The sequence below is a fragment of the Chiloscyllium punctatum genome, chromosome 29 (genome assembly GCF_047496795.1).
Source record: "Chiloscyllium punctatum isolate Juve2018m chromosome 29, sChiPun1.3, whole genome shotgun sequence".
In the NCBI taxonomy this organism is placed as follows: Eukaryota; Metazoa; Chordata; class Chondrichthyes; order Orectolobiformes; family Hemiscylliidae; genus Chiloscyllium; species Chiloscyllium punctatum.
The window spans coordinates 75472293-76049008 of NC_092767.1; the positions used below are offsets into that span (position 1 = coordinate 75472293).

The 576716-nt window shown below is 43.9% G+C and overlaps 6 protein-coding genes across 22 annotated transcripts in view; 2 read left to right on the top strand and 4 right to left on the bottom strand.

Annotated features, from left to right (window-relative positions):
• The window catches only part of dpf1 (double PHD fingers 1), a 79483-nt gene extending 12635 nt beyond the window's left edge, over window positions 1–66848 (top strand). For 2 of the 3 annotated variants that reach the window (XM_072549481.1, XM_072549482.1), the window contains exons 2-11: window positions 5622–5782; window positions 12942–13049; window positions 19893–20020; window positions 22245–22334; window positions 25246–25324; window positions 25853–25984; window positions 43872–44000; window positions 59448–59560; window positions 62872–62953; window positions 63493–66848. In XM_072549481.1, coding sequence (XP_072405582.1) covers window positions 5622–5782; window positions 12942–13049; window positions 19893–20020; window positions 22245–22334; window positions 25246–25324; window positions 25853–25984; window positions 43872–44000; window positions 59448–59560; window positions 62872–62953; window positions 63493–63563 — 1093 coding nt within the window. In that variant the 3' untranslated portion in view covers window positions 63564–66848. The remainder of the gene's footprint in view (window positions 1–5621; window positions 5783–12941; window positions 13050–19892; window positions 20021–22244; window positions 22335–25245; window positions 25325–25852; window positions 25985–43871; window positions 44001–59447; window positions 59561–62871; window positions 62954–63492) is intronic. The other variant, XM_072549483.1, reaches the window with a different exon arrangement.
• Window positions 66849–102174: 35326 nt separating this feature from the next.
• Window positions 102175–342783, bottom strand: sipa1l3 (signal-induced proliferation-associated 1 like 3). Of its 7 annotated transcripts, none has more exons than XM_072549485.1 (23): window positions 342709–342783; window positions 254449–254559; window positions 200503–202294; window positions 197598–197728; window positions 196359–196547; window positions 194705–194879; window positions 193528–193631; window positions 187807–187964; window positions 185286–185862; window positions 182812–183086; window positions 167543–167791; window positions 164784–164927; window positions 150794–150927; window positions 147823–147941; window positions 143349–143800; window positions 133348–133557; window positions 132898–132960; window positions 121141–121306; window positions 120034–120241; window positions 118578–118724; window positions 112719–112848; window positions 107907–107988; window positions 102175–105624 (listed from the first exon to the last, which is right to left on the bottom strand). In XM_072549485.1, exons 3-23 carry the CDS (start codon window positions 201950–201952, stop codon window positions 105481–105483), a joined length of 5307 nt encoding a protein of 1768 aa, XP_072405586.1. In that variant the 5' UTR covers window positions 201953–202294; window positions 254449–254559; window positions 342709–342783; the 3' UTR covers window positions 102175–105480. The 7 variants fall into 7 exon arrangements, with proteins under 7 accessions (XP_072405586.1, XP_072405585.1, XP_072405587.1 ...); XM_072549484.1 differs by lacking the exon at window positions 342709–342783 and adding an exon at window positions 342501–342702; XM_072549486.1 differs by lacking the exon at window positions 342709–342783 and adding an exon at window positions 342227–342249.
• A 40105-nt stretch (window positions 342784–382888) lies between these two features.
• On the top strand, window positions 382889–457261 carry map3k10 (mitogen-activated protein kinase kinase kinase 10). Its single transcript, XM_072549494.1, has 10 exons — window positions 382889–384010; window positions 433519–433699; window positions 435559–435707; window positions 435839–436014; window positions 441757–441997; window positions 444190–444312; window positions 448754–448892; window positions 451478–451590; window positions 453302–454021; window positions 455814–457261. Exons 1-10 carry the CDS (start codon window positions 383170–383172, stop codon window positions 456236–456238), a joined length of 3108 nt encoding a protein of 1035 aa, XP_072405595.1. The 5' UTR covers window positions 382889–383169; the 3' UTR covers window positions 456239–457261.
• A 16939-nt stretch (window positions 457262–474200) lies between these two features.
• ttc9b (tetratricopeptide repeat domain 9B) lies at window positions 474201–512420 on the bottom strand. Its single transcript, XM_072549502.1, has 3 exons — window positions 501460–512420; window positions 478201–478383; window positions 474201–476632 (listed from the first exon to the last, which is right to left on the bottom strand). The coding sequence occupies exons 1-3, from the start codon at window positions 501956–501958 to the stop codon at window positions 476538–476540; spliced, it is 777 nt and encodes a 258-aa protein (XP_072405603.1). The 5' UTR covers window positions 501959–512420; the 3' UTR covers window positions 474201–476537.
• Window positions 512421–513812: 1392 nt separating this feature from the next.
• c29h19orf47 (chromosome 29 C19orf47 homolog) lies at window positions 513813–554980 on the bottom strand. Of its 5 annotated transcripts, none has more exons than XM_072549497.1 (8): window positions 554877–554980; window positions 536083–536170; window positions 531853–531967; window positions 524449–524530; window positions 522709–522837; window positions 521179–521325; window positions 520781–520851; window positions 513813–514450 (listed from the first exon to the last, which is right to left on the bottom strand). In XM_072549497.1, exons 3-8 carry the CDS (start codon window positions 531952–531954, stop codon window positions 513911–513913), a joined length of 1071 nt encoding a protein of 356 aa, XP_072405598.1. In that variant the 5' UTR covers window positions 531955–531967; window positions 536083–536170; window positions 554877–554980; the 3' UTR covers window positions 513813–513910. The 5 variants fall into 5 exon arrangements, with proteins under 5 accessions (XP_072405598.1, XP_072405597.1, XP_072405596.1 ...); XM_072549496.1 differs by lacking the exon at window positions 554877–554980 and adding an exon at window positions 552242–552309 and having other exon boundaries at window positions 521254–521325; XM_072549495.1 differs by lacking the exon at window positions 554877–554980 and adding an exon at window positions 552242–552309.
• ccdc97 (coiled-coil domain containing 97) lies at window positions 554432–573879 on the bottom strand. Of its 5 annotated transcripts, XR_011952725.1 has the most exons (7): window positions 573704–573879; window positions 572570–573130; window positions 564501–564746; window positions 563334–563463; window positions 561224–561876; window positions 555743–555845; window positions 554432–554982 (listed from the first exon to the last, which is right to left on the bottom strand). XR_011952725.1 is itself a non-coding variant. In XM_072549500.1 (5 exons), exons 1-5 carry the CDS (start codon window positions 573735–573737, stop codon window positions 561756–561758), a joined length of 1092 nt encoding a protein of 363 aa, XP_072405601.1. In that variant the 5' UTR covers window positions 573738–573879; the 3' UTR covers window positions 554432–561755. The 5 variants fall into 5 exon arrangements, 2 of the variants coding, with proteins under 2 accessions (XP_072405601.1, XP_072405602.1); XR_011952723.1 differs by having other exon boundaries at window positions 554432–555845; XR_011952724.1 differs by having other exon boundaries at window positions 555743–561876.
• Window positions 573880–576716: the final 2837 nt, after the last annotated feature.

Consider the following 576716-nt stretch of genomic DNA (forward strand, 5'->3'; position numbering starts at 1 on the left):
TTTGGAATTTGATGGAGGCAGCTTCAGTGGAGGCTCTCAAAAGGAAATCAGAAAAGGAAGAAATTGCTCAGGGTGATAAGTTAAAGATGACGGCATAGTTTCAAATGGTGCTATTGCAGAGAATCAGCACAGACACAAGAGGCCAAATGGCCTCCTTCATTGTGTGAATCTATTAGTCTGGGCAGATTGGAGGTCAGGGATCAGGGGTGATTGTGTTCACAGAGCAACACAAACAGTGATCTTACATTAACCTTGCCCCGAGCGTAGCCCGTGTTCAGTCTGTGAGAGGGTCACTGAGACTCTTGGTTTAATCTACTATTGTATCGATTACGTGACTGATTAATAAAAGATGTGATTGCACTAAGAGCATCTTCCAGCAGAGAGTCCGGTTAAATGTACGCATTCTGTATCTCAGTATCTCCGTACTCTAGTCATTACCTGTCACTCAGGAAACCCATAAATTTTGTGTCTGATAGAACATTCTGGCAGGTGGTTTGTTATTACAGTGATGTCAGTGGACCTCTACTGCTGTGTGTGTGTGTGTGTATGAGTGTATATATATGAGAGTGTGTGTGCGTGTATGAGTGTGTGTGTATTGAGTGTGTGTGTGCGTGAGAGTGTGTGTGTATATTGGGTTTGGGAGTGTGGGGGGAGAGTGGTGGTGACGGTATGTGCGTTCACATGCGTGCATGTTGGTGAGTGTGTGCTTTGTTGTTGACTATATGTGCATAGATGGGAGTGGGAGTGTTGGTGTGTGTATGTATGTGTGTGTGTGAGAGAGAGAGAGACTGTGTGTGTGTGTGTGTGTGTATGTTAGTGCACACAAAGTGATTGACAATGTTCCAGTTAGCCGGTTAATCAGTTGGACCTGGACTTATGTATGGCCAAGAGGTCAACGAGTCAGGGACTTGGACCCTGTGTTACTGTAGTTCCAGCTGATTTTCTCTTCTTTTGATTTCTGCCCTCTCTGTGATCCCAGGGGAGTTTGCCATTGTCTGTCACCTCTCCCAGGCCCCAGAGTTGTCATAGTTCACAGGAGAATCTGGAATGGAAGTGGTGGTGATCATTCTACCTGGGGCGTATCACCGTCGTGTTGCTGTCATCTTCACTCTCACCTTTTCCTCTGGCACTGTCCAATGGATGGTATTTTGGAGCAGGAATCCTGGCAGAGAACGTAATCCTCTGGGGATGTTCGATGCAGGGGAGTGAATTTGGGAGTTTGTGTGTGTTTTGGCAGGGGCGAGGGTCAGGGTTAGTAACAGCTAAACTGACAGGGATATGACTTCACCACCATGTAAACAACATCCTCCAATTGATTGACTTGATAATGGACTGATCAATTGATCAATCACTGATGAACACGAGCTTTTTTTAAAAAAACACCAAGCTCTGGAGAGATAATATGATGTGCCAAACAGCCACAACTTAACACTTCTAGGTGTGAAAATGAGGTCATGTAGGAAAGGTCTTAAAGTCATTGGCTTTTGAAGGTGCACGTTGTGTAGTCTTTTTCATAGGATGTGGGCAGAATGGTCTGTGTCAGCACTTATTGCCCCTTGAGAAGGTGGGGGTGAGCTGCCTTCTTGAACCGCTGCAACCTATGTGCTGTAGATTGACCCACAATAATATTAGGAAGGAAATACCAATACTTTGCCCAGTGAAAATGAAGAAACAGCGATGTATTCCCAAAACAAAAAAACTCCAGATGCTGCAAATCAGAAACTAAAGCAGCAATTGCTGGAGAAACTTAGCAGGTCGGGCAGCATCTGTGGAGAGAAAGCAGAGCTAACATTTTTGGGTCCAGTGACCCTTCTTCAGAACTGAAGATGAATATGTGTTCTGAGGAATGGTCACTGGACCTGAAAGGCTCTGCTTTCTCTCCACAGGTGCTGCCAGACCTGCTGAGTTTCTCCAGCAATTTCTGCGATATATTTCCAAGTCAGGATGGTGAGTGGAGGGGAACTTGCAGGGGGTGGTGTTCCCATGTATCTGCTGCCCTTGTCCTTCCAGATGGAAGTGGTCGTGGGTTTGGAAGGTGCTGCCTGAGGATCTTTGGTGAATTTTTGCAGCGTGTCTTGTCACTGCTGCTGCTTAGTGTTGATGGTTGAGGGAGTGGATGTTGAAGTTGGTGGATATGATGTCATATGCGCATGTGATCGGGCGGTGGTGAAAATTGAAAACATACACAACTCCTTCATGTATCTCTCTCAAGGTTGTCTCCAACCCATCCCCATAAGACACAATCTGGAAATTTGTCACTCACTTCAAATGAACTGAACGTTGTGCCCTCCGGCCTGTCCTGGCCTCCATCCCCGGTTCAGGCGCCAATCTCCCTCCTTCCTCGTCCGGGTGTGATGGGTCGAATGGCCTCCTGTTTGGGATCTCTGTTCCATACCCCCAACTCCATCCGACAGCACATTGGCTCCATGCCCCATTCTTCCTGCCCCATGGGATCTTGCTGAATGCCAGCCCAGACTCCCATGTGAGGATGACAATCCTTGCAACAGCGAGAGAGAGTTTCATTGGCGGAAGGTTGAGTGATTCAGGAACGTCCCAACGTGGGGAAAGGGGCTAAGGAAATGCTGCCTTTCACACTGTGGGGTGTATCTTTCATCAAACATCCCCCAACCCTCCCCCATCTCCCCAATTCCCCTCTCACCTCTCCTCCATCCCATCTCCCCTCTCCTCCAATTTAACCCCAGAACTCCAGTTCCCCTCCATCACCTCACACACCTCCCCATTTTCCCCTACCCATTTCCCCTTCTCCCCCATTTCTCCATCCCCATCTCCACCCTCCTCATGTCACCCCCTCTCCAACCCCCACACCTCCCCTTTCCCCGTACTCCCTCACATTCCCTCAAATTGACCCCCAAGCTTCTGTCTCTGCCCCCACAGACCTCAATTCCCCCTGCTCCTTCTCCCAAATCATCCCCACCTCCCATCTCCCCTCCATCCATCCAATCCTCTCCGAATCCCTGACCATCCCTCACATCCCTGTCCCCACCCTCCTGTCCCCTCACTCACTCGCTCCCCCCAATTCCATCTCCACTTCCCACCCCACATCTCCACCATTATCTCCAATCCTCATCCCCACCAATCCCCACACCCCCCCATCCCAATTCCCATCCCCACCATCTCCCACACACCCCCTGTCCCCACCATCCGTCTAATCCCTCTCTTCTCCAATCCCCACACCCCCAATCCCCATCCGGTATACCAAATACCCACCCCCATTCTCCACACCCCATCTCCCCACAAACTGCAATTATCACGTGACCCATCCCCATCCCCATCCCCAAAACCCTCCCAATCCCCACCCTTTCATCCCTAACACCCCCGTAATCCTCACCCCCTCATCCCCAACACCCCCGTAATCCTCACCCCCTCATCCCCAACACCCTTCCAATCCCCACCCCCTCATCCCCAACACCCCCGTAATCCCCAACCCCTCATCCCCACACCCCCGTAATCCCCAATCCCCCCCGTAATCCCCACCCCCTCATCCCCAACACCCTCCCAATCCCCACCCCCTCATCCCCAACACCCCCCTAATTACCACCCCCTCATCCCCAACACCCTCCCAATCCCCACTCCCTCATCCCCAACACCCTCCCAATCCCCAACCCCTCATCTCCAACACCCTCCCAATCCCCAACCCCTCATCCCCAACACCCTCCCAATCACTACCCCATCATCTCTACAACCTCCACTCATCCCCAACCCCTCCTTCCCACTGACCCCCATATCCTCACCTACCTCATCCCAATGGCGCAGGTGGGACTAGATTGGATTGGGATATTTGGTCCGCATGGAAGAGTTGGACCGAAGGGTCTGTTTCCACGACTCTATGGCACACCCACATCCCCAATCTCTCACCCCCACATGTTCCCACATCCTTGCCCCCCTCATCCCCATGACACCCCCACATCCCTGCCACGCTCATCCCCACGACCTCCCTATCCTCGCGCCCCCCTCATCCTGACCTCCCCACATCCCCGTCCCTCTCCACCCCATGAACCCTGCACGTCCCCACCTCCCTCATCCCCAACACCCCTCAATCCGCACAATCCTCGACCCCACATCCCCACCCTCTTCCCAAACCCTGCCCACCGCCACACCCATCCCCATCCTCCTCCCCACCACCCCATCAAATCCCCACCCCCTCCTTCCCACGATCCCCCAATCACCCGACCCAAATCATCCCCGCCACTTCCTCATCCCCATCCCCCAATCCCCACACCCCTCATCCCCGTCCCTGTCACCCCCACCCCCCGATCCCCACACCCCATCTCACCTCCCCATCCCCACACCTCCCCATTCCCATCATCCCCACCCCCCCCATCTCACCTCCCCATCCCCACACCCCCATTCCCATCACCCCCACCCCCCCATCCCCACACCCCATCTCACCTCCCCATCCTCACACCCCCATTCCCATCACCCCCACCCCCCCATCCCCACACCCCATCTCACCTCCCCATCCTCACACCCCCATTCCCATCACCCCCACCCCCCCATCCCCACACCCCATCTCACCTCCCCATTCCCATCACCCCCACCCCCCCCATCCCCACACCCCATCTCATCTCCCCATCCCCACACCTCCCCATTCCCATCACCCCCACCCCCCCCATCCCCACACCCCATCTCACCTCCCCATCCCCACACCTCCCCATTCCCATCATCCCCACACGCCCCATCCCCACATCCCACCTCCCCATCATCCTTCCCATCCCCACAACCCCAATCTCCAGTCCTATGGCGGAAGGTTTCTCCCCCAATTCTGCAGCTACGAGGGCGACCCTGGGCTCTTATTTATCCCGTTTGTGTGCGACCCTCCGAGGAGCTTTATCCTGCCGGTGTTCCCATCGGATTATCCAATGAACGGTCACCTGGCTTCAGAAACAAACTGTCTTTGCAGGATCTTTTAAATCCCGGGTCTCACTTTGTCTGTCAGATTCCCAGCTGACTGGACAATTATTAAGACTAATTCTTTTTTAACCAACTAATTCTCTTTCAATCTTCTCACCACCTTGTACATCTGGTCTGCATGTGTGCAGCGATGTTGGAGACATTTTAAGCTGTGAGTGACAAAGAGGGCAAGATGTCTGACATGAAATTGGAACAGAGTCAGCAACAACAGCAAGGTGCATTTACATAGCACCTTCGAGGTGGTTTAACAGCACTGCCTTTTTTTGTTTCAAAACGTGTGTGCCAACAGTGAACCACAGACTGCTCCGAAAAACTTGAGCAAAGAGGGAAGTTGTCAGGAGCTTCCAAAGAGGAGGAGGGAGGGAGAGAGAGAGATGAGGTAGAAAGCAAAAGAGAGTAAGAAGAGGGAGTGAAGAGAAGAGGAGTGATAGGATAAATTGGATGAGATGGAGAGGAGGGAATGAGTACAGATGTGACTCCAGACTCTCAGCAATGTGGTTGACTCGTAACTGCCCTCTGGGCAATAAATACTGCCCTGGGCCACATCTTGTGAGTGAAAGTCAAATTGCACTTTCAGACACGTGCAGAGCGGTGAGGATTGTTGAGTGTTGGTGATCCGAAATTGGGAGCTACCGAAGGTGGTGGGGATGATGGTTGTTGACGTGTTCTCTGTACCTTTCTGCTGGCAGGCTGGGTGAGGATTTCTACCGCGAGGCCATCGAACATTGCCGTAGCTACAATGCGCGGCTGTGCGCCGAGCGGAGCATGCGGTTGCCGTTCCTGGACTCCCAGACGGGCGTCGCCCAGAACAACTGCTACATCTGGATGGAGAAGACCCACCGGGGCCCAGGCACGTACCTCACTAGGACAGGTTTGCCAGGGTGGGGGGGGTGTGTGCGAGTGGAGTGCATGTTGGGGTTTGTGATGGCCCAGAAGGCGGCCATTCGGCCCCTTGTGTCTGCACCAGCTCTTCGAATGAGCATCATTACCCAGTGCCAACCTCCTGCCTTTTCCCCATGCCCTTTGCACGTTTCTATCCAAATAACCAGCCAGTACCCCTCTTGAAAGCCTCAATTGAACCTGCCTTCACACATTTCCAGACTCTATCTACTCGCTGAATGACAAAAGGATTTTTCTTGCATACCCCCTTGCTTCTTTTGTACGTCAGTTTAAATCTACGCCTTCTTATTCCTTTCGTGAGCGAGTTAGGGGCTAAGAGCAGTCCATTTGACCCCTTGAACCTGCACTATCGCTCAGTAAGGTCACGGCTGATGGCTGCAGTCTCCATAGGACCATAGTACAACACAGAAGGGTGCCATTCAGTCTCTCTTGTCCATGCTGACCCAGAGACACCCAGATGCCCTTTTTAATCCCAACTTCCTGCACATGCCTCTTATCCCTGCGGCTTACAACACCTAAGATGGAAGATCCAGGTACTTTTTAAACAGAGTTTAGGGTCTCTGTCTCTACTGCCAACTCGGGCAGCGACTTCCAGACCATCATTGCCCTTTGTGTGAAGACGTTTTTTTCCCCCTGAGTCCCCTCCAGTCTTTCTGCCACTGAACTTGAATCTGTGACCACTGGTTTTTGAGTTCTATGCCTTGGGAAATAGATCTCAGCTCCAGTTCCCCCCCAGCTCCCCCCATCACCATCAATCCAAGTATCTATCAGCCTTGACATTATAATCTGAGAGTCAAGAGTTCATTTGTTCAGGGAATGTGGGAATCATTGGTAAGGCTGGCATTTATTATCTATCCCTGACTGTCCCTTGAACTGTTCTCACTCTGAGACGTCCCTATAGCCACACCAGGTAAGAATTGCAGATTTCCCTCTCTAAAGGGACATATGTGAACCAGATGGGGATTTTTTTTTCACAACAAGGGGTGACGTTATAGAGGGGCATGGACAGAGTAATTAGGCAAAGTCTTTTCCCTGGGGTGGGGGAGTCCAGAACTAGAGGGCATAGGTTTAGGGTGAGAGGGGAAAGATATAAAAGAGACCTAAGGGGCATCTTTTTCACACAGAGGGTGGTATGTGTATGGAATGAGCTGTCAGAGGAAGTGGTGGAGGCTGGTTCAATTGCAAGATTTAAGAGGCATTTGGGTGGGTATATAAATAGGAAAGGTTTGGAGGGATATGGGTCAGATGCTGGCAGGTGGGACTAGATTGGGTTGGGATATCTGGTCGGCATGGATGGGTTGGACCGAAGGGTCTGTTTCCATGCTGTACGTCTCTAAGACTCTAATTGCTGATAGTTTTATAGTTATTATCACTCAGATTAGCTTTCCGTTCCAGATTTTCCACAGTTATCCGAGCCCACATTCCCAGACCAATAACCCCTGCAATACTCATTCTGTGACATTACCGTTATGACACCACTTCCACCTCTGACAGTGTCTACTGTCCAAGGATATCACAACAGCTATAAGGTGCTTTGAGGATGTGAAAAGTACTAGAGAAACACAAGTCTTTCCTTTGCTCCTTGTCAACCCATCCACTTCAGACATAGGATTAGAATTAACATTAGGGTTAAGGTTAAGGATAGGGTCAAGGTTAAGGATAGGATTAGGGTCAAGGTTAAGGTTAGGGTTCGGATTAGGGTTAGCCTATCCCTTGCCTCTCTTATCCTTTCAGCTTGAGGATTCTTACAGAGCCCTGTCCGGCTTCTAGGAAAAAGTGAGGACTGCAGATGCTGGAAATCAGATTCTAGATCAGAGAGGTGCTGGAAAAGCACAGCAGGTCAGGCAGCATCCAAGGAGCAGGAAAAGAAATATCGACATTTCGGGCAAAAGCCCTTCTTTGCCCAAAACGTCGATTTTTCCTGCTTCTCGGATGCTGCCTGACCTGCTGTGCGTTTCCAGCACCACTCTGATCTAGAATCTGATTTCCAGCATCTGCAGTCCTCACTTTTCCAGCACCACCCTGACCAGCTCCTGCTGATGGTTCTTGGGGTGTGTTCCAGTGTTAGGGGGTGTCGAGTAAAGCTAAGTTGTTGGTGCAGTGTGTGGGGAACAATGAAAAGAAAATGTGGAGCAGAGCAGTGGGATAGCAGGAAGGAACGTGCTGATCCTGTTCTTGGTCAGACACAGCTCCAGAACGTTGCATTATTCAAAATGCTTTCCTGCTTCTCTCACTGTTCTGCTTCTGGTCAGATATTGTTTCAGAGTCTTGATTCTATTTACAGCTTAACCTCTGCAGAATCTACCGAACCCCACCATGTTCTAGGGTTAACCTTCAGTCCCGCTGTCTTGTTTTGCAGTGATGCAGAAATCAGGCAGTTAGAAAATTATATCGTGCAGTAGAACTGCGTCAAATTAACTCCTGCACCATCCGCTACAGTGCAGTTATACTTGATAGCCTGCCTCAGTTTCAGACTATTGCTCCTAGAAAACACTGAGGGGGAAAGCGACAACAACAAGACCTGTTTATATATATATTTCACACAATATATCAGCCAAACAGCCACCAATCGACATCCACTCACATCTGGAGATATTCAGACAGGGAATTGATAGCTCAGTACAAGGGAGGGCTTTTATGAAGCATCTTAAAGGGGGGTGGGGCATGGAATAGAGGGTGAGGATGAGGAAGAGAAAGAGAGAGAGGGGAAGAGAAGGTGAGGAGGATAGAGAGAGGGAAAGAGAGGGTGAGGAGGGGGGAGAGAGAGAGAGAGAAGGGGAAGAGAGGGTGAGGAGGAGAGAGAGAGTTTGGGTCCCCGACAGTTAAAGGCATGGTTGCCAATGGTGGAGTGATTTCAACTGGGGATTGTAGAGACTGGTATTGGAGGTGCACAGAGTTTTCGGAGAATGTTACAGAAGTGGTGGGTGGAAGGCCGGGACAGGAATTTGATATTTAGGGCTTTGCCAGATCAGGGGCGGATGTTTGCTCAGTCAGCAGGGGTGGATCTGAGAATGGATGTGACTCCCAGCGAGGTGGCAAAGTTGTCACAGTGATACAAACCTATTGTTCCTTGGCGAGCCAATTTAATCCTGATTCGGAGGGGCCGGTGTTGGACTGGGGTGGACAAAGTTAAAAATCACACAACACCAGGTTATAGTCCCAACAGGTTTAATTGGAAGCACACTAGCTTTCGGAGATACGCTGATGAAGGAGTGTCGCTCCGAAAGTTAGTGTGCTTTCAATTAAACCAATTTAATCCTGTTTCACTGCTAACATATACCTATCCCCAAGTCGGGGGATTCCTGCAATTGATCTGATTGTGAGTGAATTCCAGACTCCCGCCATCCTCTGGGTGATAAAGCTTTTTCATCAAATCCTCTGAAAGCCCCCTTAACCTTAACCTGATCCCCCCTTGTTATTAACCCTTAAACTCAGGGGGAGTGGCTGCTTCTTATCTATGCTGCCCATGCCCCTCATCGTCATATACCCTCTATCTCGTCCCCCTCAGCCCTTCTCTGCAAAGGAAACCTGAGCTTAACCAGCCTCTCTTCATCCCTAAACTGCTCCATCCCAGGCAACAATCTGGTGAACCTCCTCTGCACCCTCTCCAGTGAACATAAGAAGATGGGATGGCTATTCAGCCCCTCCACCTTTCAATGAGATCCTAGCTGAGCATGGCAATTAAAGAGAGGGCCTTTTGATATGAAGGGAGGACAAAGAACTGGATGCTAAACGCATCTGTAGAAGTAAGAGGAAAACAGAACTAGGTAGGAAGAAACTGCACAATGTTTTCGCCACTGTCAGCTGTCACTAAACCTTTTGTTTCAGAATGTGTGTTACCTTCTTTTGCAGGACAGAGGGATTGTTAGTGGGTGTCATTAGGTATTTCGAGAATGTGCCTTCATTGCCAAATAGCCGATCTGTACTGTGTTACATCTAATTAACTCCATATTACCTGCTTTTAGCCTGTATCTTTAATACCTTTGCTTAACAAAAAATGTATCTATCTTAGATTTAAAATGAACAGTTACATTCTTTGTATCGTGCAGTGACTTTATACTTAAGTTTCTGTTAATACAAAAAAAATTGGGTTTTTGAGACTTTTAGCTATCACAGGGGCTAGTGTGCAGTATACCCCCCACAACCACCCCTGCCCCCAACACTATTATGATTTAGTTCTTCCTTTTTTTTCTTATTTTTAATTGTAATTTTATTTTGTTGTTTGTTTAATGAGTAAATTCGGTGATTTGTCTTTAAAGAAAAAGAACTGAGTTCTTAAGGTTTTCAGAGAGAGAGGTGGGCACCATGGGGAACTAGGAGGACATTACTTGCTCCATCAATTCCATTTTGATTCGGTTTCTCCCTTGTCTGATTTTGTTGTTTTGTCCCGGGTGGACAGTGTTTGTTGTTTGATAATTGGACAATTTGGTTGTGTTATTAAAATAATATAAAAATACAAAGAGCTGGGTTCTTCCCCAGTGGAGCTTTTGCTTCTGGACAGAGAGAAAGGGTCGACAAAAGAAAGGTGGAAACTGGTGTTTGTACTCAACAACAGACTTACATTAAAACTGTTGTAAATCTCCGAATGGCTTTTGCTGTTTAACTCAACATGCGTGTAACAGTCTATTAACCAATCCACACACTGGGTTTAATCAACTCCCAGTGCCCACTCCCCTGCTCATTACATACCCACATGAGCCCTCATGCCCCTCACTCTCCCAGGCCACCTCTGGTCAGATTTCAGGCCATATGCTTAAGAGTTTTAGTTAGTATCAGTGAGTACTCCCCTCCTGCAGTATCGGTGAGTACTCCCCTCGTGCAGTAACGGTGAGTACTCCCTTCCTACAGTATCGTTGAGTGTTCCCCTCGTGCGGTATCGTTGAGTGTTCCCCTCGTGCGGGATCAGTGAGTGTTCCCCTCGTGCGGTATCAGTGAGTATTCCCCTCGTGCGGTATCAGCGAGTGTTCCTCTCGTGCAGTATCAGTGTTATTCCCCTCATCCAGTATCAGTGAGTACTCCCCTCGTGCAGTTTCAGCGAGTACTCCCCTCGTGCAGTATCAGCAAGTGTTCCCCTCGTGCGGTATCAGAGAGTACTCCTCTCGTGCGGTACCAGTGAGTGTTCCCCTCATGCGGTACCAGTGTGTGTTCCCCTCGTGCGGTATCAGTGAGTACTCCCCTCGTGCGGTATCAGTGAGTACTCCCCTCGTGCGGTATCAGTGAGTACTCCCCTCGTTCAGTATCAGTGAGTATTCCCCTCGTGCAGTATCAGTGTGTATTCCCCTTGTGCAGTATCAGTGAGTACTCCCCTCGTTCAGTATCAGTGAGTATTCCCCTCGTGCAGTATTAGTGTGTATTCCCCTCGTGCGGTGTCAGCGAGTGTTCCCCTCGTGCGGTGTCAGCGAGTGTTCCCCTCGTGCGGTATCAGTGAGCACTCCCCTCGTTCAGTATCAGTGAGTATTCCCCTCGTGCAGTATCAGTGAGTACTCCCCTCGTTCAGTATCAGTGAGTATTCCCCTCATGCAGTATCAGTGAGTACTCCCCTCGTTCAGTATCAGTGAGTACTCCCCTCGTTCAGTATCAGTGAGTATTCCCCTCGTGCGGTATCAGCGAGTGTTCCCCTCGTGCGGTATCAGCGAGTGTTCCCCTCGTGCGGTATCAGCGAGTGTTCCCCTCGTGCGGTATCAGCGAGGATCCTGTCCTGCCGTGGACTGGAAGCGCAACCTTCCCTCGTGTGAAGAGACAAATATAGAGCACTCTGAAAGTCTGGAGAAATAAATTTAGTTTAGTTCCTTTAACTGTGATTGTGATCCTGACTCAGCCCACCCACGACTGTCCTCTTTTTCTCTAATTCACCCCCTCCTCCTGAGCCTGTTCTTTCAACTTAATTCAGATTGAACAGTTTGGGGTTTATACTCTCTGGAGTTTGGTAGAATGAGAGTGGATCTAATTGAGGGACGGAAGATACTAAAGGGGATTAATAGAGTAGACATAGAGTGTTTTTCTCGTCATATGTGGCAATCTAGAACGAGAGGACATTTCTAAATGCGGGCAGTGAGTACTGCAGGAAGCTGTGCTTGGACGCTGGCTCGTCACTATTTCTATATATAAACAATAGCACAAAATATATCATCCCAAAGTGTGCAGACGACACAAAGCTGGGCAGGAGGGTGAGCTGTGAGGAGCATGCAGAGATGATTAGGACAAGTTGAGAGAGTGGGCGGATGCATGTCATTTAAAGAAAATGTGGATAAATGTAAGATTATTCAATTTGGAAACAAAAAAACAGGAAGGCAGTTTATTACCTGAATGGTGAAAGATGGACAAAAAAAATTGCAATTAGATCTGGTATGCTTGTACACCAGCCGCTGAAAATAAACATGGGGGTGCAGCAGACAGTGCAGAAGGTAAATGATATATTGGCCTTTATAGTGAGAGGGTTGGAGCAGGGAAGTCTCACTGCAGTTGTACAGAGACTTGGTGAGGCCACCCCTGGAGTACTGTGTGCAGTTTTGTTCTCCTTACCTGAGGAAGGCTGTTCTGATGATGGAGGGACTGCAGCAAAGTTTATCTGGGATGGCAGGACTGACGTATAAACCAAAACTGAATCAGTTCGGGCAATATTCATTGGAGTTTAGAAAAATAAATGGGGAAATTTCATAGAAACCTAACCAATTCCAACAGGACTAGACAGGTAAATGTAGGAATGACCCTCCCGATGACCGTGGGGTCCAGAACCAGGGGGTTGTAGTCTTAAGGATATAGGGCAGGTCATTTAGGACCAAGATGAGGAGAAATGTCTTCACCCAGAGGTTGGAGAGCTTTTGGCCACAGAAAGCAGTTAAGGCTAAAACATTGAATGTTTTCAAGGAGGAGTTAGACATTGCTCTGAGGGCTAAGGTGATTAAAGGGTACGGGGAGAAAGATGGAACAGGGGATAAGCTGGATGATCGGCTGCTGTCATGTTGAATGGTGGAGCAGGCTCAAAGTGCCTCTGTTTCCTGATGTTTCTTCTTGCTCACCAGACGTGTGCACCTTTTCGTGCCTGTTCATACTTCTGTCCATTCTGAAATATCTAACATTTAATTGGTTTGTTTGCTTGGTTTCTGTAGGATTGGCCCCAGGACAGTTATACACCTACCCAGCTCGATGCTGGAGGAAGAAGAGACGTCTAAATATCCTGGAAGACCCAAGACTAAGACCCTGTGAAATTAAACTTGGTAAGAGAGCAAGGTTTTATTCTTTTCTTGTTGTTTAATCCGTTCCCGAATTTAAGCTGAGTGTGGGGAATGATTCGACCGAATATATTTGCTTGTGAGCATTTTTTGTTTTTTTTCTCTTGCCATCAGACATGGAACCAATTAGTGAGCTTTCAATCAGGCCTCCACTAGGCCTGAGCCAGTTGCTAGGAAACACCTCTGGCCTAGTGAGATTTTTGCAACACATGTCATCAAATAATCACACATAGACTTCGCTTGTAAAATAATAATGTCATAATATTAAGAATCTTGTGGAGGGGGGGGGTTGGCAAACCATGTTGCCATGATTTTTGGCGGCGTGTTTTTGTCTGTGTTTACCATTGTAAATTGCTGTGGCAACAGTCACAGTGTAATTACAGCCATTATATTTTCGGAAGCTGTTCAAGCCTGTTAACCTCTGAGAATTTTTGAAGCTGACACAAGCATTCAGATAGGTTCAGTGATGGAGCAAAGATATGGCAAATCAAGTATAACTTGGGAAATTGTCCTCTTTGGCAGGAATAATAAGAAAATAAGCTTATTGGGTAAAGGTGATAGATTGGAGAGCTTTGAAGTGCAGGGGGATCTGGGTGTTCTAGCGCACTATTTGCAAAAGGTTAGTCTGCAGGGACAGGAAGTAATTGGGAAATTTCAGTGGAAGATTATCACTTATTGCAAAGGGAATTGAAAATTAGGACGTTATACTCCAGTTATGCAAAGCACTGGTGAGACTACAGCTGGAGTAATGTCTACAGTACTGATCACCTTATTAAGGAAGGACTTAAATGCTTAGAGAAGGTCGGATTAGGTCTACCAAACTAATAGCTGAAATGAGAGTATCTGTACTGTCATATGTGGAAAGGTTAGACAGATGTGGCTTGATCCACTGGAGTTTAGAAAACCAAGAGGTGACTTGATTGAAACATACAAAATCGTGAGGAGTTGACATGGTGGATGTGGAGAGGATATTTCCTCTTGTAGGAGAGTCTATAACCGGGGGTCAATGTTTCAAAATTAGGAGTCACTCATTTATGGAGTCATAGAGTCATAGAGCCATAGAGACGTACAGCATGGAAACAGACCCTTCAGTCCAACCCATCCATGCCGACCAGATATCCCAACCCAATCTAGTCCCACTTGCCAGCACCTGGCCCATATCCCTCCAAACCCTTCCTATTCATATACCCATCCAAATGCCTCTTAAATGTAATTGTACCAGCCTCCACCACTTCCTCTGGCAGCGCAATCCATACCCGTACCACCCTCTGAGTTCAAAAAGTTGCCCCTTAGGTCTCTTTTATATCTTTCCCCTCTCACCCTAAGCCTATGCCCTCTAGTTCTGGACTCCCCGACCCCAGGGAAAAGACTTTGCCTATTTACCCTATCCATGCCCCTCATAATTTTGTAAACCTCTATAAGGTCACCCCTCAGCCTCCGATGCTCCAAGGAAAACGGCCCCAGCCTGAGACTTGATTGAAACATACAAAATCATGAGGGGAATTGACATGATGGATGTGGAGAGGATGTTTCCTCTTGTGGGAGAATCTACAACTCGGGGTCAATGTTTCAAAATCAGGAGTCACTCATTTAAGACAGAGATGAGGTGATTTTTTTTTCACTCAAGGGGTGATGAGGTTTGGAACTCTGTTCCTGAGAAGGGGATGGAAGCAGAGTCCTTGAATATTTTTAAGGCAGAGGTAGACACATTCTTGTTAAGTAAGGGGTGAAAGGAGGTGGGTGTTAGGCAAAAATGTGGATTTGAGATTACAATCGGATGTGGTAATGAATGACGGAGCAGGCTCACGGTGCTGAATAGACAACTCCAGTCCCTAACTTGAAAGCTGTCATGTTGTGTCTATATAAGAAAAATCAAAAAGTTGTGACCAGTTTCCTTGCACACCTAATGTCCACTGTGTGTGAGCGGTGCAGTGTGCTAATCTGTATGGCAAAGCCTTTGGATCATTCAAGGTGGAGTAGTATCACTGGCTTAGAACACCAGATTAATGCTCTGGGGTCATGGGTTCAAATCCCTCAATAGTAGATGGTGAAATTTGAATTCAATTTTAAAAAATCTGGTAGTAAAAACTAATTAATAATGACCATTCAGTCAGTCATAGTAAAATCCCATCAGGGTCACTATCCCCTTGAGGGAAGGAATCTGCTATCCTTACTGTGTCTGGCCTACACATGATTCCAAACCCACAGCAATGCGCTTGACCGTTAACTGTGCTCAGAAATGGCCAATTGGAGAGCCATTCAGTTCATGGACATCCAGGGATGAATAACAAATGCTGACCTTGCCAGAACCATCCACATTACAGGCTAGCTGAACAGGTGGAGTCAGGGGCACCCTTCCCTAGGGATTGAGTATCTGTAAGGGTTGTTGTTGAGGGTTAAATCTAAAATATTATTTCTGATATTTGTAGTAAGACAGTTTCAAATAATTCTTGTGGTAGAACACAGTTTGTGTTATCATCTTTTGTGTAATAAGCTTTTAATGGTATTTTTATATGACCAGTGCAGTAAACAAATAGCAGAAAAAGACACGCAATCCATTGAGCTAGGTCTCACCCTGGGATCTGATCTGTCCAGTATGACTATCAGCTGAGATCAAAACAGGGACAAGGCATTAGAACAGGGATTGGGGTGGAGGGAGAGGGGGCAAAGACTTTTGGGGAGCATAAAGACCAACATTGACAGTTGGGTTGAATGGCGTGTTGAGTCATAGAGTTGTACAGCATGAAAACACACTCTTTGGTCAAACCGGTCCATACTGACTAGTTTTCCCAAACTACACCGGTCCCACTTGCTTGTATTTGGCCCATATCCCTCTAACCCTTTCCTATTCATATCCCTGTCCAAATGTCTTTTAAGTGGTAATTGGACTCACCCCAACCACTTCCTCTGGGAGTTCATTCCACGCACATACCACCCTCTCTGTGAAAAAGTTGTCCTTCAGGTCTCTCTTAAATCTTTCTCCCCTTAGCTTAAAATTATGCCTTCTAGTTTCAAACTCCCGTACCCGTCCAGTCCTGATAACTTCCTTGTAAATCTTTTCTGAATGCTTTCCAAGTTAATAATATCCTTCCTATAGTAGGGCAATCAGAACTGTACACAGTACTGCAAAACTGGCCTCACCAACATCCTCTACAACCTCAACATGACATCCTAATCCCTACATCAATGGTCTGACTAATGAAAGCAAACACACTAAAAGCTTTCTTAACTACTCTATCTACCTGTGACGCAATTTTTAAGGAACTATGTACCTGAACCCCTGGGTCTCTCTATTTGACAACATTCCCCAGAGCCCTACTTAAATGTGGTATGGAACATGCTCTGTGTCTTTTAAGATCCTCCAGCAGTTACACCAACATTAACAAGAGTCAAGTGGTTTAGCAAAATCATTGCCAAATCCATTTGATTGATGAGACATCTAATCTTCCGATCAGTGTTTTACTCACTAATTGATCGGCTCTGGAAATCCAGCGACTTGTCAGAATTGTGTGCATGTCACCTCTTTAAGAGTCACTGATTGGCCGTGATGAATTTCTCTCCTATCCCCTGGGATCTGACTAATAGCCCATCGACCATTTAATTAACAGGCAGTGAATTAGCAGCTCATCCCCTCTGACTGATGGTGAGTTGGAAGTTCGTCACCAGTTAAAGGTGAAGGTGGACAAGGGCTGACCCTTTCTGGGGGAGCTGTCTGTGCTCAATAACAAGGCTTCTGGCTGGAAAATTCATGAATGGAAATTCACACCCCCACCTCCTGTTTACCCTCTCTCCTGCCCCCATCGCCACACCAGCCCCACTTTGTCTTAGAGTCGTACAGCACAGACGCAGACCTTTCGATCCAACTGCTCCATGCCGACTAAGTTTCCCAAGCTAAATTAGTCCCATTATCCTCTAAACTTTTTCTATTCATTTACCTATCCAAATGTTTCTCAAATGTTGTAACTGTACCCGACCCTATCACTTCCTTTGACAGTTCATTGCACATACAAACCACCCTCTGTGTGGAAAAAGTTGCCCTGCAAGTCCTTTTTGAAATCTTTCTCCTCTCAAATAATGCCCTCTCGTTTTGGACCCTAGAGGTAAGACCTCTGCTATTCACCTTACCTATGCCCCTCATGATTTTATAAGCCTCGATAAGGCTTCTCTTAAAGATTTCACATCCACAGACCCACTCACCTTCTCACCTCAAAGGACTATTCTACATTGGAAATGTTCAAAATTCAGGCTGGGGATTAGGTGAGCATTTATTGCCTGTCCCTATTTGCCCTTGAGAAGGAGCATGAGGTTGCCCTTCAGCCCCTCAGGCCTGCTGTCCCATTTTAGACTGCACTGAGGAGGAATTTCTTCTCTCAGAGGGAGGGGAATCTCTTGAATTCTCTACACCATGGATGCTCGCTCATTGACTATGTAACACAGAGCATGAGGTTGCCCTTCAGCTCCTCAGGCCTGCTCTCCCATTCCACTAGATCAGGGCTGTTCATCTACTTCAACTCCATATTCCCGCACACTATCCCTTGATATTTTTCATATTTAGAAACATATCAATCTCTGTGTTACATTCTCAATGAGTGAGCTTCCCTGGTGTAGAGAATTCCAGAGATACCCCTCCCTCTGAGAGAAGACATTCCTCCTCAGTGCAGTCTAAAATGGTCCACTCCTTATCCTGAGACTGTGTTCCCAGTTCTAGATGCCCACGCACACACCCAGGAGAAGAATCCTTCCTGCATTAACCCTGTCAAGCAGCACGGTGGCTCAGTGGTTAGCACTGCTGCTTCACAGCATAGAGACCCGGGTTCGATTCCAGCCTCGGGTGAGTGTCTGTGTATTTTTTTCCCCGTGTCTGTGTGGGTTGCCTCCCGGTGCTCTGATTTCCTCCAACAGTCCCAAGATAAGCAGACGAGGTGGATTAGCCCTGGGAACTGCAGGGTTACAGGGATGGGTTGAGTCTGGCTGGGACGCTTTTCGACAAGTTGGTGTGGACTTGACGGGCTGAATGGCCTGCTCCCACACTGTAGTGATTCTATTAAGCCTAGCTCATGTACCAGCATCAACAGAGTGTTGCACAGGCTCTTTGACTGTGGCACCTTATCCTTTCTGCCTTAGAATGTGACAAACTCAGATCATTGTAGCATGAATTACCAGGCTGTTTCTCCCACAACCCTCCATCACTCCTTCAGAATCACAAAGCCCATAGCTCTGTGTGTCAGTCACAGCCCAGGCCTGGCCATTGAATCTACTGTCTCTATGTCCATCTCACTGCTTCCATATCAATCCTGCCTGTGTCTGTTCCTCCTCCAGCCCTCCCGTCCTGTGCTGCTCTAATCCCCAGCTTGGTGATTGCACCCGCTCCACCATCAGAAATGTATTAGTTAAAGGTAAAGTTGCCACACTATCTCATTAGACAGAGAGAGGCAGCTGGTGCTGGTTTAACTTGAGGGTCACCACGCCTCAGGCAAGGGGAGAGGTTGAGATGGAGACTCCTTCATGATGATCTCAGCCAGTGCGGGAATTGAACCCACACCATCGGTGTCACTCTGCTTCACAAACCAGCCATCCACTTAACTGAGCTCACTGGTTCCTGCTGAGAGAAATGATGGGCAGGCTAACCCACCCTCCCAGTGACTGTGCGTCCCCCACCCCCCCCCCACCCCCCCCCCCCCCAGCCCTGGGTTGCTGGAGCCTGTGATTACGACATTGGTTTGCACTTTGTACCCACTCAGTAAGTACATTTGCATAGCCACCAAGCTCTCCGGTGCCATCTCCCTTCTGGCGAGCTGCCAACATTACCCCCCATCCCCCAAGCAGATTCAGTGGCAACCAGCCCTTTACCCCCATCCACCGCTCAGCCTCACTTTGATGTGCTTTCCCCATGCCCAAGAATCCCTACATTCCATCAGCTGGTTGGTTGCCCTGGTGGCAGGTCGGGCTTGGTGGAGGTTCTGGGGGCTTTGTCTTTCACTTGTTCAGTGGGCTGTGGACATCACTGGCAAGTCCAACTTTTGTCACCTCTCCCTAGCAACCGAGTCGCCACTTCAGAGTTAACCCTCTTGCTGTGACCTGGAGTCGTGTGTAGGCCAGACTGGGTGAAGATGGTAGATTTCCCTCCATGAAGGAAATTAGTGAACCAGACGGCGCTTTTAACGCCAATCGCTGATAGTTTCACCAAGGCTAGCCTTCAATTCCAAAAAAATGTTTAATAAATTGAATTTAAGTTCCCGCAGCTGCTGTGGTTGGATTGGAACTCATGTCTCCAGAGAATTAGAGTCCGTAATTAGGGAGCATAATTGTAAAGTGGAAGCCAGGAGGTTTAGAGGGGTTTTGAGGAAGAATGTTCTCACCCAGAGGGTGGTGGGGGTCTGGAATGCAATGCCAGGGAGGGGCAGCACTCTGAAAACTTGTGTTTTCAAATAAACCTGTTGGTCTATAACCTGATGTCATGTGACTTTCAACCTTATTCACCCCAGTCCAACACTGTGGCAAACTTTAAAAGATATTTAGTTGTGCATCACATTCAAGGCTACAGGCCTAGTGTGGGAAAGTGAGACTATAGGTAGTTTGGCAGTACAGACTTGATGGGCTGAAGGGCCTCTGGTATGATCTAATAATCAGTCCAGGCCTCTAGATTACTAGCTCAGTGACAGTATCGTAACTTCCTCTTTTCCTAAATGTTGCATAATTGAAGGGGGCCCACGTTGTTTCCATGGTGATTTCTATAGTAAGGCCCAACCACAGGGAACTCCTGGAGGTTAGGACTAGGTCATCAGCATAGTGACCAAATGCTGCTGTTTCTTGCATGTCTCTGCTCAGATACTGAGGTGGCTCTGAAGAAGGAAGGCCTGCTCCCTGAGGGTCCGGCCTTGGAAGCCCTGCTCTGTGCGGATACGGCAGAGAAGAAAGCGGAACCGAAAGACGAGGAGAGCATCAGTGAGTGCCAGGTAGGGGCAAACTAGGTAAAGTCACTATAGTCCCAGAGGATCATTCTCTTGTTAGACAGAGACGACTGGTGGTGGCTTTAACCTGAAGGTCACCACAGTTCAGGTGAAGGAGAGACCTTTATGGTATCTTCAGCTGGTTTGGGAATTGAACCTATACTATTGGCATCTCTCTGCACCTCCAACCAGCTGCGACAATGGGGCAGGCAATGGTATCTTGAGACTCATTATGGTTTCATGAAGTGCAAGGTTTTAGATTCGATTCCCTACAGTGTGGAAACAGGCCCTTTTGGCCCAACCAGTCCACACCGACCCTCCGGAGAGTAACCCATCCCAGACCCATTTCCCTCTGACTAATGTACCTAACACTACGGGCAATTTAGCACTGCCAGTTCACCTGACCTGCACATCTTTGGACTGTGGGAGGAAACCGGAGCACCCGGAGGAAACCCACGCAGACACAGACAAATTGTGCTTGACAAACTTGCTAGATTTCTTTGAGGATATAACTAACAAAGTGGATAATGGGGAGTCAATGGATGTAGTACATCCAGACTTCCAAAAGGCATTTGACATAAAAGACTGGTCTAGATGGTTAGATCCCAGGGGGTTAAGGGTAAACTATTGGCTTCGATAGAATATTGGCTGACTACAGAAGGCAGAGAGTCAGGATAAATGGGTCCTTCTCTGGATAGTGAACTATAGCTAGTAGGGTGCTGTAGGGGTCAGTTCTTAGACATTGACTGTTTACAATCTCTATAAATGATCTGCAAGCAGGGACAGAGTGTAACGTTGCAAAATTCACAGATGATACTAAAATAGGTGGGAAAGCAGCTGTGATGACGAAGTAGAGTTTCCATTTGGATGTTGATCGGCTGGAGAATGGACCAGAATCTGGCAGACGGAGTTCAATGTGGATAAGTGCGAGGTTGTACATTTTGGCCGGAAAAATAAAAGGGAAAATTACTTAAATGGGAAGTTGATTCAGAGTACGTCAGTGCAGAGGGATCTGGGGGTCCTTGTGCATTAATCACAGAAAATGGGTGTGCAGGTGCAGCCGAAAATAATAAAGGCAAATAGAATCCTGTCATTTATTGCAAAAGTAAAAGTAATAAAAGTAAATAAATGTTGTTACAATTATATAAGGTGTTGGTGAGACTGCAGCTAGAGTATTACGTCCAACTTTACTTAAGGAAGGATGTGGTGGTCCTGGAGGCGGCGCAGAGGATCTATTCTCTGGATGAAAGGGCCCTCCAACAAGGAACAGTTCAATAGATTGGGCTGGTATTTGCTGGGGTTCAGTCGAATGACGGGGGATCTGAATGAGGTATATGAAATGCTAAAGGGATTTGACAAGGTAGATGTTGAACATGAGGGCATAGGCAAAGACTGAGAGGCGATAGGTTCAGAACTGAGATAAGGAGAAGGTACTTCTCTCAGAGAGTTGTGGAATTCACTGCTCCAGAGGGCAGTGGGGGCAGAATCCATCGACCAGATTCAAGAAAGAAATTGAAATGTTTTGATGCAAAGCGGAAAAAAGGGCTATGGGGAGCAGGCAGGAAAGTGGAGTTGAGACCAGGATAAGATCAGCCATGATCGTGTTAAATGGTGGAGCTGGCTCAAAGAGCTGAATTGCCTTATCCCACTTTTAATTCCGATGTTGACAAACCCAATGGTCAAGAATTATCCCATTATCTGCTTTGTCGTTGCCTATGCCTGGGTGCCAGGAGAGGGGAGGGGGAGCAAGAGCTGGATGTCGGCTTGGGATGATTGACCTGTCACAGTTCAACCAATGGGAAAGCCAATGCGGGCGGCATGGTGGCTCAGCGGTTAGCACTGCTCCCTCACAGCGCCAGGGTCCCAGGTTCGATTCCAGCCTCGGGCAACTGTCTGTGTGGAGTTTGCATGTTCTCCCCGTGTCTGCGTGGGTTTCCTCCCACAGTCCAAAGATGTGCAGGTCTGGTGAATTGGCCGTGCTAAATTGCCCGTGGTGTGAGGTGCATTAGTCAGAGGGAAATGGATCTGGGGGGGTTACTGTTCGGAGGGTCGGTGTGGACTGGTTGGGCCACAGGGCCTGTTTCCACACTGTAGGGAATCTAACCTAGGGGTAGGGAATGGCTGCTGGTTGGCAGAGGGAGGGTAATCACATTATTATACCTCCCTATGGTTCACCCAATTTGGCCAAGTTGCCCCTCAATGCTAACCTCAAACTTCTTGTTTCTCACAGAGGATTTTAGCGAGTGACTTCTCTCACGAGATCGAGGCTGATGACCTGGAGGAAGACACGCCAAAGCGGAAAAATAAAACCAAAGGAAGGGTAAGTTGTTTTGGGCTTTGTTTTGTCTCAAAGTGTGAGTTCAAGGGAAGGATGAGAGGGACAACGGGGGTGGGTGGGGAAAATGAGTTGGAGGGGGCAATACTGTTGACAGGTCATGGGGCAAAAGGAAATCACGTGACTTCCATTGGCATTTTGGGTGGCTGCCCGAGTGGAGGAAGTGTTAAGGAAACGTTGATGTCAGTTTTGAGGGGTGGGGTAAATCACATTTGCAGTGGAATGGGCGAAGAGCAGTGGGAGTGGGCCTAATCGGAGAACTCGGTTGAAGAGCTAGCACAAAGACCATGGGCCGAATGGTCTTCTGTGCTGTACCATTTTGAAACTCGCGTAAGGTTACACATCAAGTCTTCAGGTCACGCAATCAGAGAATGATAGACTGAAGGAGGCCATTTAATCCCACACGTCCATGTCAGCTCTCTGATGGATCTACCCCAGTTAGTCACTAGACCATCAATCCAGAGGCTCAAGCTAATGCTTTGGGGACATGGGTTCAAATCCCACCATAGCAGTTGGTGGAATTTAAAATCAAGTAATCATCTAGAATTGAAAGCTAGTCCGACTGTCAGTGACCATAATGATGATCATCAATTTTATAAAAGCTTGTCTGGTTCATTAATGTCCCTTTAAGGATGGATACTGCCTTCCTTACCTGGTCTGGCCCCCTTACATGTGACTCCAGACCCATATGAATATGGTTGAATTTTATTTGCCCTTAATAATGACCCGAGCAAGCCTCTCAGTTAAAGGGATAGGGGCAGCAAAATGCTGGCTTGGCCAGTGACACCCATGAAAGTAAAATTAAAGGTAAATCTCACTCCCCTGTGCCCAGATCCCCCAGTCCCTTGGGATTTCATCCAGTTCCCTTTTGAAAATTCCTGTACTGAATCTGCTTCCATCATCCTTTCAGTCAGTACAGTCCAGATCACAGCAACTTGTGCCAACAAATACCTCTCCTTCACTCAGTTTTACCAACAGTTCTAACCCCTCAGATTACCAACTCAACCCACAGAGATGTCCTTGTGTGTTAAATCCTTTCTTGAGTTTTAAAGGGTTTTGAGGGGAGTAAATTGTGAAGTTTCTTTTATTATTCACCCATGGGATGAGGGCATCACTGGCTAGACTAGCGTTTACTGCCAGGGGACAGTTAAGAGTCAGCCACATTGCTGTGGGTCTGGAGTCACATGTAGGCCAGACTAGGTAAGGGTGCAATTTCCTTCTGTTAGTGAACCAGATGGATTTTCCCAACAATTGATTCATGGTTATCATTAAACTCTTAACTCGAGTTTTTAAAAAAAAAATTGAATTCAAATTCCACTACCTGCTGTGACAGGATTTGAACCAGAGTACCCCGAACATTAGCTAGGTCTCTGGATTAACAGTCCAGTGATAATACCACAGGCCATCACCTCCCCAGGTGAACATCAGGAGTCTGTAAGAGGGATTTAGATAGATTCTGTGAGTGGACAAAAGCCTGGCAAATGGAATATAACGAGGAAAAATGTGAAATGGTTCATTTTGGAAAGAAGAATGTAAGAAAGTATATAATCTAAATGGTGGGAGATTGGAGAGCTCTGAGATGCAGGGGGATCTGGGGGACCTAGCGCATGAGTTGCAAAGGGTTTGTCTGCAGGAACAGCAAGTAATGAGAAAAGCTCATAGAATGTTATAATTTATCACTAAGGCAACTTAATGTAAAAATAGGAAGTAAAATAAAAGCAAAAGATTGGAAATTTGAAATAAAACAGAAATAGTTGGAAAAACTAAGCAGGTCTGGCAGCATCTGTGGAGGAAGAAACTGAGTTAACATACAGAGTCCAATGGGACTTCTTTAGAACAAAGAATGGCAATCTGAAGAAGACTCACACCAAACTTGAAAGGTTAACTCTATTTCTGTCACCACGGATGCTACAAGCCTGCTGAGTTTCTCCAGCACTTTAGGTTTTTATTATGAAGGTAGGAGGTTATGCTTTAGCTACGCAGGCCATTAGCGAGACTGCATCTGAAGTACTATGCACAATATTGGCCGTCTTATTTAAGGGAGGAGGATGTAGCCGCATTGGAGCCAGTTCAGGGAAGGTTTCCTAGATTGATACCTTGAATTGCCTTATGGGTAATGAGGAAATGTTGGACAGACTGGGCTTGTATCCACTGGACTTTAGAGAAATGAGAGCTAACTTGATTGAAATAATAAGCTCCTGACGGGTTTTTGGCAGGATGGTTGGGGAATGGACGTTCCTCTTGTGTGAGAATCCAGCGCTGTTAGAAATAAGGGGTCACCCATTTAAGGCAGATGAAGGGACAGGTTTTCTCTCAGTGAATCAAGAACTTTTTCTGAAAAGGCAGTGGAAGCAGAGTCTTTGAATATTTTTAAGGCAGGGCAGAGAGACTCTTGACAAGTAAGTAAGGGTGCATAGATGTGAAGCTGGAAAAACACAGCAGGTTGGACAGCATCTGAGGAGAAGGAAAGTCAACGTTTCAGGCCGAAACCCTTCACCTGTCCCAAAGAAAGATTTCGACCCAAAATGTTGACTTTCCAGCTCCCAAAATGTTGCCTTTCTTGCTCCTCAAATGCTGTCTGACCTGCAGTGCTTTTCCAGCTTTGTACCTATTGACTCTGACTTTCAGCATCTGCAGTCCTTACTGTCTCCAAGCAAGTAGAGGTGAAAGATTATCTCGGGTAAGTGGGAATATGGAGCAATCAGATCAGCCATGATCTTATTGAATGGACGAGGAAGGACAGAAGGGCTGAATGGCTTACATTTCCTCCTAGTTGGTCGGTTCAAGACAAGTATCTGCAGGTAATTGTCTCCTCATGGCTTCGAGCCTCCAAGGAGAGTGTGTAGGACATCACCAAGGTTAAGGTAACTCTCAGTCTTTCTGCTGTCTCCTCCAGACCTGTGGCATCGGAGGGATGCGCAAGAGGCAAGAGCCGACGTCGTTGGAAGATCGAGATAAACCGTACGTCTGCGACAGTGAGTAGATTCCTCTGTTAGAGGGAAAGGGCATCACGTGAGCCTTTTCTTAACCAATCCGCAAAGAGCTTTTACAGCCAAAGAAAGGGGCTAATTTGAGGTGGGCTCCCTGTTATAATGCTTGCCAGCAAGATCCCACCAGCAGCAATATGACAAAATGACCAGGTAGTCAGTTTCACCTGATGTCGATCGAAGGGTCAATATTGGCCAAACCATATGAAGCACTTAACCTACTGACCCTTGAGCTAGTGACCATGGCATCTCAGTTTAATAGTTTAATCGGGGATAATAGCACTGTCAACACTCCAGCACCTGCTCAGTACTGCAGAGAGAGGGCCGGCCTAGGTCACATCCCTGGCTTAAAGACTTTGACTGCTTCCCGCTGAGCTAGGATCCAAGTTGATGGAAAGGGATTGAATTGAAAAGGGGGAGAGAGGGTTGCTGGTTTGGGTCTAGGTCTTCGGGAGGTTGGGTTTTCCCACAGTTTTGAGGTGACTCACATCCTCTCTCCCTTTTTGTTGCCCACAGTCTGTGGAAAACGGTACAAGAACCGACCAGGCCTGAGCTACCACTACACTCACACTCACCTGGCGGAGGAGGAGGGTGAGGATGAGCCAGAGCGCCACACTCTGCCTTTCCATCGAAAGAACAACCACAAACGTAAGCTAAAACATTCACTTTGCAGCTTCAGGGGAGGGAGGGTGGGTGGGGAGCTGGGGGTCTGTCTCGCTCAGCGTGTGCTGCTTTGAGTAGGTCCCGGGATTTGAATTAGGGAATGGTTACACCGTGCAGAAAGAGGCAGTTCCTCCCATCCTGACCCTGCCAGCTCTCTGTGAGAGCAAATCAGCCACTCCCACTTCCTGGAAAAGCGCAGCAGGTCAGGCAGCATCCAAGGAACAGGAAAATCGACGTTTTGGGCATAAGTCCTCCCTTCTTCAGGAATCCTTCTTCATTCCTGAAGAAGGGCTCATGCCCGAAACGTTGATTCTCCTGCTCCTTGGATGCTGCCTGACCTGCTGCGCTTTTCCAGCAACACATTTTCAGCTCTGATCTCCAGCATCTGCAGTCCTCACTTTCTCCTCTACCACTTCCTGTCAAGAATGCATCTGATTTCCCTTCGGAAAGCCACAATTGAATCTGTCAAACATCTATCTGTGTCTCTCTCTCTCTCTCTCTCTCTCTCTCTCTCACACACACACTGGGAACAGACTGTAAGCACTCCCTGTGTAAAAGTGATTCTGCTCAAATGGCCATTCGGTCTGCTCTGCAGTTACTGTGTTCTCTGGTTCCCAATCTGTTTATCGGGGAAATGGGATTTTTTTCCCTGTCTCCTCTGTCAAGGTGCCCTCCTGATCTCCATCAAATCTTCCCGCAGCCAACTCTGAGGAAGACCGTTCCCACCTCCCCATCCTACCCTCCTGATTGAAGTTCTTCATCCTGGGACCATTCTTGGGCAACTTCGCTGAACCCACTCCAAATATTTCACATTCCTCCTGAAAGACAGTGCCTATGATTGGACATGGTACTCCAGCGCAGTCCACAGCTTTGTATATCAATGTTGACCCTTTCTTCCTTCCTTTTTCACTCTGTGCCTCCATTGTAATCTCTTTGAGCCCCATCTGCCCCAAATCAATGTATTTTTACCTCTTTCCCATCAGGGAAATTGATCCCCGAATTGTGGAGTGGAGTGTTTTGATTGGGTGTTGCCGAGATCAATCAGACTCATTCCTGGAGGTAGATCTCCAGACCCCAACATCACTTACCCTCTCCCCTACTGTCCTTCCTGTTCCCCCACCCATGCCCCCCTCAACTCCTTGAACGATTTCTGATTGTGTGTCAGGCAACCATTTTCCCGTCTAAAGTACTTTTTTTAGAGGGAAGAAATTTTTAAAAATTAAACTCAGACTGTTTTTTTAATTTGGCCCATGGATTCATCTCCTGGGCATTGCTCATAACCGTGACCAGGGGTTAGTTTTCAATTCCTGGAGACTCCAGGCCAATCCTGGAGGAGTCGATAATGTCCATTCCTGGCGCAAGTGGCTATTCTTGATGTGAAGTCACTAGCTGAGACCATTCCCTGAGCTCTCACACTGCCTCCATTCCCCCAAACCCCAACCATGGGGCTACAATGAAACAGGAATCTGTCTATAGCACAGGATGGGTTTCAGGCCCCCAGCCTTCCCTCTCTTTACATCTCAGTCAGTGGTCCAACCATTCAGAAATTACTTCAAAGGAAGCAGAAGAACAAATGACACCTTTTATTGTGCTGCAGAAACATCAGCCTTCACTAACTAGCACCTGCCTCCTCCTTCCTTAACCTGTTGTCAAAATTACTGAGGTTAGCGGGTCATCAGTGAACGCTTTCGTGGTGAAAATATACACTGGGAGGCAGGGTGTGATCATTCCATCCATTCATGATCTCTCTAACTCACAGAGATTATGACACTAGCAGGTTGCATAGTTCAGGCTAAAAGCTACAGATTGCCATTTATTAAGAAGTAAGATTATACAAATTGAAAAAAACAAATGACAGTACTTCACTTGACCTCGTGCCATCTGTTTTGAGACAATGCAAACATTACAGTCCTCTTGAAAATGCTTAGGTCAGGAATCCATGAAAGCTTTTATGTGAAAGATGTTAGTTATCTCGCAGAGTACCATATTAGTGCTGAATTGTGTGTCAGTGCAGTACTATTAAGAGGATTACAGAATGTGGATGATAAACCACTTGCGTGTCTCTTTGCTTTGATTTCAAGCAGGAATTATCCAAGGTAAGTGAGTAATTTAGACAATTGAATTGTGAATAGTTTCTCACTGTGACAGACTTGTTGACTGAGTCAATTTTCAAAAGCCTAAATTAAAACAACGCTGCCACAATGGGTGAAGCTGTTTTCTCCCTATATTTAATCTCCTGGTTTAATCTATGTTCATTGGAATCTCAACGGGTCATAAAGTGACAGCCTGGCACTCCATATTACTGGTTATTTGTGCCTTCTAATCCTGGCGAAGTAACCAACGGGGAGAGGTGAGTCACCCCATGCATGACACGCCAGATACAGCCATGCATTCCTTGGATCAGATTCTGTTCCGGAAACTAGTCACACAAACCATTTGAAAACAGCTCCACTATTATTTAGATGCTGCCATACAAGGCTTCAAGTTCAAATTGTTAAGAAACCGTCTTTTATGCTTCCCTTTATCATTACCTTTCCTCACTTGATTTTCTATGTCAACTGTTACAAAGAGTTCTATGCTCTGGCCATCAGGTGTCCCAAGAGCAATGAGTCTCTCTCTCTCTCTCTCTCTCTCTCTCTGTCTCCATCCATCCTCTATCTCCTGTTTTTCCTATTTACTCATGGGTTGGGGACATCGCTAGCTGGTCAACATTTATTACCTGTCCTTGTTTCCCCTTGAGGGGGTGGGGGTGAGCTGCTGTCTTGAACTGCTGCAGTCCATGTGCTGCAGGTTGACCCACAATGCCCTGAGGGAGGGAATTCCAGGACTTTGACCCAGTGACACTGAAGGAATGGCCAAAAATTTCCAACTCAGGACAGCAAGTGGCTTGGAGGAGAACTTGAAGGTGGTGATGTTCCCATGTATCTGCTGTCCTTGTCCTTCTAGGTGGAATTGGTCATGGGTTTGGAAGGTGCTGTCTGATGATCTTTGTTGAATTTCTGCAGTGCATCCTGTAGATGGTACACACTGCCGCTGCTAAGCACTGATGTTGAAAATCATGATGGGCACGGATAGGGTCAACAGCCAAGGTGTTTTTCCCTGGGTAGGGGAGTCCAAACTGGAGAGCATAGGTTTAAGGTGAGAGGGAAAGATTTAAAAGGGACCTGAGGGGAAACGTTTTCACACAGGGGGTGCTGCATGTATGGAATGAGCTGCCAGAAGAAGTGGTGGAGGCTGGTACAATTACAACATTGGCATCTGGATGGATATATGAGTAGGAAGGGCTTGGAAGGAGTGGAAGTAGTGCCAGTCAAAAGGACTACTTTTATCCTGGATGGTGTCAAGCTTCTTGAGTGTTCTTGGAGCTGAAACCATCCAGACCAGTGGGGAATATTCCAGCACACTCCTAAGTTGTGTTTTGTGGATGGTGAATAGTGTTTAGGGAGTCAGGAGGGGGGGTTACTCGCTGCAGGATTCCCAGCCTCTGACCTGCTCTTGTAGCCACAGTATTTACATGGCGAGTCCAGTTGAGTTTCTGGTCAAGGATATTGATAGTGGGAGGTTCAGTGATGGTGACACCATTGACTATCAAGGGGCAGTGGTTAGATTGTCTGTTATTAGGGATGATCATTAACCTGACATTTGTGTGATGTGAATGTTACTTGCCACTTGTCAGCCCCAGCCTGGAAATTGTCCAGCTCTTGTTGAATTTGAACACGGACTGCTTCAGTGACTGAGGAGCTGTGAATGGTGCTGAACGCTGTGAAATCATCAGTGAGCTCCCAAAATTCTGGCCTCCTGATGGAGGGAATGTCATTGATGAAGCAGCTGATGGTTGGGCCTGGGATACGACCCTGAGGAACTCCTGCAGAGATGTTATGGAGAGGAGATGACTGACCTCCAATACCATGGCCTCCTTTGTGCCAGGTGTGGTTCAAACCAGCAAAACATTTTCCCCTGCTTCCCATTTTGCTCGGGCTCTCGATGCTACACTCAGTCAAGTGCAGTCTTGATGTCACTCTTGCCTCTGTCTGGAAATCAGCCCTGTTGTCCGTTATTGAACCAAGGATGTAATGAGTTCAGGAGGTGAGTGGCCCCGGTGGAACCCGGTATGTGTGTGTTGTGCTATTGCAGGCTGGACTCTAACTGAGGAGTTTTGATAAGAGCATAGAAACAGAAGTAAGCCTTTTGGCCCATCGAGGGTGTCGTACAATTTAATGATATCCTGGCTTGGTAATCATTAACTCCACTGTCTCAACAATGCCCCTTGATTCCCTTTGATCCCTACCCATTCCCTGGGAGATTAGGATTGCCTCCATGTATTCATTTCCCAAGCCCCCAGATAAAGTGTCATGGTTGCATTAAATCACTACAATGCAGATAGAGGCCATTCAGCCTATCAAGTTTGCGTTGACCCTCTGAAGAGCATTTGACCCACACCCACTCCCACATCCTATAACCCCAAATTTCCCGTGACTGATCCACTTAACCTCCATGTCCCTGCACACTACAGGACAATTCAGTCTGGCTAATCCACCCTGACCTGCCCATCTTTGGACTGTGGGAGGAAACCGGAGCACCCGGAGGAAACCCCACACAGACACGGGGAGGATGTGCAAACTCCACACAGACAGTCACCCGAGGCGGGAATTGAACCGGGGTCCATGGCGCTGTGAGGCAGTAGTGCTAACCACTGAGCCACCGTGCTGTCAGGGCCCAGGATACTGGGCAAAGCAGAAGATCAGCCGAGTTGACATTCACTATTGAATGTGAAGCCCCCAGTGGGCGAATTGCCTGCAGACAGCTGCAGCAAACCCATGATCTGCTGAATGGGAATCTGGCCCCCGAGAGGGCTGTGGACTTTCTAAAAAGAGCTTTCACCTTCGTAAGTTGCAGGAAGAAAGAGGGAACCAGCAAGAAGAACTTTTCCAAGATTCCCTCTGTATTTCTTAATGATAGAATTTTACTGTCAAAGAGATTTAAAATGACAAAGTGCCCATAATTGTTTGGGCATCTAACAACTTTGGTGGGTTGCACAGACTTTGTCATTGAGCTGTGATACTGAGCGTGGGATTTGCCAGCAGCAGATGGGGAACATGACTTTGTGGAAGGTTTTCCTTGAAATTAATTCACAGAGTGAGGGTGTCATCGCCCATCCTTAATTGCCCAAAGAAGCAGTTAAGAGTCGACCCTTTTGCTGCAGGTCTGGAGTCACGTGTACACCAGATTGGGTATTAATAGGAGATTTCCTTCCCTAGAGGACATTAGTGAACACGGTCATCATTAATTCAAGATTTCTATTGGACTGAAATTCCAGTACCTGCTATTGGCAGGATTTGAACCTGGGTCCCCAGGATCTCACCTGCTTTTCTGGATGAATAATCGAGTGATAGTAGGACTAAGCCATTCCCTCCCTTGTGATGGCTGGGTTATGCTGTGTTTCCCCTGTGACCCCCACAATGGGGGTCGGCAATGTGAGATAATTACCTCCTGCGAAGGTTCTTTCCAGAGGGATGGGGAGAGGGAATCCTGATCGGAGCAAGGGTGACCGATTTGGGCCAAGGTCAGCTTGTCCCGGTTGATGGTGCCCCACCGATAGTTGACGATGAGGCTAGTTACCGGGAATTAAAGGGGGCTTACTACTGCCTCACAATGCAAGGGAGCCGGGTTCATATCCAGCCTCGGGCAACTGTCTGTGTGGAGTTTGCACATTCTCCCCCCTGCTAAATATGTGGATAGTAATCGTACAGACCTGTATATATGAATGATTACTCTGTCTCTGTATGCCAAGAAATGGAATGTTTACGTATGTATGGAATGACCAATTGTACAGATCATCAAATTATTTTATGAATAAAGTATATTTTTGAAATAAAAAAAAAGTTTGCACATTCTCCTCATGCCTGGATGGATTGTCCTGCAGTGTCTAGAGATGTGCAGGCTTGGGAGGGGGGGTAGGGGGGAGGTGGGAGCCTAGTCATGGGAAATGTGCAGTTACGGGAATACAGTGGGGTGTAGGTCTTTGCAGGGACGGTGTAGACTGCATGGGCCGAATGGCCTCTTTCCACACTGTAGGGATTGTATGATTCAGTGAGTTTGGGAGGAGAGCAGAGCTGGCTGTCCCGTGTGGTTGGCGCTCCAATGTACTATGTTGGCTTTTTAAGGGGGAGGGCAGGATCACTTGACGCAGTGACAATGTGGAAAATTGCCTTTATATCTTCAAGCAGTCCCTTGGAGGACATCATGAGATAGTGGCCGCTCCTTGAGCTGTTTAACAGACTGACAGGGCTGGATGTGAAAAACTCTATCAAAGATCCCAACAGTCTTTCAACCAGGCCATGTACCAGTCCCTAAATCTGTGCCCCCTTTGTAGTTTAGAAGTGTCAGAGGTGATTTCAGTGAAACCTATAAGATCCTGAGCGACTGGACCAGGTGGATGTGGTGAAGATGTTTCCTCTTATTGGAGAATCTAGAGATAGGGTTCATAGTTTAAAAATAAGGGGTTGCATATTTAAACCGAGATGAGGAAACGTTGGGTTTCTCCACAGAGGGTTGGGAGTTTTTGGAATTCCCTTCCTGAAAAGGTGGTGGGTGCAGAATCTTTAAAATTCTTCAGGCTAATTAAATCACCATAGTCGGACTGGATCATAAGGCTGCTCTCTCGTTAGAGAGAGAGAGATGACTGGGGATGGTTTAACCCCTGATTATCACCGTGCCTCAGGCAAGGGCAAAAAGTTGAGAAGGAGAGTCCTCAGCCAGCGCAGGAAGGAACCCACGGTGTTGGTGTGACTCGGAATTGCGACTTTGTGGAATGAGGCCATTCAGCCCATCAAGTCTGCATCAACCCTCCGAAGAGCATCCCACCCAGACTCAGTTTTATTGATGGCACAAGGGGATGAAAGATTATCAAGGATGAGGAGGAATATAGAGTTGAGGTTAAAATCAGATCAGCCACAATCTTAAATAATGGCAAAGAGGTGTCAAGTGGCCTACTGTTATTTCTTGCCTGCCTGCCTCTCTCTTCCATCAAAACACTCCTTCAAACCTCCCTCTTTGACCAAGCACCAGCCCTCAATATCATCTTCTGTGCCTCAATCTCAGTGTTTGTTTGTTTGTTAAGACCCTGGATGAAGGAGATTAAGGGCGCTATATAAATTCACCACAAACTTGCACCTTCACTTACAATGCACCTGAAGCAGTGGCTTGGCCCCAGGAGAAGGTGGGGGGTGGGGGGTGAGCTGCCTTCTTGAACCGCTGCAATCTATGTGCTGTAGGTTGACCCTCAAAGCCCTTGGGAGGGGGGAATTTCCAGGACTTTGACCCAGCGACACTGAAAGAACAAAAGGTGAGAATGAGTGGAGGAAGGAGCAGGATAGAGAGTGACAGCATTTACAGCCCTGCGTATCCCTGCATGGATTTCGCTGGAGTGTGACTGTGCAGAGGCGGACCCCTCACTCTCGGTGACAGAGAGTGGAGAAGGAAGGGAAAGCAATTTCCTTGTCTGACAAATGAAGCTGCATTTCTATAGCACCTTCCACAACCTCGGGGCTTCTCAAAACGTTTCACACCGAATGCAATACTTCCAGTTCGTGCTGTATTTCAGACAGAGGCTACCTACACAAGATGGATGTAAAAGTTGCCTTTAACAGGGTTGCGATAAACGCAGAGGAGGCTCCCTCTCCCACATAAGCACCCTTTCCGCCCCAGCCAAACATCCGGCTTAAACATTTATCCCTCAGCCACCTACACTCGAAAGGGAAACCAATTCTCGGCCATGTCCACGGGAGCTTGCTGTGCGATAACTGGCTGCCACATTCCCAACAATCCAAGGTTACAGGGCAGCACAGTGGCTGAGTGGCTAGCACTGAATTTGATTCCAGCCACAGGTGACTGTCTGAGTGGGTTTCTTCCGGGTGCCCCAGTTTCCTCCCACAGTCCAAAGATGTGCAGGTTAGGGTGAATGGGCAATGTCAAGTTGCCCATAGTGTCCAGGGATGGGCAGGCTAGGTGGATTAGCCATTGGAAATGTAGGGATAAGGTAGGTGGGCGGGTTTGGGTGGGATGTTCTTTGGAGGGTCATTGTGGACGTGATGGGATGCTTCCACGCTGTAGGGAATCTATGACCTCCTCACTGGTTACAAAACAAAAGGGCACAAGGTTGTGGACACGCCATCAAAATGCAGACCTTTCAAGGAAGGCAAAGCCATGAACTGGTGCGAGTGTACCCGGCATTGGGGGCAAGGGCTTGGGGCAGTGGTCCCCAGAGCGTGGCTGGGAGTTGAAGGCTGAGGCAGATCTGCCAACGACCATGAGGCTGGGAGGAGGTGGAGGGATCTCTCAGGTCGGGGTGGGTATTCTCCTCTTTTCCCTCATCTGTTTAAAGAGAGAGAGAGAGAGAGAGAGAGACAGAAAAAGAAATTGGATTGCTTTGTTGCCTTGGTTATTGGGTTGGCATGGCAACCCACTCGTCTTGCTCCCTGAAAAAAATATAAGTGAAGGCCCTAGGCTTAATATTTCTCAGTGCATTTGATAGTTTCAATTAGAGGGGGAGGCCTGTTTAATGGTTTCCTGTCAAAATGCTCTTGCAGAATTCTCAGCAGAGGGTGAGGGGGAGAGTGAAGAGAAATAATATTCAGCGCATGCCTTCCAGAACAATCCTCATTTATGCAGCCCCTTTCAAATATAACGAGGAGGAATTCCCTTAGCCTTTAATAAGACATCCAAAATCTTATCTAACCACGGAGAGCTCTGGGCTGATTACAGACCCGTCTCGTTTCTTTGTTTGTCTCGATTCGATTTGAGAGCCTGCGTGATTTTTTTTTCCCCAAGAGAGAGAGATTGCTCCCGCCTTTCTGATACTGAATGCAAATGACACGACACATTGCTGCAAATGGAACAGGCTGCTTACAGATTTGACTTCTCACAAAACCACCCCTGCAGCAACAAGAAATAAAATCCTGTTGTTCTAGAACTTTCTGATTGCAGTTTCAACACATTAGCATGGAAGAGGCAGTAATGATCATTCTTGAGGTGTTCCGATGTTAATGTCACCCTTTCTCATTTATTCATTTTCCAAGGATTCTATAGCTGACGATGTGACTTTTGTGTAATTTTCTTCAGATCATTCTCTTTGTGGTGTTGACCTTTCTTAGTTTATTTATACTCAGGATGTGGGCATTATTGGCTGGGTCAGCATTTATTGCCCGTCCCTACTGCCCCTTGAGGAGGTGGGGGTGAGCTGCCCTCTTGAACCGCTGCAGTAGTTGACCCCCAATGCCTTTAGAGGGGGGGGGGAAATTCCAGGACATTGACCCAGCGACACTGAAAGAATAGCGATATATTTCCAAGTCAGGGTGGTGGGTGGCTTGGGAACACCAGCCCCTGCAAACTCTCCTCCATGTGTCTGCTGCCTTTGTCCTTCTAGATGGAAATGGTCTTGGATTTTGAAGGTGCCATCTAAGGAGCTTGGGTGAGGTTGGGCAGTGCATCTTGTAGATGGTGCACCCTACTGTCACTGAGCACTAATGATGGATGGAACGAATGTTGAAGATGGTGGATGTGATGGCAACCAAGTGGGCTACTTTGTCATGGAGTTGAGTTTTTTGAGTGTGTTGGAACCGCTACTGAGGTGAGAGGCATTTTCCAAACTGCCTGCCTGAATGGGGTTGAGAAGGATAAGGATATGGGGTGGGGGGGGGGGGGTGGGGAACTGATGGAAATGTATGAAATTCTCACAGGACTGGACAGACTAGATGCAGGAAGGATGTTTCCCTGGTGATGGAGTCTAGAACAGGGAACGTAGCCTCAGGATACTGAGTAGACCACTTAGGACTAAGATGAAGAAACATTTCTTTACTCAGAGGCTAGTCAACCTGTGGAATTCTCTGCCAAAGAAAGGCTGGAACACTGAGTACATTCAAGAAAAAGATTGTTTTTTTTTAGATCTTAAAGGCACCATGGGACATGGGGAGAAAGTGGGAAAATGACATTGAGATAGAGAATCAACTGTGATCATATTGAATGGGGCAGCAGGATAGAAGGGCTGAATGGCCTGTTCCTGCTCCTAATTTCTATGATGTAACAAAGGTACTAAAAGCATTGGAAACACGAGCTGGAGGTCAAGGAGAATTTCAGGAAGTGTTTCCTTGTCATGACCTTTCTGTGGTGCAGTGGAGACAAAATCTCTCTCAAGAGATGGATCGACAAAAGGACATTCCAAGAAATACAGACACTTTCCTTCGGATGTTGCTGTTCTTTGTCCCAGGGGTGGGTGGGAATGCAGAGATTCCTCCCAGAGCCAGTGGTCAAGGTGAATCGTGTCGGCATATATAAGGGAAAACCTGAGGGAGGAAGGAACAGAAGAGATGGGGTGAGATGACAAAGGGGTGGGAGAAGAATTACGGGCATGATGCAGACGGGCCAAATGGCCTGTGCCTGATGGATTTAATAGTGTCTCTCTGGTATCTACTTCATGAACTGGGATCATACGACCATAAAACAGACAAGCAGAAGTTGGCCATTCAGCCCATCGAGGCTGTTTTGCCATTTGATAAGCTTGTGGCTGATTTCGGAAACATCTATATTTTCCTGCTTTTTGCCCCTAGCCCTTGATTCTCTCCAAGTCATAGAGATTTGCAGCATGGGACTCGCTCCTTCAGCCCACCTTATCCACACCAGTCAGCAAACTGTCCACCAGCTTTAATCCCATCTCTAGAACTTGGCCTGTAGTCTTACATGCTCCAGCATTTCAAGTGTCCATGTAAATCTAAATCTACTTTTCACATGTCTTGAGGGTTCCTGCCTCTACCACCCTTTCAGGCAGCGAGTTTCACATCTCCATCACCTTTGCGATGAAAAATATTTTCCTCGAATTCCCTCTAAACATCCTGCTCCCTGTTTTAAAACTGTGCTGTCTGGTTATTGATGCATCTCCCTATCTACGTTGTCCACATCCCTCAGAACTTTGCACACGTCAATCAGATTCCAACCCCCCACCCCCCCCCCCCACCCCCAGCTCTCAGGAAAGCAAACCCTGACCTGTCTAGCTTCTCTTCATCGCTGAATTGCTCCAGCCCAGACAGCATCCTGGTGAGTCACCTCTGCAGCCCTCCAGTGCAGTCAAACACCTCTGCAGCCCTCCAGTGCAGTCAAACACCTCTGCAGCCCTCCAGTGCAGTCAAACACCTCTGCAGCCCTCCAGTGCAGTCAAACACTTCTGCAGCCCTCCAGTGCAGTCAAACACTTCTGCAGCCCTCCAGTGCAGTCAAACACTTCTGCAGCCCTCCAGTGCAGTCAAACACCTCTGCAGCCCTCCAGTGCAGTCAGACACCTCTGCAGCTCTCCAGTGCAGTCAGACACCTCTGCAGCTCTCCAGTGCAGTCAGACACCTCTGCAGCCCTCCAGTGCAGTCAGACACCACTGCAGCCTTCCAGTGCAGTCAGACACCTCTGCAGCCCTCCAGTACAGTCAAACACCTCTGCAGCCCTCCAGTGCAGTCAAACACCTCTGCAGCCTTCCAGTGCAGTCAAATCCTTCCTATAGTGTGGTGACCAGAAATGCACACAGTACTCCAGGTGTGGCCTAACTAATGTTGCACAGAGTTCCATCATGACCTCCTTGTATTCAATGACTGGACTCCGACATGCCTCAATAACTATTTTATCCCCTATCATACTTTCTTCAAGTATCTATGGACATACACAGCAAGGACCATCTGATCCGCTGTACTTCACAGGGTCCGAGCATTCCCTGTGTACTCCTTTGCTTTTTTAGTCCTCCTAAAATCCATCATCTCATACATTTTAGGATTAAATTCCATTTGCCACTTGATAATTAAAAATCTGTCTCTGTCAACCTTGAGTATATTTAATGACCTACTCCCAACAGCACTCTGCGGTAAAATATTGGACAGATCCACTACCCTTCAAGAAAGGACATGCTTCCTCATCTGTGTATTACCCCCTGCCATGACCCCTTATTCTGAGATGTTACCCTCTTGTCCTTGACACTCCCACAAGGGGAAATAACCTCTCCACATCTACTCTTTCAAGCCCCTTAAGACTTTTAAAACAAACTAAAACCAAGAGCTACAGATGTTGGTGATTCGAAACAAAACCTGGTCTACACGTGACTCCAGTCCCACAGCTATGGGGTTGACTCTTAACTGCCCTCTGGGCAGTAAATGCTGGCCTGGCCGGTGATGGCTTCATCCCATGAATGAATGAAAAAAAAACACAGAAATTACTGGCAAACCTCAGAAGGTCTGGCAGCCTCTGTGGGAAGAAAGCAAAGTTAATGTTTCAATTTTGGTGACTCTCCTTCAGAACTCGCAAGAATCTTCTATGTTTCAATAAAGTTGCCTCTCATATTTCAAAAGTCCAATGAGTACAGGCATAAGCTACTTCATGTTGCCTCATAAAACAGTTCCTTGATATCCATTATCAGCTGGACTGCCTCCAAAGTCAGGATATCTCTTCTCAGATAAAGGGATCAAAACTTTGTGGGCAGCACGGTGGCACAGTGGTTAGCACTGCTGCCTCACAGCGCCAGAGACCCGGGTTCAATTCCCGCCTCAGGCGACTGACTGTGTGGAGTTTGCATATTCTCCCCATGTCTGCGTGGGTTTCCTCTGGGTACTCCGGTTTCCTCCCACAGTCCAAAGATGTACAGGTCAGGTGAATTGGCCATGCTAAATTGCCTGTAGTGTTAGGTTAGGGGTATGGGTGGGTTGCGCTTCGGTGGGTCGGTGTGGACTTGTTGGGCCGAAGGGCCTGTTTCCACACTGTAAGTAATCTAAACTAATCTAAAACTGTTGACAATATTCTAGATGTGGTCTAACTAGTGCCTTGTATGGTTTTAGCAAATCCTTTCTTTTTATATTTTGAAATAAAGGCCAGTGGTACAATTGCCTCCTATATTTCACCCCCCCCCCCCCCCCCAACTTGGATGCTAGCTTTCTGTGATTTATGTACAAGGACCCCTAAATCCCTCTGGCCTGCTGCTTCCTGCAGTCTTTCTGCCATTTAAATAATATTCAGCTCCTCTATTCTTCCTGCCAATGTTCATCACGGTGCTAAGAAAGTTAGAAGTTGACAATGGACTGTATGCCTAGTCAGTGTCCAAGGTCCAGACACAAGGTACAGAGACACCGCTCCTTGGCTGTTACTTTCACGTCAAGAATGTTTGAGGATTGAAGTAATTTAGAAGGAATGGTAACAGGAATATGGCTATTATCATTGCATATGAGTAAGTGAGCATATGTGTGTTTCTGAGGATATCTGTGTGCAAGTTTGCATGTGAATCATTGCATTTACATGTGCATGAGTGTGTGAGTCTGTATGTATATACATGAAGTGTGTATGTGTGTGCACAATGAAGTGTGTTTGTATGAATCAGTGGGTGTGTGAATCTACCAGGATTGTGTAATTGCTTGTGTATGTGTACAAGTACACATGTAATGAATATTCATATGTGCAAGTGCACATATAATGTGCATGTATGTGGTATCTGCATATCCAATATGTAATGTGTGTGTATGTTACTACAAGTGTTTGTGTTTGCTGGTGGGTATATATACACACAGGAGTGGGGGTGTCATGAGTGAGTGTGTGAATGTGAGAGTGAGCATATACCTATTTGAAGTGATCTCTGTTTGTGGTTTGTACACTGGCTGACTCTCTGCTGTGTGGAGAACCACTGGATCAGGCAGTGTTTCAGAAGCCAGGCAGAGAAAGTGAGAAAGAGTCAAAGGTCACACCTGGTTTCTGTAACATTTCTCACAACCTCAGAGCATCCCTGAACTCTTTACAGCTGATCAAATCCCTGTGAAGTGTAGTCACTGTTATAACGGAGGATTTTATCATGTTTAACAGCTTCCCGCACAGGCTGGATGTTTGAACCTGATTTCGTCAAGAACGAGATGTTGATTCATGAATCAATGGGTTCCGAATCTGCTCTGTTCAATGGGATTTGGTAGAAAGATTTATTCAGGGAGAACAGGTATTGGGACAACCAGAGCCAGTCGACATTCCCAAGGTGGAAGTTTCCTGTTTGCCAATCCTAATCAATAAACTGTGACTGTACTTGAATGAGATGGTCCCTGTGTGATTTATTTCACGATTGTCATGGAGATAATATGTCAGAAATGGAGTGAAAAGCTTCCACTGATTCCTGGGTGTTGGAGTGGTCTCCAAAAGTCATTTTTGCGCTCACTGACAACGCAATTTAGATCTTTTTAATTAATGCAAAACCAGTGGGAACTTCATGTTGCCTGTCATTGTGCCCTCAGTTAAGAGAGGGGTAAGTGGGGGTGCCATTTACAAGGTGCAACCTAAACTCTATTTGCATTAACTCGTAAGGGATCTCACTGTCTTTTCCACTTCCGTTTGGACATTCCAAGAGAATGGAATGTCTGTGCCTACAAATCAGGACGTGTGAGGAACAGTTTCACCTAGTGACAGGTTCAGTTCAAAAGAAAACCTGATTGGATCATTTAACCTCCTGGTTACCGAGTGAATAGAGCAAGGCCACTGTCAACCAATCCCAGAATGCATGGCTGGAAGAGAAAGCCATTATTCACTCACAGGATGTGGGCATCACGGATTGGGCCAGTCCTTATTACCCCTTGAGAAGGTGGGGGTGAGCTGCCTTCTTGAACCGCTGCAGTCCATGGGCTGTAGATTGACCCACAATGCCCTTAGGGAGGGAATTCCAGGATTCTGACCCAGCGACACTGAAGGAATGGAGATATATTTCCACAGTCAGGATGGTGAGTGGCTTGGAAGGGAACTTTGGATGGGATTGTGTTTCCATATGTCTGCTGACTTTGTCCTATGTTATGGAGATTGTAAAATTGGAAGGGTCAAACTAAAGAGCCTTTGTCGATTTCTGTAGTGCAACTTGTAGATAATACACATTGCTGCTACTGAGCATGAGTGGTGGGGGGAGTGGATGTTTGTAGATGTGGTGCTGATCAAGCGGGGGCTGCTTTGTCCTGGATGGTGTTGAGCTTCTTGAGTGTTGTTGGAGCTGCTCCCATCCAGGGCAAGTGGGGAGAATTCCCTCACACCCCTGACTACTGCCTTGTCGACGGTGGAGCAGGAGAATTGACATTTCGGGCATAGGCTCTTCATCATTCTTGATGAAAAACTAATGCCCAAAACATTGACTATCCTGCTCCTGGGATGCTGCCTGACCTGCTGTGCTTTTCCAGCACCACACTCTCAACTCTGATCTCCAGCTTCTGCAGGCCTCACTTGCTCCAAGATGGTGGACAGGCTTTGGGAATCAAGAGGTGACTCGCTCACTGCAGCATTTCTAGCCTCTGTCCTACTCTTGTAGCTGTGACCTTTAACTGGCTAGCTCAGTTCAGTTTCTGATCAATGATAACCCCCTAGATGTTGCCAATGGGTAGGGAGCTTCAGTAATGGTGATGGCATTGAATCTTTTATTGGAGATGGACATAGCCTGGCATCTGTGTGGCTTGAATGAAACTTGTCATAGTCAGTCCAAGCTTAGACATTGTCCAGGTCTTGCTGCATTTGAAAGTTAGCTGCTGAGGAGTTGCTAAAGGTGCTGAACATTGTGCCATCATTGGTGAACATCCCCCACCTCAGGCCTTAAGATGTCACTCCTCTTGTCTACCAATCTGGTGGATGTCAATGGGTTATTATACTGTGGAGGCGTCCAATTCCTGGACATCCCGTGAGGATCTCTTAAAGCAGAGCATGCTGTGGAAAATGAAACGGTTGGCTCTGATTGTGAAGGGAATTGATTATAAAAGGGATATAAAGCGGAAGTAGGGACTGAACTGAGGAGGAATTTCTTTGCTCAGGGACTAGTGATGTTCCCTCCCAAAGAGGTCTGTGGACAAAATGTTCTTAATATGTTCACAACATAAATAGACCTCTGGAGGGTAATGGAGTATGGAGACAGTGGGGGAGTATTTCATTGATCAGCCATGATCATGTTGAATGGTGGAACAGGCTTGATGGATTGAATGGCCTACTTCTACTGCTATAATCTATGTTTCTATGTTAAGTGTGTCTATTGTTTGGGCTGTGGACTCAAGGCTGGGAAATAAAGAACTTTACAACTGCAGATGTAGCTTCCAAGGACATGCACTGACACCAGATCTGCTTTAGATACGTTAGATACTCAGTACCAGTTGGGATCCAGACTGACTGTCTCATGGGCTACAACCTTGACCCACACCCACTCATTGCTGGAGAGGAGCTCAGTCAGTCCCTCAGAGAGATAATCATAACTCTTCATGGGAATGGGAGTGCCTCAGACCGCTGAATGTGAAACATGTGACAAAGGAGCATCACCTCTCATCCCTTTCCCTGCCACTCCCCGTTATCATACCGCCCGTGTGAAGACTGTACTGTCCTTGGAAAAAGACTGTGCATTGATAGAGCACCTTTCATGATCTTAAGCCATCCCAAAACATTTTACAAGTAATAAAATACCTTTGAAGTGCAGGTCCTGTCATATTGTAAGAGATTCACCAGCCAGATCATGTGCACAGCAAGCTCCAACAAGCAATAAAGTTGTGACAAACAGATAATCTGTTCTTTAGTAATGTTGATTGAGGGATTGCCGTTGTCCAGGACACCAAGGAGAACTCCCTTTCACAAGAGCATGGACAGGACTTGGCTTCATGCTTTGAATTGAGAAATGGCGCATCTGACAGTGCGGCACTTCCTCAGTCCAATTGGACAGTGCGGCTGGAGTCTTTGGAGCAAGATTTGAAGCCACAGCCTTCTGACTCAAGATGGACTGGTTAGATGGGCCAAATGGTAGCAAATAAAATTTGATCCTGAAATGTGTGAGCTGATGCATCTTGGGAGGATTAAGAAGGCAAAGGAATACATGGTGAATGGTGTACCTTAGGAATGGAATACCCTGGGAAGTACAAGAGATCAGAGGGACCTTGATATGAATGTTCATAGATCCTGGATGATGGCATGATAGGTCAGTAAGGTGGTTATCGAGGCACATGGGGGACTTGCGTTTGTGAGTCCAGGCATTGAATTCAGGAGCAAGGATGGAGCTGGAAATAACACTAGGCCACAGCTGGAGTACTGTGTACAATTCTGGTCCCTGACTATAGGAAGGATGTGACTGCACTGGAGAGGACGCAGAGGAGATTCACCAGGATGTTGCCTGGGCTGGAGCCATTCAGCGATGAAGAGAGGCTAGATAGGCTGGGGTTTGTTTTCCTGAGAGCAGAGGAGGTTAGGTTGGGTTGGGAGCGGAGCCCTGATTGAGTTGCACAAAATTCTGGGGCACATAGACAGGGGGGATAGACGGGTCAATGACCAGGGGGCACAGTTTGAAAGTAAGGAGCAGGAGATTTTAGGAAAATATTTTTCATCCGGAAGGTAGTGGTTATCTGGAACTCACTGCCTGAACGGGTGACAGAGATGGGAAGCCTCACAGCGGTTCAGATGATCACTCAAAATGCCACAGCACATAAGGCTACAGGTGCATGTCGGGAAATTAGATGAGAATAAATGGGCGTTTGATGACTGGAGTGGACACGATGGGCTGAATGGCCTCTTTCAGTGCTGTAAAGACTCCATGAGAGTGTGACCCACTTGGCAAAGTGGTGTTACTGAGGAGTGAGAGAGGAGTCAAAAAAAAACTTTACGGTGGGAGGGAGAGGGGTGGGGAGGGGGGAACTGGATGAGAGGACTGCCCCTTTAAGATTCGGTGAGGACTCTTGAACTTGCTGGTTGTCCCCTGCCTGGTTCCTGTAGTGAACCTCCCTCCTGGAAAGGTTTGTGCAGGACATCCCATTGCTCAGGGAGTGTAAGGAAGATGTTTGCATCTCTCTCCGCCCTATTGACTGTTACATAATGTCCTGCAGCTAGGAAAGCTCCCGATGGGACCATCATTCCGAACACCTATTGCGATTTCTGCCTGGGCGGGATTTCTGCAAATAAGAAGACTGGGTGTCCCGAGGATCTAATATCCTGTGCAGATTGTGGTCGCTCAGGTGAGTTTAATCCCCCATTTACTGCCCACCTTGTGAAGTTCATTCTCTACCCTCCAACCTCCCCCCCCTCCCCTCTTCTCCTCCTCTCCCCACCCAGTTTGTCCTCCTATTCCCCCACCCGCAACCCACTTCCTCTTTAAACTAGGGGGTGTGTCAGTCCAACTCCTCACAGTCAGGACCTGAGGGAGCTACCTACAGAGACCAGGAGGGGGCAGTCAATCCCAATTTAAAAACTAAACCAATCCAAAGTAAAGGCCTCAGTTTAACTCTGGGAGTGTAGGCCTGTTGAAGCTGCTCAGGTTGTGACAGAGAGAGAGAGAGAGAGAGACAAGGCAAACCTCATTCAGAAAATAAACTGGTTCATCTTCACCTGATAGTCCAAGGAGCACATTCCTGTAAATATTGGAATCTGTACTGAGTAGACTCAAAACATTAACTAACTCTCTCTATGGATGCTGTCATTTGAGAGTGACAATTGATGGTAGTTTAACCTGAGTGTCAGTACACTCCCAGGAGACATTGAGAAGGGGAATACTTCATGATAACCTCAACCGGTGTGAGGATCGAGCCCACGCTCTTGGTGTCTATTCTAGATTGCACACCAGCCATTCAGCCACCTGAGATAACTGGCCCATTCCTCTTGGTGTTACCATGTTCTATCTTAGAAGCAACTCTTTTGAAAGACTGCCTGGGTATTAGAGATAGAGGGCAGAAAAGATTGGCTCCAGGGGTGAGGAACTGCAGGGATGTGGAGAAGGTTTTCCCTGGAGATGAGAAGATTGAGAGGAGGTTTGATGGTGGCAGTGTACGTCCTGAAGGCCTGAACGGCATAGAGAGGGAGCAACCGTTCCTTTTGGTGGAAGGATTGAGAAGGACAGAGCACAGATTTAGACGCAGTGGCGACACGGCCAGCATGACAAACTTCAGCGAACGGTTAGGGTCTGGAGTGCAGAGTGTGGTGGAGGCAGCTTCAAACCGAGCTTTTGAAAGGGAATGGGATAGTCATCCGAGAAGGAAGGATGTGCGGGTGAGAACGGCTGAGATGAGCTGAATGGCCTCTTCCTGCACTGGAACCTTCCTGTGGTGCGTGTTTCAGAGCACGGCATTTTCACAATCTGTTAATGGGGCTCAGGGATGCTTACCCCTCAGGTTCCCCCTCAGCTCACTGCACTCCACATTAAAACACCTGTCCTCATGGTGGCTCAGCGTTTGTGGCCTCATTTCTGTCTTCTTCACAGGATCCAAGGCCTAAAGTAAGGGGCTTGTTGTTTTACATCAGATTACTGGAGGGGGCATTGTTCTGTCAGTAATGGGGAAGCAATGGCACTGTGGTGTGATTGCTGGACTATTCCAGAGACCCAGGCAATGTTCTGGGGACCTGGGTTCAAATCCTGCCTGGTAGCTGGTGGGGTTTGAATTTGTTCTTAATAGAAGAATCTGGAATTGAGTCCAAAGATGACTGTTATTGATGAGGTGGGGTGGGGGGTTGGGAAGCCCATCTGGTTCAGTAATGCCCTTTAGGGAAGGAAACTGCCATCCTTACCTGGTGTGGGCCTAAACGTGACTCCAGACCCTCGGCGATGTAGTTGACTCTTAACCACCCTCTGGGCAATTAGGGATGGGCGATAAATGCTGGCCCAGCGAGCGATGCCATGAGTGAACAAGGGAAAAGAAGACATGCAGCCCATTTGCACACAGCAAGCTTCCACAATTTGCAGTTGGACAAGAAGCAGCTTGTTTTTTGTGTGATCGAAGCTTAAATAACAACCCCAGGCTAGCAGGCAGAGCTATCCCAACCCCTGCCTCAGTCCCATCCCCACCCCTACCAGCCGTTCGCTGAAGTTTGTCATGCTGGCCGTGGGATCTTTCCGATTCACCCAGCAGGCCAGAGAAGACCTGGGTTTCACCTCATGTGAGCTCCTGAACTCTCTCACTCTGGTCAATGCCCTTGGACAGGTGCTAGACTTGAAAAGGCTGGTGCTGGGAAAGCACAGCAGGTCAGGCAGCATCCAAGGAGCAGGAGAGTTGATGTTTCGGGCATAAGCCCTTCATCAGGACTCTCCTGTTCCTCAGATGTTGCCTGACCTGCTGTGTTTTTCCAGCACCACCCTTTTTGACTCTGACTTTAAGGTTAGATTCTCTACAGTGTGGAAACAGGCCCTTCAGCCCAACAAGTCTACACCAACCTATATGCCTTTGACTAATGCACCTAACATTATGGGCAATTTAGCACAGCCAATCCACCTGACCTGCACATCTTTGGACTGTGGGAGGAAACTGGAGCAAACCCACACAGACACGGGGAGAAGGTGCAAACTCCACACAGAGAGTTGCCCGAGGCTGGAATCGAACCTGGGACCCTGGTGCTGTGAGGCAGCAGTGCTAACCACTGTGCCGCCCATGTTGACTTCTCCAGCTTCTGGATTAGTGGTGCTGGAAGAGCACAGCAGTTCAGGCAGCATCTGAGGACCAGTAAAATCGACATTTCGGGCAAAAGCCCTTCGTCAGGAATAAAGGAGAGATAAGCAAGAGGAGGGTGGGGGTGGGGAGAAAGTAGCATAGAGTACAATGGGTGAGTGGGGGAGGGGATGAAGGTTAGGGAGGAGGGTGGAGTGGATAGGTGGAAAAGAAGATAGGCAGGTAGGACAAGTCATGGGGACAGTGCTGTGCTGTAAGTTTGGAACTAGGGTGAGGTGGGGAATCTCCAGCATCTGCACTCAACACATTCTCCCAGGAGGTATACTCCCAATTCACTATCGCAATTCTTCCCTGGCATGTCTCTCTCCCACCGTCTCCCAAAGACATGATCTTATGGTAGGATCCATCCCTTCAACTACCCCCACCCCCATCCAGCTCACCGCCCCCCACTTGGCGATTGCACAGCAGAGGTGTCACATTGCTCAGTCCAATTCTTGAGATATCCAGGAAGGAACTCTGAAAGTTGACCGCGTGAATGTGCCTTTTGGCTGTGGAGGCTAGCGTGGACGAGCCAGACCCACCACCACTCCAGCCTCCCCTCCCACCACCTCCCCTCCCACCGCCTCCCCTCCCACCACCTCCCCTCCCACCACTGCCCCCCCCCCCCTCCCCCCCCCACTTTACAGAGACTTCCAGTCGCTCAGTGAACTGCAAGGGCTGAATGGCCTCCTCTAAGTCACTGTGCGGCAATGGAGGGTGGTGTTGGTGTTAAATTCCTTTCCACTCTCCTGCTCCTACCTCAAAGGTCCTGAGACCATTCATGCTCCAGCACCAGCAGCCGACACAGGTCGGACCCTGGGTTCTGGGTAGGACAGGGCAGACTTCTCCCTGTTATGACAAACAGTGCCTTTGCAAACAGAGGGAGCAGGGGCCAAACCAAGTCATCTTATTCAATTAAAACAATGAACTGAAGATCTTGAAACGCAAACAGAAAGTGCTGGAGAAACTCAGCAGGTCTGGAGGCATCCGTGGAAAGAGAGGAAGAGATTAACATTTTGAGTCCAGTGACCCTTCTTCAGAACCTTCTGAAGGACAGACCTCACCAGAATCAAAATGCTAACTCTGTTTCTCTCTCCACAGCCACTGCCAGACCTACTGAGTTTTCCTCAGCAAGACCTCTTCATTGTTCCTTTAAGTTTGATCTGCCCAGTTCATCTCAGGGTTAATGCTGTAGTGGGGAATCCTTGCTGGCAGATTCATGTCACCCTTGTGGAACATTCTTTCATTTTTGTGTGGACAGGAAATGTCATGTTTGACAAATCACAGGGTTATTGCCTCATTCTTTAAGCTGAAGCCACTGTGTTGTATTTACAGTACGAGAGATAAAGTACACACTGCTGCTCCAGAGTGTGGGGTTCAGAGATTGAATATTTGTGGATGTGGTGCCAATCAAGGAGGCTGCTTTTCCCTGGATGGTTTCAAGCTTCTTGAATGTTATTAGAGCCGCACCCATCCATACACCTGGGGAGTATTCCACCACACTCTCGATTTGTGCCAACCATGTGCAGGTTGGGCGGATGAGCCATGGGAAATGCAGGATTTACAGGAAGAGGGGAGGGGGTTTTGTCTGAATGGGATGCTTTTCGGAGGGTTGGTGTGGACCTGATGGGTCAAATGGCATAATTCCACACTCTAGGGATTCTATGTTTGTGAACAGGCTTTGGGGAGTCAGGGGGTAAGTTATTCATTGCAATATTTCTGGTCTCTGAGCTGTTTTTGTAGCCACTGTGTTTATGTGATGAGTCCAGTTCAGTTTCTGGTCAATGGTAAACCCCAGGATGTTGATAGTGAGGGATTCAGTGATGGGTAATGCCATTGAGTCTGGAACCAAGGGCATAGAAAACTCTGGACAGGATGCAGTTCTGGTCTTCTCATCTAATGAAGGATGTAAGTGCAGTGGCAGTGGTTCAGAGGAGGTTTACCAGATTGATACGTGGAAGGAGTGGGCTGTTTGGTTGAGGAAAGGTTGGACAGACTGGGCTGGTTTCCAATAGAGTTTAGAAGAGTGAGGGGTGGTTTGGTTCAAGTGTACAAAATCCTGAACGGTCTGGGCAAGGTGGATATGGGAAGGATGGTTCCTTATGTGGGTCAAGGTAAAAACAATGACTGCAGATGCTGAAAACCAAATACTGGATTAGTGGTGCTGGAAGAGCAGTTCAGGCAGCATCCAACAAGCAGCGAAATCGACGTTTTGGGCAAAAGCCCTTCATCCTGATGAAGGGCTTTTGCCCGAAATGTCGATTTCGCTGCTCGTTGGATGCTGCCTGAACTGCTGTGCTTTTCCAGCACCACTAATCCCTTATGTGGGAGAACCCGGAGCACTGTTTATAAATTAGAGGTCACCCTTTCAGGGGGGAGAGGAGATGACTTTTTTGTTCTCTCTGAAGGTTGTGCAGCATTTAGACTGTCTACCCCATAAAGTGTTGGCAGTAGATTTATTGAATATTTTTAAGGCGGAAGTGGATTCTTGTTGGACAGGGGAATCGAAGGGCATTGGGGGGTTGATGGGAACGTGGAATTCAAAACACAAACAGATCAACCTTAATCTTATTGAATGGTGAGGCAGGCTTGAAGGGCAGAATGGCCTACTCTGTTTCTATTTCATATGTCCATTAAAAAATGGTAGGCCATTTGAGATCAGGAGGAACGTCTTAGAATCACAGAAACAGACCCTTCGGTCCAACTCATCCATACCAACTAAATATTCTAAACTTATTTAGTCCCAATTGCCAGCATTTGACCCATATCCCCCCCAAACCCTTCCTATTCATGTACCAATGCAGATGCCTTTTAAATGTTGTAATTGTACCAGCCTCCACCACTTCCTCTGGCAGCTCATTCCATACACGTACCACCCTCTGTGTGAAAACGTTGCCCCTCAGGTCCCTTTTATATCTTTCCCCTCTCACCTTAAACCTATGTGCTCTAGTTTAGGACTGCCCCACCCTAGGGAAAAGACCTTGCCTATTCCCCCTCAATCTATGCCCCCTTGTGATTTTATAAACCTCTATAAGGTCACCTCACAACCTCCGACGCTCCAGGGAAAACAGCCCCAGCCTATTCAGCCTCTCCCTGTAGCTCAAACCTTCCAACCCTGGCAACATCCTCGTAAATCTTTTCTGAACCCTTTAATATTTCACAACATCTTTTCTAAAGCAGGGAGACCAGAATTGAATGCAGAATTCCAAACCAATGAATTGTAGCACTGCAAGATGACCTCCCAACTCTACTCAATGCACTGACCAATAAAGGCAGGCATACCAAACCCCTTATTCACTGTCCTGTCTATGTGCGACTTCAAGGAACTATGAACTTCACAGAGAAAGGGCATGAAACTTTTGGAATTCTCTCCCAGCGGGTTATGGGGGCTCCATCACTGAGTGAGTCCAAGACAGCGATAGCTAGGTTTGTAGACATTTAAGACATTGGGGGCTAGTACAGGGAAATGGAGTTGAGGTATATGATGAGTCCTGATCTAGTCAAATGCAGAGCAGGCTTGAGGGGCTGAATGGCCTCCTCCTGCTCCTACCTGATTTGTGTTGATGAAACTCAAGGGGAGACATTTGGATTCTCTGCCTCTGCTCTTTGCTTGGGGCAGGAGAGGGGTAGTTATGGTGAAGGCTGAGTGGAAGGGGGTCTGTCTGGAGGAGCTGATGAGCGAGCCAATTAGTAAACACGTGCAGTCGAAGACAGCCGCACTCTCCACCTCACCATGCGGCTGGGCCAGTTTGGACGTTCAGAGCTGCCCGACGGAATGGAGGTGCAGGTTCGATGGGCCGAGTGGTCTATTTCTACTCCAAACTCCCTCTGTCAGTTGGAAAGGGAGGCAGTTTCCTCGGGATCCATGGATGACTTTAGCGATGAGGTTGCAATTGACTTTCCCTCTTTTCCCCAGAGCGAGACTTTTAGCAGGAGTCAGCTTTGTGAAGGAAGGAGATGAAACCTGTCCAAGCTGAGTGCGTGGTCAGTTTTTGTGCAGTAGAGGCACACAAGTGATAGTCACATGTAGTTAATCCTCCCTCTGTGCTGCACCTTGAACACTCCTAGTTCATTCTCCCTTCTGGTCAGATTTGGAACCATTGTAGATGGAAGTCATTAGTACCACGGCAGCAACTGGGAATCACCATTGCAATAAACCCACTCAGGGGGTCGATCCATTTTGACAGAAACCAGCAAACACACCGGGCTGGACTAATGCTGTCCCAGCAACCCACTGAAGCTGATCGCTACCTGGAGCCCTCGCAATGCAGAGTGATTTTCATTTTTATACTCACCTATCGGTGAGTATAACAGACCCTTCGGCCCAACAAGTCCACACCGACCCTCCAAAGAGTAACCCACCCTCGCCCATCTGACTAATGCACCTAACAACTATGGACAATTTAGCATGGCCAATTCACCTGGCCTGCACACCTTTGGAATGTGGGAGGAAACCCACACAGACGCAGACACGGTCAGAATGTGCAAACTCCACACAGACAGTCGCCCGAGGCTGGAATCGAACCTGGGACCCTGGCGCTGTGAGGCAGCAGTGCTAACCACTGAGCCACTGTGCCACCTTTGGACAGTTCTCAGCCCTGCCCAAAGGGCAATGCACCTTTACTCAGGGTGGATCTAAGGAAGGTGTTTGCCACTCATGGGAGAGACAGAATCTGGGATTCTCCAATCTGAGGCAGTCACCAATAATCCCAGTAGAGAAGAAGTTCCTGTACCCAGAGAGTGGTGAGAATGTGGAACTCACTCCCACCGGAGAGATAGAGATTCGGGGGAATGGTGTTATATATTCCAGGGGAAGCTGGATAGACACATGGTAACCATCAGTGTCCTAGGGGTTACCAGTGACTAGAGACTGAACTGGAGTCTCCACATAAATACAGTGGTTGCAAGAGCAGGTCAGAGGCTGGGAATACTGCAGCGAGTAACTCACCTCCTGAATCCCAAAGCCTATCCACCATCTCCAAGGCACAAGTCAGGAGTGTGAGGGAATACTTCACACTTGCCTGAGTGCAGCTCCAACAACACTCAAAACCATCCAGACAAAGCAGCCCCCGCTTGATTGGCACCATATCCACAAGTGTCAATATCTCCCCCACCGATGCTCGGTAGCAGCAGTGTGTACCATCCACAAGATTCATTTCAGAAATTCACCAAAGATCCTCAGACAGCACATTCCAAACCTACCTCCACTTCCGTATAGAAGGACAAGTGGGAACACCATCCCCTGCAAGTTCCCCTCCAAGTCCCTCACCATCCTGATTTGGAAATATATCGCCATTTCTTCAGTGTCACTGGGTCAGAATCCTGGAATTCCCTCCCTCAGGGCATTGTGGGTTAACCCACAGTACATGGACTGCAGCGGTTCAAGAAGGCAGCTCACCCCCACCTTCTCAAGGGGGGCAACAAATACTGTCCCTGGTAGCAGTGCCCATATCCTATGAATAAATGTCAAAGCAAACATGAAGTGAACAGCAATAGGTGGATGTACAGACAGGGTTGGAGGCTTGTGCAGGTAAATGAAACCAGTATGGCCACAGAGAGGCAGGCAAGATGAAGGTTAATTCCAGCGATGACACGACTGGGTGTGGGGTAGGGTCTGGGTTATCACCTTTGTTCATTATGTCTTCAAGTGGAGTTGAATTGTAGAATGTTCACAGTGGTGACCTTTTGGTCCATCCTGTCAGTGCTGGCCCACTGCAGGAGCCACTCAGCCCTAATGCCCTAGTCGGTGTACAATAGATTAAATCTGCTCGTGCTAATGCTGCACTCTCTAAGTGGGCTGCCCATTGTGTCACAAGTGGTCCTGCCTGCTCTGCAGTTGCTCTTGTCTACCACTAGAGGGGCCTTCAGAACTTCAGATCCTCTGCATTATGCTTAAAACAACAACTTAGAGAATCCCTCCAGTGTTGAAACAGCCCATTCAACCCATGGAATCCACAAAGACCCTCTGAAGATCCATCCTCTCTATCTGCAGAACTCCCCAGTTCCTGTGGATCATCCACTCAGCCTGCGGGTCCCTTAGCAAAATAACATGGTCAATCCAACCAAGCCGGAGCACCCAGAGGAAACGTGCACAGACACGGGGAGAACATACAAACTCCACACAGACAGATGCCTGAGGCTGGAACTGAACCTGGGCCTTTGGCATGTGAGGCAGCAGTGCTAACCACTGAGCCACTCTGCTACCCCTTATAGTCATGTATTGCCTTTAATATTGCCCAGCGTTCCCAGGCACATGAGACAAATATTAAATCAAACAACTTCAGGTGGTATGGGACAAGTGACCCATAGCTTGGACAAAGGAGTAAGTCCCGAGGAGCAACCTATAGGGCAGGGGTTGCAGAGAGGTTTGGGGAGAGCATTCTAGAGGTCAGGGACCTGTCAGCCAACAGTGGATTGGAATTAGAGACACTCTGAAACATGAGGAGGGTCCTGGAGGGGGTAACTTGTGAGGCTGGAGGGGTTTTCAGAGGCAGGGAGGAAGGCAAGGCAATAGCGGGTGAGGATTTTAAAATACGGGTTAAATTCTCTCTCAGAAACTCAATACTTCATCCTGTCTGTACATGAGATAAAGCACAGGGTATCGACCACTCTCTGTACAATTCACGCAGTTAGGTGCAGCCTCCTTTCCCTTTAAGAATTTATTTGGAAGGAATGTGATTCAAAACATATCCTTCTTGCACACCTTATACAACATGCTGAAATCCTTAAAGGGGTTTTGTTTTATGGGCATATAACTCACAAAAGCCGCTCAAACGTCTGGTTAGTGTATGGAATATGGGTCCTCAGAATTAAATGATTCCTGACTCTCCCTGTTTTCTGGAGTTGATTATTGCAAGATTAGATTTTTTTTTAAAAAAGGATAATGATTAGTAAAAAGCCAACAAAGGACCAGCATTGGCAAAGGGTATGCAGTCAGAGGGAGAGCTTCCCTCCTCTGCCACAGCTTCAGCTGAAATCAGAGCAGACTGATGTTTTGAAGGTATTTGCGGTGTTTCAGGCTGAGTGGGTGGTACACCGGGAGCCTCCATATAAGCTGCTGGATAGCATTGCGTCGAGAGGATTTTTTTTTATTCCATCCAGGATGGAGGTGTGGCTGGGCTATTGCATTGCTAACTGTCCCTTAACTGAGTCTCTTGCTGGGGCCATTTCAGAGGGCAGTAACGAATCAACCACATCGTAGTGGGTCTGGAGTCACGTATCGGCCACACCAGATAACGATGACGGATTCACACCAATGATCATCATTTGGCTAGTTTTAAAAAGAAGGAATGATCTACTGTGGTGGGATTTGAACCTTTATCCCCAGAGGATTAGGGTTGTTAGCCCATTGAGAATACCCCTACACCACTGCTGTGGGCCTAGGCAGGTTCTTTGCTCCCCATTTGGTCCCACTCCCATTTTCATCCCCCATCACCCAGAAAGATTTGGCCTTTTCAGATTTGTTCCCTTTGCTCTTTTCTATGTAAACCACCTTGAAACAATCAGGTTTACTGCTTTCCCCCTCCCCACATACCAGTAAGATTCATTCAAATTAGGAGCAAATGCAGGCCATTCAGCCCGTTGAACCCATTCCACCACTTGATAAGATCATGGCTGATCTGCTTATAGCCTTGACTCTGCTTTGCTGCCTACTCCTTGGTAACCATTGACTCCCTTGTTAATGAAGAATTTACCCACCTTGGCCTTAAAAATATTGACTGGTCCCGAGCCTCTGGCAAGAGTGTTTTCAAAGACTTGTAGAATCATAGACATGTACAGCACAGAAACAGACCCTCCAGTCCAACTCTTCCATGCCAGCCAGATATCCTAAATTACACTAGTTCCATTTGCCAACATTTGGCCCATATCCCTCCAAACCCTTCCTATTCATATACCCATCCAGATGCCTTTTATATGTTGTAATTGTACCAGCCTCCACCACCCTCTCTGGCAGCTCATTCCACACACGCACCACCCTCTGAGTGAAAAAGATTGCCCCTTAGGTCCTTTTTAAATCTTTCCCCTCTCACCTTAAACCTATGCCCGCTAGTGGGCGGCACGGTGGCACAGTGGTTAGCACTGCTGCCTCACAGCGCCTGAGACCCGGGTTCAATTCCTGCCTCAGGTGACTGACTGTGTGGAGTTTGCACATTCTCCCCGTGTCTGCGTTGGTTTCCTCCGGGTGCTCCGGTTTCCTCCCACAGTCCAAAGATGTGCAGGTCAGGTGAATTGGCCATGCTAAATTGCCCATAGTGTTAGGTAAGGGGTAAATGTAGGGGTATGGGTGGGTTGCACTTCGGCAGGTCAGTGTGGACTTGTTGGGCCGAAGGGCCTGTTTTCACACTGTAATCTACTTTTGGTCATTCCTACTCTGGGGAAAAGACCTTGGCTATTCACCCTATCCGTGTCCCTCATGATTTTATAAACTTCTATAATGTTATCCCTCAGCCTCCGACACTCCAGGGAGAATATCCACAGCCTATTCAGCCTCTCCTTATAGATCCTGTAAGAGAAAAAAATCTCCTCATCTCCAGTGGGGAACCCATCAAGATGAAACTAGATCTCGAGTTCCCTAGATCTCGACCGGGGAGGGGGTTGGTCTGGTGGTGGTGGTGGTCAGGGTCCCAGTTGAGGTGGGAAGCTGAGACTGTACCCCCACCACCCTTCTCTCTTCTCCACCCCATCCCATTACTCCACAGCCCCTACTATTCACTGAGGCCTCATGAGAACTTGGAAGCCTTAAAACAGGGTCACATTTAGGAACTCTTTGGTTTTGTATTCTAGATAGTGCCAGCTCAGATGGTGGTACCATTGCCTGTGTGTTGTTGGCACTCTGGGTTCACCTCTCAAGTTTGAGTACAGAGATACCAATGCAGGGCTGAGGGAGTGCTGCACTGTCAGACAGGCTGCCCCTTATTGACTCAGTTACACTGAGGCTCACTGCGTCGGACAGAAAGGTTCCCCAGAAATTGATTTGACTGGGGGAACTCTCTCCCAAGTGAATGATTCAACATTTCTGCCTCAAATAACGTTTTGACAACAGGTTATCCATGTCGCAGATTGTGGGATCTTGCTATGTCTATATGGGCGATCATATTTGCAACGACTACACTTCAGAAAGTATTTTGTTGGCTGACTTCACTCTGAATTGTCCAGTGGTTCAGAAAGCTGCACTACAAACAATGCCGTCGGGGCTCATTGTTGTGGTAGTATTGCTGCCTCTGGCTCAGGAGGCCCAAGTTCAGGACCCTCCTGCCCCAGACCTGTGTTGTAATGTTTGATCACAAAAGTCTAGTAATGCAGCTCTCTTTATGATCAGGTTTGAAAAGTAAGACTCTCTTTCTAAAAGACAAGTCTGTAAGCACTTCGGGATTTGCAAACAATTTGGCAGCTTTTATGTCATTTTCTCTCTCTTTATTTTTGTCTCTTCTCCTCTCTCTCTTTCTCTTTCGCTCTCTTTCTTTTTTTCATTTTCTTTCTCTGTTTCTTTCTCTCTCTTTCTCTTTCCTTCTATCTCTTACTCTCTTATCTCTCTTTCTGTCCCCAATACTTCCAGCTCAGACTGATCACAACAGAGTTTTATTGAGTTGAGTTCTTGGTTGGGGTGAGTTTTGAGCCCCTGAGTTTCAGATTCTCTGATCAAATCCCAAAACACACTCTCCAGGTGAGCAAATAAATTTTAAACCAGCAGCAAATGATGAAACTATTGAAAAACCCATGGAAACATCACTATATCAAATTATAAACAATGGTTTAAATGCAGATCTTCTTTGTAAACAAAGCCCTGAGCCCTTGGTTCATTGAATCATTGAACAGTTAACAGCCCAGAGGAGGTTGTTCAGCCCATTATATTCATACTGGCTCTCTGAAAGACAACTCAGCCCCTCCCATTCTCCTGCAAGTATTTTTTCTGCTTTGGATATTTATCCAATTCCCTTTTGACAGCTTCAACTGAACCTGCCTCCATCACAATCTCAGCATCTTCCAGGCCTCAGCTGCTTGCCAGATAAGGACGTTTCTCCCTCTGTCTCCTCTCAGCCTGAACTGGAGTCCTGTGGTTCTTAATCCTTCTCCCAAATGGACTGGCCTCTTCCGCTGATGGTGAACCTGGGGCAGCCGGGGAAAGGAGCTGAGACTCCAGGTTTCCTTTGAAATTCCCTGGGATGGTTTTAAGGAGGGGTGGGGAGGGGGGAGGGGGAGGCGTAATTAACCTCAATGCCTTGGAAACTCAGCCAAAACCAGTTCTCTGTACCCTCCCCACAACAAGCTTCGCACACACAAAGTCATTGTCCAGCGACTTGCTAAAAGGGTGTCTGAGCATGTGTCTCTGTGCGTGTGTGTGTCAATGTGCCTGTGTGTGTGTGTGTGTGTCTGAGTGTGTTTGTGTGTCAGAGCATATGCCAGTGCGTGTGTCTGTGTGTCTCTGTACATGTGTGTGCATCTGAGTATCTGTCTGTACAGAGATTAGGATAGGTTTGGGCGATGATGCTGCTGCAGGTGAATAGCTGACTGTTACACTTATGCAGGGCAAAGTGGCAGGTTATGGAGGCACCTGAGGGCTGAAGGAGTCTAGGGAGCCCTATAATTGAGCAGGGAGAGGGAAGAAATTTATAGGGATGGGGAGCGAGTTGAGGGAACATGTGATCTAATCCCAGGTGCAGTCATTTCGTTGTTCCTGGTATTGCATGGTGAATTTTATATTTAAAAGCTGAATTTATTCCAGTTGAGTGTGACCAGAGACTGTAAACGCTCAGGACTGAAGCTGCATGAAATTACTAAGCAGTTCCTTTGATTTTCTGAAAGATTGATGCTGTTTGAGACACGGACAGGTTCAGACGGAGGAACTGGGCAAAGGTTGGGGTGGAGAGTGGAGGAGGGGGTTCTTGATTTAAAACATTGACAGTAACTGCTCCCAGCTGCCCAGGATGTGGGTTATCTCCATCGAGCTAAATAGAAAAAAAACCTTTGCTCAAATTTTCATTCAGCCAACTTCTGCTTTGAGCTCCTGCTTTGGACCAAACAGGTTTTAGGAGCAGGAGGAGGCCATTCAGTCCAACAGATACAGTCAGATATCCCTGAATGTTTCACATTGGTTTTCCCAAATTGAATTGCAGCTCACTCACTCCCTCTTGCTGGCCTCTCCCCCTCCCCTCATTGCATTACCCAGCTTGGGAACAGCTTCCCTCAGGATCAGGCAAGTCAGCGAGTGAGGCTTTGACATCTGACTTGGAAAGGCATTTCCGTCCAGCTTGATACTGCCCACTCTGTCAAACCCACACAAACAACCTTTAAAATAAGCATCTTATATTGGCAAAAGGACACTATCCAGGTGCTGAGACCCCACCCTAGGCTGCCCTTGTGGACTGAGGCAAATCCCTGGGGTGCCACTCTGTAGTGCTGAGAGCCCACCCTGGGTTACCATTGGCACTCAGACCCCACCCTGGTATAGACCCTTGGGCACTCAGACCCCACCCTGGTATAGACCCTTGGGCACTCAGACCCCACCCTGGTGTAGACTCTTGGGCACTCAGACCCCACCCTGGTATAGACCCTTGGGCACTCAGACCCCACCTTGGTGTAGACTCTTGGGCACTCAGATCCCACCCTGGTGTAGACCCTTGGGCACTCAGACCCCACCCTGGTGTAGACTCTTAGGCATTCAGACCCCACCCTGGTGTAGACTGTTAGGCATTCAGACCCCACCCTGGTGTAGACCCTTGGGCACTCAGACCCCACCCTGGTGTAGACTCTTAGGCATTCAGACCCCACCCTGGTGTAGACTGTTAGGCACTCAGACCCCACCCTGGTATAGACCCTTGGGCACTCAGACCCCATACTGGTGTAGACTCTTGGGCACTCAGACCCCACCCTGGTGTAAACCCTTGGGCACTCAGACCCCACCCTGGTATAGACCCTTGGGCACTCAGACCCCACCCTGGTGTAGACCCTTGGGCACTCAGACCCCACCCTAGTGTGCTGAGGACAACAGCCCAGTGTTTAAGACCGATTAAGGCATCTCCCACTATTGCTCTGACTGAGTTCAGTGCATCAACCCTAGACCTGGGATCTTGCTGTACATGACTGCCTGCTGCTAGGTCCTCCACTGATCCAGCAAGAAACATTGATGCCCTGATTTCTTCCTCGTTCAGAACATTGGAATAACTGGTCCTCAATGAATGTTCTTTTCGATGACTGAAATCACATTGACTCCCCATCCAGTATCTCCACATTGGCTGCTATGTTTGACTACACTTCAGGCAGTGCTCCTTCGGCCGAGTGGTGCTAAAGAAATGCAGGTCTTCTTTCTCTCAGTTGGGTTGTACCAATGCCAGGGTCCTTGGCATCATCTTGAGGGGTCTGAGGAAATCTCACCAATCCTTCAGGGAAAGGGTTACACTCAGAACTGGGGTGGGCAAAAGACCAAAGGGGGGTGGTATCTGTCAGAAATCTTCAACCTCCCCAATCACCGTTCCCCCTTCCCCCCAACCAATCAGTGATGTCAGGCTGTAACCCCCCCATAGGGAGGGCAGTGGGAACCTGGACCTCCCTCCCTCAAGACAGCCCCCAGGTCTGGGATTGTCCTTGGGAGAGTCAGGTATATAGGCCCAGAATAGTGTAGCAACCCCTGGGCTAAAGTGGTGGGTCAGGATTGGGAGGCTGAGTGGCCTCTCCCGCTGCTGTGGGTAGGAGCAGTCCCCCTCCCCGCCAATTTCAGGTAACTGAAAGGGGAAATGTTACCCCTGCCCAACCGAACCCCACCCCAGCCCCTTGGGTTTGAGGGCAGACGGTTGTTAGAGAGCTTGAGGAAGCAGAATAAAAATCTGAAAGAACTGCGGATGCTGGAAATCGGAAATTGCTGGAAAATCTCAGCATGTCTGGCAGCATCTGTGGAGAGCAATTCCTGTGTGAGCAGAGGCTGGGACTTATCCAGAGGGTTTAACTGGGTCTGATTGTGTGTGTGTGTCTCTCTCTCTCTCTCACCCCCCTCAGGCCACCCATCGTGTCTGCAGTTCACCGTGAATATGACCGCTGCAGTAAGGACCTATCGCTGGCAATGCATTGAGTGTAAATCCTGCAGCCTCTGTGGTACCTCAGAGAACGATGTAAGTTACCATGGCAACGCGACGTGGGGACAGTGGGTCGAGGTGGGGGGGGGGAGCGGTGGCATCAGCCAGATGCAAGACCAACTGGAGATGGCATAATGGCACAGAAAGGGAGCCATTCGGCCCATCCAGGCCTATGCTGGGCTGTCCACGAATCTCCTTAACCGAAAGCGAGGGCAATTTATTCAACACTCTGTCACAGGCCTCAGAGGAAGGAATATCTTCCGATCTGGGACAGTTCCGGAGAGATGCTAAGGTAGAGAGGGAAATGGGACGAGAGACCTCAGTGATTTGGACAGACTGGAAGTCGTTCTCCTCAGAGTAGGGAAGGTTAACAAGGAGATAGAACTGGGCATTTCGATGGAGTCAGTCTGGATACAGTGTTTCCATTGGTTGGTGAGTCAGGTAACCAGAAGGACACAGATGAAAGGGGATCCAGAGAAGGGAGGGGACGGGGAGGAGAATATTTTAACTCAGTTACTTGCGGTGATATGGAATAGACTGACTGAAGTGGGAGTGAGTGGAAACAGATGGGAAAAGAAAAAATAATGGTGAGATAGGAGAAGGAGAGAGAGAGAGAGAGAGATGGGGAGTAGCTGAAGGGAAAGGATATCTGCATTTACATAACACCTTTCACAACTTCAGTACCTATCAAAGTGCTGTACCCTTCAAATTACTTTCTTTTAATAGTGTCATCCCCGTTATAATGTAGTGAACGCAACAATCAATTTGCAAACAGCAAGTTCCCACAAATAGCAGCAAAACAAATGATTCAGTAAAAGTAAAAACAGAAAGTGCTCTGGAGAGATTCTGAAATACAGCTCTACTAGTGTCGAAGTGTTAACTCTGTTTCTCTCTCCTTAGGCACCACCAGACCTGCTGAGTTTCTCCAGCACTTCCTGTTTTTGTTCCAGATTTTCGGCCTTACAGTGTTGAGTTTTGAAGTGATTTGACGATGTTTTAGGTGTTAGTTGAAGGGTACGTGTTGGGCAGGGCTCTGCTACTGAACATCGAATAGTGGCCCAGAGATATTGCACTTTGACCTCGAGCGGGCAGACCGGGGGCTTTGAGCTACCCTCTTGCCTGAAAGAGGGGCGACAGTTGCAATGCCTGACTCGACTGATTGAGCACCCTGTGGCAACAGGCGACGTGACCCTGTGGCTGAGTCAGGCACTGGGGAGGGGATCGTTCAGGAATTGTGGATTGACAGCGGAAGGAAAGTGGGGGGGGGGGGAGAGCTGATGGTGAGAGTGTGAAATAAAACAAAAACCTGGATTCTGTTCATTGATGAATTTCACGTCAAGTGAAGTTGTGGACCGCTCACTCGAACCGTCAGGGGAAGTGGTGATGGTGGCTATAGTTGCAACATTCAAAAGGCATCTGGATGGGGATATGAATAGGAAGGGTTCAGAGAGATATGGGTCAGGTGCTGGCAAATGGGACTAGGTCAGATTGGGACAATAAAGGATATTCTATTCTATTCTAGATCTGGTCGACGTGGATGGGTTGGACCCAAGGTTCGGTTTCTGTGCTGTATGGTTCTGTGACCCAGTGGGTGTTCAGAAGGACAGAGAAAACATAGCAGACATCTAGGGCAGGGTTCCAGAGATTTAAATCTTCCAGTTTTAGTCCCAACAGGACGCATGTTGTTTTATTCATTAGATGTGAGTGTCTCTGGCTAGGCCAGCATTTATCACTCATCCCTAATTGCCCAGAGAGCATCACTGTGTGTCTGGAGTTACATGTAGGGTCAGACCAGGTAACAATGGTAGATTAGGTTAGATTAGATTAGATTACTTACAGTGTGGAAACAGGCCCTTCGGCCCAACAAGTCCACACCGACCCGCCGAAGCGCAACCCACCATTCCCCTACATTTACCCCTTTACCTAACACTACGGGCAATTTAGCATGGCCAATTCACCTGACCTGCACATTTTTTGGATTGTGGGAGGAAACCGGAGCACCCGGAGGAAACCCACGCAGACACGGGGAGAACGTGCAAACTCCACACAGTCAGTTGCCTGAGTCGGGAATTGAACCCGGGTCTCTGGTGCTGTGAGGCAGCAGTGCTAACCACTGTGCCACCGTTTCCTTCCCTAAAGAGGCATTAGTGACCCAACTAGGTCCCTCCCCGCCAACAGTTTCATGCTCATCGTTAGACTCTCAATTCCAGACTTTTATTGAATTTAAATTTGACCATCTGCCGTGGCAGGATTCGGACCGGAACCCCAGAACATTACAGGTGTCTCTGTATTCACGGTCGAGCGATAACGCTGCTCGGTCATGAGTCCTCAATTGCATCTTTCATGCTGTATGTCATCCCAAGGCAGAGCACACGAGTGCAATCAGATCGGATTTGACAGTGAGACGGTAGTTAAGGTTTTGGGACATGTGCCCAACAGAAGATTGATTCTCAGCAAATGCTTAAAGCAGAAAGGTGAGTAGCAGACAAAGGGGGAGAATTTAGGGAGGGAGTTCCAGAATTTGAAGCCCAGGTTGCTGAAGGTATAGCCCAGCTCTGTATTCCCCCCCCCAATCTTGTACAGTTATTAAAATCAGGCCTGGGGTGGGATGTATTTGCAAGAGAAAGCAACAAATTACATGAATTAGTTTTGTATTTCCTTGAGTAAAGATTAAATGATGTTATAGTTATTGTGGTTATGATGATAAAGGAAGTTGATAAACTATTTTAACACATAGAAACTAGGAGCAGGAGTAGGCCATTCGGCCCTTTGAGCTTGCTGCACCATTCAGTATGATCATGGCTGATCATTCAACTCAGTCCCCGTGTTCCCCTTTCAACCCCCATATCCTCTGATCTCTTTACCCCTAAGAACTATATCTAACTCCTGCTTGAGAACATTTGGCCTCAACTGATTTTCTCTGTTGGTTGGGAGCAGTGCAGGGAATAGGGAGGGAGAGTCCAGAACAAAGGGTTTTAACATTAAAGTTAGTCTATTAGTGATGGCACGAATAGATTCTGGAATATTCCCTCTGCCCAGTAGACACTGGTGGTCAGATGGCTTTTTGTCGAGTATAGGGATTGCGATTATGGAATCACGTCATGAGGGGCCGAATGGCCTACTCCTATTCCAGTAGGAAGCAAAGGCTTTGAATTAGAGGGAGGTTTAAAACTGCACCAAACATGAGAGCAGTTTGGGTTTTACAGAGTTCACCAGTATTCCAGTTTGCTTGTTTAAAGAAGCACAATCTCGATTGAGGTACTTGATATATCAGTAAAATGAACCTGTCTGGGTATTGCAGTAGCATCTAACAAAAAACCTGATTATTCCCTTCCTCCCGACTCCAGGATCAGTTACTGTTCTGTGATGATTGTGATCGAGGATATCACATGTACTGCCTGAACCCACCGATGTCTGAACCTCCTGAAGGTAAGGACCCCTTTTCTACCCCTCTCCCACCAACGCATTTCCTCCCACAGTCCAAAGATGTGCAGGCTAGGTGGATTAGCCATGGGAAATGCAGGATTAGAGGTGGGGGGGGTGGGAATTGGGTATGGATTGAATGCTGGTTGGAGGGTTGGTGTGGACTCGATGGGCTGATTGGCCATGTCTCCATTCGAAGTTCTCGTCACATTATTCATTAGGGACACATTTGTCAACACTGTCACGTGTGCTGCGTCTACACATGACATCGGAACTGGACATTCCGCAATGAACACGCAGGGCTAATTGCCGACAGTTGTCAATTGTCAACAAACATGGCTGACGGCTGTTTCCTATGTCAATGTGTCACGCTGTAATTGCACCCTCCAGCCAATGGTGGCACTGCCAAGAATGGGATAGCCAACTCTCAGTCAGCTCGTCAGTCTGAATGACTGAACCTCACTAGCCTGTGGTAAAAAATGTTGAATCAGGACAAGTTGGATTCATTTTGTCCCTTGTTTTTTTCTCCCCACCCCTCCCCACAGGCAGTTGGAGCTGTCATTTGTGTTTACAACAGTTGAAAGAGAAAGCCTCAGCCTACATCACGTTGACCTAAAAGCCGACGTCGTCATTGGTGCGTTGGTGCCAATGACCCTGAAGTTTTGCTCGTCCAGCTCAGAAAGGTGACCCGGTTCCCGAAACCCGGCACTGAAACCTTGTAAGATTGTGATCCTTGATTTGGAGAGGTCAGAATGCTGCTACTTGGGGCAATTTCTATCCTTGTACTGTGATTGCAAACATGAAATGAAGTGTTTTACACACGATGTTTTAATGAGGGGCTTTTATTTTACTTTGCAAAGCAAATATCCTCAACATCAAACATTGTTTAGAGATAAGTGTGAATCGAACAAAGAGCAACTCCAGCTGCTGAGAGAACTATCTTGCTCCAGTTGATTTTATCTCAGCCTCAAGAAGGCCGCACGTTATCGTCAATGACCCGTTTATTGAACAAACCCTGGTAACACCACCGTCTTGGTCAGGTTTTCGCATGTTCTATTGGTGTTATCCAAGAGTTGGACCCAGTGAAGGAACAGGATCGTCTAACCCTTCGATAAAAAAAAAGTTGTTTCTTGTAAAAAGGAAGTGCATGTTGTGATATATGTATATTGTACCTTCATCCAGTTCTCTCCTCCTCATCAAAGGACCAATGTCAGATTGAATTGAATTGGTCCAATCTCTGTACAGCAGACTGGAGTGTGGAAGTCGGAGCCAGCAATCCTGAGGAAACACGTTTTTTTTGCTGGCCAGTGTGCCCTCAGCCTCCTGTCTATACACAGAGTGTTCAACCTGGTTTCCCTAGCTCCCTGGAAAACACAACCCTCTTCATCAGGACAGCATCCCCTGGCAAGAAACAAAAGGCAAATTTCACACCCCCCCCCCCCCCCCCCCACTCAAGAAAACCCAGCTTACTTCAGAATTAGACCTGGGGCTGTGGGATGCTGTTGTGTTTGAACTTACTCTTGTGAAGGCCTGAATGGAGGACTGCTCCAGGCCTTCATCTTCTGTTCATGTCATTAGTGTACACTATGCTGTACTTTGGGATTATTTGCAGAAAAGAGCGTGTGCGTGTATATATGTGTGCGCGTGAGGACTGAGGACCACCTCATTGGCTAGCACTGGTGATTGGCAATCATTCCGACCGACTCTCTGACCTGTCAGTAACTTCTCAACTTAGCCCGGTCACTCCCAATTCCAAGGAAGACCCAAACAAGATTAGCAGCCAGGAAGTGTCTTCTAGAATATTCCCATCCCTGGACGGCCGAGGGAAGGGAAGTGCCAACTTGCAGCAACCTGTGAGTGGGCAGTTTCTGCTGGCATGGATCTGGGGCATCTCGCTCGCAGTGGAAGAGGATGGCGTTTTCACTGTGGATAGAGTGGCAGAGGGGGAGCAGATGCTGGTTACCTCTGTTCATGCTGACCCTTAGTCACAACCAGCTTCACAACAGGCCCATCAGTTTCTGAATGAAGTCAGAAATCAGTCCATACGTTCGTCTTTATATCATAAAAAAAAGTGCTCAATCGTCATTCCCTCCTTTTTCAGATAAAACAGTTACATTTCTTTTGGGAAGTCACGTATTAACAGGAAAAGAGATTTCCCAGAATGTTCCAACAAAAGAAAACAGTCCATTCACCCCTTTGATGTTGTATTCTAGTTGGTTGTAGTAAACCTCCTGATCTAATCCTACTTTCCTGCCCCCCACACCTTCCAATATTTCCCCTTTACAAACAGCTGTCTGACTCCCTTTTAAAAGAATTGATTAACTTTGCTTCAAAGGTGGAAAACTCCACATTCTAACCCAAGAGAGTTTCTCAGAGATTTATCCTTGTCATCCTCTTAAACTGGTTCAGCATGGAGAAGTGAAAGGGAACCACCTTTGTTCACCCAATTATAGTCCAGCAGGATTTTATCAAGATGCCTGTCTCAGCCCCCAGGTGGAAAAACATCCCAACACAAATTTAAACTCATGGGCAGATCGACCAGGAAAGTGGGAGGGGAGAGTTCAGAGAAGGTGTTTGGCGCTGTGAGCCGTCAGGATTTAGAATTCACTGCTTGACAGGGTGATAGCAGCAAATTTAACAGGATCTTTGCAAAGGGATAAACACTGGGCAGAGTGGAAACTGCAGGGTCATCAGGCAAGAACAACAGGATAGTAAAGCAAAATGGACTGAATGGCCTTCTTGTGAGGTTAGGTGCTATGATTCTCAAAGCTCTCTTTATAACTGGGATCCCTTACCTCTGGTATTAACGGAGTCAATTGTCAAAGCACTAACCTCCCCCCTCCCACCTCCATAACCTGACTCCTGTCCAAAATGAAAAGCCCTAAGGTTTGGGAGAAACATTTAGTTCACTTACACAAACGATTTGACTGAGATGCTGGCCCTGGCAGTGGCTGAAACTCAGTAACAGCAGCTTACTTTTGTATAGCACACCTTTAGATTAGATTACTTACAGTGTGGAAACAGGCCCTTCGGCCCAACAAGTCCACACCGCCCCGCCGTAGCGTACCCACCCAGACCCCTACATCTACATCGACCCCATACCTAACACTACGGGCAATTTAGCATGGCCAATTCACCTGACCTGCACATCTTTGGACTGTGGGAGGAAACCGGAGCACCCGGAGGAAACCCACGCAGCCACGGGGAGAATGTGCAAACTCCACACAGTCAGTCGCCTGAGGCGGGAATTGAACCCGGGTCTCCGGCGCTGTGAGGCAGCAGGTCTAACCACTGTGCCACCGTGCCGCCCACTTTAATGCAATAACTAATACAACCCCCCCCCCCCAAGGCACTTCACAGGATCATTATCAACAGGGAAATTGGCACAGAGAGAAGGAGGTGGGGGCTGTCTGATCAAGGAGACTAACTTAAAATGAGGCAAAAATGGAAGAGTTTTGAGAAGATTTGTAGCTCAGGCTGAGGTTCTGGATGTAGGTTTGCTCGCTGAGCTGGAAGGTTCACTTTCAGACATTTCGTCACCGTACTAGGTAACATTATCAGTGGCTTCATCCGGAGGCTCACTGAAAATGTTACCCGGTGCGGTGACGAAACATCTGAAAACTAACCTTGCAGCTCAGCGAGTAAACCTACATCCAGAAAATGGAAGAGGAATTTAAGGGGATGGGTTCCCAGAGGTTACAGTGAAGTTGGCGAGGGTGGAATTATAGGAGTGAGGAGATCCCAGAGGACTGTGGGGCTGGGGGAGGTGATAGACATACACAGGGATGAGGAAGTGGAAATACGAAGAATGTTAATAATTGAGGCATCATTTGATAAGGAGCCAGTGTAGGGTGGGAGCTGAGGTGAGAGGGGAGTGGGCGAGGGAGATGGGAAAGTTGACAAGGGAGATGGGAAAGTGGGCAAAGGGAGTGGGCAAGGGTGGGGTGTAGTGGGCGAGGGGAGTGGGCAAGGGTGGGGGGGACTGGGCAAGGGGAATGGGTGAGGGTGGGGGGGGGTTAGTGGGTGAGGGGAGTGGGTGAGGGTGGAGGTAGTGGATGAGGGGAGTGGGTGAGGGAGATGGGGAAGTGGGCGAGGGGAGTGGGTGAGGGTGCGGAGGTAGTGGGTGAGGGTAGGGGGAGAAGTGGGCAAGAGGAGTGGTGAGGGTGGGGGTTAGTGTGCAAGGGGAGTGGGTGAGGGTGGGGGAGTTGATAGGTGAGAGGGTAGTGGGTGAGGGTGGGGGGGTAGTGGGCGTGGGGAGTGGGTGAGGGTGTGGGGGTAGTGGGCGAGGGGAGTGGGTGAGGGAGATGGGTAAGTGGGCGAGGGAAATGGGTGAGGGTGCGGAGGTAGTGGGTGAGGGTAGGGGTAGTGGGCAAGAGGAGTGGTGAGGGTGGGGGGTTAGTGGGTGAGGGGAGTGGGTGAGGGTGGGGGCTTAGTGGGTGAGGGGAGCGGGTGAGGGTGGGGGGGTTGGTAGATGAGGGGAGTAGGTGAGGGTGGGAGGGTAGTGGGCGAGGGGAGTGGGTGAGGGTAGGGGGTAGTGGGCATGGGGAGTGGGTGGGGGGTGGGGGGTTAGTGCGCAAGGGGAGTGGGTGAGGGTGTGGGGGTAGTGGGTGAGGGGAGTGGGTGAGGGTGGGGAGGTAGTGGACGAGGGGAATGGGTGAGGGAGATGGGGAAGTGGGCGAGGGGAGTGGGTGAGGGTGGGGAGGTAGTGGGTGAGGGTGAGGGCTAGTGGGCGAGGGGAGTGGGTGAGGGTGGGGGGTTAGTGGGCGAGGGTGGGAGGGTTAGAGGGTGAGGGGAGTGGGTGAGGGTGAGGGCTAGTGGGCGAGGGGAGTGGGTGAGGATGGGGGGTTAGAGGGTGAGGGTGTGGGGTTGTTGGCGAAGGGAGTGGGCGAGGGTGGGGGGTAGTAGGTGAGGGGAGTGGGTGAGGGAGATGGAGAACTGGGTGAGGGTGGGGGGGTTAGTGGGCGAGGGTGGGAGGGTTAGTGGGCGAGGGTGGAGGGTAGTGGGCGAGGGGAGTGGGTGAGGGTGGGGGGGTAGTGGGAGAGGGGAGTGGGTGAGGGTGGGGAGGTAGTGGGCGAGGGGAGTGGGTGAGGGTGGGGGGTTAGTGGGAGAGGGGAGTGGGTGAGGGTGGGGGGGTAGTGGGCGAGGAGAGTGGGTGAGGGTGGGGGGTTAGTGGCAAGGGGAGTGGGTGAGGGTGGGGGGTAGTGGGCGAGGGGATTGGGTGAGGGTGGGGGGGTAGTGGGCGAGGGGAGTGGGAGAGGGTGGGGGGGCAGTGGGCGAGGGGATTGGGTGAGAGTGGGGGGTTAGTGGGCGAGGGGAGTGGGTGAGGGTGGGGGGGTAGTGGGTGAGGGGAGTGGGTGAGGGTGGGGGGTAGTGGGCAAGGGGAGTGGGTGAGGGTGGGGGGGTAGTGGGCGAGGGGAGTGGGTGAGGGTGGGGGGGTAGTGGGCGAGGAGAGTGGGTGAGGGTGGGGGGTTAGTGGGCGAGGGGAGTGGGTGAGGGTGGGGGGGTAGTGGCCGAGGGGAGTGGGTGAGAGTGGGGGGTTAGTGGGCGAGGGGAGTGGGTGAGGGTGGGGGGTAGTGGGCGAGAGGAGTGGGTGAGGGTGGGGGGGTAGTGGGCAAGGGGAGTGGGTGAGGGTGGGGGGGTAATGGGCGAGGGGAGTGGGTGAGGGTGGGGGGGGGAGTGGGTGAGGGTGGGGGGGTAATGGGCGAGGGGAGTGGGTGAGGGTGGGGGGGGAGTGGGTGAGGGTGGGGGGGTAGTGGGCGAGGGGAGTGGGTGAGGGTGGGGGGGTAGTGGGCAAGGGGAGTGGGTGAGGGTGGGGGGTAATGGGCGATGGGAGTGGGTGAGGGTGGGGGGGGGAGTGGGTGAGGGTGGGGAGGTAATGGGCGAGGGGAGTGGGTGAGGGTGGGGGGGTAGTGGGCGAGGGGAGTGGGTGAGGGTGGGGGGGGGAGTGGGTGAGGGTGGGGAGGTAATGGGCGAGGGGAGTGGGTGAGGGTGGGGGGGGAGTGGGTGAGGGTGGGGGGGTAGTGGGCGAGGGGAGCTGGTTTGGAGAAAGTTCAGATTGGGACAACGTTTGAGGCGTTCAGGTGTTTATGTTGGGGCGGAAGGCAGTGTCTTGAACAACGAGTCAGAATAAATCAGTCTTTAGGCTATCAAGGATGAGAGTTATAGGAGCAGATGGACTGAGACAGAACGAACAGAAAAAAAAACAAAGTGTTGTTTCAAATCCCTTCTTGCCTTCTGCCCCCTCCCCTCCTCCAGAGTGTTTTAAATTGATGCAGGTCGTGTTACATCACTGTGTTATTAATTTACAATTTGTACATTGAGCTCTTGTGAACCAGGATGCTGAGAGATTAAGTTGTTTTGAACCAACCTTGTTACTGCATCTGAAACTTGCTAGTTCTCGCTCGCTGTTTGCTCCTGTGTGCTATTTCCCTGCAATGTGGTACATATCAGCTGTTAACTCACTGACGTCCCTTTGTATTCACGCAGGATGAATGGCAAGTACACCTTTAAAGAAACATTTTTGATCCATTAGAGTGTACTGTTTCAGAGAGAGTTGGAGAAATCTCCCCGTGTATTTAGACTGCGTCCTTACTTGATCCTTTCCAAATAGGTCAGGTAAAGTCAGTGTGAAAGCTGTTCTCTTATTAGAGAGACACAGCTGCTGGTGGTGGTTAAACCTGAGGGTCACCACACCTTAGGCAAGCAGAGTCCTTTGTGCCAGTGCAAGAATTGAACCCAGACAGTTGGAGTGACTGCGCATCACAAACCAGCCCAATGCAAGTTATCCTCATTGCCAGACCTGATTTGCCTTCCTCGCAAGTCACAACAGAGCCAAATTAATTCACCACAAGTTGTTGGATTTCAATTGACCTCAATCATCTCTCTCGTGGGTTTCTTCACATTAAGAATAAAAACAGAAATTGATGGAGAAACTCAGCGGGTCTGGCAGCATCCACAGAGAGAGAGAAACAAGAGCTAACAGATGATGCTTCTTTAGAATTCAATAGACATTTATCACTGTTCAGAAGGAACAGTAAATGTAAAACTCATGTTTCTGATGCTGCCAGATCTGCTGAGTTTCTCCGGCACTTTCTGTTTTTGTTTCAGGTTTACAGCCTCTGCAGTATTTTACTTCAGCGTGAGTGTGCTTCACATTGCAAGGAAAGCTCCCAATGAAACGGGCAAATCCGACACACACCAGTCTGATACGTCTCATATACTCAGACTCCAATGTGACTAGTATGTTCATTTCCCATGCAATCCTGTTTTCATCCTCTGGCTGTGGAATGTCAGAGATATTCCAGCAATTCCCAACTTCCAAACATTGCCCCATCCCATTGCACTGATCCTTCCTTGGATCCTGACCAGCTTTGGATCCACTGATCCCGTTTTTTCGGTATGATGGTCGATTCCTACACTTCATCTTCACTGGGCTTTTGCAGTGTGAGGTCATAGTGTTAGAGATGTACAGCACGGAAACAGACCCTTCAGTTCAACTCGTCCATACCAAACAGATATCCTAAATTAATCCAGTCCCAATTTGCCAGCACTTGATCCATATCCCTCTAAACCCTTTCTATTCATGTCCCCATCCAGATGCCTTTTAAATGCTGTAATTGTACCAGCCTCCACCACTTCCTCTGGCAGCTCATTCCATACACGTACCACCCTCTGCATGAAAATGTTTATCCTCAGGTCCCTTTTAGATCATTCCCCTCTCACCTTAAACCTATGCCCTCTAGTTTTGGACTCCCCCCTCCCAGGAAAAAAAAGGCCTTGCTATCTACTCTATCCAGGCCCCTCATGATTTTATAAACCTCTATAAGGTCATCCTTCAGCCTCTGACACTCCAGGGAAAACAGCCCCAGCCTATTCAACCTCTCCCTATCACGCAAAACCTCCAACTCTAGCAACATCCTTGTAAATCTTCGATGAACCCTTTCAAAATTTCACAACAAGCTGCTGTCCAGATGTTGGCTCCACTCGGAGAGAGGAGTCTGGTGCTGTGCCACATCTGGATTTGGTTTTCTGCCATGTCCAGGTGTTGGGAATCAGACATATTTGAGGCCCTGTAACTGATTTGAGGTGGGGGACCTTCACAGATGGTCACTCCAATGGTTTGAGAGGTTTTTTAAAGGTTTCGTGGGATGTCGGTGTCACAGGGTGAGGCCAGTATTTGTTGCTGTCCCTAATTGCCCCTTGAACTGTACGTCTTACTCAAGCTTTTTCAGGGGTTAGTTCAGAGACAACCATGTCTCTGTGGATCTGGAGTCACGTACGGATCAGGCCGGGTAAGGACGGCAGATTTCCGTGCCTAAAGGACATTAGTGAACCAGATGGGTTTTTACAACAATTCATGATCACCATCACTGAGACTAATTTTCAATTCCAGAGTTTATCAGTTGAATTTAAATTCCACCATCAGCAGATTTGGGATTGAAAGCCGTATTTCCAGGGAATCACCTTAGATGGTCAGTTTAGTGATTGATTGTCACTTTCCCATTTCTCCTTAAAGCAGTTAGTCAATCACACCACACAGGAGCACATAGCCATGTTCAGTGAACCTGGGTCCAGATATTGTAGTTCAGGGTATACCTGGGTGTATCTGTTCAGGGTATGCATTTACAATACTCTGCAGTCGAATTTGGAGTGTGGAGTGCCTGGGAATCTCTCCAACTGACAATCAGGGACAATGAGGGGGCAAGAGTCTCACTTCAACTCAAGTCCAAGTTAGACTCACCCAGGAGAGGAAGTAAATTTGGCCAAATCCGACAAACTGAGAACAAGCATGAAAACATTCAGGGGACTTTCCTGTCCCCCATTGTTCAACCCTCACCATCTTTATCACCTCCTCCTATCAGCGTCTCTCTGCTAGTACACCACCCAGCACAGCCAGTGGGGTGCATGTTGGGAAGGGTTGTCACTGTTGTTGAGACTTTGCCAATTTGCACACAGCAAGCTCCCACTGACAGCTCTGTGGTCTCTTGTAATGATGTTGGTTTGGGAATAGATACTCATCAAGGCACTCGGCTCTTCTCACGATTGTATCGTGGGATCTGTATGGGTGGGGAAGGACAGGGCCTCAGTCCAACGATAGCTTCGAATGCTGTCCCCTCGCAGGAACACTGCTCCCCCTCAGCACTATGTGTATATGTCTGTCTGTCTGTCTGTTTCTGTGTATGTCTGAGCATGTATGTTCAATCTGTTGTGTGTATTTGTATCTCTGGGAGTGTGTCTGATTGTATATGTGTGACTGTGTGTATTTCTGTGACTGTATGTGTGTCCAAATATATGTCTTGAGTGTTTCTAAGTGTGTATCAGTGTATGTGTGTACATGTTTTTGAACATGTGTATATCTGGGTGAGTGTGCATGTCTGTCTATGTGTGTGTGTCTGTGTGTGTCTGTCTATGTGTGTGTGTCTGTGTGTGTCTGTCTATGTGTGATTGTGTGTCTTTGTATGAGTGTGTGTTTATGTATGTGTGTCAGTGTATGTGTGTGCCTGTCTATATGTGTGTGTGCATGTCTGCCCATGTGTTTGAGTGTGTGTCTGTGTGTGCATATCTGTGTTTATATATGAACGTGTGTCTGTCTGTGTATGTGTGTGTATGTCTGTGTGTGCCTGTCTGTGTGTGTGTGCGCGTGTGGGTGGTGCTGTTGGTTGAGAATCTGGGCACTAGGAGAAGCCCCTCACCCTTTGCCCATTCCCACTCCTCCCGTTACAAGATGCCACAGAATCCCTGATTTCTGAGCGTGTTCAGATCTCACCCTTCTGCCAGTAATGAAGGCTTTGTGAGGAATGTTGTGAGGTTAAAAATGTGAAGAACCACAGGAGGCGATATGGATAATTTAACATCAGTTTTAAAAAATTATTAGATCAAAGATGAGTAAATAATTGCTGTAAAAATGTTAATGTTGTAAAACTGATTTCAACTTTCTCTATGTATGGAAAAACGTAAACTTTTTGGACATGAAATTGTTCCTTTATTTTTAATTTTGACAAGCTGCAGGTGCCTGAAGCAGCAACACGTTATAGGCATCATTCCCCCCCCCCCACACCAGGGGCTGTTTGAGAGGGGGGGCAGGTTATGGGCAACATCAAGAGGAATGGGAACTTAGAGAGGATAGAAGTATCTGTTATTAATCCCAGTATCTAACCAGGCAGCCTCCTCTGGCCTGAGAAATCTTCAAAAATGTTCCTAAAACACAGAACACACAGAGACAAATCCTCTGGGTTTCCTTTTGCTTTGTAGAATATTAACCGGATTTACTCTTGATCCCTTGAGCCACAGAATAACCCAATGGTTTAACGTCCTGATGCTTTATCCACTCTCAACATCGGCCTGAGTTGATGGGAAAAGGGTTTTAGAAATCTGCACATGGATAAGGTATCAAAAACCTCAGGGAATGATGGAGGGTTTCCGTTCAGGGAATGATGGAGGGTTCCCATTCAGGGAATGATGGAGAGTTCCCGTTCAGGGAATGATGGAGGGTTCCCATTCAGGGAATGATGGAGGATTCCCGTTCAGTCCATCCTGCCTCCCAGCAGGAGAGGAGGCGCTGGCTGTGGATTGAAGAACACGGGGTCACAGCCTTGGGGTAAGGGCTTGGCCATTTCCCAAAGAATGAGAAAACCCTTCTCCCCCAAGTGGGATTTGAATCCCACCGGGAGAGAGCCGTGGGTGCACAGGCACTGAATGTATCCCAGGCTGAGATTGATAGGTATTTATACATATAGAGACATTGGAAATTGGAGACCACAATCAAACCAATCATGATACTACTGAATAGGGGCTGCAGGATTGGGGGGGGGTGGGGTGGGGGGGATGGGGCTGAATGGCCTGCTCTAGTTGCTGTAGCTGAGTCAAAGACAGTATGAAACATTTCAGTGAGGAAGCCCAGTGACCAACTGGTCTTCAGCCTCCCTGCCTTTCTCTCTGGGAAACCCCAGCTCACACTTGCCGCTCAATGGCAAGAATCTGGAAGCATCACATGCTGGAAGGGAAGATCACTCCAGAAGCACAGTAGAGTCCACTGTCACCAGCAAAGAGGTCTCCCAATTCTGCTGGAGTTTCCAAATTCTGCTCAGTCTTCAGCTTCTGCTGGGCTTTCCAAATTCTGCTGGGGTCTCCAGTAGATGTTAAACTGCAGGAGCCCATTCCAGCTCACAGATCTCCAGAATGTCACTGGGTTTATGTCCACCTGTTAGCTCCATTCCACCCAGACCCCCTCCCGCTGCCCCTCCCCACCACCCCCCCCATGCACAGGTGTGTGTGGGAAAACTAAATAAAACCATTTTCTCTTGACTGTTGTGTTTTTTAAAAAAATGCCATAATAGCATACTGTAGCTTCAAGTGATATTAGCAAGAGAATGACTGTACTGGTTGCACTGTCTTTGATGATGTTATTGCTGTACCTGTATTGTGTAGGTGATGTGTCGGTTAAACTTCTGTGTGCCAGGCAGGTTCAAGAATTAATAAAAACATTTGGATTATTTGTCACCATGGAGACAGACCTCTTCCCTCTCCCTCAGGGTGACCGGAGTCTGGAGTCTGTGTGTTTGGTCCTAACCTACCAGCTCTGTATTCCTGCAGCCCCTTGTCCCACAGCAGCAGCTCCAGCAATCTCCCCACTGTCCTACAGCGCACGGTAAGCTCCCACACACACACACACACACAGACACAGACACACGCTGGGAGCTGATGGCCAGCATCTGATGTCAATTGAGGGATCAATTTTGGTTGGGGTAAATGGGGAGAACTCTCCTGCAAACGTGCCTTGAGATCTTTTCCAGCCCACTCCCCCGCCCCCCCCCACCCCAAACCCCCGGAGTGGACAGTGACCATCATACTGCCACCACAGCAGCTTTCCCTCAGTACTGCATTCACATAGTGCCAGCCTGGGCCAGGGGCTTCACTCTTTCTCTCTCTCTCTCACTCCCACCTTTCTCTCTCTGTACCTCTCTAAGTCTCTGTCCATCCTCCCCTTCTCTTTCTCCCTCTCTCCATCCCTCTATCTCACTCTCTCACTCTCTCTCTTCTGTCTGTCTGTCTCTGTCCATCCCCCCCTCTGTCTCCATCCCTCTCTCTCTGTCTGTCTCACTCCCTCTCTCTGTCTGTCTCTGTCCATCCCCCCCCCCTCTCCATCCCTCTCTCTCCCTCTCTTCTGTCTGTTTCTCCTTGTTGATCTCTCACTCACTCTCTCTCATTGTGTCTCTCTCTCTCTCTCTCCCTCTCTGTCACACTGTCTCTCTCACTATCTCTCCATCTCTCTCACTGTCTCTGTCACTCTCTGTCTCTGGTGTGAGTTTCAAACCTGGGGTGGGGTCTCTGAGATGAGTGGGTCTCTCCGTTGGGAACATGGCTCCAGTTAAAGACCCGAACTGGTGAGAGGATGTCACCCCCCACCCCGGGGAAAACGGCCCCAGTGATCCAATCTCTCAGCAGCAAAGTCCCATCAGTCACCTGGGCTTGAGCAGCAAGATCCCTCAGTGACCAATCACTGGCCTGGGTTCAAAGAGAAAGCTCCCACAGTGACCAATCACTGGCTTCAGATCGAGGTGCAGGATCCCTTAGTGACCAATTAAAGCCTGGGATCAAAGTGCAAGATCCCTCAGTGACCAATCACAGGGCTGGGCTCAAGGGAACTTAACTGAAAGTGTGGGGACCATACAGCAAGTGGTCAATGGGCAACCAATCAGACAACACAAGCTGGGAGAGTCCTCCAACGGGGGTCAGAGGAAGCACCTTCTTTGCAAATAGCATGTTGGCCAGTATCTGGTTGGGCTTTTAACCAATATGGTGCACCCCCACAACTCCCCCTCCCTCATCCTCATGGTCTCTGCCATCTTGGAAGGTAAGAAATGGTAACTGCCTCACTCATGACCAAATAATAAACATTTTGGATATTATACATTTACACTAATCCCCTTACACTCACTTACCCACCTTCTAACTCACTTCATTCACTACCATCTCACTCAACTCCCCTCACCCACCTACCCCCAACTCTCCTCATTCACTCCCCTCCCTCATTCACTCATCCACTTTGGTCTCACTCACACACTCACTCATACCACTCCCTCAGGCCCCTCTCATTCACTTCCCTCTCTCATTCACTCACTTTCCTTCCCTCCCTCCCTCCCTCCCTCACTTCCCTCCCTCCCTCCCTCCCTCACTTCCCTCCCTCCCTCCCTCCCTCACTTCCCTCCCTCCCTCACTTCCCTCAATTGTTCTCCTCATTCACATTTTTTGCCCCCTCACTCATTTACTCACTCACTCCCTCCCTCCCCCCCTCCCCTGGGTGGGGAGTCCAGGGGACATTGTCAAAAAAATTCATATCCTTTCAGAAGTGAAATTAAGAAACATTCACCCCCACTTTGGGTGGGAGAAGTTTGGAACTACCTTCCTTAAATGACAATTAACATTTGACTCTTAATTAATTTTATATCGAGACTGAAGGGGGTTGAAGTCAGAGAATGTACGGACGCAGTTAGAAAATAGAACAATACAGTGCAGAACAGGCCCTTCGGCCCTCAATATTGTGCTGGCCTGTGAACCAATCTAAGCCCACCCCCCTACACTATCCCATCATCATCCATGTGCTTATCTAAGGATTGTTTATATCTCCCTAATGTGGCTGAGTTGACTACATTGGCAGGGAGGGCATTCCACACCCTTACCACTCTCTGAGTAAAGAACCTGCCTCTGACATCTGTCTTAAATCTCCCACCCCTCAATTTGTAGTTATGTCCCCTCGTACACCCTGACGTCATCATCCTAGGAAAAAGACTCTCACTGTCTACCCTATCTAATCCTCTGATCACCTTGTATGTCTCTATCCATTCCCCTCTTATCCTTCTTCTCTCCAATGAGAACAGACCCAAATCTCTCAGCTTTTCCTCATAAGACCTTCCCTTCAGACCAGGCAACATCCTGGTAAATCTCCTCTGCACCTTTTCCAATGCTTCCATATCCTTCCTGTAATGGGGCGACCAGAACTGTACACAATATTCCAAGTGCGGCTGCAACAGCATTCTGTAAAGTTGCAGCATGATATTACGGCCCCAGAACTCAATCCCTTTGCCAATAAAATCTAATACACCTTATGCCTTCTTACCAGCACAGGGTGGGGGTGGGGGTGGTTCTCTGCAGATAGCCTCCCTGGGAGGAGGTGGTGCTGTCAAACATGTCAATTTGCCAAGCTAAAGATCACACAACACCAGGTTACAGTCCAAAAGGTTTATTTAGAAGCACTAGCTTTCGGAGTGCTGCTCCTTCATCAGGTGGTTGTGGAGTGTAATATCATAAGACACAGAATTTATAGCAAAAGATTACAGTGTCATACGTGATATATTGATCAAACCTGGATTGTTAAGTCTTTCATCTTTCGGAACGCAGGTTTTGGTTTATTAATATGTAAATCCTAGAACTTCTTTTAAGTCACCTTCATGAGATAACAAGGTTTTATAAAAAAGGGTGATAGCTCAGCTCAGACAATGTATTAAAGGTGTAAGGTCAGAGTCTGTCTGTATCCCCATGTTGAGTCAGACTGGTTCTATTTCCAAAATGGAATTTACAAAATTTTACATGGACTGCCTGTCTGCAGATATTTGTTCAAAAAATGCACATAGAATGTATCTGCAAATATAATTCTGCAAATACAAATTCACCCCATAGACTTGTGTGTGTGTGTGTGTGCGCATGATAGAGAGAGAGAGAATGAGTGTGTGCATGTGAGTGAGAGTCCTCATGAGACAGTGTGTGTTTACGTGTGAGAGCTTGGTAAAGTGGTGTGTGTGGGTGTGATGGAGTATAAGCCTGTGAGAGGGTGTGTGCATGGGTGTGAGTGTGGAGAGGGTGTGTGTGTATAAGAGAGCATGTGTATGGGAGAGGGTCTGCATGTGTATGTGAGTATGTAATTATGTGTGTGTGTGTGTGTGTCTACAGTGCAATGGGGTCACCTGAAATGTGACATGAACCCAAGGTCTTGGTTGAGGCCATCCCCATGGGTACTGAACTATCGGCCTCTGCCTGGCCACTTTGTGTTGTTGCCTGTCTTGAAGTCTGCCTTGGAGGACGGTCACCCGAAGGTCGAATGTCCCAGACTGCTGAAGTGTTCTCCAACTGGGAGGAGACACGCCTGTCTGTTGATTGCTGTGCGGTGTCCATCCATCCATTGCTGTAGCTTGTGCTTGGGTCTCGCCAGGGTACAATGCCTTGGGACACCCTTGCCGACAGCGTATGAGATACACAATGTTAGCCGAATCACATGAGTAACTGCCACGTACATGATGGGTGGTGGTGCCCATGTGTAATAGTGGTATCCATGTCGACACTCTGACACGTCTTGTAGTGGTTCCTGGTGTTGTGGTCGAAGTTGTCCTGAAGGCTGGACAGTTTGCTGCGAACAATGGTCTGTTTAAGGTTTGGCGGTTGTTTAAAGGTGAGAAGTGGAGGCATGGGGAAGGTCTTGGCGAGGTGCTCATCCTCATCGATAATGTGCTGCAGGCTGCGAAGAACATGCCGTTGTTTCTCAGCTTCTGGGAAGTACTGGACAACGACTCTCAAATGGCTACTGTTCCTAATGATACTCTAAAGTTCACTTCACTTTGATGCCCAGTACCATTGACGTTAATGACTGGGAGGAACTCATTATTTTATTGACTTATGGAATGAGGCTGGGCCAGCATTTATTGCCGAGGGTGGTTCAGAGTCCAACCATGTTGCTGTGAGTCTGGAGTCACATGGGGGTTAAAATCTGGAATTAAGAGTCTAGCCTCTCCTTGTAGCTCATACCCTCTAATCCAGGCAGCATCCTGGTAAACCTCTTCTGCATCCTCTCCAGAGCCTACACATCCTTCCTGTAATGTGGATGACCAGAATTGAACACAATACTCTAGGTGCAGCCTAACCAAAGTCTTACAAAGCTGCAACACAACTCTTGTACTCAATGCCCTGACTAATAAAGGCAAGCATTCCATATGCCTTCTTTACCACCCTAACTATCCGTGAGGCTACTTTCAGGAAGATCCCTCTCTACATCAACGCTGTTCCTTCTGGATTGTATCATGTCAATGGTCCCTTAAAGACTCATGTCAAAATAATACCCTGTACCTGAGTGGACACCATCCTTGAATTAAGGGACAGCTAAAGACAAAATGCTTCCTGGAGTCATATTGCTAACCCCTATTGCACACCCCCTCCCTCTCCAGGCCCTTCAGCCCATCTACCTTCTTCTCAGAAGACCCCTTTCACCTACTTCCCCCCCCCCCCCCCCCCCACCCTTGCCACATCCCTACAGTTGGTGTGGGACTGAGTAACCCTCACCAAGTCCAAAACCAGAGAAATTTCACATCTCCCTGAAGGAGAGGGACTGGCGACCTTGGAGTAACACCTCACCCAAATAGGCCATCCCTCTGACAGCGCAGCACTCCCTCAACGTAGCAGCAGGAATGGCTTTTTAAAATTCACAGTGTCCTGGCTCTGAGGCAAGATCTCCCCCTGACATCTTGGAATCGATTCACTAACTCCCTCCGCTCTCTTTCTCTCTCTCATTCTCTCTCTCTCTCTCTCTCATTCTCTCTCTCTCTCTCTCCCTCTCCTGCCCCGTTCTGTAGGCGTATGTTTCTATGACAGATAGCAATACAACTCACTGAAGATGTTACATAAATGCAACTTGTGTCTGAAAGTGAGATGACACCTAGCGCTACTGCTGTGGGAACCGTTCCCTCTTAAGGAACAGGAATATTTGATGGACTGAAGCCGGCGATGATGTGAGCTCATCATTGGTCCTGGCAAAAACCAAGATGCTGGAAAATAACTTGTTCATCCTCTGGAGAGGACTTGACAGATATCTGGTAACCTGGGTGAATGTGGGTGAACTCTGACCTCGTTACCATCACTGCAGCCAGGTGACCCGACAACCAGTAGACTGGTGAGCAGCATTTGAAAGGCCAAGGATTATCATCATTAAACTAGGAATTCAGTTCCCCAGGCCACGATCTGAGGATTTGGGCTCAGATCCTGCCATGGTGGCATTGGAATTCAACTGAATAAAACTTAGAATTAAAAGGGTAATCACTGAGGAGATAAACACCATCTGATTCAGTGCTGTCCCAGGGGAAGGGAATCTACCGTCCTTACCCAGTCTGGCCTACATGTGACTCCAGATCCAATTGCATGGTGAGCAGTGAGAGATTGCGATAAATGCTGCCTCAGTCAGTCACATCCAAATCCTGTATATATTAAAAAATATTTGAAATACAAAGAGAAACTGCTGGAGAAGCTCAGCAGGTCCGGCAGCCTCTGAAGAGAGAGAAAACAGAGTTAATGTTTCAAGTGCAGTGATGACATTTCTTCACAGCACTATGTAAACAATGTTGGGTGCGTGGTGGATCGGTGGTTAAGCTGATCCGGATTCGACTTCACCGTCGGGTGACTGTCTGTGTGGAGTTTGCACATTCTCCCCGAAACTGCATGGATTTCGTCTCCCAGTCCAAAGACGTACAGGTTACAGTGGATTGGCCATGCTAATCGCCCCATATTCTCCAGGGATGTGTGGCGTTAGCCATGGGAAATGCAGGGGTGGTTTTGGGTGGGATGCTCTTCAGAGGATCAGTGTGATTCATTGGTACAGATGCCTGTTTCCACACTGTAGGGATTCTATTCTAAACTTTAATTATGGGCAGCACGGTGGCACAGTGGTTAGCACTGCTGCCTCACAGCGCCAGAGACCTGGGTTCAATTCCCGCCTCAGGCAACTGTCTGTGTGGTTTGCACATTCTCCCCATGTCTGTGTGGGTTTGCCCTGGTTCCCTCCCACAGTCCAAAAATGTGCAGGTTGGGTGAATTGGCCGTGCTAAATTGCCTGTAGTGTTAGGTGAAGGGGTAACTGTAGGGGAATGGGTCTGGGCGGGTTGCTCTTCAGAGGGTTGGTGTGGACTTGTTGGGCCAAAGGGCCTGTTTCCACACTGTGAGTAAGTAATCGAATCTAAATACTTCTATATATTTGAAACAATGCTGCCCCAGTTAGTCACATCCAAAAGAACTCTGAAATATAAAGGGAAATTGCTGGAGAAACTCTGGCAGCCTCTGAAAAGGGTGAAAGAGAAAGCAGAATTAACGCTTTGAATCCAGTCTGTAATGTTTCTTCACATCATTGAATATTTCTGGCTCAGATTAATCCTAACTAAAGGTTGAAACAAGGAGATGTACCGGGTACACAGACAGGATTTCTGATAACCTTGACTTGAGCTGACACAGGGATTCAGGGACGGTTTCTTGTGTTTTTTTTAATGTGCAGGGTGCAGTTCATACACAGACAGCAACGATGTGAAAGCTGCACTTTCTATTAACTCTCTACCTCATGGGTTTCAAATCCTCCAGCCACCTCCACTGGATGAGAAACCGCTACAACAGACAGAAATAAAAGAAAGAAAAATAAATCTGATGCAAGTCGGGAGCTAAATTCTAATGGTTTCTTGCAGAAATTCAGCTCACAGTAGGGAGAGGGTTGCCATGGGAACATGTTGCGGGTTCCCAGTCGATGCATGAATGATTGATGTGTGGTGACACTGTTACAAAACTCGATATGAAAATTGAAAAGAAGCAGGAGGCATTGCAATTTAATTAGGCTTTGTCATTTTGCGCATGGCGAAATAAAGATGAGCTTTTCCATTTTGATGGTTTCGTAATCCTGTCTGGGTCGAAATGAAAGTGTGATGTCGACTCCACATTCCCTTTTCGCATGTTTTTCAACAGAAATAAAAAATACACTCCTTTTCTCTTTCATCTCCCTTCAATTCCACCAGGTTTCTCTCTGGATTTCACAAATGTGCAAGGTTGAGATGGTTTGCGGCAGGACTTGTTAAATTAAAAAAAAACCCACACTCCTCCCTGTGTCTCTCACATCGAAAACCCCCTCCCTCACTTCCCTCTGACAGTCCCAACAATCATGGAGCTGCATCTACTCCTGGGTCAAGATATAACATTAAAATCACCGCTGTCCACCCTTTCCAAGCATGTGGACTTCTTGAGGGTGCGATGCGTGAGATGCAGCAGCCAATTTATGCACAGCGAACTCCCACACTCATGACTGACAATACAACATAAGGGTGCGTGGGTTACTTTATTTTACATTAGGATTAATCCTCGGCACAACATCGTGGGCCGAAGGACCTGTTCTGTGCTATGTTTTAGCATGGAAACAGACCCTTCGGTCCATCCAGCCCATGCCAGCCAAAATCCCAAACTGAACTAGCTCTGAGCAAGGGTCACTCAAATCGAAATATTAACTCTGCTTTCTCTCCACAAATGCCACCAGACCTGCTGAGCTTTTCCAGCAGTTTCTGTTTTTGTTTCTGATTTACAGCATCCGTGGTTAGAGTCAGAGAGTCATACAGCACAGAAACAGGCCCTTTGGCCCATACTGACCATGGTACCCACTCAGCTAGTTCCAATTGCCTCCATTTGGTCCGTATCCCTTTGAACCCTTCCCATCCATGTGCACACCCAAATGTTGCTATTGTACCTGCCTCTACCACTCTCTCTGGCAGCCCATTCCATACACACAGCACCCTCGAGGTAAAGAAATTGCCCCTCAAGTCCTTCGTAAATCTTCCTTCTCTCACCGTAAACCTACGCCCTCTAGTGTTGAATTCCAAATCCCTGGAAAAAAGATTGTATGCATTCATCCTATCTAAGCCCTATTCCAGTTTGTTTTTAAACTAGTCCCACCTGCCTACTCCTGGCCCACATCCCTCCAAACCTTTCCTATTCATGAACTTATCCAAATGTCTTTTAAACCTTGCAACTGTACTCACATCCACCACTTCCTCTGGCAGCTCGTTCCACACACGGACCACTCTCTGTAAGAAACCTGCCTGTAATGTCATATGATATAAATTCTTTTTTTATTGATGTTGGTTGAGGGATTGATATCAGACAGGGGACCCAGACTAAACTGCTCCTGCCTTTCCTCAAAACGTTATCACCAAACCTTTAACATCCACCCACTGAGGCAAATAGGGCCTTTGTCTAACCTGTCATCTGAAAGACAGGCATCTCTGACAGTGTTAACAATCACACAGCACCAGGTTACAGTCCAACTGGTTTATTTGGTGGTACAAACTTTCAGAGTGCTGCTCCTTCATCAGGTGGTTAGTATAGTTGGACTATAACCTGGTGTTGTGTGATTTTTAACTTTGTCCACCCCAGTCCAAAACCAGCATCTCCACATCATGGTCTCTGACTGAGCAGCACTCCTTGAGCACCCATCTGCCCCCACCCTGGCGATGTCAGTCTGGACTCTTGTGCTTGTGTTGCTAAAGGGGCTGGGGTGGGATTTGAACTCGTGGCATTTTGACTTTGGGGAATGTGTTTAACTGCCGACAATAGGCCAGCACAGTGGCTCAGTGGTTAACACTGCTGCCTCACAGCACCAGGGTCCCAGGTTCGATTCCAGCCTCGGGCCGACTGTCTGTGTGGGTTTCCTCCCACAGTCCAAAGATGTGCAGGTTAGGGTAGATTGCTCATAGTGTTCAGGGATTCATAGGCTAGGTGGGTTAGCCATTTGGGAATGTGGTGTTATACTGTGGGGTTTAGGTGGAATGCCCCTTGATAAGCTGAATGGCCTGCTCCCATACTCCAGGGATCCCATGAAACCAGGACCATTCAAAGGCAAGGGATTCTCTACCCTGTCCGAAGCAGAGGTGAAGAACATTCTGGAAAAGGGGGATGAAATGAGTAGGAAAGACTGGGATCAATCCAACTGGGTGACAGAGAGATCGTTCAAACAAACTGTTCCCATTTGGGAATATTCCCATCTCACTCCCCTCAGGAGTGGGATACTCCACTGGGGGAGGTAGAGAGGAAAAAACATTCAGTGAATGTGCTTGTTTTCTGAAAGGTGACAATCCAGGTTCAGTGATGATTCATCACCTCGTTAAGATTACAGATTCTTTTTTAATTTTCTCACAGGACGCTGGGCCCAGTATTTATTGCCTGTCCCTAGTTGCCCCTTGAGAAGGTGGGGGTGAGCTGCCTTCTTGAACCTCTGCAGTTCACCTGCTGTAGGTTGACCCACAATGTCCTTAGGGAGGGAATTCCAGGATTCTGACCCAGCGACACTGAAGGAACGGCGATATATTCCCAAGTCAGGATGGTGAGTGGAGGGGAACCTACAGAGGGTAGTGTTCCCATGTATCTGCTGCCCTTCTCCTTCCAGATGGAAGCGGACGTGGTTTGGAAGGTGCTAACTGAGGAGCACAGGGAATTAGGGCAAATAATGATTGCATAGACTGTGACATCCACATCCCACTGGTGACCAATTAACTGTATCCCTCCCTGCTTTTTGAATTGATCCTTGGCATCAGTCTTTATCAGCCTGTCACTCCCAAAGATGTTCTCAACACCCCATCAGAACTTTCACAGTGACTGTGGCTCTCTCTAACCCTGACGTTCCATCTGTGATCCCCACCATTGACTGAGGGGAGGTACCCAGTACAGAGTGAGGGGGGGGGGTTACCCAGTACTGAGTGAGGGGAGAGATACCCAGTACTGAGTGAAGGGGGGGGGGGAGATACCCAGTACTGAGTGAGGGGGGGGGGGGGGAGATACCCAGTACTGAGTGAGGGAGGGTTCCCAGTATTGAGTGAGGGGAGAGATACCCAGTACTGAGTGAAGGGGGGGGGGGAGATACCCAGTACTGAGTGAGGGGGGGGGGGGAGATACCCAGTACTGAGTGAGGGGGGGTTCCCAGTATTGAGTGAGGGGAGAGATACCCAGTACTGAGTGACGTGGGATACCCAGTACTGAGTGAGGGGGGGGATACCCAGTACTGAGTGAGGGGAGGATACCCAGTACTGAGTGAGGGGGGGGATACCCAGTACTGAGTGAGGGGAGAGATACCCAGTACTGAGTGACGTGGGATACCCAGTACTGAGTGAAGGGGAATACCCAGTACTGAGTGAGGGGGGGGATACCCATTACTGAGTGAGGGGGGGGATACCCAGTACTGAGTGAGGGGGGGGATACCCAGTACTGAGTGAGGGGAGAGACACCCAGTACTGAGTGAGGGGAGGAGACCCAGTACTGAGTGAGGGGAGGATACCCAGTACTGAGTGAGGGGGGGGATACCCAGTACTGAGTGAGGGGGAATACCCAGTACTGAGTGAGGGGGGATACCCAGTACTGAGTGAGGGGGGATACCCAGTACTGAGTGAGGGGAGAGATACCCAGTACTGAGTGAGGGGGGATACCCAGTACTGAGTGAGGGGAGAGATACCCAGTACTGAGTGAGGAGGGATACCCAGTACTGAGTGAGGGGAGGATACCCAGTACTGAGTGAGGGGAGAGATACCCAGTACTGAGTGAGGGGAGGATACCCAGTACTGAGTGAGGGGGAATACCCAGTACTGAGTGAGGGGGGATACCCAGTACTGAGTGAGGGGAGGATACCCAGTACTGAGTGAGGGGGAATACCCAGTACTGAGTGAGGGGAGGATACCCAGTACTGAGTGAGGGGGGATACCCAGTACTGAGTGAGGGGAGAGATACCCAGTACTGAGTGAGGGGAGGATACCCAGTACTGAGTGAGGGGGGATACCCAGTACTGAGTGAGGGGGGGGGGATACCCCATACTGAGTGAGGGGGGATACCCAGTACTGAGTGAGGGGGGATACCCAGTACTGAGTGAGGGGGGGGATACCCAGTACTGAGTGAGGGGGGATACCCAATACTGAGTGAGGCGGGATACCCAGTACTGAGTGATGGGGATACCCAGTACTGAGTGAGGGGGGGGGGATACCCAATACTGAGTGAGGGGGGATACCCAGTACTGAGTGAGGGGGGATACCCAGTACTGAGTGAGGGGAGGATACCCAGTACTGAGTGAGGGGAGGATACCCAGTACTGAGTGAGGGGAGAGATACCCAGTACTGAGTGAGGGGGAATACCCAGTACTGAGTGAGGGGAGAGATACCCAGTACTGAGTGAGGGGGGGGGATACCCAGTACTGAGTGAGGGGGGGGATACCCAGTACTGAGTGAGGGGGGATACCCAGTACTGAGTGAGGGGGGATACCCAGTACTGAGTGAGGGGGGATACCCAATACTGAGTGAGGGGAGAGATATCCAGGACTGAGTGAGGGGGGATACCCAGTACTGAGTGAGGGGGGATACCCAATACTGAGTGAGGGGAGGATACCCAGTACTGAGTGAGGGGGGGGATACCCAATACTGAGTGAGGGGGGATACCCAGTACTGAGTGAGGGGGGATACCCAGTACTGAGTGAGGGGGGGGATACCCAGTACTGAGTGAAGGGGGATACCCAGTACTGAGTGAGGGGGGGGATACCCAATACTGAGTGAGGGGGGATACCCAGTACTGAGTGAGGGGGGGGAGATACCCAGTACTGAGTGAGGGGGGGGATACCCAGTACTGAGTGAGGGGGGGGATACCCAGTACTGAGTGAGGGGGGGGGGATACCCAGTACTGAATGAGGGAGGGGATACCCAGTACTGAGTGAGGGTGGGGAGATACCCAGTACTAAGTGAGGGGGGATACCCAATATTGAGTGAGGGGAGAGATATCCAGTATTGAGTGAGGGGGGATACCCAGTACTGAGTGAGGGGAGGATACCCAGTACTGAGTGAGGGGGGATACCCAGTACTGAGTGAGGGGGGATACCCAATACTGAGTGAGGGGAGGATACCCAGTACTGAGTGAGGGGGGGATACCCAGTACTGAGTGAGGGGGGATACCCAGTACTGAGTGAGGGGGGGGATACCCAATACTGAGTGAGGGGGGATACCCAGTACTGAGTGAGGGGGTTACCCAGTACTGAGTGAGGGAGGATACCCTGTACTGAGTGAGGGGAGAGATACCCAGTACTGAGTGAGGGGAAAGATACCCAGTACTGAGTGAGGGGAGGATACCCAGTCCTGAGTGAGGGGGGATACCCAGTACTGAGTGAGGGGAGAGATACCCAGTACTGAGTGAGGGGAGAGATACCCAGTACTGAGTGAGGGGGAATACCCAGTACTGAGTGAGGGGAGAGATACCCAGTACTGAGTGAGGGGAGGATACCCAGTCCTGAGTGAGGGGGGATACCCAGTACTGAGTGAGGGGAGAGATACCCAGTACTGAGTGAGGGGAGAGATACCCAGTACTGAGTGAGGGGAAAGATACCCAGTACTGAGTGAGGGGAGAGATACCCAGTACTGAGTGAGGGGGAATACCCAGTACTGAGTGAGGGGGGGGATACCCAATACTGAGTGAGGGGAGAGATACCCAGTACTGAGTGAGGGGAGAGATACCCAGTACTGAGTGAGGGGGAATACCCAGTACTGAGTGAGGGGAGAGATACCCAGTACTGAGTGAGGGGAGGATACCCAGTACTGAGTGAGGGTGGGGATACCCAGTACTGAGTGAGGGGGGGGAATACCCAGTACTGAGTGAGGGGGGGGATACCCAGTACTGAGTGAGGGAGGGGATACCCAGTACTGAGTGAGGGGGGATACCCAGTACTGAGTGAGGGGAGAGATACCCAGTACTGAGTGAGGGGGAATACCCAGTACTGAGTGAGGGGAGAGATACCCAGTACTGAGTGAGGGGGGGGGATACCCAGTACTGAGTGAGGGGGGGGGATACCCAGTACTGAGTGAGGGGGGATACCCAGTACTGAGTGAGGGGAGAGATACCCAGTACTGAGTGAGGGGAGAGATACCCAGTACTGAGTGAGGGGAGGATACCCAGTACTGAGTGAGGGGAGAGATACCCAGTACTGAGTGAGGGTGGGGATACCCAATACTGAGTGAGGGGAGGATACCCAGTACTGAGTGAGGGGGGATACCCAGTACTGAGTGAGGGGGGATACCCAGTACTGAGTGAGGGGGGGGATACCCAATACTGAGTGAGGGGGGATACCCAGTACTGAGTGAGGGGGGATACCCAGTACTGAGTGAGGGGGGGATACCCAGTACTGAGTGAGGGGGGATACCCAGTACTGAGTGAGGGGGGGGATACCCAATACTGAGTGAGGGGGGATACCCAGTACTGAGTGAGGGGGGGGATACCCAGTACTGAGTGAGGGGAGAGATACCCAGTACTGAGTGAGGGGAGGATACCCAGTACTGAGTGAGGGGAGAGATACCCAGTACTGAGTGAGGGGAGGATACCCAGTACTGAGTGAGGGGGGGGATACCCAGTACTGAGTGAGGGTGGGGATACCCAGTACTGAGTGAGGGGGGGGAATACCCAGTACTGAGTGAGGGGGGGGATACCCAGTACTGAGTGAGGGAGGGGATACCCAGTACTGAGTGAGGGGGGGGAGATACCCAGTACTAAGTGAGGGGGGATACCCAATGCTGAGTGAGGGGAGAGATATCCAGTATTGAGTGAGGGGGGATACCCAGTACTGAGTGAGGGGAGGATACCCAGTACTGAGTGAGGGGGGATACCCAATACTGAGTGAGGGGAGGATACCCAGTACTGAGTGAGGGGGGATACCCAGTACTGAGTGAGGGGGGATACCCAGTACTGAGTGAGGGGGGATACCCAGTACTGAGTGAGGGGGGGGATACCCAATACTGAGTGAGGGGGGATACCCAGTACTGAGTGAGGGGAGAGATACCCAGTACTGAGTGAGGGGAGAGATACCCAGTACTGAGTGAGGGGGGATACCCAGTACTGAGTGAGGGGAGAGATACCCAGTACTGAGTGAGGGGAAAGATACCCAGTACTGAGTGAGGGGAGGATACCCAGTACTGAGTGAGGGGAAAGATACCCAGTACTGAGTGAGGGGAAAGATACCCAGTCCTGAGTGAGGGGGGATACCCAGTACTGAGTGAGGGGAGAGATACCCAGTACTGAGTGAGGGGAGAGATACCCAGTACTGAGTGAGGGGAGGATACCCAGTACTGAGTGAGGGGAGAGATACCCAGTACTGAGTGAGGGGAGAGATACCCAGTACTGAGTGAGGGGAGAGATACCCAGTACTGAGTGAGGGGAGGATACCCAGTGCTGAGTGAGGGGGGATACCCAATACTGAGTGAGGGGAGAGATATCCAGTACTGAGTGAGGGGGGATACCCAATACTGAGTGAGGGGAGAGATATCCAGTACTGAGTGAGGGGAGGATACCCAGTGCTGAGTGAGGGGGGATACCCAATACTGAGTGAGGGGAGAGATATCCAGTACTGAGTGAGGGGGGATACCCAATACTGAGTGAGGGGAGAGATATCCAGTACTGAGTGAGGGGGGATACCCAATACTGAGTGAGGGGAGAGATATCCAGTACTGAGGGAGAGGTGATACCCAGTACTGAGTGAGGGGAGGTGCTGAGTTTACAATCACTGTGATACAGATGTGTGATGGTTCCTCACTGAGCTACAGTAGAGCCACTATTCTGCTTTTATTTCTGAGATGGTGATGAGAGATCTTGGCCTGAATGGTTAAGAGGAAATCCCAAGGGAACTGTAGTCTGCGTGGATAGAGATGGAAGGTGTTGCAGAGGAGAATTCCAGAAAGAGTGAGATGGGAAAGGCATTGCAGATGTTAATGTGGGCACGGTGCACCTCTCCCTCACCTCTATCACCTTTCTTTTTTGCCAGGGATTGCCAAAACATCTCCCTCTCTGCCTCCAATCAGAAATAATGCAGCAATTTCCCATCCGCACAGACACAGGCAGAAAGCAGTCCCACAGTTTCTCGGATGGTCCAACGAAGATAGTCATGAATTGGCTGTGACATGGATCAGCAAGATCCCATGGTGGATCCTTAATGAAAGGATGGGGAGTGGGACAGAGTCACACAGAGTGAGGGCTGAATCCTGCCGAAAGGGACCGGTCTTGCGAAAATAGAGTTGAATTGTTGTCATCAGAAGGTGCGCTCTACTGGAGCAATTTCCATGTGAACCAAAAATATCAAGATCTGGCTTGGAGTCGAATATTTTGACAAATCCTTTCGTTCAGTCGATGTGTAGGTGTCTGTTAACAACACACACAGTTCATTTCTGTAGTCAACAAAACACAGAGTTCTGCTCTTAAAGGGGAGGTATCTAACTCTGAATTCTCAGAGAATTCTACAGATTTATCACGAAATCTCAAGGGATCAATTGCGTTCTGTCAATATGCATTCCAGTTTCACCAATGCTCCTTCAGACACTGAATTCACTTCCCACTGGGAACACATGGTCCATAAAGGACCCAGTCCGCACCAGTACTGTACCCCAGTGTTAAACAGTGACAGACCTGTCCCCACCAGTACTGTACCCCAGTGTTATACAGTGACAGACCTGTCCCCACCAGTACTGTACCCCAGTGTTATATAGCGACAGACCTGTCCAGACCAGTACTGTACCCCAGTGTTATACAGGGACAAACCTGTCCCTACCAGTACTGTACCCCAGTATTATACAGCGACAGACCTGTCCCCACCAGTACTGTACCCCAGTGTTATACAGTGACAAACCTGTCCCTACCAGTACTGTACCCCAGTGTTATACAGGGACAGACCTGTCCCCACCAGTACTGTAGCCCAGTGTTATACAGTGACAGACCTGTCCCCACCGGTACTGAACCCCAATGTTATACACTAACAGACCTGTCCCCACCAGTACTGTACCCCAGTGTTATACAGTAACAGACCTGTCCTCACCAGTACTGTACCCCAGTGTTATACAGTGACAGACCTGTCCCCACCGGTACTGAACCCCAATGTTATACACTAACAGACCTATCCCCACCAGTACTGTACCCCAGTGTTATACAGTGACAGACCTGTCCTCACCAGTATTGTACCCCAGTGTTATACAGTGACAGACCTGTCCCCACCAGTACTGTACCCCAGTGTTATACAGGGACAGACCTGTCCCCACCAGTACTGTACCCCAGTGTTATACAGTGACAGACCCGTCCCCACCAGTACTGTACCCCAGTGTTATACAGTGACAGACCTGTCCCCACCAGTACTGTACCCCAGTGTTATACAGTGACAGACCTGTCCCTTCCAGTACTCTACCCCAGTGTTATACAGTGACAGACCCGTCCCCACCAGTACTGTACCCCAGTGTTATACAGTGACAGACCTGTCCCCACCAGTACTGTACCCCAGTGTTATACAGTGACAGACCTGTCCCTTCCAGTACTCTACCCCAGTGTTATACAGTGACAGACCTGTCCCCACCAGTACTGTACCCCAGTGTTATACAGTGACAGACCTGTCCCCTCCAGTACGGTACCCCAGTGTTATACAGTGACAGACCTGTCCCCACCAGTACTGTACCCCAGTGTTATACAGGGACAGACCTGTCCCCACCAGTACTGTACCCCAGTGTTATACAGGGACAGACCTGTCCCCACCAGTACTGTACCCCAGTGTTGTACAGCGACAGACCTGTCCCCACCAGTACTGTTCCCCAGTGTTATACAGTGACAGACCTGTCCCCACCAGTACTGTACCCCAATGTTGTACAGTGACAGACCTGTCCCCACCAGTACTGTACCCCAGTGTTATATAGCGACAGACCTGTCCCTACCAGTACTGTTCCCCAGTGTTATACAGTGACAGACCTGTCCCCACCAGTACTGTACTGCAGTGTCCTCAAGTGACAGACCTGTCCCCACCAGTACTGTACCCCAGTTTTATACAGCGACAGTCCTGTTCCCACTAGTATTGTACCCCAGTGTTATTGTGACAGACCTGTCTCCAACAGTACTGTACGCCACCATTATACAGTGACAGACCTGTCCCCACCAGTACTGTACCCAACCGTTATACAGTGACAGACCTGTCCCCACCAGTACAGTACCCCAGTGTTATACAGTGACAGACCTGTCCCCACCAGTACTGTACCCCAGTGTTATAAAGTGACAGACCTGTCCCCACCAGTACTGTACTGCAGTGTCCTCAAGTGACAGACCTGTCCCCACCAGTACTGTACCCCAGTTTTATACAGCGACAGTCCTGTTCCCACTAGTATTGTACCCCAGTGTTATTGTGACAGACCTGTCTCCAACAGTACTGTACGCCACCATTATACAGTGACAGACCTGTCCCCACCAGTACTGTACCCAACCGTTATACAGTGACAGACCTGTCCCCACCAGTACAGTACCCCAGTGTTATACAGTGACAGACCTGTCCCCACCAGTACAGTACCCCAGTGTTATACAGTGACAGACCTGTCCCCACCAGTACTGTACCCCAGTGTTGTACAGTGACAGACCTGTCCCCACCAGTACTGTACCCCAGTGTTATACAGTGACAGACCTGTCCCCACCAGTACTGTACCCCAGTGTTATACAGTGACAGACCTGTCCCCACCAGTACTGTACCCCAGTGTTGTACAGTGACAGACCTGTCCCCACCAGTACTGTTCCCCAGTGTTATACAGTGACAGACCTGTCCCCACCAGTACTGTACCCCAGTGTTGTACAGTGACAGACCTGTCCCCACCAGTACTGTAACACAGTGTTATACAGCGACAGACCTGTTCCCCACCAGTACTGTACCCCAGTGTTGTACAGCGACAGACCTGTTCCCCACCAGTACTGTACCCCAGTGTTATACAGTGACAGACCTGTCCCCACCAGTACTGTACCACAGTGTTATACAGTGACAGACCTGTCCCCACCAGTACTGTACCCCAGTGTTATACAGCGACAGACCTGTTCCCCACCAGTACTGTACCCCAGTGTTATACAGTGACAGACCTGACCCCATCAGTACTGTATCCCAGTGTTATACAGAGACAGACCTGTCCCCACCAGTACTGTACCCCAGTGTTATACAGTGACAGACCTGTCCCCACCAGTACTGTACCCCAGTGTTATACAGCGACAGACCTGTCCCCACCAGTACTGTACCCCAGTGTTATACAAGGACAGACCCATCCCCACCAATACTGTACCCCGGTGTTATAGAGTGACAGACCTGTCTCCACTAGTACTGTACCCGAGTGTTATAGTGACAGACCTGTCCCCACCAGTACTGTACACCACCATTATACAGTGACAGACCTGTCCTCACCAGTACTGTACACTAGTGTTATACAGCGACAGAGCTGTCCCCACCAGTACTGTACCGCAGTGATATACAGTGACAGACCTGTCCCCACCAGTACTGTACCGCAGTGATATACAGTGACAGACCTGTCCCCACCAGTACTGTACCACAGTGTTATAGTGACAGACTTGCCCTCACCAGTACTGTACCCCACCGTTATATAGTGAGAGATCTGTCTCCACCAGTACTGTACCCCAGTGTTATACAGTGACAGATCCATCCACACCAGTACTGTACCCCAGTGTTATACATTGACAAACCTGCCCCCACCAGTAGTGTACCCCAGTGTTATACAGCAACAGACCCGTCCCCACCAGTACTGTACCCCAGTGTTATACAGTGACAGACCTGTTTCCCACCAGTACTGTACCCCAGTGTTATACAGTGACAGACCTGTCCCCACCAGTACTGTACCACAGTGTTATACAGAGACAGACCTGTCCCCACCAGTACTGTACCCCAGTGTTACACAGTGATAGACCTGTCCCCACCAGTACTGTACCCCAGTGTTACACAGTGATAGACCTGTCCCCACTCGTACTGAACCCCAGTGTTATACAGGGACAGACCTGTCCCCACCAGTACTGTACCCCAGTGTTGTACAGCGACAGACCTGTTCCCCACCAGTACTGTACCCCAGTGTTATACAGCGACAGACCTGTTCCACACCAGTACTGTACCCCAGTGTTATACAGCGACAGACCTGTCCCCACCAGTACTGTACACTAGTGTTATACAGCGACAGAGCTGTCCCCACCAGTACTGTACCGCAGTGATATACAGTGACAGACCAGTCCCCACCAGTACTGTACCGCAGTGATATACAGTGACAGACCTGTCCCCACCAGTACTGTACCCCAGTGTTAAACAGTGACAGACCTGTCCCCACCAGTACTGTACCCCAGTGTTATACAGTGACAGACCTGTCCCCACCAGTACTGTACCCCAGTGTTATACAGTGACAGACCTGTCCCCACCAGTACTGTACCCCAGTGTTATACAGCAACAGACCTGTCGCCACCAGTACTGTACCCCAGTGTTATACAGTGACAGACCTGTCCCCACCAGTACTGTACCCCAGTGTTATACAGTGACAGACCTGTCCCCACCAGTACTGTACTCCAGTGTTATACAGTGACAGACCTGTCCCCGCCAGTACTGTACTCCAGTGTTATACAGTGACAGACCTGTCCCCACCAGTACTGTACGCCAGTGTTATACAGTTACAGACCTGTCCCCACTAGTACTGTTCATGACTATTATAAAGCGACAGACCTGTTCCCACCAGTACTGTCCTCAGCAGCACTGTAGCACAGTGTTATACAGCAACAGAGCTATCCCCACCAGTACGGTACCCCAGTGTTATACAGAGACAGACCTGTCCCCACCAGTACTGTACCGCAGTGTTATACAGAGACAGACCTGTCCCCACCAGTACTGTACCCCAGTGTTATACAGTGACAGACCTGTTCCCCGCCAGTACTGTACCGCAGTGTTATACAGTTACAGACCTCTCCCCACCAGTACTGTACCCCAGTGTTATACAGTGACAGGCCTGTCCCCACCAGTACTGTGCCCCAGTGTTATACAGTTACAGACCTCTCTCCACTAGTACTGCTCACGACTGTTCCAAAGTAACAGACCTGTCCCCATCAGTACTGTACCCCAGTGTTATACACTGACAGACCTGTTCCCACCAGTACTGTACCCCAGTGTTATACAGTGACAGACCTGTTCCCACCAGTACTGTACTCCAGTGTTATACAGCGACAGACCTGCCCCCATCAGTACTGTACACCAGTGTTATACACTGACAGACCTGTTCCCACCAGTACTGTACTCCAGTGTTATACAGTGACAGACCTGTCCCCACCAGTACTGTACCCCAGTGTTATAGAGTGACAGACCTGTCTCCACTAGTACTATACCCCAGTGTTATAGAGACTGACCTGTCCTCACCAGTACTGTACCCCAGTGTTATACAGTGACAGACCTGTCCCCACCAGTACTGTACTCCAGTGTTATACAGTGACAGACCTGTCCCCACCAGTACTGTACTGCAGTGTTATACAGTGACAGACCCGTCCCCACCAGTACTGTACCGCAGTGTTATACAGTGACAGACCCGTCCCCACCAGTACTGTACCCCAGTGTTATACAGCGACAGACCTATCCCCACCAGTACTGTATCGCAGTGTTATACAGTGACAGACCTGTCCCCATTAGTACTGTACACCAGTGTTATAGTGACAGACCTGCCCCCACCAATACTGTACCCCAGTGTTATACAGTGACAGATCTGTCCCCATGTACTGTACCCCAGTGTTATACAGTGACAGATCTGTCCCCACAGTACTGTACCCCAGTGTTATACAGTTACAGACCTGTCCCCAGTAGTACTGTACACGACTGTTAGACAATGTGAGTTCTTTCCCCACCAGTACTGTACCCCACCGTTATACACCGACAGACCTGTCCCCATCAGTACTGTACCCCACCGTTATACAGTGACAGACCTATCCCCACCAGTACTGTACCCTACTGTTCTACAGTGACAGACCTATCCCCACCAGTACTGTACCCCACCGTTATACAGTGACAGACCTATCCCCACCAGTACTGTACCCTACTGTTCTACAGTGACAGACCTATCCCCACCAGTACTGTACCCTGTTATACAGTGACAGACCTGTCCCCACCAGTACTGTACCCTGTTATACAGTGACAGACCTATCCCACCAGTATTGTACCCCACCGTTATATAGTGACAGACCTGTCCCCACCAGTACTGTACCCCACCGTAATATAGTGACAGACCTTTCCTCACCTGTACTGTACCCCAGTGTTATACAGTGACTGACCTGTCCTCACCTGTACTGTACCCCAGTGTTATACAGTGACAGACCTGTCCCCACTAGTACTGTACCCAGTGTTATAGTGACAGACTTGCCCTCACCAGTACTGTACCCCACCTTTATATAGTGACAGACCTGTCCCCACCAGTACTGTACTCCAGTGTTATACAGTGACAGACCTATCCCCACCAGTACTGTACCCCAGTGTTATACAGGGACAGACCTGTCCCCACCAGTACAGTACCCCAGTGTTATACAGAGACAAACCTGCCCCCACCAGTACTGTACTCCAGTGTTATACAGTGACAGACCTGTCCCCACCAGTACTGTACCCCAGTGTTATACAGTGACAGACCTGTCCCCACCAGTACTGTACCCCAGTGTTATACAGTGACAGACCTGTCCCCACCAGTACTGTACCCCAGTATTATACAGTGACAGACCTGCCCCCACCAGTACTGTACCCCAGTGTTACACAGTGACTGACCTCTCCCACTGGGTGGGTTTTTGAGGAGAGAGTTGGGCGATAGATGGTTCGGAGGTGTTGTGGAAGTTGCTAGTTAATGCAGGACCAGGCCTCTGCCACTTGCTGTAGTATTTTTAAGATTATTAAATCTGGATTTCATCAACCGTGCCTCCGATCCGAGATTAGTATCAACAACCACTGCTCCCGTGTGTATCATCCATCACCGTGTGCTCTCTCGCCCTCTCTGCGGAATCTCAAAGAGAATTTATGAAGCTTATCGGAGGAAGATCAGAGAATGAAAAATTCAACATTTTGTGTTGGAGGCGTGTGGTCATTAGTATGTTTGGTGAGGGATTGGGAAGAGGTGGAATTCTCACTCACTGGGATAATCTACATTTCGATGGGTATTGTTTGTCTGGATGGTGTGGATGTTTGTTAGAAAGGTTTGTTTAAGCAACGATAAACTCTGATGCTGTTTTCACACTGTCCCTGTTTAACTAGTTTAACCTCACAGCAACAGGACCCAGGACCGAATCTGCTCAACACATCCAACGTGTCAACCTGGCAGGACAGGGAGATGGGGATTGACAGTGGAAGGGGAGGAGAGGAGGAGGAAATGGGTTGAGGATAAGAGGAGACAGGAGGGAAAATGAGAGGGTGGGGGAAGGGATTGGTGGGGAAGGGAAGAGGGAGGGAGGGGAGAGGAGGAGTTTGGGGAGGAAGGGGAAGGGGAAGGGGGAGTGGAGGGGAAGGGGGAGTGGAGGGGAAGGGGGAGTGGAGGGGAAGGCGAAGTGGAGGGGGAGGAAGGGGAAGGGGAAGGGAAGGGGGAGTGGAGGGAGATGGAAAGAGAAGGAAATGGGAAAGGGCTGAGTCGAGGGGTAAGGTGGTGAATTGGACATATGGACTGGATTCTCAGACCAGAAATGGTTTCAAATGCACGCTGCATCAACAAATACTTGTTATCATGTTTGAGGTTCTCTCAACCCTGTGCCTCAGTGTGACCCCAGACAGCTGTGTTGAGCACAGCAAAATCCCAGGTTTCAGGTGTAATCTCAGGCCTCAGGCTAATGTAAGGACAGTATCACCCCAGTCACTGTTAATGGTAGATCCATCAGCCTCTACTGGAAGGTGAAATCATATGGTCAGCCGAGACTGTAGCATAGAATTCAGGTCAACTCCAGTGACTTCAGCATTTAATCCAGGGATACCGCTCCCGGTGCAGTACTGGGGAGTTGAAAAGTGTGGCACCGCAAAAGCACAGCAGAGGCTTCCTGATGAAGGGCTGATACTGAAACACCAATTTTCCTGCTACTCGGATACTGCCTGACCTGCTGTGCTTTTCCAGCGCCACCCTCTTTGACTCTGACTCTCCAACCTCTGCAGTCCTCACTTTCTCTCAGTACTGGGGAGTGAGACATTATTGGAAGTGGATGAGTTTTCTTAACTTCTTCATGGGAGGTAGGTGCCCCTTGAGAAGGTGGGGGTGAGCTGCCTTCTTGAACCGCTGCAGTCCACCTGCTGTAGGTAGACCCACAATACCCTGAGGGAGGGAATTCCAGGATTCTGACCCTGTGATTGAATCTGGAACACAAACCCAGTCTCACAGATGGAGACCAGGACAATTATCATGGATTGCTGTTAAAAAAAATTAAACTCTGCCTATTACTGCCCTTCTGAGCCCCCCTGGTAGTATGGGGATGATCAACAGCCTTGCTACATGCAAATTAATATGTGATTCCTGGAGGTGGGGGGGAAGGAGAGAGAGGGAGGAAGAGAGAGAGGAAAAGCAGAGGGGAAGAGTCATGGTGTATTTTCATTCACTTCCCGCCTCAGGCGACTGATTGTGTGGAGTTTGCACATTCTCCCCGTGTCTGCGTGGGTTTCCTCCGGGTGCTCCGGTTTCCTCCCACAGTCCAAAGATGTGCAGGCCAGGTGAATTGGCCATGCTAAATTGCCCATAGTGTTAGGTAAGGGGTAGATGTAGATGTAGGGGTATGGGTGGGTTACGCTTCGGCGGGGCGGTGTGGACTTGTTGGGCCGAAGGGCCTGTTTCCACACTGTAAGTAATCTAATCTAAAAAAAAGAGGAAAAGTGAGAGGGAGATGGGGGAAGGGGGGAGAGAGAGGAAGAGAGAGAGGGAGAGGAAAAGAGAGGGAAGAAAAGAGAGAGAGTGGGAGAGAGAGAGAGAAAGAAAGAAAGAAAGAGAGAGAAAGAGAGACACACAGAGAGTGAGAGTATTACCATGGGCTCCTATATTTCACAATATCATGCGCCAAAGAAATTAACCCTTTGCTCGCCATTGAGACAGCAATTTCTGCATTTGTGAGCTTTTCACTATCTGGTGGCTGTACAGCAAAGGGAGATAAATCCTGCCAACAGCTTTCTCACAGAATCCTCCAAATTGGAGGATTTTGGAAAACACATTATTGCTGTGCTTTTTTAAAATCACCAACCTTGGCAAGAGGGCAGGGGTCAGGGGTCAGGGTGGGACTGGTGGGGATTAGGGCAGGGAACTGGGGTTAGGGTGGGATTGGTGGGGATTAGGGCAGGGAGCTGGGTTTAGGGTGGGACTGGTGGGGATTAGGGCAGGGAGCTGGGGTTAGGGTGGGATTGGTGGTGATAAAAGGGCAGGGGGCTGGGGTCAGGGTGGGACTGGTGGGGATTAGGGCAGGGAGCTGGGGTTAGGATGAGATTGGTGGTGATAAAAGGGCAGGAGGCTGGGATCAAGGTGGGATTGGGGTGATATGTAGGTACATTCCCGTGACAGGATCCACTGATTTTGCAAAAGAGAGGACCGATTCAGGAGTTTACAAACACCTGCCGCACTCCAAAGGGGTAATCCCATTTGCACGTCCGAGGCAGCAGCAGGTCATTAAGAGTTCGAAGTGAGTTTTTTTTGGGAGGGTGTTACCTGCTGCATCCATTTCCCATGCTTTACAAATCTCTCTCTCGCTCTTTTTGTTTCCCTCACGTTAGGAAGCAGCCAAATGACTCAGTGTAGGTGCTTTCTCTAGTAGTAGGACAGAGCATGTTGAGTCAAGGACTTGGGGACGATCCGGATAAGGGATGAAGTGCAACTCTGATTTGCTATTGAGACAGTAAACACTATCACAAAATGATACAATATTACTTGATTCTTACTCTCTTCTGCAGTCTTGCGCCAAGATGAACACAGAATGATGTTTCTCAATCAATTAACGTTTATCCTCATCTCCACAGACTTGGCCAATGTTCTTCAGCAGCTTATTGAGACCCAGGACATGATAACGATCTGTTCTATAGGTACATCCTCACTGTGGCCACACGTATTTTACTGACCCATCACAGATTACTATCTCAGCATTTTAACCCAGTGACACTGAAGGAATAACGATGTATTTCCAATCAGAACTGAGAGCGACTTGGAAGGGGAACTTGCAGGGAACGGTGTTCCCATGCATCTGCTGCCCTTGTCCTTCTCGATGGAAGTGGCCAGGGGTTTGGAAGATGCTATTTAAGGAGCCTTAGTGAATTGCTGCAATGCATGATGTTAATTGCACAAATTGTAATTTATGCATTTAATATCCCTCCCTACATTAAGCAAAAGGCTTGATTGAAATGCATGATTCGACAAAAGAATGCTCAGAAGTTTGGTGGACAGACCTTTCAGCGTGATATTGCTGCTTGGTTTTAGACTGTATACTTAGCCTGGGGTGCCACCTCTTGTTGAAAAGCAGAATTACAACTGACTGAGGTTTGAAGAGCCACACGAGCCTGTTAAAGAAATGGTTTCTGTATTGTTCTTTTTAATGTTGATTTTAAAAAATACCCAGCTGATGTCAGGTACTACTATTGGGAGCAATGCTCCTGAAATGGATTAACTTCACTTACATTTACCCAGCTTTTTTTTTTCCTGCACAGTATTTCTGGCCTTGCTAATGATCTCTCACTATCTCCTGGTACATGAAGTGGCCCCACTGTGTGCAAGAACGTTGGCAGAGAGTGCTAGAGGCTATTCAATTGCTAGGGGCAGCACACCTTTGTCCTTTTCCAGTTGCTCAGGCCCTGTTGCGTGGGAATTCCAAATGATAGGAATCTTATTATTATTCTTTGATAGGTCAGGACTGTTGCTGACGAGGTGTACTGCCTACCCCTAATCATTTCTGAACTTGATGGGGCCAGCTCAGGGGGCAGTTAAGGGTCACCCACATCGCTGTGGGTCTGGTGTCACATGTAGGCCCAGACTGGGTAAGGATGGCAGATTTCTGAAAAAGAATATTGGTGAACCTGATGGGATTTTACAATGATCACTGATAGCTGCAGTCACTAAAGCTAGCTCTACTTTTCACATTTATTCATGGAATTTAAATCCCAGCTGCCATGGTGGGATTTGAACCTATGACTCCTGAGCCTGCCCCCACCCCCCCCAACACGAGGGTGAGGATTACAACTCCAGCGAGTTTATTACTGTACCTAGACTTCCCTCACGTGAAGCAGCAGCTGATTAATCATAGCAATTGATCCATTATCGCTTTGTCCGCAAAGACACAGAGATAAGGTCAGGAGAACCTGCAGCACTGAAATCTTCAGAAACCACAGCTATCATTCCTACCAGACATCATAGCTCAAATTACCCAGACATTGGATTACATAACAGTCTCTTCTCAGTGGGTCCTAGATTGTTGAGTGCAACTTCTGCACCCATCTCGATATATCCCATCAATAAATAAAACTAGCATGCATTCCAGAACAGACCTGTTCACCTCTCAAGGCATTAATGGAGACAGGCCAAAGGCAGGTACATGGAGTTAGACCACACAGTAACCATGATGTAATTAAATGGTGGGGCAGGCTCGATAGGCCGAATGGCCTAACTCTGTTCCTGTGTTCTTATATCACCCTCTGGTTCCTTGACCTTAAAATCAGTGTCCTCTAATTTGCAAATCTGTTTTCTACCTTATTTATAAAGCTGTTCCATGTAATTTCGAACATTGCTTTTAAGTCATCCCTGAAATCCCCCTGTTGCAAGGAGAACAATCCAGGTCCTGTAGAAGCAAAATCCCTCATCATTCATAAAAGTAGTGCTCATCTAGAAGCAAGGGGTGTTTGCCGTTTTCCTGTTGGTCAGATTTTTCACTTGCTGATGGGGCTGGTATACGCTGTGCAAGTCCAGCCTGAGGCCGTCATATAGTGTCATAGAGATGTACAGCATGGAAACAGACCCTTCGGTCCAACCCAATCTAGTCCCACCTGCCAGCACCTGGCCCATATCCCTCCAAACCCTTTCTACACAGGAACCAGAGTCACTGTGAAATAGCTGTCTTTTCCCTGGAATGGGGGATTTCAAGATGAGAGGGACACACTTTAAGGTGGGGGAGAGAGATTTAAGAAAAGACATGAGGAGCAAACACAGGGTTCATGTGTGGAACTTTGAGGAAGTGCTGGATGTGGCTACAATTACAATGTTTAAAAAGACATTTAGATAAGTACATGAATAGTAAAGATTTGAAGGGATAAGGGCCAGGAGCAGGCAGGTGCGACCAGTTTTATTTGAGATTATTTTCAGCATGGATTGGTTAGAATGAAGGGTCTGTTTCTGTACTGTATGAGAAACTCCATCATAATGAAGAGTGAGAATGGAGTCTATTCTGTCTTCTTTTCAAAAAAAAAACTGAGTGATGCCACTGACTGCATTACCATCCCAACTGGGATCATTCAAGTCAGCAAATCCTGGGAACATGGAGTGGAGTCCTTCCAACTTGATATCATTCACTGCAACAAGCAGCCAATTATGGGCAGGAGCTTGCCAAGTTTGGGTGACTTGAAAAGCAACCATCTCATCTGGAATTCAGAAACGCACCACGCATTACAAGTTTATGAAAACTTTTATTCGCTTTTCCTGATACATGCGAAAGGAATGAAAAAAATGAAAGAGGATTCATTGATGGTGTAGCGGAATCAAAAACAAAAATCACAAATTAAATACAAATCTCATCTGAAAGTTTGATGTCTTTATAAAATGATAACAGATAAATTACACGCTACAAAAAAAAACTCCCCCAAATCAATAAAATCACATCAACAATCCTACACAGACAAAATGTACATTGGAAAATCTGCACCACACAAAAACAATAAAATTTAAGACTTCTTCACTCTTTATACACAAATATTACAGAGTATGATAAAATTCCAAGTAAACTTTTCTTTTTTTTAAGACATTGTTGGTTGCAGCTGCAAAGCTTGGAACATTTCTTTCACTTGTTCAGCTTCAGATTTAGGTTGTGTATACAAATGTCTTATAAAAAGTTCTTTTGTAATCCAGTTTATACAAGAAATTGCAAACACACATGCTGTCAGCATGCAGTGGCAAAGAAGATTGCATTATCTTTGAGGGAACAGTCACAAGGGAGGGCAGTTGTTTTTGGTTTAACAATAAGTTATTCCCCCTCCTCTTATCTGGGCACACATGAACACATTCTTTCTAATATACACCATGGTTAACTTTGCAGCAAAACTAACACTGGACACACCAAGTCATAAGGTTCAACTATCAGACACTCAATTATCCTTTAACCTCAGTAGCCTACTTTCTCTGATCTTTCATTCCCCCTCCCTCTCTCCTTTGCATAACATACACACTAGCCGCAAGTCTGAGCTTGGAACAATCTCCTCACCACTCAACACATTGATCTGATTGTTTGTGTCATCCATTTGACTGGATGCTTGGAGTTCCTTGCCAGCATCTGCTACTCCCCATTTCCCTGTAGCCACACAACATTTTTCAAACAATGAAAAATTCATTAATGCAGAAGTTCTCAGAGATGGCACTGTGAATATTAGTGCACAGATGCTTCACGTATTCAACATTCCTTTACTGAAAGCGTTAAGCTTGTTTAACTCCGTTAACTCCCCATTAGAAGACCCAGCAAAACAATTTCAGATGAATGAGTGTCAAGCATTCTTGCATGAATGATTCACATAGTACCATTTCATGGCCACTGGATTGAGACAATATTAGAGGATGCGTGTAGAAATATATCAGGAGACAAAAGGGCCTAAAACAACAAGAGCGCTTCAGTCGAACTGTTTCAATGTTGAATAGCCAGGAGTTATCTAACTAGATTAGAGTGAACACAGATGCTAAAATCCCACATGGTCACTGATTGTAATTGCTAATAGTGGTGGGAGCTGGCCTGGTGAAAACTCCATCCAGACAACAGTAGACAGTTGCATTGACTTGCTGTGTGCGATCCTGCACTTTGAGCCAACCTGCAGCCAGAGTAGCAAAGGTGCATGTGTGTTTTTCTCCTCAGCTCTTCACAGATGAGGGAACAAAAGAACCCAGAGGGCAGGGTTCAGCTCATTTTGTGACTGTTCCCCTTTCAAGAACAGGTTTTGACAAAACAAAATAAAATCGTAGTTTGACCAAATCAAGATGACTGCATCAACCTGACAGCTAACGTTCAGCTGCTGGCTGTCTGTTTTAATCAATCATTCCCCACGATTTTTTTCCACAATAGTCTTTTCTGCAGTGTATAATCCCAAGAAAGGGATGATCACAAAAAATTCCAGAATATTCAGTAGTTACCGATTCACCTCAGCAATTCCAATTTTGATTCAGGTTTTGAATTAAAAAAAACCTAAAGCAATTTATACAAATATAACGTATACAAAGAGCATTTACATTTTATTAGATTAAACTTCCTGAGCGATCTTAAAATGGAATTTTCTAGAAAATAATTTAGTCTGAGAGAAAGTGCTTTAATAACTTCCTATATTAATGTTAGACCTGGGTGACTGCTTTTTAAATATCATTTGCAATATTACTTTCTCTTAAATATTGGAAACAAAATCTTTTGATTAAATTTTCAAATAAAATTAAATAGCTTTATTGAAATCTATTGATTGCATTGCAGATTATCAAAGGTCAGAGAACATGGTATTACCATCAGACTAAGTGGTTTATGATGAATCTCCTACACGGAGTTATAAATGGTTTGCCTCTCAGCCGATGTTGATCACCCCACCTCTTTCCTTAAATCTTTGAGTTGAGGGGAAATGTTGCATGGTTGATAACCATTTCCCCTCTCCCTTCCACCTCACCTTACTGACTCTTTTACATGCACAGAATTATGGCAATGAACTGTTCGGCTACAGAAAGCATCGTTGTATGGCCCCACCCAAAAATGGAATGGGAGGGTCCCCGGGGGGGGCGAGGTGGAGGGGACACAAGGACAGTTACTGCTCAGTGACGAAGACTGGAGAACAGTGTCCTCCCAATTCCTCAAGGATTCAAGAGGCAGTTGCACCTGACCACTCTGCAGTCTGAACTCAGTCACTGAACACTGAAGATTAAACTCGGAACCTCCTCAGTCCGATATCCTAATATGTGTAAGGGATGATGCTTTGCTGCTTAGTGTATCTGCAACTTTAAAATGAACACAAATACGAGAGTGCCACGTTGTTGCGTGCACCAATTTTGAGACAAAAGGTGACGTGAGAAGGTACCCAGGACACTCTGGTTTTTGATCCCACGAAGGGGGACCTGGAGTAGTGCAGCTAGGAACAACTGGGAGGGAAAAAAAAAAGTTTTAAAAATAAAACTAAAAAGGGCACCCTACATTTACTGAAGCCTAATTTCTACCTGTAAGGTTTCTTTAAAAATAAACAAAAGCTGCTGCTTTCTGTGAAAGCGCATCACCCTGACAGTCTTGACTGAACTTACCAAGTTGGAGGAAGACAGTTGATCAAACATTTATCAATGGATAATAATGATTGATTTATGGCAGCTGGCAGGAGTTGGGGAGATAGGGAGGGAGGGCTCAGGTAAAGCATGCAGATTTAACCAACACTGGAGGATATTCAGAAACCGTTCTGACTGACCAGTTCCATTCTAGTGATGTGAAAGGAAGTGTCGCAGCGTCCACCAGCTGCTGACCAAGTGATGCCGAACAGCTCACGTCCCTCCTCTCGAGCTCTGTCAGAATGCCACTGCCTGCACCTTCTGTAAAATGGCTGCTGTGGTTCAGCATGTTCTGGAATCTTCCCCCCCCACCCCACCCCCACCCCGAGACGGGCCATGTCTCCAGGTTACAGTTACTCCAAAAGATGGACGACCAAACGAAAGGAAATAAACCGGGCTGAGATTCTGTGGGAGGGCTGGCCGGCTTCACTTTTTCTCTATCGTGCTGGAAAATATTTCTGCAAATTTCCTCAGCTGCTCGGTGGCTGAATGGGACTCCTCTTGGAGACGCTGATTGTTAACCCTCAGGTTTGCCACCTCTGCCTGCAGGACAATTTTATCCTCTTTCTCCTGGAGAGAGATTGGGGTGGGGTTAGGGGGTGAAGAAGGACAGGGTGAGTTTGCTCAGTTTGCATTATTTAACAAGGAGGGTACAACATTGCCTTGCTTGTTCTGACTTCCAATAAGTGCGTCAACCGCCACAACTCTGATGAAAGAATCATGAGGGGATCAGACTGGGTAAGAATGGCATTAAAAAGAACAGCAGTGAAGCGGGTGCCCCAAGTCAGTGATAGTTGTGAACACCATTATGTAAAGATTAGATTAGATTCCCTACAGCGTGGAAACAAGCCTTTCGGCCCATCAAGTCCACATCGACCCTCCGGAGAGTAACCCACCCAGACCCATTTCCCTCTGACTAATGCACCTCACACTACGGGCAATTTAGAATGACCAATTTACCCTAACCTGCACATCTTTGGACTGTGGGAGGAAACCGGAGTACCCGGAGGAAACCCACACAGACATTGGGAGAATGTGCAAACTCCACACAGTCAGTGGCCCGAGACTGGAATTGAACCTGGGTCCCTGGTGCTGTGAGGCAGCAGTGCTAACCACTGAGCCACCGTGCCGCCAAACTAACTTGCAATTCCAGATTGATTCGCTGAATTTAAACATTACCAAGCGTTTAGTGGTATTTTAAAATATGTCCCCACAGCCTGACATTATTGCTGTATAACCACCCGGAGTCCTGGGTGCTGTGCAGTGTGCTGCCTGTGTGACCATCACTTGGGAGCAGCTGCCCTACACACGTGTTCCCTCTCTCTCTGGAATAAGAAATGTTTGTGTTTAAATTCAATTCCCAGGCTTCCTACGCTTCCAAGATTTCAACATTGGCTGCATGTTTTCTTTGGTCTTTTGGATATCAAGAGAATACTTTAGAATAAAGTCTTGCAAATGACTGGTGATTAGAAAAAGAAACATTCCCATCGCCCACAGAAGGACAAAGCGGAAACATTCTGTTTTCTGAGCCTGTTCCAGTTTTACAGGCGATGTGTGACTCGGTCGGAAAAACTCCCTCATCGTTTATCATCCTGTTCCGACTGAACTGCGTATTCTGTGACTGTATCCTCCATAACAAATATCCATATATGGCCATGCATCTGAGATACAGAACAACTTAAAAAAACCGTTTACAGCACAGAATGGGACCATTCAGTCCATCAATCTTCAGTAATTACACCAGCGGTTTCCTTGGAAAACAATGATTAAAGTCAATGTGAACACTGGCTCACTGTCACGGATTTTACTTGTGGATCTATGATGCATGAACATGACAAATTACACATAATATTATTACATTGCTGGTTTTTGGGAGGGCATGTGTTAAAGTAGGGTTGAGAAAGGAGTTTGCAATTCACTGTCCTAAGTGTTGCAGTAGCTTCTGCCTCAGCTACTCCACACAGGGCGATCCAGACAGCCCCCTACTCCGCACCGATCCAGACGGTCCCCGCTCCACCCCGAGCGATCCAGATGGCCCTCCCTCCACGATCGATCCAGACGGCCCCTGCTCCGTCCCAAGCGATCCAGGTTCCCCCCGTCGCATAGAGCAATCCAGACGGCCCCCCCTCCCCCACACAGAGCGATCCAGACGGCTCCCACTCCGCCCGGAGTGCAGTAGTTCTATTCTCGTTCAATCCCATGTTTTTAAAAAACTTGCATAATAGCAACACTGTTTAAACTAATGGGGCTGGAATCACATTATAAACTAACACACGCTTTTAAAGTGTTTGGTTTAGAAACGGTGTCCCCAATTCGTCAATGCCGTTACAGCGAATTCGCATTAACAAAATATGCGTTATAGCAGGAACAACCTGTACTTGAACTTTCCCAAAATCCCTTGTCAATTTTAAGTTGGTAATCCTGCAACCAGAAGATTTAAGCCTCCCTTCTCACACCAAATACTTCTTCATTACTGAACCACCTATGAAACCTCTGTCTCTGTAACTACAGAAGAACTGTTTACTTTGAAATCACTCCTTAAAATGACTTGCTGTGATGGGAACACAAATCACAGTGGGCAGCATTTCACTCGTTTGTTCAGGCTACAAAAGGAATAAAACGCTGGGACTTTTGTGAAGGAATCCTAACAGCTTTACCCAGTCCAGCACTGGTACCGACACTGCACCCATGTGGCTGACCGGAGGTTGCCCATCAAGGCCATCAGTTCTACGCCCCCCCTGCCCCCCCACCCCCAGTTTTTAAAAGGCTGGGTAATAACTGCTACCCTTGCCAGTGACACCAGTGATCCACAGATTAATTTTTAATAAAAATGTGACAGGAGCATCTCTCACCTTCAGCAGATCATCCTGGAGTTGCTTCAATTGGATTTCAAGCTGGTAGACTTTCCCAGTTAGTGCCAAAGCTGGCTCATCACTGTAACAGAAGGGATGCTCATTAAAAGGGAGAACAGTCGGGCACAGTGGGTAGCTCGCGGTTTTTTTCCTAAAATCAGGAAATGGAAGGGAGGGAGGAACGTAGGAAAATCAATCCCCAGACAATTGCTACTGAGTAAATTACTGGAGATGTAGGTTGACAGTTACCTGGGTCTTGATGAACTTCAACCAAGGTCTGAAAATTAGTGACTAATAAACGAGTCAATGCACTGGTTTTAATATTTCAAGACTCCTTTGATTTGGAGATGGAAAGCAAAAACGAGAGGCCTAACACAGGGAAAACGTTAGAAGCTGTTAATGAAGATATTAATGAAGTGCTCTGCTTTACGTTCACAATAATCAAACACAGCTAGCACGGCTCCGCAAAAGAAAAATCATGTGTGACCACTTCATTGCAGTTCTTTGAGAAGCTATGGATAAAGGGAACCATTGTTCTTACACTTACACAAAACATTTCAAAGTGACTCAAAAGGTTATTGCTGAGAATAAAAGTGCAGGGTAACATACTGGCATGGATCGAAGATTGGCTAACAGGAAACCAAGAGTAGGCATAAACATGTCTTTTTCACATTAGTAAGACGTACTGACCCATGTGTCACAGATGCTGGTGCTGGGACCTCACCTGTTAACAATTTATATAAATGATTTAGATTAGATTAGATTACTTACAGTGTGGAAACAGACCCTTTGGCCCAACAAGTCCACACCGACCCTGAGAAGAGCAACCCACCCAGACCCATTCCCCTACACCTAACACTATGGGCAATTTAGCATGGCCAATTCACCTAACCTGCATGACTGTGGGAGGAAACCCCACACAGACGCGGGGAGAATGTGCAAATTCCACACAGTCGCCCGAGGCTGGAATTGAACCCGGGTGAGGCATCAGTGCTAACCACTGAGCCACCATGCCGCCCATCATGCCTCTTAGATGAAGAAGCCGAGGGTACAACTGCCAAATTTGCCGTTTATTTTAAGAAGCTGTGAAGAGGATACAAGGCTGCAACATGATGATAGAGGTTCAAAATGTGGCAAATGGAGCAGGAGGGAAATTGGGAAGTCGTTGTTGTTCTGTTCGCCGAGCTGGGAATTTATGTTGCAGACGTTTCGTCCCCTGTCTAGGTGACATCCTCAGTGCTTGGGAGCCTCCTGTGAAGCACTTCTGTGATCTTTCCTCCGGCATTTAGTGGTTTGTCTCTGCCACTTCCGGTTGTCAGTTCCAGCTGTCTGCTGTAGTGGCTGGTATATTGGGTCCAGGTCGATGTGCTTATTGATTGAATCTGTGGATGAGTGCCACACCTCTAGGAATTCCCTGGCTGTTCTCTGTTTGGCTTGTCCTATAATAGTAGTGTTGTCCCAGTCGAATTCATGTTGCTTGTCATCTGCGTGTGTGGCTACTAAGGATAGCTGGTCGTGTCGTTTCGTGGCTAGTCATGGATGCGGATCGTTAGCGGTCTTCCTCTTTGTCCTATGTAGTGTTTCATGCACTCCTTGCGAAAGCAACCACCCCAACACACACAAAGAAGTTGCATCAAGACACTTTTCAAAAGGGCCACAACACACTGCAGTACACCAGAATTGCAAAAAGAGGAAGAACAACACCTATACAATGTATTTGCCAAAAACGGATACCCGCGCAATTTCATCAACAGATGCCTAAGGGAAAGACAACGGAACGAGGACGTGCCGCAACCCAAAGGACTAGCCACACTCCCATACATCAGGAGCATTTCTGAACTGACAGCCAGACTACTGCGACCACTAGGACTCATAACAGCACACAAACCAACAGCCACTCTCAGACAACAACTCACCAGGACGAAGGACCCAATACCCAGCATGAGCAAAACCAATGTAGTGTACAAAATCCCACACATGCGCACACACACACCAACCGGTTAATTCGCTATTTCCATACAATGCACTTTCTCTCGATAAACCACTTAGATGATGCACTTGGTATATACAATGTCATACTGCCCACAGAAAGAGAGCTGTAAATACCAAATTCCACACATTAATCTCAATCGCTGCCAACTGAAGTTCTAAGCCAGGACTCACTTTGTAACTAACATGGAAGCTAACTGCCAATGGAAAATAAATTCTGCAACTACCTGAGCTTTTAACTGACTCAAGTGACCTGTTGGAGGACTAAAAGCAACAATTTCATTGACTTAACTGACAGTTTCTGCAAATTACACCAGCTCTAAATCACCTTCCCCAAATTACTTTGCATTCTCACTTCTAATACTTCAGTGATTTAATATTGACTCTGCTGGAGGATGGGTTCAGATCCAGTAATGTTATTATACTTTAGATATTAATAAATGTTTATCTGATAGATATTAATCACAGACTGCACATTCTTTTATTGAAATGTTTCAATCGTATCTCATTCCTGAGTCACAACCTGTACAATGAACTTACAACAATTTCATCATAAGATGTTCCAAGGCACTTCTCAGGGAATTGTAAAAGGGAAATAACAGTGCTCCATCAGAAGGTGAGACGGAAAAAGATCAACATTGCAGTAGAACAGCTAGGAACATCTTAAGGGAATGGGGAAGGCATAGCAAGACAGTGCAATTCTGAGTGAGCGCCTGAGAACACATGCGAGTGAATTAAAATAATAGCTGAGAGGGATGGATAACAAGCACCTCAAGAATGTACCAAAGAAGCACTGTAGACAATAAAGGTCGACGTGGTTTCACTTTTGGATTGGGGAACATTAAGTAATGTGGAAGGTCAATGGTAAACATTCAAAAAGCTCTTGGACAAAATGTAACAATTGTTCATTCATGTCTGGCATAAAACTGAAAGGGCAAGCTAGTCCAAACCATGGCTCTCAAAGGGAATTGGAGACAGAAGATCCAAGAAAGAGGCCTATAAATTGGCTAGAGAAAAGAAAACATCAGATCTGAGGAGTGGGAGCAGTTTAGAATTCAAAGGAGGACAAAGGGATTGATTAAGAATGGGAAAACAGTGCATGAGAGAAGGCTTGATGAAGGCACAGTCGGTCTCCTGTAGTCAGAAAGGGGAATTCATAATGAAGAATAAAAGAATGACTGACCAACTAAACACGGCCTTTGGTTTGGCATTCACAAAATATAAATAATATACCAAAAATGTTGGGGGGAAATGCAGGGTTTAGTGAGAGGGAAGAACTAAAGGGAATCAGTATTCGGGAAATGGTGTTGGGAAATTGATGGGATTGGAGGCTGACAAATCCTCAGGGTCTGATAATCTATATTCCAGAGTACTTCAGTAGTTAATGTAACCTGTTTAAGAAGGGTGGCAGAGAGAAAACTGAGAATTATAGGCCAGTCAACTGGATGGTAGTGGGGAAGATGCTAGAGTTCATTATGACAGTTTTCGTAGCAGTGCACTTAGAAGGCAGTGGTAGAATCACGCAGTCAGCACGGATTTATGAAAGGGAAATCATGCTTGACAAATACAAAATTCTTCAAAGATATAACTAGTAGAATTGCTCAGGGAGAGCCAGTGGATGTGGTTTATGTGGACTTTGTTGAAAACCTTCTGAAAATCCCACCATAGATTAAAATTAAAAGTGTAAAATTAAAATGAACGGGATTGTGGATAGTGCTTAGAGATGGATAGAAAATTGGTTGGCAGACAGGAATGAAGAGTAGGATTAAAGGGGTATTTTCAGGAATAGCAGGTGGTGACTAATGGTGTACCATACAGATTGGGTTGGAGTGCTGGGAGAGAAAGGATTAAGTGATTGGAATGTGAGAATAGCAGAACAATGGTGTGCCCAACTGCCAGACTGGGAAGAATAGACTCCAGTTTGTGCTGTGATTCACCGAAGCATTGCAGATTATATGATTGGCACTAAATTGAGAGATGGGAATGTGCAATGAGATCTGGGTGTCCTCATACACCAGTCATGGAAGGCAAGGAAGCAGGTGCAGCAGGCAGTAAGGGCAACAAATGGCATGTTAGCCTTCGTAATGAAAAGATTACTGTGAAGTAGCAGGGACGTTTTGTCGCAAATATACAGAGCCTTGGTGAGATTACACCTGAAATAGTTTGTGCAGTTTTCATCCCCTGACATGAGGATAGATGTTCTTGGTATGGATAGAGTGCAGCAAAAGTTTACCAGACTGATACCTGGGATAACAGGACTGACGTATGAGAAAAGGTTAGGGTTACACTCACTGGAGCTCAGAAGAATGAAGGGGAATCTCGGAAACCTATGAAATTCTAACAGGATTAGAGATGGTAGATGCAGGAAGATGTTCCTGATGGTTGGGAGTCCAGAACTAGGGGCGAGAGTCTACAGTTACAGGAGAAACCATTGAGGATCGAGAGGATGCGGCAAACAATCCAAAACATATATTTGTAAACTGAAGGCCAACATGCCTGTCTGAGCAATACCTCAATTCAAATTCTCATCTTTGTTCAACTCCCCTTCAGCCTTGCCACTTCAAGTCTCCGTAATTTCATCAACCTCATAGCCCTTCAAATTGCTGTGCTCTTCAGATTCTGGTCTCTTGTGCCTCTTCATATAATGAATAGTGAAGCATCGATGTACTCCTGCTCTTATGTTTCCGTTTCTATGTTTATATCATATGAAGCAGTGAGGTATATCTAGTACGTCGTAGGAGAAATAAGATTGCCCTCTCACATCTTGATCCAGGCTACATATTAGACACAGCATTGGGAGATCACAAGAATAAAAGCAACTACCTTAAAATATGTGGTACACGGGGTGAGGACTGTCGCTCCAGGGTATTATGCATATGTACAGAATAAGCCGGTCCAACCTCTGATCCAATAGATGCATCGGTCAGCGAGAACAGGGAGACAGCTCTCTGGACTGGTGGAAAGAAGAAACAGAGTTATCATTGGCAAATCCTGTTGGGAGACCCCTCTATGTTTCATGTCTGTTCTGAAGATTCTCAGTCTTAGCTCAGTGCAGAGCATTCTGCTGTCTGTCAGAAACCAGGGTTCAGACTCCACTTCAAAGCCTTGCAGTAATCTAGGCCAACATCCCAGTGCAGCACAGTGGTGGGGGAACTGCACTGTCAAAGGTGTCATCTTTTGAAGGTGAATGTTTTTCACATGTTAGTTAGTTTCACTGGATAAAGAGAAGTAAATGAGTTTTGTATGAAGTCTTTATTAAGCCAAGCCTGCCTTCCACATGCAAGAAACATTGCTGATGGCATCACTCTAAGATCAGGTTCTCCAGGTGCCTTGACCAGTTCTCCTCAACCTGTATTACAACAACATTGGTTACTTGGTCAATTATCTCACTGCTGTTTGTGGGATCTTACTTAGTACAGATCGGCAGCTGCTTTAACCTACATTACAACAGTGACTACATTTCAAAAGTATTCCAAAGATGATCACCTATTCTGCATCTTTAACACGATAAAGTATCACAAGGCATCACACAAGTCTTAACAAGGAAAATTGCAGACCAAGCCAAGGACGGACATATGGCAGATAGCCAAAGCCTTGGTCAAACATAGACTTCAAAAGGAATGGGCAGAGAGTTGGAGGGGTTTTGGGAGGGAATTCCAGAACTCTGGGCCCAGGCAGCTAAAGGCAAGGTCACCAGTGTTGGACTGATTAATAATCAGGATATATAATAGACCATAATCACAGAAGCACAACAATTTGGAAGGCAGGAGGGTTGAAGAGATTACAGAGGCTGGAAGTGGCAAGGCCCTAGAGGAATTTAACAATGATGAGAATTTTAAATCGAGATATTATTTAGGTGGGCATTTTGGACTTTTGATGGACCTTTTCAGAGTGAGTCTATGTTTTGGACAATTTGCCTCCCCCTCCAAAGCCCCCCAATGTGTTTTGTGATGGGCTCAACATGGCACACAAAACACAAGCTCAAATCCTCAAGGAAACATCTGGCAAACGCTTGTGGGTTTTCATCAACTCAAGGGCTGCAGACATTTATTAGAGACAGCTGCTCCACAATACGCGGCTAGACACAGAGTGGTGACAATTCAAGAGCACTCCCCCATGGGAACAATCAATTGAACAGGAATAATCATCATCCCTGGTTAAACCCAGGCTAAGATGGGGGAGGGGGGTGGGGGGTGGGGAAAGAGATTGATAACAAAACATAATTGTATGAAAAAAGTCAATATTAAGATAACACTATGAATAAAGACTTCATACAAAACTAATTTACTTTTCTTTATCCAGTGAAACTAACTAACATGTGCAAAACATTCACCTTCAAAATGGAGAATATAACCAACAGCCAATTACAATGCTTTCCAAAACCCTGTTCAGTTTTTGACAAAATAAAACCATAGTCTCATCACCTAGATTGTATACTCCTGTGTGTCATCCAGCATTTAAAAAGGGACTATTATTCCAGTAATAAAAGAAAGGCAGCTCCTATGAGGCATTATTGTGTACAAATACAGTCAGAACAATACAGTACAGGTGGCAGCTATTTGGCCTATTGAATCTGTGCCAGCTGTGTCAAAGAGCAATCCAGTTAGGTTTGTTTTGCCCTAGCCTTTAAACTTTCTGATTGTTAATACGAAACCTTTCACTCCCAAATCAATTTCCACCATATCAGGCACATGCTCCAAATCTCAACCATTTGTTGCTGAAAAATATTTTATTCCGTGTCACCTCTGGCTCTTTTACCAATAGCCTTAAAACACTGTCCCTGTTTATCAACCGTTCAGCCTCGAGTAACACCATTACCATTCGGAACAATCCTTCAATTCAACTAGTGTTCGTGCCAGTGAGTATACCAGATGTCAGTGGGAATGCTCCACTTCAGCCTCCTCCTCCTTTTTCTCATCATTGTAAACCTCTATTCCCTTCTCTCTCACAGGCTTACCTCACCTCTAGTTAAATGCATCTACTGGGCATTTTTGGGCTGAATGGCCTGCTTCTTTTTCATATTTGCTTCCTAAAATATCAACCACTCCCTATGGTAGCAAGTTCCATATTCTCACCACTCTCTGGGTAAAGATGTTTCTTGCCAATCTCTTAGTGATTAATTTATATTGGATAGCGTTTAGCTATGTTCATTGCCATGAAAGGAAAATGTTCCCTCTGCGAAGCCTCTGGTCAACTGCGCTATGTGAATCAGGCATGATTTTGAAACCTCTATCAAATCTGTGTCTGGGGTCAAAGGAGAGCAACCCCAGCTCCCCTTATTGAAGCAGAATTTAATCTCTTACTTCTGGAACGGTTCTAGTTAAATAGAATCTGTGTAATGCAAACTGAAACATGCACCTGCAATAGGAGACTTCAATCAAGATAGAAAGGATTTAGAGGGGATTATGCTCTATTGTAGTATCCAGTTAAGTAACACTTATTAATGTGGCTAATGATGCTCTGCAATGCACACTTTCGGGCTGGAAGCTCTGACACAATCTAGGAACTGAAATGCTTCGAGAAAATCAAGGAGAGTGGTAATCTAACTATATAAAAGTGTTTAAGAGGAGTAGATGGTGATAATAAATTGGACAGTGAACTGGATGACCCCAATTAAAAGACTTCAAGAGAAAGATTGGAGAAAATTCCTCCTCTTTCTACATGAAATTGCAGAACACAGTTCTCCAAAACAAAACACTTGTCATTTGAGCATCTGATTAGGAGAGTGTGGGGTAAGATTAATGAGTATAATGATTACCCAGAGACATGTGCACAGAAAGAAAACAAAATGCTGTTGGTTATCATGGCCCCTGAGAAAACAACAAACAGTTAATGCTGTACTATGAAAAGTAACAGGACCACAGTAAGTAGTGATATAGTGGCCAGACAAAGATACGTAAATCAGGGGCATTGCTCCTGTACTTGGATCAGTCATGATCATCCTCCATCCTAGTAACCCCTCCAAGTCTCTCTTTAATCATTTCCCCTTCAATCAATTCTTAAATTATTATGGTGGGCTTGGTTGGGCCGGCCAATGCAGTTTATCTTGACAGCTGCTCACAACAGCTAAATCACTGACAGATAAAATTACACTTTTTCTTAAAAGGTGACCACAAGCAGCTAAATAAGATACTGAGGTGACTGTCCATGGGAGTAATAGATACACAGGCCACTTCCAGCATATTGCAGTCAGTATCAGCCTTAAGTTTTTAAGCTAACGATTACGGACAAGCAAGTCTCCCTCTCTTCCTGAGAGAACAGCCGATGCAGAAATTGAAAGCTTCACTGAGAGGTGCTGTGTTTCTGCCGCATTGGGCTTTGTCAGAGTCCATTTACATTGCTGCCAATATTTGATGCTTAATCCAACTACTGACCTTGAGCTCCTTTCACTACAGATTGGGCATCGAGTTACTCCTGTAGATAATATTTGCTGCTATTATTTATTGAGTGCTGCTGAAAATCAATCCTCCAGCAGAACTGAAATCAGACTGGGGCAACTGATATCCAACAATGCAGAGACCCACTTCAGTGCTAATCCTAAGGGTTTTAGCACTGCTGGTTTGCCAGAGGGGATAGACCTAGATTTTGTTTTATGCAGCTTCAAATCCCAGGATATTCAGTTCAGAGCAGTTGATGTGATGCCACTATAGCGATGTATTGTGTAACGTTCGCTTGGACTAGTCTCAGGTGACGCTCTCCCAGAGGTTTCAGGTTATCCTACACTCTGTTGTCTCACAATAGTGACATTATTCTCGATTTCTCTTCACACAGACACAGGCTTTCAGGAAGCATGGTACACACGGACATGTGACGCAGGTCTTTATTTGTAAACAGGTAAAACAATGGTCTGTAGGGAAAGGGATTTAAACCTTGCAAGGACTCAAATGTGGACTACACCAGATTTCCCAGCAACATGGAGATTGCTTAAAGTTTGTTTTTGGAAATACACCTAACACAGAAAGCCGCGAGTGAATGACAATCCACATCAAGGGCAGAGGTGGTGCCTAAACCAGTCCTGGTTTGCCAGCTGAAGTGAGAGTAGATCTGAATGTTAAAATTTAAAAACTGCCCAATATAAATATCAGAGTCAGGTCATCCCCCTGGAGAGTGAACATAATTTAGGAGCCTTTATGCCATGAAGGACTGAAGTGGAACTGGCCAAAACCATTTCATGTTGGAAACGTCACTGGTCTTGTAATCTGGAGGCCCAGATAAATGCCATGGGGATATTGTCGTAGCACAGTTCAGCACAGAAGGAAGCTCTTCAACACAATGTGCTGGCTCTTTCCCACTACAGCAGTATTTAAGTTCAATTAGCCAATAATTTAAAAACAAATTGAGGATATAACTTAGTAATAGTACCACAAAGCTAGGTGTTGTCATTAAAAACCGTATCAGGTTTGGGAAGGAAATCTGTCATTCTTACCCAGTCTAGGTTTTCATAGAACAGGAGTCACTGTAACACAGTTGACTCTTGCCACCTCAGAGGGCAGTTTAGAGACAAAAAAAACTGTAGATGCTCGAGTCCCAGGTAGATAGGCAGGTGGCTGGAAGAACACAGCAAGCCAGGCAGCATCAGGAGGTGCAGAAGTCGATGATTGGATAAGGGTTACATCCGAAAAACATTGATTTCTCCACCTTCCGATGCTGCCTGGTTTGCGGTGTTCTTCCAGTCTCTGCCTGACTATTTTGAGGTGGCTAGCAAGCCACTGAATTTAACAGAAAAACACAGATGGGCAACAAATGACAGCCTTGCCTGCGACACCCTTATCTTAAAAATGGAGAACAAAAAAGGCTCTCGGAATTAAACAAGAAAACTTCCATTCCAATCACAGGGGTTGGACCAGCTTTCCGAGGTGGAAGGAGTTTAACCCTCACTTTCACACAATGAGCGGTCAAATGTTTAATTTGCTGCCTGATAAAATGACAGATTCAGATTCAAATCCTTGAAGGAGGAAACATTGCAAGGATATTGGAGGTGAGCAAGGCAGGTGAATGAATGGGTTTGTCTTCAGGAAGAGCCAGCCCAGACTAACTGTGCTGAATAGTTTCTTTCTTTGCTGTGCAATTCCATGACAATGTACTTTCTGCTCCACTGGGTTCCTTGCAATTGCTATTTACTTGAAAATCCCTACAGATCAATACATATAATGTATTGCTGGTTTAGCAGGTGAGCCTTGGGCCACACTAAATCTTCAGCCCTGATGTTAAGAGATTAGCTTTAATAATTTAGAGATGTAAATCAGGTTTTAACTATGACATTTAAGGGCTCCTGTAGTGGATCCTCACTTTGTAGAAGTTCAAACTAAACAGAAGACTACAGCACAACTGCACAATTCTCATTCATCTATTGAGTTATACTCCACAGGACTGTATCTGTTCTATAGCATTTCCAAGGCCCAGCTAAACAGATGACTAGTCTAGAATTTGATAAATTCAAGTATTGTGAAGAAATGGTGGAAATAGGAGATTGGTATTTTGAGTAAAATAGAACCAGAGTTGCCGGAAATCGGAAATTTCTGGAGGAATTCAGCAGCTCAGACAGCATCTGCAGAGACAGAAACAGAGTTTCGAAGCCTATGGGACTCTAAACGTTAACTCTATTTTCTTCTCCGCAGAAGTGTTTTGAATTCCTGATGTGACACTTTAAAATATCAAAGCTTCTTTCAGATTGAATCATACCTTCATACGCTTTGGCAACATTGACCAGACTGGACCATTCCAATTCAGACTCTGTGTCCGGCAGAGGCATCAGTCCTGGATCAGTACGACGCACAGGAATTCGGTCACGGACATCAGTCAAGGACAGCTCAGAGGCAGACATGTTTGCTGAGCGGTAGAAACACAAAACAGAATTTAATTCCAAAATTTCAGGGGGAAATTACCAACAGACCAGGAAACAACTTCTCATCAAAATACATCTTTTCCCAGCGTTTCTGTGCTGACGTGCAAGATGCAATGGGTAGTTAATGAGTGAAAAAAGTGTGGCTCAAGAAGAGAGGCCACATTGCATCGAGGTATTATGACAACAGAGGGGAGAATTAAAAAGCACAGTGTGAAAGATACAGAACATACATAGGTCTGCGTTTAAAACCTCCCAAGGGTGACATGGATCTCTTCAATCTAATTAATTCTCTCTCTCATCCATCTCTCTCTTCTGTTCTCAAAGGCCTGTGTACACAGAGCAGTGAGAAAAACAGTTCACTTCACAGAATCATAGAATCCCTATAATGTGGGAACAGGCTCTTCCGCCCAACAAGTCGACTCCGACCCGCGAAAAGTAACCCATCCAGACCCATTCCCCTTACCCGATATTTAACCCTGAATAATGCATCTAAACTAGACATCCCTGAACACGATGGGCAATTTAATGTGGCCAATTCATCTCACCTGCACATCTTTCGATTGTGGGAGGAAACCGGAGCATCCAGAGGAAACCCACGCAGACATGGGGTTCTATTAATTGAAGGCATGCACTCTGTCCAACATTTATTGCCCAGGGTGGCACGGTGGCTCAGTGTTTAGCAGCACTGCCTCACAGTGCCAGGGATCTGGGTTCAATTCCAGCCTCGGGTGACTGTGTGGAGTTTGCACATCCAGAGATGTGCAGGTTAGGTGAATTGGCCACGTTAAATTGCCCACAGTGTTCAGGGATGCGTAGGTTAGGTGTATTAGTCAGGGGCAAATATAGGGTAGGGGAATGGGCCCAGGTGGGTTACGCTTTGGAGGGTCAGTATGGACTTGTTGGGCCGAAGGGCCTGTTTCCACACTGTAAGGATTCTAATCTAATGCTATTCATTTGACTGGGGACATTCAGTTGTAGATAACACATGTCAAGCTGCAGTTTTGACACTTGCTGAAATGACAAAACCAAAGAGAAAGAACAGGCCATAATGAATCCATCCACTAGCATGTGAGGGGAACAATCCTGTTAGGCATTTCACCGAGAGACTGTTTTGAGGAGAAATTTAATTGAGGAGACAACAAAAGATAATGAATTATTATCAGTTACAAGTTCACAATTATTTTATATACATACACAAACACACAAATACAATGAAGTAAAATTCTAAAATCTACAATTAGAAAGAAAGATCAGAAATTAATGGAGATATTATAGCCTATTTTACATCCTTACATTTCTTTTCAAGATTTATTGCTGCTGGAGGCTGGGTCAATCTGCGTGTGGGCAGTGTTTGTGAAGGGTACGTGCTGGTGAAGATCACATCGTTTGGCAGTGCCTGGTCAAGAGCTGCAATCTGGGAACTGGACAAACCGGCTTCCCTCCGTCCACTGCAGATGCTTTCATCTGACAGAGTCCTCTGCAGTGTCTTTCGTGAAGAATGCTAGAGAGAAGCAGAGAAGTTCCTTTATTTAAGGAAAAGATAAAAGGAAAAAAAAAATTCACGGAGGCTATAACGTTTGTGCATGTTTTACAAATCACAGAGGATTTCAGACCACTGACTGCAGCCAAATGTCCTGAATTACACTATTTCCACCATAGCAGTGCAGCCTGATACTTAAGTTCTAAGAATCTACATGGGCTCTTTCGGATGTCTGGGATCATTCAGGCGGCTTTTATTGTGTAAACGGTGTCTCCCAATGTTCCACATATTCTCCACTGAACCAAACGATATCTGGTTGGATTCCCTTGTAGTGCGATGGTTAAGATATTAAGGGCAGAAAGAAATTATTTCTGCTGGTTGGCGAGTATAGGATTAAAAAGGACATTTTTAGCCAATTTTATATCACTAACATTTGGAAACATTACATAATTGGTGGCAGAAATGTGGAATTCTTCCATCAATAGGAGGTATTGGATGTAATGCTAATGTTACCGGATATAGAATTTAACAACAAAAGCTATGAAGGGATATGTGGCACAGTAGGGTAAATGGAGTTGGGTTGCAGATCAGCCAAAATCTCAGTAAATAAGAATCTGAGGAGCCGTTTCTAAAGTTCAAATGATGCCAATCTAGGCAGGATTGTGGCTTGGGATGACTGATCGACTTACTTTCAGAAATGGAATAATCTGTGGTAATTCACTGAAGGAGTTGTGCAGGGAGCTGGAACAAAAATCCATATCCTATCACAACACGTGCCAAAAGTACAAAGGTAATTTGTGCGTGACTGACTTTCTTCCCAAGCTACGTATTCCCATCTTATTGCTGTACCTCATGGACAACAAGAAAATATGGATTTGAGCATCCACCCAATCACCCTGGCTGCCCAAAGTAGAACATACTAGCATTTCTTTATCTTGCTCTGGCAAAGGGTTGTCCAACAAAATTAGCTTCTTTAAATCTTCTTCAAGGGTTGATTTGTGGGACTTGCGTGGTGACCGGAGGTCTCGAAGTGAAGCTCGCAACCTGGGCTGCCCAAAGACATTTGTAGAGACAACACTGGAAGTCCTAGGAGAGAAAACAGGAAGCGGCTAAGACAAACAATAAACATCTACATGCCTGGGATATCGCGTATGTCCCTGGATTACATTCATTTCGCTCTCTTTAAACGTACAAAGAATGAGTTAGAAAAACAAAAAGACATGTAAACAATGTGTGTGCGTTTTCCCTCTTGTACCAAGTAGTGGTTTTCCAAATTGGGATTCTTGGAAGCCTGGAATGTCATAAGATTTTATCTCAATTGATTTACTGTTTGCTTTGAAAGTTGGCTTTCCAGGACTATGTCAAAAAAGGGGCACACTTCCTTCATTACCCCTCGAGAGATCTGAAAACTGTTGTGATGGCATGAACTCATGTCGCTGGGCAAAACACTAAACTTATGAACATGAAGCACGGAACTAGAAAAATGTCATTCAGCTGTCAAACCAGTTTCTTGCACAACCATGTACAATCTGCCCCATCATGAACTCAACATTCTTTTTCTTAATCTTCCAAGTAAAGATATTACAAAATTTCTACTTGGCCTGAAGGGCAGTCAAGTGAGGTTCCAGGACATCTATTCAGCTTTAACTGCTGGTCACTCCCAGGTCAGTTGCTTGTGACAATTGTTTTTTAAAATTGGTTTCTGAAACTCTCAGCATCTTTCAGAATGGCTGCACCTCCCCTCCACCCGCCAGCATGTGTTCTCTACTCCAATTCACAATCCTGCAATTCACACTGGATATTGTGCAACACAACACGAAGTACTGGATTAACTGTAGGCAGTCCCCAGCTCTTCACTAAAGAGAGAGACAGTGTGCGTTGATACTGCACAACACTCACATACACTGCTGCCTCACAGCACCAGGGTCCCAAGTTCAATTCCAGCCTCATGGGACTGTGTGTGGAATTTGCACATTCTCAGTGTCTGCGTGGGTTTCCTCCGTGTGCTCTGGTTTCCCCCCACAGTTCAAAGATGTGCAGGTCAGGTGAATTGGCCAGGCTAAGTTGCCCATAGTGTTAGGTGCATTAGTCAGAGGGAGGTGGGTCTGGGGGGGGTTACTCTTTGGAGGGTCGGTGTGGACTGGTTGGGCCGGGGAGCTTGTTTCCACGCTGTAGGCAATCTAATCTAATCAAAGTTTATATTCTGACTCACATCAGGTCTGAGTGCCCCATCACCTTCACGGTCACTGACCTAACACTGGCTCCAGATCCAGTCTCACTTTCAAATCCCTTCATGGTCTTAAACCTAATTCTTTCACATCCTTCACCAATCCCTCTACAAGGAGAAATCGAGGACTGCAGATGCTGGAGATCAGAGTCGAGAGCGTGGTGCTGGAAAAGCACAGCAGGTCAAGCAGCATCCGGGGAGCAGGAGAATCAACGTTTTGGGCATAGGCCTTCATCAGGAATCCTGATGAAACGTCGATTGTTTGGATGCTGCCTGACCTGCTGTGCTTTTCCAGCACCACACTCGCTATGTTCCCTTTAGAACCCTGCATTCCCATCATTCTCACTGTGCGTTACCAATTTTCTTCACATGACTTCAGCTACCAGAGTCCGAAGCTTCAGAGCTGCTTCCCAAAATCCTTCTTCGCCTCCTTTAACATCTCCAGTATTTGGTGACCTGTTCTAATCACTCCATGTAGTTGGTGTCAAGTAGTTTGGATTGCTTTGCCATGTTAAAACCTCCTTTAATAGAGATGTGAGCTCTGGCTGAGTGAGCAATAGTGAAGCAGCCAGAATGAACAATCTCTGTCTGGAGAGGAGAAATTGACATGAAGCGTGTACACTGCGGGAGACCTTTTATATAGGAAAACAGGAAGCCCTTTAAACATACGATCAAACATCTAACATGTGTTTGAAGGGACAAAAGCTTTGTCCACCCAGGACCGCTACACAGTCTGTGACAAATAAGCCTTTGAATGAGTACTACTGGCAAGATTCGCCACTATCCATCTCCAGGCCAAAGTATTTTAAACCCTCAGATCTCATGTGGCAGCACAAATTGGTTTTGATTTCTCCTGCTAACTCATTCTGATCTGAAGGGAAACCACTTGCAGAATCAGAATGTAAATGCTGTTGAATTTCTGCCCAATTTTGCCACATGTTGGTGATTCGATTGTGCTCCCTGTCGAGACAATACTGGGTAGCAGATGCCACTGAATAGGCACAGTCAGTCAGAGAGATATCTTTATTAACTCTTTATTTTTGGTCTGTGCTAAGCATCAAAATCTTTCCCCAGCGCTGTGCTCACAACTAGTAACATTTACACCTCAACACTCGGTGACTCTTTTCAAGGACCATGAAGAATTAAAAACATTTTTTTTTAACCTTTTCCGAACTTTAATTTTTGCTTGAATAGGTTAGAAAGGAAGATCAAAGCCATTGCCTTGAGCACTCATTACAAACTCCATACTCTCACCACCAGTTAATGCCTTCAGCTGAACTTGATTCTTCACAACCTCAAAGGCATATCAAACTGTGGATTTCAATTTTGACAACATACTCTTTCCATCCAAAAGACAGTCTTTACTTACACCTCCCTTCCCCATGGACAAATCCACTACTCAAACCCTCATCCACACTTTGTCACGCCCAAATGAACTTTTCCAATACTCTATAACTCTCCTTATTTCACAAACTATAACTCTGGTACTGCTGGGGGAGAAAAAGGCAACATTTTGTTTAAGCATTTTGTCTTGCAGGACAATTCACAAGGAACAGTATTTAAAAATCATAATTAACTGGTGCATTCTTCACTTGCTGAACAATTAGCACTCTCCAAGACGAGGGAACACATTTTTAAATTGAGAGGAGAGAGATTCAAAAAAGACATGGGGGAAATTTTCTTTCCAACACAGAGGGTGGTTAATGTGTGGAATGAACTTGCTGAGGAAGTGGTGGATGTAGGTACAATTACAACATTTAAAAGATATTTGGATAAGTATGTGAATAGGAAAGGTTTGGAGGGATATGGGTCAGGAGCAGGCAGGTGGGACTAATTTAGTTTGGGATTATATTCAGCATGGACCGGTTGGACCAAAGGGGCTATTGTCGTTTGGAATGGCTGTATGAAGAAACCTGATCTGTATTAAAGAGGAGGAGGATAACGATATCAGGAGAAAGGAAGTGAGGAGGCCTGTGATTTCTTGCCATTGAGAGTCTTTCCCAAAGTGTCCAGCTCTATTCCCCTCACTATTAACCAATGCTGTTCATTTCCTTTCTTTCCCCAGAGATGAAATTTTTCATTTGTCTATTAAACTTCATTTGCCATTTTGCACGATCTAAATCCTTTTATGAAATATTATCTGCGGAGATAAGAAGCTTACAAATGCTTTCAGGATTCAAATCATTTATGTAGATCAAGAAAAACAAGGAGTCCAGGAATGAAAGCTGCAATAAAAATCTATTATTGTACTTGAAACTGGAACCTACCAGTAGTTTAGAAATGACCAGATTACATTCAGCGAAACATGAGCTTTCATAGATGGTAATTGCAGCTTACATTTTTTACTCCCCATAAGGCCCCACCTTTGCATAAGTGAGGTGTTCATTTTGCTGCCACACCACTGGGCCTCTCACTAGTTTACACCTACATTCACTCTGAAAACATTCATTTAAGTTTACTCATAATTTCACCCTGCCCTAAATTCGAGACTGCACTAATGGAGAACAGCTAAGCACAAACCCAGGCCACAAATCCCAACCTCTCCCGTGGACCTCTAATGAATTGTACTAGGCTGCACTGCAAGTGCCACAATTTCAGATTCTGTCAGTCAGTGAGAGGAGGAAAGAACAGGGCAGTGGGGAAAGAGAGGGAAGAGAACAGGCAACAAAAATTCTTGCTCGAGTACAGAGTGGTCATGAAGGAAGCTTTGCTTTAGTGTCCAGTACATGTTGGGGTGAAGGTGAGGCAGGGTTTGGTTATGATGCTTTTTACTGCTCAGCTACAATCAGTGCTTCAAGGTGAAGAACGGGCAAGGATGTCAAGGCCTGCAGGTGGAATGACTTCCAAGCATAAATTCTTTGTAAGAACAAAGAAAACTGATATGGGGGTAGACAGCAGAATTGGAACCAAAAGGCCATTCCCATTCATTTCCTGAGTTTCACCCTTCCTGACACTCGCACCACGCAAAATTGAATATTTTAGACAAGCGATCACATCTTGGCTTCTGCCAGTACAGCTTTTGGGAAAATCACTCGGAGGTATGGAGTTGTGGTAAGGGTGAGTCACACACCATGTTTTTCTTTTAATTGTTATGTGGGGAAAGTATTCCACCATTTGTCCAGCCCTTCCCTCATGTTGTTCAGAATGAAGTAATCAGATGCAATCCTATGGCCTCCCACTTTGGGCCACAGCATGTTAGCAACACCCTCTGTTGAATAATAAACTGTTTCACAATTCATTGTAACCATACACACCAAGTACAGAAACACTGGCTAAATTAGTCAGTGAAAGACAGCGAGGCAGATACGAGACTGGTACAGGTAGGCAGACAAGTGTCAAGGTGTGCTGGTTAGGGGGCCATCCCAGTTCTCCAAGATTAAGGCATTTTCCCTAATTGTTTTAGAAGCTACACCTTTCCCTCATCACCACTGCTGCCACTTAAGCCAGTCTCCATTATTGACAGGTGTCAAACTTTGAACAATTCGATACAAACTGATTTATATACATTTGGCAGTAGAGGGGTTACTCCCATTCATGAACTTGTCAAAGTTTTCAGATCTCAAATGCTAGCCTTTTAATAAAAACAAACTTCTATTTGGATCCAACGTCAAAGACAGCTGATTTCTGAAGAGCCTATTAAATTGCAAAGCAAACAGAATGCAGAACAAACAAAATGCTGGAGAAACTTGATAGGTCTGTTTGACAACATCAGTGGAGACAGGAACAGAGTTAACGCTTGACATGAGGAGTCTTTTTTAGAACTTAACTCAGGACACTCTGTTGAGATAGCTCTAGCCAAATATTAATAAAAGGTAGCCCTTAATAAATGCCAGTAAGAACTCACATGAAACAACACAAACCAATTAGTTTCTTTTTTTCTGAGCTGCACTGGATGGTTTGTGAAAGGAAGCCAGTAGAAGCTGTTTACTTCAAGTTTAAAGAGCAGAGGATTTTAACAAAAAAGGCCATGACATCTAAAATGGTCCTCTCTAACAGCAGTTGGAAATCAGCACTAAATTCAAATGCATACGCCTATCTGGGGTAAAAACTAGACCTGTTGCAGATGGGAGAGGAAGACTCACATCTGGCACTTCTAAAGTTCTCCCACTCTGAAAATCCAGCTCCAAATCTTTACGTTTGGACCACTGCCCTGAACTGGACAGCTGCAGTTTTGGCTTCCCACTGCACTTTGGGAATGTGGACATTGTACCTTTATCAAGTGATAGCAGCAGTTACTTGCTGCTAAATCAATGGTGCCGGCTTTCCTTTGATTTCTAAACAACAAAAGCACTTCTGGCAATTTAACCCCCTAGCTTCAGCCAGGACTTAAAGACTATTTCTTTTGGAGTTAAACTGGGTTTTATTTATTGACATCAAACAAATAACTTGAGATCATTGACAATGTGGTCTTATTATATGACCGTAGCATTCGTTCAACAGTCTATTAGGCAGGAAGCAAATAGGACCACAGGGAGAAATGCAGACTGGCGCTCAAATATTAATGTGCAGGGTTTCTAGGATGCTGACTATATTAAGACAGAATGAGAAAGTCATGATTTTATCAATAATAAAAACATTGAAATCATCTGAGTGTACAGCATGCAGCCTACTCTGTTTCCAGGTCAGGTACTGAGAGTGAAGTGATGTGAACTTATTATGAGACTAAGGAACAGATTGTCCAATTGCAGTCTGGCCAGTTAACATACAACAATTTCCTTTAGGCAGTCTCCATCTGGACATTGAACTAAGGGGTCAGTCCTCTGCTTTTCACAGAAACCTCTGAAACTAGTCACATAAAATATCTAGATAGATGTTAGAAATGTATAAACATATGCCTCTATGGATTCAACTTACTTTCCAATACACTTGTACTTTAAGCCAAATAATCGGTGCCAAGCTTATTAGATTCAGAAATCACATTCAAACACAGAGGTAGCACATTATACCTCCACGCCAAAGGGCAATGAGTACGTAACTCTAAAGAAAGAATTCAAATAATTTGAATATCTAAGAACAAAATTCGAGCAGTTACAGAATTTTAAACAAAATTAATGCTTTTCTTGGCACTACTGAAGACCAGAGAAACTTTCTGCTAGTGTCTCAGCCAATATGTATCCCTCAATCCACATAATTAAAACAGATTAACTTGCCACTTATCTCCGTTATCGGACTTTGATCTATTTCCTACAACAGCAGTTAAATTGCTAGAGTTCCTAATTGCAATTTTTGAGAAGATTTGTAGCTCAGGTGGAGGTTCGGGTTGTAAGTTTGCTCGGTGAGCTGGTAGGATTTTTTTCAGACATTTTGTCACCATTGAGCCTCCAATGAGGTGCCGGTGTTCTGTCCCACTTTCTATTTCTGTGTCTCAGCCTGTTAAGGTGGGTGATATCATTTCTGGTTCCTTTTCTCAGAGGTTGGTAAGTGGGATCCAAATTGACGCGTTTATTGATGGAGTTCCGGTTTGAATGCCAGGCCTTTAGGAATTCCTGTGCATGTCTCTGTTTAGCCTGTCCAAGGATGGAGGTGTTGTCCCAGTGGAAGTGGTGTCCTTCTTCGTCTGTGTGTAAGGATACTAGTGATAGTGACTCACTGAAACAGCTACTGATGAACCTAAAAGGACCCTAAACCAACAACCAGCAAAACTAATGTCATTTACAAAATACCATACAAGAACACTACATTGGACAGACAGACAGAAAACTAGCCACCAGAATACATGAACACCAACCAGCCACCAAAAGATATTACCCACATGACCCAGATCAGCGAGCAAACTTACAACCAGAGTTATTAATTAATTACTGAACACTTTTGGCCCTCGGGTTAGGAAATTGTAGGTATTGGATATTTCTTTTCACTTTATTGTCTGGTTTTTACCATATGAATGTAGGAATTAGGTTCTAAAATAGACTATTTGGTCTCTCTAGCCAACTGCACCATTCGATAAATTCAAGGCTAATCTGACTGTAGCTTTCCTGCCAATTGCAGATACCCTTTCATTCCTTTAAGTATACCTCTGCCTTAAAAACAGTGACCCTGCTTCCACCACTCACTCAGGAAGAAAGTTCAAAAGACTTGTGATGTTCAAAGACATTTCTTCTCAGTTCCTTCTTAAATGGAAGATTTGTTACTTTTCGTCTGTGTTCGCTCATTCTACAGTCTTCTACAAGAACTGCAGTGGTTCACAAATTTGGAGGTGCTGGTGTTGGACGGGGGCGTACAAAGTTAAAAATCACAACACCAGGTTATAAACCTGTTGGACTATTTGGAAGCACTAGCTTTCGGAGCACTGCCCCTTCAAACACCTAATAAAGGGGCTATGCTCCAAAAAATTAGATTAGATTCCCCACAGTGTGGAAACAGGTCCTTTGGCCCAAGTCCACACCGACCCTCTGAAGCGTAACTACCCGGACCCATTTCCTTCTGACAAATGCACCTAACATTAAGGGCAATTTAGTATGGCCAATTCACCTGACCTGCACATCTTTTGGAACGTGGGAGAAAACCAGAGCACCCAGAGAAAACCCATGCAGATACGGTGAGAATCTCCACACGGAGTGTGGAGTACAAACTCCACACGGACAGTCACCTGAGGCTGGAATCTAACCTGGGACCCTGGTGCTGTGAGGCAGCAGCACGAACCACTGAGCCACCGTGCTGCCCCTAGTGAAAACTAGTGCTTCCAAATAAACCTGTTGGACTATACCTTGGAGTTGTGAGATTTTAAATGTGTTTCACAAAGGCAGCTTACCACCTTAAGGGCAATTATGGTTGGGCAATAAAGTGTGGCCTAACTGTCGACACCCAGATCCCAGGAAGTGAAAAACAAAATCTTGCCTTTCCCACACCCATATCACCTAATCCCAACTCCTGCCCAACACTCTGTCAACATCTTTTGGCAGGAATGGAAGATAATTCTGCTCCTATGCTAAAAGGAGCTGAAAGGAGCCAAGTGATTAGGACTATGGAGTCCAATTCAGAGTGAAGAAAATGAAACAACACTAAGCTGATATAACAAGCTTGTTGGGAATTCAATGAGCCAGCACCAGATGGGCTTCCTCCTGCCAGGAGAGCGAGCAGCCTCAAGGGTTCCAGGTATGGGGCTAGGAAACAGTGAGGGTGAAATGAACTGACCCAAAAAGGAAAAATAAAACGTAACCAATCAAGTTACCCATCTCTCACTATTGGCCATAACAAGCTGTTTATGGTAGTTACCAGATTAATTAGAAGAGAAACTGACAAAAGACAGCTTCTCTTCTTTCCCCTGTAGTTGCCCTGTGAAAGTGCAAAGTAGTGGCTACACCCCAGGCAACCATTACATCGTCCAAAACAACGTGGGGTTAATGAGCTGAATGACCTTCCTGTTCCATGTGTTCATAGAAAACCCCATCCTCAAACTCCTGAATGGGGGTCAGAAAAAAAAATTTAACCTGGTTTACAAAAAGGCAATGGTTCGAGTTTCCAAACTTGAACATCAAAATACACAATCCAGTCACCAGAAGGCAGCAGTCATCCCCTCCCTCCTGCAAACTGGAAAGACTGAGATGGAAGCAGAGTGCTGATTCATCAATAACTTCCTGCTTAAAGAATATTGAAGAACAACAACAAAAAAAATGTAATCCTCTCAACTATCAACAAATACAGAGGGAGGAGGAAGTATTGCTTCCCTCAAATCAAGGAAGACAGACTAAGGTCCAAACTTCTGACTAAATTAGAATAGACAGGAATAGGTAAAGTCAAATAATGGTATTTATTAGACAAGTCCTGACAAACCTATCCCATCAGTTACTGCAGCAGAGGTCAGATCAGTTTTCCTTCATGTAAATCCAAGGAAAGTGATGGGACCAGACAGAGTACCAGTCCGTGCACTCAGAGCATGTGCAGATCAGCTGGCAGAGGTCTTCTCGGATATCTTCAACCTCTCCCTGCAGCAGGCCACTGTCCCTGCCTGTTTCAAGGGGCCATCATCATCCCTGTGCCTAAGAAGGCTTGTGCAACATGTCTCAATGACTACTGACCAGTGGCCCTAACTTTGGTGGTCATGAAGTGCTTTGAAAGACTGGTCATGGCATTAATCAACTCCAGCCTCCCCACCACTCTTGACCACTCTAATTTGCCTATCAGACCAACAGATCCATTTCAGATGCCATATCACTTGCCCTTCACTCCCCCCCTAGAACATCTTGACACCAAGAACAGCTACATAAGAATCCTAGTCATTGACTACAGTTCAGCCTTCAACACTATTATGCCCTCGAGACTGGTAACTAAATTAGTGATCTCAGACTAAGCCCCACTCTCTGCAACTGGATCCTCAGTTTCCTGACCCACAGGCCACAATCATCTTCACTAACACGCAACACTGGAGCCCCCCCAGGGGTGTACACTCAGTCCCCTACTGTACTCACTGTATACTCATGACTGTGTCACCAAATACCAGACTAATGCCATTTATAAGTTTGCTGATGACACCACCATAGTTGGTCGAATCTCAGATGGCGATGAAATAGACTACAGACGGGAGGTGGAAGACCTGGAAAAATGGTGCACTGAGATCAACCTAGCTTTCAACGCTAGCAAAACCAAAGGAACTCATTATTGACTTTCATCGGGATGTTACTCATGCCCCCCTACACATTAACAGCACAGAGGTGGAACGAGTGGAGAGTGTCAAGCTCCTGGGAGTGGTCATCCACAACAAGCTTTCTTGGACTCTTCAAGTGGACGCACTGGTTACAAAGGCCCACCAACATCGCCTCTTCCTCACTTACTGAGGAAATTTGACATGATGGCGAATACCCTTGCCAACTTTTATAGGTGCGCCATCGAGAGCATTGTCTGGATGTATCACTACCTGGAATGGTAACTGTACCATTGAAGATCGGAGACGGTTACAGAGTGGTGAATCCGACCCAGACAATCACAAAGGCCAACCTCCTGTCTATTGAATCCCTCTACCAGGCCCGCTGTCAAGGAAAGACAGCCAGCATTCTCAAAGATCCATCCCACCTTGGCAATGTTTTTCTCTACCATTGGGGAGAAGGTACAGAAGCCTGAACACATGCACCAGCCGGTTTCAAAACAGTTTCTACCCTACTGTGTTAGAATACTAAACGGACTCACAAACTCTTAACATTCGCCTGTACTGTATCTGTATTTTTGTTTTTGCCGCTGTTTACTTATTATTTACTTATCTGGGTTACTTTTACGCTGTGATCTGCCTGTATTGCTTGCAAGACAAAGCTTTTCACTGTGCCTTGGTACATGTGACAATAAATTCAACTCTATTCAATTAGCGATGTCAACATTCGGGTTGAAAAGCTTCAAGCTTGAAAGAGGAAAGAATGTCCAAGAGAACAAGAAATTTCACAGTTCTAGGTCCAAGGAAGGAATGAATAAAGCAAGAGACTGCAATGATTCTGGTTTTCGGCAGTGATGACAGAAGTGGTAGAAAGAAACATGCAAGGAGGAACAATGTCAGAGAAACAACAACAATAATCACTCCTGTGGGAGTGCTGAATGTGAACATCATTGATTAGAGAGCTGCTTTTCATCTTGCACCCATCAGGACAAACATAAGCATGTCACATTTCAAACGATAACAACAATTTATTCTCCAGGAGGAATGGGCTATGATTGGAGTCAATTTGCCAACTAATCCCTGCTAGAGACAGCAGCAAGGAAGTAGAGGCTCCAAATCTCCAGATAACTCAAACACACAAAGATTGAACATTCCCTTTTCTTTTGCAGTGAATGGACATTTGTTAATAAATGCATGTCACTTCTAGCAAGCATAAATCCTTTTTCAATGGCAACTCTTAACCAGAGCTGACATTCCAACCAACCGGCACTTTATTCTCTGGTAGTAGAATTGTACGTAATTCATTATCCTTGTGTTTGTCTGATGACTGCAGGATGAAAAGCTTCAGCAATAAGCAGCAGTAAAACAGAGAAATGAGAAAGACTCCAATGAAGAAATGCTTGACCCATCAGATAACCTTGCATCTTATTCAGAAATCAAAAGTAGCTTCCCTCCAGATCTAACTAGCATCCAAGACTTAGTGGGGTTTTAACAACACAGTGGGTTAAAATTATGGAGGGGCTTAAACAGAACCAAAACTTTGGAGATGGGTGCATTCCACTCAAGGCTAGGAAGGAGAACAAAACAAAAAATGTCAATTAATGAATTCTGACAGATGAAGACTGGACCTTTTGTTTTGAATTGAACTTCTAAGAGACACCAGTTTCTTTTTGGCTCAGTGAATATGCAGAGTTTAAAAAAACCCACCAAAAAATGGCATTGCACATGCATTGAGAGTTCTTTGTCTTAAAAAGGGCAGCCCAAATTTTGATTTTTCACCATGTGACTAATTAAGTTTTCAAAACTGAATATTTCATCTGGAACTCAAAACAGATTTGACAATATTGAGAATGTAGAGGCTGGGCATACCTACGAGCTAAGCAGCTGAAATTTGTTGCCCGTCCTTCCCACGGAAGGTCCTCTGATTTGGTGCTGAGAGAAAGGGAGACAGAGAAATTAGGGGGGGGGCGTGGGAAAAAGAAAGTGAAGCAAGCACAGAGAGAGGTCAGCAATGATTCTAGTAAAAGATTTAAAGACAGAATGCACCATCTCAGTAATTAGTTGATGCATATAGCATTGAGGCAGTGGGGAGGAAATTACAGAAAATGGCAGATGGGAGAAAGGAGAAGAATAATATGTTGAAAGGGCGAGATGAAGAGGGCTGGGAGGAGGTTTGCCTGAAGCAGAAACACCAGCACCGAGCAATTGGACTTGTTTATGTGTCATGTTTTAAAAAGTGAAATGCAGAATCAAAGAAGTCCGAAGCTGTACTCATTTTAAGAAGACTGAGCTCCAGTCTGCTCAAGGGAAGGCTCATACGTTTTTGTTTCTGCGAATCCAGATGATCGGCATGGGGTAGTGGTTGGTTTTTTCCAGCCAGTTGGGCACAAATTCTTCACATTCTGATAGGAGTAGAAAGATTTGGGGGCAGAGGCCGAGAGCTGGGCATGTACTGCCGGTGGCTTAGATACTTCCGCAGGTGGGGTCTTGTATACGTGAGGGGTCTGTCCCGGTCTGCAATTTATAGTGCTGGAAAAAAAAATTAAAAATAAAAATGAGCAAACAGTTTTTATACAAATGTGCTATTCTATGCAATTTCCACATTCTGCTTCCACCAAATCTTCTCTCCTGAAATTTGTGGCTTATTGAGGGAACAGAGGTGTCAGGAGCTCGGCTAAATGGTCAGAGCTGCATTCTTTACAAGTGTACAAAGACTATCTGAAGGCATTTCCCCCAGTGTCAATCCCAACTTCTGGGTCAAGACTTACTAATGACACTTTATTTGCAGCCCATTTTCCTTTTAGTCTTGCACAGCTGGTAGCAGACTTGCCAGGGTCAGAAACTTGTACTCTGAAACCTTACTCCAAGGCTTGAGCACATGAACTGAACTGCACTGACTTGCTTGTGTGCTACCCAGAAGCAGTGCTTTGTGAATGGTACTGCCCTTTGGATGAACACATTAAATTGAGGCCATCGCTTGCCTGTTCTGATGATTCTAGCGGATAACAAAGAACCTGAAACACAACTCAAAGTGCAGGGAGATTGCTTCACACCCTGGTCAACGTTCTTCTCTTGACCAAAGACAGATTATACATTTCATTCCTCTGCTACTTTGGGTATATTTCTGTGCACATTTTGAGCAATGCACTTACAACAATTTATTCTACACAAAGCATTTTTTCCCCCGAACTGAATTCGTGTTATCTTAAATTTATTTTTAAAAAATTTACAAAAACACTATCATATGACAAAAACAGTATGAGGCACAAAATTAATGACATAAGAATGGAATTGGAACATGATGATACATCACAAACAGGTGCTAGATAAACATACATCCTAGCCAGAGGCTGAGGCCCCACAGAGAGAGGGCCATTCGACATCTTGCACAAAGGGAAGCCTGGACTGGATTCAGGTCCAGTTCAAACCTCTGAGCTCATACTATACCAATGAACCTTGTCTGAGAGAATATCAATGGTTATAATTGCAGAAAGTAGCTTAAGAGTTTTGTTTTGGAACTGATCTTAGTATTTACAGCAGCTTTAGATCATGCAATATAAATTGATTTGGTCACTATTACTCAAAGATTCAAGCAGAAGTGCTTTTATTTTAAAATGTTTAACCTTAAAGGAGAACACACTCTATATCTCTTGCCTTCAAAAACAAAAATATCAGCTTTATTTTACAAAAGATGCACAATGTCATTTGTAAAATCCCATGACAGGGCTAATGAAACACTATAGCTGAAAAATAAGTGACATTACTGACAGACAAAAGCTCAAGGACATTCTTTTGTCTGCTATTTTGTCTACTACTAACTGCTTCATTTTAAAAAGGGTTAAAGCCTTGAAAATAATAGATGAAAACTATTTGAGAAACTAATGAACCATCTGACCACTGCAAAGACCAATTCTTAAACTTAAGTTAGTTATCATGAAAGTTATTTTTAGGAACAGAACCAGTGTGTCTGGTTTCACTTCGCCAATTTTAAGCGCTAGTGAAAAATTGTACTGGCAAATGTGCAGGTCACATAATCCTAGACAAAATAACTATTTCCCATTCTCCCTCCATATAATATTCTCTTGTTAAGATAAATATATTTGAAATCATGAGCTGATAGAGTGGTATGAAATACAGGTTTTGTATTAATGCATGGCTAAAACTGTTGGATAATTACAACCTGTATAAAGCTTCAGTGACACAAGTGAACTGTAATAGCTAGCCATGGTAAATGGGATTGGAAGAGATTAAATGGAAAACCTGCACAGAAGACACTAGTCACTGCAGTCTGAGTACAGCATTCTCTAACAGTCAGCTCTTAGCATTGGTAAATTACTGATTCAGTTACTTAGCAATGATTTCAGCATCATACAAAGAATACGAATTCAATATAACAGGGAGAGCGAGACATCTAGCTGTGATTAAAGTATTGATGATGGCAACAGGAATTGTTTGGTTTGTGATTTAAAAGCATCACAGAAAATGTATTGTTGCAACCAAAGCGTATTAAATTAAATGTGTTCTTCTCTGTTAATAAAACCTGTCTGTGATCAGAATCTCATGTCTGCTGTTAATCAGGAAATTCTGCCATTAGCCTGGTGACTAATATAAATCAGTCATATTGATAAGGGTTCATTCCAATAAATTGTACTGCTGGCTCCCCTGTAAATAGGTAACGCTGACAGCTCAGCCCAATTTCACATTGAACCTTGGCCAAAAGTGAAGACTTGCTTTGAAATGCTCTGTAGTCAGCATCTGGGATTTGGACATCTGCCATTTCCTACACTGTCTAATAAAGAACATACAAAGACTAACTTCTTTCCTCGGAGAACAAAGCCAGTCTCTTACACCCAGGAAAGATGTTTTAGTGGAGCTTTAAGTGGTGACTTGCCCACAGCAAAAGATTAAGAGGGGAAATGTTAGGAAAAGGAGAGGAAAAGCAGGGAAGAGGAAGGGAGAAGAGGGAGAGAGTAAAGTAGAAAGTGTCACATTAATATAGTACCTTGTACAATTGAGTGCATTTTAAAGTGTAGTAACATGTGCAGAATGAGTTCCCACAGACAACAAGGCGATAACAATTAGGTTACCTGTTTGAAGTGATTCTGGATTACAGATGAAGTGTTAGTACACTGGGCTGAACTCTTCTACTACTCTCAGGAATTGTGCCCTGCCTTGTGTCCAGCTGAGACTTGAGTAAGGATCATGAATCAATACTTCACACAAATGAAGGCAGTACTGCTGTGAGTGCGCCGGCACATGTGCAAGCCTGTGGAGTGGGACTCAAAACTACACATGACGACAGAGAGGTGAATGCACTACCCACTGAGACACAAATCACACAAAGTGGTTGAGTTGAAAGCACTGTCACCAGCCATTTGACTATCATGACAAACACTACAGAATCCCAAAGCACTGTTCCAAGTTTATTGTTGGCTGTTGAAGAATCTCAGATAATTACACTCTCAGATAATGAACGATTTTGATTAATTACTAATTACTATTTTATCCAAGAGGATAACAATCAAAGACACCAAGTTTTCAGATGCCATCTATGCTACATGTTGTGGTCAGCTCCACTGGAACCATCTGGGATGTCTTGTGGCTGGTATTAATCAACGTTCCTGATTTCAGGTAGGGAAGGATGCGCACACAAAGTCTTCAGTAGAAGACAAGCTCGGTCTTGATAAACTTAGTAGCAAGTTACATTACATCAGAGCTCCAGGAGAGTCTATCCTTATGGATAGAAAATATACTATGTTAGTACCTGAATGGGTTAACTGTCAACTATGGGTTATGTTGCAGGAAAAGCACAGCAGGTAAGGCAGCATCCAAGGAGCAGGAAAATCGCCATTTCGGGCCAGAGCCCTTCATTAGGAAATGTCGATGAAGAGCTCCGGCCCGAAATGCCCATTTTCCTGCTCCTCGGATGCTGCGTGACCTGTTGTGTTTTTCCAGCAACAAACTCTCAACTCTGATTCCCAGCATCTGCAGATCTCACTGCTTCCTAACTGTCATCTATGACAAGCTGAGCCCCAAAGCAATACAAAAGGATGGAAGCAAATAAAAAGATTCTTGTGGCAGGAGTTTTCACATGTGGGGTTGAGCAGAAAATATCTAATTGTAGCTCCAGTTTTTTGTCTCTCCCTGTCTCTTTATGTTTCACAGATTACCAAGGTTGCGTTCTAAGAGTGTTCTAATGGCAATCAGGGTATGGGGGATGTGGCTGTTGGAGCATCTGGATCAAGTAAGAGGCTAGTGAAAGAAAGGTCAATTTACAGCAGATATCAGAGATGTTGGGGGATTGAGAAATTAATTGCAATAACCAGCTCAATACTACGAGGAAAGGGTAGGTTACAATTACATCAAATGGGCCGTCTGCTCTCCCCATTTAAATTCAGATTGTGAAATTTCATGCAAGAGAAGTAGCTAACAAAGCTGTTGTGTTAACCCTTACTTTAAGGAAACCTGCTGAGTACATGCAAGAGTAGCTGATTGACGGTGATTATCAAACTGCATGGAACTACAGCCTGTGTGTAAGGCTCCAGAAAAGATGGTCTTCTCTTACCACACCACGTTCAACAACTACGGAGGCTGGTCACTTATTACTACAAAAGCCATACCAGCTATCTACCAGATTCTAGAATTCACACAAAGAATTCTAATTCTTTGACATAAACAACATCTTCTCAGAACACAAGCTTGTAATTCCTGAAATATGGAGAGACACTAAGAACTGGAACTACAATTAAAAAGGTTTGATCAAGGTTTATTCCCTGCAGCCCAATCCCATTAGAAATAACTATCACAGTCAAAGGAACAGTTCCAAAGCATTGATGCTGTGCCTGGGTGGATTACCCTTTATGTAAGAAATGTTCTTCAACAACAGTTGGCCACAGTTCTAAAGCCTTCCCACAGCCTGTGATCATTTGGATATCAAATAGACTTGGTTCCCATGCAGGTTTCAGAGTTTAGTATCTCTAATAGGCCTCTTTTATTTGAAAAATAATTTGACAAAATCAGTTTCAAGTAAACATTCCTGTCATGTTGGTTTAGTTTTCAAGTCCTCTACATGTTTACACATTCTTTCTGAGTGCTAACATAGCTCCTCTGAAGTTTTCAACGTTGTTGAAAGAGGACATCCCTGCAATGTGACTCAACAGCTGACAGATTGTTGTTAAATCACAATGAAGTACAAGGCACTGCAAATCCTATACCTGATAATGGATTATTGTTGGTAACAACGGTTTTAAAAAATCTTCTGGAAGTTTTGAAGATAGTTGGGCAACTTTCACTTCATTTCAGAGTGGAGAGCTGAGCTCAAAGCTGCTGTCAAATGCATTAGAAGTGTACAGCACACTCGGTGTTACACAACAAGGGAGGTCTTTTCAATTGATCTCTTATGACAGTTCATGCAGAAACACCAAAGCAGATTAATAAACTTTGAAGAGTTCAGAAATTTTTCCACCTAAAAAAAATCCCTCCCTCTCTGAAATACCCTGAGGCATTCCAGCTTTGTACATTAAGACCCAATGTGCTATTCACTAGAGCAGAAATCCACTGGAATTAACACATTAGTTTCTCCCCTTCTGCCAACACTACAGGGTATTTTGTACAGCAACTTTAGCATCAATGTGAAGTGGTTTCAGCTTCACACTAAATTCACCAGAGTAGTGTACATTGGCCTTTAAAGCCAGAGGTGACTAAAATTAAATGAAACTGTTCCACTATCAGGTTATTCCCAAAGGCAGATTTCAAAGATAACTGTAGGATCAAAGTCAAGCCCAAACAACAATGTTACAGCTGTGTAATTGCAACTCATTTACTCTGCCCACTTTATACAGAATCCAGAGAGAAAGTCTGCATTTTTATCATGTCTTCAACCTAGAAATTATTCTGTCGATGGTAATTCATCAGAACAAAATCCAGATGGTGCTCCTCCCCAACTTCCTCCAGGGAATTCCTGGATGAAGTTTCAGTGTTAATAAATAAGTTGAAGGGATTCAACTTATAGCACTGGAACTGGAACAGTTCATTCATTGGCAATGGTGCAACCATCTATCCTGTAAAAGAATTTGGCTAATGTACAGTATGTCTTTTTTTTAAAACCATTTCTTAACATTTTTGTATTTTAACATTGTTTGTTGTTTGGAGCCTGTTTTGCATCACCATTTTAGTGTTGTGTTGCTGGCATCTGTGATGCATTCCAAGAGTGCATTGTCATCACCATCAGGTACTGCCTACATCCCAGACATTCCTCTACCGTTCATCCCTGTGGTGGGCAAGGGTCGGGCATTGCATCTGTGTACTCAGGTAATTGTGGCACAGTCCATTTCCTCTGATCAGGAGGAGGAGAGTAAAACTAGATTAGGAGGAAGGAATGAATTCTGGCCACTCACTGATTGGACCAAGAATAGAAAGAGGACAGAAATTATGCCACTTTACCAGTGGAGAGGAGGAGTGGAGTGGGTGAGGCGGCGGGTAGTGTTGGCAGCTGTGAGCAGTGCAGACACTAAGGTGGCTGTGGCCACAGCAATAGCGCTTAGTTTCAGGGTCCAAGCCTCGGGCTCTGCACCATTGTGTACTAGGGACTTGGGAGGAGCAACTGTCACTGGGGAAGCCTTGAACTTCTTTCTCCCCTCAGGTTTATATTAACAATTAGGAAGTAAAACAGCAACCCCAGAAAATAAAACAAAAGCTGCACACTACCACCACCACCACGTCTTCCACAAGTAACTCTTCATCTCCATTGTTTTGCACTTGAAAGTGAATTCTAATATTATTGGGGACAGCTCACTTGGGTAATACATTAGATATCAGGCCCTGCCCATTCCTGGAGTCATCATAAAAGTTAAAAAGAAGTAATCAAAATACGCAGAGTCCCTTGTTACCTGCAGATAGACCCAGGTTAACCGAGAGAGACTGTTTCTATACTTAACAAGTAGCAATGTTTCTTGCAAACAAAAAAACTATTTTAAACACAGCTAACACAATGAACTGCTGACATAAATCTGCTTCTAAACTTCCCCTTCCCCTGCTCTCCCCCAAATATATAAGGATTTAAAAAAAAGTTATTTATGAGCAGAAGGGGAGAAAACTGGGGAAGCAGTTCATTTGCCTCAATCCACAGCATTCATTGAGATTATCCTTTTATTTTCAGGATTTTGTGTTAAGTCTCTTTTCACTTATTTGTAGGAAGCACACAGGCAATTGGTACTTTGAATGCAAAGTCTCTTAGTTAAAAGTTAAAAGACTACTGCTTACAATGACTGGTGAGGGAGAATAAACAGGCTCTCACATGTTATAATATAACATATTATACTGGCAAGACAGACAAAGCATCTGCCCGTGCAGAAGTCTGAAGACCTCTGCCAGTAGCATGCACACCCACAAGCTTTTCAGTTACTCAGGGGATAAGTCAGATAGTTGTCAGGCTGATGGTCTTTGTCATCTACAACTAGTCACAACTCCACAACCCAATGTGTTATTTGTTGCCAGCCATATTTTACCAAATACATCCACTATGCCCCTGTTTAGATTCACACAAACAAACAGGTCTACTCCATTGCATTTGGTCAATGCAGCAGCTTAAAGTCAACTTCCAATGAGGTTCAGTAACTTGCTTTTACTAAACTGTAGCAATTCTTGCACAATTTTAAAACAGTCCTTTTCAATTCAGCCCACAATCAAAAATAGGAAGAAGAATATAGTCTTCACAATATAGCATTTGGTGGACTGTGATTTTCAATTCATCATGCAATGCTTGTCTTGATGATAGGCTTGACAGGCTGGGATCATTGCCTTATTGAGGTTTATAAAATCATGAGGGGCGTTGATAAGTTTATGACAAAGATCTTTTCCCTCGGGTGGAAGAGGTCAAAACTAGGTTAGATACTTTTAAAGTGAGAGGAGAAATATTTACAAAGGACGTGAGGGGCAACTTTTTTTATTCACACAAAGTGGCACATGTGTGAAATGAACTACCAGAGAAAGTGGTGGATGCAGGTACAGTTACAACATTTAAAAGACATTTTAGATAAGTATATGAGTAAGAAATATTTGGAGGGATATAGGTCAAACATAGGCAGGTGAGACAAGTTCAGTTTGGGAACATGGACTGGTTGGACTGAAGGGTCCGATTCCAAGCTGTATGACTCTTTGCTGTTTGGAAAATGCTTTGGGACATTTGAAGTCACGAAATACATTATATAAATGAAAGGCTGTCTGCCTTATAAATGAATATGCATCAGCAATTAACTACTGACTAAATTGGCAAAATTTCAATAGAAAGATTATAGCAAACAAAATACACCTTCAAGGGAAGTTCTGAATGGATAACAAATGCTGGACTTACCTAGAATGTTTACAAGAAAGAACAAGTAATAACAATAAAAAAAACTCTGTTCAGCACACATCCTAACATCTGCTGACACCAAGAAAAACTCCATTGGAATAAAACCATTTCATGGCTTCACATCATAGAGTTCAATGGGAGCCATTTTGAACATCAAACATGACAGCACCGTACAGACCCTTCAGCCCTTGATATTGCTCCGACCTGTGAAACTAATCTGAACCCCATCTAACTTACACTATTCCATTATTATCCATATTTTTATCCAATGACCATTTAAATGCTCTTAAAGTTGGTGAGTCTACTACTGTTGCAGGCAGGGCTGACTACTTCTGAGTAAAGAAACTACCTCTGACATTTGTCCTGTATCTATCACCTCTCAAGTTAAAGCAGTGTCCCCTCGTGCTAGCCATCACCATCTGAGGAAAAAGGCTCTCACTGTCTACCCTATCTAACCCTCTGATTATCTTGTATGTCTCTATTAAGTCACCTCTCAACCTTCTTCAATAACAGCCTCAAGTCCCCCTACGTTTCCTCATAAGACCTTCCCTCCATAGCAGGCAACATCCTAGTAAATCTCTACTGCGCCCTTTCCAATGCTTCCACATCCTTCCTATACTGCAGTTAACAGAACTTTATGCAATACTCCAAGTGTGGCCACACCAGAGTTTCGTACAGCTGCAATATGACCTCATGGTTCCAAAACTCAATCCCTCTACCAATAACAGCGAACACACCGTATGCCTTCTTAACAGCCCTATCAACCTGGGTGACAACTTTCAGGGATCTATGTACCTGGACACCAAGATCTCTTTGCTCATTCACACTACCAAGAATCTTACCTTTAGAGACCAGTACTCTGTATTCCTGTTACTCCGGCCAAAGTGAATCACCTCACACTTTTCCACATTGAACTCAGTTTGCCACCTCTCAACCCAGCTCTGCAGCTTATGTATGTCCCTCCGTAAGCTGCAACATCCTCCTAAACTGTCCAAAACTCCACTGATCTTAGTGTCATCCACACATTTACTAACCCATGCTTCTACGCCCTCATCCAGGTCATTTATAAAAATGACCAACAGCAGGGACTCTAAAACAGATCCTTGCAGTACACCACTAGTAACTTTATATCTGTGGTCCAAACAATAGTTTGAGGTCACACATGAGTGCTCACAGTTTTTGATTAAATTGCTGTAAGATTCCATTATTGAGTATTCTTCACAAAACATGCACTGGGCAAGTCACATTGCAAATTCTACCCCCATCACGAAGTCGAAACACTGCTGCCCATATCCTCAAGCTTTAAAAGGACATGCAGCCACCTAACGGCCATAATTGCCAAAAAGGGAAACATGTTTAAAGAAAACACATTCCTGTTCAGTGCTACATCAGAGTGCATAGTGACCACAGCAGGGGAGCACCCTTTGAACAACTGAGTTTAAAAACAGTATTTACAGGGCTGTCATCTTGATATTACTCTCAGCTGACTGTTTAAGATCAATGATAGTTTTCTGACTTGTATGTCCACTCTAAGATCAATCATGCAGGCCCATGCCTTCCACAGGGCATGGAACAATGTTCTCAGTGAGCACCCAGGATGCCCTTATGCCTTCTACAACTCACCTAAGCCAAATATCTAATAAAGATTCCTCACCTACAGGTTACACAAGCTGTCACTTTCTGTAGTGTGTGCGCAAACACAGGCTACTTGACTGTGAAAGAGATCATAGACATGCTCGATACCTACATAAGAGGGATATAATTAGAAAGTGATTAGAAATGAAAGTCCCTACTCTCTCCTCAGACCAAGGCCAAGTGCAGAATCCTTAAGTGAACAGCAGACTCAGCAAAGCTGAGACCTGACCTCTGAACCTTCTGCTCAGCCTCCAGGCTGCATTTTCACTCACACTCCAGCATTTGACATCTTTCTTACTTCTAAAGATTGGGTTATATAGATGGCTCATTTTACCTCAGATGCACGTTTTCATTACTGTTCACACTGAAGCTGGTGTTATTCGAAGGACCACAGGTTTTTATTTTATATCCTTTATTTTGGCCATTGGTGCTGAGTGTTGGTGAGGAGTCCCTCCTCCTCTCCAGGTGAGGTGGTGTCCGGTCGAATACCCGGTTGTTGTACTCCTGCAGTCCACTGTAGGTGGCCGAGGTCTGCATTGGTTTCTGGGGCTTCTCTCTCCGTGGTGCTGGCCTTGCAGATTTAGCTGTTACTGCACCTGAAGCAAATGGACTCGAGGCATGGAGGGTGGTGTCAATGCCACTGTCACTGGATGCTCCTTTTGCAGAGGTCTCAAGGTCAACCTCCATATGCTCCATATTGTCAAACCATCTTTCATCACTGTGGCCGCTGGAGGCATTGCTGGACAGAGTATTGCTACTTGACTGGCTTGAGTAGTGGGCATCCCCCTGTTAAGCAGCAGACACAATATTAGAATCACAGCTGCAGACTATGCAGTGCCCTTTGAGAACATAGAACATAGAACAATACAGCACAGAACAGGCCCTTCGGCCCACGATGTTGTGCCAAACATTTGTCCTAGCTTTAGCACCCCATCCACGTACCTATCCAATTGCTGCTTAAAGGTTGCCAATGATTCTGACTCTGCCACGCCCACAGGCAGCGCATTCCATGCCCCCACCACTCTCTGGGTAAAGAACCTACCCCTGACATCCCCCCCTACACCTTCCACCCTTCACCTTAAATTTATGTCCCCTTGTAACACTCTGTTGTACCCGGGGAAAAAGTTTCTGACTACCTACTCTATCTATTCCTCTGATCATCTTATAAACCTCTATCAAGTCACCCCTCATCCTTTGCCGTTCCAATGAGAAAAGGCCAAGCACTTTCAACCTATCCTCGTATGACCTATTCTCCATTCCAGGCACCATCCTGGTAAATCTTCTCTGCATCCTCTCCAAAGCTTCCACATCTTTCCTAAAGTGAGGCGACCAGAACTGCACACAGTACTCCAAATGTGGCCTAACCAAGGTCCTGTACAGCTGCAACATCACTTCACAACTCTTGAATTCAATCCCTCTGCTAATGAACGCTAATACACCATAGGCCTTCTTATAAGCTCTATCCACCCGAGAAGGCTCAACATAGACAGCCCAGAGAATTATTCCAGACAAGGGTCAGAGACTGTTGGTTCTCCACTTTCCTGCTGCAATTTTCCACACACTGTAGTGAATGGGTTAGAATTACTAGCTGCAAATCACAGAAACAGACCACAATTCCAGGAGCTTAAGAACAAAAGACCATAAGATATAGCAGTGGAAGTAAGGCCATTCGGCCCATCGAGTCCACTCCGCCATTCAATCATGGCTGATGGGCATTTCAACTCCACTTACCCGCATTCTCCCCGTAGCCCTTAACTCCTCGAGACAATCTCTGCCTTGAAGACATTTAGCGTCCCGGCCTCCACTGCACTCTGCGACAATGAATTCCACAGGCCCACCACTCTCTGGCTGAAGAAATGTCTCCGCATTTCTGTTCTGAATATACCCCCTCTAATTCTAAGGCTGTGTCCACGGGTCCTAGTCTCCTCATCTAACGGAAACAACTTCCTAGCGTCCACCCTTTCCAAGCCATGTATTATCTTGTATGTCTCTATTAAGTCTCCCCTTAATCTTCTAAACTCCAATGAATACAATCCCAGGATCCTCAGCCGTTCCTCATATGTTAGACCAACCATTCCAGGGATCATCCGTGTGAATCTCCACTGGACACGTTCCAGTGCCAGTATGTCCTTCCTGAGGTGTGGGGACCAAAACTGGACACAGTACTCCAAACGGGGCCTAACCAGAGCTTTATAAAGTCTCAGTAGCACAACGGTGCTTTTATATTCCAACCCTCTTCAGATAATTGACAACATTGCATTCACTTTCTTAATCACGGACTCAACCTGCATGTTGACCTTTAGAGAATCCTCGACTAACACTCCCAGATCCCTTTGTACTTTGGCTTTACAAATTTTCTCACCTTTTAGAAAGTAGTCTGTGCTTTTATTCTTTTTGCCAAAGTGCAAGACCTCGCATTTGTTCACGTTGAATTCCATCAGCCATTTCCTGCACCACTCTCCTAAACCGTCTAGATCCTTCTGCAGCCTCCCCACTTCCTCAGTACTACCTGCCTGTCCACCTATCTTCGTATCATCAGCAAACTTCGCTAGAATGCCCCCAGTCCCTTCATCCAGATCATTAATATATAATGCGAACAGCTGTGGCCCCAACACTGAACCCTGCGGGACACCGCTCGTCACCGGCTGCCATTCCAAAAAAGAACCTTTTATCCCAACTCGCTGCCTTCTGCCAGACAGCCAATCCTCAATCCATCCCAGTAGCTCACCTCGAACACCATGGGCCCTCACCTTGCTCAGCAGCCTCCCGTGTGGCACCTTATCAAAGGCCTTTTGGAAGTCTAGATAGACCACATCCACTGGGTTTCCCTGGTCTAACCTACTTGTCATCTCTTCAAAGAATACCAACAGGTTTGTCAGGCATGACCTCCCCTTACGAAATCCATGTTGACTTGTTCTAATCAGACTCTGCTCTTCTAAGAATTTAGAAACCTCATCCTTAATGATGGATTCTAGAATTTTACCAACAACCGAGGTTAGGCTAATTGGCCTATAATTTTCCATCTTTTGTCTTAAAAAGGATGATAATGAATCTTTCCCACAAATCCTTCAAATGGGGCGAATGCAGTTTTGGGGAAAATTATAAGTACGTACAAATCTAAAGTTACATTACTCAGATTCTAATCGATTGCAATTTGTACTTGGTTAAATACACTATGGAACAAAAGAACAAGGCGGCGAATGGTTTGAACTAATACGATTTCAGCTTAGCCAGTCATAAAAGGTATTACAAGTAGCTCCTATATTTAGCAATATTACATCATTCTAAATGCTGACCACTATCAGTTATTGGTGAAAAGTAGAATTATTAGTGCCCCTCCAAACCCTAACAGCCATTCCACAGTCACTATATTACTAATGGGAGGTATTCAAATACTGAGATAACATTCCACAGGCACAGGTTGGCTTGAATCTCACCACAGTAGCTGGTGAAATTTGAATTCAGTAAAGAAAATCTGGAATTAAAAGCTAATTTAAAGGTGACCATTAATAACTTAATTGTGAACCAGATGGATTTTCACAATGTCCTTCAGGGAATGAAATCTGCTGTCCTTACCTGGTCAGGTCTACATGTGACTCCAGACCCACAGCTATGTGATGAATTCTTAACTGCCCTCTGGCTCTCAAGGCCTTTTCAGTTTAAGGGTAACTAAGGTAAGGCAACAAAACCAGCCTTGCCAGCAATGTTGACATCTCAACAAGAACAATGAAACAAAGGGTAACAAACAAGCCTGGGCAAAGCAAGGGGTGGAGAGTCAATGTTACCTTGTAGGGTGCTGTAGAATCATTGCTTTTAGGAGATTTGGCGAGCATGGATATACAGAGCCCTTCACAAAATCAAGATGTCTTAAGAACTTTAAGCTAACAAAATACTTTTGAAGCACAGTCACTGTTGTAATGTAGGAAATGAGAGTTAATTTATGCAGCAACTCCCATTAACAACATAACGTCATAATCAGATCCTCTGGTTTGAGATACTAGACTTTTTTCACTGGAGTGTAAGAGGTTAAGAGATGACCTTATAGAAGTTTATAAAATCATGAGGGGTATAGAAAGGGTTAATGGTAGGGGTCATTTCCCTAGGATGGGAGATTTCAAGACAATGGGGCATATTTAAGGGGAGAGGAAAGAGATTTAAAAAAAGACATGAGGGGCAAATTCCTTTTTTTTAAAGGAAAAATGGGTGGTGTGTGTATGGAATGAACTTGACAAAGTGGAGGATGTGGGTATAACTACAATGTTTAAAAGACATTTGGATAAGTATATGAATAAGAAAGATTTAGAAGGATATGTGCCAGAAGCAGGCAGGTGGGGCTAGCTTAGTTTGGGATGATGTTCGGCATGAACTAGTTGGACCGAAGAGTCTGCTTCTGTGCTGTATAATTCTACGATTCCTTAAAGGCTAGTTTTTGATCATGATACAAGGGACCCTTAACCTTTTCTTCGAAGTATTGACTGTGGAATCTTTGAAGGGGCAAGTAGATACCTGGTTCAACAGTTCATCTGAAAGATGGCACCTCAGACAGAGCAGCACTCCCTCAGTAATGCACTGGGTGTCAACCTAGATCTTGTGCCAAGCAGACAAGTCCCTGGTGTGGGACTTGATCCCATGACCTTTTGATTGAGTGTGCTATCAACTAGACATCTTGATCTTGAGAAATTGCATTCTTTCTGTAACAGAAATTCTGTAAAGAAAACTTGCTATACTTTAATGTAATTGACAGTAGCAATGGGTTTGGCAGGACATGCTAGCAAGCAATAGCTTTCAGGATACATGCAGTTGCTTACTTTGGAATGCCTGTTGGGGGAATCCTTGCCTGCTAGCTCTTGTCTAGCGAGACGCTTATTGATATTGTTTCCGGAAGGTGAATAAACTTTGGGCGCAGTAGGCACGTGCCACACAGGATCTGAAATTGAAGAGTTACATTTTTAAATTACAATAATCCTTTATTAATACAAATAGCTTGCAAAGACAGATTAAATTTCAACTCCAGAAGGCTGCACAGAAGTATCTTAGCACAGGGCACAAGTGGTGAATGTATTACACTGTTCATTTTTTTTTTGGCAAATATATCTTTTTCTCCTATCCTCCTTGATTGTGCATAGACTTCACTAAGCTCTTGCCTCACTGCTACTGGTATAACATGTAGTGTGGTAACTTGGAGAGCCTGGGCAGGCTTTTTAACTGTGGAAGACCTTGCAGTAGACTGGAAATTAAAGAGAAAGTGATGCTTCACTTCTACATGTTCTTGATCAGTACTTTTCTGGAAAATTGCAATAAGGTAAATCAAATTTATGCTGATTGCAGTTTTTGGTTCATTTAATGTATTGTACAGAATAGCACAACACCTGTGGAGCAAGGATCAGTGGAGGTCAAGTTAATGTGATAGCAGCTAAATCATAAACAGAGTCATATGATACCTGCACCTAAAACTGTTCTATATGCTGACTATCAAGTGATTATTAGTCAAAGGAGGAGTTAATGACACTCCTTCAAACTCAAAAATATTCTCTTCTGGATAATCATTCCCGCTTTGGGTACCAACTGCAGGAAAGATGCATTGACCTTGGAAAAGGTACACAGCAGACTCACCAGAATAAGATTGGATTTTAAAGCTAATTTAGGAGGATTAATAATTCTGTTTTATCGCTCTTGACTCTGTAGGCTGATGCTGGATCTAAACCAACATATTTAAAATGCTTACAGGAATGCAACAGGATAGACACAGAATTAAACATAGTCTCTAGTGTGAAAGCTTACAAACAAGGGTGGGGGGTGGGGAAAGGGGGTTGGTACCTTTTTAAAATGGAAGCTAGATCATTAAGAGTGCTTTCTGATTTCACATTCTCATGCCAAGGCCAATGGAAACCCGAAACAGTCTTCCTGAAGGACTTTGGGTCATAATCATTTCCAAGGCTGGGATGGAGATTTTTTTTAAAACCAGTTACATGGAGCGAAGTAGGGCTAAATGGGGTTGATTGATAAATCAGCCACTGAATGGTAGAGCAGGCTTGAGGGGCTGAATGGCCTATATTTCTTCCTATGTTCTCACCCAATGCTTGCACACACATCTGACCAAATTTCCTTTCTCTAATCCTTGGGCTACTAGACTTAACTGTGGTGCTCTCTCCACCTCTCAGGCTGGGGTTGACCACGTCAGCACAGTACATGAGTCATTAAGAGCTGACAGAGGACCACTTATGTTCTGCAGCCACTACCAGTATAAACACAGCTGTGCTGGTCAGATATTATTCTTTAATTAAACCCTGAAGAGTTGTAATCCAGTACGAAACAAATCCTTCCTCACATCTACTTTACAATGCTCGCTTCAAGTAAAAATAGTGACAGGGTGAAGAGAGGAGGGTTTAGAAATGAAACAACTAAGACAAAATTCACTTGCAATTGCTAATTCAAACCTGAGCAGTGAAACGATTCCAACAGTATGATATTTTCAGTAAAAGCTGCGGTTAACAGACTGAGCTAGCCTATCTCTGCAGTATCTCACAATTATAGCGCACTTCATAATGGCGTCTTTGAAGGGCTGCCTGGCATTTGCAACTGATTCTACACTCCCTTTCAACTATGGGCTTCTCCTGTGTACGGAGGATAATGGCCCCAATCCACACACCTTCTAAGTGTCCTATTTAGAACCCTGTGGCTTTATGTAATGGTCATACAGGCAGAACTGTCAATATTGAAAAACATTTAGAAGTGTTTTGTTTGAAACTGGGGATATTGCCTTGCAATAAAAGCACATCTAAGTGTAAAACTGTAAGAGTCACACAGGTACATTATTTGCTTTTCTCTCTTCACAACCTACTCAGCTGAGATTACAAGTGAGTTGGAAGAAGCAAAGGCCATAAAACATGCTATGAATGTGGAACTTTCAGTCTCTGCAGCAGCAGTGAAAGCACTCTATCCCCAAACATAGCACGATGCACAACTCCCAACATCTTATCTTAAAAACACAGCCTATATAGCCTTGTACCTTATGCGGTTGTAATGCCCCTACTCTGGGCCATAAGATTTGGGTTCAAGCTCTACCTGCCCCAGACATGTGTCATAATGTGAATGAACAGGTTGGTTAAAAAAATTCCATGCCTCGAACACAGACCAGTACCAGAATTAGGAACAAAAACAGCATCTTTAGGGTGTCTGTGGTGCAGTGGTAGTGGCTTTCCCCAAGCTAGAAGGCCGAGGTTCAAGTCCCATTTGCTCCAGGAAATGGCAATAACACTTTGAAAAAATTGATTAAAGATATAGATATGACCTTGGATTAACGTGCGAGGAGTCGAGGCTATTGTATTCACTCCATCTTATTACAGAACAAGAGTGGCAAAAAGCTATGCTACAAATCTAATTTAAATTCAGGTTTGAGGTGAAACAACAGTGGAAGTGGCTTTGTGTTACAAAATAATTACTTATGTTGTTCTGTTTGCTTTTTGAAAGAAAATTCAAGTTTGATTGAAGAATAGCCAATTATCTAATGAGGAATTGATTTGCCCATAATAAACAGAAATTAATGCAAATGGGTTCAAACTGTCCTACATGACAGCAATAGTTAAATCAATGGGGTGGCACTTCATCTGGCAATGGGAAAAGAACACAGGGTTGCTAGTGCCCAGGGAGCACTCTCCTGCACACATCAGGAGGAGGAAGGGGGGGGAGAAAATTAAAGAAACATTCGCACCCATCCCAAAAACAAGAGACAGGCAGTAGACAAGTAAAACGTCTGTAACAGCGACTATAAATCATTACCATTCTTATTTCGCTCAATTGTACTGTCCTGGCTGGTTAATCCTCCAGATAAGGAATCACCACTTGACATCACATCATCTCTGTTGTGATGCTCATAAGGTGCAACTGGACACTGGCCTGCACCTCCTCCAAACCTGTTAGCGAAACAAGCATAGAACATGCTGCAGTTGAGGATCAAAAGCATAAATATAAAGGCGCTGTGAAGAAACATGGAGCATTAGTTTTTACATAACCTTAGTTTTAGTTAACAACAAAATTGGTCATTGAAAAGAACTGATGTTTGCAGCAATAGTCTTAAATACAGCCTAAGGTGCTGTTTGCATTAAGAGTTATACATAAAACAAATCTAACAGGAAGATTTCACATCTTCAACTGCAACCCCAGCTTCTCTACATAAATACTGCCTGCAGAATGAGGTCATCCTTTTGATTAGGAGGATATGGTATCAAAACTGGAAGCAGACTCTCAAATTTAACTAGCAATATCTATAACCTTTAAAGTCCTCTCAGCAGAAAAATTAAGTCAATTCATCTTTGGTAGCAGCCATCTTTATAGTTCTACTTTTCCACTTTGTAACAATTCATTCTTAGCAAGCCTTGTTAAATATCAGAGATCACAGATAATCTATCAAAACAAGAAATCTACCATTGATCCATTTACATATTGAGTCTTTTATGATCACGAAACTGTTGTTTCTGAGGGGTAACTTACACTTTCAAAAATCCCCATCATAATCTCTAGCAGTCATGCACCAACTATGATGGCTTGGTGTCAGATCCTTTAATGCAGGTCTGAAACTGACATTTGCATACTGTACTGGAAGTAACACTGTTTCATCAGTGATGCACATCAGGAACTCATCAAGGATCCTTACACAGCACCTTCCAAACCTACATTCGCCATCATCCAGAAGGACATAGGCAGATTCATAGGAATACCATGACCTACAAGTTCCCCTCCAAGTCATGCACCATCCTGACTTGGAAATTCCATTCCTTCAGTATCACTGGGTCAAAATCCCAGGATTCTCTTCCTAAGGGCACTGTGGTGTACCCACATCACACGGGCAGCAGTGGTTTAAGGTGTCAGCTTACAAGCCTCTCAAAGGCAGTAGGGACAGACAGTAAGTACTGGTGGTACCAGTGTCTCCTACATCCTGTGAAAGAATTTTTAAGATGTGACCAGTGTCGGCTTTCTTTTCTTCATGTCTCAACTTGACTACAAGTGGAATGCCCCACTGCTCTGTACAATTGGTCTTTTGAAGTTACAGAAATATCAGTTTTTCCAAAATAGAGCCTGTGTTCAAGATCAAGGATAGATGAAGGTCCTCATTCACAGCATGAACTGCAGATGCTGTGAATTTTCAGTTTTAAAAAAAATTGTTTCAGGTTTAATTTTTAATCAAGCTTCACACAAAGCAAGAGGCTACTCTTTATATTTCCGAGCATAGGTAAAATTCTGCAGGTCCTGGAAACCGGATATAAAAAAAAACACGAATCACTCATCAGGCCTGGCAGCGTCTGCGCAGTGTCAAGAGAGTCTGATCAGAGGTTAACAATCTCCGATGTTAACTCTGCTTCCACAACATGCCTTGTTTAAAGGCAAATTGTACTTATCTGCATACAGAGATTGGAATTCAAGTTATCATGTTAAACAAGATGAATAGGAGGATTTTATTTTTTCTGGCTGTGTTTAATTTCTTACACCACTCATGTGTTGACAAGTCATATGACTTTTACATAGTACTGCTATGATCTCACCTTTATGACCATTTATTACAAGGCAGCTCTTCTTTTACAGAGTTGACTTCACAAGAAAACCATAATCTTCCCTTTTAACAGTTTGTTCAGCAAACACAGGTCAAAAGTCTATATAATTGGCATTTAATGTTGGACCAGGTCAGTTTTTGTTTGCAAAATTTTAAATTGAAGATTTGGAAGTTTCAGAGAACAGAACACTTTTTCATCCAGAGTGTGTGTAATTCCAGAGGGACAGAAATTATGCTGCTAACATGGCTTGAAGGCAGATGAAGTGTAACGCCTCCACACTTGTGCTGGTCAGATTGTGTCAATACCCTACATTCACAGAGCATAGAGATGGAACCCTTGCCAGCAGATATAGAGACATCGTTTCAACATGCATTCAACTAGTATGGATTCACAGCTAACAAGTTGCAGGATATATTCAGGAGAATAGATCTGGCAGAATAGTGTGCAATTCCTGACAGATGCTAGTGTATTTGATCGCATTGACTTTCTACTGCAACAACTGCTCCACCAACAGACCAGCTGATTGGCACACCTCCATATTGGAGGAGCATAGCAGAACAAGAGTGGGACAGCTATTCCATGACACTAAAGTCCAAAATCCTTTAAAGAAAACTTCCAAGTGGACAAAGCCAGATGAATAATGTTCAACGGGTGAGAAACCAGAGGAATTTCAAAGTAGTGTTGGACACTGGGAACTCATCAGAACTCCTTTTAATGTTCCACAATGCTTCACCTAAACCATTTTGGCACCAATAAATTGACAGGCAGATTTCAACATATAAATCTAGTTCACAAGCACCCTACTTTCACCTATTTCCTGAAGAATACCCTTGCTCAGCAACAAATTAAATCAACCAGCTGTCTGGTGCTGTCTTAGCTGTTCTCTAATAAAATCTCCACATTTCACAGAGGGCGGAGGAATTGGGATTTATTATGTGACAGAGAGCCAGGATGAATTTGGTGGACTGAGTGGCCACCTTCTGTTTCACAATGAATCTATGAAGGAGTTGATTAGTAGGACCATTTCCTGTCAAGGCCCTTCATGATCATGAATATCATGATGTCACAAAGGGTTGTGGTTTCTTCTACCATAACCTGATGGTAAAACTTGCCTGAAATTGCAGCCACCCACAAACATTTTACATTTTAGCTCAGATGCCCAATTGCTTTATTCACATTTATTGGTATTGCTGCACAGTTGGATAAACAAAGGCAAATCAGAAATCAGTCATGCAATACAGCATTAATAGTTCTGTTGTTACTTGAAAAGCCAGTTTGATGTTTGAAAAGCTCCAATTGATAATGGTTGGTTGCAAGCTGCCATAAGTGCTGAACAGCATCCAAAGACCCAACTGAATGAACAACCCAGTTAAAAGGAAGTAATCTGCAGAAGGTTTCCACTGTGCATCTACGTGAGGATTAAATATTGCAATACCAGTCAATTGCATGACTCAACTATCTGAAATGTAAATTTGAAGAAGTCACTATCATACACAAGCAGGAAGAAATTTTTCTCCTTGACAGATTTGGAGATGCTGGGGTTGGACTGGGGTGGACAAAGTTAAAAATCACAACACCAGGTTATAGTCCAACAGGTTTATTTGGACGCACACTAGCTTTCAGAACACTGCTCCTTCAGGTTGACAACCACCTGATGAAGGAGCAGCGCTCTGGTGTTGTGTGATTTTTAACTCCTTGACAGAGGCTATGACTGGCGGCATTGATTTAAGGAAAAGGAAGTTTAGAGGGATGGGAGGAAACAGTCATAACCCAGTGGGTGGTGGGATCCTGAAACTCACTGCCTGTAACAGTGGTAGAGGCAGAAACCCTGTAAGGCTATGGGCCAAATGCTGGAAAATGAGATTAGACAAGTTAGATAGCTGTTTCTGACTAACATCGAAGTGATATGTCTTCTGCTGCAGAACTCTAGGACTATATAAATCACTGGTATGCAAAGACAAAGTACTAGCCTGCAAAGATTTCACAGTTACAGATGCAATGACAGTTCTGTTCATAGAAATCTCCTAACAATCCAAGTGAAAACTGAATCATGAGTGACATGTCTAAAACGGAAACTTGAGCTCATGTTTTCTCTTAAGATTCAGCAGACATTCTAACACTTTACTACTTTAGATCTACAAGAACAGCAGCTTTGTTGACATAGTTAGTACCTAACAAGGCCACAGTCAGGCATCCAATTTCAGTGTTAGCACAGTTCAGTTGTGAACACACTCACAGAGTCAGAAGGTTGTGGATTTAAGTCCCACTGACTTGAGCACAAACTGAGGGAGCGCCCCGCCGTTAGACCTATGCACGGACAGGAGGGAGCGCTCCGCCGTTAGACCTATGCACGGACAGGAGGGAGCGCTCCGCCGTTAGACCTATGCACGAACAGGAGGGAGTGCTCAATCATTAGCAATGCCCTCATTAAATCAAGGTCCTATCAGAGATTTAAGGTCAATGCAAAATAGTTCACAAGACTGTTTCAAATAGCTCCCAGTTATTCTGACTAACATCTATCCATCACCTGTTTTCATTAAAAAAAAAAGAGGATGATCTGGTCATTATGTCATTATTATCTGTAGGACCTTACTATGCACACTTCCTGTAGGACTGCAATGAATGGCTTCAAAATGATAGCATTGGCTGTAAAGACTTCATAGAAGTCTGTAACAGAAGCTGACAAAATGATGGAAACTTACTGGAAGTTGAACTCAAAGACTAAGATTGGTAACTCTAAAGAGTGTTCATGCCACCCTATTGCCCAGTACTTAAGTACATCACTGTTACATACTGCCATTCAATTCTTTTTTTAAAACACACATACTTTTCACTTCCAAATCAGAACAGAAAGCAAACAAACCCGATAAATGGCATGTTTTCTGGCACCTTCTCAAACAGACCCACTAAACTAATTGAAAATGTAAAGATATTCTAAAACTATAAAAAGATGGCATCTCAATTTCAATGAAAACTTCAGTTACCAGACAAGACAGAAGTGGAACACTCAACTGAGATAATGCTGTCTGGTATAAAAACCGAATACATACAATAATGTCTCCTCTAGAGGACAGTCTCATTGGACGTCATCAAACACATGCACTCCACCAAGCTGAAGTTTCACTGGAACAATGGTGTACAGTTTCACCAACCGGAGCTCAATTCTTACTTGCGTGTTATTGTTCAGATGGAATTGTACAGGTTATTTTAATATCTATGCACACATCTGGGCATAAGAGGTCAGCTTTTAATGGATACGTCATTTGTCCTTGTAGGAATGAGCTACATGGGAGCTTTGTATATATTGGATTTTGACAAAATAGCATTAACCAAGATTCAAGCGTCAGTGGTAAATGCATTTCACTGTATGCATGTATTAAACTCAGCAACTGGCCCCTATACCTTCAGGGTTGTTAAAAGCGTTAAAAATTTGTTTAGCAAATGAATGCCCACAAAGCTATTTTAAGTTGTGGAGACTTGGAAATTCCAACTTGTAATAAAATGTCTGCTGAAATACTTAGTTTCACCACCTCACACTCTGGATATAGTTTCAGTTGTACTACCATAAACACTGCTTTGAATATATTAGATGGAAGAGAGGCTGTGTATCACTTCACCAAACAGTATCATAACAAATCACAAACTTCACACTTTGATATCCTCCCTTCCAATTAAAGCAAGTCTGCCAAATGTGAACAAGGTCATGTCACCTGGAGCATAAATCAACCTACAACTTTTGAATTATTTTCTTGAATTTCAACAATTTTTAAAATACAAGACCAGCCTTAATGTACTAGTTACTTATAACCACTTGTACTAGCAATTCTTGCAATATTCATTCAATAGGTTAACTATGATTCTTCCCTCACTCTATGGCTTGTTCATTATTCACTACTGCCTCATGGACATTACCTGAACTATGCAAATACACCATGCAGCATCACTATCAGAAGTAAATGCTTCAATAATTCTCAGTTTCAGTCTTTCCACAGAGAGAGGAATTAACTAATTGCTAAGTGTTATTACTCATTCTGTTCATGAATGTGCAATCCAGGTCTTTTACTAGGATATACAATGCAGTGCCCTTGTAAGTTCATCATCTTCCCAAGAAAGAAATCAAACTTTAACTTTTAAATTAAATTTAGCACTTTAAAAAAAAATAAAAAGACATCCAAAGACTGCACAGGTCAGTCAGAATTAAAAGAGCACTCATTACTCAAATTAAAAAAAAAATGCACTGTTTGATAAATTCCGTAATTATAAACATCAAGCAAATTAATTTGCAAACTAATCTACAAATCACCCTCCCCTCATTCTTCTAAACTCCAGCGAATATAATCCTAACTCAATCTCTCATGTCAATTCCAGGAATTAATTTGGTAAACTTTTGCAGCATTCCTTCTATAGCAAGGACATCCTTCCTCAGAGAAGGAGACCAAAACTGCACTCAACATTCCAGGTGTAACCTCATCGATACATTATTAATGCAGTAAGACATCTGTGTTCCTGTACTCGAACCCTCTCTCTATGAAGACCAACATACAGTTTACCTTCTTTACTGTCTGCTGCACCTGCACACTTACTTAATGACTGGTGCACAAGGTCTTGACATTTATCCATATTATAGTATACTTACCTATGCGTGTGCCCACTCACACAGCCTGGCCAAACCACACTGCAACATCCCTGCAACCCCCACACCAGCTGTATGTCATCTGAGATCTTAGAGACAGTACATTTAGTTCCTTCATCTAGGTCATTAACATATATTGAGAATAGTTATGGTCTTAGCACCAACCCCTGTGGTATTCCACTGCCTGCCATTCAGAAAAACACTCCTTTATTCCGACATTGTTTCCTGTCTGCTAAATAATTGTCTACCCATCTCAATACAGTATCCCCATTCCCACGCACTTGGATTTTACACATTTAGCTTTAGTGGGAGTTTGTCAAAAGCCTTCTGAAAGTTCAAATATACCACATCCACTAGCTCCTATGACCAACTCTATTAATTACAACTTCAAAGAATTTCAGTAAATTTGTCAATCGTGACTGCCCATAACTGTGTGTAATTCTACCAGTGTCTTCAAAGTGCTTTGCGTTAAAATCCTTGATAAAGGACTGACATTTTCTCACGACCAGTGTCAGTCAAATATTGTCTAATTGTTATCCATTTTCTCTCTCTGTCTCTTCTTAAATAGTAGGGTCATATTAGCTACCCTCTAATCTGTAGGAACTAATCAGAACCTATAAAATCTCGGAAGATAGCCATTATTCCTAATGCCATATCCTGAATGCCCTCTGGGATGTAGATTATCAGACCTGGGAGATTTATCAACCTTCAATTGCACAATCACTATTTCTTTACGAACTTGGCATTGCTTCAGTTCCTCACTGTCATTAAACCCTACATTTCCCATCATTTCTGGTACATTATTTATGTCCTCCTTTGAGCAGACAGAAGCAAAGTATGAATTTTATCCAGTCATTTCTTTGTTTCCCATTCCACATACCCAGCTTTCTGACTTGTAAGCCATCAACAGCAGTTTTTACCAATCCTTTTCTCTTTAAAACTCTATTGTTGGGCAAACTTTAAATAAAGTTCGCAAATGTCACAACTAACCAGCAGTTATCCCACAGGTGCAAGACAACCTCGCCAAATGAAGCACTCTGCAATGGAGGTGATAGCATGGGTGGGATGAAACGCATTGGATGGATGGTGTGGTGGGAGCAGTGAATGCTATGAAGGGGTTGGAATAGTGGATAAGGATGGTGCAGGAAGGAAGGGTGGGTGAGATGCCATAACGGATAAGGGATACAGGAATAGGATGGGAATGGAATGAGAGGAATGGCATCAGGTAAGGGTTTTAAGTAGGTCGGTTGCAATCAAGAAACTAAGCTCACTGCCAATGTCTGCTGCATTTGATTCCAATTCTTGGGAGCAGAAACGATGTGGAATTATGGCGTTGATTTATAAAAAGGGCTCTGCTCCACTGGCAGGAACAAGATGGTTGGATTTTTTCCATTAACGTGCTAGGTTATCATCTGGCAGGGAATCCCTGCGACCTCAGGGATAATTTAATATGGAGAAAATTCAGTAAGAAGGGGTTGTATAAAATGGGGCAGTGGTAAGCAGTGCAGTTGCAGTTTTCAATGTGTGAACTAGAAGTAAAACTGATAAGGAACATGATTGAACTTTGCTGAACCAGCATTTTGACCTCTGGTATTTAATATTTTGCACTGTAGCTTTATGCCAGTACAGAACTGAAACTCAAATTGTAAACGCTGGAACTCTAAATGAGAAAGCAAACACGTTTTGACATAGACAGCACATCCATCAATAGCTGTAAAGGTAGGCATTAATTCATAGGTAGAACTTCCAGCAGAACTCGACAAAGGGTCTACACCTTTGCACCAATGCTGGCTAACCTGTTGAGAACTTCAAACAATTTGTGTCATAAAAGCAGAGAGTAAGATTTATAAGGCAAGACTGGAAATGAAATCTTAATAAAGGGATGACAATTCCAAATAATGGCTGATAAAATCTGCAATAACTTGCTATACACAAGCTTGTGTGGATTCATAGTATCTAGAGAATAATGAAAACCTTTATTAACTACTTCATTCCCATCATATAGCTGGTCACAATATTCCAATTACAAATAAAGAAAACTGTCAAGTAAAGTGACACTCAAGCATCACACTGTCACTTAAACCAAGAACAATGGAAGAAGGGGAAGGAAAAAAAGCAAAGCCCAGGAATCACTCAAAAGCTTTAAGCGAGGACATTTTTACAGACTCAATTCTGACTGAGGTGCCCTTCACATTTTAAAATACAACCTGCACAGTTCCAAGGTGCCATTTGAAAAATCAGAAAATAATGGAAATACACAGTCTGAGAAGAAACACAGGAACATCTCAAGGTTATACCTTGAAATCTGATGAAGCGAGGTTCATAACATGTTCATTTTCTCTTTATTTTCAGCTGCCAGTCCACCTCTCGTGCATTTCCAGCAAATCTGATCATCTTTCAATAGCATGTACACAGACTAAAGCTGTGTTGTGATATTAAAACTTACAAAACAGGAGCAGATCATTCAGCCTTTTGAGGCTGTTCCATCATGCAATACTTTACAATGATGGCCCATCCAATTCAAAGTTCAAATTCAAGTTGAAAACAAATACTGGAGTTCACAGCAGGTCAGACAGCATCCACAGAGGGAGAGCAAACTAACATCGAGCCTAGATGATTCTTCATCAGAGCTGAAGTGACATGAGGAGGGGACTGTATTTATGCTATAGTTTGGAGGTTGTGGCGAAGGGGTTGAATGCCAGGGGAGAAAAGATGTCGATAGTTGAAATTAAGTGATGGGAATGTGAGAATGGCAGAACAATGGTCTAACTATCAGACTTGAAAGAACAGACAGTCCCACTGGAGTGGGGAGGAGAGGGGAGAGAGAACATGGTGACAGAGAATGTAACAAGATACAAAGAAAGGGATTGGGAGATGGTTCCCAGTTTGAAGATGTTGAACTCAATATTAAGTCCAGAAGGTTGTAAAGTACCGTGTCCAATGATGATAGGTTGTTCCTCCAGTTTGAGCTGTGATTCACTGGAACAGACAGATAAGTGGACATGTGAGCAGTACACTTAAAATGAACTCTGTGGGAAGCTAGTGAAGTGACTGCTGGGCCTCTTGCTGAGATATGTATATCATCGATAGTCACAGGTGAAATGCCAGAAGACTGGAAGTTAGCCTCTGTTTAAGAAGGGTGGTAAGGACAAGCCAGGGAACTGTGAGCCTGACCTCAGTGGTGGGCAAGTTGTTGGAGGGAATCCTGAGGGACAGGATGTACATGTATTTGCAAAGACAAGGACTGATTAGGGATGGTCAACATGGCTTTGTGCATGGGAAATCAGTTTTTTTGAAGAAGTAACAAAGAGGACTGATGAGGGCAGAGCGGTAGATGTGATCTATATGGACTTCAGTAAGGTGCTCGACAAGGTTCTCCATGGGAGACTGGTGAGCAAGGTTAGAGCTCAGGGAATACAGGGAGAACTAGCCATTTGGATCCAGAACTGGTTCAAAGGTAGAAGACAGAGGGTGGTGGTGGAGGGATGTTTTTCAGAATGGAAGCCTGTGACCAGTGGAGTGCCACAAGGATCGGTGCTGGGTCCTCTACTTTTTGTTATTTACATAAATGATTTGGACGTGAGCATAAAAGATATAGTTAGTAAGTTTGCAGATGACACCAAAATGGAGGTGCAGTAGATAGCGAAGAAAGTTACCTCAGATTACAACAGGATCTGGACCAGATGGGCCAATGGCCTGAGAAGTGGCAGATGGAGCTTAATTCAGATAAATGCGAGGTGCTGCGTTTTAGGAAAGCAAATCTTAGCAGGACTTATACACTTAATGGTAAGGTCGTAGGGAGTGTTGCTGAACAAAGAAACCTTGGAGTGCAGGTTCATAGCTCCTTGAAAGTGGAGTCTCAGGTAGATAGGATAGTGAAGAAGACGTTTGGTATGCTTTCCTTTGTTGGTCAGAGTATTGAGTACAGGAATTGGGAGGCCATGTTGCGGCTATACAGGACATTGGTTAGGCCACTGTTGGAATATTGCATGCAATTCTGGTCTCCTTCCTATTGGAAAGATATTGTGAAACTTGAAAGGGTTCAGAAAAGACTTATAATAATGTCGCCAGGGTTGGAGGATTTGAGCTATAGGGAGAGGCTGAACAAGCTGGGGCTGTTTTCCCTGGAGCGTCGGAGGCTGAGGGGTGACGTTATAGAGATTTACAAAATTATGAGGGGCATGGATAGGATAAATAGACAAAGTCTTTTCCCTGGGGTGGGGGAGTCCAGAACTAGAGGGCATAGGTTTAGGGTGAGGGGGGAAAGATATTAATGAGTCCTAAGGGGCAACTTTTTCACACAGAGGGTGGTAAGTGTGTGGAATGAGCTGCCAGAGGAAGTGGTGGAGGCTGGTATAATTGCAACATTTAAGAGGCATTTAGATGGGTATATGAATAGGAAGGGTTTGGAGGGATATGGGCCGGGTGCTGGCAGGTAGGACAAGATTGGGTTGGGATATCTGGTCGGCATGGACTCTGTAACCGGCGACAAAAAGGTCAGGGTCATGCTTGCACATGCTTGTAATCTGAGGTAACTGGAGGTGTTCGGCAAAACTGGTCACCTTGTCTTGTGCTTGGTTTCTCCGTTGTAGAGTAGGCCACATTGGGTGCATATTTCTAACTATTCTCAGCAACCTTGTAACTTCTTGGTAAACAATCATCTACCTCTGCTTTAACAAATGTTCAAAAACTGTTTCCACCATCTTCTCAGGGAGAGAGGTCCAAAGACTCCAACATTCACCTTATCAGTCTTAAACAATAAACTTCTCATATTCTGAACAATGACCCTGTAGTTACAGATATTCTTCTAACAGGAATCATCCTCTCCATGTCTACCCTGTCAGGAACTCACTCAGGATCTTGCATGATTCAGTCAAGTTGTCTCTTACTCTTCTCAACTCTAGTGCATACTGGCACCGATCCAACCTTTCCTCATTAGCAATTTGTCCATTTCAGGTACTAGTTTGGGAAACATTCACTGAACTGCCTCCAATGCACTAACATCCTTCCTTAAATAAGGTGACCAATACTGTACACAGTTGCTCACTGATTTTCCACAGGGTTTCAAATGATGGAATGAGCAACAGATTCCAACACAGACTCAGCTAGGTGTGTGAGATCAACCAACAAGGTGGCTCAGCAGTACCGTCATTGCAATGCGATGAGAGCCTCTGTCACTATCATTTCAGACACTGAATTCCAGGTGGGAGAAAGTGAGGACTGCAGATGTTGGAGATCAGAGTCGAGAGCGTGGTGCTGGAAAAGTACAGCAGGTCAGGCAGCATCTGAGGAGCAGGAAAATCAATGATGTCTAATGAAGGGCTTTTGCCTCAAATGTCGATTCTCCTGCTCCTCAGATGCTGCCTGACCTGCTGTGCTTTTCCAGCACCACTCTCTCAACAATGAATTCCAGGCTCCTGCCAACTTGGTTGATAGTATTTCTTTGCAATTTCCCACTCATCTTTTCATTGAGTTAAACAAATAACAAGAACAAAGCACAGAAACAGGCCTTTCAACCCTCCAAGCCTGTGCTGACACATTTTGCCCTTCTATACTGAAACTGTCACCACTTACAGGAGTCATATGTCTCTATTCCCTCCCTATTCCTGTATCTGTCCAGGTGTTTCTTGAATGCTGCTATTGTGTCTACTTCCACCACCTCCTCTGGCAGCGTGTTCCAGGCACTCACCACCCTTTGTGTAAAAAACATAGCTCCTTGCACCTTGAACCTGTGTCCCCAAGTAATTGATCCCTCCAACCTCATACTTTCCACTCTATCCATGCCATTCACAATCTTATAAACTTCTAACAGATCATTGCTTCAACCTCCTGTGTTCTTGTGAAAACAAACCCAGTCTATCCAACTATTCTTCATAGCTAAAATCCTCCATACCAGGCAATATCGAGATAAATATTTTCTGTACACTCTCCAAAGCACCCACATCCTTCTGGTGACCAGAACTGTACACAATATTCCCAAGTGTGGCCTAACTAAAGTTCAGTGAAGTTGCAGCATAACTTGTCAATCCTTATACTCAATGCCCCTTCCAATGAAGACAAGCTTGCCATGAACCTTCAGTGGTCTATGCACTTGCACACCCAAATCCCTCTGCATATCAATACTCCTAAGGGTTGTGCAAGTCACTGCATAATTTGACCTTCCAAACTTTGTCTCACCTCACATGTGCCTGGATTAAACTCCAAAGGCTATTTTTCTGCCCATACCTCCATCTAATCTATAAAATGCTGTATCTTCTGACAATCCTCATTATCTGCAACTCCACTAATCTTTGTATCACCCGCATACTTACTAATTAGACTAGCTACACATTCTTCCAAATCATTTATGTAGACCACAAATAGCAGCGGTCCCAGCACTAGTCAACCCTCCATTCTGAAAAGCATCCTTCCACTGCTACACTTTGTTACCTATGACTAAACTGGTTCTGTATTCATCTTGCCAGCTCACCCATAAAACCATGTGACTTCACCTTTTATATCAGGTTTCCATGAGGGACCTTTGTCAAAGGCTTTACTGAAGTCCATGGAAACAACATCATCCACTTTTCCCCCCAATCATCTTTGTCACCTCCTCAAAAGACTCCATTAAGTTAGTGAGGCACAACCTCCCCCGACACAAAACTGTGCTATCTGTTGCTTCTAAGTCCATTTGCTTCTAAATGTGTATGGATCTTCTCCCAAAGAATCGTTTCCAATAATTTCCTTACCACCAACATGACAGTCACAACATGAAATTCCCAGGATTTTCCCTGTTACCCTTCTTAAACAATGGGACAACATTGGCTATTCTTCAGTCCTCTGGAGCCTCACCTGTGGTCAAAGACGGTCCAAAGATTTTGTCAATGCTCCAGCAATTTGTTCTCTTGGCTCCCTCAATACTCTGGGTTAGATCCCATCAGACCACAGGACCTATCTAGCTTAATAAATTTAAATCTACTTTCAATCTCCCACCCCCCTCATTATTGACTTGTCTGCTAAAGAAAATTGGCTGTTCCTATACATTGTATATAGACTTATGTCTTCATAGACCTTAAAAAAATCTCCCCCAGCAGCTATTATTCCAAAAACAAAAGAATTCCAATCTTTCCAAAATCTTCCAGGTAGTGAACTCCTTCATACCTGGTAACAGCCTGATAAATTCTCTCTGCAAAGCAGTGATTAAGTTTGCACGTGATACCTGGTTTGTGAGGATGCTGCTCCTTAACAAGGTTATGTTGTCTGTTTTTTTTAGAAAAAAACTTCAAAAAATCTTTTGCCTGAGGCACTATCTATTAACTATTGGCCCTAAAATCCTTCAACTTAGACTTTTCGGAGTCTGTGTCTTTTACAACCTCTCTGAAAGAAAAACCAAGGACACCATAACCTTGTCAAAGGAGCAGCATCGTCATAGGTCTAAGTAGCGTTTTATACATGACCAGCATCACCACTTGGCTCTAAACTAATCCAGGAACCTGCAGAGTCATAACTTCACAGAATTAGCATATCTGATCCAGAAGGTATCCTTAATCCCCATGTTTCCTGCAACTACTCCTTCAATTAACATATAAGAGAGCTGCATTGCCCCTACCTGTCATTAATAGCTTTTTGCCGACTGGACAGAATGCCTCCTGAGACTGGTGAAGAGAAGCTTCCAGAAGGGTTACGAAATGGCTGACCTCTTTCGACAGCAGTGGATGCTGTACTGTAGATAGTTTCCGGGTAGCTAACTGGGCTGGAAAATAAAGGAATTGTTTAAGAAACTCCAATCTGACGAAAACAACTGCATGCAATTCTGGTCGCCCTTCTATCGAAAGCAAGTTATGAAATTTTAAAAGGGTTCAGAAAAGATTTACAAGAATGTTGCCAGGGTTGGAGGGTTTGAACTATATGGAATACACTGGGGCTATTTTCCCTGGAGTGTTGGAGGTTGAGAGATGACCATACAGAGCTTTATAAAATCATGAGGGGCATAGATAAAATGAATAGCAAATGTCTTTTCTTTAGGGTGGGAGAGTTCAAAACTAGAGGGCACAGGTTTAAGGTGAGGGAGAAAAGATTTAAAGGGAACCTGAGTGGTAACTTTTTTTTAACAACCTGAGGGTGGTGCATATATGGAAGGGGCTGCCAGAGGAAATGGTGGAGGCTGGTACAATTAAATGACAACATTTAAAAAACATTTGGATAGGTATATGAATAGAAAAGGTTTAAAGGGATATGGGTCAAATGGGGCTAGTTCAGTTTAAAACACCTGATCAGCAGTGGGTTGGGCTGAAGGGAGTGTTTCTGTAGTGTATGACTATGACTCCATTATACCTTTGCACTGAGGTTCATCATGCAAATGACCAATTAGGTTATCATCCTGTCAACCCTAGGAAGGAACACATTATAGCTAGTTTGCAGCTTTTAAGAAAAGGAATCAAAGACCGATGACAAGGACTCTGCTGTCATAACCCGATGAAAACCCCAAGCCAAATGTTTTTGAAATGGCCAAATTATATTACTGTACAAGGACACACTGTTCACAGCTAAAAGCAAGACAAGTCGGCGGAGGTTCACATTCAAACACAGCACAAAAGGAAAATGCCCCTTAGCAAACTTAGGAATTTCACATCCGTTTGGAAAGCTAGCATCTCACAAGGTGCCAACTTGTCAAATATGTTTGCACAATGCACTTAAACTTTAATGGCTGACTTTGTTCCGATCTCAGGAGACATGCCTCTAACATTTGTCAACAGGTCTTTGTTGGCTTGCCTGCCTTTATGCAGATTTTTAAAAAGATTGAAACACCAAGGATCAGTTATGCACTATCATTATTTAGCTTATTAAGATTTGGCTTTCAACCGTGACTCAGTTAGTTAGCACTCTTGTTTCCAAAGCCCCACTTCAGGGCTTGAACAAAACAAATCGAGGTTGACACTCCTGCACAATGATGCGGGAGTTCTGCACCTGAGGTGATGATATCATTTGGATGGGTTATGTTAAAGTGAGGCCTAGCCTGCCTTGTGAATGTAAAACATCCCAAGGTACTATTTCTGAGAACAGCAGGAGAAGCATGGCCAATGTTCAACTCTCAATTAACATCACAAACAAAACAGCATGCTGTTATGGGAATCTGCTGTGTGCAAATTAACTTCTGGGTCTCCTGCATTACAACAGCAACTACAGTTAAAGCATCTTGTTAGTTGTAAAGTATCTTTGCATATCAGAGTATGAAAGGCACTGTAAAAATATGTCTTTATGCCTTAATCAAAAAGAAATTAGACCACTTTAAATGTAGATCATATGTATTTAAGTGGAGCTGATGGATAAGTAAAAGCACTCCCAAAAGTATCATCGTCTTCTAACTGCTTAATGTATAGAGAGTGTTAGACATAACAACTGTCTAACTTGGCTGACTTCTTTTTAAGGGCTATTAAGAGGGTGATGGGGAAGAGTCAAGAATTGAAGCAGTAACACATTGAATGCCTTCTAGTACTCATTATTAGGAGACAGAAACGCAAGAGGATTATTTATTATCTGTTACTTCTTGGACTCGATTTAAAATGGAGTTCAGTGAGAGGTGCAGTCTTAACCCAACTTAATTCTATAGGCCTATTGAGCTACAAGTGCAAACCTGAACCAATTAACATATTAATTGACAAGGTCACTCAGCTCACTGATGCAGAAAATGGAAAACTGTCACTCATTTGAAGTTGGTTTGAGGAACTTTGTAGGCCAGCGTAAAGGCAGCTTTCATCTGCAGTTGGTGGTGCTGTACTGTATTGTACTTAACCTTGACACTGGGGATGGAATGCATTCCTTTCCTGACCAGCTGCACCTTGATGGTGACAACAGTTGGAGAGAACTGATCAACATCAGAACAATTCAAGGTAAAAGATCTTCTGCAGTGAACACAAACATCAACTTTCATACTGAGTTGTTGTCATAAAGCAAACCCTAAGAATTCCATTAATTGGCTATGTGGCAGATTTCTCAGCTGAGAAATTTTACCTTGAGAACAACTGCGTATAGTACTTACAGCACAAACAGGCCATGCAACTAGTTGATATCATCTACTTCACTCTGTTTAAAGTTTTTTACCCAAACCTACTTTATCCTAATGTGTCTCAGTACTATTCATCTCAGACCAATCCAATCCACAAATATGACCACGTGCCAAGGAAAGAAATTAATCCTGAATTCTCAGTTGGATTTATTAGGACTATGATCCATTTTTAGACAGCAGTTGTGATTTTCAGCACAAGTGGAAACATCTACTCTATGAAACCCATTCTTAATTTTAAAGACCACAACGTGGGCACCTCTCTGCCTTTTCCCTTCGATTGAATTTTGGATGAATAAACTCACCGCTTGTTGTTCTTTGCTTGCGAGTCACTATATGCAACTGGGACTCCCTGTTGTTTGGGGACCTGGCTCCAGTTCGATATTGGATTGTGTGTAGACCCTGTCCAACGCTGAGACGGTGATGCACTGTGAGTCGTGGGATTACTCCATTGCAGGGCGTTGGTTCTGTATGGTGGTCTCAATCCACGCGGTATGTTGTCATTCTCACCTTTCATGTCCATGTTGTGCATTTCATACAACTCTGAGCAACCCCTGGAGCAAATGGAGGCAACATGTTACTGAAGGCAATGATCCCATCAATTTCTCAAATGATATCTTGCAACAGCAAGTGGTTAATGCAAGGGCAACAACTAGATTTAGGTATGTTGTGGCTCATCATACGGTGGTAAAGGAGCTTCCTGCAAGGTCTGCAGGAAAAGATCAGTTTGTGTAACTGGCTTTGTTAAACAGCAAGTTTTCAGATGATTCTGGGATGCTGATAAATTCAGTTCAATGTTTGTGGAATTACCATTCGAAATGACAGCCTTATCATGACATATTTGTTGTTGCTATTTGTATGTTTTACATTGTGAATGGAGCAAAAGGTCACAGCCAAACCTCCAATCTACCTTAATCTCAGTTGGTGTAGCTGGGAAGGTATTACAATAGGTCTTAACAACCCCGTTCAGCCAAGTCTCCAACACTCAGCTGCTACTTAACAAGTTCTGTTGGTAGTGTGCATGACCTTGGAATTAGGTGCAGTTCAAAACAAAAAAAGTGTCTATTCACTCAAACTCATACCTGAAGATAGTATGGGGGAGTAGCAAGTGAAATTGTACAACAGTAACAGTCTACAACTTGAGTAGAGTCTTAGAGATGTACAGCATGGAAACAGACCCTTCAGTCCAACTCGTCCATGCCAACCCGATATCCTCAATTTATCTAGTCCCATTTGCCAGCATCTGGCCCATATCCCTCTAAATCCTTCCTATTCATATACCCATTCAGATGCCTTTTAAATTGTACCAGCCTCCACCACTTCCTCTGGCACCCTTTGAAGTAATTGCAAAAAGAAAACCACAAACGCCAAGCCAAGTTACGTTATTCTCATATAAAAGCAGAAAATGCTGAAGAAACTCAGCAAGTCTCGCAACCTCCTTGGACAGAGAAACAGAGTTAGTGTTGAGTTCAGTTCTGAAGAAATGTCATACAGGACGCAAAACATGAACTCTGTTTTTGTCTCCATGGATGCTCCTAGACTTGCCTTCAGTTTTATTTTAAATTCCCAGCATCCATTCTACTGTGCTTTTTCCTGATGCATTATCCTATCTAATTCAAGCAGTCAAAATATCAATACCATTGCACACTGGTTCCTTTGCTGCTTTTGTGGGCTGAAAACAGACATTGTCTAGCATTCTAGTGTTTGAAATGAAAGCAAAGTCTGGTGACAACAACTTAATTGCCAAAATTTGGTCAGATTTCAAATCAAATAGAGTCATAGAGATGTACAGCATGGAAACAGACCCTTCGGTCCAACCCGTCCATGCCGACCATATATCCCAACCCAATCTAATCCTACCTGCCAGCACCCGGCCCATATCCTCCAAACCCTTCCTATTCATATACCCATCCAAATGCCAGCCTCCACCACATCCTCTGGCAGCTCATTCCATACACATACCACCCACTGCGTGAAAAAGTTGCCCCTTAGGTCTCTTTTGTATCTTTCCCCCCTCACCCTAAACCTAAGCCCTCTAGTTCTGGACTCCCCCACTTCAGAGAAAAGACTTTGCCTATTTATCCTATCAATAACCCTCATAATTGTGTAAACCTCTATAAGGTCACCCCTCAGCCTCCGACGCTCCAGGGAAAACAGCCCCAGCCTGTTCAGCCTCTCCCTGTAGCTCAAACTCTCCAACCCTGGCAACATCCTTGTAAATCTTTTCTGAACCCTTTCAAGTTTCACAACATCTTTCCGATAGGAAGGCGACCAGAATTGATTGCACGCAATGTTCCAACAGTAGCGTAACCAATGTCCTGTACAGCCGCAACATGACCTCCCAACTCCTGTACTCAATACTCTGACCAACAAAGGAAAGCATACCAAACGCCTTCTTCACTATCCTATCTACCTGAGACTCCACTTTCAAGGAACTATGACCCTGCACTCCAAGGTCTCTTTGATCAGCAACACTCCCTACGACCTTACCATTAAGTGTATAAGTCCTGCTAAGATTCGCTTTCCCAAAATGCAGCACCTCGCATTTATCTGAAATGAACTCCATCTGCCACCTCTCAGCCCATTGGCCCATCTGGTCCAGATCCTGTTGTAATCTGAGGTAACCTTCTTCGCTGTCCACTACACCTCCAATTTTGGTGTCATCTGCAAACTTAATAACTGTACCTCTTATGCTCGCATCCAAATCATTTATGTAAATGACAAAAAGTAGAGGACCCAGCACTGATCCTTGTGGCACTCCACTGGTCTGATTTTGTGAAAGCAACCAATGCAACATTTGCAACTGAGGAGAGACTCTGTCCAAATCGGAAACAGCTAGCTCACAGCAAGCAGCATTTCACATGTAGACAGCAAGGATGCCACTTAGGAAATCCTGGTGAGAAGCCAATTAAATAAACTTGGAAATCAACAGAGCACACTTGGACAATGCAGAAGGGAGGGATCTAAACATTCTAAACATGGCCATATTTATGAAAGGAAACGTTTTTTCCAAACAGAGTAAGTCACTTATAAAATTTAGTTTAGTGAATGCATGATTTGCCTTCAAGCATGATTGGTCTTCTTCACAATAATTCTTTTCCGCTGCAGGCAAGGCTTCGGCCAAAGCACCACAAACAAGCTCAGGAACCACACTTCAGGGAAGATAACAAGTCCTTAGAAAAATCATAGCAGAGGCTTACAGGATGTTACCAGAGACTGGGGGAACTTCAGCCACGAGAGGCTGCAAAGTTAAGGACTACACTCCAAATAGCCTGCCTCTGTGCTGCACGTTTCTATTACGATGTGGACTGGCATATGGTGCAGAAAAACAAACAGTCTCAAACCTAACCCAAAAGAGAAAGAAAGTAATGGAAGGATGAATTGGTAGAGTTAGTAGTAATGAAGTAGGAGGAGGCTTAAGTGGAGCATAAATACTGCGAGCCACATCAAAATGGACCTCTGTGCTGTACATATATTGTAAAGACAAGTGTACATTTGCCTCAATGACCAACATTACTAATTAACATTAGTGTACATCTAGCAAAACCATCAACAGGTTTTAATCTCTGCACAAAACCATCAGCTTATCAAAGTACCATATACCTTGAATCAAAGTATATCAGACTGGAGGCCTGTGACCAGGTTCCACAGGGATCAGTGAAGAGTCCACTGTTGCTTATCACTTATGTAAATGATGTGAATGAGAATATGGGAAGCATGGTCAGTAAATTTGCAGATGACAAAAATTGGTGGCATCGTGGACAGTGAAGAAGGTTTTCTAAAGATTACAAATGGATCTTGATCAACTGGGCCAAAGGGCCGAGGAGGGGCAGATTGAGTTTAATTTAAATAAGTGTGAGGTGTTGTGTTTTACTAGGACTTCACTAAGACAAAAGGTAGTACTTAGACAGTTAATAGTAGGGTCCTGGGGAGTGTTGTCGAACAGAGAAATCTAGGGGTTCAGGTACATAGTTCCTTGAAAGTTGTGTCACATTTTGGCACATCAAGAGCCGAAAGGCCTGTACTGTGATGTAATGTTCTATGCTCTAGGTAGACAGGATGACAAAGGCAGCATATGGCACATTTGCCTTCATTGCTGAAACCATTGAGTAGAAGAGTTGGGATGTCATGTTACAATTGCACAGAATGTTGCTGAGGCCACTTTTGGAGTACGGTACAGTTCTGGAAAGGATGCTATTGAATTGGAAAGGGTACAGAAAAGATTTACAAGAATGTTACTGGCACTAGACGACCCGTGTCTTTTACCCAAGTTAGAGGAGTTCAAAACTAGAGGGTACAGGTTAAGGTGAGAGGGGGAAGATTTAAAAAGGACCCAAGGGGCAACTTTTTCCACACAGCAGGTGGTACATGCATGGCATGAGCTGCCATAGGAAGAGGAGGAGGCTGGTACAATAACAACATTTAAAAAGGCATCTGAATATATTTCTGAATAGTAAGGGTTCAGAGGAATATGGGCTAAATGCTGCCAAATGGGAATACGTCAGAGTGGAATGTCTGTTCGGCACAGACGAGTTGAACTGAAGGGTCTGTTTCCATACTGTATGACTAACATTTAGTCAGAATTCCAAAGGAAGCACTAACTTGCTTTTACTAAAATTATGCAACTCTATTAAAAAGCAGTTAAATTAAAACACAAACTAAACTAATGGTCATCAGGTTTGCATTATACACATACCCATCTGTTTTCACAAGCAGAAAGTCATCTGCATGTTGAGTGCTTGAAGGCCGTCAAGTATTTGAGGCACAACCATGCATTGCAATTACAGGGTTTATGTCAAAGTTTCATAAAGTAAAACTAAATAAAACAAAACATACTGAGTAGATTAGGCACCAGTGTGGAGGGAAAAGCAAAGCTTATGCTAAATGTCAACTGAAATATCAACTGTTGTTCCCTCCACAAATATTGCCTGACTTGCTGAGGATTCACTGCAGTTTCTGTTTCAATTTCACATTTCTAACACATGTACACCTCGAAAAGTTGCAAAGTTTGAATGCCTGTTGAGTTTTCTTTTTCCCCTCTCTTTTCACTTTTCTCCAGTCACCCACTCACAGATAAACGGACAGTAATCTTGCTGGATGTCAGGTTTTGTTTTCTGATTAAATTTTAGATTATTACTCACCATTGGAGCTGGTAACATGATTTATTTCTATAAAAATCATGAAACAAAAGTGGAGGTGAAAGTAAGTTGGCACTGGGGCTGGGAATTATTTTCCAGCACTCTCATGCTAGGCACACTGGTAGAGAAGAATAAATCTCTCAGTCTCAAATATCTGGTGCAAACACTAAACCATGCCACACCTACTGCCCCACTTTCCTTTCCCTCCACAAGTTATCTTGGTACCCACGAAGCAACACCACACCAAATTCTCCCAATGGGGATTAGCTTGAAATATCCTTAGCATATTGCAGACTTACATTTCAAAAGGTACATACATCACACTCTTGCTCCCTCTGAGCACGTCTGTTAAAGTCCCATATTGAGCAGTACTACAGCAACCACCCCTAATTGTTAAAAACAGCACAATGATTCACTGCATAAGGCACACAAGCAAACAGAATAATGTCCTTGTCCATAGGCTTATAGAAGGCGTTGCCAAAATGTCAACAACACTGTACAAACTTCCACACTCCTCAGCATCAAGTTACCTGGAACTCCCTATAACAAGCTGCTTATAGTCTTGAGGTCTCTCTGTACAGAAGAGGACAGGAGAGAGGGGGGAAGCTTCCGGAATTACAGCACATTCTCAATCCAATACAAGGTTGTTATTCAGGAGTTTCATTTTCTAAAATGACGACTTTGGTTAGTCAGCTTTCGTTCTCTTCTGCACAAGCTTACAACTTCGACCAAAATGCTTTTTAAAAAAAAGCACACTGCCCTGACATGTTTTTAGTAGTCATCCTGAAACCACAAAGCAGGCGTGGACAGGATGATATGTACAAAACTCAACATTAAAGCTGGATCATCCCGCAATTTTGTTATAATGACTTACTCAGCCTGGAAACCGGCCAGAAAAATGACAGGAATCTTCTCCTTCAAATAAGCAAAAATGATTTTTTTTAAAAAAGTTTACCTCTGTGCTTTATCAGTAAGTTTATTCAGCTAGTGACTGAACTTTATAGATCAGAAGATTTCGTAAGGAGTTAATCTAAAACAGCAAAAGGTACTCACCCTCTGGGAGGAGACAAGCTGATACTGTTGTGGTTCCCCCCACCACCCTCAAGCCTACTCCACCATTCAACAGGATCATAGCTGATCTGATATTCAACTTCCTGCCCTTTTCCCTTAACCCTCAATTCCCTGATTGATCAAGAATTTCTCTCAGCCCAAAATGGACCCAAGAACTCTGTCCTCACAGCTTTCTGGCAAGAATTCCAAAGACTCTCAACCCTCAGAAAAAATTGCTCTTCATCTTAGTCTTAAATTTGTGCCCTCTGACCCTAGACTCTCCCATGAGTGAAAACATTCTCCCAGCATTTAGTCAACCCCCTTATGAATCCTATACATTTCAATAAAATAGTCTCTCATTCTTCCGAATTTCAAATGAGTAGAGAACCAGTCAGTTTAACCTTTGCTCATAAGGTAATCCCCCATAACAGATATCGTCCAAGTGAACTTTCTCTGAACTGCCTCTCGTGAAATAATGTCTTCTCTTCAATGAGGGTCACTGAATTCAATGTTCCAATTGACTTCCAATACCCTGTTGATGGGAACATTATATCAAAACAGCTTGACTAAGGCCCTTATTTAAGAGAAGACACTACCTCCTTGCCTAAAAATCATCAGCCTTGAAAATATTTGACAACTATTCTTCAAAACGCCTTCCTTTCTACTTAATTTGGTGATGATGCGCCTATTTAGCCACCTGCCGTCACTCCCCTCAAATGCATTAATGTTAATTTCAAGAAATTGAGCCCCAGCACAGACTCTTACAGGACTCCACTCATTAGATCAAGGATCACTTTTGAAAACAGTTTTCAGCAGGCCAGCCCATCTTTAATCCGTACTATGATATTCCTTATACCTAAGCTACTCAGAAGGGTTTATGCCCGAAAAGTTGACTCCCCTGCTCCTTGGAAGCTGCCTGACCTGCTGTGCTTTTTCTGCACCACACTTTTCGACTCTGACATTCAGCATCTACAGTCCTTACCTTCTCCTCTGCACTCCAGCCATGGTCTCACCAGCACCTTCTACAAAAGCAGCAAGACTTCCCTCCTCCATGCCCCCTTGAAATAAGGGCCAACATTTTATTAGCCTTTCCGATTTTGGCCTCAAGATTCGCTTCAAAAGGGACTCTGCCAAAAATCAAGGCTCATGCTCCAATATGGAATGGAGGGAGTTCTGCGTTGTCCGACATGCCACTTTTTGAATGAGAAATTATTCCAAGGCTGCATCTGTCCTCTTGGGCAGATGAGAAGGACCCAATGGCAAAATTGTCAAGAAAAATCAGGGTAGCTTCCCCTGTTCCTGAGTCCTAGTCAGCATTTACCTCAAATATTATCACTAAAACAGACTGTCTGATCATCAAATCTTGCTATGTACAATTTGGCTGTTGCAATTTCTCCATTACAATAGTGACTATGTTTTGAAAGGTACGTCATTGGATGCCCTGAAATATTTTAAAGCCAAGGGTTATGAAAGATGCTGAAGAAATAGAAGGCTCTCTTATCCTGGTCAAGGCCTCGCTAGCACTCATGTTGAGAATAATGGCCACTGGACTGCGATGTAAGAGGCAATCCATTGAACAGTACTCTAGCAACGACCTTGAGGAAGGGAAGGGGTGCAGAAAAAGATTCAGCAATGGCATCAAGCTCCCAGTTACTTTTCCTTCCTGAAACACACCTGGTGTGTTTTGGAATACGGTTAAAATATTTCTAGGAAAATGGAGAAGCTTCAGCCTAATCCGATCATTCAGATAGCCAAATGCACAGTCATTCCTCTGTATGTGCGAGGGTTCCTTTCATGAGAACCCCTGCAAATGACAATACCCCCAAGTGCAGAGCTTGTTTAAAAATTGTGGATGTGGGGTTTTTGCCCACGAATGTTTATTTCTGTGGGTACCTTTTGGCATACCTTCTGCACTGCCTCCCTAACCCCTGTCTGGTCTCTGCACTGCGTCCCTAACCCTGCCTGGTCTCTGCACTGTGTCTCTAACTCTGCCTGATCTCTGTGGATACCTTTTGGAACAGGGACCAGACAGTGCAGAGGTCAGGCAGGGTTAGAGAGGCAGTGCAGAGGTCAGGCAGGAATGGAGAAACAGTGCAGAGACCAGGCAGGAATGGAGAGACAGTAGGTTTTTACACAGCCACATTTTAATCTTTGTTAAAGCCAGTGGACAAAAGCATCAGCCAGGACAAAATTGATTGTTTGCCAAATTCCAGACAGTTCAGCAAGATTGACATCTTTAAACTCTTTATTATATTTTCCATACAACTGTATCCTCTGTCTAATATATCCCCTGTGTACCAGCAGTCTCTATCTGCCAAATCATATTACTGACCTACTACTGTGAAAGTACTGCAGAAAAATAAACGCTAGGTTTTCAATTTAGCAATGTTTTCAGTCATCGAATCAGATTAAAATTTCCTAAACCAGTGGCAGATACATAACCTACTTTTTTCCCTCAAACACTGGGAAAAGACAAGTTATAGCCCATGAAATGGTACACTTTGTATCTCACACATTCTGTGGCAGCATGGCATCAAGTCAAACCAAAACTCTTCTCCATTTCCTGCCCTGAAGCCCCAAGCATCAGAAGAACACATACCATGGTACCAGACGATTTTGGATTTGCCTGTAGCTATTGAGGCCTGATAATGACCATGAAATAAATGCAACATGAGAGGCATAATGGGTATTGTAGATTCTGGTTTGAGGTTGCTTCAATCTGGAGGAAGCTTTCAACGCTTAGAACGAGCTTCAATAAAATAGAAGGTGAAAAGAAAAAGTGGCCTTTGTACTTTGGGTGGAATAGTCTTTGGGTGGAAGTTATGCAATCAGTTCAGTCATTCACCTTTTTTTAAAAAACAAAACAAAATGCAAGTCACGTGGAAGACAAGTTGGTTAACACTCAACAAGGGCTTTGAAGAATGTAGTGAACAGACTGCAAGATCTTATCACAGATTTATCATGTAGACACTAAAGACACGTACTAGTCATTGTGATTAAGGCAACGACTTCCTTGTAATGTTCAAGTTAAATACAGCAAGTCCAATTATACCTAAAACATAGAGCACTAAATAAACCTTTGAAAAATGTTACAAAGCCAATATCACTCCAAACATAACATTTGGAAATCAGGGATCTGGACTTCAGTCTGCACATGATAACTCAATGTGGAGGTGCCGGTGTTGGACTGGTGTGGAGACTGCCAGAAGTTATATGATACCAGGTTAGAGTCTAACAGATTTATTTTGAACCACAATCTTTCAGAGTGCTGCTCCTTCATCAGGTGAAATCACTTCACCTAACAAAAGAGCAGCACGCTGAAAGCTTGTAGTTTCAAATAAAATTGTTGAACTATAACCTGTTTCATGTGACTTCTAACCATGACAATTCAGACATTTTCACTGTGTGACCGAAGCAGTAATTTCAATTATACCGCTTTGAATGATCAAGATTCCTATGCTCAGTGTGCAATCTCAACTCTGATGGAAGAGCAGGGCAAACCTAAAACTATACCAAAACCAAAGTGCCAGAGACACTCAGATCTTTTAGCATCTGTGGCAAAAGGAAACAGGGGGAAAGAGGAGAGGAAAAAAAGTGAGAATCACAACAGGAGACAGAAGTGCTCAAAGTGTGCGAACAGGAAATGTGAACAGTGGAAATGAGTTGGCTGTGTGCATGCTGGAAGCACTGAGCAAGACCTTAGGTTATTGGAATGGTTAACCATTATGGGAGAAGGTCTTCACACTCAAATTGTTCAACTCAAATGCTGAGTCATAGATGCTGAAGATAGAAATCTGATGCAGAAAATGAGATGTTGCTTCTCCAGCTTGTGCTGAGCTTCACTGGAGTACTAGAGCAGGCCAAAAGAATACCATGCATAATTCTGGCCTCCATTTTTAAGAAAGGACTTAAAAGGGCTCGTAGTTCTGAGAAGGTTTCCTTGATCATTACTTCAATTTGCAGAAGATAAGATAAATTGTGATGAAAGCTTGGACCTATTGAGCCTGTATCCATAGATGTTTCGAAGAATGAGAGCTGACATGTCAAATGGGATCCAAAGGAGACCGCTCAGTCTCTCAAACCTACTCTGCTGTTCAGCAAAATCATGGTTGATCTGTTTTGAATTCTACATTCCCATCTAGCCCCCAACAATCCATGATTTTCTTGTCTAAAATAATCAGTCTTGGTGTTGATGTGCAAATTTAGCTCCATACCTTCACTCCCCAGTCAAAGGCATTAACGTAAATTGAAAAAAGTTGAGGCCCCAGCACAGATCCTGACAGGACTCCACTCATCCCATCCTACCAATCAGACTATGGCTCACTGGTTTCAGCTGGGCAAGCAATTTTCTATCCATGCTAACATGCCATTTCTTACACCATTAGCTTCTATTTTACACAATAACTTTTGATGTGACAGCTTATGAAATGCTTTCTGAAATCCAAACATAGTACATCAACAGGGTCTCCTTTATCCACAATGAATGTTACATCTCCAATCAAAAAGTGAACGGTACTCTTTCCAATTGTGTTCAATTTCCCCTCCTTCCTCATGGTCCAGGCAACACAAAACTAGCTTAACTACAGAGCACAGTAAAAACTTGGAAAGCCAGCTGCTACACCTTTGACAAAAAGGCCAGAAGAAGAACTAGTCACAATGGAAAGGGGAAAGAAAATAAAAAGTTCATGATGCGATAGACATATCTGGATACAAGTTAAATAAGCTGTGAATACTTCACACTTTGGACCTTTAAGCAAGCTTTCATGAGTTACACCTTAGACTAAAAATGAGAAATTAAAAAAATAAAAATCACACTACCTTTTGCGTATCCCTGATTTTTGGTTTGAACAGCCAGCCCAAGAATAATGTATGTAGTACTTCAATAAGGCTGCCGCAATAACCCATAAAGTTTAAACCAACATACATTCGACATACTGACAGTACAACCGTTCGCAATTATCTAAAAATTGGTTAAATAAACCTCAGATTGTCTTGTTTAAAACAATGTCACACCCTTCATTACAATGTATGCACACATTCAGTTCCCTCTCATGTATATCGTACTTCGCTCCCTTTACTAAAAGATAATTAGCTACACAGTGTATGCACCTCATCATCCAATAACCTATTCTCATATTACCCTCGTTCCATTCCATCATTACAATCATTTGGATTACTCAGTTCATTTACTCGATTAGTCTCTGAAGGCAACAGAAGGGAGGCACCCAGTCCAAAGCTCACATGGGATGGACTTAAAAATAGTTTGAGGAGGATGCTAAATTTTCAACGCCAACCACACACTATCAAGTAGATTGCAGAGGAGATTGGAACTGTGGCTGAATGAGCCTCGTGTAATATGTAATACCTTATCTTGGGGATTGCCATTATTACATCCGAACCTACAGTTTTCTTTTGAAAGCTTTGGCTGTGCATCAGCTACACGAGTTCATACAAGACCGAGCACATAATCCAGTGTGAAAATCCAAACACTGAGCTTGGGTTATTTGTATCATTACATTCAATCCTTGACTCACTTTTCAGCTTAGAGATTACAAAGTATACTCTGCTTTTAACAATGACGAAAATGCCTCTTATTCCTGTAAAGGCTGAACTTATTTGATCCTTGCTTTTCTAACGACTCTACACTATGGTCAAGATTGGTGATGATGGCCACTTGAGTGCACAAAACATTACAGGAAAAGTCAAACCTATTACGTAGCTGTGACTCCAGTTCTGCAGAAAGTATAGATTTGTTTTAAACAAAAACCAGTGTGGTTTAAAGAGACGCAGGGTTGAGTTAATCAAGGAGTCAGCACACTTCCAGGATTATTATTGCAGCCTGAGTCATGTAATGTAATAGCTACCTACATGCTACCCACAAACAGAACAGTAAGACAGATTCACTGAGGTCAGACACACAAGCCAAGAAAAAGAATAAGCAACAATGAGGAGTAAAGTACTGTTAAGGCTAAATCCATTGGATAAGTATCAGGCTGATAAGGCAGAGAACATAATCAAGAGGGGTCCTTAAAAAAAAAACCGGGAAATGGCTGAGAGAAAAGTAGAAGTCTGCATCAGATCAACAGGATGAAATGATAGCATTCAAATAGAATCACTCACTAGCAGTGATGTTGTAAACAAACAGCATGGAAGTCTGCTGTTGTCAGCAATGAGCAATCCAAACTAGAAAGTACTGGGTTTAAAATACTGCATTGTGCCAAATTAACTGATCATAGGCTGGAAAATAACGAGGTAGTTACAGGTGGTGACTGCATTCTTGGGCTCAGTGTGTTGGGGTGTTTGAGGGGGGGGGGAGATGTGAAAATAAATTAATGATCTTGCGCTATGGTACAGAATTATATTCAAAATACCTTTTCTCCCCTGAATTGGTTTAAAAAATTGATACCTTCTAACATGTACTTTTTAATTAAAACGTTGAAGCATTTTCCCTTTACTGATGAAAACATTCAGACTGAATCACAGTTTACAATGAAGTGTAGTCAAAACAAAGGCCAGAGGCTATTCTTGTTCAACTGATGTGCCAGATCACCGCTGCAAATTTTACCTGTAGAAATTTCACAACTGACCCATGTCTCATTTTTAAATGTGCTTCCATTTTAAAACAGGATATCAGTGAGATGCCCATTGGCACAGCCTTGGCATTATGCACCAGATTTCAATTGCTGCTGTCAGTAAGAACCAGTCAGAATTCAGAACCTAAATTCTCACTATTCAACATGCAGGGCAAGCAGCAGACATGCAGGTAAAGGTATAGTAATACTGGTGGTGACATATCAAGGCCTTTGAAAAACAAAAACTAAACTTTGCACTACATGTTAAAACAGAGATAGCTTTGGAATGTTAAACAATTTTCAGAAATTACATTAACCCATGGAAAAGTGCACTAGTGATTCCTATTTAATATTTTGCTGAAATGCTTGGCACTAACTAAAACACATAGTTGAATGTGTGTGGTGCTGGAAAAGCAGAACATGTCAGGGAGCATGAGAATTGACATTTTGAGCATAAGCCCTTGATGAAGGACTTTCTACTAACTAAAACATACACCAGCAGACAACCATCTTACAGACTGGAGCTGCTGCAGGAAAAGAATGGGCTCACGTTTGTTTCATAATGGGCCATCACAATACACCAAGCAAACCGACAGCTAACACATTTGTAACAACAGTTTACACATTGATTATATATGAAAGCAGTCCAGTTCCCAAACAACTTTAGAACTTTTCACAATGATCGAGATTGGTGTTACCTCATAGTTAATGATACATATGTATTCAAAGTTTGGGAGAAGATTTGTAGCTCGGGTGCTCGTTGTTGTGGTTCTGTTCGCTGAGCTGGGAATTTGTGTTGCAGATGTTTTGTCCCCTGTCTAGGTGACATCCTCAGTGCTTGGGAGCCTCCTGTGAAGCGCTTCTGTGATCCTTCCTCCGGCATTTATAGTGATTTGAATCTGCCGCTTCTGGTTGACAAGTTCCAGCTGTCCGCTGTAGTGGCCGGTATATTGGGTCCGGGTCGATGTGCTTATTGATTGAATCTGTGGATGAGTGCCACGCCTCTAGGAATTCCCTGGCTGTTCTCTGTTTGGCTTGTCCTATAATAGTAGTGTTGTCCCAGTCGAATTCATGTTGCTTGTCATCTGCGTGTGTGGCTAAGGATAGCTGGTCATGTCGTTTCGTGGCTAGTTGGTGTTCATGGACACGGATTGTTAGCTGTCTTCCTGTTTGTCCTATGTAGTGTTTTGTGCAGTCCTTGCATGGGATTTTGTACACTACATTGGTTTTGCTCATGCTGGGTCCTTCGTCCTGGTGAATTGTTGTCTGAGAGTGGCTGTTGGTTTGTGTGCTGTTATGAGTCCTAGTGGTCGCAGTAGTCTGGCTGTCAGTTCAGAAATGCTCCTGATGTATGGTAGTGTGGCTAGTCCTTTGGGTTGTGGCATGTCCTCGTTCCGTTGTCTTTCCCTTAGGCATCTGTTGATGAAATTGCGTGGGTATCCATTTTTGGCGAATACATTGTTTAGGTGTTCTTCTTCCTCTTTTTGCAGTTCTGGTGTACTGCAGTGTGTTGTGGCCCTTTTGAATAGTGTCTTGATGCAACTTCTTTTGTGTGTGTTGGGGTGGTTGCTTTCGTAGTTCAGGACTTGGTCTGTGTGTGTGGCTTTCCTGTAAACCTTTGTGGTGAATTCTCTGTTCGGTGTTCTCTGTACCATCACGTCTAGGAATGGGAGTTAGTTGTCCTTTTCTTCCTCTCTAGTGAATCGGATTCCTGTGAGTGTGGCGTTGATGATCTGGTGTGTGTTCTCTATTTCTGTGTTTTTAATTATTACAAAGGTATCATCTACATATCTGACTCAGAGTTTGGGTTGAATTTGCGGTAAGACTGTTTGTTCCAACCTTTGCATTACAGCTTCTGCTAGGAGTCCAGAGATGGGTGAGTCCATAGGTGTGCCGTTGATTTGTTCATATATTTGGTTGTTGAATGTGGTGAACCATGAACACCAACTAGCCACAAAACGACATGACCAGCTATCCTTAGTAGCCACATACTCAGATGACAAACAACATGAGTTTGACTGGGACAACACTACTATTATAGGACAAGCTAAACAGAGAACAGCCAGGGAATTACTAGAGGCATGGCACTCATCCACAGATTCAATCAATAAGCACATCGACCTGGACCCAATATATCGGCTACTGCAGCGTACAGCTGGAACTGACAACCGGAAGCAGCAGGTACAAATCACTATAAATGCCGGAGGAAAGATCACAGAAGCACTTCACAGGAGGCTCCCAAGCACTGAGGATGTCCCCTAGACAGGGGACGAAACGTCTGCAACACAAATTCCCAGCTTGACGAACAGAACCACAACAATAAATATGTATTATTAGCTAAGTCAAATGTTGGAAGAAATTTTTCAATGCTATTATTTCTGGCCTATATCTTTCACCTAGATCAATTGACCTCACGTCTTCTCCTGAAAATGGTGCCTTATACTGGGCTGTCATTCTGTGGCTGTTACTTTTGTCATGTGACCATGATCTCTGCAGAACCCAAGAATAAAGAGGCAATGGAATAGTGCAAACCAATTTATGGGGAAAAGCTATGGAACAGAGAGAACTGAGAGAAAGCCAAATTAATATCCATAACTTTAGCATATCACAAAATCTTGGGTTAATTGCAATAATATGTTAGCTTACATATTACTGACCTTGACTCGAACAAAGAAAAGTCATTTTATTGTTTCAGCCAAAATCATTCCAAATCTTTCAGAAAAATAATTGTGCTGAATGAACATAGTGAAGGCATTGTTTCAATGGGAATTAATAACAAATCCTAGATTTCCAGATAATTAAGACTGGTGCTACCTGCGAGGGTTCCCATCTTCATGGGGTGGGATAATGACCACCTTCACAGTCACTGATGTCTTCAAAAGATCAATCATCTGATCATGAGTCAGTGTTATTATAGCCACCTTGCAAATTTCAACCAGTCGGCTTCCCTGTCTCAGTCCAGCTTGCCAAGCAAATCCATATTCTTCCACCTCTGCCACTGTGCCATCATATTTGACGTGAAACCCAAGCTGCCCAAGCCCGTTCCTCCGCAGAGTCATGTCAATGGTTTCACATCCTTCTGTTACAATCTGGGAATCAAAGGCAATTAAGTCAAAACACAATTAACACTAAGCGCACATAGTTTCCATCTAAGCCAAAGTATCAGGCAGTTTGGTTGATAAAAAGCTGCTGTGAGCCAGGTATACCTTCAAGAACATGGGGAGAAGCAAAGACCAGCTAAACACAACAGCAACTAGACAAAATTGGTGCCAAAAAGGCCGCCACAGTTTGGCACTATTCAAGATCCATGGTTTTACAGATTCAGGAAATGTGTTCAGGTAAATGTTCTGGCCATGCTAAGAGCACATTCATTATGATTAAGTCCAATTACCTTTTTAATGGGACTTCTGAAATACTGGACATATCAATAGCATTTAGTCAATTGCCATTTGTACAAGTATGTGATAATGGCCAGCTAAAGCCAGACATTTTAAGAGTACGCCATGCATCATTTTGTTTTAAAATCCACCTGAACAATTCGATGAGGTTTTGCATTGTGTCAGACTGGTCACCCGTTTTACTACCGGGGTGGCACAGTGGCTCTGTGGTTAGCACTGCTGCTAATCACACATCCAGACACCCAGGTTCGATTCCAGCCTTAGGCGGTGTAGAGTTTGTACATTCTCCCAGTGTCTGTGTGGGTTTCCTCCCGGTGCTCCGGTTTTCTCCCACAGTCCAAAGGTGTGCAGGTTAGGTGAATTGGCCATTCTAAAATTGCCCATAGTGTTAGGTGTATTAGACACATGGAAATTGGTCTGGGTGGGTTACTCTTCGGAGGGTCGGTGTGGACTTGTTGGGCCGAAGGGCCTGTTTCCACACTATAGGGAATCTAATCTAATCTACTCTACATGTGGACTGGTTTATTCCCCCACGCCAAGCGATCCTTGACAGCACCTGACCCAAATGCTGTTTTCAAGGCTAGATCTGAAATCTGGCAAAATCCAAAATCTGAATGGCTTGGACCGGAGACTGCTGGCTCTGAGAGTGCACTTTTATTTACTTCTCACTGAATGCATTTGAAAATATGCCCATTCTTAAACCTCAAAAGATTTATAAGAAATAGTAACCTGTACAACTACAATTAAATATTTGAAGGACAAGGAAAGGCTTTGACAGAAAGAACTTGCTCTGCATTCAGCTGAATGCACATGGTTGTCAAGATCAGGTGCAATTAATGGTCATTTCAAAAGCTCAGCTGAAATGGAAATTTTCCAGTAAGTTTAACCAGGTCATAAAATTCAAGAGAAACTCTGGTATGAGGAGATTCAAAGCAGTCAGCCAATCTGCATCAGACAACAACTTTATTTTTGACAGCAACACATTGATGTTCATTGTTCGCTGGCAGGCTATTTCAAACCTATTTAAAGGAACACTTTCGAGTTATTAAATTCTTCTCTACATCTTAAGGAAATAATTAAGAATTCTGTTCCCTCATGGGCCAATTAATGGTATGGCCCAAGTACATATGAAACAAGCAAGGGACCAAATACAGCTTAGCGTAGAGCCAGAGAGATTGGGAAATCTCCAAGTCTAATCAAAGACCCAAGCTGCGAGCCAAACTCAGGTGAGGAGCGTCATATTTCACACCAGGATAAAGCTTTCCAAACATTTTAACATCCACTTCCAAGGCTGTCAGACACCACCCCTGCAACAGCTTATTTGCTGCTGCAACGATGTCTTCATTACCTCGAGATTTGAATAATTTAATGCAGCTGGATGTTAAGTTCTTTCCTCCATAAGCTAAAGGTGATGTTAAACTCTGCTGCTCATGCACCCAATTGCCAGCAGGTTTTGTTCACCCACTGCACTGATCTACTTTGGCTCCCAGTTATGCAACGCCTCTATTTTACAATTTTCATCCTGGTTTTCAAATCCCTCAGCCTTGGCCTTCTCAATCTCCAATTTCTATGAACCCCACAGTTAAAGATATCTGTGCTCCTAATTCTGACCTCTTAACAATCCCTGATTTTAGCTCCTCACCTCTTGGCTGTACTTTCAGTTGCCTGGATCGTAAGCTCTGGAGCTCCCTTCCTGTTCACTCAACCTTGCTTTTCTCTTAAAAAAAAACACCTTTTGAGACTTCAGTCTTGTATCCAAAGTTTTGGTCATCTTCCCCAATATCATAAGCAGCTCAATGTCAAATTGTTTTATAATGTTCTTGTGAAGCACCATGGGATATTTTGTTAGGTACTTCTACAACACATTGTAACAGGTTGTTGTTCACTTACCTTTAACCTTTGAACAATTTCCTTAATGTCATCCACATTCTCCTCTAACATTCGCACAAATATGTAGTCACCTCTCCCATGGAAAATTTTAAGCGTTGATGCATCGGGAGTCCAGCCTATTACATCCCCACTAAAGCAATTGAACACCACCTCCTTGGTTCCTTGCTCAATAACCACGACAAATTCATTCGAGATGCCTAGAATGCACTCCACCTCAACTCCCTGGCTGTAATCCTGTGCATAAACCCGCCATGTAATCGCCCCAGCACTGTACAGCTCAGCCCCCACACGGGGCTTTGTTTTCTCCTTCTTTTTGGTGGTCAACAAAATGAGGTTAAATTTTCCAGCGGATTCCACAGGGGTGTTTGTGACACTATTTTCCGCCAGGTCTTTCAAGTATTCATGCCGAGTTCGAGTTGCCATAGCATGGAACTTCTCAGATTTGTGCGCTGCGTTCTCTCCATTGATGACCTTGGCCAGCAGAAAGTCTCGGAAAACATCAGATTTGCTGAAAGAGAAGCCATCTGGAATGGGTGGCCCAAAGAGTGGGACATCCTTGGACCTGGTCACTGCCACACTGTTGGAAAAAAACATTCCAAAAAATCTTAATCAATTTTTCTCCCATATTTGCAATTCCTTAACAGAATATGTCAATTCCTGATTGGACAGTTCCCCAATCCTCTAGTCTCAAGCATGCCCTTTTGCATCACGCCTTCCGCATATTCTTAGACTTTCAAGTATCTTTTGACCATTGGAATAGGCATCATAGACAAGTTATTCTGTCCCTGTTGATGTCGATGTCCCCCACATTTACACAGTTATTTTCCCTGCAGCTTCAGAGGCTGAGGTGTGATCTTATGGAAGTTAATAAAATTATGAGCGGCATAGAAAGGGTGAATGTATCAGTCTTTTCGCCAGAGTATCTGAGTCCAAAGCTAGTGGGCATAGATTTAGGGTGAGAGGGGAAGATTTAAAATGGACCAGAGGCAACTTTTTCCACGCAGAGGGTGGTGTGTGTATGGAATGAGCTGCCAGAGGAAGTAGTGGAGGCTGGTACAATTACAACATTTAAAAGGCATCTGGATGGGTATATGAATAGGAAGGGTTTAGAGGAATATGGGCCAAGTGCTGACAAATGGGACTAGATTAATGTGGGATCGCTGGTTGGCATGGATGAGTTGGACCAAAGGGTCTGTATCCATGCTGTACAGCTCTATGACTTTAAATGGGGTAACTAGGTATCAAACAGCTGTTGAGTCCTAGGGTGGAAAGGCCCCAAGTCCTAATGAAAGACCCAAGTTGTTACTCCAGCTGACATTAGCTAAGTTAGAGTAGAATACCAGAAAGAACTGTATTCTTTTTTAAAAACTGAGTTGGTCAGGTAATTCTGAAGTGTGGGGCTAAACATCACGGTTCTTACAAAACGTCAGCACAGACACAATGAGCCGAACACAGTCTCCTTCTGCGCTGCAAGGTTTGATTATTCCAGATTCCTCATTGCACTCTGTCAGATATTATACAGATATATGCTATTCCTCAACACGGTTCTCAAAAGAGACATCAAAAATTACTTATAACTTTACATAATGTGGTACTGTACCTTTCTAAAAATGAACAGTGAGTATGTTTATTTATCAGAATTGAATAAAACTATGGAGATACACAAATCTATCCATACCTCAAACAAGCAGATTAAAGTTTCATAATTTTTCATTTTTCTCTTTTCAAATACTACTGACTTGCCTTATAATTCCATCATTTGCCCTTTCATTTCGAAGCTATCATTGTCACGTGAGGAGACATACACTGGTCAGTAACAGGTTCTCATTTGTGGCTCAGTGGGGGGCACTCCCTCCTCAGAGTCAAGAAGCAGTGAGTTGAAATCCCACTCCAGAGATAGGAGCACAAAATCTTGGGCAACACTCTAGTTAAGTTCTTCAGATTGGCAAACTGGCAAAATAATTCAAACGACAGTAGGGGGAGTTTATTTTAGATTAGATTCCCTACAGTGTGGAAACAGGCCCTTCGGCCCAACAAGTCCACACTGACCCGCCGAAGCGTAACCCACCCAGACCCATTCTCCTACATTTACCCCTTCACCTAACACTACGGACAATTTAGCATGGCCAATTCACCTGACCTGCACATTTTTGGACTGTGGGAGGAAACCGGAGCACCCGGAGGAAACCCACGCAGACACGGGGAGAATGTGCAAACTCCACACAGACAGTCGCCTGAGGCGGGAATTGAACCCGGGTCTCTAGCGCTGCGAGGCAGCAGTGCTAACCACTGTGCCACCGTGCCGCCCACAGAGTTCTGCTGTGTTGACTTGGACAACATACATAATTCAACAAAAAGCTCAGTTTGGGACCTTTTTTGTGTACACAAATTGGATATGTATTGTTTACATTATAATCGAGATTACACTTCAAAAAGTATGTCAGTGTCTACACCTAATGTCCTGAAGTTTGAAAGGAGCCAACAAATGTAAAGACTTTTGCTACCCTGGAGAAGCACTCACCTGTAACACACATTCTCAGTACATGGATTATGGACCCTTACAATGACAAACACATGCTGAAAATGAGAGCGTACAGTCTTTGGTGTGAATGGCAGTGCCCCAGGTTCCTGAAAAATGATGGTAACAATGTCGTTGCCAATGTGCCGTTTCCTGAGGAGCTGTGAACACAAACACATGTTAAGTCAAGTCACCAAACGTCTGGTTGCAAATTGCTCACTTTGCAGATATTCTCTACACAGTTTACCATTCAAAAACAAACTAGCAAAATTGCAAACGCAGCATCACTATTAATGTGTAAAATCTCAGGTACAAGCAGCAAAGGTTCTATCCATTTTTAGATGACCATCCAAGCATTTACCAAAATGGAAATAACTTTCTTCATTCACGTTTTACTGATTTCATGGAGTCAGTTAGGTCAGTTGGTTGGATGGTTAGGTTGCTGTGTAGTGATGCCAATCGTGAAGAATACGATGAAGGTCCAGCCTTCTCAACCTTGCCTGAGGCATAGTGACCTTCAGGGTTAAGCTCACTACCAGTAAGTTTCTAATGAGAGAGTGAGAGCGGTAGAGATAGCGAGACAGACAGAGAGACAGAGACAGAGAAGCCCTCTGGGACAATGGCAACTTTTACTGAGTGCATCTCCTACCTTGAAGGTAGTGACTAAGTTCATTTTGTAGTCACGGTCATATCCCATCTAAGTGGCCATTTATTTGGGGCTTCACTGGTGTCCTGACCATGCACGACAAAGCCCGATAGCCGGTCAACAGCAATCAGGTACTTCCCAGCCAACTCTGCTCCTTAATCCTTAATGTCAACTCTAATTTCTCAACTGAGGCCCCAACTTGAGTATCCTTAACAAGCCCAAGCCTACCTGATCTTTGGACTCTCATCAACTCTGTGGGGAGTTTCTATTCTTTCAGGGTGCTTGGGTCCCAAGAGCTACACTTTAGAAAAGACTAGGAACATCAGGCTAGAGGAAGTACTAGTATTCCCAATAAAACACAAATAGTGCCTCTACTGATTTAAGCACACAACAATGGATAATAAAGCACTGAATAAGGCCATTGAATTCATGGAGTCTGTTTTTTTTTAAAGAGCCAGTAATTCTAATTAGTCCTACTCCCCTGCTTTTGCTCCACATTGTTTCAATGTTTTCAGATATTGTTCTATTTCCTTTATATTCTGTTTCCACCAACCGAATAGGCTAAGAATTCCAAATCCCAACCACTTGTAATGTTAAAAGGTTTTCTCCTCATATATCCTCTCATTCTTTTGCCCTCTGGTTATTGACTTCTAGCCACTAGAAATAGAGTAGATGGAGAAAACAATTTAAAGCTTTCCTAGTTGAAATATTTTTGGTCCCGGTGGCACAGTGGTTAGTACCACTGCCTCAATGCCAAGGACCCTGGTTAAACTCCAGCCTCTGGTGACTGTCTACGTGGACTTTGCAATTCTCCAAGTGTCTGCATGGGTTTCCTCCAGATTCTCCGGTTTCCCCCCCATGATCCAAAGATATGCAGGTTAGGAGGATTGGTCATGTTAAACCGCCCACAGAGTTCAGGGATGTGTAGATTAGGGAGATTAGCTATGGGAAATGCAGGGTTACAGGGATAGGGTTGGGGGGTGAGTATGGGTGGGATGCTGTTCAGAGATTTGGTGTGGACTTGTTGGACTGAATGGCCTGTATCCACATTGCAGGGATTCTATAAACCTCGAATGATTTTTGAACGTTCAAGACATTCTAGGTCCAAGTTTAACTCATTCAAAATACACCTATTTGCACACCATTAAAATCAGCTAGGCAAAAGTGAGGACTGCAGATGCTGGATACCAGAGTTTAGATCAGACTGTGGCTGGAAGGGTGGAGAGATAAATTGAGGGAAGAAGACAGCAAAGAGTACAATAAGTGAATGGGGGTGGGGATGGAGGTGATAGATCAGAGAGGAAGGTGGAGTGGATGGGTGGGAAGGGAGATCGACAGGTGGGAAAAGTCATGAGGATGGTGTTGAGCTGGAAGGTTCGAAATGGGGTAAGGGGTTGTGGGGGGGGGAAAGAGGGGAAATGAGGAAAGTGGTGAAGTAAGCAAATGTGGCTGTGGTAGCAAGTCTATTTCATGGCTGAAGAGCTTCAGGGCAGAGGAGATGACCTTGGGGTTGGAGTGAGTGAGTGAGTGAGTGAGTGAGTGAGTGAGTGAGTGAGTGAGTGAGTGAGTGAGTGAGTGAGTGAGTGAGTGAGTGAGTGAGTGAGTGAGTGAGTGAGTGAGTGAGTGAGTGAGTGAGTGAGTGAGTGAGTGAGTGAGTGAGTGTCAGATTCTTGTGGAGAGAAGACGAGAACTTCTTCAAGGTAGGCCACCTTGCAAGAGGATTCGCAGTAAGGTTAAAATCAACTAGGCAAAAGTGAAGACTGCAGATGCTGGAAACCAGAGTTTAGATCAGAGTGGTGCTGGAAAAGCATAGCAGTTCAGCAGCTTCAGAGGAGCAGAAAAATCAATGTTTCAGGCAAAAGCCCTTCATCAGGAATAGAGGCAGGAAGCCTCCATCGTGGAGAGATAAATGGGGGCTGGGAGAAGGTAGCAAAGAGCACAATAGGTGAATGACGGTGGGGATGGAGGTGATAGATCAGAGAAGCATTAAAATAGAGCTTATTACAATTCATCCAGCTTTAACCTAAAGCTACCCTGAATATTTCAATACCATTTAAGCAATTAATTTGACCCAATGCTCATAAATAGATTTTTAACTACATTATTGAAAAGATTGCTCTTTCTAACATTAGGACTGGATCAATTCCAATTACAGATAAAGTACAGGCAAATCAATTGCTATAAAAGTGTGGATTATAAAACACAGCAAGATTGACAGCATAACTGGCAACTTCTCCTGTTCTGCTAAAACAGTTTGAAGAGTTTATGGTAAATAAATAGCAATGTCATAATCTTCTTGGTCAATAAGAATGAAGTTGTGATTTTTTTCAGGCAATTTTCTGGTCAAGTCAGTGTTCCGCTGCACTGCGGTAGCACATTGGAAATTAAGCCCCACTATTCAGGGAAGTGTTACAGAAGTTACAGTAAAGATTTTTTAAAATATGCAGAATTCCCCACTTTACCTTTTTTTTAAAACTCTGGTTGACAGAAAGCATGGATCAGGTTTACTTACTTAACACAAATTACTATTTAATTAGTTAAACAGTTATGAATTGTCATACGTCATAGAATTCTACAACTAAAGCTCGAACTTTTTTTTTTATAAACTCTCCCGCACACGAAGGCAGAGGGAGACAAAAAAGACAGAGGGCAGAACTGTGACAGCAGTTCAGTAGTCCCTGTTCACAGGATTTACTGAGATGAATCTTGTGTTGGCCAGCATGTTGCTTCTCAATCTTTCTTCTCCGGATGCTTTCACTCGTTTGCAAGAGGTACAATGTAACTGGTTCACACTTACACAGAAGTCTCAAACTTATTAATTAATAAGTCACAGCTTGGAGCAACTGGAGGAAAACTAAATTTGAAGAAAACCAGTTTCAGTTATTTTTACTCTGTAGAGGATAGGGACATCTCCGGAGTCTGTGGACAGTGTGATGACTTCTTCCCATTTCATTCACAGCTCCAAACTGTTCAGCTATCGAGAAACCAAATCATAGCCACTAGAAGGCAGGTTTTTGTGATAAAAAAAAGTTACTAGTCTTCAGTCACTTGTTGCCACCTAAATCTCCATTTCTACACAGCGCAGGGCTCTGGCTAATCTGCAAACCATCGACTGCTATTTGAACCACTGTGTAAATAGTGCTTACAAAGAGTATCGTGTTCCTCACTTTCAAAACCTGCAGTAATCCTTCAGCAACCAGAGGTTTTTAAAACAGTTGTTTTCTCATTTAAGTTTGCAATCAAATATAAACAAATAAAAAATACAGTTTTTACATCAGACTGAAAATGAAATCTACCTTCCCACCTATTAAATCTCTCAAAATGAAGAGTGATGTTCGTTTTTACTAAGGAAAAATAGAATAGTTTCAGCTCAAATTTGGAACTTAGCAACTGAACAATCTCAGGAAGAGCTCAACATCAATAATTCTGGAGCTCACAGTTTAATTGTAAGTTAGTTGAAACCATCTCTTTTGTTACTTGTTTCCCCATATACTCAGATACAGAAAAGTACCATATATTCCAAGATTTTGGACATCACTTATCAGCAGCTCAAATCATTCAGTACCCAGAGTGAGGTACAAACTATAACCACAAAATCTGTAGCTAAGCACTCGCATTATGGTTGGTTGGAAGCAAGGTAGTTCCTTTATATTTCAGATTTTACTTTTCTATATGCTTGTTAGAACAAGTCTGCAATATCTGCAGACTTGATCAATGTCATGCAATGGCTATTGAAGCAGAAAAATCACAATGAACTCTGCAGAGGTAAATGAGAACCAGAATACTTGAGTAAGCAGCAAATGTGACCAAGAAAATTTAAACAGTCAGCCTTCATTGAAAAAACATATGAATGAAAATGGAATAACGTACGTTAAATGGGCTTCAGATTAGTTTCACAGGTCAGTGCAACATAGAGGGCCGAAGGGCCTTTACTGCGCTGTAATGTTCTATGCTCTACTAACCTCAGCCATTTTGGAGTAGTGTGGGGTTCTGGTTGCAATTATTAAATTAGAGAGGGCGTAGAAATGACTTACATGTTATTAGGACTGGAAGGTGTGGAGCTGTAAGGAGAGGTTGGATAAGCTGGGACTCTTTGCTACAGGTTGAGGTGTGACCTTATAGAGGTTTATAAAATCATGAGGGGTATAGATAAGGTGAATTGCAAAGGTCTTTTCCCTAGGGTGGAGGAGTTCAAAACTAGAGGGCATAGGTTTAAGTTGAGAGGAGAAAGATTTAGAAGGGACCCACAGCGGAGGTATTCACACAACGGGGAGGTTCATATGAATGAACTGCTCGAGGAAATGGTAGATGCAGGTACAGTCACAACACGTAAAAGATACTTGGACAGGTGCATGAATACGAAATGTTTAAGAGCAATATGGGCCAAATGTAGGCATTTTGACTAGTTTCGTTTGGGAAACTTGGTCAGCATGGACAACTTGAACCAAAGGATCTGTTTCCATGCTGTATGACTTTGTTTTTTATACAGGACAAATGTATGAGAGATGAAAGTGGAGGGAATTGGAATATTTCCCTTTGGTAATACTATCAGACAATTTTAAGAATCAGAAATGTGTAATGTTTTATTGTGGGAGAGCTGTGGGGAGGGGATTTCTATCTTCAATGGCTCTCTGGCCCAATGTGCCAAACTTCGATCCTTCCACTTTTCCTGAAACAGTTGGTGCTAATGTCTGAAAATGTGATGCAAAACTGAGCAGTACATGTGAGAAACAGGCAAGAACACACGATGCGTTCAAAGTATGGGCACCTCCCACCCATTTAATCTTAATCTTATGCCAGCACAAGTCAGTCAATATCTCAAAGGAACACAGGATGAAAAATTAAAAAAAGGTAGGGGGTAAAAACATTAGCAAGTTAACTTTCGAACTTAGAACACTTAACTAATTAGACATAGAAGACTATCTGATTAGTCACATTTTAATCTGTATGAAAAGGGACTTTTCAGACAGATTTTCACCCAAAGCCCTGTGTTTAATGGCTTACAGGAAAGTCTATTAAGATGATAAAGAAAGGTCAGCTCGTGGTTTAGTGAAGAAAGCCTGGCAGACGGTACCTACCTGCTGCCGATTGTTGGGGGTATATGGAAGCATGGTGGACACGTGGAACATGATCTCATAGTCCTGGTAAGTTGTGTACAAAGAGTGCGTACCAGTCGAATCAGCTGTGAATAGAAAATGGTTTAACATCACATTTCAGACAGCAAACCACGACATCACTAGTACTAAAAACAGACAAAGACAGAAACACACAAACCTTGGTAAAAAGAAAAAGGTGGACTGACTTTTAGGATGGGACCTGTCATCAGAATTCTGCCAGGATGTGAGCCCCTCTAGGTCACGCACCATTTGTTTCAGCATTATCTTCTCCCTACTTGCCAAAATAATCTTTTCTCTCTTCCAGCTTTTCAATAAAATTCCCACTCATACCCTAATTAATTACATTTCATGCAACAAGAACAATCTCAAGTCTTAAAACTTTTTCATGTCAACCTCGACACCCAATGCCAAAACTAAAAAAAAAGCTTAACTCCCAACTTCCACAAGATGTAAAAGCAAAAGCAGGCCATTGGGTCCATCAGGTCTACTGCATCATTCAATGCAACCATGGCTGATCTCATGACCTTCAACTCCACTTTCCTACCTTATCTCTAGTGACCCTTGATTCCCTTACTAATTAAAAATCTATCTCTACTTTGAATGGACTTAAAATGACCAGGTCCCTACAGCCCTCTGCAGTAAAGAGTTCGACAGATGCACTAGCGTCAGTGAAGGAGTTCCTCCTCATCGGTCTGAAATGGTTGCCCATACTCATGTTAGGCCCTCTGGTCATAGACAAGGGGACCACAACCACTCCATACCTACCCCTAAAAAAAACTTACACGTTTCATTAAGTTCATTCTTCTGAACTCCAGTTAGCATAGGTTCAACCTACTCAACCTCTCCTAATAAGAAAATCCCTCCATACCTGGGATCAATCTTGCAATCGGCTATGGACTGCCTCCAATATCATTATATCTTCCTCTCAGAGGAGAGAACCAAGACTTTCACAGTATTATCCAGTTCTGTCCAACAGTCTATGTCTTAATCTCTTGACAAAAGGGTGAAACCCCTGGACATTCCTAGCACTGGCTGACTATCTGTTTCCATCATTTGCAGTTCTTTTTGCAACATACTAATTTTCACTCCACAAATTTCAGACACAGAGTTTGTAACAATTAAAAAGCAAAACACTTACTTTTTGTGTCCAGTTGAGCTGCATATTTTGTAAAGCCCTTAAGAAGCACTTTTTCTCCTAGCTGCTCCAGGAATTCCTCAAATGCAGGGCCTGCTTCTTCATTGTTGTACATCTCCTCCTCAGTGCCCTGGCCAGCCATACAGTACAGAATACCGACTTTATGCTTTCTGCTGAGCTGCAAAGCATAACAATCATCAAATATAAAAGACAGTTCCCAATTTCTATGTTTGCCAATTCCCCCCATAAGCCAATTAATCACCTTCATCACCTGCTGCTCTGCACAATCCCCAAACACCATCTGTAACTGAGGACGTGAGCGAGCTTTGCATTTCCAGCCTTATGCATGAGCCAACCACAAATGCCCAAGTTGGAATTCATTTCACTGGAGCGATGCTGCCAATATCAGGAAGTTAACAGAGCTGAAAGCAGGCAGAGAAAACCAGGACATCACCTGTTGGCCACTGTATGCCACGATGACAAGCAGTGGCTCAGCACCAGGTGCAAAAACAGTGAAAGCAACCACAATGACACCTATATAACCATGCCATGTGTCGCACGGCTGGCGGAACCTGCCTCTCGGGCCATCAACAAAAAAAAATGTGCCATCTGAAGCTACCTCATCCCCAAAGGATTGATTCGCTGCACGTGTCAATAAGTTTACTGAGATGAAAGGATGCTGACCAGCAGAATAGAAACTAGATTAGCTTCCCACGAATGATCCAGAGTGAACAAATAACAGAAGTCAGACAATGCAAGGAATCCCTTTTTACAAATTAACTGTACATTCCTAGCATGAGAATATCTGGTCTTTCATCCATTCTCTTTCAGAGGGTTGGCAATTCTACAAATAGCCGTTTCGGGCAAATGCCCTTCATGAATGCCTGAAACGTCGATTTCGCTGCTCCTCGGATGCTGCCTGAACTGCTGTGCTCTTCCAGCACCACTAATCCAAAATCTGGTTTCCAGCATCTGCAATCATTGTTTTTAACCTAATTCTACAAATAACCTTCCTCCACAGAGTTCTGTTCTCCTCTGCCTTCACTGCTTGTCCTGAAAAGGGGCCAGCTTATGCTTCGATATTGTTCATCTATGTCATCTTAGGCCCTCCATGAGCACCTTTTCCAGGTATTCTGCTTTGTGTAACCTCTGCTTTCAAACATTCTCCTCTTGTATGCCACATGCCCAAAATATACAAGCTTTCCCATTTCACTTCCTCAAAAACAACACTCCTATTAACAGCACTCTTCTCAAGGACCCACTTCTTTATCCATTTGGCAGTCCATGACATGCATAAAATCTGCCTGAATCCTTTAATTTCAAAGAATCTTATCCAAACCTCATCACTCTTCATGGGCCAGCTGTCACAGCCATACATCGTCACCAGCCACACAAGGGCTTTCAGAAGACAAATGAGAATTAGACATGTAGAAACATTATCCCCTCAATTTCAAACTCTGTAATTTGATTTATAGGCACTTAATGAACTCCCTGGTAAGTTGCGCATTGTTGATGAATGTCTGGTGGTAACTGGTGAAGGAAAGAGGGTGCCTGTAAGGTTGCAGTCAGAGTAGCCTATTCCATGTAATGAATCGATCCCATTGTGACACTGCGATCGGCACAAGGGTATTAATATCCCAAAGAGATTTCAACTCACCCCTTGTTCATCCAGTTTTAGCAGCTGTTCTGTCACTTTTACAGTGCTGAATGCCAGCCGCAGACACTGAATGTTCAGTTCTGGTATAACAGATTCCAATACCTCTTTCAGCAGGAGCCCTCGCACTGTACCATGTTTTGATGTTGATGGAACCGCATCCTCCAGGATTGCTCCTCTTAGTGTAATGAGCTGCAAAATTAAATTTTCATATTTTCATGCAGTTCAGCCAAGTTTTTAAAAAGTGCCAATTCTTTAAAAGAAGTGTTCATAAACACTTCGCTTTAAAGTGCTGACTCGAAGGAAAAGCCTGCTATCACAGACAACCTGATGACTTGAATAAAAACAATAATACTGACAGAGGCAACATAGCTACTTATGAAGCAGTGTGACTGATCAGCTGGAAGGACTCAACCTGAACTCTCCCATATCTGTCAGCAACAATTTATATCGGGCTATGCAATAGGCTTTGGCGTGAATGGCTTGTTCTGATCTTTTGACAACACCATGTCAAGCTGAAAACGTTTCACTGATGGACACTTTTGCTTTACATCACGTACACATCACTACTGAATCTGTCTGCTGTCTACAACAACAATACAGTCAAAATGTAGCACTGTCCAGCACAAAAAGTGATCCTCTTGATTGGTTCCCCACTCTGAACATGCACTCCTTCCATCACTGGTACAAATACAGCTGCTGAATGTTCCAGTTACAAGGTGAAATGTTGCACCTGATGAAGGTTTTTTTGACAACATCTCCCAAGCCATGTCATCACCCCTTTGTTAAGGAGGGGCTGGTGAATTAGTTTGTGGGGTGTGTGGGGTGACATAACAGAAGATAGTCATTGCCACACAAGTGCCAGGCAACAAATGTTATGTAACTTATCAGCCCAAGCCTGGATGTTGGTCAAATCTTGCTGTATGTGGGCACATGCTGCTTCAGTATTTGAGTTACAAATGCTGCTGAACATTTGTATAATCATTAGCAAACCCACCTACAATGATCTAATGATGAGAGAAGCTCATTAAATGTGATAGCTAAAGATGGTTGGGCCTAAAACATGATACTGAGGAACTCCTGCAGCAATGTGCAGAGACTGAAGAACAATCCAATCACATATTCCTTTGATATGACTCCAACCAGCAGAGAGTTCTCCCCTATTTCTATTGACTCCAGGTTTGCCAAGGCTTCTTAATGCCAAATACTCAGTCAAATGTTAGGATGTGATCAAATACTCACCTCACTTGTCCTGAAGATTATTCGGTAGACGTACTGGAGTCCATGTTCTTTGCTGTCCTCCAGTTTTTCCCTCTTGATGCTCACTGCCACTGGGCCCAGCTTTTCATCCACTCCAAAATAATTCCAGTGTTCTAAGAGCGAAAAGTTCAGAGCAGTGAACTAAATGACTGGGCAAGACAATTTTAAAACATTTCCATTGTGATGAGGGAGCGGGAGTCCAAATAGTTTATTGCTGTATAGATGCCGGGAAGACGGAAAGGAAGAAACTGGACTATTTTTTGATGTTGCTTCTTTTAAAAATTTCTCTTTGGTTGAGATGGCAGTAAAATATTTTCAACTTATCTAGTTTTGGAAATCACAGGCTACTAACAACTTTACCAAAATGTATATTCCAAGTTTTAAAAACTCAAATGACTTCAAATATTCAAGTTACAAGAATCCTAAACGTCTTCAAAGTTACTCTTTCCTCACCTTTTCAGAGTAAGAACCCTACTTCAAAGTACAAAGCCAGCTGGTCCCTATGCTAGTACACTGCCACCTGCTGAGGTGGCCATTCTTCATGGACGAGTCTGGACATTGCAGAATATTCACTTTTCGTAAACAAGTTATTCATGTTGTGGGATGCAGGCTGGGCTAGAATTAATTGCCCATTCCTAGTTGCCTTTGACGAGGTGGTTATGAGCTGTTTCTTGAACCACTGCTGCCCACATGCTGCGGGTTGACCCACAACGCCATTGGGAAGGGAATTCTAGAATTCTGACCCTGCAATGAAGGAGCAGCAGTATATTTCCAAATCAAGATGGTGAGTGATTTGGAAAGGAATTTGCAGGGGCTGGTGTTCCATGTATATGCTGCCCTTGTCTTTCTAGATGGAAGTAGTTGTGGGTTTGGAATCATAAATAAGTGGGTTTACTGCTGAGGTGAATTTCTGCAGTGCATCTCGTAGGTATAGTACATTGCTACTATTAACCAGTGGTTCGCACTGCTGCCTCAAAGCTCCAGGAACCCGGTTTGATTTCAACCTTGGATGGCTGTCTATGTGGAGTTTGCACATTCTCACCATGTCTACGTGGACTTCCTCTGGGTGCTCTGGTTTCCTCCCATAGTCCAAATATGTGCAGGTTAGGGTGAATTGGCCGTGGTTAAAATAATGCATTGATTAGAAAAGGTACCTAAAATATTGTTGCTCACATAACTTAAGCAACTCGTGCTACAAAATAGCAATTTACAAAGGTTTAAATCTTGTTTCACCATTATAGTTTAAAGAGAATTGATGTAATTTAATGTGGACCAAGGTGAAGCAGAAGTCAGGAAAAGGATAGTGGGAATAAAACAGCAATAACATGACCAGAGGTTGCAGGAGAAAAGGTCACTGCCAGTGAGCTCAAATGAAATCCACTGTAGGATAGCAGCAATGGACTGGAATCATGGTTCATCACTGGGAAGGAACAAACAAATGGTAGGATGCAGTAATTTACACTAACCTGAACCACTGTGTACAGCTGTATTTACTACAGCAAGAATATTCAGACATTGCAATCAATATAGAAAAGACAAACATTTATAGCCAACACGAGGGCACAAAGTCGGGAAAGGTTGGGAGCTTGGATCATTTACGACGCAGAACAACCAGTATCTGTTGAGATATTGGTCATTAGCAGAACACTAAATTACATTGTTGCTTGCTGCAAACCTTAAAACTAGGGAATGGGGGCACGTTTTACTTTATGACATGGTAATTCTGTTAATCCTTTCCAGGTTTTCCTCCCAATACAGAAAGGGGAAAGATATGAGGAAACTATAAAAAAGCATGAGGAGCAAGTCAATTTAAAAGAAAAACTACTAAACTTCTGCATTGAAGAACCTGCAACAACAGAAAAGCAAATGTAGATGGCTAGTATGACCCCCAACATTTGTTTACAAGATTTTAAAACTAAATTAGAACATTATCAGGTCTATTGGGTGTCAAGAGAGCCTCAACATTTTCAGAATCCTAAATAAGGCGGCCTCTGGGTTACAATCATGTCGTTGAATGTTTCTGTGATCAATATTTCAAATTAAACAAGCTGTTTCAAGTTCATGTGTGACTGATCCCATGGCAGAGGCTGAAGTCCTCATGATATTTAAAAAAGCACTTGACATGCTTTAAGCTATAGAGCAGGTGGGGAAAAACGAGATTAGGTTTGCTTGCTTGTTTCTGATTTACACAGACATGGCAGGGCAAATGGCCTTCTGTTGTGCTATTGACTTTTATTGTTTGAGGTTGGCAAAATAAAAGGATGTAATAGAATTGGTGCAAGCGGTGTGTGGGACTCTACATGAGACAGGATTTATTTGGGCTATAAAAGTTTGATTAATTGGAGCTTGAGGAGGTAGGGATACTGCTTAAAAACTGCATTTAGAATACTGATCCCAGAATTGATGGAGACTGAGAGAGAGGAAAAATACTGAGCGCACTTAGCAGCTAAGCAAGCCTCTGAAAGGAATAAAAACAAAGTCATATAACTGGTTCAGGTTAAGTGACCAGTACTCATCATATTAAAAGAAACCTTCAGATGACATTCCATGAATGCAGATGGATCAAGTATTACCACAGTCCTCAAAAAGAATAAATAGTGTCCTTTGATCGCTGCCAAGATCTGGACAATAGGGAGCATATAGATGGTTACAAATCTGATCTCAACTGGATCCCTAATTATTCATTTTTGTGGAACCGAGAGAAGATTGAATGGTAGACTTACCATCAATAAGTGGTAAGCATTATTAGAGGATTGTAGATTCAATTTCAATGACAATTTGATATGAGAAAATGGAGGATGCCTCTGAATGCATGACACTCCAACAAGATATCTGGCAAGGTTTAAGATCTGTAAGAATTAAGGACCATTTTGATTAGTTACTGTACCTTTCCCATGGAAGTAATCCTGATAATATTTGGCTCCCCGATCCACATGCTCGATGCTGAACTGTTTCAGTCTCTCCTGGTGGAGGTGCCTCTCTTTTGGGACCTCTAGTTCAGAAACACTTGCATTTGTGCAGTATGGGTTCCAAACCACCTTTGGAAATCCACCATCACAACCGAGACCCAGGCCTGCATTCATACTTGCCTTTGATAAGCTGATATTATGCTCACAGGTCCCACCCGTTTCATTGCGGAAATGAGGGCAGTTTAGGAGCAGATCGTTGCAATTGCTGTCACCAAGATCTGGCTCCAGATTCTCTTTGCCATTCACCTCCTCAGTGCTAGTGAAGCCGGAATCCTGTCCTCCCAGAGCATGAGACCGAGACACAGCAAGTGAAGCAGCTGATGCAGCTGAGGCACCAGTTGTGGTGTTTCTCCGGTATGGTACATAGTTCCTGTTGCTCACCACTTCATTGAGATCAAATAGTATACTCTGCACATCAAAATGGGCAAAGCTCTTTTGACAAACCCATGGTTTATTGCTATCCTGGGATTTATTGTCTTCATTGTCCGAGCTGGATCTCCCAGATTCATGCTCACTTTTGTTGCTGCGCAGTTTCTTCAAGATCGATTCACCACTTTCATTCCGAGACTGCTTTTTACGTAATTTCTCTCGATCCTTGCCTGTGCTCTTGGGTTCGTCTCTCTGAGATGATTCACTTTGACTGTCATCAGTCTTGCTGTTACCTGCCAGGTTCAGATTGGAGGCCATGCTTACATCAGCCCGAAGGAGCTTCTTGAGGTTCTCTGGTACTGAACTCCGTTGATCAATCTTCTCATTTTTGAACTCTTTCAACATATCAAAAAAGCTTTCAGACGACACTCCACTAACATCTATAGATGAAGTGCTACCATATTCCCTCAAGGGTAGCATTCCATTTCCTTTAAGCTCTAGGGCCCCTTCTGCATCGTGCTCATTGAGAGTAACCTCACTGTTACTTCGAACTCTCAATGGAACAAACATTTTGGCTGGGGACCTGGGCCAGTAACCTTGGAACTCTGCTTCTTTTGACTTCCCTCGAGGTATATGGTGCAGGCGTCGGGCCTGAGGGGGATGGGAAGCATTTTCATAGTTCAGGCAATATTGCCCACTATGAAAACTTGTAAATTCAGTGTCCACCATTGATCCACCCAAGTCCCTCACGACATCTTTTGTTACATCTCGTTTTGGGGGCCAGTCAGCAATTCGAGCTCGGACTCCCATTTTTGGCATGGCAGGGGTTGAATTTGCACGGGGTACATTTTCACCCAGCGAGCAAATGTTCCCATTCTGGGCCCTGAAGGGAGATGCATAGTAATCACATGTGTTCGTACCTTCAAGAAAGTCCACTCCACCTAGGACCATTCCACCAACCTCCACCTTTGCATTTTGAACAGGTCGATAGCTTGTCATAGTCTATTAACACTCTGGCTCACTGGGAGGAACAGAAAGGCCCCAGTCATTTCCTTTACACTGGGAGCTGCTCATTCAAGATTAAAACACAAGTAACTTCAACAAATATGTAAATGAGTAGCAGCTCTGCAATAAAACGGGATCTGAAGTCTCTTTTTATAATTCCATGGTGCCCGCATGCTTAATGCTTTTGCTGCATTTAAATTATTTAATGTAGAACACCCAGAATAGGGATGATGTGGTGGGATGAAGCTCTAATTCCAAATATACACCTTGTATGTTTCAATAGATATATAAAAGAGTTGCCTTTGATACTTTAGCCAGATGGCGAACACTGTCATTCTGCAACGAAAACAGAAAAAAAAAACAAATTACTATTTTGTACCGAAAACACCACCATACACAGAGGAAGCTCAATTATCTGACATTCGATTATCTGAATATCAGATTATCCGGCAAGACTGCAAAGTCCTGGTGCTTGGCTAAACTATGTTATCCGACATTTGATTACCGGGAATTCGATTAACCAAATGAAATACTCCCCGCCCGTGTCCTTCGGATAGTCGAGGCTCCTCCGCATGGAGGACATCAAAGTCCCATAGTAAAAAATACTTCCAACTCACCAAGCAATACATTAGCATTTAATTATGCCAAGGAAAAATCAGGACAAACTCTTACCATCCAAGTGAAAGACAAGTTACTAGGGAAGACCAACGTGGACAGACAAGAACAATGGATTCAAGAGTCAGATGATTGAATACATTTACGAGATACAGATTGAAGGGTAAAGCACTAATGAGTAGGTGAGCTGATTGATCAAAATTGAATAAGGTTTCAAACTCGCTCAAAAAAAATCGGCAACTTAACTACGTAAAAAGGGTGCCAAGTTACCATGCTACTTCACTGAAGTACTGCAGGAAACTAGTACAGTTTTGTTGAGAAAACTAATCCTGCAATTGCTTTTTTAGATAAAAGGTAAAATGCCTGTACTCTGTCTGGACATACTTGCAGGCAGCTCAATGGGTTTGGCTTTCACAAACTGTAACTCAACTAAAACAAAGCCACAAATCCGATCATTGTTCATACAGTATAAATGAAAATCCTTTCATGTTCCAATTTAGCCTGGCCATTCCTTCCACCTAACCTGGAGTTGCAGCTGGTTTTCTCTACAACCTTCTATTACCATGGTTCTCTGCTTGAGGCCTGTCTGCTTTCATTCTTCGGAAATGAACATTGTTGATTCCTAAATGTTCTTTAAGTGTGGCGGGCTGCCTTCCTGAACCAGTCTGCATACTCCCCGACATTGTACAAGAGTGAAGGAACTGCCACACAAATTCCAGGTGAGGATGGTATGTGGTTTGAGGAGAATTTACAGGTGGTGATCGCCTCATGGCAACTTAGACTCTTTTCACTGCATTTTTTTGTAAAAATACAAGTGACAATAAGTTACTGTTCCATTCTCATGTCCCTGCTGCCTTTTCTCTTCCAGGTGGTAGAGGGTGCTGTCAGAAATTGTTGCAGTATATCTTGCATGCACTGCTGCCATTGAGACAATGGGAATGAATAAATAAATAATTTGCTGGATGGGTACAGATTAAGCAGGTAGATGTATAGTGGACAGTGTTTAGCTTCTTGAATGTTTTTGGAGCTATAATATCCAAACGAGTAAAGGTTATTCACAATTATATTTCTAAGTTTTTGCTTCATACATTGGGACAGGCTTTGGTAATTCAGGCATAGAATTCCAGACTCTGACATTGTCCTATATCCACAATATTTATGTGGCATATTCAATAGAGTTTCTGGCTAATGGTAAACGCAAGGTTTTGACATTGGGCATTCAGTGACAGTAATGCTCCAGTGAAACAGTTAAACTTAGATCACTCTCTCACTACTGAACAACGTCCAGGTTTTTTTTTGCTTTTGTTAAGCGCTTTGTTAGAGATGAATGATGTGCAAAGTTCGGGTAGGTATTGGGGGTATGAGAACAGGATATTCCAGCAATTCTTCCCATCTGTCTACAATCCTATAATAATGGAATAATGGGTCTCTTCTTTATCGTAAATAAATCAATACTGAATATTTGCTTTTCTAATTGATGCAGCCCACACAATATAAACTAATTTTTAAAATACCAGTTTCTTTCATCTACAATTCAAAATTATGTCTTTCATTGATAATTCTTTATTCAAACAGGAATAGAAAAGCCAGCTGTAGGGGAAAGGGAAGAGAAGAACTTTTGACTGTGTTGAACTGCACAAGTACATAGGTATCAGGGAGATGCAGAAATGACTCAACTAGCAGCAGTGTTTGCCTAATACAGTCTGCTTTACTGAATTTGTCATTATAAAGGCTTTCAGCTCCCAAAAGGAGCAGTGTAGTTTGAATCTGGAGATACCTCAGTATGACTACTGTCCATGACAAACTATTCTCTCACTGTTAATGACACTGACAAATGTAAACCTGCTGACCTCAAGACCCAATGGCATTAAAGATCCAGGGAAATGTGGGTTGTATGAGCAGATGATGATTAGGCACTTCCTGTACTTGGCAGCTTTATGTTTAAATTGGAATTTTTTTTCCATGACAGAAGCATACAGAACCAGCTTCTCATTCTCATGCATGCACGGAACAAACTGACAAAAAAAAAATCAACTGCTAATTAAGTTGAAATTCTTCAGTAGTCTCATTACTGAGATCAATCTCTTCTTCATGTTTGAATTGACCATTGTGCAATCTCTACCTTAGGAAGCAGACTCCAAAAAGGTCAAGAGTAAAAGTGATTTGTTGAGTAAAAACCAGGGATGGAGCACACATACCATGTGGTCTATGAGCACTGGGGTGGAGGGTTACGGACAACATAGCAAAAAGTGTCTCTTGGGTCAAACCCAACATGATACAGGCAGCAGTGTCAGTAGGTGGAAAATGAAGACCTAAAAAGGTTAAACTATATTTATACTGTCTGACTCATTTCCTCAAAGCATTAAAATTCTGTGGATTTGCCCTGATCAAACTGCAAGGGGAAAGTGAGGACTGCAAATGTTGGAGGTCAGAGTCAGTAAGTGTGGTATTGGAAAAGGCAGCATCTGAGGAGCAGGAGAGTCGACATTTTGAGCATGAGCTCTTCATGGGGAGGGGAGGGGGCACAGGCAAGGGGCTGAAAGATAAATGAAAGGGTGTGGGGCTGAGGCGAAAGTAACCAAGAATGCGATCGGTAGATGAAGGTGGGAGTGATGGTGGTAGGTCGGAGGAGAGGGCGGAGCCAATAGGTGGGAAGGGAGACGGACAGATAGGACAGTTCAAGAGGCCAGTGCCAAGTTAGAAGGTTGGGTCTGGGATAAGGTAGGGGCAGGGGAAATAAGGAAACTGATGAAATGGGCATTGACCCAGTGTGGTTGGAGGGTCCAAAAGGTGGCAGATGAGACCTTCTTCCTCTCAGTGTCGGGAAGCTAGAATTGTGGTCGGAGGAAGCCAAGGACTTGCATGCCCTTGGAGTGGAAGGAGGAGTTGAAGTGTTCGGCCACAGAGCAGTGGGGTTGTTTAGTGCATGTGTCCCAGAGATGTTCTCTGGGACATTCCGCAAGCAAGTCTTTTCAGGATCCCAGAATGTACAGGTCCAGTGTCAATGTTGCAAGTGACACTGCCAAACTGTAGCCACCCAATGCCTGGAGGAAGAACGCTTCATCTTCCGCCTTGGAACCCTCCAACCACATGGGATCAGTCGATTTCACCAGTTTTTTTTTATTTCCCCTGCCCCTACCTTATCCCCGATCCAACTCAGCACCACCCTCTTGAACTGTCCTACCTGTCCACCTCCTTTCCTACCTATCTGCTCCAACTTATCACCACCATTCCCTATCTTCATCTCGCTATCGCATTCCCAGCTACCTTCACCCCAGCCCCACACCCCTCCCATTTATCTCTCAGCCCCCATGGGACGCCCACCCACCCCCCAATTCCTGATAAAGAGCTCACGCTTGAAACATCGACTCTCCTGCTATTTGGATGCTGCCTGACTGGCTGTGTTTTTCCATCACTACAATTTTTGAGTCTGATCAAACTGCAGTACATTTAAGAACACTGAAAACGCAACCTTGTGGAAGCACATACGTATGAAGTGCCAAACAGGTCATGCACATGCAACATCAAATGGGCAGGAAAAGGCCGTCAAGCCTGCTTAAAACAACAGCCAGAGTGTCATCACTAAACACTACTGCTCTTCCTTTCCCAAGTCTCCTGGAAGAGGTTAAAAAACAGCTTTAAACAAGCAGCAAGAGAAAAAGGGGAAGTGAGGATGGTGGGTGTTTTTAGGGAAAGTATGGGGAATGTTGAGCAAGCAGGAACATGACAAGGTGAGAGAGGGAAACCCGACTAACTAAAGAGTCAGCAGTCTGAGAAACCTGGAACAAGAGGCCAACTCATACAAGGCTAGCAAAAAATAACAGGGGTCAGGTTCAGTTAAAGCAACATTGTGAACCTCGTAAATCAGTAGAAAATAAAAAAAAAGAACTTGCTTCTAAATCTGCACCCTAAAATTCTTGTCGCCCAAGAACAGGTTTCCCATCTGAACTGTTTAAAAGGACATGGCATGGAGAACTCACCCACCACTGCACAACTCAATGGACTTAAAACTCAAACAAGCACAAACACAATGTGATCGAGATCAAGTTTTCTGTCTGAATGGTTTGTCTTAGTGAGCTGCAGCAGACCAGATCTTCAGCAAATCTGACTTGAGATTGTCATAAAGATGTTATCTGGAGTCAAGCACTGGCTGAGAGAAGGACTTCATTTTCTAAAGCCTGAACTCTGATGAGAAGATTGAGTACATGCTATAAAAGCGAGTTGGCTTACTTAATTACATCTCACTACAGTCTAGCTGTCTCAAAGAGCTTACATTATACAGTAGTTCCACCCCCACACCCACGGGAGATACGTTCCAGGAGGGACTGCGGAAGCCCAAAACCGCAGATAGGACTGAACCCATTCAATTAAGTGGGAAATGTACCTTCCCAGCAGCCTCCTGGTCTCTGGTTCTGGAACGTTCCCTATAATATGCATGTTTTTAAAAAAAAATCATAGAATCCCTACACTATGGAAACCTTCAGTCCAACAAATCCACGCTGACCCTCTGAAGAGTAACCCATCCAGACCCATTCCACGACCCTATATTCACCTCTTACTAATATATCTAACCTATACATCCCTTAACACCACAGGCAATTTCCCATGACCAGTTCACCTAACCTTCACCTCTTTGGACTGTGGGAGAAGACTGGAGCACCTGGAGGAAACCCACACAGACACGGGGAGAATGTGCAAACTCCACACAGTCACCAGAGGCTGGAATTGAACTCAGGTGCCTGGTGCTGTGAGGCAGCAGTGCTAACCACTGAACCACTGTGCTGAATATGTTCTAGCTGCAATAAACCAAGGGTAACTGAAACTGTAGAAAATTATTCAACGGATATGAGGCTCGCCCTGTAATACTGCAAGTGTAACCCAAAATGTGAGAGTCCCTCTGAACACACTCAGACCAGCAGCATTTGGTCCATTCCTATTCCTTGAAAATGCTTCTGGTCTGCTTCACTACAAGGGTCAATCTTGTGAACATACGTTTCCAAAGATGCAGCGGAGGGAACAGGTCATTTCAGGATCCCAGAATGTGCAGGTCCAGCATCAAGTGACACTATTGGTTCATTACCTTCTTGGTATCCAAATAATGATCAGACATTCGAGTATTAGGAAGTCTTATTACTGCAAAAGAGCCATGGAGTCATCGAGATGTACAGTATGGAAACAGACCCTTCGGTCCAACCCGTCCATGCCAACCAGATATCCCAACCCAATCCAGTGCCACCTGCCAGCACCTGGCCCATATCCCTCCAAACCCTTCCTATTCATATACCCACCCAAATGCCTTTTCTTGAGATGTGCTATCAAACGGATTTTCCTAGTCCACAAGCATATGAAACACCCCCCCATTATTATTTTTCCCATGCCTTTTCTTTTTCCTGATTTTTTTTTCTTCCCCACATCCTTACTACTGCCAGGAGACCTGTGCATAAATCCCATCATGGTCTATTCTCCTTGTCAGTTCCTCAGGACTTGCCATATCAATAACCAACTGAGTGGGATCAGAATCTCTCTCTACAAAAGAATCCTGTGAAGGAGAATTCAATTCATGGGCAAAAGCCAGTGTTAAACCTTGCAAAAGTGCAGACAAGGTCGTTAGGATAGCAAAGCTGAAAAATTGTGTTGCTGGAAAAGCGCAGCAGGTCAGGCAGCATCAAAGGAGCAGGAGAATCGACGTTTCAGGCATAAGCCCTTCTTTCAGCCCACTGATTCATATCAGCATTTACGCTCCACATGGCTCTCTGTGCACCAATTCATCTAACCTTAACAAACACCGAATGCTGGAGAAACTCAGTGGGTCAGGCAGCATCGGCAGGGAGAGAAACAGGTTAACATTGAGTCCAGTATGACTCCTCTTCAGCATTTAATTCAATTTTAATCAGCACAAGCTTCAACACAAGAGGGATCTGCAACAAAATAAATTTCATACCAGGAATTTACTCCAGGTCATTGTAAATTTGACAGAAACCCAGCTGAAATAGATTATCAGGTCAATATTCAGTTGAAGTTGGATTTTTGATGGAGAGAACTCCAACAAAATCCTCAGCACAAATCTCTTCAGTTGAGAAGTGCACAACTGTGCACCACATAACCATCAGAAAATAGCAGTTCTATTGCAAGCCATTCCACCTAAAATGTTGCAGTGAAAAACAATTGAAAACTTTAAAATGTCACAAAAGCAAGTTTCTTCATGCTATTTCTGACAAGGATGTGAACCACCCAGCTACTTATTTTTCTTTGTGTCTTGGCACTGGCTTTGGTAAGCCTAGTTTCTCATAACTGTTAAGCAACTGCTGGTGCTGACAGATCCCTGGCGATCGGAGGTGATGCATGCATAGTTATCTTTCTGTGCAGGCCAGCGCAGACCTGCTTCCACTGTTGGACAATGTGAATCAGTGGACTTTGTCAGTTCAAGTTCAGAAGAGCAGACAACTTGTCGTGCCAATTCTCAACTATTTACACAAGAATAAAACCAGCAGCTTTTGTCTTTTTATTTAAGTTGAAACTACAGCCCAATTAGTTGAGAAAATCAGCCCACTCAGTCGGAGTTATTTTCCAATTGCAAACGAGACCGTCTCAGTCTTTCCCATTGTCCCTGGAATTTCTTCTCATTCAAGTATTGTCCAATTCCCTTTTGAAAGCTCCCACTGATTCAGGATCCACCATCCTGTTAATCACATATTCAACCACAGATCACTGCAGTTGAGATCAAATTTTCTCAACAACTGACAGTATTAGCTCATGCTGATATGTTGCTGGAAAACAGTCCAGTCAGTGCCTTGAGTAAGGGAGTTGGGAGGTCGTGTTACAGCTGATCAGGATATTGGTAGGGCACTTTTGGAATACTGCACACAATTCTGGTCTCCGACCCATCGGAAGGATGCTGTGAAACTTGAAAGGGTTCAGAAAAGATTTACAAGGATGTTGCCAGGGTTGGAGGGTTTAAGCTGGAGGGAGAGGCTGAATAGGCTGGGGCTGTTTTCCCTGGAATATCAGAGGCTGAGGGTTGACCTTAAAGAAATGTATAAAATCATGAGGGGTGTGGATAGGGGGAATGGACAAGACTTTTCCCCGGGGAAGGGGTCCAAAACTAAAGGGCACAGGTTTAAGGCAAGAGGGGAAAGATTTAAAAAGGAGCAACTTTTTCCACAAAGAGGGTGGTGCATGTGCAGAATGAACTGCCAGAGAAAGTGGTGGAGATGGGTACAATTAGAACATTTAAAAAGGCATCTGGATGGCTCTATGAATAGTAGGAAGGACTGAAGAGGGCTTTGGGTCTAATGCTGGCAAAATGGGACTAGATTAATTTAGGATATCTGGTCAGCATGGATGAATACGACATGTGGTACAGCTCTATAACCCTGGTGAAGATTTTGCATCTGGTACTAACAGGTACAGCTCAACAAGGCTGCAAAAATAAACCCTCAGTTGCAGGGAATAACTTGCCTGTATTTAAACTTATACTACATTACACTTGTGGGCAGAGGAGTTTGATTAACAGATTACTTTTGAGGTAAGCACTTTAGCTAAAAAAAATGGTTTCCACATTCACAGTAAACACCACCAGTCTTTCAGGTGTCCTTCACATGGCAACCTTTTTCTACCAATTCCATGTACTTGGGAACAACAGCCATTTCTACTGCCAGAAGCTAATCCTTGGATATTTATTATTTCTTGCAAGGGGTACTTCAGAAAACTCACTTCATCCTGAGTTTGCTGACCATCATGGAGCACGATTACACAAGGCAGCTAAGATTAGACAATACTTATGCAGCTTTGAATACTGATAAACCTGCAAAATCAGCACATCACACACGAACAAAAAGAATTCTGAAAAATAAGCCAAGTTAATCAAATCCTTGGGTAAATTATCTAGCTCCTACACTTCATTCACCAAATCAAGTTGCCCAGCAATTGTGTTGGTTTCATTGATGACATCTTCATGGCTTTATTTTAACCTTGTGAATGTAACAAGGGAAATACAAACTGGAGCCATTGCTAACAAAAACCCCTCCAATGTTAAGTTGACAGAGTTTAAATCACATGTTGGAATGATGATAGATGAACAATGCAGCTAATTCCATTCATTTATTGACCTTTTCTGGTGTATGTGCAACATTAACATGAGGCCAAACCAGAATCCTGAAGATCTGTTACATTATTCATTATTTAATACAGTTACTACACTGTCTGTTTATCACATTCCCAGAGAAAAAAAAGTCAGCTCTCCTTGGCTCTGATGCTTTCCAGGAGTGCAAGGTCAATCATGGCACTGACCCTCAGTCAGATGCATGCACTTCCCACTGGGGTCAGTCAATGGACAAGGATGAGGAGGAACTTTGCATCCTCTCACACAAGAACAGAAAGGACACAAAAAAACACCTCTATTGATGAAATAATAAAACTGGGGATAATGGAAATCTGAAGCAAGAGAAACTGCTGGAGAATTTCAGCATGCAGTCTTTGATTTAATAACGAGTAGAGTGGGTTTGTTTTTGTTATATGTTTTCATGCTGTCTCTTGATTAAAATTTAAAAATATAAAACTCAGGTACAAGGTTAGCCTGGACCAGTGATTTTTAGAGTGGTAAGACTGTGCTATTTTCAGTAGATTGTTAAAGTGCCAAGATGGTCTTGAGTAGAGTGATGTCCTCTTCCTGTTGGATGTGGAAGATTAGGGAGAATTCCCATGTTACTGATTATTATGTCTGCAGGCAGTGTTTTTGGTTGCGAATCCTGTCAGATTGCATGGATCGGCTGAAGTGGCAGTTAGAGGCAATGAGGAATTTACAGGAGCTAGGGGATGGGAAGGCTGGCAGTTATAGGAAGGGAGAAAAACTACAGATACAGGTCATTTAGATGGATTACTGCCAGGAAAGGTTGGAGAGATAGGCAGGTGGTGCAGAAGTCTCCTGTGGCTATCCTCATCTCAAATTGGTTTGCTGTTTTCAAAAACGTGGGGTGGGGGGGGAAAAGAGGGTGGTGGTGATGGACTCTCAGGGGAATGCACCTCAAACAGCCGAGTTTCTTACCGAGGGGTACATCAGGTTCTAAGCAGTCGATTGTGATAGGGTACTGTCTAGTCAGAGGCACAGACAGCGACAGTGAGAAATCTGAATGGTGTGCTGCCTCCCTGGTGCCAGGATCAAACAGATCTCGAAGAGATTGCAGGATATTCTCAAAAGGGGAGTGGGACCAGCAGGAGGTCATTGTACACTTTGGAACAAATGACATCAGAAGGAAAAAAGGAGGAAACTCTGAAGGGAGAATACAGGAAGTTGGCAGAAATTTAAAAAGGAGGTCATTGGGCATAGTAATATCTGGATTACTCACAGTGCTATGAACTAGTGAGCAATGAGAGGATAGAGCAGATGAATGCTTGGCTGAAGAGCTGGTGCAGGGAAGGAGGGTTCATACTTTTGGATCATTGAAATCTCTTCTGTGGTAAAAGTGACCTATTTAAGGACAGAACGCACTTGAATTGGAAGGGGATGAATATACTGGCAGGGAGACTTGCTCGAGCTGCTCGGGAGGATTTAAACTAATACGGTGGGGGGGGGGTGGGACTCAGGGAGATCGTGAGGAAAGAGATCAGTCTGAGACTAGTACAGTTGGGAAAAGAAGCAAGTCAAACAGTCAGGACAGGCAGAAACAAAGCAGAAAGTGAGGTCAATTAAACTGCATTTATTTCAATGCAAGGGGCCTAACAGGGAAGGCAAATGAACTCAGGGCATGTTTAGGAACACGGGACTGGGATATCATAGCAATTACAGGGACATGGCTCAGGGATGGACAGGACTGGTAGCTTAATGTTCCAGGACACAAATGCTAAAGAAAGGATAGTAAGGGAGGCAAGGGAGTACAGGGAGTGCTGTTTCTGATAAGGGATAACATTACGCCTGCAGTTAGGGAGAGTATTCCTGGGAATACATTCAGGGAAGTTATTTGGGTGGAACTGAGAAATAAGAAAGGGATAATTACTTTACTGGGATTGTACAATCGTCCCAATAGTCAGCAGGAAATTGAGAGACAAATTTGTAAAGACATCTCAGTTATCTTTAAGAATAACATGGTGGCAATGTAAGGGGATTTTAACTTTTCAAACATAGACGAGGACTATCATAGTGTTAAAGTTTAGATGGAGAGGAATTTGTGCAGACAAGAAAATTTCTTGATTCAGTATGTGAATATAGCTATGAGTGAAAGTGCAAAACTTGACTGACTCTTGGGAAATAAGGCAGGGCAAGTGACTGAGGTGTCAGTGGGGGAGCACTTTGGGGCCAGTGACCATAATTCTATTAGTTTTTAAATGGTGATGGAAAAAGATAGACCGGATCTAAAAATTAAAGCTCTAAATTGGAGAAAGGCCAAGTTTGACGGTATTAGGCAAGAGCTTTCAAAATCCAATTGGGTATAGATGTTCGCAGGCAAAGGGACGGCTGGAAAATGGGAAGCCTTCAGGAATGAGATAACGAGAGTCCAGAGATAATGTATTCCTGTTAGGGTGAAAGGCAAGGCTGGGAGGTATAGGGAATGCAGGATGAGTAGAAAAACTGAGATTTTGGTCAAGGAAAAGGAGGAAGCATATGTCAGATACAGGCAGCAGCAATCAAGTGGATCCTAAGAAGAGTATAAAGGCAGCAGGAGTACACTTAACAGGGAAATCAGGAGGGCAAAAAGGGAAAATGAGATAGCTTTGGCAAATAGGGTTAAGGAGAATCCAAAGGGTTTTTACAAATATATTAAGGACAAAAGGGTAACGAGGGAGAGAATAGGGCCCCTCAAAGATCAGCAAGGTGGCCTTTGTGTGGAACCGGAGGAGATGGAGGAGATACTAAATGAGTATTTTGCATCAGTGTTTACTGTGGAGAAGGACAAGGAAGATATAGAATGTGGAGAAATAGATGGAGACATCTTGAAATATGTCTATATTACAGAGGTGGTGGTGCTGGATGCCTTAAGATGCATAAAGGTGGATAAATTGGATTATCGATAGTCACAGGTAGGTGCCGGAAGACTGGAGGTTGGCTAACGTGGTGCCACGATTTAAGAAAGGTGCTAAGGAGAAAAACCAGGGAACTGTAGGCTGGTAAGCCTGACATCAGTGGTGGGCAAGTTGTTGGAAGGAATCCTGAGGAACAGATTATATATGTATTTGAAAAGGCTATCCCTGATTAAGGATCGTCAACACTGCTTTATGTACGGGAAATCATGTCTCACTAACTTGTTTGAGGTTCTTGAAGAAGTAATAAAGAGGATTGATGAGGGCAATGCAGTGGATGTGATCTATGTGGACTTCCGTAAGGCATTCAACAAGGTTCCTCACGGTAGACTGGTTAGCAGGGTTAGATCTCATGGAATACAGGGAGAACTAGCCATTTGGATACAGAACTAGCTCAAAGGTAGAAGACAGAGGCTAGTTCTCCTTGTATTCTGTGAGATCTAACCTTGCTAATCAGTCTCCCATGGGGAACCTTGTCAAACACCTTACGGAAGTCCATACAAATCACAACTACCGCTCTACCCTCATCAATCCTCTTTGTTACTTCTTCAAAAAACTCAATCAAGTTTGAGAGACATGATTTCCCATTCCCAAAGCCATGTTGACTATCCATAATCAGTCCTTGCCTTTCCAAATACATGTATATCCTGTCCCTCAGTATTCCCTCCAACAACTTGCCCACCACTGGGGTCAGGCTCACTGGTCTATAGTTCCCTAGCTTGTCCTCACCACCCTTCTTAAACAGTAACACCTTGTTTACCAACCTCCAGTCTTCCGGCACCTCTTCTGTGACTATCAATGATACAAATATCTCAGCAAGGGGCCCAGCAATCACTTCTCTAGCTTCCCACAGAGATCTCGTGTACACTTGATCAGGTCCTGGGGATTTATCCACCTTTACGCATTTCAAGACATCCAGCACTTCATCCTCTGTAATGTGGACATTTTGCAAGATGTCACCATCTATTTCCGTACAGTCTATACCTTGCATATCCTTTTCCACAGTAAAAACTGACGCAATATACTCGTTTATTATCTCCCCCATTTTCTGTGGCTCAACACAAAGGCCGCCTTGCTGATCTTTGAGGGGCCCTATTCTTTCCCTAGTTACCCTTTTGTCCTTAATGTATTTGTAAAAACCCTTTGGATTCTCCTTAACTCTATTTGCCAAAGCTACCTCTCATGTGCCCTTTTTGCTCTCCTGTTTTCCCTCTTAAGTATACGCCTACTTCCTTTATATTCTTCTAAGGATTCACTCGATCTATCCTGTCTATACCTGACATATGCTTCCTTCTTTTTCTTAACCAAACCCTCAATTTCTTTAGTCATCCAGCATCCCCTATACCTACCAGCCTTCCCATTCACCCTGACAGGAATATACTTTCTCTGGATTCTTGTTATCTCATTTCTGAAGGCTTCCCATTTTCCAGCTGTATCTTTATCTGCGAACATTTGCCCCCAATCAGCTTTTGAAAGTTCTTGCCTAATACCATCAAAATTGGCCTTTCTCCATTTTTGAACTTCAACTTTTAGATCTGGTCTACCCTTTTCCATTACCATTTTAAACCTAATAAAATTATGGTCGCTGGCCCCAAAGTGCTTCCCCACTGACACCTCAGTCACCTGCCCTGCCTTATTTCCCAAGAGTAGGTCAAGTTTTGCACCTTCTCTAGTAGGTACATCCACATACTGAATCAGAAAGTTTTCTTGTACACACTTAAAAAATTCCTCTCCATCTAAACCTTTAACACTATGACAGTCCCAGTTTATGTTCTGAAAGTTAAAATCCCCTACCATAACCACCCTATTATTCTTACAGATAGCTGAGATCTCCTTACAAGTTCGTTTCTCAATTTCCCTCTGATTATTAGGGGGTCTATAATACAATCCCAATAAGGTGATCATCCCTTTCTTATTTCTCAGTTCTACCCAAATAACTTCCCTGGATGTATTTCCAGGAATATCCTCCCTCAGCACAGCTGTAATGCTATCCCTTATCAAAAATGCCACTCCCCCTCCTCTCGCCTCCCTTTCTATCCTTCCAGTAGCATTTGTATCCTGGAACATTAAGCTGCCCATCCCTGAGCCATGTTTCTGTAATTGCTATGATATCCCAGTCCCATGTTCTTAACCATGCCTTGAGTTCATCTGCCTTCCCTGTTAGGCCCCTTGCATTGAAATAAATGCAGTTTAGTTTATTAGTCCTACCTTGTCCCTACCTGCCCTGACTGTTTGACTTGCTTCGGTTCTCAACTGTAGCAGTCTCAGATGGATCTCTTTCCTCACTATCTCACTGGGTCCCATCCCCGCCTTACTAGTTTAAATCTTCCTGAGCAGCTCTAGCAAATTTCCCTGCCAGTATATTAGTCCCTTTCCAATTTAGGTGCAATGCGTCCTTCTTGTACAGGTCACTTCTACCCTAAAAAGAGATTCCAATGATCCTAAAATGTGAATCCTTCTCCCATACACCAGCCCCTAAGCCATGCATTCAGCTGTTCTATCCTCCTATTCCTGCCCTCACTACCTCGTAGCATCGGGAAGGCGGCGTTTAGTATGGTTTCCTTTATTGGTCAGAGCATTGAATATTGGAGTTGGGAGGCAATATTGCAGCTGTAGAGGACATTGGTTCGGCCACTTTTGGAATATTGCATGTAATTCCGGTCTCCTTCCTATCGGAAGGATGTTGTGAAACTGAGAAGGGTTCAGAAAAGATTTACAAGGATATTGGCAGGGTTGGAAAGGGAGAGGCTGAATAGGCTGGGGCTGTTTCCCCTGGAGCGTTGGAGGCTGAGGGGTGACCTTACAGAGATTTATAAAATCATGAAGGGCATGGATAAGTTAAATAAACAAGGTCTTTTCCCTGGGTTTGGTGAGTCCAGAATTAGAGGGCATAGGTTTAAGGTGAGGGGGTGAAAGATTTAAAAAATAGGACCTAAGAGGCAACTTTTTCATGCAGAGGATGGTGTGTGTATGGAATGAGCTGCCAGAAGTGGAGGAGACTGGTACAATTACAACATTGAAAAGGCATCTGGATGGGTACATGAATACGAAGGGTTTAGAGGGATATGGGCCAAGTTCTGGCAAATGGGTCTAGATTAATTTGTGATATCTGGTCAGCATAGATAAGTTGGGCTGAAGGATCAGTTTTTGTGCTGTACATCTATGTCTGGCAGCATATCAGGAGAGAAAACAGAGTTAACATCTTAATCCCAGTGTCAGGTCACTGGACATAAAGCATGGAAACAGACCCTTTAGACCAACTTGCTCATGCTGACCAGATTTCTTAAACAGAACTAGGCCCATTTGCCTGCATTTATCCCATATCCCTCTAAACCTTTCATATCCATGTACCTGCCCAAGGAAACAACATCAGGTCCGACATCAGGCTCATGGTACACAGAATTGTGGTGGCTCTCACCTCCTACATGGTTCTGAGAAATGGACTGTCTGCACTGGCACCCCAAGGCGTGGAGCAGTACCACCAACGCTGCGTGCACAAGGTCCTGAGAACCTGCTCAGAAGAAAGCTGGTACCAACACCAACACCAACACCCAGCATCGAGAGACTGACTACCCCTTGATCGGCTACGATGGATTTGGCACACGGTTCACATGACCAAAACATGACTCCCCAAGCAGGTGTTCTACTCCCAGCCCCAAAATGGCAAGCACTACGAAATGCTTCAGTGATACCCTCAAGACCTCTGTGGTGAAGGGCGACTTTCCCAATGACACCTGGGAATCACTTGCCCAATACCGTGCAAAGCGAACGAGAAGATTCCAGGAAGGCAGAGGCCAGGCAAAAACAGGGTAACAGCATACTGCTACACCTATGTCCCACCAACCCCTTCCCACAAACATCTGTTGCTGCATGTGTGGCAGAGTCTGTGGAAGCTGCATCAGACCATACAGCTGTCTATGGACTCACTCAGAGTGGAAGAAAGTCATCCTCATCTGTGAGGGACCGCCAACGATGATGATTTTATAAGCCGCTGGAAGATTATACCTCAGCCTCCTACACTCCAGGTAGGAATGTCCCATCCTCTCATTATAACTCAAACCTAGCAGTCTTGGTGACATCCTTGTAAGTTTTTGTTTGCACTCTTTCTATAGCAGTGCGACCAGAAACGTACGCAGTACTCCAATCGTGGCCTTACCAATGTCTTGTACAGTTGTAAAATGACGTCCTAACTTCTACACTCAATGCTCTGACCAGTGAAGGTAAGCATATCAAACATCATCTTCACCACTGCTGCTACCTGTGATACCACTTAAGGAATTAAGTAATTGCATCCCTAGATCTGTTTGACAACACTCCCTAGAGCCCCACCATTAACTTTGCAAGTCCTTCCCTGGTTAGTCTTACAAAATGCAAACCTCACATTTATGCGCATTAAATTCCACCTGTCATTCCTCAGCCCACTGGCCCAATTGATCAAGATCCCATTGTATTCTTAGACAAATTTCTTCATTGTCACTAAACCACCAATTTTGGTGTCATCTAAAATCTATTTGAAGTTTAAAAGTAAACACAATTATGTTCTTGGCCAGACCTCCAAAGATAAATCCTCTGTAATGCTGACATTGCAAAATAATAAACATCTACTCACATGGTATGGCAGGTCAAAGCTTTAAAGTGGACTTCATGCCTTAAAGAGACAGATTTTAAAAGAAAATATTCATGCCCAGTTCTTCTAAGTACAGCACATGTGGATTGAGGAGCCAGCTGGTATGAAGCACGGTCAGTGGATGATGTCTAAAATGTGATTTGTGTGTATATTAATATCATTTATTTTAAGCTTGGGATCTTAGTTCATCATTGTTTGAATTAGTAACATGTGGGTTTTGTGTTTGATGTTAATAATTAATTTAGGTATTTTTGTAGCCATGGTGATTTCTTTCAAAGCACAGTCTTTGGGTGCCAGCTCTAGAATTAATGGGTTTTGCACCTGACTAATGAATTTTTATTTACTTTTGACCGCTTTATTATGACCAAGGTAAATAATAGGGCCTCAAGATTTGTTAGAGATTTCTGGAACTTAAGCTTAAGGGAAAGAGTTCAGTTTACAGAAAGTGTTTTTTTGACGTTGTACTGTGGAATTCTGGGCAGTTCTGAAGACTCTGGATGAAGATAGCTGGCGGATCAGTGGTTCTGAGAAGAGAAGAATATCGTGGACTCGGTGTGGGACTTTGGTGTGGGTATTATACGAGATGTGTCTTTGGGTACTATACACAGCTGTGTTTTCTTTCAATTCATAAATTATTTTGGAAATAATAGATTATAACTTTATTCCTTAAAAATTATCTAGATAATTTGGTTTACTCTATTTTATTTTTATTAATAAACTGCTTTTATTGCAAATAAAAAAAAACGCATTATTTGCTCATGTTTCAGCAAGAGGTTATTGAGTTAAAACTCAATAAAACTAAATAAAAATATGATCCATCAAGCCAGATTTCAGTCTGGTATCTAACTTGTCCAATATCAGCTGGGATCATAACATTAAATCAAAGAATGGAAAAAAAATGAAACTGGGCTTATCCATCTCTTTCTCTTGTTTAGTTAACATCTTCAAAAACAGGACTAAGGACTAACTCGGAAACAAAAACAGAAATTGCTGGAAAAACACAGCAGGTCTGGCAGCATCTGTGAACAGAAACAAAGTTAGTGTTTCAGGTGGGGACCCTTCCTCAGAACTGAGCTTTTCCAGCAACTTGTTTTATTTCTGAATTACAGCATCCTCAATATTTTTGGTTTTCACTAAGGAGTAATTCAGTGGCAATATGCAGGATGAGGGTTGAGGTTCTGGATGGGAATGGTTGGTGTTAGACTTCACAGCTGGCAAGATCTCAAACAGGTTAAAAATCAAAAGCTGCAAACTTTGAAATTTCAGTGCTTTGTGAATATCTAAACACAATGGTAAGAGCTGCAAAGTTGTTAGAAAGCAACGGAAATCTGTTTAAGGAATGTTCAGGATCCCAAAAGAACAGTCACAAAATAAGGTGCTCCTGCACATATACAGTAGCTAGATTTAAGCCAAAGCAATGAAGCCAACTCTATTAAAGTCAGTGAGGCAAGGTAATCTTTGATCACGAGTAGGGAAACATTTTTGCTTGATAAAGCAATTTAATTCAATTCATGCATTAGGCCAGCATTCTTCCGGCAGCCACTCAATTAATGAGCAGCTACTTTTGGTTGGCCTTGGACATGTGACCGAATAACTGTTTGATCAGCTTCTGCCAGATTGGTTGACAAACATGGCCTGTGCCCCTTCATCTCCATGAGATGACACCAAAACGTACAAAGAAGCAAGTACTACAGTCTTTGTGGCTAAGTACTTGAGTTTGTAGATATTCGGTTCTAGAATACAAATCAGCTCATACAGAAATAAATTAAAATCCGAATTAGAACAACCATCGGAGCATTAGGGTTTGATTAGCAAACATCCTTGTGGAAAAAGATTGCAAGCAGGTGGTGCTTAAGTAATCTGACTCACTCTATCAATAATTTCCATAGGTTGGCAGAGAGAACTTGGATTCAACCAGAAACCTGTACAAGTACTTAAAGGCAGTGGTCAGTGACGAGACCTGACTTTGTTTATATGAGCTGAAAATGTGTTGCTGGAAAAGCGCAGCAGGTCAGGCAGCATCCAAGGAGCAGGAGAATCAATGTTTCGGGCATGAGCCCTTTTTCAGGAATGAGGAGAGTGTTTATATGAGCTCTACCGAACAAGTTGCTTCCATATAGTGGTTATAGATTTGGTCAAGGATACAATCAAACGACAATAACATCTTGGACATGAGACAAAGTATTCCTTGTTGGGTAAAAGAAACAGTTCCTTGGACACACATAGCTCACTGTTCCAAACAGGAGTTTGGATCAATATAAAAGTTAAAAAAAAAATCACACAACCCCAGGGTAAAGTCCAACAGGTTTCATTGGAAACACTAGTTATTGGAGTGCTGCTCCTTCATCAGATGGTGGTATCCACAACTACCTAATGAAGGGGCAGCGCTCCTGAAAGCTAGTGCTTCCAATTAAATGTGTTGGACTATAACCTGGTGTTTTGAGAGTTTTACCTTTGTATACCCCAGTCCAACACCGGCATCTCCAAATCATGGACCAACACAGATTAGTTACTGAATGATACGATCACACCCAGCTTAATTTCAGTGACACTTTGGAAAGTAGAATTAAAATTGGTGGCCTCATTTTATTTCCCCCCCCCACCCCGATACATTCGCACTACTGAATAAAATTCCAGCTAACATGCCTTCACAGTTTCACAAAATATTACATGTATTTGACAAGATATGCATGCAGTACTAAATATAAACTACTTGCTCAACAAAACTCAATCTAGACCCTTGAAATTCACACAGACATATCGTGCATCTCTGTACAAAGAATGCTGAACACAGAATTTCACAGCAAGTGACTGGCGATTATTTTTTGTATCCATAAAGCTGTAAAGTCACATCATTCACAGCATTGTGTGAACACGTTAAAGACATCAAGCTGTTGGCTATGCACAATTATTTTAAATAGCAAACCTGAATCACACTTTATTTTTACTAAACTCACATTGTAGAGTATTGTGCAACAATGGAACTGCACAAGCTCAAGACACTGATTCAAAAATCTCAGGTGCCTTTAGTCAGAACCACAATACTGAGGAGTATGCAAGTACCTTAAAAGAAAGCAGTTCAGTTTTGCACCTATCTTTTGCAATCAGAGGCACTCAGGAAATCCATCAGCCAAGCACAGTTTCAGGCTCATTGACCAGGAAATTTATCCCAACAGTGTCCCAAAGAAATTATGAGATATGACTAGGTCATTAAGATTCAATAAAAATCATCTTTTACTCTCGCGGCGTAACGACACAGCCCACACACATTCTAAGTTAACCTGGGTCATGCTAGGTATGCTGACATGGCACAACCAAACCAAATCTAATTATATTGAGAAACTCAAATCTTCAATTTCATCCTTTAGGTCATAAAATAAATTGATTAAACTATTGCCATGCACCCGCGTGTAAAATTTCACAGCAATCAACTGCAAATGCTTCTTGATAAAATACTGTGTTTTGATACCACAATGATTTGAACAGCAGTGCAATTACCACAAACCAAGAACAAGTAGTGAACTAACATCTACAATACAGGATGCTAGCAGAAACCAGATCAAGAAAACATGGATCACGAAGGCTGATTCTTATCAAGATGATTTGCCCATCCAGAAAGATTCCAGAGTCATCATTAGAGCATTCAAGATTTTTGCCTCAAATATTCTATTTGTTAGTTTATTCCATATGTTACACCTCTTTTTCGCTTTGTTCCTGTCCTCAAAGTGGAATAAAGTAACCTCTACTTTGAACTAACGTAGTTCTTTTCAATACTTCTCTGAATTGCTTTAATGTTTGATTATGTAATAATGTTTTGCACAAGTAATTTGTTCTTGCTGTATCGCTACATAAAATAATATCTTGGGTAAATATTTTTAACACTTTTAACAATCATACAATCTTGGTTCATGGCAGTTGTTTCAATATGCTTCTTTGCCTGAATTAGACGCACATTCAATGTCTGATCTAAGCTACTTTCAAACTGATCATGACCTCTTCCACCGGTTCACTGTTTCAATGGAATTCCTGCCCATTATAAAATGAAAACAAAAACAATTCTGAGGATTCCTAGGCTGCAATCTAATTTTGGAGTTTAAATATTCTGAATTGTTGCTCAATATTTAATGTGCAATTTTGAAGGTTCTCATTAAGACCCACAGTCTGCATGTTAACCTATTACACAAATGATTTGGAGGTGCCCTTATTGGACTGGGGTGTACAAAGTTAAAAATCACACAACACCAGGTTATAGTCCAACAGATTTAATTAGAAGCACTAGCTTTCGGAGTGCTGATGAAGGAGCAGCGCTCCGAAAGCTAGTGCTTCTAATTAAACCTGGTGTTGTGTGATTTTTAACTCTTGCACAAACACTGCCGTATTTGAAGTTTTTGCACTTTTGGTTGTAAGAAAGCGATTTTTTGTCATGACCTGCTGCTAAAAACAGTTCCTTTATCTCCGCAGAATTACAGGCAGATAGGAATGCATGTCTTTGACTTTTCTCTCAGATAAAGAGGCCAATGTTAACAATGCAAACAAGCGACAAACAAACATTCTCCCAAAATCTAAATTGCTTCCACAAATATTTTTGCTCCAACTTGGTGCTAATTTTCTATTTTATTTCAGGTTCCAGTAGTCACTAGGTTTGTGTACCACACTTAAATGATAAAGGAAAAGAACAAGCATTTCATATAAATCATTAAACTTTATAAGTTTGATATTTTTGCAACCTTCAGCCTACTGTTTGCAAGCTCTGAAACTTGCATCTCCAAATACAATCTAAGTTTGGGAGAGAAATTTTAAAAAAAATACATGCAGGCAGATTTTCCTTGAGTTCAGATGGAAATAGAGGGTTGGATGTCCTTTACCCAAAAGTTTCGGGACCAACTGTTTTTTGGATAAGGGACATGTTTGAATTTTTGGATACACTTAGATCAAATACAGGTCTATTTGGGTCCTTTTTTTCTGAAAAAGGTCTTTTCGGTTTTCAAGCATGTAGATAAAGCACATCCACCCTGTAGCATTAAAATTTCAAATGTTTAATATCAGGTTTTCTTTTCGCATTACACTTCACCTCTGTTCATAACGCATGTCAGAATGCTTCAGCTATATTCAGCATCATGCAATCACCCAACAGGCACTGATTACCACTCAGGGCTTGAACAGATTACAAAATAATGGCCCTCCAAAGGGCTAATGTACAAAAAAAAATCTGCAACCTAAAATTATCTACTAGATGCCACAGAGCAAGATCTCATCCCAACTGAAACTCTTGGGCTTCTCCATGCCATTAGTATTTTGCATCTTCATTAATCCTTGCTATGTATAATACACGTCAGCCAAACCCAAACAATTACAGCTTTTAATAGGAATGAAGGTGTATTTAATACATTCACAAAACTACTCGGGCCGGGAGGGGGTTGGGGGTACACATTTTTCTGGTGACTGGCGCCAGGCATGGTTCATTGTCTGGATATCGTGTCCTAGTCTAAACCTTATAGCACCAGTACCTCTTGACATTTACAGAGCCAGACAATCACTGGCACCAGTAGGCGAATTCAGGCTGCGATTCTCATTGGTAGTAATACCTTGAGATGAAGACAAGTGCAATCACGAAGACAAGTTGCAAGGTAAAAAAAGGCTTCAATTACATGAAGTGGAGAATACACACTCTCTGCCTCAATGATTTTTAGCTTAGATTACTTACAGTATGGAAACAGGCCCTTCGGCTCAACAAGTCCACACTGAACCGCCGAAGCACAACCCACCCAGACCCATTCTCCTACATTTACCCCTTCACCTAACACTTTGGGCAATTTAACATGGCCAATTCACCTAACCTGCACATTTTTGGACTGTGGGAGGAAACTGGAGCACCCGGAGGAAACCCACGCAGACACAGGGAGAATGTGCAAACTCCACACAGACAGTTGCCCAAGGCTGGAATTGAACCCAGGTCTCTGATGCTGTGAGGCAGCAGTGCTAACCACTGTGCCACCGTGCCGCCTGTAAATGATCAGAAGCATTTTTCTTCAGCTGGTTAGGAACGTACCACAACTGCAACATTTAACACTGAATCCTGGAGGAAGAATTAGAACTAAAAAGGATGCTCAAATACAGTATCAATTTAAAATCTGTCTAACTAGGTTAAAGAGGAATTTTGAGGGGAACAAATCAGGCAGAGTTTTCACCATAATGTGTATCAATAAAATAATAATGACTGTGCTATGCCTTTGGTAGTCAGACAATATAGCTTATTACACGTACTGTCTCAGCTACGACGAGAGGAAGGACTATTTTGGCGACAAACAAAACTCTCACACCAACTATTGAAATACAATCCAGTGAGAGCAATTTCCCATCATATCATTCATAAACAGGATGTGGGTGTCGCTGGCAAGGCCAGTATTAATTCTCACCCATAATTCCCATCAATAAGATGGCGATCAGCTGACAGCTGTGGGTCTGGAGACACATGCAGGCCAGGCCATGTAAAGATGGCAGTTCTCCTTCTCAATGGGATATTAATAAACTAGACAGGTTTATACAACAATCTTAAATTTCCCAGTTACCAACACCAATACCAGTTTTTTTCAAACTGAATTATAGATTTATTGGATTCATTTAAATTCCTCTACTTTCAGAGTAGGATTTGAACTTGCGTTATTCATCCAGGATTGTCTGCTAACAGAGTCACTGTGACAGTTATTTTTCCATACGAAAACTAGATTCAAACAGGGACCATTTTAAAGTAAGGCTATTTTGCACAAATTGGTAATACTTCTTACTTTAATAACCACAAGTGCAGTTATTATCTTCTGCCAAGCACAAGGCATTCCCACGATGGTCATTCAAAATAGATTACTATCTGTTAAACAGAAGGTACAGTGTTCATTGCAATTTGCCTGTTTCCATAGTGCATTGGTGTAACTATTGTCCTCCCCCACAAAGGATTAAACTGGGAGTTCTCAACTCCACCACTTCAGTTAGATAATTAAGGAGAATGGGTTAAACAATAATAAAAAGGTGTTCACGGAGAGGTGAAAATTTAATCATGGATAACTTTTGATCAGCTGAGGAAGAAATCTTTCTGTATAGATCAAAACCAAAATCAGCCGATTTGGGAATTGCCCCAGACCCAGCTTGAAAAGCAGCAGACAAATCAAACTCACTGCATAACTGTTCATATATCAGGGCTAATATTTCTGCCAAGTACTTTGAGACTAAAAAGTAATTGGATCAACTCCCAATCAGTGGCACTTTGCTTATACAATATTGCCTGGGTGCAAATCTAATACTCAATTTAGAAAAAAAGTGTGTTTTTTAATTCATAAGTCGGACATGGGTGTTGCTGGCTGGCCAGCATTTATTGCTGGTCCCTAGTTGCCCTTGAGGTGAGCTGCTTTCTTGAACCACTGCAATCCATTGCTATAAGTTGGCCCACAATGCCCTGAGGGAGGCAATTCCAGGATTTTGACCTAGTAACGCTGAAGGAATGGTGACATATTTTCAAGTCTGGATGGTGAGTGGTTTGGAAGGCCACTTGCTGGGGATGGTATTGCCATGTATCTGCTGCCCTTGACCTTCTAGTTGGAAGTGGTCGTGGGTTTAGAAGGTGCTACCTGATGATCTTTGGTGAATTTCTTCAGAGCATCTTGTAGATGATAAACAATGCTGCTACTGAGCATTGGTGATGGAGGAAGTGGATGCTTGTGGATGTGGTGCCAATCAAGTTGGCTACTTTGTTCTGGATGGTGTCAAGCTTCTTGTGTTGTTGGAGTTGCATCCTTCCAGGCAAGGGGTGAGTATTCCATCACATTCCTGACTTGTGCCTTGTGGATGAAAGACAGGCTTTGTGATGGCAGGAGGGGAGTTACTTGCCATAGTATTCCTAGCCTCTGACCTGCTTTTGTACCACTGTGTTTATGTGGCAGTCCAGTTGAGTTTCTGGTCAAGGATGTTAGTGGTGTGGGATTCAGTGGTGGTGGCACCATGAATATCAAGGTGTGCTGGTTAGATTGTCTGTTATTGGGGATGATCAATGCCTGGCATTGTTCAGATCTTGCTGTATTAGGACATGGACTGTTTCAGTATCTGAGGAGTCATGAAATGGTGCTGTATGTTGTACAATGAACATCCCTATTTCTGACCTGATGATGCAGGGAAAGTCATTGATGAAGCAGCTGAAGATGGTTGGGCCAAGGACACTACCCTGAGGAACTCCTGCAGAGATGTCCTGGGAGTGGAGATGACTGACCTCCAACAATGACAACTACCTTCCTTTGTACCAGGGAGGAGTGCAACCAATGGAAAGTTTACCCCGATACCCATTGATTCCAGTTTTGTTAGGGCTCCTTGGTGTCAAGGACTGTCACTCTCCCCTCACCTCTGGATTTGCAGTTTAACAGTAACAAACATGAATGCAGCACCTACTACAGGTGGTGTTGAGCAGACAGGAACATCGACACTCAAAAACATCAAAACTGTAGTCTGCTCCAGTAGCATTCAGGAGCCCTTCATAATGTGAAAATGGAGCCTTTCATAAAATAGATTTGACACTGCACTCCTGCTCTACTGTGGTCTGTGTCAAGTTGACCTCGGTGATTCTGTACTCTCGAGTCTCAAGCATTGCTTCAGAATTATACTGACACTAACAGCAAATGGGTAATGACAGTACAACTGCACTCCAAAAAGAGATGTCAGACATAAAAGTTACAAGGTTGATCTGAAGTTCTGATTTACTTTTCCATTGTGGTCCAAATATTAAAAAAGGAAGCAGAGTGTTGTGTCATCACGTTTCCAGGATGGGCCAAAGGCTTCTACAAGAAATTAATTCTTTGGGGTGCAGTAGCTATCATCAGGTAGGTAAATGCAGCAGCCAATTTGATAAAAGATCTCTCAGTTAGAAAAGAAGAACAACGAGCCCATTTGCTGGGAGTGCTGGATGAGCCAAGAACATTGCCTGTACCGAAGAGGCATCTGATCCGTATCAAACAGTGTCGAAAGAACTTGTGCAATCACTTCAACAGGGAGAGAAGACTCATTTATTTCATATGAAAGAGCGGCTCTCCATCATCGGACATCAGGAAGCGTAGAAACAAGAACTAGCAGCTTTAAAATCAGAAAATCTGAAACAAAGTAGCCCTTACTGTTTCACCATAATGGCACATTAAAACCCTTTTAACCAACAGGCAAATTGCAATAAAAAAGTTTTCCCCGAACCTTTACACTTTGTACAGAATTCCACAGCTTACTATACAGGCCATTTGACCCAACTAGTTGATGCCAGCATGTGTTCCACACAAACTTCTGACCACCCCTTTTCAGCTTATCCCACCAGCACAGTCTTCTATTTTTTGCTCCTTCATCTACTAATTCTTTTCCCACTTAAATGTATTAATGCTGTTGACCACAACTATGCTTTGTGATAGAACACTTCACATTTGGAGCACTCATTCTTTCAGCGCTCATTCTTTCAGGGATTTGATCATTGATGGGAACATCAGTATTTATATTGCCCATCCTAATTGCCCTTGTGAATACAGTGACAAACACCTTCTTGAGCTGCTGCAGTCCATGTGCTGCTGGGATGGCAGTTCCAGGATTTGGATCTATGACAGTGAAGAAACTACAAAATATTTCAAAGGCAGGGTGGTGTGGGGTTTGGTGCGGAACTTAAGGGGAGAGCAACACATGCAATTTGAAAGTGATAAATATAATTTTCAGTGAAATACAGTTTTTGCAGCCAAGATTCAGGTCATGGAGATGTTGAGATAGTTGTTGTCAGCTCATGGCCACCTATCATCTCACTCTTCACCTTGCCATAACTGCACAGGGGCGGCATGATGGCTCAGTGGTCAGTACTGCTGCCTCACAGTGCCAGAGTCTCAGATTCGATTCCAGCCTCAGGCGACTCTGTGTGGAGTTTGCACATTCTCCCCGTGTCTGTCTGGGTTTCCTTTGGGTGCTCCGGTTTCCTCCCACAGTCCAAAGGTGTGCAGGTTAGAGTGGATTGGCCATGCTAAATTGCCCACAGTGTTCAGGGATGTGTAGGTGTAAATGTAGAATAATAGGGTTGGGGAATGAGTCTGGTTGGGTTACTCTTCAGCGGTCAGTGTGGACTTGTTGGGCCGAAGGGCCTGTTTCCACACTACACACTATGATTCTATGATATAACCAGGACTTGGAAAGACAGATACTCTATATTCCAGTGGATTAGTTACATTAATTTTCCCCACTTAATGATAAACACTTCACTGTTCAATCTGTGTTCTCCTTGAATTTTACTGTCAATGAACAACAAGATTCAGCATAGCACAGCATCTGGAAATTGGGTATTAAAAGACAGCAAATCTTAAAGGATACAGCATCTCTCAGTCAGTACCACAGTAGCACCTTCGTTCCAGCACTATGTTCGTGGCAAATGTAGTGTTGCAACCGTCTTGCAAAAATCAGAGACACCTTGAAACAATATTTCAGAGTGGACCCTGCTCACTCCTCTCAGTTGGTCACATCATAAGTTCCACATAAATGTCTGTCTTTGAACTGTCCTGGTTCAATAATTTAAGACTTCAAATTGGAGAATGACAGTGGGTGGAAATCCCTGATAATAATCATCCTGTAGACACAATTCAGGTTTTGGGTGTCTGCTTTATTGACTGCTGGCTGGCTAAAGCAGAATTCTCTCAGCAGAAGAGGCCAGGTGGAGTGAAACTAAATAAGAGAAAATAGTCTTTGTGAAAAGTCACCTTCGCCCCAAGCAATACAGACATTTGGCACAGCTCCAAAGGAACAATTTTGCCTGCTCTTTTACACTGGTGATTACGTTTCAGCTAATCCGTTAAAACATATATCTGCGTTGAGTGACCATCAGCTTAACAGTCTAAAACACTCCACTTTCTCTTGACCTTGCAGAAAATTTGCTTTTCTTTTCTAAAGAAAACGCAGCATGTATTTAATAGTGAAATCCAAGGTGACCTTTGACAAATGACAGCTGGTTGTGAAATAACACAAATTTGTGGTGATCACCACAGGCAACTACCAGCCCATCCTTTACCCAACCGATCAACTCTGGCAACATACCAAGCTGCATCATGAACAGTGGAATCGAATAAGCTACAGAATATTGCCATGAGTACTGCATGCTCAGGCCTGCACCAATTTCTTTGGCTGCACCACCAGCAGGGTGAATATTCTAGTTACTGAAAATACACAGAGTGAACAGTAAAAAGAGTTTCGTAGATTAATCACCAAATGAGTCACAGATTAACAGAGGTATGGTTTCAGAATCAAAGGGAGGTTGCAATCTGGCAAAAGGCCAAGTGTTTTGACCATGTAACCTGTCAAATATATTTTAACTTATAAAAAAGAAACATTGAACGAGCTTGTTCAGTTATTTACATATATTTTAACAGTGATTTATTTTACACTGGTCGAGATTTTCAGGAATTGAGTGCTTATATAAAATCGGGACAAAGTGGAGATGTTGAATATCAGAGTCGAACAGTGTGGTGCTGGAAAAGCACAGCCAGTCAGGCAGCGTCCAAAGAGTTGATGGTCACTCAATGCAGGTTATGCTTATATCAACAAATATTGACGAGTCAGTAATATAATAATCCTTTCCTGCACCATTTTAATCACTTACACATTGACCAGCAAGCACCAGGCCGACCTTTAAATCAGGAGAATCCTGTTTGTTCCAGTTGAAACCGAATCACTTCAGTTGGCTCTGGAACCAGGAGTTAAATCATGGAAGTGAAGAAAATCAGGTTGGGCCTGTTCAAAATCTGTGGACAGCAATTCCAATGGAAATACACATTGCTGGACATGGCTGGATTCAGTAGCAGTGTATCTGCAGTTGAATAGCCTGCCAAGGTTCATTGTTAAAACTGATTGAAGGCACCAAAGTGAAGTGTCTTAAGATGCCCAGCAAAACATTGTGGATGCAAGTTGAAGTTTGAAGTGTGCTGGACAGCATCAAAGTAGCCACAGAAAGTTACAAAAGGCGGAAATTCGGCCCATCAGATCAGTACGGACGTGGATTGATGAACCAGGGTGTGACACAATGACAGGGAGCAGAGTTTAAAATTAACTGTCTTATACCAAATCCTCCTTTTCATCATGAAAGATAGTCCAGTAGGAACAAAAACAAGATTTAAACCCAACATTTTAATCTACAGGGAAGGAGCCAATCATTTCAGCCAGCAGGACTGAACTGCTTTATACAGAATCTTTGGCATGGTTCTCACATTGGTGGATTACAATTCTGTAAATCTTTGTGAAAGATACTATTAATATCAAATATAGAGCAGCTCTCAGGAAACTCATCTGATTTTCCCTCATCAACTCTCATTAGGGAAACAAATGGTTTCTATTCAACTCTCACTGTCACTGTCACAGTTGAGACCAATATTATGCCCAGCATCAATGTTACAAACCTTGCTCCATATCTTAGTGCTTGATCGGCTTCAGCTGTACAATCTTGATTTCCACACTCATAACACATGCACATATGTTCACATGTGTGTCTGAAGAAACTTTCAATTGCACCCAGTCAGTGAAATACAAAAATAGTTGAGTACAGTCTTAATAATGTTTGTCTAATAACTGGACAACTTTAAAACTAAAAGCGTGTTATTTAGTGTAAGAGTACCCAACAAACACTAAACATTGATTATGACGACATGATATCAGGAGATTTAGAGTTGGTGCTAGAGTTAAACATGGCAAACAGCCAAACAGCTATGCCTGGCTAGTTAGGAGAAACTTATTCAGTATTCTTTCTCTCCCCATTCCCCGCCAAGTGCCTTCTTGTCATGGAGAGCTGTGGGGGGAACAGAGTCCTTGTGTATATCAAAGATAGATTCTGGACCCATAAGGGAAATCAAGGGTCATGGGATAAGGGCAGGAAAGTGGACACGGGGAACGTCAGATCAGAACTCCAGCGTTCTGAAGGAGGATCACTGGACCTGAAATGTTAACTCTGCTTTCTCTCCAGAGATGCTGCCAGACTTGCTGAGATTTTCTAGCAATTTGTGTTCTTGTTTCTGATTTCCAGCATTTGTTTAAAAATTGGAAAAACTGCGATGTTAGTTAGGAATGGCTATAAATCAGTTAAACCCTGCATTCAAAAGATTGGAACATCAAAAACACTTAACTGAAATTGTGTCACACATTGTCCTGTGTAGAGTGGCAGTGCCTTTATCTGCAACAGACCACAAAGAGACAACAACCCACCGAACCATGCACTTCACCTCAATTACTAAACCAGAAACAATTTCAGTAAGAAAATTAGTCGTTTGTGTAAACATTCACTCTCAAAATAACAAGGCTTACTTTCCAGACACCAAATCCCCTCCATAATGCAGTAGAGTCCAACACATTACCTTGCTAAATAGCCCCTAGTTTAAATCAATAAAGAGCACGCCTTCTTAGGAGTAAAACTGTTTAAGTGAATCTGATAGAGAAATGCTATGTCAAATAAAGCGATTAGATTTCATAAAGCAGCAGAGATACTGTACTCTTGCTGTGTGTCAGCATTCCCACCCCCACTGCCCCAAGGCATCTCATTCGCGCTCCTCTATGCATTAGTAATGAAGCTTTGCCAACACAATACAAAAGCAGATTTACTGAAGGAAAATACCAGGTTCCAATTTATGATGAGAAGTGAATTTAACATATTGCTTTCAATTACGTTTCCACAGTATAATCCTAACTCAAACCACATAATTGGTAATACTTAACATGAAGTATGTACGAATTTACCTTTGAGTATTCAGTTTGTAAAATTCCTCATGCTTAAACACCAAGAACCCTTTATGTAGCCACAGTAGCAAACTTCAAGTTACAGTACAGCCTTTACCCTGGTCCTCTTCAATTAGTTGGCCCACACCCTAGTTTGGATATCTGCTGCAGCATCATTCTGTCATTAGTTTAGGAAAATTACTTCCCCTACCTTAAATTAATAATATCCTCCTTCCTGAAGGCTCTGGAACTAATCCTGACTCAAACTACTGCAAACCATTGAAAAACTTCCATGTTTAAAGCTGCATTATTGCCATAACATTCACTATGACGATTATGATCCCATAATAAATTATGTATGCCTCATTATACCATCATGCCTCCAAGTCACAATTCAATAGGATCATCCTGTTTGAGGCTACCCGTCACACATGTGACCACACATTTCTACCACTAGATGGAACTTGAGTTGCTGCACTGACTGACTGAGCAGGAAACCCACTTCGTTCTGACTTTGCATGCCTTGTGGTGCCCACATCATAATTATGCATTTGCCCACACCAAATATATACCATGCTAAAAATGGTGAAGTGAAAAAAAGTATTCAGAAACCTCACAAACAGCACAGTTTAAAATTAAACATTGCAAATCTGAGATAAAAACTATCCCATAAGAAATACGAACAGGAGGAGGCCGTTCAGTCCCTCGAACCTGCTCTGCCATTCAACAGGTTCATGTTTGATGGACACTCCTCATATCCACTTTCCTGTCTTTGCCCGATCATCCTCAATTCCCCTCCTGATCAAGAATCCGTCAGAAAATGTTAAAAACATTCAGAGCGGGCAGCAACTGTGGGAAAAAAAAGTTATTGCCTCAGCTATGTCACCTTTCAGTTCTGATAAAAGGCCATCAGCCCGAAATGCTAACCTTCCCTGTACACACATGCTGTCCGACCTGCTGTGCATTTCCTGCATTCTGTTTTTATTACAGTTTAAAGAAGGATTCAAAATCATAGGGCTGTGCATAGAGAAACAGCTACATCATTTAAATTACTCTCTCCACAAACATCAGGATTAGTTCATGCCTTATTTTCCAATACGGTTTACAAAGTAAACAGATAGACTGAAAAATCCTTCTCAAAAGGGGCTGCTACAGCAATGAATAATGGTCAACAGGAAACAAACTTCAGGTTGTTGCAGCAAAGAGAGAAATTGGCCTGAATTTTAATCATAACATTAGAAATGGGGTCAAGAATGTGATGCTGGAAAAGCACAGCAGGTCAGGCAGCATCCGAGGAGGAGGAAAGAAAAATCGACGTTTCGGGCAAAAGACCGAAATACCCAAAACGCCAATTTTCCTGCTCCTCGGATGCTGCCTGATCTGCTGTGTTTTTCCAGCACCACATTCTTGACTCTAATCTCCAGCATCTACGGTCCTCACTGTCGGCCAACATTAGAAATTGGTGTTTTGCTCACTCTCTTTTGAATGGTGCAGAGATCTACTGGGAGGAGCTTTACTGCATGCACGAACAGTACAGAAACAATGGTTCTCTTATATTCTGCAGTAAGGCAGCCAAGAGAACATAGTGGCCTATTTATACTAACATGGAGGCCAGCTCACGCAAGAAGGCTTGAATAAACCAAGGACTGTATGGCAACATTGACTAACTTCAACAGAAAGGGAAGACTATATCAATGCAGCGAATGGACTTCTTTCCCTGGTTTGTATAAACAAAGATAATAGCATGAATGTACAAACACTCAGCAGTTAGTGATTCACAAAACTGAGACTTAACAATGCAGCCTTGAAAACATTACCTTTACGGTGTCTTTAAAAAAAAAACAAGCTGATGTGATACATTCCAACACTAAAGCTGCAAACTATTTGTCAACTTGAAAGTTGGTGAGTTCCAGATGCTAGCAGCAGGAGCCGGAGGCCAGCTGCTGCCCACAGAGGGTTGGGGATGGTTACAAAGCTCTAAGGGGCAACTGCACACCGCTCTCACACGTCTGTTAGATGGGATTTCATCTACCACTGTCAGACACTGGCTGTCATTTTTTTCAAGCTGCATCAAGCAGAGCTATCAGCACATTTGCACAGACAAGAGACCAAGACAGAGTTTACACTAAACACAGACAAGTTTCACCTCAGATCCTCAAGAAAGGTTTGCTATCAGAAACTTAAAAGCTGCGTCTTGCATTATTTCATACAACAGTTGTTATAGTACTGTTCATGGCTTCTTAATCCAGCCTTGTAAAGTAAATTAGGTGAATTTTCAACTTTTATCAGCCACATTATCTTAGCACTGTAGACTACAGCAACAGCGGTCAGACCTCAAGATCTGGTGAGCTGGGGATAGATCACACTGCAGAGAAACCATTGGGAAGGGACAAAAACAACTGGAGTATCAGTTTAACAGAAATGAGGAATATTTTAGTCGTCTCTGGATTTTTCTTGGCTATTCCCCCTCCTAGTTCTGCCTGCAGCACATGGAATCTTCAGGCTCGCTGCGGATTCTCAGGACCATGACAGGTATGGAATACACTGCCAACCACCCTGTGTGACAGCCATCCCAGCCACTTGCTTCAGTTTGGGTAACTCTGTGGCCAAGATCAAGATCTCTTTACAAGTACAATTACTTCGTACCCTGAACCACACAGCCAGCAGAGAGGAGCATCATCACAAAGAAAGCACAAAATTAGGATTCTCTCAAACTAAATCTTTTATTTCACCCCGGACCCTCTCCCACCAGTGTATTCCTCACATTACAAAAGCAAAGATATGATAGGAGGCCATGTGCAGGAATCACTCAGGGAGAAGTTAGGGAGATAAAATCATTAAGCCATGGGTGCTTCAGTAATTGAGTCATTTCTGCTCTGAAAATTCAAGTTTCTCAATTTAGAGTCAAGACTGTCCCTAGCCAGTTTTCCTAATGAAGCCATCAATTCTTACAATTAAAAAAAACCTGATTCCAGAGATGTTCTAATTGTAAAAATTAGTTAGATATTAAGCTTTTATGATGGTCTGTAAACCAACAGTTGCTTAAGTGGGAACAGGCATAAAGCTTGACTGAATGACACAGACTCAAACTATTTGAAATTCAAGCCTGAGCTCAGAGAGAATAAGTTTCTCATATCTCAGTCTGCAATCAACCCATCTATTAACATGTCTACAGGACTGCTGGCAAGGTCACCAAGTCAGCCAATACAAGTAGATGCCTTAAATCTGGGAGTCTGCATGAGCCCAAGTGTATACAAGCACTTCAGGATGCTGCAAGCTTTCGTTCGTGAAATACTTCAGTTAACCATTTGAAAGATCACTAAATGAGGAGTAGGTTGCAGCTCTATACTATGGATACAGCAGGTTGCAAGGGGAGGGAGAACATCATTGGGAAATGGGGGATGGCAGGCGGATAATGCTGAGGTGGGGAAAGGAAAACAACAGGGATAGGTAGGTGAAGGAGAATAATAATGGGGGGGGGGGGAGAAAAGAGGAAGGAGAACAACGTGGAGGGGAAGAATCTTGAGAATAACTTCGGATAAGGGAGGAAAGAGAATAAAATGTTGAGGAACAATTGCGTACTTCAAAGTTTTACAAGTTTTGACTTCTTCTTAGAGATAAATGCGAGAGAGCTGGGGGAATGGAATCTATACATTTTTACCATTGAGAACAGGCATTTTTATAAATTTTTCACCATGCCATTTTGGTTAGAACACTTTGGAATACTGCGTGCAATTCTGGTTTCCCAGCAATAGGAAGGATATTGCGAAAATTCATAGGGTTCAAAAAAAAAAGATTTCCAAGGATGTTGCCAGGGTTGGAGGGTTTGAGCTGTAGGGAACACAATCAGCTGGGGTCATTTTCCCTAGAGCATTGGAGGCTGAGAGGTGACCTTATAGAGGTTTATAAAATCATGAAGGGCAGGGATAGGGTGAATAGTTAAAGTTTTCTCCCCAGGGTAGGGGTACCCAAACTAGATGGCATCTGTTTAAGGTGAGGGGAAAAAAGAAACTGGAGGGGCAATGTTTTCACGCAGAGGGTGATGCATGTATGGACTGAGCTGCCTGAGGAAGTGATGGAGGCTGGTACAATTACAACATTTAAAAAGCATCTGAATATGAATATGAATATATGAATAGGAAAGGTTTACTTGGAGGCGGCCCAGGACTTCCATGTCCTTGGCTGAGTGAGGAGGGTTGGGGACAGAGGCGGCCCAGGATTCCCTTATATAGATAGAGACGAAGATATATCCTACATGTACAGTAGATCCATTCACCGCAACCACTAAGGTTTATTAAACGGCAACAATATTTGACACAAAAGTTTCATTGCTAATATAATTTAAGCCATTCTATTCTTCACCTCAAAACAATCTTCTAATATTTCATGGTAAAGCATCTCACTTTCCTCTCGACAGTGCAGGAAATCAATATTTGGCAGGTTTCCTTCATAGCTCAAGTCGATATGGTGAAGACATTCCACATGCCTATCGATGGCTCCTCATTATTCAGCAAACATCTATACAGTAGCAAGGCACCTCAGTTTTAATCCTCAAAAAGTGATGTTCAACAAAGTTATACAAACACCAAGGTGGATTTAGTTTAATGGACAAGACAGAGCCGTATAAAAGGAACTTCAGGGACAGTGGTTTAGGGGATGGTGTGTGTTGAAGAGGCTGATGCTTTGAAAGTTAATAACAAAAGAGGGAAAGGAAGAGAATTTAAATATAGATTTTTAAGGTTTCAAGAGCAAGGCTATTGGACAAAGAATAGCAATTTGCAAAAAAGTGTGATAACTTAGCAGACCAAAATTAAGATTGTAGCCAAAATACCAATTGGTAACATAACTGGATGTAAGTTTGCTGGCTGAGCTGGAAGGTTCATTTTCAGACATGTTGTCATCATATGAGGTATCAGTGAGCCTCCGGTGAAGCACTGGCATTAGTAACCAATTTCTATTGATGTGTTTAAGTTTCCTTCAGTTGGTGATGTCAGTTCCTGTGGTGATGTCATTTCCCACTTTTTTTTCTCAGAGATTGGTAAATGGAGTCCAAGTTGATGTGCTTGTTGATAGAGTTCTGGCTGGAATGCCATTCTTCTAGAAATTCACTGTTTGGCTGGCCCTATGATGGATGTGTTGTCCCAATTGAAGTGGTCATAGAGTCAGATGTACAGCGTGGAAACAGACCCTTCGGTCCAACTCATCCATGCCGACCACATATCCCAACCCAATCTGGTCCCATGTGCCAGCATCTGGCCCATATCCCTCCAAACCCTTCCTATTCATATACCCATCCAAATGCCTCTTAAATGTTGCAATTGTACCAGCCTCCACCACTTCCTCTAGCAGCTCATTCCACACATGTACCACCCTCTACATGAAAAAGTTGCCCCTTAGATCTCTTTTATATCTCTCCCCTCTCACCCGAAACCTATGCCCTCTAGTTCTGGACTCCCCCACCCCAGGGAAAAGATTTTGTCTATTTATCCTATCCATGCCCCTCAATTTTAAACCTCTATAAGGTCACTCCTCAGCCTCCAACGATCCAGGGAAAACAGCCCTAGCCTATTCAGCCTCTCCCTATAGCTCATATCCTCAAACCCCAACATCTTTTCTGAACCCTTTCAAGTTTCACAACATCTTTCTGATGGGAAGGAGACCAGAATTGCATGCAATATTCCAAAAGTGGCCTAACCAATGTCCTGTACAGTCGCAACATGACCTCAACTCCTGTACTCAATACTCTGACCAACAAGGAAAGCATACCAAACACCTTCTTCACTATCCTATCTACCTGCAACCCCACTTGCAAGGAGCTATGAATCTGCACTCCAAGATCTCTTTGTTCAGCAACACGCCCTCGGACCTGACCATTAAGTGTATAAGTCCTGCTAAGATGTGCTTTCCCAAAATGTAGCACCTCACATTTATCTGAATTAAACTCCATCTGCCACTTCTCAGCCCATTGGCCCATCTGGTCCAGATCCTGTTGTAATCTGAGGTAACCTTCTTCGCTGTCCACTACACCTCCAATTTTGATGTCATCTGCAAACTTACTAACTATACCTCTTATGTTCACATCCAAATCATTTATGTAAATGACAAAAAGTAGAGGACCCAGCACCGATTCTTGTAGCACTCCACTGGTCATAGGCCTCCAGTCTGAAAAACAACCCCCCACCACCACCCTCTGTCTTCTACCTTTGAGCCAGTTCTGTATCCAAACGGCTAGTTCTCCCTGTATTCCATGAGATCTAACCTTGCTAACCAGTCTACCATGAGGAACCTTACTGATAGATCACATAGATCACATCTACCACTCTGCCCTCATCAACCCTCTTACTTCTTCAAAAAAACTCAATCAAGTTTGAGACATGATTTCTCATGTACAAAGCCATGTTGACTATCCCTCATCAGTCTTTGCATTTTTAGATACAGAGGAACCTCAATTATCCAAACATCAATTATCCGAATATCAGAATATCCAAAGGAGATCTCAAGGTCCCGACAGAAACATTAAAGCAAAGAGGTGTTTCCTACATTGATTGCGCCTTTTGTTTATAATGATTAAAAATGAACCAGGCTAACTGAAATGCTGCCAAGAACAGCCCCAGACATCGATTGGGAGCCCAGGCACCATCTCCAAATGACTGACCTCTCCCCCCCGCCGTCCTTGCCCTGGAGTTCTCCACAGGTATGTACCCTGAACCCCTCCCCCCACCTTCCGCAGATGATCTCTCCAAACATGTCCTGTACAGTCACATGCGATGGATGGGAGGCAGGGGTGCAGAATGTGGGTGGGGGGTGGTGATGGATGGGTTGGAAGTGGTTGGATGGTTTTTTTTGGGGGGTGGCGAAAGAGGTCGGACAGGGCAGGGTTAGGGGCAGATGGGGGGGGGGGGGGCGAGCTGAGAGGTCCAGTTGGAATGGGGTCAATGGAGGGGTGGGGTTGCACATGGTGTGCTGCTGCCTCGTCTCCTGAACAGTAAGTAGACTTCGCAAATGCTGCCTGTGTCAATCCCTTTGAACTGATGGGGAGGGGTTTCAGCAATGCTGCACGTCCCTTACACAAATGTGTGTGTCTGCTCAGAAAACAAACCCTGAGACACCAAGAGGGAGCAAGGCAGGCAGAATGAGGAAAAAGGAAACTTCAGAAAACTCCGAGCCCCAGAGGAGAGGCATTGAATCAATTAACCAGATAATGAATTATCCGAACAAAATAGTGCCCGCCCACCTCACTCAGATAATTGAGCTTCCTCTGTACACATAGATTGTGTCTCTCAGGACTCCCTCCAACAATTTGCCCACCATCAGGCTCACCTGCGTATAGTTCCCTGGTTTGCCCTTACCACCCTTATTAAATAGTGGCATTACGTTAGCCATCCTCCAGTCTTCTGGCACCTCACCTGTGACTATCAAAAATACAAATACCACAGCAAGAGGCCCAGCATTCACTTCCCTAGCTTCCCATTTTCTAGAGTTCTAAGGTACACCTGATCAGGTCCTGAGGATTTATCAGTTTCAAAACATCCCCTTCTGCAATATGGACATTTTTCAAGAAAGTATTTTGAAAAGATTTGTAGCTCAGGTTGAGGTTCTGGATATAGGTTTGCTAGGTAACATCAGTGAGCTTCCAGATGAATCACTATTGGTATGTCCCGCAGTTTATTGATTTTTCAAGATGCCACCATCTACTTCTCTACATTCTTTATCTCCCATGTCCGTTTCCACAGCAAACACTGATGCAAAATACTCGTTTAGTTATCTCCTGTATCTCCACACAAAGGCCACCTTGGTGATCTTTGAGGGGCCCTATTCTCTTCCAAGTTACTCTTTTGTCCTTAATGTATTTGTAAAAACCCTTTGGATTCGCCTTAACTCTATTTGCCAAAGCTATCTCATGTCCCTTTTTTGCCCTCCTGATTTCCCTCTTCAGTATACTCCTTCAGCCTTTATACACTAAGGATTCACTCAATCTCTCCTGTCTATACCTTCAATTTCTTTAGTCATCCAGCATTCCCCACACTTACCAGCCTTGCCTTTTACCCTAACAGGAATATACTTTCTCTGGATTCCAGTTCTCATTTCTGAAGGCTTCCCATTTTCCAGCCATCCCTTTACCTGCAAACATCTGCCCCCAATCAGTTTTTGAAAGTTTTGCCTAATACCATCAAAATTAGCCTTCTTCTAATTTAGAATTTCAACTTTTAGATCTGGTCTATCCTTTTCCATCACTATTTCAAAACTAACAGAATTATGATCGCTGGCCCCAAAGCGCTCCCCAACTGACACCTCAGTGACCTGCCCTGCCTTATTTCCCAAGAGTAGATCAAGTTTTGCATTCTCTCCAGTAGGTACATCCACATACTGAATTAGAAAATTTTCTTGTACACACTTAAATTCCTCTCAATCTAATCCCTTAACACTATCGCAGTCCCAGTCCATGTTTGCAATATTAAAATCCCCTCCATAACCACCTTATTATTTTTACAGATAACGGAGATCTGCTTACAAATTCTTTTCTCAATTTCCTGCTGACTATTAAGGGGTCCACAATACAATCCCAATAAGGTGATCATCCCTTTCTTGTTTCTCAGTTCCACCCAAATAACTTCCCTGGATGTATTTCCAGGAATATCCTCCCTCAGTACAGCTGTAATGCTATCCCTGATCAAAAACACCACTCACCCCCCTCTTCTGTAGCATTTGTATCCTGGAACATTAAGCTGCAAGTCCTGTCCATCCCTGAGCCACGTTTCTGTAATTGCTGTGATATCCCATGTTCCTAATCATGCCCTGAGTTCATCTGCTTTCTCTGTTAGGCCCCTTGCATTGAAATAAATGCAGTCTAATTTATCAGTCCAACCTTTTTCTCTGCTTTGTCCCTGCCTGCCCTGATTGTTTGACTCGCTTCTGTTCTCAACTGTACCAGTTCCAGATTGATCTCTTTCCTCACTCTCTCTCTGGGTCCCACAAACCCCTCCACCCTCCCCAAGCTTACTAGTTTAAATCCTCCCAAGCAGCTCTAGCAAATCTGCCTGCTAGTATATTTGTCCCCCTCCAATTCAGGTGCAATCCATCTTCCTTATACAGGTCACGTCTACCCCAGAAGAGATTCCAATGATCCAAAAATGTGAATCCTTCTCCCACTCAAAAGTTCCTCAGTCATGCATTCATCTGCTCTATTGTCCTATTCCTACCCTTACTTATAGCACTGGAGGTAATCCAGATAATACTACTCGGCGACCTCCTTTTAAAACTTCCGCCTTACTCTCTATATTCTCCCTTCAGAATCACAATCTTTTCCCTTCCTAAGTCGTTGGTTTCAATGTGTACAATGACCTCCTGCTGTGCCCTCCCCCCCCCCTTGAGAACATTCTCTCAGACATCCTTGATCCTGGCTCCTGGGCAGCAACACCATTCAACACCATTCTGTTTTTTTGCTGCTAGCCACAGAAACATCTGTTTGTGCTTTGGACTACAGAGTCCCCAACACATCGATCTCTCGGAACCTGACGTACCCCTCACTGCATTAGAGCCAGTCTCCATCCAGAAACTTAGCTGATCATGCTACATTCCCCTGAGAATCCATCATCCCCTACATTTTCCAAAACAGCATACTTGTTTGAAATGGGGATAGCCACAGAATGGAGATAGGCACTACCTGCCTACTTCTCTTACCTTTCCTGGAGTTAACCCATCTATGTGACTGTATCTGCTACTTTTCCCATTTCTATAACTGCCATCCATCACAACCCCTTGCTCTTGTAAATTCCTCATTGCCTGCAACTGTCATTCCAACTGATCCATTCAATCTGATAGGATTCATGATACTAGTGATAGTGGATCATGTCTTTTTATGGCTAGTTGATGTTCATGTATCCTGGTGGCTAGTTTTCTGCCTGTTTGTCCAAGGTAGACATCCAGAACCTCAATCTGAGCTACAAATCTTCTCAAACTGGTAACGTAACTGTCTTTCAAATTTATTCAAAAAGGTATATTACACAGCCTATTATAAGCAGCTCTATACAGACATGAGCTTGGGTTTGTCTCATGTACAATAAGATGTTAATTTAATAGAATAATAGAGAAACAAGTATCTTCTTTCAAAAAAAATCACAAAAATTAAGATAACCAGTAACATCTTGAACTGTGTTCTGCTGGTTTTGGAAGTTATTTTGTTCTAGTAGCCGGAGCTGGTAATATCAATCTACAGATGATGGAAAGTTGCCAAGTCCAGCAATCAGTAAGCTGAAACCAGTATTAGATCATCTTGAACTGAGAACTCTGTCTGAACTTGACTTTAAAACTCTCATCTTGGTTTTCAAATCATTCGTTTATTTCTCATCTCTTCCATTCCCAAAACCTTCCGAATTGGCGTTTCCTCCAATTCTGATCTCCTTCCCATTCCCACTTCATTACTGCTCCGCCACTCGTGGTTACAACTTTGGCAACCCATAACCCTTGAATTCCCTCTTTAAATCTTAACACAGAGTCATAGAGATGTACAGCATGGAAACAGACCTTTTGGTCCAACTCGTCCATGCCGACCAGATATCCCAAATTAATCTAATCCCACGTACCAGCATTTGGCCCATATGACTTGAAAGCCTTCCTATTCATATACCCATCCAGATGATTTTTAACTGTTGTAATTGTACCAGCCTCCACCACTTCCTCTGGCAGCTCATTTCAACCAGGTACCACTCTGTGTGAAAAAGTTGCCCCTTAGGTCTCTTTTATATCGTTCCCCTCTCATTCTAAACCTATGCCCTCTAGTTCTGGACTCTCCCCCACCCCAGGCAAAAGACCTTAGGTATTTATCCTATCCATGCCCCTCAATTTTGTAAACCTCTATAAAGTCACCCCTCAGCCTCCGACGCTCCAAAGAAAATAACCCAGTCTATTCAGCCTCTCCCTGTAGTTCAAACCCTCCAACCCTGGCAACATCCTTGTAAATCATTTCTGAACCCTTTCAAGTTTCACAACATCCTTCCTATACAAGGAAGTCTTTTTGTTAAGATGCTTCTGAAAATCTAGCTTTTTGACTATATTTTTGGTCATGGTGCCAGGTAGTTCATCTGGAATAGGTGTTATAAACTGTACAGCAAATATTTTGGCACTTCAACAGAATTTGATATTCTCCTAATGCAAATTGTCACACTACCGACTGGAAGCTGTGCTGAAGTTACTTAGAAGCTGAAGATTTGCTAGGTCTTCCTGCATCCGGTCAAGATGCAGGCAATCCTGGTCTATTGTTACATTGCCATTTTTAATTTTTCCAAGGAGTGGACTATAAATCAATCCTGCCATTACGGTATTCAATAAACCAGAGAAAAGCCAAGGAAGCACAAACATCTTGCGTTGACTCTACAAAGTTGAAAGTGGACATCTATAGAGTTGAAGTTATTGAGAAGGGCGGCATTCAGAGATTGCTGTGAATGCAACTGTTGTTCATCCACGATATACAATATCAGGGGTGACCAAAAAGAACTTGTATGTGCTTTTGCTCCTGCAGAACCAAACAAAGTTGCTCAAGGATGCTGTACATACATCCAAGTTAGAGCACCTGGACGGATCTTATCAGAATAGTTTCATCGAAACATTCAGAGGGTGCTGAATCGCAAGCCCATAGCTTACTGAAAAATGCAAAAATCCATAAAGAAATTCACTTGACCAAAGTAGTATTTAATTTCTGATGGATAACTTTTAAGTTTTAAACTACTCCTTTGCATTACAAGTTCACATTTATTCAGTGATCAATAGCACATGATGCTGCAGAAGATCATGTTAGTTTAAAACAAATTAACTCCTAAATACCTTATCCTTCACTCAAATTTATAATGGAGACAAAACTAGCTAATGTGGTGACAGTTGCCGAATTCTGCCCTGACAGGTGATAGTGAAGATTAGAGTGGTGCTGGAAAATCACAGCAGGTCAGGCAGCATCAGAGGAGCAGGAAAATCGATGTTTTAGGCAAAAGCCCTTCATCGGGAATGAGGCTGGGAGCCGCGGGGGTGAAGAGATGAATGGGGGGGGGCTGAGGTGAAGGTAGCTGAGAGTGCAATAGGTGGATGGAGGTGGGGGTAAAGGTGACAGGTCGGAGGACGGTGGAGCAGATAGGTGGGAAGGAAGATTGACAGGTGGGATAGGTCATGAGGAAGGTACGGAACTGGAATATTGGAACTGGAGTACGGTGAGGGGAGGGGAAATGAGGAAACTGGTGAAGTCCACATTGTTAAGGTTCTTCTAATAAAGGTGTTGAAAGATTTAATGCAAAATTTTAAATTAATGTATCCACGTTTATTCTTTGATAGGGTTTTGGCATCACCACCAAGGCCAATGTTTGTGTCCATCCCTAATGCCCTTTAGCTGATTGAAACAGTCAAGCAAGCCAGAAGGTAGTTGAGAGTCAACCACATTGTGGATCTGGAGTCACAGGTGAGGGTAGCAGATTATCCTTCCCTAAAACAGCAGATGGTTTACAACAGTTGTGGTTTCTGTTAGAAAAATTATTTTCCTGTAAATAGCAAAGATTCATTAGACAAATTCAAACTTTACCTACCATGTTGGGATTCAAACCCACATCCACAGAGCATTAACCGGAGTCACTGACAAACCACAACACCACTCATGTATAAAATCCTCCCAAACAAAATCAAAACAATTGCCCCTCCATTCATTATCTTAGTTTACCCAGTTTGCGAATTATCCTTTACTGAAAAATTTGAGACAAATCACTTCCTTTTGCAGCAACATTTCACACCAGGGCTGCTGGCCTCACCAGTCACATTTCCTGTCCTTGCTAGACTATTAGTACAGTGTGCACATAAGCCTCCTCCTCAGCTCAACCCAAATCCAACTCCATGATGACTTACATGCATGCATCCACTTTCTTCCATCCAAGAGTCTAGCCGCAAGGTTCCCACTGTTCTCTCCAACTACCCTCATTATGTGTACTCTCATAAGTCCCTTTACTTCGCATAGATCCCTGAACGATCTATTATTCCCATATCCACCTTAATCTTGTCTCTTCACCTCACCTTCACTCTTGCCTCCATGCACACAAGTCCCTGCAATCCACCCCTCCCCACATGGCCCTGCATCTCTCATGCTCACTCTCCCTCCCAGCACGTGCAAACATAGATCTCTCCCTTCTCATTCTCATAACCCCCTCCTACACGTCCAAATTTCCTTTCCTTCCCACCACATCCACATGTCCAGTTCCTCCCTTTCCTGTCTCTCTATACAGGATGTATATGGCATGTTCTTCTATCCCCTACCTAGCATGTCTTTCCACTATTTCTCCCCACTCCAAATGTCCATGCACCTCAGATATAGTCCCAGTCCTCCCTACACCCACAGACCCATCACGCACAGTCCCCGCTTGCCTCACCTGAGCCCCACATCCAAACTCCTCCTGTGATTGTACATGCAGCCCTATCCTTGACACCCTCCCAACCCAACTCCATGCACAGACAGCCCCTCCCCTCCTACCACATGGATGGTTCCCACCCCAACCCATTGCTGGTACCCTTGCATGAATATACCAACAATGTCACCCTCCCCAATGCCTCACTTGTTCTCTCTACATACCCCCACCCCATCCCCTGCACCTTTTTGTACAGAGGTTCTTTGCCTCCTCTCTTGGCCCCATCCAGCCGTCTATGCCCTTGCATGTGCAGTTTTTGCTCTGCACCCACCCATCCTCAAGCATAGGGGCAACTCCCTACCTCAGCCTTTATTCACAGGTTCCTGCACCTTCCTCCCCTCCCTCAACCATCTTCTTATACAGATCTCTGCACCTGCCCTACACACATATCACACTCTTCCCCTGCCTGTATAATCCTCAAAATCCACTTCACATGCACATTATTCTCTTTGTTCCCACTGCATACTTTACAGATGCACCCTTCCTGCCTTTTCTGATGTTATCACTGATATCGAACTTGTAACCCCATAGAGGGGAGCTTTAAAAACAGAATTCATAGCAAAGTAAGCCTAAAGATATGGAGCTGTTTTAGTGAACATACTCAAAACTTAGTCGTTCTCATCTAAGTATAAAAGCAGTCACACAAATTCAGTCATACCAGGAATCCCTCAACAGCATTGTTCTAATTAGACTCCTAGTTAAATCTAAAGCTCCCAGTCTCAAGGTGTTATGAACTGACATGTCTAAAAAAAACAAATTTGAAACCTGCATTTCCAAATATGCTAGAATAATTAATTATCAGAAAATCCAAAGCAGCATTGCCCTTGGGCTAGAAGATAAAAAGGAAACGAGAGTTGTTTCAGCACACCCTGTTATTACTGGGCCAGGTTTCCAATTTTCCATTCTTTGCGTTTTCGAATGAAAGTACCAACCACTAATTTAGTTAGCAGACAGCCATCAAACACTGAAAACAGCTTTCCAAATAAAAGTATATATTTATTACTGCAGATTAAAAAGACGTTAATTTTTCTTGAACAGGTTTGGGCACAATAAAATTAAACCTTCATTTCAAACAAGATGTGGAAAGGAGTGCACTACAAAGCAAGAGGATGCTAGCTCAGCTATCAAATGGGTCGAAACAGATTGGAGGAGTGATGGAATATAAAGGGTTAAGTCAAACGGTGATATGAGGGAATATTATTCACGATGTAATGCTTTAAAGCAAGGTGAAGTTACAGTAGAATGCTTCTTAAATAAAGTTATAGTTTTCCTTACCTTAGCTGATCCTGTAAATACGCTTTTGGAGCACGAGACCAAATGTATTATATTTTACAGCTTAAGGATTCCTCAATCGACTTAAATAGGGAAAGGGAACACAGGGAATATGCAATCATGAGACAAAGGGAAGTGAGAGGATGTGAAATAATAAATAAGTAATTATCATCTCAAGCTGTAGTTCTACATTTCCTTGAGCAAGTATTTCAGTTGTCTTTAGAGGTCCCAGGATAGTCTGCTTGCATTAACTGGTGCACAGAATAGGCAAGGGAGCAGTAGTGCATTTCGAATGGATGGTTGTTTATTCCCCTATGCTTCTACCAACGTACAAAGAAAGAAATCAAAGAATGAAAGCACATATAACTCATACCCTTGAGGGTAAAAGCTCCCATCGCTGGTGATTCCAAATGCTGCATGTGGCTTTGTGACACCAGGGACAATAAAACTGAAGTCAGGCTTTGAAGATTGGTTGTTTTAACTTGTGTTTTTTTAAAATTGAGAAGTCTGGGGGAAAGAAAAGGATGCAATAAATTCACACAGGCTGGTATCCTGTCACCAAGTCACCCTTTATTTACATATGGAGAGTCCTTAACATTGAACCAGCTCCCTTAGAGCCAACCGTCAGTGAACAGGATGCCTGACATTCCTGTTCTTATCTGTCAGCCAGGGCTCCATGATTGGAGCAGATTAACAGCTCCAATCAGGGAACTCATTCTATGTTGTCTACCTGGCTGACCTCATTTCAATCATTACAGAGGGAAGAAAGAGGAGGATGGGGAAAGAGATTAGGAAACTGGTGGACTGCACAGGGAAATAATCTACATTACCGAGTGACTTCAAGTCTTACTAATGTCAGAACCAAGACATTAAGATATAGACATGGTTTATCTCTGAACAGACTTGCCAAGCATCTGCACAGTAAATCTTGCAACTATCAAGCACCATCATTCAATATACTGCAGTAAACACCCTTTGGGCATATCAAGTATCAAGTGGCTGAACAAATCAATACTTTAGCAACCATGACCAAACAGAATGCACAACAGCAACAGGAGGGACAGTTGTGATACACAGCGCTCCAAAAAATGCATATAGGGGATTTTTAGCATACAATATTAAAACAGCATAGGCATCAACATTTTAATAGCCACTTGAGGTGCTATTAAATTTTTGAAAAGCAGTCCATGACTTGTCATCCAGAGGCATGGGTCTCTGCAACCCAAATTGCAAGAGATCATTAAGTCTTGGATGAGTAATACTTGTAGGTAGAATAGAATCCATACAATGTGGAAACAGGCCATTCAGCCCACCAAGATCACACTGACCCCACCCCCGCCCCTGAACAACATCCCATCCAGACCCACCCCCTACCTTTTACCTTCAACCCTACATTTCCCATGGCTAACACACCTAACCAACATATCCCGAGACACAATGGACAATTTAACATGACCAATCCCCCTAACCTGCACATATTTGGACTGTGGGAGGAAACCGGAGCACGCAGAGGAAACCCACGCAGACATGGGGAATACGTGCAAACTCACAACAGACAGCTGCCCTCGAGTGGAATTGAACTCTGGTCCTAACTGTTGTATAGCAGCAGTGCTAACCAACTGACCCACTGTACCACCCCAAAGTACTGAAGTGTTTTTAAAAAGGCAGTTTGTTCATCATCCCTGTCACCTCTCACCCTGTTTTTGTTTGCACTTGACATGTTCTGAGACATATGCATTGTGATATCTGTTGCAACAGGTAGCATTGGCACACTCTAGGAAAATGAACATACGCAAGAATTTTTAGTAGCAATAAACACCATTTCAGTAACATTTCTACACTTTTATTTTGAAGAAAGGAAAGTAAACAAATACAGTACACACCATAGATTTGTCCAGAACCTAAATATATTTTAAAAGTAAATGCTAGTGTTGAAGCAGCACTATGTAAAAACTCATCTGTGGCTAGTCAGCACAATTAACATAATACACAACAGAAGCTCATAATAGATGCAATACAAAAAAAAACCTAGTCAACTCTTAGATCAATGCAGGGTAAATAATACTTACAGACATAACCGTAGTTTGAACTAGTGCTTATTTAGCTACAAAGTGAAGAGAATATTTTAACGTACAAGTTTTTGATACTCCAAAGTGCAGTGCAGTGTGTACAAAACTCTAAAGTGCAATGTTAACTCACTAAGGCTCCTTCGACAGCATGTTCTAAACCCATGACAACTACCACTTAAAAGGAAAAGGGCATACAGATATTTTGCCGTGCCACCAAGATCCCCTCAAAGCCAAAACCATCCTGAGCTGGAACTGTATTGCTATTGCTTCACGATCACTAGTCAAAATCCTGGTCCATCCACACCAACAATACTGCAAGTCCACGTACCACATATGGACTGCACCAACTCAAGACAGCAGCTCACCAACATCAAAGGGCATTTTGGGATTGACAATAAATGCTGGCTTGGCCTCCATTCTGTGAAATAAAAACTGAAGGGACATGGTTCTACCTGCTTAGAGTGTCACCACTAAAATGTGTACTATTCATTCAAATCTCAACATTAAAGACTTCAAAAGGTGACCCTGCTTTGCCATTTGGTGGTTTTCAATGAAGTGTGAGCACATCGTCTCGTCCACCGTGGCTTCATATTGGTACAGAGCCAGCCATAAAATTTCCAACACTGTATACTAAAACACCAAAGTATCACCAATATAGAGCCCTGACCACCTCACAAGGTCAGTAACTTTCTCAATCTCTTAAAATTGCCATCTTGCATATTTAGTTTTTTTAAAATCAACAAGAGACTCAAAAGAGTCAAAACATAAGGTCATCGCTGAAAAAGTTACACACTTCCATCTTAAACCCCTTAAAAAAAGGAGTCAAAGAGCAAGCTGATAAGGAAGAAGCCAAGTACTTTTATTTCAGAAAGAGTACAACCAAGATGGCATGAGAAAAAGACAAATACATTTTTCTAAGTAAAGTGGAAGGTTATCGTCAATAACTAAAACTCAGTACAGATCCAAAACGGCATGCTGAACAACAGGAATAGTGACACACCTTGTGTACACCAGGTTAGTGAGGTCACCACAATCTGCAAAGCAAAACTGACAAAAACAACTGACAGAAACTACATGAGTCATTGTCTTGTTGGCTCTATAATAAACATGCCTCTGAATTAACAAAAAAAATCCTCCCTTATTCTAATCCATCATAGAATATCTGCACACTGGACCAGTTTAAATAAAAATAGACAGGCTGAGAGAATGGGGTTTCTGAAGAATAATCCGCACTGCAGTTCACAGAAGATATTTAATTATCGCTCTTCACAATGCAAGTTAGTTCTCTACAGGAATAAACCGCTGCTCACAAAAGTACAATTATTTGCCAAGATCAGAGTTAGAAAGTCTAAACTGTGACTATTATAGGTATATTGCAAAAAATAATCTATGTTTTTCAAAGTTTGTGAAGGTTTGTAGCTCAGGTTGAGGTTTGCTCGCTGAGCTGTAGGTTTGATATCTTGGCTAGGTAATATCAGTGGTGACCTCCAAGTGAAGCGAATCTCCATTATCAGGATTCATAGCAGAAGCAGTAATACAAAGACTAGAACAAACAGCCCTAACAACCATCAAACCAAAAATCTGGGTCTGCTACGTAGATGACACATTTGTCATCACAAAACAAAACAAGATAGAAGAGATATTTAACATCATCAACAACACCCTCACAGGCATAAAGTTCACCAAGGAGGAAGAAACCAACAAACTCGCATTCCTGGACGTCACAGTCGAAAGAAAGGACAACGGAGAACTACAAACCTGCATATACAGAAAACCGACAAACACTGACCAAATACTTAACTACACCAGCAACCATCCCAACACACACAGACGAAGCTGTATCAGAACACTCTTCCAACGAGCCACCACACACTGCAGCACAGACTAACTTCGGAAAACAGGAGAACCACCTATACAACGTATTCAAGAAGAACGGATACTCAAAAAAATACACAGTGCACAGATTCCTCAGGAACAAACCACAACAAGCAGACCTAACCCAGCCAGAAACCCTATCCACCTTACCATACATCAAAGAAGCTTCAGAAATGACAGCCAGACTACTGAGACCCCTCGGAATCCTAGTAGCACACAAACCCACCAACACTCTCAAACAAAAACTAACAAACTTAAAAGACCCAGTACAACCCATGGACAAAACCAACGTCATCTACAAAATTCCATGCAAGGACTGCCACAGACACTACGTAGGACAAACAGGAAGAAAGTTAGCCACCAGGATACACGAACACCAGCTAGCCACAAAAAGACACGACCCTCTCTGCCTTGTAGCCCTACACACGGATGAAAAAAACCCACCATTTCGACTCGGACAACACATCTATCCTGGAAGAGGCTGAGCAAAGACATGCCAGAGAATTCCTAGAGGTCTGGCACTCCAACCACAACGCCATAAACAAACATATAGATCTAGATACCATCTATCAACCCCTCAGAAAACATAACGGAAATGGCATCACCACAAACCCCAGGAACCCTATCCAGGAGAAAGATATAAACAGAAAGCAGGAGACAACAGCTTCGCTTCACTTGGAGGTCGCCACTGATGTTACCTAGCCAGGTAACGTCTGGATATCAAACCTACAGCTCAGCGAGCAAACATACACCCTAAACATAGATTCTAAAATGAGAGAATTGGTGCAGTTAAATGGTGCGACAGAAATCAGGAAGGAACACTGTGTGCACACATGTATACCCTAAAAACACATGGTGTGCGCCCACAGAAACAGCATTATTTGCATTAAACGTGAGACTGCTACAACATGCATTGACTACAATGTAGCTTCAGAGTTGACATAACCTGACACTTTCAGCATTTGTCAACACAAAGACCAGAGAACATAACTACTAAAATGATTATTTTCCCTCAAAAAAATTTGCAACCTTTTCTAAATTTAGTCTCTGCAATTACAAAACAGGTATCTGCATTATTTGACTTTCAAAACCTGCAAGAAATTGGTCAGCCTGGTACCAGAGCCTGTCTGGAAGCTTCATTTTAAAATGTGAAACTATCCAAATGTAAATAACATCTGCCTTGGAGGATACCTTCCCTATTCATTTATCGGAAACTAACGAAACAAAATCAGAGTTTTAAACCCAATCTGCCTCACAAAGGGATGGAGATTGGAGCGGGACACAGAACACAAGAACTAGGATCAGGAGTGGTCATCTGGCCCTTCAAACCTGCTTGGCCATTCAATAAGATCATGGCTGAACTTTCGGTGGACCCAGCTCCACTTACTTGCCCTCTCACCATAACCCTCAATTCTTTCATTGTTCAAAACTTCTTTGCTTTAAAAACATTGGCTGAAGTAACATCAACTACTTCACTGCGCAGGGAATCCCACAGATTCACAACCCTCTGGGAGATGAAGTTCTTTCTCAATTCAGTCCTAAATCTGCTCCCCCTAATTTTGAGGCTGTGCCCTCTTGTCCTAGTTTCACCTTCCAGTGGAAATATCCTCTCTACATCTATCTTATCTATTCCCTTCATAATTTTAATGTTTCTCTCAGATCCCTCCTCATTCTTCTAAATTCCAGTGAATATAATCGCAGTTTACTCAGTCTCTACTCATAAGTCAACTCCTTCAACTCCGGAATTAATCTAGTGAACCTCCTCTGCACCCCATCCAGTGCCAGTATGTCCTTTCTCAAGTAAGGAGGCCAAAACTGCACACAGTACTCCAGGTGTGGCCTCACCAGCGTCCTGTACAGCATAACATCCCTACTTTTAAACTTAATCCCTTTAGCAATGAAGGACAAAATTCTATTTGTTTCCCTCGGTGGGAGTCGTGCCATTTTCCTTCTTACTTCTACAAAGCAGCAATTAGGCAGACGAGGGACTGCCCACCATAGGCAGCCAGGTACCAAGTTAACAAATCGAAGTCACAGCCCCTCAACATCACTGACGCTTAATGCAATTTAAGTCCAGAAAAATCAGGAGGGTGAAACCAAAACCATCAAGTGTGGGGGGAAAAAAAATAATGTGCTGGAGGATCACAGCAGGTCTGGCAGCATCTTTGGAGACAGAAACATGGTTAATGTTTCGAACTCAGCATGATTGCAGCAGAAGAGTTTTCATCTCAGATTTCCAGCAACACTGTATTTTACTTATAACACAATAAGTGGGCAACGAATTTGTCTTAAGACGACACGAAAAATTGTTTCTTTCCCACCCAGGCCACAAAGATTTCTGAAAGTTCCTTCACAGAGCAGCAAGTGGTCATTGGTATCCAAAAAAAAGGAATTCCTCACCCGCTGACACAAGTCCTTCCCTTTTCCCTGCAGTATTCTGCACTGTGCACCCCTACCCAACTACCCATCTCCAACACTTAGCTTATGCCTACATTCCCTTGTTCCAACTCAATGCCTGTTGCTACGCCATAGAAGTAGTCATTCCTGTAATGATACTATGACTTTCAGAGGGGTATTTTGTCCTTTTTTTGTGAAGAAAGGTTGAAACAGAGGTAACCAGCAGTCTGCTCAAAGCTAGAGTAAACAGCTGTGAGGCCTTGGGGCTTTCTAAAAAAAACAAACAGTTGGAACAATAGAAGCAACCTGAATGGGTATGGCCTAGCTCCCACCAAAATCAGGAGTTTTAGTTTTAGCTTTCTGCAGTTGCTAGGGTCTTGAAGCGAGATGGGGAAACGGTTATTCCTCGCCATTACAGCTAAAAGCTGTGGTTCTCTTTCTGCTGCTAGAATTGACCTTGAGACAATTTTTACTGAATTTATCTTTGTCAAGAGGTGTGTTTATGCAACATTACTATATTGGAATAGTTAATTAGTGGTAGTTGATATACCTTTTATTTTGTTAAGCATTTTGACAGGAAGTACGGTGAAGCTTCTTTTTATTTGGTCTATTTTTACACTTTTTTTGTTGTCACTTCATAGATGCTGCCTGACTGATGGGTAAAAGCATTTGTGGTTGTATATAGACTTAGATGCAACTAAAACATCAAAGCACAAGGGTGAGGCTGAAAAGTAGTTATCGATGAATATGTTACCTTTTTAAACAATGTTCACACTGGACAACAGGGCCAAATTCTCCCAGTTTAGGTTTGGTTGAATGTAAAGTTCCTTTTATTCTAGACCAACCACCTGTTCTTAGTTTCATCTTCATTAATGGCATTCACTACTGCATTAGTAATGTTTTTCTTCTCCACTGCTCACCCACAATAAAATAAATTATAATGCAGCATATATTTTGTGAACAAGAGCTCAGTATATGCAGTCGCAAATGTTCTTCCAATCCTGATTTTCACAAACCATTTAATTAAGCACTGCTTCAGTCTATAAAAGCAGTTAACAGAATCTCTTAGCACATTAAACACTGAGACATCAACTGAGGATATATCATATGTAGCGTCAAACTAAAGCACTAAGAGACTTCACCACAGCCAGATACAAGATTACAAAAAAAAATTAAAGCACTGTTGAATTGTTAAATTAATGGCAATACAGAGTTAGTTCAGGTTTTTAAAAAATGCAAATCCCGATATATTGCAATAAAGAGCAACAGTGGACACACAGGCATGGTAGACCAAATGGACCATTAATTCTTAAGGTTGTAAATACCGTAAGAATTGCAAACGTTGAGCTGTGCAAACCTCAACTTCACAACTTGGAATCCCCTAAGCCCTAGACAGAATTTTAAAATTTCTTCTTGACAAGAAGTGCACCTTGCATTTAATTGACTTACACGATTGAATCTCATGTGCTATCAACTGTGGAACACGATGTGCTGCTTTATATTCACCATGGGGCTCTTGAAGTTTTGGAGGTAATGGCATTCTCAAGAAAGCCTCAGAACCTAGGAAAAGAAAGAAAATCTAAAACATGTAGAAAACAGTATAACCAAGCATATTCAGAAGTAGAAATTGTTACAACTAAAGTTTTTTTCAAAACATGTAAGCCAAATTTGGGATCTTAAAAATCTATCAGTGACGTATCAAGCTTTTTGTCCTATGTGGATGCAACTTATCAGCAATAATTATTTGTCAAATGATTAAAAGCCCTTGCTTATTTTATCCCATAATTAAAAGAACTACAATAATTGCTCATCTTTGACCAGTGTAATGATTTAGTTTAAAAAAACAGGAATAAAACCTGAAAATAAAGCTGGAAAGGCCAATTTATTTTAAATCCCAGAGTAAACACTATCATTTTTTTTAACGAAACTATTTTAGCTGAAATAAAGCAAATAAGAAAGTGGAGTCAAAGAAATCTCAAATGAAGAGAACATGATGAGTCAAGGTGAATTGCAGGGTTAAGACAAGCATTTGCTCTCACCCATTCCTTTGTCAATATTTTCTGTAACCAGTTGGGAAGGTTAAGGGACAGACAGTTTACACAGTGCATTCCTGGTCAAAAAACTATGAAAATACATGCATAACGTCTTCACCCCCAGTGCTGTGAGATTAGTTTCCCGTGTTTGGGAACATTCAAAACCATACATTAGGTATGCTCCAGCAAAACTCAAAATTTACACTTTCTGGAAAAAAAATTAGTACTTTTATGCAAGTTCTCCTCTGGTGTCCATGATGACATACTTCACAATAACTGCGAAATTTATAAAGCATGAAGAGACAAATGTCTTTACAGCTCAATTTAAGTAATAAAGTGAACAATTGTTTTGGGACCATCAATTATTGTAGTTCACTGGCTCTCATTCAGTCACACTAAGTCACTTGTGTTGTTAAGTGATTGAATCAGTAACATGTTATTCCAACCATAATAGTTTCCTTGTTATGTTTTTCTGATCCAAGAACATCAACAGGCTTGGAAGCAAAGTGTCAAAAACATCAAACTTAATCTAAGCTGTTTTGTGGGATAGGGGAAAAATATATTTTGGTAAAAAGAAAGAAGACATGACCTTTCACTTTGATTTAATGAAACGTTTCATTCAACCAGAGGAAAACAACAATGATGAGTTGCATCACAACAGATATTAGGATTCAGTTGGACAGGTAGTTTGCTCCTATGTCCATCCTGGCTGTGATAAAGACAGGAACAACAGAATATGTGCTTCGATTCCAATTAAGGCAGCAACAGTGTCACACTCCCTTTTATTCTGTTTTCCCAACTTTTTAATTCCCACTCCAAACACCTCCTTCATTTTATGAAATGTTTTAAAGCCTCACTGCAGTAGCAACTGAGGTTGAACGATGCCAAATGAGAATTTTTGAGAAGAATGACAGACTTGCAGATGTTTTAAAGCTAACTTTGAGGGAAATTCCAACTTGAACTCCAATTGAGAGTCTTAATACCGTGACTTTGAAAGATAGAGTTGAAATCTTAATGAATTGCACTGCGAGAATTCTAATCTGGCTATGAAGTCACTTCAGGATCTCAAAACATATAGCATAACAGCCTGGGGCCTTGTCTAGAATAAAATTACACAGTGAAAACCTGAATTATACAGGAATGTCCTCCCGACATACTCTAACATGAGATTTACATGTCATGATTTTAAATTTAAATAGTTAATATTGATTATTAAAGTAGCGTGCTGTTACACTTGAGAGCAAGAGACGTAAAAGCCTTAATTAATCAAAAACTTTTCAGGCAAGAGGATCAAGTGTACTCATTAATACAAGTTAGATGAGGTAATATGGCAAAGTCAGAGGAGAAAACGATCTTCACTTTCCTAACCCCTCCAGGGCATTTTCAATACAAGATTAGAGAGACAAATTGAGAAACAGTTGTTTAAGGAGAATTGTCTACAATAAAAGGTCAGCTCTGCATTGCAAATTAAAAGCACAAAACAGAATGGAGACGTTGCTGAAAATGTGTTGCTGGAAAAGCGCAGCAGGTCAGGCAGCATCCAAGGAACAGGAGAATCGACGTTTCGGGAATAAGCCCTTCTTCAGGAATTCCTGAAGAAGGGCTTATGCTTAAAACGTCGATTCTCCTGTTCCTTGGATGCTGCCTGACCTGCTGCGCTTTTCCAGCAACACATTTTTGAGCTCTGATCTCCAGCATCTGCAGTCCTCACTTTCTCCTCGAAGAATGGAGACGTTGTCAAGTTTAGTACGTATTTGGATCCTCTGGAAAATAAATACTGGCTGTGCCACATAGCTATTCTACAGACTACTCCAATCAAATAACATCACTATTTTACGTGGCTTCAAAGCTGTGGAATCTTCCTTTCATACCCACTAAAACAGCAACAAAACTACATTATGGAAATGTTTCACAGTTATTCTGAACTCAAGAAAATCATCAATAACTTATACAGACATTCCCTCATATCATAGAGGGATAGAGATTTAAGGCAAGGAAACAGACCCTTCAGTCCATCACGTCCATTCTGACCAGCTATCCTAACCTAATCTAGTCCCATTTGCCAGCATTGGCCAATATCCCTATAAATCCTTCCTACTCAAATATCCATCCAGATGACTTTTAAATGCTGCAATTGCACTAGCCTCTACCATTTCCTCTGGCAGTTCATTTCATACACGTACTATCCTCTGCGTGAACACATTGCCCCTTAGATCTCTTTTACATCTTTCCCCTCTCACCCTAAACCTATGCCCTCTAGTTCTGGACTCCCCCACCCCAGGGAAAAGATCTTGTCTATTGATCTTATCCATGCCCCTCATGATTTTATAAACCGCTACAAGGTCACCCCTCAGCCTCCGACGCTACAGGGAAAACAGCGCTGCATATTCAGCCTCTCCCTGTAGCTCAAATCCTCCAACCGTGACAACATCATTGTAAATCTTTTCTGAAACCTTTCAAGTTTCACAACATCCTTCCAACAGGAAGGAGACTAGAATTCCACACAATATTCCAACAGTGGTCTAAACAGTGTCCTGTACAACTGCAAGATGACCTCCCAACTCATGTACTCAGTACTGGTGACCAATAAAGGAAAGCATACCAAACGCCACCTTCATTACCTACCTGTAACTCCACTTTGAAGCGACAATGAACGTGTATTCTAAGGTCTCTTTCTTCAGCAAGACTCCTTAGGACCTTATAATTAAGTGTTTAAGTCATGCTATGATTTGCTTTTCCAAAACATAGTACCTCACATTTATCTAAATTAAACTCCATCTGCCACTCCTCAGCCTGTTGGCCCATCTGATCAAGATCCCGTTGTTCTGAGGTAAACCTTCTTTGCTGTCCACTACACCTCCAATTTTGGTGTCATCTTTAGACTTACTAACTATACCTCTTATGTTCACACCCAAATCATTTATATAAGTGACAGAAAGCAGTGGCCCCAGCATCGATCCTTGTGGCACTCCACTGGTCACAGGCCTCCAGTCTGAAAAACAACCCTCCACAACCCTCCACCATCACCCTCTGTCTTGTGTCTTGGAGCCAGTTGTGTATCCAAATGGCTAGTTCTCCCCTATATTCCATGAGATCTAATCTTGCTAACCAGTCTCCCATGGGGAACCTTGTGAAATGCCTTACTGAAGTCCATATAAATCACGTCCACCTCTCTGCCCTAATCAATCCTCTGAGTTTTTTTGAAGAAATAACAATCAAGTTCATGAGACATGATTTCCCATGCACAAAGCTATGCTGACTATCCCTGATCAATCTTTGCTTTTCCAAATACATGTAAATTCTGTCCCTCAGGATTCCTCCAACAACTTGCCCACCACCTTCAGGCTCACCAGTCTACAGTTCCCTGGCTCATCTGTATATTTCTCAAATAGTGGTACCGTGTTAGTCAATCGCCAGTCTTTCTGCATCTCACCTGTGACACAAATATCTCAGCAAGGGGCCCAGCATTTACTTCCCACACTAGACAGTGTTCCAGGATACACCTGTTCAGGTTCTGACAGTGATTTGTCCACTTGTGTGTTTCAAAACATCTAGCATCTCCTTCACTGTAATATGGACATTTTTCAAGCTGTCACCATCTATTTCCATACATTCTCTCTCTTCCATGTCCTTCTCCACAGTAAACACTGATGAAAAATACTTGTTTAGTATCTCCCCCATCTCCTATGGTTCCACACAAAGGCTCAAGATTAGAGTGGTGCTGGAAAAACACAGCAGGCCAGGCAACATCCGAGGAGCAGGAAAAAGGCAAAAGCCCTTAGTTAGGAAAGGCTGCCTTGCTAATCTTTGAGGGGCCCTAGTTACCCTTTTGTTCTTGAGGTATTTATGAAAACCCTTTGGATTCTCCTTAACTCTGTTATGGTTCTGTTCGCCGAGCTGGGAATTTGTGTTGCAGACGTTTCGTCCCCTGTCTAGGTGACATCCTCAGTGCTTGGGAGCCTCCTGTGAAGCGCTTCTGTGATCTTTTCTCCGCCATTTGTAGTGGTTTGAAAATGCCGCTTCTGGTTGTCAGTTCCAGCTGTCCGTTGCAGTGGCCGGTATATTGGGTCCAGGTCGATGTGCTTATTGATTGAATCTGTGGATGAGTGCCATGCCTCTAGGAATTCCCTGGCTGTTCTGTTTGGCTTGACCTATAATAGTAGTGTTGTCCCAGTCGAATTCATGTTGCTTGTCATCTGCGTGTGTGGCTACTAAGGATAGCTGGTCGTGTCGTTTCGTGGCTAGTTGGTGTTCATGGACACAGATCGTTAGCTGTCTTCCTGTTTGTCCTATGTAGTGTTTTGTGCAGTCCTTGCATGGGATTTTGTACACTACATTGGTTTTGCTTATGCTGGGTATCGGGTCCTTCATTCTGGTGAGTTGTTGTCCGAGAGAGTGGCTGTTGGTTTGTGTGCTGTTATGAGTCCTAGTGGTCGCAGTAGTCTGGCTGTCAGTTCGGAAATGCCCTTGATGTATGGTAGTGTGGCTAGTCCTTTGGGTTGTGGCACGTCCTCGTTCCGTTGTCTTTCCCTTAGGCATCTGTTGATGAAATTGCGGGGGTATCCGTTTTTGGCGAAAACATAGTATAGGTGTTCTTCTTCCTCTTTTTGCAATTCTGGTGTACTGCAGTGTGTCGTGGCCCTTTTGAATAGTGTCTTGATGCAACTTCTTTGTGTGTGTTGGGGTGGTTGCTTTCATAGGTCAGGACTTGGTCTGTGTGTGTGGCTTTCCTGTATACCTTTGTGGTGAATTCTCCGTTCAGTGTTCTCTGTACCATCACGTCTAGGAATGGGAGTTGGTTGTCCTTTTCTTCCTCTCTAGTGAATCGGATTCCTGTGAGTGTGGCGTTGATGATCCAGTGTGTGTTCTCTATTTCTGTGTTTTTAATGGTTACAAAGGTGTCATCCACATATCTGACCCCGAGTTTGGGTTGAATTTGCGGTAAGACTGTTTGTTCTCATCTTTGCATTACCGCTTCTGCTATGAGTCCAGAGATGGGTGAGCCCATGGGTGTGCCATTGATTTATTCATATATTTGGTTGTTGAATGTGAAGTGTGTTGTGAGGCACGGGTCCAGTAGTTTGAGTATGCCGTCTTTGTTGATAGGTTCAATGTCCTGTTGTCTGTTCTGTATGTCCAGCAGGTTGGCTATTGTTTCACTGGCTAGGGTTTTGTCGATAGAGGTGAACAGTGCCGTTACATCGAATGAGACCACGGATTCTTCCTTGTCTATGTGTATATTTCTGATGATGACCAAGAATTCCTGTGTTGACTGTATAGTGTGTCTGGATCCGCTGATCAGGTGTTTCAGTTTCTGCTGTAGTTCTTTAGCCAATTTGTGAGATGGTGTCCCTGGTAGTGATGCTATGGGTCTGAATGGGATGCACTGAGGATGTCACCTAGACAGGGGACGAAACGTCTGCAACACAAATTCCCAGCTCGGCGAACAGAACCACAACAACGAGCACCCGAGCTACAAATCTTCTCATAAACTTTGATCTCCTTAACTCTATTTACCGAAGATTTCTCACGTCCCCTTTTTGCCTTTAAGATTTCCCTCTTCAGTATACTTCTACTGCCTTTATACTCTAAGGATTCACTCGATCTCTGCTGTCTATACCTGACATATACTTCCTTCTTTTTCTTAACCAAAACCTCAATTTCACTAGTCATCTTGCATTCCTTATACCCACCTGCCTTTCCTTTCACCCTACAGGAATATACTGTCGCGGGATTCTTATCTCATTTTTCAAGGCTTCTCATTTTCGAGCTATCCCTTTACCTGCGAACATCTGCCCCAATCAGCTTTTGAAAGTTCTTGCCTAATACCATCAAAATTAGCCTTCCTCCAATTTAGAACTTCAACTTTTAGAGCTGGTCTATCCTTTTCCACCACTATTTTAAAACAAATAGAATTATGGTCACTGGTCCCAACGTGCTCCCCCACTGACACCTCAGTCACCTACTCTGCCTTATTTCCCAAGAGTAAGTCAAATTTTGCACCTTGTCTCGTAGGTACATCCACACACTGAATCAGAACACTTAAATTCCTCTCCATCTAAACCCCTAATGTCACGAGAGATCTGTAATTGCTTTCTGAATGAAGACATCGGTCTCCTTCAACCTGCAAAGATGTGCTGTCCAACTGAAGTGCCAGTAAGAACGCAAATGCTCATTTTTATTATCAGAACAGAATTTGGAAACGAGCCTCCCAAGACTGGGGAATTTGGGTACCTGATACTTCATTCACCAAGACGAGAGTTCAATGGTCAGCAAAGTAATACTTTATCAAATACATAATTTAGAGAGAGGAATGTCAGGCTGGATTCGAATATTCCCGGTGCAATTTCCTTAATTCCAAATCTTGATATCATTACTCCACGACACCAGTGCTAAAAACTGACAAACAATAAAGTCAAGCATCAATTGCAACGACTGGATAATAACAAAGGCTTGTGTTATACAGTACAGTAAATGAAACAGTACAAATGAAACAAAATAAAAAAGGTAATTTGGCAGTATGCGCTTTTCAACTGATCGCGAGGTCACGGCATCTAAGTCAAGAGCAGGGGACAGTGGGGAATATTCACATAAAAACAAAAGTAAAGGCCAGTCATGGCATACAATTCTGAATAACTCATATCAGAAGATTAAATATATTTTGTCAGCTTTACAGGACAGAATGATTAGTGCACAGTTGACCTCTTTTGGAGTTTCTGCTCATTGAGCAAGACACAATATAACAGAATTACTTCACAGCAATAGATATGATGTGACAGAGCTGACAAGCCTGCTCCAGACTACATTAATAAACATACCAAGCTGCACTGCAACAGGCACAGTGCCTCCTGTTTCTTTCAGCCCACAGTTTTGTGCTTTAAGTACATATTCAGTGCTAGGGCCAGCAGAGTTTAAAAATAATGCTGTCCCTTGTATCTCTGGTCAGGACACATAACAATTTATATTTCTTGGAGCACAAATTTGGCTTGAATTGACCAGTTCACTGAAATAATGCTGAAAACAATAGATAGGAATTATGAAGTCTGCACCAACCTATGCTTGAAGCCTGCTAAAAAGTGTAAATATACTGTGCATGAAGAGAGATAATTGTCCTGATTTATAAAGAAATTAAAACAAAATACTGGCCTTATTTCAAAGTTTCTGTGTGGGAGGTGGTGTGGGAAATGATAATATGTACCCTGGACACATACCAATATTTTCTCGGGATCCCCTGCTATCTCTTCATACAAGAACAAATGAAAACAGTGCCATCATCTTAAAACACAATTTAACATGAGAAAGTTAGATCAGTCAAGAAACAAAAGTCAAAGAGATACCCTCAACAGTCCCCAGCAATTACTGCTGGGTACAAGGGCCCAATATGAAAATAAATTGCCATGAAAAGTTTAGCAGAAAGTTTAAGATCATCTTTACTCAAAGGCAGAACAAAATTCTTATTACTTTGCTGGAAGAAAAATGAATAATTTGAGCTAATGCCCACTGTAGCTATTTTAAGAAAATGAACTTAAGCATCACATTTAAAACACCAAGAAAGTCAGAAAATCTAACACCACCACATAGGGCCTCACTGGAAGTGAACAGAATTACCTCGACAACACAGACCTCAATGTGAAAACACCTCTCAGCTTCAGCAAGTTGTAGGGGGTTCATCTCAGCCTGAAATATACTATTTAAGAGGCAAGGGAAACAACATACTAATATACCCCTAATTGCCTTGGTAACCATCTTTGTATCCTCCCTGGGTATCAACAAACCTACATTTTGATTAGCCAAACGTTGAAGCAAACAGGCACAATTCCTGATTTTTGCAATCTTCAGCAAACACCCCTACTTCTGACCTTATGGAGGGAGGGTTAATGATGAAGCGACTGAAAATGGTTGGGCCTTGGATACTACCCTGAGGAACTACTGCAGACATAATGGATCTGAGATGACCACAACAATCTTCCTCCTTGTGCTTGGCATGACTGCGATCGATGTAAAGACTCCCTCAATTCACACTGCCTTCAGTTTTGCTACGGTTTCTTGATACTACATTGAGTGTTACCTTGATGCCAAGGACATTGTCTCTCATCCCAGGAGTTTGGTTCTGTTGTTCATGTTGAGATCAGCCTGTAACGAGAACGGAGTGGCCCTGGCAGAACAATGAGCAGTTTATTCATGAGCAAGTGCAGCTTGATCGTATTGTCAAAAGACTTCGTTTTGGCAACTCCATTCTGCCAGGTGAACATCCAAAATATGACCTCTGTCAATGTAAAATTCCTATAAAAGAGCAGATTCCTGGAAGCAGGCTGCATACTCAGCTTCTTGGCTGGAGAATAGGAAAAGGCACAAAAATCAGGAATTGTTCCTGCTTGCTTCAGCATTTGGCTAATCAAAATGTAGGTACTGCTCCTTGGATGCTGCCTGAACTGCTGTGCTCTTCCAGCACCACTAACCCAGAATCTGGTTTCCAGCATCTGCAGTCATTGTTTTTACCCAGAAGGAATTCTGTGGCAAGTACTTCAAAAGGCACAAGTCAGGAGTGACAGAATACTCCACTTAGCCGAAGATCAAGTAGCTTAGCAGCATCCAGGTGGAGGGACTGGCTTCCATCTACCACCTTCACCACAAAAGCACTGTAGCAGTATATAGGATATCATCTACAGGATGCCTTGCACTAACTCACCAAAGGTCCTTTGACAGCACCTTCCACATCTAGAACAATGGCTGCAGAAGCATGGGTCACTATCACCTGCAAATTTCCCTCTAATCCATAGATCTTGACATATAACCACATCATGATTTCCCTCGGGAAAGAAAATCTTGGAACTTGCTCATACTCCCCAAGAAACAAATATTGGTGGGTGCCCCTTCACCAAGGACTGCAGCAGATCAACAAGTAAATCACCGGCAGTTCAAGGGTAACTAAGGATGGGACAAGGAATATCAATGGACAGCAATGGCAACATTGTGAAAATGAATGAAAATATGCTATCCAATTGCCTGGATGAGTGCAGCTGTAACAACATTCAAGAAGCTTAACACCATAGAGAATCTGTCCGACTGGCATTTTATCCTCCACCTTAAACATATTCTTCCCACATCATCTCCACACCATTACTGCCTGCATCACCTTGCTCAGGCTTCTTCAATAACACTGCTCAGGCTTCTTCAATAACACTTGCTAAACTCAAACCCATTTCTGGACGAACAAGCTCAGCAGGTGTGTGGAACCATCAGCTTAAAGTTTCTTCGTAAGTCACACACTGGCCCTTTGTTGTTGTCGTCTGGTGAAAATCCTAATCAAACAGAAGCTTCCCTACATCATACAGACTGCTATGGTTCAATGCTTTTGAGGGCAGTTATGATTAGATTAGATTCTCTGCAGTGTGGAAACAGGCCATTTGGCCCAACAAGTCCACAGCAACCCTCCGAAGAGTAACCCACCCAGACCCACTCCCCTGCCCTATGTTTACTCCTGACTAATGCACCTAATACTTTGGGTAATTTAACATGGCCAATTCACCTAATCTGCACACTTTCACCTGTGGGAGGAAACCAGAGCACCCAGAGGAAACCCACAGAGACACAGGGAGAGTATATAAACTCTACACAGACAGTGACCGGAGATGGAAACTGAAACTGGGCCCCTGGTGCTTCAGGCAGCAGTACTCACCATGGTGCCACCCTAATGGATGAGCAATAAATGTTCATTTCTCTAGCTACAACCACCTCTCTAATGAACTTTTTAAAAATGCAGTACTCCCTCAATGTACTGAAATGGCAAACGCAATATTGGTATCGGGCTCAAAGCTGATGGAGAGAGACAAAATTACGAATTGACCCCAGCCGAAACAACCCAATCTGCCATTTGCTCTTGCAACAGAATAGGCCTCAAACAAGTTTACAGATTCAAGCATCAGAAAATGCTAAAAAACATTTGATGACTAATTGAATATTCAGAAACAGCATTCAACACTTGTTATTTTGGGATAGTACCAGTGATTGGCTTCTGTAACAGATTTGAAAAAGGAGGGAGAAGGGACCAAGGTCGATGCAAGTATGAATAGGTTGGACATTAAACAGAATGCAGGGAGAACCTTTTTATCTTAAAAATTTGTATTTTTCTCAAGAATTGCATTACACCATCAAAATATTCACTTCTAATGCAGAATATATTTTCCCTAATTCAACAGTTTCCAGATTCTTGTTGAAATACTACTTCATTTTCAACTCTGTTCCAGTATCTCAACAAAATAATGATGGAGCAGTGCATCATGTTACTATGTCATTGGAAATGCATTAATATTTATAAAGGCACCGGTTTTCTAATCTAATGTAGACAATGCAGAATATAGCCAATGTACACAAACATGAAAAGCAGGTTTACCAGCATATTCTACTCTGGAAATTCCCCTCCCCCAACCAGATAAATTAACTCTACTTGCTGCCAAATGGACCAACACAGCAGTGACTCCACTTCAAAAGTACTTCACTGACAGTAAAGCATTTGGGGAATACTGGGGATGGTGGAATAGCAATGCCATCTGTTTCTTTCTCCATGAGAGAGGATTTTTAGAGGATTATGTTTGTTTAGTTAGTCCAGCAGATGGGATAAACTGCACTTTTACCTATTTTCAGATCAACCTGCTCAGATTCAGATGTGTTATTACACAGTTCTGCAAGTGAGACTTGATCCCAGCTCAGAGGTAGGGACACAGCCACCCATGTGCCCCGGCTCCCATGTCTGTCCAGGCACTTAAGTCGTTGCTTGGGCTGCTACATTATTACAGAATGTTCTTACATAACCCAACTTCCATCCTGGTACCGTTCCATCAACTCCTAAAAAAAGGGTCAGCCTTGAAAATGGTCACATAGTCAAGCCCAAGCTTTCATTGTCCGCTAAAGTTGTTGCTGCCCCAAGATAGATCTGGTATTGACGTGCAATGCACCCACCATATGGCATCAGGGTAGTTTTAGGACTTGGGTGGGCCAATGGAGACAAATGCCCTAGAGCATATGCACCCAAAATATGTAACTTTGGCTCATGCAGAGTGTAAATGCCAATCCTCCCCTCTCTATCTGGGTGGTAGTCATATTTGGACCGAAGAAGTTCCATCAATACTTCGATGATCGACAATTTGTGATAATCACTAACCAAAAATCCCTATTTGGTCTAAGAGGACAAGGCAGTGCCACCCATAGCTTTGGGCCTCATTCAGCAGTGGACTCTAACACTAAGTGCTTACAGTTACAAGCTAGAACAGCATCTGAGAGGCTTAGTAATAAATGTGGATGCATTAAGCCATCGCCCATTAGCAGATGGAAGCCCAGCAGAAGGGCTCTTTAAATTTTATGGACATGCTTCTAGTCAAAGCTGACAATATCAGACTTTGAACAAAAGGTCTAGTCTTTTCAAAACTGAAACAAAGTCTATCACAACTATAAGTGAAATCTTTTTGGTCGCAGACCAGCTCACAGTTGTGGATGGCATATTGTTAAGGGGTGCAAGTGCAATTGTCCCGAGCAAAGGTCACTGCCAAATACTGGCTGAACTCCAGCAGAGCCATCCAGTGGTTTCCAAATGAAAATGCTGGCAAGGTGTTATGACTGGTGGCTAGGCCTGGATGCAAACATTGCTGCGCATTAGTGGGGCAGAACCAACAAGGACAAACATTCCCACCAACAGCTCCCCTACATTTGTGGGAATGACTAGGTAAACCTTGGACTCAGGCTGCACTTTGATCATGTAGGTATTTTCTTTGGCTCAATGTTCTTCAGCATTGTAGGAGCCTACTCAAAGTTGTTGGACGTGGATAGAATCCATTTGTCAAAACACAAGGATGATGATAGACAAACCACGTGCAGCTTTTTCAACACATGGAGTCCCAGAAGTGTTGGCCACAGATAACAGGCCATCATTTACCAGCAGGAAATGTTGGGTATTTCCTAAAGACAAATGGGATTCAACATACAAGGATAGCTCCATACCACTCATCATTCAATGGCCTGGCAGAAAGAACTTAAGTCTGGCTTTAAGAAACAGCATCATTACATACCAAGCTGTCATGGTTCTTATTTGACTATAGTATCACACCACATTAAACCACCCAAAATGTATATGTCGCTAGTATAGGACCAGCAGAGTTGCTAATGGGTAGAAGACTCTGCACCAGGTTAAGTCTGATCTTGCCAGACGGGTGGGTGGGGGAGGGCAAATGCCAATGCCACACACAAGCCTCTGCCAAATAAGACAATTTGATTTGGGAGACAAAGTTTGGTTTAAGAATCATAGAAATGGCCCAGCATGAATAAGAGGCACGGTCAATGCAAGGTCATATGAAGTTTGGGTAAGTGTAACAGTCCTGAACAAGCACACGGACCATATGAAAGCTGCAAATTTGCAAATGGTGAGGGAGGAAAATGTGCCCTGCCCCTCACAACAGTCAGAAAGGCTGCTTGAACCAGTCGGTTCATCCATTCAAAAAAACGTTGATAAGTCCTCAATCCAAGATGTACGTGACAGATATAGCTACCTCTGTCACCACAAAAGGAGTGAAATCCTACAAAAGGGACTCCTGACACAAGACGCAAGTTCATGAGATGTACACCACCCATATCTGATGCCAAGTTGGAGGAACATGCACCCCAGGAGACTGTCCAAGAAAGAGGAGAGGGAAGGTGGGAGGGACGGGGGTGCTAGCTGAGTTTTCCGGGGGTCTGTATTATATGCACTTTTTTTAACGTAATTGGACTGTCTTGTATGTACAAATGTCTTTGTTACTGTTTGTAATGACTGAAACTGGGATTTGAGGTTTATCTTCATCTCCCTGAAAACCGGTTGAATGTCAGGGTTTGGGTCTTGGCTTTGCCATTCCTCTCCCATGTAAGATTGCTGTTTCTCCGTATACAGCTGTAAATGTTAATTGTTTTGTAAACTGTGAATTGTTTAATAAAATATGTTTTAAAAAAGGGGTATGTAGCACTACCGCTGTTAGGCAGTAGTGGGGGGACAAAGGAAAAAAAAAGGGGAAAAAAAAGTACATATTCAGTTTGCATAAAAAAGGGAGTGCCCAAGATTCTGGAACTCTGATAGCCGACTCTGAAGTGGCAGTACTAAAGTTAGAACCTAAGGGGCAACGTTTTCAATCAGAGGGTAGTGTGTGTGTGTGTGTGTGTGTGTGTGTGTGTGTGTGTGTGTGTGTGTGTGTGTGGAATGAACTGCCAGTGAAAGTGTGAAGGCTGATACAATTACAACGTTTAAAAGGCATCTGGATGGCTATACGAATCGGAAGGCTTTAGACGGATATGGGCAAAATGCTGACAAATGGGACTTGATTAATTTAGGATATCTGATCGGCATGGATGAATTGGACCGAAGTGTCTACTTGCCTGCTGTACATCTCAATGACTCCACGACTGTGCACGTGTAAAAAAGGGAAACTCTGTGATGGGACACCAGCCTCAGAGTTATTTCAGTCATTATCAAATTAAGCTTGCTAGAACGTACATGCATGCATTGGAAAGTGATAGGTAGAGCTCAGGAATAGGAAGGGTACAATCGCTTTGATGAGATTGCACTACAGGCCTCCCATCAGGCAGGAGATACAGGAACAGATTATAGAAAGAAAAACATGGAAATAGCAGGGCTGCTCTGGTGGGTGATTTTAATTTCCTTCTAAATTGACTGGGACTCACTTAGTGCCGGGTGACTGGACGGGGGAAGAATTTGTTAGGTGTGCCCAGGATGGTTTTTTAAAACAATATGTAAACAGTCCAACTAGCGAAGGAGGTATGCTAGACCGGATATTCAGGAATGACCTCAGCCAAACTCCGTAGAGGAGCATTTCAGGAACGTTGACTATAATTCTTTAAGTTATAAGTTATTTATGGATAAGGATAAGAGTAGTCCTCAGGTGAAAGCAATAAATTGGCTAAGGCTAACTCCCACAATGTTAGGCAGGAATTAGGGAATGTCGACTGGGACAGCTGCTTGAGGGTAAATCCACATCCTCCATGTGGGAATCTTTAAAAGCCAGTTGGTCAGAGTTCAAGACCAGCATTTTCCTTTGAAAATGAAGGATATGGATGGCACAATTTGTGAATCTTGGATGACAAGAGAAATTGAGAGATTAGTCAAAACAAAGCCAAGCACACCGAAAACTGAGTCGTTGAAGTCTTGAAAGGAAGCAGGAAAGAACTCAAACAAAGAATTAGGAGGACTAAAAGGGGCTGTGAAATATCTTAGTCAAACACAATGAAGCTAAAACTCAAAGCATTTCACACATAAAATGAACAAGAACATGGTTAAGGAAAGGGTAGGACCACTGAAGGACGAAGGAGAGAATTTATGCGTGGAGCCAAGTGAAGTGGGTGAGGTCCTTAACCAATACTTCGCACTGATACTCAAAAGGAAGAGGGGCTTAGTGGTGAGTCTCAGGAGCACAATGTTGACATTCTAGAGTATGTCAACATATAAAAAAAAAGGTGGTGGTATCAGGTATTTTAAAAAGCATTATGGCAGACAAGTTCCCAGCACCTGATGGGATCTATTCCAGAATGCTAAGGGAGACAGTGAGGAAATTGCTAGGGTCTTGTATGAAATGTTTTTATCTCTTCGGTCACAAGAGGTCCTATAGAACTGGAAAATAGCCAACTTTGATCCTTTGTTTAAGGAAGGCCAACAGAAAGAATCCAGATTATTACACATTGATGACCTTTATATCAGCGGCAGGGAAATTATTAGAGAAGATTCTTAGGGACAGGATTTACTCACATTTGGAAAATTATGTACTTATTCGTGATAGCCAGCATGGCTTTGTGTGGGGAAGATAGTGTCTCACAAACTTGACTTGAGTTTTTCAGGAAGTGATGATGATGATTGATGAGGGCAAGACAGTAGATGTTGTCTATATGGACTTTCACAAAACCTTTGACAAGGTCCCTCATTGCAGGCTGATACAAAAGATGAAGTCACATGGGTTTTTGGTAAACTAACATATATTCAGAACTGGTTTAGTCATAGAAGATGTACAGTAACAGTGGAAGGGTGTTTTTCTGACTGGTGATCTGTGACCTCTGGTGTTCTGCAGGGATCAGTACTGGGACCCCAGTTGTTTGCAACACATAAATGATTTGGAGGAGAATGTAGGTTGCCAGATTAGTAAGTTTGTGGACAACACAAAGACTGGGGAGCTGCAGATAGTGAGGAGGATTAGAGGATATAGCAGGGTATAAATGGCAGAGATGGAGTTTAATCCAGACAAATGGGAGGTAATGTATTTTGGAAATCTAATGCAGGAGAGAAGTATCTAGAAGACAGCAGAACCCTTAGTGGCATCAATAAACAGAGGGATCATGGTTTACAGGCCCACAGATCCCTGAAAGTGAAAAGTGGATATAGCATGCTTGCCTCCATCAGTCAGAGACAAAAAAAACTGCAGATGCTGGAATCCAAAGTAGACAGACAGGAGGTTGGAAGAACACAGCAAGACAAGAAGAAAAATAATTAAAAACCACAGAGTTGATCTTCCAAATGCCCCGAGTCCTAAAGAAGGGTTACACCTGAAATGTCGACCTCTCCACCTCTTGATGCTGCCGAGCTTGCTGTGTTCTTCCAGCCTCCTGCCTGTCTATTTAGAGAATGGAGTATAAAAATTGGCAAGTCATGTTGCAGCCGTATGGAACTTTAGTTAGGCCACATTTGGAATATTGCATACAGTTCTGGTCACCACGTTACAAGGAGGATGTGGAGGCTTTGGAGAGGATACAGAAACAGTTTACTGGGATGTTGCCTGGTTTACAGGGTGTTAGCCATGAGAAGAGATTGGACATATTTGATTTGTTTTTACTTGAATGTCGAAGGATAAGGGGCAGCCTAATAGAGGTTTACAGGATTATGAGGGGCATGGATAAGGTGGATAGTCAGAATCTTTTTCCCAGGGTACAAATATCAGTTAGTAGAGGACAAAAGGTTTAAGGTAAAAGGGGGAAAGTTTAAAGGAGATGAGGGAGGTTTTTTTTTGAAAAACACACATACTACTAGGTGCCTGGAATGCACTGCCGAAGATGGTGATAGAGGCAGGATATAATAGCAATGTTTAAGAACCATTTTGACAGATACCCAAGTACGGAGGGAACAGAGAAATACAGACTACATAGAGGCAAAAAGGTTTTTATAGTTTAGAAAGTCATCATGTGTCAATACAATCTTGGTGGGCTAAAGGGCTTGTTCCTGTGCTATACAGGTCTATTCCACATCTTGCTCCCAAGGGGTCAGAGGACAATTCCCAATGTTCGAGCTTTCCACATTTGCACTTGGTGAAGCCAGGTCCTGGATACCAGCTGTTCAGACTTCCCTTCTTGATCAAAGTTAAAAGACGGTGCAAAAAAATGTTTTCACTGCCTGTTTCCTGTGGAAAAGATCTATGTAAAGTGTGCAATCTCTAATCTAGTACCTTGTAGGCCTGAGTTCCAAGAACCCTACTAATAAAGGTACAATGCTAAGAATCTCACTCAGGGAAGCCCCAGGATTAGGGAAGGGGGAGAAAAAGAATTAATGGAGCATGCTATACTAAGGGATGGGTACACTGTTTTGTAGGAGTATTATTTTATCTCTCACCCAACCAATTGTGGCAAAGGGAGTATATACTATCCATCACTAACTTTAGAAAATAAATTGAAAAGAAAATCCTTCCCTTTTTAAGATGTATTGCTTAGTAAATTGACTGCTTCCACTCTAACTCCAACTCCTCTTCAGAACTGTCATTAATGTCCTGTGTTCTGAATTCTGAAGAGTCACAATCACAGTTTTTTCGCTCTTCACAGATGCTACCAAGCCTGCCAAGTTTCTCCAATACATATTATTCCTCTATGAACAAGTTCACTCATTGAGTTAACATAGCAACAAAAACTAAGGTTTGGTCAGAAAATCCTCCATGGGTCAAGAGGTTAAGGTGTCGAAAGCCAAGGGAAAAATAATTAGTTTAGAGCTCCATGAGGACTCAAGTATTTCAAAACTTGAAACAAAACAGCAGAAAGCTGCCCTGCAGCATTTACTTTTATGCTACATAATTGCAGTTATTTAAAATTGCTTCCATTTGTTCACCTGGATTTATAATATTTGGACGTTTGCAACATTTTAGCCAAATAATTTAATACATTACATCTAGAAATAATCTACTTGAACAAAAGTTTCTTTTGGGTTTTATGCAGCCAATCAGACTGGCTTTCTCTGAAACTACTTTCCAAGCTGAACATCCTGATACACAGTTGCAGACATTCTCAAAAGGTGAAATCGCTTGGTTTTGGTGATTGAATTCGATCTTGAAGACATGCATAATTCATTGCTAATTGTTTCAAATTGAATTTAAGCCACCAGAAAGTTAAAAAAAAAGTCAGTCATCTTAGTGTAACTTGGGAAAGAAGTTATACTGAACCAAAGAAAAGTGAAAGCGGCCACCTCATTGAAGGAGGGTCGCTCCGAAAGCTAGTGTGCTTCCAATTAAACATGAGGAACAAGGAATACAATCCTGGGATTGTATTCATTGGAGTTTAGAAGATTAAGGGGAGACTTAATAGAGACGTACAAGATAATACATGGCTTGGAAAGGGTGGACGCTAGGAAATTGTTTCCGTTAGGTGAGGAGACTAGGACCCGTGGACACAGCCTTAGAATTAGAGGGGGTAAATTCAGAACAGAAATACGGAGACATTTCTTCAGCCAGAGAGTGGTGGGCCTGTGGAATTCGTTACCGCAGAGTGCAGTGGAGGCCGGGACGCTAAATGTCTTCAAGGCAGAGATTGATAGATTCTTGTCTCGGGGAATTAAAGGCTACGGGGAGAATGCGGGTAAGTGGAGTTGAAGTGCCCATCAGCCATGATTAAATGGCGGAATGGACTTGATGGGCCGAATGGCCTTACTTCCACTCCTATGTCTTATGGTCTTTAACCTGTTGGACTATAACCTGGTGCTGTGTGATTTTTAACTTTGTACACCCCAGTCCAACACCAACATCTCCAAATCATTCATCGGAATTAAGTTTTGATTAACAATAGCAAACTTTCTTGCGCATTTTTACGTTCAGCCTAATGTTCACCTGTAAAACAAGATCTTTACCACTAGAGCACCTTTCAGGGGAGGGGACAGAGATTAAAACTCAGATAGTTTAAGAGGAGAACTTCCTTTTCAACCAGATTTTCTCACTCACAAGAGCCATTAGTATGGGGAATTCCCATCCCGATGAGAAACTGGAGACTGGTGACTTAAATCTATTCAAGGTGAGGTACATAGCCAAGGGATTTTAGTTATGGGGAGCAGACCAAAAGATCAGATCATAGCTGATCGGATTGTGGGTGCATTAAATGAAGGAGCAGGCTTCAAGGAACAAATAGCTTCCCCTCCTGCTCCTAAGTTCAGCCTTATGTACCTAAGAAATAGTGCCATGTCATCTTATATTCTTAGAGGGTTGATATGGTTTAGTTCATAATCTCAATCTGAAAGAAGGCACCTCTTTTGACAACACAGCGCTCCCTCCATAACAGCATTCAGTGCCAGAGTTTGAGTTCAAATCAGTGGAATGGTACTTCAACCAATAACCCCACAAAACTGGTCAGTATGAATGAGTTGGATAGAAGGGTCAGTTTCCGTGCTGTACATCTCTATGCCTCTATATAGAAGTGTTACCAACTGATCCATGGCTCAAAAAACAATGGAGAGATCAAAATGGTGCTTTATTATAATGCCAGGCTATGAAAAAATGGGATTTAGCTTTAAAATCCAATTGCTCAAGCAAACATCAATATTTGAATTATACATACACTAAATGTTGTCTAAACTTGCAAAATTACAGCCAAGTTATGCATTCATAGATCCTTATGTTACACATATGCAAACAATATCTACGATTTGGAGGTGCCGGTGTTGGATTGGGGTATACAAAGTTAAAAATCACAACACCAGGTTATAGTCCAACAGGTTTATTTGTAAGCACTAGCTTTCGAAGCACCACTCGTTCATCAGGTGGTTGTCCGGTGTTGTGATTTTTCACTTTGTACACAATATCTAATTTGACAAAATGATTTACACAAGTGAAGGAGGATCTGAAGGAGGGTCACTGGACCCAAAACATTAACTGATTTCTCTCTACAATTGATGCTAGACGTGCTGGGTTTTTCCAGCAATTTCTGTGTTTGTTTCCTGATATCCAGCATCCACAGTTCCTTTGGTATTTTAAGCAAATGAAGGTTCAACATAGAAATGATTTTCAATCATTTATAATTTTTCAGTTAGTGTAAATGCATTTATTGCAACTGTATTAACAGGTCAAATATTCAACTTAACTGACCCATTTATTCTTCCCCTCCCCCAAATGCTCAGCTAAGAAAGCTAAATGGTCCACTAGATGGTGTGCAGCAGCATAAAAGTCCTTCCAGCTATGCAGGGCTGAGAATGGAAGGAAAATGTCATCTAGTATAAGCAAGGTCAGGAATTTAGTCATGTGGGAATCACTGCACAACCTTTTCAACCTGAAACAGAACAATTATAGTAAAAGGTATCAGAAGAAAATTGCATGCATTCCTGCAGCACCTCATGACCCCAGGACATTCCTAGAGTCCAGATCCTTTGCAGTCTACTTTCAACTTTTTGAAATGCAGTAACTGTTGTAATGCAGGAAGGTGCAAGGTACACACACAAATCAGACTTTGAATAAAAGGCCTCAGTCAAGACTTGGCAAACCTTCTTATGTACAATCATGATTCCCTTCAAATTGGGACTTCTAGATAATTGGAGCTAATGAACGCTGCAAAAATGACATTTCATGCTCAAATCAGGATAGGGCTTGGATAAGGTGTGCACAATCCAGGCAGTACAATTGCGACTGAATACCAATGAGGCTTTGTTGTCCAAGCAACATAGTAAGCCTTTTATTTACTGTACTAACTAGTCAGCAAAATAAAACTTGCATTGCTGTAGACAATGTCATTTCACTTGGTTGAGCAAATTCTCTATCGAACAGTCAAAAAAGGTTTGCGTTGAGATGAATTTGAAGTAGTCACAATCCAACTCCCAGAATACAAGCCAACTGCTTAAAAACAGTACACAAATGTAGTGTGTTGGGAAAGTTTCCACAGTTTAACCTACAGACCTCTGGGTTGTATTGATCACAGAAGCACTGTCTTGAATCTGATACCATTAGCCGGAAAATTTGGCATTCCGCATCAAGACATCGGATTAGTTTGTGCAGAAACAACATGGAGAGCACATCTTTTTCTCCACGCCTCCTTCTCCCTCCCACCCCACAACACAGTTGTGAACTTAATGATTTGGAGATGCCGGTGTTGGACTGGAGTGTACAAAGTTAAAAATCACACAACACCAGGTTATAGTCCAACAGGTTTATTTGGAAGCACTAGCTTTCAGAGCGCTGCTCCTTGATCAGATGGTCCTTCATCAGCACCTCATCAAGGAGCAGCACTCCAAAAGCTCACGCCTCCAACTAAACCTATTGGACTGTAACCTGGTGTTGTGATTTTTAACTTCGTAATAAAAGGGACAATGAAACTTCAGCACACAACAACATGACCCCATGTATTGATGCTGCAGCAAAATAAATCCAAAAAAAATTCCAACTGGAGAGTTCAATTAATTCAATTAACTGAAAATGGAAGTAAGTTTTAATTAGCAACAGAAATTATGCTCTAAATGCGGTCATTTTGAATTTACAGAATTCAAAATTCTCACAGATTTCAACTTCTCATTTAAGCAAGTTCTGATTAAATAAAGGGAGTCGAGGTCAAAATACAGGTCTGTAACAATAAGGTTAATACACTTTGGTCAAGTAAGAGCATTAATTCAGTACTCAGTGGGCCAAACTACTTTCCATTCCCATGGGAGACCAACTTTTATTTGGACAGCAAGGATGCATAATCACAGCATGGCATTGTGAAGAATTTTGATTTTCCATTGTATACACAGATTCAATTCCCTCCAAAATAAATTGCATGCTATTTAGAAAATCCTTTCATGTTTTAAGCTTTGTTCTAGTTGTAATTCCCAAAAGTAACAATGGCTGCCACATAAGCACTTTTTTTCTATGTAAAGAGGTTTAAATACTTCATTAAAATTTGTTGTACAGTTGCATTGTAGAGCTTAAAGAATGCAGATTTGGAATAGTGAGTATACTTGAGGAAACAAAGGAAGTTAAATTTTGAAAATAAAAAAAATTGGTAGCCTGCCAATGGATTCTCTCAAAGCCAGCAAGTCGTTGAACCACATCCTAGGCAGATACTAAATTAAATCCGTAATCAGTGTTGAACTAATTGATTTCTTAGTAAGGGTGTGGTAGGAGTATTACAACTCGGCTCAGAACCTTGAGAACAGAATACAAAAAAACTAGCTCAGGTTCCCAATCTTGATTGCTACCCAATCATCTCTATTTCTGTTGTGCAATGTTGAGAACTGAATTCCTTTCATAGGGAACACACTAATAAATATTAGAACTAAAAAAGCCACCAAGTTGCAGTGGACTTTATCCTAAGGCCTTAAAAGAAATAGCTGCTCAGATTGTAGGTGCATTGGTTTTAATTTTCTAAAGATCCTCAGGCAGCACCTTCCAAACCCACAACCACTTCCATCGAGGAGGACAAGGGCAGCAGATACATAGGAACACCACCCCCTGAAAGGTCCCCTCCAAGGCACTCACCATCTTCACTTGTAAACATATTGCTAATCCTTCACTGTCACTAGGCCAAAATATTTGAATTCTCTCCCCAGTGTGGGTCAACATTGAGCATGTGGACCCCAAAAGAGCAAAGCGACAGCTCACCACTATTAGGATGGGCAATAAATGCTAGCCAATCAATAACGCCCACAGCCAGTAAATGAATAATAAAAAAACTCCCTAGATTCTGAAAAACTGGAAATACTGAATACAAGCTCTCTATTCAAGAAAGGAAGGAGACAAACCAGGAAACTGTAGGCCAGTTAGCTTACAATCTACCGTTGGATAAATGCTGCAATGTATTAAAACAGCATAGAAAACAGGAAACACGTGGACGAGAAATTGAAGTATTCTGAAATACTTCAATTTTCAGAAGTATTGACAATGGTATTACACCAAGAAGTTACTGAATAAAAGGAAGGCACATGGCATTGAGGATGGTGGATCACATATTTGTCCGGATAGAAAATTGGTTAGCTAGAAAGGAAACGGTAGGCATTTTCAAGTTGACAGGTTGTAACTAGTGAAGTGTCCAATCTATTTACTATCAAATGAAGGGACTAAACACGTGATTGCAAAATTCACTCAATAAAAAGATAGGCAGAAAAACAATTTTGTTAAAAAAGGACAAAAGTCTGTAAAGGGATTATGCATAGGTTAAGCAATTACATTGTTTTTGTTTGGAGAATGGAACAGAATGTGGCAAAATATGAATTCACCAACTTTGGCAGGAAGATTTGAAAAGCAACATGCCATAAAGGGACAGAAACTTCAGAACTCCATGGTGGAGAGATCCAGTACATAAAACTACAAAACCCAGGCTCACAGGCACCGTAAGCAACCAGGAGGGAAAATAATATTGCCATATATTACAAGACGAAAGGAATTTTTAAAATAGATTTTTATGCCACAATTGTATAGAGAACATTGAGGAGATCACAAGTAGTGTAGTTTAGTAGTCTTACCAAAAAAAAGCATTAAAAGTTCAATTACAAAAGGTTGGGTTCATTGACAGGCTGAGCCTGTATCCATTGGTGTGTATAAAGGAAAATGATCTTAATGAAAGATGCAAGTTTAGGAGGGCTTGCTCAGGTGAATGCTGAAAGGATGTTTCCACTTGTGAGAGAGGTTTGAACCAAAGAATCGGTTAAAAAATAAGAACTCACCCATTAAGGAGCAGATAAGGTCATGAACCTTGGTACCCTTCTGCAGAGAATAGTGGGGCAAGACAATTGAATATTTTTGAGGCAAAGAGGTCAAACAGCCTTCTCCTGCTGTCCACTTACTCAGTCGCTTGCTTGTATCCCAAAGCCTCAACAGTTCGACAGTAGCTTCACACCCATTTTCTGACGAGAGAAATCCCAGGGAAAAGCAAATGCCCTCTATTCTGAGTAAAACCTGGGAACTTTGTTTATGGGTAAATAGACAGAAGACCAAATTGCAAAAAAGGGACCTTTCCCAAATGCTTCCGACCACTTGATTTGCACAATGGTAGTCTCTTCTTTCCTACTCTTCATTAATGATTGCAAATGCAATTGATTGCTATTATAGCCAAGCACAGGCCATTAAATATTTTGCGTTTCTGCTACACACCAACAGTTTCCAACTTAAAAGGCCTCCGCAAAACATTAATATCTTACAACATGCCCCCTTAACAGGCATTTCAATTTTCTTTTTAGCAAACCTCCCCACGCTCTCATGCTGAAAAAACAAAACAAAAAAAAATGGTGGATACACTGACAATAATCACCTCACCAAAATAAAAAAGGGTGATTTGAAGGGTATGTAGGGGGGAAAAAAAACATTAGAGACTATCCCCTATTCCACCAGCTCTCCCATATTGCAAGTTGCTGAAAACTGAGTGTGACCTCACAAGGGAATGATAATCAGAAGTCCTTTCATCACAATAGAAGGCAGAAAGGAGAGCACCTGCCAGCAAAAATCAGCATAAAATTTGCAGACAGCAACTGAACAGCCACTGAGAGAGCTTTCCTTCCTGTGAAAAATGCAAAATACCAGTCAAATTTCAACTGCAAGAAAGGAAAAACAAACAGGAACTAGACCTACCCCTCATTTCAAAGGGAACCGAATCAAATTTCAAATCCTGGCTGGAGCCTAATTGCATGAAATATAGATTTTCAATTTCTAACAGTACAGTAGTAGGTGAAAAGTCAGTATTGTGAGAGACAAGTGTTACAACTTGCACATCACAGGCTAAACAAAGTTTCACGTACTTTCTGGAAATGCTAAGCAATGATCCCTGAAAACTGCACAAATGCACAACGACCCAAAAAAGGTTTCCCTGCAAGTGGCTGCAGCTCAGATCATTTAGTTTACCCCTACCTACAGGCCTTGCAGAGAATATTTTTATAAGGGAACCATGTGCTTTACCAAATTACCTGTGCACTCCAATAAGAGGATTATTTGAACAAGGCATGACACACCTCCAACTGCAGTTGAAACTTCAACCCACATCTTCTGGTCCACTTACCCCTGAGATGCAAAAGTCTTCAAAGAAAAGCCATGTTTATTCTAGAACCATCTTACAAGACCGGCAAATCAATTTAAGCTTCTTGTCCTTACCAGGTCTCAGCTATCATCACTTCCATTTCCCTTGGAATCATTTCTTCATACTGATATAATATGATGTATGTCATACTGATGTGCTTGCATTTATTAAACACTTGAGATAACATTACTGCTTAAAATTAAACCTTTCATCGACCACAAGCTCTGACCAACTAGTTTGCCAATGACTGCTTAAATGTCATTACGTTCCATCAGCAACACAATTTTAATCTCCTCACTTCCCCGTTATCATACAGTTGCCATATTAAAAATCAGTTCAACTAAAAAAATTCTGAAACAAAATTTACAACTGGGTGCCATTTTTAAATGTATTCAATGTTGTATACTGAATTTTTCAAAAGAAAGCTACAGAACTTGGCTAATCTGTTGCCAACTGTCGTTTGAAGGCAGCTGAGAGTCAACCAAATGTGTCTGGGACCACAAGAGCAAGTAAGCACTGCAGATCTTTCCCTGAAAGGCATGGGTGAATCAGACAGGTTTTGTTACAAAAGGATAATTATCACCATCTATCAAGACTAACTTTGTATTCAAGAATTCAACAGGTGAATTCTACTAGGGAGGATTCAAACTTATGTCCCCAGTGAATTAGCCAGTGGTGGACCATGAAACAACATAATGGAGCAAGTGGGTTCACAAATATTCCCACCCGCAAGTGATAGGGAGCTTAGCACATTTGTGCAAATGATAACATTGCATTTGTAGCAATCTTAAGTCAGAAGTCCAGTCTACTCTGACTCTACTTTCAGATCAACAGTGAAGTGATGGAAGGAATCATCAACAATGCTATCAAGCAGCATCTGCTTAGCAATAAACTGCACACTGATGCTCAGCTTGGGTTCTGCCAGGATCACGCAGCTCCTGACCTCATTACAGCCTTATTTCAAACTCCACGACTCTGAACAAAAAAAAACGTTATACTCTCAAGGGAAGACAAGAACGACTGCACTCGTCATCAACAGCGAGTACAGCATTATGGAAGCCAAACACTCTGCCAACAGCAGTGTGGGTGAACCAAATGGACGGTAGCAGTTCAAGGAGACTATTCATCACCGCCACCTTCAAAATGAATTAAGACACCCACATTCCACAGATGAACAAAAACAAGTCGTGACATTGTCACTATGCCACTATTTCCTTACTTGGAGTGATTCTGATTCCGCTATTGGTTTCTAAATATTACTTTGTCTCGTGCTTTGCTCATAAACATGGGAGGGAGATGATTCCCTAATTCAAAGTACTGAGTTTTCAAGTTCAACATGTTTTAAATATCAAAGGGACATTTTAATGCCAATAATGTGGTGGTTGTCTTCACACTCAAAAAAACAATGCCATACATACATTTGTAATATTATTTCAACAACCTATTAATGGAATTACAATACACTAATGAATAGAGTATCTACTAAATACTGAAAAATCTCATAAGCAGTATTTGGAATAAGAGAAGAACATAGCCAAGTGTGTGACTTACTTGACTTGCACAACATTCAGGTTTGTGAGCCACTCACTCAGAGGTGCCTCAAAGTGTCATGCATAAGCCAACTGTTTGAAACCACTCATCCAGTATCGCCTACACTGTGGCAGTGATTCATGGCAGCACTAATGGGCTTACTCAAAGCACTGTAGGACATTTCACATGAGGTAATATGCTTTTTTGAAGTACAATATTAAACATGATACAAACAAGGTCTGTAACAAGCAACACTTCACCAAAAATGTTTTATGATTCACTTGACAGCACTCTGTCCAGACCTTGAGCACAAAACTTTGGGCTGACAACCCACTGCAGTACTGAATGAGTGCTACACTGTCAGAGATGGTGTTTCACATGAGGCAGTAAACATACTCTGGCTGCCCTCTCAGGTAGGCATAAAAAGAACCTACAGCACTATTCTGAATAAAGGTAGGTCTCAGTGGCCTGACCAATGCTTATTGCTGTTTGTAGAATCCTGCTGTACATAAACTAGGCATCACATTTCTTACATTGCAACACTTGGGGAGGAAAAGACCTTCATTGGACCTAAAGTGCTTTGGAATGTTCAGTGATTGTGATCTAAAAGGCAGGTGTTTTACAAATTAATCCAATTTTTGAACACCAATGTCAAAAACTATACTGCAGCTTTCAAACAAAAAAAGCAGAGTTCAGGTAAATTCTTAATATCACACACAAGTATACGTTATCAAAAACCTGGTGGCAACACTGCCCATATGATGACAACTAACATATTTCCTAGTTTCCTATAACAAAACTTTAAAAAAATGCATTAAAAACTCATAACACCACAAGAAATAGGAGGAATGACATGGCCTATTGAGTCTGCTCCACCTGTTAACTGTTTGCGCCTTTCAACTCCATTTTCCTGCTTATTCCCTGTATACCAAACATTGTCTGTCTGTCTATCCCAGCATAAAGTGTACTCAACAAAGGTTCACTTGCACGATTTCAGCATCACTAACTCTTGGGTTTTAAAATCACTCTTACCTATTCTCCAATTCTGTTACAACCCACAGATGATTGAATATCAAAGTTAAACACCAACAGCAGTCCTTGATGAAAATTTTAAAAAATGAATGTCCTGCACTAATATGCCACTGGGACTTATGCCAGACTTGTCTCCTTTTTTTTGCTTAATAAATACCAACTCCCAGAGGTCTACCATTAGCAAGGATTGGTCACCTTGTTAAAGCACATTTCAGTCCTAGAAAGCATACATCAAATATATAATCGTCTCCTTGACTTTTAAAAACCCAGTACATTGTGGATTTCAAATATGACCTGCTGTAATGCCTACAGTATTCTGAAAAATAATGTGTAATTCTAATAGCAGAAATGTTTTTCTATCAGAAAAGGTATGCCTATACCGTACTGCTGTGGGGAAGGGCAAGATTGGGAATCTAATGTTATAGGAAACTTGTACCAGTTCAAAAACACAATCACGTACATTTAAATTATGTTCAATAAAGGTTTCAGCTTCATCTTAGCATACTTTACTTGTGACAAACATTGTTTGAGTTTGCTCTGCAATGTTCTGAGCTATTAACAAAACATTTTCAATACTTCAACTTTTCAGAAGTAAAAAGTTGAAGGTGTCTAGCAGGCACAGATTCAATCTCTCCTGACAGTTTCCAATTTCAGCCACATGGCACAGGAAGGATCACAGCTGCCCTGAAGTTGTAAACTGTAACTGCATGCGTAAGTTGTAGCAGATTTTCCAATGTGCAGACTCAACAAAACTGTGCAGTCGCCTTCACTGCAGCTTCATTAACCAAATCGACTTAAGACCATAAGATGTCGATGCAGATGCAGGCAGGCCATTCAGTCTGTCAAGTCTACTCTACCATCTACTCTACAATGACTGATCGGATAATCCTCAACTCCACTTTCCTGCTATTTCCCCCATATCACTGGACTCCGTCTAATTAAAAATTCTCCCTCAGGCTTGAACACACTTAGTAATTTACAGCCCTCTGTAGTAAAGAATTCTAAGAAGAAACTCCTCATGGATCTTAAATATTCGACCCCTTATTCTGAGATTGTGCCTTCGGATTCTGGACTTTCCCACAACCTTTCCTCATCTGACCTGTCAAGTCAAAAAATCTTGTATGTTTCAATAAGATTGCCTCTCATTCTATATTACAACAAGTACAGGCCCAAACTATTCAACGTCTCCCCATAAGGCAGTCCCTCCATCTCTGGTATTAGCCAAGCAGTGTCTCTAATGCCAGTATCATTTTTATTTTAGGTAAGGACCCCAAAACTGTTCAATATTGCAGCTCTGGTCCAACTAGTACCTAGTATATTTTGAATAAAACCTCTATACTTTATTTCAAAGGAATACCATATTCAAAAACATTAACATTCAAGTTGCCTTTCCAATTACCCAGTAATCTTGAATGCTAGTTTTTTTGTTATTCATGGGTGAGGACTCCCAAATCCCTCTGTTCCAGAGCTTTCTGCAGTCTGCCATTTAAATATTTACCTCTTCTATTCTTCTTGCCAAAGTGGATAAACTGTACATTTCCTCACATTACGCTCCATGTTTATATCCCTATTTATACCCCTTTGAAGACTATTAGCCTCATTACTTGCCTTCCCATCCATGTCATCTGTCTTGTAGGTGAGTTTTCATTGATTTTCATCATCAAATCAATTGTCAAGAGAGTGTGCTGGAATACTCCCCACTTGGGTGCAGCTCCAACAACATGCAAGAAGCTCAATGACAAATCAGCCCGCTTGATTGGCAGTACATCACCTTGAACATTCACCACCTCCTCCACCACTGATGCTCAGTAGCAGTAGCGTGCACCATCTACAAGGTGCATTGTAGAAATTCACTAAAGATCCTTAGATAGCACATTCCAAACCCACAACCAAAAGAAGAATAGCAGAAACATGGGAACACTGCCCCCTCCAAGTTCCCTATCCAAGCCACTCACCATCCTGACTTGGAAGCATCGCAAAGGTTCCGCCATTGTCCCTGGGTCAAAATCCTGGAATTTATTCAATTTTTCTGCCACTTCCTGGTTCCCATTATTATTCCCCCAGCCTCATGCTTTAAGGGGCCTGTGTTCAATTTGGCTTCTCTCTTTTTAGATATTTAAAGAAGCTCTTGCTCTCAGACTTCATATTATTTGCAAGTTTAACCTCAAGTTTATTTTTTCTCTCATCTTTTGATTGTCTTTTGTTGGTTTTTAAGCAAACTTTCCCAAGCATCTGGCTTACCATTAATCTTTGCAATATTGTATGTTTTCTTTCAATTTGCTGCTATCCTTAATTTCCCTGGGTTAACCACTATCAGCTTATCCCTTAGTGATCAATTCAAATTTCTTCCATAATATCTAGTTTACCTCATAATTCAGCATATAAATGTAGAGCTTGTTGTAGAGTCATCGAGTCATACAGCATGGAAACAGACCCTTTTGGTCCAATTAGTCTATGCCAATCAGGTTCCCAAATGAAACTAGTCCCACCTGCCTGTGTTTGGTTCATATTCCTCCAAACCTTTCCTATTCATGCACTTCCCCAAATGTCTTTTAAACAGTGTAACTGTACCCACACCCACCACTTCCTCTAACAGTTCACTCCACACACTAACCACTGTAAAATGACCGGTCCCTCCTGTCCTTTTCAAAATCTTTCCTCTCACCTTAAAAATATGTCCTCCAGTTTTGAACTCCCCCACTCGAGAGAAAAGACACCCTCCCTATACCCCTCATGATTTAAAAAACCTCAATAAGGTAACCTCTCAACATCCTTCGCTCCAGTGAAAAAAGTCCCAGCATCTCCTTATAATTCAAACCCATCATTCCTGGCAAAGTTCTGGTGCCTTTTTTTCTGAAGCCTCTCCAATTTAATAATATCCTTCCTATAATAGAGCAACCAGAACTAGACACAACACTCCATAAGATACTTAACCAAAGTCCTGTTTAATCTCTGATGACTCCCCAACTCCTGTACTCAAAGAAGGCAAACATGCTAACACCCTGCCCACCTGTGATGCAAATTTCAAAGACTTATGAACACAACTCCCTTGGTGTCTCTGTTCTACAGCACTACCCAGAGCCCTATTGTTTATTGTACAAGTATATGTTTTACCAATATCCAATACCTCATATTTATCCAAATTAAACACCATCTGCCACTCCTCAGCTCATTGATCAAGTTGATCAAGATCTCTTTGCAATTAGATTAGATTACTTACTGTGTGGAAACAGACTCTTCAGCCCAACAAGTCCACACCGACCCGCCGAAGAGCAACCCACCCAGACTGATTCCCCTACATTTACCCCCTCACCTAACACTACGGGCAATTTAGCATGGCCAATTCACCTAACCTGCACACTTTTTTTTGGATTGTGGGAGGAAATCAGAGCACCCAGAGGAAATCCACACAGACACGGGGAGAATGTGGAAACTCCACACAGTCGCCTGAGGCAGGAATTGAACCTGGGTCTCCAGTGCTGTGAGGCAGCAGTGCTAAGCACTGTGCCACTGTGCAATCTTAGATAAACTTCCTCACTGTCCACGATACCACCAATTTTGGTGTTATTTACAAACTTATTAACCATGCTCTCTATATTGTCAGGATTTTCCTGCTCCTCAGATGCTGCCTGGCCTGCTGTGTTTTTCCAGCACCACATTTTTCAACTCTGATCTCCAGCATCTGTAGTCCTCACTATCTCTATATTGTCACCCAAATCACTAATATTATGAGAAACAGAAGTGGTCCTGGTAGTGATTCTTGCAGAACACTGATCATCACAGACCTCCAGACCAAAAAAAACAACTCCCCATCACCACCCTCTGTACCCTATCGTTAGGCCAGTTTTGTATCCAATTTTCCAAGCTCACACTGAATCCCATGTTTAGTAATTATTCTATCATATGGAACCTTGTCAAAAGGCTTTAATAAAGTCCAAGTAAACAACATCTACCTTCTATCCTCAAATCTGCCCTCAATTCATTTGGTTACTTGCTCCTGTTGGTGAATTCCTTACCCCTGCGCCTGTTTTCCCACATTAATGCGTCAGTGATCTCTCACATAACTTGCAAATGGGGGCAATGTATTTTGAAATCGAGACTACAAGATGAAGGAGCTAAGACGTACACTTCTAGAATATCACCTTTGTTCAAACAAAAAAAAAATGAGAGAACACAAGATTAGTCTGAAATTGGTGATTAGGTAAACTCAAAACAGGTTTCAGGAATTGAATCCTGAGTGAAATAAAGAGTATAGAGCTTTGGGATTCATCGAAAAGCAGTTTTGAAGCAAAAATGACATGGTTAGACAGGAATGCAGAGGACTTTCTAACAAGACATTGAGATATTGAAGTCCAAACACTCATGAACCTATCGGGTGAAATTTTACAAAAAGCTTCTGTAATCAACATTTTATCAAATGATAGCAATTGTGCATGGGCATTGGTTGTGGGAGGGGGGGGGTGGTTAAAGGACATGGATAGAGGAGATTTGGGGTGTTTGACGGATGTCAGTATTACATCCAGCAGAAAACAAGCATCCAAGACTCAAGTGAAAGAACCATCAAGTTTAGTTTGGCTAATGAACAGATCTTGCCTGTCCAAGATGGCGGCAAGCAGCAGGGCTGCATACTTTGGGCTCATTGGCTCCCATCTGGATTTTTTCCCTCCCTTCTTTTTCCTTTAGGTTCCTTTTCTTTGGTAGATTAGTCGGCAGCATCAGGGCAGCAAAAAAAGAGAGTGGGTCTTGTGCACAGTGGTGGCAGCCTTCTAACGGTCACGGACAGATGGGGTACCCCCTACCCATCCTCCAGTGAGGAGAATCAACGATGGATTCTTCAAGATGGTAGCACTGGCAAGGCGATACTTGAGGGGGGGGCGGGCAGGCAGAGCGGGACTCTCAGCAGGGTGGCAGCCTGCCTGACAGTGCAGCCAGGGACTTCTGGTTACAGGAGGCCCATGCAGGGACTTCTAGCATCATTGAGGCATTAGTGGAGCCAGGGACTCCAGATTACTGGAGGCCTGCAGTGGGGACTCCTGGTTATCTGCGCGGTGGCAACAGCATCAGAGCTGGGGGCTCCTGGTTGCAGGGTGTGCGCGCTAAGCAGGAGACTCAGCAGTGACAGTGAGGTGGTCCCAGTGGCAAAAGGGATAGTGCCTAAAGAGTGGAGAATCCTATTATGGTGAGTCAGAGCAGACAGCAGCGAGGAGGAGGAGGGGGGTGGAGGTGCAGATGTTGTGTCGCTGGTGAGCCGACTCAGGATGGAGATGGCAGAATGAAGGCAGTCTCTTTCCATTACATATTTTTACTCTTCATGTTAAAATCATTCAAAATCGTGCCAGATCGTGGTGACAGTTGAAGCTTTTCACTGTATTTTTCATTGTAAAAATGCAGTGACAATAAATCATTCAAATTCAAGCAGGTGGAGGTCAGCAGGGTGGTAGGAGTGAAAGTTATTTTTGAATTCTACAAAGTATTACAACGAATGTGTGAAGGAACTTGAATGTGAACATTTCATCTTCTCTAAAACAAAGCTTCATTTCACGTTATGAACCATATGTTTTATTGTATGGGTGGTTTTAATACATTAAGCAACTCCTTGCAAGTCACCTTCAACAGAATTCTAAGTAATCGCTGCAGTCTTACGCAGACAAGTCATTCGCTTGAACCCTTCTGCAGTTGTACATAACAGCACACTGAAGGCCTAACAATCATACAAGTTCGAATTTACAAGTGTCCATAGAACATTGCAGCAGAAAAAAAAAGGAAACATTTTTAAAAATCCATTCAGAAATGCAAAGTCTTCCATACAGACAGTGATCTAACCCTTTCTCGATGTGGCTGCAGTAATTAACAATGAATATACTCTATATGTCTGCCAAATATGAGAGTTACTGCAGCAAAGAAAAATGTTCAATATAAACACAAGAACGAGTGCAAACATACAGGATGTGTACACTGGGATGCTTCCCCCTCCAACTCATCTCCCTAACCCAGGGATGAGCACAGCATCAGATAGCAGGTCTGTTCAACAGCCGAGGCTTCAGGCAGGTTGGCCAGTAATGCAGAATGGTAGAAGAGGGTCAAATCAAGCAGCTTGAAGTTGACAGTATTCACCTCCAGACAGAAAGTGATCAGCATCGATTGCACAGACTGTGAAACCTGCACAAGTTAGTGTATTCAAGTTTTAAGTACTCACCCACAATTAATCACATTGATGAGCAACAAGTGAATCAATATGCAAGACTTCACAACCTAAGCAATCATTGTTGCATAACCAAAGTACAAGAAATAGTCACACCATAATGTCTATTACAGAAGCAAAAGGTGATATATTTAACCATTTTTGGTGGTGCAACAATGGTGGTAGAATGTGATTCCCAACTAATTGGAAAAATTATTTGAGTTTCTTTGTACACAAGTAAAGTGTTTTTAAATAATGTTCCTTTGAGACATCAGCATTGAAAACTTACCTTGCCAAAGCAGCTGAGTATTTCTAGCATAAAGTTTCTCAATGGACTGTCTAATCTGTAAACTTGTACTTCCAAAATGTAGCAATTTGGCACTAAAGCAACAGCCTAGACCACACACATGCAGACCACAAAAAGCAGTCAGAAAAATCACATCAGCTTATGTCCAAAATCTGACATTTAGTCCTGCAAGCTCGATCCAGAAAGTTAGATGCCTCATTCTATCCATTTCTCCATCGAGTATGCCCTCATACAACCTTGCGAAAAGTCTCAACACATCACAATTCAACACCACCTAACCAAGATGATTTGCCTCTATAAACGGTTTGCTCTATTCTATCCAACTTAAATAAACAATTTGAATATGTAAAATTGAAACTGCTCAACTGCTCACCTTTTGCAGCATGATGCATGATTCGTGCCGACCATAAGATAGAGTGGGGGAATTAGGCCATTTAGCCCACTGGATCTGCTCCACCCTTCAATTACGGCTAACATATTTTTCAACTTTTTTAAACAATATATATTCATTTACGAAATGTGAGCCTCATTGGCTGGGCCAGCATTTATTGCCTATCCCCAGCTGCTCCTTGAGCAGGTGATGGTGACCTGCCTTCTTGAACTGCTGCAGTTCATGTGCTGTAGATAGGCTCACAGTGGGAATGAATTCCAGGATTTTGACCCAGCGGTACTCAAGGTACATCAATATATTTCCAAGTCAGGACGTGAATGGCTTTAGAGGAAAACTTGCAGCTGGCGGAGTTCTGTATCTGCTGCCATTGTCCTTCTAGATGGGAGTGGTCATGGGTTTGGAAGGTGCTGTCTGAGGATCTTTGGTAAGTTTCTGCAGTGCAATTGGAGATGGTACACGCTGTTGCTACTGAGCATCGGTGGTGGAGGGAGTGGATGCGGTGCCAATCAAGCAGGCTGCTTTGTCTTGAATGGTGTCAAGCTTAGAGTGTGTTGTTGGAGCTGTACCCATCCAAGCAAATGGAAAGTATTTCATCATACTCCTGTCTTGTGCCTTGTAGGTGAGGGACAGGCTTTGGGGAGTTAGCAGGTGAGTTGCTCGCCACAATATTCCTAGAGTCTGACCTGCTCTTATAGTTTATATGTTGTTTATGTGGAGAGTCTAGCCACTTCTGGCCAATGGTAACCCCAGGATGTTGATAGTGGGGGATTCAGTGATAATAACACTATGGATGTTGAAGAGCAATAGTTAGATCACCTCTTAATAGAAACAGTATTAGTCTGGCATGTGTCATGTGTGAATGTTACTTGCCACTTGCCTGGCAAGCCTGGATATTGTTCAGATCTTGTTGCATTTGAATGTTGACTGCTTCAGTATTTAAGGAGTTGTGAATGGCACTGAACATTGTGCAATCATTGGTGAACATCTCCATTTCTGACCTTAATGATGGAGGAACGTTATTAAATGAAGCAGTTGAAGACGGTTGGGCCGAGGACACTACCCAGAGGAACTCCTGTGGAGATTTGCTGGAAGGAAGCTGACTGACTTCAAACAACCACAAATCATCTTCCATGTGCCAGATAGGACTCCAACCAGAGGAGAGTTTGTCCCTGATAACCACTGATGCCAATCTTGCTAAGGCTCCTTGATACCATGCTTGGTTAAATGTGGCCTTGATGCCAAGGGCTGTTACTCTCACCTCAGGAATTCAGCTCTTTTGTCCATGTTTGAACCAAAGCTGGAATGAGATCAGGAGCTGAGTAGCTCTGGCAGAATCAAAGCTGGGTGTCACTGAGCAGGTCATTGCTAAGTGAGTGCTGCTGACAATACATTTGATGACCCTTCCATGACTTTACTGATGATCAGGAATAGATCAATGGGGTGGTAATCGGCTGAGTTGGATTTGTTCTGCTTTGTGTACACAGGACACAACTGGAAACTTTCCATATTGTCAGGGAGATGCCAGTATTCTTACTGTACTGGAAGAGCTTGGCTAAGGGAGTGGCAAGTTCTGGAGCAAGTTCAGTGTTATTGCCAGAATGTTGTCAGGATCCGCAGCCTTTGCTGTATACAATGTTAGGAGAGAGTGAAGACTGCAGATACTGGAGATCAGAGTCAAGAGAGTGGCGCTGGAAAAGCACAGTATGTCAGGTGGCAGGAGAATTGACGTTTTGTGCATAAGCCCTCTATCAGGAATGAGAATCCAATGGCCTCCAACCATTCCTTGACATCACCAGGATTGATTCAAATTTGCTGAAGACTGGCATATGTAATGCTGCAGCCCATTAGAGGAGGCCATGATGGATCATCTACTCGGCACTTCTGGCTGAAGTTTGCTCAGAATGTTGCAACCTTATCTCTTGCACTGTTATTGTTGGGCTCTTCTATCACTGAGGGCATGGATATTTGTGCACCCCCTTTATCCAGTGAGTTGTTTAATTGTTCATCACCATTCATGACTGGATGGCAGGACTGCAGAGCTTAGACTAGATTTGCTGGTTGTGGGACTGCTTAGCACACAAGCACACCATGTTGACATCTCATTTTTAGGTATGCGTGGTACTGCTCCTGGCATGTCCTCCTGCACTCTCCATTGACTCAGGGTTGATCCCTGGTTTGATGGGAATGTTTGAGATGGGGATATGCCAGGCCATGCGGTTACAAATTGTGGAGTACAATTCTGCTGCTGTTGATGGACCACAGCACCTCACAGATGCCCAGTCTTGAGTTGCAAGATCGCTAAGTCTCTCCAATTTAACAGAGAGTGATTATTCTCACTCAGGTTATTCTCACTGTGAAGGTAGGACTTAGACTCCCCAAGGACTGTGCAGTGGTCACTCTTCCCAAAACTGTCAGTCATTCTCCTGACTTTCCCTTGTAACTCTTGACACTTTTACCAAACAAGAATCTATGTTTTAAATATACTCATGCATTTGGCTTCCACAGCAATGAGTTACACATATTAACTACCCTTTGGTTGAAGAAATTCCTCCTCATCTTAGTTCTAAAGGGTTGGCTCTTCACTTGGAGGCTGCGACTTTGGTTCCTGAGTCTCTCCTGCTATTGGAAACTTATCCATATTCACTCTATCGAGGCCTCGCAGTATTCTGCATTGAGAGGATTACAAGTTACTAAAACCAAGGTTTGCCTACATAGCAAATTAAATATTTTGTGTTACAAAATGTAAATCAATTTGGTCATCACAGTCAGTTGGCATATAAAATCAACATCACCTTCAATACTTAGGCTGGAGTTTTGAGGTGCAACGTAAATGAATATCAAAAAAGTGTATTAGCCAAAAAAAAGCACTAATCCTCCTGCATAACCTCCAGACAACAATATGGATAACAGCCCTGAATCTAAAAAAGGGTTCAAGCCATTGAGATGCCAGATATTTTCACAAATATGAAATTTTATGAATAAAGTGAACTATAGCCTCAATTTAAAGCCCAACTGTACATTTAAAGTACAAAAACCCAGAACAGAAAAAACATCATGCTTTCATGTCAATAGTCAGAAACAAACTAAGCTCCACGCTTCAAATTATTTGACAAAGGAGAGAGGACAGAAACTAAAGTCAAAGTCATGTACTTCAGCAGTGTGCAGTCCAGTTTATAACTTTTCTCTAATATTGAGGTCAGTCTATGACCAAATGCAGCAGCATCTGAACAGCACTCAGAACCACAACGCCATAAACAAACACATAGATCTAGATACCATCTATCAACCCCTCAGAAAACAAACAGGAAATGACATCACCACAAACCCCAGGAACCCCATCCAGGGCAAACATATAAATAGAAAGCAGGAGACAACAGCTTCGCTTCACTTCGAGGTCACCACTGATGATGTTACCTAGCCTGGTAATGAAACGTCTGGATATCAAACCTACAGCTCAGCGAGCAAACCTACACCCTAGGCATCTAACATTTGCACCACAATTCCAGTTAGAAAAAATACTTGACTAACACCAATGGACACTACCAGTATCAACATCTGGGAGGACATGAGTGATTAAAAACTTAAATTAATTCAACCTGTATCTAAGAAAGCAAGACTGAGCAGGAATTCTATGAAGGGCAATCCACCTCCTGAACACACAAAGTCCATTCGCCAGCTACAAGGCACAAGTCAGAAGTGAGACATGGAGTACTCTCCACTTGCTTTGCTGATGATAGCCTTGCTGAGTGTTGTTCAAGCTAACATTACCTAGGATCAGGCAGCCCACAGGAGCTGCATCCCATTCACTCACCAGCAACAATACAGACTCAATCACCAGGTTAGAATGGCAAAGGTTCATGGCATCTATATGACACTGCAATTTCCAAAGCCATGACTTCCACCAAGTGCAGAAACAACAGCATCAGGGGAATGAGAACACCAACATTTTCTACTCACATGCCATGTGGAATTTGGAAATGCAATCATTCCTTTAGGACACAGTTAAACTTCTGGAATGACTATTTAACAGCTCTGAGGGAGTTCCTTCATCACAGGCTGCAGCAGTTCCAACTATCATGACCACAGAGGATAATTTAGGACGGGGAATAAATGTTGGCCTTTCCAGCAACACCCACATCCCATGAAAGAGTAAATTGAAAAATCTGGAAAAAACATATGCTGCTCACAGAACAGCTAGTTTTTGGAGGGAGTCCAGATGAGCTTGCTCTTACTGTGAAAGAACTTCTCAGTGTTTGATGGTGTTCTGCTGAGCAGGTCCTCCCACACCCACAACAAAGTGCATATGTCCTCCTCCACCCCCCTCCCCCGACGCTTTTAACTGCAACTTGATCTAGTCAGAAACTTCATATATGGGATTCTGAACAGCCAAGTAACATTACCAAGGGTGGTTATTCAAATCTCAACTTCAAAAAAAAACTTATCCAAAATATCAGTTCAGAATAGAATAACTAAGACCATAAGGTTGTATCACAAGAAGATTGACAAAAGGGATGGCAGCCAGCTAAGTCAAATCACTGACTGATCAAGACTAGCCATTTTCAATTTTCTTGGGATGAATGTGCAAAAACACAAAGTCGAATTTCAAATGAGTGTAAATATTGCAAAAGCTACAGCATCTTAAACCATCAGCAAGCATTATTTTTGAAAGAGAATAGTGTTCTAACAGAAATGCAATGGCCACTACTGGTTAATGCCAACAAAATCTTCTGCAGCAAATTGGGGCGGTATGTCACACACATAAGTCCCTCAATCAATCAGATTATAACATTCCCATACCTAATGTTTAGGCACCACCCTCTTAAGGGAAACAATTGACCTAAGCAAATCTTATCACTTGGCTTAAGGGTAGGCTTGGTAATAGCTAAGGAGAACCATCAAATGACCCTGAAAGAAACAAAGTAGATGTTGTTATCCTGCATGACCCCTCCTCTCCCTACACTGAGGTACACTGGAACCAATGTTAAGCAAAAAGCAAACAGATGCATGGCTTTACTTAACCATTTACCTGTCTTGTAAAGCAAGTTTGCCTTTAGAGTGAAACCCTCACAATAACAGATCATTTGATTTCAAAAGGACGCAGTCAAATATATTACTCAAAGACAAATCAGGTTTTACAATAGTTTGAAATCTACACAAGAAACTGAACCAAAACCAGTTCTTTGGCAAAAATACGTATTAAAATACCTCCAATTCAGTGATAGGTCGATGCAATAGCATAAAAAAGTTTGCAGATCTTAACCAGAGAACGTATTTGGTACCATCTTACTGATATCAGCTAATAAAAGGGAGTATTTGGTGATCACCATGTATGGATTACATGTAAAGTCTGTATTCATGAAATTAAATTATGACAGGATTAGACTTAACTACAGAGCTCTATGTGGTGGCGAAGCTTGCTGATGCTCTTAAGGTGAAGTTGGCTACATAACCAAGTTAATGGAGGACAGCAATTACCAATGGAATTAGAATAGAGGCTATAGATGTGTGCAAATAGCTCCTTGCAAACTTGGTAAGCCTCTTCAGGAAATGAAAAGCAGAAATGAAAAAAAATTAAAAGCTATCACTCTATGCAAACTACAGAACATGTTGCTTAGGTGAAAACAATGTTGTCAGTAACATTTCAGTGAAGCATAATAGTGGGTGTGTCAAATTTTCATAGAAACCTCTCAGTTCAATACTAACAGTACAATTACAGGTTTCGTCTTACAATTATCTAACTGCCGAGAGAGAAATTACTGTATTTTACAATAAAAGTACTGATGGTTAAAAGAAAGTCAGTTATAGGTGGTGGCATGGTTAATAGGACTACTTTGACATGATATAGGAGGTCACTTAAGCATTTGGCATTAACAACCATTTCCCTACAGGTTGCAATGCACTAAATATACATATGGGCAACATCGCTCAGTGGTGTCCATGTGTGCCTTGTCCCAACCAGGATTGTGGATCATATCATATTGGCCTTCTGAAAAGAATAGTGTGCTAACATATTATTCAGCACAGTTTACAAAAAAAATCAGGAATTATTGAAAATAGATATTTAAAATAACAGACAGAAAAAAATAATTCATACTCAAGAAATCCCAATATCCTTTTCTCCTCAGTATAGTTCCAAAGCCCTTGATAAGTAGGCAATATGGGGATGACAAGTGATTAAAATGGGATAAATAGACTTAAGTAAAGGGCACACATTTGACTTCAATCCTGCAAGTTCTCTCAATTTTGTCTTTTAAAAATTTGGAATCAATATAGAAACAACCAGCTTAAAATGTGATGGTTATTCCCATGTTGGCTGAGTGTGTAGCTAAGGTGTACAGATCACAGGTCAGTCAAATCAGACCTCATCCAAGGTAGGTGGGAGAGTGTTACACAATGCAACCTACTCGTCCTGCTGAATGTACTGTGGAATTTTAAGGTTAACAAAAAAAAACTGAAAAAACATACCACAAAACCCAGCTTACCCACAGGAAATTGTTCACTCGAACTTCATAAACCACTCCATTAATCTGTTTGGGGTTAGAAGTAAGGAAGAGAATCACTTTTTCCAAATACAGCAGGCCTCTTGCAACCTTCCCAACCGCAATAGCATCACTGGCCTGGTGACTGGTCAAGATTTCACACAGGGTGCCATGAAAACATTTGAAGCTTGCGTGACAGCATGTGGCAGCCTCCTCCTCGGGGAAGCAGTTACAATGAGGTAATAGGGAGTCTCTAGAGTTCTGGCGCATCCAATATAAACACACCTGGTAAGGGAAGTTGCCAACTCTGTGGTATTCTAGAGTTTTAACCAGTTCTTTACAATGGCTTATAGGTAACTAACCAATTTGATTCATTTTTGGAACCCAGAGGAGTGGACATGTCACTGGAGAATATTAGCTACAGATAATTCTGCAGATCAGGTATTGATGTGGTTGTCCAAATGGAAAAGTCAAGAGTCCCAAATACTGAAAACCTCTGCTGCTTAAACTAATTAATCAGCAACTTGGGGGCACACATGGTCCATATGGCTAAATGGGACAAGTCAACTTGGGGGAGGAACAGAGATTATGAAATCAAAAAAAGTATAGGCTGTCAGATGCTAAAATTCGCTATTCCAACTGTTAAATATACAGTTAACTATCTGCTTGAATTAGTTGCCCACCAAGCTGGCCAAAAATGAAGATTTCATTTTAAAAAGGTGCTCATGGATGATAGAGTCATACAGTCATAGAGACGTACAGCTCGGAAACAGACCCTTCAATGCAACTCATCCATGCTGACCAGATATCCCAACCCAGTCTAGTCCCACCTGCCAGCACCTCCAAACCCTTCCTATTCATATACCCATCCAAATGCCTTTTAAATGTTGCAATTGTACCAGCCTGCACCACTTCCTCTGGCAGCCACCCTCTGTGTGAATCATCTGTAAAGAAATCTAAATAAATGTCTCTTTCATGGGGGACAAAAGAAAGAAATACCAAATCACTGCAGTCAGATCAAAATATTTTAGCCCACACCGTTCCAACTAGGAGTAGTTTCAGAACGGAAAGTGAAAAAGGGCATTGTTAATCTGGGTCACAAAGCAGTGTTAGAGTCTCAGCAAAAGTTATCAAGATTCATCACATTTTAGATTACAATATGTAAAGATATTTCAACTGAATGTTAGAAGTGACACAGAATTAAGTATTTGTTCCCCACATCCAAAAATGCAAGTCAGTAATCAGTGTTCTATCACACATTCCAACAAGTTCTTAACCAGCCTTTTACACCTGGAAGACGTTGTTCTTACAACATATTTTACCACTCACTACAGTTCCCAATCGTACTTCTCTTTGTGAAGAACAAGTACTTTAAATCTTTCAAGTACTCAAACAGTATGGAATGTGTCTTCAAATGCCATAAGGATCACTGCTGGGTCCACTGCTTTTTGTCAGTTATATAAATGATTTGGATGGGAGTATAGGAGGCATGGTTACTCAGTTTGCAGATGACACTAAAATAAATGGCGTAGTGAACAGTGGAGAAGATCATCTCACTACAACAGGACCTTGATCAGATGGGCCAGTGGACAGAGGAGTGGCAGACACAGTTTAATTTAGTTAAACCTGAGGTGCTGCATTTTGATATGGCAAGTCAGGGCAGGACCTATGCAAATAACAGTAGGGCCCTGTGGAGTGATGACAAGCAGAGAGATCTAGGGGTGCAGGTGCATAGTTCCTTGATAGTAGAGCTGCAAGTAGAGAGGATTGTGAAAGTGTTTGATATGCTTGCCTTAATTGGTCAGATCATTGAGTAGATGAGTTAGGTCAAATTAGCTGGGGTTTTCCCCCCGGAGCATCGGATGCTGAGGGGTGACTTATAGAAGTTAATAAAATCATGAAAGGCATGGATAGGGTGAATAGCCAAGGTCTTTTGCCCAGGGTAAGGGAGTCCAAACTAGATGGCACAGGTTTAAGGTGATATGGAAAGATTTAAAGACAGATCTGAGGGGTAACTTTTTCACACAATGGGCTGCCAGAGAGGTGGTTCAGGCAGATACAATTACAACATTTAAAAAGGTATATGGATGGGTATATGAACAAGAAGGGTTTAGAAGGATATGGGCTAAACGATGGTGAATGGGACTACGCCAGATTGGGATGTCGGGTTGACACAGAAAAGTTGGACTGAAAGATGCTGTATGAATCTAGGACTCTAAGTAGGACACAAAAGTTCAGTTAGTTGAAAGAGTCCACCTACTGTCATTTAGTGCCCAATTATACTTCTATATCATGCTGTTCAGGGATATTATAACATGCTGCTGGAACAAGACAGACTTGAATCTGGGTCTTCTGATGGACACACTGCCATGCTCCACAGGGGAACCTAGTACTTCCCAAACCCAAAATCTGCTTAGTTTCAGAGACCAGACAAGATTGGCCATTTTCAGACCAGTTTGGTCATCAACAGTGCTCACGTCATATATCGTGCTGTACTTCCAAGGTGACTCTACTTTTCAAATACTGAAAAATATTCTTTGATTTCCACCATTAAGTAACAAATACCGGTCAATTTCCCTTTTGCTGTTTAAGAAATTGGCCTCAAATTGAAGCCTAAACCAAGCGCATCATTGTGAAACAGTATGACCTTCATAATCTAAGGTTAGGGGAGTTCCACTGCACCGAATTAAACTTTAGTTAAGCCAAAATTCTGGTAACTGCATTCCTTAAAAGAATATGACTGCTCTACAGTGTACAAGAGAGATTTAGGATGCTGCTAAGAATGGAGAATTTGAGCTATACAAGAGGCACATTCAGTAGGCAAGGAACTGTTTTCTTTGTTATGGTGGAAGATGAGGTTCTTACCCAAGCGGTGTTAAGGCTCTGAAACCTAGATAGAAACCTTTACCACATTTACAAAATGCTTAGCTATGCACCTTGTACCAAAAGATGGAAAGTGGGATTGGGTTAGATAGCTCTGACACAGATAGGGTGGATCAAGTGCTCCTCTTCTGTGGCCTATGTTTTCTATGTATTTTCTTGATCAACCTGTTTAAGCAGGAGCACAAGGACTGGAGTGGACTATTCAGGTCACTGGACCTTCCCCGTCATTCAATATAATCATGGTTCATCCAGAACTTCGATGCTTTTCACCCACCCTATCCTCAGTCCTGTCCAGCATTGATAATCTATTTTCGAGAAGATTTGTAGCTCAGCTTGAGGTTCTGGATGTAGGTTTGCTCGCTGAGCTGGAAGGTTCGTTTCCAGATGTTTTGTCACCATACTAGTAACACCATCTAGGAATTCCTAGAAGCATGGCATTCCAACCAGAACTCTTATCAACAAACACATTGATTTGGACCCAATTTACCACCCGCGGAGAAAAAGAACAGGAAATGATATCACCATAGGAAATGACATCACCAACCCAAAGAAACCCAAACATATAAGCAGAAAGCAGAAATCATCAGCAATGCTTCGTCTAGAGGCTCCCTGAAGAGGTTACCTAGTATGGTGACGAAATGTCTGAAAATGAACCTTCCAGCGCAGCAAGCAAACCCATCAGAGCACTGATAATCAGAAATCTATTGATCTTTCACCTTAAACATACTCTGACTGAACTGATAGAGCTCTCTGCTAAAGAGGGTTTTAAAAAGATTTGCCACCCTAAGTAAAATAATTCCTAATTTCAGTGGATCTCATTTTTAAATTGTGCCTCCTGGTTCCAGATATCTCATCTAACCCTTTAAATATTTTGTAGGTTCTAATGAGATTACCTCTCATTTCTTCAGAACTATAAATAACACAAGCCCAATTTGCCCACACTCTCTTAACAGGACACACCTACCATTCCCGGAACAAGTCTGGTGAAACTGATGCACTTCCCTCCCCCAACGGCAATAACATGTTTTGAGGAAAGGAGCCAAAAACTGTACATAGAACTCCAGGTACAGTCCCATGAAACTCTTCCACAAACAAAGCAAGGGCTTCATGGTTCTTATATTCTATTCCTCTTGTAATAAAGGCTAATGCTCCCTGAGGCGTCCTAATCACATGCTACACCTGCATGAAGGCTTTGAGCAAAAGCTTTATCAGAAAGGATACTCGAGTCCCTTTGTACACCTAAACTTACCAACAGCTTGCCTTTGATAGAGCAGAGTATTTCTACCAAAATGAAACTCATTTTTTTCGCATTGTATTCCATCTGTGATGTTTTTACCCATTCACTAGGTCTGTCCAAATCTTGATGCTGCTTGACATCTTCCTTCGGACAGATTGCCACTTTGTTTTGCATCATCTGCAAGTTCAGCAATATTTCACCTGATTCCCCAATGACCTCCCCCCTCCCCCCCCCCCCCCCCCCCCCACCACCCCCCCCCCCCCACCACCCCCCAACACACACACCAAAGTACTAATCTTCTATTTCTCCCCAGAGACTTGGATCTCGAGTTCTGGAATATTTTTGTGTCTATTTTCTAAGCAAGACACTGTACAAGGTAATCACTAAATTTGTCATTTCTCTACTCCCCATTTTAAATTTCTTCACCTACACCTGTCCAACATTTGGATCCACATACATTTTAGTCAAACATTTCCTTTTTGCATGCCGATAGAAGAGTTTACACTTTCCATGCCTCAGCCCATATTGTATTCATAATTTCGCCCCTTAACTGAGATATGGTGACTCAGTCAGACTACCAGTTATCTCTGAGAAAGCAGCCTCACAGTCAGATAGGACTATAGTGACATCATTTTTACTCTAGAATAGTTGCATCTCCTATCAGTTTCTTGATCTTCATTTTGTTGTATTCTATAAAAAAAATCATTCCTCAGCGCTACTCCTATTTTGGGCAACTGCAGAGACATTGATTTTAATCTTATATAATTTTGAACTTTGTGGTTAGCCACAACTGACTGACCTTTTGAGTTTTTGCATTTTGAAGCACTGTATAGTTGCTGTAAGTTATGCAATAGTTATTTAAAGACTATCCATTGCCTTTATACTGTATACATATGCCTTTTAACACATTTCATGCCTTCATAATTTCCCTTATTCAAACTTAACACTTGCTTCAGAATTAACTGCCTCACTTTCGACCATAGTGTAAGTTTCTGCCATATTGTGGGTACTTATGTTTCTTGGACAACAAGATTGTTAACTCTCACGTCTTCATTACATTCTGCCTAGATGGTTAGGAGATGCAGGAAACCTCAAAAGGTGCGTGGATGAACACTTGAAATGTCTTAACATTCAAAGCTATAGATCCAGCGCTGGAAAATGTGATTAATGTAAATAGGTTGACACAGGCTTGCTGACCAAAAGGAGTTTTCTGTATTATATCACCATGACTCTCTGACTAGATCGAAAATAGCACATCCTCCTGCTGCTTTTTCAACACATTGCTCTTACAAACATCCCTAACTCATTCCAGAAACTCGTCCTCCACAACTTTAATGCTAAATTTTGTGCACCCAGTCTATATGCAATGGCATATTATGACACACTTCAAAATTCAGATGGGAGATTTGTGTATCAGATTGGAAGTTGAGATCATGCAGGAGTTCTCCAGGTATTATCCTGGACACAAAGTTTTCTTCACTTTGATATCTAGGAGAAACTCATGGCAAGACTTGGAACTGTGGTTCACCTTAGAGTTATCCGAAACATGGAACTTACAAATGGACATGATAAAAGTGGAATTTGAAAGTACTTTATTATTGCAGGGTGATATCTTGCCAGATAGGCCAACATTTACGCAGTAACTCATAACTGTGAAAAAAAAGGGAAATCATTCTTTACCAAGTTATAAAGGAGTCGTTCATTTTCCTTAGTTTTTCCAAAATTTTACCCCCTTCCAATCATCAATCCCTTTTTTGGTCCTTTGCTTGATAAGCATTACAAGAACTAGAAACTCCAATAATTCCAGAACTACTTAATGGGTTTTGAGTGCGAATATTTGAGGTCATTCAATCACAATAGAGCTGGATCGTACAAAGCCATTGCTCTCACACACCATTTCCTAACAGGGCACTATGATGATAACACTAATCAAATACATTTCCTTTATGGCTCAGCTGCTCAGTCTGAAAATACTAGCCAAGATTATACAACTCAGACTGGAGGTCAATCCTTCAAATCTGTCTAGTCTACAGACTCAAAGAAATAGATATCCTTGCTCATGTTCTTCATGGGAAATTTATATACAAAGAATGATATCAGTAATGCTCAATTCCAGTACAAGTTTTTACGATAATCAATGCTCCCTCTTACGATTACTCAGCTTCAATAAACATATAGCCAATATACAGAGGTAAAATCAAGTATTTTATTCCTCCCCACCCAAATGCACTGCAGACTTGAATATTTGATAGATAGATTGAAAAACTGCAGCATTAAAAACAAACATGATCTCTCAAATCAGCAAAGTTATAATACAGTCTTCAACAAAATGACTAATATTTGAAAAACTTTCTCCCCACCCCCGTGTAAATTTGGGTGATTTTCATGGAACAGCAGTCAAATCCAAATACAACTAGTTCATGGATTGTGGAATACATTAGGAATTTGATATGAAAAAGATGCAATTCAAACACAAGTCTTTATCGATTAATACTCAAAAATATAAATTAGCTTCTGTACATTTGAACGGAGGTGTATCTGCTCATTTAAGTACACTCAGTCCTTCTCTGCTCCACAGTTGTGTTCAAAATTGCTATTCTCAATGTAGGGAACAGATTTTTCACACACATAATCAAATCCTATTCTCCAGAACTACTGTCTGGATCTTGCTGTGCCACACGGATTTTAACTGGCCTGACATCACGATTATCCTGCATTTTTGCTAATCTACTCATGTGATTTTAAAAAAGGCTCCTGTGATGCACATAATTCAAGCTCATAAAATATTGTGTGGCATTGAGATATGGTATTTCTTCCTCATTCCAGAGATGGTAACTCATGCAATTTCAGTATTTACATTTGCTCTTTGGAAAGGAGATTTTGGTGTCCTGAAATTGCAGCCTATTAGCCCAATTTTTGAAGGAATTCATTACAACTTTTCACCCAGTACATGACAGAAACTGATGTTCTCCACACAGCTCAACAGTATGGAAACTTCAGAGACAAGTGCGCACACTACTTTTAGCTTAAGAATTCAGTTCACAAACCAGCTTTTCTGGCCACACACATTCACCAGCTACTTAAAAGTTTTCAAGTGGTTCTTCTTTAAAACAAGAACATAAAGATCTTAAACTGGAATTCAGTATAATCAAATTCACCCACCCTTTTTTGAAAACAGATTCACAATTAGCTTGTATTTTAATAGTCAGTATTTTGTTGAATATATTTTAGCTTGTACATATAAATAATTTAATATAGCATTCAATAATATCTAACGTTTTAATAGGGTTGAATTCTGGAGTCATTTAATAAAAAGCAACAAATGTTCAAGGGGAATGGATATAAACTACACTACAGATATATCCCCCGACAATCATTCAAATCAAGTCTTGGGGAAAATAAAGGAATGGCTTGAGGAGATTGGAGTATGAGATCAAGACTTTTGATTGATCATATCATATACTGCATATTTTGATCTGGCATTTGGAATGAAATTAATGGTTAGCAAGAAACAACAATCTGTGCAATAAATATGCACTTACAATTCCTTGCAAGGATTTTTATAAAACTCCTACTGGAATCAAAATCTATGGAGGCAGTTTATGTACCTACGCATTTGAACTCCACCCACAAGCCAAAGAATCACCTCTCCGAAAATGTGGAATCGTGTAGGTGTTTAAAAAGTCATTAAGCAAGCAAATGCATTGTTTCAGTTCTGATCCTCCAGCAGGGCTTCTTCACTCAGGTAAATAAAAGTTTACTAAAAAAATGTTTAAAAATCATATTAGGTATAGACAACTAGGATCAAATGAATGGCTTGAAGTGTATAGAATGTAGGGGCATTCTAAAGAGGTAAATCAGGAAGGCAAAAAGGAGGAAGAGATAGCCTTGGCAGATAAGATTAAGGATAATCCAAAAAGATTCTACATGTACATTAACGAGCAAGGGATCAACTAGAGAGATTAGGTCCCCTTGAAGATTGACAAGATGGTCTTTATGTTGAAACTTAGGAGATGAGAGCAATATTACATGAATATTTCACACCAGTTTTTACTGAGGAGGAGAAAGAAATAAGGCTGGAGAACTCAGGGAACTATTGATGCTTTGAAAACAGTTCACATTATCTTAGAGGAAATGCTGGAGGTCTTGAAAACAAAAAGGTGGATACATCTCCAGGACCTGATCAAGTGTATCCCAAGACCTTGTAGGCAGGTATGGAGGAAATTGCGAGGCCCTTAGCAAATACATCTGTACCATCTATAACCACGAGTGAGGTGCCAGAGAATTGGAGGGTGCCTAATGTTGTGCCTTTAAGCAGTGTGCAAGGAGAAGCATGGAAACTGTAGACTTGAGAGTCTGAAACTGGTGGTGGGTAAGTTGTTGGAGGTAATTCTGCATGATGCATTTGGAGGAGAAAGGAATGATTATGGATAGTGAGTATAGTTTTGTGTGAGAGAAATCATGTTTCTTGATTGAGCTATTTAATGAAGTAACCAAAAAGACTGATGAGGCCAGAGTGGTAGATGCTGTTTACTTGGACTTTAGCAAAATCTTCAATAAGGTTCCACATGGTAGGCTAATCAGGAAATCAGGATAAGTTTGCTGAATTGGATACAAAATTTGCTTTATAGTGGGAGACAAAGGGTGATAGCAGTTAGGGGGTGAGGGTGGCAGTGTTGTTTTTCAGACTTGAGGCCTATGACCAGCAGTGTTCCACAGGGATCAGTTCTGGGTCTATTTTTGTTTGTCATTTATATAAAATGATTTGGGTGGGAATACAGGAGGCATGGTTTTAAAGTTGGCGATGACATTAAAATTGGTGGTATAGTGGACAGTGAGGAAGGTAACCTAAAACTGACCCAATTGATCAAGATCACTTTATAATGGGCTGAGGAGCAGCAGGTGGAGTTTAATTTGGATAAATGCGAGGTATTGCATTTTATTAAAACAAACAAAGGCAGAACTTATACAAATAATGGCAGGGCCCTGGGTAGGGTTGTAGAACAGAGACATCTTGAGATTTAGGCCTAAGTTGTGTCACAGGTAGATAGGGTGGTTAAGGTGGCATTTAGCATGTTTGCTTTCATTGCTCAGATGTTGAGAACATGAGTTGGAACATCATAATCAGGTTTAAAAGGACATCTGTAAGGCCTCTTCTGGAGTATTGTGAACTGTTCTGATCACTCCATTTTAGGAATAGTATTATTAAACTGGAGAGAGTTCAGTAAAGATTACCAGGATATTGCCAGGAATGGAAAGTTTGCATTATTTAGGCTGGAAAGGCTTAGATTTCTTTTCACTTGAGTATAGGAGGTTCCAAGGTGGCCTTGAAGTTTATAAAATCATGAGGGGTGATAGATAAAGTGAACGACAAGAGTCTTTGTGCAAGGGTGGTAGGATTTAACTCCAGTAGGCATATTTTTAAAGGAATATAGAACACAGAACAGTGCAGCATAGTACAGGACCTTCGGCCCTCAATGTTGTAGCTGCCTTTTATCCTACTAAGATCAGACTAACCTACATATCCTTCATTGTACTAACTTCCTTGCATCTATCCAAGAGTCACTTAAATGTCCTTAATGTATCTGACTCTCCTACTACTGCCGGCAGTGCATTCCAAGCACCCACCACTCTCAGTGTAAAGAACCTACCTCTGACATCTCCCCTACACCTTCCTCCAATCACCTTAAAACTATACCCCTTCATGATAGTTATTTCCACCCTGAGAAAAAGGCTCTGGCTATCCACTCATGCCTCCCATCACGTTGTACACCTCTATCAAGTCATCTCTCATCCTTCTTTGCTCCAGTGAGAAAAGTCCTAGCCCCCACCAGTCCAGGCAGCATCCTGGTAAATCTCCTCTGCGCCCTCTCCTTCAAAATCATGAGGCAACCAGAACTGAACACAATATTTCACGGGTGGTCTAATCAGGACTCAATAGAGTTGCAGCATAACCTTGCAACTCTCAAATTTAATCCCCCACTACTGAAAGTCAACACACCATACACCTTCTTAACAATCATATCAACTTGGGTGGCAACTTGGGGTCCAGGTCCAAAGATCCCTCCAAGTTCCACTGTTCCTCCACATTGCCAAGAATCCGGCCTTTAACCCTGTACTCTGCATTCAAATCTGACCCTCCAAAGTGAATTACTTCACACTTTTCTAGATTGAACACCATCTGCCACTTCTCAGCCCAGTTCTGCATTCTGTCAATGACTCATTACACCCTACAACGGCCCTCCACACTATCCACAACTCCAAACATCCTGTCATCAGTAAATTTACTAACCCATCCTTCCACTGCCTCATCCAAGTAATTTATAAAAATTACGAAGAGCAGAAGTCCCAGAACTGATCCCTGCAGAAGGCCACTGGTGACTGAGCTCCAGGTTAAATACTTTCCATTTACCACCACCTCTGCCTTCTATGGGCCAGCCAATTCTGTATTCAGACAGACAGGTTTTCCTGTATCCCATGCCTCCTTACTTTCTGAAAGAGCCTACCATGGGGAACCTTATCAAACACCTTGCTAAAATCCATGTACACCACATCCACTGCTCTACCTTCAATGTGTTTTGTCTCAAAGAATTCAATCAGTTTTGTGAGGCATGACCTGCCCCTCACAAAGCCATGCTGACTATCCCAAATCAAACTATGGTTTTCCAAGTAATCATAAATCCGGTTTCTCAGAATCCTCTCCAATACTTTGTCCACCACTGACCTAAGACTGATTGGTTTGTAATTCCCAGGATTATCCCTATTCCCTTTCTTGAACAAGATTTGCCACCCTCCAATCATCTGGTACTACTCCCACGGGCAGTGAGGTCACAAAGATCATCAAAGTACCCTTGGATATATCCCGTCTGGCCCAGGGGACTGATCAATCATTATGCTTTCCAAACCTTTCAGCACATCCTCTTTCGTAACATCAACTTGTTCTAGCATATCAGCCTGTTTCATGCTGTCTTCAAACGTCAGGGTCTCTCTCAGTAGTGAATACTGAAGCAAATTTTCATTAAAGATCGCCCCTACTTCCTCTGACTTCAGGTGCAAGTTCCCTCCATTATCTCTGACTAGCCCTACACTCACTCTGGCCATCCTTTTGTTCTTCATAAGTGTAGAATGCCTTAGGAGAACTAGGAGGGGACGAAAAAGCTTTTGGGGGTAGGATTAAGGAAAGCCCTAAGTCCATTCTTCAGTTCCTTCCTTGGTACCTTATGACCCTTTAAAGACCTATCTGATGCTTACCACCTCACCCTTAAGTAAGCTTCCTTCTTCCTCTTGACGAGATATTCCACAGCCCTTGTCACCGAAGATGCTTTCAACCTACCATCCCTTCCTTGCCTCAGGGGACAAACCTGTCCAGCAGTATCAGCAAGTGCTCCCTAAACAACCTCCACATTTCTGCCTCCCAACCTGCCCTCCATGTCTCCGTTGCTACTGGGGGGCCTGTAGAAAACTCTGAATAAAGTGACTGCTGCTTTTCTGTTGCTGACTTCCATCCTTACTGAATCAGTCAATCAACCCTCTTTGACGATCTCCCTTTCTGCAGTTGTGATACTATCTCTGATTAGCAAGAGAGCATGCAAGAGCGTGAGAGAAGAAAGATTTTAAAAAGGACACGAGGGGCAATTTTTTTTTGTTACACAGAATGTGGTTAGTGTGCAGAAAGGAACTGCCAGAGGAAGTGGTGGATGTCGGTATAGGTACAAACGTTTGAAAGGCATTTTGATAAAGTTTGGAGGGATATGGGCCAAGTGCATGCGGGTGTGACTTGAATTTAGGATAATGGTCAGCATGGACTAGGGCTAGGTGGACTCAAGAGTCAGCTTCCGCGCTGTGTGACTCTATGAAACACCACATTTTTTTAAAAGTTCACAAACAGGAAATGTGGAAAGAGAAAAATGGTTCATGCTGATGATCGCCTTAAGTTCTCAAGAGAAAGGTCACAAATTAAGCTCTCCCCAACCATTTGGCGATTTAGTAGTTAACAATGAAGACAACTCCACTGATTGGAGAGAGAGTAATGAGAAAATTAGTGGCTCTCTAAAATAACATTTAATAAAACAATGTCAAAAAGTTCAGTGTTGTGATAGTGGACACTGTCTTGGTCAATGCAACATGGACAGCACAATTTAATAGCATTCAAAATGGAACAAAAATTATGATTGGTTTGAAGTTTCAGCACCCTACGCAGCTTGTAAAATAATGCCACATTCCTGCTGTTCCTTTCTGCTCCCTACTTCTCCCCACCAATAACTCCACCTACCACAAATGCTCAACAGCATTAAACACAATAGAAGCTGTACCATTTGTTCCATTTTCCCCCAATACTGGGCTCCATTTATAGAAAGGTTCATTAACACTGAAGAACTAAAAAACATCAAGTCACTAAGACTGAGAGCTCACTAAATCTTGCCTCTGGCACTGGAATGAGAAAGTGGGTTTGGTTCATTCATTTGTTCCAACAACAAAAAAAAATGAAAATTTTTTCACAGCTTTCAGATAATTACTGCCAAGTCTCAGGTAGGTAAATACTGAAGCAATCTTATAATGGAGTAAAAGGGGCAGCAAGATGAAGTCAAGCCAATCTTCAACCAGAAACTGCCAACTGAGGAGAACACAAGGCCTTCACCTTCAAATTGGCTTTGCAATGTATAAATAATTAGCCAGTGAATTCTAAGCACACAGTGGCTTTTTATAAACTCAAACTCTCAATAGATAAAGTAGGATTTAGAATATATGGCCATAAGTAACTGTTCACTAATGCACTTGAAAGGAGGAAATGTGCTGCCCATGCCTGGTCGAGTCAACATATGACTCTCCCTACATAGCAGCATCTGGCCATTTGTGCCTTCTGAAACAGCCTAGACAATTACCCAGTCATTTAACCAATAGAAGGCTCACGCTTACCAAGGACTATGACTTTGGTGAGTGGGGTTACCCTGTTCACTGAAGGAAAAGCAATTAAAGAAAGGTTTTCTTCTTTGACTATCCAGTTTACCCACTACTTCCATCAAAGACCACTCCTCAAACTCATGTCAAAACAAAGTTCAAGTGTCTTCTTGCACTTCAAACAAAAACAAAGGCCACTTCACATCTTGGTGTTTAGACTTAGCCTCTTGCAAGGAGGTTAGCTGGAGGAATTAATACAGTACTGAGTGTCCTCTCACCCTAACAATGTTTTCTCCCACTATTCAGCATTCCTTCCAGAGAAGTGAAACATATTCCTTGGAAATTTCAGTCCGGGTGGCAGCCATCAACACATCATACTGGCCTTAATGCGAGTTACATTGTGGGAACGCATCTGAATCCTCCATCTGGTCTTCTATGTATCCAAAATGTTTGTACAACTTTTAAAAATAAAATCCAATTCCCCCTCAAATACAATGCTATACATGCTGAAGCCAGTCAAATTGATAATGCACTTCACATTCTAAAATAACCTTAGCTGAAAACATTTCTTCTGATCCATGCTTTAAGCAAACAATTCTAGACTTACACCCCTTTTTGCAGATTAAAAAGAAACCAACAGATGTATCTTCATCTGGTAAAACCTTGAGAGCTCGTAGAATAAAATTCCATCAACATCCTCTGTTCATACAAGCAGCCCTGGCTTCCCTCCTGCAATATGACTCCTACCTTCAAGTACTTTATCTTTCAACTATATATTCTCATCCAAAAGCCAAATACTTAACATTTCTGGCTTCTGCAGTAAAAGCAAATGCTGCAAACACTGAGCAGGTCAGACAGCACAGTATTTTCAGCATTTGTTTTTATAACTATTCTCTTTCCTAGTCAACCTTTAGTGCAACTTCTCCAATTTCAAATTCTTTCTAAATGGGCAGCTAGTAGTGCACAGAGTAACCCAATCACTAAAATAAATTTGCCCATTTATAATGTTGCTGTTTGTGGGATCTTGCTGTTCACCAACTCAGTTAAAATGTTTCCTACATCACAGCAAAGCTACACTTACAAAACAAACCCTCACTGACTGTACTAAATAATGCCAAGTTGTCTTTCCTGTCACTCCATTAGTATGTAAATTTTCTTCATCACCATAACTTAATATATTGTGACTCTGATTACAATACGTAAGGTTAATCTTTTTCTATTTGTGGTTTGAAAGACATTATGCTTTAGACTCAGAAAGCTTCCATTATTTTGTGCTGGGTTTCTTTTCATTTCCTTCCATCGGTTCCTTTGCTTACTCCCCTAACGAAAGCAGCAAGCAACATTAAGCACAAGCTATTTTTTAAATTACAACCTTTGGCATAATTTAACTTTTTCATGATTAGTTGGGCTGTTCAATGCTGCGCCAGCCTCTGCAAATGATGACAGCTACACTCCCCAAGCCATTACAACTCACAAGATGCCATGTTCCGTCCACTGCACTGACAGCCTCAGAAAGCTCAACAACAAATAAACATTGGAAGAAAAGAGATGCCTTGCAAATATGGATGCCAAGTCAAATGCTTAAAATGCAAAAGAACTCATTTTTAAAAAATGGAGATATGACATCCAAACAGAAAATGTAACTATTTCTCCATTTGATCAAAGCTAGATTTCTTCTGGAGGACAAGTGGAGGCAGCAGAAAGGATGGGTCAACCGAGGTGTCGGTGGATAACAGACATCACAACATTTACAGGGAGAAAAGGAGGACTGCAGATGCTGGAGATCAGAGCTGAAAATGTGTTGCTGGAAAAGCGCAGCAGGTCAGGCAGCATCCAAGGAGCAGGAGAATCGACATTTCGGGCATGAGCCCTTCTTCAGGACATTTCACATTTACAGACAGGCTAAAGTGGATGTAAGAGAATGGTGCTACAGCGACCAGTCTGACATACCAATGGGAGCAGATCCTCTCGTGGTTATAGCTACAAGCAGCAACAGAACTTATGGCTAGCTCATGAGAGGGCAGTATAGGGCTTCAGCCTCACTGCTGAGTACTTGAAACTAAACAGGTGGTTCAGTTCATTACATTTATTCTGACCTCTGATGTCTCCAAAAGGAAGAGTTGCTAATTGTACCAAGTCAGGTTGACAGTCAATCACAATACTGGAATTTTAAGTTTGTCCTTTCCAACTTAATACCTTTGTGAAGCATTACAGGATTAGGTCTCTGCAATTGGCTGATCGGACTTCAGATGATTCAGCTATCAATGCCCAATACCTCAGAGGATCCATAAATTTGTTTTCCAAGTACATACGAGCAGCCACATCTTCAATTTTAAAATTCTAGTGTCTTGACACACTGTAGTTTGAATAACACAACACAAAATGAAAAAGAGAGTGGATCTTCATATTCAGTGAATAATCATTTGCCACAAAAGCAAAATAAAGCTTGACGAAAAGTAAGGAGGCGTGAGGCAATTTGAGCAAACATTTAAATAATTAATATGACAAGCACATGTTCATAAAAAGCAAAAACCAAATGCAATTGCCAAACCAATAACAGTTAAAACTGAGGGCAATGCAAGGATTAAATAAAACTAAAACACACTAATTTTATAGGCATATTATTTAAGAGAATGAAAATAGCTAATTTCAGGAAAAGATGCCCATTTTTCAATATTTCGTGCCACAGATGAATCCTGTAACAGAGCAGGTTAAAAATAATGCTTCATAATTGTATTAATTGGAATATGTCAACTGTAATCAGTCAGTAATCCTATATTGTCATGATCCTGAAAAAAATGCTTCCAGGTGTCATTTTAAGTTTGGGTGCTGTAAAGACAAGTGCACATTAAACATCACACGAGGTGCTAATTCTTGCAAACTAAATATAGGTTTGTACTTATGAAAGGCTTACAAGGTACTCCGTTAATCTCAGCTACAAGCTTCATTTTACAAACACCTAACATATCATCAGTAAACACCAAGCCATCAAGGCGCCAGAAACTCTGGTTTGCCAAGAAAAACAATTTTTGAAATTCTACACTGAACACCACAAAAGACACCTTTAAACCAGTTTAGAATCTATCTAAAAACTTGCTCATGAAAGGGCAGACACTCCAATGGACTTTCAAACCATAGGTGACAGTACACTAAGAAGTTAGTTTACTGTAAAGCTGTTGGGGATTTGACAAGCACTACGTATACAAAGTGCAAGTTGATGGTTTTGTTCTGTCCTCAATGATACAAGTTCTATTCTTGTTTATCAATTTGCTAATATGCAAATATTGCTGCTATTGTTCTATTCACACAAAGCAATTCTTTCTAGCGAAGGTCACATGCATTTTAAATTCCACAAAACTATCACTATTTGGAGCAACTATTCCAGAAGGTGATGGACAGGTTTTCTATTTGTGGCATAAAAATAAAACAATGAAGAGTTTACAAAGCCAGCTGCAAACAAAATTAAACTTCATGACAAACGTTTTAAAAAAAAAGTTCTCAAATCTCTGGCTGTTACAAATCTTACTGGGTTCACTTGCTATTTTCAATTTGTCAAGAAACAAACATTGAAAACCAGCGCTGCTAACAACCTATCACGTATTAATTATTCAGTTCTTGATTCTACCTTAGTGGTTACAACTGCAAAGAACTGAGATTAAGTTAATTTCAGAAAAGTCAGAAGAAAGGAAGGGGAAAAGGCAGCCAAAACAAAAATCAACTTCACTTAAGCCTTGCTTTGCTAAAATCTAAAGAATGAGACCTTGGCACCACCACTGCCATCTGACAAAAAGATTAAAAATGACAATTGATTACTAAAAGCAATGATCCAATTTAGAAACCATACACTAGCTCTTGTACATAGAGCAAGTTACTATGACACCCCAAGACTGCTGAGAATAATGCTTTGTGCTCAGTTGGTTTACGCTAATTCCTTTCACTACCATCTTGCAAAGATTTGGTGCAGTGCACTTTACAAGGTAGATATAAATTATGTTTTGTTATTTATATGCAGCAAGAGGAGATTTTATAAGTCTGCAGTTTGATCAATATGTTTAATACTTTTCTAATATACCTGCCAAAAGAACAATCACAACAGGAAATAGTCCAATACTTTAATTAAGGATATTGAGCCTGCAATCATGAGCGATACTGACTTGGGTAGGGGGAGACACAGCAAGACGGAGAGCTGGAGAATGAATAGAGAAAAAAAAATTTTGCTAGTGTTTGGTTGAACTATAGTTTAAATAACCAGAGCTATTCTCCAACCCCCCCTCTCAAGGGTCTGCCAAGAAAAACGAAGTTAAAAAATCACATGACACCAGGTTATAGTCCAACAGGTTTAATTAAAAGCACTAGCTTTCAGAGCACTGCTCCTTCATCAGGTGGTCCTTCATTACCACCTGATCAAGGAGTGGCGCTCCACAAGCTAGTGCTTCCAATTAAACCGGCTGGACTAGAACCTTGGTGTTGTGTGATTTTTAACTTTACAAATCTAGATTTTTAAGAATCGAATTTAAAATTTCTCTGGTTTCCAAGGTGAGATTTGAACTCTCATCCCCAGAGTTTTAGGGTTATGCCAGAAATATTACAATATCATTGTCCCCATCAGCATCTGACCCTGACAAAACTCCTGTACCACTCATGGCAGTAAGAAAATAGGAAGGCAATCGTGTTATTTATGCAGGAAGCAAAGGATCGGCTTCCCGACAGTGGGAGTAAAGTCGGAATTTACAGTTGAGGCATTTTGAGCTTTCCAGCAGTCAGTGGTAAGAACTTGTTTTATAATGCATTAGCAAGATTCACAGACTTATTGTGGCATTGTTTCACCACGTTAAATGAGGTCTTTGTCATTAGCTCTGTGACAAACAAGAAATATGAACCTTCAGAGTCATGATGGGTCAAAGGCAGTGTTTTTTATCTTTATTCATTTGTGGGATGAGGGAGTCACTGGCTGAGCCAGAATTTTACTGCCTGTCCCTAGTTACCCTTGAGAAAGGAGTGATGGGCTGTTTTCTTGAACTGCTGCAGTTCACTTGCTGTGGGGAAGGGATTCTGACCCAGCAACACTCAAGGAAAAAGCGATATACTTCCAAATGAGGATGAGCACCTCGCCAAGACCTTCCCCACACTTCCACTGCTCGCCTTTAAACAACCGCCAAATCTCAAACAGATCATTGTTCGCAAGCTGCCCAACTATCAAGACAACTCCATACAACCCGGTCACGATAAGCGCTGCAAGACATGTCAGTGTGGGGACGTGGATACCACCATTACACGTGCGGACACCTCCCACTATGTACGTGGCAGGTACTCACGTGACTCAGCCAACATTGTCTATCTTATATGTTGCAGGCAAGGATGCCCGGAGGCATGGTAGATTGGGGAAACCGAGCAAAGGCTATGGCAACGGATGAGTGGGCACCGCATAACAGACAGGAGTGTTCCCTCCCAGTTGGGGAACACTTCAGCAGTCCAGGACATTCAACCTCTGACATGTGGGTGACTATCCTCCAAGGCGGACTTCTGGTCAGGCAGCAGCAAAAAGTGGCCGAGCAGAGGCTGATAGCTAAGTTCCATACCCATAGGGAGGGCCTCAACCAGGACCTTGGGTTCATGTCACATTACAGGTGACCACCATTGCACTATACACACACACACACCCCCCCTCTCAGGAGACTTAGACCACTCTACGCTTATGCACACACATATACACTCCCTCTCACAGACACTTACAACCCCCCTACGACAGACAGACACAGACACACACACACACACGACACTCTACACTCACATACACTCTCTCACACTCAACCCCCAACCCAGACACATACATACATATATTTTGTGGTGAATTTGTACTTGCAGAGTTATATTGTACTTTGCTCAAAAACTGGATGAATTCACATAAAACTCTTATCTCATTTTTAGATTAGAATCAATCTAAACATCATGGCATAGACAGAACACAGGGGGCTAACACCTTCAACATATTGTCTAGCTAACACCAATTGTTACAGTTAACCAGAGAATTTCTTTTTTAAAAAAGGTTTTGAGATTTACAAATGAACGAAGTGAAACTATCATGGTATTCAAACAAGTGAAAGACTCAACAGACAAACAACATATTTTTCAATGTATAAGTTCAGTTACATTACACTGTAAACTTTTGCTATAAATTTTGTGCCTTACAATTGTGGCCTCCACAACCACCTGATGAAGGAGCAGCGCTTCGAAAGCTAGTGTGCTTCCAATTAAACCTGTTGGACTATAACCTGGTGTTGTGCGATATTTAACCTTGCCCTTCATGATTTTATAAACCTCTATAAGGTCACCCCTCAGCCTCCAGGGAAAACAGTCCCAACTTATTCAGCCTTTCCCTATAGCTTAAATCCTCCAACCCTGGCAACATCCTTATAATTTTTTTCTGAACCCTTTCAAGTTTCACAACATCCATCCGATAGGAAGGAGACCAGAACTGCACGCAAAAATCCAACAGTGGCCTGACCTACACTAGCTGCTATCTTTCAGATATAAGATTAAACAGAAGACTCATCAGCCAGATTGTGGACAGAGGTCCCACCACACAATCTGACAGGCAAAAAGGAGTTGTCCTCATGCCCTCAAAGATGTTGTCATCCTATATAATCAATTTAAATAACTCAACAGAACTTTTGCCTGATGGTTGAAGGAGGAACACTACGATGTTAAAAAAAATTCAGAAACTAGTGTTTCCTTTAGAATCAAGCACTCACCTGTACAGAGACAGCTAAAAATAACTTCAGTCACAAGTAAGTTTGCAGTGTTATACTTTGGAAACACAGTCCATTTACACAAAACCACCTGCAAGAGCAGAGCAATTGGATTAACTAAATCACTGAGTACACACAATGGGCTGAATGATACAGCACAGAGAAAGCTAGACTGGACTATTTTTTTCTTAAATCTGCTTGGCTACGTTAGGGCATGCCTCTGAAGCAGGTAGTATTTGAACCCAGATCTTCTGGCCTGGAGGTACAGACATTTCCACTGAGCAACAACAGGAAACCATTCTATGATCCAAAAACAAAAATGACCAGATAAGGTCTGTTTTAAAAATTTACATTAAATAATTATTATTCAATACACCACAGGAGCTTTCATGTCCACCTGAGGGAGCATGCAGTGCTTCAATTTCATGTAAAATCTGAAACTAAACGACAAAAATATAAGCATTTGTTACTTTGTTTAGGGATGATAATTAGGGAAGCTACAGTCACAACTTTAAAATAGTTGGCAGGTACAGCACCATTAACAGAATGCATTTCTCTTAAAAACTGCATTTTCAGTCAAGCTATATGCTGATGTTTCAGCACAAAATGCTGTTAATTCCCATGAGTACTCTTAAAATCATACAAGCTTAATTTTATAAATGCCAGTCTCAATACTGCAGTTTTGTTTTAAATAAGCATCATAGAGAAATAGCAAAGTTAAACATCACCACAAGGAAAAAACAGGCAGGGAATCCTAAATTTATCTAGGGGACTGCCAACTGGAGACTGGAACTGAGATCTGCCCCAACACTTAAGAATCATAGGAAAGAATTAATGTGAAGCAGGAGGCTGTGGAGAATCTGAATCTCTTCTTCAGTCAGGGAGTGGTGAATCTGTGGAATTCACTGCCACAGAAGGCTGTGGAAGATAGGTTACTGAGTATATTTAAAACTCTATTGCCAAGGGGATCAAAGGTTATAGGGAAAAAAAAGTGAGAAAAAAGGTTTTTCAATCCCAATCAGCCACGATCGAATGGCGCAGCAGATTTAATGGGCCGAATGGCGTTCTTTCTGCTCCCATGTCTTATGGATTTCATACTCTAAAAATCAGATGGAAGTCAAAAACGTACACATTGTAGAACAGCACATTTGGGATTTGGAGGCACAAAATAACTTAAAACAGTAATAATAAATGTCAAAACAGAGACAAGAAAAAAAAGCTTCCCAAGTTAGACTTTCTAACTTTGGCCAAGGACAGGGATTACCATCTTGTATCTTATTGCGATTTTTGAGAAGATTTGTAGCTCAGGTTGTAAGTTTGCTCGGTGAGCTGGTAGGTTTATTCTCAGACATTTTGCCACCATGCTAGGTAACATCATCAGTGAGCCTCTAGTGAGGTGCTGGTGTTCTGTCCCACATTCTATTCATGTGCGTTGGTCTGTTAAGGTGGGTGATATCAGTTCCAGTTCTTTTTCTCAGACATTGGCAAATGAGTCCAAATCGATGTGTTTATTGATAGAGTTCTGGCTTGAATGCCAGGCCTCTAGGAATTCCCGTGCGTGTGTCTCTGTTTAGCCTGTTCTAGGACGGATGTTTTGTCCCAATCAAGAGTGTCCTTCTTCATCTATACGTAAGGATACTTGTGATAGTGGGTCACATCTTTCGGTGGCTAGTTAGTGTTCGTGTATCCTGGTGGCTAGTTTTCGGTCTGTCTGTCCGGTGTAGTGTTTGTTACAGTCCTTGCAAGGTATTTTGGAAATTGACATTCGTTTTGCTGGTTGTTGGTACAGGGTCCTTTAGGTTCATCACTAGCTGTTTCAGTGCGTTGGTAGGTTTGCGGGCTACCATAGTGCACAAATGATCCAACCCCTACTGCTTTCCACTGTTTGGGGTGCCAGTGGAAGACATTGGAGGTGCCTAAACAATAGCAGATGGTTTAGAGTAGCAAATGTAATCTGAAAAATAAAATAATGGCCCTCCCCTCCCACCTGGCCGAAGAGTATGGTTTTAGTTTGAATCTCTCCTAATTCCCTATTTACTGGCATGGGTTTTCCTGGATTATTTGATGAGAATCGGATCTGAAAATAGCATTAATGCCTCAGTCTAGCCAAGTAGCTTCACAAGGACTTGCAATGCAACCATTTAAAATATTTAAAGTAATATCTGCTATTCCCATTTAGTAGCTGATTAATTTTTAAACAACTGTAAACCCTCAGAGTCCAAATGTGGCCTGTAGTTCAAATGCTATTTAATTGTGGTTTCACGGGTTTCTGCTTCATACTAATGAGATAATCAGGAGAAGGGAAAAAAAAGGAATGATTCCAAAACTATTTGCATATTGGTGCTCGCGACCAGTTAGCAATTAGAAATCAGTCAAACAAATTTAACTGATTGCTAGTCGGACAGCCCAGATCAGAATCTTAAACTTGACTGGGTGAGTGAAATGCTGTTCTAACCTGTTCATCAGCTAAGAAAATTCTACAAACAGTTGAACACTATACCTTAGGTGATTAAAGAAAGTCTGACTTAATTTCTTTCTCCACAGACAATTCCTAACCTGTTCAATTTCCTTAACATCACAGTTGGTTGGAATCTCAACTAAAAACAAATTTCCTGCTTTTTTTATTTTGTATCTTTTTTGTAATTAAATTTACACTGTTTAGAAAGTTTTCACTTTAAGACATAACAGTTTATATCCAGAGTTAGAGGTATGTATCTGCTCAATTGGTGACCAGCCTGGATGGAGACCTCAGTCACACACTCAGATCCTGCGTGGACCAGGTAGCGGGAGCACTCACAGACTGGAGGTTCCTACCCGTCTCAAGACGACCACTATCACCCCGGTGCCAAAGAAAAATCAGGCAGTGAGCCTTAATGACTATTACCCAGTGGCTCGGACATCCATCATTATGAAATGTTTCAAGAGGACTGTCATAGCACACGTCAACTCCGGCCTTCCAGATTGCCTTGAACCACTACAATTCCCGACTGTCCCAACAATTCACAGCATATGCTATCTTGCTGGCCCTACACTCATCCCTGGGTCATCTGGATAAACACATCAGACTGTGTTTTTTGAAACTGACTTAAGCTCCACCTTCAATACCATGATTCCAACAAAACTCATCTCTAAACCCCAAGACCTAGGACTTTATTACCCCCTCTCTGCAACTGTATCAACTTCCTGAACCACAGGCCACAGTCAGTAAGCATAGACAACATTTCCTCCACGATAATTCTCAACATCACAAAGCTGCATACTCAGTCCCTTACTATATTCCTTATACACTCACGACTGAGCAGGCCAAATTCAGCTTGAACTTCTTTTACAAGTTTGCTGATGACACCAATGTAGTGAGTCGGATCTCAAACAAAGGCAAGACAAAGTACAGGAAAGAGACAGATAGCTTAGTGGCATGATGTAAAGATAACAATCTCTCCCTCAATGTCAGCAAAACAAAGGAGCTAGTCATTGACTTCAGGAAGTGGAAAGGAAGACAGACCCGTCATCAATGGTGCTGAGGTGGACATGTTGAGTGCTTCAGATTTCTTGGAGTAAATATCGCTGGTATCCTGGACCATCCACATCAATGCTACAATCAACAAAGCATAGCAATACCTCAACTTCTTCAGGAGGCTAAGAAAATTCAACATATCCACAAGGACTCTTATTGATTTTTATAGATGCAGCATAGAAAGCAACCTATCTAAATGCATCATGGCTTGGTATGGCAACTGCTTGGCCCAAGACTGCAAGAAAATACTGAAAGTTGTGACACAGCCCAACCCATCTTGCAACCGGCCTTTCATGCACTGACTCCATTTATGCTGTCTCGGGAAAGGAGCCAACATAATCAAAGACCCCTCTCAACCACTCCAGTTCTACACTCTTTCACAGGACAGAAGATAAGAAAATTTGAGAACAGATTCAAGAACAGCTTCTTCCCTGTTGGCAAACTTTTGAACAAACCTCTCATAGTAGAGATAATATTTCTCTGCAACTTCTCTGTAGCTGTAACACTACATTCTGCTCTATTACCCTGATGCACTTATCTAAAGGTATGATTTGCCTGGATAGCACGCAAAACAATACTTTTCATTGCATATATGACAATAATAAATTAAATCAATTTTGTTCACTTTGAACTATTACTACATTGCATGATGGACTGGAGAGAATAAAATAGAACTAGTCAAATTAGTGGACTGTACAGCCTTAAATACAGTCCATACAAGGTTTGCAATTACATACAGTTCTGAGCAGGAGTCATACTAGGCTCAAGAGAATAATAACTTTCTTCCTCCAGTTATTGCCAGACCTGCCAAGTTTAGACCTCCAGTATTTCGTTTTGATTTCAGATTGCCAACATCTGCAGCATTCTGCTTTTAATTTCAGTCATTTAGCAATTTTTTTTTTAAACACTCAATGTCCTAAAGTTCTTGCTTGCTCTAAGACACTGCTCACATGTCTCCCACATTGTGCTCACTCCAAATCTAATGTCACCAAAACTAAAGAAAAACAAAGAAAATTCTACTGGGAAAAAAAATAGTGAAAAAGGGTCACTGGATCCAAAACATTGACTCTTACACTCCACAAATGCTGCCAGATTCTCTAGCAATTGGATTTTGTTTCACCATAACTGTTGCCCTTGTTCTAACTTGCAGAATCTGATTCTGCACGAATCAATGTAAAATCAGCATTGGTATTTTCAAATCCCTCCAAATTGCCATAAAAGAGTTCATTCACCCGACAACCAAGACAACTGCATTTCTCCAATTCTAGCTCTCTGATTTTAATTGTTCCAAAATTACATTCAATAAAAAAAAATGCCTGAGGCTCTGGATATTTCAGATCCAAAGAGTGTGTTGGCCACAGACACACACACCCCCTCTTAAAACGGGGTGAGGGGGTGTTTAAGTTAGTTGGCAAAAAGTTTGCAAATGTGAGCTTGTTCATTTTGGATTACAGAACAAAATAACAGCATATTGTTTGAATAAAGAAAAACCGCAGAAACTGCAACACAAAAGAAACTTGGGGATACTTGTGGACAAAACACAAAGCTAGCACACAGATGCAGCAGGTAACCAGGAAGGCTCATGGAATGTTAGCTCTTAATGCAGGGAGTTGGGATATAAAAGTAGGGATGACTTATTACAGCTGCACAAGTTGCTGATGAGACCACATCTGGAGTGCTGACAGCAGCTTTGGTTCCCCTTATTTAAGGAAAGACATGATTTCACTCAAGGCAGTTCAAAGAACATTCACTAGGATGATCTCTAGTACACAATGGTCTTATGAGGAAAGGCTAAACAGGTTGGGATTCTACTCACTGGAGTTTAGAAGAATGAAGAGTGATCTCATGGAAACAAAGCATTCTTAAGGGGTTTGACAGGGCAAATGCTGAGAAGGTGATGTTTCCCCGTGTGTGTGTCTGGGAACAGACAGCATAGTCTCAGAATAAAGGAGCGCCAATTTAAGACTGAGATGAAGAGGAACTTTTTTTTCCTCAGAAGGGTAAGATTATTTGGAAAACTTTCCTTCAGAGAGCTGTAGGGGCACAGTTGTCATGCATACTTAAGGAGGAGATAGACAAGATTCTTGATCAGTAGGGGAAATCAAGGGTTCCAGGGAATGGACAGGAAAGCAGACATGAAGCATGTTAGATCAGCTGCGATCCGATTGGATGGAGCAGACTTGGAGGGGGCCAAATGGTCTACTCCTGTTCCTATACTTATGGTCATGTAGACTTGTACTGCATCTTCATCCTCAAAGCACAGCATTTTATAAAAGCTTTTCTTCAATTGATTTACTTGTCTAAATATTGACAATGATGAGTCTAGCATTACTCCCACATTCTTTCTCCTAGTTAATGTGCTCAGCGTAGGATTTAATTTAGAGCAGTGAACTGCACGGTTGGAGGAAATGTCATCTTTCAGATGTGTCTCGTAGCATGGCTTTATCTGTCTTCTCAGGTAGAAGTGCAAATTATCACAGCACTAAATTGTGAGAAAGTCACGAGCTCTTACACCCTGGTTAATTTTTATTCTTCAAAACACTAAAACAAATGTGCTCATTATTTTATTGCTGTTTTGTGTGGGCTTGCTGTACACAAAACAATGTGCTTCTTACATTGCAATGTTGACTAGACCTCCAAACAATAGCACCTTAACATGGTAAAACATTCTGAACTCGTTGCAATCATGAGAAAATACATAATGCAAGGTCTTACCTCAATTCTTAATAAAACCATTATACATATTTCGATTGTGTTTTTTCTGTTTTACTTCACAACAACTAGAAATCAAGGTAAGTCTCTAATTCTCAACAGTTGACTTAAAATCAGTGGACAGAAACTGCAAGAACTCTAGTCATCACACACCTCAAAAACAGCATATTAATTATTGATATGCATTAGGTGACAGCCGAGATGGAGAGAGAAACAGTGAGGGATAAAGAAGTTGGTGTATGTCCCCACTTAGTACTCTCCAGCGAATTCTGTTGCATAATCTAAAGGAGCATCCGTGAAATGACTAATTACTAGCAAGGATCAAAACATTCCCACACTTCTCCCTTTAAATTAACTTTCAAAAGAAAGAGGAAATGGGGGAGGACGCCCTATTGTTCAAACATTCCCCATGAAATAACAGCAATGATATAACCCAATAACTTCATCCACATTGAAAACCAGATGGGTTCATTTTCCCACAACCATCGAGTAATCATATTACAATTGCCCTCATTGCTGCCTGATTGCTCTTTGTTTGGGAGAAGGGAGTTCATCTCTAGCACATTGGAGTAAATAGTATACAATTTTTAAAAAATGTGATTAGGCTCTATGATAACGCTCCATAGAAGACGACTAGCTGGGTAGCATTTTTGCTAGCCAGTACCAACAACAGTGCAAATGGCCTCCTTCTGCACAGTAAAACTCTATGACTCTAGAACATTCTATGAACTAAATCATGTACCAACACTTGTCCATAGAAACATTCTCAGTGAGCACCTAAAAAGTTACCTTGAGTGAAGTATCAATGTCTTCAGATTAGGTACAGCAGTATAGTGAAAGGAACAATTAACAAGTTCATAAGATGTTCCAGATGACAGAAATGGAGCACAGAGTATCAGGTTTTCCACAATCAACACTCAGCCTTGACAAGAATACTTTGGCACATACAGAAAAGCAAAGTAATCATCTCCTTCTCACCAAGACATTAATAGAATCATTTCAGAAACCATAAAAAAGTTGGTTTTAAAAACAACTTTCACAAATGCAGTTAGCCCCACTATATATCCACCCAAACACTATATTTTTAAGTCAGCACAAAAAGAAAATTCAATTAAATGCAACGTAAAATATGGGGTGCAACTCACGGAACCAAGGCCATTGCAGATCAAGAGAGTCACAGTTTCATTCATTTCAAAATGCAAGGAACAGGAAGATATCCAATTCAACCCCAAATTTTTCAAGTTGTTAAATGTGAATTGTTAACAATCTTCAAATTGTTAAAGTCACACATTAAATTGTTTGTCTTTTATTCTAAGTCCTTCCTACACCTTTGCAAGAGATTTGCATAAACTACACCCAACTCTGGCAAACCTTGCCTTCAGCCTTTTTCCTTCAAGAGACGGGCTCTAAGTAGGCTGGACTTCAGGATGAAAATTTTTCATCCTGCGCAAAACTGCCACCTCTGCAGGGCTCCTGTCACAATTTGTCAGCTACCGACTTGCCTTTGCAGAATACTGATGAGTGACAAAAGCAAACCAACAATGTTACTCAACTCCCACACCAACACCTACAGTACTTAATCTAAGACAAATACTGTGTTATGACATCCCTGCATTCAATTTATTTCCCCAGCTTCTCTATTTTACTGACATTGGATGACCCCCTCAGACTGCTTGATGTGCTCATTACACAAATTGAGTTGAATAGCATAAGTGATGTCTATTAAAACATTGGAAGTTGAAGAATAGATTAGATTAGATTAGATCCCCTACAGTGTGGAAATAGGCCCTTTGGCCCAATCAGTCCACACCGACCCTCCGAAGAGTAACCCAACTAGACCCATTTCCCTCTGACTAATACACCTAACACTATGGGCAATTTAACATGGCCAATTCACCTGACCTGCACATCTTTGGACTGTGGGAGGAAACCGGAGCACCCAGAGGAAACCCACGCAGACACAGGGAGAATGTGCAAACTCCACACAGACAGTTGCCCAAGGCTGGAATCGAACCTGGGACCCTGGTGCTGTGAGGCAGCAGTGCTAACAACTGAGTCACCATGCCGCCCAGAAACAAAAAAAAAATTTTGAAAGGAGATACTGATACTGCACTTAGTACTAACTTAACTGTTACATGGCACCCAAAGATTGGTGTATAATTTTTAAAGCTATCCATAGATCAACAAAAACATAATTTCAAATTATTCAGTCATTGTTAAGTTCAACATTTTAACAATCCTTGGACATGCACTCACACATGCCAACATGCTCCCAGATCAGTTTAGTAACAAATCTGGAACCTACAATTTCATTTTCCTTTTATCAGCAAATGTTCATGAACCACCCAAAACTCCAGAGGAAATGCCACAAATCTTTGTTGCAATGATTATAAATGGGAGAACAAGTAAGAGACAGATTTTAAAAATCCATGCATTTCAAATCCAAACCTCTTATCTTTCTACAGATGCTTCCTGACCAATTGAACATTTCCAATATTTTCTGCTGAGGCTTCAGGTTTTCACCTGCACTATGTTATCTTTTGTACAAACTAGAAATGGTCTAACTAGCTATATAAACAATGATACTTTATTTCAGTTTTGTTTGATTTTGCTTTTATTCTCTCCCTCAAAAATATATTTGTTCATAAAATTTGTAAGTGTATTAAGAAACCAAATTACGAAAGTATAATAAAAATCAACTAAATCACCTTGCAGTACCTTCCACTCTTGGGTGTCTTTAATATTCTTGATATTCACAATGTATATTCTTGTTGAGACATAGCCACAAGATGTTTCATACAGTTTCTAGCCCTTCATGTACCAAGGTCTGAAGTCCTTAAAACAATCAATCATTCTCTATTGTACCACAACAGTAACTCAGCATATAGTCCTGAATCTTGGAATGTGTCAGGCTGTAACACTTGGTCAAGAACAACTTTTTGCAGTAGAGAACCAGAAGGTTTCGGGTAGATTAAGGTACATCTTTCACGTCCTACAGCATCCTCAATATTTGTCTGTCTGCATCTCTGGAAACAGCCGACAGAACAGAGTCCTGCATCATACAGCTGCTCAGATAAACTTCAAAAGCCATCTTCCTGGACTCACTTTGAAAAGGCACATTCTACATGGCAGGTGGACAAAAATAAACTCGCTGCCCGAGCACAATTAGAGGGCAGTGTTCCGAGGGAGCAAGAGTCTAAAACGTACAAGAATCAGGCAGAAGGTTGCTCTTAGCATCATCCAAGCTTCTTCTTGGTGTTTACTAGAAAAGTTCTGGCAATGAGTCATCTGCCAGATAACTTCAAAGAATGCTCAGAGAACCACCCTATAGGATCCACCATCCTCTTTTCCCATGCCCTCTGGGACAATAGATAGAGGCCAACAATGGACTGGTAATCAAGAGACATTTTGCAGCATAAACTTCAGGGGAACAAGGATACAGCACAGACCAACTATTAAACTATCCATGGCAATGCGACCGGAACCCCCTAGGACAGGTAGAATCTCAGTGACACTTCTTGTGTACAACAACAGCAAGTTGTGTGTAGAGTCCTTGTATGCAAACAAAGTAGCAACCAGAATGACAGGAACACTAAGTCTGTGTTCCTATGAGCAGTACATTTTCAACTTCAGATAAAGCAGAAAGTCCCTTGGATGATGGCCAAAGTGCAGGAGTGAGGAATGGGCCAGACTTGTGCCATATAACACACTAAAAGGAGCACTTGCACAAACCCATACTTTTTGCTTTCCAATAGGTAGTCCTTCCTTCCAGTTTGGAAGCACATGCCCCAGCCCGTCAAATCACATTCCCAACACATTCAGGTTGTCTGAAGGGACAGACCATCAGTTGAACAAAACTCTTGATCTAGTAGCATCTGTGGGGAAAGAATCAGAGTTAATGTTTAGCCCAAAATTTCTTTGGAACTCCACACTGAGTATTTCTCTACAGAGATGCTGCCAGACATGCTGGGTTTGTCCAAAACTTTCTCTTTTTATATCAGAATTTCCAGAATCCACAGTGTTTTACTTTTGCTTGAAGGAAGAATCAGTCAGCCCATTTTCCAAAGATCAGAACTTCACTCCACAATTTACCTTAGCTCCCAAGACAAGTTGGTCATGCTGCCTAGGCTGCATGCGGAGACAGATTTACAATATTAGAAATTCACTAAACATCAGAATTTTCTCATCCTTGCAACCTGAAGAGTGCAGGTTTCACAGGAGCGAGCTAATGTTTAACAGTCTGCTCATTTTTATCCTTCCTCTTGTCCCTCCCTATGCCATTCTTTGCACCATTCAGCCCAATGAAATGCTTGGTCAGTGGAGGGTTGAAGGTCATGTTGGTAGCAGTCACACTGACATGCTTTTACTTGGTTGTCCCTGTAGCAATGTCTTCTCTAAAAGACCTGCCCACTACACTAGTTAATTAGTCTTAACACTGTCTGTAATCCTTTGTCAGATGACCTTCCTACTTGCAGTTCTGAGAGATGGTAGTACTGGTTTTAATCACTGTTTGAAAGTTAATTGATTTGAAAAGAATAACTATCAGTCATTTGCTTTGCAGAGGCAATGCAAACTATAAATCTTAGGGGGAAAAAGAAGTATGTCAACAATATTACCCAAGAAGTACATGTAGATTTGACAAGTAAAAAGCCAATTAGCAAAATTATCCAGTACAGATTTAACAGAATGTATTTTGCTACAAAGGTAACTAAGATTAACTGTTAAAGAAGTGTTACAGCCAACGTTTCAGTTGCTATATTGTCTTGAGTAATCTATTTGCCAGTTAATGTCAAAACAAGACCTGCAATAGCATTATTCAGCCACATTTCAATTGAAAGGATGATTCCATTAGAGGCATAGAAGTGACCCTGTGGCTTTTTAGCTAGCAGCTTATGAATTTTACCTGGGTGTCAAGATAAACACAAATCATGCAAAAGTAGAGATCCTCCATGAGAAATCGGAATTAAAATAGTAGATAGAGAAAGAAGATAAAAGGAAAACCCAGCAACAATTTCACCAAGTCAAATCACACATGATACAGCCTGAAGAGTCTTATGGGTGTATTAGCATTTGTTCATTCGCAGGATTGATTTGCGGTGACTGCATTAGTTGAATTCCTCAGCTTTGAATGAGAAATTAGATATTGAACCAAATTAAATGTTCCATAAATTTGTTATACTGCAAGGACTGGTAACAACCGACCTTAAGTCATTATAAATTGTAAGACATTTTAAATGCCATTTTGACTTTATGTAGCACAAAGTGCACACAGTAATCAAGACATGGGAGTATGTGTGTTTTGAAAAGATTTGTAGCTCAGGTTGAGGTTCTGGATGTAGGTTTGCTCACTGAGCTGGAAGGTTAGCTTTCAGATGTTTAATCACTATACTAGGTATTATCAGCGAGCAAACCTACATCCAGGACATGGGAGTACAATTAAAACAAAGGGATCTTTGTGGGGACTGGGAGGTAGCAGCACCTCATCGTTCGGAAACACTACAATGGAGTCCTGATGCTCTGAACAATGTTGCCATCTTCCCTTGGAGGAGGAGGGTGCCAATAATGAAGAAATAAAATTTAGTGAGATTAAGGGAGAAACCACCCAGAGTAAAAAGGAATTACCACCATATTAAAAAACAGCAAAAATACTTGGAAAACAAACTTTTAAGTTGGATTGTAAACCATTTTGATCAGGGTTATTCTGTGGATGAGCAGAATTTTTCCAAGTACTTTTTTTCTCATCTACATTTAATGTATTGTTTATTCAGCAAACTCTTATTGATCCAGCAGCATTCACTTTGGATAACAGTCATTCGACCAAAGTAGGTGCATTGGATTGGCTGCATAACAGATAATTATACACACTCAGCCTCTAATAACTAAGGTCTCTAAATTCCTGTCTCAAAACACATACACACATACTTCAGCACCAAATAGCAAAATGGAAAGGCACTTATCTGACTCATTATATACAGGTATTAAGACATTTCTCCAGTCAAGTACCTGAGGGAGTCACTAATGTACCATAGTAATTGCTCACTTGTTAAACAACTCCCTCCATTACAACAACCATGAGTGAACTTTTGAGATATTTATCAGACATGACCCAAGAACGGAATGAACAAATTATAGGTCTGGGTACATTTCACCTGGACACAAATGAGAATGCACTAATTACATTTGTATCAAAATTTTACAAGAGAGTACAGACAAATCCCTCTTCTGGGAGTTTTATGGTGCGGGGGGGGGGGGGGGGGGGGGATGTTGTGAATCTACTTCATACTTATCGCTCTTCAACAGTATGTACAAGAAAGTGCCAACTTCAGCCCGTGAAAAGACAGTCATAGAAACACAAACAACAGAGCGATTACAAGAGAGCCTACTGTGTCTTCTGTGATCCACTCTTGCAGAAATCAAATGGTGGATTAGTTTAAAATAGGTCAAATCATAAAAAGGGCCAATTTTACAGAAGATAAAAGGAACAAATTCTTCTTGATAGTAGCACTGCATAACAAGACATTCCATGGGTCGAGTATTCTATATTTAGCTGACACTCCTTAGAAGTTGAGCAATGGCTCAATGACTGCACATTGGACATTTTATGTAGTGAAAAACAAATGGTTTTTATGGCCATTTAAGTTCATTGCACTCACTCTGATAAAGTTTGAAGCTCTATAACCCCACAGTATAGCCCAACTGGCTACTGATGAAAAGAACAGACATTTTATTGAAGCTTTTCTCAGCACAATTGACAAGAATACCATTAAGGGGAAAACAAACATTTGCAGTGTACAAGAGGAAAATGTGGATTAGTTGATAAGTGTAGACTCCAATAGTCAGATAGATTGACCATTATATTTTCCAAGGCAATGATGACCAACATTTGAATGCCAAGCTTCGTTTAAATTTTAAACCCAAACGTTGACTAGACTGGTCAAGACACTGCCGTGAGAAATGAACCAGTGAATAGCTGTTACCTATTTTGTTGAGTAGAAACAGGTGCGTGTGCATCCATGGTCTTTACCTATTTAAGAAGATGGCCCTATGTATTAACATATGGCACTTTCAATACACGCAAGTGTTCCACACTTCAAGTCCAACTATCAATCTTAATTTGATTTGTATACTATTTCTCTAAAGACCACATCTTTTTATTTTACTTTATTTATGATTGCAGATTGAACTGGAAGGAGGATTAAAAGTAAGCCACTGAAAAATATTTCAAATTGTATTTACACTATTGCTTCACCAGCAGTAGTGAGGGTGCAGGAGGAAGTGACCCAACACCAGGTGCATATACAAAGTGTGATTCCAGTTGGTTTGTAGAATACCACATTATCAGCCTGATGGCAGTTGATTTGTTTCTGGGTAGCTGAACAACTTGTGGCAATGCCTTAACCAGAATCAAGTTTAAAGTTTAACACGCCGTGGCAGTGAACTGTTGATCATCATTAACTTGTGTATTCTCAATGGCAACACCTCTGCCAGAGGCAACTTGTCAGCCAATCAATCCCTTCTCATTCGCATAAAATTTGGTTTTTCCCTTTAAAAATAAGTATTCTTGTTAATTGTTCTGAAGATAAAAAGCTTCAACAAAATCTCTTTTTGCTTCCCCCCCACCCCCCAGCAATAACAGTTCTTTACTACCAAGTGACAACTGACTATACGAAACCTAACCAGTACTGCGTGTGCATGTTTAAACCATTGCTTCACCCTTTTTTCAAAACACTGGATGATGATTGATGATAAACACTAATATGGTATGCACAATCTTTTAATATTAAAAATATTACATTTAGGTTTTAAAGTTTTAAGAAAAAACATAACTACACATCTTATTGGATGCAAAATAAGTTACTTTCACAGTTGAACACAACAAATGTTCTTCAAATATGCACTCAGAAATTTGCTTAGCCATCTTAAAACCTACATTCAAATGCAAGACAGACTAAGTAACATTAAGTTCGAGACAAACTCACTCAGGTCGTACAAATAGTGCTGTGACCTTGAACAGTATCAACAAAGACAAGTCTTGAACTTGGACCTTATTTTAACAATACAAACAACTGCACAGTTGAGAAAATAGTTTATCTCGGTCGACTGGTTAGTAAGGTTAGATCATACAGGATTCAGGGAGAGCATTTTTGGTAGAAGACAGAGTGGTGGTGGAGGGCTGTTATATGGACTGCAGGCCTGTGGTCAGCAGGGAGGATGGTTCTGGGTTCACTGCTGTCTGTCATTTATATTAACGTTTTGGATGAGAATATGGTAGATTTGGTTATTAAGTTTACAGATGACATCAAAATTGGTGTTATAGTGCATGGTGAAGAAGAGTATAAGATCTTGACCAGATGTCTACATTTAGGTCAATGAGAGGTGTTATATTTTGGTAAGGTAATCAAAGGTAGGACTTATGCAACTAATGGGAAAGCCCTGGGCAGTATTCTTGTACAGAGGGACTTCGGGGTGCATGTTCATAGTTCCCTGAAAGCAATATAGCAGGTAGACAGGGTGCAGGTAGCATTTGGCACACTTGCCTTTATTGGTCAGTGCAGTGAGCATAGGAGTTGGGACATTATGTTGTGGCTGTACAAGGCACTAATGAGGACACTTTCAGAATACCGTGTATAATTCAGCTTGCTCTGCAATAGGAAGAATGTTGTGAAATTAGAAAAGGTACAGAAAAAAAATTACAGGGGGACATTCCCAGGACTGGAGGGTTCGAGATATAGGGAGAGGATTGGACTTTTCTCCTGCTAGAGTGTGGGGAGCTGAGGGGTGATCACAGAGGTTTATAAAATAATGAGGGCCATAGATAAGGTAAATAGTCAAAATCTTTTCCCCAGGATAGGAGAGTTTAAAACTGGAAGGCATAAGTTTAAGGTGGGGGGAGGTGGATTTAATAGGGACCTGAGGGGTTTCTCTTTTTACACAGGCGGTGTATATGGAATGGGCTGCCAGAGGAAGTGGTAGAGATGGGTGCAATTACAACATTGAAAAGGCATCTGGACAGGTACATGAATGGGAGGGGTTTACACAGATATGGGCAAATTGCAAGTGAACGGGACTAGTTCAGTTTAGGGTATCTGGTCGGCATGGACGAGTTGGACTAAAAAGGTCTGTTTCCATGCTGTATGGCTATGGTCTATTTGGCAAAATATGGGAAAGATTTAATGGTAGTTTATAAATTCAACATCTTACACAGCCTGCACCACACAAACAACCAAACAAGTGCGATTGAGGTTGTCATAGCATTCAAATCAATGCTCCACATAATAAAATCAAATTAGTCTCAACTATCATATCAACTGCAAAACAACTCATGAGGTGGTATGTCTGAAAATTGGTGCCTTCCTTCAAACCATCAATTCAATTTCCACACTTAAAATAATGTCTAGTTTCAGCCAAGAATGATTTCAGCTGAAACTCCAAAGGGCATGTTATTAATTAGACATTGACGCTCAAAGAATAGATATTTAACCAAGATAATCTGTAAATACCTCAATGTAATAAAGAAACCGGACCAAGTTGTCCTATTCGGTGACAAAAAACATTAGATTATATTAGATGAGATTCTCTACAGTGTGGAAATAGACCCATTCCCCGACCCAATATTTACCCCTGACGTGGCAATTCAGCATGGCCAATTCACCTGACATACACATCTTTTGGATTTGGGAGGAAATCCACGCAGACAAAGGGAGAATGTGCAAACTCCACACAGTCGCCCAAGGTAGGAATCGAACCAGAGTCTTTGGCGCTGTGAGGCAGCAGTGCTAACCACTGAGCCACCATGCCACCCTAAACTGGTCCATATAGGAAAGAATGAGGGTACAAGCACAACAGAGGCAGATCAAATCTAACTCAAGGATGCATTTGCTGGTCCGCTAGATCAGTCAGACCTCTGTATTCTGGTTCACTGCTCAATCTAAAAAAAATCAATTTCTAGCGGTTTCATATAGCAGTGGCTCAAGCCCCAGCTAAAACACACATAAACATGTCAACCAATGAGGTCTATTTGTTTAGACAAATGAAAGGCAAGCCAACCTATTTGAGTGAATGTGTCTTAATTTCTTGCTGTTTACAGCAAAATGTATTATCTGCTTTGAGTTATAGAGGAGTTAAAAAAAAAATCACAAGAATTTGTGATGCAAACATTTCGTCCCCTGTCTTGGTGACATCCTCAGTGCTTGGGAGCCTCCTGTGAAACGCTTCTGTGATGTTTTCGCCGGCATTTGTAGTGGTTTGAATCTGCCGCTTCCGGTCGTCAGTCCCAGAATTCCACAACGGAATGCGGACATGCCGCAACCCAAAGGACTAGCCACACTACCATACATCAAGAGCATTTCTGAACTGACAGCCAGACTACTGCGACCACTAGGACTCATAATAGCACACAAACCAACAGCCACTCTCAGACAACAACTCACCAGGACGAAGGACCAGATACCCAACATGAGCAAAACCAATGTAGTGTACAAAATCCCATGCAAGGACTGCACAAAACACTACATAGGACAAACAGGAAGAATTCTAACGATCCACATCCATGAACACCAACTAGCCACGAAACGACACGACCAGCTATCCTTAGTAGCCACACACGCAGATGACAAGCAACATGAATTTGACTGGGACAACACTACTATTATAGGACAAGCCAAACAGAACAGCCAGGGAATTCCTAGAGGCGTGGCACTCATCCACAGATTCAATCAATAAGCACATCGACCTGGACCCAATATACCGACCACTGCAGCGGACAGATGGAACTGACAACCGGAAGTGGCATTTTCAAACCACTATAAATGCCGGAGGAAAGATCACAGAAGCGCTTCACAGGAGGCTCCCAAGCACTGAGGATGTCACCTAGACAGGGGACGAAACGTCTGCAACACAAATTCCCAGCTCGGCGAAAAGAACCACAACAACGAGCACCCGAGCTACAAATCTTCTCCCAAACTTTGAAAATCACAAGAAAGCTAATGCAATGCAGGCCTTTATATCTTGAGGACTGGAATACAAGGATGCAGAAGTTGTGCTGCAGTTATATAAAACCCTGGCTGGAACTCAATTGGAGAATTATGACCAGATACCTTCAGTAGGATATAGTGGCCTTAGAGGGAGTACACATAGGTTTACATCAGGCGTTACGTTATGAGAAGAAATTATACAAAATAGGCCTGTTTTCTCCAGAATTTAGAAGGTTAAGCAGTGATCTGATCGAAGTCTGCAAGATATTAACAGGAAAAAAACAGGGTTGATAAAGATTAAATACTTCCACTGGCTGGGGATTCTAGAATTAGGGGACAGAGTGAGAGGATTAGGGCCAGACCATTTTACGCACAATGGTAATAGATGTTTAGAACTCTTCCACAAATGGCAGTGAATGCTTTATCAGTTGCTGATTTTAAATCAGAGATTGATAAACTTTTGGGAAGCAAGGGTACTAAAGGATGTGGAGTTGAGCCACAGATCAGCCATAGTCTCATCAAGTGGCTCGAGGATTGAATGATCTACTCGTATTCTGAGATTATCCATCTAACTTCCCAGGGAAAGGATGTAGCATCTCAACTGACATTTCTGGAGGCAGGAAAAAAAAATTACCATGCCAGTTAAAGTGACACTAGTCAATTCACATTAATCGTTCACTGAGAATAACAGTTTTAATCAATTAAAACTTGTTTTTAGAAGTTCTCAAAGATAGCATGTTGCACACTAATTTGTATTAAACAAAATAGTGATTTTTCATGATCATGCTATTGCATGACAATCCAATTACAAAATCTAAAAGCACAATTTGTTTGAAACAGTCATCATTTGCTGAATTTTCTAGCTGTGTGTGGGGACCAGATGTCAGGAAGTTCCACAGTCAAAAAGTGATCAACATGGCTTTTGTTAAAACAACTATATGCAGACTTGAATTCTCCTGGAAATTTCAAAGTATCGCTTTAAAATGATTACAGAGAATACTTGGCAATACCCAGAAAATATGAGGGGCAGTTCCCTCCAATTTGTAAATTACCCCATTTAACGTGTCAGTGAAAAGCACATGATAAGCAACCTCAGTGCTTTTCAGTTAGCTGTCGTGACTCAGTAGAGGTTTTGAGAGAGTAGACAGGAAGGGGAAAAGGTCCCCTCATGTTCTTTCAACATCTGGAATGTTCCCTGAAGTGGGAATGGGAAAGTGGTTGACACAGATCCCAGAAATAGTTTTTAAAAAGGGAATTGCGTGGGAGGAGGAACTTACAGGGTTTCAGGCAAAAAAAGGGTGTGGCCTTTAACATGAAGACTTTTCAGAAAAGAAAAATCAGCACATGCCAAATGGTCCTTCACCTTGCTGTAAGTTTCTAGGGCACTCCACAACTCCAATTGGAAGGTGCAAATGAGCAGGGATCGCTGGAATATTTGGACCTCACAGCCAACTCCACCATTCAATAAGATCATAACCAATCATCTGCCTCAATTACATCCTCCAAAATCCCAAGGGATAGCTCCATATTCCTAAAACTCCAGCACCCCAAACAGGAGGATAGGATCAAGTTCAGTTCAGGCTCCCACACAATTCCATAGATAATATTAGTGAGCTGTTGAGATTATGTGGCTTCTTGAGGTGAATGAATGAACTATAGCACCAAATTAAGAGCCTGAGGTAAAGACCAGTATAATTTGAAAGGGATGTCTGAAAGCTCAGTGCATTCTGATTGGTCCCAAAATTCTGTATGACTCTATAATTCCAAGTCATTCCACTAACATAGCAAAGACAGGTGTTCCAACCAGCAACCTGTTCCACCCAGATATACCGAAACGTTTTAAGAAACAAATCATAATACAGTCAAATCTATTAGCTCTCAAATAGATTAGCTAAAAATATTTTATTTGTTGGTCAATGTTGGGCTGGAAGAAAAGCAGATAAAGAGCTTTGTTACATTCAATACACAGTCTGTGGTGGTTGTGGAGGTAGCCTGTTTGGAGCCAATCTCTGCTAATCACTTAATTAACCACTCAAAATCTCTGCCGTGGCAACTTTCAATTCAGACCACGTGCTGAGTTTCTTTTCCTTTATTTAAAAATCTGATTGACATCCTTAGTTGATTGTATCACCCAGCTGGTACCACAGGAAATAAATAAACAGTAGATTGGAACTCAAGGATGCCAGCCAATTGCTACACAGCAGCCATGAAACTCCCTGGTGTGCAGCAATATGAATCAGCAGGATCAAATCCCCTTTAAAATGTGTAACAGCAATGCTGGACACCTCGAATGAGATGGGGGGGCCTCATCATCGATACAAAAAAAATTGTGGATGCTGGAAGTGTCACTATCACTGCTTAAGGTTGCAGAGCAAGAAGTGCTGTGTTGGAAGGTAGAAACGCACACACAGCATAACTTCTATACTTGGCTCTTTAAAAAAATCTCAATGTCCTAATACATCTTGTATCGCTTCCCTGTTCCAGTTCTATCGGGCCACATACTTCAACAACTGGGGGTCATCAGCTCTGAAACATGCATTAGAGTTGCTCAATAGCACAGAACAACTACAAGGGGCACTTGTGGTGCAACTGTAGCTCCTCGGTTAAAGTCCCACCTGCTCCAGAGGTGTGCAATACATCTGAACAGCATGACTAGAAAATATCCAAAACTACAACTGAAGTCTGCCAAGTCTCTGCTACACTTTCGAACCACTGAACTTTATCATTAAAAGCTCTGGCCACAAAATGAAGAACTCAGTACAAATCCATGTCTATAAAATTATCCATCACCTACTTGAGGGATGCCAGAGCTTGCAACAGATACCAGTCAGCATTCCCTGTTTATACAGAGCATGGATTAAATAGAGACAAAAAGCTTTTCACTTTACCCTCCAATGTGCCTTAAACTGAAAATTACCATATTTGTTGTCCAAAACGTTTTCATTTCCCACATTAGCCATCCTTAGGGCATTTCAAGAGGGACTGCAATAGGTATCAAATTGTGGAAAAATCTGTGCTTGCATCATGGTAATAACCACGGCTCTCATATCAACACCCTAAAAATACTCCTTTTCCAGACTGACCTAATTCTCTCTAGATTCTCCTCCAGGAGGTGGCACGACAGTGTTCTAACTCCACCCAAGGCGACACAGCCACAGGGTCTAACTCAAGTAACCAGCTCTATTCATCCACACCTAACACTAACCTCAATATATTGATACCTACTACAACAAAAAAATCCACAAGATTTGGAATTCTGTCCATTTAATCCTCGGGAGTTGAACAGACCTGGAGGAATCGCACATATTGCACCCAGCAGGAAACACCACTTGCTGCATACTACCTCCAGCCTTCCAGATTGCCTTGATCCTCTACAATTCACCTAGCACTGCAATAGGTCCACAACAGACCATTTCCCTGGCCCTACACTGGAACATCTGGGAGAACAAGGACACCTACATCAGATCCCTATTTATTGACTTAAGCTACATCTTCAACACCATAATTCCATCTGAACTCCAAGACCTAAGACTCGGCTCCTCCCCTCTGCACTGTATCCTTGACTTCCTGATCCACAGACCACAATCAGTAAGGATAGGCAACAAAACCTCTCCCACAATGATTCTCAACACAGGTGCCCCACAAGGCTGCATACTCAGCACCTTACAATATTCCATATACACTTATGACTGTGGCACCACATTCTGCTCTAACTCCTTTTAGAAATTTGATGACACCACTGTAGTGGGTCAGATCTCAAACAATGATGAGACAAAGCACAGGAAAGAGCTAGATAGCTTAGTGGCATGGTGTAAAGACAATCTCTCCCTCAACACCAACAAAACAAAAGGAGTTGATCATGAATTTCAGGAAGTGAAGTGGAGGACATGTCCCTGTCTGTATCAATGGTGCTGATGATAGAGAGCTTCAAGTTCCCAGGAGTAAGTACCACCAACAATCTATCCTGGTCCATCCACATCTATACTAGTCAAGAAAGCACACCTCCACCTCTACGTCCTCACAAGGCTAAAGAAATCCAAAGTGTCTAAAATGACTCCTACCAATTTTTAATAGATGTACGATAGAAGGCATCCTATCTGAATGCATCATAGCTTGGTATGGTAACTGCTCTGCCTAAGACCGCAAGAAAATTACAGTAGCGTTTTGAATGTAGCCCAGGCCAACATGAAAACTAGCCTTCCTTCCATTGACTCAGTCTATACTTCCCGCGGCCTCGGGAAAGCAGCCATCAAAGATCCCTCCCACTCCAGTTTTATTCTCATTCCATCAGAAAAAAACATTCAAAAAAAGTTTAAAAACACATTCCAACAGATTTAAGAATAGCTTCTTCCCACTCTTATCAGATTTATGAATGGAGCTTTCATAGTAGAATTGATCTTTCTCTGCACCTTGTCTGTAGCTGTAACACTATATTCTGCATTCTGTTCTATTACCCAGATGTGACTTGTCAGCACAAAAAAAACAATACTTTTCATTGTATCTTGTACATGTGACAATACAAAAAAAACACAAATCAAATTATTTAGTTTCAGCTGGCTTCCCACTTTTATAAAGGGTTCTACTTCCTAGACTATTTCTTGACTTGAGTCAATACTTAGTAATAGCTGTTCAAGGAGAACATTACCACCCAAACCCCAAGAGTCGTCAGAATGCCTAGATTCCAACAACCACTAAGCCTAGCACTTCCTAGAGATACGTTTGCAAGTCTGTTAACAGCGGGAAGAAGCAATTCTTAAATTGGAGTGTGAATTGTAGTCACATTGCCACGAAAATGCGACGGATTCTATAATGCTGTCAAAGCCAAATTGGTCAACTTTCAAAACTCTAGTCTGAAACTTCAGAGTGAGCAAGGTGACTCGTGTGCTACCAAGCACCATTCCACCTTCTTGAATCCAGTCCCTACCCCCCTCACCTTCCAGGTCATAAGACATGAAAGACAGAAATGGCAGCTGGGCTGCTACTTAACTGAAATACCAGGAGTCTTCCAATTTAAGAGTGAGACGCACAGTTTTAGCTGTGCAAGATAGTGTTGCTTCTCAAAGCAGTGAGATTGTTACTGTACTTGGAGACAGAGTGGCACCAGGAGTCTTCGAGTTTTGGAAAGACAGCCCAATAACAACCCCAAGCAGCTGCGCTACAATTTGCTATAAAGCTGAAGATTCTGAGCAGTCAGAAACAATCAACTGAACACATCTCTCACTTTCCACTCTCAATGTGGACGAAAAAGACAAAAATCAAAGCCGCTTAAATAGAAGAATTCTAAGGATTCTAAGAAGAATCGACAGCGGTCCATCAAATATCAAAGTGAAGAGCGACTATTTTCCAGACAGAAATCAAAAAGAAAAATACAATTTAACCCCTCTGAGATACAGACTTATGATCTCTAGAAATGTGTTTTTATTTCCTTTGCCAAACTGTCTTTTTTGAACAAATGCAGAGGTATACTTGGGAGTTTTTAAACAGGGTATAATTTAAGTTACGTAATAGGTAATCAGGAACCTCAGCAATTTGTTAGAAAAGTTGAGCATATTAGAATAAATAGTTATTCACACCAGGTTGCATAATTTACAGCAAATCGCTTTTTATCCCAAGTAGCAGCAGTCAAGTTAATTGGCCATCTTGATGGTCTAATAGGTTTTCACACATTTGGTCACGTTTGTGGAACAATGTGGCACGATTCTTGGCACACTTTCCTGTTAAATCATGCTGTATTGACTCTCATGTGCCACCCAAATCAAATCTCCTGCAATGACCTGGATCTTAATTGCATGGTCATTTAGCATCGCATAGCCCCTTGCAATCATCCATTTCTTGATTTGGAGATGCTGGTGTTGGACTGGGGTGTACAAAGTTAAAAATCACACAACCCCAGGTTATAGTTCAACAGGTTTAATTGGAAGCACACTAGCTAGCGTGCTTCCAATTAAACCTGTTGGACTATAACCTGGTGTTGAGAGATTTTTAATTTTGTACATCCATTTCTTCACCTTCTGCCTTTTGTGCATTCACTTCATTCACCTCACCACTGACAGCTATTTACACCCCACACAATAGAATATCCTCCTTAAACATATCCTTCTCTATATACCCTGCTCATTTCAACATTTGCATGGAAATCTCAGTGTGCTATCGAGGCTCACAGCCCCATACCTCAGCATTGAAGCATTATGTCTACGCAAGACAACAGCTGTAGAGGAGTGAATGAATGTTAAATATTCTCCATCCAACTACACAAAACAGCACCACTAATTCCAATCCAAAACAGTTTCACTTTGCAGGCTGAAGGTGAATTCCTTTTGTTAATAATTTACTATTAAAGAACAGGTGCACTGCAATTACACAGAACTGGAAGAACAAACTTACAGCAATTAAATATAAGCCGAACACTAAAGCCATTTTATTCTAACCTTCAGTAATGCAATAATTTTAATGCTGTTACAAAATAATTTAGATAGTTGGAAAACAAGTTTTATTTTAAATGTTCAAGGGGACCTTGATCAGATGGGCCAAGGATTGGCAGATGGAGTTTAATTTAGATAAATGCTAAATGTTGCATCTTCAAGGCAAACCACGTCAGGATTTATACAGTTACTGGTAGGGCTCTGGGGAGTGACGCTGAACAAAGACCTGGAGATGCAGGTGCAGAATTCCTTGGACTTGGACTCACAGGTAGACAGGGTGGTGAACTTTTGGCATGCTGAGTATAGGCATTTGGGACATCATGTTGCAGCTGTGCAGGACTTCGGTGAGGTCACTCTTAGAATACTGAGAGGGGAAAGATTTAATAAGTACCGGAGGGGCAACATTTTCCACACAGAGGGTGGGAACGAGCTTAAAGAAGAGGTGGAGTGGCGGATACAATAACATTTAAAAGGCATCTGAATGGGTATATTTATAGGAAGGGTGTAGATAGATATGGGCGAAATGCTGGCAAATGAGACTAGATCAGGTTAGGATATCTGGTCAGCTCATACAAGTTGGACTGAAGGGTCTGTTTCCATGCTATATGACTCTATGGCATGAGTTTTTGGGACAAGGTTAAAAAAAAAGTGTCTAGCAGCCCATGAAATAGGCTCCGAGACTGCCAGGACCCCTGTTCAGATACATCATAAAGTACCTATCCTTTGTACATAAAAAAAGCTTCAAGTTAATGAAGTGCATGAATGCAGCAGAGTGAAACTTCCTTCACATTTAATATTCTATCAAAAGATCAGAGCTACCCCCTCGCTCAAATAGGAAAGTAACTGCTGTAGGCACAGATACTGGGAAAACCTGCACCAAAACAAGACCACAATGGAGGGCAATTTGGATATCACAGTATCTCCACTGGAAAAGCCAACAAGAGTAGGTGAATAGGAGCTACATATCTTTATTTTGAGTTTTGAAAGAAAGACTTTAGTTAAGCAGATTCTTTCACAATCCCATGCATCACAAAGCACTTTAGAGCCAAATGGAGTACCTTTGCAAAATACAATCATGGTCATGACGCACTGAAAGGCAACAGCCAATTTGCATACAACTAGGTCCCTACAAAACATGTGATAAATGACCTAGATAATCCATTAGTGATGCCGATGGAGGGATACATTTTGGCTTGGATGCTGTTGGGGAGACATCGCGTGATCATCTTCAAACAGGATCCTAAATTCAGCTGCTGCTCCTTTTGGGCCAAGTGCACATGGCTAGATAGGGAGGGGTATTCTTACACTGAAGTTGAAAATTGTGGTTGAGAACTGGGACTCGTCTAGGATGTCTGGCTTGAACTAATTTAAGATTAGTTAAGCAAAACATTAAAATGTCTTTTCCTCCTCCACAAATGCTCCAAACCTGAACAGTATTTTCAGCATTTTGTTTAAATTTAGGAACATTATCAACTGTAGTGATATTTCTCACTATCAGTTCAGCTCAATAACATTCTTGCATTTAGTCATAAGAACTTGAGCACAGAATCTAGACAGGACATCTAAGCCAGTTCAAAATCAACTGGAACGTTGCAGAATTGAACTTTGAGCAAAGCAGACATCAAACTCTGCCTCATGGTTCCAGTTTACTTAAGTGAAGAATCAGTAGAATGATTCCTCTCAATTTTCTGCCTTAGGACCTTCCAACCACACAGGATCAATGTGGATATCACCAGTTTCCCCCATTTTCACCCCCCCCCGCCACCACCTTATCAAACCTCCCAATGCGTCACCACCAACTTGAACTGTCCTACCTGTCCCTCTTGCGTTCCCATCTATCTGCTACACCCTCCTCTCTGACCTATTACCTTCGCCCCCACCTTCATATACCTATCACATTCCTAGCTGCCTTCCCCACCCCTCTCCCATTCATCTTCAGCCCCCACATTCCTGATAAAGAACTTTGCTCGAAATGTTGACTCTCCTGCTCCTCGGATGCTGCCTGACCGACTGTGCTTTTCCAGCACCATACTCTTCAAATCTGATTCCAAACATAGTGGGGCCTATTCTGACAAATTATTTTCTAAACCAACACCAATAGAAACCTTAAATGACTAAATTCCTGCTTATGGAATCTTGTGCACAAAAGTGACATTCATTATATAGGCAGAAATGACTATGACTGAAGTTCAAAGGAATCTACATAAAAAGCCAAGACACAGGAAGACTTTTTGTGTAAGTAAATCTTACTTTTAAAACACACATACATCACATCTGATCCATGTCACTACCCTGATAAATCTGAGGAGGATAACTGACTTGTCCTCTTAAACTTCACTGCTGATGAGCCAAGCTTCTGCTTGGTGCTTTTCCTGAGAGCTACACTTCTCATGAAAATTGAAAGAAATTGCAATTATCTTTAAAGTAAGTGTAAGTAAACCATTAAACACTGAATTGAATCTTTACAATGGTGCATTGAACCATTGCTCAAATATATACACAGAAAGGCAAAATAAAATTATGGTTCCCACAAATTATTCAAGTCTAAAAATATTTGCTTACACCTCATCTTTATTACACAATTCTCAAAAATAAGACCATAGCTGTTAACTCTGAATGCTTCCATATTAGATTGCAGGACAAGAAAGCTGTTTGAGCTTGCAATTAGCAAAATGAAACACTGAACTGATACATTTCGACTAAAGTACCAAAGACACTATTTAAAACAGGGCAGATTCAGAGATCTCAGGCACATTTTATTTTGTTTACTTCCTACATTACTACAGTGGTTATCGTTCAGAAGTATTTAATTGGCTTGAAAGCATTTTGAAACTCATGAGGTTATGAAAATTGCTGTAAATAAACAAAACACCTTTTCCGTGATTATTGCCCGTTGAGATGTTCCAGCTTTCGAAATTACTTCTAAAGCAAGTTAATTTATTTGATCATGAATAAAGTCTTTGCAACATGTACAATACTGGGGAAAGGCGAAATCACCGATTACCTCAGCCGAACCGTGAAAATAAATCCAACACAACTTCAAAGAGATATGGATCCAAGACCACTACCGAAACGCAAATATGACTATCCAACTAGCGCTAAAATTATGTTTTTTTTTCTGAACATCAGTTTTACCTTAAAAATCTTAAATCAACATTAAAATTCTCACTAAAGTGCTTTTAGAGCTATTCTCTAAACAAAAATGCATCCAGATTAATACTTTTAACTAGAAAATAGTGCCAATCTTCGATGTGTTGTAATGCTCCTTTGCCGCGCGAATGGTATTTTAAGAATATCAGTCAGCATTCATTCAAGGAGTATAAATGTTTGAAAGCTTAAGGAAAAGTCAATTTATTAATGCTAACAGCCATCTGTGCTGTTTAAATTTTACCACTGCATATAAATGCTGGATCTACAACTGGCATATCGTTACCTTGCGAGAAACACAAAAAAAAACCTAAATTACTCCCCCCACAATTAGCTAACACGTTTGATACCGGACTAGTCACTTGACACCACCTCGCTACCGATATCTTTTGGAATCGGTCTGATAACACCAAAAATCCTTTATGCATTTAATCACAAAAACGACGATTTCCAGAAAATTAAACCGCGTTAAACACTTTTAAAAAGGGACGATCTGAAACGTTACCTTCTAGGGAAACTTAAAAGTGGCGTTACAAATGACTGCGTCCGAAAGGAACGGAACGGAACGAAACGAAACGAAACGAACTTTATAATGGGCAAGAGTTGAAATCATTTTTACATGAAATGCCACGTTCATTACGAATTAAAGATTTGTCTTTTTAAAGTGGGCGACCACTTTTGTTTTGCTTCTTGCGTTGTGATTACTGCAGGGTTATCTGCAGGGCGAGGGAAGAGTTTGCAGGGAGTTCCTGGCTGGTGCTGAGGGCTTGCCTTCTTACCTTCGCCTGTCTGTCATCAGCCGAGGCGACAACGACCAGAGAGAGCCCCCGGGACCAAAGAAGCTGATCCCCACTGAGGGCCCCAAAGCAACTCCTCTCTCTTAGGCCACACCGCCAAACCCAAAAGATAGCAAGCGAAAGTTCTTTATGTTTCTCCCCTTTCTCTCCTCCGCTCTCCCACACACATCTACGGACCTCCGATCCTTACCTCGGCGACAGACCGCCTCCTTCGCCAATGTCACTCCTTTCGCTTCCAACCGAGTGCTCTTGCTCGAGGGCTCCACCCTCTTTCACCCACCCCCCCAAAGCCGCCATCGGACCCGGCCGCGAGCAGCACGGCGGGATTTGTAGTCAATCAGGTGAACGGTTCGATGGAAAGGCGGTGGGTTGGTGGTGGTGGGGAGACTACCACTCCCGGCATGCACGTAGGCATTCAGCCCGTTTCCCCACCAACGGTCCGCTACGGTAGCCCCACCCCGTTTGTAGAGGGTGCTGGGAGGTGTAGTGCACCCACTGACCAACCGCTGCTCTATCCCATTGCAGCAGGACTTCAACTCCCAGCGGGCTCCCGACAAACGCATGCGCACCTTTGCCTTGGCAACGAGTGAGCCTAAGGGAGAGCGGAGGCGGGATGTGTTTGCTGGGCGGGGAGTAGAGGTGGGATGTGAATATATTCAACTTTTTGTCATCAGATAAAAGCTTCCTTGGCCCACAAAGACAAAATAACCTTCAACATGATGACCGTCGACGAGGAGATATTCATACTTTTTTTTATCCCTCAGAACAATGAGTGAGTGCCCGAATTTTAAAATACAATCGCGGAATCTCGTTCCATTGGATATTCTCCAAGGATTTAAGGTCGATCCTCAAGTTTTATTTAAAAAAAAAGAAAAGCTTTCTTCCCACTTCGTCCCCCCCCGCGTCTCGTGCGTAAGATTTTAAATTGCGCCCCGATGCGCTTCTGCGTCTTACGTCAGCCACGCCCCTCCATTCCCAAGCCCCGCCCATCTCTGTTACTAACAATGGGTCGGTTTCCTAGCAACCACGGGCCGCGCAAGCGTCTTGCGCGCAGTGATTGCATCCAGTGCAGCAAAAGAGGTCTCTCCTGAGAGAGTGTTAGTATTTACAGGGGAATCCCAAGGGGAGTGTGTGTCAGTACTTACAGGCAATACGCAGGGAAGGAGGGTGTCGGCATTTACAGGCATTGCCGGGGGGTGGGTGTCAGTACTTATAGGAAAACCTCAAAGAAAAGTGTGTCAGTATTTGCAGGCAGTGCCCAGTGGGGGAGGGTGTCTATTTTCAGGGGAGTGTATCAGTATTTACAGGTAGACCTCAAGTGTCCTGTGTCATTCGCAAACAGATTCCAAGGGGAGTGTGTCAGTTTTTACACGGTGCCCAGCGGGGGAGGGTGTCAGTATTTACAGGGGAGTCCCAAGGGGAGTGTGTCAGTATTTACAGAGGGACCTCAAGGGTTCTGTGTCATTCACAAACATACTAAGGGGAGTGTGTCAATATTTACAAGGGGATGCACAGGGGAGTTGTCTCAGTCTTTGCAAGCAGGATTCTCCAGAGGTGAGTTTGTCAATATTCACATCAGCCTCCTCAGGAGAGTTTGTGAGTATTTACAAGGCAATTCCCAGGAGTGTCAGTATTCAAGGTGGCCGCCCCCTGTGGATTGTATCAATATTCACCAGGGGACCTCCAAGTGAGTGTGCCACTACTTAAAGGCAATCTTCCAATGGGGTGTGTCAGTATTCGCAAAGAAGACTACCATCATCCCTGTGCCAAAACAAAACTGTTCAGAATGTCTCAATGATTACCGCCTGGTGAATCTGACCTCCATAATTATGAAATACTTCAAGAAGTTAGTTATGGTTCACATCAACTCGAAGTTACCAAAAATTGCCTTGATCCTTTACAATTTGCCTACCAGCACAAACAGTCAACTGTAGATGTCCTCTCTCTGGCCCTATACTCATCTCTAGAACATCTGAATAACAAGGATACTGACGTCAAGCTCCTACTTATTGACTACAGCTCCACCCTCAACACTATCATTCCAAACAAATTAATCTCTAAACTCTGAGATCTAGGTATTGGCTCACCTCTCTGTAACTGGATCCTCAACTTCCTGACCTATAGACTGCAATCAGTAAGAATAGGAGACAACACTTCCTCCACAATAATCCACAATAGTGGTGCCCCACAAGGCTGCATACTCAGCCCCTTACTATACTCCTTATACACTCACAGCTATGTGGCAAAATTCCTCCCTAACTTCATTTACAAGTTTGCTGACAACACCATTGTTATAGGTTGAACCTTAAGCAATGAAACGAAATGCAGGGAAGAGATTGAGAGCTTAATGGCATGGTGTAAAAACAACAATCTCTCCATCAATGTCAGCAAAATGAAGGAGCTGATCATTGACTTAAGGAAGCAGAGTAGAGGCCACGCTCCTGTCTGCATCAATGCTGCTGAGGTGGAGGTAGTCAAGAGTATCAAATTCCTCGGAGTGATGATCACCAACAATCTGTCTTGGTCCACCCATGCTGATGTGATAGTCAAGAAAGTGCAACATCTCTACTTCCTCAGGAGGCAAAGGAAATTCAACATGGCCACACGCACTCTGAGTAATTTTTGTAGATGCACCAGAGAAAGCATCCTATCTGGATGTATCACAGCATGATATGGCAACTGCTGTTACAAAGACCGCAAGAAACTAGAGAGTCGTGTACACAGGCTAGTGCATCACAGAAACCAGCCTTCCATCCACTGACATCATCTAGGCTTCCCATTGCCTCGGAAAAGTAACCAACATAATCAAAGACGCTTCCCACCCCGGTTATACTCTCACCCTCTTCCATCGGGCAGAGGATATAAAAGCTTGAATACACTTGCAAGATTCAAGAACAGCTTCTTCCCTGCTATTAACAGACTTTTGAACGGACCTCTGAAACACTGATTCTGATCTCTCTGTCTGCTACTTCTCTGCAGCTGTAATATTGTATCCTGCACTCTGTTCTGCTATCTGATGCACTTTGTATGGTACAAGCTCCCTGTAAAGCACTCAAAACAACACTTTTCACTGTACCTCTTTATATGTGACAACAATATAAATCAAAAACAAAAAAGAACAACCGGGGAGACAGTCAGTGTTTGCGGGAGCTGCCAGGAAATGTGTCAGTGTTCAGAGTGTCTCACAAGGGACGTACTTCAGTATTTACAAGGTTTCCCTGGGAAGAGATATCAGTATTCACAGGAGCTCCTCAATGTGTTTGTATTTATTGGGTTCCCTTGCGGGACTGACAGGGGGTGTGATCTAAGTTCTTTCACAGGATCATTCTGAATTAAGATTTGATGACCAAATCACCTAAGAAGATAGTGCATCAGAAACTGCTCAGAGTGCTCCCTTGCTAGACCACTGTTGGATCGCAACCACTAGCTTCAGCACAGCCAAAGACCAAGGAAGAGGAATGCAGATAGTTTTGTTTTCCTCTGTTGCTCAAGTATTGGGTAATAGGTCTAAATAAAAGAAGGGTGTTCTCCTGTTCAGAGATGTTTCGGAACCATCTATGGAATAGGTAGGACTTGAACCCAGGCCGCCTGGCTCAGAGGGAGGAAACTACCACTGCACCACAAGAGCCCCTCCCAATTGAAAGATATATTCATGTAGCTGCTGCGTATCAGATGAAGCTATGAAGCTCCTTCTAGTCAAATAGTCTCCTGCAGTCACCATCTGGATGGACACAGGAGGAGTGGTTACTTCGATGAGAGGCTGAGGGACATCCATGGGACTGTTCCCCAGCAATGTGATGGTGAGAAAATTGGAAAGTGGTCAAATTATTCCCCACTATTATGTGTTGCCTCCTGAACCGATATTCAGTCCCTCTCAGCTTGGTTAGGTGTCAGCCCAGAATCTTGAGTGTCAGATTCAGAAATGATGCCAACCGCTTTGACTCAATGTGTTACTGAATCAGCAAAAAGAATCAAGGGAAATTTAAGTGTTAATTGACAAATCTGGATTCGAAATCCTCTTAATTACATCCAGTGAAAGTGATCATGTCTGGGAGAGTGATTACATGGTTTAATTTTATGTTAAGAGTACCGAAACAATTTGGGACTGACAAGTGGGCACAGCATGTCAGCTTTCCATTTTCACATCTTGTTCAGAAAATTAAGCACTAAGTGTTAGTTTTAGGATATTACCTTCTCACACCAGATAGAAGTGCACTCCCGTTGCTAAACACAATTAGCTTACAGTGTCTGTTGTACCAGGGAAGGAGGTTTGTTAAGTGCATGTTTAAGAGATTTGAAAGCTTCAGAGTGGAACTCTTTCCAAAGAATGAGGCATGGAAAAAGAGGCTGCATATTTTCAAATGGGAGGGATGACAGGTTTGAGCTTGTGTTCCAGACACAGCAATTGTATCAATTAATGTTTTGAGTGGGCTGCCCGAGACATCATGCTGCCAGACAATCAGACACGGGGGTAGAAATTGGAGTTCTGTTGCACCCATTTTCCAGGAGAAGGATGGGTGTGACACACTGCAGTGTTCTACACACACTCCACACTGAGATTTATTTAGAGGACAAATGGGAAACTAGCACAGTGCTTATCTTGTAAATGAGACTCTGCTCCACCCACCCTCAACGAACATGTGCAAGCTAGTTGTGACGACAACTTGATTTGTAACGTTGGAAGGCTCCATTAAATAAATTAGGGAGGATACAATTGCAAAGATCATCCCAGCAGTGCTACAATATTTTCAGGGGCTCTTGTGGTACAGTGGTAGTATCCATGCCTCTGAGTCAGGAAACCTGGATTTGTGTCCCACCTGCCCAAAGTTGTGTTATACCATCTCCGAACGGGTTGATTAGAAAATAACGGCAGTATTTCCGGGCAATGCTGCCAATTCACAATGCTCAAATGAGGGCTGTCTCATCTCACACACACCTTCAGGTGCAGGTGCAGCAGCATCAGCACTGGCCTGAGAGACAAGGGTTCAGCTTTAATTTACCAATCAGTTAGGGGCCATGGGGTTATGTGAATCAGCCTTTAAATAACAGATAAAACAAGGATGGTAAGGCGATATAGAAAATTTACTCACATCTCTCTCCTGGTTCTGCTAACACTGAAAAGGATTTTCCTCACGTTTCAATGCTTCATACAATGTAATTAGGCAATAGTTTTGGCAGGTGCATTCAATAGACACGGGGAAAATATTTCCATTGAGAAAGAAATACGAAAACCTAAACACAGGGACCAACAGATTTAAGAACAGCTTCTTCTCTGCTGTTATTAGACTTCTGAATGGAGCTCTCAAATGTAAATTAAATGTTGATCTCACTCTTTGTGCACCTTCTCCGCAGTCGTAACATTGTATTCCTCACTCTGTTCTATCACTTTTATAACTTTGTATGATATGATCTGCCTGTACTGCATTTAAAACAACACGTTTCACTGTACCTGGGTGCGTGTGACAATAATAAATTAAATCAAATCAAATCAAGTCAGAATTGTAGACCATCGATATGAAAGAGTCCTTACAGAATCCAGGAGAAACTCCTTTACTCGGAGAGTGGTGAGAATGTGAGCTGAAGTGAATAGCATTGAAACAATGAAGGTGGAAGCTGTTCAAACACGCAAGGGAGAACAAGTAGGATATGCTGGCAGAATGCAATGAAAGGACTGGGAGCATAGCCGGCAGTGTGAACTAGATTGACTGAATGGGCTGTTTGTGTTATTTGTCATGCACTGAACTGAACTCTGGTTGGAAATTGCAGGAGTCAAAACAATTTGTTGTACAGGATTATTTTTCTAAAAACCACACACCTACAAAGAACACCCGCAAGACTTCAGGAAGCAACTTGTATTCCAAGAACAGTAGAATCAGAAGACAGTGGAAGAGAGACTAATTAATCTAGCTGAACCCCAGCTTAGTGGCAATCAGAAGTTCATGGGTTTAAGTCCAACACAAAAGGAAGTGAGGCTGACCTTCCAAGTGAAGGACAGATGGCGTGCAGCATTGTTAGGGATGCTGCCTTTTGGACAAACACAACTGAGGCCCCATTTGTGCTCTCAGGTTGCTGTAAAAGATTCTGTGCCATTATCACACACACTAACAAAGTTGGAAGGGCAAAGTCTGTAATCTGATTGCGTTGTGATGGATGCATACTGAATCGAAAGAAACGGGGTTAAGGATTTTCTGTCTTTCTTCATATGTTCTCTTGTGTCTGTTTGAAGTATTTGGAACAAGTATTGGAAAGAAGACAGACCATAAACTAGATTGATCATGATACAACAACAGTATAGCATTCAGCCGTCAGCTGGTAACACGAAATGTGCTGTGGTTAATCAGATCCTGTCTGGGCAGAGCATTCTGAATCTCATACAGGATTGAAGGACTGTCTGTATTCTGTCTGGAAAATACTCCTGTGTTCTGTACAATCCAGTTTCTGGTGTTGTGTGACATGCTGCCCTCTAATGGTACATTAGCTAATTACTGTTGTTGCTTTCTCACTGAGGTACACTTAATAAGTAAAATAAAATCATGGAAAGAGTTCAGCTTGCACACGAAGCCAATTGGGGTGCTGTTACCAATCATCTCATAGTTACAAACCACTCTTACAGGTAGACAAACAAGAACAGAAGAAAGCCATTCAAACCTTTAAGCCTGTTCTGCCATTCAATTAAATCATGATCAATCTGTATCTCGATTTACCTTGCTTCCACATACTTCAATACCCTTGCCCAACACAATCTGTCATTCTCAGTTTGCAAATTTCTACTGGACATCCAGCCCTAAAGACATTGAAGGGAGAGAATTCCAAATTTCAGCCACCCTTTGGGTGAAGGAGTGCTTCCTGATATCAGCCTACAAATGCCTAGCTCTGATTTTAAGATTCTTAATCCTTGTATTGGATAATGCTGCCACAAAAAAAAGTTTCTGTTTATTGACCCTATTGTATCCTTCAGTCATAAACACCTTAACAAGATGACCCTTAATCTTCCATACTAAAGAGAGTACAAATGCAGCCAATGCTGTTACAATCCTGGATCCGGCCATCAATTTAGGTTACAATCTGGATATGGAATGGTAACTTTTTTTTTATTTTTACCTATTTTTCTAATGAACCTGTTCAGAGATGATATGATACACCTCTGGAGCAGGTGTGACTCAAACCAAGGCCTCCTGGTTCAGAGTCAGGGACATTACAACTCTGACACAAGTACACAATGTATGAGATCCAGGGGACTTCCTAAAGAAAATAAATCCACAAGATTGCACAGTTTGACCAAACAACAATATGTGTTTATTTACAATTTAGAACAGTAATACAGTCAACAACTACATGTCCAATTTATTTCTGAACTGAGGGAATTAAAATATGTTAAATATGGGGAATATACTGTGATTGAACATCCCATAATGCACATCAAGTTGTTACTGCAATCAAGATAAATTGCACAAATTTCTCAGCAATTTCCCCTAAAGTTAATGACACTGTGGTCATTAAGTCTCTTTCAACTTGACGAAGGACCACAATTCTTTACGTGTGCTGATCTGGCCGTGAAACTCCCTGTCGAGAACTGCTCCAACATGGAGTGCCTAAACAATTGCTTCTGTTCTGGTCGGTCATATTCCTATCCTCGGTCTATGCAGCTCTAGACTGAAACTGCATTCCAGTTTTCATTCATTCACAAGCTTAACTTCACCAACAGCTAATTTCACCAAGCTGAAACTGCCTCTAGGTTTTTCACTGGGTTCCAGTATTGCTCAGCAATTACATCCGCCAAATGCTGCCTTTGGGCTTTTCAATCCCTACTCTCAACTGCATTGAATTATTAGTGGCACATGGCTTCTTCAGATTCCCCTATCACTCCTCTGACATTGTGATCCCTGGCTACACAAAGTCTGTCTGGTTCAATTGCCTTCTCAGCAGGACAGCTAAAAGCAGCATTGACTAACATGGTGCATAGACCTTGCTCTCGTGAATTTCTCCTGCTTCCATTCACTGCCAGTAACTTTTGGACTCCTCTTCAGTGACCCACGAATTGTCCTGAATGACCTATAGAAAATCTGTAATAGTCCCCTCCCCTGTGGCTGGGTAGAATTGAGTCTCACCACCTAGCAATTACCTCTTGCAACATTTAGTTCCATAAGTGTCACCAATCATTGATTATACAAAACATGATCCATATAACAAAAGGGATCCAAACAAAAATAAGTATTTCATCACTGTGCAACTCAACAATTCATAAACAAAGAACTAATACTCCTACTTGAAAGAATAGGGCAGAAATTTCATCAGAAAATTATTGCCTCCAAATCAAACGGCTTTCCTGGAACTCCTTAGAACTCCCACTGTACACAGTGGCAATGTGTGCATACCTTCACTATACATTATCCCAGTATTTATTGCCTGAAACCCATTACTGTTGAGAAGATGGTGGTGAGTTGTTTTCTTGAACAGTGCCAGTTTTGCCATTGCTCTGTGTCGAAGACAGCAGATTTCCTTCCTTAAGTAGCAATCAGGTGATGTCATGGCCAGCGTTATTGATACCAACCATTTTATTCCAGATTTATTTCATCAATTGAATGTAAATTCCCTAGCTTCCCTGGTGAGATTTAAGCTCTATCTATAGATTATGCATTCCAGGACAAAGCAGCCCTTTCGTTGAGACACCATTCACCACTTTCAACATTCACTTCCTCCATCACCAAAGCTCAGTAGCAGTGTGTACCATCTACAAGATGCACTGCTGCAGCATTCCAACACTCCTTAGACTGAACCTTCCAAACTTGTGACTTATACCACCGTGTTTGTGTTTGCTTCCGCTCTGTGCTAAGATCTGAGAAAGCAGAGTGAGCAACTTTTGAGTTTAAGGATCTGGGACTCCCCTCTCCTCCACCATCTCACTGCTCTTCCCCCCCACCCCCCGCGTTTTAGTCATCCCATGTAACAATGGGATGATGACTTATGTTTCATTACGACATCATCAGCCTCAGTACCACCATGGATGGAGGTTGGCTGGGGAGGTGGGTTTAGTATGGGAGAGGAATTTCACACTTGTCTATCCCAGAAGATCTGAAGACTGAGGAACATAAGAAGGAGACATGAAGAGTGTTTCTTCAGTACATTCCTGTCATCACAAAGTGTGAGATTTGCACTTGCCTGTCCATATCTGTAGTCATGTGTCAGACTTTAGTCTACAGCAGAACATCCCTCTGGAGACACAGCGTCCAAGTGTCCCGTTTCTGGGCAGTAGACTCAGAGGTGGTGACCTACTGGTCAGATTCTGCCACCTGAACTAAAGTAGACAGGCAGGAGGCTGGAAGAACACAGCAAGCAAGCCAGGCAGCATCAGGAGGAGGCAAAGTTGATGTTTTGGGTGTAACCTTTCTTCAAGTTTGAGGGTGTTTGTAGGGGGAGCTGCAGATTAAGGGGGTGGTGGGGGCAGGCTGGTGAAGTGGACATAGATGAAGACAGGTATCCAGTGCAATTCATTGGATTCAGGGAAGTGGGAGAGAAAACTGGATGGAATATCGCTGAAATATTTGTTATATTTCTACTATACAAGGCTGAGGGCTGGCCTGATTGAGCTCATAGGTTTCCATTTTGGGGGGACACCAGAATAGTTAGTCATGAGTTTAGTCATTAATAACTCTAGCTGGGAATTCAGAAGATATATCTTTACCAAGAGAGTGGGGAGAATGTCAAATGTGGAGAGTGGTTACTGTGAATTCTATTGTGCATTTAAGTAGAAGCCAAACAAACACACTGGAGAGAAAGGAGTAGAATGATGAAATATTAGGTAGCTAGGTAGAAAGATAGAAAAAAAGAACAGTACATCATAGGAAGAGGCCCCATCGCCCACCATGTCTGTACTAACCATGATGTCATTCTCAAATAATACCATCTACCATATGGTTCATATCCCGCTATTCCCTGCCTGTTCATGTGTCTTTCTAAGTGCCTCTTAAATGTTTGATGGGATGATAACAGAGTGAGATCAAGAAGGGGTGGGAGAAGGTTCATGTAAATTAGAAACACTAGAATGGGCAGATGGGCGAAATGGCCTGTGCCTCTGCTGTTAATCCAATTGAATTAAATCGAGTTTACAGCTCAGAAACAGGTCACTTGGCTCAGATAGTCTGTGTACATTTCATGTTAGGATATGCTGGCACTTTCATCTGATGTTTGCTCCCGATATTCCATAACCTTTTCACCTCACACTGTCTGAATGTTTTTCAGAGATGGACCTATATTGAAGGTCATGTCGCAGCATTCACCAGTTCCCAATTGTGCATCGAGAACAGAGAGCCTTAGGACTGGTGATGTACAGGGGACTCATTTGATGATCTCAATTCTGCTGGACGATGATGATCCAGGCCTTCATGTTGATGATGCAGCCTCATCTGTTAAATCCAGCCACATGGAACATGACGACAGTGTCAGTACATCCAGGACAAGCAGCCTATCATTTCCAGGTACTCAAGCAATAAACTCAGCAGATTATCTTCAACAGACCAAGATATTAAGTGACTTAAAAGTGACATCATCTCAGAAATTACAAACTGAGGATATGGGTGTCACTGGCAAAGCCAGTATTTGTTGTCCATTCCTAAATGCCAATGATCTGAGTGACTTGCTCGGACCATTTCAGACTCAACCACGTGCTGCAGGTTTGGAGTCATGTAGGTCTGACCAGATAAGGATGGAAGATTTTCTTCCCTTAAGAAAATTTGTGAAACAGATGGGTTTTTACAACAATTGTTATTAGTTTCATGGTCAGCATCGCTGAGACTAGTTTTTAATTCCATAATTTTTGGACTGCAGAGCTTCAAGAAGGCAATTCACCACCACCTTCGCAAGGGCCTGAAGGGATCATAGAATCAGTACAGTTTGGAAACGGGCCCTTCGGTCCAATAGGTCCACACCAACCCTCCAAAGAGCAACTCACCCAGACCCACTCCCCTACCATATTATTCTACATTTACCCCTAACTAATGCACCTAACCTACACATCCCTGAACACTATGGGCAATTTAGCACGGCCAATTCACCTAACCTGCACATCTTTGGATTGTGGGAGGAAATTGGAGCACCCGGAAGAAACCCACGGAGACACGGGAAGAATGTGCAAGCTCCACATAGAGAGTCGCCTGAGGCTGGAATTGAACCTGGGTACCTGGCGCTGTGAGGCAGCACTGTGCCACCCTGGGCGATAAATGTTGGACAGAGTGCATGCCCTGAATTAATGAGAAGTTATTAAGTGAATTTCATCAGCTGCCTTGGTGAGATTTGAGCCAATGTCCCAAGAGCAATAGCCTGGGTCATGGGATTACTAGTTCATTGCCATTACCATTACACCAGTGCCTTCCCAATTGTTACAATAAGGCATCTTGAGATTAGTTGTTATATATGATCACAGTCAGGTGTCTGCTTGTCAAACTCTTGGTACTGTTATTGAGAAGACTGTTACCTTGAAGAAGGAGCAGAGGGAGATTTACTACAACAGTACAAGGATACATCAGTGAGAGACTGGAGAAGCTGAGGCTAATATTTTAGAGCAGGGAGCTTTAATAATGTTCTAAATTAGGAGTGGCTTTTGTGACAATGCTGTGGCTTTAAGAGTTGTGTTTTGTCCTGATTGGGGGACAGGCACTGAGCAGACTGTGAGATTATAAGCAACTTGTGAAGCCTTGGGTGTTTTGTTTTTCAAAAGCTGGAACAATAGAAGCAGCCTGAATGGGTGTGGTCAAGCTCCCACTCACAGAACCAGGGATTTTTAGTTTTCAGCAGTAGTTGCTGTTTGGGTCTTGGAGAAGTGGAACTATATCTCACTCTCTTGAATAGAGCATATGCTGGGGGTTCTCCTCCGGGTCTGCTGGATTGTTTGAGCCAAAATCTGTTTTCTGAATTTACCTTTTGATAAGGGTGTGTTTATGGGATGTTTCAAGCAACAATTTGATTTCAGATAGTCAACATGGTTTCGTCAAGGGCAGGTCGTGTCTCACAAACCTCATTGAGTTTTTTGAGAAGGTAACCAAGCATGTAGATGAGGGTAGGGCAGTTGACGTGGTATACATGGACTTCAGTAAAGCTTTTGATAAGGTTCCAGATGGTAGGCTGTTGGACAAAATGCAGAGGCATGGAATTGAGGGCGATTTAGCAGTTTGGATTAGAAACTGGCTTTCTGAAAGAAGGCAGCAAGTGGTGGTTGATGGAAAATGTTCAGCCTGGAGTCCAGTTACTAGTGGTGTGCCACAAGGATCTGTTTTGAGACCGCTGCTGTTTGTCATTTTTAGAAATGACTCAGACGTAGGCATAGTTGGATGGATTAGTAAATTTGCAGATGGCACTAAAGTCAGTGGAGTAGTGGACAGTGTGGAAGAATGTTACAGGTTGCAGGGAGACTTGGATAAACTGCAGAATTGAGCTGAGAGGCGGCAAATGGAGTTCAATGCAGCTAAATGTGAGGGGATGCACTTTGGGAAGCATAACAGGAAAGCAGAGTGCTGGGTCGATGGAAAGATTCTTAGTAGCGTGGATCTTGGAGTCCATGTACATAGATCCCTGAAAGTTGCCACCCAGGTGGAGAGTGCTGTTAAGAAGGTATACGGAGTGTTAGGTTTCATTCATAGAGGGATTGAGTTCCGGAACCGCAATATCATGCTGCAACTATACAAAATGCTGGTGCGGCCACACTTGAAATATTGTGTACAGTTCCGGTCGCCATATTTCGGGAAGGACGTGGAAGCATTGGAAAAGGTGCAGAGGAGATTTACCAGGATATTGCCTGGTCTGGAGAGAAGGTCTTATGAGGAAAGGCTGAGAGACTTTAACCTGTTCTCATTGGCAAGAAGAAGGTGAAGAGGGGTTTTGATAGAGACATACAAGATGATCAGAGGATTAGATAGGGTAGGCAATGAAAGTCTTTTTCCTAGGATGATGACATCAGTGTGCATGAGAGGACATAGCTACAAATTGAGGGGTGGTAGATTTAAGGCAGACATCAGAGGCAGGTTCTTTACACAGAGAGTGGTAAGGGCGAGGAATGCCCTACCTGCCAATGTAGTCAACTCAGCCACATTAGGGAGATATAAACAATCCTTAGATAAGCACATAGATGATTTTGGGATAGTGTAGGGGGACGAGCTGAGAATAGTTCACAGGTCGGCGCAACATCAAGGGCTGAAGGGCCTGTTCTATGCTATTTTGTTCTATGTTCTATGTTGGTACAGTTAATCAGTAATAGTTTTTTTTCTGTTAAGCTTTCCCATAGAGTTAAGTTATTACAGGTTCTTCTTCCTTTGTTGTATTTTAACTACAGTGTTTCAATGAATTATGTTTTGCTTTAATGTTGAGTGGTTTGACAAACTGAATTGCACCTAAAACGCAGCAACTGATATTTACCTTAAATTAGAAAACATTAGGGTCCAGGTGACCATCTTAGTATATTTTGAGATGGTCTGGTCTGGTCCAGAGCACTTTGTTATAATAATTAAAAGGAAATTGGTTCCGCTAGCAGGACGATTAAAGAGGAGAAGACAGATTGAAGACAATTGGTAAAAGAATCAGATAGTAGACAAAAAGAGCTTTTTCTTTACAAGATGATGTGACCTGGAATATGCTGCATGAAAGGTCAATGGAAACAAATTCAAAAATACATTTCAAAAGGTAATTGGATAAATGAAGAGGAAAGTGTTCAAAGCTATGAGAAAGGAGCAGCTGGATTGGGGCTAATTGGAGAGGTCGCTCAAAGAGTCAGCACATATATGATGGGCCAACTTAACTTTTTCTGTGCTGCTTCATCCTGTGATTCCATGATGGCTGTACACCAGATAAGTGTGGATGTTTAGTTCAATACTTTGAAAGTATTACTATGTCAGCTGTGGCTCCATTGGTAGCACGCCCACCTCTATGTTGGGAATTTGTGGCTTCAAATCACTTTTACGGACAAACAAGTCTAGGCTGCTTTGGAAAAGATCTTTCAGATGAGATGTCAAACTGAAGCCGTATCTTCCTTCTCAGGTGAATGTAAAAGATTCCAGATGTGTAATGTGTATTCCTCAATCACAACACCAATGGAACTGGTGATCAGCCTAGTGCTGTGCATGGGAGCTTGCTGTGTGAAAATTGGCTGCTGCATTTTTTAAACTTTCATGGGATAGGGGCATCAGCAGCAAGACCAGCATTTATTACTCATCCCCAATCACCCCTGATATCTTCATTACAACATTTCAATAGTGTTATGGACCAGGCCAGACCCCCTCAAAACATTTCAGAAAGTAGCTCAGACTCTAACTTTGCTAGTGTCAAGACCAGAGTAGTGCTGGAAAAACACAACAGGTCAGGCAGCATCCAAGGAGCAGGAAAATCAGCGTTTCAGGCAAAAGCCCTTCATTAGGAATGAGGCTGGGAGCCTCGAGGGTGGAGAGATAAATGGGAGGGGGGTGGGGCTGGGGGGAAGGTAGCTGAGAGTACAATAGGTGGATGGAGGTGGGGATGAAGGTGATAGGTCGGAGAGGAGGGTGGAGTGGATGGGTGGGAAGGAAAATTGACAGGTGGGACAGGTCATGAGGGTGGTGCTGAGCTGGAAGGTTGGAACGGGGTGAGGTGTGGGAAGGGGAAATGAGGAAACTGGTGAAGTCCACATTGACACCCTGGAGTTGGAGGGTTCTGAGGTGGAAGGTGAGGCGTTCTTCCTCCAGGTGTCAGGTGGTAAGGGAGTGGCGATGGAGGAGGCCCAGGACCTGCATGTCCTCAGCAGAGTGGGAGCAGGAGTTGAAATGTTTAGCCATAGGATGGTGGGGTTGATTGGTACAGGTGTCCTGTAGATGATCTCTGAAGCGCTCTGCAAGTAGGCATCTACCTTTGTTAGTTATTCCAGGAGAGCTGGTCAAACAAAACAGAATTTATTAACAAGATTACTGTACGAAACACAAATAAAAGAGAACAGAATACTGAATAACTTAACCTATCCAAAAACCCAACAGATTATCCCAAATTAAGTGTGAAATTCCTGCAACAATCCTCACAAACACCCCTTGACATAAAAAGGGAAAATCAAACACAGGTTCTTACAGGAGAGATGTCAGAGAGAGAGGATTAGCATAGACCTGTCTCTTTGAGTCCAGCAGCTTTACAACTGACTGACAGCTTTCAGTGAAAAGGCAGATTTCTAAAACCAAACCAGAGAAAAGCTGAGCTGAGAGATCTGGGTAATCCAAGATGGAGGATGGGAAAAATTCATGGCTCTAACAGACTGCTCTTTTTTGAGGTATTTTTGGTGTTGCAGGTGATTTCCTTGAATTCCAGGAGCAGCAATTTATATGCTGTTGCATTGTTTTGAAACTTTGGAGAAAAGAAAAGTCAAAACAACAGCACTTTTAAAAGGGAGAAGAACAGACAAAGGCACCACATACATGGTCTGTGCAGGAGGGAGAGAGAGAGAGAAAGAGACCCACACTGCCAACTGACACAGCAGTGGACCTGCACAGTTACTGCCTTTGCTGTTAAATTCAGGTAACACTGGACATCGGAGTGTGTGTGGGAAAATTAACAAAAGGTGAAAATCACAACTGATCTTGGAGGAACCTATTTGGAAGAAGTCACAGCACAGAGGCAGATAAGTGAATAGTTTTAATTGTGGCCTTGGGGCCTTGCTATAAGTCTGCAGTAGTGAGTAGAGTGGGTTCATGGAGTCATAGAGATGTACAGCATGGAAACAGACCCTTCGGTCCAACCTGTCCATGCCAACCACATATCCCAACCCAATCTAGTCTCACCTGCTAGCACCTGGCCAATATCCCTCCAAACATTTCCTATTCATATACCCATCCAAATGCCTCTGAAATGTTGCAATTGTACCAGCCTCCACCACTTCCTCTGGCAGCTCATTCCATACACGTACCACTTTCTGTGTGAAAAAGTTGCCCCTTTGGTCTTATTTATATTTTTCCCCTCTCACCCTAAACCTATGCCCTTTAATTCTGGACTTCCTGACCCCTGGGAAAAAACTTTGCCTATTTACTCTATCCATGCCCCTCATAATTTTGTAAAGCCACCCCTCAGCCTCTGACACTCCAGGGAAAACAGCCCCAGCCTGTTCAGCCTCTCCCAATAGCTCAAATCCTCCAACTCTGGCAACATCCTTGTAAATCTTTTCTGAACCTTTTCAATTTTCACAACATCTTTCTGATAGGAAGGAGACCAGAATTGCACGCAATATTCCAACAGTGGCCTAACCAACGTCCTGTATAGCCGCAACATGACCTTCCAATTCTGGTACTCAATAATTTGACCAATAAAGGAAAGCATACCAAACACTGTCTTCACTATCCTATCTCCCTACGATTCCACTTTCAAGGAGCTATATGTTTTATTGAGATATGTCTCTTGATTAAACTTAAAAATATAACCCATAAGTATTAAGTTGACAGTGTTATTTTCTGGGTCTGCGGATTGGAAGAAGCAAAAATGGCCCTTAGTAGAGTGATATGCTCTTCTTGTCGGATGTGGGAGTTTAGGGAGAGTTTATGGGTTACTGAGGATTATACCTACAATAAATGCCGTTGATTGCGAATCCTATCAGATCGAACGGATCAGTTGGAATGACGGTTAGAGGCAATGAGGAATTTACAAGAGCATGGGGGTGGGATGGATGACAGTTACAGGAAGGGGGAAAAGTCGCAGATACAGTCACAGAGATGGGCTAACTCCAGAAAAGGTAAGAGAGCTAGGCAGGTAGTGCCTATCTCCATTCTGTGGCTATCCCCATTTCAAACAAGTATGCTGTTTTGAAAAGTATAGGGGGTGAGGGATTCTCAGGGGAATGTAGCACGAACAGCCAAGTTTCTGGGGTGGAAACCGGCTTTAATGCAATGAAGAGTACATCAGTTCCAAGAGATCGATTGTGTTAGGGGACTGTCTTGTTCGAGGCACAGACAGACATTTCTGTGGCCAGCAGCAAGACATTACGATGGTGTGTTGCATCCCTGGTGCCAGGATCAAAGATGTCTTAGATAGGGAGCAGAATGTTCTCAAGGGGAAGAGGGCTCAGCAGGAGGTCATTGTACACATTGGAACCAGTGATATAGGAAGGGAAAAGGTTGAGATTCTGAAGGGAGAATATAGAGAGTTAGGTGGGAATTTTAAAAGGAGGTCCTCGAGAGTAGTAATATCTGGATTACTCCCGGTGCTATGAGCTAATGAGGGTAGAAATAGGAGGATAGAGCAGATGAATGCATGGCTGAGGAGCTGGTGTATGGGAGAAGGATTCACATTTTTGGATCATTGGAATCTCTTCTGGGGTAAAGGTGACCTGTATAAGAAGGACGGATTGCACCTGATTTGGAAGAGGACAGGGAGATTTGCTAGAGCTGCGAGGGAGGATTTAAACTAATAAGGTGAGGGGTGAGATAGTGAAGAAAGGGATCAATCTGAAACTGGTACAGTTCAGAAAAGGAAGTGAGTCAAACAGTCAGGATAGACAGGGACAAAGCAGAGAACAAGGTAGGACTGATAAATTAAACTGAGTTTATTTCAATGCAAGAGGTCTAACAGGAAAGGCAGATGAACTCAGGGCATGGTTAGGAACATGGGACTGGGATATCATAGCAATTACAAAAACATGGCTCAGGGATGGACAGGACTGGCAGCTTAATGTTCCAGGATACATATGCCACAGGAAGGACAGAAAAGGAGGCAAGAGAGGAGGGAGAGTGGCATTTTTGAGAAGGGATAGCATTACTGCTGTACAAAGGGAGAATATTCCCGGAAATATATCCAGGGAAGTTATTTGGGTGAACTAAGAAATAAGAAAGGGATGATCACCTTATTGGGATTTTATTATGGACCCCCTGATAGTCAGCAGGAAATTGAGAAACAAATTTGTATGGAGATCTCAGTTATCTATAAGAATAATAGGGTGGTTATGGTAGGGGATTTTAACATTCCAAACATAGACTGGGACTGCCATAGTGTTAAGGGTTTAGATGGAGAAGAATTTGTTAAGCATGTGCAAGACAATTTTCTGATTCAGTATGTGGATGTACCTACTAGAGAAGGTGCAAAACTTCACCTACTCTTGGGAAATAAGGCAGGGCAGGTGACTGAGGAGTCAGTGGGGGAGCACTTTGGGGCCAGTGACCATAATTCTATTAATTTTAAAATAGTGATGGAAAAAGATAGACCAGATCTAAAAGTTGAAATTCTAAATTGGAGGAAGGCCAATTTTGACGTTATTAGGCAAGAACTTTCAAAAGCAGATTGGGGGCAGATGTTCACAGTTAAAGGGACGACTGGAAAATGGGAAGCCTTCAGAAATGAGATAATGAGAGTACAGAAACAGTGTATTTCTTGAGGGTGAAAGAAAAGGCTGGTAGGTTTAGAGAATGCTGGATGACTAAAGAAATTGAGGGATTAGTTAAGATAAAGAAGGAAGCATATGTCAGGTATAGACAGGATAGATCGAGTGAATCTGTAGAAGACTCTAAAGGCAGTAGGAGTATACTTAAGAGGGAAATCAGGAGGGCAGAAAGGAGACATGAGATAGCTTTGGCAAATAGAATTAAGGAGAATCCAAAGGGTTTTTACAAATACATTAAGGACAAAAGGTTAACTATGGAGAGAATAGGGCCCCTCAAAGATCAGCATGGCGGCCTTTGTGTAGAGCCGCAGAAAATGGGAGAGATACTAAACGAGTATTTTGCATCAGTGTTTACTGTGGAAAAGGTCATGGAAGATATAGAATGTAGGGAAATAGATGGTGACATCTTGCAAAATGTCCATATTACAGAGGATGAAGTGCTAGATGTCTTGAAACGGATAAAGGTCGATAAGTCCCCAGGACCGGATCAGATGTACCCTAGAACTCTGTGGGAAGCTAGGGAACTGATCGCTGGGATATTTATATCATCGACAGTCACAGGTGAGGTCTCAAAGACTGGAGAATGGCTAACAAGGTGCCACTGTTTAAGAAAGATAGGTGGAGTTGTGGACAGTGAGGAGGGCTGTTGTCGGCTGCAGAGGGACTTAGATATGATGCAGAGCTGGGCTGAGGAGTGGCAGATGGAGTTCAACCCTGCCAAGTGTGAGGTTGTCCATTTTGGAAGAACAAATAAGAATGCGGAATACAGGGTTAATGGTAGGGTTCTTGGTCAGGTGGAGGAACAGAGGGATCTTGGGGTCTATGTACATAGATCTTTGAAGGTTGCCACTCAGGTGGATAGAGTTTGTAAGAAGGCCTATGGAGTATTATCGTTCATTAGCAGAGGGATTGAATTCAAGAGTCGTGAGGTGATGTTGCAGCTGTACAGGACTTTGGTTAGGCCACATTTGGAGTACTGTGTGCAGTTCTGGTCGCCTCACTTTAGGAAAGATGTGGAAGCTTTGGAGAGGGTGCAGAGAAGATTTACCAGGATGTTGCCTGGAATGGAGAGTAGGTCGTACGAGGATAGGTTGAGAGTTCTCGGCCTTTTCTCGTTGGAACGGCGAAGGATGAGGGGTGACTTGATAGAGGTTTATAAGATGATCAGCGGAATAGATAGAGTAGACAGTCAGAAACTTTTTCCCCGGGTACAACAGAGTGTTACAAGGGGACATAAATTTAAGGTGAAGGGTGGAAGGTATAGGGGAGATGTCAGGGGTGGGTTCTTTACCCAGAGAGTGGTGGGGGCATGGAATGCGCTGCCCGAGGGAGTGGTAGAGTCAGATTCATTGGCGACCTTTAAGCGGCATTTGGATAGGTACATGGATGGGTGCTTAATCTAGGATAGAAGTTCGGCACAACATCGTGGGCCGAAGGGCCTGTTCTGTGCTGTATTGTTCTATGTTCTATGTTCTATGTTCTATGTTCTAAAGGTGGTAAGGACAAGCCAGGGAACTATAGACCGGTGAGCCTGACGTCGGTGGTGGGCAAGGTTTTGGAGGGAATCCTGAGGGACAGGATATACATGTATTTGGAAAGACAAGGACTGATCAGGGATAAGATTAGAGTGGTGCTGGGAAGGCATAGCAGGTCAGGCAGCATCCAAGGAGCAGGAAAATTGACGTATCGGGCAGAAGCCCTTCGTCAGGAATAGTCAACATGGCTTTGTGCGTGGGAAATCATGTCTCACAAACTTGATCGAGTTTTTCGAAGAAGTAACAAAGAAGATTGATGAGGGCAGAGCAGTAGATGTGATCAGTAAGGCATTCGACAAGGTTCCCCATGGAAGACTGATTAGCAAGCTTAGATCTCATGGAATACAGGGAGAACTAGCCATTTGGATACAGAACTGGCTCAAAGGTAGAAGACAGAGGGTGGTGGTGGAGGGTTGTTTTTCAGATTGGAGGCCTGTGATCAGTGGAGTGCCACAAGGATCGGTGCTAGGTCCACGACTTTTCGTCATTTACATAAATGATTTGGATGTGAGCATAAGAGGTATAGTTAATAAGTTTACCGATGATACCAAAATTGGAGGTGTTATGGACAGCTAAGAAGGTTACCTTGGATTACAGCGGGATTTTGATCAGATCGGCCAGTGGACTGAGGAGTGGTAGATGGAGTATAATTTAGATAAATGCGAGGTGCTGCATTTTGGAAAAGCAAATCTTAGCAGGACTTATACGTTTAATGCTCAGGTCCTAGGGAGTGTCACTGAACAAAGAGACCTTGGAGTGCAGGTTCATAGCTCCTTGAAAGTGGAATCACAGGTAGATAGGATAGTGAAGAAGGCGTTTGGTATGCTTTCCTTTATTGGTCAGTGTATTGAGTACAGGGGTTGGGAGGTCATGTTGCAGCTGTACAGGACATTGGTTCGGCCACTTTTGGAATATTGCATGTAATTCTGGTCTCCTTCCTATCGGAAGGATGTTGTGAAACTTGCAAGGGTTCAGAAAAGATTTACAAGGATGTTGCCAGGGTTGGAGAATTTGAGCTATAGGGAGAAGCTGAATAGGCTGGGGCTGTTTTCCCTGGAGTGTTGGCGGCTGAGGGGTGACCTTATAGAGGTTTATAAATCATGAGTGGCATGTATAGGGTAAATAGACAAGGTTTTTTCCCTGGGGTAGGGGAGTCCAGAACTAGAGGGCATAGGTTTAGGGTGAGAAAGGAAAGATATAAAAGGGATCTAAGGGGCAACTTTTTCACACAGAGGGTGGTACGTGTATGGAATGAGCTACCAAAGAAAGTGGTGAAGGCTGGTACAATTGCAACATTTAAAAGGCACCTGGATGGGTATATGAATATGAAGGGTTTGGAGGGATATGGGCCAGGTGCTGGCAGGTGGGACTAGATTGGATTGGGATACCTGGTCAGCATGGATGGGTTGGACCGAACGGTCTGTTTTTGTGCTGTACATCTCTCTGACTCTATGACTGCGGAACTGGCCATTCCCCTTTCATTGTATAAGTGTTTCTTCTAAAAAGTTGAAAGCCTTTTGCTTGAGGCAGTAATCTGTTATCTATAATCAAATTGGCCCGAAAACCCATCCAAACCAAACTTATCGGAATCGCTGCTTTTACAAACACTCTGAAAGAAAGACCCAAGGACAGCATCACCTTGTTAAAGGAGCAGCATCATCACAATAGTGTCACATTGGCTGAAATGCACTTTGGGGAATTATGAAGAAAGAGAAGGCATTATTTAAATGCGTCTGTTTTTCTCTCAATTTCTTTTATTGCAAGGTAGAACAGGCTCAAAGGGCCAAACATCACATATCTTCGTCCCTTCTTTAAGTTCTTGGTTGATTTGCAGTTTCACAATTTTTCTTGGGTCATCATATTTTTCATTTCTTGTGTGAACGTGTTTTATGCCTTTCCAGTCCTCAAGCTTATCTGTCTAAATCATATCATTCTCAGATAGACTGACACCATCTTATCACACGGGAGTTGAAGGTGGGATGGTACCTACTGCAGGCAGAGTTTATTTAAATGGGGAGTCTGCAGACCACAGTAGGTACTTCAGCCCTGAAACTACAGAAAAGTTTCTAATAATAGCAGGTTTAGTTCTTCTATAAAGTGCATTTAGTGGAGGATGCCTATACATAGTTAAGTCAATAAGCTTAATCACATTCACCAGCAGTAGTGTGGACTCCATGTGCAATTAACAATTCAGGGAGTTACATTTTTACTCTGCCTGGGACTTGCAGCATCTCACAAGGCAATCTCCTGTGGTCCACAGCAGCCCCTTTTAGGGACCGTTGGATCAGTAAAGCTAGTATATGACGAAGGGGAATAGTTTATGGAGAAAGCTGTTTGGCATTTTAGGCCCTGATAACATTCATGCTTACAATATGACATTCCAGCCGAGAATGAGCTGTAAACATATAAGTATATGCTGTTGAAAAGGGTCTAATTCTTCTTTCCTTCCTTCAAGTTGAAGCTCAACTGGATGAAGACAATCTGAAGAAGATTGGCAAGAATGCAAAATTATCTGAAGCTTGGGGGTTGAGGTGGTCTTCCTGTGTAACTACTCTAAGAATGTCTTATTCAGCTCCTGCAGTGCTGTCCACAGTGAGTCCAAGAGATGGCCTGAGGGACAGTCCAAGAAATGGCCTGAGGGGGAACTTGAAGGAGAAACTAAAGGCTGAGCCACTCAGTCACTTGAGTAATCTCAGTGCATTTTTACTCAGGAAAGACAAAGTGCCTCACATGGTGACCCCAGTTGAAACACAACGTATTCCATTTATAATTGGCTCCAAGAGAGTTGGTGGAAAGTCTGGGACTGCACATAGAACGAACCAGCAGAACATCAGCAATGAAGGTGCTGACATTTTCAATTTGGTTAATAAACCTCCTTCTCATGAACATCAAAGATATAGAATAAATATCGCTGATGACTCAACTGAGAGTGACTGGAATTCAGTTTGTTCTCTGATAAATCCAAACAAGCGTTATGGTGGCAACCAAGACAACTGGAGGGAGACTCTTTATGCCTTAATCAGATGTTACGGATTCAAGTCTTGCAAAGAAAGGAAGGCAATAGCAGGCATAGCAGCGCAGAGAGCCTCAACACAGCTCAGGAAGCCCACCCAGAACTGTGTCCAAAGGATCTCACACGGACAGCGAGTCTTATCCCAGATTGCTTTTCGAAGCCCCAGAAAAGCACCAGATGAAAAATCCTGGCATGTAATCCCAATGCCATGGCAACAAAGCTTTGTCACCATGATGCAAGGTGGCGTAAGTAAATTTGGTGCTTTAGAATTGATCTGGCTGTCATCTGATTTTAAGTGACAGGAGCCTTTCCTTTCCCAAGGCCATATTGTGGTCAAATACCTCACCACAACCATGGAAGAAGAAAATATATTGTTAATAAAAACACATACATTCAAACCAAAATGGCTTGTTAAAGTCAAAGTCCTTGTTCAAGGATTGTGGTCTGGGGGAATTGGAACTTCTGGTCTCTCTCTCCCTGGGTTGAACTGTCAGCTTTCAGTGAAAATGCTTCTTTCCCTCTGTCATCCATTCTGCTATTTCAATACAAGAAGGAATTTGCACTGATACAGCACCTTTAATGTGGTCAGACATCTCAAGGCAGCAGCTCTCAAACAAAATTTGCCATTGAGCTACATCAGGATGGTCTCTGGTCCAGTGGACAAAAACTTGATCAAATGAGTTGGTTTTGATGTGTTTTCAAAGAGGGGAAGAGGAGTGGTGAGGTTTAGGTAGGGAATTCCAGAGTCTGAGGCCCAGGCAGCTGAAGGTATGGCTGCCAACGGTGGAGCAGTGGAAATTCGGGATGCTCAAGAGGACGGAATTGGAGAAACAGAGAGGTCATGGGTTTGCAGGACTGGAGGTGATTATGCAGGTAGGGAGGGGAATCAAGACTTTGGAAGTATTTAAACATATTAATGAAGATTTTGAAATCATGACTGGACCAAACTGGCAAACAATGCAGTTTTTGTGTCACCCCTCACAAGGGTCATGAGCTGGAAATAAAGTCTAGCTATTAGCTATTCCCAGAGTCATCACAAAAGTTACAGATTTTTAAAGGTCACGGTATTTTCCAATCTACCTTACTTTCAGCCACATGTTGATAGAAAGCATAGACTAGGTTTCTCTACATAACAAGAATCATTATTTATTACAAATAGTTTATCTACCTAACGATTATGATCCATCAGCACGTAACTTTATGAGTTAAAACTTTAATCCCTGTATAAATTCCTCACCGACACACACGCACACACATAATTCTTCTGTTATGCATTAGCTGTGTTCTTGTGCAACCCTGTGTTGTCAAAAAATTGTTCTTTTAGAAACAGTGCCTAAAGTTGACGTAATCTCGTTATAACCAACACACGCTTTAAAAGTTTGCATTTTGGAGACAATATTCCCAATTAGTCAATTGTGTTATAGCAAATACATAGTAACAAAACGCGTGTTATAGCTGAACAACCTGTATTGGACTGAGGGAAAGCAGTTCAGTGGGGAATCTTTGTTCACAGCATCTGCTGAAATTGTTCTTGTGCTGGTCAAAACACTGGTTCATGTTCTTCCTTCTCCAGATGCTGATTTGCTGGTTCATGTTTATAATGAGTCTCAAACTTATTAATTAAAAGTCTCACCCTGTAGTTGAGGAAAAGATACACTGATTTTCTTCAGGCTTAATGTAGCTTTTCATGCAGAGAACAGAGACAGCCCGTGAACTGGTAGAGGTCTGATGGCATCTCACTATCCAGTTTACAGCCCCAAGCTGGTCAGATCCTTGAGAACCAAACCACATAATTATCGGCAGGGAGACGGCCTTTGTCATTGATAACTGGTGATTAGTCCACAGAGGAGTCATACACTTGTTACCAGCTGAATCTCCGTTTGTACACGGTCCTCAGTTCTAGCTCGCCTGCAGTTCAGTTACTGGTTGAACAAACAGCTGTATAAATGGTGCTTACAATGTGTGTCAGGTGACTTGCTTTCAGAATTGCAGCAATTCTCCAGCCATTCATTCTGTGTCTGAAAATAGTTCTTTTCTCATTTCAGTTAAAAATACAGAACAATACAGTATTTACATTAGCAAGCATGGGGTTATATCTGGAACTATGGACTTGGGTCCCTCACCTGGACTTCTTGATTTTAAAAAGCCCTGAATCCCTCAATATGCAGTTTGACATTCACCTAAAACTATTCCATTCCATATCCTACCCTGATCGTTGGCAGACAGAAAATATTCTTGTCTGTTTAGGATTGACATCTTGTCCTTAAAGGTGACAGAATACAGCTGTGCCACCCTGATGTTCCCCCACTTAACAGTCAATTCCAGCTGGACCTGTGCCTGACAGCCTTCACTGAGGAGATGAGAATCTCTTTGCACTTGAAGGTATTGACAAAAGTTCACTGTTATCTGAACAATCAAGCTTGAAGAGTCACAGAATCCCTACAGTGTGGAAGCAGGCATTTAGCCCATCAGGTGCACACCAACCATCCAAAACGCAACCCACACAGACTCACCTCTCTACCCTATCCCTGTAACCCCACATTTCTCATGGCTGATCCATCTAGCCTGCACATAATGGGGCAACTTAGGATGGCCAATCTGCTCTAAACCATACGTCTTTGGGAGGAAACACCAGCAGATACGGGGAGAATGTGCAAACTCCACAACTCAATCACCTGAGGGTGGAATTGAACCCAAGACCCTGGTGCTGTGAGGCAGCACTGCCAATCACTGAGCCACATGCCACCCCAAGAAGTTAAGAACTCTGTCTTGTTTAATTCTTGTGGGCAGCACTTATAGAGATGAGGCACTGGTCCAGACTAGCTCCTGCTGGTTTTCCTTTTATTGTCCCTCTGGTCCAGAGATAGGGACACTACTATTGTGCCATAAGAGACCCTTTGAGTCTGCTTTTATTGTGGCTCCTGCTGGTTCCATTACATATTACGCACTTTTCAATTGCAACTGTGAAACATTTCCTGCTGAAATACTTATATCGAACACTTGATTATCTAGCTGTAATGTATACAATACATATCAGACCTGTTACGTGGAAGGGTCCCTAGTTAAACAATTGTTGTCAGATGCTCCCCTACAATCCATTCCTTTCTTTCCTCTCTCATTTTCTGTCTTCCCTTGCACCCCCCTCTCATAGGTGAGGATGCCTCATGTCCAGTGGTTGTTCACCCTCCAGCAAATTAGTTTCCAGCAATGAGAAGGAGAGACAGCGAGCCAGAGACAGAGCCACATTTCAACTGAATGACAGCATCTACAATGGCAAGGACAGTCTGTGGTCCTGCACTGAGCTGTCAGACAGGATTCCCCAGGCAGAGCTTGGACAGTGGTCAGAATCCACAACTGTATGACTCCGAGGCAAAAGGAAGTGACTTATTGAGCCACTCTGTCCATCAATCCTCAGCACCTTGACAACATTGGCTTATGTTGACTTAGTGGGTGAATAAGGCAAATCTCTGTTCTCAGCCCTCAGATGGGACTGAGTGTTTTGCATAGTGATGCCTGGGGGCAGCTTTGTTCACATCACGGGTAAGTTCTCATATTAAAAAAAAAAGTGCTGATGCAATGTCATGATGGCAGCTTCAAAGGGAAGACGTTTTTGACTGTTCAACTAGGGCAATCTGGCTCCTGGCAGCACATTGGCTCAGTGGTTAGCATTGCTGCCTCATAGCACCAGGGACCTGGGTTCTATTCCCACCTCAGGCGACTGTCTGTGTGGAGTTTGCACATTCTCATTATGTCTGCATGAGTTTCCTCTGGGTGCTCCAGTTTCCTCCCACAATCCAAAGATGTCCAGGTCAGGTGAATTGGTCATGTTAAATTACCCATAGTGTTAGGTGCATTGGTCAGGGGTAAGTATAGATTAGGGGAATGGGTTGGGGTGGGTTACTCTTTGGAGGGTTGGTATGGACTTGTTGGCCTGTTTCCATACTGTGGGGAATCTCAAAAATATATAATCCTAATATAGGGACAATAATCTGTACTGTACCTTGCTGAAATTTTAGACGCAGATGTTGAATATGCCCTTGCATTTCAGAGAGGTCAGCCAATACAGGGAGCTTCCAGGAGCAGTTCATAGGATGTCCATGGGGTGGAGATGTTCACTCTTTATACTGAAGCTGCAAAATAATTTTTGTTTGCAGTGGATTTTCTTGTTAACCTTTTCTCAAAACTGTTATTAAACTTCTAGAGAGATGGATTTTTATTTTGTAACCACTGTTCCCTCCTTCAAGCTGCAAAGACTGAGCGTTGCACTCAAGTAGTGCCAAACCCAGTGGTAGTCGTCACGAGTGTATCAGAAACTATCGAACTGTGGAAGGCAGGACAACAACATTCAAATCTCACCTCACTGTTCTCTACCCATAAGGATCATATGGAAGGGTTCTGGGGAGGAGCCTGCACAGGTCCTGAACTGATTTGCATCATCGAATCAATACCTGGATGAATTTGAGAGAACTGTGTATTTCTCTGCATCTTTCTGTCCCCTACTGTGTGTATCTGTGTCACTTTCCTGTGTCTCGCTCTCTGTCTGAAATGTCTATCTCTCTGCATTCTGTTCCTCCCTTGTCCTGTGTATTCATTTCTCTCTCCCCTTTTGTCTGTCTTTATTAATATGGGTTTCTATCTTTTCCTCTGTGTGTTTCTTAGTCCCTCTCTCTCCTTCCCTTCCCCCTTCATACATCTTTAGTTGTCTGTGTAGGTAATAAGTCAGTACATTTCACTCCACAAAGTTTGTGAAAGGGCAAAGTTGTTATCTTTCTTAGTTTCTGAAATCACAACCCCTATCAGTGTCCCACCCTTATGTATAACTTAAAATTTGTACATATCTCAAGGTCCAAATATCCCAGAATCAGATCCAGTTTAGAACAGCAAGGATTTTTTCCAGTCCTGCACTTGACTCTGATTCTTATGACTAAACAGATTAATCTCCTGCACCATTTTGCTGACTGTTCACACTTTGCTCCTTGTCATCACTTTTTAGCAAAATCTGCTTCTATTTATCCAGACATGTTCAAAACTCAACAAGCAAATTCAGTTATTAGTGACAATGATTACTAAAGAGATGGAACCTAGTTTTGTTGCAGGCTGCAATATATTTCCAACAATTATTGTAAATTTCCAATAATTATTTTATAATCCATTGTTTCCCACCTCATTAATAATACATTAGGGAGGTGGAGAGAAACTGTTTTGGGGAGTTTAGGATTGAGGTCCATCATCTAAAATTTAAACTTTCCATACTAACCATCCAAAGAGTAACCCACCCTGACTGAATTTAGGAAAGTTTTTCAGACAAAACATAGAAGAAGTTTGAAACTTCTCCATGGTCCGACTTGGGGTAAAAGCAGGTGTATTTAGGGAGACAATACCATTGTGATACAATTACTAGACTATTAATCCAGAGATCTTGATTGATTGATTGTCATGTGGATGAAGATACAGTGATGTGTTGTTTTGTGTGCTATATTGACAGATCGTAACACACAAAGTGTGTCAGAACAAAACAGTGCAAAATACAGTTACAGTCACAGAGAAGGTGCAGAGCGAGAGAGAGATCAGACTTGCATTTGAGAGAAATGTTCAAAAGTCTGATAACAACGGTGAAGAAACTGCTCTTGAATCTATTCCGACCTATAAACTTTTGTATCTTCTGTCTGATGGAAGAGGGTGGAAGAGAGTACAACTGGGGTGGGAAGGGTCTCGGTAACATTCTGTAGTCCTGGGTTTGAATCTCACTGTCGTGGATGGTGGAATTTGAATTCTATAAAAATCTGGAATAAGCAGTGTAATGGACCAGACCAGACCAACAGAGAATATATTAAGAAGGCAGTCTAGACCCTAACTTTTTCTTATTTTAAAGGTAAAAGTCAGGTGCTATATTCCAGATGCAATTCAGTTTGTCAAATTGTTTGATATTAACAAAACACAATTTATTCAAACACTATAATTAATATACAACAAAAGAAAGAAGAACTTGGAATAACGTAACTTGAATGGAAAACTTAACAGAATAATGGATAAAGTAACTATTACTAACTAACTGTTCCAATATAGTAACATCCTGTAAAAACTATTGACAAAGGCAAATTCAAACAACAGATTTTGTCTCACATTCAATCCAGCAGCAGGAAGAGATCCCCCAGTTTTTGGCTGTGATCGAGAGAGGGAAAATAACTTCCACTTCTTCAAGTCCCCAACAGTAACTGCTGAAAACTAACAACAAAATATCCCTGGTTCTGGGGATGCAAGTTTGATCACACCCATTCAGGCTGCTTCTATTGTTCCGGCTTTTAAAAAAGTCCACAAGGCCTCACAAGTTGTTTATCTTCTCATAGACTGCTCGCTAACCGTCTCCCAGTCTCTCTTTAAAATAAATCAGGACAAAACACACCTGTTAAAGCCACAGCATCATCACAAGAGACTAACGACCATGAATCCATTGTTGGTTGTCAAGAATAATCCATTGTGTTCACTAATGCTGTTTTGGAAGAAAACTGCCATCCTTACCCAGTCTGATCTACATGTGACTCCAGACCCACATGTGACTCCTAACTGCCCTCTGGGCATTTAGGGATGGATAATAAGTGCTGCCCCATGTCAATGATGCCCCCATCTTGTGAACATATAAAAGAAATATGGAGTTAAGTTGCAGTTAACAGAGGGCTGCTACGGTTTGTGAGAGATTGTGTTATGGGATATTTTGTTATAGATTATCATTATTAACTCACTCACCAGCTCACTATATTCATTAATGCCAGGTTCCCCTTCATTCATTCATAACCCTTTACTATACCATTATTTACTATAAAACTGTTTAATTAATTCATTCATAAAACCACGATTCTGTAGTATCCGAATTTGAAAACAACCCTTTTGTTATGAAAATGTTGATGTACTGTACCTTTAAGAAAGTTAAACGCTAGCAAAACTACCTGACAGCACCAACTGTTCTGAACAAGATGCGATGTAACATTTGGTCCAGCAGCTAGGGTAGCTGGTTGTCTGAAGACAAAAACAAATTTGAATGCGGCCAATCAGTTTAAATTTAAATCACAAACAAAATGACAAACTCCAATCAAGTTTGCATTGAGTATATTGACAATATTAAAAGCAATAACACAATCCAATGCTGTGGGGGTATAAGTCTGGAAAAAATTGAACAGTTTGGGGAAGAACTGCCAAAAGACCAACAGATGTAGGCTGCTTTTGTTCTTTGTCTAAGAGGTACCTGTCAAGAGAAGGAGTTTGCACATAGAGAAACATTGACACCGACCAGGAGAGCAAATCTGCAAAGAGAAAATTCGACAGCTGAGTGGTTTTGAAATTTGAATTTTTCAGAAAATCTTAACCAGCGGTATTGGACTAGTATTATAGAATGGAAAGTAAAAGATAGGTTAGAGGAAGGAGTTGTAAATAATTGTTAGTTAATTACTCTCTGTTATACTTTAAGAAATAAAGTTGTTAATTTTTATGTTAAGTAGTTCTTGGCCTCTTAAATTTTCACAGATTACTGCATGGGACAAATCTTTTCTGTGTTGCTGGTTTAAATTAAGCAGGAGGGTTTACCCCGTGACGTAACACTTTCAAACCCATTACTGCATTTTCATACCTTATCAACCCTTGCAACAAGCAGTGTTTACCTCTGAATAAGTGTAGCATGCAGAAGAATACCACCATTCAAGGTACATTCAAGGCTGAGTTTGAGATTTATAATCAGTAAGGGAATCAAAGATTATGGGGAAAAGGCAGGAAAGTGGAGTTAAGGTTTAACAGATCAGATATAACCTCATTAATGGTGCAACAGGTGGACCAAATGGCCCACTTCTGATCTGATATCTTATAGTCATACAATAAGACAGTCTCATTAAATGGCAGAGCAGACTCAAGGGGTTAAATTACCCTGCGTTTCTGGAACATTGCATCTGCTGTTTCTTTTCGGAGCATGGAAGTCAAGTGGAGAGATGCGATGCTGAAGGACCCTCAACAATTTGCTGCAGTTTTTATTTACTCATTCCGAGGATGTAGGTTTCACTTGTTGGGCCAGTATTTATTGCTCACCCCTAGTTTCCCAGAGGGCAGTGAGTGTCAACCATATTACTGTGGGTCTGGAGTCACATGTAGGCCAGACCAGATAAGAATCTCAGTGTCCTTCACTGAGGGCATTAGTGAACCAGATGGGTTTTTACAACAATTGGAATGGTTAAATGGTTGTAATTGAGGATAACTTCTTTATTCTAGATTTGTATTGTATTCAAATGTTATCATCTGCCATGGTAGGATTCAAACATGTGTACCCCAGAGGATTAGCTTGGGGTTCTGGATTGGACCAATCCAATGACATCAACATTATGTCACCACTTCTGCATCTTCTTGTAATATCACTCTCCTTTGAGTAATCTCTCTTGTTCTTCTTGTGGATTTTTTACACTGCCAATCATGCTGTCCCAGTGCTGGAGCGAGTAGTTGCCAAGTTCGATAGCAGATGCTCCAATTGAGCAAACTACCCCCTTGGGATAACATCAAACCTGTTGTGTCATTGTGAGGCAGCAGCATCCTTATGTGTGGAGAGTGTTCCATCACACTCTGGACAAGTCCAGTAGATGACGGAGAGGCTTTGAGGAGTCTTGATGAGGTTTAGCTAGCTATCTATCACAGATTATTCAACCTGTTCCATTCTTGTCAATGGCGGTCTCCAGGACGTTCTTGATGAAGCCCCAGCAATGACAGTGCTGTAGCAAGTTATGGGGATGTAACAGGATTTCTCTCTTTCACAGCATTCTTCATTTGATGTTTATGTTAGCAGAACATCAGCAAAACAAAGGAGCTGGTTATTGACTTTAGGAAGTGGAGTGGAGAGCATGCCCCTGTATACATCAATAATGCTGAGGTGAAGATGGTTGAGAGCATCATGTTCCTGGGAGTCACAATCACCAACAATCTGTCTTGGTCCACCCACATTGACACTACAGTCAAGAAAGTACAACTGTGCCTCTACTTTCTCAGGAGGCTAAGGAAATTCAGCATGTCCATAAAGACTCTTACCGATTTTTATAGATGCACCATACAAAGGATCCTATCCGGATGCATCACAGCGTGGTATAACAGGTGCTCTTCCCAAGACCGCAAGAGAGAGTTGTGAACACAGCCCAGTCTATCACGCAATCCAGCCTTCCATCCATTGACTCCATCTACAATTCCCGCTGCCTGGGGAAAGCAACTAACATCACCAAAGACCCCTCCCATCCCAGTTATACTGTCTTCCACCTTCTTCTGTCAGGCACAAGATATAGGAGTTTGTGTACACGTACGAACAGGTTCAAGAACAGCTTCTTTCCCGCTAATATCAGACTTTTGTATGGATCTCTCTAATGTTAAAGTAGATCTCTCTGTCTCTCCCTCAACAGCTGTAACATGGTATCCTGCACTCTATTCTGTTACCCTGATGTACTTGTATGGTATGATCTGCCTTTAATGCACGTTAAGACAACATTTTTCACTCTACCTCAGTACATGTGACAGTAATAAATCAAATCAAATATGCAATGTGATTGCTTTCAGCTCAAGCCGAGATAGCAGCTTTCAGCTGGAAAGGGAAAAGACTGTTTCAATTTTGGAGGAGTCATGAGTGGAACTGAAAACTGTGCAGCCATTGAATTATAACAATACAGAAGACCATTTCATCTGGCCCTCTTAAAGGATAGCTCAGCTGTCTTAATTCCTAACCTTATGGTGGTGGAAGATCATTGATGAAGGAAATTAAATTGTCGGACCTTGGCAATTCTCTGAAGGGACTCCAGTAGTAATGTCCTGGAACTGCATTGATTAGCGTCTGATCACAACAACTATCCTCCAACCATAGAGTCATAGAGATGTACAGCATGGAAACAGACCCTTCGGTCCAACCCGTCCATGCCGAACCAATCTAGTCCCACCTGCCAGCCCCCAGCCCATATCCCTCCAATCTCTTCCTATTCATATACCCATCCAAATGCCTCTTAAATATTGCAATTGTACCAGCCTCCATCACTTCCTCTGGCAGCTCATTCCAAACACGTACCACCCTCTGTGTAAAACATTTGGCCCTTAGGTCTCTTTTATATCTTTCCTCTCTCACCTGATACCTATACCCTCTAGTTCTGGACTCCCCGACCCCAGGGAAATGACTTTGCCTATTTACCCTATTCATTCAACCACTGGAGAGGTTCTTCTTTGTTCCCATTGACTTCAGTTTTGTTTGGGCTTCCTGATGCTGTACTCATTTGCCTGGATGTCAAGGGGCAGCTGACCACTCCTATCCACAGGCACTCCAATGTTGGATCCACACCTAGTTCAGGATTTGTCTTTCCAGATGGAAGTGGCCATATGTTTGGAAGGTACTGTCAAAGGATCTTTATCAAATTTCTGCAATGCATCTTGTAGACAGTACACATTGACCATCAGTAGTGGAGGGAGTGGGTGTTTGTAGATGTGGTAGTAATCAAGTGGGCTGCTTTGGCCTGGATGGTGTTGGGAAGTGTTCCAACACACTCCTGACTTGTGTCTTGTAGGTGGTGGGCAGATTTTGTGAAGTCAGGAGGGAAGTTACCTGCTGCAGTACTCCGAGCATCTGACCTTTTGGAGTATTGAATGCAATTCTGGTCTCCCTAATAACGGAAGGATGTTGTGAAACTTGAAAGGGTTCAGAAAAGACTTAAGAGAATGTTGCCAGAGTTGGAGAGTTTGAGCGATAGGAAGAGTCAGAACAGGCTGGGGCTGTTTTCTTTGGAGCACCAGAGGCTGAGGGGTGACCTTATAGAGGTTTATAAAATCATGAGGGGCATAGATAGGGTGAATAGACAAGGTTTATTTTCCCTGGGGTAGGGAAATCCAAAACTAGAAAGCATAGGTTTAATGTGAGAGGGGAAAGATATAAAAGGGACCTAAAGGCCAACTTTTTCATGCATTGGGTGGTGCGTGTATGGAATGAGCTGCCAGAGGAAGTGTTAGAGGCTGATACAATTACAGCATTTAAAAGGCATCTGAATGGCCAAATGAGTAGGAAGTGTTTAAAGGGATATGGGCCAAATGCTGGCAAATGGGACTGGATTAATTTAGGATATCTGGTAGGCATGGACGAGTTGGACTGAAGGCTCTGCTTCCATGCTGTATATCTCTAAAGCTCTATAAACTGATCTTGTAGCCACTGTATTCTTATGGCAAATCTAGTTTAGTTTTGGTCAGTTGTAATCCCGAGGATGTTGATAGTGTGGGGAATCAGTGATGGTCAGCTATTGAATGTCAAGGAGCGGTCACTAGCTTAGTTCTTATTGGAGATGGTAATTTGGCTGGCATTTGTGTGGCACAAATGTCTGTTTTATTCCTTAAGTTAAATTTTGTTCATCACAATCACCCTGGAGTGATTTTACAAGAAATTAATGACTTGATAAGGTGAGCCACCTATCACAGATGATCCAGCCTGTTCCGTTCTTGTCAATGGCGTCTCCAGGCTGTTCTTGCTGAGGCTCCAGCAAGAGCAGAAGCTGCATGGGAATTACGGGCTTTGCTGTGTTTCCCAATCTCTCAGCCTCATTCCAGGAAGTGTTTTTTGGTTTATGATGCTGTTCTTTGGGAAGAGGATTGTTGCCTGGGAGCCTTTCTTGATCTTCTTTGACTGGGGACAGTTACAATCAGCCAGGTCAGACAAAATAGGGCACCAAGATCCTCTCTTACTCAACAATCCCAGCAGTGAGACCACAGTAAAGACCAGCACTCAATCTAGATTATCGTCACCAGCTAAATCTCTCAGTCTATCACACACCAACACTTTCATGTCCCATCTGAAAGGCGGCATCATCCAACATCGCAGCCCTCCCTCAGTTCCGCACTGAGGTGTCCACTGACTCACAATATATGGCAGTGCTTCAACCTTCTCAGCTTTACAAAAGAATCCATGGGTGTTACTGGCAAAGTCAGCATTAATTGTCCATTCCTAATTGCCCTTCAGTGGGAGCCAACTACAACTGAATCATAGAGCTGTATAGCACAGGATGTCTTGCTAGGGCCATTTTAGAATTGACCATGTTTCTGTGGACCTGGAGTCACACATTGGCCAGGCCATGTATTATATTCTCAGGAGCTATCAGAATAGACACTATCAGAATCTTTTATTACATTATAGATACTTTCTAACCACCTTGTCCAGAGGGATATTATTGCAAGGTGGGACTTAAATATTGGTCTCCTGACTCAGAGTATGGACACTATCACTGTACCTCAACAGCCGTCCAGTTTTTTTTTACGATTAGATCTCATATGTTGATGAATTAACGATCATGCCCCTTAAAGGTATATCACACATCTGCCGTGAGACATTACAAAAGGTTAAATCATTTCAAGATAGGAACACAAATTGTTCTCCTTTCACTCCTGTTGAGCATGTCCCAAAATAATCACTGATTGAGCAGGTAATACCCCAGTTTGGATTTAGGTGGGCAGGGAAGGTATTCGGTTAGCAATGGTTAAGTCCAGTTCAGATTGCCTTGCTACAGGAAGGATATTATTAAGCTAGAGAGGGTTTGGAAGAGACTGACCAGGATGGTGCTGGGAATGAAGGGTTTGAGTTATAAGGATAGGTTGGGACTTGTTTTAAAGAGTTTTATAAAATCATGAGGGATCTTCGTAAGGTGAATGGTAGGTGCCTTTTCCCTAGGATGGGAGATCTCAAGACTAGGGGGATAAAGATGTAAATAAGATATGACAGACAAATTTTGATACAGAGAGTGTTTTGTGTGTGGAATGAACTTCCATAGGAAGGGATGGGTGTTGGAACAGTTGCAAATTTCAAATCAAAAATTAGGTAAGTACATGAATAGGAAATGTTTGGAGCAATATGGGCCAAGTGCAGGCAAGTGGGACTAGTTTGATTTTGGATTATGGTCAGCATGGATTGTTTGAACTAAAGGGCCTTTTTCCATGCTGTACTACTTATAGCCAGTTGTGGCATTTCAGAACACATCAGGGTCAGGACAGAGGTTCAAACTACAGTCAGCACTTGGCACTGGAAGATTGAGAGGGAGTTGCTAGTTGTCAAAAATGGAATTCCTGTTGCTGCAGGAATTACAGGATCAGGGGAGTTTCACAAGTTCAAAGCTTGGTTACATGGAGTGTCTCAGGGGAAGGGACTGAGCACATATCCTCTGGAATCTAGAAGCACTGAGAAGGGATCTCATTCAAATAGACACAGTTCTTACAGGAAACAACAGGGTAAATATAGGAAGGATAATTCTTCCTAACTGGGGGGAGGTTGGCCTTGAGCCAAGGGGTACAGTCTTAAGAGTAAAGGTTCAACCAAGAGGATACGACTGTCTGGGTTTCCTGGAAATTGCACAGAGTCTCCTGTGTCTGCGGGCTGGAGAGTAATAAGGTGGGATTAGAATGGTAAGGATGTTTAGAGATTTTGGCTTTTCCCCAGGCAATCTGTAGTAAAGTTCTTTACTCAGAGGGTGATAAATCTTTGGAATTCTCTACTCCAGAGGGATGTGGAGGCTCAATCACTGAGTATATGATGTTGAAGAGAGAGGTTGATAGATTTATGAATATTAAAGATATGAAGGGATACAGGGTAGTTCAGGAAATGCATTTGGAAAACGGGATCAGCCAGAATCTCTGAATGAGGTATTGGGCTTGCGGGGCTGAATGGCCTCCTCCTGCTCCAATTTTCTTTGTGTTATGTGATCATACATGACATAGAAGCTCCATAAATATTTGATGTATCTCATTCCTGCTCCCAAGGGGTTGAAGATTCCAGAATTCAGCCCATTCTATAAACTCTCATATTTATCTTAATGTCAAATTTCACATATTTTATTCTGAAATTTGCAATTACTTGCCAAAGCCTATGAGAATTGCAAGGATTTTGCCAGGGTTGGAGGGTTTGAGCTGTGGGGAGAGGCTGAATAGGCTGGGGCTGTTTTTCCTGGACCATCAGAGGCTGAGGGGTGACCTTATAGAGGTTTATAAAATCATGAGGGGCATGGACAGGGTGAATAGGCAAGGTCTTTTCCCTCGGGTGGGGAAGTCCAAAACTAGGTTAAAGGTGAGAGGGGAAAGATTTGAAAAGGACTTAAGGGGCAACTTTTTCACGTAGAGGGTGATGTGTGTATGGAATGAATTGCTGGAGGAAGTGGTGGAGATTGGTACAATTCCAACATTTAAAAAGGCACCTGGATGGGTACATGAATAGGAAGAGTTTAGAGGGATATGGACCAAGTGCTTGCAAATAGGACTAGGTTAATTTAGGATATCTGATCATCATGGATGAGTTGGACTGAAGGGTTTGTGTGCATGCTGTGTATCTCCACAACTTTGTGACTCTCACATCTGTTCTACATGGGGAAGTGCCCCTAATCTGTCACCCAGCAAGGGGGTGCGGTTAAAAATTGTTGCCCCACCTTTAGCTCCATTTATTCCGGTCGTATTGAATTGAATTTTACTTTTAGCCGCAGAAGGCTGTGCATTGCACTCATTACTCGATTGTGTATTCAAACATGTGGTACAATTACAACATTTAAATGGCATCCGATGGATACATGAATAGAAAGGTTTAGAGGGATATGTTTAGAAGCCAAGTGTGGACTAGATTAATTGAGCATATCTGACTGGCATGGATGAGTTGGACCGAAGGGTCTGTTTTCATGCTGTACAACTCTACGTGCCTCAAAGTTTGAGGCCAAAAATCTGGTCTGGAACTCCAGCACAGTACTGAAGGAGTGCTGAATCTTTGGAGGTGTCATCCTTTGGATGAGGGTCACAATCAGTTGAGCCACCATTTTATTGAATACAGGAGCAGGCCAGTAATCTATTCCTATTTCTTACCTATTCTTACTTGTCCTTATCAATAAATTTTTAATCCCTCAATCAACACCGAACAAACAAATCATGTGGTCTTGTCAGTTTGAAAGGACTAACAATACTTCAGTTTAACAGATAGGCAACACCTCTGTGAGCATAGCATTCCATCAGTACTGAACTAGGAATGTTGAAGATTGATTTTTGTGTTTAAGTGAGCCTTGGATATCTTTAATTAAGACATTGTTTGATAAAATGGAAATTACAGAGCTGTTTGGATATTTTCTGCATTGAAACACATTTTTTAACCATGTGGGTTCATGGAGATGGAGTTGATATTTTAATGTGCATTGTGGTTTACTTCATGTTTACATAAAGTCAAATGACTTTGGAGAAAAAGACAAAGAAAGCTTTGAAAGATTTAAGAGATGGGCTGATGGCCCCTAATTGCTGGAAAACCTGGGTTTGAGAAAACTGTGGGGTATCTATGTTAATAGTTGCTTTAGGAACCTTTTCTGGACTAGGTGGTCACTAAGGAGAGAAATTTCAGGGCCCACATTGTCATTTTCTCTTTCTCTCAGTAGAAGCTCTTAAGATCCTGATAAAGTTCCAAATTTCAGTATTTCTGACTGTCCTATCAATCTTGAAAGGCTGAACCATGACCACTTCCCAAAGATTCAGATTGAGATTGCTTTTCAATCTGAGGATCTTCCAGTAGTCTGCATCTGTCAGCTACTTAACATTGCTGACAAGAAATCTGGTGGATTGCAAGAAGTCAACAGAATGTATTCTTTGTTTTCAGACTCTTAGCCAATATTAGTTACCCCCAAAAAATCCTCTTTCTGGATGTAAGTTTGCTCACTGAGCTGGAAGGTTTGTTTTGAGATGTTTCATCACCATACTAGGTAACATCATCAGTGAGCCTCCAGTGAAGCACTGGTGTTATGTCCCCCTTTCTATTTATGTGTTTTGGTTTCCTTGGGTTGGTGATGCCATTTCCTGTGTTGCTGATGTCACTTCCTGTTCTTTTTCAAATAAATCAATGTGTTTGTTGATAGAGTTCTGGTTGGAATGCCATTCTTCTTGGAATTCTCATGCGTGTCTCTGTTTGGTTTGTCCTAGGTCAGATGTGTCGTCCCAGTCAAAGCGGTATCCTACCTCATCTGTACATAAGGATACAAGTGATAGTGAGTCATGTTTTTTGTGGCTAGTTGATGGTCAAGAATCCTGGTGGCTAGTTTTCTGCTTATTTGTCCAATGTAGTGTTTGTTACAGTTCTTGCAAGGTATATTGTAAGTGATGCTTGTTTTGCTTGTTGTCTGTAAAGGGTATTTTAAGTTCATTAACTGCTGTTTTAGGGTGTTGGTGGGTTTGTGGGTAACCATGATGCCAAGGGGTCTGAGTAGTCTGGCAGTCATTTCTGAGATGTCTTTGATGTAGGGGAGAGTGGCTAGGATTTCTGAGTGTGTTTTGTCTGCTTGTTTTGGTTTGTTGCTGAGAAATCGGCAGACTGAGTTATTTGTGGAGTGTATTGTCTTTTGCATTGTGTGAGTGTGTCTGTTTGGGATTAAGGGGACATGGATCTAATTCCGGATTATAATTTTGAGAGAAACCAGAGTTTGCCAATTACTCTAAGAATAAGTTTTGTATTTTGATAAACAGATTATTTTGAGTTCAGTAAGAAGACCTGTGAAAGTCTCTTTTATTCTGGATAGTCGCAAAAAAAAGCAAATCAGTTGGTCATTTTGGTTGTTGAATCAATTAATTTAGACAAATTATGCAACTGTTGAAATAGTGAGGGCTTGACTGTCAGCGCATTCCTGCTGTCACAGTCACCACACTTCCAACTCAGAAGCAAGAGTGTAACTTCCCAATCCATGGCTGACGTGGGCCAGAAGGCTGTACTGTTACAGTCAAATGAATTCGGGTGCTGAAGAAATGTGCTCCTGTGGTATTGGAAACAACAGCATGGCTGATGGGTCTAATTCAGTGCTCTATAATTCTACAGTATGTCTTCACTATCTTGCACAATCATGCGATACACTTTCAAATTCCTCCCCTCCAACAAACCTGCACCAAAATCTGTGTTGTCTGTATTGGAATACATTGCCAAACGCCCTTCTACTGTGGGCAGCACAACTTAACATTGCAAATGTTATGCTGGAAAAACATTCCAAAACCTGCCTACGTTCCAGGAGCTGAAGAAGACAGAGGGCAAGTACAGATACTTTGACAAGATGAAATCTGTAATTCAATGAAGAAAGGTGTAAAATTACATTTCCAATTGAGTTAAGCAAAGTGAACTATTAAACTGGAAGCCTACTCTTGTCTGACATCACAACCAAAGACACAAGATACTGTAAACGTCCATTCATTCTCCCCTCCGCCTTTTGCAACATATGGCCCGCCCTCCTCCTTCCCCCATTGGCGTTGGGCGGGACGCCAATCAAGGAGACGGGCTGCATCGATTGGAAGGAGGGTGGGCCCGTGCCGCGGAGCGCACTGCCCTCTGGGAATTGTAGTTTCGGTCCTGGTCTCGCCCAGCCTCCAAACGGGGAAGAAGACTACAACTCCCGGTGGGCGCGCGTGTATCGGTTTTGTCTAGAACAGCTGAGAGCCCGGGGACTGTGACAGAGAAACTGACACAGACACAGGGACCCGGTCCGTTTCAACGCGGAAGTGGTGGCCTTTTGAATTCTCATTTTCTTCGTGGAGAAGGGGAAGAGAGGAAAATGGTATCTTAGGAAATAATGCAAAGCCAAACGGACAGTGAAAGGAAAATTATTTGCTCTTTGAAAAGAAGAGCCCTTGGAGGGGACACTCTTAACGATAAGGGACTGGGAGAGCTGAGCCAGCCTTTTAGGAGAGGCAGCCGCAGCCCTCAATGGCCAGCCTGGTGTATGGATGCGCAAGCCAGGCTGGTCTACAATGGAGCCAGCGGCGATGAGTTACAGCAAGTCCCCAGCAATCGAAGCTGCCACTTGCAATGGGGACCATCAACAGGAGTCTCCTTCCCTCCAGGCTCCTGGATGCTGCCAGCTCCTACTGCCTAAGCCCCCGCCACCACCTCCCGCTGCCGCTGCTGCTGCTGCTGCCCCCGGATCCCGGAGCTTCTGGACAGCCGTGTTCGACTACGAGTCCACGGCCGACGAGGAGCTGACCCTACGCCGGGGGGACGTGGTGGAGCTGCTGTCCAAGGACTCGCACGTCTCCGGGGACGAGGGCTGGTGGACGGGCAAGATCCAGGACAAAGTGGGCATCTTCCCGAGCAATTATGTCAGCAGCCACCCGGCCTACGGCGGCTTCCGAGGCGGCGAGGAGTTACCCCTTCCCCCAGTCATCGACTTCAACGAGCTGCTGCTGGAGGAGATCATCGGGGTGGGAGGCTTCGGCAAGGTCTACAAAGGCACCTGGGGACGGGACGAGGTGGCGGTCAAAGCGGCGCGCCAGGATCCCGACGAGGACATCAGCGTCACGGCCGATAACGTCCGCAGGGAGGCCCGGCTCTTCGGCATGTTGAGGCATCCCAACATCATCCTGCTGAAGGGGGTCTGCCTGAAGGAGCCCAATCTGTGCCTGGTCATGGAGTACGCCCGGGGAGGCGCTTTAAACCGAGCCCTGGCGGGCAGGAAGGTCCCCCCTCATGTCCTGGTCAACTGGGCAGTGCAGATCGCGAGAGGAATGAACTACCTTCACAACGAGGCGGCTGTCTCAGTCATTCACCGGGACCTTAAATCCAGCAACAGTAAGTAGAGAACACAACATTATCCCGAGGGACTGGTCAACCTGTACATTACAAAGGAAACTGCAATGGCCATTGGTTCTACCCAAAACAGATGCACGGGAGAACTCGTAGCTTTAAGGGGTGGCGTTGACTTAGTGGAGTTATCACTAGACTGTTAATCCAGAGATTTAGGTAATGTTCTGGAGGACCTGGGTTCAAATCCTGCTATGGCAGATTTTGGAAAATCTGGAACTTAAGGGTCTAATGATGACTACGAATCAATTGTAGGAAAAACCCATCTGGTTCACTAATTCCATGTGGCGAAGAAAACTGCCATCCTTACCTGGACTGGCCTACATGTGACTCCAGACCCACAGCAATGGGGCTCACCCTTTATTGCCTTCTGGATAATTGGGGATGGGCAATAAATGTTGCCAAGCCAGTGATGCCCACACCCTGTGAATGAATTAAAAACAAACCTGGGGCCCAGAACATTTTCCCCTTGAATATTTTGAAATAATTTGTTACTGGAACGTTAAGAGCAAGGCGAGTATGTTATGCTCATCCAAAGTTGTCCTGGTTCTGGATGAGTTGGATTCAAAGATTTAGAGGACACAGCGTGATAACTGTGGCCAACCACCTGAAGGCCAGATGCAGGAGAGTATTAGTGCCCCTTCTTTGGGGCAGTTGTGTTCCCCCAGTGTCAGGGGTGAGGGGCCACAGTGACCTAGAGAAGTTGGTATTGTTCTTCCCAGAGCACAGGACGCCAGAGGCATTTAACTTTCTGCAAGGTTTGAATTTGAATAGGTAGGAAGTGGTTTCCATTGACAAGATAGCTGGCGAAAGAACCAGAGGGAAGTGAACAGAATTCATTTTCTTAAAATGACAGGAGTGTTGAATTTGTGGAAGATGCTGAGAGGCTTCTTTCCCAGCACAGTTTGATAATAAAAATGGCAAGGTTTGGAGAAACTCAGCAAGTCTGGCTGTGTCCAACATTTCGAGTCTGCTATGATTTCTTTAGAACTCTTCAGTTTGGTAGTTTATTGAATTTATTTTACATTTTTACCATAATGGCACTTGAAACTGAGACTTGGCACAGGGCAGTCCAGTATCATAACCACGATGTTACTTTGTGTAACTGGATCTTCATTCAACAACCAATCTATCTCTCATAATTCCAGTGGAAGGTGTGACACATTCCCAAAGCACACTGTTCACTTACACTGTAATGTAATGATCCTTGCCGTAAACAGATATCTGATCTCTGTTCCTAGCATGGAATAAGCTTGACCAAGGTTCCAAGGTTCCAATGTACTACCACGTCATTGTCGTTTCAACTATAAATGAAGATTGGCTGGTTTTGGCATTTGGGGCAGAGTGTTCAGTAAGGAAGGACTCCAGTCTCAGACTCGGTGCAGTCCTGGGTTGGTTTTCAAAGGTGATTAACGTGAGTCTGGAATTGTGAAGGATAAATTGAACTGAGGCCTTTCAGGAATTTTGAAATTAATTGAAACCGTTTCTGCTGGTGAGAAAGTCCAGGACAGGGATCTTCAACTTTAAGATCAGAACTAGAACATTCCTTCGAGAAGTCGGGAAACACTGCTTCACACATGGGACAGGAGAAGTGTGGGACTCTCTTCCACAAAGCCAAGATGGTAGCTCAGCAGTTCGAAATCTGAGAGCGACTAATTTTTTTTAAGAAAAGGGTTTTTGCAGCACCATAGATGACCTCGATGCATCCCAAAGTGCTTTGCAGCCAGTGATGTCTGTCACTGTGTAGGAAATGTGCTGCCATTTGTACACAACAAGCTCCCACATGCAGCCATCTGATTATCACAAACATAGATTATCTGGACACTTTGATTAAAGGATAAACATTGGCCAGGGCACTGGCAAAAACAAACTCCCATTCATTTTCTTCAAAATAGTGACATGGGATCATAAAACATCTCTGTGTTAGCATCTCTGTGCCGGACTGAGTTAGGGCAACGCTGAGAGCACCATGGGGGAGTTCTGTGCTCCTGTTCTTCAATGGGGTAATGGTAATGTCTCTGAACTAGTAATCCAGAAGTCCCAGACTAATGTTCTGGGAATATGGGTTCGATTCCCAGCAGGGCTGATGGTGAAATTTGATACAATGAAAAGTCTGGAATTAAGAAGCTAGCCTAATGGTGACCATGTAACAGCAATCGTTGATTGTCATAAAAACCAACCCATCCAATTCACTAATATCTGATTTATAGCATCTGCACTTCTTTTCGTTTTGATCTGGTTCACTAATATCCTTCCTTCAGGGAAGGAAATCTGCCAACCCTACCTGGTCTGGTCTACATGTGACTTTAGATATATGATTAACTCTTAATTGTCCTCTGAAATCATAGAATCAAAGAATCCCTACAGTGCGGAAGCAGGCTATTCAGTCCATCAAGTCCACACTGCCATTCTGTAGAGCAACCCACCCAGATCCACCCTATCCCTGTTATGCTGCATTTCTCATGGCTTACTCACCTAGCCTGCACATCTCTGGACACCACGGGTAATTTACCATGGCTAATCCTCCACCTGATCTGCACATCTTTGGATTGTGGGAGGAAACTGGAGGAAACCCACATAGACGTGGGGAGAGTGTGCAAACTCTACCTAGATAGTCACCTGAGGCTGGGTCCCTGGCGCTGTGAAATAGCTCAGAGAGGCACTTTGGGCAAGAGCCGATAGCAGTTGGTAACAAATGTTGGTGTTGTTAGTCACATCCACATCCCGTGCAGGAATAAAAAAGAAATCCAGAACATCCTGACCCAAAGGTGCAACAGAGCTACAGTTGACATTGAGAGTTAGGATAAAGATCAGCAATAATCTTTTTGAATACCAGGATAGGCTTGTTGGGGTGGGGGGAAAATGGCCTCCATCTGGTCTCCTGTGATGGGAATGCAACAGACAGAGATTTTGCACATTGACACTTTGACTTTCAGTAGCATCAGATGAACAGAGCACCCAGAGGGCAAATAGACAAATGGTTGCTGGGAGTCTGCTGCTTTCTTCGTAGCTGTTCTTCGACATTCTGAAACCTGCTTTAAAAACACAGACAGAAGGGCATCTCATTGGCTCTGTTTGTAAAGCTGTTGTCCTTTAGGATATAAAACCCTGAGGATCTGTCACCCAGTATTTGCATCAAACATTCCCAGGTCAGATAGAGCTCCGATAACAACTCCTAAACCTGATATTAGAAAATTATCTATACTTAGGCCATTGTTGCAATACTGAACCTCGGAGCATCTCCGAGTTGTCAAATTACCAGCAATGATGTGCTTTAGGTGACAGACATGAGGAACTAGGTCAGCGCTATCCCAACGCACTTCCCATTGGATTCAGATGCAACATTCAAGTCAGAGTGGGATTCAAGTGCAGTTTCTAATGAACTTGATATCTTTGTGTATGTCTATATTTTCTAATGTTACACTCTGAATTATAATCAGATATTGTTGTATGTATCCAAATTACAAAATTCCTGCATGCTATATCAAGCATTGTTTCTCCTCACTGCAGATATTTTGACTCACAACACAGGTTGTGTTGTCCTTGTAAGCCTCTTCCTCCTGTACCAGCGGTTTCTGTTCTGATGGGGGAATAAAACTCCAATTGATCATTTAAATGATTAGCTCAGCAACTTCCTGGAGCATGTTTATAAAGTAATGCATGGCCTTTACAGGTTAGAAGGAAGCCATTAAGTCCAACAATGAGGACAAGAGGAAACTGTGGAACACCACAGCATGCTGTAAATCCGAAGTAAAAGCAGAAATCGCTGGAAAAGCTCACAAGTCTGGCAGCATCTGTGGAGACAAATCAGAGTTGACATTTCAGGTCGAGTGACTTGTTTTATGGAAGGGTCACTCAACCCGAAAAGGAAACCCTGGTGCAGAACTAGGGCAATGGCACAGAGGTAATGTGTTTAGGGTAAGAGATATTATATTGAGGAATGTGGGATTGGAGTGAGGGTGGGAGGTGATTACGAGGCTGCGGAACAGGATTAGAGTATTGAATAGGGGATAGTGGTTTGAGAAACTATTTGGAAAGAGCAGAAAATCAGAAACAATGGGATAGCTCTTTCAAAGACCTGGCACAAACACTAAGGGACTAATAGCCTCCTGAGCTTAAGGGTGTACCATTTGGTCAAGGGCATGAGGATAGAATCCAGAAAGCATTGGAAAAGAATGCAATTAGAGACAGAGGTATGGAAAATGAAACATAGGATTGAGACAAGGCAGATAGGAAATGGGGAGTATGGCACTGGAAACGAATCAACAATATTTGTCAACAATATTAAAGATTTGTTACAGTCTTTTTCCAGAAAAGAGGGGTTCAGCCTGTTCCACGTTTCCTGACACCTATAACCTCTCCTTTCGGGCTGCGTTCTTGTGAATCCTCTCTGTGTCTCTACCAGCTTGTCTTTAATTCCTTTTTTATGCTCTCGATGCCAGTACTGTATAGTAAACATGGCAATGCATCACAACAGGCGTCTGCCAATCAGGTTCAAGGATTAGATGAGTGCCGAGTGAAAAAAGGAGATCAGGAGGGTTTGGTGAAAGAGGTGTGTTCTGAGCACTATTGAAGGACAATCTGGAGATATTCAGGGCGATAGGTCGGATGTAGGTTGCTGAAGACACGTTTGCTGAGGATATGATGGTGGGGTTGGGGGGGGAGGGAGGAGAGGGTGCAGTCGAGGGGAGGTCAGAGGTGGTGGAAGGGAGAGTGGGATGGGAGAGGTTAAAGGTAGGAGGGGGAAGGGCATGTTCATGGCAGTGGAGACACTTCATGATGAAGATAGTCATCCCAGTTTTGAATTATGTATATTATTTTAAAGTTAAGTCCCACAACATGTAATGGAAGGACCACTTTCAACCAGAAACTAATTTTTCAGGTTAGCTCAGTTGGCTGGATGGTTGGTTTGCAACACAGAGTGACCCCAATGGCGTGAGTTCAATTCCTGCACCAGCTGAGGTTCCCAGGAAGGACTCTCCTTCCCAATGTCCCCCCACACCTGAGGTGTGGTGACCCTCAGGTTAACCTCACCACCAGTCATCTCTTTGTCTCTAATGAGAGAACAACTCTGTAGTACTCCTGGACTATGGCACGTTACACTGGAAGGTACGTGGGTGTTCTATGACTGAAATCAAATTTCTTGTTAAAAATTCAACTTTTATATGTTGTGGAAATATAACCGAATAAATGAACAAGCTGTCTTTAGAGTAAAACTCCCAAGACAATGCACAAGATCCACTAAAAAGGAATTTGCAAGGGGTGCTTGTGGGGCAGTGGTAGTGTCCCTGCCTTTGAGCTAGGAGGCCTAGGTTCAAGTCCCACCTGCTCAAAAGGTGTGTCATCAACATTTCTAAACAGGTTGATTTTTTTTTAAAGCATCAAATAATGCAAATAATTTCTTTGACTTCCTGATTAGCACTGGTTAATTTGGAGTTAATCTACTTCCCAACAAATCTCATTGCCCATGGATGCAACTGTTGAAGATGGCAGGGACTGCATTCTAATAATTTTGAGGATCTAAGCTGGCATAGAAAGTGATCCGAGTCAGGGGTATGATCTACCTATTTTAGCATTGCAATCAGTGTTGGTACTCTGTCTCCAGATTTGGGGAACCATTTATCTTTTGACACAGTGACCAGCGTCACAGCCTCTGAGCCAGATACTCCAGGTTCAAATCCTCTCCAAAACATGATGGTCAAGGAACTTGTAAATCCTTCAACACACACCCACGGCAGGGGATAAGACCGGGAGAGATTCCTCGTCGGCCATGGATTGCCTAGAATCTTGTTATCACATCTCCAGAAAACAGCCTGCATGGAAAGTGCATATCACCACAATAATGCTGATTCCCTGAGTGATCTGTAACTCACTGCCACACTGTCCACTTAATATGTGCAGTCATTGAGTCTCCAGTTACCTTGCTCTAAGATTCTCAGTATGAGAGATCTCAGCAGCACCTTTCCCAGTTTCTTTGTCTGGTTCTGGGAGCCTCGCATTTTTGCAGAATTATGTAGCCCTTTCAAGCATCTTCTAGCATCCTCTGGAGAGCTGTGTTTGAGTGTGTGGATGTTTACCTTCCACGTTAATGCTAAAAAGAAACAATAATGGAATATTTGACAGCGAGCTCCATTGCGCGTTGCCTTGAAACACGATATTTCAAATGTTTACATACAAGCAAGCAGTCTCCTGCTGCCAACTGCTCTAAGCTCCATCTCCATCATGTCCATCATTCCTCATTGTTGCTGCTATAGAGTTATAGCGTTATAAAGATGTGCAGCACAGAAACAGACCCTTCGGTCTAATTCATCTATGCTGACTAGATATCCTAAATTAATCGAGTTCCATTTGTCAGCATTTGACCCATATCCCTCTGAACCATTCCTATTCATGTACCCATCCTGATGCCTTTTAAATGTTGTAATTGTACTAGTCTCCTCCACTTCCTCTGGCATCTGATTCCATACACGTACCACCCTCTGTGTGAAAAGGTTGCCCTTTAGGTCCCTTTTAATCTTTCCCCTCTCACCTTAAACCTATGCCTTCTAGTTTTGGACTCCCCCACCCCTTACCTATTTTTCCAATCCATGCTCCTCATGATTTTATAAACCTATATGAGGTCACCCCTCAGCCTTGAGGGAAAGTAGCCTCAGCCAGTCAGTCTTCCTTAACCTCCAACCCCAGCAACATCCTTGTAAATCTTTTCTGAACCCCTTCAAGTTTCGCAGCATCCTTCCTGTAGCAGGGAGACCAGATTTGAATGCAGTATTCCAGACATGACTGTCAGGATCTGATCACACCACTCAATTTGCAAAGTTTACCGCAGCTCACTGGCTGCTGTGGAAAAATTTTCCACCTGGTGCATTTGAATTAAATGTTTTCAGAAAGCAGCAACTAAACACCTTTGAGCTTCCCACAGCGATAATAATTAACCTGTAATTGTCAATTTGCCATTTCCCCAAAAGGGATTGCACTTTGGTAAGAGATGAAGGTCAGGTTAAATATTTCTCACTTACTGAGGACTAGCTTTATTTAAGATTATCTCTTTATGGTTCATACTTTCCTTGTTATAGCACATTGTGTGTTATGTGATGACTATTGGAATGTTCGGACAAGCAATCAGTGGGGAGATGTTAGCAGTAACTCAGTGAGTAGGATGTTCTTCTGTCAGAATCACAGAATTGTTGCAGTATAGGAGGAGGCCAATTCAGCCCGTCATGTCTTGCATCATCTCCTGAGCATGTTTATTTTGTGTCAATCTCCTTCCTCTTTCCCCTTATTCCCTCACATTTCTTCAATAGCCTTGGGAGTTCAGGTCCCACATACTCAGGGCTTGAGAAGCAATTCCAGCCAACGCTTCCCCTTGCCCTGAGGGAGTGGAACACCGTCTGAGGTACTGAGTTTCTAAAGTGAGACCAGCAGGGGGTCACCCCTGCAATCCCTTGGGGTGGGAGAGGAAAAGGTTCAATCTTTCAATTACTTTGAAGAACGGGAGAAAAGATCCTCCTGACTTATCCCTCAAACTAACATCACTGTTAAGCGACACTATGGAAAACTTTGAGCCAACATGTTTATTCTACCCATTCTTGGGTTGTGGGTGTCACTGGCTAGGCCAGCAATAAAAGCCCATCCCTTATTGCAGTTAAGAGTCAATCACATTACTGTGGGTCTGGAGTCACATGTAGATCAGACCAGGTAAAGATGGCAGTTTCCTTCCCTAAAGGACATTAGTCAACCGGAAGAGTTTTCCAACAATTCATAGAATCCCTACAGTATGGAAACAGGCCATTTGGCCCAGCAAGTCCACACTGAAGAGTAACCCACCCAGACCCATTCCCTGCTCTATATTTCCCCTGACAAATGCATCTGACCTATTTATCCCTGGACACAATGGGAAATTTAACCTGGCCAATTCACCTAACCTGCACATCTTTGAACTGTGGGAGGAAACTGGAGCACCTGGAGGAACCCCACACCAACAGAGGGAGAATGTGCAAACTCCACCCAAATAGTCACCCCAAGATGGAATGAACCTGGGTCCCTGGTAACCACTGAGCCACTGTGTTGCCAGTGGATTCATTGATGTTGGATTCATGACCATTGTGAGACTCTCTTATTATTGAATTCAAATTCCACCACTTAAGGTGGCATGATTCAAACCTGGCTCCCCAGAACGTTACCTGGGTCTCTGAATTAATAGTCCTGTAATAATACCACTAGGCCACTGCCTTGCCTCGCCCCTTTGAGAGTGAACTTTCAGAAGATCTCTGGGACAAAGGCTGTCAGAGGTTTGGAGCTCTATTTCAACAATGGCTAGATCAGTCGTTATTTTTAAATCTGGTAGATTTTTGATAACCAAAAGTATTCAGGGATATGGAACAAATTAAGTTGGAAGTCAGATGTGATCTCATTAAGTAAGAACTAAATGGCTTCCCCCTATTTCTGTTCTCTCCTAAATCTGTGGAAAATTATAAATTCCAGGAACAGGAATTAAGTGGTTTGTCATTAAATGGTATTTCTTTTTCAGTCTTGGGCCAGCTAAGGAGCAGTCTCTTTTGGTATAAAACTGCCCATTTATATGGAAGTGAAGGGATTTTAACAAGATAAATAGGAGCAAACTGTTTTCTCTGACAAAATGGTCTGAAACCAGATGATGCAGGAAAACTTAGAGAAAATCCAATTGTGTAGCCCTGTCCAAGAACTGGCATTGACATGATGGACCAAATGGCCTTCCTCCACACTTACATTACTGCTGCTTATGGCTGCCAGAGGAAGAGGTACAATTCTAACATTTTGAAAGGTGTCTGGATGGGGTATATGAATAGGAAGGTTTTAGAGGGATATGGGCCAAGTGCTGGCAAATGGGACTAGATTAGTTCATGATATCTCGTGGACAAGTTAGACCGAAGGGTCTATTTCTCTGTTATACATCTCTATGACTCTATTTCTGTCGGGAGATAGGCTGTCACAGCATGTCCCACTCTTGTCACCCTTACATCATCCTTTCTCAAGGACATTGGTGAGACTTCTTCTGGAGTAGTGTGTGCAGTTCTGGTCATCCTGCTCACATGCAGAAGGGTGCTCTCTCTCTCGTGCACATGCATGCACACACATGTGCTGTCTCAGACTATCACGTTCTCCCTCACCGACACAGACATGCATACACACGTGTGCACTGACAAATGTGTTGTCTTAGGGAGATGGAACACACTTGCTCTCTCTGACTCTCGTGCTATCTCACGGAAGCACATTCTGAGACACATGCTGTCTTGTGGATGCCTGTTGACATGTCTCTCAGACACACATTTACATACACACACTCACGGTTCATGCTGTTCATATTTATTCAAATCAACTCATTGTTTCAGGAAGATTTATACCTCTCCTCATTTTCATTTTGCTCTTCTGTTCCTCCCCACATTCCTGGGACTGTAGTAAGTTGAGTTTTTTGTCATTGGAACAAAAAGACACGGGCGGCAAGGTTAGCAGACTCTGGCTTCTGTTTCACGTAATCTGGCATCACTCTGCCCTAGTTCCCTTTACACATGTTCAGTACTCACTACAGAAAAGGTATATTTCCTCATAACGTTCTGGAATAGAGCAGTTGTTCTGAGATTCTGACATAATCTGTTACCCACCGCTGTGAAATAGCTGCCTGCTTACTCAGTTTCTTGTGGACATGTGTCTTGTGTGCGTCCACGTGACTCAGGCCTAACTATACGTGTATGACTCTATGCGTACCTGGTACGTGTGTCTAGTCATAAAATAGGGGCAGAAAGTACTGGAGAAACTGAGTTAACATTGCAAAAACCAGTCATACAGGACTCTACATTAATCCTGTTTCCTTCTTCACAGATGCTGGTAGACCTGCCGAGTTTCTCCAGCAATTTCTGTTTTCATTTCATACTTCCAGCATCCACAGTATTTGGTTTTTACATGAATCTTGTATGCGCATGTGCACTTCTATGTCTTGCATTATCTCTGTACATGTGAGTGTTCACATTAACAAAACAGAAACTCTCAGCAATCATTATTGAATGGTGAGCTTTGAACTTTCACCATGAACAGTAAGGATCCTTGGCACAAGTTGTCAGAGTTGTTAATGATTCAGGTAATTACTGAACACCATGATTTTTTTTGGCTGCTGCTCGACAAGCTAGGTGTAATTGTTAGGCACTCCCTTAAAAACATATATTTAAGGATTGAATCTGAAGCTGTGATCACACTTTGTGACATTTGGTTTCAGATTATATCCATTCGGGCATTAATAAATAAATAAGAAATTGGTTTTGGGAAGTTGGAACTTGGGAGTGCTAAAATCAACGAGGTAAAAACAATGACTGCAGATGCTGGAAACCAGATTCTGGATTAGTGGTGCTGGAAGAGCACAGAAGTTCAGGCAGCATCCAAGGAGCATCGAAATCGACGTTTCGGGCAAAAGCCCTTCATCAGGAATATTCCTGATGAAGGGCTTTTGCCTGAAACATCGATTTCGAAGCTATTTGGATGCTGATGAAGGGCTTTTGCCCGAAACGTCGATTTCGAAGCTATTTGGATGCTGCCTGAACTGCTGTGCTCTTCCAGTACCACTAATCCAGAACTTGGGAGTGCTGCCATGCTGGGTACTAAAAGATTCCATGGAGTGATTTAAGGAAAAGCAGAGGTATTCTACCCACTGTTACAGCAAATTTATCCCTTAAACAGTGACAGAGGTAAAAGCCAGTCATGGAATCCCCACAGTGTGGAAGCAGGCCATTCAGCCCATTGAGTCCACACCGACCTTCTGGACAGCATCCCAGTCCCCACCCGATCGCAATAACTGTGCATTTCCCATGGCTAACCCACTTAGCCTGTGCATCACTGTCAATTATGGGCAATTTAGCATGGCCCAATCTACCTAATCTGCACGTTTTTGGACTGTGGGAGGAAACGGAACACCCAGTGGAAACCCACGCCAACACTGGGAGAATGTGTGGGCTTTGCACAGACAGTTGCCTGAGGGTGAAATCGAATCTGGGTCCCTGATGCTGTGAGGCAGCAGTGCTAACCACTGAGCCACCATACTGCTTAGTCATTCGTCTCCATGGTGTCTGTGCGATTTCAACTGCTGGCTAGACTTCTGACTTGTCCCTTTCGTCAGTTAAAGAGTGAGCTTATTAGTTAATAAAACCTATTAAAAGCAATCTGTATTCACACGTTAGAAATGAGAGGTGATTCAGAAATGCAAAAGTGAAAGCTAAGAATGTAGTTTTTCCAAAAATGTCTCCGTGCTGAATCAACTGGAAAGTTGTGAGGGTGAAGGTGCTGACTTTGGCAGTTGACTAGTCACTTGGAGATTAAGGGCCTAGAGGTGATATCACTAGATTATTAATCCAAAGACCCAGCTAATCTTCAGGGGACCTGTTTTTGAATTATGTCAGGCAGATGGTAGAATGTGAATCAATAAAAATTTGGAATTAAAAGTCTAATGATGATCATAAAAGTGTTGGCATCATCTGAAAAAATCTATCTGGTTTGTTAATGTCCTTCAGGAATGGACACTGCTATCCTTATCCAGTCTGGCCTATATGTGACTCCGGAACTACAGTGATGTGATTTGCCTGAAACTGCCTTCTGGGCAATTGGGGAAACGCAAGAAATACTTGTCCAGCCAGTGACACCACATTCTGTGGATGAATTTAAAGATATTAGTTCTACTGTTAACTGAAAGGAGTTTGTCCAGTTTCCTTCAACTGTGGCTTTGCTGACTTGATTTGTTCATAACAGTTAGAGAGGCTTTATTGCTTCTTCTGCAAATGCCGTAGTGTTCAATTCTCAGCTGTGTCTCTTCATAGCACTCTTTTGCACCATGGAAATTAAACACAAGATTAATACATCAGCTCACCAATACCTAGAAGGGTTTGCTTTTAAAATGTTTCCTTGTATTTTCCTAGAAGGCTTAAACACTGACATGCCTTTTGCCCAAGACTTCTATTATGTTTACAGCCTGCGGCTCAACCCACAGGAGATGGTTTTCTACTGAGAGAGGGTACTCAGTCTCTCATTATCTCTACATACAAAGGAGACCACCTGTCAGTTTCTGAATGGTGTCTCTCCCTTTTGAGGTGTAGCTGTCTAAGTTCCCTTGGCATTCTTCAAGTGCAGCATTCCATGAGCCCTCCTGAGACTCAGCATAATGCACACAAGGATGTTCCAAAGAGTCAGAAAATTTATATCCTCAACCATATTTCATCATAAATGTCCATATTTTTTAAAAAACCACACATGTTGCACTTAAAAATCCCCAAACAATGTTGTCCTGACACTGACACAATAGATATTATTTTCTTGGATTTGCCATCATTTTGTGAGCTGCATTCCTGGTTGCCTTTGACTCTGAAAGGTTGTGTTTGAGATCTTCAAGTATTCCAGGCTGGCACACTCAATGCAGTACCAAGGGAATCCCACTTGGCTAGGGGAGTCCTGGACAGGCCATTAGACTGAAGCCACATTCGCCCCATGAGTGGTTATGTAAAACAAACCCAGGAAGCTGTTTAACACAACTGCAGAGGCGTTTTCTTCGAGAAAAGTTAAGGCCAGAAAGAGGGTACTTGGCGACTTGGGCTCTTCCGGGTCTTGGTCAAGATCAACATCATTCTGAACATGTTATCCGATCTTTATCAGACATGTGTTTGTGGGAGCTTACTGTGCATAAATTAGCTGTTGTGTTTTCTGCATTACGATCATGACTTCATTGTCTGTAAATTGGCTTTGCACTTTAGAGGTCATGAGAGTGGTATATAAATCCAGCTCCTCATTTTTAATAGAGACTCCATAAATTATTGATGAAGATTAAATCAAGGTTGAAATATATCTGTTCAATAAGTGGGCATGGCAAGGAATTAAAATGTTAACTAACATAATTTATTGAGTTACACATCCATTCATTTTTTAAAATATCTGCTAAATGAGTAATTTCAGTGATGCAGCCTGAGAAATGTACACTTGTAACTTAAGATCAATAATGAAACATTAAACAGCTCCTGCACCAGGCTGAAATCAAGACTCATCACTGTGATCCTGTTGTAACTCATTTATTCGAAGGATTTTATAACCATGGATTGGTGGCTAAGAATGTTGATGGTAGTGGAGAAAGGGGAAAAAAATGGAGAAATGATTAAATACATCAGCCACATTCTAACTGAACGATAGAATGGACAACAGAGGTGTTGAATGGCTTCCTTCTATTCCTCACTTTCAAAATGAGCAGTTTCTTTACTTTTAAAAACCAGGCTCCATATAATGTGTTCTTCAGCTGATGTTTTACCTCAACTTCCAGTCGATAAGTTATGTGCCTGACTCTTAAAACAAAGATTGCTCTTTTTGTAATGATTTTCATGACTTTTTAACATCTCACAGAGCTTTGCAGCCAACTGAATACTCGCAGAGTGCTGTCACTGAGTAACATAGGAAAGGCAATTGTCAATTTGTGCACAGCATAATTCCACCAGCAGCCAAGTGATGATGGCCAATCAACCACTGCAGTGAAATTGAGCTGCGGTGGCTCAGTGGTTAGCACTGCTGCCTCACAGCGCCAGGGACCCGGGTTCAATTCCAGCCTCAGGAGTTTGCACATTCTCCCCGTAGCGCTGTGGGTTTCCTCCGGATGATCCAGTTTTCCCTCTCAGTCCAAAGATGTATTGGTTAAGTGGATTGGTTGTGCTAAACCGCTCCTAATGTCCAAGAATATGTGGGTTAGGTGGTTTGGCTGTGCTAAATTGCACATTCCTGATGAAGGTCTAATGGCTGAGATGTCGACCCTCCTGCTCCTCGGATGCTGCCCAATTTGCTGTGCTTTTCCAGTGCCACGCTTTTTGACTTTGTCTCTCCAGCACATGCAGCCCTCACTTTCTCTCTAAATTACCCACAGTGTCCAGGGATGTGTGAGATAGGCGTGGGAAATGCAGGGTTACAGGGTGAGATTTTCTTCGGAGTGGTGATGTGGACTTGATGGGCCGAATGGTCTGCATCTGCACAGTAGGGATTCTATGATTGTGGATTAGTTCCCCTTGGAAATTGTCCAGTGGGATCCTTTACATCCACCTGAGAAGCCCGTTGAGTAACATTGGCCAATGTAGCACTTCCTTTGATACTACACTAGTCTTGATTTTTGTGCTCACGTCCCGGGTAATGGAATGTTGTGTGACTCAGGACACGGATAACACCCATGGAACTGCAACTGAGTCAAAGTTCAAACCCCAATTGGGAACTCGAACACACATCGAGACTGGTAACTAACAAATCAATACGTGGGGAGTGCTGCATAGTCTGAGATTTTTTTATTTCAAAAATATACTTTACTCATAGAAGGAAATCTTTATGTACATACACAGTTCATGAGGCCATTCAGGTCTGTGCTGTTTTTACTTAGAGTGAAAAACACATTGGTTTCAGCTCTGACTATGTTTACCAATAAACTCTTGGTATTTAGCTTGGGCATCAGGGAGGTTCTGATTACTGGATGGACCCCTGTTATTCTTTGGCGCAAGGACCTTACACATTGGTCTTTCCCCACTGCACCTTGGCAGCAGCTGCCCCAGACTTTACTGCGTGTCTCGGCACATAGATCTGGGCCTTGGAATGTGTCAGTCTGCAACACTCATTCAGGGTCAACCCCTTCAACGTGGTCTGAGATACCGTCTCTCAGATGGAATGTAAAACTGAGGCTCCAGTCTACTTCCTTGGGCAAAGATCCGAGGGCAAAGATCAAGTGAAGCACACATTAAGGTGTGGTGAAGCAGAGATTAGATAAGACCTGGGGAGTATCGATGGCAGTTGGAAATGTTATTGGAAAGGTTGTTTGTGATAAGTGGTTATGACTCTGTCCATAAGGACACGTGGTGTTGTATAATGACGTGTCATATCGACTGTTTGTGGAAATTTCTGAACTTGGAACCTGAGGGAAGCTTGTGAATGGCTGTTGCAGACCATCACTGAGAGAAAGGCATGAGAGATGGTAAGATGGCAGATCCCATCTATGTTCTCCAACTATGCATCTCATTGCCACGGAAAGACTGCCAATATCAACGACTCCTTTCTCCCAATAATACTCTCCTGCAGCTGCTTCTGTCAGGCAGAGGATACAAAAGCTTACACACAGACCAACTGATTCAAGAACAGCTTCTTCCTCTGCTGTTCTGATTTCTGAATGGGCCTCTCAAATTTGAAGTCTCATGTCAATCTTGCTCTGTGCACCTTCTGTGCAGCTTTAACCCTGTGTGCCTCACTCTGTCTAAGTACCATTTGTGACGATCTGCCTGTGCTGCACGTAAAACAAACATTTTCACTGGACTTGCGACAACAGTAAATTGAATCACATGGATGTCACAGTCAAAACTAAATAGCTTTTAATGAGAGAGGGAATGTAAAAGGACTTGGTAAGAATTGTAAGGGAATGGGGACCGATTGAATGTGGCACAATGTCAACATAGGATCTATAAATCCTGGGACCCTCTGACAGAAAGTGCTGGCTGTGACAGCAGTACCTGATGGCCACAGGAGCAGGAGGCCATTCTCTCCTGGTATCTATGAAGGTGGCAGTCACTTTGAACTTGTGTGTGAGACTCCTTCCTCCCAAGGGAACGATGGGACCAGTGTGTCTCTCAGTGATGCATCACAAATGCATCAGAGCGGTGAACGATGCAAGGTAACATTTGATGATTTTGTTCCTGTGATGAGATTAGTGCTGCAGCCGGGGAAATAGGAAATATACATGGCTTCCCTCATGTGTTGGGTGCGATCAACTGTCACAGGTCACACTGAGATGGCCGTATCACCACATTGGGAATTAATCAGTTGGAAGTGTTACATTCCATTAACGTGCAGGTGATCTGTGGTCACTGTTAACATTTCCTAGAGATGTGTGCCTGCTACCCTGGTAGCTGCGATGGCTCCTACATCCTAGAGGACTCTCTTGTACTTGGTGCATTTAAGGGTCCAGGTGCCTGACAAAGCTGGTTATTGTGGGACTAGGTTAAAAACAATGACTGCAGATGCTGGAAACCAGATTTTGGATTAGTGGTGCTGGAAGAGCACAGCAGTTCAGGCAGCATCCGAGGAGCAGCAAAATCGACGTTTTGGGCAAAAGCCCTTCATCAGGAATAAAGCATCAGGAATAAAGGCAGAGAGCCTGAAGCATGGAGAGATAAGCTAGAGAAGGGTGGGGGTGGGGAGAAAGTAGCATAGAGTACAATAGGTGAGTGGGGGAGGGGATGAAGGTGATAGGTCAGGGAGGAGGGTGGAGTGGATAGGTGGAAAAGAGGATAGGCAGGTAGGGCAAGTCATGGGGACAGTGCTGAGCTGGAAGTTTAGAACTAGGGTGAGGTGGGGGAAGGGGAAATGAGGAAACTGTTGAAGTCCACATTGATGCCCTGGGGTTGAAGTGTTCCGAGGCGGAAGATGAGGCGTTCTTCGTCCAGGCGTCTGGTGGTGAGGGAGCGGCGGTGAAGGAGGCCCAGGACCTCCATGTCCTCGGCAGAGTGGGAGGGGGAGTTGAAATGTTGGGCCACGGGGCGGTGTTTTTGATTGGTGCGGGTGTCCCGGAGATGTTCCCTAAAGCGCTCTGCTAGGAGGCGTCCAGTCTCCCCAATGTAGAGGAGACTGTATCGGGAGCAATGGATGCAATAAATGATATTACTAGATGTGCAGGTAAAACTTTGGATGTGGAAGGCTCCTTTAGGGCCTTGGATAGAGGTGAGGGAGGAGGTGTGGGCGCAGGTTTTGCAGTTCCTGCGTTGGCAGGGGAAGGTGCCAGGATGGGAAGTGGGTTGTAGGGGACGTGGACCTGACCAGGTAGTCACGGAGGGAACGGTCTTTGCGGAAGGCGGAAAGGGGTGAGGAGGGTGGTGGGGTCTTTTTGGAGGTGGCGGAAATGTCGGCGGATGATTTGGTTTATGCGAAGGTTGGTAGGGTGGAAGTGAGCACCAGGCGCGTTCTATCCTTGTTACGGTTGGAGGGGTGGGGTCTGAGGGCGGAGGTGCAGGATGTGGACGAGATGTGTTGGAGGGCATCTTTAACCGTGTGGGCAGGGAAATTGCGGTCTCTAAAGAAGGAGGCCATCTGGTAGGTTTTGTGGTGGAACTGGTCCTCCTGGGAGCAGAAACGGCGGAGGTGGAGGAATTGGGAATACAGGATGGCATTTTTGCAAGAGGTAGGGTGGGAAGAGGTGTAATCCAGGTAGCTGTGGGAGTCAGTGGATTTTGTACAAAATGTCAGTGTCAAGTTCGGTTGTCATTAATGGAGATGGAGAGGTCCAGGAAGGGGAGGGAGGTGTCAGAGATGGTCCAGGTAAATTTAAGGTCAGGGTGGAATGTTGGTGAAGTTGATGAATTGCTCAACTTCCTGGTGGGAGCACGAGGTGGCGCCAATGCAGTCATCAATGTAGCGGAGGAAGAGGTGGAGAGTGGTGCCGGTGTAATTACAGAAGATCAACTGTTCTACGTAGCCAACAAAGAGACAGGCATAGCTGGGGCCCATACGTGTGCCCATGGCTACCCCTTTGGTCAGGAGGAAGTGGGAGGATTCGAAGGAGAAATTCTTAAGAGTGAGGACCAGTTCGGCCAAACTAATGAGTGTCGGTGGAAGGGTACTGTTGGGGACGTCTGGAGAGGAAAAAACGGAGGGCTTGGAGGCCCTAGTCATGGCGGATGAAGGTGTAGAGGGATTGGATATCCATGGTGAAGATGAGGCGTTGGGGGCCAGGGAAACGGAAGTCTTGGAGGAGGTGGAGGGCATGGGTGGTGTCTCGAACGTATGTGGGGAGTTCCTGGACTAGGGGGGATAGGACAGTGTTGATGTAGGTAGAGATGAGTTCAGTGGGGCAGGAGCATGCTGAGACAATGGGTCGGCCAGGGTGGTCAGGCTTGTGGATCTTGGGAAGGAGGTAGAATCAGGCAGTGCGGGGTTCCCGGATTATGAGGTTGGAAGCTGTGGGTGGGAGATCTCCTGAGGTGATGAGGTTCTGTATGATCTGGGAGATGATGGTTTGGTGATGGGGGTGTGGGGTCATGGTCGAGGGGGCGGTAGGAAGAGGTCTCCTCGAGTTGGCGTTTGGCTTCAGCAGTGTAGAGGTCAGTGCGCCAGACTACCCACTGCGTCCCCTTTATCTGCTGGCTTGATGGTGAGATTGAGATTGGAGCAGAGGGATTGGAGGGCTGCGCATTGAGGGTGAGAGGTTGGAGTGGGGGAGGGGGGTAAGACAGGTTAAGGTGGTTAATGTCCCGGTGGCAGTTGGAAATGAAGAGGTCGAGGGCGGGTCATAGGCCAGCGCGGGGTGTCCAGGTGGATGCAGTGTGTTGGAGGTGGGCGAAGGGGTCCTCGGAAGGTGGGCGGGAGTCCTGATTGTGAAAGTAAGCTCGGAGGCAGCAGAGTTCAGCTGTGCTGGGTGCTGCTAGCCGGGTGGAGGTGGAGTGGACGATTGGATTCACACCCATTCCTGTCAGAGAGAGCTCGCTGCAGCAAACCATCATGGGATATGGTTCAATCATCATTGGCCATGGGGTGGGGGGGAATCTGTAGGACCCCTCTACCCAATTGCCTTTATTCCTGATGAAGGGCTTTTGCCCGAAACATCGATTTTGCTGCTCCTCGGATGCTGCCTGAACTGCTGTGCTCTTCCAGCACCACTAATCCAAAAAATATTGTGGGACTAGGGCTACCCACTGTGACCGTGGCTGATGACGCCATCATGCAACCCCATCCTGATGTAAAGTGCAGATACAAGGCAGGGCTGGAGCACTGAAGATGCAGTTCTATTGCTCAGGCTGGTCTGAGGGCCCTGCAGTTAGATTCCAGGCAGGCTGCGTGTGCTGGATCAGCCAAGTGTGCTGTGATCTCTACAAGTGGTGCAGGTAACGGGGCAACGTGCTGGATGCTGAGGAAGTTGGGGAGCGGGAGCAGTCTTCTGAGGCAGAGCTCAGCTGTGCTGGCTGCTGCTAGCCGCGTGGAGGTGGAGTGGGGGATTGGATTCACACCCATTCCTGTCAGAGAGAGCTCGCTGCAGCAAACCATCATGGGATATGGTTCAATCGTCATTGGCCATGTAGGACCTCTCTACCCAATTGCCATCACAACACAGACTCAAACTTAGCCAAAGCCTGTAAAAACCAAAAGACTCGATCCCAAGTGCTTTTACTTAGAGAGGGGTTATAAGAGTAATAGAGTCATACAGCTTGGAGACAGACCCTTCGGCCCAACTCTTCCATGCTGACCAGATATCCTAACCTAATTTCGTCCCATTCCCCACTACTTGGCCCATATCCCTTTAAACCCTTCCTATTCATACACCCATTCAGATGCCTTTTAAATGTTGTAATTGTATCAGCCTCCACCACTTCTTCTGGCAGCTCATTCCATTACCACACCACCCTCTGTGTGAAATGTCTGCCCCTTAGGTCTCTTTTAAATCTTTCCCCTCTCACCCTAAACCTATACCCTCTAGTTTTGGACTTCCCCACCCCAGGGAAAAGACCTTGGCTATTCACCCTATCCATGACCCTTTATGATTTTATAAACCACCTATAAAGGTCACCTCCATGCCTCTGATGCTCCAAGGAAAAAAGTCCCAGCCACTTCAACCTCTCCTTATAACTCAAACCCTCCAGTCCTGGCAACATCCTGGTCAATGTGTTCCCATTCCAGTTTAACAACATCTTGGTATTCTTAAAAATGTTTGAATGACGGTTTGCCAAATCGGGATGATGTATTCACTTAGCGGAGGAATCAAACCGCTTGGTGCTCCAGATCCTCCACACCATCCAGAGCAAGGTATTGCTCCTCGATCAGCACCTTATTCACCACCTTCAACACCTGCTCCCTCCACTGCCAATGCACAATCGCAGCAGTGTGTGTACTATCTACAAGCTCCACTGCTGCAGCTTGCCAAAGCAACCTTCAAACCCACAACCTCGACTGCCCTGAAGGACAGGGGCAGCTCCACCCCCTGCAAGTTCCCTTCCAAGACACTCACCATCATGATTTGGAAATACATCGCCATTCCTTCACCATTGCTGGATCAAAATCATGGAATTCCCTCCCTAAGGACATTGGGGGTCCAAATGTAGCACACGGACAGCAGCCAGTGGAAGGTGGCAGATCACAACCACCCCCCTCAGTGGGGCAGTTGGGGATGGGCAATAAAGGCAAAAGTGAGGACTGCAGATGCTGGAGATCAGAGGCTAGATTAGAGTGGTGCTGGAAAAGCACAGCAGGTCAGGCAGCACCCGAGGAGCAGGAAAATCGACAGTTCGGGCACGAGCCCTTCATCCTGATGAAGGACTTTTGCCCGAAACGTCGATTCTCCTGCTCTTCAGATGTTGCCTGACCTGCTGTGCTTTTCCAGTACCATTTTAATCTTGTCTTCGATGGGCAATAAATGTTGGCCAAGTCAATGATGTTATAGCCTGTGAGCAAATAAAGAAAAACTGAACTGTGTAGATTATGAATAACTGAAGGATTTGAAGGGAAAAGAAAGGCGTTGACACTCTGTGATTGGCAGAGACCTGGGTGCCTCAGGCAGAAACTCCCACCATGTTTAATAATTCCTGTGGTGCCTTTTTGGAGAGATGGGAACTGCAGGGTCACAGGCACAGACCTGGGATTGGGTTAGATTTACCATCAGACACGAGGGCCTGAACACCCTCTCTTTGTGTTACGTGTGCCTTATGAATTTTCTACTAAATTGTGACATTATAAATAGTGTCAGCGGTTCACTTCATTGTTCCAAGCAGCAACACTTTAATTGCCTCTGGGACCTTTTAAAGTGAAACCCTGGAGGCTGGTTAACAAATCACAATCTACAAGGTACATTTGTGAGGTTTGCAGTAAGCTGTCAACCTGGGTCACGTCAATAGCCCATATATTTAGTCAGAGCAGGTACCGATATTGGAAACTTGGAGATTTGATAACCCTTCTTAAAAAAAACCTTTCTGAAATTAATTTACTGATGTAAGAGACTCATCATTTGGCACTGAAAAAACATCCTCTCTTCTGCACGACCACAGTGACACATCCTCACACCTGTTATTAAAAGACTCTTCTTCCACGCAATATCAGAAGGATCTCATTAAGCTGGAGAGGGTTCAGGAGAGATTTACCAGGATGTTGGCAGCTAGGGAAGATTTCAGTTAAAAAGAAAGACAAGGACTTAGTTCACTGAAGAGTAGAAGATTGAGAGGTGACCTCATAGACGTTTATAAAATAATGACAGGTATAGATAGACTTAATGGCAGGTGCCTTTTCCTTAGGGAGATTTCAAGACTAGGGAGCACACTGTTTTAAGGTGAGAGGAAAGAGATTTTTTAAAAAGGGGGCAAATTGTTTACAGAGCGTGGTTCGCCGTGCTGTATGACTCTGACAAAGATTGACTGTGACGTTTAACTTTTAATTTTGCTCCTTCTTTCTCTCCACTTTGTTCTTGAGTTTTTGTACTGAGGTACGTACACCCAAGATGGCACTGTGTGGCGACATTGCAAACTTTTCACTGTACTCCTGTACTTGGGTACACGTGACAGTAATGTCTAAATCTAAACCTAAATCTCGTCACTCCATGCGCTGCTTAAACTCCAGACGCCATGCAGCATCCTCAGTTCTCTGGGGCTGGGGAGGGCTGCACATTTGTATCCTGATTTTTTTTCTAAAACTTAAGGTAAAAGCCTTGGCTGACACTCCCAGGGCAGCACTGAATGAATACCGCGCTGCCAGAGGTGCTGTTTTCTTTTGGATGGTGGAGATTCCTTCAGCCCACATCTGCCCCCCTCAAATAAACGTCCCCACAGCCACCTCAGGAGTTTAATTTTCCTCCAGGTGGTCTGGTCAAATTTATCCCTCGACCAACATCACCAAAAAATGCAGATTATCCAAGTTGTGATCACACTGCTGCTTCTGGGATCTTGCTGTGTGCAAACTTGCAGGAGGTTTCTTACATTGAAACAGCGACTGCACCACAGGAACAATTTCCTTGGCTTTGTGGCCATATAAGGTGCTACAGCAATGCAAGTCTTCATTCTTTTTATCTTTAATTACCCATTCCAGTTTACTTAAGAGGTTTCGTTTCCCCTCAGTCGGTCAACCACGATTTTGCGGCTGCGATTGAATGAAACTGAGCCCACATCCTGTGCTCTCCGGCGAGAGTATTACCCGCAAGACCCACAATCTCTCAGCCATGGAAACCACGTGGAAGATTTAATCGCCAAAGTCTCCTCTCCATATTCTCCCATCAAACATCAGCTGATTCCTGTTGCTGACTGGCGGAAGTATTGCGGCCACAGCATTCTGTTTTACTTAATCATTCACAGGATCAGTGCATCACGGGCTAAACCAGCAAACATTGCCCATCCCCAATTGTCCAGAGAGCAGTTAAGAGTCAACAACATTGCTGTGGGTTTGGAGTCATGTGTTGGCCAGACCAGGTAAGAATAGCGGATTTCCTCCTGTAAAGGGCAGGATGGATGAATTTGAAGAGTTTTTCCTGACGATAGATAATGGATTCATGAGCATCATTAGATTTTTAATTCCAGCTTTTTTTCATTGAGTTCACAATCTGCGGCAGGATTCAAACCCAGGTCCCCAGAATACTACCTGGGTCTCTGGATTAACAGTCCAGATAATACCACAATGTCTTTACCTCCCCTAACTCTAAGGGAGTCAATGGCCTAGTGGTATTATTGCTAGACTGTTCACCTGGAGACTGAGGTAATGCTCTGGGGACTTGACTCGGACAGTGGAATTTGAATTTAATAATAATCTGGAAATAAGAGTCTAATTAGGTGGCACAGTGGCTCAGTGGTTAGCACTGCTGCCGCACAGCGCCAGGGACCTGGGTTCGATTCCAGCCTCGGGTGACTGTCTGTGTGGAGTTTGCACATTCTCCCCATGTCTGCATGGGTTTCCTCCGGGTGCTCCGGTTTCCTCCCACAGTCCAAAGATGGGCAGGTCAGGTGAATTGGCCATGCTAAGAAACCCATAGTGTTAGGGGTGTTAGTCAGGGGTAAATATAGTGTCTGGGTGGATTACTCTTCGGAGGGTCGGTGTGGACTTGTTGGGCCGAAGGTCCTGTTTCCGTACTGTAGGGAATCTAATCTTAATGATCACCATTGAACCATTATTGATTATCAGGAAAAACTCAACTGGTTCATTAATGTCCTTTAGAGAATGAAACCGTCATGCTTACCTGATCTGGCCTATATGTGACTCCAGATCCACAGCAATGGGGTTGCTGCCCCCTGAGCAATTGATGATGGATATCTCTCTCTCTCTCTCTCTCTCTCACACTCACTCAGTCTTTCTCTCTTTTTCTTTATCTCTCTCTCTCTCTCTCTCTCTCTCTCTCTCTCTCTCTCTCTCTCTCTTTTTTCTCTCTCTCCCTCCATGCCTAATTCCCTCTCTATCTCTCTCTCAGATGGATGTTGTGCAAAGATTTGAGGCATCTGGCAAGGCCAGAGTGTGATGAATCTGATATCAGTCCACTTAGAATCATAGAGATGTACAGCTCGGAAACAGATCCTTCGGTCGAACCCATCCATGCCGACCAGATATGCCAACCCAATCTAGTCCCACCTGGCAGCATCTGGCCCATATCCCTCCAAGCCCTTCCTATTCATATACCTATCCAGATGCCTCTTAAACGCTGCAATTGTGCCAGTCTTCACCACATCCTCTGGCAGCTCATTACCCTCTGTCAGCTGTGGACACCACCATGAAGTTAGTGTGTGTGTGTGTGTGTGTAAACTCTCTCAGGCTTTTGATGGTAAAATGATTAGATGAAAAGTGAAGCATTAAAGTTCCTTGGTTACTGAATAATGAATGTTTGTTCAGTAAATGTTAGCATATTTATCTGTATTGTGTGAGCCTAAGCAAGGTGTTTTCAACTAATGAGAGTTCATTGTGGTTCGAACCTGTTTAAAAATGAGGGGTCTCCCATTTGAAATCCGAGTGAGAATGGTTTTTCTCTGCGTATTGAGTCTGTGGAACACTCTCCAATCAGAGGGAGAAGGGGGTTGATTGGTTTGTTGAAAATTTTGGAGGTGGAGGGGGATGGATTGCTGACAAAGGGGTCAAAGGTTATCAGTGTTAGGCAGGAAAATGGACTTGAGGCCACAATCAGATCACATGGCAGGTCAGGCTTGAGGGGCCGAATGGCCCACTCGTCCTAATTCTTTATTAAGTTCTTCTTTGTTTTGCTTACTATTTGTTCAAGGGACTTGGGCATCGCTGGCATTTTTTTTCAGCACATCCCTAATTGCCCCAGAGAAGGTGGTGGTGAGCTGTCTTCATCACAGAATCCTGACAATGCTGAAAGAGACCATTCAGCCTATTGAGTCTGCACAGCCCTTCCGAAGAGCATCCCACCCAGAGCAACCCTATCTCTGTAACCCCACCTTTCCCTGCCCATCTTTGGACTGTGGGAGGAAACTGGAGCACCCGGAGGAAATCCATGCAGACACGGGGAGAATGTGCAAACTCCACACAGACAGTTGCCCAAGGCTGGAATTGAACCTGGGTCCCTAACCACTGAGTCACCATGCCGTCCCTCTTTAAACTACTGCAGTCCGTGTGGTGTAGGAACGCAAACAATACCACTAGGGAGGGAATTCCAGGATTTTGACCCAGCGACACTGAAGGAATGGTGATATATTTCCAAGTAGGGATGGTGAGGGGCTTGGAGGGGAACTTGCAGGGGGTGGTGTTCCATGCCCTTGACCATCTCAAGGTTGCAGCCACGTATTTGTAAGTATGTTCACCAGATCAATGATTCCTTCCAGATGATCCTGCTCGAACTCTAAAGGAGTATAATTGGGGAATCGTGGGCAATGGACTGACTAGGTGAAATGGCGTGGCCAGTGAGCGATTCTGCTGTTGATTGGGATCCTCTGGTTGCAGCGCGGGGAGGGGTGAGCAGGCCGCTGGAACAAAACTGAGGCAAGCTGTGGCTGCAGAGGGCTGAGAAATCTAAATGAGAGGGTAGAGAGAGGGGAGGGAGCTGCAGGGACCCCCAACCTGTGGAGGGAAGGAGGGAGGGGATGGGTGTAGGCAGCTGGCACACGTACAATGCTGATGACCGCCTCAGGCAGACACACAGGGGAAGATAACTGAAGGCAAGTCACACCCTGGTTTAAACAATAAATTGAATGAGCTCTTGAAACAGAAAAAGAGCTCCATGGGTTTGTTATTTATGGAATGAGGGAGGGGAGCAGGAATCTCTGGCTGGTTAATTACATTCCATCTGAACTGGCACCCTGCCAACCTACCACATCTTAAACCAACCATCCAGACTCTGTTTGGACTGTGGATCAAATGGCTTGTAAAAACATATTAAAGCCAACTTCCTTAATCTTGCTCTCTTTTTTTTCCCCCCCCTCCCCCTCTCGCTCATCTTCAATTCTCAATTTGATGCCGGTATCTCCCTACTTCACCCTTACCTCGGCTCATTGGCTACTGAAGTATTTCAATATGCCTCCGATTGGTCACCCATTTCTTTTCACTCTCTGTGAGCACAGCCCATGTCCTAATTCCTTCTAAGGCCAGTTATGAAGTCATACCGCACGGAAACAGACCCTTTGGCTCAACCAATCCATGCCGAGTATAATCTCACACTGAACCAGTCCCACCTGCCTGCTCCTGGCCCATATCCCTCCGAATGTTTCTTGTTCATGTACTTATCCAAATGTCTCTTAAATGTTGGAACTGTACCTACACCCACCACTTCCTCTGGAAGTTCATTCCATACATGGACCACGCTCTGTTTAAAAAAAAAATGCTCCTCATGCCTTTGTTGAATCTTTCTCCTCTCTTAAAAACACGCCCCTAGTCTTGAACTCCTCTGCCCAAGAGAAAAGACACCTTAGCATTCACCTTTTCTATGCCCCTCTTGATTTTATAAACCTCGATATAAGGTCATCCTTCAATGAAAAAAGCCAGTTTTCCCACCCCATTAACCTGTGTTGCCCACCTCCTGGCCCAGCACTGACCCCTCAAGGTTTGAAACTCTCTTCCTTGTTTTTCAAATTCCTCCATAGCCTCACTCTCCCTCCGTCTGGAATCTCCTCCAGCCCTTGGTACTTGCTCTGATTCTGGCCTTCGCTGGAAGCACTGCCATTCCCTTAACCCCTCAACCTTGCAGTTTTTGGAGGGTCAGCTGTGGTTCTGCCATGGGTTAGCACTCTCCTCTCCCAGGTCAGCCAGAAGGTTGTGAGTTTGAGTCTCGCTCCAAAGCTCTGAGCAGCAAGGTTTAGGATAACCTGCCAGTGTGGCGCTGAGGGAAGGCCACATTGTCAGAGGTACCGTCAGACAGACAAGATGTTAGCTAACACTGTCTGCTCCTGTGGATAAACGTAAACCATCCCAGGGCAATGTTTCCAAGCTGAGGAGGGGCATTCTCTTTGATATTTATCCTTCAAGTCAACATCACAAACAGATTACTGGATTAGTGGTGCTGGAAGAGCACAGCAGTTCAGGCAGCATCCAACGAGCAGCGATGCTGCCTGAACTGCTGTGCTCTTCCAGCACCACTAATCCAGTATTTGGTTTTCAGCATCTGCAGTCATTGTTTTTACCATCACAAACAGATTCACTTGTTCATTATTGCATTATTGTTTCTGGGAGCTTACTGTGCACAAATTGTCTGCTGCATTTCCTACATTACAACGAAGATTACATCCTTAAGTATTTCATTTGGGACAAAGAATTCATGGAAGGTGCTATAGAAGTGCAATTTTTTGTTTATTTTTCATTCCCATGGTGGCTCAGTGGTTAGCACTGGTCCCTCCCAGCATCAGCCTCGGGTGACTGTCTGTGTGGAGTTTGCACATTCTCCCTGTGTCTGCGTGGGTTTCCTCCAGGTGCTCCGGTTTCCTCCCACATTCCAAAGATGTTCTATCAAGCCTTTGATCACCTGTCCTGATGCACAGTGTGTGGCTCTCACCGCTGGGCATCTCTCAATCACTTTTTTTTTTCATATCCCACTTGCCCTTTTCCCACACTGCCTGGATCAGATACCCCTGTCCACTTGGTACTGTGCCAGGGCCCTCCTTGATTCACAAAGTACAGACTCCCTTTGGCTTGCCATTCGGAATTGACAGGCTGAGTTGCACAGAGCGTGTGCAGTGACCCGGAGAGAGGAAAACAAACCGTAACCAGTGCATGTGATTCCAACTGGCAGTGTGCCAACCTGCTTCGTGACCTGGACCGCTGCCAACATCACTGTCAATCACAGGAACGTTCCGAATTGTCAGCCCAGAGTCTGGAGAGTAGGGGCAGGGTTCGATGGTCTTTCCTCCAGTAGCTTCACGCTGTTAATGATGGGCCTATTCTGCTCTTGTTTATTGCTTCATTTGCAGGAGGGAGGTGGGGAGGTGGGGAGGTGGCGTTGAAGTCCAGTGGAGTCCAATCTGAAGTTGGACCTGTTCTCCTCTTGTTTCCCTTCTTGTGGGATCTTGCAGTGCAAAAATTAGACGCCTTGAGACATCCTGAAGTTACAGTAGAACAGTATAGGTTTCTTGCCTGTCATTTCCATCATTCGGTCATGTCCAACTCTCACTCCCCATCCACACTGTCACCACCCTGCTCCCCAGATATAGGTTCATGGAGGTTCCAGTCACTCCCTGGTACTTAATTCAACTGCAAGCGCCATTCAGATGTTCAACTGCAGCACCATCGCATTCTTCTGACTATCCACACGTCCAGCTCCTGGTGGGATTCTGATCAGGAATTGGAACCTTGGGCCAAGGTTTCCCTCCTGTCCCAATGAGGGGTGTGATAGGTATCATTGGCAGCATCCCAGCTCTTCCTGGTGAGGTCTCTTAGCTCCAAGCATGATGCAGCTCCACCCAGATCCCATGCGGAATGTATTAGGAAACCAGAGCAATCCAGGAGTGTCCCTGATGGGACATTGGGATTGAGCACAAAAAAAGCTCAAAGGGTAATATCGGGATCACGTGAAAAGTTCACCCCTTAGGAGATGGAATCTATTCCAAGCCTTGGACACTTTTTCTCAATAATTAGAAGCAAAACCCAAACATCTGCAAGTTGTATTGCAGTCAGTAGACTGAAATGGGCAGCACCGCGTCTCAGTGGTTAGCACTGGTCCCTCCCAGTACCAGGGACCTCGGTTTGATTCCAGCCTCAGGCAACTGTGTGTGTGAAGGTTGCACCTTCTCCCCATGTCTGCATGGGTTTCCTCCGGGCGATCTGGTTTCCTCTGACAGTCCCAAAATGTGCAGATTCGATGGATTGGCCATGGGAAATTGCCCCATAGTGTCCAGGGATGTGTAGGCAGGGAGGGCTAGCCATGGGGAATACAAGGTTACGGGGATAGGGTGGGGGCTGGGGCTGGGGCTGGGATTAGCTGAGAAGCTCTTCAGAGGGTCAGTGTGGACTTGATGGGCTGAACAACCTGATTCCACACAGTAGGGATTCTGTGACAGCCATGTTATATTGCTAGGGCAGGGTTAATTATGTAGCAATGTATCAAAGTCTCTCCATTATATTTATGACTTCACTTGGGGGTGTTGAAGTTCAATGGGGTCCAATTTGACCTCTAACATTAGAATGTCTCATTATGACCTCCTCTAACATCCTGCCCTACAACAATTACCACTAGCTGAGAGTAGCCCCTGGTGTTGAATGGTGGGATAATAAATTGGCAAAGAAAGGTCATTGAAACATGGGATTGAGGAAGTTGTAAAGGACAGAAAGACTTGCATTTATAAAGCATCCTTCAACGACCTTTGTAGCCAATGAAACACTTTCAAAGCTCTGGTTCAGGATTGCACTGCCAGGAAGATGGCAGCCAACATTGGGCACAGCAAGATCCCATAAACTTGGATGTGACGATGACCCAATGGTGTCTATTGTTAAGCTGACTGAGCGATAAACATGGGTTCTCGGAACATGGAGAGCTCCCCGTGACTCTTGTTCAAGACATACTGTGGGATCTTTGAAGTTCACCTGAGAGGACAGGCAGTTGAATGTGTCTCTCAGTGCTCCTGACTGAGCAGCTCACCCCTGGCATTGTACTATGGGTCTTGGCAATAAATTATTGTCCTTTTACTTCTGAGGCAGAGCTTGAACACAGAACTTTGAGACCAAGAGGTTAGAGACTGTGCCATGGCTATAGTCTGAGTTACAGAGCTGTTCAGCACAGAAACAGACCCTTCGGTCCAACCTGTCCATGTCGACTAGATATCCCAACCCAATCTAGTCCCACCTGCCAGCACCCAGCCCATATCCCTCCAAACCCTTCCTATTCATATACCCATCCAGATGCCTTTTAAATGTTGTAATTGTACCAGCCTGCACCACTTCCTCCGGCAGCTCATTCCATACACGTACCACCCTCTGCGTGAAAAAGTTGCCCTTTAGGTTCCTTTCAATTTTTTCCCCCTCGCCTTAAACCTATGCCCTCTAGTTTTGGACTCCCCCACCCCACAGATAATCACAAGAGGCATGGATAGAGTAAAAATTGGTGCATCTAATCCAGGCAGTCTGGGGAAAAGAGTAAGTGGGATATGAAAAACAAGTGAGTGATACCCAACAGTGAGATCCATACAGTCAACACTGTGCATCAGGACAGTGGCCAAAGGTGTGATCAAAGGGATAGAATCCCTAGTGTGTGGAAAGAGGCCATTTGGCTCATTGAGTCTGCACCAACGCTCCAAAGGATATATTTACTCCATCCAAGCCCCTCATGATTTTCTAAACCTCTTTAAGGTCACCCCTCAGTGGGTGGCACAGTGGTTAGCACTGCTGCCTCACAGCGCCAGAGACCCAGGTTCAATTCCGGCCTCAGGCAACTGACTGTGTGGAGTTTGCACATTCTTCCCATGTCTGCGTGGGTTTCCTCCGGGTGCCCTGGTTTCCTCCCACAGTCCAAAAATGTGCAGGTTAGGTGAATTGGCCATGTTAAATTGCCTGTAGTGTTAGGTGAAGGGATAAACGTAGGGGAATGGGTCTGGGTGGGTTGCGCTTCGGCAGGTCGGTGTGGACTTGTTGGGCCGAAGGGCCTGTTTCCACACTGAAAGTAATCTCATCTAATCTCCAATGCTCCAGAGAAAACAGCCCCAGTCTATTCAGTTGCTCCCTAAAGCTCTAGTCCTGGCAATATCCTTGTAAATCTTTTCTGAACTGTTTCAAGTTTCACAACATCCTTCTGATAGGAGGGAGACCGGAATTGCACATACAATTCCAAAAGTAATTCTGACTTCGCAAATCAGGAAGGTGCAAAAGGAAATTGGAAAACATTATCATCAATTCCAGCTCTCGAGCCACATTGTGGCGAGGGGGGCATGGGGACGGCAGTGGGTGAGGACTGAAGATCCATGAGACACCACTCCCTCCTGATAGCTCCTGAGCCGCACAGACACTGTCAGCACGGTTCACGTGGACTGGGCACCATGTTACAGGGTGACCAATGCTCGCTGCTGGGATTGGAGGCAGAGGGGAAGCCTCTGGGGGTGGGATGAAGAATAAAATCTAATGACTGCAGTGACATCTTGGAGCTTGTCAAGGTGTCACACCCTGCCAAGTTCCAGTTGTTATAGAGTCATAGAGATGTACAGCACGGGAACAGACCCTTCGGTCCAACCTGTCCATGCCGACCAGATATCCCAACCCAATCTGGTCCCACCTGCCAGCACCCGGCCCATATCCCTCCAAACCCTTCCTATTCATATACCCATCCAGATGCCTCTTAAATGTTGCAATTGTACCAGCCTCCACCACTTCCTCTGGCAGCTCATTCCACACATGTACCACCCTCTGTGTGAAAAAAGTTGCCCCTAAGGTCTCTTTTATATCTTTCCCCTCTCACCCTAAACCTATGCCCTCTAGTTCTGGACTCCCCCACCCCAGGTAAAAGGCTTTGCCTATTTATCCTATCCATGCCCCTCATAATTTTGTAAACCTCAGCCTCCAACGCTCCAGGGAAAACAACCCCAGCTTGTTCAGCCTCTCCCTGTAGCTCAAATCCTCCAACTCTGGCAACATCCTTGTAAATCTTTTCTGAACCCGTTCAAGTTTCACAACATCTTTCCGATAGGAAGACCAGAATTGCACGCAATATTCCAACGGTGGCCTAACCAATGTCCTGTACAGCCGCAACATGACCTCCCAACTCCTGTACTCAATACTCTGACCAATAAAGTAAAGCATACCAAACACCTTCACTATCCTATCTAGCTGCGACTCCACTTTCAAGGAGCTATGAACTTGCACTCCAAGGTCTCTTTGTTCAGCAACCCTCCCTAGGACCTTACCATTAAATGTATAAGTCCTGCTAAGATTTGCTTTACCAAAATGCGGCACCTAACATTTATCTGATTTAAACTCCATCTGCCACTTCTCAGCCCATTGGCCCATCTGGTCAAGATCCTGTTCTTTCCTGAAAGTGACAAGATCCTGACCTCAACATTCCCCACCCCACTACCTGGGCTGACTTCGCTATTTATAAAAGAGAAAGGGTTATCTGCTCATTGACCACAATCTCAGTGGCCAGTTCCTTGAATTGGGAGCCAGACTGTCTGAGGATGATGTCAGGAAGCACTTCCTCACAGAAAAGGCAGTGGAAGCTTGGAACTCTCCCTTCAAAGCTGTGTGTGTGTATGAGAAAGAAAAAGATAGAGAGAGAGAGAGACTCTGTGTGAGAGTTGGACGGAGGGGGTGATTCAATTGAAATTTCCAAAATTGGGATTGGTAGATGTTTGTTGGGTTAGGGAGATATGAAACCAAGGCTAGTATATTAAATTACAATCTTATCGAAAGGAGACCATGGCTTAAGGGGGCTGAATGGGTTTCTCTTGGAGAACAACAGAAGATGTGAAGGCATCAGAGAGGGTCCAGGAAAGGATCATGAGATTGGCTCTGGGGTGAGGAACCTCCATTAAGTTTAGCAGTTGGAGCTTGACGGTGGACTTCACTAAGAAATGAAGGCTGAGAGGAGATTCGATTGAGGTGTTCAAATCCAGGAGAGTTCTGGATAGAATAAAGGGAGAGAAACTATTCCCATTGGTGGAAGAGTCAGTGGGCATTTAAGCTCATGGACATTAGAAGCAACAGTGACACGACCCAGGAGGAATATTCACACAATGGTTAGGAAAGGTTACGCTGCCTCAGAGTGAGGGGAAGGCTGGTACAATCTAAGCTCTCAAAAGCAAAACCTCAACTGGAAGAATGGACACGGATTAGAAGAAGGGGGACAAGGGTAGCAGACATGAGTTGATTTCTTTAGAAAGCCAGCAGGGACAGCAGGCCGAATGGCCTCCCAGGTGCTGTTGCCATTCCGCAAATTCCTGCTGTAAAATTGGAATTGGAAACTGCTGGCGAGTTAGTTGAGGCCCAGCTGTTGAGGCTTTTGAAATACACGCAGGTGTTTGAAGGAGTGAGCTGGACGTTTTGTAACGAGGCACGCTAGGCCTTGGTTTTTTTTGTTCATTGTTGCCAGGCATTTTCCCCTCCTGGAATCCGTCCAGTTCACTTGAATGTGGCACTTGATCCCTGCAAACAATTTGCATAGATACAAACATGTACAGCCTGGAGTCCTTTGTAAGACAAACGTTGTGTTTGTTTTGTATGGTTTAGGGGGTTTTGTCATTTTTTTTTCCTCGACACTGGCCTTTGCTGAGTTTCACTCACAAGAAAACAACACACGCAAAATAGAAAAGAAACTCCACTCTTGACCCTTTCTTTGCCAATCAGCGAGGTTCTGGCAGAGTTCACATTCACGTGGAGTGGAGTACGGAGATCTCTGGGATATAAAGTACAGAAAACAGGATGCAACATCCTGTGCGTGTGCCCAAGGAGGATCAGTCACGTTGTTAAAGAACCAGAGTGACAAGTTAGAAACTCACATGATGAGAGTCTTTGTGATGTTTTTATTCAGTCACAGGACTTGAGCATCACCCATGATGGTGTAGCACTTGTTTCTTGGACAACTGGTGGTCCCTTTGTATATGGAAAAAAAAATTCTGTCTTGGGATAGGAGTGTCACTGGGCAAGGCCAGCATTTGTTGCCTATCCTTAATTGCCCTGGAGGTGAGTGGCTTTCAGAGGGCAGTTAAGAGTCCCCTCTATGTTGCTGTGGGTCTGGAGTCACATATAAACCAGACTGGGTAAAGAGAGCAGATTTCCTTCCCTAAAGGGCATTAGCAAATCAGTTGGGGTCATAGAATGGTCGCTGCTCCCCATTGTTGAGACTAACCTTCCTTTCTGGATTGAATTTAAAATTCCACCAGGCTGCCATATCCCAGCGAGTTAGCCGAGGCCCCCGGATTACAAGGCGGGTGCCAGGATCACGACACCACAGTTGTCTCTCCTGCCATCATGATGGTACTGGAGGTCATGGGGTTGCTGTGGCTGGTGTGTGGAGCACCTACTCTGGCCCAAACACAGCTTACCGTGCCCCACTTGGCTTGGTCCCCCTTTTGGTGCCACCCCACAAGACTGAAACAACAACTTGCTGCCAAAGGTGTGGACTGGGCCTCCTCCTGAGGTCCAACTCTTCAGCCAATTTGATTCACTCCACGTGAGAATGAGGAATGTCTCATGGCAATGAATACTGCAAAGGCTAGGGCCCAACATTCAAGCAAAGACATTGAAGACTTGTGCTCTAGACCTTGTCACACCTCTAGTCCAGTTGCTACAACACTGGCATCTATCTGACAATGTGAAAAATTGTCTAAGAATGTCCTGCACACAAAACATCAGTATACATCCAACCCTCCCAACTCTTGCCCCATTGGTCTACTCTTGATAATCAATAAAGTGATGGAAGATGTCATTAACAGTGCTATCATGCAGCACTCACTCAGCAATAATCTGCTCAGTGAAGCCCAGTTTGGGTTCTGCCAGGGTCACTCAGCTCCTGACCTCATTACAGCCTTGGTTCAAACATGGCCAAAAGAGCTGAATTCCAGAGGGGAGGGGAGAGGGACTGCCCTTGACAGCAAAGCTGCATCTGATTGAGTGTGGAATTTGAAGTCTTAGCAAAACTGGAATCAATGGAAATCGAGGGGGAAAGCTCTCCAGTGGTTGGAGTTATACCTGACACGTAGGAAGATGGTTGTGGTTGTTGGAGGTCAGTCATCTCAGCTCCAGGACATCTCTGCAGGAGTTCCTCAGGGTAGTGTCCCAGGCCCAACCATCTTCAGCTGCTTCATCAAAGACCTTCCCTCCATTATAAAGTCCCAAATGGGGATGTTCACCAATGCTTGTATTCAACAGAATTTGTGACTCCACAGCCACTGAGGCAGTCTGAATCGATATGCAGCAAAGACCTGAATAATAGCTAGACTTGGGTAGCCAGGTGGCAAGTAACACCCAGGCCACACAAATGTCAGGTGTCAGAGTCTAAACATCATCCTTTGATATTCAACAGCATTACCATCACTGACTTGTCCACTTCCAACATTCTGGGAGTTAGCACTGACCAGAAACTGAACAGGACCAACCATGTAAATACTGTGGCTACAGGAGCAAGTCAAAGACTAGGAATACTGCAGTGGGTAACTCACCTCCTGACTCCCCAAAGCCTGTCCACCATCTACAAGGCACAAGTGAGGAATGTGATGGAATTCTCCCCACTTGTCCTGGATGAGTACAGCTCTAACAAGAAGCTTGATACTATCCAGGACAAAGCAGAATGTTTGATTGGCACCATATCCGAAAGCATCCACTCCCCCCACCACCGATGCTCAGTAGCAGCAGTGTGTACCATCTGCAAGACGCACTGCAAATATTCACCAAGGCTCCTTAGACAGCGTCTTCCAAACCCATAACTTCCACCATTGATGAGGAGCAGTAGACACATGGGAATAACACGTCCTGCAAGTTTATCTCCAAGTCATGCACCAGCCTGCTTTGAAAATATCACTTTTTCTTTACCATCTCTCAATTTAACTCCTGGTACTTTCTCCCATGGGTCTCCCTACAGCACACTTACTGCACCGCTTCCAGGCAGCAGCTCAACACTGCCTTCCTGACAAAGGGCTTTTGCCTGAAACTCAATTCTCCTTCTCCTCAGATGCTGCCTGACCTGCTGTGCTTTTCCAGCACCACACACTCAACTCTCGTCACCAGCATCTGCAGTGCTCTCTACTGCCTTCTCCAGGCCAATTAGGGATGGGCAATTAATTCTGGCCTTAGCAGTCATGCCCTCCCAAGAAATAATTTTTAAAAATCGGTAGGCAGTTGCTTTAATGTTAACCCAAGTAATGGCATCTCTGGCAGTGTAGCACTCCCTCAGTATTGCATATGGGAGTGTCAACCTGGACCTGTAGGTTGGACTCAAATTCCTGGTTGGATTCCTGATGAAGGGCTCTTGCCCGAAACGTTGATTTTCCTGCTCCTTGGATGCTGCCTGACCTGCTGTGCTTCTCCAGCACCACTCTGATCTAAACTCTGGACTCAAATTCAATGCACCTTAGACAATAGCCAGAAGCTGAAGGAAGTAGTGATCTAGTCAGTTATGGATTGAATCCAGACCCAATGAAAGCTTGAGTTAACTGGGTGATAGCAACTCCAGAGGGCAAGGGGTCAATCAGTCTTTCCAGTTGGCCTGAAAGCAATGCTAGGTGGGCATTACCATGAGATAGTGAGCTACTGTGACATAAATCCAGCAAACCAGGAGCTAAAAACAAATCTTGACATGTGAAAAACAGGAATATAAATATTTTCCAAGTCATTTGACTATATACCTTCCAGCCTCTGTCCTTGTAGCACTAACAACTTCAGTTTCAAAACGGGGGTGTTGTCAGACCGCAGGCGGTGGAGGTCAGTGAGTGTGGGCTATTGGTGTGAATCTGCTGCTGCAGAACAGAAGCAGAAGTGGCATTGCATTGTTTCCTTGCCGTTAACTCTGGGAGACAAAAACAGCCCTTGGGGAGAAAATAGTAATTCACAAGGCCAGGCTGGAAAACAAAATGGAAGTGTGGAGTTTTATTTCCACACAGCTTACACAATGGTGCTTTATCACTAATGAGCTACGACTCCTATCGGAAAGATGTTGTGAAACTTGAAAGGGTTCAGAAAAGATTTACAAGGATGTTGCCAGGGTCGGAGGGTTTGAGCTACAGGGAGAGGCTGAACAGGCTGGGGCTGTTTTCTCTGGAGCATCGAAGGTTGAGGGGTGACCTTATAGAGGTTTATAAAATTATGAGGGGAATGGATAGGATAAATAGGCAAAGTATTTTCCCTGGGATCGGGGAGTCCAGAACTAGAGGGCATAGGTTTAGGATGAGAGGGGAAAGGTATAGGGGCAACTTTTTCACACAGAGGGTGGCACGGGTATGGAATGAGCTGCCAGAAGAAGTGGTGGAGGCTGGTACAATTACAACATTTTTAAAGAGGCATTTGGATGGGTATATGAATAGGAAGGGTTTGGAGGGATATGGGTCGGGTCCTGGCAGGTGGGACGAGATTGGGATGGGATATCTGGACTGGTTGGACCAAAGGGTCTGTTTCCATGCTGTACATCTCTATGACTCTACAATTCAACTGTTGTATTTCTGGAGATCCAGCAGCCTGGTTGCGCACTGTGAGCTCCCATTGCAGTGTGATTATGCCCAGGTAATTGTTTTTTTTTGTGCGTGAGATATTGGTTGAAAGATAAATATTGACCAGCGCACCAGAGAGAATGCCCCTGCTGCTCTTCTAAATCGTGACTACAAGACCTTTTAAGTGCAAGATGGCAGAATGTGTGATGTCATATTCCATGGGCAGATTAAAAAGATTTTACAACATTGCTTTAAGCCACATCACCATCTCAACTAATAAGAAAGTTCTCAAGATAACGTAGAGTGCAATAATATCTTCAGGTATCATTCAATGCTTTACATGGGACCAATCTCTACGGGTCATTCCATTCAGAACAGGAGCAGGCCGCCTGGCTCTTCAAGACTGTTCCACTATCGAATCAGGTTATAGCTGATTATTTCACAGCTTCGCCTATCACCGCTAAATTTTTGTCTCTTTGTTCATCAAGAATTTTTCTGTCTTTGCCTTAAAAATATTCAAAGACGCTGCTTCTACTGCCTTGAGAGAGTTCACCTCCCATGGGGAGACCACAAATCCAGCAACACAGCTAATGTACTGGGGATGCCTGTTCAAATTCCAAAATGGTGGAATTTGCATCTGGAATTAATGATGGCTATGAAACCATGGTCAATTGTTGGAAAAATCCATCAAGTTCACTGAGCACATGGACCCACCAGAGCGCTGTACACCTGAGTACACGGTCCCAGCAGAGCGCTGTATATCTGAGCACATGGTCCCACCAGAGAGCTGTACAACTGAGCATCGTGGTCCAACCAGAGCGCTGTATAACTGAGCACATGGTCCCATCAGAGCGCTGTATAACTGAGCACATGGTCCCACCAGAGCGCTGTATAACTGAGCACCTGGACCCACCAGAACACTGTACACCTGAGCACATGGTCCCACCAGAGCGCTGTATAACTGAGCACCTGGTCCCACCAGAGCGCTGTATAACTGAGCACCTGGTCCCACCAGAGCGCTGTATAACTGAGCACATGGTCCCACCAGAGCACTGTATAACTGAGCACCTGGTCCCACCAGAGCGCTGTATAACTGAGCACATGGTCCCAGCAGAGCGCTGTATAACTGAGCACCTGGTCCCACCAGAGCGCTGTATAACTGAGCACCTGGTCCCACCAGAGCGCTGTATAACTGAGCACATGGTCCCATCAGAGCGCTGTATAACTGAGTACATGGTCCCATCAGAGCGCTGTATAACTGAGTACATGGTCCCACCAGAGCGCTGTATAACTGAGCACATGGTCCCATCAGAGCGCTGTATAACTGAGCACATGGTCCCATCAGAGCGCTGTATAACTGAGCACCTGGTCCCACCAGAGCGCTGTATAACTGAGCATGTGGTCCCAGCAGAGCGCTGTATAACTGAGCACATGGTCCCATCAGAACGCTGTATAACTGAGCACATGGTCCCATCAGAGCGCTGTATAACTGAGCATGTGGTCCCAGCAGAGCGCTGTATAACTGAGCGCGTGGTCCCATCAGAGCGCTGTATAACTGAGCACCTGGTCCCACCAGAGCGCTGTATAACTGAGCAGCTGGTCCCACCAGAGCGCTGTATAACTGAGCACATGGTCCCACCAGAGCGCTGTATAACTGAGCACATGGTCCCATCAGAGCGCTGTATAACTGAGCACCTGGTCCCACCAGAGCGCTGTATAACTGAGTACATGGTCCCACCAGAGCGCTGTATAACTGAGCATGTGGTCCCAGCAGAGCGCTGTATAACTGAGCGTGTGGTCCCACCAGAGCGCTGTATAACTGAGCACCTGGTCCAACCAGAGCGCTGTATAACTGAGTACATGGTCCCACCAGAGCGCTGTATAACTGAGCGTGTGGTCCCACCAGAGCGCTGTATAACTGAGCACCTGGTCCTAACAGAACGCTGTATAACTGAGCACGTGGTCCCACCAGAGCGCTGTATAACTGAGCATGTGGTCCCAGCAGAGCGCTGTATAACTGAGCACCTGGTCCTAACAGAGCGCTGTATAACTGAGCACGTGGTCCCACCAGAGCGCTGTATAACTGAGCACGTGGTCCCACCAGAGCGCTGTATAACTGAGCATGTGGTCCCAGCAGAGCGCTGTATAACTGAGCACATGGTCCTACCCGAGCGCTGTATAACTGAAGCACCTTTCCTCTCTGTTTCATTCCCCTGTATTAAATGTTCTATTAGCTTTCCTGATTATTTGCTATAGTTGCATACTGATCTTTGCATGCACAGAAAAAATTAAATTATCTGGACAATACCACATTGCCTGTTCTAGGATGTCCGAGTGCTAATTCTGCACACATAGTGACAGAGTCGTAGAGATGTACAGCATAGAAACAGACCCTTTGGTTGAACTCATCCATTCCAAAATCCTAAATTAGTTTAGTCCCATTTGTCAGTATATGGCCCTCCAAACCCCGTCTATTCATGTCCCCATCCAGATGTCTTTCAACTGTTGTAATTGTATCAGCCTCCATCACTTCCTCTGGCAGCTCATTCCACACACGTACCACCCTCTGGGTGAAAACGTTGCCCCTTAGATCCCTTTTAAGTCTTTTCCCTCTTACCTTACACCTTTTCCCTCTAGTTTTGGACTTCCCTACCTTGTGAAAAAGACTTTGTCTATTCCCCTTAATCAATGACCTTCATGATTTTTATAAAATTCTGTAAGGTCACCCCTCAGCCCCTAACCCTCCACGTAAAACAGCCCCAGCCTATTCAATCTCTCCCTATAGCTCAAACCCTCCAACCCCAGCGACATCCTTGTAAATCTTTTCTGAACCCTTTCAAGTTTCACAACATCCTTCCTATACCATGGAGACCAGAACTGAACACAGGATTCCAAAAGTGGCCTAACCAATGTCCTGTACAGCCGCAACATGACCTCACAACTCTTATTCTCAATGCACTGACCATAAAGGCTAGAATACCAAATGCTTTCTTTGCTACCCTACCAACCTGCAACTCCACTTTCAAGGAACTATGAACTTTCACCCCAAGGTCTGTCTGTTTGATAGCACTCCTCAGGACATTACCATTAAGTGGGATGTGTAAAGTCCCCACCTCTCAGAGATTTAATTCTGGCTTCAGAAACCTCGTCTCTCTCCAGTGATTTCACTTCCAGTTAGACTGATGTTTACCTTGTGTGTGTATCTGTTCATTAACCTTTCTGGTTGGCCCAGACCCGGGCTAATGTGGTGTTCAAAAGTCAACACTTTAATTTGATGCATCAACTACAATTTTTGGACTGGGTTCAGTGTGGGTTTCAGAGTGAATACTCAGAGAGCCCAGTCAGCACATACTCTGCATGATCCTGTTGTCCTACAGAAATGCACAGAACTTAAAGGCAGGTCCGACAATGTCCCTCTCAATTTAAAATTCTCATCTGTGTCTTCAAATCCTTCCATGGCCACAATATACAATAGCCGTTTGGATGCTGGGATTGCACTGTGCATGTAACATTCTCTTGGTGGGTCAAAGAGGGAAGACAAAGAATTAGCTGCATAGTGTGATATCGGAGTGCTGAGGCTAGAGGAAATACCATTCCCAAAAGTGTGATGCCTGCTGTAGCCAAACAGCTCGGCGACAGGATTAAACACTGGTCACTCACACAGGGCGTATCTATCACCGGTGGAATTGTAGCTTGCTGTGAGAGCCTGAGTAACGTTTTGGTGGAATGGGAATGGTGTGGGGGGATGATGTGAGAATTGTGGTGAGGCTTATCTCAATGTCAAGAGAGAAACCAGTTCAACTTTTATGGATCTGCCGAGCACGGTGGTGAGTTTCTCACTTAGCAGTGGATAGTTTGCAATTAAAGGGCATTATAGCTCGTTAAAGCCCTTGTTAATGCCACAATTCACCTCATTATTGTTCAGTTTCCTATCTTACCAAACGCTCCCAATCGACCAGACACTGCAAATTTTCCACGTGCAAGTCAGAGGGTAGCTGTATCGTCAGCTCGCTGTTTGTGACAAAGGGCCTCCATGTTAGAACAAAGAATAAAGAAAATTTACAGCCCAGGAACAGGCCCTTCGGCCCTCCAAGCCTGAGCTGATCCAAATCCACTGTCCAAACCTATCGCCCAATTCCTAAGGATCTGTATCCCTCTGCTCCTCACCTACTCGTGCATCTGTCCAGATGCACCTTAAATGAATTTACCGAGCCTGCCTCTACCACCTCTGCTGGCAATGCGTTCCAGGCACCTACCACCCTCTGTGTGAAGTACTTGCTGCTTGTATCCCCCTTAAACCTTTCACCTCTCACCTTGAAAGCATGACCTCTCATTATTGAATCCCTCACCCTGGGGAAAAAACTTATCTCTATCTACCCTATCTATACCCTCCATGATGTTGTAGACCTCAATCAGGTCCCCCTCAATCTCCTTTTCTCTAATGAAAACAATCCTAACCTACTCAAACTCTCTTCATAGCTAGCACCTTCCATACCAGGCAACATCCTCGTAAACCTTCTCTGCACCCTCTCCAAAGCACAATGTTCAGGCACCAATATCTCCAGTTGTGCTCCATGGACATCCCACATCCATGGGCATTGACATTGAACATGTGCCAGGCTCTAAGAAACCTCATGGCGCTATCTCCAATCCTCAAGTGCACCAGCTGTGCTCGCTGTAACACCAATCAGCTGGTGTTGGGGGCTCTTCCACTGGTCGTGGGGGGATGATGATATCCCACACGTGCATTATCCTGTCTAGCAGGATCTCCAGACCTCTGTGCACAAAGCAGCGTGTCAAATTCCTCTTGTCTGCCATATCTGGGGCAAATGTCAGGATCCTTATAGGTACCAGATTCACAGCGACCTTTTAAAGATGGCACCGGGAATTCTAGTAAATTCCACGTTATCCCCGCAGTGTTGAGCTGTTCCAGGAATAGCGGGTGGTAAGTTGGGTCCAGAGTTGGATGAGAGGGATGCTGTAGAGATGGAGTGGATAGTTAATGCAGCAAGTTATAGCAAGAAAATTCTTTCGGTCTTGCATGAAAAGTACTCCAAAAAAAACCCAATGCTCTGGCCCGAGCCACAAAAACGTTAGATTCAGTCCAGTATGTCAGTGTACCTTTAAGGGATATAACATAGACCTGAGGCTATAAAGGTCTCTGACTCCATCTTACTGGGGACTACCTGAAACATGACACTCTATTGTTCTTCTGCTGTAACTGGCTAGCTCAATGCCAGGCCAGACAATTCCAAGTCTGTCAGTCTATTATTTGGATATAGTACTGAGCTGTTGGATTCCTCATTGCCATACTGTCCATGCTCAGTTTCTCCTGTTACGGGGGACAATGTAAGCATTGGCGCATCCAGTAAAAACGTCCTGAGGCAAAACGCGTGTCAGTAATGGGGGCAGAAATGCTAGTGGGGAGGAAAGCAAGGGGTTAACTCACTTGGGTTCAGACCGAGGCCTCGACAATGAAGGGTTTGTTTTATTCGTTGCTTTGGTTCCAAGGGAGGGACAGATTCTAATCAGGTGACCTTGACATTTTTCAGTCTCTTTCTCTTGCACTCTGTTGCTTTTTTTCTTTCTCTGTCTCACTTCCCCCCACCACCCCCCACCACCACTCACACTTTCTGCCTTTCAGTTTCTTTCCATCCCTCCCCCTTTCCGTCTCCATTTCTCTCTTTCCATGTCCCTCCCTCCTTCTATCTGTTTTTCTCTCACTGTCTCTCTCTTTCTGTTTCTCTCTCTTTTTGCCCATCTCTCTTTTCTATCACTCTCTCCACTTGCAAATAAATACGCCTTTTGAGAAACCCAGTCATGGCAGTGAGAGAGAACGATCTGTTTCTCCTCCTTTTATCCACTGGGGGAATGTTCTCCAGGTGACCTCTTGGAGAGAGGTTGTTATTCAATCTCAGGCCTGGCTGGGAGCACTCGGGAGGTAGCTTGACTGTGTCAGTGTCCCATCGTAATGTCCCCCTCAGTCCCACCGTATGTGTGTGTGGGTGCATTGGGCACAGGGAGTCAGCTTTTGAATGAATAATTCAAACATTCGGTTGAACCAGCCCACAGCACCAAACCAGGCATCGATTATGGGGTCTTCCTATTCCCATCAGCTTGTATCACACTAGCACACACAGCTTCATCGTCACTGCAGCATCCTCACTTCAGAGGCAGAGCGTTGTAGGTCTGAGTCCCTCTCCAGGCTGACGCTCCCAGTGCGGGCTTGAGGGAGCTCAACACTGTCAAAGGTACTGCCTCTCAGCAGGAGGTCAAACTGAAGCTCCATGTGGAGTGTTGAAGGAGATTCTGCACTGTCCATGGTGCCGTCTCAAGAAGGAGACACTAAACTGAGTACCCACCTGCCCCTTCAAGTGACGCAAAGATCCCAAAGCGTTGGTGAAAGTCACAAGGTGCAGATGAACAGATCCTGAGGCCTCAGCAAGTCTGCACCATCTTGCTACCACTCCAGTAAGATCAGGGTGACTGTCACAGACTGTCACGAGTGAAAGGTCAGGATCGGGGTCCAGCTAGAAAGTGAACCTGGAACTGAGCCTTAAGATGATCTCCCATGGGCCACAGATGATCAATATTACTGCGGTGATCAGCAACAGCTATCGGGTTCATTAAGGTCCTTTGGCGAAGGAAATCTGCAATCCTGACCTCATCTTGCGGAAGTCGACGTTTCAGGTGTAACCCTTCTTGATTCTGCACCTTCTTAACCCTCCTCCACTTCCTGATGCTGCCTGGCTTGCTGTGTTCTTCCAGCCTCCTGCCTGTTTATTTGGATTCTAGTATCTGCAGGTTTTGTTTTTGTCTCTAACGCTGACCTGGTCTGGCCTACAGGTGACTCCTGACCTACGGCACTGTGGCAGACTCTTCCTCAGAAAGCTAACAAAGGCTGGTCTGGCCAGCGGTGCCCACATCCTATGAACGATGAAAATAAAGTTCCCCATGGAACTTCCAGGTCAGTTGTTGTTGAACAAGACTCATTCAGCGACAAGCTAGACAGGAAGGCTGGGAGACAGACTCCCAACCTCCCTTCAATCCCTGTGGTTGTCACTTTAGCCTGTCAGTAGTGACCAGGTATGAAATAGCATTGTCTGTCTGAAACCTTTCCATCTCTCTGTACCATTTATAGAATCATCGAATCCCTACAGTGTGGAAGCAGGCTATTCGGCCCATCGAGCACACACTGACCCTCCGAAGAGCATCCCATCCTGACTCACCCCTCAATCTATCCCTGTAACCCTGCATTTCCCATGGCTAACCCACCTAGTCTGCACATTCTTGGACAATTTACCACGGCCAATCCACCCTAACCTGCACATCTTCAAAGTGATTTGCTGCAATGAGGCACTCCTCAATTGTAATTGTGAATATTGTGGAGCAGGATCCTAAAATGTCTCTGTAATTTTGTTTTGATGTGCTGCATGTGAGAAAGTGTGTGTATGTCTGGAAGGGTTGGGGGAGGCAGTGATTGTTGGCACAGGTTCATAGTGAGCTCTCCAGCAGGCACTGGCTCCAGTACTCCAGCAGAGGGCAGTGCTCCCTCACATGGGCACTCCGTCTAATGTTCCATGGGATAATAGCGCCTCTGCCAGTGCAGCATTTCCTCGGTACCGCACACAGGTCTCCGTTATCATCTCATTGAAAAACAGCACCTCTGCTAGTGCAGCACTCCCTCAGTACACACACAGGTCTCAGTTATCATCTCATTGAAAAACAGCACCTCTGCCAGTGCAACACTCCCTCAGTACGCACACAGGCCTTTGGTTTAACGTCTCAGGGAAAGGCAGCACCTCTGACAATGAAGCACTTTCTTAGGGTAGCACGGTGGCTAAGTGTTTAGTGCTGCTGCCTCACGGCACCAGGGACCCAGGTTCAATTCCACCTCGGGTGACTGTCTGTGTGGAGTTTGCACGTTCTCCCCATGTCTGCATGGGTTTCCTCCAAAGATCTGCGTGGATTGGTCACATGTTGCAATGTGTTGGGTGGGTTACCATGAGAGATGCGGGGTTACGGGGTAGGGTGGGACTGGGTGGGATGATTTTCAGAGGGTCAGCATGGACTTGGTGGGTCAAATGGCCTGTTTCCACACTGTAGGGATTCCATAACATTCTATTCTCAGTATTGGTGTTTTGGCCTCGATCTTTTTGAAGATCATTCAGCCTGTCAGTCTTGAGGCCTAGCTGACTGCAATGCAGCCTGCTCTTAAAAAGAAACCTCAATCAACTTCCAGTTCAGCAGGCGAATCACATATGAATGTTTTGACAGCACAGGCGTACTACAAATTACAGTATTATTTTTGATTGTATTTTATTGCATTGGGAATATTAAAACAAAGTGAAAATTATAAAGTATACATTGCAAATATGCTTGCACGCAAACCTGCGGTGAGTTTGACAAGGGCACCTTTAGATCAATCAGGTGCGTTCCAGCATAACAAAACCGGTTTGTAAATGGAGCAGTGTTTACACCCAACAGGAAATAGGTGCTTTTGAAATGGAGAGTACAGAGTGGACAGGAGGGGCCTTTTGTTCCCCCCTACCCCACCCAGTCTGTTTCCATGGTAACCGTGGTCACTCGTCAACCTGTCAGTGAGGTAGCTAGAGGTTGCTCTTCTGTTTTGTGAAAACATTCAAAAGAAACATTTGGCCCATCTGCTCTGTCTCCTAGCCCAACTTTGCATCCCTTCAATGTACTGACACCAGCTCTCCCTGAGGGACCGAGTCCCACATTAGACCATAAGACATAGGAGCAGAAATTAGGCCATTCAGCCCATCGATTCTGCTCCGCCATTCAATTGTGGCTGGTAACTTTCTCGACCCCATTCTCCCGCTTTCTCCCCACAACCCTTGATCTCCTTTACAATCAAGAACCTATCTATCTCTGTCTTAAATATACTTAATGATCTGACCTCCACAGCCTCCTGTGGCAGTGAATTCCAGAGATTCCCCACTCTCTGGCTGAAGAAGTTTCTCCTTCTCTCCGTTCTCAAAGGGTCTTCCCTTTACTCTAAGGCTGTGCCCTCGGGTCCGAGTCTCTCCAGCCAATGGGAATATCTGTCCAACATCCACCCTGTACAGGCCATTCAGTATTCTGTAAGTTTCTTGCCACTCTCTGGGGAAAAAAGGTTTCTCCTAAATTTCCGATTAAGGTTATACGTGATTTTCTCATATTCATGGCCCCCTCATTTAGGACAGCTGCTCCCTCTCCTCTCCAGACAAGTAGAATGTAGGAACCCCTTTGAGTCTGTTCCATAGTTCAATCAGATCATGGAAGAACTGATTAATTGGCTGTCAAGTTCTTTGGTGGTTGGGGAGAGGGGGGGAGTGGGGGGAGAGGGAGGGGGAGGGGGCTGAAGGTTGTGAAAGGTGCTATATAAGTGCACATCCTTCCTTAGTGCACTGATCCCTAATTTTGCTGAACTCGCTAACTGTGCCTTTGTTGGGTTGTGATGGGTGCTGCTCAGTTGCAGATTGTCTACTGGGAGCTAGACTTTTTCCCCCTCACACCAGCGTCCAGGATAACAGTCACAGCCTGTTAGGGTCAGATACTTCAGACAGAGACGGGTAGGTCATAAATCTTCAGAATCCCTATCCCAGTGAGACGTGAAGGCTCTGTCTATTGAAGGCTGTGTCTGTTAGGACTTTGGACAAGCTGAGATAGAAGGTGATCTGTTACATTAGAGAAGAACTAATTGCGGTCACAGGTCTGTTTCACTACTTGGGGGTGGGGGGAGAAAAACAAATCACAGACTGGTTACAGCCATTCAGCCCATCGTGTCTGTTCCAGCTGTCTGCAACAACAACGTGACTAGCTCCACTTCCTCTGCCTTTTCCCCCCATATCCCTGAACATATTCTCTCTCTGGGTGGCAGGAAATGTGAGAGTGTGTAGGGAGGGGAGTGGGGGCTCACTGAGAGAGCATTGTGTTCCGTCTATATATACACACACACACACACGAAAAACAAAAGTAAATCTGTCATTTTGATGGTTCCTGTTGGACAGGTCAGTGGTAGCTGGAGTAATGCAGAACACAAAGGCAGAGAAGACACGGGTGTCTGGGGATATGAAGGCACTTCAAGCACCAAAGGAGGGGGAGGGGGTGGGGGTGGGGGTGGTGGGGTGGAGTTCACTCTGTGAGCAACAGTTGGACAAATAACTCACCAGTTCCATCGTCCCCATATCACAACCCTGTTTACTTCAAGCTCCTCCTTATCCAGATCAGACCTGGGAGTGGGAGATACAGGTGAGGGAGGATGGGTAGATGGGGTTGAGGGATGGACGGTGAGTTAGTGTGAGGGATGAGGAGGGGTTAAGAAAAAAAGGGGTAGTAAGGTGGCAAAGTCCCTGTCCCTGGTAAGAATATTGTCTAAGTACAGACCTTTTACCCCCACCGATCATCATAACACCATGAGGTTCCTTCACTTCATTTGACTGGAACATGCACTGAGACAATATTCCTTCCTTGAAAAGTGCCAAATGACCCAGGTATCTGCTCAGTCTCTCACTCTGCACAGGTCTGACGTGTCATTCTATTGTTAAAGTGAATCTGCCTCGAGGCCAGATTGAGGATAATTGTCCATGAGGGAGGTTTGTTGATGAGTACATCTTACTAAGTTTCTAGCCTCAAGTCAGAAGACTGGTTTAAAAATCCTTTTTGGACTTCCGAAGCTTCAGGAATACATATCTGTAACATTTTCCTCTGATGTCCTGGAATTAGACGAGGGATTGGTTAGGGCATTCCTGATGAAGGGCTCCTGCCTGAAACATCGATTTTCCTGCTCCCTCAGATGCTGCCTGACCTGCTGTGCTTTTCCAGCACCACTCTAATCTCGACTCTGATCTCCAGCAACTGCTGTCCTCACTTTTGCCTAGGGCATTTATTGCCCTTTCCTAATTTAGAATGCGATCCTCAGCTGCATCCTTGAACCACTGCAATCCGTAGGGACACTCAGTGTGCTGACTGGGAGGGAGTGTCAGGAATCTGAGGGATCCTGATGAAACCCTCAGTGTGTACATATGCATCAGTAAACCAGCTCCTGCTGTGTAATTTTTACTTGTCAACACTGTTGAAGATACCATCCATCACTTTGCTGTGACTTAGCATTGGATTGATGGGGCAGTAATTGGCTGGGTTGGATTTGTCCTGTTTTATTCTTGATAGCACACCCCTTCAACATTTCTTCAGACAACACAGGATTGCTTGGGACAGGTATCAGTGATGCTGAAGATTGGGGGAACCTTCACTCCGCCCTCCTGGCTGAAAATGATTGTAAACGCTTGTCTTATAAAAAGGCTTTTTGGGCTTTGCAATATTGTTTATAACAAAACATAATTTACAAACGTCAAAGGTCCCAGTACTGATCCCTGCGGAACACCACCAGTTACTGATCTCCATTCCGAAGAGCACCCTTCCACTGCTATTCCCTGCCTTCTGTGTCCAGGCCAGTTTTGTATCCATCGAGCGAGTTCACCCTGGCATGAGGTACCTTATCAAATGCCTTACTAAAGTCAAAAAACAAAGTACAGCTCAGGAACAGGCCCTTCGAGCCTGTGTCAACACATTTTGCCCTCCCATACTGAAACTGCCTTCACTTATAGGATCCATATCCCTCTATTCACTTCCTGTTCATACATTTGTTCAGGTGCTTATTGAATCTGCTCCTACCACCACCTCTACGTTCCAGGCACATACTGCCTTCTGTATGAAAAAAATAACCTTTTTTTAAACTTATGTTCCAACTCCCTTGCCCTCCCCCCACCTTGAACCTGTGTCCCCCAATAATTGACCCCTCCACCCTGGGGGGGAAAAACACCTCATACTTTCCACTCCATCCATGCCATTCACAATCGAATAAACTTTGATAGGGTAATCCCTCTATCTCCTATGTTCCACTGAAAACAAACCCGGTCTGACCAACCTTTCCTCATAGCTAAAATCCCCCATGCCAGGCAACCTCCTGGTCAAATCCATGTGGACAACATCTACTGCCCTTCCCTCACTCAATCCGTCTTGTCACCTCCTCCAAGAACTCAAGCATGTTGTAGTGTTGGACTGGTGTGGACAAAATTAAAAATCACACACCAGGTTATAGTCCAACAAGTTTATTTAGAAGCACTAGCTTTCGGAACGCTGCTCCTTGATCAGGTGGTTGTGGAGGTTAAGACCATGGTCACAGAATCTATAGCCAAAGGAGTCCAGTGACATGGGGATGTGATACAGTAAACGATCTTAAATTAAAACTTTCATCTTTTAGAATGGGATATGCTGGTTTCTGTTCTTTGACATGTAAATCCCAGAACTTCTTTTAAATTACATTCCCTGTACAGTTTTACAGAGCTTTACATGGAGTCATGCAGTTCTTGAGCAAAATAAAATGTAATTCTGCAAAACCAAATTCACCCCATAAGCTTATATGTGTGCACATGTAGGAGTGATAGACTGAGTGTGCATGTGCGAGTGTGAGTGCACCTGAGAGAGAGAGTGTGTGTATGTAAGCTTGGTTAAAATTAAAAATCACACAACACCAGGTTATAGTCCAACAGGTTTAACTGGAAGCACTATACTTTGGAGCACCACAACCACCTGATGAAGGAGCGTCGCTCTGAAAGCTAGTGCTTCCAGTTACCTGTTGGACTATAACCTGGTGTTGTGTGATTTTTAACTTTGTACACCCTAGTCCAATACTAGCATCTCCAAATCATAAGCTTGGTTAAGTGTGTGTGTGAGTGTGATGGGGAATGTGTGATGTAGATGATCAGCTTCTGAAGCCCCGGGATAGGCTGATGGGACCGGAATGTCTATCCTCTTGTGGACTAATTGTTAGGAAATCTTCAGGGAAAGAATTTTCATTGCAAAGACAAGTGAGGATGAAGGTTGTGTTAGACTGAGTGAAGTGCTGATCCTTACAATGAGATTGAAGGGCGGATTTTGCCTTGTCTTATTCAACTTGTCTTCTGTACTTTCCAGTTCTGATTCTCGAGAAGGCAGACGGCGATGATCTCACCAACAAGACACTGAAGATCACGGATTTTGGTTTGGCACGGGAGTGGCATCGAACGACCAAAATGAGCGCCGCAGGCACCTATGCCTGGATGGCTCCTGAAGTTATTAAGTTGTCCCTGTTTTCCAAGAGCAGCGACGTGTGGAGGTAACAGGGACGTGGGAGCCGGACCAACTCTGGCAAAGGCTAGTGCTTCCAAAAAGGAACTGGGGGATAATGACGAAATATTCCAGCTTTTCCAAATAGCTGGGTCCTCTCCATCTCTGGGTGTGCCGATGTTCACCTCTATGAATGTTGTCCCATTCCGTCTCAGTCTCTCTCAGACACTGGCCATTCCCGTCTCAGTCCCTCTCAGACACTGGCCATTCCCATGCCATCCTGTCTGGACTCCTCTGTACTATGTGTTTATAGCAGAGATGTTACAGTGTGGAGGGAGGCCATTTGGCCCATCAGGTCCCTACTGGCTCTCTGAATATTTTGACTCAGTGCCAAGTCCCTGCCTTTTCCCCGTGACCCTGCACTTTGTTTCCACTTAAATAACCATCCAATGGCCTCTCGAATACCTCAGTTGAACCTGCCTCCATCACACTCAGGAGGCGATGGCCTAGTGGTATTATCACTGGACTGTTAATCCAGACACTCAGGTAATGTTATGGGGGCCCAGGTTCAAATCCCACCATGGCTTTGGTGGATTTTGAATTCAATAAATATCTGGAATTAAGAGACTAAAGATGATCATGAATCCATTGTGGATTGTTGGAAAAAATCCCACCTGGTTCACTAATGTCCTTTAAGGAAATAAACTATTACCCTTACTTGGTCTGGCCTACATCTGACTCCAGACCCACAGCAATGGGGTTGACTCTTAACTGTTGGAGATGAGCCAATAGATCATTCCATGAGTGAATAAAAAAAAACGTTGGTTCTGCGTTCCAGGAAAATGTCTTGTTCTCAACCTCAGGTTTGCTTCTTTTGCAAAGACTCTGACTCTCCACCCAGTCCTGTTCACCCATTGTCCTGCTCTGCTCACTGACTGCATCCACTCAGGTTCCGGCAACCCCACACTCCCCCCTAACTGCGGTAGTGCTTATTCTTTCCCCAGCACCCATGGTGTGTGTGTGCGGGTGTGAGACACAGTGAGAGACACAAGGTGCACGAATCTTTATTCAAATTTCGACCACCAGGAAGATAGGAAACACCAGAGTGGCCAGTGACAAGCAGTGCCCTTCACATCAAAGGGCAATGTTGTGTGATCAAACAGTGAAGGGGAGGGCAGGGACTAAATCAAAATAGAGTTGGAGGGGGAAATAATGCACTCCACTCCCTGCGGCGCCCACCTCCCTCTGAACAACTCCAGGGTGTCGGTGGAGACCGCGTGCTCCTTCTCCAGAGACACCCGGGCTCTAATGGAACCACGGAAGAGGGGCAGCCAGTCGGCCCTAACAACCCCCTCCACATCCCACTGGCTGGACCTGTTTATGGCCAGTTTGGCCAGGCCCAGGAGCAGACCCTCTGGCAACTTCTATAGTGAAATTTCCCTCCTTGATCTGGCCTCTTCCTATCTGACTGAACTCCTTCAGACCCACAACCCTCTGAGATCTCTATGCTGTTTTACTCATGCTACTCATGCCCTTTGGAGGCCCCTTACTTTCCTCAAACACCTCCCCGGCACCCCCCCCTCCGGCTCTGCCTTCAGAGCCTGGACCCTAAACTCCAGAACTCCCCGCTCCAAACTGCTCGACCTGCTCTCCCTCTCCTTGGTGATGCTACTATCGGCCACGATTTCAGTCACCCGCTCTAATATCTTTGGGCTTGGTTTCAGGGTGGTTTATGAACATCCCTGTGTTGGAATGTCTTCCTACACTGAAGGTGCAACCTAAATGCAGGCCCCTGTTGTAGCTGGACCAGTAAATGCAGCACCTGGTGAGGGGTTTAGGCTGTTGGGTTTGGAAGGCTCTTTGTAATCTCCAGTGGGTTTTTGATTCTTGGTTTGACTCTGTCCTCAGTTTTGGAGTCTTGCTGTGGGAGCTGCTGACTGGGGAAGCTCCCTATCGGGAGATCGATGGGCTGGCTGTCGCTTATGGAGTGGCTGTTAATAAACTAACCCTTCCGATCCCGTCCACCTGCCCTGAGCCATTTGGTAAACTGATGGAAGGTAAGAGCACCATGGCTACAGTCTGATTACGACGCAGCTCAAACGTTGCAGCGTGAACAGGTTAGCTTCTAGTTTCTCGGGTGTGGCCCTGTGAGTGTTGAGGCCCTGACTGTGGATGTGCTTGGTGGCAGATTGTTGGAACGCAGACGCGCACAGCCGCCCCTCATTCACCTCGATCCTCGCTCAGCTGGTGGAAATCGAGCAGTCGTCCCTCTTCGAGATGCCTCTGGAATCGTTCCACTCCCTCCAGGAGGACTGGAAGCTGGAGATCCAGCAGATGTTCAACGAGCTGCGTACAAAAGAGAAGGTGAGCGAGAGCAGGTGGGAGGAGCTTCCTACTGTCCTTTCACTGTGGGTGGAGAAAGGGAGGGAAGGCTGGTGACTCCGTGGTCAGGAGATGTGAAGCTGGAAGAGCGCAGCAGCTCAAACAACAACCCAGGAGCAGGAATGTCCAGGACCCTTCATAGAGATGTACAGCATGGAAACAGATCCTCCAGTCCAACTCATCTATGCTGACCAGATATTCAAGCCCAATCTAGTCCCATTTGCCAGCACTTGGCCCTTATCCCTCGAAACCCTTCATTGGGTTTTGGCCCATACGTTGACTCTCCTGCTCCTCAGATGCTGTCTCACCTGTTGTGCTCTTCCAGCTTCACATCTATTGACTCTAGCTTCCAGCATCTGCAGTCTTAAACGAATTTGAGTTGGTAAATCCATCCACCTTCATGAGATTGCCTGACTACTGAATGATGGTCCATCGCCAAGAGTCATCATTGACTCTTTATAATTTCATGAGATATAGGTGTCCCCAGCAAGGCCAACAGCTATTGCCTCATTGCCCCTGAACTGAATGGTATCCTAGGCTACTTCAGAGGGCATGTAAGAATCAACCACAACGTTGGGGTCTGGAGTCACACATAGGCCGGACAGGGTAAGGATGGCAGATTTCCTTCCCTAAAGAACATGAGTGATGGACCTTTAATCTCAAAGAATGAGAGGCGATCTCACTGAAATTTACAAAATACTTGAAGGGATAGACTGGGAGGGAAGCTGGTAGGATTACGGCCCCCGAATGGGGAGCCTAGAATGAGCGGTAAATTTCAAAGTCAGGAGGATGGCACTTAGGTCCAACAGGAGGAGAAAGATTTTCACTCAGAGGGATGTGAATCTTTGAAATTCTGTACCACAGATGGCTGTCTTTGAGGATGTTTAAGGCAGAGATTGATAGATTACCAGTGGAGTACAGGATTATGGGTTTGGGATGAATAAAAAACATTCATTATGTTGAATACCAGGGCATGCTTGCCAGGCTAACTGTTCCTGTGTTTCATGGTCAGCGTCACTGAGGCTAGCTTTCAATTCCAGATTTGTTCATTGAATTTAAATTCCACCAACAGCTAGTACAGTATTTCAGCCCTTTGTCCCCAGTGTTTTAGCCCTGGCCCCTGGATTTACTGTATTACAGAGTAATCTTGATCAGATGGGTCAATGGGCTGAGGAGTGGCAGACGGAGTTTAATTTAGATAAATGCGAGGTGCTGCATTATAGCAAAACAAATAGGGGTCAGGACTTAGACAATTAAAAGCAGGTTCTTGGGCAGTGTTGTAGACAGACAGACCTAGGGACTCAGGTACATAATTCTTTGAAGTTTGCATCACCGGTAGACAGGATGGTTAAGAAAACATTTAGCATGTTTGCCTTCATTGCTCAGACCTTTGCGTATAGGAGTTGCGATGTCATGTTGAGGTGGTACAGGATGTTGGTAAGGCCATTTCTGGAGTACTGTGTCCAGTTCTGGTCACCCTGTTATTTGGAACTGTTCATCACTGGGTAAACCCTCCTGCTTAATTTAAAACCAGCAACACAGAAAAGATTTATCCCATGCAGTAATCTGTAAAAATCGAGTGGCCAAGAACTATTTCAAGTAAAAATTAACAACTTTATTTCTTAAAGTATAACAGAGAATCATTAACTAACCATATTTACAATTTCTTTCTCTAACCCAAATTTTATCTTCCCTTCTATATTAGTAGTCCAATACAACTCCCAATTAAAATTTACAAATCAACATTTCTTATCTCAAAACCATGCAGCTGTAGGTTCTTGTCTTTGAATCTCCCAGTGACGTCTTTTCTTCTTGTTAAAAATTTCTGCATTACAGGTTACTGATCGAAAAGGGACTTTTAGGAGAGAGATTTTTTCAAGGAGTCTCTTATATTGTAGGAGATGGCAGATCTCCCCTCAACTGTTCAATTTTCCCCAGTCTTATACTCCAGAGCATCAGATTGTATCATTGGTTTTTAAGATTGTCAATATACTCAATTCAAACTTGATTGTTAAAAATCACATAACACCAGGTTCTAGTCCAACAGGTTTATTTGGAAGCACTAGCTTTCGGAGCACCGCTCCTTCATCAGGTGGTTGTGGAGTATTAGATCGTTAGATACAGAATTTATAGCATATAGAAATTCAGTTACATCACGCTGTAAACTTTTGCTATAAATTCTGTGTCTTACACTGTGTACTCCACAACCACGTGATGAAGGAGCAGCACTCTGAAAGCTAGTGCTTCCAAATAAAACCTGTTGAACTGTAACCTGGTGTTATGTGATCTTTAACTTTATACACCCCAATCCAACAGCAGCATCGCCAAAACAAACTTGATTAGAGATTGATATGTGTTGGGTATAATTTAAACTGATTGGCTGATTTCAAATTTGTTTGTTTTGTCTCCAAGCAACAAACTAATCGAGTGGTTTGACCCAGTGTCACATTGTTATCATTTGTGAGTATATTTGGTGCTGGGTCCCCTAGTTCTGCTGCTTTTAACTCTCTTAGAGGTACACCCACATCTTCATAACAGAAGGATATTATTAAGCTGGAGGGGGTTCAGAAAATATTTACCAGGATGTTGCCAGGAATGGAAGTTTTGAGTTATAAGGAGAGGCTGGATAGACTGGGACTTTTTTCACTGGAGCGTCGAAAGTTGAGCGGTGACCTTACAGAGCTCCGTGAAACCATGAGCAGTATAGATCAGGTGTATGGCAGGTGTCTTTTCCCTAGGGTGGGGAATGTTAAGGTGAGGGGGCATATCGTTAAGGTGAGAAGAGAAAGATTTTAAAAAACACGAGGGACCATTTTTGTTTTATATAAAGGGTGATCTTTATTTTAAGGGTGATGTGTGTGTGGAATGAACTTTCAGAAGAAATGGTGGACGTGGGTACAGTTTCATTTGGATAAGTACAGGAATAGGAAGGGTTTGGAGGGATGTGGGCCAGGAGCAGGCAGGGGGGACTAGTTTAGTTTAGAGACTATGGTCAGCATTGACTGGTTGGACTGAACAGTCTGTTTCCATGCTGCGTGACTCTATGACTGTAATCCGTTATCACCAATATTGCATCACCAGGTTGGATGTCATGAGAGGGGATTATTAATGTACTGGCAGATCCAGGAGAGTGATGGTCATACAATTAAATGGAGCCAGTAACTGGCCTTTCTCCACCACTCGAATCCTGGAACGTAATTTGAGATTTTAACATTTTTGTAGACACTCACTGAGGGTTCCTTTAGCTCCGTCCCCATGATATGGTTAACCTGAGTCAGCAGTTTTTGTTGTGATTCAGTATGTTATGATTCAAAGATGTTGAGCTGAACTGCCGTCAGTTCCCAGTGTTGACTGCTCAGGAGATGAAACCTTGCATTTTTAATTTTTCTTCTTCCAAACAATTATAAATACTGACTCACCACAGCATTGCACTGGGGATTGCCAACAAATTTAGCAGCTCCAGAGTGACAGAGCAGCAATGATAAACCTGCGCACTTCAGTGATGTTAATTCAGCCTCAATTTAAAGCCTTTGTTTCGGACCTTATTCATCCCTACAGTGTGAAAGTAGGCCATCCAGCCCATCGAGTCCACACTGCCCCTCTGAATAACATCGCAACCAGACTCCCATCACCACCCTATCCTGGAGGTGTGCACAGCTGCAGACTCCGTATTATTATTCCTCCTCGTGTTGGGATTTTCTGGTCAACCTGATCTGAGATGTTATTGAACACCAACAGAGCAGGTGGGACTTGAACCCTGACCTCTCAGTCCAGGAGTAGGAACATGACCACTATCACAAGTGGGCCCTCTGGATTGTTAATGAATCCTGGGCCTCCTAGTCCATGGTTAAGGACACTATCAGTGTGCCACAGCAGGCCCTCTGTGATATTTTGAAACACCAATGGAGCATGTGGGACTTGAACCCCAGCCGCTTGGCTCAGAGGTAGGGGCGCTAACAGCATCGGACTGGTACAGAGGGTGCAACCCCACTCCCACCCCAGATTCAGCACAGCCCCATCCCCTCCTTTAACATCTCCTCTCTTGGATGACAGGTCCCAGAGCAGCGTCAGGCATAGGGAGCGAGTCCCAGAGTGGGGCAGGGGGACCGAGTCCCGGAGTGGGGCAGGGGGAGCGAGTCCCGGAGTGGGGCAGGGGGACCGAGTCCCGGAGTGGGGCAGGGGGAGCGGGTCCCGGAGTGGGGCAGGGGGAGCGGGTCCCGGAGTGGGGCAGGGGGAGCGGGTCCAGGAGTGGGGCAGGGGGAGCGGGTCCAGGAGTGGGGCAGGGGGAGCGGGTCCAGGAGTGGGGCAGGGGGAGCGGGTCCAGGAGTGGGGCAGGGGGAGCGGGTCCAGGAGTGGGGCAGGGGGAGCGGGTCCAGGAGTGGGGCAGGGGGAGCGGGTCCAGGAGTGGGGCAGGGGGAGCGGGTCCAGGAGTGGGGCAGGGGGAGCGGGTCCAGGAGTGGGGCAGGGGGAGCGAGTCCCGGAGTGGGGCAGGGGGAGCGGGTCCAGGAGTGGGGCAGGGGGAGCGGGTCCCGGTGTGGGGTGTAAGGCCTGGAGTGGGGCACAGGGAGCGAGTCCTGGAGTGGGGAATGGGGAGCGAGTCCTGGAGTGGGGCAAGGGGAGCCTGAAGTGGGGCAGGGGGAGCGGGTCCTGAAGCGGGGCATCGGGAGCGAGTCCTGGAATGGGGTGTAAGGCCTGGAATAGGACACAGAGAGCGAGTCCTGGAGCAGGGCATGGGGAGCAAGTCCTGGAGCGGGGTGTAACGCCCGGAGCATGGCACAGGGAGTGAGTCCCGGAGTGGGGCATGGGGAGTGAGTCCCGGAGTGGGGTGTAAGACGTGAAGTGGGGCACGGGGAGTGAGTCCTGGAGCGGGGCACGGGGAGTGAGTCCTGGAGCGGGGCACAGGGAGCGAGTTCCGGAGCGGGGCACGGGGAGCGAGTCCTGGAGCGGGGCACAGGGAGCAAGTTCCGGAGCGGGGCACGGGGAGTGAGTCCTGGAGCGGGGCACAGGGAGCGAGTTCCGTGCGGAGAAGGGCGCGGGGAGGCAGTCCTGGACTTTTGGAGCGGCTGAGTGCTGTGCAGATCAGACTGGGGCTTGGAGCAGAGTGGGGATGGCTGTTGGACTGGAGTCTGGTGGAGGGGGGTGTCAGGACATGGGCAGTGACCCCCTGTGCTGAGCTGCTGCGATGCCAGGTTTATGTGAGATTATTTTACTTGGCCATAATGTCTATCCTTTAACAATGTCTTATTTCTAACTTGCTTTTTAAATTCTGTAAAGTAATGCAACTACTTTTTATTCCTCTGTTGTATCCAAGATTTGTCCCCAGATACTTGTACCTAAGATGGTGCCATAAAAGGCAGACATTGTAAAAGCTTTAGCGAACTTTGAGAAGATTTGTAGTTCAGGTTGAGGTTCTGGATGCAGGTTTGCTCGCTGAGCTGGAAGGTTCATTTCCAGATGTTTTGTCACCATAAGAGGTAACATCTTCACTGGTCTCCCGAGTGAAGCTTTGCCTGAGGCCCACTGAAGATGTTACCTAGTGTGGTGACGAAACATCTGGAAAAGAACCTTCCAGCTCAGCGAGCAAACCTACACCCAGAATTGTAAAATGTTTCCTCTGCACTGCTATGATGAAGTACATGGGACAGTAAAGAATATTCTACTTTCTCTCTCTCTCCCTCTCTCTCTCTCCCTCTCTCTCTCTCCCTCCCTCTCTCCGTGGACCAGGAGTTGCGGAGCTGGGAGGAGGAGCTGAGCAGGGCTGCTATTCAGCAGAGGAACCACGAAGAGGTGCTGCGGAGGCGGGAGCAGGAGCTTGCCGAACGGGAGATCGATATTGTGGAGCGGGAACTGAACATCATCATGCGGCAGCTGTATCAGGAGAAACCCAAAGTCAAAAAGCGCAAAGGGAACTTCAAGAAAAGCCGATTAAAACTAAAGGACGGAAACCGGATCAGCTTGCCGTCCGGTACGTGTGGTAACTGCACTGGGAGGGGGAGGCATCAGTGCGAAAGGCATGACTTGCATTAATATAGCGCCTATCATGGCCATTCCCCCCCCCCCCCCCCCCCTCCATCCCCACCCAGAGCAATTGATGACCAATGAGGTCCTGTTCATATTGATGTCTGGTGACTGTTGTAATGTGGAAACATGGCAGCCAGTTAGCACACAGCAAGATCCCACCAACAGGAACGTGACATAACCAGATGTCATCTCTCTTCCTTTTTTGAGTGATGTTGGTCCGGGGATAAATACTGGCCAAGACACAGCAGAGAGTTCTCCCGTCTTTCTTTGAAATGGTGGCTGTGGGAATTTTTTTTAACCACCATCCAAAGGGCAGGACACCTTCAGTTCCCCAGTTTCTCTCTCAGCGTCAGAGAGTCATACCGCACGAAACAGACCCTTAGGTCCAACCAGTCACTGCCGACGATAATCCCCAAACTAAACTATTCCCACCTGCCTGTGCCTGGCCCATATCCCTCCAAACATTTCCTATTCATGCACTTAGCCATATGTCTCTTAACTGTACCTGCATTCACTACTTCCTCTGGAAGTTCATTCCGTACACGAAGCACTCTCTGTGTAAAAAAACAAAATTGCCCCTCGTGTCATAGAGTTATAGAGATACACAGCATGGAAACAGACCCTTTGGCCCAACTCGTTCATGCTGACCATATATCCCCACCCAATCTAGTCCCATTTGCCAGCATTTAGCCCATATCCCTCCAAACCCTTCCTATTCATATCCCCACCCAGATGCCTTTTAAATGTTGTAATTGTACCAGCCTCCACCACTTCCTCTGGCAGCTCATTCCATACATGTACCACCCTCTGTGTGAAGAAGTTGCCCCTTAGGTCTCTTTTATACCTTTCCCCTCTCACCTTAAACCTATGCCCTCTAGTTCTGGACTCCCCGACACCAGGGAATAGCTTTTGTCTATTTACCCTATCCATGCCCCTCATGATTTTATAAACCTCTATGAGGTTACCCCTCAGCTTCCAACGCTCCAAGGAAAACAGCCCCACCCTGTTCAGCCTCTCCCTATAGCTCAAATCCTCCAACCCTGGCAACATCCTTGTAAATCTTTTCTGAACCCTTTCAAGTTTAACAACATCCTTCCGATTGGAGGGAGACCAGAATTGAACACAGTATTCCAAGAGTGGCCTAACAATATCCTGTACTTCCACAACGTGACCTCCCAACTCCTGTACTCAATACTCTGACCAATAAAGGAAAGCATACCAAACACCTTCACTATCCTATCTACCTGCGACTCTACTTTCAAGGAGCTATGAACCTGCACTCCAAGGTCTCTTTGTTCAACAACACTTTTTAAATCTTTCTCCTCTCACCTTAAAAATATATGCCCCCTAGTCTTGATATACCCCACCCGAGGGAAAAGACACCATATCTATTGCCCTCATGACCTTATGAAACCCTATAAGGTCACGTCTCTACCTCCTGCACTTTGGCCTTTCTTTATAACTCAAACCTTCTATTCCCAGCAACATTCTGGTAAATCTCTTCTGAACCCTTTCTTGTTTAATAATATCCTTCCTATAACAGAGTGACCAGAACTGGACACAGTATTCCCCTTGTGGGGAATGTTAACTAGGGAGTGCTGCTTAAGATTAAGGAGTCTCCCTTCTAAGGAGGAATTTCCTCTCTGAGGGTCTCGAGTCTGTGGAATTCTGTTCCTCAGAGATGGTCGGGGATGGTTAAGGGCAGATTTTTTGACACTCGATTCAGGACAGGAAAATGGAGCTGAGGACAAAACTGAATCAGCCCCGATTTTAGATCAGAGTGGTGCTGGAAAAGCACAGCAGGTCAGGCAGCATCCGAGGAGCAGGAAAATCGATCTTTAGGGCAAAAGCCCTTCATCAGGAAATGAATCAGCCCTGATCCTAGTGAATGTTGGGGCAGTCCCAAAAGGCCGAATGGCCTACTTCTAGGAGGAGTGTCGTGGCACAGTGGTAGTGTCCCTTCCCCTGAGCCCTGAGGCCCGGGTACAAGCTCCACCTGTCCCAGAGGCGTGTCATAATGTCTCCGAACAGGTTGACGAGGGCAGTGAGACGGCCTAACCCTGCTCCAGTTGCTGCTGGTCTTGTGGACGTGCTTCCTGCTGAAGGATAACGTGAGGGTTTCTGTTTGTCCAAAAGGGTTTGAGCACAAGATCACGGTGCAGGCCTCACCAACCGTGGACAAGTGGAAGGGTCAGGCGACAGATGGATCCAGCCCCCCTGGCAGCCCCATCATCATCCCCCGACTGAGGGCCATTCGCTGTAAGTTGTATCTCGGCACTGCTAGCACCTACTCCGGGAATCCAGCATCTCTCCATTGGTGGGGAGCATTCATTCCAGGCACGGGGGTCAGCTGTAACATGGAGGCTGGCTGCACTTTCGTGGGTCTGAGAGTGGCAGATTCTTCAGTCAAAGCTATACCCAACTTTTCAAACTTGTAGTTTATAAAAGCAAATTTAAATCTGCTCCCTCAGCCCTCTGTAAGGCATTTTAACAAGCCCTTTTGCAATTCTAGGTTAAATCACCCCACAGTCCTCTCTTCTTTTAAGCATTCATGGAGCATGGGTGTCACTGGCTGGGCCCAGCATTTATTGCCTATCCCCCTTGAGAAGGTGGGGGTGAGCTGCCTTCTTGAACCGCTGCAGTTCACCTGCTGTGGGTTGACCCACATTACCCTTAGGGAGGGAATTCCAGGATTCTGATCCAGAGACAATGAAGGAACAGAGATATATTTCCACAGTCAGGCTGGGGTGTTGCTCAGAGGGGAACTTGCAGGGGCTGGTGTGCCCATGTATCTGCTGCTCTTGTCCTTCCAGATGGAAGTGGTCATGGGTTTGGAAGGTGCTGTCTGAGGATATTTGGTGAGTTTCTGCAGTGCATATTGTAGATGGGGCACACTGCTGCTACTCAGCGTTGGGGTGGAGGGAGTGGATATTTATGGACTTGGTGTCAATTACATGGAGGAGGGGGGCTGCTTTGTCCTGGATGGTGTGTTTCTTGAGTGTTGTTGGAGCTGCACCCATCCACAGCAAGTGGGCAGCATTCCATCACCCTCCTAACTTGTGCCTCGTAGATGGTGGACAGGCTTTGGGGAGTCAGGAGGTGAGTTACTCACTGCAGGATTCCCAGCCTCTGACCTGCTCTTGGAGCCACTGTGTTTATATCACTAGTCCAGTTTACTTTCTGGTCAGTGGTAACCCCTAGATGTTCTAGAAAACTCTCAGCCTCTTCATATTCCTAAGGTAATCTCTAAGGTGTTATTAATTGAGGCAGGCCTCAGAAAGACATTCACCCACTAAGTCGGGGAGTGCCTGCTGTAAAGTCAGAGTTGAGCGTGGGGAGATGGGAAGTGGGGCGAGAGTGGGGTTGAACCAGGAAATACAATTCCTGTTTTCAGTCTTACTTTGGTACTTGCTGGTTTTATCTCCATTTGAAGATTCTAGAGGCGGGAGATTTGAGAAGGAGCGGTTGTTATAGCTACTGCTTCTTCAGAGGATACAGTCTAGAGTAGACAATGGGCGATCTATTACTGTCTGCAATGGGAGCTCTGCCTGGTCCTTGCAAGGAGATTGATGGAAATGTAAAGCAGGAACCACAAGTGAACTGGTGTAAAATGGAACAAAACTGCCCTCTTGTGGCTCTCATGGTTACCAACAGAATTCAGCTCCGCAGCCATTTTGGTACCATTCTGAAAAATGGTCCCTGATATGATGTAGGAAATGCTGCAGCCAATTCACTCACAGCAAGCTCCCAGATATTGAGGTGTTATAATGACTGGACAATCTGTTTTAGTGATGTTGGCTGGGAGATAATAATTGGCAGGATATGCTTCTTAAATAGAGAAGTCTTGGAATTGTAACATCCACTTCAAATGGCAGAGGGAGCAATGGTCTAATGTCTCATTTGAAAAGAAAGCACCTTCAACAGTGCCGCACTCCCTCAGCATTGACCCTCCAACAGAGCGGTGCTCCCTCAGCACTGACCATCCGAAAGCATGGCACTCCTTCAGCATTAATCCTGCAACAGTGCAGCACTCCCTCAGCATTGACCCTCCAACAGTGCGGTGCTCCCTCAGCACTGACCCTCTGTCAGTGCGGCACTCCCTCAGCACTGACCTTCTGACAGTGCGGCATTCCCTCAGCATTGACCCTCCAACAGAGCGGTGCTCCCTCAGCACTGACCAAAGGAAACCGTGGCACTCCTTCAGCATTAATCCTGCAACAGTGCAGCACTCCCTCAGCATTGACCCTCTAACAGTGCGGTGCTCCCTCAGCACTGACCCTCTGTCAGTGCGGCACTCCCTCAGCACTGACCTTCTGACAGTGCGGCATTCCCTCAGCATTGACCCTCCAACAGTGCGGTGCTCCCTCAGCGCTGACCCTCTGTTAGTGCGGCACTCCCTCAGCACTGACCTTCTGACAGTGCGGCATTCCCTCAGCATTGACCCTCCAACAGTGCGGTGCTCCCTCAGCGCTGACCCTCTGTCAGTGCGGCACTCCCTCAGCACTGACCCTCTGACAGTGCGGCGCTCCCTCAGCATTGACCCTCCGACAGTGCGGCACTCCCTCAGCATTGACCCTCCAACAGTGCGGTGCTCCCTCAGCACTGACCCTCTGTCAGTGCGGCACTCCCTCAGCGCTGACCCTCCGACAGTGCGGCGCTCCCTCAGCACTGACCCTCCGTCACTGCGGCACTCCCTCAGCACTGACCCTCCGTCAGTGCGGCCCTCCGTCAGTGCGGCACTCCCTCAGTGCTGACCCTCCGACAGTGCAGCGCTCCCTCAGCACTGACCCTCTGACAGTGCAGCGCTCCCTCAGCACTGACCCTCTGACAGTGCAGCGCTCCCTCAGCACTGACCCTCTGACAGTGCAGCGCTCCCTCAGCACTGACCCTCTGACAGTGCGGCACTCCCTCAGCGCTGACCCTCTGTCAGTGCGGCACTCCCTCAGCGCTGACCCTCTGTCAGTGCTGTGATCCCTCAGCGCTGACCCTCTGTCAGTGCTGTGATCCCTCAGCGCTGACCCTCTGTCAGTGCTGTGATCCCTCAGCGCTGACCCTCTGTCAGTGCGGTGATCCCTCAGCGCTGACCCTCTGTCAGTGCGGTGATCCCTCAGCACTGACCCTCTGTCAGTGCGGCACTCCCTCAGCGCTGACCCTCTGTCAGTGCGGCACTCCCTCAGCGCTGACCCTCTGTCAGTGCTGTGATCCCTCAGCGCTGACCCTCTGTCAGTGCGGTGATCCCTCAGCGCTGACCCTCTGTCAGTGCGGTGATCCCTCAGCGCTGACCCTCTGTCAGTGCTGTGATCCCTCAGCACTGACCCTCCAACATTGTGGCACTCCCTCAGCACTGACCCTCCAACAGTGTGGAATTCCATCAGCACTGACCCTCCGACAGTGTGGCACTCCCTCAGCACTGACCCTCCGTCAGTGCGGCACTCCCTCAGTGCTGACCCTCCGACAGTGCTGCGCTCCCTCAGCACTGACCCTCCGACAGTGCAGCACTCCCTCAGCACTGACCCTCCGACACTGCGGCACTCCCTCAGTGCTGACCCTCCGACAGTGCAGCGCTCCCTCAGCACTGACCCTCTGACAGTGCCCACTCCCTCAGCACTGACCGTCCGACACTGCGGCACTCCCTCAGCGCTGACCCTCCGACAGTGCAGCGCTCCCTCAGCACTGACCCTCTGACAGTGCAGCACTCCCTCAGTACTGACCCTCTGACAGTGCCCACTCCCTCAGCACTGACCGTCCGACACTGCGGCACTCCCTCAGTGCTGACCCTCTGACAGTGTAGCGCTCCCTCCGCACTGACCCTCCGACAGTGTGGTGCTCCCTCAGCACTGACCGTCCGACACTGCAGCACTCCCTCAGCACTGACCCTCTGACAGTGCAGCACTCCCTCAGCGCTGACCCTCCGTCACTGCGGCACTCCCTCAGCACTGACCCTCTGTCAGTGCGGTGGTCCCTCAGCGCTGACCCTCTGTCAGTGCGGTGGTCCCTCAGCACTGACCCTCTGTCAGTGCGGTGGTCCCTCAGCACTGACCCTCTGTCACTGCGGCACTCCCTCAGCGCTGACCCTCCGACAGTGCGGCACTCCCTCAGCACTGACCCTCCGACAGTGCGGCACTCCCTCAGCACTGACCCTCTGTCAGTGCGGTGGTCCCTCAGCGCTGACCCTCTGTCAGTGCGGCACTCCCTCAGCACTGACCCTCCGACAGTGTGGCACTCCCTCAGCACTGACCCTCTGACAGTGCGGCACTCCCTCAGCACTGACCCTCTGACAGTGTGGCACTCCCTCAGCACTGACCCTCTGATAGTGCGGCACTCCCTCAGCACTGACCCTCTGTCAGTGCGGCACTCCCTCAGCACTGACCCTCTGTCAGTGCAGTGGTCCCTCAGCGCTGACCCTCTGTCAGTGCGGTGGTCCCTCAGCACTGACCCTCTGTCAGTGCGGTGATCCCTCAGCGCTGACCCTCCAAAGATGCAGCACTGAGAGGGTCAGCCTGGATTTTTGATTTTGCTCATGTTGCTGGTGTGGGACTTGAACCCCTGACCTTCTGAGCATGAGGTGTGGTTTCAACCCTCTGAGCCATGGCAGAAGCCTCAGAGGAAGGAGCGTGCGGAAGAGGGCGTCAGTTGGTGTTGGTCAGAGGGCAGAGTGGAGCTGCCCGGCTTGGCTGATTGAGATCTTTGTTGTCTGCAGTGACCCCTGGAGAGGGCAGTCAGACCTGGGGCCGCAGCGCCGTTTACAAACGCGAAGAGTTCGAGGGTCACAAGAAGAAAGGGCGGACCTGGGGCCCCAGCTCAACGCAGCAGAAGGAGCGTCTGGGTGGTGAGGACAGGTGAGAATCTTCCTTCGCCAAGGAATATAGTCCCCCAGTGGTTAGGCTGAATGGCCTGTTTCAGGGCTGGAGAATTCTTTGTGACCAGCACATGGGCTGTTTCTTCAATTGTCTTCAATTGTCCCTGTGCTGTATCGTCATGGAGTCATATACAGCACAGAAACAAACCCTTCGGTCCAACTGGTCCATGCTGGCCAGATATCCTAAATTAACCTAGAGCCACTTGCCAGCATTTGGTCCAAACCCCTTCCTATTCATCCACCCATCCAGATGCCTTTAAATGCTGTAATTGTACCAGCCTGCACCACTTCCTCTGGCAGCTCATTCCATACACACGCCACCCTCTGTGTGAAAAGGTTGCCACTCGGGTCCCTTTTAAATCTTTCCCCTCTCACCTGAAGCCTATGCCCTCTAGTTCTGGACTCCCCCACCCCAGGGAAAAGGTCTTGGTTAAACCCACAATGCCCTTGGAGGGGGCAGGGACCCAGTACATCCATCACATTTTCAAGACAAAATAATTCCTAGGATACATAGATGGTTTGGATGCGAGCATAAGAGGTACAGTTAGTAAGTTTGCAGATGACACCAAAATTGGAGGTTTAGTGGACAGGGAAGAGGGTTACCTCAGATTACAACAGGATCTGGACCAGATGGGCCAATGGGCTGAGAAGTGGCAGATGGAGTTTAATTTAGATAAATGTGAGGTGCTGCATTGTGGTAAAGCAAATCTTAGCAGGACTTATACCCTTAATGGTAAGGTCCTAGGGAGCGTTGCTGAACAAAGAGACCTTGGAGTGCAGGTTCATAGCTCCTTGAAAGTAGAGTCGCAGGTAGATAGGATAGTGAAGAAGGCGTTTGGTATGCTTTCCTTCATTGGTCAGAGTAGTGAGTACAGGAGTTGGAAGGTCATGTTGCGGCTGTACAGGACATTGGTTAGGCCACTGTTGGAATATTGCGTGCAATTCTGGTCACCTTTCAATTGGAAAGATGTTGTGAAACTTGAAAGGGTTCAGAAAAGATTTACAAGGATGTTGCCAGGGTTGGAGGATTTGAGCTATAGAGAGAGGCTGAACAGGGTGGGGCTGTTTTCCCTGGAGCGTCGGGGGCTGAGGGCTAACCTTATAGAGGTTTACAAAATTATAAGGGGCATGGATAGGGTAAATAGGCAAAGTCTTTTCCCTGAGGTGGGGGACTCCAGAACTGGAGAGCATTGGTTTAGAGTGAGAGGGGAAAGATATAAAAGAGACCGAAGCGGCAACCTTTTCATGCAGAGGGTGGTATGTGTGTGGAATGAGCTGCCAGAGGAAGTGGTGGAGGCTGGTACAATTGCAACATTTAAGAGGCATTTGGATGGGTATATGAATAGGAAGGGTTTGGAGGGATAAGGGCCGGGTGCTGGCAGGTGGGACTAGATTGGGTTGGGATATCTGGTCAGCATGGATGGGTTGGACCAAAGGATCTGTTTCCATGCTTTACATCTCTATGAGTCTATAACTCTATGTGAGTGTCATTGGCTAGGTTAGCATTGATTGCTCATCCTACATTACTGTACGTCAAACGCAATAGCAATGTTGACCAGACTCAGCAAAGATGGCAGATTTCCTTCCCTGAAGGACATTACTGAACCAGATGGGTTTTTAACCACACCATTATGCCAGCTTTTTTATTTAATTCATATTACACCATTAACTCTGATCATATTTAAACCCATATTCCCAGAATATCAGACTGGCTTCCTGAATGACCAATGTTGAGAGTGTGTTGCTGGAAAAGCACAGCAGGTCAGGCAGCATCCAAGGAGCAGGAAAATTGACGTTTCGGACTGAAACGTCGATTCTCCTGCTCCTTGGGTGCTGCCTGACCTGCTGTGCTTTTCCAGCAACATACTCTCAACTCTGACCTCCAGCATCTGCAGACCTCACTGTCTTCCTGGATGACTAGTTCAGTGACACTACTACACCCAAGTCTCCTTCACAGATACTCAATTTTTAAAAATGTATTCATGGGATGTGGGGGCCACTGGCTGGGCCAGCATTTATTGCCCATCCCTAATTGCCCAGAAGGCAGTTCAGAATCAATCCCATTGCTGTGGGTCTGGAGTCACACATAGACCAGACCAGGTAACGATGGCAGTTTCCTTCCCTAGAGGAGATTAGTGACTCAGATGGGGTTTTCTGACAGTTAGTTCACGGTCGTTATTAGACTCTTAATTCCAGATTTTCTTTGTATTGAATTCAATGCCGTGTTGGGATTTGAACCAGGTCCCTGGAATATTACCTGGCTCTGTGGATTAACGCTCTGGTGATAATACCACTAGGCAGATATTACATATGTAACATGAAGTGAGTTCATGAAACAGAAACAGAATTTGATGTTAACAGAAATTACCGCAGTTAGAGGAAAGAACACTTTGGTTTTGATCTGGATTGAAAGTTAAAACGTTTGGGTGGAATGGGAAGAGGGTAAACATTGAAGTGAATGTTTAGATTGCTGTTGGCTGCTGGAGGTGATCTAGTACAGAGTGTGGTCCGATGGGCCCAATGGCCATTTGGGTCCCTGAGCCGGCTTCTTTGCTGCCTCTGCAGGTTGCGGTGTCTGGGTGACGGCAGCAAGTTTTGGTCTTCGAGTGCACCAAGTCTGGGGAAAACCCCTCGGCACATCCCGATCACCATGGGCTTTGCCAGTCTGACCGAGATGGGTAAGTACACAACCTCCCTCAGAGTGTAGGTGAGAGAGGGGGGAGGGCTGAAGGCAGAAACCTTCCCCACCCACCACCCCCCAAAATGCTCTTGTGCCGGGGAAAGGGGAGGGGAAGTAATTCCACAAGGGCTTCTCATTCAACAGCCATGGACTCCCACCTTCAATACGTGGCTGTTAGGGACATGGGGGAGGGGTGTTGGGGACACAGGGAAGGGTGGGGGGTGGGGGGTGGGGGGTGGGGGAGTACAACTTAGATGTGGGGGATGGTGGGGGAGACGTGGGCAGTGGGGTTGGGGATGCCAGGGAGGGGGCTCAGTGATGCAGGGGAGGGGGCTCGGGGACATGGGGAGGGGTCTCGAGGAAGCTGGGGAGGCTGGGTGGGATGTGGGGGGAAGGGGGTGGGGCGACATGGGGAATGGGGTTGGGGACATGTGGGGGTAGTGTCACAGGGTACTGATGTCGGGGGGGGGAAGGGGTGTCGGCTTTGGGACACTCGTGGGAGAACTGAACGAGGGGCATTCTCAATGTCGACTCTCTCTGTTTCTGGCTGTCTGAGAACTTGCATTTGTATAGCGCCTTTCACAATCCCAGGACATCCCAAAGCACTTTACCTTCCACTGAGTCTTCCCACTGCCTCAGGAAGGCAGTCGGCGTAATCAAAAGATCCCTCCCACCCCGGTTATAACCCTCCAACCTCTTCCATCGGACAAAAGATACAGAAACTCAAACACACGTACCAACAGATTCAAGAGCAGCTTCTTTCCCGCTGTTATTACACCTCTGAATGCAGCTCTCAAATTTTACACTTCAATGGTTGATTTCCCTCTTTGTCTACCTTCTCTGCGGCTGTAACATTGTATTCGTCGCTCTGTTCTATTACCCTGATGTATTTTGTACGGTATCATCTGCCAGTACTGCTTGTAAAACACAACTTTTCACTGGACTAGGGTACAAGCTAAGAAAGTGTAGAGACTGTTGCAATGTGGGAACCATAATTGCCAGTTAGTGCACAGCAAGCTCCCATAAACAGCAATGTAATGACAAGGTTGCATGTTGTAGGTGCTGGTGTTAGACTGGGGTGGACAAAGTCAGAGTCACACAACACCAGGTTATAGTCCAACAGGTTTATCTGAAATCACAAGCTATCGGAGTGCTGCCCCTTCATCAGGTCAGGTGGCCTATGATGCTCATTAAGGGGTAAATATTGGCGCCGGGAACCTGCAGAGAACCCCCTCCCTCGCTCTCCCTCAAAATAATGATATTCTTACACTGGCACAGGAGATGGGAGAGGGCACCTCCGACAGTGCGGTGCTCCCTCAGCACTGACCCTCCAACAGTGCAGCGCTCCCTCAGCACTGATCCTCCGACAGTGTGGTGCTCCCTCAGCGCTGACCCTCCGACAGTGTGGTGCTCCCTCAGCATTGACCCTCCGACAGTGTGGTGCTCCCTCAGCGCTGACCCTCCGACAGTGCGGCACTCCCTCAGCACTGACCCTCCAACAGTGCGGGACTCCCTCAGCCCTTGAGTTTCAGCCTGAACTCTGTGCTCAAGGCTCTGCAGTGGGACTCGAAGCCCCAACCCCTTCGACCCTTTGGCTTGGGATCATGAGAGGCGCTACATAGATGTACTTTCTGGGGAATCCCCTGAGAGAAGGTTTGGCTGAAGGGAAACTGGAGCTGGAATCTCAGTCCGACTCCATCTTTTTACAGAGGGTCAGAGTCCGGTTGGAGGGCGGTTTCAGAGTCCGAGCCAGTCACCAGTCACCCTCGGTTGCCAGGACAGCGAGACCAGCCTGACGGATGACAGCTCCCCGGTCACCCATGGCCCGACCGCTGACAGTTTCAAACGTAGTCCCCAGCGTAGGAGGAACGAGCTGGTGCTGCTGGGCTGTGCCAACATCCTGAGCTCAGTGGCCCTGAGCTGTGACCTGGTCTCCCTCGGCCGTCAGCAGATGCTGCACGACGAACAGGAGAAGAGGAGGGAGGGCATCTTCCAGCGCACAGGGCGGTGTCGCAGCTCGGACAGCCCCCCGAGCCGCCTGGCCCACAGGAAGGAGTCCGTCCTGCCATCCCTGGAAGCCTCGTCCTCCGTTACGCTGCTCTCGCTGTCCTCCGTCTCGGACTGCAACTCCACTCGCTCGCTCCTGCAGGCCGACGGCGACGAGGCAGGTGCCTGGGCCACACCGGACACCGCGGAGAGCCCCCATCAGGCCCCACCCGTCAACCCCCTGCTTGACCTGACCGTGGAAACCTTCAAGCGGAACCCCGAACAGTCCCTCACCCCGACCCACGTCAGCGCAGCCTCTGCCGTGAAACGGGGGCACAGGAGGATCCCATCAGATAGTGCCATCCGACAGCAGGCCCAGGCCCAGACTCAGACGCACAGGAGGAGTCCATCGGATAGCAGTACGCACAACCTTGTGGACACAGGTAAGCCTCTGAGGTAGAATTGAAATAGCAACCTGCTCTAGGTCTCCGTGTCCCTGGCGTTTATCGTTGTACAATATGGAAACAAACCCTTTGGTCCAACCAGTTTATGGTGACCATAGTCCCCAAACTAAACTACTCCCACCTGCCTGCTCCCCAGTCCCTAGATATCCTGAGAGACAAACCGTCCATCCCAACCTTAAATCTATCTGACATTGGAATATCCTGGTGTCAACATTCCCAAAGCTGGTTGAGGTAAAATGGGAGGAGCTCCTGTGGAGCACAAATATCACGGACTGGTTTGGTTGGGCTGAATGGCCTGTTTCTGGGCTGGAGGATTCTTTGTGACCTCTGCTCAAACTGTTTCTTTAAGTGTCTTCAATCCCTCCTCCCTTGTCAGTGACCAGAGGAAGGGATCTGTCTGGTTCACCTCCCACCGTCCTGTCCCCCTGATCCCTAGACCCCCATATCCTATCCCCTACCCTGCCTACCCCTCACCTCACCCCACAGCTCAACACACCCCAATCCCTCACCACCCCACCCCTCCTCTCACCCCACTCCCACCCGTCCCCTCACTCCCCACCACTCCCATCACTCTACCCCTCACCCCCCCCACCCCTCCCCTCACTCCCCCCACCCCTCTTCTCACCCCACCCTCACCCCCTCCTCATCCCACCCCCCAACCCTCCCCTCACTCTTCCACCCTCCCCTTCCCTCACTCCCCCTCTCTCCCCACCCCTCCCCACACTCCCCTACCCCTCCCCTTACTCTACCCCCCACCCCTCCCCTCACTCTACCCCCCACCCCTCCCCTCACTCCCCCACCCCTCCACTCACCCCATCCCCCACCCCTCTTCCCCCTCTCACACCCCCATTCCTCCGCCCACTCCACCACCCACCTCTCCTCCCACTCCAACCCCCATCCTCCACTCACTCCACTCCCCACCTATCCCCTTACTCCCCACCCCTCCTCTCACCCCATCTCCACCCCTCCTCTCACACCCCCATTCCTCCACCCACTCTACCACCCACCCCTCCCCATCCCTCCTCACACCCCATCCCCACCCCTCCCCTCACTCCCCCCTCCCCTTACTCCCCCACCCACCCGCCTCACTCCCCCACCCACCCGCCTCACTCCCCCACCCCTCCTCTCACCCCACCCCTCCACTCACTCCCCCACCCCGCCTCTCACTCCCCCACCCCGCCTCTCACTCCCCCACCCACCCCGCCTCTCACTCCCCCACCCACCCCGCCTCTCACTCCCCCACCCACCCCGCCTCTCACTCCCCCATCCCTCCTCTCACCCCACCCCTCCTCTCACCCCACCCCTCTGCTCACTCCCCTACCCCTCCCCTCACTCCCCTACTCCTCCTCTCACTTTAAACCCCACCCCTCCCCTCACTCTAAACCCCACCCCTCCTCTCACCACCCCCACTCCTCCTCTCATCCCCCCCACCCCTCCTCTCACCCCCCCCACCCCTCCTCTCACCCCCCCCACCCCTCCTCTCACCCCCCCCACCCCTCCTCTCACTACCCCCACCCCTCCTCTCACCCCATCTCTCACCCCATCTCCCTCCCCTCCTCCTCCTCTCACACCCTCATTCCTCCTCCCATTCCACCACCCACCCCTCCTCCAACTCCAACCCCCCACCCCCCTCTCATTCCAACCCCCACCCCTCCCCTCACTCCACCCACCACCCCTCCCCTCCCCTTACTCCACCCCCCTCCCCTCCCCACCCCTCCCCCTCTTGTCTAGACCTGCATCCACTCACTTCTTCCTTCTCTTTGCTCCCCAGGTGTTCCCAAGGATTCCACTGAGATCCCACGTCTTCCAGACCCCAACTCCTTCCTGCCCCCGATCCTGCGGCGGAAAACGTTGGAGAGGGACGCGGCCCTGGAGAGGCCAAAGACCCTGGAGTTTGCACCGAGGCCCCGGCCTTCGGCCAGCCGCCCGCGGATTGACCCTTGGCGGTTTGTCTCCTTCACCAGGACTCACAGTGCGTCCCCGGGCAGCAGCACCGAAACCCCCAGCAACACCGACTCCGGGGATGAGCGCCTTGGCACCTCCTGTCCATCAGCTCTGGACACCGGCTGTGTCCGTAGCTTGCTGGACATCGACCTTGAGGGGCAGGTGGCTGATGGGACGGTCCCACTCTGTCAAGCCGACCTGGCCCTCCATAAAGAGTCCATTTACAGCATGGAGGAGGGTCACATGCGCTGACACCACTAGGCCGCAAGCCTGTCACCTTGGAAACCGACCCTCCAACAGACCTGCAGCATCTCTGCCCTTTGACCCTGCCGTGTCATGACCCCGTGTTCCGATTCGACGGTTTGAAATCTGAGCTGTCCAACCCATAAGACCAAAACATCAACTGCCTGATTGATGAGAGTCAACCAATGAGAGGGCCTCAGTGCTCAACAGGAACAGACTCCTTCTGTTACCTTCCTGGTGGGCGTCATGGGGTGGGGTGGGCAATGTTTTAGCTAAAATAGCCTTTCAAAGCAGTTTGTGGTGGATTGAGGGTTGCCAACTCTCACAGGGTCTACTTGTGAAGGCTTCACCCTGTGAAATCCAGCTACAGGTCAGATCATCAGCTCTCCACGATATTTATTTAAACCATTAACACGTCAAAAGAACAGCGCAATAATTTTTATTTTCTCTCTTGGAGTTTTGTCACAGTGGTGGAGGAGTCTGAAGATGAATTGCCAATTTCTGAAGACTCGAGGTGAACCCTCGATGGTTGGCAGCCCTAGATAGCTGGGACTGTGATAATAAGTCTCCATTTTCCTTGCTCTATCTTTCTTCATCCACCAGGAAAGGGCGGGAGAGCTTGTAGCACTGGGTTTTGGAAAGTTATTTTGCCAAATTGACAAACAGAAAGCCAATCTTGACGGGTTGAGTTTCTGTAACATTGGTCCCAGTGACACAGAAGGTTTGGGGATACGGGAGAGGGGAGGGACAGCAAGTGTAAAAATAACCTCGCGCTGTAAATACTTTGGTTGGAAGTTTTGGGGATCATCCTGGGTCAGCAATACTGTTGTCTTCCCTGTCAAACAGGATACAGCACCCATCACTTCAGTTTATTGTTGTCCGTCCCTCATTATCCAGGAGAAGAGTACACCAGCCACATCAGAGACAGCACTGTATCCCTGACGTCACTGTTTTTGGGAAGGGGTGATGTTAGGGAAGGGGAGGGGAATGGCTAAAGGAAAAGGTAATTGAGCGAGGGAAGCTATTTGGTGTTGCGCATATCTCAATGGTGTTGGGGGGGGGGGGGGGGGGGTCAGACTGAGCATGCACCATTTGAGAAATTGGAGTATGCTTGAAATCCAGGTCTTGGGATCGAGTGAGACCCCCAACAGATTCCAATTATTCATCCAAATGTGTTTCCAGTCGAAGGGGGAAAGAGAAGAACCTTGCATTTTGATCTAAGTCTCGATCGTCCGATGTACATCTGCAATGTCCCCAGTCAATCAAAAGCCGGAATTAGATCTTTCAGGCCCCTGTGTTCCTGAATTAGCTAACTCTCCTTCAACGGTCACACATTACAGAGTGAATTAAGGAAGGGTAACCACTCACACCACCACAAACATTCAGTCGCAGCAGGGTGTACCATCAATAACATGCACTACAAACTTTCACCAAAGGTCCTTAGACAGCACCCTCCAAACCCACAAACACTTCCATCTACAGGACAGTAGATACGTGAGAACACACCCCCTTCAAAATCCCCCCTGAGCCCCTCGCCATCATGGCTTGGAAATATATCACTGTTCCTTCAGTGTCACTGGGTCACAATCCCGGAATTCCCTCCCTAAGGGCATTGTGGGTCAACCCACAGCAGGTGGGATGCAGCACTTCAGGAAGGCAGCTCACCCCCACCTTCTCAAGGGGCAACTAGGGACGGGCAATAAATGTTGAGCCCAGCCAGTGACAGCCGCAGCCAATGAAAAGCAGAGAAATAATCACTGCTTCGACCTCGTTCTGAAGTAATTTGGTCCATATCAGACCTTCGGCAGGATGTGAATTTGCACACTTAGCTTGATGGGGATTGACTAACAGACTATAATTTTCTCCGGAAAACAGGAAAGTTGCAGTTGAGGCATTCAAAGTGATAAAGGGCTTTTACAGAATAAATAGTGTTATGCCACTGGCAAAAGATTTGATAGCCAAAAGGAGATGGGTTTTAAATGTTCAGTAAAAGAACTGTAGGGGAATTACGAAGTGCTATTGTGGTCCAGAATGCGCTGTCTGCAAGGGGGTGTTCAAACAGGAACTTCCAAAAGGGAATTGAACAGCAGGGGGCCATTCGATCCATCACCTCTGTGTCAGCTCCTTGAAAGGAATCTATCTTGGAGAAGGAAACCTTTGAAGGTTCTGGGGCCGCAGAACTAATTAGATAAGCCACTACAAAAAGACGGAGGAAAGACTGGGGTGAGAATTAATGTTATCCCACCTCTTAAAGAAAATCTTCAGGATTGAGTCCCTCTCTGCATTAATTCTCTGGAATTCAACCTGTTGAGTGCTTGGGAAAACTTAATTTCGCCACAGGCCTGATCTGTGCTGCATTTGTTTCTGATGCTCACCAGAACAAATCCTGGGTCGCAGCCCCTCCTGGTGCTCACTGTCAGTATTGCAACTCCATTCAAGATGGTCCAGGTGAGAATACAGAGTCAAACAGCACAGAAACTGACCCTTCAGTCCAACTCATTCATGCCGACCAGATAACCTAAATTAATCTAGTCCCATTTGCCAGCACCCGGCCCATATCCCTCCAAACCCTTCCTATTCATATACCCATCCAGATGCCTTTTAAATGTTGTAGTTGTACCAGCCTCCACACTTCTTCTGGCAGCTCATTCCATACACACACCACTCTCTGCATGAAAAATGTGCCCCTTAGGTCCCTTTTAAATCTTTCCCCTCTCCCCTTAAACCTAACCCCTCTAGTTCTGGTCTCCCTTGCCCTGGGGGAAAAGACCTTGACTTTTTACCCTATCCATGCCCCTCATGAATTTATAAACCTCTATAAGGTCACCCCTCAGAAGGATGTCACAAGTTGGACCAGCCGGCAATGGTGGATAACTGTGCAATCTTGAGTTGGGAAACTAATTAATTCTGTAAATTATTGTAAATAGCAGGAAATGATGTGACCATTCGTTCACTGGGCAAGGACATCTCATGAGATGTATCGACTCTAAAAGATGTAATAAGCAGTCTGGAAGGATGTTTAAAACTTTCATCTCGATGTAAATACATGTAAATTATATAAAACAAAATTGCCAGGTTTTAATGGCTGATTTATCCTTAAGTTATACAGTGAGGACAATGGTGATTGTGATTTGTAGAAGAAATTAAACTTATTTGTTGATGTTTGACTCTTCCTTAAAATTCTGGCCTTGTTGTTTGTTGATTGTGAAGTCCCTGGGATCGTCCAGTCCTGATCTAGTGATTAAAGCACCGCAGGGTGTCTTGTCACCATGTGGTTGTATCCCTCCCTCTGAGCTAGCATGTCCAGGAGCAATTCCCATCTGACATTGGACGTGTAAACATATCCAGATGGGTTACCCAGATTTGGAAAAATGGTGGTTGGTGGGGGGGGGGGGGGGGGGGTTGCGGTGGATATTTTAGAAACATATAAAATTATAAAGGGAACAGATAAGATTGAAGCAGCGAGGTTGTTTTCACTGGTAGGTGAAACTGGAACGAGGGGACATTGCCTCAAAATAAAGGGGAGCGGGTTTGGGACTGAGCTGAAGAGGAACTTCCCCACCCAGAGGGTTGTGAATCTGTGGAATTCCCCGCCCAGGGAAGGGGTTAAGGCTACGTCGCTGAATGTTTTTAAGGCAAAAATAGATTTTTGAACAGTAAAATTAAGGGTTATGGTGAGGGGAGTGCGGGTAAGCTGAGTCCATGATAAGCTGAGTCCATGATAAAGATCAGCCATGATCTTATAGAATGGGGGAGCAGGCTCAAAGGGCCAAATGGCCTACTCCTGCTCCTAGTTCCCATGTTCTTATGATTAAAAACCACATATTTGCGTGTCAGAGAAGCTCAGTTAGTTTTTCTGGGTGGCCTTCGTATGGGGGTCAGGGAGACCCGAATTGCAAGCTCTTTCCACGCCCCCCCCACCCCCACCACTTTAAATTTCAGCTCATCCTGTTGCTGGGTCCCTCTTGGCGAGGGAGGAGGTGGTGAACGAGATGCTGTTCTCTGAGGTTTCACCCACCCTGACCACCAGAAGGTGGCAGTGTGGAGCCAGGGTTGGGTCCTTCGAAAGCGAGCAGCAGGAGAGACTTGTGTCTGTCTGTTTATAAAAACCCAATGAGCTGCAAATGCTGTCAATCAGAAGCAAGAATAGAAACTACTGGAAAAGCTCAGTGAGTCTAACAGAGTCTGTGCACAGAAATCAGAGTTAACATTGTGATCCTTCCTCAGAGTGGTTCTGACGAAGGGTCACTCGACCCAAAATACTAACTCCGATCTCTCTCTACAGCTGCTGTCAGACCTGCTGAGCTTTTCCAGCAATTTTTATTTCTGCATCTATCTGTGAGATGGTGTTCACCAGTTTAGGCCAAGCCACTGTGCTTCGTAATACATTCGCTTGGTGAAATGGCAGCCAATGTGTGCAGAGCAATCTTCCAGTACACCACTGTGAGACAACCTCATGATTTCTTATATCCAATGGGTAAGCGATTGGCCAGGACAATGGAAGTAATTCTCACTCTCTTCCAAGGAACAGCACGGGATTTTTACACTCCCCTAAGAGGGCAGGCTAGGATTTAAAGTTTCTTCTGAAATACAGAGTGGCACTGGGAGATGTTGGGGTTGAGTCTCTAGAGGTGGCTGCACCCACAATCCTCTGCTTCAGAGTGGAGAGCATGCTTCCCCCCCCAGTGATACTTTGCTGCTGTCCTGAGCCTGGATATCCACAAATATTCCTGAAGTTAACCAACTGGATTTATTCTGGGCAGCGTCTGTTTCTATACTGTAACCAGGATGCAGGGTATGGAAGTTGGCAGGGGAACCCTACGCCCTACACTGTCTCAGACACTCAGGTAGGCCACAGTGAGAGTTGCTCACACAGTTCTGAAGCAGGTGACCACACACAATCTCAATTTGCACAGCACAGAAGGTGGTCATTTGGTCCATCGTTTCTGGGCCAGATCTCCCAACAAGCAATTTGTTCAGTGATTTCACTCCCCCGTCTTCTCCGTTGTAACCTCGCACATTCGTCCTTCCCAGTAAACAATCCAATTCCCTTTGGAAAGCCTCAATTGAATCTGCTTCCAGTACACTTTCCAGGCAGGGATTGCCAGACCCAAATCACTCAATCAACTGAGAACCTTTAACCTTCTGTCACCATCGCTTCTTTCAGCCATTAACTTCAACCTGTGACCCTGTGGCTCTCGATCCTTCCACCAATGGGAACAATTTCTCCATTACCTTGTCCTTCATGATTTTTGAATGTCTCAATGAAATCTGCCCTTAGTCCTCTGGTATCCAGTCTGTGATCACCTGCTTCGGGATTGCATCAGGGTTAAGATTTATAATTCAATTGTGATCCACTGATACAGTACAGGAATTCCCTCCCAGCTGTCACACCCTACATCTTAGTTTCACATTAGAACGGTTTACCAAATTGATTCCTGGGATGTTAGCAGTGATGTATGAGAGAGATTGAGTCAGTTAGGATTTTATTCGCTGGAGTTTAGAAGAATGGGGGGGGCGGGGGGGGATCTCTAGAAACCAATAAAATTCCAACCGGACTGGACAGGGTAGATGTTCCCGATGGTGGGGGAGTCCAGAATCAATGGTTATAGTTTAAGGATAAGGGGTGAACCTTTTAGATCAGAGATTGAGGGCAGCACGGTGACTCAGTGGTTAGCACTGCTGCCTCACATCGCCAGGAACCTGGTTGCGATTCCACCTTTGGGTCACTGTCTGTGTGGAGTTTGCACATTCTCCCCGTGTCTGTGTGGGTTTCCTCCGGGTGCTCTGGTTTCCTCCCACAGTTGAAAGGTGTGTAGGTTAGGGTGGATTGCCCATAAAAAATTGTCTGTGGTGTCCAGGGGTGTGTAGGTTAGGTGCATTAGTCAGGGATAAATGTACAACAATAGGGTAGGGGAATGGATCTGGGTGGGTTACTCTTTGGAGGTTGGTGTGGAATTGTTGGGCTGAAGGGCCTGTTTTCACACTCTGGGGATTCTATTCTCGATGAGAAATGTCTTCACCCAGGCAGCTATGAGCCAATGGAATTCACTACCACAGAAAGTGGTTAAAGCCAAAACACCGCGTTCTCAAGAAGGAGGTAGCTATAACTCTTGTGGCTAAAGGAGATGAAGGGATGTGGAGGGAGGGAAGGAATAACATTCAGCTCAATGATCAGCCATGAATGGTGAAATGGGGCCGAAAAGCCTGCTCCTGTCTTCTGTCTCTCTCTGCTCACGTCACTAAAGTTGGAACCACTCCCATGAATCTTTTCACTGGGCTGGGGGTAGGCAGGAGATTTACGAGGGTGTTGCCACGGCTGGGGAAGTGGTGAGGAAAGGCTGGAGTTTTTCTCCTTTGGAACCGAGGAGGCCGAGGGAGATCTCATTAAAGGTGGACAGAGGTCCTGCACAAAGGGTGGAGAAAGGGCTGGGTGTCATTGTTTGAAAATAAGAAGTCGGCCCCTTGAAGTTTGAAATGAATGACCAGTTTCCCTCAGCAGCTGTCAGTAACCGGGGAAACAGGTTTGGAATAATTCTCCGAAAGTTTGGACAGCAGTTGAGGAGAATGTTTTCACCCAGAAGTCGATGGGGATCTGGAACTCCGCCCGAGACAGTTGCAGATTCAGGGAAATATTTGATCAAAAAACACTTTGGAAAAATCACTTGAAGCACTCTGATCTGCTGCTGTGAATAAAGGGCTGTGAAATGGCAAGAGATTGAATGGATTGTTTGTAACCAGTATAGGCACGATGGGCTGAATGGCTGGGGCACAGTGGCTCAGTGATTAGCGTTGCTGCCTCATAGCACCAGGGACCTGGGTTTGATTCCACCCTTGGGTGACTGTGTGGAGTTTGCATGTCCTCCCTGTGTCTGCATGGGTTTCCTCCCACAATCCAAAGATGTGTAGATTATGGTGGATTGGCCATGGGAAATTGCCCTGTAGTAACCAGGAATGTGCAGGCCAGGTGAATTAGCCATGGGAAATGCAGGGTTATGGGGTAGGGGGGGTTGGGTATTGATGGGATGCTGTTTGGAGGATTGGTGTGGATTCAGTGGGCCAAATGTCTTGCTTCTACACTGAAGTGATTCTACAATCTCCTCCTGATCTGAATGTAATTTAAGGCATTTTTTGGTTGGGGGGGGCAGGGAGGAGAGGGCTTTGAACGTTCTTCATATAAGATTATTGAACACTGAATATCAGGCATCACCCATTTATCATCCATTCAGGAGACAGTATTCAAGTATATACATATGTTGGGCCCTGGGATCGCTATCTCTGGCTGTGTTTCTGAAGATTTCATGGTGTGCAACATGGCGTAACTGATAAATGAGGAGTAGGCCATTCGGCCCCTCAAGCTTGCTTCACCAGACAATAAGATCAGGACTGACCTAGCTGAGGCCTCAACTCCCCCATTCATTGAAAATCCATCTAAATCGGCTTTGAATGTATTCCAAGACCTCACCTCCACCAGCTGCCGGGAGATGGGGAATTCCAAACAAATTCCTCCTCGTCTCCAGGGATCTTCCTATCCTGGAACTGTGACCCCTCAGCGGTGGGGGTTGGGGGTGGGGGGGTCATCCTCTTAGCATCTTACCTGTCGAGCTCCCTTAGAATCTTATGTGCTGCAATAACAATGACCCCTCGTTCTTCGAAACGCCAGTGGGATGGGCCCAATCTGTCCAGCCTCTCCTCGTAAGACAAACCTTAAATTCTTGGTATAGGCCATCTGATGCTTCATCCTCACAGAAGGGGGCCGGGGGAGATTTCTCCGGTTTGTCAGGGTCAATAATTATCTCGTGATCAACATTAAGTGATCTCCTCGGCACATGATTGGTTTAATGTGCGCAATTGTCTACCACCTTCTCTACATTGCTAAGAAAGGATATACTCACCATAGATCTAATACAGGGAAGGTTACACTGGGTTTCTGGGAATGTCATCTGAGGAGACTATATTCATTGGAATTTAAGAGAATGAAAGGGAATCTGATTGAAATGTATCAAATTCCAACAGGACTGGATACAGGAAGGATGTTTCCCCCAGTGAGGGAGTCTAGAACCAGGGGGTGCAGTCTCAGGAAATTGGATAGACCATTGAGGACTGAGATGAAGAAACATTTCTTCACCCAAGAGGGTAGTGAGCCTGTGGAATTCTCTACCACAGGCAGCGGTGGAGTCCAAGTCAATGAATATATTCAAAGAAGAGATTGGTAAAGGTTTAGATATTGTGAAGAGAAAGCAGAAAACGAAGGTGAGGTAAAAGATCAGCCACATTTGTGTTGAATGGCAGGGGAGGCTCAAAGGGCTGAATGGCCTCCTCCTGCTCCTAGTTTCTGTTACACCAGGGAACACATTTGAAAGAGTTACTCCGTTGCCTGTACAGTGCTGCAGCCTTGAAGGGCGCTATGTGAATGCACAGTTTTTCTTCCCTCCACCCCTCAGATGTGCCAGGGTGGGGTCCTGTGGATCAGAGCTTCAGCTGCTCATGCTCCCGACAGGTGAACGTCCATCACTGAGACCCCCCTGCCACCACCCCCCTCCCTCCACTCCCCGCTCCCGATCCTGTACAGTCAGTGAGAGGCTGCAGTGACCACCCATTTTGGAAGAAGGAGACACTGTGACACCAACCAATGAAGCGTGCGTATCATCCTGTTGGTAACCTAGCAACACAACCAGTGCTATTTTTGGACAGAATCACAAATGCAGTTGAATTTGAAAATACAGAAAAGGAATCTCAAGGTGCTGTGTGATGGAGGAAGGAGGCCACACAAACACAGCCTCCAAAATGAAGTCTACGAGGTTGGAAATGTTCGTGTGTGAGCTGAGATCAAGAGCAATGTTTACTAACAGCAGGAGGGGCTGTGCCCGGTGTTAACCCTCATGAATTTCCACATCAATACTTATCTCATGCACAACGTCAAGAGAAACAAATCATCTAGTCATTACATTACTGTTTAATGGGAGTTTGCTGTGCACAAATTGGTCGCCACATCCTCTACATTGCTAAGAAAGGATATTGTCATATAGGATGGAAACAGACCCTTCGGTCCAACTGAAATAGTCCCATTTACCAGCACTTGGCCCATATCCCTCCAAACCCTTCCTATTCTTATACCCATCCAGATGCTTTTTAAATGCTGTAATTGTACCAGCCTCCACCACTTCCTCTGGCAGCTCATTCCATACACGCACCACCCTCTGTGTGAAAAAGTTACCCCTCAGGTCCTTTTAAATCTTTCCCCTCTCCCCTTAACCAATGCCCTCTGGTTTTTGGACTCCCCCACCCCAGGGAAAAGATCTTGGCTATTCACCCTGTCCATGCCCCTCATGATTTTACAAACCTCGATAAGGTCACTTGCCACAGACCGAGCTCAGAGAGAGTTGACCTGGGTTCCTGGTTCCTGGGATGGAGGTTTGTTTTCTGAGGGTCGGTTTGCCTGGGACTGTATTCACTGGAGTTTTGCAGAATAAGGATTCCCTTTATTGAGACACTAACACTTTGAGAGGGTTGGACAGACTCATTGCAGGAGGGATGTTTCCCTTAGTTGGGAAGACTAGAACCAGGGAATACAGTCTCAGGATCAAAAAGATAATGGTAAAGTCACCCTAGTCTTACCAGACCATAGGGCTGCTCTGTTGTTAGGTTTCCTCAGGATAGGCCATTTAGGACCGAGTTGAGGAAACATTTCTTCACTCAAAGGGCAGTGAACTTGTGGGATTCTCTACATCAGAAAGCTGGTAACCCACATAACCATTAAACCCATGAATTAGACCCTTCCATTTATGTAAATCAACAGCTTGACAGAAGGAGCAAGTTTGGGTCTTGTTCATCTTCAGGACCATGCTGAAGACCCCATACCATCTTCCATTCAATACTTGACAAACATTCTTACCCTTCCCCGAATCCCCCCCAACCACACCTTCCAAACAATGGCTTCCCCTTGCACCACTCGCCCCTCCCAACCCCAGCCCACTAATGGTGATCACAGCATCAGCTGCTTGGGCCCCCCCACCCACCCCACCCCAAGGGAGTTCCAGAATCCACTTCCTACAATGCTCTACCTCGTCTGCCTCCTCTAAGGCATTCTGTGAAACCTACCTCTTCATAAAATCCCAATGGTGCAGAGAGAGAGCAACGGCCCATTCAGTCTGCACCAATCTTCCAAGTAGTATCCCTGTAAATCCCTGGACACTGTGGGACAATTTAGCACAGTGAATCCACCCTAATCTGCACATCTTCGGACTGTGAGAGGAAACCGGAGCACTCGGGGGAAACCCACGCAGACACGGGGAGAACGTGCAAACTCCACACAGTCGTAGAGTCATAGAGCTGTACAGCACGGAAACAGACCCTTCAGCCCAACTCCTCCATGCTGACCAGATATCCTGACCTAATCTGGTCCCATTTGCCAGCACTTGGCCCATATCCCTCTAAACCTTTCCTACTCATATACTCATCCAGATACCTTTTAAATGTTGTAATTGTATCAGTCTTCACCACTTCCTCTGATCTGCCAGAGGAAGAATAGAGACTAGTTGCCCGAGGCTAGAATCGAACCTAAGTCTCTGGCGCTGTGAGGCAGCCGTGCTAACCACTGAGCCACCCAGATCTTTGATCTATTGTTTTGATCGGATGTCTGACTATCTCATTCTGTGGTTCAGTGGCATGTTTTGATTGATTAATGACCTGTGATGTGCCATGATGTTCAATTCTCACTGTCACCAGCAAAACCGTTTCTACATCATCACTTGATTCTGCCCTCCCTCTGCCACTGAGACCCTCATGCTGTGTCTCTGTCATGTTTACCCTGACTATCACAGGTCACACTCACACCTTCCATCCTCTGGGGACTGGAACTCATCCAAAACTCTACCCTAACTCATACCAAGTTCTGTTGATTCCCTTTACTCCCCGTACTCACTAGCCTCCATCATAAACCAGTCCCATAACACTCCTACTTTCAGATTCCTGTTCACATTTCCAACAGGAATTGGCCATTCAACCCCTCGAGTCTGTTCCATTATTCAATGGGATCATGGCTGATCTGTGGCCTAACTCCATATCCCTGCCTTTGGCCCATATCCCTTAATATCTTTGCTTAATATAAAAAGATCTAATTCAGACTTAACAACTGATCCAGTATCCATTGCAATTTGTGGAAGACAGTTCCAAACCTCTCCCATCCTTTGTGTGTCAAAGTGCTGACTAGTATCTCTCCTGAATTCTTAGATTATTCCCTTGGGTTCTAAAATCTCCAACCAGTGGAAATAGTTTATCATTATCAACCCTGCCTTTTTCTATTGATATTTTGAAAACTTCAATCAGATCACCCCTAAACCTTTTATAGGAAGACCTTCAATAGTCTCACCCCTTTCCATCTCTGCTTGATTGTCCTCCCAAGAGGTTTCATGTTGAAGGCGTTATACAAATGCAGGCTGCTCCCTGATGGCTGATGGAGTAAGTCACCACAATCTCAGTAGGATTGAACCTTGAGCTGTTGGACCAACAAATGGTCATCGTCGGGGCATGGCCATTGGAGAGGCCATTAAATTTGAGTTGCTCAGAGACACCACATTAGCCTGGGCCCTAGATTACCAGAGTCCCATAAACCTCCTACTCAACATTCCCACATTACCGGCATCTCCCCGTTTGATTCCCTTCCTGTTCAGAATCTCACAAGGGCCATCTTCCCACAGCTTTGAGAATTTTAGAGAAAACATAGTGCGATTATTTAATTCGACAGGCAGTGTCGGGGCCTACTGTGTGTGACCAGCTCTGCTCTCTACAGAGTGACGGCTATGTTTGTCTGACACTAAGGAACATTCGAGAACCTGCTTTGAACCAAATGAAGCTGATTGACATATCATGCAGTCACACTGACAACATTTCCAACCCTCCCGCCTCCAATTTTTTTCCCTTTAGATTTTGTTGTGTTTTAAATTCATGAATTGCAGGTGTCTCATTTACCTTGGGCTGATGCACAATTACCATTGGAGACTGTTTCTATGGTTACTGGCAAACAACACACAAGTCACTTCCAGGAACTGGGTTTAGTCTTTTGTCATTTCTTTATGATATAATGTAAGTTATTTTTTGAAAAAAATCAATATTTACTTTTGATCCTGAGTCCATTTTTTTTGCATAATAGATCCTAAACACACAGCTGCCCTTTAACCTCACAGATGTCATTAGGGAGGGTACAGATTAAAATTAAAATGAAAATTACAGAAAACCTCAGGACAACAGCATCCCTAAATTTAAGGTTGTATCTAGATTGTACGTTTGAAGGTTCTTTCACAGGATGTGGACATCACAGGTTGGGCTGACTTTATCACCCATCCCTAATTGCCCCTGGGGAAGGTGGTGGTGAGCTGCCTTATAGTAATAGAATCAGACAGCACAGAAACACACCCTTCACTCAAACTTATTCATATCAATCACGTTTCCTAAACTGAACTATTCCCATTTGCCTGTATTTGGCCCATATCCCTCTAAACCTTTCCTATTCTTTTAAATGTTCCAACAGTATCCTCCTCCATCTCTTCTCCTCGAGTGTTGGAGGCTGAGGGGTGGCCTTGTAGAGGTTTATAAAATTATGAGGGGCGTGGATAGGATGAATGGCCAAGTCTTTTTTTCCCAGGGTAGGGGAGTCCAAAACTAGAGGGCATAGGTGTAAGGTGAGATGGGAAAGATTTAAAAGGGATCTAAGGGACAACTTTTCCACACCAAGATTAGTGTGTGTATTGAATGAAGAGGCTGGTACAATTACAGCATTTAAAAGGCATTGTGAATAGGAAGGGTTTAGAGGGATAAGGGCCATATGCTTGCAAATGGGATTAGATGGGTTCAGGATATCTGGTTGACACAGGTGAGTTGGACTGAAGGATCTTTTTCTGTGCTGTACAACTCTGTGACTCTATGACTTTATATGAACCACTTTCTGTGTCAAAAAGTTGCTCCTTTGGTCCTTTTTAAATGTTTCTCCTCTCACCTTGAAAATATGACCCCAAGTTCCCTCGTGCCCTCGGGGCAGCACAGTGGCACAGTGCTATTCTATGATTCTAATTTTGAACTCCCTCACCCTATCTATGTTTTTCTTATCTAGTCACTGTATCTATGCCCCTCATGATTTTAAAAACCTCTATAAGGTCACCCCTCAACCTCCTATGACCCAGTGAAACAAGTCCCAGCCTATCCAGCCTCACCTTATAACTCAAACCCTCCAGTCCCAGGAACATCCTGGTATACCTTTTCTGCATCCTCTCCAATTTAATAATTTCCTTTCTACAACAGAGCAACCAGAACGGGACACAGTACCCCAGGAGAGGCCTCACCAATGTCTTGTAGAACCTCAACATAACAATCCAACTCCAATATTCAAAGGTCTGAGTAATGAAAGCAAGAGTGCTAAACACCTTCTTAGCCACCCTGTCTACCTCTGTAGGAACGCTTTAGGGAACATCTCCGAGACACCCGCACCAATCAACCAAACCGCCCCGTGGCCCAACATTTCAACTCCCCCTCCCACTCTGCCGAGGACATGGAGGTCCTGGGCCTCCTTCACCGCCGCTCCCTCACCATCAGACGCCTGGAGGAAGAACGCCTCATCTTCCGCCTCGGAACACTTCAACCCCAGGGCATCAATGTGGACTTCAACAGTTTCCTCATTTCCCCTTCCCCCACCTCACCCTAGTTCTAAACTTCCAGCTCAGCACTGTCCCCTTGACTTGCCCGGACTTGTCCTACCTGCTTATCTTCTTTTCCACCTATCCACTCCACCCTCTCCTCCTTGACCTATCACCTTCATCCCCTCCCCCACTCACCCATTGTACTCTATGCTACTCTCTCCCCACCCCCACCCTCCTCTAGCTTATCTCTCCACGCTTCAGGCTCACTGCCTTTATTCCTGATGAAGGGCTTTTGCCCGAAACGTCGATTTCGAAGCTACTTGGATGCTGCCTGAACTGCTGTGCTCTTCCAGCACCACTAATCCAGAACCTACCTCTGTAGGAAACTATGTACCTGAAACCCTCGGTCTTTTTGACCTGCTGCAGTCTGTGTGATGTAGGGATCCCCCGCTGTGCTGTTTGGCAGAGGCTTCCAGGATTTTGGGGGTTAATGTCACTGGACTAGTAAAGCAGGTTAATGCTTTAGCGACACGTGTTCAAATCCCACCACAGCAACTGGTAGGAATATAAGTTAAATTAATATGTTATAAATAATTATTAAAAGGAATGATGAAGCTAACCTTGGTGACTATGACCATGACAACTATCGATTGTTATAAAAACCCATCTGGATTAGTGTGGGGCTGGAAAAGCACAGCAGATCAGGCAGCATCTGAGGAACAGGAAAATTGACATTTCAGGCATAAATCCTTCATCAGGATGAAGGGCTTGTGCCCGAAACATCGATTTTCCTGCTCCTCGGATGCTGCCTGACCTGCTGTGCTTTTCCAGCCCCACACTAATCTAGACTCTGATCTCCAGCATCTGCAGTCCAAGTAAAAACCCATCTGGCTCACTCATAACCTTTAAGGAGGGAAATCTGCTGTTCTTACCTGGTCTGGCCTACATGTGACTCCAGACTCACAGCACTGTGATTGACTTTTAACGACCCTCTGAAATGGCCCGAGCGAGTGCCACAGTTTTAGCAATCTGCTCGAGAGAAAACGTTAATAACACTTTAAATAGCACTTTACTGTGTGTGAAACAGTTTCACCTGTCATTGTAAAACATCCCAAGGGGATACTGAAAGGAACCAAATTCTGGCAGTTCTCTGGCCTCAGTGAATTGGATTCAAAGGTAAATAACAAAGGTTTTGGACACAGTTGACAGGCAAGTGCTGCTTTCAGCAACAGAGATCACTTACACTCAAACTGGATCACATTCATTCACCAATATCTTCCCAAGTAAAGCTTCCTTGCAAAAACAGAAATTGCTGGAAAAGCTCAGCAGGTCTGGAAGCATCTGAGGTGGGAGATCAGAGTTAACGTTTCGGGTCAAGTGACCCTTCCTCTGATCCCACTTCACAGATGCTGCCAGACCTGCTGAGTGTTCCCAGCAATCTCTGTTTTTGTGGTTGATTGACAGCATCTGCAGCTCTTTTGTGTTTTATTAAGGATTCCTTGCCCATTTCACTACACTGGCCTCACCCAACACCCCAACCAACACAAGTCACTGTGTTTCACTCTGAGTCTTGTCCTTCTGAATGCAAAGAAAATGAGGCCATGTCACAGGCAACCCGTTACATGGGTTCGGGTTTGAATGTGGACTTTCCTGGTGTGTTTGCCTGGAGTCCACTATAGGCTCCCTCCTGCAAACCTCCAGAGAGAGTCACAGAAAACATTACAGAGAGCAACACTTCCCTTATTTAGCCAATGGTAATCTAGTGAGGAGTCTCAGGGAAGATGTACTGTCTTAGCTGTGATCGATTAAGTGATGGGATTATTGATGTTGCTTCAGATTCTGCTGCAGTTCTGAAGAAACAGCCACAGCCTGTTGTGAGAGAGCACCTTTGACGTGAGAGAGAAACATTTAGTTACCACTGACATTAATGGTTCCATCATTCACAGATGGGCAATTTTAAAAGTGGAAAAATAGACAAATCCTTGCTTATAAATAGAATCGCGGACACTCAAAAACAGACAAAGACAAGCACACACACCCAACAAACACCTTCACACACAGTTGCAAACATACAGACGCACGCAGAAACACAGACAGACACATGTTTGAATATTCACATTCCAACATACAGAAACATCTCCTGAAACAGACACAGACACAAACCGGCACTCACCGTGACAAAACTCACAGACACTGATACATGGAGTCTTTCCCTCTGAGTTGCTCACCATCCCGACTTGGAAATATATTACAGTGTTGTTGGGTCAAAACCCTGGAATTCCCTCCCTAAGGACATTGCGAGTGTCCCAGCAGCACACTGACTATAGTGGTTCAAGAAGGCAGTTCACCCCCAACATCTCGAGGGGCAATAAGTGCTGACCCAGCCAGTGACACCCATGTCCTGCGAACGAGTAAAAGGAGGGAGGGTGTAGTGGAAGGAAGCATAACATTGATGTAGTGTCTGGCTGCATCTCTTGGTGTTGAATTGCAATCTCCCTTGGCACATGACCTAGTGCAGCAGCCGATGTATAGCTAGATCCCATAAATCCCACACCAGGTCAACAGAAATTTGAGTTTATTCCATGCTGTTGTAAGCCTGCAAGCAACATTTGGCCAGGACACGGGCAGATCGCTCGGATCCTCCTTAAGGAATGTCACAAATCTGCTTACTTCTAGCCAATCCAGTTTCACATCTCCTCAGAATAGACAGCGGCACTGAGCGTCGGTGGTGGGGGGAGTGGGTGTTTGTGGATGTGGTGCCAGGCAAGTGGGTTGCTTTGTCCTTGGATGGTGTTGAGCTTCTTGAGTGCTATTGGAGCTGCCCCCATCCAGGGCAAGTGGGGAGTATTCCCTCACACTCCTGACTTGTGCCTTGTAGATGGTGGACAGATTTTGGGAGTCAGAAAGTGAGTTACTCACTGCAAAATTCCTGTCTCTGGCCTGCTCTTATAGCTACTATATTTATGTGGCTGGTGTAGTTCAGTTTCTGGTAAATGGTTATTCCGTGAGTGTTGATAGTGAGGGATTTCAGTGATAGTGAAGCTAATAAATGTTAAGGGGCAATGGTTGGATTCTGTCTTGTTGGAGTTGTTCATCTCTTGGTGCTTGTGGTTTATAAATATTACTTGTCAGTCCAAGCCCAGATATTGTCCAGGCCTTGCTTTATTTGAACATGGACCACTTCAGTATCTGAGGAACGGCGAATGGTGCTGACCATTGTTCAATCATCAGTGAACACCCCCACTTCTGATCTTTGATAAAGCAGGTTGGGCCTAGGGCAGTACCCTGAGCAACTGGGCTATTGCAACGTAGTGGTAGTGTCCCTAGCTCTGAGTTGGAAGGCCTGTTTTCAAGTCCTACTTGCTGCCCATTCAGAAAATAGCCACCCTGAGGAACCCCTGCAGAGATATCCGGGAGCTGAGATGATTGGACAGTTGGTATGTAAAGATTGAGAGCGATGGGTTAAGAAGGGAAGAGAGAGATTGAAACAGAGAAACGACTTGAATTCACAAAGTCTGAGTCGGTGAGTGCTTTCGCTGAACCCTAGCTGAACATTGCTTTGAGCTGTGTGGAACTAATAGATGTCTCACTAGGATTGTAGAACATTGCATGTTCTCACTGAGGAGCGTTAAAGGAAATTAGAAGATTTTTTTTCACTTGAGTATTGGAGATTATGGATGGTTTTGGCACATAGAGTCATAGAAATGTACAGCACGGAAACAGACCTTACACTCCAACTCGTTCATACTGACCAGATAAACTAGATTAATCTAGTCCAACCTGCCACCACCCGGCCCATATCCCTCCAAACCCTTCCTATTCATATACCCATTCAGATGCCTTTAAATGTTGTAATTGTACCAGCCTCCACCACTTCCTCTGGCAGCTCTTTACATACACGTACCACCCTCTGTGTGAAAATGTTGCCCCTTAGGTCCCTTTTAAATCTTTCCTGTCCCACCTCAAACCTATATCCTCTAATTTTGGACACTTCCACCCTTGGAAAAATACTTTGGCTACTCATCCTATGTATGTCCCTCATGGTTTTATAAACCTCTATAAGGTCAAATAAGGTCACTTCTATGATACTATTTTGAGAGGAGTCAGATAAACAGGTAAAAAGGGCAACAGAGAATATGATTGGGGCAGGAGGCTATCGAGTCAAGTGGCTGAATGGCCAGCTTTCAGGACATCCCAGCTGTAGATGAAACATTGGAAGCACAGTTTCCGGAGTAATCCTCCAGTCGTAATGGGATCTTTCCCAAACCTACATTAATTAGATGATGCCCACTTGAGCAAAAATAATCAAAACACAAATTTAAAATAATCAAAGTGGAACATTGGATTTTGATCACTTTTGGATGCTTTATTAAAAGTATAACACTCTATAATATCACATTCTAAATATAAACCTTCAAATCTACAATCAAATCTAGGTTGTCTCCCCATTACTTAACAGAAAGTTCCAGTGATGAACACCGTGAGTCCATAGTTGTCATTTGCCTTTTATCGTCCATTTGACCTTTGACATCTTTTGGTGATATGGGCCCATTTTCTTAAAAAAAAACCAAACGGGTCAGAGAATCGTGGAAGGTCAATGCCAGACTATACTGGGACCCAGCAACCAATCAGAGGTTTTAAAGAATTGGTTTGGAGATTTGGGAATTAACTTCAAGACACATTTGGGATTGTTGCTTTTGGGAAGAAGCACCCAGATGGAATTTTGTCCTGTCAATTCAGCAGCAGGAGGCACATGGGTCAGGAGAGGGGACAGGGCGTGGCAGGAGACAGGGAAATTAGTCAGAGGCAGGAAATGGTTTTTCACCTGCTCACTCATTGTCAATTAGGCTCCTATCACTGGAAGCCAATTCTCCCCCAGTCTCACTAATGGTAGCTCAAGGGCTTGGTGGGATGTACATGGGTCTCCCGTGTCCCCAGAAGTTAACAAACAGCCCCATCCCCCTGAACCTCTCTCTTGCCCCCTCCCCCAAAGACGTGGATCTGAAGGGGCAGCTTCACTTAGGCAATTAATTGACCCTTCCCCCAGTGGAAGTGAAACCAGTTCCCATCAGTTCTCCAAGCCATGGGCAAGGTTCCTGTTGTCCACATTTACTGCAGGCCATTGTGTGGGACTTTCACCAATGGACTGGGTGCTGGCAATAGCTGATAATAATTGAGGACACTCTGTGGTGGAAGACATGCTCCATGACACCTTAAGATGGATCTTTCTTTCCATCCGTCAAGCTGGTTCGTTTCGTCCACCCAATTTCTTCTTCAACTTTCTCCCCATGTCAGAACACCCGTCTGGGCTGAGGGAAGGACACAGGCCAGACAGACAACAGGCAAATTGGCAGTGTGTTCAAGGCTGGGCGGGGGTGTAGTGTGAGGGATGAGGGGAGCTGGAGCAGAAAGTCCACGTTCACTTTCCCTTTCCAACCCTGGAGCCTTCACCAGAGGGTCCGAGATTCCATTCTGTCGCATTCTGGGAGCAACCACTAGGCAAGCTGCATGCATTGCGGAGTGTGACAACGCAATTATCACATGCATTAGGGTCAGCCATCCCACAGGAAGGTGTGTGCTTCAAGCCAAGGTTGGTGGGGTCTTTGTGGTGTTGGTGGGTGGGGGGCTGTGTGGTGCTGACATCTTTTCAGGATTTTTTCAATCAGTCTAGAACGAGAGGTCATAGTTTTAGGACAAGCAGCAGTGGATCTCAAACACAAAGATGAGATGAAATTACTTCTCTCAAAAGGGTCATGGGTTTGTGGAATACACTCCCCCAGAGTGCGGTGGATGGTGGGATATTGAGTAAATTTAAGGAGATTTTTAATTGATAACGGGTTAAAGGGTTATAGAGAACAGGCCGGAAAGTGGAGTTGAGGCCGGGATGAGATCAGCCATGATTGTATTAAGTGGTGGAACAGGCTCGGAGGGGCTGAACGGCCTCCTCCTGCTCCTGGTTCTTATGTTCCTACAGAAAGAGAGGAAGATTGGCATTTCTATAGCACCTGCTGTGAACTCAAGACGTTCCAAAGCACATTACAGCCAATGAGAAACTCCTTTTAAAAAATGCAGTCACGGTCAAAATGTAGGAACCACAGGAAGCAATGCACACAATCAGCAACAAGGTAATGATCAGACATCCTGTTTATCACAAAGTTGGGTGAGGGATAAATATTGACCAGGACACCAAGGAGCACTCTTTTTTAAAACCAGGGCAATGGGATCTTTTATGGTCACCTGACAGGGGCAGACAGAGTTTAGCTCTCCAATTGCCGCCGCAACGTGGCACCTCTGACCCTGCTGCACATCATTGGTGCTGCGCCAGGAGTGCGGGCCTAGACTTTGGGCTGAGGTCCCTCGAATGGGGCTTGAACCCACAATCTACTGGGCCGCAGCGTCATATTGGAGAGGATTGACAATGGCAGGCAACAGCATCATTTGAAGGTGCAAGCCTCTGACCAGGATCGCGGGGAGACATCAAGCATGCTCTGTTGATAAAGTTAACACTGTGTGCAGCCAAACCAACCCTGCACCCCCTGCATAGACTCTCAGACCATAACCCTAGCCCAGGAAGGCCTGTTTGTTCTGGAAATAATTGCCAAACTCTGATTGTTTCATTAATATTAGCTACAACTCAGCCTTGGAGATGGCTATGTCCATAGATCGTGTGCATTTTATTAACCAATCATCTCCTTGGAGCCTTCTTGCTCCCTCTGATTGGATCGATTCATCTTGATCTCCGTCAGTTGGATGTATCTGAAGACATTGGTGTCTGTGAAGAGAGCAGAGAGGAAAATATCACTTTCAGTCAAATTCCAAACTCGACCCAGTAACTAACCCAAACCTCAGCCCCATCATCCTAATCGGCTGCTGTCTGCCAACCTATTGTGGGGAATATTTCCTCTCTCCGCACCCCTTCCCCCCTCACTGTTTGGGACAGGGGTAGCTAAGGAGTGGCATCAAATACTGACCTAGCCAGCAACATCCATCTCCTGTGAAAGAATGTTAAAATAGTGCTCTCCGAGTAACTTAGGAGCTGCTGTCTATGTGGTTCTGGAAGGACAAGTGATGATTGATGTCTGGCTCCAGAATCTCTTCGTCATTGAGGGCTTTGCTCACTTTGTGTCTGATCCTGTTGAATACTCCTCGATAAAGGTGATTACCCTTAAACAATATCACCGAGCTAAATAGAGTCCAGCAGGCCAGCCAAATGCAACTGTTCAAATGACAGCTAGTGGAATTTAAACTCAACTCATTATTAAAAGCCAGTAACATGAAAGCCATTGTCATGACAACCCTATTTAGTTCACTGATGTCCTTTAGGGAAGGAAATCTGTCCTTACCTGGTCTGGTCTGCGTATGACTCCTGACCACAGTAAAGGGGTTGACTCATTTCAACTGACAGCCCTCTGAAATTGTTGCAGGAAGGCACTCAGTTGTGGATGGTTTTAAATCAACCTGGTATAACACACCTCCAAAACAGGTGGGATATGAGCCAAGATCTCCTGGCTCAGAGATAGGGACCCTACCACTGTGCTACGAGAGCCCTCAGATACTCCGTTGCATAGAACAGCTACAAGGCAATTAGAGATGGACACTAAATGTCAGCCCAGGCTGCAGCCCCATCATCCTAATCGGCTGCTGTCTGCCAACCTATTGTGGGGAATATTTCCTGTGGAATGGTTCGGAGGTGAACAGGACAGAGATGGATCTTTTCTTTCATTTGTCAGAGTCTGTAGAAGTTACAGCACAGAAAGTGATCGTTCAGCCCATTATGTCAGTGACAACTGGATAAGCACATCAAATTTGGTCTCATTCAGTCCCACTGTTTCTCTCAGTCTGTCTCAGTCTCAGTCTGTCTCAGTCTCAGTCTCTCACAGTCTCTCTCAATCTTTCTCAGTTTCACAATCTCTCCCAGTCTCAGTCTCTCTCAGTTTCACAGTCTCTCTCAGTCTCAGTCTCTCTCAGTTTCACAGTCTCTCTCAGTCTCAGTCTCTCTCAGTCTCAGTCTCTCTCTGGTACAGACTGAGGGGGACTGGGAGAGACTGAGAGAGACTAAGAGGGACTGAGTCAGACTGAGTTTCTCTCAGTCTCGGGTCAGTTTCACAATCTCTCTCAGTCTCAGTCTCTCTCAGCCTCTCTCAGTCTCACAGTCTCTCAGTCTCTCTCAGTCTCACAGTCTCTCCCAGTTCCTCTCAATTTCAGTCTCAGCCTCTCTCAGTCTCACAAGTTCCTCTCACTCTCTCTTGGTCTCAGTCTTTCCCAGTCGCTCTCAGTCTGACACAGTCCCTCCCAGTCCCTGGTGTTGTCTGTGTGTGAGATGTAGCTGACCACCTTTACCTGTGGGCTCCCGATCTTTCGCTTCTTTCAGGTACTGCAGGGCGCTCTCGCAGTCTCCAAGGTGATAGAAGGCAATCCCTGCTCTGTACATGGCTTTGAAATTGTCCTTGTGCTTCCCGAGGATTTTTAAGCAGTATTCCTTCACGCGTTCATAGTTCACCAGCTCAGACTGGAGAAGACACGCTGGCAGAGAGAAGGGAGAATCAGATCCTGATACATCAATGTGTCAAGGAGAAGGATGGGTTGTCAGCCCAGGCTAACAACTCCTCTCCATTTATATAGCACCTTCAATGTGCTAAATTCAATAGTGAACCACATGAGGAGATAGGTGACTAAAGCTTTGGATTAAAGATGTAGGATTTAGCAAAAGGGGATTATTAAAGGAGGCATTTGAGTTTGAAAGATTGTGGGAAGCATTCCTGCGTTTAGGAAAGTGAAGCTGAGGGCATGATCCCCAATGTCGGAGAATTTTAAAATCTGGGAGGCTCAGGAGTCGGGAAGCGAAGGGACTCGGGGAGCCTGGGCGGTGATTCAGGCTGGAGAAACTTCCAGAGATCTCCATGGGCCATTTGCAGGGAATCCTGTCTGACCCAGCACCTGGCATTCCGCACTTCCATCCAGTCCACTCCCATGAGTTATTATCCAGGACCACACTCTCTGCCTGCAGCTCAACAAAGGGTTTACATTTGTATAGTGCCTTTCCCTGAGGATGAGCCAAAGCATCTGACTGACAATGAAGCAATTGTTGTAATGTAGCAAGCACGGCGGCCAAATGGTGCACAGAAAGCTCCCGAATACAAGGTGGTACTTCTGATTAGACATCCTGCTTTATTTAGCAATGTTGTACATGGGATATCCTTTGGCTAGGACCATCCTCTTTAACTAATGCTATGAAATCTTTTACACCTGACAGGTCTCAGTTTAAAGCTTCACCTAAAATTTGGTGCCCCACTACTGTGCAGCACTCCCTCAGTACCGCAATGGGAACTTCAGCCCAAACCTCTAGAATGGGAATTGAACCCATGACTATCCGAGTCAGAGGAAGAGGTGCTACCAACTACATCAACGTTGTTCTTCTGCACATGGTACGGTGGATTCCATGTACTCACTATTCCAAACAAGAAACCTACTTCATCAAGGCCTTTTTATAAGATTCCACCTTTTATAAGAGTATAAGAACTCAGAGTAGGAGTAGGCCAACTGGCCCCTCGAGCCATTCATGGCTGATCTTTCTCATGGACTAAGCTCCACTCACCCACCCCTTCACGTAACCCTTCATTCCTTTACTGTTCAAAAATCGGTCTTTGCCTTAAAAACATTCAACGAGGAAGCCTCAGCTGTTTCCCTGGGCGGGGAATTCCACAGATTCACAACCCACTGGGTGAGGACGTTCCTCCACAGCTCAGTCCGAAACCCGCTCCCCCCCTTATTTTGAGGCAATACCCCTTCGTTCTAGTTTCACCCACCAGTGGAAACAGCCTCCCTGCTTCGATCTTATTGATTCCCTTGATCATTTTCTATGTTTGTATGAGATCCCTCCCTCCCCCCCCCCCCCCCCCCCCCCCAGCCCAATTCTTGTTTCTTTCTCTGGATTTAATAGACACTGGTCCTGCCTCTCGCGTGAAAGGCTATTATTGACATTGTCGTTGTCAGGATCTCAAATCTATTTTCTGTCACTTCCTTTACTCCACATTAAAAGGCATAATTACCCTCTCACTGTCTCCACAGCAACCCACCGTCTAATCCTGCCTCGCTCAGCCTCCGTACTGTGTCGGTGAACCTGTCTGTTGTTATTTTGAAAAGAGTCTGACATGGAGATTTAAAATAGAGGAGAGGAGCTTCTTTTTGACAGCCCTTTCCTGCAGTTAACTAATCAACAAGGTTTGACGTACCATTTTTTACAATCAAGACACAAATAGAGAAAATAGTAACAGCAAATCTGGATTTAAAAAGGCACCCACAAAATGTTAGGACACCCAAGCAACCTCCCTCTCCTTCCTGGATCTCCACCACCATCATCGGCGACCGACTAACCACGGACATCTACTATAAACCCACCGTCTCCCACAGCTACCTGGACTACACCTCCTCCCACCATACCTCCTGTAAAAATGCCATCCCTTATTCCCGATTCCTCCATGTCCTGCTGCATCTGCTCCCAGGATGACCAATTCCACCTTAGAAAATCGCAAGTGGCCTCCTTCTTCCAAGATCGCAACTTCCCTTTCCCCGTGGTCAACAATGCCTTCCGGCGTATCTCCTCCAAATCCTGCACCTCTGCCCTTGAACTCCCCCCCTCCCAATGCAACAAGGACAGAGCGCCCTGGTCCTCACCTTCCAGCCCACCACCCTCCGTAAATATCGCATCATCCTCCACCATTTCCACCATCTACAAACAGACCTCACCACGAGAGATTTAACTCCCCAACCCGATCTGCGTTTCGGATCCATCAGGTCCATGTCCCCTAACAACCCACCCTCCCCTCCCGGCACCCTGCCCTGCCACCGCACGAATTGCAAAACCTGCACCCACACCTCCCCCCTCACCTCCGTCAAAAGCCCCAAAGGATCCTTCCACATCTGACAGAAATTTAGCTATACTTCCACAAATGCCATCTATTGTATCCGTTGCTCCCGATGTGGTCTCCTCTACATCAGGGAGACAGGACGCCAACTTGCGGATTGTTTCAGAGAACATCTCTGGGACACCTGCACCCACCAACCCCACTGCCCCGTGGCTGAACACTTCAACTCCCCCTCCCACTCCATCAAGGACATGTGGGCCCTGGGCCTCCTCCACCGCCAAACCCTAACCACCTGACGCCTGGAGGAATAACACCTCATTTTCTACCTTGAGACCCTGCACCACATGGGTTTAATGTGGATTTCCCCAGTTTCCTCATTTCTCCTCCCCCCACCTTATCCCAGACCCATGCCTCCAACTCGGCACCACTTTCTTGTTCTGTCCATTGTCTTTCCCACCTATCCGCTCCACCCTCCTCTCCAACCTATCACCTTCCCCTCCACCTTCATCTACCTATCACATTCCCAGTTACCTTCCTCCCAGCCTTATCCCCTCCCATTTATCTCTTAGCCCCCGGCCCAAAAGCCTCCTTCCTGATGAAGGGCTTATGCCCGACGATTCTCCTGCTCATCGGATGCTGCCTGACCTGCTGTGCTTTTCCAGCAACACACACTCGACCCTGATCTTGAGCATCTGCAGGCCTCACTTTCTCCCACCTGAGTGACAGTGAGAAGACTCGCAATGCCAACCCAGTTTTACTGCTTCAGTCGTTCAGTGCACAGTACAATCCCACAGATGGTAACATATGGAAACCCAAATCTTCGGATGTGGAAGCAGAGGTGCATGTTGCCACCAGTTCAACCAATCTGCATTGCTCAATTGGGACTAGTTTAGTTTGGGATTATGTTCGGCATGGACTGGTTGGATCAAAGGGTCTGTTTCCTTGTTGTATGACTCTGACTCTGTGATGGTTAGGTTGAGCTAGCATGAAGGCTAGGGGCAGACCAACCATTGTGGAGCAGTCTTGAGGAACTAAATAGCCCACTCCTATTCTCATTCTTTATGTTCTTGAGGTAATTTCTTGGTTCCATTAATGGAGAGGTTATTATCTTCCCTGCCATTAGTATTTTTACATGTGACTTAAATACCTCTGTAAATGCAAACACATGAACAGGGACCAGGAGGAGGTCACTCGGCCCCTTGAAGTTTGGTCATCCATTTGGAAAAATCATATCTCACCCGATTGTGGTCTGAACTCCATATCCCCCCAACTCCCGATATCCTTTGACCCACATGTCCATCAATAAAGCACCTCTCTCTCTGTATTGACAGTTTTGCAGAGAAAGGATATTTGTGTTTAAGTGTTTGTGCACCGGGAGAGGGAATTCTTTCCCAGGCTTAACTCTCCTCTCCAACATTCTTTTCTGTTTTATTTGCATGTGAAATGTATTATGTTAAAGATGTAGGTAGTAATACATCTGATTGTACAGATGTGATGGGCCAAAGGGCCTCTTGTGTACTATATGATTCTATGATTCTGTATGAGTTAAAAGTAAAATTTTGCTAATAATTTATGTTGTAGATGGGAGAAAATGTATTTAGATATTGTAGCTGGTAGCTGAAAATTAATTTGGCAATACAGTGCTCATAATGATGCTTGAATGATCAGACAATAGGCACAATAAATATTTGTAATTTTTAACTTAATAAGTTTCCACCCATTTTGTGCCCACGTAATGCTGTAATAGCAGAGCTTTGCAGCGCTATGCTCTCATTAAAGCATTCATTTATTGTTAAATATTTTGATCCTTTATTAGTCAGACCTGGGCAAACATCCAACAGAGGTGCACAGTTCAAAACACATATCGCAACACACGACAGATGCACACAACACACTCGGTTCACACTCAAACTCACACAACACACATGCACAGCCCACACCTGAACACACATGACAGGCACACACAACACATATGATCTGCACTCAAACACAAACTCCAACACACAACAGACACACAGAACACACACGCACAGCCCATAGCTGAACAAACATGACAGACAGACAGAACACGCATGGTCCACACTCAAACACACACAACAGATACACACAATAGTCACACACCCAACACACTCAAAGACACACACACAAAGTCACACTTCAAAACACAAAGATAGACACAAACATACAAATAGATGTTTACAGCAGAGGAGAAGGCCATTTAGTCCATTGTATCTGCACCAGTCAACAAAGATCTGACTACACCAATCCCATTTTCTCTTGACCCATAGCCTCGGGCAACACAAGTGGATTCTAAATACTGCTCCAATGTTTCTGACTCAACCGCTCTTTCAGGCAGCAAGTCTGAGATTCCCACTCCCCTCTGGGTGAAAAATAATTCCCCTCAGGAAAATTCAAAGCCTCACACACAAACATACACAGAATATCATTCTAATACACTAGAGAACCCTGCTTACTTACATAAAAACATCATATACATGCAGACAGGTGATTAGATACATACACACCCACACATAACATACAGGCCAGCGCAGCTTTTCACAGCTGCTCTACAGAAACATTCCCTCTCCATAGATGCTGCCAGATCTGTGGAGTTTCTCCAGCAGTTTCCTTTTCTCTCCAACACCCAGTCACACCCCACCACACATACCCCAAAAACATTCACACATTTACACAGACGTGCACCCAACATTTGCATTCCAACCTGTGCAAACTCACACTCAAACCAAACAAGTACATTCAAATCGACTCACACAGACACACTCTCACAAACACATCCTGAATAAACCAGCCACCACAGCAGCTGCTGCTACAGCATGTGGAAAATCCACATCTGAATTTTTAACAACGTGAAGCTCCAGGGACTGATCCACAAACTCTCAGTAAATAAACAGACACTCTGCCTTGAAATGTGAATTTATGCCCATAGAGTGTGTGCATCTCAAAACAATCAGAAACTAGGAGATGTATTTACAACGGTATATGAAGACTGTTACAGTACTACCAGGGATTGTGGGAATGGAGTCATTTTGTCTATTTGGAAAAGGATCTGGCCATTGATGTATGACATGAGCATTTTAACCTTACACTGTGACAGGAAGATCTCTGTCTCTCGAGCCAGTTGTTTTATTTCAGCTGAGGTTAAACGAAACCTTACAGTAACACAAGCTCCATGAATGTCATTATCAATGCACTCAAACCGAAAATGTTGGAGCATCTGGATGGTCAGAGTCTGAGACGCAGAAGAGCGTTACAAATTAAGGATCACACCAATAGGATAACAAAAAGGTGCATTCATAAATACTCACCTATTGCTTCTAAGATGCCATCCCATTTTCTGTCTGACTCCGAACAGTTATATATTTTTAACTTGGCCCCTTATTATAGAAAAAGCTTTAAAATGCCTCAGGATTTCTGAAACTTTTACAGACATTGAAGCAATTTTATATTGTTACAATGCTGGACACATGGAAACCAATTTGTACGAGGAAGATCCCACAACCAAGCAAAATGATCATCTGATTTTAGCGATGGTGGTTCATGGATCAATATTGGGCCAGGGAGAATGCCCCTTCTCTTCAGCAAGTTGCTGTCAATGGATCATTTCCACACACCGGAGAGGACAGATGGGAACTTGGGGCCTCAATGAAAAGACAATGCTTCTAACAGTGCAGCACTCCCTCAGTGAGCCCAGTGTAGTATTTGTCAATAGGAAGGAAGCTCCACTATTGCTCATCCCTTAACTAGGTCAAACAGCCTATTACAGGGGTAGAACATAGAACATAGAACAAAATAGCGCAGAACAGGTCCTTCGGCCCTCGATGTCGCGCCGACCTGTGAACTATTCTCAGCTCGTCCCCCTACACTATCCCCAAATCATCCATGTGCTTATCTAAGGATTGTTTAAATCTCCCTAATGTGGCTGAGTTGACTACATTGGCAGGCAGGGCATTCCACACCCTTACCAATCTCTGTGTAAAGAACCTGCCTCTGACATCTGTCTTAAATCTATCACACCTCAATTTGTAGTTATGCCCCCCTTGTAAAAGCTGACGTCATCATCCTAGGAAAAAGACATTCACTGTCTACCCTATCTCATCCTCTGATTATCTTGTATGTCTCTATCAAATCCCCCTTTGCCTTGTTCTTTCCAATGAGAACAGACCCAAGTCTCTCAGCCTTTCCTCATAAGACCTTCCCTCCAGACCAGGCAACATCCTGGTAAATCTCCTCTGCACCTTTTTCCATCGCTTCCACATCCTTCCCGAAATATGGGGACCAGAACGGCGCACAATATTCCAAATGTGGTCGCACCAGCGTTTTGTATAGTTGCAGCATAATATTGCGGTTCTGGAACTCAATCCCTCTACGAATGAAACCTAACACACTGTATGCCTTCTTAACAGCACTATCCACCTGGGTGGCAACTTTCAGAGATCTATGTACGTGGACTCAAAGATCCCTCTGCACATCCAGAAGATCAACCTTAACCAGTTTAAACAAGAAGAAGCTGTTGTCATAACAAGATGTTGCTTATTGCACGATAGCATGAACTATGGGTTACAATGTATGCAGATACATGGATGCAGCAAGCAGTTAGGAAGGCAAATGGTGTGGGACAGCTACTGCTGAAGGAGTGGGGAGGTTGCAGAGGACTTGGTCAGGCCGGAAGAATGGGCAAAGAAGTGGCAGATGGAATACAGTGTGGGAAAGTGCGAGGTTATACACTTTGGGAGGAAGAATTGAGGTGTGGACTATTTTCTAATGGGGGAAAGGCTTCAGAAATCTGAAGCGCAAAGGGACTTAGGAATCCTAGGTTAGGATTATTTTAGGTTCGGTCAGTGGTTATGAAGACAAATGCAATGCTAGCATTCATTTCAAGAAAGCTAGAATACAAAAGCAGAATTGTATTGCTGAGGCTGTATCAGGCTCTGGTCTGACTGCATTTAGAATATTTTGAGCAGTGAACAGAGTATCCAAGGAAGCGTGTACTGGCCTTGGAGGGGATCCAGAGAAGGTTTATAAGAAAGATCTTATAAGGTGAAGGTTTTATGAGGAGAGGCTGAGGGCTCTTTATCTGTATATTTGATGGAATTTGAAAGGATAGGGGCAGTATCTTATTGATACTTAAAGAATTCGGAGAGGCCTGAATGGAATGGACATGGAGAAGATGTTTCCATCAGTAGGAGAGACTGGGACCTGAGGGCACAGCCTCATAATGAAGGGACCAGCCTTTAGAACTGAGATGAGGAGGAATTCCTTCAGCCAGAGGGTGGAGAATCTGTGGAACCCATTGCTACAGAGGGCTGTGGAGACCAAGGGTCTTTAAGATGAGATCAATAGGTTCTTGATTAGTAAGGAGATCAACCATTATGGGAAAAAGGCAGAATGGGATTGAGAAACATATCAGCCATCATTGAATGGTGGAGAACACTCAATGGACTGAATGACCTAATTCCACTCCCATATGTAATGGTCTTTATGATTTTATTGTATATTAATCTTCATTACAAGAGTATAAGTTCAGAAGTGGGCATGTCTCATTGCAGTTAGTTAAAAACCACACAACATATAATTGCAACATTTAAAAGGCATCTGGATGAGTATATGAATAGGAAGGGTTTGGAGGGATATGGGCCGGGTGCTGGCAAGTGGGACTAGATTGGGTTGGGATATCTGGTCGGCATGGACGGGACCGAAGGGTCTGTTTCTGTGCTGTACATCACAATGACTCTATGACTCTATAACCAGGTTAAAGTCCAACAGGTCTATTTGCAAGTACTAGCTTTCAGAGCACTGCTCCTTCATCAGGTAGCTGTCATCGGGTGTTGTTTGATTTTTAACTTTGTCCACCCCACTCTAACACCGGCACCTCCACATCCTTACTGCAGTTATACAGGGCCTTGGTGAGACCAGTCCCAGAGTATGTATTGTGTGCAGTTTCACTCTCCCTCGCTGAGAGAGGATACACTTGCCATTGAAAGAGTGCAGTGGATTCTCCTTACAATGATACTGCAGATGGAAGGACTATCCAATGAGGGGAGATTGACTGTACTCAGTGGAGTTCAGGAGGATGAGAACAGGTATGATTGAAACGAACACAATTCGAACAAGGCTGGATAAAGGGAGCATGTTTGTTTGGCTGGGGAGTCTACAACCAGGGGACACGGTCTCAGGATATGGACTAGATCATGTAGGACTGAGATGAGGGACATTTTCCTTATTTTTAGGTGGAATTATCTACCTCAGAAGCCTATGGAGGCTAAGTCACTGAATGGACTGGAGAAAGAGATTGATTTTTTTTAAGTATTGAAGGCATGATGAGGTATGGGGAGAAAGAAGTTATGTGATATTGAAATACAGGATCAGACGTGACCATATTCAATGGCGCAGCAGTCTTGAAGGGCTGAATGGCCTTACTCCTGCTTTTAATTTCTTTGAGATCTGCTGGGACTCTCCTTGATTTCCCCACCCATGACAATATCACATTATTAGATTGGGTGGGTATTAAAGCAGACATCAACATTAACCCTTTCAGAACCATTGCCTTATACAATATCTCCCCTCCCCAAGCTTTTTTCCTCATCGCTAACATTGTATATGCATGTGGAGAGTTACACATGTAGGTGGCACAGATGGATATTCACAGACAGATATGAGGTCCTCTATCACCTCTGAGATCTCTGGGCACTACACAGGAAACTAAACCCTGGTTCTACACTGGATAAACCCTACCCCACCACGTCTTTGCTGACCACAATACTGTTCTAAATGAATCCCATCTGCCTGCACATAGTCCGTGTCCCTGCCTGCTCCTGTGTCTAACATGTAGTTGGGAATAGTACTGCTGAAAACATGGAGACTTTGCAAGCTGTAAGACAGCCAGTTGCTGGTGAGAAATTCAGCAGGAATTGCCCAGCGCAAAACAATCAGGGCTGGAAACTTACAGCAAGGGCAATAAGTAAAATCAGCAACTTGGAATCCCTGGCAAGTCAAAATGGCTGTGCATTTTTCATTCCCTGCTGATGTGGAAATGACGTGAATTGGAATGTTTTACTCTCAGCGGCAAAACTATGAAACAGCTATCATTTATTGTTAAAAACCTGGGAAATAAAAGTCACTATCCTGCTATTAATGGTGGGAAAAGAGAGCTACAAGCTATATTGCCACCTAGGTCTCACTGAGTGGCACAAACAGGTGAGATCTAGGTGGCTTTGAAGACACAATTTGAATTCTACATTAATGTTACACACAAATGACATTGTTTTAACACCAGAACTCAGGGAGATGGAGATTATTGATTGGTGTGTGACTGTATTGATACACCTAGCTGAACCCTGACAGTTTGAAAACTAAAATATGATCAAATCAAAACTTGTGACTATATATGATGAATGATATTTATCCAGTGAGGTCACTGTAACAGAGATGCAGTGACCAACAGATGAGAAAACATTGCAACAATTTGCAGGAGTCATGATGAAGTTAGCAAAGTTCCTTTCTAAATTGCTATCAAAGAATGAATGTCTACACAAACTCACTGCTAAGGTCATGTAGTATTACCCTGCTGTGAGAGTACATCTGCTGAGAGAAGGGAAACTTACCCTCAAGAAAGAAATTGACATATGCAGAAGCTCATAGATTGTCAATCACCAGCTGAGGCATATTAATGGGAGAACATCTGAGGCTTTGCATTATGCTGAGAGACAGTTCAGGGTGAATTAAAACAACCAATTGGGAAAGGGAAGAAATATTTTCAGAAGATTCAACAGAAAGATCAAGGCCAAAGAGCAGGATGTAAATTTTGCAGGCAACCTGACATAATAGAAAAGGAAAGATGTCCAGCATGGAGATCACAGTGCTCTGACTGAAAGATGCTGAATCACTTTGCAGACAAATACTTAACTAGAAAGTGTCAAAGCAAGCTTATAAAGATGGCTGCTGGAAAGATACCAGCCAGTGGTTCTGACAAATCACTGTACAACACAGAAGAGGTTGACATCATGAAGTTCAAAGATTATAAACAGCATGTGACTGTTCAAATGATGACCACAGTGAAAGTGGAGTATCAGATAGATACCAGCTGTCTGTGACCTAAAAATGAAGCTCTCAAAGGTGGGATTGTATCTATATATGATAAATGATACTCATCCAACGAGGTCACTGTAACAGAGATGCAGTGGCCAATAGATGAGAAAATATCGCAATGATTTGCAGGAGTCATGAAAAATTTAGCAAATTTCTTTCCTAAATTGTTATCAGAGAATGAACCTCAACACAGACTCACTGCTAAGGTCATTCAGTGGCATGAAGGCACAGAAAAAGATGCAGGTTTCATTAGAATAAGACAACTAATGATGAAAATGCTACTGCAAAGGTGCTACAATGTCAATTATAGTGTGATGTCAGCAAAATAAAACTTGGAGCAATGTTTGTGCAGCAAAAATAGCCGATTGCATGAACATCCAGGGGTTAACATTAACATCCAGGGGTTAACATTAATATCCAGGGATTAACATTAACATCCAGGGGTTAACATTAACATCCAGGGGTTAACATTAACATTAATATCCAGGGGTTAACATTAACATCCAGGGGTTAACATTAACTGAGCAACAATATGTTTACACAGTAAAAAAAAGGCTATTATCTTTGCATATGGATATTTAATCATTAGCTTTTTGAGAGAGAGAGAGAGACAAAGTGACAACAGAGTGTAAGCATAAGTCACTTCAAAAGATCTTCTTCAAACTGCTTCTACCTATTCCTAAGCTTCTGTGAACAATGTTACCTCCATTTGTAGAAATAGCATCTGGACATAACATAGAAGCAAGGGAATCAGATGTATATTGTTGACTTGCTGGTGAGAGCTGCACTCCCTATGAATAAAGTTAAGGATGCTAAAGCAGAGTGTTAAATCTTCCAGAGTCAATGAAAAGCAAGAGCTTGCCAGGCTCATGCAGTCAATAACTCAGCAGATGTGGAATCTGACAGATAAGTATCTTATTCAGGTCAAGCAATCTGTGCAACCAGCTCCAACTCATCAAATGCTGCGAGAAATAAGCATGACAGGATAGCCTGAAAAGATCAAGGACATGCCTGTTGAGAATTATGAACATACAGCGATGAAGTAACAGTCCAAGATTTATAAAGGAAATAAACTAAATATCCTACTGCCTCAGAGCGCCAGGGATTTGAGTTTGATTCCAGCCTCAGGCGACTGTCTGTGTGGAGTTTGCACGTTCTCCCCATGTCTGTGTGGGTTTCCTCCAGGTGCTCTGGTTTCCTCCCACAGTCCAGGGATGTGCAGGTTAGGGTGGATTGGCCATGGGAAATTGCCCATAGTGTCCAGGGATGCGCAGGCTAAGTGGAATAGTTGTGGGGAATGCAGGTTTACAGGGACTGAGTGGGATGCTGTTCGGAGGGTTGGTCCAGACTTGATGGACGAATGACCTGTATCTTCACTGTAGAATTCTATGTTAAATGATGGCTGAAGTGTACCCATGCCCATTAAGAAATCTGAGGAATGCAGAGGAGTTGTCCACTGTCCAAACATGAACAATGACATCAAGGACCAGATCAAGGGGGCTAATGCCTGGAATAAATACCAAGCTAAACAAAATAAAGAGCTGCTTTAGATGCATGACATCCCAGACAGACCATGGATGATTCTTGGAGCAGCCTTCTTCACTGTTGCAGGGATTGATGACTTTGTCAACATCAATGACTATTCTAGTTACTGGGAATTAGACCGGCTAACTACCAATGAGATTGGAGATTGCCTGAAAGCACACTTCAGTTGCTACACTAAATCCAACATGCGATGAGTGACAATTGTCCTTCATTTGTGAGTGAAAGATTCAGCTGTTTCATAAAGCATCCAGGGAATTCAGCACCATGCATCATCTCCTCACTATCCCCAGTTAAATGGAAATGCTGAGGTAGTAGTGAACATTGTCAAAGAGTTCAAGAGGAATAAAGAGCTAAAGGAATTGAGCAAATCCAGTACAGACTTGAACAAGGCAATCTTTGACGAGAAATACACCACTGAAGACATGGAAAGTAATCCAGACAAAGGCTAATATCACACTCTGCCCAATCCTACCAACGCCTGAAATATTAACAGGTGTGAGTGACAAAACCAAGGAAAAAAGAGAGAACAAGAAACTTCACTTCCATCAAACTACCAAGTCATTTCCAAACCTGAGCTTTCAGAGTAAGTCAGAGTGCAAATGTTCAACACTCTCAACAAAAGTCAGCCCACGTGGCAACTTGAAATTTGCACAAAGCAGTTGTTACCCTGACTGTACGTAGTGAACATGAATGACTACGCATTTACCATGGATCACCCTTGGAATGAACCGATACCAGAGAAATAGCCAATGACAATACGTATGCATACAATTGGGAGTGTTGCATGATTTAAGAACTATGTAGGCAATCATCAGTGGTCCTTCACAGGTAAGAATAACTCTCTCCCACTTTTAAGGGGAGTCCATAAGTGGCTGTACAGACCGATGCAGCTACCACAGGCTCAGTTACACTTGGGACACGTGATGGTCATGAGAAGGGCTGGATGGGATATTGATATGATAGCACACCCCTTTCACTGTTTTCACTGGCTTCCATTTCTCCCAAAGGCAAGTCTCGAGGTGCTCAACACCTTCCCAGATGCTCCTTGGGCCACTGATTGCCAGGTGTCTGTGGGAATGCTGCACTTCCCCAGTGAGGCCTTGAGGGTATCCCTGAAGCACTTCCTCTGTCCCAACCTGGGGCTCACGTGCCATTTTGGAGCTGGGAGCAGAGAATCTGTTTGGGGATGTATGCAATACATGTGCAGAGACTGATGAATTTGGAACTGACTCGAGTTGATGTGTTGTTTTGTTAATTAATGATAACTTTCTTTGTGATCATATAAATTTGGGTAACTTGCACAACTCGTAACTGTGACTAATAGTGCATGCAATTATTTTTTTTTTATTTATGAAGTGGGGGGAGGTTGTTTGGAGAAATTCAATTTATCCTTAGTGTACTGGCCGGCTGTGAACTGTACTTCTGCTGTATATGTGCCTTTGTGGACAGTCAGTAACTGGCATTTTACACACATCAGTTGTAACAAGCAAGTTGTTGAACAATTTGGGAAATGCTGTCGATGCCCAAAATAGGTCTTCAAGACTAATTCACCGAACCTTTGAACTGGCCAATCTCAAACACAATATCAAATGACAACACACTCTCCCTTCAGATTTGATTGAGCTGGTTTTGTTTTGCTGGCCGCTGTATCTCTGTGGCCTGAGTGTAGCATTCAATTTCACCAAAGGATTTCTCATAATTTATTATAAGGCTGCCACTCTGGAGAATACTGTGATGTTAGTAGCTTCTCCTGCACAGATTCCATCTTCCAGGCAATCTCCAGAAGGTAGGGCCAGAATTTCTGTCTCCATGGAGATATCCTTGTCTATTCTTTCTCAATCAACAGGGGGACCAATGGTTTAGGTGCGACTCTTTGATCATTTTCAGACCAAGGGTACGATCTGAAGATAGCTCCCCACCACACCTCCCCCCTCTCCCCAACTTTGACATGGAGACTTCCTGTCTCTATAACTGTAGGGTGTGTCTCCATGTCTGACAATGCCCAGGAGAATAATACAGTGGTTTCTGACACCCATCTGCAGCTCTGCTAATTTAAAAGGATGGATTTGTACAATAGAATCCCTACAGTGTGGAAACAGGCCATTTGGCCCATCGTGTCCACACTGATCCTCCGAAGAGCATCCACCCAGATTCACACCCCTACTCTATCCCCGTATTTCCGATGGTGAATACACCTAACCTGCACATCCTTGGACAATTTCCTATGGCCAATCCACCCTAACCTGCACATCTTTGGATTGTGGGAGGAAACTGGAGCACCCTGAGGAAACTCATGCAGACACAGGGAGAATGCGCAAACTCTACACAGGCAGTCGCCCGAGGCTGGAATCGAATCGGGGTCCCTGGCGCTGTGAGGCAGCAGTGCGAACCACTGAGCCACAGTGCCACCCCATGGTATTGGGCCAGGACATCTGTGGATGGGAGCATGTCCTTGATATTTTGGAAAGTATCCTCCTGATGCCAGTCCCCATATCATCCTTGCATCTTCATGAGTTTTCACCTGAAGAGTTCAGTCGTTGTCGCCAAGTGAGATGTAGATTAGATTAGATTATATTACCTACAGTGTGGAAACAGGCCCTTCAGCCCAACAAGTCCACACCGCCCCGCCGAAGCGTAACCCACCCATACCCCTACATCTACATCTACTCCTTACCTAACACTATGGGCAATTGAGCATCGCCAATTCACCTGGCCTGCACATTTTTGGACTGTGGGAGGAAACCGGAGTAGGTTTTGAATCAACTCCTGCCCAGAAATCTTTGCAGATCATGAGTGGGAAAGTCCTCAACCAATCTTTGTTTCGTTGTTGGTTTTTTGTTACTCCATATTACTAGTAATGTGTTCAAAGAAGAAGGGCTGATGCCCGAAACGTCAATTCTCCTGCTCCTTGGATGCTGCCTGACCTGCTGTGCTTTTCCAGCAACACACTTTCAGCTCTGATCTCCAGCATCTGCAGTCCTCACTTTCTCCTCGAATGTGTTCAAAGAAGCCAAACAATTCCTTGGTAATGGGGTATAGAGGCAACCCAGCTATAGGCTAGAGCTCCCTCACTGAATGTGTTAGCTCAATGCATATTCAAAATCCCCTTGGTTTTGGGTACAGTATCTATGGCTGAACACGATTCAGATGGTTTAGTCACGAAGGACATGATGCCCATTCTGGTCATTTCCTTCAGTTGTTTCTGAACTTGACTCTCATTAGGGAGATTAGGTTAGGTTAGGTTAGGTTACTTACAGTGTGGAAACAGGCCCTTCAGCCCAACAAGTCCACACCGACCCTCCAAAGAGCATTGTAAAGACATCATGGATTTACACAGCAACTGGGATGCTCCACCAATCTCTTTAGCCGTGGGTGCAACAAATCTACAGCACTCAGGCTATTGAAGCTGTCATAGAGTCAGATAGCACGTAAAACAGACCCTTCAGACACACCAGCCCATGCTGCACATAATCCCAAACTAAACTGGTCCCACCTGCCCACTCCTGGCCCATATCCCTTCAAACCTTTCCTATTCATGAACTTATCCAAATGTCTTTTACACATTGTAACCAAACTCACATCCACCATTTCCTCTGGAGGTTCATTCCACATGCAAAACAACATCTGTGTAAAAGATTGCCCCCATGTTTTTTTTGAAATCTCTCTCCTCTCACCTTAAAAATCAGTTTGCAGTTCTGAAGAATCATCGGTATACTTTCATATTTCTCCATCTGGTGTTGCTGTTTTGATTCCTATATCAGAGACTTTTATTGCTTTTAAAAGATGTGATTGTTGTTGGCCAACCCAGAATTTGTTGTCCATCTCTAATTGCCCTTGAACTGAGTGGCTTGCTAAAGCCATCTCAAGGGACAGTTAAGAGTGAACCATACTGTTGTGGGTCTGGATCACATGTAAGCCAGACTGGTTAAGGTCGGCAGACTTCCTTCCCCAAAGGGCATTAGTGGCTGCAACTTCAATTCCACCAGATGCTATGGTGATATTTGAACTGTGTACAAAAATAGAAATTGTCAGAAAAGCTTAGCAGGTCTGGCAGCATCTGTGAAGAGAAATCAGAGTTAATGTTTCAGGTCCAGTGACCCTTCTTCAGCACTGAACCGTGTCCCTGCACCATGAGCCTGTGCCTCTGGATTGCTAGCCCAGAGACATTTTAATGATGCCAACATCTCCACACTAAGATAGGCTATTACTAAGTTTAATGGCAACAAATTGACATCTTGGCTCAGAGTAGGAGCACTGATGGTTAGAGTTTCAGTTTAAAATTCCTGGGGGTGGGTGGTATCCACTGAGCCAGAGTCAGTGCAGCGTCAGTGCACACCAGAATCATAAAATGATACAACACAGAAGATCATTCAGCCTATTGTGCGACCCCACTTCAGACAGTGGTGATAGCTTAATGGTGTTATTGCTAGACTATTAATCCAGAGAGCCAAGTAATATTCTGGGGACCCAGGTTTGAATACTGCTATGGCAGACGGTGGAATTAAAGGTCTAATGATGACTGTGAAACCATTGTAAACTGTTGGAAAAATCCATCTGGTTCTCTAATGTCCTTTAGGGAAGGAAATCTGTCATCCTTACCTGGTTTGGCCTACCTTTGACTCCAGACCCACAGCAGTAGCCTGTGCACTAAGGGATGGGTAATAAATACTGGCCTAGCCAGAGATGCCAACATCCCATGAATGAGTGAATAAAAAAAGCCATGGACTACATTCCAATTTGCTCTTTCGATTATTGGATAATTCCTTCTTTTCTGCAATGAATTGGGTGTCTGGTTTTGTTCTGGATTTCCCTTCTGTCCAATCATGCATTTTGCTGCAGAACAGATCTGCTTGGATCGTCAGTAGTAAATAAACAATGGATGGACCAGGAAGGCAGGATGCAATGTCGATGGTTTTACTGATTTGAAGGCACTTTTCGATTGATTCACCAGCATTGCCAACAAGAAAACCTTGAGAAGGTTTGAGAAACACCTTGAGGAAACACTTCAATTTGCAGAAAGTTAAACTGATACTTGTTACCCAATGCCACCTGTGTCAGGTACCACAAACAGTTTTAATGTAACAAAGCCCATCAGGAAACTGATTCAGGTACTTTGATTATACAGGGAAGGCAAAACTGTGTGGTACAATTGACTACAACAAATGCTTGTATTTAAATAAAATCTTCCATTTCAGACTATTTAAAGCAAATTACTGCGGATGCTGGAGTCTGAAACCAAAAGAGAAGATGCTGGAAAATCTCAGCAGGTCTGGCAGCGTGTGTAAGGAGAGAAAAGAGCTGACGTTTTGAGTCTAACAAAGGGTCAGTTAGACTCGAAACGTCAGTTCTTTTCTCTCCTTACAGATGCTGCCAGACCTGCTGAGATTTTCCAGCATTTTCTCTTTTGCTTCCATTTCAGACATCTGGCATCAAGGCTTTTGGGAATTATTTTGGACAGGTGACCAAACAGTGGATCTTAGAGGCAGATTTTAAGGTGTGCCTTCATGGAATCGGGCATCCCAATGTTCTTCACAGCCAACTAAGTACTTTTTGCTGTTCTCATGGTGAAAATGAGGCAAGCAATTTGGGCACAGCAAACTCCCAGAATCATTTCTTGTGAAAATGATAAGATCCTTTGTTTCTTAGCAATTTCAATTAAGGAATCAATGTTATGATGTGGGGGTCCCAGTGTTGGACTGGGGTGGACAAGGTCAGAGGTCACACAACACCAAGTTATAATCTAACAGGCTTATTTGAAATCACAAGCTTTCAGAGCACTGCTTCTTCACCTGATGAAGGGGCAGTGCTCTGAAAGCTTGTGATTTCAAATAAATCTTTTGGACTATAACCTGGAGCTGTGTGACTTCTGACCTTGGAATAAATAATGGCCAAGGAGCCAGGAAGAACACCCCTGCTCACTTTAAGAATGCAGCAGGTAATGGGAATTGGCAGTCAGGAAGTACTCTCTAAGTTAGTTGCATACATTCATTGTGAGGGGCGATAGGCGAATGAGCTAACATAGGCTAAATGTCCTTCCTCATCCATATTTACTGTGACATTCACTTGATTGACCAAAAAAGAGGGACATTGCAGGATACAAGAGAATGATTTAATGGAAGGGAAGTCAACCAATGTATTGGGGTGAGAAGGACATTACTGATGGAGAAGCCAGACTTTACCTTTATTTGCAGAAGACTGTCTGAACTGCCTACAACTGCGCAAAGCAACACTTACAGGACAGGAGTTGACAGGTAGCTGGGAGCAGTCTATCCACCACATCAAATTAAAATCAGTTCACGACACAAATAATGAAGGAATCTATTAAGGGAGAAATACAAGTCTCAAAGCCAGCATAGTATCCAAGTTTCTACAATGGGATTATGAGTTATTTTTAGGAAGATATATTTTGGAAAAGGTGTTCATCTTGCACTCATCAGGACAACTGGCAAGAATTACTAAAGGAATGTGAAAATAACATTTACAGTATAAGGTGAGTGTGTTGATTGGTTGAAAACTTGTCTCTGATTGGTAGAAGTATTGCCAATCAGCATTTTGCTCTCATATTATTACAGAAATATTACAGTGCAAAAGACCCATTGCACTGAAACTATTATTATCTATGATCTAGTGTCAATCTCAAACCTTTTCCCTATATGCCTGAACACTATTACTATCCAAAAAAAACCCATCCAGTAGAAATATTATTTTGCCTTTCATTGGTATTTCTTGTGAATTGTCCATATGAGTGCAAAGGTGAAATGATTCAACCAATAATGTATTTTTTCAGTAACATCAAATAACTATATATTTTTAAATGTGAAAAGCATTAGGAAATTACTGGCATACTTATCAAATGCTGAGAACTTGAGTATCTCAAATGCAATTTTCCTGATCCCTATTAATTGGTCCAGATTTATTGACTGGTAATTTATTTACTGCTTCCCTGTACTGTTAGCTTTTTTTTCACCTTGGTATATTTTTAAGTGCCCTGTGCATTGGGAAAGAAAAAATGGTGATTTTCACTGTGATGTTGTAATCCCATTTGCAAGTTTGATTTTAATGATGATGTTTTCCACACAACTCTTTTCCCCTTCATGTCTGGTCAGGAATAGTCTTACACTGCCTCGTTTATAAGTACATTTTTTCCTTTTCTAGTTTGACCCCAATATAGTTGTTGGCCTCAATTCGCAATCTCACTCTATACCATTCCTTGGGAGGTGGGTTAAAGCCTAATCGATCAGGATAATCTGACCAAGCAAGCTTCTTTCTTTGACTGTGAAGAGTTGGCTGCTCTCCAAGTTGATTTTTGATTCTGAAATTTGGAAGTCACTTACAAAAAACCTCAGGGTCACTAGAACTTCCTCCTCATCACCTTCAGAAATTGAAGAGGAATTTATTTGTTATTTATTATTGGTTCCTACATTTGGACTTATATTTTATCTTACCACACTCTCAGGAGGTAAATGACTGCTGCTGGTTAGGGAGCATTAGGTGTTTTCATTGTAACACAATTGAATAGGATGTGGCTAGATAAATCAATAAGCGATTTTCTGTCACAATTGAGGCTGACACTCGCAGTACTGAGGGAGTGTTGCACTGTCAGAAGAGCCATCTTCAAGATTACCTGTTAAACTGAGGCTCCACCTACCCTCTCAGGGGGATACTGTTATTTCAACAAGGCACTAGGGAGTTTTATCTGGTGCCCTGGCCTTATCCCTCAATCAACATCACTAAAATAAATTATTTGTCTATGGAAGCTTATTTATTTAAATTCACTCATGAGATGTGGGCATTTTTGGTTAGGCCAGCATTTATTGTCTGTCCCTAATTGCCCAAAGGGCAGTTAAGTGTCAATCACATTGCTGCCGGTCTGGAGTCACATGTCGGCCAGACCAGATAAGGTTGACAGATTTGCTTCCCTAAAGGATATTAGTGGACCAGATTTTTTTTTCCAACAATCAACAATGGTTTCATGGTTATCACTAGTCCTTTCATTCCAGATTCTTTATTGAATTCAAATTCCACCTGCCATGACAGAATTTGAATCCAGGTCCCCAGAATGTTAGTTGAGTTTCTGGATTAATAGTTGAGCAATAATACCACTAGACCATTGCCTCCCACCACCCCTGCTATGTCCAAATTGGCTGGTATGTTTACAGCTTTATAACTATGACTGCACTTCAAATGGACTCTGTTGGTTGCATAGAAGTTTGGGACATTCTGAGATCATGAAAAGTGCTATACAAATGCAAGTTTATGTTCCTCCTCAATCTCTTCTTGTGGGAATATCATGTGTACAAAGTTCTGCCTTATCACTGCAGAGCAAAACCACATTAGTACCATTTCAATTAACCTTCGCATTATCTCTCTGCATCCCGGTCTTTCTTATGCTGTAATTGACAAGTTTTCTAAACTGAGAATCAAAGACAGAAAATGCTGGAGAAACTCAGCAGGCCCAGTATGACTCTTTGGTAAAAACAATGACTGCAGATGCTGGAAACCAGATTCTGGATTAGTGGTGCTGGAAAAGCACAGCAGTTCAGGCAGCATCCGAGGAGCAGGAAAATCGACGTTTCGGGCAAAAGCCCTTCATCAATTCCTGGTGAAGGGCTTTTGCCCGAAACATCGATGCTCCTCGGACGCTGCCTGAACCAGAATGACTCTTCTTTAGACTCTTAAAGGGTCATACTGGACTGGAAACATTAACTGTGTTTCTCTCCTCACAGATGCTACCAGACCTATTGAGTTTCTCTGGCATTCGCTGCATTTGTTTCATTTTTCCAGCACTGCTGCATTTTGCTTTTATTTTTTAAAATAAGACTGTTTGTTTTAAGCAATAGCTTTGAATCTAATAATGTATTAATATATAGCTAGTCCAGCAAATAAAATATTCAGATCAGATCACAGTTAAATCAATAGAAGCTTGAATATTGTAAGACTGTAAAATTCGAGCAATAATTATATGGAACATTGATTTTTGAATTATTAATTAATTTCATACTCTATTGTGCAAACAATAGTGCAACTTCCATTAGCAATTAAAGTAATCCCAACTGTCCAATCATTTCCCACATTCTCCTTTCCTCAAAGGGTAAGCTCCAGAGGTTATATCTCTCTTGCTGGCTGTTCAGCTGTTTGAATCCGAGAGTCCACAGGTGGCTGCTTCAAAATCCACATTCTTAAACGTTCAAACACCCACATATTCTAAGGCAGAAGCCAATGCCTTGTGATGCGGTGAGATAGTTTCCTCACCTTTGCTTAGAGCACCAGGACTAACTGTAGAATGTTAATGGATGTCCCCTCTGAGATCAGTTGGGTAATATAAATCAGCTGGTTTGTTTAACTTCTGAGACATTGGACTGCAAAAATAACAGATTTTCCTTGATTTGTAGATAACAGTGAAGGGAGTATGTAATTAACTGACATTGAGGAGGGGAGGTATTTCTGTACATTGCTTAGTTGTAGCATTTTGGTGATGATTTAGAACACAAGGGAAGACCTCTGTGAAAGTGACAGTATCCCTCCAGCCTATTATCGGTGACCCATTCAGTGCACAATCTGTGAACTAGCTAAGATTGAGTTCAGTTACAATAGCTCCATCTGCCAGCCCACAGTTACTGGGTCAAACATGAAGAACATGAGCCAGGTTCTGGAAGGTCTCAAGTTGAGTTAGGGTTCTCAGGAGAGAAGCAATGATAGGGAATGATTTCCAAATGATATTCCCTGAAGGCTACTACAATACCTTGCGATATCTTTGATACAGATTTATCAGAAATTGTACGTCACCACGAGATCAGAAACATCAGATAGGAATTTATACAAGATAGCACATTGGCTGGAATACATTAAGAAACCACAACACTCACAAGCTCCAGATAACAATCACCAGCTACGCATGATTTACATATTTTAAGCAGACCCAACCCAGATTATTCACCAATAATCCAGATTATGACCAATTTAATACCATGTTCATATTCTCTGCTTCTTGATGAATATAGCAATGAATAACAGGAAACATCAGGGTTCAAATTCTGAGGTGTTATTGAACTGCATGACTGGAGCTGCAATGAGTTGAGATTTTAGTCAATGCAATATGACAGGGAATATTATATAGGCAGAGTTGATATACTATCACTCACTTCATAAACTCAAAACTCAAGGTAGTCAGCTAGTGAAGCCTTTCTGATGCTTGACCATCTGTGATACACAATTAGAGTTCTACAGGGTGTAAATCACTCATTCAGTAACTGATAGACCGATAAGACTGGGTCACTTACACAAATCTAGAGCAGGATAATTTGCCTTTCAAAGTTGAGTTCCTGGACCTCTCAGAAACATAGAGAATAGGAGCAAGAGTGGGCCATTCAGCCCATCAAGCTCACTTTGCCATTCAACATGATCAGGCTGATCCTCTATCTCAACACCACACTCTTGCACTTTCCCTATACCCATTGATATCTTTGGCCTCCAGAAATCTACCTATTTCTTTCTTGAATATATTAAATGATTTTGCCGCCACAGGCTTCAGTGGTAGAGAATTAAACAGGTTCACCATCTTCTGAGTGAAAACATTTCAGTTCTGATTCAAAAATGACTTATTCTGTATCCCAAGACTATTTCTGGATCTCCCTGAACATCATCCCTGCATCCAGTCTGTCTGGCCCTGTCAGAATTGTATATGTTTCAATGTCATGTTCTATGTTCCCATGAGGCTAACTCAATCCGTTTATAAGTCAGCTTCCATATCTTGTGAACAAGTCTGCCTGTACACTTTTCCCAGGAATTCCCAAACTCTACCAGTTTTAACATGCGAACTGTCCTTTCATTAGGTAGACAAATGACCCAATTCCTACTCATCATAAAACCAGTACATCTCCAGAAGCTTAGTAAGAAATGTGCTTAATGCATAAAATTGACCAATGTAAAAAGGGAGGGGGTGGGTTACATCTCTGTGATTGTTAGAACCACGAAGCCAGAATCTTCAATGAAATCTAGTATTGGGAAGGTTGATGGTCTCTGATACTATGGCCATTGCAATTCGAATCGAAGGGTCAGCTCAGGTTAAAATGCCGGCACTCACCTGCCAAACTATCGTAACAATCGATCTCGGTGCTTTCGATCAGTCGTTTCTGTTCCTCGGTGAGTCTGATGTGCGTTTTGCTCAATGCATTCATTTCTGCAGCCGCAGCCTCACTGATCTTGATTCCTTTGAGTTGCAGCAGAGCCCGGTGATACTTCCCGATCGCCTCCCGGAATTTCTTTTCCCTGTAACACTGGTTCCCCTCGGTCTTGAAGCTCACCGCCTTCTGGATCTTGTTGGTGCTTTCCGCTTCCCCGTCCCTGTGCTGAGCCGGCGGGTTCCTGATGTCCGCCGCTGCCCTCCCCTGGTCCCGGCTACTGGCTGAAGGCTGCCCCACTGCCCTCGCCCCCGTCCCGGGCTGCCTCTTCGAGATGCCTCCGAGGCTGATGCTCTGCGCTTTCAGGGGATTTTTGGCTTCCATCTCTCCTACAGGGAGACCATTTCCCACCAGATCCGAAACCTGTCGCCTCTTGATGGTCTGGAGCAGTTTGCTGTGCATCAATGTGAGCGTTTGTCCGTGTGAGTTAACCCCCAGTTAAGTGGCGAGATTCCTGGAAGGGGAGCTGTCCTTCAGCACCATGGACAGCTCACAGCGCGCAGCGGCGGGCGGACTGGCTCACTGCAGCGGCGCCCGTTTCTCTCCCCATTAACCCTTTCGAAGCACTTCACTTTTTTCTTAACCCCAGTTTGCCAAGCGCACCCCGGGTCGCCACAACCCGAGGAGTAAGAAGAGCTCAAACCGTTTGCACATTTGCAACAGCACGCCTCAGGTTACTGGCAAAGTGCTGCAAGACAAGATCAACAGCCCAAGTTTGCAATTCCTTCCCCCCCTCCCCTTCCTCTTCACGTATTTGCAGCAAAGGCTGGCGCTGGTCTCTATTTCAACTCTTCAATTTTGGTCACAATTCAGACCACGGGGTTGACATAATCATTAAACTCAGTGTCCTCTGCCGCTCCACATTATGATTCGATTCCCCTTCCTTCCGAGTCGGATATCTACCTTCGTTTTAAACATAAAAAGACACGATTACAATTTGAAGTTTGTTGCAAGGGGCGAGGCTGCAGTTCTGCGGTGTCCCCACGGGCTGATGCAATGGCAAATTCCAGTTACAATCACCCTGATGTAAGGACATTAGTCACCAGTGAAGTGACTGACGCACAAATAATTCAGAGAGAACGTTGATGCCCAGCAGAGGATGACAACATTGAGATGGCATCGCTGCCATTTGACCCCCACCCTCCCCCATGACGGTATTCCCCATATTTATTAGCATTTACTGGATGTAGAGCACCATCTGCCTATCAATTATATAACTCATGGTCCTCGTCCAGTCAAGCGCTCTGTTTGCGCTGAATTAAGAGACTGTTCTCTTCCCCACACGGTCAGCCTTCCCCAGAGCTCAGAATAACGAAGCTGGAGTAACGATTATGCTCACCACCTCGATTTCTAGGGCCTATCATTGCAAAACAAATTAAGTGAATAAATGGCCTCAGTTTACGGTAAGTGTGAACGGTAGAGCAGAGGGTAGCACCTCTCACTCTGGGTACTGCAGTGCAGGATGGAGTGCTGCACTGCCAACGGGCTGTCTTTTTGATGTGCTGTCAGACTGGACATCAAAGCACTATTCCAGAACTGAAAGCCTGGAGAAAGCTGTCCCAGATGCATCCCTCCACTGAGTAATGTCACCGTAATCCTACCAAGCCATAGCTGCTCTCCAGCCAGAGAGACAGATGGTGAGCTGAACCTGAGTTTCACCACACCTCAGGTGAAGGGAGAGGTTGAGAAGGAGAGTCCTTCATGCGAATTTTAGCCAGTGTGGGATTTGAACCCCCCCTGCATCACAAACCAGCCATTCAGCTAACTGAGTTAATCAAGCCCTGCACTAACACTAACAAAACAGATTATGTTATTATTATCATTGTTTGATCCTGATGGGCACTGATTGGCTGCCAAATTTCTGACACAGTGCCCTTACCACTATGAGTCCTCACTGGACCTCACCGATGCCCCTGGGTACCACACCAACCCAAACTTGATTCTGCTACCCGGAGCCCAATTCCGGCACACCTTGCCACTACTGTGACTCCTGATGCCGCGTGGTCATACTGGGCCGAGAAAAGGTTTACAAGGACATTGCCAGGACTGGAGGGCTTGAGTTATAGGGAGAGGCTATTTTCCCCGGAGCGTCAGAGGCTGAGGGGTGACCTAATGGAGGTTTATAAAATCATGAGGGGCATGCAAAAGATGAATAGCCAATATCTTTTATTTAGGGTGGGGCAGTCCAAAACTAGAGGACATAGGTTGAAGGTGAGGGGGGAAAGATTTAAAAATGACCTGAGGGGTAACCTTTGCATGCAGAGGGTGGTGCGTGTATGGAATGAACTGCCAGAGGAAGTGATGGAGGCTGGTACAATTGCAACATTTAAAAGGCATCTGGACAGGTATACCAGTTGGACAGAACAGTCTGTTTCACTGCTTTGACCATGCCACTACAACAGAGACTACACTCCAAAATAATTTCATTGGTTGAAAAGTGTTTTGATCTTGACAGGTATAACTACAGGAGATTTTTCTTTCAAGGTGCAGTGACAGCTAACGTGAGCAAGTGGACACACCCACAGCTTAGATTAATGGTTCTCAAATAAAAGGCTGTGACCTCAATTGGTGTCACGGAAACAAAATATCGGAACAAAATGAAATAGGAGCAGGCGTGGACCTTTTAGCCTCTCAAGCCTCCTCTGCACGTCAGTAAGATAATGGCTATGTGGGTGAATGTTCTAAATTCCACATTCTCATCTTTCCATAATAGCCTTTGGTTCTCCTGCCTGACAAGAATCCATCCACCTCCAGGTTAAAAGTAATTAATGCCCCCATCTCTACTGCCTTCTGAAGACGACAGTTCCAAAGGTGCACAACTTTCAGGGAAAACAAAAATCCTCATCTCTGTCCTGAAAGGTGACTACTCATTTAAGCAATGCCCCCTTGTTCTGGACTGAAGCATAAGAAAAAACATCCTTTTTTCACATCCATTTTGCCAGGATCTTGTAATTTTTAATCAAGTCAATATTCATTCTTCTAAGCTCCAATGAATACAAGCTCAGTCTGACTAGCCTTTCCTCATTGAATCATTCCAGGTATTTACCTGGTAAACCACCTCTGAACTGCTTTCAATGCATGTACATCCTTCCTTAAATAGATTAAATGGCGCATCATATTTGAGATGTGGTCTCCCCAATACTTGCATAATCAAAGCATGGCATCCTTCTTTCTACATTCAATTCATCTCCTAAGAATGGAACACCCCATTCTTAATTACGTGCTGTACCTGCAAACAAACATCTTGACTCATGCACTACAACTAAATCCTTCTGCATCTCAGAATTCCGCAGAGTTTCTCTGTTTAGGCATTACGCTGCTTTTTGTTCTTCCTTGTAAAGCGAACTTCACATTTTCCCATATTATATTCCTTCTGCCTCACCTCCTCACTCAACCTATTCATTTCTATCTGAAACTTTAGGTCTTCCTTATAACACTTTCCTATCTACCAATCATGGTTCCATCTGAGAATATAGTTATCAGAACTTATCAAAGTCATTAATGACAGTTTGCAAAAAATTTGAAGACCCACAAGAGAACTTCATGGGACTCCATCCTGTGAACCAGATGCAATGCAGACTGAGATTTATATTTACATACTTAGCATCATTTGTATTAAGTTTAGATGTTGAAGTGTTGACATATGGGCTTTTCTGTGTCCGAAGTAAGCAATAATTAGCTTGTGATTATTTCGGTAGCTACGGTTAATAGAAAATTTTTTGTGACTGTTAGCTTTCAGAAATAATGGGTTTGTATTTACTTTTGGGGGTCTTACAATGTCATGAGGTAAACAATTGTGCCTCAAGGTTTCTAGTGGAAATTTCTGATTTTTTTTTAAGCTTAGGGGAAGCAAACACCCATAGCTTCGAAAGTGGGTTTTACTTTCTCTATGACTGCCATTGCTGGAAATCTTCAGAAGGGTCATTGGACCGGAAACATTAAGGTTTCTCCCCATAGACGCTGCTAGAGCTGTTGAGATTTTCCAGCAATGTTTGTTTTTGGTATAATTTCAGTGCTAATCAGTCCTGCAGAAGTTTTCATGTGTAAAGCTGCTCCTGAGGAAGGGAGAAGATAGATTTGTTAACACTAGATTATCTTAGAGACTTTCAATATGATAATGTTTGATCAGCCAACTCAGTATACTGTTCCCACTTTCTCCCCATACACTTTGATCCCTTTGAGCCCTAACATATCTCTCTCCTTCTTGAAAACATTCAATGTTTTGGACTCAATTTTTTTCTGTGGAAGAGAATTCCACGGATTCACCACTCTCTGGGTCAAGAAATTTCTCATCTCTGTCCTAAAAGGCCCATACCTTATCATAAGATAAATAAGAGATAGAAGCAGATTTAAGTCATTCACCTGATTGAGCCTTACATTTAGACTGTGACCCCTGGTTCAGGACTTCCCACTAATCAAGAAAATCCTCCCTGCACCTACTCTGTTCAGTCTTGTTAGGATTTCATAGGTTTATACAAGATCACTCTCATTTTTCGAAACTCAATTGAATACAGTCCTAACTGATTCAGTTTTTTCCCCTTACATCCCAAGAATCTGTCTGGCAAACCCTCTCTGCACTCCCTCAATAGAACATTCTTCCTCAGGTAAGAGATAAACGCTGTATACAATACTCCATGTGGGACATGTACAGTTATAGTAAGACACCCTTACTCCTGTACTCGAATCCTCTTGCTATGAAAGCTAAAGAGTAAGGAGTTAGTGATAGTCCCAAACTGTAAGTGTTTGGGCAAACGCTGAGGGCATTTAGACTTAGGTGTATGATAGCTCCAGGATGAAGCTCTCATATTTTCCAGACTGGAAATAGAAGTCAAACCCATTGAGGTGTTACAGAAAAGATTTTCTGGTGTAAGAACTGTATAAGGGGGTGCTCTTGAGTACTGTGCAGAGTATTCTGAGATCGCTAAATGAGTGTTTTGGAGATTAATGGGATTAAATTTCACTGTTTCAAAGCCTTTTAAATTTGCGCTATAAGTAAATAGCTTGGTTTATTCCATTTTATTTTCATTCCTTTTGCTTAATAAATTTTATTGTTGAAAACAAATCTGTAATAGCATATGCTTATTTTTCAGTGAAAGACCACTTAATTATGTGCTGTACCTGCAAACAAACATTCGACCCATCAAGCTAGTTTCAACTCAGGATCAGATTTGTCTAGTAATACTTGCTGGGATCATAACACAGACCCAAGACTCATTTATGCAAACTCTCTGTTTTCTGCCAATAAGCCAATCTTCTAGCCATGCTAATGTGACACTCCCCTGTAACACATCCTTTGATTTTCGCTATAACTTTTGATGGGGTGTCTTATGAAATGTCTTCTGGAAAATTAAGCTCTGTAGGGTTACTCACTCCCTTTTCTTCACAGTTTCAAAGTACTCCAATAAATTTGGTTGAACATAATTTCCCTTTGATGAAAGCATGTTGACTTTTCCCAATTATCTTGAGTTTTTCGTTAAGTGTGCAACTATAACCTCTTTTATGATTGATTTCAGCACCTTCCCCATGACAGACAGCAAGGTAACTGGCCAATAGTTTTCAGATTTTGGTCTCCTTCCCTTGTTGAACAGAAGGGTTACCTTTCGATCTGAAGGGGCATTTCCTCAATCCAAGGACTTTTTTTGGAAAATTAACACCAACATATTCCCTATCCTACAAGCAACTTTGTGGATTTTGAACAGGTATTTCGAGTCACATTAGTTTCCAATCATTAAAATTGTGTCTTAGAAAATAATTAATGGACAAGGTCACATGAACGCGGAGAGTGGTGTGTAATTTAGGAAGAATGTGAAGTTCCTGGAAAAGGTGCAAAAAAGATTTGCAAGAATGACCACAAGAATAGGAAACTTCAATTATGTGGATGTGTCATAGAAAATAAGATTGTTTACCTGGCTGTTCTTATTACAGCAGAGAAGGTGGAGAAGAGATTCGTGAAGTATTCAAAGTCAAAAGGGGTTTGGACAGCAGAGATGGAGAAAAACATCCTATTTATGGAAAGGGTCAAGAATAATAGGGCACTGGTTTAAAGTGAGAAGCTGTTCTTGAATCCGTTGGTAAATGTGCATAAGCTTTTGTGAAGAGAAGCAAGAAAAAAAACTATACAGTGAGGTTAGGCTTGGAGCATGCTGCATGAAATTGTGGTGGAGGCAGGTTCGATCATGGATTTTAGAAAGGAATAAGGGAACTATTTGAAGGTTAAATATCTGCAGGGTTACAGGAGAGGGGAATGAGACTAGCTGGATTGGTCTTACAGGGAGCCCGCATGGGCTTGAGGAGTGAAATGCCCTCCTGTTCTATTGCTATTCCCTGATTCTACAAATTCTTTTTAAAGGCAAGATTCCACATCTGTAGATATTGTCGAACCGATAATTAAGAGTTCTTTAAAAATATTTCAATTTATAATTAAATGTCCTTATGAAATTAGTCTTGTTAAAAGCAGCTGTAAATTGATGCATTCTTACAATCGGTCTTTCGACATGTCAAATATCATTCCCTTCCACCATTTTGGCAAATTGACTCTGCTTCCCGGGTGAATTTCAATTTAATCAAGCTTTTTAAAAATACATTGTGGAATCTGGGCCAGACTGCTGCATCCTCTATTTGGGTAGAAGTGGTGTGATGAATTTAGATAGACTGTTTCCATAATAAGTGTAAGAACTCAGAATTTGTGATGCAAAAAAACCGAAAGGTGCATGTAAATGGAAAAGTTTAAACTAGAAGATGCTATTACTTTTTCTGTTGCTGTAACAATCCTATTGTATAAGACTATACGATGTCTCAATGGAATATGATTTATGAATATGGCTATCACTGTACATATACAATTACCTGTTAGCTCTAATACTTGTTAATTAGGCAGGTATATCAAGCTTTAATTTAATCTCCCATCCATTGACTCCATCTACACTTCTCGCTGCCTCAGAAAGGCACCCAACATCGAAAGCCCCTTCCACCCAGATTATAATTTCGTCCAACCTCTTTCATTAGGTAGAAGATACAAAAGTGTAAACACATTTACCAACAGATTCAAGAACAGCTTCTTCCCTGCAATTTTTAGAATGGACCTCTCAAGTTTTAAATCTAATGCTGATCTTGCTTTTTGTGCACCTTCTTTGCAGCCATAACTTTGTATTCCTCGCTCTGTTCTATCACCCTATGATCTTTGTATGGTATTATAGAGGCACAAAATGGTTACAGCACAGGAGACCATTCAGTCCACCTTGTCTGTGCAGACGTTCTGCAAAATCCCAAAACACCACCTCCTCCCTGTAACCGTGCAAGTGTTTTCTCTTCACGTAATTAGTCCCATTCGTTTTTTAAAAGACACAGCTAAATCTGCTGCCACTACATTCTCAAGTAGTGCCTTTCAGATCCTATTTGAGGATTAACACCTGCTGCATGAAGTGGAATATTGTTTAGTGATACCACAGCCTGCATTGTAATCAGGTTACTGACGATCTCCAACCCAAAGCAGACAGTGGACAGAGGAATTCTGCTGATATTTTCTACATCAATCTGCGCAGACATGTTATCACACCACTCTAAAGCAGGTTGAACTTGAACCCAGACCTATTGTCTCAGAAATTGGGGTATGAACTCTACCACTGCACCATATGAGCTCAGGAATACTAAAAATAGAATCAAGCAGAATCAGACCTCTGTATCTTCACGATAATTTATTCAGAAATCTTAAAGATATTGATTTTTAATAGCGAGTTATTGGAAAAGATGCCAATTATCTCATCAATTGACCTCCCTTTCCCTGACAATGCATAGCCTGGCAGCTGATCGTTTAGCAGTTAATAAAAGCAAAATGCTGGAGAAACTCAGCAGATCTGACAGCATCTGTAGAGAGAGAGATGCTGAGTTTGTCTAGCAGACCTGCTGAGTTCCTCTAGCACTGTCTGTTTTTATTTCAGATTTCCAGTACCTGCAGCACTTTGCTTTTATATGCTAAGCCATTAACCCGTGTCATTGCTTGAAGACCCCTGAAAAGACATTGAGGTCTTCAGTGCCTTTCAAAAGGAATAAGTTTCCTCAAATTTGAGGATCAGTTGAATAGTAATGAGGCAATGTTATGCCAGATGGAAAGCAAAAGATAATCTGATCTCTAAGGAGGCATATTTATTTTTTCTCTGGGATCTGAAGCAAGTAAGCAATGTACTCTCAAGCCAATATTTCCACACAACTTCATATAAGGATGTTTTATCATGTGGGACAATCTTGAGCAAGAGATCTTGGTTTTGAGGAAGCAGATTTAAAACAGAGATAAGGAAAAATTATTTCTTGATGAATCTGTGGAACTCACTACCCCAAGTTGGGTGGATGCCAACTTGAATAAATTTGAGAAGATAGATTTTTAATTTGTAACAGGTTAAAGGGTTTATGGGGAGTGGGTGGAAAAGTGGAGTAGAGTTCAAGATGAGATCAGCCATAATCATATCAACAGGCAGAGCAGGATCAAGGGGCTGAATTGTCTACTCCTGTCTCCTATGGAAAGAGCACTCGAAAAGCATTAGAAGGAGGTTCTGAACAGTCATTCCATACTCAAAATGCTAACTTTGTTTCACTTTCCAGACATACTGCCAGACCTGAGTTTCTCTAGTATTCTCTGCATTTGTTTCCTATTTCCAGCATCCACCGTATTTATCCTTTATTTCAATGGTTTAGTGAGTTTGGATACTATCGTGGAATCCAATTCCAAAAGGAAGCTTCAATTTCTCATTCTTGTGGGGCTTGCAAATGGGATTTCTTCTCCTTTTTGACATACATCATTTGCTCCTTTACACTGCCAAGTCACATGTTCGTAGATAAAAATGAACATCTGAGAGTCAAGTCTGGGGTCACTTTATCAAGTATTTTAGTTAAGCTTTGTACCCATACACTAATAGAACATGCAGGCTGGTCAGGTGAATCAGCTTGATGGTGAGCATCTGGTTCAGAATAATGCCAAGAGCTTGGGTTCTGTCTGAGGTAAACTTGGAACCTGCCTCTGTCCTGTCCTTGAATATGAAAGGCAAATCATCAAATGAGAGAAAAGACAGAAAAATTGCTCAGGAAGGAGCATCAGAAGACAATGAAGTTAGGCATCTGTCTTTGGGCAAAGCACATGGCAAATACAAGGTGTTTCATGTTCACGAGCCCATGTTTGTCTGAGTTTATTAGCCATTTTATGAGAACATCTGCCTTTGTGCTTTTCTCATACTATTGTACTCCTACAACTTCCATTTCAGTGAATGAGAGCTGAGCTAATGGCTGTCTACTTGTTCCAATATTAACTTGCTGTCTTAGACCTTCAGCTATGTGCACCTTGGCTCACAGGCACTGAATGTCCAAGTGAGATGAAATGGAAGTCATTCTACAAAATGCTATTCTAGGCTAATTCAATCCTGTGAAATTAAAATTTCGCACATTAGGATTTAATTTCATCTAAAATTAAATCTCACATTTTAAATCATGAACAATTCATCACTTCAATTAAAGAGTTCAATCTGTAGTTTATGGTCATCCATCTCCAGGCATTTGCAATCACGAGGAGATTCTTGCAGACAGTTAATATTTAAGTGCTTTTGAATCAGATTCCTGAAAAGGTATCAAACAGAAGGCTGGGAACCAACAAAGCTTAATTTAAAATAAACAAAGTTCAATAGCTTCTCTTTAATTGCTCCAAGAGTTTGCCAACTTGCATTGTTTGCACATTTGAAAAAAACAAAACAAAACAAGTACTTGAAACGAAGATGTACCCTGGCAGTCTTCACTAAAACTGCATGCAGTTGACAAAAGGAGTGATCCAAGTGGACAGGAATATGCAAGTGCACATTAACCATCAGTAGCACCTGTGTCTTCAGCAGTCCAGACCTTTAAGTTCAGGAATTCTTCTCTTAAACCTGTCTACCTTCCTCTTCCTTAAAAACTAATTGTTCGATAAAGCTTTTGGTTAGGTACCTGAATAACTAATGCAACTCCGTATCAATGTACTTCTGATAACCTTCCTGTGAAGCACGATGGGACTTGCTTTATGAGAAGCGCCGTACAAATAAAGTGCTGTTGAATGGCTTCTAGAGAGACCCGATAAAACTGAAGGACCAAAGAAAATGTTTCAGCTTTGGCTTCCAAAATGATGATTATGAATCAGCAAATTATAGAAGGTGATGAGCCAACAGGACAACTTTGTTACATCATCAGACTTCCTGCTTTGTGTATGCATGGATATAAAACTAGGTGAAATTGGCTAATGGTAATCGTGTACTCCTTTGGATGAAAATATATTAAGGCGCTTGCATTCAGAAAATTTTAAGTGGGGAAATGATAACTTGTCAAGAACACAAGTCATGGTCAATGTGACAACACACAAGCAACAGCATCAGTTAGCAATTAGCTATTTGGTGAAGAAAGGGATATGCTATAAATCTCTGGGTCTTTACTCAATGGAGTGTAGAAGGATGAGGGGATCTAACTGAAGCTTGCAGTATACTGAGAGCCCTAGACAGAGTGGGCAATAAGATGTTTGCACTCGTAGGAGAGACTCAGACCTGAAGGCGTAGCCTCAGAGTGAAGGGATGACCCTTTAGACAGGAGATGAGGAGGAATTTCTTCAGCCAGAGGTACACATTGTTGCAGAGTGCTGTGGAGGCCAAATCATTGAGTGTATTTAAGAGAGAAATAGATAGGTCCTTGATTAGTAAGGGGAAGGAGGCATGAGACTGGGGTTCAGATGATCGAAAAGTAGAGCAGACTCAATGGCCTAATTCTGCTCCTATATCTTATGGTCTTGCAATAATCAGTCTTCTTGTATTTGCACAAGGTGTACATTGAGGTGAAATCCCCTGGATTAATGGGGTTATTCTTAAATTCTGAAACTCTGCTTTTCCAAGGTTGCTTCTGGTTTAAGTTAAAAATCAAATGGCCATTCTGACAACAAAATCGCATGGATCCCTGCACAACAAAACAGTGGTGTCAAGTCAGCCTCAGACAAACAGAAAAAAAAAACTACACAAATGGTTCACAATCTGGATTTTAAGAAGATATTTTTGAACAGCAAAAGCTAAGTTGGGAGTCAACCAGGGACCAAAACGAGGGAATTACACAACTTATTCTAAGAAAATGATTCCAGTGCACACAGGCAAGCTAATAATGATATCCACATGCATCCATTCTATTGAAAAGCCATAATGGTTATTGGAACAGTTATTTCCTCCAAAGTCAGAAACATTCCAAAAAACCAGAGCTTTGGCATTTCAGCAATTAATAACCAAACTCAAGAAAACAGTAGAACTCAAAGAAAGGTGACATCGACACAATGTACACATTGTACCTAAACTGCACCACAGGCAGTACAGATCTGAATAATAATCCTCTGCAATTGGACTGGCTCAAAATAGTCGAAGTACAATTGTTGAGAGCTTATTACTACTGCCACAGCTAGTTCAGATATATTATCATATCTTGTTTGCCAAGTTATTTGTAATATTGTTTCATTTGCTTGAAGGTACATGGGTAATAATGGTGGATACTGGCCATTTCATTGGATCTAAAGCAAGAAACTTTTTTTTTTAAAACTTACTTCTTTTAGCCAGGTTTACTGGCTAAACCAATTATCAGGTCAAAACCACCACACCAACTCAAATTATGGCATTAGGAACAGAATTAAAATTACTTTATATATTCTAGGAATTGTGGAAAACAAACTGCTGGGAAGGAACTGTCCACACATACATAGGGTAGATATAAAACACTCGAAATGCATAAAATACTTTTGTGAAAGCAACTGTTTTTTTGAAAAGTTTTGCATTCATCAGTTCTTCAGTGCTGAGATACCCCACCACAACAAAGACCCATTGAAGACAAAAAAAACTCCAACATAAGCAAAGCAATTAGATCTAAGATGCTCCAAGGGCTCATTGACTTTGTGACTGTGATCAGATATACTTCACTAAACTATCACACAGTGGCAATGACTTGGTATGACAGTAAGCTTACGTCAATGTGAAGCAGTAACCTGGGATTATAATATATCAAATCTGTATCAAATCTAGCAGATTCTTAAAGAGGCCAGCTTCAACTCTCTCCTACCCATCGCCACAACAACAAAAAAGTGGTATTCCTAAAGTACCACAACAATATTGTTGAACCAGTTTAAATTCTGTGCTGTCTCAATCAGACTCTTGTGTTACGTTATCACTTAATCCCGTGTTGTTTGGCTGCAAAGAGGTATTCGGGAATCACTCAAAGCACAGTGTTTCAGTCATTGTTAGAAGTGGTGTTTATCCGTGACTAAAAGAGGCACCTTTTATACATACAAAAATAAAATAATGTGTGTGCCTTGGTGAGATCTCACTATTTCAGCTTCTTCCCCAGCCTTTCAAATACACTGACAGTTCCTGTGGAGTCCATCTGAGCAAGGCGACCTTCAGTGCTGCTGGTCACTTTGGTACTAACTGCAGTCCGTGCAGTGTTCTTGATGGTGACAGTGAACTCAGGGCTGCCTCGACTTTTGGTGCTGGTGACTTTGTTGTCCTGTGTGTCTGCCTCTGTGGCACTGGGCCTCCCCAGTCTCTGTCTGACACTGACCTTAGATTTAGCTGCTGACTGCAATCTGAGTGTGGATGCTGCTGCTGTGGGCTCACTGCTTGGGACTGTCCGGCTGCTGGCTTTAGGGAGAGACAACCGCCTTATTGTGGTAACTGTATTCTTGGCTTTGGCAGCCAAGATTTTCTCTGTGGTTGTTAGTGTGAGCTTTGTACTCTCCTTTGCAGTTGCAGCTGGGGCTCTCTTCAAGACTCCAGCATACTGAAGCACAGACCCGACATCATCCTCATCACTGCTCTCTTTCTTTTGATTGACAACTTCACCCAGACGGCTGAAGACTCCTGTTGGCTAAAAGAGATGCAGAATTTCAGCAAAGATAAATCAGCTGCTTAATTTAAAGTGCAGTCATGACCTACTAATACCACTGCGTATTTTCGAGCCATAAGGTGAAAGACCAAAGAGTTTGGGGCTCTTTTCATTACAGCAAAGTAAATGATCTGCTGGAAGGATTCAAAATGGTGACAGGTTCAGGTAAAGTAAAATAGGAAATAATATTCCAACAATCAACAGCTCTGGAGGATATCACTGATCAGAAACAGAACACAATTGGCCACTTAAATGCTGTGACTACAAGGGGAGATCAGGGATTGGGCATTCTGTAGCACATAAATCACTTCCTAACTCTTCAAAGCTGGTCCACTATCTACAAGGCACAAGTCAGGTGCGTGATGGAATATTCGCCACTTTCCTGGGTCCGTGCAACTCCAAGAACATTCAAGAAGCTCAATAACATCCAGGACTAAGCTGACTGCTTGACTGGCACCCCTTCAACCACTTTCAACGTTCATCCCCAATGTACAGTGGCAGCAGCACATTTTATCACCGCAGCAACTTTCCAAAACTGCTTCAAAATACACGGCAACTTTGGAAAATGGGGATAGGAAGGAGGATTGCTATGGAATGAAAGGAGAGGGATGAAAAGAATGGCACTGGAAGGATGGAATGGCATAAGATGGGAATTTGAACAAATAATATTACAATAGACAGCAATCTCAAAGAAAATGGTTTGTAGGATTCTTGTTAGTTAAAAAAAAGTTATTAAACCATTTTTTATTGGATCATTTTTAATAATGGTTTGTGCTTAATGGATTGAGAGGTCAATCAGTAACTGATATTTAGAGGCACACTGCGCACATACACTAGTGTCCATCATTCCAGCCTTTGTTATATTCTGCTTTATTCTTTGTCAGATGCACATTGCTTTGAAGTTATGATGAAATGCTATAGTGTATTGGATAGGTCGGCAGACATTTGAAGGGTTGTCCCAATCTCATTATAAACTGGTAATTTAAAGGGGCAAACCTGACAACATTAGCAGAACATGGAATGTGAATAATTTCTCTATCATTTTGCTTTTGTAACAGAGCACAGTTTATTTAAAATAATGTATATATGACACACTTATAAGTACAGACTGCATAAAGCAGACAGTGCATTAATAAAGAGAACATTCACCCAGAAACTGAAGACATATAGCTTCTGGTGAATAACAAAATAAAAACTACTCCCAAAATTTGCACAAATACCTTCAAGGACAAAAACCTGACCAGCCAAAAGCCACATTTCATGAGTGAGGTCCCTAAAACATAAAATGCAATGCAAACGTACTTCTCAATTAATTTTAAAGTCACCCAGTAGCTGCCTTGAATAATCGGACCAGTCGTATCAATCTCTCGTCCTGTTTATCCAACAAATTCAAAATACTGGTTGGTCAGCCCCAAAAGGGAAACAGGGAGCTGACATTTCAGGTTTGACTCTTGGAAGAATTCTTACTATTTCAGACAAAGGGTTTCACTTAAAGCTGTTGTGTCTTTCACTTGTGGAAAATGATTGATTAGCTGTGCATTTCCAGTATTATCTGTTTCCCATTTGCAGATACACCAAACAGTAACATTTCATTTATACAAAAACACAAAATATACCAACAGGAGTAGGAGTAGACCACATGGCCTGTCAAGGTTACTCCACCAATTAATCGGTTCGTGGCTGATCTTGAGCTTCAACTCCATTTTCCCACTCACTTTCCAAATTCCTCGATAACCTGAGAAACCAAAAACCTATTGATCCCGGAGTTAAATATATTCAACAATGGGAGTAGCCACAGTCTTCAGGGGCAGACAATTCCAAAACTTCACAACCCTTTGATTGAAGTAATTTTTCTTCATCTCATATATACCATCCGACTTGGTGTAATCAGTGAGAAACAAAAGGATCTCAGCACCTGGTGTGGAGTGGAAGCTAGGTGCCAGCATGGTCTGCTGTTCTGAACTTTATTTCTGTATTGCTGGACATTTTATTTCTGTAGTGTCTAAAGTTTTGGTAACTAAAGAAGCTGTGCCTAGGTACTTTTGTATCCAAGTTGATGCTGTAATTGGTGACATAAACTTTTCACTGTACTCACTGCGTATATGTGACAATAAAGGTTATTCTATTCTATCTAAAACAGTCCAATGAATGCTCCACCATAATCCAACACCAGTATGCTTTAACCTAACTGATTCTTCAGTCAACTACCCATAAAATTAATGCATCTGTGACTGAGAAATTATTTTGTATTTCGGTTGGAAGAAAAGAAACATTATCGCCCAGTGTGAAACAACTAGAAAAAAACAATGAAGAATGCTTTTGTACTGTTAACCAATTTGAATTCTGATGTGATTTACGACTTAGTAACTATAATTAATTAGCCCAGGCTTTGCAGTTACAGTACTCCAGCTGTGAAATAAATTCTATCCTCCTACTCTTTCATGTCTGTTACACACTTGCACTCAGAAGCTCTTGCCTTGCTCATAAGAAACTCACTTCAAACAGACAATATAAACCAAAGTAGGCCACTCAGTCCATCGAGCCAGTTCCCACCATTCAGCACGTAATCCTCTATCTGAATGACATAATCCTGCTCTTTCCATTTCCCTTTACTGTCTAGAAATCTATATATATTTCTCTAAAATTTATTCAGTGATTTGGACTCCACTATCTAATGTGGTTGAGAATTCACCACAGTTACCACTCTCAGAGTGAAGAAAGTTTTCCTATAAGCCCTAAATGATCTACCCCATATCCCAGGACCATGACCCCTTGGTCTAGACTCCCCAGCAAGGGGAGCATCACCCCTACATCCAGTCGATCCAGCCTTACCTAAATTTTAAGTGAGATCCCAACTCATTCTTCTAAACTCCAGTTAATACAGACACAGTCAAACTGATCTCTCCTCAATGACAAATTGTGCTACCCCAAGCATCAGTCTGGTGAAACTTTGTTACACTAATTTGGTTACTTTGGTTTCTCCCATAACCTATGGGTCTCCTTCGTCCCAGAAATGCCACACAGTGTGTTTTGTTAAAACTGTGGTCACAGTACCATGAAGTTAAAAATCACACACCACCAGGTTATACTTCCAAATAGACCTGTTGGACTATAACCTGGTTATGTGTGATTTTTATCTTTGTCCACCCCAGTCCAACACTAGCACCTCCACATTACAGTACCAAGAGAGAAGGTGGTTACCCCTCAAATCACTCTTTAACATTCCTACCTTGTAGGGAAGCTTCTCGACTCCTTTCTCCCAAAGTCTGGACACAAGAACAAACTCTATCTATGAGCACATTCTGTCTGTAACTTTGTTGTTTAATGACTGACAAATCCACTGGATAACTGTCTTTAGTCTTTAACAACACTCCACATAGCTTGCCTTTCGCCATTACTCCTTTAATAATTTAATCACACTTTTGCTTCATGCTACCCCAGACCTTTTTTATTTTTTCCCATCTCACCTCCACAGTCCTTTTAAGTGCATATAAATGATCAAACTTACAACTTCTGCCAGTTCTGATGAAAAGTCTTTGCCCTGAAATGTTAGTTCAGTTTCACTCTGAACAGATGCTGATCCACCAGCTGAGTGTTTCCAGCATTTTGTTGCGATTTATACATATACTTTGAAGTAGCATCAATCAACATCACAAGAAAGTGATTATCTGGTCATTGACATATTGCTGTTGTGGGAGCTTGTTGTGCACAAATTAAGCGACCATGATTCCCATTTTACAACAGTCACTACACTCCCAAAATAAATTCTGGTGCAACTTCTGATGTAAATTCTGGAGTGTCCTGAAGTTGCTGTATGCAAGCCATTCTCTCTTTAGAAAAACATCCCCAGGTATGTCAAAAGCATCAGAAGGAGAAAATGCAAAAGCATCAGAAGGAGAAAATGAATGCTGAGTCAAATGGGGATAGAGGTTACCAAAGGCTTGGCCACAATCAGTTTATTTCAAAGAGCCTCACAACAGAGTAGAGGAAGGTTGGGGCACCAGTGAGAGAATTTGATTTTTAAAAAATCATTCATAGGACTGGGGAGGGGCGGGGGCCTTCGCTGACAAGGTCAGCATTTATTGCCCATCGCCACTTACCCCAAGGGTAGTTAGGGTAAACCACATTGCTGTGGGTCTGGAATCATGTGTAGGCCAGACCAGTTAAGGATGGCAGTCTCCTTCCCTAAAGGACAGTAGTGAATAGGATGGGTTTTTCCTAACAATCAACAATTAATTCATGGTCATCATGAGACACTTAATCCAGATACTTATTGAATTCAAATTCAAACATCTGCCATGGTAGGACACAAACCTAGGACCCCAGAACATTACCTGAGTCTCTGGATTAACAGTCCAACAATAATACTATTAGATAATTGCCTCCTGTGACTTATGTGCCCAGAAGCAGAGACAGGAGTACAGTAATCTAACACCACCGCACACTCAGGAAGTACATTTCAAATACTAATCACCTGCTTTGTAAAAAAAGTTATTCTCATGCTGTCTCTGGCACTATTTTTGCCAATTGTTTAAATCAGTGTTCTCTGGTTCTCCACCCTTCTATCAGTTTCTCCCTCCTCTAATCTGTCTAGACCTCGGTGATTCTGAACACCTCTAACAAATAGCCTCTCAACCTTCTCTTTTCAAAGCAGAATAGTCCCAGCTTATCTGATATATTCCTGCAACGGAAGACTCATTCTTGTGAAGCTTTACTGCACCCTTTCTAATGTTTTCGCATCTTCCTAAAGTTTGGTGCCCAGAATTGAAAAGAGCATTTGAGATGAGTCAAATTAATGTTTTATAAAGTGGCAAAACAGGGAGGTATGTGAGAGTTAAAGTGTTCAGGGAGGGAGAAAGATGTTAGAGGTAGGGAGAAATGAAGCCATGAAATGATTAAACTGCAAAAATAATCATTTTAAAAACAAAGGCATTACAGCTCATTAAGAATGCGTTGGTGGGCGAGTAGGGTTCAGTATGAAGTGAATAAAGGCAGCTGGGATTTAAATGATTGGAAATCATACACACAAATGTATTCATTTAAAATAGAATTCTGTTCTATTTGGATTTCCTCAACTTTGGAAAACATCAAGAGATTCAGCTGTTTATTCCTTCAGTTAAGCCTTCATTAATTTACTAAGTTTAGACTTGATAAACACTCATAATATGAATGTGAAATCTTGGTTTTGAAAATACATCTAATTTACCATCGCGATTTTGTTTTAGATTTTTAATATTGTTTAAATATAACACATGAATTATACCTAAATTTTGGGGCACTTACTACCTTATCAAGGGTCCAATTCTTGGTCTCAGTGGTCCTGACCAAACCCAAATTAATCATTGATGAGCAGGCTATTTTGGGGCATGGTTTGCTTGATGACGCTGTTGATGACTCCTTACATCGCAAAAGCGAGGAAGTTATGTTTGATTCACCATCCCTAATCCCTTGAGAATTGGTAAACCATATTCTTGAATACAATATTAGGCCATTTCAAAGGGCAGTTTTTGAGTTAACCATATTATCATAGGACTTGAACCCATTTCTCACGATTACTAGTCCAGCAGAATAACCACTATGCCACCATGACCCATATCAAAACACGACACTGACAAGATCACTTTAAATAGCATTTCAAACTGGAGAGAGATAGATTTTTGATATAAAAAAAGTGTAAAAAAGCATGGACACACGGTAGATTGCTCCAGATCGGTTACGATCGCATTAAATGACAGAACAGGCTCACATGCTGGTTGGTATTTGCCAGTTCCTCTGCTTATAGATGTCTCAATAGTAGATAGTTGTCCTCCTTTTCTCTTTATTCTGTTATGAGGTGCAGGTGTCACTGGCAATGCCTGCATTTGTTGTCTATCCCTAATTGCCCCTGAACCGTGTAACTTGTTAGATCTTTTCAGAGGGCAGTTAAGAGTCAACCCCACATTGCTGTGGTTCTGGAGCCACATGTAGGCCAGACTAGATAAGGATGGCAGATATCCTTTCTCCAAGCACATAAGCTTTACATCAATAGTAGTTTTCATGCTCACCATCACTGTTTTAGAAATCAAGTACACATCATAGAAGCTCAATCATATGTGGATGTGATGGAACAGAAGGATTGGTTTACTTTCTCAAAGGTGTTTAATGAACCAGTAAGGTCATTTTTCTGCTGGCGCTAGCAATGCAAATTTTCAACTAGCAGTGGTGCGATTTGAACTTGATGTCGAGGTTTCAATATGCTATCTGACTCGCTCACCAAAGAAACAAGCAATCTGCTTTTTACAAAGAATAAGCTACATCTCATTCAGGCCTCACCTTGTTCCCAGTTGTGGTGTCTGCTTTTGCCTCTGCACCAAGTCTATCAAAAACAGACAATCTTGGCAAACCTGGAGTTAGAACAAGAGCAAACATTTACAATACTGGCATCAGATCAGTCACCTCTAAACATAGGACAGGGAAATCCTGAAGGTTAGGATTTTGTTTCAATTAGGAGAATTAGTATCTTGAGAATTTGAAGCTTTCTAGTGCCTAAAATAACAGCTGCAAGTCTCCAGAGTATAAAAACCAGTAATATTAGGGTTGGAACAAAAGTTGGCAGCCCTGTTTAGTAGTTTAAGATATTGACAGGCTCAGTCTGCACTACAACATAAGGAATACTTGCTGTCTAAGCATGCAGCAGTCACTGAACAGTAAGCACTGTGTGATCACTTTACCTTTCGAGGCTTGCTGTTCCAGGATTTTCTTAGTTTTTGCAGTTGTTCCTTTTGGCATATTGATTATGTATTTACCTTCCATTTCTGCAGTCACGCGACGTCGCTTTGCAGAGGTTTCGGGACCTGGATCGGCTGGTCTAGAGAGAACTGAACAATGAACGTTCATGGTCACTTTAAGGTATACAGAAACCTTAAACAACATCTCAGAAACTTTTAAGGCTCCCTGCCTCTCAAACTCTACTACAGTTTATTGTTAATTCGAAGTTGATGCAAGAATTCAAATGATCTAATCATTCAAATTTTAACACTAATTGTCATTTGTATTTACTTTGCTGAAATAAAATTGAATAACTTGCATTTTTCAGAGCAAAGTCAAATCTGAATTAGCAATAAATTGTAACTGGTAACTCAAAGGCAATGTCAATAAATGTGATGGTCACCATTGCGTTTTTGTCATGACACAATACCCCTGTTTGAGTCAGTGACCTCTCCAGCCACATGCACAATACACAAGCTGACAGCGTGGCCAATTCCATTGTTCCCAAGCACAGTGTAGAGAGAGAAAATATATTCCACTGGGCAAAATTCTTCATCGGGAGGTTAGAAAGCACTATTTAGAATTTTCCTGCAAGTCAAATTGGAGATTTCTTGCCTGTGTTTCACTGGATTCTGCCTACATTCAGGAACTATTACTCCATCAATTTGCTAAAGTTACGTTTTACAAAGTCTCACTTTAAGGCCAACCAAACATGCAGCCTGAAAATACAGATGGCATAATAAATTAGGAATCTAAATCCAATCTCACACTTGTACCTGTCAATTACACACTGAACGAACTGTGGGATGGGGAAGAGAGGACTGTACATTGTTATCATATCCTTCCCTTGCAATTAACAATTTCTTTCTAGAGACTCCTAAAGATAAACTCACCATTCAGTTGGCCTGATCAGTGACCTTCAGAAAGCTGACAGGACCAGGGATGGTAACTGGGATATCATGGTTATTCCTCAGTATTCTAGTCTGGAGGAGAAAAGGAGTTGCCAAAGTTCCCAAACCTTTTTTGCTACCCCATGACACTTGTTGGGAAGCAGTTGCATCTGGGTATAGGTGAAGGTAGAATTGGGTTTAGCTGTGAATGGTCCCTTCTCTCACTCAAATAAGCCATTGACAATCATTGTTTTGGGTTCAGATAAGCTGAGGTACTACAGAGCTGCCTGAACCCGTAGAACAACAGCTTGGACCCAAATTCTCTCACCCCTGCGTACCCTTAGAAAGCAAAGGAAGACAATGGTGAGGTTGATCATCCATTACAGTAGGATTTATTTTCTGCCTTAGCTCATCAAATTTTATAACGTGTATTCATCAGGGAATGCAGAAAGAATCTAAAGCCTTGGGAGTTGTTGAAAGAAATGCAAATAAAACAAACTCTAAGCATGCATTACTTTGGGTGCACGACCTCAAAAGCTTCATGCTTTAAGGTAACAGGAAAATGGTGACCAATTTTCAAGAGGTCTCATTTCCCTTTCATACCTGCTTTCTTTGTGGCGAGTTTGTTGGCCACAGTGACGGATATCTTGGAAGTGCTTGTTTCAGGTCTCCGGACAGGGGTAGAAGGTGGGGACTCTCTGCTCAAACTGTTAGCAATCATTCTAGAGGCAGCTGAATCAGGGAAGAAAATAAGAGAGGACACATGCGTATAGCACACACCCATATATAATTAATTTAGTTACAGGAGTAGAAACAACCTTTGATAGGGAGTCAATGCCCATGTAGCTTGTTTCATATAAACTAAATTTAATTTAATGGAAGGAACCAAACATCCTACTTTAAAATCACTCCAAAAATGTCGTAAAGAACAAAGAACTTCTGTTTATCATTGATGCATGGTCTGTTCACAGGCATTCTTCCTGCAGCAGTGTTGGATTAAGATTCACTAGAGACTAAAAAGCACCATTGGCCCTTGCCCCACCTCTGAGGTTTCAATAGCTGGTGGTTAGGTTTAAATGGAAAATTAGTAGTATGTGGAGCACACTGTATTTGAAGGAGCCCCCAGCCAGTCTACAAACTAATTGGCTCACAATGACTTTGTTGGATGTTTGTATTGAAATATCATTATTACAGTTTGAGAGAGATGCTCAAGGCAAATTTTCCTCTTTATGTGTTACACAATCATCCTTACATGACCAAACTGGCTCCATAGTAAACTGCAACATTAGGGTCTCAGGCTAACTGGGAACAGAGCTGGGCCAAGTCATGTGGTTACACAGTAAACCACAGCAGCTTCTCATAGCCACACAAGCTGCAATAACCTGAGCTACTGGTTGCAGATGCACATTTCACACTCAGTTGCGAGGCGTTACAGCAACTCAATAAGGTGAAGACTAAATATGGAGGTAAACTCCTCACTGACCATGTCAATGGAGTGAACAGACATTGTGAGACAGTGACCCAAGCATGAGAAACACAAAGTGAGGAATTTTATACAATACTGGCAATAAAATAATCATTTCTACAGAAAGATTAAAATAAATATTGGGGCTATTCTTTAGTTTCAGAGATGGAGAGAACATTGTAACCTAAAGGAGCCCTCTCAAACTTCATTCAAGTATTATTCTCAGCAAAACCCATTTATAATTCTTCACAACTCTATTATTAAGCATCAACATTAACGAAATTATTATTCACAAGTTCGCGTATTCCAAGAGTTTGAAATTACAATGCGCAAAGAATAGAATATGAACAGTTAAACAAAGCCTTTTTTAAAAAAAACAGAAAATGGTCTACCCGTTGCACTACTAAAGGTCATTTATCTTAATGTTACACAACAGTGACTGCAGTCTAAAAATAACTAATAGACTTGCAATGCAAGAGTATGATGTTTTCTTTTGACCCACTTCAGAAAGTGGAACTTGCATGAGATGGACTCCACAACGGAACATTATTCCAGTTCATTTTAAAAGCTCTTCCAAATTTATGAGGGGAGAGTGTGATTCTGTGATGAAATTCACAGCAGAGCTCTTTCCTGTCCTGATGCCAGGCAATGCTCTTGATAGCTACAGACTGTCTCGCAGTAAAACTGTGGTGTGGTATACATGACACAGGAATCATCTCAGTTTAAAGCTAACACATTAATACAGTAACTGGTTGAAAAAAAACTTAAATAGGCTGCAATAAACTATTCTCTAAGAGCACACAACTAAATAAAATTATAATTTTAAATTTTACCCACTGTTTACAAAACAAAACAATCCACAAATTAGGTTTACTTACGGGAGTTGGCTGTTCTTTTTAAATCAATTTGCACATTTCCATGACTCGTGCTTATAGACTCTGTGGCCAACTTAGCAAGTTCCTAGAAATAGAAGACCCAGTTTAAGGAAGTGTACACTGCTGCACATGATGAGATTTTTAACTGGTTATCATAAAATATCAGGATTGGAGAGAGAGAGAGGAGGGCAAATAAGATCATCAAGAACTGTGATAAAGTTCTCAATAGGACTTCAGGAAAACTTCAGGGAGGGAAATGAAAGGAAGACAAATACATACAGCACTTCTAAAATACATTATTAAGCTCAGAATACTCATCAGACTATAATTTTAAAGCAAATTTCATAAAGCAAAGTGCAATCAATGAAATTTGCATAATACAAAAAATAATACCCAAAGAGTCGCTTGCTTTAGTATTCTGTGAGGGTGAGAGCTGAGGAACATCGAATGATACAACAGTGTAGTACAGGAGGCGACCAAGTAGCTCATCAAGCCAGCTCCTGCACAGATCTATCCAGTTAGTCCACAACCTGGCTCCTTCCCCACAATTTTATTTCAAGTATTTATCCAGCTCCATTTTGAAAGCTACTACTTTTGCATCTGCGTTCATGAATCCAAAGGTAGTGTTATCGAAATCCTAGCCACCAAAACATAAAACAATGTTCCAGCAAGTTGCTTTTAGTTTTATAGAGTTATAGAGATGTACAGCATGGGAACAGACTCTTCGGTCCAACCCGTCCATGCCGACCAGATATCCCAACCCAAACTAGTCCCACCTGCCAGCACCCGGCCCATATCCCTCCAAATCCTTTCTATTCATATACCCATCCACATGCCTCTTAAATGTTGCAATTGTACCAGCCTCCAACACATCTTCTGGCACCTCATTCCATACACGTACCACCCTCTGTGTGAAAATCTTGCCAATCACCTTAAATCTTTGGAAACAGAGCTAATCTCAGGTTGATGACCTTTCACCAGTCCTACTCTCGTAATATATGTTGCCTAACCTGCATCAAACTGTCTGTAGCAATCTGGATGTCTGGTCATCAATTTACCAGGCTTTGGAAGAATCTCTTTAATAACTTCAAGTAAAAACAATAGGAGTAGGAACAGGCCCTATGTCCTCTCCATTATGTGTCACCTTTCAATAAGACCATGACTAAACTGTTGTATAGATTTCCTGCTCGATTCCCATATACCAAGTCCTTTGTGATCTCAAAATTGATCAGTTTCAATTTGAACGTAATTACTGTCTTTGCATCCACAGCATTTGAAGTAGAAAATTCCTAAGGTTCATATTACTTTGACTGAAAGAGACCTCACCTAATTTAAGTCCTAAATAGCCAATTTCTTTTTCTTTATTTATTCATTCATAGGATGAGGGTATCACTGGACAGGCAGCATTTATTGCCAACATTTAGCTGCCCCAGGGGGCAGTTAAGTATCAACCCCATTGCTGTGGGTTTGAAATGACATGTAGGTCAGACTGGGTAAGGATAGCAGTTTCCTTCCCTAAAGGACATTAGTGAATTAGATGGGTTTTTACAACAATCAACAATGGATTCATGGTCATCATTAGACTCTTAATTCCAGATATGTATTGAATTCAAATTCAGCCACCACACAGTCTAGCTCCCTAGATGTTTGTGTTTTGATGAGCGTACCTGCCATTCTTCAAGACTTTCAGAGCATTCTGATCAATCTTTCCATGTATTGCAAAAATCTCATTGCAGAAATGAATCAAGCTCTTCGTTGCACCCTAAGACAAGTACATTATTCCTTAGAAAAGGAGACCAAAAGTGTACAGTGAGCTCCAGCTCCTTATAACCTTCATCACAAGTGCCAAGAAATTCAGTGCTGGTTTTCAGGGTGCAGGATGGCAAACTATACTGTGAAAGTGTTAATTTTGAAATGCACCCAAAGTCTGTGCTTCTTTCTTTGTGTAGCTACCTATGTCAGTTGGTCATTAAAAGAAAGAGGAATGCTTTATGCTGCTGAATACATTACTATGCAAGTTATTTTGGTTTCTCACTTGCAAACCTCTTCAACCTTGATGGCGACCTGTTCTAGGGACCTTGGCTCCGCGTCAAAAATTTCCAAATCTATTTGGGCCTTCTGGACTTCTGCCAACATTTCATAGCACTGTAAATATTTTATAAGAATTCAATGTATGTTCATGAAGGAAGCTGTATGGTCCATATTAGCACTGAATAACTCCAAGTACAAATTGCTGTAACTACTCCTCTAAATGCAGGAGTTACAGCAACACTCTAAATGCAGTGTCAGGTTCTCATCTTTTAGATTAGATTACTAGATTAGATTACTTACAGTGTGGAAACAAGTCCACGCCAGCCCAACAAGTCCACACTGACCCGCCGAAGCACAACCCACCCAAACCCAGTCCCCTACATTTACCCCTTCACCTAACACTATGGCAATTTAGCATGGCTAATTCACCTAACCTGCGCATGTTTGGACTGTGGGAGGAAACTGGAGCACCCGGAGGAAACCCAGACACGGGGAGAATGTGCAAACTCCACACAGACTGTTGCCTTCGGCGGGAATTGAACCCGGGTCTCTGGCGCTGTGAGGCAGCAGTGCTAACCACTGTGCCACCATGCCGCCCACTACCTGACCCAGAGACATTTAAAATGAGTGTATAATTGACATGTAATCTACTTAAAGTGGCCAGTCTCAGAAGTTTCACCTCATTGCACAAGATGATTACTAAAGAAGGATCCCACTTGGGCCACACAACTGATTCTCCATCCGGAAATAATCCACAGTCCTATCGAGTATTTCTGAAATTATTCCAAGATTTTTGTCTCCACAGTCACAGCAGAAATGTATTCCAAGTCTTGATCTCTCTTTGTGGAAAAACCTCTTGACGCCAGACTTAAATTTTCCTACTGTGATTAAATAACCCTCTACAACCTCAACAATTTTCTTTTACTGTTAATTCACCAACCTGCCTGCTTTCAGGAGATTTTACTTTCTAGCTTCCCTTCAGGCTTATATTGACATGGAATGTGTGACACAGTGATAAACACATGAAAAATGTATTCGTGAAATTGGATGGGGGACTGTGGCTACATGGAGAGGTACACTCAGAATAACAAGAGCAAATTTGCCATATAGAGTAGCAAATCTTTGGAATTCTGTAGCTCAAAGGGTTGTGGATTAAATGTGTTCAAGATGGGTGCAGCACAGTAGTTCAGTGGTTATCACTACCGCCTCACAGTGTCAAGGACACGGGATCAATTCCAGCCTTGAGTGACTGCCTGTGCAGAGTTTGCACATTCTCCCCGCGTCTGCATGATTTTCCTCCCGCAGTCCAAAGATGTGCAGGTTAGGTGGATTGGCCATGCTAAATTGCCCTGCAGTGTCCAGGGATGTGCAGGCTAGGTGTATTAGCATAGGAAATACACAGTTAAGGGAGTGCAGGTGGGGGTATGGGATTTCATATGAGTATTTTATATACAATTGACAAAGAAACATTTCCAGTATTGTGGGCAAACAATAGGGCAAGTTGGACTATTTAGAAAGGTCTACTGAAGAACTGGAAGAGACACAATGGGTTGAATGGCCTCCTTCTGTGCTATACTATTCCACAGGGGGGGGAATAAAGTCTTAAGATAAATGTGTTCATATATAAAAAAATGGGGCTGAGGAATACAAATGACAAGAGTTTGGCTCACATAAAGAACATAAACAGAAGAATTAGGGTTGGGATTACTTGTTTTAAACTCCAGGGAATAAAAGCCCATTTTACTCACTCTTTCCTCACAAAATAACCCTCTGAGCAATCTAATAAACTGCTATTGCTCTCATTTTAGGACAAGTATATACTCATTAAGTACAGAGATCAAAACCCTACACAATACTTACTGCTGTGGACACACAAACCCTATAGAATTGCAGCAAGACTTTTTCACTCACTGTATAGTAAGTCAAATTCCTTGTAATACATATCAATTGTTTTCTTCATTATTAACTCTACCCGCATGTTAACGGTGATTTGTTAATACTACCTCATTGTATATCAACATTTACTAGACTCTCAATTTTAATCTCTTTCACCAAAGTGGGTAATCAGACATTCCTCCACATTATACTCCATCTCCCATCTTCTGCCCAATCACGAAACATATCATTGTCTTTGTTTCCTCCTCACAGTTTACTTTCCTCTCTAGCTTGATATTATCAGCCAACTTGTACATATTACACTCAGTTCTCTCATTAATAGAGATTGTAAACAGCTGACATCCAAGCACTCATCCTCACAACATTCTGCCAATTGCACTGTCTCACCTGAAAATGACCCATTTATTTCTACTTTGTGTGTTAACCAATTCTCAATACAAACTAGTAAATTACTCCCTAAGCCTGTTTACATCAATTTGTGGGGAACTGGGAGGTTATCCAGTTTGATCTGAGGAATGAAAAGCAAAATAATTATCAAAAAGGTGAGAGACTAGCAAACGAGTTATTGAAAGATTTAGGTGTCCGTGTACACAAATCACAAAGTTATTGTTTGGTCAGTATACTGTGCAAACATATGCCACTGGAGGATGAATGGTATCTACTGCATTATATTTACACTACAAAAAAAGTTGAAGTAGAATTAAGTTAAATGCTTATTTAAAAAGTACCAATCAGACGAATGGATGATGGAATATGCTTTGTAAAAGGGGTTATTTTTCTTCAGTATCAATTTTGGTTTATGGCTTTCAGTTCCAAGTATCTGACCACCAACGTATAGGGAACAGAAATTTTAAAAAACCCGAAATGGCCCTTCTCATGGACTTGATCCCTTTTCCCACCATAGGATACAATGGTTCCAAGTCTTGGATAAGCCCGGGTGCTTGTGAAAATTTGTTCTTGTATGAATTTTTCCCTTTTTTAAAGAACTTGTTCTTTCATCCTGTATTTCTTACCAATGTTGATAATTGTCATATCTTGTCACGATCTAAGAATACATGGTTTTAATTAAATGCTTTTAGGTTGAGTGCACTTGTTAAATGCTCCAAGAAACTTTTTCACCCTTTATACCCACGGTCTCAGAGTCACAGAGTATTAAGCCATACTGCACAGAAACAGACCGTTCATTCCAACCAGTCCATGTTGAACATAATCCCAAACTAAACTCGTCTCACCTGCCTGCTCCTGGCCCATATCCCTCCAAACCTTTCCTATTCATGTATCCATCCAACTATTTTTTAAACATTGTAACTGTGCCTGCATCCAGCACTGCCTGAGGAAATTCATTCCACACGTGAACCACCCTCTGTTTAAAAAATTTGCTCCTCATGTCTCTTTTAAATCTCTCTCCTCTCTGCTTAAAAACGTGTCTCTTTGTGTTGAAATCCCTTGTCCTAGGGAAAAGACGAATACCATTAGCTCTACCTATACCTCTCATAATTTTATAAACGTCTATCAGGTTAGCTCTCAACCTCCTATACTCCAGTGAAAGAAGTCCCAACCTATCTTAATAACTCAAACCTTCCATACCTGGCAGCATTCTGATAAATCTCTTCTGAACCCTCTCCAGCTTGATAATGTCGTTCCTACAACTGGGCGATCAGAGTTGGACACAGTATTCCGGAAGAGACCTCACCAATGTCAAATAAGAACAAATTGGGTACTGTACAGATCTTATATAAAGATCTAAACCAACTCACCAATATTTGTTCCTCAACGTTGGATTCCCCCACCATCAGGCTAACAGGGCTCTTGGCAGTATCTAGCTCATTTAGCACAGTTCTGTTCTTATCTCTTCCTCTCCTTTCTGTAATTGAGATAAGGATTCCTTTGCCCTCAGCAGCCTCCATATTCAATTCATCCTTCACCATTTCCATCACCCACAGTGTGAAGGCACCACCAAATACATTTCTCCCCTTTCAGCACTCCAAAGGGGCTGTTACCTCTACACATCCTAGTTCACTCTTCAAGCACCCTCAACAGCCCAATCCTCCTCCCACACCACCTTTCCATGCAAGTTCAGAAAATGTAATATCACCCTTTTTAACCTCCTTTCTCATCACTGTTCAAGGTCTCAAACACTCCTTGCAGATGAAAGAGCAATTACTATGTATTTGCTGCTCAAAATATACTCTATTCTACACTAGGAAGACCAAATGCAGACTGTGACATTGCTTTGCAGAACACGTCTATTCAGGTCACAAACACGGCCCAAGCTGTTGGTGGGATGTTATTCTAATTCTTCGTTTCGCTCCAACACTGACCTCTCAGCCCTTTGCCCCCTGCAAGATTCCAATGAACCTTAATGCAAACTGAAGGAACAGAAAGTTATCTTTCAATTAGGCACTTTATAACCTTCAATTTCTAACAAAGAGTTCACTGCTATTAATTGGAAGTTCTGCCCTTTTTTCTTTATATTTGTAGGCTTTGGTTTCACTCTGACCTTTCTCTGATTTTAGCTTACAAATAGCAACTGTTCACCATTCTGCCATTCACATATCCTCTGGACATCATTCATTTTCTTGCATGTTCCATTATCTTTCCCTTGGCTTTATATCACCAAGCTCTTTGTGATTTAATCTCTCCTGTTTTCCAACCTAACACAAAACTAACATTTTGTGCTTTTATCATCATTCTCCCTTTGGATTGCTTAAAACTTATTAAATTTCTACTTCTTCCCACTTCTGACAAAAAGTAATAAACCTGAAACATTAATTCTGTTTCTTTTCATCATTTGCTGCAGTACCTCACATTTAAACAAGATATCCCATCTACCCGGATGCTCCATGTACTAATCCACTGGGACAGGAAATCTCGGTACAAAATGTCCTGTTTCCATTTGCATTACAGACACAATGCCACATAAACAATGGTCTAATGCATTGATTTTACTATCTAGTGGTCACACTGAAAGGATCCTTCTGTATATTAATTTCTTCACTGAACCACATCCATCTCCTCAAATCACAGACTGATACAGCAGCAGTGAAACTTGCCAACTAAGTAATTTGGAAAATATACTCAGCACAAAGCTTTGTACAGATTAATGCTGTGCCAAAGTGAGTCTGTTCAAAAAATATCTTTTTTATTGTCTCTTGCAAGGTGAATGGCAAACAGCAGAACTGAATTTGAAAAATGAACTTTTCCAGGTTGAATTATTGATAGGAACATAAACATGTACTCACTTAATACCCTAACTTTTTTTTTTAATCATTTGTGACTATTTGTAGGGTATAGTCAAAAATATTTAATGGTGTGGCATGCAACGTGATTAAGTCCATCTCAAACTGTTAGTTAAAGGGAAACATTTGGAGATTCAAGTCAAATATTAAAACAGTCATTTTAAACTGTTTATATCACAATTACTGAAACAGGAAACAAAAATATGCTGTTTAGTTAAGGTAATATATTGTCAATCCTCACCTGTTTGTACACCACTTTGGCATGTTTGAGAATGGCAATAATATCTCCAACAACAGAGATACCCAGTTCATTCATGATATCTTTGGTGAGGTCCATGAGCATATTCTTCTGTATCCTGTGCAAACAAATTTTTTTTTACATGAAATACAAACATACTAATTAGAAGTCGTAGGTCATTCTAGTCCACATCCAATAATCATAGCTGATCTGACCGTAACGACAAATCTATGTCCCCTGATTAGCACAAATCCATCTGTCTACTGTGCAATAAAAGGAATCTGCTTGCACTACCTTTTCAGGGAGAGAGCCCCAAAGACTTGTGAATTGACGAGAGAAAGGATTTTGCTTCATCTCTATTTTAAATAGTCTGTTTTGAATGTAAATTTGCTCGCTGAGCTTGAAGGTTCATTTCTAGACATTTCGTCACCCTACTCAGGTGAAGCACTGCTGAAAATTCCTGCTTTCTATTTAAATGTTTGGGTTTCTTTGGGTTGGTGACTTCATCTGATGAAGCAGCAACACTTTGAAAGCTTGTGATTTCAAATAAACCTGTTGGACTATAACTTGGTGTTGTGCGACTTCTGACTTTTTTTAAAAAGCTGCACAAATATAGGTCTAGCTTTCCTCATAAGACAACCCCATCAATCCAGGTGTTAGTCTTGGAAAGCCTCCTTGAACTGCCTCCAATGACTTGACATATTTCTTTAAATACGATGACCAATACTGTACTCAGTACTCCAGATGCAGTATACCTTGCATGTCACTGTGGTACTCTCAGGAGCTGGGTGAGACAGTGGGCTAAACACTGGCTTTTCTTCTTTGGGAGGATGTTCAAGCTCAGCTTGACCGCTGAAATTACAGCCTTGTTTCCATGTGGGCTGTAAAGGTCCTCGTGGAGATAAGTTGGGCATTGGGCATTTTCAATGCAGTTCGCTAGTGCTTATTGGTCTTTCAAACCATAATCCCAAAATCCATCACAAATTGTTGTAGAAGCTAAAACATAGACTCATGACAAGGGGACAACCATTTAGGACTGATTTGAGGATAAATTTCTCAGTCAGAGGATGGTGGATTTTTGTAAAGGGCTGTTGATGTGGAAGATAGGGATCAATAGCATTTTTTGAACAATAAAGAAAACAATGAACAATAAGAGAGTTGAGATAGAACATCAGCACTGTTGTTTGGGGAAGAGTGAACAGGCTCAAGGACAGTTATAAAACTATAATGGGTTAATTACCATTAAAAAGAACTACCATTAATTCAATGAGCAAAAATGTTGTAAATGTGTTGTGAATTCAGCAAGCTCTTTTTGACTAGCTGCTTGAGACTTTAGGTGGAAGAACTGCTTTACTGGTTTGGGCAGGCAGCCTTCAAAAGACCCCTGCTTTTGTCTCCACTGGTATCAAATACTTGGATTGCAAAATATGGGATGTCTGATGAGTTGAAGCAGCTTTTCATATCATTTTCCAATGAACACAGGAGACTAAAACTATTTCAGATCAAATGAAAAGCTATTTGGTGCATTTAAAGATGGATTGAGACATGCAACTCTATTCTAGTCAGAGACAGAAATTCCTTTTTTGTACAACATTTTTGCTAATTAATGAGTTCAATGCCTTCATCACTGAACAAGACAGTTCTTTATATCATAAGATGCCCCCAGTAATTTAATCAATGAAGCCATCTGCTACTTAACTCTCAGGCACCATTAAAATTCTACAAGGGAGTGAGACGAGAACAGGAAAAATATTTTGCATAGTGGATGTTGCTGCAAGGAATGTTTTGTCGCAGGGGAGAGCCAAGGGATAGATTACTGCATATTTTAAGGGAAATTGCGTAAACTATTTGAAGCAATGGAAGATTCAGTGTTAGAGAGATCAGTGAGATTGGTTTTGAATTGCTCAAGGAAACAACCCATATAGATACAACAAAATGGCCTCCTTCCATGCTTGAGATGGCAGCTCAATTGAGATGTCATTGCAAAACTTAGAGTGAGAAATCAAAAGTGTTGCATTGGCATAGAGAGGAGTATTTGGAGTTGTTTTTGAGAAACGTTGTTGGATGAGAACAAAGGGAGATTTTCTACCTATGCTCTACCCTATTTAGGAAGTGCTGGTTGCTGACTGAGATAGGGAAATATGGTACAATCATCTTGGACAGAGCACAGCATAAATGATGTCAAGACTCTGAGACATGATTACTCAAACTAAAGCTGTATTCATAGTAACATAACAATATAGGACTTAGGAACAGAAGTAGGCTACTTGATTCTTCAGGTTTGTTCTGTAATTCAATAAGATTATAACAGCACTGATTGTGGTTTTAACTCCACTTTGCTGTCTGACTCTAACAACCCTCAACTCCCTTGTCTATCAAAGATCTATCCACTTCAGCTTGAATGAATTTAATGACTGTAGACTCCACATGGGAAAGGAATTCCACAGACTAACAAACCCCGAGCCAAAAACTTCAAGATGTTTACTCTTAAGCTCTGATGCCTTCATCTAGTCTCCACTTCCTCCATGAAATTTAGGAGGTTAAGTGCGATTTAACCAATTTTCAAGAGGGAAAGAAAGCTTCTGCTGTTTGGCAAGTCTAAGATGATTGGTTGGACTTAAAAATTGGCTTAAAATTTCAGAAGGGACGTTAGGAAACACTTCTACACACAAAGGGTGGCAGACGTTTGGAACTCTCTTCTGCAATCTGCAATTAATGTTAGCTTTAAAATTAGGAATAAACCTGTGATGATTGGATTGTTATTAACCAAAGGAATTAAGAGATATGGGGCAGAGGGAATACAGAGTTAAGCTGCAATTCAGCCATGATCTCATTGACACCCAACCAGACTCGAGGGGCTAAATGGACATTTCCTGCTCCTATTATTGCTATTTATTGAATAGCCTTCAGTCCACCGTAATAACTACATCCCAAGATCAGGTTCACTATAATGGGAAATAGAACTTAGACCCTTCTTGCCATTATGAATCAGCAATTAATGTGTCAGGGTCTCATGCTACAAACTGTAAGATTCCAAACTGACTGGATCCCTGGATCATTGTATACAAGAGGGAGTCATGAAGATGGGGAGGGGAACCAATGATGCAAGCAGCTTTCATTGTGTCATTATTTGATACAATGAAGAAACGGTGGAATTTCACAGCAAGATTTGCAGCACCTAATCTTGGCTTTCCTGTATCTAATTATACTGAGCAATGGTAACCTGATTCTCTTGAGTGGGAACACAAGTGACAGTGCAGAGTAGCTCAATGAGGTTTTGTGCTGCAGAAAGGTCAAAAACAGATTTATCAACATAACACATGATAGAGGTTCCCACCCTAAATCCTCAGCAAAACAAAAATCTGTTCACTTCTGTCTTTGGAATGTATTAGTGAAATAACCTGGTGGGGCTTGAATATGGAAAATTCTGACAATACCTGCGCTGTCTTTGGAGTTGGTTAGCAAAGAATCACTGACAGAAGCTATCAGCAGGGATACTATTAGATCATCTGCCAGCAGCAACACATCATTTAAGTGCAAGCTAAATTTAGCTTTATGAAGAAGGCAATTATGGGAACTGATGCTTATGAGGTGAAAGCAATTATCCGTAACTCTTAAATGCTTCAATCATACCCTGTGCCTGTACATTACCACATATTTAGCACCAGAAATTTGTATGCTCAGTACTCCTCAGATGTTGCATATAGACTGCACCAGACTTTAACCTGTTTTCTCACAAATGTACTTAAAATCATCGTCAAACTTCACGAAGTATAGAGTAATAATTTGCAATATGCTTTTCCTTTCCACCTCTGCATTGAAACAAATGCTCTTGCTCCCATTTTGATCTTGCTGTAAGAGGGGCTCCCTTCACACGGCCCAGCGCAGTGTTTTTCTTTTACAAGGCTGTCATGGGTGGATTGAAGAGGCACGTGCTCAGTTGCCACCTGTGCCCAGTGTATTCATCCACAGTGAATACCACCATCCCTAATATATTAAGGTGGTCATATGAGCAGGCAAGTGGATTAAGAAAGGTTCCTAAAGAGAGGAAGAAAGTTTACCCAGCATCCCAAATACTTCCCAACTGAATATCTGAACAGCATGTGAACAATTTGATGGAGACATTAAAAAAATCAAAACCACTAAGTTTGAATATCTAAATGTTAATGGAGAAATTTTCCAAGATAGCCTCAAATTCGTTCCCGCTAATTTTACAACGATTAGGAAACCTACCTGTTGTCCACAAAGCTAACAGCATAGTTGACGGCTGGTCCAGGTGGAATTCCAGCATCTTTGAAAAACTGGATCCACTCTGACGTAGCTGCAGAATTGAAAGAAATGGAGTCTCAGAAGCTTGTCAACATACACCACTTCTCTTTACAAAGCAGGGCAGCTGCCATTCTAACTGGCAATGTTAAATTAAACCTTGATGTGGTAGAAAATTCTTTAGATTGCTTGGGGAGAAATCATGATCATAAATTATATTCTTACTATTCAGGAAATGAATGACTTGAAACATTTCATTGACACGCCTTCCATGTCAGATGGTTTGATCACTGAACGGTTTTGTTACAGCACACTGCTTCCAGGCAAGCGCGAGAAACATACAACATAGAAACACAAGAGACAGGAGCAGAAAGAACATATCTAGTCCCTTGAGATTGCTCCAACTTCCAATTTGATCATGGCTGATGGGTTTCAACTTCACCCATTTGCCAACTCCCTATATCCATTGATCTGTCTATCAGCTTAACATATTCAAAACTGAGCATCTATGATCCTCTAGGGTACAGGATTCCAAAGCTCATTATCCTTTGAGTAAAGAATTTTCCCATCTTAGCTCCAAACAATCACCCATTCATTGTGACATGGTGCCTATGTTTTAAATTCCCTAGTTAGTAGAAACAACCTCCCAGAATGTTGTATTTGCAATCAGATCATCTCATTCTTCTAAACACAGACAGTACAAATCCTGTTTACTCAGCCTCTCATAGCACTAACCTCTCATCCCAGCAATCAATCTAGTGGTCCTTCATTGTATTGCTTCCAATTTTAAGATTTAACATTATAGCATCTTAAGATATAAGGAGTTTGCACATTCTCCCCGTACCTGCGCGGGTTTCCTCCGGGTGCTCTGGTTTCCTCCCACAATCCAAAGATGTGCCAGTCAGGGGAACTAGCCGTGCTAAATTGCCCATAGTGTTAGGTGTATTAGTCAGAGGGAAATGGGTCTGGGTGGGTTACTCTTCGGAGGGTTGGTGTGGACTGGTTGGGCAGAAGGGCCTGTTTCCTCACTGTAAGTAATCTAAATTATGGCTCAGCACTAAATTTGTCTGATAATACTTCCATGAAGCACCTCAAGATATTTGGTTTCATTAAAAGTACTATATAAATGCAAGTTGTTGAAATCAGTGCTTCTTAGGGGGTCACCTGTATAAAATAAGGAAGGAGTGTAGGACCTGATAAACTATTTATTCATTTGAAGTTCGACCTAGCTAGCGCAGGGTTGAAGAGAGATTCAGAATGGCAATGGATTTACCGCTGACTGTGTCCAGTCACCACATACTGACAATTCACAAAGCAAATGAGCAGTCCATCATCACTGGGGAGGGATGAGTAATCCATTTCAGTCAAATGATGACACAGAGATATAGTACAGTACTTACAAACCTCAAATGGCTATAGTTATGGGTGATGAAGCTGACTGCCAATGTTTGTGCATTTAGAACCTTGAAAGGCAGAAAAGGGCTCATGGTACAGTGGCAGTGCACTAACCCTGGACCACAGAGTCATACTGCATGGAAACAGACCCTTTGGTTCAAGCAGTCCATGCTGACTATAATCCCAAACTAAACTAGCCCCATCTGCCTGTGCTTGGTCCATATCCCTGCAAACAAAACGTTTGCCAGAAAGTTGGCTTCAGGTCTTGCCTGCCAAACAAGTTAGGACAGTGAGGAGTGAAACCTTTGCCAATTCCTTAAAAGGAATATCATTGTCAATCAAAGCCAGGACATGCAGCTACCTCTAGCAAGAATCCTTTGCAAGATAACAGTGAAAAAGTAATTGTTGTAATGAACCAAAAGGTTTAAAAGGGAAACCGTTTTGCAGCAGGTCATAAGACAAGAAAAAATTTATACAGCGCACAACAATCTAATGTCAGGGCAAACATCCATTTTTCTGCATGCTTTCAAAACGACAGTTTTTCAATTTTAACAACAGTTGCAATTCTGCTGTGAAGTAATCTATGCTTAATCTCAGATATTTAGTAGATGAAGGTCAAAGGAACAGTCGGGTCTCAAAGACAAGTGATGAGACAAAATAGTGCTACACAGTAGTCTACACAGAACTGCAAGAGCAGACTAAAAAAAAATACAGCTTTCACATTCAAAATAGATCCTTTTTCAACATCATTAACATATCACTAAAAATCAGTAGATTTTGAAAATATCCTTAAACCATCTATCAGCTTAAACAGTCACTCCTCCCTTCATTCAGTCTGTACTATCTACAAGATAGACTGCAACAAATTGCCAAGGCTCTTCTAACAGTCCTATCCAAGCCCATGACCTCTATTGTCAAGAAGAACAACAGCAGCAGGTGTGTGATAACACTATCAGTTCTGTGGCACAACACCATTCAGCAAAGACATTTACTGTCTGCCCTTAAGCACTACTGGGTCAAAAATCTGGGTAACAGCACAGTGAGAGCATTTGTATTGCTTGGACTGTGGCAATTTAAGCTGAGGCCTCATAACCACATTCTCCAGGACTATTAGGCATTGACAATAAAGACTAGCCTTTCCGATGATTTCAACAACCTATGGATGAATTTTAAAACTTAGATTTACACAAAACTAATATCACAATAATAGACCAGTTGGGGCAGGAGGAAAGACAACATTTGAGACAATTCCAAGAGAAAATTAAGAGTTAGCCTGATAAAGGTTTTGAAATAATTTTGCTGTCAGTCGGACATAGAGAAGACATTGCCTCTTGAGGGAAAGTCCAAAACTGACAGTTATGAATATAAGATAATCACTAATAAATCCAATAAGGACTTCAGAAGAAATAGATTCCACCATGCAGTCACAGTGTGGAATGACAATCCAAATTGATGCATCGAGGGGAATACCATGTAAATTTAGGTCAAAAAGTGTGGTGCTGGAAAAGCTGGTCGGGCAGCATCCGAGGAGCAGGAGAGTCGGTGTTTCGGGCATAAGCCCTTCATCAGGAACATGCATGTATGTGGAGATAAATGGGGGGGGGGGGGATAGGCAGCTGGGAAGGTGATAGGTCAGAGGGGAGGGTGGCATGGATAGGTGTCAAGGAAGATTGACAGGTAATCCTCATTTTCTCTCAGTCAATATGAATTTAAGGACAAGCTATTCACGCCCATCAGGGTAAAATAAATAGAGTATGGTGAAGAAGTTGGGATGGAAGGAGGTTCACTGTTGTATAATGAGATTCATGATCAAATGACTCTGACAGTAATAAGCAAAGATAGCAGTCTAGAATGAGCATGCAAAAAGTGAAGTCTCAGACACTACAATAGACAGCTGTACTTGTTAACCTAAATAAAGGATTGTAATAATACATAAGAAATTGGTGCACCTTACTTAGAGATAAGGAACAAGCATCTTCAGGAATAGTGCATGTACAGATTCTCATAACTCAGAATTAATTCAAACCAGTATCTCAATGTGCAGACAGCAGAACTGGCTTAAAGCACAAAGGTAAGGTACTAACACTAGCACTGAATCGGGTTGAGACAAGTGACCCATTTCTGTACTGTAAACGTTCTCTGACTCTATTTTTAGATGTTCGTACAAGGAGACCTGCTGTCATGATGTGTCATCCTTATCTGTCTTGCATTTATACATACTTTCATTGTAGCTTGTCAATGAAATGTGTCATCCAACCGCGCCTAGGTCGATCCCTCTTTCTGCTACCTCCACTTTGTGCTCTAGAAGAGGTCACTGAAGCTGTAAATATTATGTTTAAACAAGATCAACTTCCCTTCATGTTATTTACTGAGTACAAATCCAGGTTGGCGGAATGGCATTTAAGTATAACCTATGTTTCTAATCAATCTGTTCAGAGATGTTATTATATACCTCTGGAGTAGGTGGGCTTTGAACCCGGGCCTCCAGATCCAGAGGTAGGTACATAACCACTGTGCCACAAGAGTGCCCTGAGCATGTTTATGCGAAACATTGTTAAGCTTCTATTGTGCACATTTATTGTGTCAGTGTGATAAATGTTGACAACACACTAACAATCTCTCCATAAAGAACCAATGCCTGTTGTTAGATCAGTAGACATATTTACTTTAAACTAGTTCTGGGAAGATAGGAATTAACTTTTATGACTGCTGGTTACATCAGACATGAAATTTAAATTTAACATGCTCATGATGCCTTGTAAAATTGACCTGGGTCTTTTTAAAAAAAATTAGATGGCAAGTTGGGAGCCAATAGTTTCCTCCTAACTTTCTCCACAGCAATGCTTTGGCCAATCAAGTCAGTCTGCCAATTGATCAGCTCCTGGAGTACAAACTGCTGTGACTGTTTGAAACCTGTCAGTGTTACATTTGCTGTGAAGAGTGCAAGACAAAAAAGCTTCAGCAACACATCTCTTTTATCAGCAATGAAACCCACTGCCTCATATGCCACAGCAATACGAATTACAACTGTGCAGTACAAGCACTATTATTTTTTGATTCATAACATTTAAAGGTTTACAATGGGTAAATGCAATTCATTTCTTCGCTCAATTTTTAAAAATAAAGCTTTAACATAGAACATAACAGCGTAGTACAGGCCCTTTAGCCCTCAATGTTGTGCTGCCCTGAGAAACCAATCTGAAGCCCATCTATCCCCTACACTATTCTATTCTCTTCCATATGTCTATCCAATGATCACATAAATGTCCATAAAGTTGGCAAGTCTACAACTGTTGCAGGCAGTGCATTCCACACCCCGGCTACTCTCTGGGTAAAGAAACTATCTCTGGCATCTGTCCTATAACTATCACCCCTCAATTTGAAGCTATGCCCCCTCATGCTAGCCATCACCATCCTCAGAATAAGGCTCTCACTGTCCACCCGATCTAAATCTCTCATAATCTTACCTGTCTCAATTAAGTCACCTCTCAACCTTCTTCGGTCTAATGAAAACAGCCTCAAGTCCCTCAACCTTTCCTTGTAAGACTTTCCTTCCATACCAGGCAACATCCTAGTAAATCTCCTCTGAACCCTTTCCAAAGCTTCCACATCCTTCCTATAATGCAGTGACTAGAACTGCACACAATACTCAAGTGCGGCTGCACCAGAGTTTTGTACAGCTCCAGCATGACCTCGTGGCTCTGAAACTCAATCCCCTCAACTAATAAAAGCTAATACACTGTTTGCCTTCTTAACAACCCTATAAATATGAATGCCAACTTTGAGGGATCTATGTAAATGGACACTGAGATCTCTCTGCTCATCTATACTACCAAGAATCTTACCATTCACCCAGTACTCTGCATTTATGTTACTCTGTCCAAAGTGAATCACCTCACACTCATCTGCCCCCTGTCAGCCCATCTGTGCAGCTTATCTATGTCCCTCTGTAACCTACAACACCCTTCAGTACTATCCACAACTGTACTGACCTTCATGTCATCTGCAAATTTACTAACGCATCCTTCTATGCCTTCATCCAGGTCGGTTATATAAAAATGACAAACAATAGTGGACCCAAACCAGACCCTTGCAGTTCACCATTAGTAACTGAACTCCAGGATGAACATTCCCCAACAACCACCACCCTCTGTCATCTTTCAGCTAGCCAATTTCTGATCCAAACCGCTAAATCACCCTCAATCCCATGCCTCCATATTTTGTGCAGTAGCCTATCATAGGGAACCTTATCAAATACCTTCCTGAAATCCACATACACCACATCAACCGCTTTACCCTCATCCATTTGTTTGGCCACTTTCTCAACAACTCACTAAGGTTTGTGAGGCACGACCTATCCTTCGCAAAACTATGCTGACTATACCAAATCAACTTGTTCCTATCTTTTTCCAACACTTTACTCATAACCAAAGTAAGGCTCACTGGTCCATAATAACCAGGGTTATCTCAACTTGCCTTCTTGAACAAGGGAACAACATTTGCTATCCTCCAGTCTTCTGGCACTATTCCTATACATAATGACGACATAAAGATCAGCAATCTCATCGCTGGCTTCCCAAAGAATCTTAGGAAAAATCCATCTCGCCCCTGGGATTTATCCATTTTTTAAAATGTTGTGTTGCAAGATCTCATGCATTCCTACAAGCTAAAAAAATGTCAAAGTTTGGAGATGGTGTTTGTGTGTTAATGAGTCAGTTTGGTGTTGTCTTCATCATTCAGCATTTAGATTGTTTTGGAAGGATTTTGATATACTTCCTGGATGGGAGCAGCCAGAAAACAAAGCAGACACATAAGCTGTCTGAAACAAACCACTGTAGAGTCAGGTAACAAAGGATTGCAACTGAACTGTAGGGAGAAAATAGAAAATCAGTTTTAAGTTGAACAAGGTAACCTGCTAAGCATGTGATATTTCATATATTACACAGCTAACATGAAAGCAAATTCAACTAATACCTGCACAATTTGTGACATATTCTGATCATCTCATGGACAGACAAAATTACAAAAATGGCAATCCTCTCAAAGGGAAACTCCCAACTTTGTTGGATACATCAATCAGAAGCAATTTTACAGGTTCACACAGAGGAAGGATGGAAGATGATTGATTTTCATGAGCATGTTGAGGAATTTCTTCTGAGGATTGAAATCTTTAGAACACTTTGCCACAGACAGCTCTAGGGACAGGACCCTATGTATATTTAAAGCTGAGATATATTCTTATCAGGAGGGGTATAAGGGTTATTGTGAAATGACAGGGAAGTGGACATGAGGAATGTTCAATCAGCCATGATCCTACTGAATAGCACAGCAGACCTGAGAGGCCAAACAGCCTTCTCCAGTTTCTACTTCTTATGGTCTTATGATTTTCAGTAACACATGGTAGCAGGAGACATATGACCAAAGCTCTGCTTCATGCATGCTCTTAAATGTGACAAGAAGGTCCTCAAGCCAGGGTTGGAGGATTTGAGCTACAGGGAGAGGCTGAATAGGCTGGGGCTGTTTTCCCTGGAGCGTTGGAGGTGGAGGGGTGTGATCAATAACATCAGTTTTGCAACAGGCACTAATACGCAAAACAGTAAACCCCACATCGACACCCGATAACTATTTCATGTGGTAGAACCTGCTTCGCACGGATTGGTCTCTTCAGCCACCAGCAAACGTGCTCATGAAAAGCAGCCCCTTCCCCAATGGAGTTGATTTGATGCATGTTCATCATCTCTGGTAGATGGAAGTATGCCAACACCAACCAGACAAGCTGCACTGATAGAAAACAGATCATGATCCATGTCTGGCAAGTGGAAATAGCTTGCCGATTCATGTCAATATGCAGCTAACCAAATGAAATTTAGTCCACTTTCAGAAAGATTGAAGACATTTGCATGCAAACTGCAAAAATGTACAGTCTCAATCATAAGGGACACTCTTGTTATGAGAGAAAGTGAGGACTGCAGATGCTGGAGAATCAGAGTCAAATGTGTGGTGCTGGAAAAGCACAGGTCAGGTAGCATCCAAGCAGCATAACCCTTATACCTAAAACGTTGACTGTCCTGCTCCTTGGATGCTGCCTGACCTGCTGTGCTTTTCCAATGGCACACTTTTTGACACATTGTTGTATGCTTGGGTTGTCATGAGGCAAGGACTGATAGGATTGGGATAGTTAGCACGGCTTTGTGTGGGGGAAATCATGTCTCACAAACTTGATTGAGTTCTTTGAAATAGTAGCAAAGAGGATTGATGAGGGCAGAGCAGTAGACATGATCTATATGGACTTCCGTAAGGCATTTGACAAGGTTCCTCACGGGAGACTGGCTAGCAAGGTTAGATCTCACGGAATACTGGGAGAACTAGCCATTTGGATACAGAGCTGGCTCAAAGGTAAAAGACAGAGGGAGGTGGTGGAGGAGGGTTGGGCTTTTCAGACTGGAGGCCTGTGACCACTGGTGTGCCACAAGGATCGGTGCTGGGTCCATGGTTTATATGGTTACCTGATAAACCTGATAAACCATGATATCATTTATATAAATTATTTGGATGTGAACAAAGATGGTATAGTTAGCACATTTGCAGATGACACCAAAATTGGAGGTGTAGTGGACATTAACTGCAGTCCTTCTCCATCTTGTTTTATCAGATTCAAAGGCAACCATGCCCTTTAAAGAAAGTCTGTCTCTTCCATTGTGTTCAATTGACAAATGGAGATTGCAATTCTTTAACCTTTTTCATATATTGCCACAGGATTGTTACAAGAGAAATATAAAGAGGTCATTCAGCACCCTCAAACTTGTTCTACAATTCATTATCTTAACTCCATCTATATACCTGCCTTAGTTCCATAATCTTAAATCCTTTGCCTAAAAAAAATCAGAAATACAGAAATGACCTTCAAATTACAGAAGTCTTGGAACAAAAACTTCCTCACTATTCCCAAGGTCACTAAATTCAATGCATAAGTTATGAAACATTCATAAAAAGCTGAAAACTTGTCAGAACGGAAAATATTTCACCCAATTAACTGAAAAACATTCAGTGCTTTCCTTGTTCTATTTAAATGTCTTGAGCTGACATCTTACACAAAAAAGAAACATGTCGACTAATACATTTAAACATACAAATTAGGAGCAAGATTGGGCACTGGGCTTCTACTGCCTGCTCCACTACTCATTAAGATCATGACTGATCTGATTACTCCATATTCCCACCTATCCCCAATAACTGTTCATGACCTTACTCATCAAGAATCCATTTCATTCTGACTTAAAAACAGTCAAGGAGTCTGTAACCACTATCTTTTCAGAAAAAAAAATTCAAAGGTGTATAATGTTCTGTGGGGAATAAATATCATTTTTACCTTCGTCATAGATCGTCTTTTATTTTGAAATAATGGCTAGATTCTCCGACAAGTGGAAACATCCTTTCCACACCACCCAGAGTCTTACATGTTTAAATTAAGCCACCTCCTAGTCTTCTAAATTCCAGCTGATATTTACTTAGCCTGTATAACCTTTTGTAAGAAATGCTACCCATTCTATATATTACTCCAGTAAATTGCTTCCAACATATTTACATCCTTCCTTGAATAAAGAGACTAATATTGTACATCAGATGTGGTCTCACTAATGCCCTGTCCAACTGAATCATAACCCCCCCTACTTTTGCATCAGAAATAATTCTGAGGGACAGAATAAAGCTGCACTTGGAGATGCATGGATTAATCAGGGAAAGTTGACATAGATTTGTGAAAGGAAGACAGCGCTTGGCAAATATGATCAAATTTCTTTTTTGACAAGTAACCAGGAGTGTTGATGACAGTGATGCATTTGATATGATCTATATAATCAAAAACCTTGCTAACGTCTAAGGCCAGACTGGTCAAGAAACTAAGAAGGCAAAGTAGCAAAATGGATCCAAAATTGGCTGAGAGGCAGGAAGTAGAGTATTATAGTACAGGGATGTTTCTGTAACTGGAGGCTGTTTCTGGTGGAGTTGCATAGGGCTGGGTGCTGGGGTCCTTGCTGTTTGCAGTGTACATTGATGATATGGACTCAAAAGTAGCGCATATGATCAAAATATCTACATATGACACAAAAATTGGTAGGATGGGCAACAGTCAGGACAAGGTAAAAATAAACTACAGAAGTTTGTCAACAGACTGGTCAGACAGGTAGAATAGTGGGCCAATGGAAATCAACTTGGAAAAGTGAGAGATCCACCATGGAGGACTAGTAATGCAAGGGATACGAGGAATAGCAGATCCTAGACAGTAATAATGATCACAGGGGTCTTGGTGTGCAGAGGTCAATGGCATAGATTTTAAGGTGAGAACTTTTTCATCCAGAGAGCAGCAAGAGTCTGCAATTCACAACCTGAAAGAGAGTTTGAATTAGAAATGGACTGAAAGCAGTTAAAGTAGACAGTCCCCCAATTGCCTTCTCAAGGGCAACTAGGAATGAGCAATAAATTCGACACTGAGGAGGTCCAACCTAACTGGCCACAAGAACCCCCGGAACATTCAAGGCCATGACAAGTACCCAGGACCCCATTGGGAGCGCACACTTACCCCTTGGAGAAGCAGACTTCCCTCAGGATCGACAGGAGCAGTTACCTACCCAGCAAAAGTGGGAGATGCACTGGGTTTCAGGTGAGACTGACACTTCGGGCTTTGAAGTACCCCTCCACAGAGTACTCCTGGTAAACACCCAAGCCATTGAGAACAAAATGGATGAATCTAAAGCTAGACTCACCTTCCAAAGGGAATTGAAAGACTGTTGCGTGCTCTGTTTATGGAGACATTGCCTCCTCCTGCTACACCTGACTGTGCCTTACAATCCGAGAGTTTCTCAATTCACCAAATGGACCACTCAGCGTCCTCGGGCAAAACAGGCAGTGGGGGTCTGCCTCCTAATCAATACCTCCTGGTGCTCAGATATGGTTACCCTAGTGAGTTACTGCTCCCTACACTAAGAAGACCTTCCAATGAAGTGCTGTCTCAACTAGCTACTGCATGCGTTCACCTCCGCTATCCTGACTGCAGTCTACATCCCACCCTTTGCGGAAGTGAAGAGTGCACTTGATGAAGTATACAACACTGCAGTCTTGAGAAAGATTACTTGGAGGCCTTGTGCATCGTAGCTGGTGACTACAACTAGACCAACCTCAAGAATATGTTACCAAAATACCATCAACACGTTTCCAGCCTCACCAGAGGTCCGAAAATGCTTCCTTGAACTAAAGATGTCTAATAGTCTATCCCTGTTCACATTTTGGAAATTCAGATCACAATGCTGTGCTCTTCCTCCTGGCTTACAAGCAGAAATTGAAGCATGAGCACCCAGTATAGAAAGTGGTGCAGTGATGGCCTGAGGGAAAATGAGGACTGCAGGTGCTGGAGATCAGAGTTGAGAGTGCAGTGCTAGAAAAACACAGCAGACCAGGCAGCATCCGAGCAGGAGAATCAATGCTTTGGGAAAAGCCCTTCATGAAGAATGAGGCTGAGTTGATGGGGTGGTGAGATAAATGGGAAGGGGGGTGGGGCAGGAGTGCTTGATAGGTAGACAGAGTGGGGGTAATGGTGACAGGTCGGAGAGGAGGGTGGAGCGGATAGGTAGGAAGGAAGATGGGCAGGACATGTAGGTGGTGCCAAGTTGGAAGTTTGGATCTGGAATAAGATGGGGGAGGGGAAATGAGGAAACTGGTGAAATCCATATTGATGCCATGGGGTTGGAGAGTTCCGAGTTGGAAGATAAGGCGCACTTCCTCCAGGCATCGGTTAGGGAGTGGTGATGGAGGAGGCCCAGCACCTGGCATGCCCTTGGTGGTGTGGCAGGAGGAGTTGAAGTGGTCAGCCATGGGGCAGTGGAGTTGGTTGGTGTGAGTGTCCTGGAGGTGTTCTCTGAAGCGGTATGCGAGTAGGCATCCTGTCTCCCCAGTGTAGAGAAGACCACATCGGGAGCAATAAAAACAGTAAATGACCTGTGTGGAAGTGCAGGTAAAACTCTGATGAATGTGGAAGGCTCCCAGGAGGTTTGGGGGGTCTGTCCTTGATGCGGTTTGAGGGCTGTGGTTCGAGAGTGGAGGTCTGGGAAGTGGATGAGGTGTGCTGGAGGGCATCAACCACCACGTGGGAAGGGAAATTGCAGTCGTTAAAGGAGGTAGTCATCTAGTATGTTCTGTGGTGGAAATGGTCCTATTGGGAGCAGTTGCGGCAGAGGAGGAAGAATTGGGAATAAGGGATAGCATTTTTACAGGAGACAGGGTGGGAAGAGGTGTATTCCTGGTAGCTGTGGGAGTCGGTGGATTTGTAGAAAATGTCAGTGTTGAGTTGGTCACCGTTAATGAAGATGGAGAGGTCCAGGAAGGGGAGGGAGGAGTCTGAGACGGTCCAGGTGAACTCAGGGTGGAATGTGTTGGTGAAGTTGATGAACTGTTTAACCTCCTTGTGGGAGCACGAGGTGATGCTGATGTACCATCAATGTAGAGGAGGAAAAGGTGGGGAATGGTGCCGGGATAACTGCGGAAGATGGGCTGTTCCACGTAACTGACAAAGAGACAGGCATATCTGGGGCCCATGGCTACCTTTTTTGTATGGAAGAAGTGGGAGGATTTGGGGTAGCTCAGTGGGTAGCATTGTTGCCTCTCAGCACCAGGGACCCAGGTTCAATTCCTGCCTTGGGCGACCGTCTGTGTGGAGTTTGCACATTCCCCTGTATCTGCATGGGTTTCCTCTGGCTTTCTCCCACGATCCACAGATGTGGTCAGGTGAATTGACTATGCTAAATTGCCCGTAGTGTTAGGTGTATAAAAGAGGTAAATATAGGGTAGGGGAATGGGTCTGGGTGGGTTACTCTTTGGAGGGTTGGTGTGGACATGCTGGGCTGAAGGATCTGTTTCCATACTGTAGGGAATCCAATCTCATCTAATCAAAAGAGAAATTATTGAGGGTGAGGACCAGTTCAGCCAAACAAATTAGTGTTAGTGGAAGGGTACTGGTGGGGATGTCGGGAGAAGAAATGGAGGACTTGGAGGCCTTCGTCATAGCAGATGGAGGTATAGGAACTGGATGTCTATGGTGACGATGAAGCATTGGGGGCCAGGGAAATGAAAGTCTTGGAGGTGGTGGAGAGTGTAGCTGGTGTCCCGAGCGTATGTGGGGATTTCCTGGACTGGGGGTATAGGACAGCGACAAGGTATGTGGAGATGGGCTCAGTGGGGCAGGAGCAGATCGAGACGATGGGTTGGCCGGAGTAGTCAGGCTTGTGGATCTTGGGTGGGAGGTAAAATTGGGCGGTGCGTGGTTCCCAAACCATGAGGTTAGAAGCTGTGGGTGGGAGCTCCCCTGAAGTGATGAGGTTGTGTACGATCTGGGAGATGGTGGTTTGATGATGGGAGATGAGGTCATGGTCACGGGGGCAATAAGAGGAGGTGTCTTCATGTTGGCACCTGGCTTCAGGGATGTAGAGGTCAGTGTGCCAAACTACCAAGTACGCTGGTTTGATGTTGGGGTTGGAGCGGAGGGCTTGGAGAGCTCCATGTTGCAAGGTTGGAGTGGGTGAGGGGGGGTGGAAAGATTGAGATGGTCAATGTCCAGTAGCTATTGGAAATAAAGAAATCGAGGGCAGGTATCAGACCGGCATGGGGTGCCCAGGAGGATGGGGTGTGGTGGAGAGGGGAGAAGAGGTTTTCGGAATGTGGGCAGGTGTCTTGGTGGAAAAAGTAAGTCTGGAGGCGGAGGAAGAAATGTTCGATGTCACAACTGGCGTTGAATTCATTAATCCAAGAGCAGAGGGGGATGAAGGTAAGGCCTTTGCTGAGGACTGATCGTTCGTCCTCAGTGAGAGAGAGGTCTGGGGGGATGGTGAAAACCAAGCAGGGCTGGGAGCTAGGACCTGGTCCAGGGTTGGAGCTGGAGACTGTCACTGGAGTGATGGTCTGAGGCAATGGAAGGTCTTTTATGTGACTGCTTAGAGATAGTGGACTGGTCCATATTCAAGAACTCAGCAGCTAACCCAAACAAGTATACCACTACTGTCATAAACTTCATGTGTAAGCATGTAGAATATTGCATGCTGAAGAAGTTAATCCAAATGTTCCCAAGTAGAAACCATGGATGAACTGGCAGATCCACTCCCTGCTGCAGCCCAGGTCTGAGGCATTCAAGTCGGGCAACCCTGAACTATACAGGAAATCCAGGTACAAACTTTGTAAGGCCATTAGAGATGCCAAGAGGCAATACTAAGCTAAGCAGAGACCCAAACCAACCACACGGACAGCTGTCATTTGTGGCAAGGCTTACACAACATCACAGGCCAAACAGCAAAGTTAAATAGAATCACGGGCAACTGTACATCCCTACCAAATGAGCTCAATGTATTCTACACCTCCTTTGAACAGAAGGCCAGGGAAATGATGTCATCCTATCTTAACAGCATCAGATGCACTTGTACCCATGGTCACGATCATAGATGTTAGATTGGTTAGTGTGAACCCACAAAAGCGACTGGCCCAAATGGAGTACCTGGCTGTGAAATCCTATGTGAACCAACTGGAGGGCACATTCACAGACATGTTTAACCTGTCCTTACTACAATCTGAACTCCCCATTTGCTTCAAGAAGACCACCATTATCCTGAAGCCAAAGAAAAATCATGAAGCATGCCTCAAAGATTACTGGTAGATGTCTCTGACCCCCATAATTATGAAGTGCTTCGAGAGGTTAGTCATGGCTCACATCAACTCCAACCTCCCAAATCACCTTGACCCTTTGCAATTCACCAACCAACGCAACAGATGCACAGCAGCCACCATCTTCCTGATGCTACACTCAATCCTTGGAATATCTGGATGACAGATATCTAATCAGACTCCTATTTATTGACCACAGCTCTGCCTTCAAAATCATTAATTCCAAACAAAATTATGTCTAAATTCTGAGACCTGGGTCTTAGCTCCCTCCTCTGTAACTGGACACATGACTTGCTCACCCATAGACCACAATCAGTAAGAATCCTCACTACGGGTGCCCTGCAAAGCTGCATACTCAGCTCCTACTATACTCCCTAAACACTCACGACTGTGTGGCCAAATTCCGCCCCAACTCCATTTACAAATTAAAAACAGAAAGAACTATGGATGCTGGAAATCAGAAACAAACACAAATAATGCTGCCAGACCCGCTGAGCTTCTCCAGCAGGTTCTGTTTTTGCTTCATTTACAAGTTTGCTGACGATTCTACCATTGTAGGTTGGACCTCAAACAATGACAAGACAGAATACAGGGAAGAAATTGAGTGTTTAACATCTCGATTAACATCAGCAAAATGAAGGAGCTGATCACTGACTTCAGGAAGTGGAGTCGAGGGCACACCCCTGTCAGCAGCAATGCTGCTGAGGTGGAGATGGTCGCGAGTGTCAAGTTCCTAGGAGTGATGATCTGTCCTGGTCCAACCACAAGAACCCGATATTCATGAAAGCACAACGTCTTTACTTCCTCAGGAGGCTAAGGAAATTCAGCATATCTACAAGGACTCTTACCAATTTTTATAGATGCACCATAGAAAACTTCCTATCTGGATGCATTACAGCGTGGTGTGGCAACTGCTCTTCTGAAGACTGCAAGAAACTACAGAGAGCTATGTCCACAGCTTAATGCATCACACAAACCAGCCTTCCATTCACTGACTCCATCTATGTTTCTTGCTGCTTCAGATAAGCAACCAATACAATAAAAGACTCCTCCAGTTGTACTCTCTTCCATCGGGCAGAAGACATAAAAGTTTGATCACACATACAAATAGACTCAGGAACAGTCCCTTTCCCACTGCTTTCAGGCTTTTGGACAGACCTCTCAAATGTTAATTCTGGTCTCTCTCTCTACACCTTCTTTGCTATTGTAACACTAATCTGCAATCTGTTCTACTACGCTGATACACTTTGTATGGTACAATCTGTGAATAGCATGTAAAATAACACTTTTCACTGTATCGCAGTACATATAACAACAATAAATCAATAGATCAAATGCTGGCCCCTCCAAGGACATCCAGATCCCATGAGTGAATTAAGAAAAAAACTCTTGCGACATTTAAGCAGTGTTTAGATATACACTCAGGTTGTCCAAGACCAAGAACTGGATAATGGAATGAGTTTTGTCAGATGTTTGTCAACCAACTCAGTCAAAATAGGCCATAGGGCCTCCTTTAGTGGTGAGAGAGTATGGTCAGGTGTCACCTTAAAGTCTCATCCAAAGGACGGCACCTCTGACCGTGCAGCAATCCCTCAGTACAGTACAGGAAAAGAAAGGTCAGCCTGGACCTTCTTGTGTTCAAAATGGTGCGGAGTTGGCAAACTCCCCTCTGACTCACAGGCCAGAAATAGAATTTGTCAGAGGAACAGCTGCTTTGGGAATTAAACTCAGGAAAGGTTCAGATTTGCTGGAAGTCTCTCCCTTCCTCTCTCTCTCTCTGACAACCCGTCGGGGTGTCTCAGGCTCCCGGGGGCGGGGGCGGTGAGTTGGGAGACGGCGGGGATGTGAATATTGAGGGGCCAGAGCCGGCTCCGGCTCCGACTCAGCGCCGAGCCCTGAACACTGCGGCTCCGGATTTCAGCCCGATTTCCCCACCGCAGCCTCGATGAGCCGACCCCCCCTCCCCCTCCGAAGCCCCGGCATCCCATCCCCGGATCCCATCCCCGGATCCGGCCGCTTTTCACCAACTCACCGAGAGTCACCGACACCATCTTAGCAGCGGCTCCGCGGAGCGCCAGACGTCATCTCCGGGCGCCCGACAGGAAATCCTCGCAACCAGTCCCTTAGCAACCAGACCAGGCCCCACTGACAATGCCCTTAGCAACCAGACCAGGCCCCCCCTGACCAGTCACTTCGCAACCAGACCAGGCTCTACTGACCAGTTCCTTAGCATCCAGACAAGGCCAGACTGCACTGACAGTCCCTTAGCAACCAGACCAGGCACCACTGACCAGTCCTTTAGTAACCAGGCCAGGCCCCACTAACCAGCCCCTTAGCAACCAGACCAGGCACCATTGACCAGTCCTTTATTAACCAGGCCAGGCCCCACTAACCAGCCCCTTAGCAACCAGACCAGGCACCACTGACCAGTCCTTTATTAACCAGGCCAGGCACCACTGACCAGTCCTTTATTAACCAGGCCAGGCCCCATTAACCAGTCCCTTAGCAACCAGGCCAAACCCTACTAACCAGTTCATTAGCAACAAGACCAGGCCCTTAGCAACCAGGCCCCACTGACCTGTCTTGTAACAACCAGGCCTAGCCCCACTGACCAGTTCCTTAACAACTGGGCCAAACCCACTGACCAATCCCTTAACCACCAGGCTAGGCCCCAATGACCAGTCCCTTAACCAGACCAAGCCCTTAGCAACCAAGCAAGGCCTCACTGACCAGTCCCTTAGTAACAGAGCGGGCCCCAGGTTCTTAGCAATTAGGCCAAACTCCACTGACCAGTTCCTTAACCAGACCAGGCCCCAATGACCAGTTCCTTAGCAACCAGATCAGGTGCCAGTAGCCAGGCCCTAGCGACAAGGCCAATGGATCAGCCACTGGCAATTTTACCTGGTCCTGGCAACAAGACTACTATCCCTAGCAATGAGGCCACCTCCAGTCAGACTAGTGAAAAACCAGATCTGTTCTGAGATAATAGACCAGAAATTATGGAAACTAAGTGAGTCACCTTAGTATTCTGACCAGTTGATCTTTCAACCAGATGTAACCTTAGGAATCAGGCAAATGCTAGTTGTAATTAGACTAATTACCCTAGTAACCATTTCAATGAACTTAGAAATTAGGCCAGTGACCAAAGGAAACTTGACCCAAATTCTATCGACAGTGTAACCCAGGACAATAAATGGAACAGGACATCATGAAGCCATTTGAATCTATTCTGTCATTCAGTTTGATCTTGGTTGATCTGTATTTTGACCCACTTTGATTCCAAGTCCCTTAATATCCTTGCCCAAAATAAAATCAATCTATCTAATTTTTAAAGTTTCAATTGACCCACTGGCTCAGCAGCTTTTGGCAGAGAGTTTCAGATTTCCACGACAATGTGTGTGGGTGGCACAGGTGGTTAGCACTGCTGCCTTACAGTGCCATGGACCCGGTTCAATTCCAGCCTCAGGTAACTGACTGTTTAGAGTTTACACGTGTCTGTGAGAGTTTCCTCTGAGTGCTCTGGTTCCTCTATAGTCCAAATATGAACAGGTTAGCTGGATTAGCCACGGTTAAAAACTGTATGCAGGGTAATGGGGATAGGGTCTGGAATTGGATGCTCTTTGAGGGTCAGTGCAGACTTAAAGGGCTGAAATCCCTCTTTCAGTCTGTAAGGATCCTATGAAACAAATGCCAATCATATTTTAAGAAGCATTCCCTTCTCCAATTCACGGTGTTGAGAGTTCAAGTCCCACTCCAGAAATTTAATTTAGGTCAACAGGATTTTGAAGTTGTACACAATGCTATTATTTGGATGAGATGTTAATTTTCAATCCTGTCTGTCTCTTCTGGTTACTTATGATAGTACATGATAAATGTTTGAAGGCCGAGAGTGAGGCATGACACTGTAATACACTGGGGTGTTTGAGGCAATGTCATACAATGTATCTTCATCGCTAGTTTGTGGAATTATTCAAACCCATAGAGATAGCAACACTATTTTCTATACAAGGTTAATTTATGGATACAAAATTCAACTTCTTTGTTTTATTCTAAACATAAGATCTGCAGATGATGGAAATCTGAAACAAAAACAAAGATTGCTGGAGAGACTCAGCAGGTCTGGCAGCATTTGTGGAGAGAAAAGTTTTAATGATTGCTGTGTGTCCAAAAAATAAACTAAAGTCTCATTCTAAAATAAAGTTCAAGCTTGAAAATTGAGAAATTGCTATTTCAGAAACATTTTATTTAATCTCTGAAAATTGATACATGTGTAAAATAACATCCTAAATTTTTTCAGCAAGGGAAAACAACATTTGTTTTGTGCAACTTGGGAAGATTCAGATGCTGAGCACTGAGTCTGATTTTAACTCCATGCAAGTGGTTAGGTTTAAAGCAGTTCAAATCTCACCCAGTACTGCCTCCTCTTTGGAAGACTGCATGCCAACAATTCCTGTTGGAAGCAATTTCAACAGAATCTTAGCTCTCCTCCACTTCAGAAGGTGGTGATCATTCCTGCACAGTGGTCTCAAGGCACTGGCTAGAGTAGGTAACCTCCAAGCTTCACCTCCAAGGCTAGGCTAGAGAATAAGTGTGAACAAATATTTGACTTGGGGGAGGGGGTGGGGAGAAGGACGAATCTGGTATCTAACATCTACTTGCCCGCTTACCGTCCAGGGTTCACCAGATAGCAATTAGGAGCAGCTAAATGACCAGCTTATCCTCCCCTTCTCGCGCTCACCCCCAATCTTCTCCATGTTTAAGATCACTCCAGTACTGGAACACAAAGTAGATATTTACAAGAAAGATCATTCAACCATTTTTAGTTAATTTACCAAGAAAGAAAAAGTGCAGATCCTCATCACAGTGTGTTTCTTCATTGATGCCAAACCTTTTAAATACATTATCCTAAGACCAGTCAGACTCAATGAGCCAAAGGGCCTTTTCTGCACTGTATGAATCTAAGTGTTTGACATCCTCAAAGAATCTTCCAAGATATGCCACACCTTAGCCCTTCTTCAGTTCTTGTTCCATGGTTTTGGGTATAATTTGTAGTATTTTAGATTTCTCTCTTTTTCCATTCCCATTTTCTAACAAATCTATACAAAGAACAAAGAAAATTACAGCACAGGAACAGGCCCTTCAAGCCTGCACCAATCCAGCTCCTCTATCTAAACCTGCTGCCTATTTTCTAAAGATCTGTATCCTTTTGCTCCAATCCCATTCATGTATTTGTCTAGATACATCTTAAATGATGCTATCATTCCCACCTCCACTGGCAACACGTTCCAGGCCCCCATCACCCTCTGCATAAAGAACTTTCCATGCATATCTCCCCTAAACCTTTCCCCTCTGACTTTGAACTCGTAACCCGTAATGGAGTCCCCCACTCTGGGAAAAAACATCTTGCTATCCACCCTGTCTATACCTCTCATGATATTGTAGACCTCAATCAGGTCCCCCCTCAACCTCTGTTTTTCTAATGAAAATAATCCTAATCTATTCAACCACCCTCCATAGCTAGCACCCTCCATACCAGGCATCCTCGTAAACCTCCTCTGCATCCTCTCCAGAGCATCCACATCCTTTTGGTAATGTGGTAATATAGGAGGTTCACCATTCACCCTCACTTGCAAATCCTACTAGGATGAAAGACGCAAATTTTAATTCATTTTTGAACTCGTATAAGCTTATAAGAGACAAAAAAAAACTGCAGATGCTGGAATTCAAAGTAGAAGGCAGGAGGCTGGAAGAACACAGCAAGCCAGGCAGCATCAGGAGGTGCAGAAGTCGATGTTTTGAGCTGAACCCTTCTTTAGGACTGGGGGTGGATGTGGGGAGAGCTGCAGATAAATGGGGTGGTGGAGGCAGGATGGTGATGTAGGGAGAGGTGAAGACAGGTAGCAGGCATGGCTTGCTTGGTCATTAGGAGGAATTAATCTGGTCGGTGGCAGGCAGTGTTTGGTGTGGGGGGTGGGGGGATGGGGCTGAGAAGCGAGTCAGGGGATGAAGAAATCGGAGAACTCAATGTTGAGTCCTCCGGGTTGTAGGGTGCCAGGGCTGAAGAGAAGATGTTGTTCCTCCAATAGGAGCCGCGGTTCATTTTGGCAATGGAGGCCAAGGATGGTCATGTCAGAAAGGGAGTGGTTGGGGGAACTGAAATTAGCAGTGACTGGGAGGTCCGGTTGGCCCCTGCGGACCCAGCTGCAATGCTCAATAAACCATTCCTAAGTTTGCTTTCAGTCTCCCCGATGTAGAGAAGACCACATCAGGACCACTTGATGCAGTAAAATAGGTTGGAAGAAAGGCAGGTAAACCTCTGTCTCATCTGAAAGGTCTGTTTGGGATCCTGGATGGAAGTGAGGGGGGGGGGGGGTGTACTGGCAGGTTTTGCATTTTTTCTAGTTGCAGGGGAAGGTACCTGGAGGTTCGGTAGCGAGAGTGGCATGAACCAAAGACTGTAGGAGGGAAAAATCCTTGAGGAAGGCAGAGAGGGGAAGACATTCTTGATGGTGGGGTATATTTGGAGTTCGCAGAAGTGTTTGAGGATGATGCATTGGATGCGGAGACTAGTAGGATGGTAGGTGAGAACAAGGGTGACCCTGTCTTTATTGCATTGGAAGGGAGGGGATTTGGAGCAGTGGAACGGGAATTGAGGTGGTGCTGTGGAAGGCTGTCTGGATGATGGAAGGAGGAAAAGCATGTTGTTCAAAATAGGTTGACATCTGGGATGCTCGTGAGTGGAATGTCTCCTCATCCAAGCAGATGAGATGGATATGGAGGAATTGGGAGAATGGGATGGCGTTTTTAGGGTACTGTGTGGGAAGAGGCATAGTCCAGATAGTTATGGGATTTTGTACCTTTGTAGTAGATGTCTGAAGACTGTTGCTGCACATGGAAATGGTGAGGTCAAGAAATGGGAGGGAGGTGTCCGAGATGGACCAAGTGAATTTGAGGGCAGAGTGGAAGTTGTGGTGAAATCGATGAACTGCTCCAGTTCAGCCTGGGTGCAGGACACTGCATCGATGCAGTCATCGATGCAATGGCGGAAGAGTTGGAGCACAGTGCCTGTGTAGGTACTGAAGAGGGATTGTTCAATATAGCTGACAAAGAGGCAGGCATAACTGGGGCCCATCCAGGTATCCATGCCAACCCCCTGATTTGGAGGAAATGAGAGGAGTTAAAGGAAAAGTTATTGAGGGTGAGGACCAGTTTGGTGAGATGGAGGTGGATATTGGTGGAGAGGTGAGGACCAGTTCGGCGAGGCAGAGGAGGGTATTGGTGGAGGGGTGAGGGCCAGTTCAGCGAGGCAGAGGAGGGTACCTTATAAGAGACATACGATGCAATACATTAAGAAATTAATCCTCAGCATGATTGAGCTACACAAATGAATTGGCAGAAAAAGAATCTATCATGAGGAAACTTTTTAAAAGGTTGTTTACAAAGAGAAAGTCTCTCCCACGACATGGACTTTGTGAGTAAAGCCAACATTTCCACATGTTTCTCATTGCCCGAGACAGTAGTCATTGTATTCAGTTTTGAACTGATAGTAAAGGACAGTCCCATTAGTTTGAGAGCTAATAAATGCCACTCCCTTATTCAAAAAGGGAGTGCACAGAAAGTAGGAAACTAAACATCAATTACTTTGACATCTGTCACAGAGAAAATGCTCAAAGCAATTAATAAAGTTGTAGGAGAGCACTAGGCTAAGTATAAGGTGGCCATGTCAACTGAGTTTTATGAAAAGAATTCATGTGTGTCCAATCCACTGGACTTCTTTGATTGGTAACACATGCTGTGGGTAAAGGGAATGACTGGATGTACTGTACTTGATTTCCAGGAGACCTCTGATAAAATGCCACATCAAACATTATTGTGGAAAATACATGTTTATGGGGAAGCATATTAGTATAGGTAAATATTGGCTGGCTAATAGGATTGCAATAGGCATGATTTGTGTCTTTTTCAGGTTGGCAATGTGTAATGAGTGTGTATCACAGGGATCAGTGCTGGGCCCTCAATATTTTACAATTTAAAAAAGTGGTTTAGATGAAGTGATGGAAGGTACAGTTGCCAAATTTGCAAACAATACAATGATAGCTAGGAATACATGTTGTAAAGAGAACATAATGCAGCCACAAATAAAAAATGCAGACGGGCTAAGTGAGTGGGCAAAGATGTGGCAAAGGAATATAATGAAGTAATTGTGAAATTACCAATTTTGGCATAAAGAAGTTTTTAAAATGTGTATTATCTCAATGATGAGATATTGCAGAGTTCTGAGATGCAGAGGAATCTGGATGTGCTTGTTCATGAATCATAAAAAGATTAGTGTACAAGTACATTGAGTAATTAGGAAAGTTAATATAATGTTATCACATATCAGGGGAAATTGAATACTTCAGTTTTAGAGGACACTAATGAGTATCGTGCACAATGTTGATGCCTTATTTAATGAAAGATATCAATTTATTACAGGAAGGTCAGCAAAGGTTTATTCAGGTGGGGGTGATTTGTCTTATGAGGAAAGGATGGACAGACTAGGCTTTTCTCTGCTGGAGCTTAGAAGAGCAAGAGGTGATTTTATTGAAACACGTAAGGTTCTGAAGGTTCCTCACAGAGTGGATGTGGAAAGGATGTTTCCTCTAATGGCAGAATCTAGAACTAGGGTTCACTGTTTAAAAATCAGGATGGCGCATTTATATAAAGGATGACACAATTCTTTTTCTCTCACAGAGCCACAAGTCTCTGGAGCTCTCTTCCTCAAAGCGCAATAAAAGCGGGATTCTCGAATATTTTTAAAGGCAAGAATAGATAGATTCTTACTAAGCAATGCAATGAAAGATTATCAGAACTAGACGGCAATGCGGGTTTGAAGCTACAATCAGATGAGCACGATCTTATGGAATGGGGGAGCAGGCACGAGGGGCTGAATTTATATAATCATATGTTTCATACAGAAGACGGGTTAAGCTTTCAAAATATCAAGTATACGGTAAATGGAGGGAAACTATTTCCTATAGTTCAGAGGTCCAGGAGCACGGTATAAGAATTGTAGCCAATTCTTTCAGAAATGAAATCAGGAACCACTTCTTGACACAAAAACTAGTAGGGGTTCAGTACTCTCCTCTGTGAACAATTAATGCTAGATCACTTGTTAATTTCAAAAATTATACATGGTGAGTTCCATATCCGTGGAATCGTTTTCCACTGTTTCAGTTACCTGCAGTCTACTGCGGCCGGAACATATAGGGAATGTTCTGGGACCAGGAACCAGGAGGCTGCTGGGAAGGTATGTTTCCCATTTAAATGAATGGGTTCACTCAGACTTCCAGGGTTGGCCCTGGGATGTATCCCCCACGAGTACAGGGTGGGGGGGAACTACTGTATTAGTAGGTTTTGATAACCAAAGGTATTAAATGATACGGGGCAAAGGCAGGTGTGGTGAATTAGGATGTAGATCAGCCACAATTTCATCACAGGGCAGAACATGTTTCAGGGACTGAATGGCCTCTTCCTGTTCATGTGTCTTCCTTGCCTACTTCAGAGGACGGTTAAGAGTTATTAAAATTGGTGTGGGACTGCAGTTAGATAAAGATCCAGACCTAGTTCCCTCCCTAAAAGTGAATCAGTTGGATTTTCAGTGAAAGTTGACAAATATGGGTCAGTTTCTTTCATATTTTGAAAAATTTAATTCAAATTCTCAAACTGCCATGGTGGAATTTGAACACTCACCTCTGGATTATTAGTCCAGTAACACAACCGCCACACAATCAAACCCTATCATTGAAAGTGGCCACTCCTTCCTTGATTACTGAGCAAATAATCTCCAGTTTTTAAAAGAAAGCAGGACAATGAATGCAATACCTAAGCTCCTATTGACTTCCCAATTCTGTAAACAGTAGTTAAACTGGGGAGAAACTGCAACAACATGAATAATAATATGTAAAGCATTTAATGAAAGATTTTCAAGTTCTTCAATTGACTTAAAATAGTTTAAAAAAACAGATTGTAATGCTAATTCTGTCCAGCACATTGCTAGATATGAAAACAGAGTTGGGAAGTTGGAGATGAAAACTGAATACCAGGACAGTGAGAGTCTCAAAGAAACAAAATATTGTTTCAGCTGAGACTCCAAAAAGTTACCAGCAAATCAGAGTTGTGTTTTTCCTGTAAAAGGAACTGCCAAACAGGTGAGGGTGCGCTGCCCAAAACTCTCTGGTAATATTGTGTGTGTGTGTGTGTGTATCTAAGTAACTCTTTCCCACATCATCCTAACTGTGTATAAGAGAGATAGTGTGCTATGCCAGGAGACAGCAGTGTCTGATGCAATTCAGCCAGGCACAGTAGTGTGTGTCATGGCATCACAACGTCACATCACAGGCTGCCTACCCTTCTGTACTCTTCACACAGTTTATTAGTAAGAACACACTCAATAAGGAACTCATTCATGTGGACCAAAGGTCCCTGGGTTCAATCCTCACACTAAACTGAGTTATCAGACCTCAGCTGGGCCAGGACACCAGTAGGTCAACTACAAAAAGGAACGTAAGTTTTCAACACTGCTCATCACCGAATAATCCCTGCTGGAAACTGCATTTGCAAACGTTAAGTCAGGGTGTCCAGGATCAAGCTGCGTGTGGATATTCTAACACCTGGAAATAATCACCTCCAGGTTAGTGGGTACCCAGGAGGCTATATCCCAACACGAGTTAGTGTCCTCACAGGAACAGGACATGGATTTTTTAAAAAACCTTTGTCCAGATTATTTTTTTCTACATTTTTCAGAACATACTTGAGGGAACTAGCTTATAGATGTCACTGAGTTTAAAAGTGTCAGAGAGTTGTCCTTATTTCAGCATTAAACAAGCAAGTTTTATGATTACTCTATGCTTCCAATTCACATGTAATACAGATGGGATATTCAGTGTGGAGAGCCCCATCAAAAATTCACGTTTAACAAACAGAGAGCATGAGAGTTCAATTTGGAAAAGTAAAAGCTGACTAGTTTTAGCACCTGAGCAGAAGTGCAGGTTCCAATCCTTTCCTCCCAACTATCTCTTCAGGGAACGAGGAATTAAACCCAGAAGCAAGGCTCAGTTGATCGCTAGGTGCTGAGAGTGTGTTGCTGGAAAAGCACAGCAGGTCAGGCAGCATCCGAGGAGCAGGAAAATTGACGTTTCAGGCTGGAACCCAAAACGTCAATTTTCCTGCTCCTCGGATGCTGCCTGACCTGCTATGCTTTTCCAGCACCACACTCAACTCTGATCTCCAGCATCTGCAGACCTCACAGTCTCCTAGTTGATCTGTTGGTGCACTGAGCCACCATGGGAATCTGTTTGTCGTCTGACAGCAGTTTCAGTTTCATCCTCCTTTGTACGTGAAACTTAAAAGAAAAATTTGATTTCAGCACAATAGAAACTGGCCAATTAAACTGACATTAAAAATAGGAAGAAATTCTTTTATGACATGCACAAAACTACTCAGTTGGTCACCAACATTCTCCTTTGGAAATGTTGTAAAATCTAAAAAAAAGACATATAAATTGTTTAATCCTTGTCCATCTCGATATCTTCAACTTCCACCGGCTCCTCCTCGTCAAAGTATCTCTCCTCTTCATCACGATTTATGATGTCAAGGTTGTCAAAATCCGGGTTGTCATCAACAGCACTGAAAGGAGAATGGGCCTTAAATAACAGGAAGTGTAACAGTGATTTCCTAATCAGAGTCTGCTTATGTTTCTCTAAACAGCAAAAAAATCCTGGTTTGAGGTGTACGTGTGGGGTTTGAGAGAGAGAGAGAGAGAGAGAGTGCGCTTACATGCGCGCGAGGGTGGGTGGGGGAGGGTGTGTCTGGTGGAGTGGAGGTGTGGGTATGGAGGTGTGGGGGGGGGGTCTGGGGTGGGGCTGGGTGTGTGTGTAAGATGATGGTGTGTGGGGGAGTGTGTATGGGAGGGGTGTGGGGGGTTGTGTGCGTGCATATGCAGTGTGTGTGCGTGTGTTGGTTGAGAGAGGCATCCTCTGCCAGCTGGTGCAAATGGCTATTCCTCCTGCCTGAAACCGCACAGCAAATAATGGGAAACATGGAAAGAAAGAACTTGAATTTATATAGCAACCTCAAGATGTCCCAAACAGCATTACTGTTACCAATTATCTTTTGAAATGGTGGCCAATTTGCAAATGTCAAACTCCCACAGCAATGTACTAAACATTAAATGCCTAATATTGCAATTGACAGCTAAACATCGATCCTAGACACCAGACACGAGATGAGCCTTTCTCAAAATAGTGTCATAGGATATTTTAGATACATACCCCCAAAAAAATCTTTAGTATTACATCTCACCTGAAAAGTGGCGCTTTTAGCAGCGCAGCACTCTGTCAATACTGCAGTGGAATGTCACTGTTGAACTCACAACCCTTCTGAGTCAGAGGTAAGAATGCTACCTACTAAATTGCAGCTGACTCACTGGTTATTTAACATTGAAACAACCCAAAGTGCTTAAAGGCAATGAGGATGCCGAGTCAATTACCAATTTACATTGTTGCTGCAGCAGTAAAATGATATACAGTTTCATGTTAGTTAATCTAAAAGATTACTTTCAAGGTCTCGACAAGAGTAACAAAATCTGACAAGCATTTTGAAAAAATGGCCATGAGTGCATTGGGATAACAAATAATAATGTTTTTATAAATTTAGGCTAGGAGCCATTCTTATTCTGCTGGATTTAATGGACGAGGTCAAAAGAGTAACAGTTAGGAGAGAATAAATTTGGTTTTCATAAACCTGTAGATGGTCTGAAAAAAGGAGTATTGAACAATTTTGAACATGGAATGAGACCATAAGGCAAGATTTCAACAAAGGAGGGTGTAGATCTTAGTCAGTGAGGGTAAAATTTAGAGCTAATATTAAATATTTGGTATCAACATAAAGAGCCGTGACTGGCTATGTCAACGAAAAGCCTTAATCTGGAAGAGTAATATTGTTGGGAAGGAGGAACACAGTTGGATCAATGTGTTTGGTTTAACATGGGATTGCTGCTTCAAAGAACTGGCACTGATGGAAGGGGCTGAATGGCTGCTTCTGTACTGTAGGTTTCAACTTGTATACTTGTGTTTGATAACCACCTGTAATCGAAGTCACTGTCTTCCCCATCCAGAAAGCGCTGGTACATGCGACTCACAAATTCTTCCCTCAGCATACTCCTCTCATCATCACTGGGTATCCAGTCTGCAGCTTTAGACTCCGTGTCGTCATCTAGATGGAGTCAGGAGCATCAGTGACACTGTTCAAAATTCATTTTATTTTTTTAAGTTTGTTCATGGACGTGGGTGTCACTGGCAGGGCCAGCATTTATTACCAATCTTTAATTGCCCTTTACTGAGTGATTTCCTCGGTCAGTTCAGAGGGCAGAGGAGAGTCAATGAGATTACGGTGGGTCTGGAGTCACACTAGACTGGGAAAGATTTCCCTTCCCTAAATGACATGAGTGAACAGTTTGGGATTTATGGTCATCATCACCAATTTTAATTTTCCTTTTAATTGCACATTGGGAGGTGATGGGATTATCTCTAGCCTATTAATCCAGAAAATCAGCTCATGTTCTGGATACCCGGGTTTGAATCCCGCCACGGCAGATAGTGAAATTTGAATTCAATACAAAGTTGGAATTAAGAGTCTAATATTGACGATGAAACTTGTCAACTGCCAGAAAACCCATCTGGTTCACCAATGTCCTTTAGGGATGGAAATCTGCCATCCTTACCTGGTGTGGCCTACATGTGACTCCAGACCCAAAGTAAGACACTGAGGGATGAGCAATAAATGCTGGCCCAGCCAGTGACAACCATATCCCGTGAGTGAAATAAAAGAAATAATTCATGGAATTTAATCTCCTTATGCTGCAGTAGTGTGGTTTGAGCTAGTGTCTTTGGATCAGTAGTCCAGGTGTCTAAAACACTATTCTAGTAATACCATCATTATGTTTTGCTTCTCTCAGTTTGATGTTCATACCCCAAATCTAAGGAATGAAAATTCAAAGTGAGTCAGTTGCTGTTCAACAAAGAAACCTCAATAAAATTAGGATCATGGTGTGATGTGGAGTATCCTCACATTCAAATAGCCTGTCAACAGTTTTATGTGGACTGAACGTATGATGTGTGGCCTCTTGGGCTGGATACTATGAAAGCAATAACAGTTTCTGACTTCAGTAGAAAAAGGAGAGAGAAAATGTTAGTGACATTCTAATGTTCAGTCTTGTTATCCTTCAGAATAACCGAGAGACAGAAATGTACCTTCCTCCTCATCGTCCTCTTCCTCTTCCACACAGGCATCTTCCCTTTCCTGTTGCCACTGTAGCCTTTCCTGGACAATTTTCTCCTGATAAGTGCTCATCAACAGGTCAGACAAACACATGGCATTGCTCAGGTTTTTGCTGTTCTCAGCCAATAGCTCCTCCTCTGTCATGTACTGTCTAATGTACTGCTGGTACAGCAAAGGATCTCGAGTTCGCATCTGCTCATCACTGAAATACTCCCCATCTGTAGGGAAAGACAAGGCAAAGACATCAATTGGTACATTCTTGAGAAAGTGCAACACAGAATCAAGGCTTGCTCGTTCACTGTCACACACACACAGCACTGAGGAGGTGCTGCACTGTTGGAGGCATTGTCAGTTGAATAAGACACCAAAATGAGGTCCTCTCTGCCCTCTCAGATGGACAAAGATTCCAAAGTTCTACTTTGAAGATGTTCATGGGAGTTCTCCCCAATCTTTAATAACATCACTAAATAAGGTATAGATAAGGTGAATGACAGGTTTCTTTTCTCTAGGGTGGGGGATTTCAAGACTAGGGGCATATTTTTAGGGTAAGGAGAAATATTTAAAAAGGACATGAGAGGCCATTTTTTTGTGTGTGTGGTTTGTGTGTGGAATGAATATCCAGAGGATGTGGCCACAGTTACAACATTTAAAAGACGTTTGGATAAGTTCATGAATAAGAAATGTTTGGAGGGATATGGGCCAAGCGAAGGCAGGTGGGACCAGTTTAGTTTGGGATTATGGTTAGCATGGACTAATTGGACCAAAGGGTCTGTTTCCATACTGAATGACACTATAAAACTCATTCTCTGGTTATTTACTACCCTGCTGGTGGTTGGAACTTGCTGTGTACAAACTGGATACTGGATTTGCAAAACTCCACAAGTACTTCAATGGCTGCAAAGCACTTTGGAACATCCTGAGGTAATGGACATCACTATAGTAGCACAAGGTCTGTCCTCTCCAGTCAGGAGACAAAAATGTGGCTGAGTGGTTAGCACTGCTGCCTCACAGCGCCAGGGACCCAGGTTCAATTCCCAACTCGGGCGACTGTCTATGTGGAGTTTGCACATTCTCCCAGTGTCTGCGTGGGTTTCCTCCAGGTGCTCTGGTTTCCTCCCACAATCCAAAGATGTGCAGGTTAGGTGAATTGGCCATGCTAAACTGCCCACAGTGTTAGGTACAATAGTCAGGGGTAAATGTAGGGGAATAGGTCTGGGTGCGTTACTGTTCAGAGGGTCGGTGTGGACTTATTTCCATACCATAGGTAATCCAATCTAAAAGGAAAGCTGCAAAAATGTTCAAGACCCCCACATTAAAATCTGAATTTAGGCTGTTATACCACTTGAACATCTTATGAATTCTATGAATGTAAAAATAAATGTCACATATTTAGGCAGGATAGTGGGGCGGTCTGATGATTTTTACTGGTCAAGCCAGAGTTACACTGTATATACATGAATGTAAGGAGTGTAGATAATAAAATTGAGGAGTTAAAGACACAGATTGTAGTGTGGGATAAAGATGATTTTGCGGTGATAATGATTGCCTGGATTAAGGAAGGACAGATTTGTGTTTTAAATATTCCTGATTTTGTGTTCAGAAAAAAAAAGGAGGAAAAAGGAGCAGTGAAGGTGTTTTTGATTAAGGAGAGTTTCACAATACTGGAGAAAGATGATGTTTCAAGAGGTTCAAGAACAGAATCGATTTGGCTTGAGCTAAAGAATAAGAAAGATGCTCAGTGTAATGTAGAGAATATCAGTTGGTGGGAAGGATATAGAGGAATGATATGGCTGAGTATTTTGCACCTAGCTTTAACTGTGAAACAGATACTGCCTAAGTCCTGGTGACAGAGGAGGAAATCGGTCAATCAGAAGGGTTTAAAATTGATAAGCTGTCGGTCCTTTTAAGTTCTTAAGGAATAGGGCTGGGTTAGATATATCCAAGGATATTGAAAGAAGTGAGATTGGAAATTCCAGCAATAATTTTTTAATCTTCCCTGGATTCGGTGGGGAGCTGTGGTGCTGATGGTTTGAGAATTGTAAACATTATGTTCAAATTGAGGTAAAGGTGAGCCCAGCAATTACAGACCAGTCAGTTTCACTTCAGCAGTGGGGAAACTTATAGAAGAAATATTAATGATAGAATTAATAGTCACATGGAAAAACGTAGATTGATTCGGAAGAATCAGCATGGATATGTTAGGGGCAAGTTGGACTGTGAGGTGACAGAGACGATTGTTTGATGAGGGGGAAAGCTGTGGTCTACGACATGGACTTTCAAAAAGCTTTTGATATAGTGTCATACATTACACTGTGAGGAAAAAAAGGTCAGTAGCAATGTAAATACACAACTGGCTGTTGGGTAGGAAGCAGACAGTAATAGCTAATAGAAAATTTTCAGATTAGAACCTTTTTAGTGGAATTCCCCAGAGATCGGTATTGAGACCCTTGTTTTTCGAGAAGATCGCATTGTGCAGTGGACAATTTTAAAATTTATGGGTGTCATGAAATGTGAGAGAACTGGAAGCCTTGAGGAAGGCAGTGTAGAACCACAAAAGGATATTAACAAGTTGGTGGTGTGGACAGAATAGTGGCTAATGAAACTCAATATAGAGAGTGGATAGTGATGGACTTTGATACAAAATAAGGGGTACTATTCTAAACGGTGCGTAGGAGCTGAGAGACCTTAGTGTTCGTATACATAAGTCTGTATCAGAGGCAGGACAGGTCGAGTGAGCCATTAATAAATCATAAAGTATTGTAGGTTTCATAACTAGAGACATTAAATACAAGATCAGGGAGGTTATGATTAACTCATATAAGAACATATACGAGATATATCATCATTGTCCTCACAAAAATTATTAAGTACTTTAATTTGTTGAATGTAAGGGTAATCCAACTTGCAGAAAAGGAGAAAATATACAAGTAGGTGAAATAGTCTCCTGATTTAGGCATTGAAGTGCTCAAGGAAAGGTGCGAAAGATGATTAAAAAAAAAGACTCTAACAATATTTTCCAGAGTACAGAAGGCCAAGAAGAAATTTAATGGATTTTTCTTCAATTACTTAATGGTTTCATTGGGAAAGGATTCTCTCTTCTGACTAATGAGTCATTGACGATAAAGGATGAATTAATTTTAAATTATCACAAGAAAGAGAGGTTACGAGAAATTTCTCTAGTCAGAGGGTTGTTGAAGCATTGAGATGTTTTGTGGCAGAGATTAGTTAAGGCATAGACCATTGCATCTTTAAGCGAAAAATAAAGGGCTGAGACTTCCTCCAGGTCCACAACCCTTCAAGATATCTCCATTCTTCCAATTCTGCCCACTGGTACATTCCTAACTATAATTGCTCCTTCACTAGCCTCAGTTGTACCTTCTGCTGCATAGACTCTAAAGCTCGAGAATTGGCACTTTAAACCCTCTGCCTCTCTCCTCCTTAAAAAGGTCTTTAAAACCTACTTCTTTGACCAAACCTTTTGGTCACCTAGTATCTCCTTGCATTGCCGAGTGTCAAATCTTGTTTGATAATCACCCTTGTAAAGAACAATAAAGCAATCTATGACATTAAAGGAATTGCTATATGAAGTTAGGTGGCTCAGTGGTTAGCACTGGTGCCTCACAGTGCCAGGGACCTGGGTGTGATTCCAGCCTCAGGTGACTACTTGGCGGCATGGTGACTCAGTGATTAGTACTGTTGCCCACAGCACCAGGGTCCCAGATTCGATTCCAGCCTCGGGTGACTGTCTGTGTGGAGTTTGCACATTCTCCCCACGTCTGCGTGGGTTTCCTCCGGGTGCTCCGGTTTCCTCCCACAGTCCAAAGATGAGCAGGTCAGGTGAATTGGCCATGCTAAATTGCGCAATAGTGTTAGGTGCATTAGTCAGAGTGAAATAGGTCTGGATGGGTTACTCTTCGGAGAGTCGGTGTGGACTGGTTGGGTTGAAGGGCCTGTTTCCATACTGTAGGGAGTCTAATCTGAACCTCAGTGTGAAAAATTGAAAGGGACAGCATTATTTAAATCGCGATATATTTGGATGTACAAGGGGATCTGGATGTCCTTGTACACCAGTGAATGAAAGTAGACAGGCAGATGCAACAAGCAACTGGGAAGGCAAATGGTTATTGGCCTTCACTGCAAGAGAAATTAGTTCAGAAGTAAGGATGTCTTACTGCAGTTAGCCATAGCCATGAAGAGATTGCATCTGGAGCACTGCATGCAGGTTTAAGTCTCCCCACCCACGAAAGGGCATGCTTGCCATAGATGAAATGCGAAAGAGGTTGACTAGGCTGATACCAAGGTTAGCATGAATGTTCAGAGTTTAGAAGGATGAGGGGGGATCTGACTGAACATACAAACCTCTAACATGGCTGGACTACCTAGACACAGGAAGGCTGTTTTTCCTGGCCACAGTCTCAGGATATGGGATAGGCCATTTTAGACTGAGATGGAGAAAACCTTCTACACTCAAAGGAAGATTGGGACATTCTACCTCAGAAGGCTGTGGAGGCCAAGTCAGTGAATATATTCAAGAAATGGATACATAAATGTTTGGATTTTAAAAGCATCAAGGCGTATGGGGAGAGAATATGGCACCAGCCATTATCATATTGAATGGTGAAGCAGGTTTGAAGGGGTGAATGGCCTTCATCTGCTTCTAGTTTCTCTAATGCATGTTGTTGCTGAAACAGAGGAAGATATCAGGGTTTTAGGGAGATACAAATGACCTAGGAGCATGACAAGCCATTCAGCTCCTTAGGCCTGTCCATTCAATGAGATTGTGACCTTAACTCCACATTCTTGCCTATCCACAATATCCTCCGATTCACTTGTTACTCAAGAGAACAGGAGTGTTAGACTGCTGCATGAGTCAGCATACATAACAGACCATCCAAGTCCCTTCTGTGCAGGAAACGTTCTGCAATTAAAACCGTAGGAAAAATGCATGTGGAAAAAAATTGTTGTGGTTATTTATGAAGAGAAGAAAACAAATTTGTCCATTTCTTCCTTTAGCAGCTTGTTATAACCAAGGATAAAAGCAAATTACTGCTGATGCTGGAATATGAAACCAAAGAAGAGAAAATGCTCGAAAATCTCAGCAAGTCTTGCAGCACCTGTAAGGTGAGAAAAGAGCTGATGTTTCGAGTCTAACTGACCCTTTGTCAAAGCTTTGACAAAGGGTCAGTTAGACACGAGACATCAGCTCTTTTCTCTCCTTACAGATGCTGCAATACTTGCTGAGATTTTCCAGCATTTTCTCTTATTTTGTTATAACCAAGTATTGGGAAAGGTGAATTTGTTTCTTGGCTGAGACCGCTGCCAATTCAATAAAACAAATATAGAGAGGAGGAATGTATTAATTAATTTTTTTCTTCTGTTCTGCTAAGTTATATATTTTTTTAAAAGAACAAGATTGGAAAGACAAAGTACATCAAAATTGGGATGTCAGACAAGAAAGGATTACAATCTGTTTCTAACAGTGCATGAAGAGAACAATCCAGATAAATTAAATCAATTAGATTATTTATAAATCACCATGAAACAGGAGCCAACATAAAACAAGAAGCTACAACATCATGTGCTCACATTCGACATTTAGTTTTGATTCCAGCCCACAGAATGAGATAAATTTCTTCCTTTTTCTGTTAACAACAAGGGTGTCAATATAAAGAAGGAATTTAATCTCTGTTTTTACTGGATACAAACCTACAGCAATAAAACTTACAACTGTTTGATACAAAACTAGCAAGCTCACTCAAAAAGCTCGAGTGAGAAATATTGGTGGGACGGATTAGAGGGAGCAGGCAGTGCTCTATGTTAATGCTTGACAAAAACACAAAACAAGCTTCTGAACAATGGCACTATTTACAGATTAACACAAAAATAGAATACTGGGGATGTTGAAAATCTGAAATAAAACAGAAAATACTGGAAACACCAGCAAGATTGGCAATATCTGTGGAAAGAGAAAGAGTTAACATTTCAGGCCTAGGACCTTTTCATCAGAACTTGTTCTTCACTTGAAAGTATAAAACAAAATAAAATTAAATTCACATGATACATACTGTTGTAAATGTATGGGTCAAGCTGAAGATTTGTGTATCTTGAACACCTTTGATAATTTTATCTGTTACATTTCACTTTGGCTTCACATTTCTTTGAAAGGATTTTTGAAGTAAGACCTGGTGGCATGGTGGTTAGCACTGCTGCCTCCCACCACCAGGGACCTGGGTTCGATTCCAGCCCTGGGCGACTGTCTGTGTGGAGTTTGCACATTCTCTATGTCTGCGTGGGTTTCCTCCAGGTGCTCTGGTTTCCTCCCACAATCCAAAGATGTGCAGGTTAGGTACATTTGGGCATGCCAAATTGCCCACTGTGTAGGTTAGGTGCATTAGTCAGAGATAAATGTAAAGTAATAGGGTAGGAGAATGGGTCTGGGTGGGTTACTCTTCAGAGGATCAGGGTGGACTTGTTGGGCCAAAGGGTCTGTTTCCACACTGTAGAGACTTTATGATTCCATGGATTATGTCACTGGCACAAAACCAGGTCATCCAGTTGTGGGAAATATGCCAGCAATATGCACCATGAAAGGACAAGAGTGGGGTCAGTGCCCAGACTTAATCATATGGAATGTTTGCTGCTTTACACAAACCATCAGGGAGCTCCTGGCCTTATATTTGTGCTGTAACCAAGACCACATTTTTTTCTCCGCTGCAACATCATCTGACTTCACCCTGACGCAGTTCATCTGCTGCCTTTGCCCTCATCCATGCTTCTGTTACTTCTAGACTCGATGACTCCTGATGAGCCTTCCAGATTCTCTCCTCTATTAACTTGAGCTCATTCAAACTTTGCTGCTTGTGCCTTAAATTGCACCAATTCCTGGTTCCCCATCATTCATTGATCTACACTGGAACCTCATCAACAAGAATTAATTTTAAAATGTTTGTCTTTGTTCTCAAATCTCTCCATGGCTGTGCCCATCCTAGTCTGTAACTTCCTTCAGCCCCATTACCTTACAAAATATGTTGTGTTCAGCTTCCTGGCCTCAAGCTCTGCAATTTCTTCCCTAAACTCTCTGGCCCAATACCTCACTTTACTCCTTCAAGATACTCCCTAAAATCCACCTCTTTGTCAAGGTTTTTGGTCATCTGATTTAATATCTCCTAATATTGCTCAGTGTCATACATTGCTTTATAATGCTACTGTGAAACACCTTTGGACTGCTAATTGCATTAAAAGGTACTTTGTAAATACAAGTTCATAATTTTGATTGATCACAGCCACAGCTGGAGTTGGGTCACATTGCTAATGGGACAAAGAATGTATCATCCAGCTTAAACCAACATTAAGACTTTCCTACTGGAAAATGAAGATTTGATTAATTGGGATGGGATAAGTTAATTTTGATAGACCAACACGATTAACTCCTTTAAGGGAATAGTAAGGGGGCAGCAATAATGTCTCAGTGGTTAGCACTGCTGCCTCACAGCTTCAGGGTCCCAGGTTAAATTCCAACCTCAGGACATTATCTGTGTGGAGTTTGCACGTTCTCCTCGTGTCTGCATGGGTTTTCTCTGGGTGCTCCAGTTTCCTCCCACAATCACAAAGATGTGTAAGTCTGGTGAATTGGCCATAGTAAATTGTCCATAGTGTTCAGGGACGTGTAGGTTAGGTGCATGAGTCGGGGGTAAAGGTAGGAGAATGGGTATTGGTGGGATACTGTTCAAAGAATCAGTGTGGACTAGTTGGGCCAAAACGCCTGTTTCCACACAGTAGGGATTCTAATTCTAGTAAGAAAAACCCTGATCCAAACAAATTAAAAGCTCAAAGGTAACAATATTTCAACTAAATCTTGCTTTCAGCATACTGCAAACAGATGTGATGTGGTTCATGGCTGAATTACTCTTTTATTTTTCATTGTCTGGTGTGACAACATTTTGGGAAAGTACAGGGGGAAAAAAAACTATCACTAGCAAAAGGCAGCAGCTTCCTAAAAGTGGGGTGAAAACAAAATACCAAATACCATGTCAGACATCACCTTTAATCAGCTGCTGCAGGGCCGCATACCTCTTGTTGCGAACATTTGTTCGGGCAGTTTTCTTCATGGAAGACTTCCTAATTTCATTACTGTAAAAAGTAACTTCGTAGTTTTCAGCCAAATGGTTGAAACAGACAAGATGCTCTTCTTTGATGATTTTGTGAAAACGTTCAAGGAACACCACTGGCTTACACCAGAAAAGATCTTTGATGATATCCAATTTCTGGTCATACATAAGATCAGGCTCGTCCTTCTGCTGGCTTTTGATCTGTGCTTTGCTACTGGCAATCGTATGAAACATGCTGTTCAGTGAAGCATTCATAGCATCTTCCTGCTGCTCGTCATGGAGCTTATTCATCAGTCTGGCAGCGTCATCAATCTCCCGTGGCGAGGTAGGAACAGAGGATTTGATCTGTTCCTCAACCTCACTTGGTGAGACATGACCGTCAGTAGAGATTATGGGCATCCCTTCCACCTGTGCACTGGCCTCCTGAGTGACAATGTCTGCAGAAGGGTCACTCACTTTTGGAACATCTTGTAACAGATCTTGTGTTTGTGAGCCTATGAATAATAATATTTCACATGAATTATACTGTTCATATCCTTAAGAGATTTAAAATAAGCAGAAGGCCATTCAGCCCTTCATGTTTACAAAATCCTTACCAGAGCAGGACAGAATGCTGATGGAAAGCTGTTTGTGAAACGAATAATGCATTTCTTTTCCAATCCTATCCAGCTACACGTGCATTTTAAAAATTTAGATTTCCAGCATTGCATATTTTCTTTAAATATTTTATTGGATTTATTTTTAAGCTATGCTTTCTAAATCACAGTCCTAGCATTTCTAATGGTAGATATAAACACTCATAATTGCATTAAAACAATTATAATTTTACTGTCATTTTACTGGGTGCAAGGTGAAAAACTAAATATTCTGATGATGGGGGGGGGAGGGGAAGAGAAAAAAACTGACTTATGCAACAGTCTGACTGAAAATAATTTTGCAAAAGCCTGGTAATTCTTTAATAAATTAAAACTGGATTTTAGATTAAGTCTCAGGTTTGGAAGTTCAGGCTGTGAAGGCCTCAATATCCTGAACCTTCCTGATCCGATGATTGTTATTCAATGTTTTACCTTCCATCCTTTTCGAAAAGTCTTCGCGATCCATCGCTTTACATTTTACACACAGTCACCTCCATTTTTTATCTTACGTTGAGTATTTGTCGAGAGATATTTTAACACAAACATTTACAAACCAGAACGGACCAGTTCCGACCTTAAACAGGGTCCGATTTCAGGGAAATCACGGGTCTAAAGTTCCGCCCTGTCTACAGTCCAGTAAAACAATAAACATTACCTCTGCTCTTCATAATAATTCACAATATCGTTGGTTCATGAGGGATTATTAAATTGACGGGTGAATTATTTGAAATAAACATAATTTCGCTTCGTTTGAGTTTAACGTGAGCCATATATTTTTTTGGTTTTAAATAGCTGAGCTCACCAGTTGTGATGCAGATTTTTTTATTTTATGAGAAATAAGAGGTGTTGTATGCTCCAGTGAAGTTAATATAACCTCAAACTGCACGATCATTTTTCTCAAACCTCCACACCCAAGGCCTGTGGCAGACTTAATAATTCTAGGCTCAAAACATTAACTGTATTCTCTCTCCACAGATGCTGCCAGAACAGTTAGGTTTCTCTAGTTTGTTTTTATTATTGTTTCAGAGCTCCAGCATCTATTGTATTTTTACTTTGTTTTAGTGAGAAACATTTGTATATTTGACAATTTGAAGCATAGAATAGTTACGTATAGCCCCAAGGAAAGCAATTTAGTTCACTAGGTCCACATTGGTTCACCACAATTGATCAAACGTCCTTGTTTTTTCACTGTAGCCCTGATTGGATATTTATTTTCAAATAATTATTTGATACTCTTTTGAAAACTGCCCTTACCATGGTCTCAGATAGTACAAACCATTTACTGTATATAAAATATTTTTTCTCATGTCAACTTGATCTGTTGCCATTTACCTTGAATTGTATCTTCTGGTACTCAAGCCTTCTGCTTACGGAAACAATTTGTCCTTATCTACTCTGGATATCTCATTATTTTGATGCTCCTCTCAACCTTCTGTCTCTAATGGGGCTTGTTTCTCTAATCAATTCTCATTTCTGAAGTGTGCCATCACCAGAACCATTTTAAGTATTTTCAATATCTTCTCTAATCTCTTCACACCATTTCCAAAGTGTGGTGACAATGTATATTAAGATATTTAAAGTCCTCAATTATAACTACTCTATAGCTTTTGCATTTATTTGCCACAGTGGGAATTTAACCCATGCTGTTGGTGTCATTCTGCATTGAAAACCAGCTGTCCAGCCAACTGAGCCAAACAACCCATCTTTTCTACAAGTATAGTAGAGCAGAAACAACTTGTCTAACTTAACTGTTGTGTTAGTAAACAATGAACTATCAATTTTCAAATTCCAGCACTTGATTTTTAAAATGTGTGAAATGTGATGGACTAAAATGATTTTAAACAAGGAAGGCCAATGAACTAATAGTGCTACTATAACCACCTGACTACAGATCGAGCCAGCTCACAAAACCATCAATAAACAGTAATCAGTCTGAACCAAAATTGACATTATTATAAAAAGGCATTGAAACTCAAATCTGTGCCATATTTCTGGACAGGTTTTACATAATTGAGATGAAAGTTGCTTGCAGATTATGCAGCAACAATTAAGGCAGACATAGAAATACACAAATGAAGTTTATTTCAGGCAACTGGATATAGGAGGTTGAGAGGTGACCTTATAGCAGTTTATAAAATCATGATGGGTAGAGATAGGGTAATCTTGAGATAATAGGATTCCCCTAGGGTAGAGGATTTCAAGTCCAGTGTGCATATTTTTAAGGTGAGAGGAGATAAATTTTAAAAAGATATTTGGGACTTTTTTTTATACAGAGGGTGGTTTGCATGGAATGAACATCCTGAGGAAGTGGTGGATGCATGAACAGTTATAACATTTAACAGGCGCTTGGATAACTACGTGAATAGGAAAGGGTTGCAGGGATATGGGCCAGTGTAGTTTGGGATAATATTCAGCATGGACTGGTTGGTCTGAAGGATCTCCTTCTATGTTGTATGATTCTATGACTCTATAACTACTTTTTAACAGGATAGAGAATATAAAATGAATTTATAATAGCAAAACTAGAAGTGTCCCTTGCTTCCTGCTTTTCTTTCAGCATTTCAGAAGACAACATCCAATGAAAAATAAATTGGAGAACTACCTATTCACTGAGAATTCAAATATATTTACAAGTTTAAAGAAAAGTCTTATATAGATAGACAGAATAACTGTGGAAAGTCTGTTTCCCATAGCTGTTGGGTCTAAAGTAAGAACAGTCAGTCTCAGAATAAGGAGTGAGTAATTTAGGAATGGGATGAGGAGGAATCTTTTCATTCTAAGGGTGATGAATCTTTGTAATTGTCTACTTCAGTGGCCCATACATAACTTGAAGATAGAGCTCAATAGATTTCCAGTTACTAATGAAATTACAGGATGTGGGATTGGCACAACATTATGGCTTTGAGGTAGTTGATCTAAAATCAAAGAGCTGAATGGCCTGCTCTTACTTTCTTACCCATGGTCTCAGATTAAATCTACTACCTTAAGGACTTTCAAAGAATATATTCTTTTATCTTCCTCTTTATGTGAGACACTTCCCCCTTTTTATTCCTTATACCTGTTTTTGTGTGTTTGGTGTCATGTTTTCTTATCCTTGTGGTTAACAAGCAATGAATTCTTTTCTCTTTCACTCAAGAAAACCTTAAAGTTATCTCCTTAAGGTTTAGCTAGCAAATTAAATTGAATTCTGATAATAGCTGCGCTTATTTCTTCTAACAAAAATGATGTAAGACTTGAAACATTAATTCTGATTCTCTCTCCACAGTTCTTGCCAGACCTGCTAATGAGTCTTTGTCAAACTTATGACTGTCTAAAGAAGACTCAACTCAAGAGAAAGCCATTCAGATGTTGATGAAGCAAATGACTTAAAGTGAAACAACCTAATCCTCAGGGCAGAAGATAAACTTAGTGCAGAAACTAATTATAGCTTAAGATACAAAATGAC

What these genes read in the sequence shown, in the direction of transcription:
- c29h19orf47 (XM_072549495.1), bottom strand. An exon ending in GGAACAGCAAGCCTCGAAAG is followed by an intron (nt 520,852 to 521,178) that starts GTAAAGTGATCA and finishes TTCTAACTCCAG; the next exon opens with GTTTGCCAAGATTGTCTGTT. An exon ending in ACACCACAACTGGGAACAAG is followed by an intron (nt 514,451 to 520,780) that starts GTGAGGCCTGAA and finishes CATCTCTTTTAG; the next exon opens with CCAACAGGAGTCTTCAGCCG.
- map3k10 (XM_072549494.1), top strand. Translation starts at nt 383,170, where the DNA reads ATGCGCAAGCCAGGCTGGTCTACAATGGAGCCAGCGGCGATGAGTTAC. An exon ending in ATTTGGTAAACTGATGGAAG is followed by an intron (nt 435,708 to 435,838) that starts GTAAGAGCACCA and finishes GCTTGGTGGCAG; the next exon opens with ATTGTTGGAACGCAGACGCG. An exon ending in AGCTGCGTACAAAAGAGAAG is followed by an intron (nt 436,015 to 441,756) that starts GTGAGCGAGAGC and finishes TCCGTGGACCAG; the next exon opens with GAGTTGCGGAGCTGGGAGGA.
- ttc9b (XM_072549502.1), bottom strand. Translation starts at nt 501,958, where the DNA reads ATGCACAGCAAACTGCTCCAGACCATCAAGAGGCGACAGGTTTCGGAT. An exon ending in TTGTTACGATAGTTTGGCAG is followed by an intron (nt 478,384 to 501,459) that starts GTGAGTGCCGGC and finishes TCTCTCTGCCAG; the next exon opens with CGTGTCTTCTCCAGTCTGAG. An exon ending in GAAAGATCGGGAGCCCACAG is followed by an intron (nt 476,633 to 478,200) that starts GTAAAGGTGGTC and finishes CTCTCTTCACAG; the next exon opens with ACACCAATGTCTTCAGATAC.
- ccdc97 (XM_072549500.1), bottom strand. Translation starts at nt 573,737, where the DNA reads ATGGATCGCGAAGACTTTTCGAAAAGGATGGAAG. An exon ending in CCTGCAGCAGCTGATTAAAG is followed by an intron (nt 564,747 to 572,569) that starts GTGATGTCTGAC and finishes CTTTCCCTACAG; the next exon opens with ATGGGGAGTATTTCAGTGAT. An exon ending in GACAGTGACTTCGATTACAG is followed by an intron (nt 561,877 to 563,333) that starts GTGGTTATCAAA and finishes TTCTCCTTTCAG; the next exon opens with TGCTGTTGATGACAACCCGG.
- sipa1l3 (XM_072549485.1), bottom strand. Translation starts at nt 201,952, where the DNA reads ATGACAAGCTATCGACCTGTTCAAAATGCAAAGGTGGAGGTTGGTGGA. An exon ending in GAAGATGGGAACCCTCGCAG is followed by an intron (nt 167,792 to 182,811) that starts GTAGCACCAGTC and finishes CATTTGCTCCAG; the next exon opens with GGGTTGCTCAGAGTTGTATG. An exon ending in CAAAAAGCTATTAATGACAG is followed by an intron (nt 150,928 to 164,783) that starts GTAGGGGCAATG and finishes TTTCGCTAACAG; the next exon opens with GTTTGGAGGAGGTGCAGGCC.